The sequence below is a fragment of the Narcine bancroftii genome, chromosome 3 (genome assembly GCF_036971445.1).
Source record: "Narcine bancroftii isolate sNarBan1 chromosome 3, sNarBan1.hap1, whole genome shotgun sequence".
Classification (NCBI taxonomy): Eukaryota; Metazoa; Chordata; class Chondrichthyes; order Torpediniformes; family Narcinidae; genus Narcine; species Narcine bancroftii.
Window position 1 is genome coordinate 155,078,606 of NC_091471.1, and position 576,716 is coordinate 155,655,321.

At 40.4% G+C, this 576,716-nt stretch overlaps 2 protein-coding genes and 2 long non-coding RNA genes across 4 annotated transcripts; 3 read left to right on the top strand and 1 right to left on the bottom strand.

Annotated features, from left to right (window-relative positions):
• Nucleotides 1-4,168: 4,168 nt before the first annotated feature.
• LOC138757712 (ankyrin repeat domain-containing protein SOWAHB-like) lies at nt 4,169-8,016 on the top strand. The gene has a single exon (XM_069925455.1). The coding sequence runs from the start codon at nt 4,258-4,260 to the stop codon at nt 6,211-6,213; it is 1,956 nt and encodes a 651-aa protein (XP_069781556.1). The 5' UTR covers nt 4,169-4,257; the 3' UTR covers nt 6,214-8,016.
• A 35,239-nt stretch (nt 8,017-43,255) lies between these two features.
• shroom3 (shroom family member 3) lies at nt 43,256-307,481 on the bottom strand. The gene is made up of 10 exons (XM_069925478.1): nt 307,401-307,481; nt 88,953-89,084; nt 73,195-76,384; nt 61,527-61,630; nt 60,167-60,262; nt 58,261-59,067; nt 52,039-52,527; nt 48,857-49,013; nt 47,221-47,493; nt 43,256-45,281 (listed from the first exon to the last, which is right to left on the bottom strand). Exons 2-10 carry the CDS (start codon nt 89,009-89,011, stop codon nt 44,976-44,978), a joined length of 5,481 nt encoding a protein of 1,826 aa, XP_069781579.1. The 5' UTR covers nt 89,012-89,084; nt 307,401-307,481; the 3' UTR covers nt 43,256-44,975.
• LOC138757726 (uncharacterized) lies at nt 73,166-91,618 on the top strand. Its single transcript, XR_011353860.1, has 3 exons — nt 73,166-73,275; nt 88,320-88,562; nt 91,481-91,618. It is a non-coding gene; the product is annotated as an uncharacterized lncRNA (long non-coding RNA).
• Nucleotides 307,482-449,561: 142,080 nt separating the features above from the next.
• LOC138757725 (uncharacterized) lies at nt 449,562-471,425 on the top strand. Its single transcript, XR_011353859.1, has 5 exons — nt 449,562-449,644; nt 457,332-457,488; nt 461,647-461,708; nt 465,956-465,994; nt 471,266-471,425. It is a non-coding gene; the product is annotated as an uncharacterized lncRNA (long non-coding RNA).
• Nucleotides 471,426-576,716: the final 105,291 nt, after the last annotated feature.

The following is a 576,716-nucleotide window of genomic DNA, read 5'->3' on the forward strand; positions in this document are numbered from 1 at the left end:
CTTAACAGAACCAGAAATATCAATAAAAGAATTACATAGGAAATTGAATGAATATGGAGAAGTATCGGGGTACAAGATCAACGCAAATAATAGTGAAGCAATGCCAATGAATAATGCGGACTTCACAAAGTTTAAGAAAGAATCACCATTTAGATGGCAAACACAAGCAATGCGATACCTAGGTATACAACTAAAAAATCTCGGCAATCTATATACACTAAATTATCATCCATTAATGAAAAAATTACAAGATGACTTAGAGCATTGGAAAGACGTACCACTAACACTGATACGAAGGATAAACTGTATTAAAAGTGAACATTTTCCCAAGGATACAATACCTATTTGAGTCATTACCAATTCACCTAACAGAGAAATTCTTCAAGGAGTTAAAGAAAATAATAAGGAAATTCTTATGGAAAGGGGGGAAACACAATGGTACAAACAAGGAGGCTTACAACTACCAAACTTTAAGAATTATTATAAAGCCGCACAATTAAGATACCTATCAGATTTTTATCAAACAAGGGAAAAACCAGATTGGACCAGATTAGAACTAGATAAAATAAGGGAGAAGATACCTGAACATATACTATATAAATGGGATGAAAAATTGGTGCAACGTAGGATTCATCGGTATTGCATCATCTGCTCAACATTTGGAAGAAGATTCATGTAGAAAGAATAAAACAAATTACCAACTACCAAAACTAATATTGACGCAAAATCAACTCATCCCTTTCACAATAGATAACCTTTCCTTCAGAGAATGGGAGAGAAAAGGGATCAAAAGAATAGAAAATTGTTTTTCAGGAAATAAATTATTATCCTTTAAACAAATGAAGGAAAAATATAATATAACTCACGATACAATGTTTGGATATCACCAACTGAAAACCTACTTGAAGGACAAATTGGGAAACAATCTGAGGTTACCAGAAGGAAGCAATTTTGAATATGTGATTACAGACACAATGATAATTAAAAAATTTGTAATAAACATGTACATCAAACTGCAAGAAAAGGAGAACAAGGAAACAAACGGTAAACCTAAACAAAAATGGGAATAAGATCTAAACAAAGATAAAGAATGAAACATGGGAAAAGCTGTGCTCCGGAACTATGAGAAATACAATAAACATGAGGTTACACATGATACAATATAACTGGATACACAGGCTATAGATCACACCTCAAAAGTTAAATAAATGGGACCCAACAGTATCAGACAGATGTTTTCACTGTAAAAAGGAAATTGGAACAACAATTCATGCAATCTGGACATGTGAGAAAGTGAAAAAATTTTGGGAAGATGTAAACCAGATATTAAATAAAATCACAAAAAGCAATATACCAAAAAACCAGAGATCTTCCTCCTAAGTAATATAAGAAATAAAGAATTTGGACTAGATTTGGATGGAGCACAAAAAAGATTTGTTATGATAGCCCTAGCTGTAGAAAAAAAATGTATTGTCAACCTGGAAATTAGAAGACAACTTGAGAATACAACAATGGTACATAGAAATGAATAAATGTATTCCATTAGAAAAAATAACATATAATTTAAGAAATAACATCACAATATTCGAAGAAATATGGGAGCCATACATGAAATACAATAGAGAAATCCTACCATGGACTTCCACCACCTAAAATGACAGAAGGAGAAGACAACGAAAAGAACTGACTCAGTAAAATTTCTTGTTTATTTTTATTAAGTGACAACATTGTTTAACGTGTTTAATGTATCTTATAGATTGAACTTCGGGTGAATGGGAGGGGGGGTGAGGTAGGGAGGGAATGGGGGAAGAAAATGACACTATATATTCAAGAGAAAAAATGTCTGTATGTAGCTTAGTCAATATGGTTTATAGCGTGAAAAATAAAAAAATGTAATTAAAAAAAAGTGTGGTCGATGGCACAGAAGATGATTTATTGTGGGACACTGATGACGAAACTGAAACTGCCTCATCAGATACAGACTGAGACCTATATGATGACTGTTTAAACAGTGAGAGCATGGATGTGCTTGCCACCATCTTTGCTGCAATGTTACAGATAGTGATTTTGAAGGATTCTAAATGTGTTGTTATTTTTAGACAATAGGCCTTTTCACACCCAAGTGTAAAATTAAGATTCCCAGGAAATTTTCTAGGGAAGTTTCCTGTGAACGTTGGAATTTTAAACTGGTCTGGGCCGCGGTCCCAGGAAATGTTCCCAGACCACTCCATCCCTGCATTGAGAAAAGGCAAATGACCAAAAAGGAAAAACCCCATGACATCAGCACTTGGATGCTGCGTCACGAAGGCGATTAAAATTAAAAGATACCTATCTCTTGACAACAGCAGGCCACTTCGGCACGTTGCGACAGCAGCACAATGCGGGATGAATGGGTATCCTCGTTAACCATAATCCCTCGTGCAGCTGGATTTCCCAGAGCGAGGGATTATGGGAAACCAAGTTGGCCAAACATCCTGCATTGTACTCTTGTCGTGACATGCCGAAGTGCGGGGTGGGCGGGCGACAGACAGCTGGGGGAGGGAGTGACCAACGGACAGGGTATGAACTTGCTCTTACTCCTGTGAGCGCATGACATGTCATTGGTTGGGGGCGGGACTCCACCCCCCCCCCACCCAAATTGAAGGGGAGGGCAAATTCTCAGGAATTTGGACAATGGTGTAAAAGGCCCGGGAAGTCCTAAATTCCCAGGAATTTCACCGGGACAAAGTAGGGTCACTGCCTGCCTGCAGTGTGAAAATGGCCACTGATTGTGATTTTGAAGGGTGCTAATTGTGTTGTTGTTTTTAATAAAAATCTCAATGAAAATCTGTTGGGTTTATTTTTGGTTTTTCAAGGGTCAACTTGTACACCCAACTGTTTTTTGTGGGTTGACATACACTGAATTGGCATGGATTGGATTTTGATCTGAATTTAAGGACTCAAATGTCTATCTGGCATACAAGTTGACAAACCCCCACCCCCCTTTTTTTGAGAGCATTTTTGGGTTTCACAACTCAACGTGTATGCCAAAATATATGGTAGTTACAAATCATATTAATCAATATTAATTAAAATTTGACGGCATTGAAAGTGAGACCTAAATTCTAACAAAGTATTGAACAGAAAATGGGGAAAACATCAAAAATAAAAGTTCTGTAAACATTTTAAATATTATTTCAATTGTGATAGCAATTTGGATTTAAATCTGCTTATTTATGGGCGATTTACAAAAGCAGGCCTCTGATCTCACATTCGCAGTGATTCTTTAAAAATGACCCGTAGCATTGATTTTGTTCCAAAGATTTGCTTGCCGAGCAAAAGTGATTAAATGGCACCCCATTAAAGCACTTTCAATATTAATTTCCTACACCCACTGGTTGCAGCAGGGTATATAACCACTGTACTCACTGCAACTGTTTTCAAAGGGTAAGCCAGTAACACCTCCTATGTCTTCAAACTTTACTACTAAGAAGGGCAGCAGGAGAATGGGAATACTAATACCTGCTAACTCTCTTCCAAATCCTACTCCATCCCGATTTGGAAATATATCTTTTAATTCAGACACTTGAGACAGTCTGGAAGCAGATCCAATATTAACTGTAAAAAATAAGACAGTGGGCGAAATTCATTTTTCAACAAACTCATTAAAAGTGAACATGAATGGAAGCGCAATCTCGCTATTAGATTGCAGGAGAAACAAAACGAGTTCATTATTATCCGTCATTTGTTCGTGAGTTTGCCGACACCTTAACTCCTCTGAGACAAGGGACAGGCAATGACGCCACTTTTACCATCAACGCCCACATCCCGTGTATGAAATCCGGAGTTAATCTTGGAAATTTCATCTTGCCTCGAAACCAGCAATGCCGCTGTCGCTTATCGACCTCTTCGCAGCGGATGCAACAGTGATGTAATGTTCCTCTTACATGCTCTCTTGCTAATTATCTGCGACCTGTCTACAACTTTTAAAAAAACTTGTCACAAAGTGTAATTTCCAAACAGGGTAACGACCAAATACCTTTCTGGAATCTCGTGGGTCTCTCCACCTCTGCCGCCGTTCACCTCAAACTCTCCTTCCACGCTCCTGTTGGGTGACAAGCGTCCAGATCGCCATTGATTGACACGTTGCTCGGATCCAATCGTGGTGGTGTGGGGGCGGGACCGTGCGGGCAAGGTGTGCAGGATTGTGAGGGGAGCGGCACTGAGCCAAGGGACGGCAGTCGTGATTCTTTTTGTTCATGTCCGCCTTCCCGAGCGATGGCTGAAACTTTCAGTCAGGAGGCCGTTTTGGATTTCCTCCTTCGTCACCGCGGCAAGGTGAGGAATGTGGATTTGACCGCTCATTTCAGGCATTTCCTGAGAGACTCCGAGCAGCAGCTGCAGAACCGCGAGTTGTTCAAGAAGTTCGTCAACTCGCTGGCCGTGGTGAAGGTGGAAGACGGCGTCAAGTACATCTCTCTGAGGAAGAGGTACACGGAATTCATCCCCGGTGAGTTTTCCAGCCCAAGCGACAGGGAACTTGGGCACCCGACTGAAGGAGTGAAAGCGAAGCAAAGGGCAGGCAAATGCAACCCGCCCGTGGATGGGCCACCGTGCGAACTCGGAGCCGAGGTCAGAAGTGGGACATCGAAAGGAAGAGGTGCGACCGGCCAATCGCCCAGGGGTTCAGCCGGAGAGGTTTCAGGAGTTCAGCGGCGTGTGGCCCAGGCGCCGAAAGCCTCGCTGCAACAACGGCAAAGTGGGAAACGCGCCGATGAAGCGAATCGCTCACCACTCGAGGCGGCCACGGCAGGTGGCAAAAAGGCCGGCGGGGATCGACCGGTTCGTCGAAAGGATCGCACGACGGCAAAAGCACGGGACGCTCGAGCATCCAAAGCCAATAAGGTGCCCGCAGCCGATGTTCTGTGTGCGGGCGATGCTACCAGATTGTTAGATGGTGCCCACGACGGCAATTTGGATCAACCTGTTTCAGCCTCTTCCCCCGCCTCGCCTCTCTTTTCTCATGCAACCCCGCCTGTTGCTAAATATAAGGAGGCGAAACCTGCTCAGAAAGAACTTCCGACCTATGATGCCGAGATCACTGCTAGAAAGCCCGGCCCTGAAACTGAATGGGCAGCGGGTAAATCTGACCAAAGCTCTTTGGGGGATTTTCTGCAGGTCAATGCTTCTCGAAAAACAGAGGGAATTGCACCTACTCGTGATACGAAATTGAACAGCCTTTGTAGAAGCTCCTTGGAGAATCACGGGAACCAGGCAAAAGTACCACAAAACTCAGTAATTCCCGAGGCTGCGCGTTCAGAAGAAAATCACCCCCCAAATCAGGGAGAGTTAAGTTGTCGGCCACTTGCTGGAAACAGGCAATTTATGGGCATTAGTTGGCATTCTGAAGGAGAAAGCACATCACCCAAAAAACGTGCATCTCTTATTAAAGTGTCTAAGAGCAATGAACTTTCGAACAAAGAGCTATCATTGTCAGGGGTGGATCACAATCCAACTGTCATGAAAATAATTGATGGAGATACACCTCTGAACATTAGGGCCCGGACACCAAATGGTGGGGAACACTTAAAAACTGAAGAGACATCTGAGGAATCCTCATTGGTTCCACTTGACCCCAAAGAGCATCAATGGATAGTGAAAACAGCTGCAGGCATGTTTGAACAAGCATGTGACTTGTTTGGTGAAGACCCCACCTTTGGCATGAAAAAAGATTTTATTTCTGGATATACAGTACTTCACTGGATAGCAAAGCATGGCAACCATGTTGCACTCCTTCGATTCATTCGTTGTGCAAGAAAAAGCAAAATTAAATTAAATGTTGACATTAAATCTACCTGTGGCTACACTCCTCTGCACATAGCCACAATGTATGGTCAGTTCAAAGTCATTCAATATTTAGTGAACAAATACCATGCAAATTTTAATTTAAGGGACCACAGTGGCAAAAAACCATGGCAGTACCTGAATAATAATGCTCCTGAGGATGTGTTTCTGATGTTGGGTGCTCCTGAACATAAGCAAGCAAAGCCTCAGGGAAGCAGCACATTTTCAACCAAGGACATTAGTCGGCAAAAATTGTCTAATGCTGTCAGTAGAAAAACATCATTTTCTGCTCTCCTTAAATCCCCTCAACTAATGAAAAAATTTATGCACTTGGACTCTGATCACTTGCATGCAATAAGTGAGGAAGATGAGAAAACTGAAGACAAATAAATAAATTCAGATTGGAAATGAGAAAATGTACAATATTTAAAACATTTGTTCTGATTGTGTTTTAGTAATTTAATTAGAAACCAATTGCTCTTGTTTCTAAATTCTACAGGTTTGAATATTTTATTACATTGTTTCTCTATTCAGTTCAGAGCATACAACATTCATAAGAAACACTATGAATAGATGTATGGTAAATTACAAAATGGGCTCCTATATTTAAAAAATCATTTTAGTTTTTTGAATCTGTGTAAAGATCCCATTTTACATGAAATCTGGCGACTGCTGGGGTGCAATTGTATATTGTTAAATATCTCTTCAAACACCACATGTAAACCAAATTTCCACACTACCTTAATACTATTTATTTTAAAAATTGCTGTTCAGGCCTAATAGTATCACTGTCACAAGATACTACATACTTGCAGTGTTGTGCCTTCTTAAAGTAGGCACAATCTGAATATGGGGTTTGAGGAGTTCAGCCCACAGTGTTGTGCCAATCTAACAACTGCCTAAAATTTCCCTACTGCATAACCCTCCATTTTTTCTTAATTCCAGATACCTATCATAGACTCTTAAAATATCCTATTGTAGGAAAAACCTACCTCTTGCATTCCTCCCGTGCTTACTCCAATCATCTTAAAAGTATGCCCCTCTGTGCTAGCCATTTGAGCCCTGGGAAAAAAAGCCTCTGGTAATCCACACAATCAATGCATTATCATCTTGTACACTCTATCACTACTCATCCTGTCGCTGCAAGGTGAGAAAACCAAGTTTGCTTAACCTATCCTCATAAGACGTTCACTCAAATCAAGGCAACATCCTTGTAAATCTCTGCACCCTCTTGATAGCATCCCTATCTGTAATGAGGTGACCAGAACTGAACACAATATTCCAAGTTGGGCTAACTCAGATTTTGTGTAGCTGCAACATTATCTCACAGCTCTTGAACTCAATTATACAGTTAATGAAGGCCAACACCCCATGCAACATCATCAACCTATCAACATGTGCAGTAGCTTGAGTGCCCTCCTTGAGCATATCTGTATACATCAGGATTCATGTTACCCACACTATAGAACCATAGAACAGTACAGCATAGAAACCAGCCCTTCTAGTTTGCCGAAATATTATTCTGCCTAATGGCACTGGACTGCACCCAGACCATATCCCTCTAAACTCCTCTCTTCCATGTACCTGTCCAAATTTTTATTAAATGTCAAAATTGAGTCTACATTCACCAATTCAGCTGACAGCACCACTCCACACTCCCACCACTCTCTGCATGAAGAAATTTCCACCTAATGTTCCCTTTAAATATTTCCCTTTTCGCCTTTAACCTGTCCTCTAGTTTTTTTTTCTCATCTACCCTCAGCGAGAAAAGCATGCTTGCATTTACTCTACCCCTCACAATTTTGTATACTGCTATCATTCCTCATTCTTCTGTGCTTCAGGGAATAAAATCCTAAAATGTTTAACCTTACTTTCCCTGTAACTGTCTATCAGATCATCTGTTTATTGGAATTGTGACCAAAATCCATAAATAGTATTTTACATGTATTCTGATTGTACCTCATTGGGTATCACTATGTACATGCACACACACCCCTACATTTTGCATGTACGTGTATGCCAGCACTATGATTATAATTGTCAAGTATATCAGTACTAGCAGCGTAATTCTTTGATATATCTATGTATGCCAAAAACATTTCTGTACTCTGGGTACATTTAAAAATTTTTAACATTATTGAAATCCATCTAGTTTTAAGATGTAAAATGTCAATAATTTAGATTCTTTTCCACAGTTCTATGATTAGTTTACTATCTACAATATTTGTAACTAATGTTTTAAAATATAATAAAGGCACAAGTACAATTGAGTGGCACTGAAAACAGAATATAATTGTGTCTTGTGCTATTGTGTTGATGCCAGAACTAATATTATATCTTAGTGTTTGTTTCATTTTTAAGCAAGAGGATGAGGCATAGATTCAGTTCGTGTATGTAAACTTTTAAACACACCAAATACAACAGGCATCTCTTAAAACAAAAAGAAAGCCTGCCTTTCTTTGGAGAGTGGCAAATATTCAATGAATTTAACTGTCTGAAAATCATCATATTTAAATTAAATAAACCGTCACCATTCATTTTCCTAGCAGGATGGAAATACACAAATTAGTATTTAGTTAACTTTTTTGGCAACATGATAAACTCTACACTTTGCCTTAATGTGATTTTATAATGATTATATACCACTACTTAAGTTTGTGTGTCACGAAATACCTATATATAGTGAAAAGGGCTCCTCTGCAAACAGACTAATAGGTTGTCTCCAACATTTCATACACCCATGTGTGGAACACAATTAACAGAGTGTAGGGTAACAATGAAAAGGAAGATTAAAGGCAGTATGATAATGTCTAAAATAAAATCACATTATTAAGGCAAAGTGTAGAATTTATCATGTTGCCAAAAAAATTAACTAATTACTAATTTGTGTATTTCCATCCTGCTAGGAAAATGAATGGTGACGGTTTATTTAATTTAAATGTCTAAAATCCAGATCATCCGAGAATCCGGACTTCTCAAAAACTCTCAGCAGAAATTTGGACCAGCCGAGAATCCAGACTTCTCAAACTCTTGGCTTTTGCGTGCTTGTATGCATGCATCGCGTAAGACCAACCCAGTCCAGATTTTATGACTTTTACTGCAGTACAATTTTAAGTGTAAACAAGAAATCTGCAGATGTTGGGGTTTACAAAAGCTCAGCAGGTCATACAGCATCAATGGAAAGTAATAGGCAATTGACATTTTGGGCCTGAGCCTTTGTTCAGAATTTTTGTATTCAACACTGTTAAGTGGTTTGAGCAGAAGCCTGATGGCTGCAAGGAAGAAACTGGAAGCTATTTGGTGTGTTCTTTCACACTCTTAACCTTTCTCCCTCATGGAAGGGGGAAAAGGAGAATGTGTAAGGTCTTTCAGTATGTTGGCTGCCTTTCTTAGGCACCGGGAGATGTAGATAGAGCCCAAAGAGGGGAGGGAAAGGAAGTTTGTGCTTCGTTCTGAGCTGCATTCACAATCTTATGTAGCTGCTTCTGATCTTGAGTATTTCCCATACCACACTGTGATGAAGTCAGCAAACATCGGTATTCTTTTGATGATGTATTTGTGAAGTTGTTGAGGGATAAAGGGAACTTGCCAAACTAACTTAGCCTTCCAAGAAAGTAGAGATATTTGTGAACTTTCTTGACCATTATGCCAATGTGCTTATTCCCACAGCAGGTAATTGAAATACATATTCACAAGAATTTGAAACTTTTGACTTAGTGCCATTAATGTTGGCACGGGTGTGGACTCTGCCTCCTCTTCTGAAGTCAATCATCACTTCCTTTGTCTTAAAAGAGAGGGTAACTTGGAACCATACCACTAAACTTTCAATCTTTTTCCTGTATTTGACCTCATTGTTATTTGATACCCGGCCCACTGCATTAGAAGATGGAGTTGGAATGGTTTTTAACTGTACAGTCATGGGTACAGAGTGAGAAAAGTAGCAGGCTGAGTGCACATCCTTGAGAAGCAGAGTGTAATCAATTACTCCAACTAACTAAAAATTTGATTTGGCATTTTTGGGACCCTTTAATCTTTAAATGGAATAGCCTGGCCTTAAAAAAACAAAGTACTATGTTGATAGAAGTGTGGAATATCAATCATTGAACCCCACTCCTGCCTGAAGTAGAACCAGGGGGTTGTAGTTGTGAATCTTTAGCTGGAACCTGTACCAAAATAATGGCAGCGTTTATGTAAGGGCTGCACTACTGCTGTTGTGGACCCAGAAGAGCAGGAAGCGGAAACCCAGCATTTCATAGTGTGGAATATCAATCATTGCTGGAGGCAAATCAATGGGCATTCTATCTCTGAAGGAATACTCTTTTGTTTCTCTTTCTCATGCTTCTGGTGACTCTTTGTTTGCCTTACAGCAGACAAAAGTTGCAAGTCTTTCATGTATATTACATTCTTTTGTAATATTTTATTTATCATTTTAAATATATTTAACAATCAACAATCTTACCAAATACAAAACATCAAAAACCCCTCCCTTCATGCCCTCCCCTCTATATGTCCTATTAAACAGAGAGAACAAAGAAAAATAAACACAAAAAAGCATTTCATTGTCAGTGTGTACAGTAAAACAGATGGAGACAGGATAATACCACAGTGTTAAAATCTTTACAGAGGTCTACTGGCTAGACAGTAGCAACCGTAACCCTATTATTTGCACCAGTGAGGTACCTATATGCTCCAAATAAGGCTTTCAGATTTTTAGGAAGGTGTTATATCCCTTCCTGAGATTGTATCTGACCTTTTCAAGTGGAATGTAGCTATTCATCTCTGAAGACAACCTATCCACAAGTAGATGGGAGTCAGACTTCCATGTTACTGCTGTACACTTCCTGGCCACATATAAGGCAATTTCTGTGAATTTAATTTGAGAATTAGTGATCTACATACCGTGGTAAAGTTCCCCAGAAGACAAAGTTCTGGATCTATTGGGAAGGTGACTCCCATGATCTTGGTGTGGGTTTCACAGAGGCACCAACCCTCTTTTCAATCTTCTTCAGCATGATGCTGAACCAAGCCATGAAAGACCCCAACAATGAAGACGCTGTTTACATCCGGTACCGCACGGATGGCAGTCTCTTCAATCTGAGGCGCCTGCAAGGTCACACCAAGACACAAGAGAAACTTGTCCGTGAACTACTCTTTGCAGACGATGCCGCTTTAGTTGCCCATTCAGAGCCAGCTCTTCAGCGCTTGACGTCCTGCTTTGCGGAAACTGCCAAAATGTTTGGCCTGGAAGTCAGCCTGAAGAAAACTGAGGTCCTCCATCAGCCAGCTCCCCACCATGATTACCAGCCCCCCCACATCTCCATCGGGCACACAAAACTCAAAACGGTCAACCAGTTTACCTATCTCGGCTGCACCATTTCATCAGATGCAAGGATCGACAATGAGATAGACAACAGACTCGCCAAGGCAAATAGCGCCTTTGGAAGACTACTCAAAAGAGTCTGGAAAAACAACCAACTGAAAAACCTCACAAAGATTAGCGTATACAGAGCCGTTGTCATACCCACACTCCTGTTCAGCTCCGAATCATGGGTCCTCTACCGGCACCACCTACGGCTCCTAGAACGCTTCCACCAGCGTTGTCTCCGCTCCATCCTCAACATCCATTGGAGCGCTTACATCCCTAACGTCGAAGTACTTGAGATGGCAGAGGTCGACAGCATCGAGTCCACGCTGCTGAAGATCCAGCTGCGCTGGATGGGTCACGTCTCCAGAATGGAGGACTATCGCCTTCCCAAGATCGTGTTATATAGCGAGCTCTCCACTGGCCACCGTGACAGAGGTGCACCAAAGAAAAGGTACAAGGACTGCCTAAAGAAATCTCTTGGTGCCTGCCACATTGACCACCGCCAGTGGGCTGATAACGCCTCAAACCGTGCATCTTGGCGCCTCACAGTTTGGCGGGCAGCAACCTCCTTTGAAGAAGACCGCAGAGCCCACCTCACTGACAAAAGGCAAAGGAGGAAAAACCCAACACCCAACCCCAACCAACCAATTTTCCCCTGCAACCGCTGCAATCGTGTCTGCCTGTCCCGCATCGGACTTGTCAGCCACAAACGAGCCTGCAGCTGACGTGGACTTTTTTACCCCCTCCATAAATCTTCGTCCGCGAAGCCAAGCCAAAGATACCAAAAGGGCCTCACCTTTGTGCAAAGCCAGGTAGAGTATAAAAAGGAACCAACCTCTACACCACACCTAAACACATATCTCTGATAATTCAGGTTTATATTGGGGTAATTTCTTTGGGGTGAGGTACAGTTGATGGATAAGGTTATAATTGACCAATCTATACCTGTACCATTTATACCTGGCATTGATAGTAGCCAACAGACTTCCCTGACATAGATCTGACTAGAGTTGTTTGTCAATTGTTGTGTCTAATTCTGGCTCCCATCTTACCCAAGGTTTATGCAAACCTGGCTTGGGCTCTCACTCATCAATAAAAAATACATTCTAGAAATAAACATATACATTTTTTTCATGGAGTAGTTCTCCTTTTCAGTGAGTCCTGATAGAGTCATTTCAAGGCCCAAATTAGCCCAAAGGAAGGATCGTAATTGAAGGTAACAAATAAAGGTCTTATTGGACGACTCATATTTCTTCTTCACTTATTCAAATTACACGAAAGGTCCTTTTTCATAACAATCTTTGTCTATCCCCTTATGATACCAGGTTTCCAAAATGTTATTGTTCAAAGGGCTGAAAGATGACAGATGTAGTTTAATGCTGAAAAGTGTGAAGTGCTTCATTTTGGAAGGAATAATAAAAACCGGACATGCGTAGGAAATGCGAGGACATTGAAGAATACAGTGGAGCAGAAAGATCAAGGAATAATGGTTCATCGTTCCCTGAAGGTAGAATCTCATGTGGATAAGGTGGTGAAGAAGGCTTTCAGTATGCTGGCCTTTATAAATCAAAGCATAGAATACAGGAGTTGGGAAGTGATGTTGAAACTGTTCAAGGCATTGGTAAGGCCAAATTTGGAATTTGTGTGTGCAGTTCTGGTCATCAAGATATAGGAAGGATATCAACAAGGTAGAGAGAGTGCAGAGAAGATTCATGAAAATGTTACCTGGGTTTTAGAGTCTAGATTACAAAGATAGATTGAGCAGATTAGGTCTTTATTCTTTGAAGGTTGAGAGAGGATTTGATGAAGATATTTAAGATTATGGGGATAGATTGAGTTGATGCGAATAGGCTTTTTCCTTTGAAGGTAGGAGAGATTGAAACAAGAGGTCATGAGTTAAGTGTTATGGGGCATGTTTAGAAGTAACACGAGGGGTAACTTCTTTACTCATAGAGTGGTGGCTGTGTGGAATGAGCTTCCGGGAGAAATAGTGGGGGCAGGGTCCATTTTGTCATTTGAGGAAAAATTAGATAGGTATAAGGATGGGAGGGGAATAGAAGGTTATGGGTAAGGTGCAGGTTGGTGGGACTAGAGGAGAGTACTTAGTTCAGTGCGGACTAGAAGGGCCGAAATGGCCTATTTCCGTGCTGTAATTGTTATATGGTTATATGGTTATAAAGTCATGGGTATAAGTTAATTTTTTCTTTATGGTGTCCTCAATGACAATCCTCTTTTCAGTCCAGAGCCTCCACAGGTATTATACCATATTTTAACCAAGTGTTTTAAAATGTCTTTCCTGCTGGCAATAATTCTAGAATTCCATTTATATGAAATATAAATTCCATGACATCATTATACAACTTCTCTTTTAGAGAGTGCAATCCAATTTGTACCCAGGAGGGGGTATTGTCATAATGTATCTCATTTGGGCCACCAAATAATACTTTTTGAAACTAGGCAACCAGATGCCCCCTAACCTATAGACCCATGTTAACCTTTCTGTGGATATTCTAGGTACCAAACAGTTCCAATAAATTTTCCCCAACATGTTTATTGAGGGTTTTAGAAAAGGTTTAAGGTAGTGGAATTTCCAAGGACTGGAGATGGTACTGCAATCTTGGCAATATATTTATCTACACAGTTGACCCTGCCAATTAGAGTGATGGGCAAATTCATCCACCTACTCAAATCTTCAATTTTACTAAGTAGCGGGAGGTAATTGCGTTTGGATAAATTCTGAAGATCATCATCGGCTATTATTTCAAAGTATTTGATACCCGAGGGCCATTTGAATGGACTTGTTTGCTGGTACTTAGTGTGATCAACATTTTTGAGTGGGATGATTTCACTTTTTCCCCAGTTTACCTTGTATCATGAAACTTTGCTGTAAGCTTTTAATAGAATCTGTAATTTAGCAAGGGAATTAATTGGATATGTTAAATCCAGGATTACATCGTCTGCCATAAGATTAATTTTGTGGTTTATCTGACCCACCATAAAACCCTTTATCTCTGGGTCTTGTCCAATTGCCTCTACCAAGGGCTCAATAATGTATATTACATTTTTAATGTATTATTACATGACATTGAAAGGAACATTTGAACCTTGCATATTTAAACCTTCATTGCCATGAACAAATCTTGTAAATCCTGTGCACCTGCTCATGTGATACAAAGCTCTTGCATGGTAAAACATGGTTCCATCTGAATAATTTCAATCCTGTACCCAATGGATCAAATATATGGATCAATTGAAGCAATTATTTTGATTAATGCTTTGTACTCATGGCCAAATGTGGTGAGACTACAGAACAGAAACAGAAAATACTGAATTTGCTCAACAGGTCTAGAAGCATTTATGGAGAAATAAACAGAATTTTGTGGATTGATCATCTTTCATTAGTAAATAATTCTCCTACAACTTCCGCACTCTCTTATTTTGCTTTTCTGGATCACAGAATGATCCAGAAGAATTTGATTCTGAGTCTTGATCTAATTCTACATTGTACGTTATTTATCTAGAAACTGTTTACACTCCTCTCCCCATCCCACCTTTGCTACAGGTAAAAATATAAACAGATCAGCAGAATGCTATCTGCCTCCAAAATTCATTCCATTTAAGCATATCATTAATCTGGAAATATCAATAAAATACTTTGAAAACAACAATTCACTACCACTGTATATTCTCCGAATAAATTTCATATCTACACTGCACTTTACTACATGCCAGACTTTATCAAATATCTTTTGAAAGTGTGTGTCAACAAAAATCAATCCTCTCTAGTATTTTATCAAAGAATTCAATCAAATTAGTCAAATGCAATTCTCTTCTGCAAGTATACACTGCCTGTTGTTTATTAACATTCTTTTCTAAGTAGCAATTGATTTTGTGTTGATTCAATGGCTGTAAGAGGTTTTCCGTTTGGCTTCTGGTCTGAAATTGATGGTTTATTCTTTTCCCTTTTTGTAAATAAGAGTGTAGCACTTGTGAGACCAGTTTTCTGGCACTATTCCAAGATTTAGGTTGCAGTGAGAGTCTTTGCAGTCATCTCAGAATTGATGGGATCATGCAGCATAGAAGGAAGTCAATTGGTACATGAGGTGACTGATAAATGCCCTCTGAAATAGCCCAATAAATCACTCAATGTGTAGCAACGCGCTACTCCAAGTAAAGATACACACACACAAGTGTAGTCAGGTATAGCTCTGCCTTTTTGGGGCTGAATGCCTGACTTTTATATCGTTTGTGTTCCCGCCGTTTGCTCCTGTATACTAACATCATCGCTCGCATAACAATAGCAGGTCTCCTGTGCAGGGATACATTCTTACATGATAATGCCTTCTTCCCCATACACTTGTCCCTCTCTGTTGGCTGTGCAGCGGGGATGATGGCCCCTATGCTGCCTTAGCCTCCTGAAGTAGTGGATGTGACCTCAGTAAATATATCTAAGACAAGGTTGGATAGATTTTTACATAGTAGGGGAAATAGGGAGGTAGGTGGAGATGAGTTTATCATCAGATCAGCCATGTTCTCATTGAATGTTGGAGTGGGCTGAATGGACTCTGTTCCTATTTCTTGTGTTCTTATGGATTCACATGGAGCCCCCCTCCCCCATCAACTTTCCCTCTTCTTCCTCTTATTGATTCCAAGTGGGGGTGAGGTTAATGACCAAGGGCTCAAGCCCGAAACTTGGTTATGTGTCTTTATCTTTGCTACTGTAGCGACGGCTCCACTGCTCCTGCAATAACACACACAACCAGACGGGTTGAGCTCAGTGAGCAGACTGGTTTATTGCAGGCTGCTGGGCTGCACTTATACTCCCAGCCCAGACCTGGTTGAGAACTGCGCTGGAGGGCGCTGACGTCACCCGGACATCACATGGTCCCCCAGCGCGGGCTTCTGAGCCCCGTGCTGGGAGGAAGGGAACACCCCCGATAGTGCCATTTCGGCCAGCTGCCCTGCCACGTGACTTACAAGTGAGGCCGGTTCGCCTGCCTAGTGGTGAGCCGCCACACCTCATCGAATACATTGTTTGACTTGCTGAGTTTCTCCAGCAGTTTTTGCTTCCATTGTGTGACCTTGTGCCAAGTGAAACTGCTTGAACTTGCACAAACATGTTTAATTGATATTGTCATAATCTTCAGCTATTCTCCTGAGACAAAGTTGAAAATTTTTTTCCCAGGTTCAGATTCAAGTATTCCTTCAAAAGGTGGAAGTATTATTTTCTAAGTCACTGTACCAGCTCGTCTCTTCTTAACCAATAGAAACAGAGGATGTTCAATTGAATTGAATACAATTCAAGTTCAGTTTCAGAGACAATCTCAAAAGTTTGCTAGTAAGGAACACTCCAGTCAGCATGCTTGCTGTTCCAGGAAACATTTTAATTATAATGCCAACGGTGATGGATCATAAAGTAGTAAAATGATATGCCCAAAATAAAACTCGGTTACACAGGGTTGCAGCAATAGTTATAAATTTTAAAAATAGAAAAATGATAAAGGATGTTCTTGGCAGAGAATCTTTGTCAGTCATTTGCAACTAACTCTTTACTGGATGGAGAATGTTAGACAAAGGGCCTCTTCTAAATTACTGCCCTGTGACTCAGTATATTTAGACAAGAAGAATGAGTAGGAATAAGTTCATTGCAGTATTTCCCTGCCCAATGTATCTGATGTAATTCAGGTCGGGGGTGTGATTTTGAAATAGGGTATCAAGGGACAAGATTTCCTCCTTCCTCCGTCATGATCCTGAGTGCATTTTCCTGAGTCAGAGCTGGTGCAAAATATAGGACGAGGCTCCTTGCAGAATTTCAGTCTCACAAAGATGAATGGGATTGGTGTTGCAATGGGACATCTGCAATAACATCAGAAATAGAAGAAGGATTTTTCCCTCCATTCAAAAAAATTGGGGCTTAACCATCACCATCTCAGAGCTACTGTCCTTTAGGACGTTGTATGCCTTCTTGAGGCAAACACTCAAACTGTCTTCAGTGGATGGGAGGTCAGTGCCTGTGATATATTTGGCTACTTTTTCTGCAGCCTTCTGCATTCTTGGGCCAATTGAATTAATGAACCAGGCTGTGATGAAATTAGTGAGTATACTTTCCACAGCGTAACTGCAGAAGTTTGATTGGAGTTTTCAACGACATGCCAAATCTCCTCAGACTTCTTGAGAACTGTGCCTTAGTCACAGTTGCCTCAATGTGCTGGCTTTAGGAGAAGTCTTTTGATGTACAGACTCAGGAGCTTGAAGAAATGAATTATCCACCTTATTCCATTATACCTTAGTCAGGCATGCCTTTCTAAAATCTACAATAAGTTCTTTGGTATTGTTGATTTTAAGAGCAAGATTGTTGTTCTGGTACCATCCAGTCAGATTCACATTCTTTATCCTGTATTTACTCATCATTAATTGGACAACAGTGTCAACATTGGTTTTTATAGATTGCATTGGAACTAATCTTAGCTGTACAGACATGAGGGTACAGGAAATAGAGCAGAGGACGTGGTGATTGGGAGTTGGTGATCCTCCTGACCACTAGAAGGCATCAGAGACAGAATGTCCCAGCTCGGTTTAGATGCGTGAATTGGTAATAAAATATAAGTAATACAAAAGAACCTTTATTACAATAGAAGAAACATCACATGGTACCAGGTATGGGTATCAGCAGGAGACATGGAAAGTATGAAGCTTCCTGATACAGTGAATTGGACTGGGAATATCAACCATGAGTGGCAGCTGTTCAAACAATGATTCATGCTGTATCTGCAAGTCATTGGACTTGTTGGCAAACCAGATACACAGAAGATTGCATTGCTACTTATCGTGGTGGGACTTCAAACATTAGAGTTTTTAACAAGTTTGTTTTTGCCGAGACAGATGATCAGGGCAAGTTTGACAAGGTTATTGAGATGTTTGATGGACACTGCTCACCAAAGAAAAATGAAATATTTGAGACGTATGTGTTTCACTCACTCATGCAGCTGCAGGCAGAGGGCTTTGATACTTTCTTAATGGATATGAAACTAAAAGCAAGAACATGCAATTTGGGAATCACTGCAAGATTCAATGATCCGTGATCAAATTGTGCTTGGAATTAGTGATAAGAAAGTGAGAGAGAGGTTTTTACAAGAGATGGAGCTTACCTTAGGTGGAGCTGTGAAGATATGCCACGCTAGTGAATTACCTCTGCAGCACCCCAAAAAGTATGGTAAAAATTAAGGCATAACCATAGCTATAATGTTTGGATGCACACATAAACAGAGAACAAGACATAGGAAACAACAAAAAGATGGAGAGACATACAATTGTGGCACTTAACATGCACCAAAACAATGCCCAGTCTATGGAAAAGTCTGTAATATGTGCAAAGGTCAGAATCACTATGCAAAGCAATGATTTTCCAAAGGGAAACAAAGCAGAAGTGAAAGTGTGCACACTATAGAAGAAACTGTCCTCAGTGATACTTTCTTCATGGGCGTGGTAGTGCAGCCCCATTGGTTGGCACTTTCAGTCCACAAATTGGAGGTGAACTGTGCACCTCGGTCAGAAGTGATCTGCTGTGGCAGTCCGAATCTTGCAATCCAGGACGAGAGAAGTGCTTTGGCACAGGACTTGGTGGATGTGTCGGCCGGGGGATTGCTTCTGGCCACCAGGTGAAGCAGTCAACCACTGTGAACAGGTAGCTGGCAAGGGTCCCACCATGTCCACGTGAATGTGGTCAAACCTGCGTGCCGTTGGCTCGAAAGGCTGTGGGGGACCTTGGTGCATCGCTGCACTTTGGCTGTTGGCACTGCGTACATGCCTTGGCCCACCCCCGGACTTGTTTCTGCAATCTATGTCACACGTACTGATGGATGGATGGGTGTGCCAGCCTGTGGATGGAGTCAAAAACTTATCACCTCCATGTTCCTATGGTCCAGGTGATCTAATGCAGAGCGCAGGGTCAGCGAGATGGTGTTTGTCGTTGACCTCTTATGATGATAGGTGAATTGAAGTAGATCGAGGTCCTTCCTGACGGGGAGGGGTCATGTGGCGTCCCGCAATTGCCGAGATCAGGTCGGCACATTGCATGGCAGCAAACGCAGACAGAGATTGCTAAAGCAACTTCCTGGACAACAAACTGGCGGGGTAGAAGCTGGGGTAGGATCAGACCAACGGTGGGAACTTGAACAGAATAAAAGCAGCCTTTTGCAGCCCTAATAAAGGAGTGAGCTTAACCTGCCACACTATGTGTGTGTGTGTTTCTTTGTAGCGGTCGGCTACAATAGCAGCAAAACTTGTGATCAAACTAAAGGATCGGGAACTATAACTGACTCCTCAGCTTCCTTATCTACATGGGCTCCATAACCAATATCTCAAAGCACTTCATCGGGGAATCAACTAAACTAAAAGAATGGAGGGAAGTCAAAAATATTTTTAATTTAGAGATGCAGCATAATAACAGGCCCTTCCAGTCCACGAGCCCATGTCACTCAAGTACCCATGTGACCAATTAACCTACTTGTACTGACAATAACCACACCAGCTGTGCGAGTATAAGACAGCTTTAATAAATTGATATGTACACTAAGAGGTCTTGTCTCTCTGCAAGACGAACTTGGAAGGCTAGACTGTAGCTGTGGACTGCTTCATATACAAGGTCACCGGGATGATCCCTGGTGACCTAGTGGTGTAATTACATATCACCACATTCACCCCCCCTTAAAAAATGATTTCCCCCACACCCCACCCCCCACCCCCCGTCCTCCTTCCCTTGTTTGTAAGTTCATAAGTCCAACATTTTTCATGGCTTCCGTTGCCTTCTGGACCTCCTCGGTAGTGGTATTGTGGTGGGGAGTGCAGTCTGCCTTTCGGCCTTTCTTAATGGAGGTGTGGGACTGGGAAGTACTAGATGGCCATGTGGCCGTGTAGGCTGGGGATCCTCTTGTTTGGGATTAGGTCCTGCCATCAAGTCTAGGGTGGTGATATTTTGTGGGACGGGCATACCCAGGGTCCTGATTTCTGGGGTGGGTGGTATAGTCCTCTGGGGTGACTTGATGGACGACTGTTCTAGTAACTGCTGCTGCGCTCCTTGTTGATCTGTAAACATCTGTGTTTCCTCCGCGTTGTTCACACATCACACATCCAGTTCCTTGGTGGCCACCGAGTCTTCTCTTCTATCTGTGAATGTGACAAAGGTATTCTGAGGGTTCGTGTGCCTCAACTCCACTTGATCCACCAACGGGTTCGCTTTGTGATGTCTGCAGAGCTTCCAGAGGAGAACAGGACCCAGTGTCATCATCCATTTAGGCAACACTGTGCCCATCATGGCTTTCCTTGTGAAAGAAAAGATATGGTTATGTGGGGTCATGTTAGTGGCAGTACACAACAAAGAACATATAGAGTGTAGGGCTTCTGGCAACACTTCTTGCCAACTAGTAACAGGCAGGTCTTTGGCTTTTAAAGTCAAGAGGACCGTTTTCCAGATAGTGGCATTTTCCCTTTCGACTTGTCCATTCCCCCTGGGATTGTAACTTGTAGTGCAGCTGGTAGCAATCCCTTTCTCGTGCAGGTACTGCTGTACTTCTGTGCTCATGAATGCAGCACACCTGTCTGTGTGTTATCTAGTTCGGGTACCCAAATATGCTGAAGATGGGTTGGACGCATTTTATAATTGTGAAGGGGAAACGGAAATATTCATCTATTACATTTAGGAAATAGACATTTCTATTATTGGACGTGAGCAGGCCTTTAAAATCGAGGCTGAGGCGCTCAAAAGGTTTGGTAGCTTTTATCTGGGTGACTTTGTCTGGCCGGTAAAATTGCGGTTTGCATTCCGCACAGATGGGGCAGCTCTTGTTCATTGACCTCACTTCCTCTACCGAAAATTGGAGGTTTTGGGTTTTAATGAAGTGAAAGAGTCTAGCGACCCCCCGGGTGGCCCAGCTCATTGTGCAAGCTCTGCAAATGGAACGTGTGGTTAAGGATGGCATGTGTCTCTGGACAGCACGTCCAGGGGCTTGTTGAGTCTCCTGGGGCAGTATAGAATGTTGTAGTTAAATGTAGACAATTCTATCTGCCAGCGCAGGATTTTGTCGTTCTTAATTCTCCCCCTGTTCTGGTTATCGAACATAAAAGCCACAGACTGTTGGTCCGTGACGAGGGTGAAGTGTTTGCTTGCCAGATAATGTCGCCAGTGCCTTACTGCTTCCACAATGGCAAGGGCCTCCTTCTCTACTACTGAGTGTCTTACCTCTGACCCCTTCAGGGTTCACGAAAAAAAGGCCACTGGTCGTCTGTCTTGGTTTAGGGTGGCTGCCAGAGCCACATCGGATGCATCCGTTTCTACTTGAAACAGGATTGACTCATCTATGGACCGCATTGTAGCTTTAGCAATATGGTCCCTAATGTCCCTGAATGCTCTGGTAGCTGCTGGGCACAATGGGAAAACGGAGGCTTTTATAAGTGGGTGGGCCCTGTCGGCTTGGTTGAGGACCCATTGGGTGTAGTAAGCAAACAGTCCCAAACACCTTTTTAGTGCTTTCAGCATGTATGGGACTGGGAGGTCTAGGAAAGGGTGCATATGGGCTGGGTCTGGGCACTATGTAGCCCAGGATTGGCAACTTCCTGGTGCTAAAGACGCATTTGTCCCTGTTTCCTCGGCTGCCTGGAAGAAGCGTTTTAAATTCGTGTCATGATCCTCCTGAGTGTAGCCACAGATTGTCGTGTTGTCTAAGTAGTGTTAGGTCTGCTTTGTTCATGAATGAGTGAGACAAACACCAGGCTGAGTCGAAATCAGGGTTCTTTGTTCTTTATTACCGGATTGTAACACTTGCGACCAACCATGTTAGTCGGAGAATGCATTCTGCCGTTATCAGCAAAATGGTGATTTTTTATACCCTTGGATATGTGCTTAGAACATCATCATATCATTACTTGTCCAATGACTAAAACTGTTGCTATCCTTTCCCTGCTAGCTTCCTGCCTCTCAATCCATCAATGTCTCTCTTATCTTGTAAGTACAAGGATGCATTCACATCTTGTTACAGCCCTGTACATTCCCATCTCATGATGTTTTACCTAACAGGAGTACAAGGACACCTCCCCTTCTTGTTACAGCCCTGTACAGGGTAACTCCCTACACATTCCCATCTCATGATGTTTTACCTTACAGTAGGGGATCACCACTTTCAGTTGGAACTCACCTACTATTCTGTCCATTTCTCTCTGAAACAGGGACACTCTATTGGTGACACCGAAGGGGATTTGCAGAAATTGATAAAGCCTGCCGTCTGCCTCAAATGCTGTGTAAATGCAATCGATGTTTCTAATGGGCAGTTGGTGGTATGCTGCCTTCAGGTCTATGGTGGAGAACACCTTATACTGCGCAATGTTGTTGACCATGTCTGCAATGCGTGGCAGGGGGTAGGCATCTAATTGTGTAAATTTGTTGATTGTCTGGCTGTAATCCACTACCATGCGCAGTTTTTCTTCTGACTTTACTACAGCCACCTGGGCTCACCAGGAGCTGGTGCTCTGCTCTGCTCTATGAGGCCCTTCTGTAGTAGCCTGCGGACCTCTGTCCTAATGAAGGCTCTGTCCCTCAGGCTGTACCTCCTGCTCTTTGAGGCTATTGGTGTGCATTCTGGGGTCAGGTGTGTGAACAGTGGAGGGGGTTCTATGATCAGGACAGACAGGCTGCAGTGTTGTTTCTTCGTAAGGCATAGTGGGGGTTGAGGCCTGTTGTGCACTATTGTAATGCTTTCTAACTGGGTCTGAAAATCTAACCCCAACAGTATCAGGGCACAGAGGTGAGGGAGTACTAGTAATTTGAACCCTCCATATTTTGTGCCCTGGATTTCTAGAGTAACCCAGCAAAACTGTTTTACCTCAGCCGCAAGGCTGCTGGCTGCTAACAGGATCCGATGCTCACTCGGGTGTGTGGGGAGGGCAACGCGGTTGACCCTGGTCAATAAAACTTTCAGTGCTTTCACTCCTTTACCCTCACATCATTAATTTTGATACACACAGTGGTGTGAGAGATGAGTAAAACTGATATAAAAATATGAAGATGAGAAAACTAATATAGATATATGGGTAAATGAATAAAGCCAGTATGAACAGGATGAGAAATGGATATTAGAATGTAGGAAGCAGAGTCAGTCTGAGTAAGATAAGAATCTTCTAGACAGAATCAGCAAGTTCACCTTATGAATGAGATAAGGATAGACAATAGATAATAGAATGTAGGAAGTAGAACCATAACCATATAACCATATAACCACTTACAGCACAGAACAGGCCAGTTCAGCCCTACTAGTCCATGCCGTAGCAAATCCCCACCCTCCTAGTCCCACTGACTAGCACCCGGTCCATACCCCTCTAGTCCCCTCCTATCCATGTAACGATCCAGTCTTTCCTTAAATGTAACCAATGATCCCGCCTCGACCACGACTGCCGGAAGCTCATTCCACATCCCTACCACCCTCTGTGTAAAGAAATTTCCCCTCATGTTCCCCTTATAATTTTCCCCCTTCAATCTTAAACCATGTCCTCTAGTTTGAATCTCCCCCTTTCTTAATTGAAAAAGCCTATCCACATTTACTCTGTCTGTCCCTTTTAAAATCTTAAACACCTCTATCAAGTCCCTTCTCAATCTTCTACACTCCAGAGAAAAAAGCCCCAGTCTGCACAACCTTTCCCTGTAACTCAGACCCTGAAATCCTGTCAACATTCTCGTGAACCTTCTCTGCACTCTCTTCAGAGTTAGTCTGAATAAGATAAGGGTCTTCTAGCCCTAGTTAGAATTAGCAGGTTTTGCATATGTAATTAGTAAGCCCCTAGACAGTATTAGCAAGTTCTACATATGAAGAGATTGTAGCCCTGAGGATCGGGAAGGTGTAAATGAGAACAAAAGACAGGTTTGTGAATAAGGACAATGAGGATAATGACATGATGAGACACCGACAGGATACCCCCTGGTCCTCCAAGTTCACAGAAACAGCATGTAGGCAGGCAGGATTGCCTAATGCCAAACCTATCTAGGAGGCAGAAGAATGTAAGGGGGAGGGTATTCCATACTGAAGTCAACTGTTTAAAAGTTGGGTGAGCCCCAGTGTATGTGTGTATTCCCAGGGTAAGGGGAAGCACCCAACTTTGCATTGTTGTTTAATAAATGTTCTTTGTTCTCAGTTTTTGTCTCGAGCAATTTCTGTGAAGGTACTTCTGTTTCTAACAAATGGGGGCTCGTCCGGGATCCCACTCCCTCCACTGACAGAGTGCCCAACGACAGGGGTAGGTGCACCCCAGCTGATTCAGCTGGACTCACGGACGAAGGGTGACTGGTCAGTGGATGAAGCGAGTGATATCCGAGAATAGGCATTGAGAACAAACAACGAGAGGACGTTAAGGAAGCGCGCTAGAACTAGCTACTGGATCTCGGTAAGAGAAATTTTACTTACCTGTTAGTATGGGAGGTGTGAGTAGTAAGGAAGAGAGTCCTAATGAAGGATGGGAGGGTCAAATAACCAAGCAAAGTCCGTTAGGATTAATGTTATCTGATTGGGATGCGGGGAGAACCTGTGGGAAAGACAAACTGACCACGGTCAGGTATTGCTGTTTGGAATGGGTTTAAAGTCCGATTAAAGGGAGTTCAGTATATTGGCCAAAGCTCGGATCCGAGGATGACTGGGTGTGTCAAGCATTGAACATCTGGCTCTATCAAAACCAAAGAGATAATCTTGAGAGCAGGGAATATGCAGCCTGCTGGCTCAGGGGATCGTTTGATCAACTGGTTTTGAATGAAAAGGAATGCAAGGACAAGAAAGATAAGGAACCTTTTGTTCCTGAAACACAAAGATGGGATGTGATACATTCCCTTCCTCCAACTTATGTTCCTCCTATGCCGGCTCCTATCTTTAACCCCCCCCCTCCTATGCTCTACCCTTCTGCACCTTCCCCTCCTCCCCCACAGCTAGAGAAAAGAGAAGAAAGTAGGGGTGGTATGATGACCCGTTCACAAAGTACTCGATTACCACCTCTATTGACAAGAGAGAGAGGCGACTTTAATTCAGAACAGTGTGAGACCCTCCGGGAAGAAAGGGCAGAACTCTTTGATTCATTTCCCAGAGAGCAGGAACCTAGACATAATAAGCCAGAAACTAACTGGATGAGACCTCTGCGGGAAGTTCCCATGGGAGAAGGTCTCGGTTTCGTAAATGTGCCCCTGACCAGTACAGAGGTGCGTAACTTTAAGAGAGAAATGATCGCCCTGATAGAAGATCCTCAAGAATGTGCTGAACAATTAGATCAATTTTTGGGACCAAATACATATACCTGGGATGAGTTAACATCTATCTTTAAAACGCTGTTTACTTTGGATGAGCGTGGAATGATTCGCCAGGCAGGGATTAGAGTCTGGGATAGGGAACACCAAGGGGGACCAGAGGCGATACCTGGAGAAGCGAAATTTCCCCTGGCGAAACCAAATTGGGATAAGAATACTAATGATGGTCGCACATTAATGGCAGATTATAGGGTTAATCTGATAAAAGGAATCAAGGAATCTGTCCCAAAGGGACAGAATTTTAAGAAAGCATTTGAGGTTCCCCAAGGTCCTGAGGAGACCCCCTCTGCATTTCTGAATAGATTGCGTACGGCCATACAGCAATATGGGGGTCTGGACATAGAATCCCCAGCAGGTGAACAATTAGTATTAACGGGTTTCGTTACGAACTCAGTCCCAGACATTAGAAGGAAATTACAGAAGACTGAGAATTGGCATGAGCAGGGAATAACCCAGCTTCTACAGAACACACAAAGAGCATTTGTCCAGAGGTCTGAGGATAAGCAGAAAGGAAAGGCTAAGATTTTGATGCAGGCAGTCAAGGGAGTCGTGGAGGAACAACAAGGAAAGGGTAGGGACTGTGTGCCAGCTCCTGGACGTTGGGAGGAGAGCCAGGGGTGGAGAAGTAGGGACCAGAGTAGATGGAGGAGTAGAGGAGGATTCCGGGGATGACGACTATTCCCGGGACCCTGTGGAGACCCAGGTAGAAATTTGGAAACAGGAGCATCAGTTTGTTATCATTGTAAAAAGGAGGGACACTTTAAGAGAGAATGCCCAATGCGAGCCAGGGAGACACGATCCTATGCCCTGATGGAAGCAGATTATGAATAGGGAAGTCATGGTTCTCAGTCAATACACACCGTGGGGCTGCACGGAGAACCATTAGTAAATTTAAGCATAGGACCCCACAGTGATAAGATGGTATTTTTAGTAGATTCTGGGGCAGCCTGGTCTAGTATTTTACAACCACCCGAGGGTGTTAGGATAGAGGGGACAGTGATAGTTTCGGGAGTAGGAGGAAGAGACTTTACAGTCCCTGTATTAAGAGATGTAAGAATACAAATGGGAGAAAAGGTAATAACAGAGGATATTTTACTAGTTCCCAAAGCTGGAGTTTGTTTGTTAGGACGAGATTTACAGGACCAATTGGCCATCGGCACCAGACCACAGGAATCAGGTATCGGTGTTCAATTGTATGTATTAAGTGAGGAAGATCGAGAACTAATAAATCCTGGAGTATGGGCAGAAAGAGGCAATAGAGGAGTGTTAGATATTCCTCCCCTGCAAGTTACTTTAAAAGATTCTGAACAAGTAATTAGGTGAAAACAGTATCCAATTCCTATAGCTGGCCGAAAGGGACTGCAGCCAGTAATTGACCAGTTGGTGAAAGATGGAATACTCGAACCTTGTATGTCACCTTTTAATACCCCAATTTTACCTGTCCAAAAACCAGACGGTACCTATCGATTAGTGCAGGACTTGAGGGAGCTGAACAAAATTATTCTCACCCGTCACCCAGTTGTACCTAATCCCTATACAATAATGGGTAAAATCGATCCCCATAGTAAATGGTTTAGTGTGATTGACCTCAAAGATGCTTTCTGGACCTGTCCATTAGCAACAGAGAGCAGAGACATGTTTGCCTTTGAACTTTGAACGGGAAAATCCTTTTACTGGACTTAAGAATCAATACCGGTGGACTGTCCTTCCCCAGGGCTTTACAGAATCACCAAATTTATTCGGTCAGGTCTTAGAACAAATACTAGATGAGGCTCCTCGGAGAGAGAATTGTCAGTTGATACAATATGTTGATGATTTGTTAATTATGGGAAAAACGTACGAATTAGCTAAACAGTATACTGTTGAACTTTTGAATTTTCTGGAGAATAAGGGTCTTAGGGTGAGCGAATCCAAATTACAATTTGTTCAATCAGAAGTTAAATACTTAGGTCATCTGGTAAGTCAGGGAACTAGGAAAATAAGTCCAGAAAGGAACGTGGTATTCTACAGATTCCCCCTCCCAAGAATGCCCAAGAACTTAGGAAATTCCTTGGTTTAGTGGGATACTGTAGAATCTGATTGAAAATTATTCTAGCCCGGTCAGATTTCTCTATGATAAACTCACGATTCTAGGGGGCGAAGCTGTTGTCTGGACAGAGGAAGAGATTAAAGATTTTAACTTGGTGAAACAGAGCCTTATTAGTGCCCCAGTGTTGGCATTACCCGACTTAAATAAGCCATTTGACCTATATACCAATGCGAAAGGAGGTGTAGTCACCGGAGTACTAACACAAGAGAGGGCAGGCTATAGACAGCCAGTTGCTTTTCTGTCAAAAGTTTTAGACCCCGTTTGTCGTGGTTGGCTAGAATGTGTGCAAGCCATCGCAGCCACTGCTATTTTAGTTGAGGAAGAACGAAAGATTACGTTTGGTGCCCCGATGATGGTTCACACCCCTCACACAGTCCGCAATATTCTCTTACAACGTGCTGGAAGGTGGCTCACAGACTCTAAAATTTTAAAGTATGAAGCGATCCTAATGGATAGGGATGATTTGACCCTGATTACGAATAAAGAACACAATCCAGCAGCTTTCTTGGTTTCTCCAAATTCTGACAATACCATAAATGAATTAGAGCATGCATGTTTAGAGGTAATAGATTTACAGATCAAAATTAAAGAGGATTTAAGTGATGAGCCTTTACAGGAGGGTGAAAGGTGGTTTATTGATGGATCTTCCCGTTGCATTGATGGCACTCGCTATAGCGGGTATAGTGTAGTGGATGGGAAAGAAGGAGTGGTGATTGAAGCCGGTCGCCTCCCCGGTCATTGGTCAGCACAATCTTGTGAATTGTATGCCCTCTGTAGAGCACTCCAGGATCGAGAGAACAAGGTGGGCACTATCTACACGGACTCAAAGTACGCTTTTGATGTAGTGCACACCTTTGGGAAGATCTGGAAAGAACAGGGAATGATAACTGGAAAAGGACAAAAGTTGATCCATGAAAACTTAATTGTCCAATCCCTGGATGCTCTTACACTACCTAAGGAAATAGCTGTAGTACATGTACGAAGCCATCAAAGTGGTGACAGTCCTGAAGCCCAGGGGAACAGACAGGCAGATGCAGCTGCCAAACAGGCTGCACTCTCAGAGAAAATAGACATGCATCTGTTACTGCCCACCCCACTAGAGGTTAAAAAGACTCCCATCTTTTCACGGGAAGAGGAGGTTTCTATGAAAGACCAGGGAATGCGTCAAACTGCCAATGGGTTGTGGTGGACGGCAGAAGGACGTCAAGTGCTGAACAAAGCCTTGGCTCGGCAAATTTTTGATCAGATAGACCCACAGACACACTGGGGAACACAGGCACTTGTGGATACATTTGTACGGTCCTTTTATTGCTCAGGCATATATACAATAGCCAAACAAAGTACTCGAGGTTGTCCAATCTGTCAGAAAGTAAATAAGAAATCTATGTGCCAGGTAATCCCTGGCAGTCGCGATATAGCCATACGCCCGTTTCAACGGATACAAATTGACTTTACAGAATTACCTAAGATAGGAATTTACAAATACCTCCTGGTGATGGTAGATCATTTCACACGATGGGTTGAGGCTTTCCCGACCCCTAATGATCGTGCCAGCACCGTTATCAGGATACTAATGGAATCTGTGATTCCACGATATGGTATGATTCAAACCATTGACTCGGATCGAGGTACACATTTTACCTCTCAGGTACACCAGGGTGTGTGCAAAAGACTGGGAATAGACTGGCAGCTACATACCCCGTGGCACCCCCAGAGCTCAGGCCGTGTTGAACGAATGAATCAGACCTTGAAAAATCAGCTCACTCGACTTCATGAGGAAACTGGTCTCTCCTGGATTAAATGTTTACCCTTCCACAGTTGGAACAGACATTTTCTGTTGCAGGGTAGACGGCTCTGGGGTGCTTTCTTTGTCCACAGAAAAAGCACTTGGGACCCTCAAGGTGCTGCTGCTGTGAATTCCTGAGAGGCAGCATACTTTTCTTTTCGTGGGGCTAGAGAGTCCAGCAGTGTGACATTTGTCCCAGGTCCTGTGAGTACTCATCCAATTCTTTCCTATTGCTTCTGCAATAGTCCCTGCCTCATCTCGCCCCACCATTCCTTTCTCCAGCAATCGATGTCTCGTCTCAGTGGACCGTATGCCCGCAACAATTCTGTCCCTAATAAGGTTCTCCGCATACTCCTGAGCTGATATTTCTTTAAAGTGGCAGCCGCTTGCCAGGTCTTTCAGAGAGAGTATAAAGTCTCTGGCAGACTCCCCTACTTGTAGAGACCTGGTCATGAGCCTGTACCGGGAGTGGAGTTCACTATGCCCCTTACTGTAATGCCTCTGTAAAGTGCTCATTGCCTCTTGGTAGGACCTGGCATCCTGTATAAGGGAGTAAGGGTGGTCTCCCAGCTGGGCTAACAGCAGCATTAATAGCTCTTTATTCGATGCCTCAGCACCCTTCACGTAATTCAGAAAGCATCTCTGCCAGCGGCCGAAGTGCGTGCCGCCTCTGGGATTTCTAGGGTCGACCTCTAGCCTGTCTGGTCGCAGCACATGGGTAAGCTGCAGTCTCTGGTCCCTTAGGTAAAGTGGGGGCACCCCGGGGGTCATTCCCGGTCTCCACGTGGTCTCTGGGTGTAGGTGTAGCAAGGGCGGACCCTGGGGTACTGGAAGCTGCTGGTAGAGACTCTGTGGGGCCTCTGCTGGAGGAGTAACCTGGGTGCTTGGAGCTGTTGACTGAGTCTCTGGCTTTGGGACGTTTGCAGCGGGCTTAGGGGGGATCCCAGCAGTAGCGTCAGGTCTCGGTGGTACTGGGGAAACTGCTGCTGGGGGAGTGATGGTAGCGGTGTCTGCTTTCCCTGGCTCTGGAGTGGTTGGGAATTCTGCACATACATTGCGATCAGGAGCACGACTTGTGGAGATCCTTCCACCCGCGCTTGTAGAGACCCCTTTCTGATTGGACCAGGGTTTAAGATCAGCGGCGCCTGTACCGGTGAACCCACAGGCAGGCAGGGCTCTTGACCGTTTCTTACCTGCCCTATCATACTTCTGTGGTCTTCCCCGCATTCCACCACGATTCCAGTACAACGGTTCCTCACCGTCTCTGTCCTCGGATGCACATGCGTGCTGGTCGTCCCCAGATTCCATTCCTCAGCAAAAGTCTCCTGGTGGTCGGGAATGCGCATTGGAGCAGAAGCAGCTTCCATCCTAGTAGCTATCATATTAGTTTATTAAATTGTACTGACAATAACCACACCAGCAGTGCGAGTATAAGACAGCTTTAATAAACTAATATCTACACTAAGAGGTCATGTCTCTCTGCAAGACAAACCTGGATTGTAGCTCTGGACTGCTTTATATACAAGGTGTAATTATTTTGCATTATTTTATTAAAGGAGTGAGCTTAACCTGCCACACTATGTGTGTGTGTTTCTTTGTAGCGGTCGGCTACAATAGCAGCAAAACTTGTGATCAAACTAAAGGATCGGGAACTATAACTGACTCCTCAGCTTCCTTATCTACATGGGCTCCATAACCAATATCTCAAAGCACTTCATCGGGGAATCAACTAAACTAAAAGAATGGAGGGAAGTCAAAAATATTTTTAATTTAGAGGTGCAGCATAATAACAGGCCCTTCCAGTCCACGAGCCCATGTCACTCAAGCACCCATGTGACCAATTAACCGTATGTCTTTGAAATGTGGGAGGAAACAGGAGCTCCTGGAAGAAACTCACATAGACACAGGGTGGGGGGGGGGGGGGCGGGGGCGGGGGGGAAACATGTAGTTACAGGGAGAACATAGAAACTCCTTACAGACAGTGGCGGCAGATTTGAACCTGTTTTGCTGGCCCTGTAATATTTGTTGTGCTAACCACAACACTGTGCAATTTTTGGTCACACTTGATTTTAAGTGCTTTAGGTTATCTGCTTGCATCTTATTTATTCATTATTACAAATGGTATGTAGGCCTTTAGTGGCATTTACTTCTCCAGACAGCAATCACTTTTTGTGCTCAATCAGTGAACTCAATGTCAACCTTCCCGATGAAAATACTGGAACAAAAAACAAAATATTGGATGACCTTCACCAATACTTGGTAACACTTTATTTCTTCTTTAGATGGAATAATCTGCTTTATCACTGTGTGCTGAAATATGAAACACAGTACAGTGTTTACAGATAACTGTTTCCTGGAGTCAATTACGGGCGTTACCATGTGCTTTACAAAAGAAAAAAGACAAAGCATCAGTGGCCAAGTTATTAATTTTTTTTACACCCATGTCCAAGTTTAAAATCACATGACTTCCTATGTTATCTGCCAGGTGCTCATTTTCCAAGTTTAAAGGTCATGGAGAAGGAAAAGTGTATTAATGCTTCTGCTTAGCCATGTCTGTATCAAAATTACAAATGGGTAGTAACAAAAGTTAGGGGAATGGTAATTATGTAATTTTGTCTCTCAAGGCTGTTCCATATACATTTAATTTTAATTTAGAGATACAGCACAGTAACAGGCACTTTGAGCTACAAGCCTGTGCCAACCGATTATACCCATGTGACCATTTAATCCCTGCCAAGTCTTTACTATCCCCTCTGATCTTCCTCTCTCTGAGACAGTAGGCCCTCATCTTTGTCACTATTCGCCTGTCCCTGAAACTTAGCTCTTCAGCGGGACTGCACCAAAATAAATGTCCCACACGCCATCTCTGATCTCATCAATTTCAGTCATCTCCCTCATACAGCCCCAGCTATCCAACCCACACTGCCCGGTTCTATCTGCTCCTATACCAAATGTCCACAAACCCAATTGCCCCATTGTTTCCATGTGCTCCCGACTGATAACATCTTACCTCAACTCCGTTTTGTTTCCCGGTCTAGTCCCTCCCTACCTCTATCTGCAATACTGCATATGCCATCCATCACTTCAAAAACTTCCAGTTTGCAACTCGGCCACAGCTTCACCATGGATGTCTAATCTTTAGACACCTCCATCCCCCATACTGAAGGTGTGAAAGCCCTTTGTATATTTTTCAATAACTGACCCAAGCAGTCAGTCCCCCTCCACTTGGCAGAATTTGTTTTCACCCTCAATAACTTCTCATTTCACTTTCTCCAAGTCAAAGGGGTAGCCATAGGTACCCATAAGGGTCAAAGTTCAAATTTATTGTCAGCGTACATTCATGACACCACTGGCAACCCTGGGATTGTTTTTCTTGTGGGCCAGACTTATCGGTAATTGTAAACTGTATTGAAGAAGAAATAAATGTATACAAAAGAGAAATGTAAACAAACTTATTATGCAAATACAGAAAAAATAAATATTCAGTAATAAATAATGTGCAAAATAAATCCTTAAATAGGTATCTAATTGAGTCTGTTGTTGAGGAGTCTGATGGTGGAGGGATAGCAGTTGTTCCTGAACCTGGTGGTGAGTCTTGTGGCACCTATACCTCTTTCCTGATGGGAGCAAAGAGAAGAGAGCGTGTCCTAGATGGTGTGGACCTTGATAATTGCTGTTGCTCTCCGTCAGCAGTGTTCCATGTACTCGATGTTGGGAGAGTTTTGCCTGTGATGTACTGGGACGTGCTATGACCTTTTGTAGGGCTTTTAGCACAGAGGTATTGGTCCCCCCATACCAGGCTGTGATGCAGCCAGTCGGCACTCTCCACTTCACATCTGTAGAAGTTTGCCAAGGTTTCCGATGGCATGCAAACTTCTGAGGAAGTAGAGGGGCTGATGTGCTTTCTTCACGATGATGTTAGCAATGATGGGTCCAGGAAAGGTCCTCTAAGGTAGTAACTCATATAAATTTAAATTTGTTCACCTTCTCCACCTCTGACCCTCAATGATCACTGGATTGTGCACTGCTGGGTCTGCACTATCCCTGCCTTTTTGTTGTTTATATTGAACAATTAATGCTACAAGCCTACACAACAAGGCTCCTCAACTCAACTCTTCCTCTGATACATTGACAATTACATTAGTGCTGCCTTGTGTACCCATGTTAATCTTGTCCACTTTGCTGCTAATTTTCACGCAAACCTAAAATTTACTTGGTCCATCTCTGCCAATGCTCTCCCCTTTCACAATCTCTCTCTTTATCTTGGCAGACAAACTCTCGACAGACTCGTTACAGACTGGGGGATCACTTCATTGAGCACCTTCGCTCCGTCCATTACGATAACAGAGACTTCCCACTGGACAACCATTTCAATTCCACACCCATTCCCATGCAGATAAGTGTATATGTTGCCTCATGCACTGCCAAACCAAGGGCACCTGCAAAATGGAGGAACAACACCCAATTTTCCATCTGGGCATCTTCCAACCAGATGGCATTAACATCAACTTCTCTTGCTTCCATTCCCGTTTCTGTCTGTAATGGAAGATTCTAACCTGTTTTTTTAATTTGCAGCTCTGGGTTCTGCGAGGCTAAGAACCTGCTTGTTTTTAGAATCAGCAGACATAAGCTAAATTCCACCAAGGGACCAGAGATGCTGTTATCTGAAGAAAGGACATCTGTGTACCAAGAACATTTAATCTTCCTGCTTGTTTTGGTCACAGACTGTCAGAGGCCTAGCCTTGATGCAAAATAAACCATTGTATTCAAAGTGATAAGCTGAAAATTATGTTATTCGATAGAAGCCTAGCATGCTAGCTTGCTTGCTTATCTTTCTTGCTGTGCTGGGAATAGGTGCTTGGGTAAGCAGTTTTTGGGTAATATAAGTCATGGTCCCGCTGCTGAAATTTGAGACTTTCTGAGAGGTGGCAACATCTCTCAGCAAGAAGAAGAAGAACTTCTGGAGTCCAGCCAACGTCCTGGTCAGGGGAGGTGGAGAAGCTGCTATCGGCGCCCTGACAACCTACTACAAGTGTGCAGTCGTTGCCTCGCTTCGGCAGTTGGGACCAGTCCAAGCATTGATAAGTATAGTTGGGAAGGGCTTGCATATTGTAGTGTGAAATCAGCTTTTGAATTTGTAATAAACATTTGTATAATCTGAACTGCTCTTGGTGTCTGTGTCTATTTTCTTTCTGTAGCTCAAACACTGTGACCAATCTAAAACAAACAAAATGAGAGGTATAAGTTTACCCAAGACACTGTCTCTTTCCCTATCCCCCCTGTTTCCTTTCCTCCAGTTACCCACCCCTTCCCTCTCCATTAAGAGAGTACCCCCTCCCTATCACATCTCAGCTCTTTCCTCCTGCCCTCCTATCCTTATCCAACTATGAACTCTTATCTGTTCCTCCCCACCTCAACAGATCTTGATATTAAGATGCCTGCCTGCTTCTGCTCATATCTTAACAGAATGGCTCAGGACCGAAACATTGGTTACATATCTTTACCTCCTAAGGGCAAAGTGTGACCTGCTAAGTTTCTTGGAACATATGAGAAACCCAAAGCACCCAGACGAAACCCATGGGGACACAGGGAGAACGTACAAACTTCTTACAGACAGTGCCACCCTGATCTTGAATTCTCTGTGACCTGATTATCCCTCACTCTGTCATAGATACAAAATAAATATGAAGAATGCTTCAAAGTATCTAGAAGAAATTCCAATTTTAATACCATAAAAGAGAAGAGCAGAAATAGACTATTCAGCCCATTGAGTTTTCCCTGCCATTCAATTATGAGCTGATCCATTTTCCCACTCAGCCCACTGCCTGGCCTTCTCCCTTGTTTTCACTTGTTCAGTACCTCACTCAAATTTTTAGACTTTTATTTCCATGGATTCAGAGGTATTCACCCAGAGAGAATATTTTTTATATACTCTACGCGTTCCACTTGGTTTTTGAAAACTTTGTTCAAATGATTTCTAATGATAATTTCCACCTTATAACCTAACCTTTGCTCTTCAAGTTTTTTTCTGGCAAATGTACACTGCATTTCCTTCGAGGTCAATTGTGCTGGAGGGACTCATCGGGACAGGCAGCATCCAGAGACAGAAATGATCAGTCAATGTTCTGAGTTGGGATTCTTTATCAAAACTGAAGTAGAAGAGTGATTCCAAAGGAAGTGAGGGGGTGGGTGGGGGGGGGGGGGGGGGAGGGGGAACAAAGCTGATGAAGTGCCAAGAAGTGATTGGATATTGCACAGAGGGCAGGAGAAGTGAAGAGCCACGTGGAAGGAAAAAAGCACAGGGGGGGGGGGGTGGTGAAGATGTATGACAAATAAGAATGGAATAGGTAAAGATGAGATTGAAACAATGAAACCAGATAATTGTGGATAGAACCTAAAATTGGAAGAAATGATGTTCATGCCATTGGTTTTAAGGCTGTCCAGAAAAAAATATTATATGTTGTCCTTCAAGTTTGACTTTACCCTGGCAATGGAAGAGGCCAAGGACAAAGATGCCTATGTGAGTTTGGTGATGGAATTATAATAGCTATCAACTGGGAGTAGCTCTAAAGGTTGTCATAGCCCAAGGGTGGTAGTGGGGATGAGCTCCCACTGCTACACAAATTCTCTTCATGGTGTGCATCTCAAACAGCCTCTGACAACCAAGTCCATCTCCTGGCCTTCATGTTGGGCATAGATCTTATGCCCGGTGGAGCTGTTCTCACGGACAGAAGATGGGGCTGTTGTGTGTGGAGGAAATGTGGCCTCCCTGCCTGTCTGGAATGAGTGTATTGTGAGCGGCCACATGTCCTCCCTGTCTGAAATTTATTTGGAGGTCACATCACTTGTCAATCAAGTTTGGACTCTGGCCACCCATTAGTTCACACCTTGCATTGGGTTATTTAAATCAGCTAGGGTCATTACTGGCTAGAGGCACAGATTAGAACAGTATAAAACATTGATGCATAGCACATTTCTCTCTCTGTCTCGTTGTCCAAGCCCTGGACACCGCTCAACACCAGATCTCTACTGTGGACATCGCTGGAAGTCTCGCGGGTAAGGTGTGCACTACGCTGAAGCTGAGCAGTAGTATTGCAATAGATCAATACTTGCAGGGAACCACAACCCCGTTGGTACAGGAAACCGGGTGTATGAAGGGATTCCCCTGTTTGTAATGAGTGAGTCGAGTATTGGTTTACCGTTGTTGGAGTCCAACCAAAGACTGAGGTGAATGTCTATATTGTCACTTAGTGAAATAGTGATCGAGTACCGATTAACATTCTCCCCCGTTTGTCTCCTGTGTATTAATAAAATTTACGTGTGATTTTAACACTTGTGTCCAGACTCGTCTCTCTGTGAACTCACTGAACCTGATACTCTTCCAAACATGACAGGGGTGAAGGCAGGTCACTGGCGCCTTGAAACCAGTTGCTCCAGGTAGATGGGGCTCATTAACCACAAATGGTAACTCATTGAGGAGAGGGAAAACTCTGATTTCAAACCTCTGCTGCTTTGTAACTGTACCCACTCATGGGAAAGGTTTTGGGAGTAAACCTTAAGGAAAAATCCAAAGTTGGAATCCAAAAGGTGGCTGACTACAGTCATTTTTATATTTGCATTATTATACAACACATTCTGCATACAGATAGCTTGTTTTAATCCCATTTTCACCTCTTTGCCTCCAACAACAGCACATAACTTAATCAACACCCTCAATCTAATATGTTAATTTTTGCCAATAATTAAAATGGAATGGAAAAACACCTTCATATCACTATAAAACATAGGAGCAGAAATAGGCTATTCATCCCAATGAGTCCGCACCACCATTTAATCATGAATGGAACCATTTCCCTACTCAGTCCCACTATCCAGCCTTATCCCCAGGACCCTGGCTAATCAAGAACCTATCAATCTTTGCCTTAAATACACTCAGTGACCTGGCCTCCACAATCGCCTGTGGCAACAAATCCTGAAGTTCTGCACTCTTGTCCTAGACTCTCCCATCATGGAAACAACCTTTCTACATCTACTCTTTCAATACCTTTTAACATTCAAAATGCTTCAATGAGATCCTCCATTCTCCTAAATTCCAACAAGTACAGGCCAAGAGCTGTCAAATGCTCCTCATATGATGACCCTTTCATTCCAGGAATCATCCTTTTGAACCTCAGCTGAACCCTCTCCAATGTCACCATATCCTTTCTTAAATGAGGAGGCCAAAACTACTCCTGAATTCTGAGCGAGGTCTCACCAGTGCCTCATAAAGCCTCATGTGCTTCTTTTAGCTCCTGCTATTTCCAAGCCCACATTCAATTATATCATGTTAGCATTATCCCAAGGCCTCACTATCAGAGATTTACAGTTTAAGTAGGGAAGACTGCAAGTTGATAAATGTGTTTTAAGAAAGAAACAAGTCAAGAATCAAAGGCAAGTCAGGATTCATATATGGGAAGTAAAACTCAAATATCCAATTTGATGGGTCAAAAAAGGAATCCAATTGCATAGTCTGTTGAAATGATAGTGAACAGAGTACCCAAAACTTTCTGAACTGATGTCACATGGTTGTCATGGATTAAATGCAATGGAAAGGAGATACTATTAAAAGATAGATGTCAATACTGGAAAACTGGGATAATGTTGATTTTGGGCATTATTATTTGAAGAATTAAAATGGAGTGAACAATCTTCATAATGATCTTGTGGTTTCTTTGTGTGATAGTAAGTTAAAAAAAACAAACTTCAGTTCTTTTTTTTAAAGAATGACCATTCATTCAGATCTACAATAACAATACCACCAAAATTATCTGTGGAGTTTTCCCATTTACATTATATTCAGTGCTGCTTTGAATAGCTTGAACTTAAATGCAAATGGAAAAAGTTCATTTCTACAGATCCAGCAGCCTCCCACTCCTCTGATAAAACCCCCTAGAGATTCAGTTCATTCTTCCAATACCCAAGATGCTTTTCTGGCCCAACACACAATATGTTTGGCTCTCAGTCAACTGTTTCCCTCAAACTTCTTTATTCACTCTCTCCACAACAATTACTGAACCATTGATGTGTAACAGAGAGCACAAAGTTCCTTGGTGTGCATATAAAGGATGACCTATCCTGGACTCCCAACACCTCCTCATTAGTCAGGAAGGTGCAGCAGCTCCTACACTTCCTAAGGAAGTTGAGGAGGACAAGGCTACTGGCCCCAATTTTGACAACAACATCCTGTCTGGCTGCATCATTGTTTGGAATTGCAGCTACAAAGCATTAACCAGAAGCCTATACAGTCTGTCAGAAGAGTTGAGAAGTTCATTAGGGTCTCCTTTTGCTCTATTTACTGGTAATGTTGTTTAAATAGGGCTAAAAGAATTAGAGGACCCTTTCCATCCAGGACACAGTATCTGTTATCCACTATCATGAGATAGAGGAGCATCGAAATCAGAACACCAGGCTTGGAAATAACTTCTTCCCACAGGCTGTGAGATTTATGAACAGTATCCTGGAACTGAATAAATCATCCCAAAATATTTATATATATTTATTTTACATTATATCTTCATGTGTATATTTGATAGTTATGTGCTGTATATTGTGCCTGAAAATGTGTGCACACTGTAGTTTGGAAGAATAATGTTTTATAGTCAGATGAGAATAAACTTGAATTTGAATTTTGTTTACATCTGTCAAGCACCTTTCAGCCTCCTTTGCTCCAAGTGAAATTAATGCGGCCTCTCCAGTCTTTGCTCATAATTGACACATTCTATCCCAGGCAACATCCTGGTCAATCTCTGCACATGCTCCAATGCAATCATGTGCTCTCTATAATATGGTAACCAGAAATGTGCACACTGCTCTGATATATAATATATATAACTTGCTGCAGCCAAACAGGTACTAATGCATAACTCAATAGTATGCATTAGTGATTCCCAAATTGGGTGCTGGCGCCCTCTTGTGAGTACTGAGGAAAAAGGGGTGTTCCACACCTTCTGTTTTATTATTATTCATTTTACTGCAAAGTTTAATGAAGAAGCTAGTGCAGTAATTTTCTGGCTAGACTCAGGGTGACAGTAGTGAGCAAAATAAACAGCGACAAGGCCTTCTCACAAGAGCTGGTCTCGGTTGCCACCATGTTGTACTGGCGTCATTAGCCCCCGCCCTCCCCGCTCAGCGTCACAATTGTTGTATGGTGGGGGGGTGGGGAGGGGGTGCTCAGCACATGGCCTGGACATCAAGGGGATGGCAGACCAAAAAAATTTGGGAACCACTGGTATACAGTGTTACCCTGGTGAAGAAAGATAATAAAAGTAAAGAGAGATGAATAATAAATATTTAGTTTCAGTTAGTACGAGAAATAATGCAGACAGGTCGTTCTGTGGTGTCAGAGTAATTTATGATTAAGGTTGTAGGAGAGGTTCAAGAGACCTTACAAAAGTTTTATGTAGTTTCTCTTCCCTGCTCTAATTAAAACAATTATCCTGTATTTCTTTTTCACCCTCTTCATCTGAGCTGCTGTCTTAGGTTCTAACATTCATTCCTGTGTCCAAAATGCATTTCTCTTCACAAAATAGTGTTGTTTCCAGATATTGTAATTGATTTAGATTTTGTAAAGAAAATCAGCCAAGATAAAGTGCACCTTATCGGTGCATTTTTCTGTGGAACTGGTTGGGAAATTTATTGATATTTGAGAAATAACCTTTCCAAATATTATTGATTTTTTTCAATAATTATTTAAGGGCTTCCAGTAGGGAAATAGAAATGTTTTAACCTACATTTAAATTTCGACCCATTATCCAAGACTCTCAATCGTGAGCAGCAGGTCACCCAAGCATGCTTATTCTGGATAAGAGAGGAGAGAGGGGGCGCAATGTATCCATTTTTATAGATTTGTCAAGAGTTCACAGGCAGCTGATCGATTATACTAGTGGCGAGGCTAGGAATGCAGCTGCCTCACAGCTCCATTGCTGACCAATGCTGACCCCCAGTGCTGTCTGTGTGGAGTTTGTACATTTGCCCTGGGACTGCATGCGTTTCCTCTGGGTTCTTCCCATTATCCCAATGATATGCAGATTAGTAGGCTAAATAGCCCTGTAAAGGATCCTGTGTGCAGGTGAATGGTAAAAACTCGGGGAAAATAAAGGATTAGTGGAGATGGATGATTCTTGGTTGGCACAGAGTTGGTGCGCGGTTGTGGGTGGTGACAAATGCCAACTTGGTTGGCTGTTTCCATGCTATTCAACTGTTCCAGGAGGTTTCTGAGGACATCATCTAACAAAGGTGCCCCTACCCTATTAAACACCTTGTATGAATTCACCAGGGGAAATGATGCCTTTTATGGGTACCTTGCTACAGTTTCTCCCAACCATCCAATCCTGGTCTGGAACAATTAGCCAGTTAACCAGGCAGAACTGCAGGAGAGAGGCTGGAAGATAAAGCACTCTCCTCACCTCCTACAGACACAAGAAAGTGCACTCTTCTAAATTTCCTTCACCAGAATCTTAACTGCTACATCTGAGAATCTGTATACTTTTTCTCTGCCCTGAGGTATTCAATTGTGTAAGAGCCAACGTGCCTTCAACAGAAGTATGTGGGTAGAAGCTTTTACTACTGCTCCACAATCGCCTTCCAAAAGCACTCAGGTACTAAACTAAGATATCTGCTGCAGCAATCCCAGACATGTTTCAATTGTGATTATCATTACATTTTGTCCAAAACCAGAACCAATACATGAGTTCAGTACCTGTTTTCATTGGCCTAAATAACCTCCAGCTTTCAGTCCTATGCAGCTTCATGAAATTTTTGTTGCAATTCCTTAAAAATCTAATTATAGATGTTGCCACTATAACATTTCACGATTTCCAACTGTAAGACCATACCTATTCATCTCTGTTTAATGAAAATAAAAGGTCATCTGAAAGCTCAACAAAAGCTATATTAATTTCAAGAATTAAGTTTTCCTATAAAGAGAACCTAATGCAATATTTGAAATATATTGAATTACATTTATTGAAGCCTTGGTTCTAAATATTTAAACACTCTTAGACACTTTATGTTATTGACCTAGAAATCAAGAGTTCACCCTTCTTCCATGTTAACAGACCTCATTTACATTTAGTTCACTTATGGGATATCTGTGAAAAGACGTGGCAGTGTTTATTTGCCATTGCTATTTTCCCTGGAACTGAGTGGATTGCTTGGTCATCTAAAAGTTGCTACTTTTCTATGGGCCTGGCATCACATAAAAACCACAACAGTAAGAATGAGAGAATTTTCTTAAAAAAACGTGGGTTCAAATAAGAACTTAGTACTTTCATGTTATTATTATAAATTACAACTTCCAATTCCAGATTTTATTGATTTGTCCATCCCTGTGGATCATCAGATGCTATTGTATTTGCCTCAGATATAATTTTTCATTCTATATCAAAGAGCAACATACAATAGGCTTTAACATTAGTCACTGTCGAATGAAGAGACACACTTTGACTGTGATAGTTTTTAATGCTTAATTCTTTGATTTGCACAGGCAGCTATTAAGTCATAGATATCATGTGTCCATGGGACACCAGTCCCCAGAGGGTTTGACAGGACTACTATGCTTACATGGTTTTTTTGTGCATTGTGAATGTTGCATGCATTTGTCAGGACAGCAGTGGAAAATAAATTTATCAAAATAGATTCTTCCCACCGAGTCCCCTCCTCCTACTGTTCTTGTCTGCCCACCATCCCCACTTATCACCAGATTCCCTGCCTTAATAATTTCTGAATGTTTAAAATGACTGAAATTCAAGTCAACTAATCACTTTTTAAAAAGTATTTGCTGATTTGCAATAAATGGGCTACTTTAACCATTTTCCGGTCACATCCAGCGGAAACACCTTATGCCACTGATCCTTGCTGCTGACCAACTAGAAAGTATCACATTTACCTGTGTCGATTCCTGAAGCCAGCTTGTTGGACAATTGCAGGACAAGAAAAACAATGAAGTTTACAGCATGGCAGAATCTTCCACTTACAGATCCTGTTGCATGGGAATGGATGGTAGGGGTCAGAACAATGCTTGGATGAAACCTGTGGGGGGGAGGGGGGGGCGATCGCTCAGTTATACCTGTCTTAGCAGGTTGCCAACCTCTTTGACTATTTCGGAATGGAAAACATTCAGAAATTATTCAATAAACTCATTAAAAATTAAAATCAAAAAATTGAAAAATTAATGCAGAATATTTAAGTAATCAATTAAAGGAAAGTTCATGAAAACCTACCTAAGTACATCACAGCTCCTTATCTTTCAAATGAATTGAGAAACTGTTCTGGACCATTGTCTACATTCACCAAAAGAGTGCAGGTAGGAAAATGTTGGCAAACTACTGGGATTTTACACACACAAGGCATGTGAAATTGCTGGAAAATTGGGTGCTTCAGTTGTTATGGATAAAATCCATGAAACTATTCATGGTGCCACCCAAGATTCATTATTATTTATAATACAGGTAGCACTGTTAGCGCAATGGTCTTACAGTGCTAGCAACCGGCGATCAAATCCAGTGCTGCTATAAGGAATTTGTATGTTCTCCCCATGTTTCTTCTGGTTTCTTCCCACCATTCAAAACGTACCAGGGGTTTTAGGTTAATTGGGTATTAATTGGGCAGCACTGGCTCCCGGGACTGAAAGGGCCTGTTATCGTGCTACATGTCTAAAATTTAAATATTTAACATTTACTATCTTGAACATGGTTTCATTGCCCAATAAAGATAACTAGCTTCAAATCAGCCAAAGTATCCCGGTAAACGTATTGTGTTCTGTGATGGTGTTTGTGATGAGAGACCACAATATCAGTGCAGGAAATAAAACACACAGAGCAGAGCTGACACTCATCATTTTTATTGTCTGCAGCAGTAAGTGGTTTGCAAGCTTCAACGTCATGATTTCTGTTCGAGAACAAATCTTGAGAACACATTTGACTGAGAAGTATGGCAATTCATATATTTCACATAATGTACTATTGGTTGATTTGTGAGAAGCCATGCAATGTGTTTCACTTCACCCTATGGACAATGGCTCGAATAGCCATGGAAAACAAATTGAGTAAGGACAGCTGTGACCATAGCGATTGAACTCTGAAAAGTCATCGTCTTCTGAATAAAAAAATGTTGGCATTACAATAGAGCATGAGCAATTATTCATTACAAATAAAAACATATCGTCAGATGCAGCAACAAAGCTCAAAACAAGTAAGAGACCTGGATCTGACAGCAGCTGAGAAATGAAGACTCCTAACATATCTTCCATCTCGGGGCCTGCTCTTCAGAAAATTAGTATTTGGTACATTGGTGTACATACAACTGAGAATATTGACAAATTAGAATATTTTAAAAGGAACAAAAGATAGTGTTGAAGAACCTTTAGGTTTTACCCAACTGATCCAATGTGTTTAGCACACCCACATATAAATAGGGCTCTGTGGGCAGAGCTGTGCACATCTGCACTGTAAACTGCTTTTCCAACATTACAATTAACGTCACATTACACAGAAAGAGACAGGAACTCTCTGAAAACAGGTGAGCTTCGGTTTCCAAGGGTACCGGTTTTGACTTTCCTTCATTCATGGACGGCACATCAGAAACAAATAAGTGTTCTACATTTTCCACAGACCACAGTCGTCTAAAATTGTATTTTCAATACAATCCAACCGTGGTATAAATAATGGGGGGACTGAAGGATTCATGCCTCACTGCCATGGTGACGCATGCAGAATGGACTTCAGAGATCCATAATACTACCAGCTGTACAGAAGGGTGATTACCCAGCTACTGGGGGTCATTTCTAAATATCAAAATCAAGGACAAAAATACATATGTATCAATTTCTTTAGTTACCAACATCAATTGTTTTGAAAAGTGAAAGTTACTGGCAATTTGGCTCAAGTTAAAAGAAGTTAAAACGTGTCATCGATCAAAGTTACTTCAAAAGAACTGGTCAATTTTCAGTGTACAGTTCAGAAACGATTGTTCAACTCCATCTCTCTCTGTTTCAGGTGCTCTCAAGTCCTTCATTGTTCATAGAAAAGCAACAACGCATTGGATTACAATCACTTTTCGTGATTTATAGATTGTACTTCTCTCAAAAAGTTATTTTCTTACAAAATTAGACTTTTCCTCTACACAACAGAGCAGAACCATGAAAGGTTAGTGTATGTACAGAATTTAATTATAAATAGTAGTAATTCTCTGATGTTATTGGCAAGGCTACAAAATGTTTTCTTATTGCTTTTAAAATATCTTTTATGCAGAAACATTTTGCTCTGCTGTCTTCCTTCACAGGATCCTTTTACAAAAGAATTTCAAATATCACTTTTCAAAAGCTTTCTCTCACTCTCCATGGGAATTTTCAAGTTTAGTGCTGTTGCAGACTTGCATTTAGTTACCTTCCCACAACTGTATTAGCCATTGTTTGTTTACAAATATGGACGATGATATAGCATTTTAAATATGCTTTCTTCTATAATCCATGTTAATTGAGTGTTCACTATTGAAACCTGAAAAATAAATCCCTTATTTTCTTTTTAAAGGGACGAGGTAAATGTTTTCAGTGAGGTGTCAGGCTGGAGGGTGAGGGAGCCGTCCTTTGTGATACAAAGTCAGCAGGTAGGCTTTCCAACAAACATTTGAGCTGCTCCTCCCCCAGCTTGATCTTGTCATCTAGCTCCCGCTGCTCCATCAGCAGGGCTGCCTTCATCTTCACAAAGTGCTGGTAGTCTTCGAGTTGCTCTGCTGTCAAGTAGTTCTCCAGGATATCTAGGACCACCCGTGATCTACGATCCAGATTCTCCTTCAGTTCCTTTGCGTCTTCATGTTGACTGGCCAGAAGTCTCCGCTTTTCATTCAACAGATTCTGAAAAACAAGACACAATGTAGTTTCAATACCAAGATACTAAAGACTCAAATTAAGGAATTTCTCTTTGGCCCATCTTATCCATGCCGACCAACATGGCATTCTGGGTGAATCCCATTTCACTACATTTGGGATATATCCTTCTACACACTTTCCTGTCCATATATTTGTTCAAACACCTTTTGAATGTTGTAATTTTATCCACTTTTATAGCTTCCTTTGTCACCTCGTTCTAGATCCAGACAACCCTCTGAGTGAAAAGACTGCCACCCAGATCAATCTTAAATCTCTCACCTAAACCTACGTCCTCCAGTTCTACAATCATCTATCCATTGGTAAAAAAGGCTGTGACCATTCACTTTATCAATTAAAACGAGAATTTTTTTCTAAAGTGCTTCCACTTGTCCAATTTTCTCCACTTGTTTTTGCTTCCAGTGGTTGAAATCTCTGGACACAGTTTTGACCTTCATTAGTTTGTCAACATGGCCCTTGTCATAGTGCAGTGGCCACAAAGGGACATCAGGGACTGTGCCAATACCATGGTTAACCAACAGCTATACACTTTCAATCTGTCAATGGTTGACAACATAGGAAAAAGCAAGCCTCTAAATTATTTGGGTTGAGACTACCTGCACTCTATGCATATTGCCATGGTGGAAGACAAGCTACTGTGCTGTTCTATGTACTTTAGGAATCTAATGTTCTTCATGTCTCACTCTTCCCACCATATCTTCCTTCCAAAAACTGGCTTTCAAAGCTACTGATATTTATAGAGACACAAGAGACTGCAGATACTAGAATCTGGAGTAAAAAAAAATAGAACATTATAGCACAGAAACAGGCTCTTCATCCCATCTCATCCCTGCCAAACTATTTATTCTGCCTCATTCCATTGACCTGCCACTGGACCAGAGCCCAACCAATCCTCCCATCCGTGTAATTATCCAATCTTCTCTTAAATGTCAAAAATCAAACCTGGATCCACCTCTTCACTGGCAGCTTGTTCCACAATCTCACCAGCCTTTGATTGAAGAAGTTCTCCTGAATGTTCCCTTTAAACCTTTCACCCTCAACCCATCCAGTTCTTATCCCATCCAGCCTCAATGGAAATAGTCTGTTAGCATTAACCCTATCTATACCAGTCATAATTTTATATTAAAATCTCCCTCATTCTCTGATGCACCAGAGAACAAAATCCTAAACAATTCAACCCTTTCCCTGAAAAGGCTTAAAGAAAGAAGGTGCCTGGTATCATTATGTTCTGTATTAATGGTTTAATAAGGTCCAAACTCTCATGATTAATGTTATTCCATGATTAATGATTTTTCGCTGATACTCCCTTACCAACTATTTCTAAATTTAGTACTTCTGGTCAATATCATGGTATATGTTACCACAGCCCACAGGTTAAAACCTTTAAACCCTGAGACAGATATATTTTACATTTTAATCAGTCCATCATGAAAATCAAACTCCCCTCCACAGACTCCAACTTCACCATGCTGCCTCAGGAAAGCGCCAACATGTTAAAGAACACACTCCACACTGGTCCTACTCTTTCTCCACCTCCCGCCCCCCCAAAGATCAGGCAGAAAATATGCAAGTTTAAAAACACACACCATTGTATTCAAGGACAGTTCCTTTCCTGCCATGACCAGACCTCTCATTAGGTGCTTTGCACTGTTGAATTGCACTTTCCTTTTTTTAAACACTATATCCTGAACCCTGCACCTTTTGTTTTTTTTAATTCTTGCACTACCTGTTATACTGTGGAAAAGGTGGACCTTCCTGGTTTCATGTGACATAGTACATGTGACAATAAACAATTCAGTTAGTTTTCCAATGATTGGCAGTTCCTGAATCACAGGAACTAAAATTCTTTCCGTGGATTTTCGGTGGTGATAATTTGACCAATCCCGAGTTAAACCAGCTTACGTACACGCTCCTCGGTGTTTGCATTTTCATCCAGAGTCTTCAGGACATTCTCCACTCGTGCCAAACGACCAGAGAGGGAAAGGAGCAAGTTTACTACTTTATCCAAGTCGCCAATGAACATCTTGTACTTTTCAAATTCATTGGCCTTGCATAAACCTTTAATCATGATCTCCACTTCCTCACCCAGAGCGCCATTCAGTTTAATGTCAGTTGTTAGACTCTCCTTGGCTTCACGTAGAGTTTGAATTTTGCATGTTATGCTTTCAATTAGTTCAGTCTATGAAGCAAAAAGAAAAGTGAATTAATTTAATTAAACCACAATTTTCCTTCCAAATCCATTTGTGGCCATTTTTACTCAAACCCTTTGCTAAAACTTTCTCCAGCATGTTCGTGCACTGCACTCAATCACAGCATCTGTAGATTTTCTTGTTTAACTAGTCAGGCTTTCTGTTGACTAGAGCCCCAGTACACAAATATAGACATTTTACATGACAATCCTGTCACAAACAAGATTTATTTCAGCAGCAGAGTTGCCAACTGAATGAGATCTGATTTTTTTTTGCGGAGGTACAGAGACTCTCTTGAAGAGATATTTTGCTTTGTTCCTGAATGCAAACAATTGGTTGAGCCAAGCAAAATGTCTCTGTAGGAGGTTCTGCACATCTTGTGGAAGGGTTTGGCTAGAACACATATTTTTCAATATTTAGGTGAATTAGAAAGACAGAAGCTAGATCTTGGTTCAGATCCTAGAAGCAATAGTGAGGATGGTGAAGCCTGGAACAGCCTCTGCAGTAGCCAGTATAAATCACTTCAGCGTACTTTTGTAGTATAAAGGGGCATAAATGGTGTCAGAACAAGTTCAGTAGTTCTACTGAGAACTATGGCAAGTGGTTGATAATAGACAATGATAATTGAAGAGCATGACAACTTGGTCATGGTTTGAGCATATAACGCTATGTCAATCATTATGCAATCTTTATAACATACAGCACACCAAGGAAAATGTCCAAATTCAACTCAGGAAAGGTATTTTATAATCGCACTGCAATTTGCCAGAAGTTACAAAGTAAAATATAAAAGTACTGGAAAATGTATTCTTTCAAAAATTATAAATGAAGGAGCCATTACATTCTTCCTGCAAGGGGGCTTCCTACAGGATATTTAACGGCAGATCTCAGGTTTAGATCATGACAAATTTAGAAAGGGTAAATAGAACCAAATTGTTCCAACCTGGGGTGGGGTCACAAGGGCAAGGGACACAGACTTAAAGGGATTACCAAAATACAGAGAAGACTTTTCCCCAACCAACCCCCCCCCCCTCACACAAAGGGCAGGCGTCATCTGAATAGCCTGGCCCAACAGAGTGGTAGAAGCAGGTTCAGTTATGGCTTTCAAAAGGAGAAAAGATCAATCTTTGAGAGTTTGACAGGAAATGTAGGCCTGTGGGGAGATAAGAGAGGAAGTCACTTTAGTTTCCTACAAAGAATTAACATGGACTGGATGGGCCCAAAGACCTCCTTTTGTGCTATAATGATTCCATGTATAAGGGCAGACTCGAGCAGTTGAGTGAGCTGATGTATTCAGCTCCTGGGCCACTGAGATGGCTTTGCTTTCCTGACGCTGCCCTGAGATCCCAGCACCTTTTTCTCGTTGATGTCCAGCACTTCGTCCTCCTCATCCACAGCATCATTTCCCTGCATGTCTCTTATTTTATTCATCAGCTCAGCTTTGAGGGCCGACGTGCTGTAGTAAGTGGGACAATGCGCTGAGGCCACTCCTGGCTCTTTCTCCTCCTTCCTAAGAAGGAAATTTAGCTGTTACATATGGACACAAAGGGTTTCAAAGGAATAAAGCAAAGCTAACAGCTTAATTAGGAACAATTTAAAAAACGTTTTCAACAAAATAAAACATGTTTTGTAAGTACATTTATTTCCCTACATAATTCTCACCTCCTGGTCTCCTGCCCTTTGACTAAGGGGACCAGCTTGTTCCCAATTTTAGGTTTTCTGTCATCTGGCAACATTATTTGGTACAAAGAGTCAGCACGGATATGACGGTCCCGATGTCCACCTACTGTTCTGTGGGACGTGACGGTCTCAGTGTCCATCTACTGTTCTGTGGGACGTGACGGTCTCAATGTTCACCTACTGTTCTGTGGGACGTGACGGTCCCAATGTCCACTACTGTTCTATGGGACGTGACGGTCCCAATGTCCACCTACTGTTTTGTGGGACGTGACGGTCCCAATGTCCACCTACTGTTCTGTGGGACGTGACGGTCCCAATGTCCACCTACTGTTCTGAGGGACGTGACGGTCCCAATGTCCACCTACTGTTCTGTGGGATGTGACGGTCCCAATGTCCACCTACTGTTCTGTGGGTTTACTTAGTTCTACATGGTATGGATCTGTGCAAATAGTTATATCCACAAATGTGGTGGACCAAATGCAGCAGGTCAAGCAGCGTTCTTAGGAAGTAAAGGGAGTAGCCAACGTTTCAGGTCCCTTCATTAGTCCCAGGCCCAAAACGTTGGTTACCTTTTACTTCCTTTCAATGCTGTGTGACCTGTTGAGTTTTCACTCAATCCCAAAATCTGCAGACTTTCTTTTTAACTGGAGATGGGGTTATTGTTGCTTTTCTCTTGAGTTTATTGTCCAAATACGATTCTGTCACACAAGATCACTTATCAGCAGTTAACACAGGAGGTGATAAGAGCAAGAATCCTTGAATGATTTTCTCTCTAAGCTGAAGGCATCATGGTCAACTAAATCACACACACTGGGAACCCAATGCTCTCAGTTCTCTATGGACCAGTATCTTATTATTGATCCAACGTCTATTAATCTACACTTTTATACTCTTAATTCGGATGCTTGCTGGCATTTTCTCATACTTTGATGAAGGACACAAGCCCAAAACATCAGTTATGCCTCTTTGCCTTTGCTACATAAAGGACACTGTTTGACCTGCTAAGTTTCTCCATTATTTTGTGTTTTTACTACACTTTTATACTGGTTTATATTGATGGCTTATTAGATATGTTATTCACAAATCAAAGTACCAATTCTACTAATTTTAATTATAATTTATGTAATTGATATTGTTGTCAGAGGGTAAGCAAGCTATGCTTTGTTCTGGTGACAGGACATCATGCAGCAACATACTTTCTCTTTCCCAGCAGCTAGTTCTTCCTCATCTGTACTTGTTGGCTCCTTAATGCAATTGCCACTCAATCTCACTCATTGAGATTGGCCTGCTGGCTTGAATTGCATTGGCCCCAAAACTCCGACAGATATTGGAGAATGAAAAAGCAAGCAACAGGGCAGAAATGCAGGGGTGTGAATCTCAAGAAGAGATTCTTACAATGAGTACAATTTGCACGTTCAAAAACCAGCAGTATAGTTGCCTCCTTTACCAACTAAAGCAAAATAATCCAGAACAGTGTATTGCTGAGCACAGTTGTACATGTTTTTAAAAGATCCACAAAACATTTGTTGATTGGACAATACAACAAGATGTAATTAAATGGAGGATGTTATGAGTATATCTCATAATGATCTAATTGTTCACTCCTGATCTCCATGAAACTAGAGAAAGACTCAGCAGAGGCAATACAGAGAACAGCCATGAAATTAATCAACAGTGTTGGGGTCTGCGTTACACAAAACTCGAGTTTCTAAAGAAGGCATCCAAGACAATTTTATGAAAGGATGCATTAGATGGTTAATGGTATAGAAGAGCTCAAGCCCAAATATTACTTTAAATTCAAATAGCGTTTAGTGTTGTAAAATCTATAAAATTTGCCACAATGTAGGAAGAGACTTCACACACAAAATTAACTTCTCAGAGCTGGAGATTTTTCAGCAATAATAATGGCTTAACATTGTGATAGTACAGATCTATCACCAATGTATATAGTGTATATAGTTACAGTATCTAGACTATGCTTGCAGCGATTGGCTGAGAGCTAAGCCACGCCTCCTGTCTGGGCCTTAAAGGGTTGTGTCCCTAGCCAGGTCGGATCATTCCGGACCGGTCGGCCACCTGTGAAAAGCTCCTGTCTTTTGCTAATAAAAGCCTTGGTTTGGATCAACAAGTCTTTGGTTCTTTCGACAAGCTCTACAGGCGTATAATTAATAACTCAGCTATACCTTTGCTAATTTCAATGTAAAATAATAAGAATGGTCCATATAAAGTGAAACTTCCATCAATGTGTTTCGACATTGCCTTGAGGAAGAGTACGTGCACCCTTGTCAAAGAGCAGAATACATGAATGATTGCAATTTCTGAGTCCCAGTCACAGATCCATAAATACATGCAGCAGAAATTGCTGTCCGTTTCAAAGCAATGACAGAGAACACAGATAGGCTTGCTGTTGCTCTGAAGGCAAACTCAGGGGCGATAAGAGGGGGTGCCAGCTTCACTGAAAAAATTCATGGCAACCTTTCCCATTTCCAAAGCTAGAGTACTGGCTGTTGAGTGTATGTTTACTTTTTAGGTCCGTTCGGTGTTTTCTGAGCAAGTTTGAGAGACAAATTCAGGCAAGTTTACTGATCGAGTCAGAGCACCTGCTGTAGGGAATGATAACACTGAGTGACGAGAATGACACTAAACTCAAAAGGTTGTCACTGTTGTCATACTTGAGCCTTTTGTCCATATTTTGCGATTTTGCAGGCATTACTTGATTCGACCAACAGGAAAGGGAAAATCTAACATTAATTTGTGTATGATTAAAAGGCATTTATGCAAACACATTGTGGACATTATTTTACAGTTTTGCTACACTCATTAGACTCCGCACCTTAAAAAGCTTAGCAACTTACTTATCCTCCTTGGATATAGATTTGTTGGCCACCCTTTGCAGCCTTGGCCTTCGATGTTGTGCCTCCTGCCTCACCACACTGCCCCTGGGGAAAATGCCCTCCATCAGGTCCATGGTTGTCTTCATATTCGAGTCGGGATCTAAAATCTCTGCCAAAGACTTATCTTTGCCGATGATCTCCTTGGCAAGTTCTTCTGACTTGAGGTCCTCCGGTGACTTCTCGTTCACTTCTGGTGGCACTGAAGCATATCTGGAGTGTGAGCTTTCCTGGCTCGTGGTTGCACTTTGAAAACATGAGGTATCCAGGCTTTGGCTTTGACAATGCTCAGTCTGGGATGAGTGGGCATCTTGCTGGATTGCAGGAGTGGATAATGCTTCAACACTGCTGTTGCGTTGGGCGGAGCAGCTGCAGAGAGGGATGCCATGGCCATTTTTATCTACATCATTTATCGCAGGAACCTTGTCCTTGCGGGAATAATCTTCTGCAGTCCTACCAAACATAAAGAAAGGAAATTAAAATATCATATACGCTGCATTCAAAACACATTATTACAGCAGCTTTTGTGAAAATCCAGTAAACCAATTGTGTAAGATTGTCATCAATGAGCACAAGATAAAGACATTGCTGAACCAGTACCCATGTTTGTATTTAATAAGCTTAATTCTTATGGCTGGTTTAGAAATAATTGAATTTGTCATTTTCTCCAAAGGCCTGACACTTTGGCTTCTTTGCTGTAAGATGCAACATTCAATTTAGTGGTGCGAACTGAATGACTGATACGTTTTAGAATTTTTTAAACAATGTGTTCTATGAATAGGATGGTGTCATTTTCTTACCATTTTCCACAGAAAATCCTTCAACCAATCTTGCATACACTTAAACGACTTTGGATTATGTTGACTTTTAGAATGGCAAATAAGTTGGAAGTTATTTGCATATTGTACTATTATAATTCCAGTGAAAAAAATTGTAAAGTTTTTCAATAAGAATGGTTTCTTTTCCATCTCAAGTGCAAAGTTGCAAAATCCATGAAATTTTATTTAAATAACTTTTGCCTTATTTCCCTGCTTTCATGCTGTACCCGTGAGATCTCCATGTTGATGGAGACAAACACCTGGCTACCAGCACAGACACAGCAGAAATGAGAACTCCTTCCCTTCATTTCCATTGGTTTACTAGGTCAGATATCTGAGCCAGACACAGCAGTCCCTGCAGCAACCCAATATGAAAGTTCACTTCTCACCATTCTGGTTGCTGAGCACTTTCCCTCCCAAATGTGTAGCTTTCAAGCAAACTGAGAAAAAAATGAATGAGAGACAAACACAGTCATCAACAAAGTTAGATGATAATGGGATTACACTTGTAGGGATATCCTTTCTATTCCTCTAGCTCTGTTTATGTTAGAACTGATTAAATCTACTCCATTTCATACTTGTCTGCAATCCAAAGACCCTTTCACTTCTTTCTTTTTGAACCCATATATATATAGTGTTGTTATTTGGGGGGGGGGGGGGGGGGGTGGGGGGTTGGGTGGCAGGGAGGGAATTTTGGTTTGGGATGAAAACTATCATGTATGTAATCAATTTGTTTTCTAGTAGTATTATAATGATAGTTCTGCATGTATGGAATATTAAATTATATATAGATATATATATATATATATAAAAATAAAATTAGATGACTAACCATAATTAGACAGCAAAATCTGATTTTACGGGAATGTAATTATGGGGACCAACAACATTAAGGTAACTCAAATTGAAGCTCATCTTATGGACCCATCTTTGTTTTGGATCTTATTTGTCATTAATAGCAACAGGCATTACTTTCTTCCCATGCTACTCGGATTTAACTCCGAGTAATATATAACATCTTTGTGAACACTCAGTTGAAAAGAAGTTTGCTACCATTTAGAATGGGAGCCCATGGAGAATTGTGTATAGTAGCTGGTGTGGTCCATAAATTGTAAGATCATAAGAAACAGGAGCAGGAGTAGGCCCATTTGATCTGTCAAACCTGCTCCACCATTCAATAAGAACATGACTGATCTGATGATAGGCTCACCACCAGGTACCTGGTGTCATTCAATGGTATCATTTTCAATGCTATAATCAAACTATTCCAAAACCATTTAAATTAAATATTTTTAAAAATATTCTCGATGTTACAAACTTAAACAGCCAGCACTGTTCAAGAATTAACAGGCGAAATAAATATTGATTACTAAAATGTGTGAAGTATTTCAGTACCCCAGATATGAAATTGTCAGTCATTTGCAAAGCAATAACTGATGCATTCTGCAGTTTGCTTCTGAAATTAGGTTTCATTGATATGAGAACAGGGGTGAATTTCTATGACAAGAGTTTTAATATGGATTTCTTGGAATTCTTTCCTCCGGATATTTATTCCATACTTTACTCAGGTTTTAACCTTAAGCAAGACCAAAACTGATTCTGCCTTTAACTGATCATATCTATTTCTTCATTACAACTCTTCCATGGGTCATAGTAGTTTTCTATAACGGCGATTTAATGTATTAACAAAGGGCAACATTCCTTGCTCTCTTTGTGGGCTTCAGCTGCTTCCCCTGATGGAATTTACAGGTGCTAGTGTTCATGGTGTCAATCTGCTTCACTTAACCCTCTCAATGTCATTGCACATACATGCACCTGCCAACCTGTTTTCAGGCCTTTTCCAAAGCTGCTCTTAAATATCTCGTATGCAAAAAGTGGGTGATTATGTCTCAACTTTGCCCTTTAGAAGAATGCACAAAATAGATAGAAACGCCTGTGTGTGAAGCCATATGGCTGATGCTCCACCAAACCATACTAACAACATTGTGAAGAAATTTGTTTGCTGGATGAATTTACCGAATTAAGTCAAGTAAGCCTCCACTTTTAGAAGTAAAACACAGTTAATTGCAATTCCTCTGATGACCATGAGGAGGTGCCTAATCTCCATGCAGTCAGCAGAGGCGTGCATTCCTCGCCAACTTTCCAATACCTGTCACTTTCCCCAAAACTGTGACTGGTTTAAGACATTATTTATTGTAGGTAAAACTTATATATTTGCATTTAAAACATGCAAACTTTTATTAAAAGGAATGAAGGAACTGAATTATTTTATTAAGGGTAGAAACATCCAAAAGATCCTTGCCATACTCATCCACTTTGGGTGGATTACATTATGGCTTCTAAGCATTGTTAGAATCACTGTCAAGCTTGATGCTGCACTTCAACTAGGTGCATAAACCTGACTCTATTTGCTCATTATAATCAAGTGTAAATAACTAACTGCATGCACACTGACTGGATGGTTATAGAGCCAAGTTGTTTTACAGCACAAAACCATAAAACACCACAACACAGAAGCACGCCCTTTCGGCCCTTCTAGTCTGTGCCAAATCATTTTTTTGCCTAGCCCCTTTGACCTGCATCCACTCCATACCTCTCCCATCATGTACCTGTCCAAAAATGTTAAAATTAAATTCACCACTTCAGCTGGCACTCATTCCACACTCCCACTACTCTCTGTGTGAAGGAGTTCTCCTCACATTCCCCCCCAAACTAGTGGTTTGCTGGTTTTCTTTCCACTCACATACCATTTAAAGTATTCCCTATGCCATAGGTGCTCTGTGATTAGCAAGGGATTGCTTAAGGTGGTATGCAGGTGGAAAGAAAAAGGTTGAAAACCACCGTTTTAATCGTACGTAATTGACTCATTATGTGCACAGTTTCAAAACTCCAAAGGAAATGGGCCAATGACAATTTTTCTCAAACAAAATATTTCAGGAACAATTGGGTCTAGGGCAGTGATTCTCAACCTTCCCTTCCCACTCACATACCACCTTAAATAGTCCCTTACTAATCACAGAGCACTAATGGTATAGAGATTATATACATGGTATATGAGTGGAAAAAAAAAGTGTGAAAAATTGCCCTAAACTTTTCACTCTTAACCCATATTCTCTGGTTTGTATCGACTTTTGGCCCAATTTGTTCACATTGACTAAATTCTCTCCACACACTTGTCCCATTTGCCTGCATTAGGTCATATCACTCTAAACCATATTCTTTATAAATGTCTTTTAAATGATGTGATTGTACCCATTTCTACCACTTCCTCTGGCAGCTCATTCCAATATACTCACCAACCTCTTTTTAAAATCTCCCCCTCCCTCCTTAATTTTGGACTCCCCTACCCAGGATTTGATTGCTGGCTCGATTAGTTTCAGATGCAACTGTATGAACCTTAAACAAGTACCCAGTTTTATGCACATAAATGAAATGAAAGCAGTGGTGGGGGGGCGGGGGGGGGGGGTGGTGGGCAGAGGGAGGGGAAAAATGTCCCTCCTTCCTTTAGCTCATTCCCAGCAGTTGTAGAAGATCTGGGGATAAATATCCCTCCTTCCTTCCATTCATTCCCAGCAGACTTGGACCAGCCATATTCCCATTCCAGCCTCCAGTGTAAAAGACATTAGCACCCATTTCCCCCATCACCTCATCTCTTCTGTGCATCATGCCCACCCCAGCCACAGTTTTCCTCTCTGCTACATTTTCTCATTGCCATCCAGTTGATCAGTGCAGGATTATTTAAATGCTAAGGTAATAATCTTAGCTTCAAATGCTAAGATTCCCGGCCTTTGAACCGATGCAACCCTGGGCCAAGTCATGAATAAGCCTTCCCTCATGATGATGGCCAGGTAATATTTTGTCCTCCACTCAACCTTTGCTGATCAAACTACCACCTGCACTTTGCTCCTGCTTGGATCCACTTTTAGCTGTTGTATGATGGCAGCTGGGCTTGACAACACAATGGCTTTCTTTCCTACCACGAACAGATGCCTCCTGGGAGATCCCATCCTTAATATGGAGTACCAATGTGATGCATCATTAAGTGTTGTAATTGTGAATATGCCACTTTTCTCAGCAGCCACTGTCTATTCAGGTGGAGGTTAGACTGAAAGGTGAAGACATGTTGATCCTGTTCATTTGAACTCAGCTGCTTTCCCTGACTGTCGGAGAAGTTTATCAACTAGATCCCCTCCCTTTTTTGGCTGGGAGGATGATGCACTAACAAGCAAAGAGAAAGTTAAACAAATAGTCGACCAGAAGCAGCCATTCTCAAGAGGAGCCCAACCCACCTTCCTCTCACACCACTATCCCCCACCAGAGGCCACACCACATTTAAGTAAAAGCCTCACATAATGTAAACTAAAATTTGACTGTTTCACAGGCAAGAGGGAAATGGGGTGGGGGTGTCATAGCCTAAAAAAAGGTTGAGAATGGCTGAACTAGAGAAATAGTCCTCAGTAAATAGAGTCCATTCCCAAAAGCATTGCCCTTCTCAAAAAAATTCCATTCCATTTAGAAATGTGAGTTCATTTGTTTTGACAGGCATAGATTTATCTGATTCATTTTAGGAATTCCTTGCTAACTTTTTTTTGGCTTATTATGGCCTATTCTGAACTTGTGAAGGAAAGTAGTATGGTTACCACTGAAAGTTCCAATAACAAATCTGAATGTCATCAATGGAAGTTTCTTCTTCCTCTGTCTCAGAATAACTTCAACCAATTTACAATGTACCAAGCTAGGAACTCATCAAGAAATGATCAATCTCTGCAAAAAAATATACCCAATGTTTTCACCTCCACAGCTATCAGTGGTAATGAATGCCAGAGATTCACCACTCTCTGGATGAAGAAATTTCTCCTCATCTCTATTCTAAAAGGACGTCCTTTAATCCTGAAACTGTGCCCTCTAGTCCACAAATAGAAACATCCTCTCTGAAACACCATCAAAATGCTCCTCATACATTAACCTTCTCATCCCTGGGGCCATTCTTGTAAACCTCCTCTGGATCCTCTCCAACAACAGCACATCCTTCCTTAGATATGGGGCTCAAAACTGCTTGCAATATTCCAAGTGTGGGTCAACCAACTCCTTGTAAAGCCTCAGCACTACATCTTTGCCCTTATAGTCAAGTCCTCTCAAAATGAATGCTGACACTGCATTTGCATTATAGGAAAAGCCATACCCACAGCTTTTGAATAACAACAGCATTCCCTCAAAGCCATTTCCACTGAACAAAGTATTATCTGAAATATAGCAGGTTCTACTACAAACTGGGTGTTGTTAATTGGATACCTGAGAGAAAAAGTGTTCAGTAAAGAATTCATCATACTGCATGAATCTTGAATGTTATAGTTTTGCTGACAGTTACCTGGTCACAGGTTGTTCAATGCTCCTGTTAAATAATTCCTCCATGCTCTGGTCTTTGAATGCAACAGGAGAAGGCGGTGGGGGAAATTCATAGTCTTTGCTTTCTGGGACAGCTCTGGGAATCTGCAGAGGTGGGGGTGGAAGTGGCTGAAAACCTTCAGCAAGGGCCAGAGAGTCCAGATCCTGAATAAACACATCATCCTCGCCTGTGAGCGAAGAGAACAACTGCAGGTGTGACTCCAAGTGTGAGTGCGAGCTGGCTCGGGGGGAAGGTGGGCCAATGGGCGGTAGCTCAGTTTCCCAACCCATGCCACTTCCTGCAATGTGGTACTGATCCCTCTCAGGTAGGTGATGATTGGACCCAGCAGTTGGAGGAAATGGGCCCTTTTTGGTTGCGTCATCATCAACTGAATTGACCCATTTTAGTTTAGGTGCTGGAGGTCTCTGTGGTTGGACTGCCTTCTTCTTCTTCAATGAAGCCGATGTCCCAGTTTCTTCTGGAAGGTAGTTTTTATATGCCTCTGTAGGTTTGCTGCTCTTGTTTCCTTGTCCTCCAGGCATGGACTTGCAGTTGTTTTCTGAGGCTGCTTTGTCTTGGGCTGGGTTCTGTGATGCGGGCCAATAGTTGAACTGCCCTGTGCTTGACACCTGCCTGATGCAGGAAGTGCTCCTGGGCCTGAAACCCTCGAGTGATTTGTGCTTCTCATTCCGGCCGGAGATTTTGCTCACAGCAAAGGGATTCAATTCATTCTCATAACTTGCTGACAGGGATGGTCCAAGCTTGCTTCTGCCATCGTTGCTAAAAGACCTTTAAATGCAAGTGCAAATCAGTTAACGCCAGTTTCTGTAAGGTGAGGTTTTATTGTCCGTCAAGACAGTTGCTGCCACCAAGTCTTTTCTGGCTCTTTATCAGGAGAATTTCATAGCTAATCTCATGCCTTGTTCTCCATGCACTTTCTTTATATTTCCCATAGCCAGAAAGATCAACACCCATTTTTGTCTTTAACCTGCTACAGCAATAACTTTCTTATTATTGTCTTATTCTCCTGTAGATATAAATTAAATACCTTGACACTCAAGTAGAGTGTCAACTCTGTTGTCTACACTAAGAGTGCTATGCAGTTAACATCTTTGCTTCATCTCTGCTTATGAAATTTAGTTATAATTAAGGCAATGGAGGATAAATTTCTACTGCATGGGCTCACAAAGAAGAAATTCTCTTTTCGAGAAACCAAAGCCTCTCCTTATTTTATGTAATCCTCCTTAAATTGTCCTTTATTCCTTCTCTAAAACTATACACAGCACAGAACTAGTTATTTTCTTGGTCTTGAACTCCCAACTCTACGGATAAAATGTACAAGAATAAATAACAGCCTTGTTTATAGGTTTCACTACTTTTATCTTCCATTGAATGAACTACATAGTCACACTTTTAAGTTTTCCCATCCTCTAGAATATTTTCATTTTGTGTGAACACTCAACTTTTTTCTTTATTATTTCACATTTGCTACTGGCCCTTGCTTGTTCCATTGAATGTTTTTAATAGTTATACTAGAAATAACGTCAACTCCAACCACCCCCCACCCCCAGCCCATCTCCACCTTGAGGTAGACTACAACACTAAGTGTCACTCTGGGCTCCTCAGTACAAAACTCCAGACAGCATTGAAGGACTGTATTGTTGCAAGTGCTGCCTTTCAACTGGGCTCTCAGAAATGCCAGAGCTGATTGGCTGTGTCGCACATAAAGAATGGATGAAAAGCTAAACAGTATGGGTCTGTGTGAACCTATATTCCCTGCTGGTTCATAGCTTCAAGAGACAGTAAAATGGAAAGATGCAATGAAAAATAAACAGAAAGACAATCTTTTACAGAGAAGCTTTGCAAGTTCAGTTGAACTGTCCCATACCAGTCTTGAGATACTGCTCGTACGAGCTGCCGGTTGCCATCACAGCGCTGGGGTCTGGACACTTGCTGTGCTCTTGAATTGGATGCCAATGGAGCCCTGTGAACCAAGCAACACAATTTTCATCCCCGGATTACTTCAGCTTGCCTTGTTCACTCTCTGTTCCAAGGAGCCCTGCAGGATTGTTTGGAGACAGCACCCTGAAGCTCTTCTCTACAAGAGACACTCGGTGCTCTATTGTCAGAAGACACATTTTAATCAAAAAGACATTAAAGAAGGAGCAATAAAGCAGAGTGGAAACCTGCATTGACCTCTAGGTAGATGGAATGCATCTCCTGCAAAGCTAATGGAAAAGAGCTTTGCAGTCTGCGAGGTGGACTGAAAAAATGCTGGTCCTGCTTCATTAAAATTACTCAGTTTATCGCCTGTTTGCTGTGAGCAAACCTCTTTGATGTTGATGAGAAAAACATGAGAGGAAGAACCACAAGTTAAAAGAGTTTAGTTTTAAAAGGGCACTGGCAAATCTTTTCCCTCACTTGTCATCAAACACACAATGCCCTCTGCTCCTCAAGTGCTTGCAGGCCTCTTTATGAAGCTTCAGATATGGGGACTGTGGTTAGGATTTGTGGCCACTCTTCAAACTCCACCTCATTCCTCCGAAGAAGAGGATCAACACATGACACTGTGTGCATCTGAAAATGCCCTCGTGTGGCTGGCTGTCACATTCCCTTTGTTCATAGTGCCTTTGAAACTTCCTGTGTCATTTTAATTACTTTAAAGTGAGTGCAATCATCTAGTGTGCAAGAAAGAAAGGTTAACTCTCCAAAACTGGAAAAGGAAGATAATGACCTTTAATTAGCCTCAAGTCAGTCATTCAGCATTGTGAAGAGCCCAATAGGATGTGCTCATAACTCTCTCCAGCAAGTCTGAGCAGAGTGCAAGTGCCTTCTCACATTATAACACAGCATCACCCAACAGGACTGAAATGCCTTCCCCCTCCTTCCTATTACAACAACATTGCTGTGGGCAACAGGCACTTGCCTTTTGATTGCTCATGGTTTTGACACCAGATGTTTACTTGCTGAACATCCTCCTGTCTGGACAAGCTTCATTAACACTTTTATAAGGAGTGATAGGATATAATCCATTGCTCCTTATATTAAAACATGTGAGCTTTCACTCAATGTAATGGAAAATAGAATTTATGATCATGTCACTGAATCAGACATTTAAACCAAACCCCTTTGAAAGGAAGGGAACAGATGGGGAAAACAGGCAACCCGTAGAAAAATAAAGCACTTTCATTGCTGAATGGTTTCTAGTGAATCAACAATTTAAAAGTTTTCAGAGGTTAATTACAAACCCATAGATATTGCTCATGGAGTCAGTGCCCATCATCTTGGACAAAGAAGTTGCTAGATCCTTAACAGGGAATCCAGGTGGTCTATTCACAGCACACAGAACATCCTAGAATGAAAGAAAAAGTAATTTCAAAACATCATCTTAAATATATCACCAACAAGCTGCTGGAAGAACTCAGCAATCGAACAGCAACAGTGGGAGAGAAAAGGATGGTCAGTGTTTTGGTGAAGGATTCTAGCTTGAAACATTAAAAATTCACCAAGCTTCTCATGCATATTATATTTTCTTTAGATTCCAGCTTTTAGATCTCCATCTAAATAAAGCTTGGGACGTGGAATCTAAAAATCTATGCAAAACAATGAGTTTACGACAAACCAACTGAACTATGCAGTTGGTTTAGACAAACCTTTTCTGGAATTATCTTCTTTCCTTGAACCCCACATTAGCAGCAAGTATGGAGAGAAGCTATTTCACTGCAGGATCTATCTTTCCACCATGAATTATAGGAGGGTCAAACTTCAATTGATTGACCCATTGTTCCAGAGACTTGCGGTTAATTAACCCAACATAGATTTTAACTTTCCCTTTTTTTTTCTACTGATCTACTATTAAATCTAAAATCAGTCATATTGGGTCAATAGTGGAGAGAGGTTTGGAGGTTGGGAAGTTGCATGAATTTTACCCACTCACTGACCAAACATCATCTGTGTTGTATCATCTTAAGATTATGGTCACTATTTTCTGTATTCTTCCTGGCCCAGTATCTGAATATGTCCATCTTACTTGGAGCCAAGAGCAACAAACGAACTTCGGTCATCTGAGCAAACCAAATCAGTTGGAAGGTCTCAGTGGAAATGTCAGTGTTACAAGTGGTGGGTCAGATTTAACTTTCATTATCAAGCAGAAATCAGCAGTAGAAATGAATAGTTGGTTTACCCCAGCTTCTCTTTTACTTTGCAATCTCAATGTCCGCATCACCATAAGGGGTGAACCTTATTTCATTATCATTACCATTCCTGATCATGCTTTTCATCTGAGATATCATTCATATATTAGGAGTGGGATCTGTGTACATTTCAGGGTTAGCCCCCATCCTGGCTTATGTCAGTCCTGTTATCTCCATCAGGTATCAACAACCTTTGGGTAGGTACAACTCAGCTTCATATCCCCTCAACCCTGCAGAGTGGGCAACTGAAAGGAATCAGACATCGTTACATTAGGGGGTTTGTTTTCCACAAGTTATGAAAGAATGTCCTCAACTGTAACTGAAACAATCATCAAACATCAGGAGGCCAAATATTCCAGTAGGTCCTCAATATTCATTGCATGGAGCACAGAAAACCCAAGAGAATAGTTTTCCCCAACTCCCCACTCCACCTCCCACACTTAGAGAGGTCTGATGTAAAAGCAAAGGCAAAAACTTGACTGTTTTACTCTTAAAAAGTGCCAGAGAGGTGTAAAACATAGAATATTACAGTACATGGCCTTTAGCCCATGATGTTGTGTCAACTTGTGTAAACTTATTCTACAACAACTTATCACACACCCACAAGCCTTTACTTTTCTGACATCTATGTGTTCATCTAAGAGTCTTTTGAATGTCCCTACTGTAGCAGCCTCCACCACCAGCGGCAATGCATTCCACACACCCACTAATCTGTAAAAAAAATCCTCCACTTCATCTTGAACAGATTTCCTCTGGCATTTGCTATTGTCACCACAGGAAAAGGGTGCTGGCTGTCACCATCTACAAATTTGCCAACAATACCACGATATTGGATTGTATAAAGGATGGGATGAGTCATCATATAGGAGGGAAATACAAAATTTGACTGAATGGTGCAACAACCTTGCACTCAATGCTACCAAAACTAAGGAGCTGGTTGTTGACTTCAGGAAAGAAAATCAGAGGTGTACAATCCAGTGATCATTGGGGAAATCAGAGGTGGAGTGGGTGAGAAAATTTGGGTTCTTGGGAGTCACTATCTCAGAAGATCTTTCCTGGACCCAACACACCAATGGCATCATGAAGAAAGCCCACAAGCGCCTCTACTTCCTCAGAAATTTGTGGAGATTTGTTAGGACACCAGAAACCCTGGGAAATTTCTACAGACATGTGGTGGAAAGTGTGCTTCCTTGCTGAATCACGGACTGGTATGGGGACATCAAAACCCCGGTGCATAAAGCCTTCCAAAAAGTAGTGGACACAGCCCAGGATATCACAGGTAAAAACCCTCCCCACTATTGAGTACATCTGCAGGGAACACTGCTGTGGGAGAGTAGAAGCAATCATCAAAGACCCTTCCCACCCAGCACATGCTCTGTTCTTGCTGCTACCATCAGGAAAGAGGTATCGGCACCACAAAACACATACAACCAGGTTCAGGACAGCTGCTACCCCTCCACTATCAGACTCCTCAACAACAAACTCAATCAGGGGCGTGGCAAGATGGCGTAAGGATCAGACGTGCCTTCCAGTCCTCTCCTGACTCTATCTTATTGTTTTGTCTAGAAATGCCCGTTAAAATTCTTTAAAAGTTTAGATAATTTTAGTGCTGTTAATTTAACTTATGAGGGTACAATTGGTGGAAAAGAGCAAAAAAAAACGACAACAGATCATCAAAAAACTAAATTTTCCAAAAGTTCAAGTTTTGGAGCCTACCTACAGGAAAGACACCGGGACTCAGCGTGAAATGGATCCCAGGAGAGAGGTACAGTGTTCGGATGTAGAGCTCTATGTTACATCGGTAGAGCCCCCTAAAGAGGCCTTTAGAACAAAGAGTTACTCAAGGCATTTGTCAACTGTAGAGGTGGCGCTGCAAACTGCATCTCTTGAGATAGAAAAACCTATACAACTTGATGTACTGGGAGAACTTAATACATTATGGACTGGGGAAAACCCCGGCCAGCATCCTCCAGTCATTGCTGGAGAGGCTGTGGCTGGGGTTTCCACACGCAGTCATACTACAAGGAAGGCAACCAGAATGAAGGAAGGAACAGAAGATCCTTTGGTTATGCAGCAGAAGCAGGAATTTGTTGAGCCAAAATCTCTTCCAATTGAAAAGATTTTTGTGAATCTTGAATCTAAATTATCTTATACAATGCAGGGATTATCCAAGATTATGACTGAACTTGGTACTAGGTTTAATACTCTGGTGAAAATATACTCTCAACAGATGGCTGAGTTTGGAGCTTTTAAGCTTGAAGTGAGAGATAAATTTAATTCGTGTGAAGAAGATATAGACGAAATGCGGGATCAAGTTTTTGATGTGACCAAAATGGTCGAAGACTTACAAACTCAAAATAAAAATTTGGTGAAAAAGATTGATTATTTGGAAAACCAATCCAGACGGAACAATATAAAGATCATTGGTTTGCCGGGAAGGTATGGAGGGACCAGACCCAAGAAAATTTTTTACTGAATGGATTCCGCAGGTGCTGGGTCAAGAACATTTCCCGGAAGGTATAATACTGGAACGTGCTCACAGAGCCTTGCGTAGAAGACCTATTTCAGGTCAAAGTCCAAGACCTGTTTTGGTTCGTTGCTTGAATTATTACGACAGAGAAATAATTTTACGAGTGGCTATTAGAAATGCACAACAGAGGAAATCACCCTTGATGATTCAAAATAATCGAGTTTTCTTCTATGCGGATTTGAGTCAAGAAGTTATGTTCCAACGACGGGAATTCAATCCTGCTAAAAGGTTGTTGTGGAAGAAAGGTTACAAGGCAACCTTTAGATATCCAGCTGTTTTGAAGGTTTTCCAAGATGGTTGCCAACCAAAGTTCTTTGATTCTCCAAAGGAAGCTATAGCATTTGCTCAAGAGCTGCCAATTACTCCGTTACAACAGAGACATAGTCTGCCGCGATCTCTAAGGAGACAAGAGATGGAAGAAAAGAGCCATGCTCCAAGAAGGAATGGTTGTAATGGTGACTCGGCAGTTGGAGCTGATTAAAAGAAGAGTTGTCCTTTTTTTTTCTAATGTTTTTTTTAAAAAAAGGGATATTAAATAATGATGATGTTAGTTTAAGATGAAGTGAGAGTTGGGGGAGAGAACTGGATAGGCACTATTTCCTGAAAGTCATCTGCTACGTGTGAGTTATCTCACACCCATTTTTTTTTTGGGAGTTACCGCATTGCGCGGTTTGGACGGGAGGGGGTATTTTTAACCTCCTACCCATTTTTTTTCCTTTTTATTTGTATTATTAGATTAAAGAGTGAAGGGGTTTTGTTTTGTTTAAATATTAAAAAAAGCATAAGAAAGTATTTGATTGTTTAAAAAACTAAAAATTGATGTGGTTTTTTTTGTAAAGTTTATTCAGTAGATAAGGAATATTTGAAATTTAAATGTGAATGGGATGGATGTTTTTTTTATATTTTTTCTTTAATTTTAAGGTGAAAGGAGTGGTAATTCTGGTGTATATTATTTTGCTATTTTAGTTATAGAACGAAGGGAATAATGGTGAAAGTTATAAATTGAATTGTACAATTCTTAATGAGGCTTGAATTTTGTTTGTGGTTTATGCTCCATTTGAAGATATAGATTTCGTTGATATAGGTTCAATGTTGGAAACCTGCAGTCAGACGAAGTGAGAGGAAACTTCCAGGCAAACCTCAAAGCAAAGCTCGACGATGCAATCCGCCTCACGGACTCGTCCCCTGAAACCCTCTGAGATCAGCTGAAGACTACCATACTGCAATCCACTGAAGAGGTACTGGGCTTCTCCTTCAGGAAAAACAAGGACTGGTTCGACGATAACAGCCAGGAAATCCAGGAGCTGCTGGCAAAGAAGCGAGCTGCCCACCAGGCTCACCTTACAAAGCCGTCCTGTCCAGAGAAGAAACAAGCCTTCCGTCGTGCATGCAGCCATCTTCAGCGCAAACTCCGGGAGATCCAAAATGAGTGGTGGACTAGCCTCGCCAAGCGAACCCAACTCAGCGCGGACATTGGCGACTTCAGGGATTTCTACGAGGCTCTAAAGGATGTGTACGGCCCATCACCCCAAGTCCAAAGCCCGCTGCGCAGCTCAGACGGCAAAGTCCTCCTCAGCGACAAGATCTCCATCCTTAACCGATGGTCAGAACACTTCCAATCTCTTTTCAGTGCCAACCGCTCAGTCCAAGATTCCGCCCTGCTCCAGCTCCCCCAACAGCCCCTAAGGCTAGAGCTGGATGAGGTCCTCACCCAGGATGTGACATATAAGGCAATTGAACAACTGAAAAGTGGCAAAGCAGCAGGTATGGATGGAATCCCCCCAGAGGTCTGGAAGGCTGGCGGCAAAACTCTGCATGTCAAACTGCATGAGTTTTTCAAGCTTTGTTGGGACCAAGGAAAACTGCCTCAGAACCTTCGTGATGCCATCATCATCACCCTGTACAAAAACAAAGGCGAGAAATCAGACTGCTCAAACTACAGGGGAATCACGCTGCTCTCCAATGCAGGCAAAATCTTCGCTAGGATTCTCCTAAATAGAATAATACCTAGCGTCGCCGAGAATATTCTCCCAGAATCACAGTGCGGCTTTTGCGCAAAGAGAGGAACTATTGACATGGTCTTTGCCCTCAGACAGCTCCAAGAAAAGTCCAGAGAACAAAACAAAGGACTCTACATCACCTTTGTTGACCTCACCAAAGCCTTCGACACCGTGAGCAGGAAAGGGCTTTGGCAAATACTAGAGCGCATCGGATGCCCCCCAAAGTTCCTCAACATGATTATCCAACTGCACAAAAACCAACAAGGTCGGGTCAGATACAGCAATGAGCTCTCTGAACCCTTCTCCATTAACAATGGCGTGAAGCAAGGCTGTGTTCTCGCACCAACCCTCTTTTCAATCTTCTTCAGCATGATGCTGAACCAAGCCATGAAAGACCTCAACAATGAATACGCTATTTACATCCGGTACCGCACGGATGGCAGTCTCTTCAATCTGAGGCGCCTGCAAGCTCACACCAAGACACAAGAGAAACTTGTCCGTGAACTACTCTTTGCAGACGATGCCGCTTTAGTTGCCCATTCAGAGCCAGCTCTTCAGCGCTTGACGTCCTGCTTTGCGGAAACTGCCAAAATGTTTGGCCTGGAAGTCAGCCTGAAGAAAACTGAGGTCCTCCATCAGCCAGCTCCCCACCATGACTACCAGCCCCCCCACATCTCCATCGGGCACACAAAACTCAAAACGGTCAACCAGTTTACCTATCTCGGCTGCACCATTTCATCAGATGCAAGGATCGACAACGAGATAGACAACAGACTCTCCAAGGCAAATAGCGCCTTTGGAAGACTACACAAAAGAGTCTGGAAAAACAACCAACTGAAAAACCTCACAAAGATTAGCGTATACAGAGCCGTTGTCATACCCACACTCCTGTTCAGCTCCGAATCATGGGTCTCTACCGGCATCACCTACGGCTCCTCGAACGCTTCCACCAGCGTTGTCTCCGCTCCATCCTCAAAATTCATTGGAGTGACTTCATCCCTAACATCGAAGTACTCGAGATGGCAGAGGCCGACAGCATCGAGTCCACGGTGCTGAAGATCCAGCTGCGCTGGGTGGGTCACGTCTCCAGAATGGAGGACCATCGCCTTCCCAAGATCGTGTTATATGGCGAGCTCTCCACTGGCCACCATGACAGAGGTGCACCAAAGAAGAGGTACAAGGACTGCCTAAAGAAATCTCTTGGTGCCTGCCATATTGACCACCGCTAGTGGGCTGATATCGCCTCAAACCGTGCATCTTGGCGCCTCACAGTTCGGCGGGCAGCAACCTCCTTTGAAGAAGACCGCAGAGCCCACCTCACTGACAAAAGACAAAGGAGGAAAACCCAACACCCAACCCCAACCAACCAATTTTCCCCTGCAACCACTGCAACCGTGTCTGCTTGTCCCGCATCAGACTTGTCAGCCACAATCGAGCCTGCAGCTGACGTGGACTTTTACCCCCTCCATAAATCTTCGTCCGCGAAGCCAAGCCAAAGAAGAAGGAGATTTCGTTGTAGATGTGTTTTTATTATTTGGATATCTGAATTTTAACGTAATGATTGGGGATATTTAAATGTGGTATTGGAGCTTTTATTGCATAACTATTCAAGAGTAAAAGGGAAAAATGGTGGAAGAGTACTAAAATTGAATTGTACAATGCTTAATGAGGTTTGAATTTTGTTTTAAGATGGTGGTTTATGTGACTAATATGATGATAGAAGTGAAGTTAGTTGATATTTGGTGAAGGTTTATCTCTATAGAGAAAGTTTTTTTTTTCTTTTTTTTCATGCTACAATTTTTTTAAAGAATTGATTATTGTTTAAGAATTTTTGATAGATAATGTTACTAACTTTACTAATTTTTTATATTAAGTTTGAGTTAAATATATGTTCCATCTTAACTCCGTTTGTTAAATATATGCATTTAAGTTTGATTTAAATATGTTTTTTAAGTCTGATATCTTAGTATTAATTACTTTTCTTTTTGTTAGTATTTTAATTGGTTATGTTTTTGGTTTTTTTTGTAAGTGGGTTTTTTTCTCACATATATTATTAACTTTATTAATTCTTCACTCTATTTTGGGGGAAGGGGGGGTTGGACTAATTTGTGTTGGGTTATTAATGTGTAATAATTATTGGGGAGGGTATAGTTTATTTAGATTACTGATACTGTATTGTAATTTTATTATTTTATTCTTAATTTTTTTTTAATGTAATCCTATATGTTATTCATGTTATAAAATCTTAAATAAAGTTTAAAAAAAAACAACAAACTCAATCAGAGATTCATTTAAGGACTCTTACTTTTGCACTTTATTTATTTTTTTTGTTCCCTGTATTGCACAGTTTGTGCAATATCTGCTTACAATTCTTTGTTTGTTTGTGTACAGTTTATTTTTTGCACTACCAATTCTGGTCATTCTGATGTGCCTGGAAAAAGGAATCTCAGGGTTGTATGTGATGTCACTTATGTTCTCTGACAATAAATCTGAATCTGAACCCCTCATAAACTTACATGCCTCTATTAAGTCATCTCTCTTCCTTCATCACTCCTTGCTCTGCCAATCTTGGAGACTTGTATGATTACACAGTGAATAAAGCAGAAAAGATAAATAAGAATCACATTTTTTGGGCAGGAGACTATTCAGCCAATCAAATCTATGTCAGTACCTGCCAGCTTCCATTAATCCCATTCTCTACCTGTGTCTTCCCTGTCCCTTTAAATGCCCCTTCCATTCCATTTTCTGTTTCAACCAACCCTTCAGGCAGTGAATTCTAGATCCTAATTATTTCTCATTTCCCTTGATTCTTTGGATCCAGATTTTATATCTGTGCCCTGATCCTTCAACCATATGATTGATAGTGGGAACAACTTCTCTCTGCTTACCCAATCAAACCAGGAATCATGTTGTACATCTCCATTAAATCTCCTCACGATCTTCTTTACCCCAAACTCTCCATGCTAATACTATAGTTTCATAACCATTCCCCCATTTCCCCACTGGATTCTTCGATGTTCTCTTCCTTACCCCATCCCCATCAGTTCCATCTGGTCTCTCTTTATACCATCATGTCTCTCTCTCCTCATCAAATTCCAGCAGGGGAAGCCTTTGTCTTCTAATCACCCATTCAACCCTGTATTACTCATCACCCTCCACTTAACCCATATGTTTCTTGCCTCCTCTCCCTGACTGGCATCTGCCCATCTTCTGCCTCTATCTGCCATACTTCACCTCTGCCTGGCCCATCAATCCTGCATGGGATCCTGTCCAGCTCTTCCCACCACGTTCTCTTTGAACTGGCTTTCCTCTCTACACTCCCAGTCTTGAAGAAGGATTCCAGCCCGAAACGTTGACCATTCATTTTCTCCAGCAGTTGCTGCTTGACCTGCTGAGTTCCTCCAGCAGATTGAGTTTGACCTGAGAGAAACTATTTATAGACCATGACTGTACACAGAAAGAAAGAAACATACTTTCCATTTCTCACAAGTGCACAAAATAATTCTAATCTTTCGACAATCTGGACTTAAAACATGAATTAAAGGACAAATTGGCTACAAAATGATAGCACACTGGAAAAAACAACAAAACTTTTCCTGAGAAAGATAGACTATCCACAACAAACAATAGCAGCTGGAAATACTTCACTTGTCTGGGAATTTTTGTTTCAAATATTAAAATGGAACTTTCACTGAATCTTTGTTTTAATTTTCTCTGATAGCCAAGGTGCAGACAATAAGAACGGTATCATATATTCAGAGAGATCGTCCATTCATCAATTCTAATTTTATGTTGTGTGCATCTCAGCAGCCAATTCTTTTGCCTTTATTTATATTGATTGCAGACTCTAGTATTTAGGAATGAGGTTGGCCTGGTCAAATTCTCGCAGCTCAAACAAAGGAGCCTGAAAAGTGTTGCTGTGAACCACCTCAACTTTTCTACATTGAATTGAAACGGTTTTCAAATGCTTGAAAGGTTCCTAACTATTTGTTCAATATTGCCAAGAACTTCACTTTCAAATATTGTGTTTAATCTCTTTGGTTTTGGAGTGTTATGTTAGATCTATGCTAATGTTAAATTGAACCAGGATTTAAACCCAAATAAATGTACTTCTTTTCAATTATGTAAACCAGCATTATAACTGAGGCAATGCTCCCAGTCTTAAGCCGATACTGTGACGATAATGGTGACATGAGAGTCACTGCAACATGGTGAGTGACACTAAAGACTGATAAATACCAGTGCTATTCATCAACACAGACAGATAAAACTCTATAACGAGAGGATGCAAGTAATGAGTCGTTTGGGATTACAAAGAATTTCTTGATGGCTAATAGTCTGGAATTTCAACTATAGAAATTTAGTTGGAGTCAGGGCTAATAATTTTTTTAAAAATTGTCATGCATGAATATTTCCTGAAACAGAAATTTTCTTTTGATTTAGACAGGCATACATATAGACCACTTTGGCCCACGAGCCCGTGCCGCCAAATTTACACCCAATAACCTATACCCCTAGTACATTTTGAACCGTGGGAGGAAACTGGAGCCCCTGGGGAAAACCCACGCAGACACAAACTCCTTACAGACAGGATTCAAACCCCAGTCCCGATTCCTGGCACCGTGTAAAGGCATTGCATTAACCATGCCTCATAGTATGTCTCATTCTGAAGTTTGTGTATCAAAATCTTTGGAATTCTGCAAACAGTGAGAGGGGAAGATTCCAGGTCATTAACAAGCTCATGCCACAGATGGGCATGTAGCAGATACAACTTAATGCAGTTAAGTGTGAAGAGATGTATTTCTGGAAGAATGATGTTGAGAGGCAGTGTTATCTATATTAATAGTTCCCAATCATTTAGAATGAAAGTTCCACTTGTTACTTGTGGCCTCTATCTGTTGTGGGTGACCATGGGTACTGCACCTCTGGTAGTCACTGAATCTGACACTAAAATGAATCAGGAGTGGCCTCTCCAGGGCACAAGCCATGGCAGAGTTGATGTGGAGATCCATCTGTTGCCCATGCGTGGGACCCCCTACCCCTCCATGCTAATGACAAGTGCAAAGGAATGACAAAAGTCGATACAGTTTGGTGCCAGCAGCATTACAGGAGTTGTTGTGCCGGTGGTGGGTACAGCATTCAGCCGTCTTTGGGATTCTGACTCCCGGATTTTTCTACAGGGTTTACCCCCAAAGCCTTTCCTGTGAGCAGGTATAACCACAAGGAAGTGGAGGTTGAAGTAGGAGTTTTTCCTATGTGGATAACAAGCCCATTCTGCAACTGGTTTCAAGGCGCCAGTTCAGAGTCGGCTTCAGAAGAGATCTAATCAGGGGGCATTAGGGTAATCACATGGGGGATGAGGCACAAACTTCCATTCGAGAAATCACTCAGCAGGGGTGGGGAAGCAGGTGCCATACCTGCCATAGACCTCTTCTGTCCACCGACTGTCACACGTCCCCCTCCCTATGGCGTTTCAGACAAACGAGCGTGCTTATACTGCATGGAGACAAATCCATTCATTTTGTTGACACCCCCCTCTGATGGCGTCTCCCAGTGCGGTACACAACTCCCTAGTGACGCTAGTGCCGTAGGCAGGCACAATAACTCATTTGGGGGGGGGGATGTCCCGTGAATGCCCCCCCCCCCCATGATGCCAGTGGCCCACCTTTGCCCCTTCTCCTGTCAGTGAGAACAGCTCCACCGGGCCTAAGATCTATGCCCAAATGAGAAGGCCAGGAGTTGGACTTGGTTGTCAGAGGCTGTTTGAGACACAGGCCATGAAATGCATTTGTGTAGCAGTGGGAGGTCGTCCCCACCACCACCGTTTGGCCACTGACAACCCTCAGAACCCACTGGAAGAATGTGAAGTTTTCAGATGCCTGGGCCCTTCATGGGTTATTCTTCACTTCCTCTGGATGCTGCGTGACCTGCTGAGATTCTCCAGCACATTTGTGCATTGCAAGTTAATCCCATTTGCCTGCATCCCTCTCAACCCTGTCTATTTTATGGAGTGTGAACAAGCGGAGCTTTCATTCGAAGAGATTGGGAACGATCACTACAGGCAATACTGCTTCTGCAGGTCCGTTCGCTGCACAGCGCTTCTCCCCCACCCCGCCACGGGGGAAGGGTCAGCGCCTTGGCTTGTTCAGGCAGGGAGGGGTTAAATCGGAGGCGGTGCCAGCATCTCACTCACCTGAGACACCATCTCAGTGGAGGGCGACGACCGTGAGCGGACGTGGACGGCCACCACCGGGACGTCGGCCCTTTCCAGCAGGTTGTCGGCAGAGGCGAACTTGCCGGAGTTCCTGGCGGACGAGTGCCGATCGAACGGCGGCTGCGGGCCGGGGGGTTGCCGGCCGGGGCGGGGAGCCCTGGCCGAATCCTGTGCGGAGGTTTTGTTCAGCGTTAACTCCGAGCCGTACCACCTGTCGGCGCCGGCTGGCTGCCGGCTGGGCCCGGGGGGCTGGCGGCCGCCGGGGGAGGGAGCGCTCGGCTCGCACAGGGAGCTGAGGCTGGAGCAGGAGGACAGGCGGTGCTCGCCGCCCCCGGCCACCTGCACGTAGGCGCTGAGCCAGCGCTCCCTGGTGCCGCCCTTCTCCAGCGGCGGCGGCCTCCTGCCGGTTTTGCGGTGGACGTAGTCGGCCAAGGCGCTCTGCTGGAGTTGCTTCAGCTCGGGCCGAGACAGGTTGACGGTGGACAGGGCGCGGCCCTCCCGCTCGAAGAGCCTCCTCCTGTCGGCCACCGACCTCAGCTCGGCCGCCTCGGGGAAGGTGAAGGTCCGCTCTTTCTTCTGCTGGCCGCCCGGGGTTTCGCTGTCGCTCACTCCCACCTCGTTGATCTTCTCGGGCTCCGAGTACGAGCGTTTCTTCTGCTCCGCCGTCAGCCGCCGCCTGCTCCCGATGCGGCCCACCTGCTGGATGCTGTGAACCTCTTGGGCGCCGAGCTCCCAGGCGGCGATCCGCTCCTCGGTCGGCGTTATGCAGTGCCTCTCCTTCGGGCCGTGCGCCAGCTTCACCTGGGACACCGACCCCACGTGGGCTGAGGCCGGCCGGTCCAGAGCCTTTGGCTTGTTCAGGTAGGGAGGGGTTAAATCCAGATCCTTGCGGCGGAAGGAGGTGGCCCGCAGAACTTTGCTCTGAGCATCCTTCAGGCTGTTCCTGTAAGCTCGATTAAATGCATTATCAGGAGGAGAACCTGGAATGTCATCTTCCCAAAGGGTGTCCTTCTCGCCCCTCTCCATCAGCTGGACAGAGCTTCTACTCTTAATAAGCTGAGCGCCTTTGTTCGCAATGGGAATTGGGGACCTGTCATTCCTTGGAGCAGGTTTAGCAGCAGGCATCTGCAACTCCCTGTCCTGACGTCTTGGATCCTCTGACCTACTTGCCACATCTCTGCTTTCACACGTCAGGTGGTGAAGGATTGGGGTCTTGTCTGCACTGATGAGGTTCATGACAGCAGGTGACTGTCTCGCCAGCTGGGTGTCAGTGACTTTGTACCTGCCATCGTCCAGGCTGTTCAGTGAATTCCTGGCGCTGGACGACTGGCTTAACCTGACCGGGTGTGAGCCTGAATGGAATCCGCGTATATTCGGAGCCCTCTCGTCCTGTTCGCGTTGTTCAATCATGTTGACGGCCTCCAGAACAGAGGAGCGTTTGGTCATTTCAGCTTTTGCGAACTGCCCACTCTGGGTGCTACTAGAACTGTACCTGGACCTTTCAGAATCGGGTTTGCCTTCCTGTTCTCGGCATTGGCTCTGTTCCTGAAACTTTGGCTGAACAGCATTGATCATTTCATTGTAGCGTTTGGGACACACTTGCTTTTCATAGTTTCCCCAGTGGTCAGAGACCTGCTCTTTCTGGCCTTGGTCCAAACTGTCACTGTAACTTTCCCACTGCTGTGAGGCCTTTGCATCCAAATTTTGTTGCTTACAGTGGACCATTTTACTTTCTTGCTGGGGCTGCCAGAAAGGAGAACTCTGTCTGTCTCCATCCTGCATCCAAAGTGACTGATTTTCCTGTTCAGTTTTCCACTGGTAAGGCTCATCATTCATTTGGCTTTTTCCTTGCCAGCTCTCAGTCCGCTGAGCAGACAAACCTTTCTCGCTGCTTTTCCTCCTTTGCTGGGCTTGAGGCTGTTCTATATTACCACAAGAATACTGAGCATTAACTGTATTGGTGCTGACACCTATTGGTGTACTTGGACAGGACTGGTGCCCAACATCAGGCAACACTGGAACAGTATCAGGGAAGACATGCACCTTGTAGTGACCATATTGACCCTGTGTGTACTCCGAAGCGATCTCATCTTTGTTGTCAGAACCAAGTACAGCATTGGGTTGACGAAGACCAGACTTGTTGCCAATCCTTTGGGTTTTGCTTTCTTCGATATTGCATGGAGTACATTTAATCCTTTCAGTTGAAATTTGAGCATTCAATGTACTTTCTCTACTGAGGGCAGGGTAGAGTAACCCATTATTGTTGCTTTGAAGCATGAAACTACTGCTATTGGATGGCGCCTGCGCATACCGTGGTTCAGGCTGAGGCACAGGATAAATTCCTGTTGGTAGCATAGGTTGACCTGGCTGTGGTGTTTGAATGTAACTGTGTTTAGGCTGAGTAACTGGGCTACTTTCAGGGCTCTTCTCCATCACAGGGTTGAGTTGTCCTTCTAGAAATAGAGACTTCAGTGGGTGTGCTTGTCCACAAGACCCTGTGTGGTTGAGATGAGGCCACGCTCCCTTTTGCTGAGGTCGAGCAGACTTGCCCTGGCCATCCAGACTGGACCAGGAGGTAGGCTTATCATGGCTTCTAATTGCCATGAAGCTGTCGCTACGGGTTGGAGGAAGAGGAGGAGCTTTATTGTCCATCTCATAAGAGCCCCTGCTTGGGTTATTCCACACTGGGCCAATACTGTGTCTATTGCCACTGTAGGGCTTGTAATAGGTCCTGGGATCAATCTGGGATCGACCATTAGAACCTTTTATTGTTGAAGGACAACTGACCTCGCGTTCCTCAGATATTCCTCTATTTGAGTCATAGACTGTTCTTACATACTTTATATCAGCCTGTCTAATTCCCTCATGAAGGCTGTTCCTGGAAGTCATGTTTTCCATGGAATAGGAGCGTTCATTACGTAAATTTGGAGTTGGATATTCAGGAATGCTGGAGCTTGTAGAGAAGGAGCTGTAGGCAGAGTCCCTTTTGCTGTGATGATGGGGAAGCTGATCAATGCTGTTAGTGGATTTGGCAGGTGACAGGGTGCAAGAATGGTGGTAAGGAAGATTACTGTGGTCCAGACTTTCCATGCTCCCTCTTGAACTGTACTGATCAGGACTCCTTCTTAGATACCCATGATCATAGCCTGAGAGGTCACTGGTTGAAGAACTGGTGAGGCAAAAGAAAAGTATCTTGCATCAAAGTCAATCATTAATAAAGACACATTCAAATATAATAAAAACTATCCATAATATATTCTGTAACTCAACATTTACAAATAAACCTAGATTTAAAAGCAAAATTCCTAACCTACATTTGCAGTATATCCCAATTTTATTGCTTATCAATGATGGAATTCACAGGAAGTGGGCAATACCAGCATTTGTCGCTCATCCCTGAATTGAGTGGAACAAAAAATAAAATGCTGGGAAAACTCAGCAATTTGAGCAGCATCTGTGGAGGCAAAAAGGTGCAAGTCAATGTTCTTGTAGCATCCTGTTTCCTGTTCCAGATTCCACTGTCTATAGACTTTTTGTCCTGAACTGTGGCCTTTTTGGTGGGAAGTTAAAACACATTGATCTGAGGTCACAGGTAGGGATGGCACAACTCCTTCTCTGAATGATATAATTTCTAGTAAGTGTGTTTTGTTTTGAACAGTCTAGGAAATTTTTTATAGCCACCAGATTTTTATTCCAGATTTAATGATTTGAATTTAAAAGTTCCAGTTGGCAAGGTAGGATTTCTTGTCTTTTTTTTAAATTAGCTGCCCAGGCTTCTGGACACCAGTTCAGAAACTTTACTAAATTCTCTTATTTCACATGTGAAAATTCTATGATGTTTAGAAAAAGTAATTTATTGTGATTCATTATGTCAGATGTTTTTAAAAAGCAATTGTAACTTGAAAGTGTACTATAAAACATTGTTTACAGATAAACTTGTTACATTTTGGAATGTCCCGATGGTTACCAGTGGGCTCCAAAAGCAACTTATACCAGCCGACTGAATGGTTTGTGCTGGTGAAACTGATCCATGGTTATATAGGCTATTTTCTACTTGAAAAAATTGTATATTTAAGGATATTTTCCTTAGAAATCACAGGTTTCCATTAACAAGACATAAATACTATTTTATGTTTAATATTTGCATAAGCTGTAAATAATTTCTGTTCAAGAATTATTTAAGTGATATCCATCATATTAGAGCAAAACTGAAGGCACTAACAATCAGATCAAAAGGAGAGCGTGTTCAACAATTTTTAAAAAAGTATCTGCACAGTAGTTCTTGAAGTGAACAATTCATTAAAATATCTTTTGTGTAAATTCCAATCTTCACATTTATGATTATGAATGTCTTTGAATGAACTCATTCGATAGATGGTAATTGCACTCTCCCACCTGTGGAATGTAGGTGTGCCACACTATTATGGGTAAATGCATAGTAATTAGTTTACTATGACAAGGTTTCAGTATAGTCGCAAGAATAAATTAAAGAAAATTAAGAAAATAAGCAGCGCAAATGTACAACTTTAAAATGACTGATTAAAAATGCAACGCTGGTCAATTTGTCCCACTAATTACTATGCTTTTACCCGAATATATGCTCATGTCCAACATAATTTACACATAAACACTGCAATCTTTGATTTCCTGGATTAATCCATTATCTTCATCAAATAAGAAAAATGTCCGCTATTTCTCAGTCCAAGGTTATTCTGCCTGACCTACCGAAATATGCATGTATAATGCTTAAAATTTTGTACCAAAATTCAAGCTCAAAGTAGGGGGTCGCATTATACACACATATTTATGGCAGCAGGAATCGGGCGGGAGAGAGATGGAAGCACGAATCGGGCGGGCGAGGGGGAGAGAGACGGCAGGACGAATCGGGCGGGCGAGGGGGAGAGAGAGAGACGGCAGTGCAAATCGGGCTGGCAAGGGGGAGAGAGGGAGGGAGAGAGATGGCAGCATGAATCAGGTGGGCGAGGGGGAGAGAGATGGCAGCATGAATCAGGTGGGCAAGGGGGACAGACGGCAGCGTGAATCGGGCTGGCTAGGGGGGACAGACGGCAGCATGAATTGGGCAGGCGAGGGGGAGAGAGACGGCAGCGCAGATTGGGCAGGCGAGGGGGTCGAGATGGCAGCACGAATCGGGTGGGCAAGGGGGTAGAGATGGCAGTGCGAATTGGGCGGGCGAGGGGTAGAGAGACGGGAGCGTGAATTGGGCGGGCAAGGGGGTAGAGAGACGGCAGTGCGAATTGGGAGGGGGGAGAGAGATGGCAGTGCGAATTGGGTAGGCGAGGGGAGGGCGTCATACATGGGGGTAAAACTTTTCTCCCTTTTCTCCTCAAAAATGGAGGGAGTTCATTATACACACATATTTACGGTAATTCCCAACTCTTGTTTTACCAATGAATTTGATTTTAAGTCCCTCCATTCCCTTTCTGCTTATTCCTTGAAGAAGGGGTCAGGCCCCAAATGTTCGCAATATATCTTTGTCTCCTATGGACGCTGAAAAGACCAGCCGAGTTCCTTCAGCGTTTCGGGTGTATTTTTACTACAATCACAGCAACTGCAGACTTTCGTGTTTCACTCCCTTCATTCCCTTGACCACTGTCAACCCAATCTATCACCTCACATCGATCAGTCTTCAAAATTTTCAGATCATCTTCCTCATTAATGGTAGAGCATTTCAGTGATTTATTCTTAATCTTGGATTGACTTTTTTTGTCCCCATTCTTATCACTAGCATTTCTTCCTCAATTCACTTTATCTAATTTCTTACTTCAAAAGGCACAGTGGGACGTTTCCTGTGTTGTTCTGGCAGATGTTGTTTCTTTAGTTGCAATATTTGCATTTTTCTCTCAAACTGCCTTGGCGCATAATAGCTACTTAAAGCTGGAATGAATTCAGTAGATGAACATGACCCCATCTATGCACTTCAAAAAAGGATTTAAATGACAGAGCAAATGATTTGGATTGAATGGCTTCTTGTTGTTCCTACACAAACTACAATGATCAGCATAAATATTCCAAAGTTACAAAGATTCCATAGAATGTGGAATAAAAAGGTCACTTCGTTTAATTCCACAATGAATGGAGGAGTGGATAAATTCCAGACTTAGCAATGTGCAATTAGAAACCAAATATTAGCGAGGAATCACTTTTCTCTCAAGAAGCATGAGCCCAGCAACGGATGACATAACTGGCTGTTTAACGTCATAGCAATTCATAGATTCCTTTGCTACAAAACAAAACCTTGTAATCTGAGCAGTACCCCAAAGTACTTAAATTCATTTTAGTTTGTTTAGTGGTAAACATAGTAACTAGGGGCTTTCCCAAGAAACTGATAGTTTGAGGAAAGAGAAATTAAAATAAAACCTTTGTAGGACAACAGTAAAGAAGCTGAACATGTGTATTTCATCAACTGAATCTATAAACAAACCAAGTTATTTGATAGACAGGCTTAGGGAGAATAGAGGCTACATCAGGAATTGAGAATATAAGGACGTAGAGGACTGAAATTTTGTTTAGAGATGGATTCTGAGATTTTTAAAGGATGAAGAGGTGGAACTGCCTAATAGATAATGGCTAAGTTCTAGATGGCAGGATAATACCTGGAATAAGGTGACACAACCACCTGCATTAATTTAGTGCCCAACAATGAACCCTGCCCCAAATTGTGACAGAATAGGTTAGATGTGGATTCCAAATAACAGACCTAAAAAAGATGCTGATGTGAGTTTTAAGCAGGAGCAGAGGAGATAGAGTTAATGGAAAGCACTTCATTGGATTTTTAAATTGGGTGCCAATGTGATAGGAAAGAAGGAAGAATGTTAGAGGAGAGGTGTATGGGTGTGGGAAGGAAAGATACGTGTGGAGAGGCGTGTTGAGGAGGGGGTTTGGGATATGTGTGGTGGGGAGGTGTGGAAGGAGAGAGATGTGGGGAAGGTGTGTGGGAGGGAGAGGTGTGTGTAGGGAGAGAAGTATGGGGGAGGTGTGTGTGTGAGGGGGTGGTGGTGGAGAGGCAGAGGTTTGAATGGATATAAAAATGATGTTACAGTGGGATTGGGGTTTGAATCCTGTGCTTTCTGTAAGGAGTTTGTACGTTCTCTCCATGTCTGCATGGATTTCTTCCAGTGTCTTCGGTTTTATCCCACCATTTGAAACGTACCAGGGGTGTAGGTTAATTGGGTGGCATGGGCACATGGGGCCCAAAATAGCAGAAAGGTGGAGTCAAAGGTGGTTACCAAGAATATGCACAGATTCTTTGTGAAATAATCTGGAGTTGGAAGGTCCGTTCGGAAAGTGCAAGATATTAAGACTAAAGAGTTTGGCAACAACAAAAAGGGAAAAGTTGGAAACAATGTTTAAGGAACAAGATTTGAAGAAAGATCTTTCCAAGTATCAGAAGGTGGAAGTTCCGACTCGTTCAAGACTAGATGTTGGTGAAGGTGTCTGACAACAGAGGGAGGGGAGGAAGCAATGAAGAGATTTGTATCATTAGTACACATGTGGGTTCCAGCCCTACAGCTTGGTTTGTAACTTCAACTGACTGATCTTATGATGATGGTCATGGTATGGAAGCAAATTAACATATTTCCAAATCCAACAGAAGAGGAGATTTGGAAGGGGATAGTTAAACACATTAAGGATTGAATTGTGTGAAAATATACCAGTGTCACATTTACAGAGAACATTGTTTTGTCTGTTTTGACATTGTATGGACTTTGGATTGGAGAGATTCAACCTTGTAAGAAAAATAATGGAATGGTTCAAGACAAATGGTCATGCTATTTGGGAACCAATGCTGTGACCACAGAAAAATGGGATTCAGGGAAAATGAACAGTGGTTGCAAACATGGGAATCCTGGTCTGTTTTACAAGTGTGGGAGGGTTATTGTGTTGTTGGATTACTCCAAAACAATGGGCAGTTTTGATCTTGGAGAAATAAGCAATGTGGTGTTTGCCATGGTCAAATGGATGATTAAGATACTTGCAGATGAGACATGATTCCATATGTGTTCCTTACACTTGGGGAACTAACTGGTGTAGATCACAGTGATGGTTTGGAAATTAAAGGATGAAGGCAAGAGAAAATGAAAATGAAAGCTTGTCAACTATTACAGAAGACTTAAAATGGGAATATGATAGAAATAGTGGTTGCTGTTCAGCCTTGGGTGAAGAGTCTATTTCTGTGCTGTATCTATTATTTTAAACAAATTAACAATGATGGTGGACAGATTTCACCAAAACAAAAACATTTGGAAACTAAACCAGTGAAAGTAATTGAGGAGGTAGGTAGTTTTTTAAAAAAAGTATAGGGAATTGAGATCACAGAAGAGGAGTTGGTGATAGGGTGCAGCTGAACCATGAACACGGTGAAAGATAACAGGCTTTAGAGGATCAGGTCCCACTCCATCTATTGTCTTCGTCAGAAAACATTATGATGATAAACTATTTGGGTGGGGAGAAAGAGTGTTTCCAAATGTGATTAGAATGAAAAAAAAACCTCATGTTTCATTCTTTCTTCAGCAGTGAGTAGGAACTAATCTAAATCCATAATGGGCTCAATGTTAATGATGGGTTATCACTTCACATTTTTCTCAAAGCTACACTCATCTTTGAATACTTCTCACTGGAGTTCAACTAATTGATCCACATTGCCAGAACCATGGTCTTCCCAACTGCAGTTTTGGACTGCAGTGAGCAGATGACATTGAATATCTGTACGTTTGGAGGCTTTGCTCCACTTAATTTTTGACTTCACTTAAGAAGACAAGAGATTTACACTTGAAATTGACAATAAAGATCTTTTACCATTCTGCTGCCTCTGTACCACACTGCGCATGACAATAATGGTTCACAACGAGAAGGACTCCCACGTTTCAGGAGTCACCTCCCAGTGAAGGACAAGGTTGATTAAAAATTTTACCATCTCATTTAATGTACTAGTACAGACTTTGGCCACCTCAGGAAAAGGATTTGAAGATCAAGAATTGAATCTGCATGGTCAGCTCATGGAATGCTAATTCCTTCCTCCTACAGTTGTGAGGCATGGAGTACTTATAAAAGGCACCCCTTTTAGGGGAGATACCACTAATTCTGTATGCACAAAATCCTCCAAATCCACCAGTAGGTCAACCAACACCAATGACCTCAACCTGGCCAATATACCTGGAGACAAGGCCCTAATAACAGGCTCTGATGGTCAGACTATGTATTTTGCACACCTGACTTCAGACCTACTATTCTGAGCTCTGATATGAAAGGAGATTATCGGAAAGACAGATAATATGATCTGACGATGTTCTCAAAGACCTCTAGAGAAATCTTTTCAATTAGTGGAAATCGGTGACTCACCACCCCTCAAAATAGAAATCTCTTGAGAATCGCAAGTGCATTTGTCACGAATCCAAAGAAACACAATGTAAATAGGGAAACTAGCATGCCACCTCCCAAACTGCCGTCCCATTCAGTCAAGCATCTATCTGCAGAGCGTGCAGATCCCAATTTGGACCTCACCCACTTCAGAGCCCACAGAAAATGAGGCGGAAACAAATGGTCTGATAGATTTATGAAGAAGATTATGGCTCAATTAGTTTCACAAGATATAAAAGCAGAAGTAGGCCTATTAGCCCATCGAGTCTGCTCAGCCATTTCAATCATGAGCTGATCCATCCTCCCACTCAGCCCCACTCCCTGTCTTTCTCCTCATAAATCTTAATGCCCTGACTAATCAAATACTTGTGGCAACAAGTTCCATAGACTCATGACTCTCCAACTAAAGACATTTTCCACATTTCTATTTTAAATTGAAGCCCTTTAATCTTGAAGTTATACCCTTTTATTCTATAATCCCCTACCAAGGGAAACATCCTTGCCACATCTACTCTGTCTAGGCCATTCAGAATTCAAAATGCCTCTAATGAAGTCTCCCTCATCCCTCTGTACTCCAGCAAGTATAGTCCAAGAGCCAACAAACATTCCTTATATGCCAACCCTTTCATTCCTGTATCATTCCAGTAAATCTCTGAACCCTTTCTAATGCACATCTTTTAAATAAGGTGCCCAAAACTGTACACAGTACTCCAAGTGAGGTCTCACCAGGGCTCTATAGGGTCTCAACATTACATCTCTGCTCTTATAAGCTATTACTCTAGAAATTAAAGCCAAAATTGCATTTGCTTTCACCACCGACTCAACTTGAAAGTTAACCTTTAAGATACCCAGCATGAGGACTCTCAAGACCATTTGCATCTTGGAATTTTAAATTTTCTCCCCATCTAAATAATAGTCTGCCCATCTATTTCTTCTACCAAAGTGCATGACCGTACACTTTCCAACAATGTAGTTCTTCTGCCATCTCTTTGCCCGTTCTAATCTATTCAAGTCTCTCTGCAACCTTTCAGTATACTCAGCACCACCTGCCCTACCATCTACTTTGGTTACATCGGCAAACTTAGCCACAAAGCCATCTATTCCATAATCCAAATAATTTATATACAACATAAAAAGAAGTGGCCCCAACATTGACCCTGTGAAATACCACTGGTAACTGGTAGCCAACCAAAATAGGATCCTTTTATTAATTCCAAGGGGTCTCATCTTCTTTAGCAGCCTTATGTGTGGCACCCTATTTTGAAAGTCCAATTACACAACATCAACTGCATCTCCCCCGTCCATCCTACTTGTGATCTCTTTAAAAAATTGCAATAGGTTTGTCAGGCATGATTTTCCTTTAAGGAAACCACGGTGACTTGGGCCTATCTCATCATGCACTCCCATATATCTCGTAACCTCATCCTTGACAATTGACTCCAATAGCTGACATCAGCTATTTCTTATAATTTCTTTCTGCTACCTCGCTCCCTTCTTAAACAGCGGAGTGACATTTGCGATCCTCCAGTCGACCGGAACCATTCCAGATTCCATTGAATCTTAGAAGATCATTACCAATGCCTCCACAATCTCTACACCTACCTCCTTCGGAACCCAAGGGTGCATTATACCCGGTCCGGGAGATTTATCTACCCTTAGACCATAAAGCTTCCCAAGTACCTTCTATCTTGTGATATTGACTGCACTCACATCTCTTCTGAGAGAGAGCTACTAATGTGTTCCACAGTGAAGACTGATCCAAAATAATCATTCAGTTCCTCTGCCATCTCCTTGCCTCCCATTACAATTTCTCCAGTGTCATTTTCTATTGGTCCTATGTCTACTTTGGTCACTCTTTACTCTTTCACATTTAAAATGTATTTAAAATAGCTTTGAGTATCCTCTTGGATATTATTTGCTAACTTCCTTTCATAATTCCTCCTTCCTTCCTTCCTAATCACTTTCTTAGATGCCTTCTCTAAGTTTCTAAAAGTTTCTCAATCCTCTATCTTCCCACTTACTTTTGTTTGCCCTTGCTTTTGCTTTTACTTAGGCTTTAACTGCCCTCATCAGTCACAATCGTCTAATTTTTCCATTCACAAATTTCTTTCTTTTTGGTATGTACCTATTCTGCACTTCCCTCATTTCTTGCAGAAACTCCAGCCATTGCTGACCTGCTGTATTCCCCATTAGTGTGCTTTTCTAAAGCACTTTGGCCAGTTACTCTCTCATGCAACAGTAATTTCCTTTACTCCACTAAAATACCGACACATCAGACTTTAGTCTCTTCTTTTCAAATTTCAAAGTGAACTCAATCATATTGTGATCACTGCCTTCCGAAGGCTCCTTTACCTCAAACTCTCGAATCTCCTCTGGTTTATTACACAGCACCCAATCCAAATCCCCTGGTGGTCTTATCAATAAGCTGCTTCAAAAAGCCATCCCTTGGCATTCCACAAACTCCTGAGATCCTGTACCGACCTGATTTTCCCATTCTACTTTAATGTTAAACTCCCGCACGTTGTCCTTCTGACGTGACTTATCTATTTCCAGTTGTATTTTGTAATCCATATCCCAGCGCTGTTTGGGAGCCTGTATATAACTGCCATTAGTGTCCTTTTAGCTTTACCATTCTTTAACTCAATCTATGACCCTTCTTTGAAATGATTTAATATTGTTGCTTCCCACCAGAGCCATGGTGCCCCCTCTACTTACCAGCCTATACATGTGATACACTGAGTATCTTTGGACGTTCAGCTCCCAGTGACATCAGTCTTTTAGTAATGACTCAGTAGTGGTCACGACATCATTCCTGCCAATCTGCACCTGAACAGCAAGACCATTCACCTTGTTTCTAATGCTGCATGCATTTAAGTATAATACCTTCAGACCATTTAGTGAACCTATTGTGCCCTCTGCACCAGTTTTTCAGCCATGCATTCATCTGCCTTATCTCACTATTTTTGCCCTCACTAGCACGTGACACAGGGAGTAATCTTGAGATGACCATCCTGGAGATTCTGCTTCTGAGCTTCCTCCCTAATTCCCTGTATTCCCTCTTTAGGACCTTCTGTCTTATCTTACCAGTGCCATTGGTACCAATATTTTTGCACATGGAACTACCATGAACTTAGTAAACTTCCCAGAACAAGGTACCAATGTATTAAATTAAGAATTTGGCCAGTGCATGAGTTCAAATATTTGTCAACAGATGCAATGCAACAATGTTATCAGGCAGCATTTTAGCAAACACCGTTGGGCATTCAACTAATCGATTAAAAATGTGTAGCTTGTGCCAAAACACAAGTCTAACAGAAATATCAGATCAGTTCAGCAGCAGAGGTATTTATTTTGTCTGGGGGGAAAAAAATTAAAGCAAATTGCAGCTGTCTTGGAGTGAGAAACTTCAATGTCAAGTCAGAGGTCATCTCTCCTTATTTAGATTTCAAATAGCATTTCTCAACTGTAGGTGCCAGATAGTAATGTGTCTCATCAAAAAAGCAGAATAGTTTGGTGCAATTTTAGTAAGAAATCCCACATTTCAATGCCAGTTCCAAGTTATATTTCTGAATCATTCCTAATCTGTATAATAACTTGACTGAAATTAATATTGCACATAAAGGTTAGGAATAATCAGACATTTAAAGTACGTTTAATTTCAACATCGTACAACATTGTCCCCACAGGTTTTAAAATGGCCACTATTATCCTGGTATCAAAAAAGGGTGAGAGTAACAGGCCTCAATGTATAATGAGGGTTTCCAAAGTTAGTGAGGTTCCCTACCACCCAGTATGCAGCATCTTCCACTTACTCCCATCAGGGAAGAGATACAAAAGTATTAGAGCCAGAACCACCAGGCTGAGAAACAGCTTCTTCTCACGGACAGTGAGAATGCTGAATGACAGATAAATTGCTCATACAAACCCTCCATGATTCTATTAATTATTTCACAACTGAAAAACCTCACAAAGATAAGTGTATACAGAGCCGTTGTCATACCCACACTCCTGTTCGGCTCCGAATCATGGGTCCTCTACCGGCATCACCTACGGCTCCTAGAACGCTTCCACCAGCGTTGTCTCCGCTCCATCCTCAACATCCATTGGAGCGCTTTCATCCCTAACGTCGAAGTACTCGAGATGGCAGAGGTCGACAGCATCGAGTCCACGCTGCTGAAGATCCAGCTGCGCTGGGTGGGTTACGTCTCCAGAATGGAGGACCATCGCCTTCCCAAGATCGTGTTATATGGCGAGCTCTCCACTGGCCACCGTGACAGAGGTGCACCAAAGAAGAGGTACAAGGACTGCCTAAAGAAATCTCTTGGTGCCTGCCACATTGACCACCGCCAGTGGGCTGATATCGCCTCAAACCGTGCATCTTGGCGCCTCACAGTTTGGCGGGTAGCAACCTCCTTTGAAGAAGACCGCAGAGCCCACCTCACTGACAAAAGGCAAAGGAGGAAAAACCCAACACCCAACCCCAACCCACCAATTTTCCCCTGCAGCCGCTGCAACCGTGTCTGCCTGTCCCGCATCGGACTTGTCAGCCACAAACGAGCCTGCAGCTGACGTGGACTTTTACCCCCTCCATAAATCTTCGTCCGCGAAGCCAAGCCAAAGAAGAAAATATGCATTGTGCAGATGTATCATTTGTCAGTATGTGTGCTATGTTTGGTTGTGTGTTTACAGTGTTTTACTCCGAGGACCAGAGAATGCTGCCTCATGCTGTGCTTGTATAATCGGATGATAAATAACTTGAACTAGTTTAACTGGTGTGTTACTTTAACTAAAAAAGTGTCGCTACATGTTGAGACCTCCAAGATCTCAAAATTTAACAGTTTAAGATAAATCAGTTTGATTACTCATCATATCTGCTTCAACCAGCATCAGCTGGTAGTGAATCAATGCAGAAGGAAATATCTGACTGGAATACAAAATTACTATTCCTGAAATTTAGAATGAGAATGCTTACTCATTGTGCAACCTTCTTCTTCCATTTTAAAGAAATTGGACATTGGTAAAACATGTACAGTTAGTCAGTGATGACTATACACAAAGATTCCACACTGAGAGGGGAATTTTCTCTTTACACTGTTTCATCTAAGGGAATAGCGTCCCCATTACGCATGCCTACTCCTTTCCTCATCATCGCTCCTCATTGTGGCAAGCTAACCATGCCTTCGCTAGTGTCCATGCTTAATTTATAAAAAGGATGTTTTAAATCTCTATAGTAATAAGTACATAATTATTCCAACCATAAAACCCTGGAGTGTGCATGCCTGGAGTGGGAAAAGAAAGACTGTTGAGTAAAACATGAAAGTCTGCAGATACTGTGATTGAAGTAAAAACACAATGCTGGAGAAATTCGGCAGGTCGAACGGTGTTCAGGCGCCTGCCTACATTTGCTCGTACCTTGATGAAGGGCTCAAGCCCAAAAGATTGGTTAGGTATCTTTATCACTGGGATATAAAGTACACTGTATGACCTGCTGAATTTCTCCAGCAATGAGTTTGTACCTTATTTTAAGACTATCGTGTAACGGGTCCATTTCGATGTCATTACTTGCAATAAGGTTTTAAGTGGTAATATACAATTCTTAGAAAAACAGAATTTACAGGTAGTACCGTAAATATTCGTGTATAATGCAAAAAATTTTCCTCCTCAAAAATAGGGTGGGGGGGTTGCATTATACATGAGAGTAAAATTTTAAACATTTTTTTCTGCAGGTGAGCAGTAATCGGCAGCGCGACTTGGGCGACCAGAGAGACACGAGTGTGACTCAGGAGGCCAGGCAGGCGGCAGGAGAGACATGAGCAGGCGAGCGGAGAGACGCGAGTGCGGCTCAGGAGGCTGGGCGGGCGAGCGGAGAGGCGCGAGTGCGGCTCAGGGGGCTGGGCGGGCGAGCGGAGAGACGCAAGTGCGGCTCAGGAGGCTGGGCGGGCGAGCGGAGAGACGCGAGTGCGACTCAGGTAGGTGAGGGGAGGGGTTCGTATTAAACACGGGAGTAAAAATGTTCCCCCTTTTTCCCCTCAAAAATGGGGGGGGGCGTCACATTATACATGAATATTTACAGTAATTTAAGATACTCTGAAACTTCAAAATAATGACTGAAAATCAACCGCAAATGTCTGTAAGTAATTAAAGAAAGAAAATTTGCTAATCATTTTTTTCTTCAGTGCTATCTGATCTTCCTTCGATGGTGGAACCTGAGGCTGCCAAACTTTTACAGTTAAATCTACCAATCCATTCTAGATGAGGTCTACTTTGAAGATAGTTTTTTAAATTTAAGCATGTTTTCTGGGATAGAACAAAACAGCAGTTTCTCTGTTGCCATGGTAATAAATTGGATCCCCACTAACCTGGAATGGTAGCTTTGATGCCAAGGAGTGCTGATGGTGCCCTGAGATATTTGCATCATGCTTGAATCCGGTTGGCTTTCCGCTAATTTTGTAGAATGCCAGGAGTGAGGTCGGGCTGTGGCTTCAGTCCGCCTGTGGAGGTAAATCGAAATGTAGCTTTGGAAAAAGTGATAGCAAAGTACAAAAAAAAATCAGTACATACTGAGCAGCAAATAAATTCAAGGTTTGCTTTTACTTCTATATTTGTGGGTATACAAAGTGAAGCTTCTCCCTGAAATTTTTTTGCTCCATTACAAACATCAGTTTTTGTGCAGAGAAAATGCTGCAAGAAATTAAGAGGCTGGAGTGTTTGCAAATAGTCTTGTTTTAATTTTCCAAGTCAGATTCAATATTTGCTGACAAACACTGTCACTGGATTCTTCACTGGGTGTGAATCACTTTTAAAGACCCATCTCCAGCTGTGCAATTTTATTTTCATAAATTATTCCGTATTAATAGAATGGTTAATTCTCTAGGAAAGTCGTGTTCTGTTCAACTTCTGGTCGTGGTTCTCAGTAACAATAAGATCAGAGCAAAACTCGGCTGAGTAAAGCAGTTCATATGCTGAACACCTCACCATACAAACTAAAAAATGATCTGTTTTGTTGAACTATTATCTTTTGTACAACAAACATGTTGGCTCCCACTTCTTAATTCAGCAGTCAAAATAAAGACAGTAGTCAAGTCAGCATTGTTAAACTAGGTTGATGTTTCTGTGTAAATAATTGGATAGCATGAAATCCCATCAGACAAGGAACAAAGTTGCTATCAATCAATCAAAATATAGGAACCACTGAATAATTTTCCTATTGGGATGGTTTGATGTTGGCTCCAACATTGATAGTGATTCCAGTTGATATCAACTGTTCTTAAAGAAAGGTTGCAAGCTTGCATATTTTAAAATAAAACTTTCAATAATGGCGAATGCACCTCTGATATGATTATAAAAGTATATAGAATCAACTTGCCTTTACACATCACATTCAAGACATTTCCAAACCACTATGCAGCCATCAAAATACTTTTGAACAGTCAACACTGCTGTAAAAGGACAGAACACAGCAGCCAAGTTGGGCAAGTACAAATGCCAATGTAATTTTGCTTAGATAATTGCTTTTTGATCAATATTTCATATTACGTTATAGTTTTCTTGATTAATTACCTCAAAGTGTGCAATGGAACTTCAAGTGATTAGTAAACAGGATTAACATGCATCATACAAGCAGTCAGGCTACTTTCCCTCCAATTTTATTTTACTTTTAAAAATTACTTTTTAAAACTTTTGATCTTTTAAAAGAGATTGTACTTTTGAAAAGAGAACAGCACAATGTGGACCTGATCAATAATTTAAAGAAAAACAAAAATCCCACACAAATCACATAATTCAAATCAATTTACATCCTAATTTTCAGATCCTCTTTGGAGTTTCTAAAGAAGATAATCTGAGCATGACAGATTTTTTTAATTTCAGATTTATTAATAATGAGAAAAAGAACGATCAAACTTTTAATTGCTTAAAATAATTTGTACATTCAGTGGCTAGACTCAGCAAAGTGCTCCAAACAGGTTGCTAAATTTATTGGTTGATAATTCAGATCAGAGATTATGATAATAACATGGAAATACTTTTGATCTCAAACAGAAATTGATCCTTGGGTAAGATGAAAGTTGGGCACCGAGTTAAAACCATATGCTTGGTTTACTTAAAAGCTGATAAATGGTTTGACTGCTGGGTGTCTTAAGAGTTAAGAGGTTAAAATGTATTATTTTGTTGTGGCAATGTATGTTTGGTTATTAAGATAGACACAAATAATCAATATATTCACATTTTCTCTTCTAGTTGAACTCATCTGAGCTAGAGCCTGATTAATGATTAAAAGATAGATAATAAATATGGTTCTGGCCCCGTTACATAGGTCAAGGGAAATACCTTAATGGAGAGATGTATTACTGGTGATAGTGTCAAATCATGCCCTGCTCAAAAAGTGTTTCTATTTTTGTGTTGGAACTGTTATGGGCATCTGATCTCCTCTGATCTCCAATGTCCAAACAGGTAAACTTTTGGGAAAAAAAAAGTTTTCTCCACATCAGTAATCGGAGCACTAGTGGGTTTCACCCTAGATCAAGAAACTTCAATGTGACACCTGAAAAACTGGACTTCAAACATGGGTCTGATTTCTAAAGACACATACATTTTGTTGTAACTACACCAAGGCACAATGCTGCTCAAAGCTCTGCATCAATTTTAAAGGTTGTTGAATAATTCCATAATAAAACCTTTTCTTCCAGCAAAGTTTGGTAGAAATAAATTGTAGGGTCACTTGGAAAATCATTTATGCCTTGTACTTTTTGAAGTTTATACCACAGGCATAAAATACAATATTGGCACACGAAGGAATTACAGGGACCACACTCAATTTAAAACTGTATGGTTGAGATCACAGATCATTGAGAAATATCTTTATTGCTTGCCTCTGATTTTCCTGCAGGTTTTGAATTGTTAGCAGTGAATGACCCTCCCAAACGAAACCTCAAAACAATCTGGAGTATACCGATGATCACATCAGTGGAAAATCCAAATTCTGGATGAAACACACAAAACTACTTTTGACTAATAAAGCTTCTTCCTCCACTCACTTAAAAAAGCTGTAGTTTTATGTAATTTATTTGATCCATTGGGTCAAACTACATTGGATTTTATAGTGTACACAGGATTAGATCCAAGCAGTGCGAGACTTTATGTCCTCCATATAACCTTGTACGACTCATCTTAGGTCAAGAGCAGACTGGAAAATTATTATGTCTCTATTGCATTGCTGTGAAGTAGAAACCACTTGCCAGAATTGCAAAAGTGGTAGAACAGCAAAACCCCTGGTATCTGGCTCCTATGGAGAATGGTGGATGCCAGATAAATGTGTTTTCTGGTTGCTTGAGACTTGCTCTTACAATACCTAATTTATGCATTAAAAATAAACAGTTTAAAAGACAAAACTACTACACTGTACTTGCACTGAACAAACTTCTCTTGTTTGAATATATATAAATCTTAAAGCATTTTGCTTTATTTCCAGTCACATTCTTTGAAAACATTTAACCGTTTGCTGCATCTGCATTCAAGGGATGTGGGCTTTGCAAGCTAAGCCTGCTTTTAATTGCCTGGCCCCAAATGACCCTAGCCACCGAGTTTGACCACTGTAGTCCTTGAGGGGTGGGTACACTCACAACGCTGTTAGGGAGGTAGGGGTGGATACACTCACAACGCTGTTAGGGAGGTAGGTAGTTCCAGGATTTTAACCCAGTAACAGTGAAGGAACAGCAATATGTTTCCAAGGCACAATGGTATGTGACTAGGAGGGAACTTCCAGCAGGACGTGCTCCCATCCTTTTGCTCTCCCTGACATAGTTGGTGGAGGCCATGGGTTTGGAAAGTGCTCCCTGAGGAATCTTGGTGAGTTGTTGCAGTGTATCCAGTAGATGATACTGTGACTGTCAATGCTGGAGCGAGTGAATGATTGATATCGGGGTGTCTATCAAGCCGGCTGCTATGTCCTCTGTGGTATCTTGTTGAAAAGAGACAATTCTATCACATTCCTGACTTGAGCCTTTTAGATGGTAGATTAGACAAGTTAGGAGGTGAGTTACCCACTGCAGGATTCCTAGACTCTGATGAACTCTGTAGCCACAATGGCTACTTCAAACCAGCTTCTGGCTAATGGGAACCCTCCCGGGATTTTGATAGTAGGGACTCGGTGATTGTAATGCAAATTGAATGTCAATTGATGATAGTGGGATTTTCTCTTTTTGGGGATTAATGTTGCCTAGCACTGTGTGTCTTAAATGCCGCTTACTACCTCTCAGTCCAGGTCTGTATACTGTCTTGGTCTTACTGCATTTGGATGAGGTCGACTTAGAAATCACTATTAGGCAGGGCACTTAAATTTTTCTTACTTCCCTGTGAAGCACCTTCAACATTAAATAGGTTATATCAATCCAAATGGACTGATATTTTAAAATATTGCTCTAAGTTCTGTATTCTTTATGTTAAAAATATGAAGATTTGCAATCTTTGCAGAGAATATTTCATTTATCTTCTCATACGGAATCATTAACAGAAAAATACACCTGAAATTTGCATGAATTTCAGAAAGATTCATTACACCTGCTCTTGATATTCCTCAAAAGCACCAATCCGTCAATTCCTTCAACCCTCTTTCTACAATGTAGAAAGCAATCTAAGCATTGCATGCTTTACGTCCTTTTCCTTCTAAGAAAAGTATTGTGTCCAATCTAAAAAGGGGAAATAGTCTGCTGCGCCAGGAAGAAAGGGGAAAGTTGGAACAAAATAAAATGTCAAAAGTGAAAATCAGGGGTGCAGTGCTGCTGGAGATCACCAGAGTGCCACTCCGCCACTTCAGGGGGCAGTTCTGACACCTCATGGGGCCACTCCAAGCACTTCTTTGTGGCCAATTTTGGTGAGCTCCAGCATCTAAAAAATGAGCACCGCACCCCTGGTGAAAATCATGGTAAAAATACACTGAGAAGCACAAGATATCTAAGGATTTTCCATCACCTCTTTACTCCTTTATCTTCATCATGCTTTGGCTGGAATTAAATGTAAATAAATCAGATAATTTCTATTCCCCTGTTTTTTTTTTGTGATATAGATACAAATATAACTTGATCTTTCAGGGAATGCATTGTCAGTCAATCTAATGCAGACTGAAAGTAATTGCATTAAGCAAGCATTATTGTTAGTCTGAAGACAGGCAAAAATGTGAATTTTAAAAAAAGCATGAGGTTCTGGGCCATTCTCCTGTAGAAAATGTATGTGATAGAGGTGTTGTTTTAAAAACCACTGTAAGCTCCCTAAATCACATTCAATAGTTATATCCAAGAGAAAAGCAAAGCGGTGATATATTTAGATTTTCAAAAGCTTACTGACTATTACTTACAAGAATGACCTCAACAGACACAAAGCCACATCCAGAACTCATTGGTTCACTATCTTTCTGCCTTTGGATTCGATAAACCTTCCCAGGTTGTTTGGAGCATCTTCTCCTCTTCACTTCACCTGATTACCCTGGCCTCCTTTCCAACTCAATAAAGCTGGCATTCCTTGTCCATCACCGCTTTCTCCAGTTTCAACTGTACCCCCACCCACCAATGCTAGTGTGTGGGAAAATGTGAGTTTTCAGCCACGCTCACTGGTGTGAGGCCCATCAATGCTGATGAAATCTTGCAAAACTCCCCCTTTCCCACATAACCAGCAGCAATAAAAAGCTTTCAGCTTTCATAAACCATGTAAAATGTTTCCAAAATAAATCAGTTCTTGAAAATCATCCTGAGATATTGCATTACTAATCATTCACGTCAATGTGCTCAATTTCTCAAAAAATCAAGAGGCAGAATCTCTTTTCCACAGCATTTCATTTAAGATAGCTTTGCTAATTCTGGTTACTCATTTGAGCAAGAAGGGGGATAACCATGTCAAATAAAGGGGAACATTGGCAAAAATGCTTTGCTCAAATTAACCTCCAATCAAGTTGATCAAAGAAGGATGATGAAGGTTAATATCTCTGGACTAGAAAGTTTGAACATAGCCTGGGGTCATGCTATAAAAATGGTTCCATTCTTTTGCAGGATGACCAGTAGATCAGATGCTTACACCCAGGGCTAAACAAGAAACAACCATTTCTGAAATGACCATGTGATCTTAAGCATAAAATCACAGAATTGTACAACATGACATACATAACATAACATAACAATTACAGCACGGAAACAGGCCATTAGGCCCTTCTAGTCCGCACCGAACCAAACACCCCTTTCTAGTCCCACCTCCCTGCACAATGCCCATAACCCTTCATCTTCTTCTCATCCATATACCTGTCCAACCTTTTCTTAAATAATACAATTGACTCCGCCGCCACTATTTCTCCCGGAAGATCATTCAGATCATACAGGACAGCCTTGTTTACTTCAACCATCAAATCCTATCCTTTTATTAATTCCACATCCCTTTATATACTTCTCATGTAAATACCTGTCCAGATACTTCTTAAATATTCCTGCCTGACCTTCCCTGGCAGCTCACTGTAAAATTCAACTACTCATTGGGAAAATTTACCTCTGAGAACCTTTTTAAATCTCCTCCTTCTCATCTTAAATCTATGCCTTCTAATTTTAGATACCCCAAACCACGGGAGACAGACACTGCTGTCTACCATATCCATTGCCTCTTGTAATTTTATCTTCCTCTATTATGTCACCTCTTAATCTTCTTTGCTCCAGGGGAAACAAACCCTAGCTTATCCAATCTCTCCTGATAACTCAACCCACTTAAACCAAGCAACAGCCTTGTGAATCTTTGCTGAACCCACGAAGGCTTAATCACATCATTCCTATAGTGTGGTGACCGGAACATGGCCTAAAAACAAATGTTCTGCAGAGCCTCTTGTTTAACTCTCAACTCAATGCCTCAGCTGATAAAGGTGAGCATGCACCTTTCTCACTACTCTATCTAATTGCATGCCCAATTTCAGGAGTTATGTACTTGTACCTCAAGGTGTCTCTATGTTCAAAAACAATTACCAGGGCCTTATTACTGAGTATGTCCTGTCTACTTTAATTTCCCAAAATGCATCACTTCATACTTGTCTGAATTAAATTCCACCTTCCTTTCCCTTGTCCACTTTTCTGGTTGATCTATATCCTTTTTAATCTTAAACATCTTTCATTACTGTCCACAATGCCACAAATATCAGTGTATTTTGCAAACTTCCTAATCATTCTGCCTACATATTCATCCAAATCATTAATAGATATTAAAAATATCACAAAAATATCCATGTACACCACAGAGACTGGCCTGCCCTCTTCAATTCTGTTTGTCATCTGTGTAAAACTCTCAATCAAATTTGTGGGATATGATTTCCCGTGAACAAAGTCATGCTGTTCACTCTAATCAGTCCTTGCCTTTGCAAATGCAAATAAATCTAGTCCCTCAGGTCTGTAGTGCATGCACACAAGTGGTCAATTTTCATGCTTACATGTAGTTTTGAGTAGGCGGCAAAATTGCCTGGGGCTTGTTGCTATTTGTGACATGTGACCTTGTTTTCAGGACAGTTAATGCTTAATCTCAGGGCAGATTTCAACCTTGGGCTTTTTGATGATCTCTCCATGATTTTTCAGTAATTGCTGGTCAGAAGATTGGAAAATTGCAAATGTCACTGCACTCTTAAAAGGGAGAGAGGCTCAAGTCAAGAAACATTGGCCAGTTAGCCTGGTAAGATTTTAGGTCCATTGGTATGGACGAGGTTTTGGAGGACTTAAAAGCACATTATAAAATAGACTGAAGTCAGGAATGGTACACTTCAGGGGAGATCTTGCCTGACAAATCTTTTGGAAATCTTTGAGGAAATATTGAATAAGAAAGACAAAGGAGAGTCAGTGGATGTAGTTTACTTGAACTTTCAGAAGGCCTTTGACAACGTTTCACACATGTGGCTGATAAACAAGATTGGAACCCATGGTATTATGGGAATGGGACTAGCATGGATACCAGAGTGGGAATAAAGGGGGATTTTTCTGGCTGGCTGCCAGTGACTCTTCTACAAGGGTGGTGTTGGGTCTGCTACTTTTCATGTTGTATGTAAATGATTTAGATAATGGAATTGATGGCTTTGTGGCAACGTTCGTAAATGATACAAAAATAAGTGGAGGGGCGAGTAGTGTTGAGGAAGCAGGGACTTGGATAGATTGGGCGAATGGGCAAATAAGTGGCAGATAGAATATAGCATAGAGAAATGCATGGTCATGCACCTGAATAGAAGGAATAAAGATGTACACTTGTTTCTAAATGGGGAGAACATTTAGAAAGTAGAGATCCAAAGGGACTTGGGAGTCCCTGTGCAGGATTCCCTGAAGATTGAGTCGATAGTAAGGAAGGCGGATATAATGTTCACATTAATTTTAGGAGGACTAGAATATAAAAGCAAGGGCTTCATAAGACATTGGTCAGACCACATTTGGAGTTTTGGCCCTGTTTCTAAGGAAGATTATGTTGGCGCTAGAGACAGTCTAAAGGAGGTTCATGAGAACGATCCCAAGGATGAGAGAGTTAACATATGAGGAGTGTTTGATGGCTCTGGGCATGTACCCACCACGCGTAATATGCGCATGCACACTATACATGTGCCTAACCTTTTATCCAGGATCATTTGGACCAGACACCTGCCGTTATTCAGAATCTTCCAGATTTCAGAATCATTTTGATTTCCATCCCTTTAAACCCATTCGAGTCACTCTGCCACATCAACCCTCCCACCCCCTACCTGAGTTGCACTGCAGCATCCACCCCCACCCCTCTCCAGAGTTGCGCTGTTGTCTCTCTAACCCCCGTCCATCCAAGTCGCTCTGCCATTGCTCTCTCCCACCCCCCCACTGTAGCAGTACCAGGAGACTAGCCCCCTTCTTTGTTCCCGTGCACTGGCACAGCGGTTTCAGCTATATGGGGGATTATGAGGAGTGATGACGGCCATTGAGTCACCGCCGGGCCAACTGAAAGTGCTGCGACACTGGACGGGCATCAGGGGTGCATATAAAGTAGTGAAACGTGACGGGATACACGAGAGTTGAGCGAGGGTCACATCAGATCATGTTTAGCACCAAACTCCATCTTTGATGAGCAGATGTCATCTACCAAAAAAAGTGCTGGTTTTTGGAATTCCGGATGGAGGTTAGGCACCTGTACCAAAATTTTTTTTTACATATAAAATTGAACTTATTTGAGCATCAACTGGTTCTAAATTAAAATTTTATTTTTAATCGCTTGAATGGAAGAAATGCTGAAGTCAAAAACCATATAACAAGTAAAAGTGCTGGGCAACATGTTGAAGTAAAAAAAAACATACAACATCTGAAATAACAAGTAAAATAATGTCATCGTTTTTCCATCATCATCCATAAACCTTTGATGAGCAGATATCTCCTTCAAAGTCGGGTTGTTCATTGTTTTCATTCAAATGTTAGGACAGCCTGCAACCGTTCTTCCATTACTGTAGTCGGTACTGACACGTCATCGCTGTCACTGCATTCATCATCAGTGGTGGAATCCTATCAGTATGTGCTGTGTTGGCTTTTCTGAATCCACTGCGTATAGTTTCTGGTGTTATCTTATCCCACACTCTGGCAACCCATTTATAAATTTTAGTATATGGGTTGCTCTTTTCAACCATCCGGCTGGGGTGAGCTCATGAGTGCCGTTCTGCATCCATTCCTCCCATTCTGGTCTGATGGACATCTTGAATGGCTGATTAACAGAAAGTGGCTGCAGTTTACATGTCAACCCTCTTGGAATTACTGTAATGAGGTGCCAACAGAATTTATAGTTTTTTTGTGTTGAATGTTCTTTGTGGGGTGTCCGTGGAATCAAGTAAGTAACAATTCCTTTGGAAAAAAACAGCCTGTTCTTACCTTGTAACACCTTTCCACCCACAGTTTCATAATATTGGAGTCCATCCAACTTTTCTTGTTACAGTCTTGGGCATTTTTTCTTGTGGCAATATTACTCTTTTAAATATGATCATAGGCTTCAATTTAGTGCCACTTGCAGTGCAGCCAAGGACTTCAGTAAAGCACAACCTTTCATGTCCGGTCGTGATAATGGCCACCATTTTTGTTCCAGAAGAAGCCACAGTTCTTGAGGTGGGGATGTGAAAGGCCATTGGGACTTCACCCAGGTTAATGACGTCCACGGGTGTGATTCTAAGTTCGTAAATTTCATTGGCGACGAAGCAGCAAAAAGCAATGTATTTTTGTTTCCAATCTTCTGGAAGTCACTGACCTACAGTTGTTCTAATTCTTACCTACAATCTTTGATATCCATGGGAAACTCGCATCCAGGTTGCTTCTTTCACGTGCCAATAGTCTTGCTTTCATCTGAATGGTGACATTGTTCTCTACGATTAAATACCCAATCCTTCAAGTCAGACTCTAACTGGGGCCACGACATACACTTTCTGGTGTATTCATCTTCTCAATCTCATCTTTCTCTTTCATCCATTCACAAATGGCTGATTCGCCAACCTTGAACTCTCTTGTTGCTGCTCTGTTGCCAGTTTTTTCTGTTCACGTAACGACTTTCAGTTTGAAGTTAGGGGTGTAATATTTGTGTTTTATTCCTCACATTGTCAAAACTACCGGTACCAGTAGATCTCAAAAGTAATATGTATGGAGTATAAAATGTGAGGGCCTTTTATACTGATTATGCTAGATCAAATACAGGCTGATAGTTATCTACGTATGTATCGCTTTGTTTTTATTATGACTTTTATAGGACATTATTATGAAGGTGCTGGACAGGACTGACTAATACTACATGCGTATGGTACATGTGTGTGCATGTTATATGAAAACGTTTTTACATAGTTTAAGATTTCCACACGTTATATGCATATGTGTGTTCGATGACTGAAAATACGGTATGTGACACCATGTCATCATCTCAAAAGTTGCAAGTTTTCTTCATGGTTATTCCCTCTCTAAAAAGAATGTTGAGATACTACATTGTCAGTTTATCTTATTTAGTTTCTGGATGTGAGAATGCATGAAAATGATAGCAGGCATAGTGCAGTCATTTTGCTTCCCCAATGCAGTGTTGTTAAAGACAATGCAACACCAATTTCTTGCCAAGTTCAAGCAACATAATGCTTCAAGAAACTAATCTAATGTCAAAATTGAATAGAAATTACAGAATGTTTCCTTGCCAGCATGCTCAAAATTTTGACTGACATCTTTTAAGGAAACAAAATAACACTTTACATAAATATTCTAGTTTCTGCTCGGTAAAAGCCTTGGGGATTCAACATGTCATAGATGTGATAATTTTGGAGCCAGGGTATAAAGATAACACAGAGGTTAATCCCAAGAGCCTAATTGCAACAGAATGTGACCAATTAAAGGCAAAAAATGTTATGAAAAGCACCAAAAAGGAAACACGTATACTGTAACAAATATCACTCCCTTTGCAAGAAAAGAAATATTTTGGGACAATTTACATTTTAAACTAGTTGTAACCAAATTTGATATCAAACTTGAGATTTTTTTGGTGTCTGCTTTTTTTCAGGGGGGAGGGGTTGACAATTTTGGCTTTTAATTTACATTGACAATAGAAATAAATGTTGAGAAGATGACCAGCAGGCTGCCAATTCATTATTTCACATTTTACGTTATGGAACAAAGTAAAAATTGAGTTTATTGTCATCTGATTATACAAGTACAACCCAACAAAACAGCATTCTCCAGTCCTTGGTGCAAAACATACAGACACATGACCAGACCTAACACACACACAAACAATACCTATGCAGGACAAGTATTTCATCTATACAAATAAATAAATATTGTTTTTGGCATTTGAGAGTCTTGGATGGTTAGTGTGAGCAGTTCCTCTGGTCGTTCAGCATTCTCACTGCCCGTGGGAAGAAGCTGTTCCTCAGCCTGGTGGTGCTGGCTCTGATATTCCTGCATTTTTTCTCCCAACGGGAGTAGCTGGAAGATGTGTGCAAGGTGGAAGGGGTCCTCGATGATTTTGCACGCCCTCTTTAGACCACGATCCAGGTAGATTGTGAGGATTATGGTGCAGGGGGAGGGAGGAGGGAAAGAGAGGGAAACTCCAGTGATCCTCTCTGCCATTCTTATGGTCCTGTGGATTGACCTCCCATCCATTTTTCTGCAACCATACCACACTGTGATGCAGCTGGCCAGGACACTCTTGATATTCCTATAAAAGGTTGACATAATGGTGGCTAGTAGCTTTGCCCACTTCAGTCTTCTCAGAAGTGCAGTCGCTGTTGCACCTTCCTGACAAGTGAGGAGATGTTGAGTGTCCACAATAGGTCACTTGGTAAGTCAACTCCAAGGAACTTGGAGCTCTCCGCTCTCTCTACTACAGAATTGTTGATGTGTAGTGGAGGGTGGTCATTCCTGGTCCTCCTGAACTTCACGGTCATCTCCTTCGTCTTGTTCACATCGAGACTCAGGTTGTTACTCTTGCACCATTTCACAAGATTTTCCACCTCTTCTCTGTAATGTGACTCGTTGTTGCTGATGAGGCCAACGACTTTTGTCATCTGTAAATTTGATGACACTGTTGGAGCTGGATCTGATGATGCATTTGGGGGTCTGTAGTGTGAACAGGAGTGGGCTGAGCACACAGCACTGAGGTGCGCCAGTGTTCAGCATGACAGTACTCGACATTCTGCTAATGACCTAGAGAGACTGCAGTCTTTCTGTTAGGAAGTCCAGGATCCAATTTCAGAGAGGGGTGTTGAGTCCCAGTGAGGACAGCTTCTCCATCAGCCTCTCGGGAAATATCGATTAAACGCCAAGCTGAAGTCAATGAATAGCAGCCTGGTGTATGAGGCATCGTTCTCCAGGTGGGCCAGGACTGAGTGAAGTGACAAGGTTGTAGCATTGTCTGTGGACAGTTTCTTCTTTAGATGAATTGAAAAGGGTCCTGTCTCTCTGGGAGGTGTGCTTTGATGCATTCCATCACCAGATACTCAAAGCATTTCATAGTGGTGGAGGTCAGTGCCACATGCAGTAGTCATTGACGCCTGTTATTGTCACCCTCTTGGGTACTGGGATGATGGTGGTGGTCTTGAACCCTGCAGGAAAGATGTACTGCTGCAGTGAGGTGTTGAAGATGTCCGTGAAGACCTCTGTCAATTGGTCCATTCAGTCCTTCAATACCCAACCAGGTATGTTGGCTGGTCCCACTGCCTTGTGAGGGTTTCATCAAACCATGCAAAGATGGTGTTCAGTCTGTCAGGAAGGGAGGCGTCATTGTCCTTCTCGCAAGGTCGACATGATCCATTATAGTCTTGATCCCTTGCCACATGCGCCTCGTGTCGCCAGTGTCGCACATCCCCCCCTTTGCATTCTGGATTGTACGGGAGAGTTCAGCCCTGACCTTAATGCCATCCTATATCTGGTCCTGAAGGCAGCATCACAAGCTCTGAGAAGGGCCTGGACCTCTGCATCCAATCATGGTTTCTGGTTAGCCCTGGTTGTGAAGTGTTTGAACTTGGTGTCATCCTCGATGCACTGCTGATGTAGTCATTCACTGAGCTCATATATTCCTCTATGTTTACACACATATTACAAAAGTAATTCTCACGGTATCTGTTTTTTTTTTGTTGAATGTTATTACCTAGGTATAGAGGTTTAACAAAGAATTACATCAATGCTGCAATGCATGATGAGTTGTTTCCAAAGTCGACAAAAATAAAGTGGCTGCACAACAAATTACTAGGAATCAATTTGCAAAATGAAGAAGCACCTTAACACAATGCCATTGCCCCATATTAGGATAATGAGATAGCACCCATCAATGGTAAACTTGATTGATGGCCATTTCCAATTTTTCTGAAACATTCTGATGAACATTTAAGGATACTTCTCATGACTTCATCCAAACATTTTTCAGCATGTCAGTTCTAAAATGTGCAGGAAGGTGGGAGACCAGTAAAAAACAGATCATCTCCATTTGCTTTTATAGCCTGAATAGTCATCAATTGGGCTGCATAGTGAGTGCAGTTTCCTTAGTAGTATGCAAGGTTTTTGATTTAAGCCTTCCCCTTTTCATACTTTGGCTTTCATAAAACAGTAGTGATGTTAAGTAGTTTAATCTACATTTAATCTAATGCATTGTTTCCTTGGTATTTGTTTTGTTTCTACAATGCATTTTTATTATTTTTGTTGTTTGCAGCCTCCAGATCGATTCTGATTCCCAAATATTTTGCATTTTTTTACTATTCACAAACTAAGAGGTAATTTGGTCAAGGTAAATTTAACAATGGGAACAATCCACTTCACAAACTAAATGGGAATAAGGTACAAATGTGCACATATTGTTACTCAGGAAGTGATTGGAGCGAGATTGGAGTGTTTAGCTGCTAGCTGGGTAGTCCAGCAAAATTTCTTGAGAAGCTGGTGGATTCAATTATTGTAAGATCTTATGTTGCCACTGCAAACAAAATATAATGTAGAGAAATTTGGCGGAAACATTTGATGCAAAACAGAAGGGTCTCTTGCATCAACAAATTTCCTGATATATTTGACATCTTTTTAAATACATTTTGTTTGTGACATTTGTAAATTTGTTAGCTAACCGCGACAGTTTTAGTGAGTGTTGATAAAATGTGCAGCAATGCCTTCATTCAAGAGGGTCAGTCCCTGGCAATCATCAAAAATCTTGAAATGTCTATGGATAAAGGGGCCACTTGATTCGTTCAGAGTGATGACATAAATAAAATGTTCAAAACGTAGCTCTAATTAACAATCTGTTACAATAATTAATAGTTCAGAAAACAAATGGAATAGATAGTCCTACAAGCAATAAAAGGTAAATACGAGATTATTTCCCCTGATTAATGATGCACATTCCAATCCATATGTTCACTGCTCAAGGAAATTCATGGTTCTGACCTTTATGTCTGACCAGATGGAATTCCTCAATTTTTTTAAAATCTCACCTCTTGAGATACACACTGACATTAGATGACAGATGAACACTCCCACACTCACAGGGTTGTTTCTCAAATGTTTTCACTCAAGCTGGATTTGAAATGTGGACTTTGGATAATTGTAACAATGCAATACATCTCCCATCAATGGACTTTTGTGCCAGATCACAGTTTTCTTATTATTTTGTAGCCAAGCCCATTAAGTACCAATACAAAAGTACAACTTCAAACAATCTGATACATTGATATTAACTTTTAGATTGCATGCAGGGAAGTAGAAACACTTTTATGATAATAATTTAAAGGTTTTGATTTTGAAAATGAATTTTTTCATTATGAATAGATGTCTGGACTTTCAGTTTTGAGATTTGTTGTTACAAACTGACAATGCCACATGGAGTGCAAGAGAAGATTGGAGTCTGGTGCTGTGGACAGGAGATAGAAGATAAAAGAGCGACATTCTCAGGAAAGGAAAATCCTTTGAGGTATTGTGGCTTATGAATTGTAACTTGAAGGAAATGAAGCTTTAAAGAACCATGTATTCTCCAGTAAGTGGTGTCCAACTGGGAGACAGTGCAAAGGTAAGAATAATAGAAACATGGGATATGTATTGATTGCATTCTCAATAAGCAAAAGGAGGACCCTGAAGTCACTAAAGTAACAAAATGTGGAAGAACATTTTGCTTCTTAGAGCATAATTCCTCAAGGTAAACATCTTTTAACCTTCCTAATCTCCCAATGCTTACAACACTGATGTTTAGTGATAAAAGTTATTTACAGAGGCAAAGAGTGATGATTATCTGATGTCATTCAGAGGCATATGGGAGTTTTAAGATATCACCAGGTGCCTGAATTATATTCTACTGAAAAGTTTCTTACAAGACAGCCCATTTGTCTGATGAAGTTCTGATCCAGCTATCAAGCCAACATTGTGAAAAATGTCCTTTTATACACTGCCAAAATGAGCAAATAAAACCTAGCCTAGTCTCTTAGACAGGCACATGGATGAAAAAAAAAGAGGGTTATGAGGTAGAGAGGGTTTTGGTTGGTATATATGGGTCAGCATAACATTGTGGGCTGAAAGGCCTTTAATTGCTGTAATATTAAGTTTGTTGTATGACTAGAAAATAGAACAATCAACTTTGAGACAATGGAAATGGACAAAGATACCAATAAGCAAAGAGTGTCTGGTGACTAATGCTTTTTTTTAAAAAAGAGACTATAATCATGACCCGATCCCCAAATCTTTGACTTCAAAATATATTGGGGGTTGTAGGTTAATTGGAGTATTTGGGAAGCACTGACTCATGGGCTGGAAGGGCCTGTTAGAGTGCTAGATGTCTAAGAAAATTTAGACAAGAGCTAAAGATTGGAATGTGAAAGTAACAGGACTCGACATCACGGACTGGCTCCCGAAGTGTGACATCAAGTGACAAGTGAAATTTTCCACTAACTATATGCCAGGCAATCCTTGCATCTGATGAAATGGTGCAGCCGAGGTAGGTAAACTGGTTGACCGTTTTGAGTTTTGTGTGCCCGATGGAGATGTGGGGGGGCTGGTAGTCATGGTGGGGGGGGGAGCTGGCTGATGGAGGACCTCAGTTTTCTTCAGGCTGACTTCCAGGCCAAACATTTTGGCAGTTTCCGCAAAGCAGGACGTCAAGCGCTGAAGAGCTGGCTCTGAATGGGCAACTAAAGCGGCATCATCTGCAAAGAGTAGTTCACGGACAAGTTTCTCTTGTGTCTTGGTGTGAGCTTGCAGGCGCCTCAGATTGAAGAGACTGCCATCCGTGCGGTACCGGATGTAAACAGCGTCTTCATTGTTGGGGTCTTTCATGGCTTGGTTCAGCATCATGCTGAAGAAGATTGAAAAGAGGGTTGGTGCGAGAACACAGCCTTGCTTCACGCCATTGTTAATGGAGAAGGGTTCAGAGAGCTCATTGCTGTATCTGACCCGACCTTGTTGGTTTTCGTGCAGTTGGATAATCATGTTGAGGAACTTTGGGGGACATCCGATGCGCTCTAGTATTTGCCAAAGCCCTTTCCTGCTCACGGTGTCGAAGGCTTTGGTGAGGTCAACAAAGGTGATGTAGAGTCCTTTGTTTTGTTCTCTGCACTTTTCTTGGAGCTGTCTGAGGGCAAAGACCATGTCAGTGGTTCCTCTGTTTGCGCGAAAGCCGCACTGTGATTCTGGGAGAATATTCTCGGCGACACTAGGTATTATTCTATTTAGTAGAATCCTAGCGAAGATTTTGCCTGCAATGGAGAGCAACGTGATTCCCCTGTAGTTTGAGCAGTCTGAGATAGACAACAGACTCGCCAAGGCAAATAGCGCCTTTGGAAGACTACACAAAAGAGTCTGGAAAAACAACCAACTGAAAAACCTCACAAAGATAAGCGTATACAGAGCCGTTGTCATACCCACACTCCTGTTCGGCTCCGAATCATGGGTCCTCTACCGGCACCACCTACGGCTCCTAGAACGCTTCCACCAGCGTTGTCTCCGCTCCATCCTCAACATCCATTGGAGCGCTCACACCCCTAACGTCGAGGTACTCGAGATGGCAGAGGTCGACAGCATCGAGTCCACGCTGCTGAAGATCCAGCTGCGCTGGATGGGTCACGTCTCCAGAATGGAGGACCATCGCCTTCCCAAGATCGTATTATATGGCGAGCTCTCCACTGGCCACCGTGACAGAGGTGCACCAAAGAAAAGGTACAAGGACTGCCTAAAGAAATCTCTTGGTGCCTGCCACATTGACCACCGCCAGTGGGCTGATAACGCCTCAAACCGTGCATCTTGGCGCCTCACAGTTTGGCGGGCAGCAGCCTCCTTTGAAGAAGACCGCAGAGCCCACCTCACTGACAAAAGGCAAAGGAGGAAAAACCCAACACCCAACCCCAACCAACCAATTTTCCCTTGCAACCGCTGCAATCGTGTCTGCCTGTCCCGCATCGGACTGGTCAGCCACAAACGAGCCTGCAGCTGACGTGGACTTTTTACCCCCTCCATAAATCTTCGTCCGCGAAGCCAAGCCAAAAGAAAAAAAAAGGAGTAGGAAAAGATATAGCCCAATTCATTGTCCAGACCAAGGTGATACAGTTAAACTGTGGAAACAAGAAATTACATTGTGAACTTCAGCAGATTGAAATGAATGTGGGAACATGTGAAGTTAACTACTTTGGATCAACAAAAACAATTTGGGTGTTTTCTTAACCCTGGGCTCAGGTTAAAGTAATCAAAAAAGCTTACAACATGGCCAGTATTTCAAGAGGTGGAATCTAAAAGCAAGGTTAGTTTCGTTTGCATTGTTACATTTACTTTGAACAGGATAGAATGTGGATTCAAAATGTTAAATTGTAAGATAAGTTGAATAAACATGTTTCAATGTACAGATGAGCCTTGACCTGATGGAAGAGTCTCAGGAGGTTGAACTGGCTACCATGTTCTAAAAGTTTGATTCTCCAATACAGATTTCTGCATAGATATTTGATCTTAACAGCAATCTTAAAATAATATATACACACCAACAAATGACTGTTACCAACTTGAATACAGAGTGGATCATTAATGGTTCTTTTGCAATTTCAGAAGCAGACTGCAATGCAAATACAGTTCTTGGCAGAGAAGGCAGCAACTTTGTTTGTACAGGTACAGGCAAAAATGTCAGAGCAAAAAGTGCCCTTCAGATTTTGCCAAAACAAAGAGCTACTAAGGGCATTAATCAATGGATGCAGATTGATGGATTCCTGAATCTGGACAGGTCTGTAGCATAGCTTTCATCGTTTACATGCCTTAACCTCCAACACAGTAATAAAGTGCACTTTGAATCTTGGCTAAAGGGCAAAAGTGACAAAATTAAAGATACTGGTTGGTGTGGAATTGAAATGGAATGTAGGAATGGAATGATTGTGAAGTCATCGCTTGTAATTTTTAACCATTTACTAGTTTAATTTTATCTCTTGCAACAAGTCTCTGTTGTCACCAAGCCCTGCCTCAGCAAACTTGCTTTTATTGCAGTATCAATATACTTTTACAACTGAAGCCGACTTCCATAAAGATCATCCTTTAGACTAGAGAAGAGACTAACTTGATGTCAGAAATAGTTTCTTCAAGCCAACACAAAAATTCTATAAATTGTGACTCGTCTTTCATTAGGGGAAATAAAGAGATAGGAGGAAAACAACTTTACAATCAATCAGGCTACGTTCAGTCTTGAAAGTGAGCTGGAGGAAGTGAGGGGGAAAGAGGATCCACCCAGCAGAAACCTGGGAATGACTCCCAAATTATGGCATTAAATGCCTGAAATCACATTCCCATAACACTCTGGTGGAAGTGGTCAGCTGGGATGAAGGGCATGACAGCAGCAGAAGCAACTGCATCAAATTTCCAGGTTGGTAAATAGGCTGCTTGTCTTGAAATTTAATTTTTAAAAAATCCAACTTTCTCTGGGGCGGGTCCAGTCTCAGTGGGTTTCAATTTCACTCAATCCAGGGAAGGAGAGGTTGGGTACCTTAGCTGGTGATGGCTACACCAGGGAAATAGGGGTTGGGTGTCTCAGCTGGGGCTATATCAGGCTTTGGCCCTTTTTCCTTAAACATTTAAAGCCTGGAAGGAATGCCTCAAAGCTGTGCCTCAATGGTTTATTACAGAACCTCCAACTCAAGGCTGGGCATCAGCTGAGTTGGCAGCCATCTCACTGGTCACTTTTCTGAGCCTACCACATAATGTGTAGAAATTAGTCTGAACTTTGGGACTTTAGTCGTGCTGAGTGCCCTCACTTTGTAATGTCAGAAGCATTAGCAAGAGGAGTGTCTGAAAAGAAGGAAACTCCCTGTTTTGAATAATTTCTTCGGCAATCTACCATTAGCAAAAATATTAAACTTATTTTAAACGTTTCCATGTGAATCTTAGATGAATAGAGGTGCATATACCCTTTGGGAATTATCTTTGCTTATTGCATAACTTTGCATACAAATAAACAACTGAAGTGGATGTAATCAAAGGGTCCCACCTCAAAATGCTATAGAGTGGCAACAGTGCTGTACACTATAATGACTTAACACTATAAAGTAACAAAATATATATGTGAAATGATGCTAAGAATGTGAAAGGACTGTTTAGCTTTGTATTTTTTTAATTGCAAATAAAGCTTATTTAAATATATATTAATATTTTGCCACTGAACAAACTTCACCCCTACTTGCTGTACTTTCATGCTCTACAAAACTCTTCCAGACATGTGTATTGTTAGGAAGAGAATGGGCGAAAGCAAAATTTTCCCCAGTCATCTAAGCCCAGTGTTTGTGGACTCGTTCCACAGGGCATTAATTTTTTAAAATCTTTAATTCGGTGCAAGGTGGCTTTTTAATCTATGCTATTAGATCAGTAGAGAAATTTCTGTTATGAGGGAAGCTGCAAAGGAAGTCACAACTGAGGAATCCAAAGCTGTCTCTGTGCTCCACGAGTGCTCTGATTTGCCGGCCTCACATAGCCTGGCTTGGTTGCAAGGAGCACTGAAGAATTTTATCACAGCGACCACCAGAAAAACTGATTGATTACCCAAAACTAGCTGAGGTGTGAGATGGTTTGCATCCTAAAACAAAATATGGAACTAACAGAGATTACACTTGGACACATTATTTACAATTCAGTTATAAATTTAAAGCACATCTTGAACAAAACTATCTCACACATCTACTTAACTCACTTTCTGGGATATAGGATTGTCAAATTCAGCAATTAAAAAGGCTAGTTTTTTTTAAGACTGACAGCAAAATATATTCCTTTTAATTTATAAGCACAGCCTGTAATTTTTACAAAGCAAGTCACACATGTAGACTAATCTTCCTGCATCATTCTGTTCTTCCAAGGACTGCATGTTTTAGAAGAGTTAAAGCAGACAATAGAAAGAAATAACTAAAAGGTCACACATCATCAGACTTACAGCCTTTCACCCAAAGCCAGTTTCTTCGCACTAAGCCACAACCTGCTCCTACAACTGCTTTTCTTTCAGTGCAGTTTGACTCTTCCCTGCAAGCAACATGTATTAGAGGCACTAAACGCTGGAGTGGGTGACTGTGAGCTCAGCCTTGCCCTTGTCTGGGCATGCGTCCCTGTCAAAACAAATAGGACGCAAAGCTCTGCGGACAGGCGGCATTCCGCAGCATTGTTGAGGTTGAATATATTAGAAACAGAAAACTGCCAGAGAAAAAGATTCAAGTTCAAAGGTCAGGTATCGAAGTGCATTGTTGAACAGCCATTGTTTGATGGGCAGACTGGTCAAACAGGAGACTGATTATGCATTCAGTGAGTGACAAAAACATAATCAAAATGATTACACCACAGAGAAAAGAATCAGAGTGATGATACTCCCTCCATCTAGGAAGCAGGAGGCGTTTTCACCAAATTAAAGTGGATTCTGGTAGAAATGTGGTGGTAGAGTATTGTGAAAACCAATGTGTAGGATTGCAATTCCCAAACTCCCCTCCCCCACTCTCCTCACTGAGTCCCCCTTCTCCAGTCCGACACTCAAAAAAAGGCAACGGTGGCAGTCCTCAGTGTTGGTGGGGAGAAAGGTCATTATGAGAATACTACTAGCTGCTTTCACACTGATCAGGGTCGACAATTAGAGAATGACTTTGCTTTAAATCCCCATGCAGCTTTAATGCATCCCACTTGCAGAACCCTGCCCATCCACTGTAGTCTCTTCCTTTATTACTGCTGGTTCTCCAACTTTCTATTCTGCTTGATGTTTGAATCTGTTCTCTCAGCTTCCTCTGAAACCATCTCACCACAATAACTCGCCAAATGCCTCGAAAAACTCACCTGCAAATAGATTCTTTCACTTCCTTCTTGGTGTAGACTTCAAGGTGACAAGAATAAAGCACTGCAAATCACTACTGTGTTGTTCAAAATGCACCTTCTCTGAGCTCATGGCTACTCAGCTTGGCTTTTGGAAGCAACCATTAGTTTCCAGACCTCAGTTTAAATTTGGTGTCAATGTCAATGGAGGAACTGAATTCCAGAGGTGGAGTAATACGGTGGTGGGAGTAATACGGTGGTGGGAGTAATACGGTGGTGGGAGTATTACGGTGGTGGGAGTATTACGGTGGTGGGAGTATTACGGTGGTGGGAGTAATACGATGGGAGTAATACGGTGGTGTGAGGTGGGCGGGGGAAGGGCGAGGCAATGTGAGTGAGTTCCCTGATCACATTTGATGGAGTGCAGTGTCAAGGAGCTTTTGTTAAACTGAAGTCAATGAGAATCAAAGGAAAACTCTCCTCTGACGGAAAGCATTTGTCACAAAGACAATTTGGTTGTTGGAGGTCATTATCCCTCTACGGAAGAATGCTGCAGGAATTTTTCTGGTCAATTTAGCTGTTCAGGTGAATACTCTGGGACCACTGCCTTCAGCAGTTTTATTGACAGAGTGAATCAAAAGTGGGGGTATTAACCATTACTGCACAATATTTAAGTCCCGTCTCCCTCCAGAGATGAGGCAGCCCTGTGTCCAAATTCTGCAAGTGCTGGACAGCAACAAGCTAGGGCTGAAGGTGTCATGCCCAGCATCACCAACAGTACAGCCTTAAGAACACCAGAAATCAGAGCAGGAGTTGGCCATCTGGCCTGTTCCATTCAATAAAATCGTGACTGATCAAGCAAGCTGTGTGATCTGCTCCATTGAACCACCTGTTTCCCCTAACCCTTAATTCGCCTATTATTAAAAGAATCTTTCTGTGTATTATATCTAATTAAGGAGCCTCTACTACTACCTTGGGCAGAGAATTGCACAGATTCACTCATCTCAATTTTCCTCATCTCTGTCCTACTTCTACTCCCTGATTCTTGAGGCCATGTCCCTTGGTTCTAGTCCAGGTTCATTCCCTTGACAGACATTGGTAATATCACCTTTAGATCAGAAATAAGAATGCTCACTGATAATTGCACAAAGTGACTGGTCAACAAATGAGGCAGCATGTGCCCACCTGCAGCAAGACCTGAATAACAGGCAAAGACGGGTTATAAGTGATGGATAATAAAACATTCTTTCCAAAGTGATGACAGTGTACAACAAGAACAAATCCACCATTAATACCTCAACATTCAGCAGCATTTGTAGAAGAGTACAGCACAGGACCAAATCCTTCTGCCCACCATGTCTATGCATACTTACCTTCGTCAGGAGTGATGCCAGCCGCTGATGATGATGTAAGCAATGCAACTGCAACAAGGCCAACCTAACTATCCCCATCTACCTGTACCAGAACCACATATCTCCTAATGCTCCAGCATGAGAACTTGATATACCACTAATGAACAGATACTCAACAAGACCAAATGCAAGTCAGAAGCTGGATATGGCACAGGAATCACCTCCCAAAGCTTTTCTCCCATTCACAAGGTGGCAGTCAAGAGCATGATGGTGTGGTGGCTCACAATGAGGGAGGCAAACTGGCCCCGCTTGTAAACCACGTGGCAGGGCAGCCAGCCAAAATGGCGCCGTTGGGGGTTTTACCTTCCTCCCAGCACGGGGCTCAGAAGCCCGCACTGAGGGACCATGTGACACCCGGGTGACATCAGCGCCCTCCAGCGCGGTTCTCAGACAGAGAGTACAAGTGCAGCCCAGCAGCCTGCAATAAACCAGTCTGCTCACTGAGCTCAACCTGTCTGGTTGTGTGTGCTTTTGCAGGAGCAGTGGAGCTGCCGCTACAATTGGTGACCCCGACTGGTTCAAACATTTTTGAACCCATCATGAGTGAGCCTGTGACCATTGCTATAGCTGTGAAACTGCCTGAATTCTGGGTTCAGGAACCGGAGACCTGGTTCGGACACGCGGAGGCTCAGTTTCACCTCCACCAGATTTCGTCCGACACAACCAAATTCCATCATGTGGTCGCTGCCCTGGACCAGGCCACCGCCAGACGCGTGCTGCATCTCGTTCAGCACCCACCTGCTGAAGACAAATACGAGACCATCAAGCGAGTGCTTACCGGATCCCTCTGACTATCCAGGCACCAGTGTGCCACTCGGATGCTGCACCTCGACGCCCCGGGGGGACAGGTCCCCGATGGAGCTAATGGACGAGATGCTCACGCTCATGGGTGATCACACCAACTGCCCACTCTTCAAGTGCATTTTTCTCGACCATATGCATGGGGACATCCGGCCACTGCTGGTCCAGGAGAGCTTTACCGACCCGAGAAAGGTCACGCAGAAGGCCCAAGAGCTATGGCTCGCACGATTCCCAGAGGGCTCAGCGGTCCAGTAGGTTATGAGGCCCGGGCACGACCACGCAAAGCCTGCCCCTAGCACTGCAGTAGAGCATCCGGCCCCTGCAGGGGCCCCCAAGAGCATAACCAAGGCCACAGCATCTGCTCCAGGCCTCTGCTTCTACCACCAGCGCTGGGGAGCCAAGGCTCGAAAGTGTCATCAGCCCTGCTCGTTCCAGGGAAATGACCAGGCTGGCTGCTGTTAATGGCTGTGGTGGCTGGCCAAGGACACAGACTCCTCTACCTGCGGGATTCAGTCTGTGGCCGGCGGTTCCTCATTGACACTGGAGCCCAGATCAGCGTCATCCCGGCCACGGCCTTCGAGTCCAGGAACTGACCTCATGGACCTCCCCTCCATGTGGCCAATATAACAAAAACCTGGATGTATGGAGACAAGACAGTCCACTTCCAGATCGGCCAACAAAATTTTGCATGGAGGTTCACCGTCTCGTCCCTCTTGACCGCCATCCTGGGTGCAGACTTCCTCCTCGCACACGGGCTTCTGGTGGATATTTGAGGTTGGCGCTTAGTGGTGCCCATACCTTCCAGGCTGTTCACCTCAATGCCTCCCACTTGGAACAACCTCAGATGGCCACGATCACCACACCCAGAGACGAGTTCCAGCGAATCCTGGACGAGTTTCTGACACTCCTCAAGCCACAGTTCTCTGCTGCCTCACCGCGCCACGGGGTGTTCCACCACATCACCACTCAGAGCCCACTGGTTCACGCCAAGGCACGCTGGCTCCCACCCGACAAGTGCCAGGTGGCGAAGGAGGAGTTTTCGTACCTGTTGGAACTGGGGATCATTTGGTGGTCCGACAGCCCGTGGGCCTCCCTGCTCCACCTGGTCCCGAAAGCATCCTGTGGCTGGCGTCCCTGTGGAGACTGTCGACGGCTTAACGAGGCAACAGTTCTTGACTGTTACTCCATCACTCACATCCAAGACTTTAAGGCCAACCTGCACAGTGCGAAGGTTTTTTCCAAAGTTGACCTGGTTCACGGATATCACCAGATCCCGGTGCAACCTGAGGACATACCCAAGACGGCTATAATCACCCCATTTGGCTTGTTCGAATTTCTGCGCATGCTGTTCGGGCTCAAGAATGCCGCTCAGACCTTCCAGTGCCCATGGACTCTGTGGGCAGGGATTTGGATTTCATCTTTATTTATTTGGACAACATCTTCGTCACCAGCAAGGATTGGGTGCAAAACAAGGCCCACCTATGTGCCCTTTTCTCCCGGCTGGCCGACTTTGGCCTTACCATCAACCCAGCCAAGTACCAGTTTGGATAAGAGTCCAGTTACTGGGCCACGCCTGCCGCTGTGAAGGTCGCCGCTATCAGGGAGTTCCCACGCCCGGACAGCCTCAAGGGGCTGCAGGAGTTCGCTTTTACAACCGCTTCATCCCAGGAGCTGCGCGCATCATGCAGCCGCTCTTCGCCCTCATTACAGCCAAGTACTCATCACAGCCAAACACAAAACACTCGCTTGGAACCCAGAAGCCTGCACCACATTCGAGGCCACCACGCGGAGGCCACCGAGGATGCCCTCGCGGAGGCCACCGAGGATGCCCTCGCGGAGGCCACCGAGGATGCCCTCGCGGAGGCCACCGAGGATGCCCTCGCGGAGGCCACCGAGGATGCCCTCGCGGAGGCCACCGAGGATGCCCTCGCGGAGGCCTCCGAGGATGCCCTCGCGGAGGCCTCCGAGGATGCCCTCGCGGAGGCCTCCGAGGATGCCTCCGAGGATGCCCTCGCGAAGGCCACCGAGGATGCCCTCGCGGAGGCCACCGAGGATGCCCTCGCGGAGGCCACCGAGGATGCCCTCGCGGAGGCCACCGAGGATGCCCTCGCGGAGGCCACCGAGGATGCCCTCGCGGAGGCCACAATACTCACCAACCCGCACACCGACTTGCATATGGCACTCTTTGTCAATGCCTCTGCCACAGCCGTCGGTGCCATCCTGGAGCTGCAGGTGAATGGACATTGGAAGCCACTGGCATTCTTCAGCTGCCTGATCCGCCTGCCGGAATGCAAGCGTAGTGCCTTCGACCGCGAGTTACTGGGCATGAACCTGGCGGTGCAGCATTTCCACTATTTTTTGGAGGGGAGGACTTTTACCATCTTCACCGACTACAAACGCCTCATCCAGGCGCTCGCGATGGCAAAGGATCCCTGGTCGGCCTGCCAGCAGCGTCACCTCTCCTTCGTGTTGGAATTTACCACTGACATTCGGCACAAGGCGGGGAAGGACAATGTGGTTGCTGATGCATTCTTGCGACTGGCCATCTGCGCGCTGAAGCCTGACCTCGACTTCGATCAACTCGCCCGAGACCAGAAGTCCACTAGGCAGGCGAATCGGCCCCGCTTGTAAGCCACGTGGCGGGGCAGCCGGCCAAAATGGCGCTTTTGGGGGTTTTCCCTTCCTCCCAGCACGGGGTTCAGAAGCCCTCGCTTGGGGACCACGTGACACCTGGGTGACGTCAGCGCCTTCCAGTGTGATTTTCAGCCAGATCCAGCCTGGGAGTATAAGTGCACCCCAGCAGCCTGCAATAAACTAGTCTGCTCACTGAGCTCAACCCATCTGGTTGTGTGTGTTCTTTCTAGAGCAGTGTCGCTGCCGCTACAATGGAATATTTTCCATGCTGGGATGAATGTCACTCGGGAACACAAGCAGCTCAATACATCTGCAGCAGAGCAGTATGCCTGACTCAATACACGCCCATCACCCAACATTCATTGCACCTTGTGATGTTTCTTTTATTGTAATAAGGAAACTTTAGTTCTCTTAAAACAAATATACTTTATTAGCTATAGACTCAAGACCGTGTGGAGGCATCCATCTCGAATCCAACCAAAGCTGCAACAAACTAATCTCCAACTCCCTCTAGTGGTCAGGAGGATCACTAGCACTATTATTACACACCTGTCTTTGGTTACAAAAAACATGTTCAAAGACCAAGTCCTAAAACTTGGCACCAAGTACAAGATCATCAGGGCATCTGTAGCACTGTCCTCCTGCAAACACTTGAGACCTCAACAATTTGTAGTCTGCACATCAAAACACTGGGAACTACCATCATAGCTCCCTTTTAAAATCCACTAGCGGGATCGATTTACCAACAACAGTGTATTTTCTTAGGTAAAAATCCCCAATATCAAGGCTCTGATCGTACTCAACCAACTCATAAGTGCTGGCCACAAAGTCTGCCAGCTCAGTACCAGACCTCTGAATCAAAGTCTCCACTCCAAGCTCTGTAATCACATCTGGCTTCCAGGTGTCCTCAAAGCCTCCTCCAAAAGAGAAGTATGATTACAGAGCTTGGAATAGAAATTTTGTTTTAGAGGTCCGGTACTGGGCTTGTAAAGCACCATCCTTAGTGACTCCTGGGAATCCCTGACCCAATACTGCTTAGACTGCAGAGAGGCATCTGGGGGAGCAGGTCAGCAGTTTCATAGTTTCTGACATGAAGCCAAATACCAACAGCGGGGAGATTAAACATCAACCCAAATGAAGCTCCCTCAGCAGCAGACACTGAGAATCTGACCTCGATTAGGAGCAAGTTATCCTTGTGCTGGGGTGGGGGTGGACGGGGTTCGCTACCTAAATCACATCCCAAATAAAATCCCTCAAAAATTGTGGGATTTGATAGCAGTAAGAGGAAACCTTCATTTGGGGGTGCCATGGTTAGCACAACGCTGTTACAGTGCCAGCAATTAGGACCGGGATTCCAATCCCACACTGTCTGTAAGGAGTTTGTACATTCTCCCCATGTCTGCGTGGGTTTTCCCTTGGAGCTCCAGTGTCCTCCAACCATTCAAAACATACCGGGGATGGTAGGTTAATCGGGTATAATTGGGCGACACAGGCTCGAAGGCTGAAAGGGCCTGTTACCTTGCTGTATGTCTAAATTTAAATTGAAAAAATAACTTCAGCTTGTCAAACTGATGATGTTAACTAAACATCAAGATGTGCATGGATATTACAGGATGTAAACTTTTTTCAATCTTTGAGCCATTCAGAAGGAGTTTTAAATAGGTTTACTTTAAAAATCCCAGATGTGTTTTTGAACAGTTATAAACCAAGACCTACTGTCACAACTGATGACCAGCGATGCTGAATACTTCATAATTCACTGGTCTTTAACTTGCATATATTTTAGTCCCAAGTAACTAATTACTTCATTGATATTTCAAATAAGCGTTGTCCACTTGTGTTTGAGATCAATCTCCAATCACTTAAACCTCTGCCTCAATTTTATGCTGAACTGGATCTAAACCTCACTGTAATACAAGTCAATCCCATCCTTTGAGGTGAAGGGATGGTGAATTGTTTAATCAACAGCAGAGACACCTTAAACAGAGGCCCAGTGTCACTCCCTGAAGCCTCCCTGTCCTAGCAGGCACATAGGATCTCTTGGGTCTGGAAGCCAGGTTTCTCTGTACTGCAGAACTGGAAAATGAGCAGCCTCTGGTGGCATGATAATGTGATGCTCTCCTTAGACAAAATATAAAGGCACACACATGACCACACAAAGCGAGTCAACAAAGATGACACCAGCCATTTTGTGCCCTTGCCAAAGAAAGAGGTAGATCATCGGAGGTACAATGACAGACAGACATCAGAAGTAACAATCAGGAGGAACGTTTCAACCTTTGTTTCCTCCCAAAAGATAGATTTCAATGGATAATTGTGAGATGGAAGGCAGAGGACTTTCAAAAAACATTTTTCAGATTTTGATTTCTTACCAGCCCCATAGTAAAATTAGAGTTCGTCTCAAATCAAAAAGGAAACAGAAATTTAAAGTTATGTATTCCATCACATCCCTTTTAGAACCATGGAATACTACAGCACAGAAACAGACCCTTCAGCCCATCTAGCCTGTGCCAAATTGTATTTCAGCCTACTCCCACTGACCTGCACCCGGACCATAGCTCTCCATACCCCTCCCATCCATGGACCAAAATGGAGACCATATTCACTACTTTTAGGCTGATGAGGTGTTCTGAATAATCCTAAACCTTGGTATTTTGCCTTGTGCGGTTGACATACCTGGTGCCCAATTCAAACTGCAGTTCATCGAGGATATCTGGCTCCATCACCGTCCAAGCCAGTGAGTGCCAGGGGCACACTGCCAGCTGGCTGGAGAAGCTGCTCCTCTCCATTTTGATCTCCCTTTAAAGAAAATACATCTGTCCTCTTGTCTGACAAGGATTCTGATTTTATTGACTTAATTAAATCTCTTAGTCTCCTTTGCTCCAAAGAAAACATTCCCAGCTGAGTCAATGTTCAAGGTTCCTTTTATTGTCATATCACAGTACAAACAATGTAATATGCACAATATACTTAAACTTTTGTCTGCCATAAAGGCAAACAAAGAGTCACCATGAGCACTGCTCAGTGCCCCCAATAATAAGAGAAAGAGGAGCAAAAGAGTTACTTCAGACACACAGTGTCCGTGGATTTATCTCCAGCACTCATGCAGTGTCTGCAGCCTCAGATTCCTGTTCAATTCATTGGCAATTCGAGTCCGGATCCAAACCTCTGATATGATCAGGAAGTTTTCAGCGCCCAAGTCCCTTCGAGGTCATTTTTGCCCTCAGCACTCCCTTGAATCCTGGTCGACACCTGGTTTGCATGAGCCAATCTCAAGCAGCTGGTACAGCCTATCTAAGTCCTCTGACGTCATTGCCAGCAGCCTGCACCCTCTAAGAGATCTTTGGCCACAAGTCGCCAGCAGCCTGTGTGAGTGCTTGGAACGCATTGCCAACGACCTGCAGCCTCTATGGGTCTTTTGACCGCAAGTCAACAACAGCCTGTGAGAGTCTTTCAGCTGCTGAGCCACTCACTAATCCACTACTTTGGCCACCTTCCCTGTAGGGTCATCTCCCAGGCTTCTCCTTCTCAAGCTCATGGTTAAAATTCTCTGGCCATCCTCATAAACTCCCTTTGTAGCCTCTCTGGTGATTATCATGGTTTTCCTGTAAATATACAGTTACAACTTGTATTTTAGGTCTTGGTCGAGTAAAGGCTCAACTGCACCTACTTCTTAACTATCTTACATACCAATCCAGCTACTCACAGGGACTTGTGGACACATTCATCTCCTCCAAACATCACAGAATCTTCCTATAAATTTTCTTGCATTGATTGCTCTCTGCACATGTATTACCGCACAATTCTCCGGACTGAATTTCATCTGCCATTTTTCTGTCCACTTGACTAGACTCATTGTTAACTTCTGACAATAACATCCATTTCCTTCATCTTCAAGGTTAGTACCTTCATCATTGCAAAGCTTCTTAAGCAGAGCCCCTTTAATCGACCCAGATTGTGCTAAATTACAAAATTATGGCAAATTTTATCAAATCCACAATGATAATTAAAAACAATAATAGCACTCTATCAGAAAGAAGATTTTAAGTATATTAAAATAATTAGTGAACATTTAACTTGTAAGGATGCAATGTAATCTGGTCTAGAGAATACATTTTGCATGTTTCTGCACAATTAAAATGTAACCGGCAAGTACAGTAAAACTCTGATCATCTGCTGTTTGGAAATCCCCATGATTTGGTGCCTGGCTCACCAGGTAATGTTTGTTGTGCTCTCTTTTATTTTCTTGGTCTCAAGTTCCTATGCTCCTTTCATTCACCAGGGCCTCAGTTCTTGCTTTCCCTTTCCCCTCACTTGAGCCCCATTTCCTATGTTCCCTGTCCCTCCCTGACCCATGGAACCAATGTTCCCTTTTCCCTCACTTGAGCCTCATTTCCTATGTTCCCCTTTCCCTGACCCAAGCCCTATTTTCCGGTATGAAACAAAGTGCACTCAGAGCACTTGTGTGTACTTAACTCCTTTTACCTTGTGGTTTTTGCCTGTGTTGTTGGCATCACATGGCAGCTGTCTCCCAACTATTAGCCAATGGAGCCTCACCCAAGTTTGCCTTGACCAAGAAGAGCAGGGCATACTTACCCATTGCCCCTCAAGTGATAAGAGATTTTACATCACATTTAGCCACCTATCCTGTTCATTAATGCTCACTTTGGGTTCTGCACGAAGCAGTCAACTCCAGTCATCATAAGAAAATGAACAATGCAGCTCAATTCAACAGGTGAGGTGCGAATAACTGAATTTGAGTTCATTGCAACATTTGATCCATTGTGGCACAAGAGAGTGCTGGCAAAAGAGGTCATTGGGATTAAAGGCAAAACTCTTCATTGGCTGATGTCATTGCGTGGACAACAGCTAATGGTTGTGGTCATTGGATATCAATTAATGGATTTAGGGCATCATTTTAGAAGCTGCTCACTGGTAGAGACTTTCAGGAGTTAAGAGGTGAGACACTCAGTGAAGAATGTCAGATCTCTAACTTGCTCTTTCAGCCTCACCATTTATGTGGTTGTTAACAGTGATTCCCTCCATCTCCCAGGAACTGGGGTCATGTCAATGCACTATTGGTGAGGGTCAAAGTGACTCAACAAGGCCAAGCCTCAAGATGCTCAGCTCTTGGAGCCACATGAATGGGGTTGTGCATTTCTCAAAGAATTGGGAATAGAAGTGACCTTGTGCAGGGATCGGATTGAAAGAAGGTTGTTGATGAAGTAAATAAAGACAATTGGTTCTGCATCAAAGAACTTCTCCATTAATTAGATGATGGTTCTTAATGATTACAACTATTTTTCTTTGTCTAACTTAACTCCAGCCATTATCATAGACTCCCCTGATTATCACCGACTTCAGTTCTACTTTGATGAAATAGTTGCCTCAACAATAAGTGCTCTCATTTTGTCTTTGGAATCAATCTTTGTCTGCATTTGGATAAATTCCGCAGTAAGACCTGGAGAGGCTGCCTTACATGAGAATTATTTCCAACATGCTCTGTTCTTATTTCTAATTTTGAAGAACTAGTTTTTGACTTTTGCAAAACCACTTTGCTTCTGCCAGTTTACTTTGTTCTTCCATTTGACAGACTCTGCAATACCTCCATCAACATCAAGGCAATTGTTTGACTGTAAAATGCACCCTTATGCCTCAAGATGAAAATGGAGGAAACAATGACAACACAAAATAAAATTAATGTTAAACGTGGCAGCTTGCCATCTTCAAAACAACGTCAAACCAACTTAAGAATTACTGCTTCTTAGTTTTAGGGATTCCGTCTTCACTCTCCACAAGCTTATCTTAGGATCTCAGAGAAGAATGGAGAGTTCCAACCTGGTTAGGCAGCTGCTTATTTAAGAGAAGGTGATGGATAAGATGGAGTAATGAAGATAACAAGGTGGATATATTATCCATTTCAAATCAAAAAGATCCTAGAACATTTACTATGGCCTTGCAGAAAGGAAGTAAAAATTGCATGAACTGAGGGAATTAATTTATCATTTAGCTCCCAAGCATGTGCCATGCATCTGAGAGTTTAAATAACTAATCCATTATATCTCAGGGGATTTTAGAATGTTTCAATTCCAGTCGAGTATGCAGTTAGTAGATAAAATGTTCTTTTTCCTCATTTATATCCTGGAGCAGCCAGCAGTGTAGCATTTGCAGGTTGCTCCACAACATATGACATACAAACAGATCCCCTGCCCATCCCTGACAAATATAAGCTAATTAGGAAACAACTATAAATTTTCTGGTCATTTAGTTCTCAATGGACCTCAAAAAAAGGTTGCAGAACATTCATTATTAAGCATTAATGAGAAACAGCCCTCATCACCACCATCACCTCAAAACTAATCAGCCAACTCCAAGACCTGAGATTCAACACCCCACTGTGTAATTGGATCCTGGATTTCCTCACCTCCAGACCACAATCAGTGAGGATTGGTAAGAACTTCTCCTCCACAATCTCTACCAGTACCGGAGCACCACAGGACTGTGTTCTTAGTCCCCTACTCTATTCACTTTATACCTATGACTCTGTAGCTCAGTACGACAATAACACCATCTACAAATTTGCCGATGATACCACAGTAGTGGGTTGTATAAAGGAAGGTGATAAGTCAGCATGCAGGAGCAAGACTGAAATCTTGGCCGAATGATGCACCAACAACAAACTTGCACTCAATGTCCCCAAAACTAAGGAGCTGATTGTTGACTTCAGGAAGGAAAAGCCAGAGGTATAGAATCCAGTGATCATTAGGGAAAATCAGAGATGGAGAGGGTGAGAAAATTTACATTCTTGGGAGTCACCATCTTGGAGGTTTTTTTCCAGGACTCAACACACTAATGACATAGTGAAGAAAGCACATAAGAGTCTCTACTTCCTCAGGAGTTTGCGGAGGTTTTCCTGGAAAATTCCTATACATGTTTGGTGGAAAGTGTGCTGACCAGCTGCATCATGGTCTGGTACAGGGACACCCGAGTGTAAATCCCTCCAAAATGTAGTGGACACAGCCCAGGACATCACAAGCAAAATCCTCCCCACTATCGAGAACGTCTACAGGGAACACGGAGATCAGAGTGCAGCAGCAATCATCAAAGACCCATACCACCTAACACACACTCTGTTCTCACTAATCAGGAAAGAGGTGTAGGTGCCACAAGACTCGCACCACCAGGTTCAGAAACAGCTGATACCCCTCCAGCATCAGACTCAACAACAAACTCAATCAATTTAAGGACTCTTTTGTGCACTTCATTGATATTTTTAATTCTCTCTGTATTGCACAGTTTGTTTACATTGTTATGTGTTTACAGTTCTTTATTTGTTTACATGTATTCCCTGTGTACAGTTTTTTTGCCTCGCCTGCAGAAAAAAAAATCTCAGGGTTGTATGTGATGTCATGTATGAACTCTTATAATAAATCTGAATCTGGTAGTCATCATAAATGGAATGACTATAGGGCCAAACATGGTTTTTGGTCTTTCAATCTTCAATGAGTCACAGAATGAGTTGGTGGTTGTACAATTATCCCCTTGCTGACCTGACCTCCTTTGCAGGAGGTGGGGCCATTACATTCCTCAAATCGATGATGAGTCAACTCTAGACTGGCAGTTATTCACTTGCCATCTGACTTCAAGGTTTCTTGCTCCCTCTACAAATATTCACATGAAGATCCCCTCTCATAATAAAAAACATTCTTTACTGAAGGGCAAAGAGTGCAATTAAAAGTGCAGAAAAATTGCATTTTAATTTAAAAAAAACAATTAAACTAATAACCTTGTGACCTCTGAGACAAGGTGCTACATTAAAGAGTCAAAATCCTTTAGGGAAAGAATCATTAGCTATATTGTTATGAGGCCTCATCTCTTTACTGAACCAAATATAGGTAAATTCAAAATCCCTCTATCTCTCACTATGAGCGAACAGTAAGTATAATCTAACTTGGTGGTGTTATTGATAGATTAGAGGCTCAGTGCATCATGCATACCACCCTCTTCTCCATCATCTCCTTCTACAGCAGCAAACATATTTAAAAATACATCCCACCCCAGTCACACGCTCTTCATCCAATTTGTGGGTGATCAGGTTCAAGGACAGTTTCTTTCTTGCTGTTATCAGACTCCAAAATGGTAAAATTATGTCGCCTTTTCTCCAAACCAACTGACCTTTCCCTGTAACTCTGTATTTTGTACTCTTGTTCTGTCTTACCTGCTGTATGTAATGAGATGCCTATTGGTCTGCTTGCAAAACAACTGCTATCACTCCATTTTTCAATATTTGCGATAATGTACTTGAACTTGAAAAAGGAATTCAGCTACATAGACCAGAAATGTCTCTAGTTGGTGTAGATACAGATGATCTTAGTTACGTCAGAGGTTCTATGCTAAACTTGACATTGGACTCCAAGTCATTAATTTGGATACTTCACCACACTCTCATCTAAAATAACACACTATTGCAGAAACAAATTACGTCAGGAGAGGTCAAATTGCTCACTATTCGTGTGTCATTTCATCACGAGTTTAGTGAGGGGCTCAGTGGCTGAAGGACCCACACAGGCTGTGGGCTGATTGAAAGAGTTAGACCAGGCTGTGGGCTGCTGGAGACTGGCTCATGAGAACCAGGTATAGAAACTGGGATTTGAGAGGGTACTGCGGGCAAGAAAGGCTTCTTGATCATATCAGTTTGGACCTGGAACTTGAGCTGCCACTGGATTGAACAGGAGTTTGTGAGGCTGCAGGAGCGCTGGAGGCAAATCCTTGGACACAAATCCTTGTACACTCAACGTCTCTGAAGGTCTCTCTTCTATTTCTCTTTCTTTTATTATTGGGGACACTGGGCAAAGCTAATGGCAAATCTTTGTTTGCCTCTACGGCAGGCAAATCAGTGGGATTAATATCAGTATAGAGCCAACTTGATCTCAAAATCATCTATGTAACTTGACTTTAGTTAACAATGAGTGAAAGCTGAAATTTTTGCTTTTAAAAAAATACACAACATTTCAGCAGGTCTGTGCTTTCAAGGTTTGCTCATGTTGTGTACACAACAGACCAGTGGAGGTCGCATTCTGAGCATTGATTCTCACTCCCTGCAGGAAAATCATATTAGGAGTTTACCTTTCCTTGTAACATGACCCACCTGCTTCTCAGCCTCATAGGTGAACATTCACACTAACAGGCCTCTAATGGTTTATGACCAAGCATGTACCTTAGCATCACTTGTAAACAGAACACAAACAAATTGGTAGCTGTGATTTATATGTGGAACTGGGTGGCACATTTAATGCACACTCTGCCTTTAACCTCTGGCACTGACACCTGACTTGATTCTGGCAGTGATTGGTCAGATAAGTGACCCTTTCAAGTGTTAATTTGAAAGGTTCATCATAAAATTCATGTGAAGATTTTTAGCATCTGGCTGCATCAGCAGAGAATTCACATCGCTAAATTGGTTCTTGTTGCAAGTCCAGTGGAATTCTTGCCCAGGAAGATCAACAAGGCCGATCTGAGACAAGAAGCAAAATTAATACTGGTCAAGACACTTTGTGGGATAATGTCAAGGAGGAATCCATGGAAATAATACTGGTTAAGACATTTTGTGGGATAATGTCAAGGAGGAATCCATGGAGTGGGTGGATTGTAAGGTGATGTTCTCCTTCTGCCATATTCACAGGGCTTCTTGGTGGGTGATGAAGAGGAATGAAATTGCTGATGTCACTGGGTAAAGTGATGCTATAAATATATTGGGGAAAAGAGTGAACCAGTAGAATCTGTGATTGCAGTAAACACTCATCGTCTAAAAAAGACAAAGATATATTGCTGATGTTTCCAACTTGAGACTTTCTTCAAGGAAAAAAAGCAGAAAATCTTAGAATACAGAAAATGCTGGCTGGGGGAGGAATCCAGATCAACAAAAAGTGTTAGTTGGATATGATAAGTGGAGGAGGTGAGAATTGATTAAGTCTATGCAAAGGGAGACAGGAGAGAGAGAGAGAGAGAGAGAGAGAGAGAGAGAGAGAGAGAGAGAGCGCGCGAGCGGGAAGAAGTTGGGTGGCGGGGGGGTAGTTTAAATGAAAATCAGAGAAGTCCATATTAATGCCATCCAGTCAGTGGGGGCCCAGTTGGAAGATGAGGTGTCATTCCTCCAATTCATGGGTAGCCACTGAGAAGTTCTTGGAAGTTATTGTGGCGGACAGAGCCAAGGTGCTCAAATTCCTCAACAGAAGGAATCCGATGGTGAGTAACACAAAGATACAAAATAACACTCGGTGGAATGTATGGATAAGAAGCAAATGCCATGTGTAGAATCCAGCCAATCAAGCTTGGGTCAGGATTTAAGACATGGTCCAGAACAGTACTTGTTCCAACAGAGTCATCAAGTTTGCATATGACACAAAAGTAGTTGATCTCATCAGCAACAACAAAGTTGCACTACAGAGAAGAGGTGGAAAATCTCACGAAATGAGGCAAGAGGAACAATCTGAGTCTCAACATGGACAAGATTAAGGAGATAATCATGAACTTCAGGAGGACCAGGAACAACCACCCTCCACTATACATTAACAAATCTGTAGTAGAGAGAATGGAGAGCACTTCCTGAGAGCACTGAAGTGGGCAAGGCTACTGACCACCATGTTGTCAACATTCTATAGGAGTCCACGTCCTGGCTGGCTGCATCACAGCTGGCAAGGTTGGGATCTTTTACACTTATCCCATAGAGCAGACAAGACTTCATTTAAAGTCCCACCAAAAGTCAGCTTGTCCATCAGGGCCACGAAATCTCAAAACTGCACAGGAATGTTGGCGTGGATCTCGGAGGTCAAGTAAAATTAGTTATTAGGCAACTGATGACTTCAAAACTATTGCTTTGTCATAAAAAAAAATCAGGTTCACCAATGTTCAATGAGGAAAACTATTATAGGTTAAACAAGAAAATCTGCAGATGCTGGGGTATTGCACAGTTTGTTTACATTTATTTAGCTGTTTACATGTGATTATGAGTCAGTTTTTTTTTTAAAAACACTACCAATCAGAGGTAATTCTGCCTCACCGGCAGGAAAAAGAATCTCAGCGTTGTATGAGATGTTACTTATGTACTGACAATAAATCTAATATCTGAATCCAATTAGAGTACAACATGGATAAATGTGGTAGCACCTTACACCCCTAATTTTTTCCTCTATTGCTTCAAAGTGCAGTTCATTTTTCATTTTATACCACAAAATGTAAGTGCAGATGAAAAGCACCTTTATACATTAACCATTTCCTTTAAGGACAGTCATCACCATCCATATTCAAGATTATTTTGATCAGTACTTTACGTGAAATTGCAGACAAAGATTCATCACCAGCAGAAATTGCCCGGTGCCCTTACTGTCAGAGCGAGAGAAGCAAAAGAGTTCTTTTAGAGTCACTATGGATTTGCCTACAGGGCCCCAGAAACCTTTGCTACCACACAGACTTCAGTCCAAAACATTGGCAACCCAAGCTCCAGGTCCAAATCTCCAATAAGATCAGGAAGCCTTCAGTCCCCAAGGCTCCTTGGGAGGCCCTCCCGCTCTCAGTACCCTCTCGCATCCTGGTTCTGATATCTGGTATCCCTTCAGCCAGTCTCCAGCAGTCCACAGCCTGGTATGAGCCTTTGAGTTGCAAGTGCCTATACCCAGTGTGTTGTTCAGTTGCAGAGTCCCTCATTGGTCCACCCCCATGGTCACTGTCCCATAGAGGAGATTTGATAGTGTTCTCCCCATATTCTGGTGCCTTGCACCAGTCCTCTCCCCCCAGTTCTGCAACTCCTTGAGGCTGCAGCTGAACGCAAGCACCTCCATCTTGGGCCCAGACCCCACATTTGCAGGATTTTAAAATAAAACACCATCAGCTACTTAACAGGCCATTGAACCCTGGTGGTAGAACCCTGCGGAGCAGCACTGTGTCTCTACTGCCTGCTTTTCCTGAGTGGTAGCACTGCCATTATGACCAAACAAGTGCCTGTCAGGCAAATCAGAGAGAGGATGTGGTGTGCGCAAGTTAGGAAAAAGATTGAAAGATTAATCTCAAGCCTGTCCTACAATTACTGACAGAGAAACTAAAGCCCACATATCAACTTTTAGGATTCAGGAAGAAACTAAATCTCCATAGCTAGCAAAAGGAATGGTCTCATCGCATTAGTAAATATTAATTAAAAACAGTAGGGTTCAAATTAGCTAATAGTTCATAGTTCCTTCCTGACCATGGGGGTGGGGGGAAGGGGTATCTTTCACATACTACAAACTGTAACAGATAATGTGATTGGTTTGGCCTGAATACACAAAGTACTCCAGTGGAATGGACATGAAACACACTCAAGAATGAAAATCTTGCATACATTTTCATCACACCTCACCAGTCCATCAATCTTAAGCTACCCATCCCCCACAGATCAACATCAAATCCACAACAGCCACCTGACACTTATCATTGGTTCTGCAGCAATTTAGTGGCAGTTCCATCACAGTATTTGAGGCTTTATTTTTAAAAACCAAAGGGGAAGGATGGGGAAAAAGCCATTAACAAGTGTCTAGAATTTCAACCTAGAATTTGTTTAAATTTCATTCTCTCATCACTTGTACATTTTGTAAATCTGAATGTTCAATGCGTGGATGAAAACATCCACAAGAACGTAAAGCCTATTACCAAAGGTGAAAGTGCCACGCATCTACAAGATGGCAATGGTTGCTTCCCTCAATAGCTCTGCGTTCCAGTGTTTTGTCCGAAGCACAACCATTGGTTGTGCCAAAAGATGTCCCCATAAATTTCATGCCCTAATACAGGTGCACAAAATACAGGCACAAATACCAGATTTTAGAAAACAATCTACAAAACCGGCATTTTGAAGTGAACAATTTCACAATAAATGTATCTTTCAAATTTCACAAAAGCCCCACAGACAAACTAAGGTGAGGACCATACATGCACCTCCCTATCTATCATCACATCAAAGTTATGGAAGTGAAAATGATCATTTAATTGTGTTGGCTCCAGTATCTTCAATTAATTCCAATGAGAACTTGCAAGTCATGTTTGAAATCAGCTGTTGGCTGGAGACAGATTTAGTGGTGTAACTCTACTCCAGCTACAGATGATATCATGAACCTTTGGGATTAAGTGAGTTCTTCTCAGAAACAAATGGAAGCTGAATCAACATATGACGGCATTCCATTTGATGCTGTAAACAACATGTTTCCAAAACAACTCGATTTGAAAAGAATCATCCTTATCAACAACACACCAATGACCAGGTTTATTTTACAGCTTGTGCTAAATTAGCTCATCTCGGAAGTACAGCCATGCAACAATATCCCTGAGCTAAGGAAAGCTAAATGGTCTATGCCTCCTGCCCAGTATGCTCTCGGACATCCATAGAGGAAAGGTCTTCAAGCACTGCCGTTGAGTGAAAATGGATTGGCATAGCAACAAAATTTTGACCCCTGCTATCAATATTCACATGGGTTTGGGATAAAAGAGCACTTAGTACTCACAAACCAGCATTGATCAGTACTTTACAAGAGAGGATGATCAAAGGAAAGACTAATTAATAACAAGCATCTCTCTTTCAATGACTTGACTGAGGGAGAAGTCCAGAGAAGATGTTTCCTTATCCCTGAAATCTGTCATGGCTAAAAAAGAACATGCCAGCAAAGATTTACATGGGAAGAAACTGAAACTGAAAGAACAAGGTAGACAGAGATGATAGTTCCACTTTTCAGTCAAATTGATAAATGGCCTGACAGCTTTCAAAGAAAACCTGTCAAAACTGCTATCAAGGACTTGATCAAGGGGTAGTCTGCAAGAGTAAGGGTGGGAGGTGTGGATGGTGGGGGTGCAGGGGGAATAGGATTTTTAAAAGCTGGGGAATGAAGGGAAAGCACAAGAGTTTCCACATGGAGAATATCAGGGTGCCAGAACATTTTAAGGTCTGTAATAAATCACCAACCCAAGAGAATGGCCTGATTGGTGAGGGGAAGAGAACAAGACTCGTAAGGAGAGGGAATATGGGAATTTACACCCTATTCCCTGTATTGGAACATAACATACTGGAGTGGAAGGCAGTATTCCTGATGGCAGCTTGGACTTTTCCCCTTTGGTGAAACCAAGCAAACCATCATTTGAAACAGATGCACATTACTAATGGGAAGAAAAGCCTTCATGACTTTAATGAAGTTTTTTTTAAAAAGTTTGTTTAAAAATTTTCCATACATGTAATTAATAATTATACAAAATAGTAAATGTTTAAAATTTAAGAAAATTTCATTCATTACATGGTGTTAGCCCCTCCCATAGCCTCCATCCCCAGAGCCCTCACCCCTCCAAAATAAAAATATATTAAAATAATGTACAGAAATATAAAATAAAGAAAAGGAAAAGAAAGATAGCTTCATGGATTGCTCAGAGGATCGCTTTCCAACACACAGGACTCCAACAAGGTTTATTTAGGGACGATTAACACAGGTCTCGGGAGGCTGGAAGAAAACTACTACATATTTACACCTAAAATTTGCATATACAGTTCCAAATTTGCAAACATACCATATTTATTTCTAAAATTGTATGTGATTTGAATTTCTGCATTCCATCTTCCCATACCCAAGTGTGAAATGAAGTTCATTTAAGTGACTGCTAAAGTCAGGATTGCTTGCATTGTACAAAGGTCCTGCAGGATAGCTGATAATGATCATGAGTTTATTGTCATATACCTTGTACAAAGTACCAAAATTCAGTTGCAGCTGAACAGGTACTTTGTAAAAATACAACTACAAAATAACTATAAAAAATTACATACTAACTATGTAATTGAATTTTAAAAGACAATAAATACTCAAAAACGATAGATAATAAATATTCAGTTATCCTATGCAACAAAATTGTGACTCAGCAGTAGTGCAGACAGTCCTTTTGTGGTGTCAGAGCAATCCTTGATATACTTCTTATCGTTATTTTGAATCAGGATAAAGATTCTCAGGAAATTGAAAAGAAAAGCAAAATGGTATGAGAAATAATGGGCCAGACTAATGAAGAAGATAAGGTCAGTGCAGCAAACAAAAATGTAACTTAAGAGTGGAATCTCCAACAGAGGAAATGGAGGCTCCATCTCATTAAACTTTTCTTTCAAATAAGAAAAATCTATTTTCCTTAATGGTGTGGTCAACAACAAGTGGATATATTCAGCCAAGTAGAAGGTTTTGGAGGGAGTTAAGGAATGAATGTTTTCATTCAGCGTAATCAGGGTCCAGAAGTTTCTGCCTGAAGAGACTTCTGGCAGAAACCGTAAGTGCACATCTGTATTTTTTTTAAAACTTGTGGGAACCAACAAAATGATACAGTGCAAAATTCATGGGATAAATCTGAAAAGCTCTGTTCAGACAATATGGAGTTGATGGGCAGAACAGTCTCTTTCAGTGCCATCATTTTCTAGGATTCTGTTTGCAGCTTATGAACGAGATAAGTGAGGTACTGCAAATATTCTAAATACTGTAGTTCAAAGTAAATTGTAAATTTTAAGTCTTTTTTAAGAAGTGAAACCATAAACCCTGTGATATTTTAACAGAAACAGATGTTTTAATAATTTCTATATGGCTGAAATTGAAACCTTCTGAGTTGTCCTTTTACTTTGTACCTTGTTTTCCACACCTTGGTCTCCAGTCACTTGATAGAAATAGCCCAGAGCTCTTCAGTGCCCAACCCTTTCAAGTGCTTACAAGACATACTAACATAACCAGCATGAAAGACAGTATTTTAACAAAAAATCGTCTTTGATGGATATGTCAGCAGTTTCTAAACTTACCTTTCTATTGTGGATAAATGAACTGATTTCAGTCCTGCGGCAAGGTGATAATGCTAATGTTCCAAAGAGATCCAGTCAAGATGTGTGTTCAGTAGTCCTGGGTATAGCTTTACAGGGACTTCTGCGCTGGAGGCTGTCACAGAAGCAGCTCTTCAAATAGGTACCTCAAAGAAAATCTGTAACAACAGATAACTCTAACAAACCTGCCAGTTAAGTCTCAGTGGGTAAGACCAGGAACCACTGCAGGCAGACATCTGTCATTCATATCAGCTTCAGAAAGGAACACAGTACTAACATTCACCTGCGGTGGAAAGGAAAGCGCTCGGAATTAAAACGAAGGCTACAGAGAATGGGAGATCTGCAATATGAGACTTATCTTGAGCTAATTGAATGATAGGCCCCTCCTCCTGCGCCAGGTAATCATAGAAGTCATGTATCGTCTGATTGGCTGTGTACTCTTTGGCTACATTTGCATTACAATGAACCTGAAGCTCTCTAAAACTTGAAGTATCCAGTAGTGTATTACTGGATACACTGTTTACTCAATAAGCTTATCCATCAGGACTTCTCACAGTCCAGTACTACCAAGCATTACAGCACATGGTAAACAGGAAAAATAATTGGTCTCATTTTCAGCTTTCTTGTTCGCCATCAATGAATGTTATGTTGAGGAATTCTGTTCTTCAATAGGATGAAATCAAAATCTCTTCCAAGACTTGTGTAGGCACCTGAAGAGGTTGGAACAATGCAAATGATCAGAGGGCTTTGGAGCAGATTCCCTCCACAGGTAGCGGCTGCACATCAGGGTAAAGCAACTGAGAATAAAGAGCAATTCCTTGGTACCAGGAAAAGGAACAGACCATTCAACCCTTCAAGTATGTTCTGCTGTTCAGTTAGATCACACCTTCATAAATCAAAATATTGAGCATAGAAGTTAGGATGTTAAAGTGAAGTGGTACAAAGCACTGGTGTGACCAAATTTGGAGTTCTGTGTGCAATTTTGATCATCTAACCACAGAAAAGATAACAATAAGATTGAAAGAATGCAGGGAAGATCTACCAGGATGTAACTGGGACTTGAGGAACGAGTTACAGGGAAAGGTTAAGCAGGTTAGGAGTTTATTCCTTGTGTCAAGAATGAGGAGAGATTTGAGAGAGGTATACAAAATTATGAGGGGTATAGTAAATGCAAGCAGGCTTTTTCCACTGAGGTCAGGTGAGAAAAGAACTATAGGACACAGGTTAAGGGCAAAAGCTAAAATGTTTAAAAGAGAACATTAAGGGGGAACTTCTTCAAACAGAGGACAGTGAGTGTGTGGAACAAGATGCCAGCTGAAGTAGTGAATGCGGACTTGATTTTGACATGTAAGAAATGGATAGGCACACAGATGGAAGGAGAATGGTCCACATGCAGGTCAATGAGATGGCAGAATAATCTTTTCGGGATCACACTCCAGATTTCTGGAATTTGTTATGTGAAGCAGTACTACTTCAACATCTCTAATTGAGCTTGCAAGTTCTGATTTTAAATTCTGGTCACTATCCAACCAGGTAATGCCTTGACCATTCATTCACTATCCCAACATAGTCAGCAAGATTGGGTTGTGATCTCAGAGTCCAGCTGCATGAAATGAGATTGGAACTTCCAGCTCCACCTCATGGATGAAGCTGAACTGTCTAATCAGAAGAGAGATTATGGAGCTAATCAAATGATATTGCAGATCATCCAAGAGAATGTACATAGAATTTTTTAAAAATAATTCATGGGGATTACAAGAAGAGAACATCTCAATTCATTTTTTCCAGGTGATTGGCTCAGGGATCCCACATGAGGTGTGAGTTGGGCATCATCACTGATGGAAAGAGAGATTCCGGAAATGATGGTTCGTCACCAATGCACAGAGTACCAGGACAGTAAAGTTACAGTGTCACAGCTGGGGCCACTGCCTCATAGCACCAGAGACCTAGGTTCAAACCTGACTTCGGGTGCTATCTGCTTGGAGTTTGCATGCTCTCCCTGTGATTGAATGGGTTCCTTCTGGGTGCTCTGGTTTTGCCCCACATCTCCAAGACATGCAGGTTGGGGGGAGGGGGGAGTTAATTGGCCAAAGAAACTGGCCCTTGGGTGAATGGTAGAATCAGGTGGGAGCTGATTGGAATGTGAGGGTGATTTAAAAAAATAATGTTGAATTAATGTAAAACAGGTGGCTGATGGTCAGTACAGACTTAGACCAAAGGGCCTTTTGGGTTTTTGAGTTAAAAGCAGTTTTATTGTTTTGAAAACACTCCCATCGATAATTCTGTTGCCTTGAAGATCTTGCAGCATGGAATTTCTGTCATCTGCTCAGAAAAAGTTCACATGATAAAGTGGTGATCCTTACACTGCAGTTGTTGATTCTGGGGAAAACTCCAACAGGAAAATAAACTCCAATTTGTCATGAAAGATTAAGCCTTCAGATACACAATAATAAAAATGGCATTTGGTTAAAATAGCAGCACAGCTTAAAAAAAAACATTTTTTAATTAAGGGAAACCTCTCATTGGGAGCAAAGTGAGTGATTTGGAGAAAGCTCTTTCAACGCATTGCTTCCAGGAGTAGAAAGGTGGATTAATGGATAATACAGACAGAAAATGCAGCAGAAGACAAGTCCTGGAAAGTTCCATGACCTTTTGCACCTAAACTTCCAAGTTCCATGTCGTGATACAAATTCTTAAACTGTAGATGGTTTTTTTCTAAACGGGTCATTTCTTATGCATAATTAAGAACTTTTATATTATTTATATTCCATTGAGTACATTTCATCCAAGTCTGATCCTTTACCATAATTAAGAACTTTTATATTATTTATATTCCATTGAGTACATTTCATCCAAGTCTGATCCTTTACCATAGGGTGTATTTGCTAAGAGGACATTTGCTCTAAATGTTAATGGGAAAAGCCTGATGTATACAGGTAAAAATCATCTCACCATTTAAATAATCTTGTAGCCAAAGCTCATTGTACTGCAAAGGCCAAAAGAGCTGATGTAAAACTCAACACAAGAATTAAATTGTCAGAAACCATTGAGAAGATCAAATCTAGTCTTCCATCACATGAACAAGCTGAGAAGGTCAAGTGAAGAAACTTCTGCAAAATAAAACCCAGGAAAATTGCAGCTGGCTGCAGTGGAATGAACATTAGAATGACAAACATTCCAGATGAACCAAAGAGAATGTATTTTACTTTACAGACACTTCCGTAAATTCCTTGCAAACAGCCAGTTATATCAGACAGTAAGTCGGGTCACACAAATGAAAGACTGTTTGACCTACGTAGTGTGGAAGAAACAAAAGAAAGCCATTCCACTGGAACAACAATGGCAATGTGAGAGCGGGGCACGCACAGCTTGTCTTACAATGTGGCTGAAGATTAGGCAGCTTGGTATTTGATTCCAGCTAACTGCCACTTTTCTTACCAAGCCATTCTATTATTTATTTGTAATAATGATCTAAACAGCTTTAGCTTTTGATTGGTAACAGGTTGTTTATAGACAGCAACATTCACTCTATACAGTATACAAATTTCCAACTGTGGTCCTAGCCCCAGTTTTGATTTTGGTGATGATGTGCTGTTTCAGATTTTTTTTTAAAATGCATGTGGCTCATATCTGGAACTTGGCCAAGTTAGGTGCATTGAGGCTTGAAAAGTATTATGTGGATAATTTAGCAGTAGGAATTAGCATTTAGAATTGGTTTTGTGATTAAAAAGGTACTTGGGGTAGGATGATCTACGCATATTTTCAGAGACAGCTTTATTGTATTGGTTGTGAAGACACTACCAGCGGCCTCAATGCCTCGGAGTGTACCTCCCAGATAAAAATGACAGGAAAGCAAGAGAAGGCACGAATCATGCTCCAAAAAGACTGACTGCTCAGCTCAAAAATGACCAAGAAGCCAAAGAACAGCACAGGTACTTGTTTCTCCCATTCTAGTGATCTTTCAAGTTAACACATGAGTGCCCCCTTCTCCCGAAAGATTGATAAAAGCAGAGGTTTTTAACAATAAAAGTTCAAAGTAATGCTTTTCCTAAAGTGCTGAGTAAAAATTTCTCAATGACTTTGTTATCACCCATGAACATCTTCACCAGCATGCATAACTTGTATGTCCACATTCTAAAGCAGTGTCTACAAACAGACATAATGAACAAGATTCATAATCATGTGTGGAATGTTTCATCAATATTAATTTATACATCCAGTATTATATGCTGTAGCAGCACTTGCATTTCAAAATAAATACCGGTAAATCAAAGTTCTTCAGGGGCCCTTTTGAAAGAAATGTTCTAAAAGCAAATTCTTTACTAGTTCATGATGATTTTGTGTTCTTGGCACCATTATTACAACTTCTGTGGTTGAAAGTGAAAATTTCCACCATCTTCTTGGGCCAATGTAGAAATGGGTAACTAGATGCAGTCTCACCAATGCCATCTCATTTACATGCCAAGAACATTTTTTTGCTGAAGAAAACCTTCATATAATATTTCTATAAAATTGCTGGAGGAAGGTCAGCAGGTCACGTAGCACTACTTATGTAGCAAAGATAAGTTACGAGCATTTCTGGCCCAAGCCTTTTGTCAAGGTATGAGCAAATCGAAGATAGGTACCTGAATAAAATGATGGGGAAGGACCAAGAGGAGGAGCACAGGTTCACAGGCAAGAGGTCAAAGGTCGATATGGGTGGGAGGGAAGAGGAGAAAAACTGGGAAGTGATGGGGGGAAGGGTAGCTCTTTGAATAGAGAGGTGAGGGGATTAGGAGTTGGAGGAAAGGAGACAGATGAATAAGGAAAGAGAGAGAAAGAAACAGAGTAGGGGCCTAACAGAAACCACAGAAGTTAATGTCATCTGCTTGGAGAGCGGCCAGATGGAATTTGAGGTCGGGGAGGAAATTAGCAACAAAGTGGATGAAGTTGACATGAGGCAGCACAAATGTAGTATTATAATATAAATAATACTGCATAATATTAGCAGTCATCCCCAACAAAAAGAGACCAAAAGATTCAACTCAGTCTTTGCTGCCAGGTAAAGTCCAAAGTCATACTGCGTGGGAGCAGAGAGGGTAAATCAAATCAATTATCGTGAAGATTGTGTTCATTCATTCACTCCACATACTTTTTTTTTCATAAACTTTATTTAAAATTTTATGACATGAATAAAATAAAAATTACATTTAAAGAAATAATAAAAAATAAGATAATAAAAATTAGAATACTACATCATTAAACTACACAAATTAACCCCCCCAATAATTATAACACAACATTAATCATCTAATTTAAAATTAGTCCAACCCTCCCCCCAAAATAAAGAGTGAAGAATTAATTAACAATGTTGTAAATAAAATAGAAAAAACCCCACTTACAACAAAAAGGATAAAACTTAACAACAAAAAATACTAACAACAAAAAAATATCAATACTAAAATAATACCCTTAAATATATATTTAAATCAAACATAATACATGTATTTAACAAATGAAATCCACTTTAAAACTAAGTTCAAATATTAATATCATATATCAACCACATATCTGTTATACAAAAAATCATAATTAATAATACATAAATACAGAATTTCCATAATACCTTTTCCTTTATAATTCATCGAGAGAAAAACATCCCTTAGAAAAACAATCAGATAAACTTTTTATTCCCTTCCCCTCCCCTTATATAAAAAAAGAAAAAGAAAAAAATGTTCAAACTCTTATAAAATTCTCCATATACTTCATTTATATCATCTTCAAAATTCTCTATCGAAATTAACTTAATTTTATTAAACTCTTCTCCCTCAATGTATTTGTACTTGATTTTCTTCTTTTTCTTATTATCACCTTTCCCCTCATCTTCCGCTTCATCTAATTCAACATCCTCAATTTTTGACTTATTATCTTCTGTGACATCCTCCTCTTAAAAAAGAGAAAAAAGAGAAAAAAAAAACTCAAAAAAAAGAGAAAAAAAAGGAGAGAAAAAAAACCTCCTAATTCTCTCTCAATTACAATCAGAAAACAAAAAGAGTTTTTAAAAAATTATTTATTAAAAAAAAAATTAAAAAAAAACCTTCACTTCTTAACCCAAAAATTAAAAAGAAAAAAAAACAGGTCGGAGGTCACGATTACCTCCTCCTGTTTAAACCGCCCAAAGTGGTAACTCCCCCAAAATATTGGGTGTGAGATAACTCACAGGTAGCTGATGACTTCTGGAAACTAGTGCCCACCCAGTTCCCTCTCCCAACTCCCATTTCATTAAACTATCATCATTATTTAAACTATTTAAACTCTTCTCAAAAAAAAAGATAAAAGATTTATTTTTTTTAAATTAACGTTACCACTTCGGTCACCATTGCTTCCATTTCTTTTAAAAATCTGGATCCCACCTTGCATCTCTACTCTCTTTGGAGACCTTAAAGGACTACATCGTTCCTGAGACTGAGCAAAGTCCATAACCTCTTTAGGATTGTCAAAGAACTTTGGCTGATTTCCATCCTGAAAAATCTTCAGTACCGCAGAATACCTGAATGTTGCCGTATGTCTTTTTTTCCACAACCGATCTTTCACAGAATTAAATTCGCGTCGTTGAAACATAATTTCTTGACTCAAATCTTGATAGAAGAAAACAGGATTATTCTGAACCATCAAAGGAGATCTATTTTGCTGGGCATTTTTAATAGCCGTACGTAAAATTGTCTCTCTGTCACAATAGTTTAAACAACGGATCAGAACAGGTCTTGGATTCTGTCCTGAAAAAGATTTTCTTCTTAAAACTCTATGAGCACGTTCCAGTATTAAACCTTCAGGGAATTTATCCTGTCCTAACACTCGTGGAATCCATTCATTAAAAAATTTTCTTGGATCTGGTCCTTCTATGCCTTCTGGCAAACCAACAATTTTCACGTTGTTCCGTCTAGATTGATTCTCCAAATAATCAACCTTTTTTGCTAAATTTTTATTTTGGATCTGCAATGTTTCAATTATTCTATTTTCATCTTGCAATTGATCCTGTACATCGACTAAACCTTGATCACACATTTCAAATCTTTCAATGGTTTCAAGCTTAAAAGCTCCATTAATGGCTTCCGCCATCGCATTAATCTTGGAAATAAACGGGTTCACAAAATTAGCTAAGTGACTCAATACAGAATACATCTTATCTTCAAGATCCTTAACAAACATTTCAACAGAAGTAGATTCAGGCATAATAGGGTCTTGCTGTTCCTTAGAGACCACAGGATCTTCTGTCTCTTCCCTTAATTTAGTATCTTTTCTAGCAGTTTGACTTCGTATAAAAATCCCTCTCAAAGTCCCCCCAGCAATGCCAGGAGACTGAAGATCAGGATTATCTTTAAGCCAAATCTCTTTAATCATCTTCACTGAATCGATGTCTGGAAAAACCGTTGTAATTGAAGATGCATTTTGCAGCGCCACCACTGTAGCAGTCGAATGACAGCTCTTTAACTCTCCAGCTGGTGGCGCCCCAGCTGATTCAACTGTCAAAGTCTCAGTAACAGCACTCACAGTGGCCATTGTGTGAAATATTGGCACATGGCCAGCCCTTTGTTCCGAAAGCTGCTGAATGCGACCTTCAGAGAGCCTTACCGGTATAAAACGGAGTTTCAATGCTGAATTCTGTACGTCTTCTTCTGGATCCATTCTACGCTGAGTCCTGGCTTCTTGTAAACAAGCAGGCCCAGACAATTTCGGGAAATGTAGTTTTTTAACAGTCTGTTGATGTTTTCTTTTACCCTTTTTTTTGCATATAAACCACTAGGCACTGATCCAGCACCTCTTATTATTTATAAACTTTTAAAAGAACTTTAACGGGCACTTAAACACAAAACAATATATCAGAGTCAGGAGAGGTCTGGAAGGCACATCTGTTCCCTACGACATCTTGCCACGCCGCCCTCCACGCCACATAGTTTGACACAAAAGACATGGTGGACAATCGGACATGGAACTAAGGAAATGCTACATTTTTGCTGGAAGTTAAACCAAGGCCTAAATGCAAATTCTTCCTCAGATGAATGCAAGAAATCTCCTAACACAATTCTGAAGAACAACGTGCTGCTCTGTCCAATATTTATTCCTTTTTTTAAAAAAAAAGTTTATTTAAAAGAATTTGGACAACTTGCAATCAAACATAACAGAAAAAACAATTTTTTGTACATATAAAAAGAAACAAAAAAAACCCAAAAATCAAAAACCCTGCCCACTCTCTCACCCCTTCAGCCAGCCCCCTTAAGGGGAGCCAAATATAAAGATAATGCAGTGATTATAAAGAATATTTCAAAGTATTTCTAAGTTCATATATTGCAAATAGGAAGACCACATTTTAACAAAAAACTTTGCAGGTTACATGTAATTTTTTCCATAATAATACAATTTCTCAACTCATTATGCCAGCGTGTTATATTAACCTCCACATTATCCTTCCAAGTACTAGCTACACATTTTCTTGCTACAGATAACACTAGACGTACAAATGTATTTTGAAATTTATCCAACCCTAGTCCTTTCAAAGAAACCATATATCCCAACAAAAATATTGATGGGTCTAACTGTAATTTAATCTTAAATAATTTTTCCAAAACCAACCTAATTCTTTCCCAAAATGGTTGTACTTTAAAACAAGACCAAAGAGCATGTAAAAAAGTTCCAGTACATAGTCCACATCTAAAACAAGAATCCAAATTACTAAATCCATATTTTTTCAATTTCTCTAGAGTCAAATATAACTGATGTAAAAAAAAATTATGATTAACCATTCCATAACGTACATTTGCCACTTTAGTTACACTATCAAAACACATAACCTCCCAATTATCTTCCAGAAAAATATAGGTAAAATCACTTTCTCATTTAAGCCTAGATTTTCCCCATTCTGGTTTATCCATACTATCCTGTAATAATTGGTACACATCTGAAATATAACCTTTCTTAGGTACAAAAGAAATCAAAGACTCAAATTTCATCAACATGGGTAAATTCATCTCTTTATCATAATTATTTTTTAATCAAAGCTCTGAGTTGATAATACACAAACAGAGAATTTACAGATATATCAAATTTCTCCCTCAATTGAATAAAAGAAAGAAATTAGCCTTATTCAAAACAGTCCTGAATTATCTTTATGCCCTGAGAATTCTATCTCTTTAAATGAATATTAAACATTGAAAAAGGAATAAGCTGGTTATAATATAACAGGATTTGAATTGGTAATTTACCCTTTGATCCTAAAACCCTGTTTCTTTTAACCCAGATCCTTAACAAATGTTTTAATACTGGCCTATTACATGCCTGCAATAAATCCACATTCCATTTTAATATAAACTGATGTATCTCAACTTCAGATATACAAGCCATTTCCACCTTTGCCCAACTCGGAGGTTGGTCCACATCCATCAATCTACTAACAAATTTCAATTGAGCTGCATCATAATAATTTTGAAAGTGAGGTAACTGCAATCCCCCTAAAGCATATTTCCATGTAAGCTTATGTAAAGCTACTCGGGCTAATTTTCCTTTCCATAAAAACTCCCGCACTGCCCTATTCAGATCCTGAAAAAAACCCTTTGAAAGTAAACATGGTATAGACTGAAACAAATATTGAATTTGAGGAAAAATATTCATTTTAACACAATTTACTCGACCAATTAATGTTAATGGCAAATCTTTCCATTTAATCAAATCCATTTTAATCCTTTTTAATTTATATAATTTATATAAAGACTGGTAGTCTACATTTACAACCACTCCCAAATATTTAATTCTATCTGACCACTTCAATTTTCTAATACTTTTATATTCTGAATGATCTCCATTCCCAACTGGCAATATTTCACTCTTATCCCAATTTACTTTATATCCAGATAGCTCTCTAAATTTTAACAAACAATTTTGTAAATATTTCAAAGACTGTTCCAGTTCTATCAAATATACTAACACATCATCCGCAAATAAATTAATCTTATATTCATCCTCCCAAATTTTCATTCCTTTAATCTTATCATTCTGTCTTATTGTCTGAAATGCAAATAAGGCTGGTGACAATAGACAACCTTGTCGAGTCGAACGCATTAAGTTAAATGATAAGGAAATTTGAACATTTGTCACCACCCTAGCAGTTGGATTTGTATATTAGGCCTTAACCTAGCCTATAAAATAAGGGCCAAAATTAAACTTCTCTAATACTTTAAACAAAACATTCCACTCGACCCTATCAAAGGCTTTTTCTGCATCCAGCGCAACCACCATTGGATGGTTGGGTTGCTGTCTACATGCATTGACTAATGTTATCAACCTAAGAATATTAATCAACGCGTTTCTATTTTTAATAAAACCTGTATCAACTGAGGTAAACATATGGCAAGTCTATTTGCTAACACCTTCGCTATAATTTTATAATCGACATTTAATAAAGAAATAAGCCTATACGAAGATACTTTCAATGGGTCCCTCTTTCTTAGGAATCACAGTAATTATAGCACTTGAACAATATTCCGGTAACAACTGCTCCTCTGTTACTTGCTGCAACACATCTCCAAATATAGACGATAAATCTTCATAAAATACTTTATAAAATTCAACAGAAAATCCATCATCTCTTGGCAACTTTCCATTTGGCATCTCTTGTACAGCCTCTTTAATCTCAAAATCCGTAAATGGACCATCCAATTCTTTAACCTCATCCTCCCCTAAAACAGGTAAAGTTAATTTAGATAAATAGGATTTGATAGAACCAGGATCCTCAGAATTATATAATTTTTGATAAAATGAATAAAACTGATCATTAATTTCCTGAGGTTTATAGGTAACTATTGAATTCTTTTCAACAGCATTAATAATTTGTGATGTCTGTTCTGTTTTTAATTGCCATGCTTATACCTTATGAGCTCATTCACCCAGTTCGTAATAACGTTGCTTAGATCGATAAAGTAGACGCTCATACTGATGTTTATAAGGTATTATAATGTAATTTCAACTTCATTAAAACAGCTTTTTTATCTTCTGTAACATCTTTCTGAAATTCCTTTTCCAAATCAGCAATTTGTTTCTCTAACATTAAGCTTTCCACCGCATATTGCTTTTTAACTTGTGCAGTATAACTAATAATTTGCCCTTGTAAACATGCTTTCGAAGCATCCCACAATACAAAATTACTACGTACTGAATTGACATTCTCAGCCAAAAATAAAGTAATTTGCTCCTTAACAAAAGTAATAAACTCCGGTTTCTTCAATAGCATTGTATTAAATCTCCATCTGTAAGACAATTGTACTACTTCTGAACCTACACAGGAAAAAAATAACATAGAATGATCCAATATAACCCAACTTTTATACTCAACCTGTAATACTCTACCTTGCAGATGTGCCGAAACCAAAAAATCTATTCTATAAAAGGAATTATGTCTAGAGGAATAAAAGGAAAAGTCTTTCTCTGTAGGGTTTACTCTCCTCCAAACATCAACCAGATTCAAATCTTCAATCAAAGCTCCTATTTGTATTGCCGCCTTGGATTTTCTTATAATTTTCAGAGATCTATCCAATAAAGGATCAAAAACACAATTAAAATCTCCCCCGACCAAAATATTATTATTGATTAATAAAAAAACCACCGACATGAACCATTCATCATCTAGATTAGGTGCATAAATATTTAACAAAGTCCACGATTCAGCAAAAATTTAACAATTAACCATCGAAACTCTCCCAGCATTTCCTTCAAATGATTTCAATTCAAACGGTAATTTTATATGAATTAAAATCACTACACCCTTTGCTTTAGAATTAAAAGAAGAAGAAAATACATGCCCAACCCACTCTCCAATTTCAAATGTTCTTTTTCAGTCAAATGTGTTTCTTGCATAAAAGCAATATCAACTTTCATTTTTCTTATATAATCCAAAACTCGTTGATGCTTTATTGGGTTATTCAAACCCTGAACATTAAAAGTTGCAAAATTCAAATTAGACATATCTTAATCTAATAATATATTCCACTACTATTAAATAATGCTCCCTCTAATTCCCTTAGTATTCTAACCCCACCCCTTTATGTAAATATTCCAAAAAGAAAAGGGGAGAAAAAACTAATAATCCCCAACACAAACTATTAAAAGGTAGTAGCTCCCTAAAAATCTGGGTGTGGTAAAACCCACTGGTGGCAGATGACTGAAGGTCTCAGTGTCATCTCCCCCCCCCCCAGTCAGACTTTCAAAAAGTACTGAAAAAAAAAATCAACCCAGTGATTTCAGTCCCAGTGATTGTTCCGGATCTTCAATATCAAGAAGACTTTGTCAATTCAGCTTTCTTCCCATTCTTCCCATTACCATTTACCCTCCTCTTGGGTGACAATTATGATGATTGTCCATGTCCTCATAAATCTGGCAATGAATTAGCAAAAATTAATGCATCATGATCATTTTCAAAGAATTGAGATTGAAAGTTCCCATTAAAAACTATCAACACGGCCAGATAACGAAAGTCAAATTTATATCCCTTTCGTCACAATACTTCTTTAGCTGAATTAAATTCTCTGCGCCTTCTAATAATTTCTTGACTCGAATCCCTATTATTCTGGACCATCATTGGAGCCTGATTCGGTTGTGCCTTCTGCACCGCCATTCGTAGTATCATTTCTCTGTGCTGTATTTCAAACAGTGAATCAAAACTGCTCATGGTGGTTGGCCTGGAAACGGTTTCTTCCTTAGTGCTCTATGTGCTCAATCTAACTCCAGACCATCCAGAAAAAATTCCTTGCCCAACACTTCAGGAATCCAATTCTTAAAAAACTTTACCAGATCAGAACCTTCTATATTTTCTGGAAGACCTACTATTTTTATGTTATTTCTTCGATCCTGATTTTCTAATGAATCAATCTTCAATTATTCCTTCTTTTGGATCCTCAATCCATGAACGAATCCTCCACTTTTTCCATTTTTTTTCTATTACGCTCCACTTGGTTCTTACATTCAAAAAAAGTTTCTTCAATCTTTTTTTAAATGATCTTGTACAGTGTCCACTGATTTTATACATCTACTAACATCACTTTTAACTACATTAATATCTTGCTTCACATATAGTAGTCATTTTAGTTTTCACTTCCATAAATCCTTGAGTCATCTGAGTAGACATCTGTATTGACGTATTTTCCATTTGATGAGCCATCCCTTCCAAAATTGTGAACATAGAATTCAGTCCAGGTTCCATCACCTCCCTTTGAGGCCTCCCTTCTCTGGTCTCAGTCCCCATTTCTTCCTGTGCAAATTCCTGTAATGTTGATCTTTCTTCCTCCTCTAACATCATAGGTCCTCTTCCAGTGCAGCTGCGGGTCTGGACCCCCATCGACAGCGTGCCGACCACATCTGCCCTCCGTTGTTCGGGCTCCCCCACAGCCTACACCTTGTCCAGTAATTTCTGGACCCGCGACGCTCCGCGCATGCCCAGCAAAATAACCGACTGCACTGGTGCGTCTTCCGACGCTACACTGTGCGCTCCCGGACCGCCAGGCAGTATAGCAGGCTCGCAAGTCTGTCTTCACTTGGCCGATCTGCCTGTGCCCCCGGAATCATGTGGGTGCGAGTCAGGGCCGGCCGAGCCAGTCACTGAGCCAGCACCATCTTGCGAATGCGTGATCGGTGCCGGCATAATACTCAACCGAGCAGGAGTCCTCTGATGCTTGGGGACTCCAGTCGACGACTCCGTGACTTCAACTCGGTAAGTAGGCCTCAGTTCTTCAACACTTTTGTACTAATTCCTTTTGCAATTGAGTTTTGATTTTTTTCACATTTGCAGCCATTGTAATCCTCCGATATTCCAAAGTCTGTAAATATTACTTTTAACCACTTTTACAAATTTTAAATTTGGGTATTTCGAAGTCTAACTGGGAGAAGGTGGAATCACACTTCTTCCCACTACGCCATCTTGCCACCACCCCCCCCCACCCAATATTTATTCCTAAAACAGATGATCTTATCAGTTCATTCCTCATTACCAACCTGGCTTAGCTACACAATGCTCCTCTCCAGCAAATTCAGTTCAAAAACTTGGAAAATATAGATCACTTCCATACCTTGGGAGTCACTTCTAAGTGTGAATGAAGGATCAATGATGAAATTCACCATCACTTTCAGTGCACCAACTTATCCACTGGCTGACTGAAGAAAACCATGTTTGAAGATCAAAGCAACCTGTTTATTTGGAATGTTGGCCTTGGAGAGGAAACTGATATTGATTAGTTGATCTAATGTTTCATGGTAGAACATTAGTTGCATCTTTCCTCACCTTCTTTTATAATTCTGAACCGTAGCAAATACTTCAATGGAGTAGAGCAACCATTCTCAATGTGGGCCCTAAGGCGCCTCTCAGGGCCACAGTCCATTTAATTAAAAACCTGGTTTTCTTTTCACCCTCACATAACATTAATTTTTTTTAATGTAGTCGGTAAACATATGGAAGAAACCAAAACAACTGCTTCACAGGAAATGGGGCCCGTAAACTTGAGCTGAGTCCAAGAGGGCCCATAATCAACAAAAGGATGAGAATGTTTGCACTGGAAAGATACTACCAATGTTGACTTTGCATAACTCTCCCTAACTATCCAAAGGCTAAAGGCAATCAACATCAGGGCCCTCTCTGAGGCCAACATCCACTTAACAGAAACTCTAATTACACTCAATTAAATCTAATAGAGAGAATCAATTCGATCCAGCTCCCTTGGAATTTTGTACATTTCAGAGAGATTTCCTCTCATCATAATTTCCAGAGTTAAAACCGTGTACACTTAATCAATCTTAAATAAATCTGCGTGATAGTCCACATGTGGCTTCTCCAAGTCTCTCTGACTTTAGTTTATTCTTAGTCTTCTTTCCTTTAGATTGTGTAACCTCTGTTTATTCTTCCTACCTAAATTAATCACTTTGCTCTTTTCTGTGTTAAACTTTATCCATGTAGCGTCCACACATTTCACCAATCTGTTCTGATTATGTCACTAGACCTTTGCTGTTTGCTATAATTCCCGGATGTGCTTTATCTTGAAGTTCAAGTAGACCAAATGAAAAGATGACCCTCAAACTAAGCCCCAAGAAACACTGCTTTTATCTTCATGCGCATTAAAAAAAAATCAAGGTTCCCCACTGAGCCACTTTCTCAATTGACTTTGCTTTCCCTTCCACAAGCATCAGTGTTAATCAATCTCAGGTGTGGCAACTTATGAAAAGGCTTTTGAAGGTCTGCAAATGCTCTTGTTAACCATCCCAAGAATCTCATTAAAAATTCAATCATGTCACCTGCACGTAATTTGCTCTCTGCTGGTTACTAATCCACAGCTGTCCAAATGACCATTACATTTTCTCCTGGATGTTTGTTGCTGCAGTTTGCCTTGGCTTCAAGATTAGAATAAATGGCTTGTCGTGGGTTTTAAAAAAAAATCTTTCCATCTTCTTTTCAACAAGGGTGCAGGATTTAGCAATATTGATTTGTCTGATTGGCTCGTGTTAACTCAGCCTTAACTACAAATTATTGAAATAAATGTTGCAAAGATGGAAATAATAATCTCAGATGAAACTAATCTTAAAAAAAATGCAGCCCTTAGTTTATACAGACTGCAAGAAGTGGGGCATGAATTTCAAATTTATGCCCTTTTGGATTAATTAACATGTTAAATCATATAAGTTGACAACAATGACTATATGGTGAGGAAGAAATTAAATCAGAAAGGATTCAAGATCTGACACAAAATTAATATGATCAAATAAATATACAGGTGCATTAAAATGGAGGGCAAATGATCAAACTCACAATGTAATTCAAGACTGAAAAAAGACATTCTTACCACGATTTTTGAAGATAAATGAATTTCAAGCCTTCAGTGCTTTCAAATTCATCGAAATGATTTTCAGGCAAATCAACATTCTTTATAGTCATTTTCCACAGTCCCAATAAAACTTTGTTTCTTAAATTATTGTTTTGAGCTGATAGGTTATATGCAATGTGTGTTGCTGCTGTGCATGTTAAACTCTCTCAACATAGAGTGAGATTACCAATCAGGTTGTATATTGAGATAAAGGCTCAGAAGCAGTTGGATGATGTGCAAATAATGGAAATTATGATTCAGAGCAAAAATTTTCCTGTAATCTGGCAGCAGGTTTAAACTAGACTTTACAGCATTACATAAAACCCAGAGCACAAAGATAAGTCATGGGCCCAGATGGTCTATTTCAGTGTTTTCTATGAGCTTTCGTCACTCTAATTTGCATCCTTTTCTTTCCATGCTTGACAATTCCAGTGCTCCACCAGACAGTAAGTTACGATCTCACTACTCCTCTGTGGAAGGTGGTTCCTCCCTACTGCTTTACAAACTGTAAAGAGCTTTTCCTTTTGACTCTCCCAGAAGCAGATACAATTTCTCCACATATATCCTATCAATTTCCTTCCTAACTTTGAAGCCCTCAATTCTTCTCCTCTCAAACAAGAGATTGGACTGAGACCCATTCAATAATTTTAGCCACCATGAAGCTGTCACTTTCCCATAAGAAAAAAATAACCTTTTCAACTGAAGGATTCATTGAGTGAAAATATTGCAACTGAGGCAATGCAAACAGCAGATCCACATATTAATCTATCTTTTTGGATGCTCTCAAGGAGGGCAACAGGTAGTGCAACAGATTGAACTCAATGGTCCAGACCAAAAATGACCAAAATTACTTTTAGTGGCACCATCTTGCTACAGCTCAATTGATCCCAAAGTGAACGTACAACTTGACTATGATGCTCTCTATTTGTGGTCAAAAAGCTTTCCACACGAGCTGCATGAAATTATGGAAAAACAACCAATGGGAGTCAGAGAGTTCTGAGAAATTAGAAATAAATTCACAGATGCTAAACGTTATATATTTTAAATCTTATCTGAATTCTGGTAAATAATTTTTATACATTTAGTGCACTGTTAAATATATTTAACACGATATAATAATGAAAACAAGTTTGTTAGTGGACTAAAAAAATGATCACCATTACAAATAGATTCTAGGACAAAGGATTCTACCACAAGAAATCAAGAAAATATTAAAAAGTTCCTCAGAGTGTAATTCCCTATTTCTAGGAAAACAATCCAAGTGAATTAATTTCCCATAAATAAGCTAGAAGCAGATATTGGAGTCTAGTGCAATACACAAAGTCCTGGAGAAACTCAGCAGGTCACGCAGGCGATTAGTGGGACAGGATGAGTGGTCGGTGGCACAGGGGTAGGAACCAAGCAAGTGAGATCCCTCCCCTCCAATTGTCCCCTAGGTACCTACCTCTGTGAACCCAAGAAGTGCTACACTTGCACCTTCCTTAACATTAATTGGGGTCCAAAGACATCATTCATGGCATGATTATCTTAGCAGTTAGCGCAAAGCTATTAGAATGTCAGCAACCCAGACATGAATCTGGTGCTGTCTGTAAGGACTTTGTATGTTCTCTTCTTGTCTACATGGATTTTCCTTGGGTGCTCTGGTTTCCTCACACCCTCCAAAACATATGGTGTTTTATGTTAATTTGGGTGTAATTGATCCACAGCTGTTTAAACGTCAAAATGTCCTTCAAGACACTGAATCTGGCAGGGTACTAAAGATCTGAACCAACTAGCCAGAGTGTTCGTGGACATTTTCAATCTCTATTGTTGCAGACAGAGGTTCCCACCTGCTTCAAAAGAGCATCCGTTATTCTGATGCCCAATAAGAGCAGAGTGAGCTGCCTCAATGACAATCAACCAGTAGCACTCACATCTGCTGTGATGAAGTACTTTAAGAGGTTGGTCAAGGCCAGAATTAATTTTTACCTAAGTAAACATCTGGACCAACTGCAATTCCCCACCCATCACAAAGGCTCCACAGCAGATGCAACCTCACTGGCTCACCACTCAGCTCTGTAGTAGCCTACAGCAATGCAAACATCAGGCTACTATTCATCGACTACAGATCAGCTTTCAACACCATCATACCCTCAGTGCTGGTCAACAATCTCCAAACCCTGGGCCTCTGCATCCCTCTCTGCAATTGGATCCTTGACTTCCTCATTGGAAGACTATAGTCAGTATGAATTGGAAACAACACCTCTTCCTCACTGATGATCAACACAGGTAGACCTCAAGGATGTATGCTTAGCTCACTCTTCTACTCGCTATACACCCATAACTGTGTGGCCAGGCATAATTCAAATGCCAGCTACAAATGTGCCGATGACAGCACAATCGTCGGCAGAATCACAGTTGGCTATGTGGAAGCATACAGGAGGGAGATAGATCAGCTAGTTGAATGGTATTGCAACAACAACCTTGTACTCAACGTTAGCAAAATCAAGAAGTGGATTGTGGACTTCAGGAGGGGGAAGTCAGGAGAACACAAACCAGTCCTCATTGAGTGGCCAGCAGTGGAAAGAGTAAAGAACTTCAAATTCTTGGATGTTAACATCTCTGAAGATCTGTCCTGGGGCCTCCATGTCGATGTAACTGTGAAGAAGGCTCGCCAGTGGCTATATTTTGTGAGGAAATTTGTTATGTCACCAAAGACACTTGCAAATTTTTACAGATGTACCACGGAGAGCATTCTGACTGGTTGCATCAATGTTTGGTATGGAAGTGCTAATGCACAGGACAGGCAAATAAAATACAGAGAGTTGTGAACTTGGCCAGTACCATCATGGGCATCAGTCTCCACTCCATTGTGGATCTATACAAGAGGTTGTGTCTTAAACTAAATAGTGGGGGTGGGGGGGGTTGGGTTCAACAGATTGGAGAGAGATGGATAAAGTAAAATAGAAGAGTGTGGATAAAGTAAAAAGCAGAAGTTAATAAGTAAAGAAAGAAAGTTAAGAGTAGAGGGGTAAAAGTGAAGTGCAAAAGATACAAATATTACTAGATATTAAAAGCACAATGAGTGCAAGCAAAATTTATCTGAATGCCCATAATATTCAAAACACTGTCGGTTAATTTGTGGCACAAAAATGTACAAAGGGGCATAATTTAGTGGCCATTACAGAAACATGGTTTCAGGGTGGAGAGGATTGGGAATTAACTATCCAAGGATATCAGGTAATAAGGAAAGACAAGCAGGAAGGTAATGGAGGTGGGGTAGCGCTGTTAGTTAAGGATGAGATCAGGGGAAAAGTGTAAGATAATTTAAGATCTAAGGAGCAAAATGTTGATTCCATCTGTGGAGAAATTAGGAACAGGTAAGGGGAAAAAAAAAATCACAGGTAGGAGTTGTCTATAGGCCACCAAATAATATTACAGTGGCACAGGCAATAAACCAAAAATATCGGAGTCGTGTAAGGATGGAACAGCAATCATCGTGGGGAACTTTAACATCCACATAGACTGGGTGGATCAGGTTGGTTGAAGCAACCTTGAGGAGGACTTCATAGAATTCACACATGATGATGTTCTTGAACAGCATGTTACTGAACCTACAAAGGAACATGCTATTTTGGATCTAGTCCTGTGCAATGAGACCAGTAAAATTAGTGATCTTGTAGTTAAGGTTCCTCTTGAAAAGAGTGATCACAGTATAAATGAGTTTCTCATACAAGTGGAGAGTACAATATGGTGGTCTAAAATCAGTGTGTTATGACTAAACAAAGGAAACTACAAGGGGATGAGGGAAGAGTTGGCCAGCGTAGACAGGGAATGCAGGCTATATGGAGGGATGGGTGAGAAACAGTGAGAACTTTCAAAGAGATTCTTTATGGTCCTCAACCAAAGTATATTCCAGTTAAAACCTAGGACAGTAAGGATGGGGATAGCCAGTCTTCGATAATTAACAAATTAAGGAAGGTATCAAACTAAAAGATAATGTGTACAAATTTGCCAAGAACAATGGGAAAAGAGAAGATTGGGCAACCTTAAAGCAACAAAGTATCATGAAGCGAGCAATAAAGAGAGGGAAGGTAGACTATGAGAAAACATTAGTGCAAAATAGAAAAATGGAAAGTAAAAGTTTTATTATATAAAACACAAAAGGATGACTAAAGTGAAGGTTGGTCCCTTGGAAGATGAGAATGGGGAATTGATATTGGGTAATGAGGAAATGGCTGAGGCTTTAAATTACTATTTTGTGTTGGTCTTCATGGTGGAGGACATATCGAACATGCCATAGACAGATGTTGTTGATGTGATGGGAAGTGAGAACCTGGATGTAATAGCTATCACTAAAGAGGTTGTATTCAGAAAACCTGAGGGTCTAAAGATCAATAAGACCCCTGGTCCTGATGGAATGCATCCCAGGGAACTGAAAGAAATGGCAGAAGTTATCGTCAAGGTTTGGTGATAATTCAACAAAATTCTCTGGACTCTGGACAGGTCCTGGTGGACTGGAAGATGGTGAATGTTACTCCATAAAGGATCCACTCCACACAGCACAAGCTCTGTCCTCACTGCTGTCATCGGGAAAAAGGTATAGGTGCCTCAAGACCCATAGCACCAGGTTCAGGAACAGTTGCTACCCCTTCACCATCAGACTCCTAAACAATAGATGTTATCAGAGGCTCATTTATAAGGAGTCTTACTTTGTATATTATTTACTACTGAATATTTTTTTCTGTATTTGCAGTCAGTTTGTTTATGTTACTTCCTTTAGTTACATTTCTTTCTTTTGTATTCATATCTTCCTTCTTGTGTAGTCCACAGTTACCGAGAAGTAGAAATGCTGCCTGGTCCGCAAGAAAAAGCATCTCAAGGTTGTATGTGAAGTCATGTGTGTATGCTGTCAATAAACTTGAACTTTGAATTTGACAGTCCTCTCTTAGCTGTCGGCCTGTACTTGTCCCCTTCCTACCTCCGCCCCCTATCCTTTTAATCAGCCACCCACCTGTTTTTCCAGATTCCCGACAAAGGGCTCAGGCCCGAAACGTTGATTGCCTATACTTGCTATGGATGCTGAGTTTCTGCAGCACTTGCAAATTAATTTCTCACTTCTTTCTCCTGGAACATAAAACAATACAGCACAGTACTTTTTCAATGTTGTGCTGACCCATATCCTTTCACAATAAAGTGAGGCTGTTATTACTCATTTCCACTGTACTCTTGATTATCCAACCTTTCCACATTTATTGCAAGGGGCTGCAGCACTTCCTTTCAAAGAGATCAATTTCATTCTGTTTGAAAACTGCAGTAATACCAACAGCCAATACAGCATTGGATAAACTCAACAGCGACACACAGAGGTCCGACAAAGCCACAGGATGTTGGGTTCGATCAGAAATACCACTAACTAGAGAGAAAAAAAAAATCAACTTTCAACTTAATGCAAGTTTCCAATTAGCAATACAAATGTCCAATTCTTCCCTGTTCTCGTGACCATCCCGGCCTCACAGTCGGAGAAGGAATGAACAGTATGATATGTTTTGCAGTAGTTCTCAGCCAATTTACATTCGCAGAAAAAACCCTGACAAGCTTCCAAATTCAGCAACAATGCCTCCCTGTCTTGTGGGTCATGATTTCAAAAAGAGTTTTGATTTGTTTGCTCCAAGCATTTCTGATATCAACTGTTCCTGGGAATCAACATAAATGCTTAAAACTTCCAGCAATTGCCATCCACACCCTGTGAAACTAAACATCACAGAGATGAAAATGAGATTACTGGCATCTAAATAAGATGGATAATTTCAGAACGGATGTGGAAAGCAAACAGATAACTGGATAACAAACTAGCTCTGCACCTGAAAGACAAAATACAGAGAATGGGTGAGGCACCAACTGATTACAGAGTTACTGCTTAAAATTCCCACCAACTATTACACTGTTTTGTTTTATATTTTATTTTGATTTTCGTAGGCTTGCAGAATTAAAACAAACAGTATAATCCATCAGTGATACAATATATAGAGGCTGTGTTTATTCCACCCCCCCCACACCCCCCCCACTCCTCCACCCTTACCCTACTGAAAGAAAACAGCCAATTAAATTGTACAAATACAAAATCTGGTGCCAAAATATTTCAAGTAAGGTTTCCACGCTCTAATGAATGTGAGCTATTACACTGTTATTAAAAATAGGTAGAGAATCACAGTAATTTGGTAGACTTCACAAATACATCAAAAATCATGCAATTAAATAGCACCTATATTTTGAAAAGCAAAATCCTAGGGTCCTTCACAGAGGAAAAAGACTGGCAAATCTTTGTGGAAGCAATGGGTGAGGTAATCAATGGCAGAGTTGAAGATTTATATGGCTCCAGCCGATGTATCTGGGCACTCTCCAGCCAGATGGCATTAACATCGACTTCTCCAGTTCCCCTGCTACTGTGCACCTCGCACCTTTCTCCACCTATTGTCTCCTGCTTGTGGGACCGTGCTCCTCCCCCCCATCCCTCCCCATACCTATTTGATCAGACACCTACCGACATTTTTCCATACCTTGATGAAGGGCTCAAGCCTGAAATGTTGGTTATTTACCTTTATCTTTGCTAATATAAAGCACACTGTTGGGCTGCTGAGTTTCTCCAGCATCATATTTTTACTTCAACCACAATATCTGCAGAGTTTTGTGTTTTATTTTTTGAGAATTTCTCGAGAAATGCGCTGAAAAGACAGATGGAGAAGCAAAGGAATTTGGAGATGGAAGTCTAAGAAGGTGACTAATCACAAAGTCAACTAAAGTGTTTGAAGCACCTGAACTGTTCAGATTGATACAACAATGCACCTTGGGTTTGCTAACCCGATGGTTAAGTTACTGGATTCACAGCCACAATTCTAGGTCCTTAGTTTAAATACTCAAACTTGAATCTCACAATGTTAGGTCAAATAATTTAGGACTTTATACCTAAGAGCACCGGAGAATGAGGGGAGATTTGATAGAGTTATACAGAATAATACAGAGTAAATACAAGCAGGCTTTTCCCACTGAGGTTTGGTGAGATAAGGATTAGAGGACATGGGCTAAAGGTGAAAAGTGAAATTTTTAAAAGGAACATGGGGGGGGGGGGATTTTCTCCACTGAGAGAGTGGTGAGAGTGTGAAACAAGCTGCCAGCTGAAGCAGATAATGATCATAACATTTAAGAAAAATATGGATAGGCACAGAGATGGGAGGGGTATGGAGAGCTGTGGTCCAGGTGCAGGTCAATGGGACTGGGCAGAATAATAATTTGGCACTGACTATAGGCCAAATGGCCTGTTTCTATACTGTATTTTAATTTAAATTCAAATAATTAAAGAGTTTTGAAATTTTAAAATGTGTGTCCTGTTCATTTTAACCATGGAATGTCAAACCACTTATCTGGTCCTATTAATATCCTACAGGAAATTTGCCATCCTTACTCTTTTGGCCTACTGATGACTTCAGATCCACTCATGTGGATGATTTTTATTTGTCTCTTTACCTCAGGGCAATTAGGATGGACGATAAATGCAGGCCAGCAAGGAGCACATCCCATGAGCAAAAAAAAAATGCCAACTTGCCACATGTGGCTTGTTGCATTTCTGAAAAGTCCGTAACACACTTATCAAAGATGTCATGTCAATACTCATATTAGCCCATTGGCACCTATTAATCGCTTAATTTTTGTGGACTTGTTAAAATAGTAAATCAAAGTGTAAGGAATCTGTTTTTGATTATTGTGAATGCTTTTGTTCCAGTTTCACTCAATGGTTGTGGACAACTGTTGACTCAATACACACATGAAGACAAGTAAAAAAGTAAAAACACAATGTGTAGAAACTCAGCAGATCAAATAGTGTACTTTATGTAGCAAAGATAAAGATATATAATGAAAATTTCGGGCTTGAGCCTTTCATCAAGGTATGCTGAGTTTCTCCAGCATTGTGTTTATATTTGAACCACAGTGTCTGCAGACTTTCATGTTTTACAATTTGTTAGTTGCTAATTTTTTTCAGGTGGCGGACGGGCAAGATGCAACAGGTAGCACCTTCTCAAATTGTAACATTTAGAGTATTACCCATAAGAGTGATACTCCTATTGGTCTTGGAGTCTGCACACTCACAGGTATCTACCATTTTGTGCTGTGAAAATGACATTTGTTTCAACTACACACAGCTGTGCTGAGATTCTGGCACAAAACCCTTCTCTGCACTTTTCTATGGCTGTTTTCCCCCAGTACGAATACCCCCACGGCGAGGTATGGAGAGATTTAAATTTTACATTTATTTACAACACGGAAGAAGCTGATTCCAGGCAAGGAATACTGTGCTGTTCAATTCTACCCGATTAACTTACCACTCCGTACATTTTTTTTAATACATTTCTGGAGGGAGGGAGGAAACTGGACCACTCAGGGAAAACCCACGCAGGTCACGAGGAGAACATACAAATTACTTACAGACACCACTGAGTTTGAACCTGGGTCCTTGTGGATCTAATATCAATATGCTGCTATGCTACCTATGCCACTCATTGTCCATGAGGGCTTGCATTAGTTGGACTAGTGTGAATATTATGGCCACTGGTTGCTGAGGTATGGGGTTCAGAGCTGCATAGTAGCTGGGAACAGGAGTCCTGCTGATTACTGTGCTATGTTGTGCCATGTGGCAGAAGCTGCTGTTTCCTCACCTCTTCTGAGCTGGTGCCATTGATCTGGCCAGCTGTGAATGAGTGGGTCAGCAAAGGCCTTCACTCACTGCATCCACCACCTTGCCAGTCCTGTGCCCCATCTCAGCTCTGAGAAGTCGCTACTCTGGCCGCAACCTGCCCAGCACCAAACCATACACCCAGTCCACACTGGCCTGTGGGGTGATTCATCTTTCCAGGAGGTGTGCCTGCAGGGACGTAGGGATTTGCCCCAGCTTCCTGCCAGAGCATCGTACAGAAGTAAGGGGAGAGGGGTTCTCGCCATAGCAATGGGGGAGGGTTCCTTCCATAGCAGTGAGGGAGGAGGGTCTCACTCCACAGCAGTGAGGAGGGGAGGGTAACCTCCACAGCAGTTCACTATTTTGACCCAAGTATCCCTGTCTTGAGAGTAATATAAATCAAAACTGGTTCTTTGGCCCAACAAGACCCTGATGTTTACGGGTGTTATGAGCCCAGAGGACCCCAAAACCCAGCAGCAATAGATATACAATATTTTTCAACATATATTCCACCTCTTGATCCATGATTTTGCTTTTCTGAATGTTTATTCTATATGGGTGTTGTTTTATGGGACTTGACTCTCCCACATCCACATCATGATAAATCACTGATGTCATTTTTGGCACATCAGGAAACAAATTTGTTCTCTTGACTTAAGATGGGCTAATTTTTCCTCCAAATTTTCCAAAATTGCTGAGTTAGACAGGCGCACAGGAACCACGGTTTCTTTAAGGTTACCCTCACAAGATTCTGTTTCCATAATCTTATGATCCATAACTTCCTCAACCCGGTCAACAACTAACATCTCTGATACAGATTGTTCTCCACCACCCTTTATCCTCATAATAAGGTTTCATTAACAAGTAATATCCACAAGCCATTTCTTTAATCTCCTTTTCACTTACTGCTTTGTCCCTTAAGTCAGTAAGATCTGTATCTGTCATCTGTTGCTGAATTAACTCTTTCCTTGTCAAAGAGAAATCCTTACTCTCACAATTAAACTGCTCTTTCAAGACTATTTCAGAAGTACTGGGCAAGTTTCTATCAACTGGACCTTCCTCAACTCTCATCATTTTCTTAGACAAAGACCTTGTTACAGCACATGCAGGATATATCTCACAATCTTCTTCAACCTCAACCTTACTAGGTTGATTTGTTAATCTCAAAATTGACCCAACTTTATCCTCTGCCAAATCATTCCCTAATAAAAATGAGACCCCTGCATGGGTAACTTTGAAATTACTTTGAAAAACAGGTCCTTTAACTAATTCTGAATTCAGCACTATGTTGTGAAGAGATATTGACTCCACCTCACCTCCAACACCTTTAATCAAAGTTGTCTCCCCTGTGCCAGTCTTTTGATAAAGAGTTGAAACATTTTCCAACAACACGACTGATCAGCTCCAGTATCTCTATGAATTTTAACTGGATCCTGTGATTCTCCTTCCTTTACTGAAACCAATCCCTCTGAAAGAAATGGTTTGAAAACATCCATTACACCATTACCAGGCATGGAACATCTGTTCTCCTTAAATTCAACTGTGTGAACACATGCTTCTGGTAAAACCTCCTTTTCTCATCTCTTTTTCAACTCTAAGCAATTTGCAATAACGTGACCTGGTTTCTTACAAAAATGACATACAAATCCAGAAGTTCTGTCCTTTCCCACCTTACCTTCATCTTTTCCCTTAACATTCTCCCCAGAATTAATTTCAGGCTTACTAGTCTGCTCCACATTAAACCTCTGAATAGGCTTACTAACCTGTTCCACATTAACCCTCTGAACAGATTCACTATTCTGAAATGTATTTTTGTGAATCAGGGCAAATTGGTCCGCTAATCTAGCCGTTTGCTGCCACGTCCCCATGTCTCTCTCATCCAGGTATAATTTAATCTCATTTGGAACACACCTTTTAATTTCCTCAATTAATATCAATTCTCTCAATCTGTCAACATCATTATTTATTCCTTTTGAGGCGCACCAACAGTCAAACCATGCAGATTTCTTCAGAGAAAAATCCATATAAGATTGGTTCCATGTTTTCACCAAACTCCTAAATTTTTGTCTATATGCTTCTGGAGCCAACTCATAAGCTTTCAATACTGCTTGTTTAACAGTATCATAATTTTCTACTTGCTTTGTAGTCAAACTAGAGGATGCAATTTGTGCTTTTCCCTTCAATATACTTTGGAGCATAAAAAGCCATTTTTCTTTCGGCCATCTTAAGCTCTCAGCAACCTTTTCAAAAAGCTGAAAATATGTATCTATATCTCCATCATCAAAAGGAGGAACTAGATTTACCTCTCTACTACCCAGAAACCTCTCCCCAGGAGTTACGGCCTTGATTCTCTTACTTCCCTCCATCTCAATTTTTAACTTCTCTAATTGAAACTGTCTGTCCCTTTCAATTTCCTTTCTCTGTTTTCAAATACCTCTGCCTCATATTTCCTGTTTTTCAGCCTACAACACCCTCCATTTTTCTCTTTCCTCTTCCACTCACAATTTCTCCAACTCCAATTGCAATTCAAAAGATCTCTCCAGAAAACTTTCTAAGTCTTTCTCAACAAATTTTCCTTCACCTATAAAATATTTCACTATAATCCTCTGTATTTGTATTTTCCTCATCCAATGCTTGACTTTAATGCCTTAGAAATAACCATCAGTTCCTCTGTTCTCTTGCTTTGCAGCTCTGTAGGTGATGGTTGTGACAAAATCAACATCCGTTGCAGCTGTTTTTCCAAACACAAGTTTTAAATTAGCTTGAAAAACAACAATTAACTAATAAATTACAAAAACTCCAATTTTCAATCTGAAAGGATGAGCCCCCAAAATGTTACGAGCCCAAAGAAGTGTTACAAGTCCAGAGGACCCATAAACCCAGCAGCAATAGATATTCACCAAGACAAATGGTTACTTAAACAAAAGTTGCTTTTATTTATCTTTAAACATCAAAACAGAATCACACTTTAACTTATCACTATTGACTTACTTAACCCCCTCTAATTCTAAGCGCACGTGTACGTAATGTGTGTAAGTTCAGAAAAGTTCTTTGGTTCACAGTCCAATCTCACTTCTCATTCCTCCAAGTTCACTGGTTACAGGCAATTCTGTGCACAGAATTTAACATTTATAAAGTTCACCAGGCTTTGGTGTTTGAAAGGTAAATGGTTACTGCTCAGGAAGGTTCTTGTCAGTTTTCAGAGATTCATTGTACGCTGACACCCACAACTGATTCTTTTTTTAATCAGTCATTTCAGTGTCTTGTCGAAGAAACCTGCCCCCTCAGGGTTCTCCAGATGATAACCTCCTTCTTTCAGGTCACCACAGGGTGCCTTTTTGCTTCTCTTATTTAAAGTGAAACATTAGGCAGCCAGTCCTCTCCTCTTGCATGAACTACAAGGGCTTTGACCAGGCTGAACTAAGCACTCACAACCCATCTTCCAAATGAGGTTTTTCCACAAGCTTGCCAGCTTGTCCTGTTCCAGCCCCAGCTGCTGCTGCTGACTATAGCACTGCAGAACTGATCTCTCTCCATCTCGCAGAGAAAGTCTGTTCAACTCTCTCTGCTTGCAAAACCACATGACCCTCTTAGAACAGCAAGCTGCTCTCCAGACAGCCTGTGGCTCAGAATTATTCCTTCGATCTCTTTCATCTGGTGCTTTTCAAAACAACAATCCATTAGTGAAGCCTCTTGGGCACACCCCAAAGATTTTGCAAAGGCTTCTAGGAGCAACCCTGTCTGGCTTGAGAAGAGCTCCAGTATTTTAAATGAGATCTGTTTTAAAATGTTTGTATGTGACCTACAATAAAGAAAACCTGCCCCAATTTATCATACAAAAACATATTTATATGCAATACACAAATACAGCATAATCTGTCACAATGGGACAAACACTCTCTCTACTGCACACTGGGATGTGAGTGGAAACAAATCACTCCTGCTCCAGACTGACAGTCCATGCCTGAAATGGGTAATAAAGAAATCTCTGATATAAGGTATCCTTCGATAGTTGTAAACTTCTGGATATAATTTGGTCACATGGGTGTATTTGGGCAGCAAGGGTTTGTGAGACAGAGGGCCAGTTACCGTATCATAGCTCAAAATTTAAATTTAATTTATAATTTTGTTTTAATTTAGATTTTAAACATATTTAAATGGATTTTAGGTCACTTACAATTTGGTCTCATTCTGCGAGGCCACACAATTGCAAATGTGGGCAATGTACCAAATGACTCTTGTGCATTGTGGCCACTCGCTCCATCGGCATCTGATCATGTGCACATTCCCTCCACTCACTCATCTGCCCAGAACATATTTTATTCACCAGTACTTGCATCTCTCATCAAGCATATAAAAGCCATTAAAGAATCAATGGGCATGCTACCGAATGATGGGAAAATGAAAATTGACGTCAGCAGTGTAACTGTCCTGATTTGCGACAAGTAAACAAAGCTGCAGCCTTAATAATACTTGTTTTATTGCTTTTGCATTCAGCTTATGCCAAGATGAGGCCAACGATCAGTTTATAAGTATTGTAATTAGAAGGCACTGCTGGCTTTAGAGACTGGCTTTCTTTCTCTTCGTTGTGCTAACTCTCCAGTACAAAATCTACCAATATCTCTGGGGTAGAAAAGTCCAAACCGGGGCAAAAGATCCCCCTTCAAAACAACTGTCAGAATTATTAATGCAAAGCACTTTCAAAGAACTGAAAACTTCAAAGTTCCAATCAACATTTGCATTTTAAAAAGTCCAAACAAGATTTACTCTGGTTAAAACTACCTGGTATGTTATGCACTAAGGCTCTCCTTATTCTCTTAGACAGTGGTGTTCAAGTTATTAGGTGGTGCAAATCACCTGATACATTGAGGTCAGTTTAGTGAAAACATGGCTTGATCCCTCCCTATAGTCAAAGATGCAGATGGTAAATCAATACAACAGTATCTCTTGGCAGCTTTCAACACTGCACACACCATGAGTAACAATGCTGACTATTTCAGAATAACCCTCAAATTTGAGGGAGATCCCAGCATTACCCAGGAAGTCACGAATGATTCTGAAAAGTGGTTTTATCATCAATACATGCAATAGCAGGCCAAAGCAGGGTTGCGAAACATTGGTTTAGTTAACATTGTAAATATCACATAGAACAGGCACTGGAGCAACTGGGAATGGTTGGTGGCACAAAGTCTTTGTGTGGATATGAGGAAGCCTACACAGCATCCTGTCCACCCCCATAAAGACATGCATGCACACCAGTTATCAGGGCTTGTCTTTTTCTCCCAGCTGGCAACTAATGTTTATTAAACGAATTTGCTGCTTGGTGGTGGGATGGAAAAGAAGATTTAAAATATGGGAAAAAGAGGGTCTGCAGGAGTAATAGGACAGGAGACAGGAAACAGAAAAGGAAATCAGAGCAGAGAGAAAAGACGACATTGACCCATCAGAGTGTCTAACCAATGTGCCTGGGCTGACTCTTCAATCTGTATATCCAGTATTCAGCTCTTGACCAAACCTGTCATAGGCAGAAAACACACATTTTCTGGTTGTGAGTCAAGAGTGATTGAGAGGAAAGACCAAAAACATATTCTCTAACTAAATTTACCCATCACATCTCTGCATGGAGCAGAGAATAACATCTGATGCAGGGCCTCAACCCTAAATGTCGACAATTCCTACTATTACTAGGAACTTCTTTTAACTGTCAACCATCAATTGTGCATATTTCCTCAACAGAAGAGTACACTAAGTACACGGCATGCCGCTAAGAGCAAGCTATTTGAAATTACATCATGTTATATTTATAATCATACAAGTGTTTCTGTTATGTTTGGAGAGCATGGGATATAACATTAACATGGATTAGAATTGAGAAGCAGTTGAGCTATTAATACATAATTTGACTGAAGAACACAAACAATTTATTCAATGATGTAAATACAGTTAAAATCCCCATTATCGTGGATGTCGGATATGCAAATTTTCCCAGTTGACTGAGATTCACAACACCTACATTAAGAATACTCTGTTTAAAAGACAAAAGACAGTGTAAAATGGAAAGTAATATGAAAAAAAATCAGTATTGTAGTCTTTAATTATGTAAAGTTATCTTTAATCAGGTAATTCCCGTATCTTGCAAAATTTAAATTTAAATTTGAACCCTGGTCACTGGCGCTGTAACCTATCCATCATAATTAACCCCCTCCTACATGTGTACAGATAAAACCTTACTAATATGCCTAAAACTAATAAAAATAAAGACTCTTACTAGCCAGGGATAGGGAGACACTTTGGGAGGGTCAGCCCAGCGGCAAGCAGCATTGGCTGGCTCTTCATCCTGGGCGACACTATTTCATTTCAACACAACTTTATGGAAACTCTACCACCTTCCTCGCGCTGATAACCCGACTCACCTCCACGCAACTGGCGTCAGCGAAAATAATGTGTGCGCATTGAGGGGCATTGCTAGTTCAGGAGGGCAAACCTGCGCACGTCTAACGAAGTCTCAGCTTTCTCCCGTGGTGCCCATCTGCCTAGTCTTATCTATTTGAAATTACATTTATTTCATTATTTCCTCCTTTTTTTTATTGTCGGTTGTTTGAGTTTCTGGTTGGTTGAGTTCTGGATAATGGATTTTTACTGTAGTAAGATGTAAGCTTAATGTCCAAAAATTGTCATTTAATGCAAAAAGTTTTCATCAAAGCTGATATAATGTGATTATAATGTAATAAGAAAAGAATATATTTTAAAAATGTTATTTGAGTGCCAAAATAGGAACATATGTATCCAGCACAATTAAAGCTGATAGAAACTTTTTTTTCAGTAGGCTATCAACAACTGGGTGAGAACTGCATTACAATTTTGACTCAGCATATCTTAAATGTCTATATCATTAAAATTAAGATAAAAAATACTTCAGTTAGTACACAAACTCAAAAAAATGTTGTTTTTGCCATGTTTATTTTTTAAAAACTCAAATCATAATGATAATGAGTTTATTGTCATATACATTGTACAATGTACATATGGAGTGAAATTGCTGCAGCTGAACAGGTACTTTGTAAAAAAAATGACATACTCAATAATTAAATTAATAAAGAAAATAAAGGCACAAAAATAGACAATAAATGTTCACAGTTAACCTATGCAAAAATGTTAAAAATATTGCAGACGGTCCTTTTATGGTGTTGGTGCAACCTCTGATTAGTGTTACAAGGGAAGATTCAGAAGCCTGATAGATGGTGGAAAGAAACTGTTCTTGAACCTCAAGGTTCAAGGTTTTAGATTTCTGTATTTTCTGCCTGAAGGTAAAGGTTGTGACCAGAGTGATGGAGCTCCTTTCTTTTTTTATTTTGAACATTTTATTTAAAAATTTCCATCCTGTAATTATAATCTTTCAGAGTCAATACTTAATACAGATTTTAAAATTACAATGATTACATGGTACTAACCCCTCTCCCTTGCTGGCCCTCCCCTCTCTCTTGCCCCCCCCCCCACTATAAAAGATACAATATAAAAGAATAAGATAAAAAGAAAAAAGTATAAAGAAAAGATAACATTAAACTGGATTTCACAAAGGGTTGGCTCACACACTTGGATCTTACAATATTTATATTAAATAACTTAAAGGAAGAAGATTATTACAGGTCTTAAGAGGCCAGAAGTACATTTTTACATATTTATCCCTAAACTTCGCATATACAGGCTCCAAATTTGTATGAAAGTTGAATATTTATTTCTCAAATTCTATGTGATTTTCTCCAAAGGTATACAACTTTGAATTTCTGAAAACCACCTTTCTATACCCAAATGTGCATCTGATTTCCAAATCACCGCAATATACTTCCTTGCTAGCACTAATGCTATTATGATTAATTTTACTTGATAAAATTATAGTTTTAATTCAGGTCTTGTTCCTTCTATATTCCCCAACAAAAATAAATCTGGATTTTGTGAAATAACAATTCCAATAATCTGTCCTAAAAACTTTCCTAAATCCATGCAAAAAGTTCTAACTTTAGAATGTGACCAAGTAGAGTGCAAAAAGGTTCCTATTTCTTCACCACATCTAATACATTTTTTATAATTTTTTTTATTTTTCACACTGTGAACCATTACAACCAAAATATGTACAAACGTTTCTCATTAAATATACACAATGGCATTTTCTCCCTTTTTCCCCACTTCCCACCACCCTGCAAAACCAATAAATATTCAACATATACAATAAAACCATTAAACAATGTCTTCACACAAAGGAAAAACAAACATGAAAAATGTGTCATCTACTTTTACACACTAAATCAAATAGTTTTGTCTTCTTATCATTTTAGGGGATGGAGGTCCGAGGTAAGCTCTTTCTGTTATGTTCCATGTATAGTTCCAAAATTTTTTCAAACAATGTGACTTTATTTTTTAAATTATACGTTATTTTTTCCAATGGAATACATTTATTCATTTCCATGTACCTTTGCTGTATTCTCAGCCTCTCTTCCATTTCCCAAGTTGATATTATACATTTTTTTGCTACTGAATCTTTTTTTGCAAGTTATCCAATTTGAGGCCTAATTCTTTATTTCTTGTGTTACTTAAAGGAAAGATATCTGGATTTTTTGGTATGTTGTATTTTGTGATTTTATTTAATATCTGATTTAGTTCTTCCCAAAACATATTCACTTTTGTACATGCCCATATTGCATATACTGTTGTTCCCATTTCCTTCTTACCACGAAAACACCTATCTGATAATGTTGGATTCCATTCTTTTAATTTTTGAGGAGTAACCAATTATACTGTATTATGAATAACCTTGTGTTTATTGTATTCATCATAGTTCCAGAACATAACTTTTCCCATTTTTCATTCTTTATCTTTATGTTTAAATCCTTTTCCCAATTTTGTTTGGGTTTATAGTTTATTTCATCATTTTCCTTCTCTTGCAGCATAATGTACATATTTGTATAAATCTTTTAATTATCATTGTGTCTGTAATCACATATTCAAAGCTGTTTCCTTCTCGTAATCCCAATTTATCCTTTAAATAAGCTTTCAGTTGATGGTATGCAAACACTATACCGTGAGTTATTCCATATTTGTCCTTCAACTGTTCAAATGTTAATAAATTATTTCCCAAAAAACAATTTTCTATTCTTTTGATTCCTTTTCTCTCCCATTCTCTAAAGGAAAGGTTATTTATTATAAAAGGGATTAGTGGATTTTATGTCAAAAACAATGTTGGTATTTGGTAATTCGTTTTTTTCCTTTCTACGTGGATCTTCTTCCATATATTGAGTAAATGATGCAATACTGGTGAGCTTTTATATTGTACTAGCTTTTCATCCCACTGATAAAGTATATGTTCTGGTACCTTCTCCCCTATTTTATCTAGCTCTATCTTAGTCCAGTCTGGTTTTTTTCTCATCTGGTAAAAATCTGATAAATACTTTAATTGTGAGGCTCTATAATAATTTCTCAAGTTTGGTAACTGCAAACCACCTTGGTTATACTTCTCTATTAATTTATCTAATGCTACCCATGATTTCCCCCCTTTCCACAAGAATTTCCCTATTATACTCTTTAGTTCATCAAAGAATTTCTCTGTTAAGGGAATTACTAATGTTTGAAAGAAGTATTGTATCCTTGGGAACACATTCATTTTAATGCAGTTCACCCTCCCTATCAACATTAGCGGTAGTTCTTTCCAATGTTCTGAGTCTTCCTGCAATTTCTTTTTTAGTGGCTGATAATTTAGTTTGTACAAGTGGCTTAAATTATTGTCTAACCTGATCCCTAGGTATCGGATTGCTTGTGTTTGCCATTTAAATGGTGATTCTTTTTAAGTTCTGTATAATCCGCATTACTCATTGGCATCACTTCACTTTTATTTGCGCTGACCTTATACCCCGATATTTCTCCATATTTCTTCAATTTCTTATGTAATTCTTTTATTGATATCTCTGGTTCAGTTAGGTACAGTCATCTGCAAATAAACAGATTTTATATTCCTTCTCCTTTATTTTTATCCCTTTTATTTTGTTTTCTATTCTTAGCAGCTCTGCCAATGGTTCTATTGCTAAGGCGAACAATGAGGGGGATAATGGACATCCCTGCCTAGTTGATCTACTTAATTTGAATTAGTTTGTTACATATCCATTTACTACCACCATTGCCAATGGTCCATTATATAATGCTTTAATCCAATTAATATATTTTTCTGGCAGATTGAACTTCTGTAATACTTTAAATAAGTAGTTCCACTCTACCCTGTCAAAAGCTTTTTCTGCGTCTAAGGCAACAGCCACAATTAGTTTCTTATTTCCTTGAGCTGCATGAATTAGATTAATAAGTTTACAGACATTATCTGCTATTCGTCTTTTCTTAATAAATCCAGTTTGTTCTTGTTTTACTATTTTTGGTACACAGTCGGCCAATCTGTTTGCTAATAATTTCGCTATTATCTTATAATCTGAGTTAAGTAAAGATATTGGTCTATATGATGCTGGTGTTAATGAATCCTTTGGTATTATTGTAATTATTGCTGTCTTACGAGTCTGGCAAGTTTTGTGTTTATTCTACCTGATTCATTACTTCCAGGAGAGGAGAAATTAATAACTCTTTAAATGTTTTATAAAATTCTATTGGAATCCATCCTCTCCTGGTGTTTTATTGTTTGGCAGCTTTTTTAATATATCCTGTACTTCCTCTATTTCAAATGGTTTTATCATTTTGATTTGTTCTTCTTGCAATTTCGGCAGTTCAATTTTAGCTAAAAACTCTTCTATTTTATCATCTTTCCCCTCATTCTCAGTTTGGTATAATTGTTCATAAAATTCCTTAAAGTTTTCATTAATCTCTATTGGGTTATATGTGATTTGTTTGTCCTTTTTCCTTGATGCTAATACGGTTGTTTTAGCTTGTTCTGTTATAAGTTGCCAGGCCAATATTTTAAATGTTTTTTCTCCCAATTCGTAATACTTTTGCTTTGTTTTCATTATGTTCTTCTCCACCTTGTACGTTTGTAATGTTTCGTATTTTATTTTTTTGTTCACCAATTCTCTCTTTTTCTTTATATCATCCCTTTTCACTCATTCCTTTTCTATACATGCTATCTCCCTTTCCAGTTGCTCTATTTCCCGATTGTAATCCTTTTTCATTTTAGTTACATAACTTATTATCTGTCCTCTAATGAAGGCTTTTATTGCGTCCCATAATATAAATTTATCATTCACCGATTCTGTTTATTTCAAAATATGTTTTAATTTGGCATTCAATAAACTCTCTAAATTCCTGCCTTTTAAGTAGCATGGAGTTTAACCTCCATCTATATGTTCTTGGTGGGATGTCCTCCAATTCTATTGCTAATAACTGGGGTAAATGATCTAAAAGTAGTCTAGCTTTATATTCAGTTTTCCTAACTCTCCCTTGAATATGGGCCGACAACAAAAACATATCAATCCTTGAGTATGTTTTATGCCTACTTGAATAATATGAATACTCCTTCTCTTTTGGGTGCTGCCTCCTCCATATATCCATAAGTTTCATTTCCTGCATTGATTTAACCATAAATTTGGCCACTTTATTCTTTTTGCTAGTCTTTGGTCCAGTTTTATCCAACATTGGGTCCAAATAAGGTTAAAATCCCCTTCTATCAATATATTTCCTTGTGTGTCTGCAATCTTCAAAAAAATATCTTGCATAAACTTTTGATCCTCTTCATTAGGTGCATATATATTGAACAAATTTCAAAATTCTGAGTATATCTGACACGTTATCATTACATACCTCCCTGCGAGATCTGTTATTTCCTCCTCTATCTTGATTGGTACATTTTTGTTAAATAATATGGCTACACCTCTAGCTTTTGAATTATATGATGCTGCCGCTACTTGTCCTACACAGTCTCTCTTCAATTTGTTATGTTCCATTTCATTTAGATGCGTTTCCTGCACAAATGTTTTATCAATTTTTTCTTTTTTCAGTAAATTTAATAGCCTCTTCCTTTTAATTTGGTTATGTATTCCATTAATGTTTATAGTCAGATCGTTCAACGTGGCCATCTGAGATCTTATTTACACCTCTTTTCCGCCTCCTCCATCCACCTTTTTCCCATTTTTATCTTTTAGTTTTCCCTTTTTAAACTCAATGTATGACAATACATTTAAAACATAAAATACTCCAACAATTTCCACACCCAATAACACCTTAACCCCAAATACACCTCCCCCCCATCTTAGAGTTGCCCCTGATCCTTTGCTGGGCAACCACAACTCCCCTTTCCATTTGGTTTGCGATCTTGCTCGCAAGTGTCAACTGATTTCGCAGTGATGGTTATTCTCTTCCCCCCCACCCCCCAGAAAACACTTTTTTTAATACATATAACAAAGCTCTCTCTTTTTTTTCTCCCCTTCTTCTTTCCTTCCCTTCTCTTTTCCATCTTTAATTCTTTACATATACATTATTTTTACATCATTATATATACTTCATTGCCGGTCTTCTTTCTTGTTACATCTCTTCATCTCTTCTTCTATCCTGCAAATGTTCTGCAAATTCTTGTGCTTCCTCTGCATCCTGGAACAGTCTGTTTTGCTCCCCAGGTATTTTAAGTATGGCTGGGTGTCTAAACATGAATTTATAACCTTTTTTCCATAAAATTGTTTTCGCTCTATTAAATTCCTTCCTCTTCTTTAAGAGTTCAAAAGTTATGTCTGGGTAAAAAATATTTTTTGTCCATTATATTGCAATGGTTTATTATCTTCTCTAACTTTGTTCCTTGCCCGCTCCAGTATATTTTCTCTTATCGTATATCTTAAAAATTTTACTAAGATGGATCTTGGTTTTTGATGTGTCTGCAGTTTTGGTACTAGTGCTCTGTGTGCCCTTTCTATTTCAATTTCTTCATGCAATGTTGTCATTCCCAAAACCTTTGGGATCCATCCTTTTATAAATTCCCTCATGTCTGCGCCTTCTTCATCCTCCTTCAGGCCCACTATTTTTATGTTGTTTCGCCTACTATAGTTTTCCAAAATATCAATTTTCTGAGATAACAACTCTTCTGCCTCTTTAATTTTTTTTTGTCACTTTCTTTCAATTTTTCTCTTAAATCATTTATTTCCAATTCTACAGCAGTTTCCCCGCTCTTCATTTTCTACTCTTTTCCCTATTTCTGTCATGACTAGTTCTAAACTTTGCATTTTATCTTCTGCTCTTTTCATTTTTATTTTAATTGCACTAAATTCTAGTCATAACCATTCTTTTAATGATCTCATTTATTCTTCAAAAAAGGCTTTATCTATATTCTGTCCATCTGTTTTACCTTCTATTTCCCTGTGAAGATCTTGGTCTTCTACTTCTTCTTTTTCTGTATCTGTACCTGTGTTTGTGTCTTCTTCTCTTCTATGTATCTGTGTCTCTTTTGTTTTTCCTGATGAATTACTTCCATGTCTTTTTCAGGCCTCCTCTTGCTGGGCCTCTTGCTGTTGGTCTTCCTTTCGCGGGCTGTCTGTCTGACGGGCCTCCTGCTGTTGGATCCTCTTGTTGTCGGTCACCCTGCTGTCATTTTCCCTCATCCGGCTCTTCGTTCCTTTCCTCACCGTTGTTTTTATCTTCCAGCTGGGCACCCTGATGCCGGGCGTCCCTCAGCTGGTCACGTTGTAACTGTCCACTCCTCGGCTGAGCCCCCCTCTCGCCGGTGTTCACTTTTTCCTTTGATTGTGCACTGCGTATGCACAATTGCGCACTTTTGTTTGGCTCCGAGTGCCATTTTTGGAGTCCATCGGTCGGGAGGTGGCAACTTTGCAGGGCACTCACCAACTTCGGAGATCAGCTGCTCTTCATCACCGTAGCTCCCTGCTCCTTTGTGCAGGTAAGGCCTTCTTTCTTCTCCGGTGATTTTTCTTCTTTTTTTTCCCTTTGTTCTTACTTTCTCTTTCTTTGGTGCCATCTTCTTGTTCTTCTCTGTAACTTTATCTTCTATTTCTTGAGTTTTATTTTCGCTGAGCTCTGTCTTTTCCAAACTTTTTTTCTTTTTTTCTGGAGAGGGCTGGTTCCACCCGACCAGCCACTACTCCATCACGTGACTTCCTTTCATCTAATACATTTTTGATACCATTGTGAAAGCAGATATTTAAAATTCGGTTATCTTCAGTAAAAGGTATAAGATTTGTTTGGAATCAAAGGTATTTTAGGTGATATACTTTCTTTTGTTGCTATTTCATTATTTATCTTGTTCCACGTTAACTTTTCTATAGATACTCTTGAGACATTTTACTTTTCCAAAGAAATGTTCTTATATGTTTATTTAATTCGTGAACGAACTTTTGTGGAAACCATATGGGTAAAGTTTGAAAAATATATTGTATATATTTTGTATCTGTGAAAAGATACAAATTAATACAATTTACCCTATCTACTGATGTTATTGCCAAAGTTGTCAATTTTTTCAAATCTTCTTCAATTTTTTTTTAAGCAATGGTAAATAATTCAATTTGTATAGATTATTTAAATTATTATCTATCCAGATCCCTAAATATTTAATTGCCTCCTTTGGCCATTTAAATTGAGTATTTCTTCTACAAAGAGTATAATCTCCTTGTGTAAGGGGCATAACTTTGCTTTAATCCTAGTTTACTTTGTATCCTGAAATCTAACTGTATTCTTCCAAATTTAAATGTAATTTCTGTAAAGAAGTCTCTGGTTCAGTCAAATAAATCAAAACATCGTCCGCAAATAAGTTAATTTTATACTTCTCATGATCAACTTTGAAGCCCTTAATTTCTAAATTGTTCCTAATTATTTCAGCCAGTGGCTCTATAGCTAAAATAAACAAGGCTGGGGATAAAGGACAACCTTGTGTACTAGATCTTTCCAAATAGAATAGTCACCACTTTTGCCTTGGGATTTTTATATAATGCCTTGATACAATTTATAAAAATTTGTCCAAACCCAAATTTATCTAATATTTTAAATAAAAAAATCCCATTCCAATCTGTCAAACCCATTTTCCGCATTTAATGCCACTGCTACATGTAGACCTTTCCTCTTTTGTGTTGAATGTATAATGCTAATTAATCTTGCTACATTATCAGTCGACTGTCTCTTTTTAACAAACCCTGTCTGGTTCAGGTTTATTAATTTAGGCCAATATTTTATCCAGTATTTTATAATCTGCATTCAATAATGAAATTGGTCTATAAGAAAAGGGTTTCAAAGGATATCTATCTTTTTTTTGGTATTACAATAATTAAAGCTGTTGAAAACAAATCTAGAAGAGATTTCCATAAAAATAGGAATCAATTCATCTTTCATTTCTTTATAAAATTCAGGTGGAAGACCATCCTCCCCCGTAGATTTATTACTTTGTAATGAACTTATTGCTTCCTTTACCTCTAATTATGTAATTTGTGCACTTATTCATATTTATTCTTCCAAGTCAAGTGTGGGTAAAGTTATCCTTGATAAGTAACTATCTATTTTATTATTGTCTTTAAAAGGCTCCGAGCTATATAGTTTAGAATAAAAGTCTTTGAAAGTTTCATTTATTTTTCGAGGTTTATAACTAATAACATTGAAATCATTTTTAACTGCATTAATTGTTCTTGAGGGGTGCTCAAATTTCAATTGCCATGCAAGTATTTTATGTGCTTGTTCACCCAATTCATAATATCTATTTCGTTCTTGAAATCATTTTTTTTCAATTCTGTAAGTTTGTTATGTATTATATTGAAGTTTTTATTTTTATTTCTTGTTCCAACTAATCTACTTCTTTCATATAGTTTTTCTTAATTTTAGTGGTGACACTTATAATTTGCCCTCTCAGATATGCTTACAAGGCATCCCATATTACAAATTTATCATTTACCGAGTTAGATTTGTATCACAAAATAACTGAATATGCCTTATAATAAAATCATGAAAATGTTTCCTTTTTAATAATGTTGAGTTCAAACTTCACTATTTACCAATTTTTCCTTGTCTGGCATTATAATAGCCATTAGCAAAGGCAAATGATCCAATAATATCCTCATTTTATATTCATCATCAAGTATCCTCCCTTGTATTTTCGCAGACATTAAAATAAGTCAATTCTAGAAGAAGAATCATATTTAACCAAACAAAAAGAGTACTCCCTTCCTCTAGGATGGACTTTTCTCCAAGCATTTATCAAATTCAAATCTCTCATTAAAACCAGAGTTACTTTTGCTGCTTTATTTCTTACTGCTCCTCTTGTAGTCTATCTAAAATGAGGTCCAATCAAAAATTAAAATCTCTTCCTATCAAAATATTATCATGTACTTCTGCTAGATTCAAAAAGGTATCTTGAATAAATCTCTCATCATCTATATTTGGTGCATAAGAAGCATCCATAATTCTGAAAATATTTGACAATGTACCACCACATATCTCCCAGCAGGATCTGGAACAACATTTTGCATTTTAATTGGAATATTCTTTTTAACCAAAATAGTCACACCTCTTGCTTTAGAGTTAAAAGAAGAAGCTACTACACATCCAAATCAATCTCTCTTTAATTTCAAATGTTTCTTTCATTTAAGTGAGTTTCTTGCAAAAAGGCTATATCTACACCCATCTTCTTGAGGTATGTTAATACTCTTTTCCTCTTCACATTCCCATTTAGACCATTAACATTGTAATTTACAATTTTAACTGTGTTACTCATCCTGCTAATTAACTGGTTCTTCCACCTCACCCTGTATATCTTCCTCCCATAACTCTCTTATTCCAAACCCAACGTGTTTACACATCTCTCCTCTGGCAATCCAGATAAAAAGATAGAAAAATATTTTCAAAATATACTTATAACAAAACTAATAACTAAATATAAACCAAGAAAATTCCCCCCCCCCTCCAACAGGTGTTGTAATAATATAATCCAACACCACCTCACTCAATTTTACAGGCCATGACTGGAGTCACAACTGCCCACATGATACAATAGAAGTCAGAACCACCTGGTACTTTTAGTTTAAATCTTAAATCTAGACCTAATTAAAAGAAAAAACATACAATACACTGAAAAAACAATTTAAAAGATAAAAATGGCCAATATAAGACATCTTGATTTACACCTCATAGCAACAAATTACCAAAAAAATTAATCCATCAAAATTAAAGCATTCACAAATCTTCACAATTGGAAGACTTTCTGCAAATTCCTCAGCTTCCACATAGCTCGAAAAGAACATGCTTCCTTTACACAGTATGAAGATCTTCAAAGTCACTGGATGACGCAGAACAAACCCAATATCTTTTCTCCCATAAAATCTTCTTAACTGGATTGAATTCACTCCTTTTTAATAAATATGCACTTATTTCAGGGTAAAATAAATCTTTAGGACTCTCATATTCAAATGGGCTTCCTGTTGATCTCGCCTTTCCTGCTACCCAAGATAAAATCTCCTTATCTTGCTACCAAAGAAATTTGTTAGTATAGATGGTGGATTTTGAGTTAGAGATGAATTGGATCTGAGAGCCCTGTGGGCTTTTTCAATCTCTACAGGACGGTCAAAATGTTCAGCACCCAGCATTTCAGGAAGCCATTCCAGGAGAAAGCCAATCATATCTTGCTTTTCTACATACTTCTTTGAAACCCGCAATTTTCATATTGTTTCTCCTATCAAAATTTTATAACACATCCATTTTTTGCCATAATTTTTTATTCTCCATGGTTAAACCAGTAGTATCTTCTACAATCATTATTCTATCCTCTACTTGCTGCATATCTTCTTGCATTCTTTTCATTGAACCTTCTAACTAAGTTAATTTTTTCTTCATTTTACTTATTTCTCCCTTTAAATTTGACTACAGTTCACTATTAGATATATCCTTGGTTTTAAATCTAGTTGCTACAGTTCTAGTGGGTTTTTTCTCTTTATCTTTTCTTCTTCTTCTTCTCCTCCTGGATCCTCATCCTCTTCACTGTCCAATGTCTGTGAGCCCGAAGCTTCTTCTGTCGGTATTGCTGAAGGCCTCTGTTATTCACGCACATGCACTGTGTCATTTCAAGTTTCCTCTTCTTCGATGCCATCTTTCCGTCACTGCGGGAAAGCAATGACGAAAGAGGAGCCTTCAAGAGGATCACTCACTCTGGGAGCAGCCCAAGTGCTAGCTCCCTGCCTCTCTCCAACGGTAGGTCCCTTTTCTTTTCGCATCTTCTCATGGCAGCCGACTCCAGGTAAGGCAACAACAGCTTTTTCTTTTTTTGGAGACATGTCTGATAGTGTTGTGTAGATGTTTAAATATGTTTTAAACAACTTTTAGTCACTTAAAACATTACTCAACCTTACTTTTTTTTTTAGTTTTCCCAAGAGGGTTAGGTTCCACATCCTCACCCTAGAGCATCAAGTGACATCCCCCAATGGAGGTCCTTTCTGATGAATGATGTAAATGCAACTGAATTGCATAGCAATTGTTTGGGTTATCACATATGTTTATTTTGTGAGGGAGGTGTATATCAGAATCTGGTTAAAAATGATAATCATTTCAAGTCCATTAAAGCCTAACCAACAACAACAAGCCACAAGTCAGCAATACATAGGGATCATCTCCCACTGCACAGGATGGACACAACTGCAATATGACTCAAAGGACAGTGCAGTTTGAATGATATGTCCCAACAGATCCACCCACCTACATCTCAGGAAAAAGAATCTCAGGGTTGTATGTGAAGTCATGTATGTACTCTGACAATAAATTTGAACTTGACTTAACATCTCTCTGATATATGACCTTCCCAGCCTGCCTCATGGCCTCCAGCACAAAGGAGATGAACAACAGCAGTTTGGTTATGATTATGTGGTCTCCTGCAAGTTTCAACTAATTATTTTGAAAAGCGCAAAGCTCATTTTTAATTCAGAATTCCTTATTCAAATTATCCGGCAATTCCATATTTAGCCCCTTGGTCAGCTACTTTGCACTGCTTAATTCAGACAGTCATGGAGAGATACAGTGCGAAACCCGCTCCTTTAGCCCACCTGGTCTGCATCAGTCAAGCACCTGCTTACACCAATCGCAATGTTTGTGCCAGAGTAAAAAATTGTGCCAAAAACTCTGAATCAAGCTTTTGTTATTAGAATGTTTGAACTAACCATGAATATTTAACCTCTAAATTATCAATGAAATTCCTTTCATTTTAAACAATCACAAGTGAAAACTTTGGCTTAAACATGTAATTGAAATATTGATATTTCAGACATTTCTTTAACATCAAGATGTTTTCTCGGAGGATCGGCATGATGGTTTCCAGAGAACCGTTCCAATCACTGGAAGTTGAGCACCAAAGTGAAATGTCTCCAGCATTTTGGTTTGACAATACTTCATGAACTGTTCAGACAAAGGTGCCACTGGAATTGTTGAAAAACCTGCTTTGATTTCCAGCAGTTAAGTCTCAATTAATTTTGAGGACTGGTTATCCACAGACCCAATCGTTAAGAAAAGGTATGGTGGCTGAATGCATTTCTTATAAATTGACTACAACTCAAATGAGTTGGCAACCAATAGAAGGTACACTGTTGTCAGAACAACCTTTATCGACTGTGTTCTATTAGGTTAAAAAGGTGATCACCTGAATGTGCAATAAAATTTCCAAATACTTGGGAATATGTCACAAAGGTTGAATGTTAAGACCATAAATAGCTTGGAGATCCAATACATCAGTTACCTTAACCTTTGGCTTGCAACTTTACAACACACTCGGTCATGTTTGCGATGATATGGTTAATTGTTCACAGATTCAGGCCACAAAGGCAGTGACAAGTGCACTATGAATTGTTGAAAAACTTAATGATTGCCTGTGTGGTAATAGCAGCTGTGTGTAATACTGCACATGCCCAAGAAAATGCGCTGTTATATTGTGTATTTAGCTTAGGATACATTTCTACTTCATTGTGTTTGAATATTTAATATTTTTATGAGTTGATCTGAAAAATACTGGAAGAATCTTTAATGGAAAACATCAGAACTAAGTAAGAATGAGTAAAGGAACTTGTTCTCCTAAAATAATAAAATGGATCTGCAGCCCATTCATTCTGTTTACAAAAATGTTCAAGTTAGGCAGCATCAATCTCTCCAAGTCCAAGAACTGCCAAGGTTTCATCCAGACTGAGTCTATATCAAATGAGTTAACTTCAAAGAGAACCTCACTCAAACTTCCAATGATTAAAAACAAGCCATTAAATAGCAAACAGATCAAATACCTCTTCCTGTCAATCAAGGGATTAACTGAAAATTTTCAGAAATGTAATTAAATGCAAACTTGGATTCCAAATCAACGCAGCATTTTAATTCTACAATGCATGATCAAAACCCAAAATTACCTGAAAATAAAACAGGGTTACAACAAAGACATTTTTTCCCACCTAACACACATGCATACAATGTCACAACAGACATTCAGTGGACCAATAAAAATGGCGGACAACCAATGTGTTCTTTTCCCTGGTCTCTTGAAATCCAAGCAGGGGAGACATAATAACCTTAGATATTGGACACTGAGATTTAATCTCAACCAAAATAAAAACCTGTACTCGACAAAGCCATGGACAAACAAGTGCCCTGATCTCTCCATCCATTATATTCAATCCTCATTCTTTACCCCACATCCACCCAGTTGCACAGGTAGCTGCTGCACTAAAGTCCCTGCAACAGGACTCCCATGCCTCTGCTCAGCACTTGCACAGGTACACTGTGAAGCAGAGAACACATTAACTGTTCCCTGATGTTAATGATAGACTCTCCACCCTAGACTTGTGCAGGAAGGGGTTGTATGATATCTCCAGCAAGCCAGATGCAATCCTGATTTTGGATGTTGCCTGTGTGGAGTTTGCATGTTTTCCTTGCGATTGTGTGGGTCCCCTGGGTGCTTCAGTTGCCTTCCACATTCCAGACTCGTGAGCATTGGTAGCTTGATTGGTTATTGAATCTACCCCAGTTTGTAGGTGAGAGGTAGAATCTGGGGAGAGCTTAGGTGGGTCACTATTTCGGAGGACCTTTACTGGACCCAATACACGGACGTCATGTGAAGGAAGCATGTCAGTGCCTCTACTTTTCCCAGGAGTTTGTGGAGGTTTGGCAATGACCCCTAAGAGAATGCTTATTAGCACTAGCATCATCCTCTGTACCTCTTGGTCTCTTGCATGACACCCTGAAGGGCTAAAATACAGCTGAATATAATAAGAAATTAACAGGATTGTATCACCAAAACACTGGGCTGCAGTGGAAACAGATTTTCTCACATTAGTGGTGGCAGATCCACAAACTACTGGTGTCAGTTTCAGATCACTGGACGCTGGTTTAGAGAGGTTTAACCTGTATTATTGAATATTTATTTTCTGTATTGCACAGTTTGTTTGCATTTCTTTATTTGTTCACATTACTCTCTTTCATATTCATATCTTCTCTTGAGTATAGTCTTTTGCACTTCTGATAAGAAGAAATTCTGCCTGGCCCGTAGGAAAACAAATCTCAGGGTTGCACTCTGTACTCTGTTAATAAATTTTAACTTTGGAATGTGGGAAAATAAAAAGTAGGATTAATGTAGGATTCACGTAAATGGTTACTTGGTGGGCAGTGAAGACCACAAAATCTAGGAGCTGAATTAGATCATTCAGCCCATTGACTTTGCCTGGCCATTCTATCATGGCTGATTTACTAATCCTTATAAACTCCATTCTCCTCTCTGTATCCCTTGATTCCATTCCTAATCAAGAACCTACCTCAGTCTTAAATATGCTCAATGACTTGACCTCCACAGACATCCATGGCAAAAGATTTCCATTCCATTACACTCTCCTCACCTCTATTTTAAAGGGATGTTTTTGTACTCTGAGGCTGTGCCCTCTGGTCCCAGACCCTCCCACCATAGGAAACAACTTCTCCATGTTCACTATCCAGTCTTTTAAGTATTCAATAGGTTTCACTGAGATCCCCCCTCACCCTTCTAAACTCCAGAGAATACAATCCCAGAGCCATCAAATTCTCCTCATATGATAACCCTTTCATTTTAAGGATCGTTTTCATGAACCTCTTCTGGATCTTCTCCAATGTTAACACATCATTCCTTAAACAAGGAGCCCAAAACTGTTCACAATACTCCGTGCGGTCTGACCAATGCTCTATAAAGTCTTAACAATACATTCCTGCTTTTACATGCCTGTTTCCATGACTCTATGAAGATCTTACACCAGAACTTAAATTTGATTTGATTTATTAGGCTGACAAGCTGAGTTTTACAGATCGAGCCTAATCATTCAAGATTGAGGTTTGCCATGTATTAACTAATCAAAAGAAATTAACTCTAAATTTGGACCTTGTTTTATGGAGTCATGGAGAAGACTTTCTTCTTGCAGAATCTGGTTCACTTTTTTTTCCTTCTTGTCTGCACGTCTGCCACTGCCTTCTCCCTGCTCTGGCAAACCATTCTCCATGATTTCTGACAAAGAGCCAAGGCTGAAAATTCAGCTACCCTTTACTTCCCATGGATGCTGCATGACCTGCTGAGTTTCTCCAGGACATCTATGCATTGCTTGCTCCATGCCTCCACTCTATTTCCTAGCAACCTCAGCTTGAACTAGTTAACTCCAGTAATTCTCAACCTCACAATTCTGTGGTGCAAGAGCCTTAACCAAACCATGCTGTTTTTCTACCACTCCAAATTCCACCACTCACAGGACATATAGAAAAGAAAGAATGGCACTAAATGGTGAGAAACAACAGTAGCTGGATGACCTGGAGAATAAGATAAAAAAAAATCATTACATCCTTATTTCTGTGTAAAGGGATGTGAAATACTGAACAGATATTTTGTATTTTGGAATTTTTGGGGTGTGGGAAAGAACTGGATGTGATCACAGGACAAATAAGCAAACTCCATACAGGCAGCAACAGAAGTTTCCCTAATGGTAGCTATTCTCCTGCTCATTCCCCATGAGTTGTCATTCTTAGGCTACAAATAGATTTTTTTTAAAAATTAACCAGATCTTTCTGAAACCAAAGTCTGTTAACAACAAAAGCAGTGTTTGGTTACAAATCTGAGATTGGTTTCTATGCTACCTGTTTGACACTAGAATGTAGCTGTGAATTTTGCAATGACACTGAGTTTACTTGGGAATGCTCCCAAGTACATTGTGCACGCATCTTGACATTTAGTGAAATTTATTGTTTATGAAAAACACATTCTGTCTGACCTCAAATATAAAACATTTTTAGTGACTACAAATATAGAGGGAGCGTAAATAGACCATTCATTATTCATTTCACTAGAACGCATTTTAGAATATTTGGGACTGAAATTTAATGCAGTACTAAAACTGCCATGTTTCTGGCTTTGCTATAATTGCAGAAAGCTGTAAAACACTGCGCACAGTAAAGACACAGAAATCATTTTCATCAACTTGGTTTTTCATATTGAGCCAAAGGTGTGCAATTTCCAGAGATTGCTTTCATCCAAGTCCAGAAAGCCTCATTGTTACTCTCTCACTACAGATTGCAAACTATTCAATCACTGGTAAGTAGTTGTTCATGATTCACAACTTTAGTTTGATAGATGCATCACCAGAGGATTGACTATGGCCTGAATCAGTTGCAAATTAAAATATATTTCAGTTTTTCTTTACTTCAAGTGCTTTTGTTGTGTCAATTACAAGGTCTGTGTTTAAAGTGTAACAATCCGACTAAGAATGAAATATGTCCTTGATGTGAACTGTCTATACAACAGGCAGTTTTTCTAGCCCTTACTGACAAGGTGTATAAACTTGTTCGCACATAAACACCATGATAGTAGATCACATTTATTTTGTCCTAATAATTCCACTCATAGCAAAAAAGGTAACACAAAAAGGCATTCTCCAATAACTGAATCTTATTCCAAAAAGGTTCTTTAAACAGCATTTGGATGAGCAAGATTTACAGTATATTTATAATCCCCATTTATTCAGTTGCTCATTTGCAGTATCCCATTTTTTTGTAATGCACTCAATCAACATTGCCTTGAAAAGTTGCCAGTGAAATTCTATCTGATATCAGTCACTGGCTGGCACTTCAACAGTATCTTAGATCTATAATAACTTTCCCAGCTTACAGCACTATTTCTGTGGTAGATGAGTGTGTGTGTGTGTGTGTGTGTGTGTGTGTGTGTGTGTGTGTGTGTGTGTGTGTGTGTGTGTGTGTGTGTGTGTGTGTGTGTGTGTGTGTGTGTGTGTGTATGCGCATACAATTTTGTACTCCTATATCTGCTTGTGACTTTTTCCACATGCATTTGCAGCTCAGCATGACTACTTGTGTCAGAAATTCTTGCAAACCATAATTATTGCACCTTTCCACCCTTGATTCTCTTTGACTATTTTTGCTGAGAATATTGAATCATGGAGGGCATCTGCTTCCAGAGATTTCAAGTACCTCTGGTCAGTGGCTACAAACCAGTCAAATGCATGGGACAGCTGTGGTTAGAAACTAGCAATGGGTACCCCCACATGCTTTTTCTCTCATTCCCTACTCAGCATCACATTGATGGACAATTTTTTATTGAATTTTTTTTTTGATTTTCACAGACTAGTGTAAGTTCAAACATATCACGCATTATCTACCAACATTTGTATAACATCCAGAGTCCATTTTTTAAATCCCCCCCACCCCTTTCCCTCCCCTCTTTTTTTGAATATTTTATTTTAAAGTTTTCATCCACAAATTACAAGGTTGTAAATACATACCTCAAACATTAGTCATAGATATATCCCTCCCCACCCTTCCCCCCATAAAGGCCTCTGAAAAAGAAAGTGGGAAATAAAAAGACTAGAATAGATATAGCGAAAGAAAAAAAAGCAAGGATTTTCCCAGAAGTACTTGTATTCCTTTGTATCTGCACAAACTACAAAACTCCTCCAATAATTAAAATCTTTACTTCCGAGTTGCCCTCAACTTCTCTTGAAATCAAAATATAAAAAGAAAAAGTAATAATGAATTTAAAGCCATGCCATTAATTAATTCATAATTAGTAATAAGTAAGAATTTTCCCTACTGGTGTTATTTAATATACTCAGCACTACCCCCCTTCTATTATCCAGGATTCAGCATCTTCCACAATAAAAGCCCATGATCAGAGGCTCCCAGACTGTGACACCCCTGACCTCCTGGGTATCCATATCTTTTAACAATGTATCAACCTTAAAAATCAAATTACAACAACCAATTAAATAAACACATCTCATTCTCTCGATTCATTAATAGATAACGTCTCCACAAATTCTGCCGCTTATATACAATCTGTAAAAAAATTTCTTGTTGCCATTAGGTAATGAGATCTTCAATGTAGCTCGGTAATGAAGTGCAAACTTGTAACCTTTATTCCCCCCCCCCCCCCCAAAGTGTCTTCTTAGCCAGATTGAACTCCCTTCTTCTAGTCAACAATTGTGTATTAATATCTGGGTAGAATAAAATCTTTGATTCATGGTATTCAAGTGGGTTCTTTCTCTTTCTTGCTCTTTCAGACACCAAGGCTAAAAAAATTTTGTTATCTTGATATTTTAAACATTTAATCATAGAGCGAGGCTCATGGTCATGGCCTAAGGGCTCTATGTGTCCTTTTGATTTCATTAGGACTTTCAAATTTGTTCACCCCAGAACTTTAGGTATCCATCTTTGTAGGAATTGAATTGTATCTTGTTTTTCTTCTCCCTCTTTCAATCCAACAATTTTAATATTTTATTTCTTTTACTAAAGTTTTCTATATTGTCAATTTTTTCCTTTCAACAGATCCCACTATAACTCCATTCTCCAATTTCCCCACTCTCTCCTATACATTTTCAACCTTTGCTTCCACTTTCTTAACCTTATGATCTATTTTACCCTCACCTTGCATCTTTTCCATTTCAGCTGTCAGCTTAATAAACTTTGTATTCATGTGTTTTATTTCAGTTCTCAGATATAGTTTTTTTCCCTTCATTTCCATCATACGTTGCAGCATTTCTCTTACAACCCCCTCAAATGGAGTCTCTTTAAATTTACTCTCCCCTGTTCTTCTTTTGGCTTCGCGGACGAAGATTTATGGAGGGGGTAAATGTCCACGTCAGCTGCAGGCTCGATTGTGGCTGACAAGTCCGATGCGGGACAGGCAGACACGGTTGCAGCGGTTGCAGGGGAAAATTGGTTGGTTGGGGTTGGGTGTTGGGTTTTTCCTCCTTTGCCTTTTGTCAGTGAGGTGGGCTCTGCAGTCTTCTTCAAAGGAGGTTGCTGCCCGCCGAACTGTGAGGCGCCAAGATGCACGGTTTGAGGCGATATCAGCCCACTGGCGATGGTCAATGTGGCAGGCACCAAGAGATTTCTTTAGGCAGTCCTTGTACCTCTTCTTTGGTGCACCTCTGTCACGGTGGCCAGTGGAGAGCTCGCCATATAACACGATCTTGAGAAGGCGATGGTCCTCCATTCTGGAGACGTGACCCACCCAGCGCAGCTGGATCTTCAGCAGCGTGGATTCGATGCTGTCGGTCTCTGCCATCTCGAGTACTTCGATGTTAGGGATGAAGTCGCTCCAATGAATGTTGAGGATGGAGCGGAGACAACGCTGGTGAAAGTGTTCTAGGAGCCGTAGGTGATGCCAGTAGAGGACCCATGATTCGGAGCCGAACAGGAGTGTGGGTATGACAATGGCTCTGTATACGCTTATCTTTGTGAGGTTTTTCAGTTGGTTGTTTTTCCAGACTCTTTTGTGTAGTCTTCCAAAGGCACTATTTGCCTTGGCGAGTCTGTTGTCTATCTTGTTGTCGATCCTTGCATCTGATGAAATGGTGCAGCCGAGATAGGTAAACTGGTTGACCGTTTTGAGTTTTGTATGCCCGATGGAGATGTGGGGGGGCTGGTAGTCATGGTGGGGAGCTGGCTGATGGAGGACCTCCGTTTTCTTCAGGCTGACTTCCAGGCCAAACATTTTGGCAGTTTCCGCAAAACAGGACGTCAAGCTTTTTGCTTTTTGCCTGTAGCTTTTTGCGTAATCCCGTACTTAACTTGCTCTGGCTCTTAAGATACCGGTATATCTTTTTATTGTTTCTCTTCTTCTTTTCCTTGTTCTGTATCTTCATCGTTATCATCTTCTGGCTTCATTTCTTCTGTTCCTTTAAGAGACTCTGTTTTGTTAAGTCTTTTATCAAAGCTAATATTTTGTCAAATGAACTGTGCATACACGCCGATTCTGGCATGCAGAGTGACTCCCTTCTTTCTTGTCCAGTGCCATTTTTTCCAGGCTTCAGGAGGAACGCACCCACGAATGAACCCTCCATCTCTACCTTCTGTCAGGACTTCGTCGCAACTCCAAGTCCAGGCTCTTTTTGCGATAATGGCCTCCCCTCGAATTCCCTGGAGACACTTCCAAACGGTCCAATGATGGTTTTTCTCTTTTTAGATACATCTTAAAAGGTAAGTATATTAATTCTTACAAAGTTTCTTCCTGTTTTTACTTTGTTTTACTTCATTTAAATATGATTTTTTTTTTCCCAGGAGGGTCGGGATCCCACGTCCTATTTCTTCTGAATCACCAATGACAGACAGTTTTGGCTCAATCCTGCATTGGCCATTGAATTAACTCAGCACAGATTCAGTAATAACAAAGCTTTCAAGCCATCACCCCATTATTATCATAAATGAAAAGGAAATGTTTGGTAATTTTCTAAAATTTTGATGGCTTGAACATCAATCATGTTTTTCGTAAATGGAAGCAAAATATAAAGTTTCTGATTGGCCAATAATCACTAGATCAGCACCCAGATGAATGGATTAATAGCCAGTCCCCTAACCAATGATAATACCATCTGTGCTGTTGATAGTGGAAAGGCAGACAACATGTGATGTAGAATGTGTCACTGGTGTGAAATTGCTCATAAGCTATGATATCCGTTCTGAAATCTCTTGCAAGGTCAAAAGGAGATAAAGTTATGAGAGCTCAGGTCCAGACCAATGATCCCAGCGGATAAAGAGGAAGTGGAACAATTCACAAGATAAAAGCGAAGGAGATGCCTCTATCCATGGGGCAGCACTACCAGCTGATTACCTTTCACAACAGATAGAGCCTTATGTAACTTAAACAACAAGTTCAGGCCTCCTTCAATCACCAAAGCTCAAACTACAGATGCTGGTAATAGAAAAGAAAAACAGAAAATGTTGGAAACACTCAGCAGGTTAGTCTGCATCTATGGGAAGAGAAATACAACTGGAGTTCTGATAGAGTGTCCACTGAAACACTGACCCTGTTTCTCTTCCAACCATTGCCATCGTACATGCTGAGTATTTCCAGCATTTTATGTTTTTGTTTTAAATCACCAAAGCTGTTCTGGTTTGTAGCACATCCAACTGCAATTGGACTTTTTAAACTAAGCAGCTTTGGAGAATATGGGAGTGGTGGGGAGGTGGTGAAGGGAGGGAAAACTTCATGGGTGAGATTCCACCACTTAAAGGGTTAATTATGAGACAATTATAGAGATTTCATCAAGAAGACTCAGATACATTCTTAAGTGGGGAAATCCACATTAAAAGGGCACACACTTAAAATTACTGTTCTGTCATCCTGAAGTGTTTTTCATCTAAATAATTTTTCTTACAAAGAGTTTTAGACCTCTTTGTAATAACATTAAGACCTCTGTCTAATAAAATATGTCGACGGTGAGGCAACAGAAGTCAACAAATCTGAGATTTTAGTTAGATTAATGGAAAGTAGAGCCATGATGGATGAATGCCCTAGAGTTGTAGATCAGACTCGATCTAAAGGGAAGGTGGAATAGGGCTCAATGGCCAGTTGTTTATTGATATGATCTATCATAAAGTCCCAGTACTGGGTCTGTTTTCAGAGTGGACCCAGGCCTTGAACAGAATGTGATACCAGCTGGCCATCTTGATCCAGTACACCATAGTTGCCATCACAGTCACAGCTCCTGCACCCTAAATTCATTTATAATCTCATTTGGGCCTTAAGCTTGGGTCCAACTGCACTCTCTCGTCCAGTAAATTCTGGTCCCACCTTTAGATCTGGACCCCCTAGATCACATGCATCCTTATTTTTCATCATAATCCAAACCTAATTTCAGCTACAGCCTTGGTGCCTGTACAAATCATTCCCATATCACATTTATTTCTTGTTCCCCATTTTCTACCTCACAAGTTCTCTCCTCACCTCTTGATCCTGCATTGCTGGCTTCCAACCTCATTTCTTGCACTCTTGCATTCCTAATTCCCCTTGTATCCCTAGTTTCTTCACCTGAGTTACTGCACCCCTAGTTTGTGCTTCCTTGGATTCGATGGGATCCATTGTAAGTCACACCCACACCCTGGACTAAGTGACTTCTGTTATTGGAAAAGGTGAACTAGATAACACTGGCTAAAGGCATGAATGTGCTTGGCTATGATTTTCACGTGGTTGATTGATTTGCAAATGCTCATAAATGAGGAAGAAATGCAAAACAACAGTGACCCTTGAGAATGCACTCCGAGAGATATTACCTTTAATCAATAAGCACTCCTGCATAGGCACCATTCATGATGCAATGACTCAACAGCAGCAACTACACATATTCACTGAACTGACACTGAGCAGTGTCACATTGACCATAGTTCCTTTACAAGATCCTTATCCATTTACTCCTGCACCCTTGAACAAGAATGTTTGAAGACATTCTTGCAAACAGATATTCCAATGCAAATCATAAACAAAGCCTGTTCCATAGTGCGTGCCTCTGCGAAATTTATGACAACAAATATTAAAAGACAATGTTGCCCATTTACTACCAACTCATCAAGTACAGCAAAATATTTGCATGCTGTTATATTGGGCTTGTATGTTTATTCCTTAAAAGTCAGCAAGATTACCATCACTAATCGAATTAGACAATCCATTGGAATATCATAGTGGCCCAGTAATTTGCCTCACGACATGGTGTTATGACAATTGTCAATCAGATGTTTCTGCCCATATTCTTCATACTAAATGAAAAGTGTCACATTTCCTTACATTTCTTCCAAGTCTTGTCCAATTGCTTAATCATTTTGTATGCCTCAGTGGAGGTGCATTCTCATCAAACTAACTTTCACACTCTTACAATTTAACATCAGAAGTTCCTTACTTTTTCCACCTTTTCAAAGAAAGAGTCCCTTTATTCAAAAATTAATCCACTGCAGACAAATTTCACTAACTTCCTCACTCCCAGGTGTTCACAGAAATTCTGAGGAATTGTGCATTGAATGATGTGACCACTAAAACCTTTTCAAAAAGTACAGCCTCCTCTGGAGGGAATCTGGGACCAATGTAATGTATCCGTGTCATTCCTCAATCGATCAAGGCTGAAGGAAAATTTCAGCAGAATGCAGTCTGACCCAGGAAACAGATGCTTGGAATATTTAATTCAGGGCCAGTAAATATACAGTACACACTATAGCCCCTTTCATTCTGCCAAGGACATGTGGGTTGAACCAGCTAATTTAACGGGTTTGTCACGAGTAATCTGGCGGTGTGAAAGGTCCTAACTGGGCAGAGCGAGTAAAAATCAACTTAGGCTCTGTTTCTTGGTGGGGGCAAGTGTCAGAGTCCGGTTGAGTTAACTCATTAATCACTCAGTGGCGGTGTGAATGGTCTTCTCAACTTACCGGGTACCATTAGTGATGTTAGTGCCTGCGTGCTTGTGTCAGTCAGCAGTTATATTTCACATATCGGCTGGCCACATTCTGATAGCACCGTTGACTGCTGGCCACGTTATGAAATATAACTGTGCAGTTGCCGGGGCTGTTAGAAAGCAGCCGGCTGTGCTCTGAAATACAACTGCGGTTGGCAGGGCTGTCAGAGCATAGCTGGGCGTGCTGTGAAATATAACTGTGCAATCAGCGGGGCTGACAGAGTGCCGTACGTAATATATCACTCAATACATCACCACTGGAGGAGGGATCCCCCCCCTTTAAAATCCCGGGTTCCCGATGAACCAGGTAAATCAGGGTGCAGTGGGAAAGGCTCTCCGGGTGCAGCATGCCCGGTAAGTTTACCCACTTGCTAGGAGGGTTGGCAGTGTGAAAGAAGATTTTGCAACGTAAAATTGGAAATGTAGACAGGGTGGTGCAGTTAGCACAGCAGAGCCAGCAATTGGGGTTCAAATCTGGTGCTGTCTGTAAGGAGTTTATACGTTGTCCCCGTGTCTGTGTGGGTTCTCTCCAGGTGCTCCAGTTTCCTCCCACCCTTCAAAACATACAGGGTTTTAAGTCAATTGGGTGTAATTGGACAGCACAAGTCCATGGACCCAAAGGGACTGTTACCGCGCTGTATGTCTAAAATGAATTGGAAGAAACCATTGAGAAGACAGGAAGAAAATATTTTGCTTAATAATTCCCAACAAAAATAAAAAAACTGAATGTACGAAACACTACAGTTATTAAAAACAAATGCTCAGTGATAGAGTGTTCAACAGGCAGCAATTAAAAGAAGTCAATAATTAAACATTTACAAATACTTGAATGGATATGCACAAACATTTTCTGGCAATTTTACTGGATATTTATCACATAAACACCTATTCACTAATTTAAATTTTGAGTCTTTTGGTAAAGATAGTCTCAGCATGAATTTTCTGGTGCAGATGGTAACTTTATTTCATTTTTAACTGCGCATACATGATGGTTCGAAGATTCTGTCTATTTTCCCTTTAAAACTGCTGCTCGTCTCACCATATTATTGTTACTTGAAAATCTACACCAAATTAACTTTTACCCCAATGATACTTCAGAGTTGAATAAAATTTATTGAGAAGTGCTGGAAACAGAGAAAAATATCCTATAGGTATAGCCCATTGAATGGATTGAATAATGTATCCATCCTGAAATCCATCCATCCATCGCACAATGCTCAGAATCCAAAATTCAAATTTACCCCTGACGAAGATGGAGGTCCCAGCAAAAGAACCATGTCTGATCCCACAGTATTTAAAGACTGAGGATTGAAATCAAATTCAATTTGATATCTGCAGTCTCTTGTGTCTTCAGTTCAATTAAATATTGTGACAAAAATAGCAGAATTTTTTTTTAAAGGTCACCAATGAAACATAGAAATCAAACTTTAAACATGATTTTTTTTGTGAGAAGAATACCTGATTTCTTTAAAGGAAATGGGCAGCTTGAAGCTTGATTTAAAACTGCAGTTATTGCTCAAAATCTATAGGGAGCAATAACACACCCAAGAATAATGCATTTCTGGAGGAGTCACGGTGGATTTTCAATAAAATGCGCTTCCCACATACAAATTCTAAAAAGTGGTGGATTTAATTTTCGATATGACCTGAAATTGACAGCTATTAAGAAGACTGAAATTTTTTTAAAATGGCCTTCAAAAGAGAATTGCACTGGCACACAAGATTAATAATTTGTAGAGCTATGGGTAACAAAAGGTTAGAAATTGGACCAATGAAATAATTCTGGCATAGACTCTGTGAGCTGAAAGGTCTCTTCCTGTACCATAAAAATTCTAAGATTTTGTGAGCAAATAATGGAACATATGGGAAATTTATTTACAAAAATATTATCTTTAACAGAAGTAGAGATGTTACAACACAATATATTTTAAAGTCTTAGCACAGAAAGTGCTCCTGAGTCAGTTAACCATGAGGATAAAATAATGATAAACAATCCAATCTGGAAGCTTCTGTAATTTTCAGAAATGTCCAAAGAACAAATTCCAAGGTGCTGGTCCTTGCTCTACTTGTCCCTTCACTTCATAGCAGAACTGATTGGTGCTTTAAACATGCTCCCGGCAGAATACTGTTTAAACTGCCTGTGCAGTCTGGCGGAACAAATCTCACTAAACCTCTCTGCACTCCAGATAAAGTCGATGCCCATCTCATTTCTCGCCTCCAACCAAATCTTCCTCCTATTGTTACACTCCTTGTGACTCTACGTGAATGTACTGTACAATTATTTTCTTAAGTTCCCAAATTATTCCAGCTAAACTTCAATGATGGTTTGTTTTTTTACACAAACCGCAGCAAACCGAATCCAAGAGCGGGAAATTCCACAGAACTGCTCTGCTCTTGTTAACTCTGGGTTTCTGAGAAAATTACTGGCTCAAAACTCATCGTGTAGTCTGAAGGCAAGAACAGACCCCTTCTTTGAACAATTTGACCTCTTAAGACTTTTAGTTATTCCTCCCTCCGATAAGATCCCCAGGTTTTCAAAATCCATTTTAGCTCACCATTGCGCGACTTATTCTTAACTAACTCTGTTATGCCTCAGTGGCACAGTTTAGAGTTCAGCTGAGATCCTCAAAAGTTACTTTTGAGAATATGGCACCCTCTTGTTAGACAAGAGCACTTTATATGAAAAATCTAAATCAGACATTGCTTTCCCGTCTGCATTGAATATCACACTTTCAATCAGAAATTCAGGTGAATGCCATGGCTATGTGATGAGAGGAGGACAAAAAGCTCCCATTCCTTCCCTGAAGGGATGCCTTTCAAAGTGTTCAACCCGCTGGTCTATATTGATGGACAGTGGGGAGAAGGGGGACAGTGTAACTGACCCACAGTGGGGAGAAGGAGAACAGGGTAGCTGACCCACAGTGGGGAGAAGGGGAACGGGGTCACTGACCCACAGTGGGGAGAAGGGGAACAGAGTAACTGACCCACAGTGGGGAGAAGGGGAGTGGGGTCACTGACCCACAGTGGGGAGAAGGGGAACAATGTAACTGACTCACAGTGGGGAGAAGGGGAGCGGGGTCACTGACCCACAGTGGGGAGAAGGGGAACAGGGTCACTGACCCACTGTGGGGAGAAGGGGAACGGGGTCACTGACCCACTGTGGGGAGAAGGGGAACAGTGTAACTGACCCACAGTGGGGAGAAGGGGAACGGGGTCACTGACCCACAGTGGGGAGAAGGGGAACAGGGTCACTGACCCACAGTGGGGAGAAGGGGAACAGAGTCATTGAGCCACTACTGGAATGTGGGCTTGTTCTTAATTCTGCCACCATCCCTTCCACTTGGTAAAACCTGACCTTTCATCTGGTCACAGCCTCCAGACTCCCCCACCTACTTGTAAGAATTGTTTGGCTCTGGGAATTATGTCCCATAGACCCTTTTAAAGACTTAAAATAACTCTTGCTATTTGAACGCTGATGCAGGTATTGCTGAGACACTTGGAAAGAACCCAAACAATCTGCAGGAAAACTGTTAAGGGGTTTCATTATCTTGGGTGATGGATGCATTGCAAGCTGAAAATAATCTTTTTTTTATCTTCAGCCACAGCTCTCTTTCAAAGCCTCTTCTTTTGCCCTTGATTTGAAGGATGTTGTTTATATCCAGCACTGGCACAGCGAGGCTGCAGAGGGTTCAATCTCCTGATTGCATTGAAATGACTTGTGTTGGCTTTATGCACAGAACTTCTGAAAAGTGTTACCTATACGACCCTGAAGTGTACTGAAACACCTAGGGGAAATCCACATAGACACAGGGAGAATGTTCAGACTCCTTCCACACTGGAGTTGAACCCATGTCACTGGCACTAACCGCTACACTAACAGCCAGGATGGTTGACTAGGACCTGCAGGGGTAGCTAGTGACATGGGTGTATTTGAGTTGCACAGGCTTGTGGGGTGGAAGGGCCTGTTACTGTGTTGCATATCAAAATGAAAAATGATGATCAAAAATTATACTGGAATTCCCACATTATTGCTGGGCTTAAATCCTGGAATTCATAGGGATAGAACCTGGGTTCCTGACTAAAGTCTGAAGCACCAACTGTTTAGGTTTTTAGAGCGCAATGTTGGGAAAATAGCAGGAAAAAATTAACATAATTATTGCACAATGTGGTCATTCACACTGGGCACCTTTTTAGACTGCCAACCCCAACCAACCAATTTTCCCCTGCAACCGCTGCAACCGTGTCTGCCTGTCCCGCATCGGACTTGTCAGCCACAATCGAGCCTGCAGCTGACGTGGACATTTACCCCCTCCATAAATCTTCGTCCGCAAAGCCAAGCCAAAGAAAGAGCTGAGTGCAACAGTCCCGATGTTGGGACATGCAGTAGAGTGGATGGCTGTCATCGAATTTTTCCGGTACGATTAACACTATGGGCTTCTTCCAAAAAGTTGTAGGGGTCCTGCAGGATAAATAGTGGTGCAGGAATTGACTCAAAATTCCTGCACATTCCTTTTTAACTGCCCGTGTAGCGGCAAAATTCCTTGACTTTGCAATTACATGCCTGCGGTCTAAAAACCATATGTGTTATGTTGAAGTTCAGACTGAGTTACAATGTAAAAAAAAATTAGCCCTTGGATCCACGCCAGGTTCAGGACAGAAGTTTTAATTTTATATCTGAAATGATCTTTTACTGCGGAGATCATTAAGTGGCAGTGGCACATAATCCGATGATGAATAAAATCATTCTCGCCTATTCCATGTAACTATGTTTAACCTTTGATTTAACATTCAGGTCTATTTCATTGCACTTGCTCTGTTGCACTTCCAATAGAATTTCAACCTCATTATATTTAATAATAAGTTATTTGTTTAAATGGGTGTGTAAAAGATAATTACAAGAACTGATCACAGCAAAAAAAAGTGAACTTTTATTCTTTGGTAATCAGCCTTCTTGGAAGTCAGATTCTTTCATAAATCTGCAGTCTGCTTGGGAATTAGATTTCACTGTTCACTGGCAAACATCAAAAAAAATCTGGATAAAAGGAAATGAATAAACACAGTGAAAGCCTATGGTAATTAAATGTGGGGTTACAAGTCCAACAAACAGTTAACACGAAAAGAGAATCTCAACCTTGCTTGAACAAAATTGAAAGGTGCAAAAAATACTGAAGTCTGATTAAGAGACAGTAACAAAGCCGTCGCTGTGGCAAAGCACACTTTCTGGTTGCATACTCAAATACTGAAAATCAGGCAGACTTGGGATCAATGTCAGTGGATATTGTAAACCAGGTGAGGTAGTCCGAATGACTGCTTTCCTGACAACAGTGCAAAGTTATTTAAATTAATTTAAAAAAATATTGTTACTATTTGAGGAGAGGGGAGGAATTAAGATTTCAAAACCATTAAAATAATTTGAGATTTAAAGAAATATAAAGCTTTCTTTGCATTCATACCTGTCTTCAGAAACAATAATTCATTTCTTCAATATCTGAAACTTTTGCAATGTGTGGTTATCTTGACAGTAGTTAGACAATTCACACTGGCCAGGCATCCATAAGCTATGCACAGAAATTGACCCCAGATCCCAGGTCTGAAACCTGCCTTTTGTTCACATTTGCAGCTCTGAAGCCCATTTAATCGTGTCCACGGAATGTCATTGAAAACTATCAATGCTTTTTTTTCTAAAAGATAAACTTCTATCCTAAATATAAACAAGAATATCTTCATCTTACCCACTTAGCCTTGTGGCATTGAACAATCTGTTCAATCCTTTTTAATCCACTTGTTAATTTACTATTTCAGCAGAAGGCACTGTCCTGTTCAACATGGCTCTCACTTCCTCTCAGTCAAACAGCCACTCCAGCAACTAATCACCATAAGTCCACCCTTCTCCAGTAAGGAATGTGCCACATTGCCAAGGGGGAGGGAAATGAGAAAGTAAACTCTGCCAAGTGCTGGGGGAAAAAACACCACCACCAAGATGTCCACTGATTTTAATCCTGAAGGAGACTAGAGTCTCAACAGCTATTAAATAGGAGATTGTCTGCAGACAAGGAGTAATTAAGTAGTTCTCCCCACCCCTCTTCTTCCAACTCCACTTTGGCTTTTAATCATTATCTTGATAACCAGTCAGAGCTTTCTGCAAGCAAACTGATTTAAATAGCATTAGTTTCAGCTCTTGTTGAAAAGCTGGATCTGAGATTGTGAGTCCTCAGCTGGCAGTGAAAGTTAGAGAGACATCTGGCATATTAGGATATTGCAAAGTTTCTGAATTTGCCACCTGTAGACTACAATATTAACTGATTTGATTCTGTAATGCAAATATAACAAGAAAGAGCCATATTTACATGAAACATTTTTGTGTGTTGTGTACAATGAATTACTCTTGAAGTCTTGATTATGGAGTGACAGAATCTCACAGCATGGAAACAGGCTCACAGTTCTATCTTACCCATGCCAAATACCCTGCTTTCATCCCATTTGGCTGCATTAGACCAAAACCCCTTCAATCCCCTCTCATCCAAGTAATTATTTATGTTTCTTAAAGGAAGCTAATGTACCCGTTTCTACCACTTTGTCTGGCAGCTTGTTTTACATGCCCACTTCCCACTAATTCCTCATATCCCTTCTAAATCCCACACCCACGACTGTGTGGTCAGGCATAATTCCAATGGCATGTACAAGTTTGCTGGTGATATGACCGTTGTTGGCAGAAACACAAACAGCAATGAGGAAGTGTACAGGAGAAAGATAAATCAGCTCATTGAATGGTGTAACAACAACCTTGTGCTCAACATCAGCAAGACCAAGGAGAAGATTGTGGACTTCAGGAGGAAATCAGGGGAACAGGACCCAGTCCTCAACAAGGGCTCAGTAGTGGAGAGAGTCAAGAACTTCAAATTCCTGGGTGTCTACATCTCCGAGGATCTGTCCAGGAGCCTCCATGTTTTAAATTTTTTTTTAATTTAATGCGCCACAATGTATCAAATCAGTAAAAATAAATACACAGATTCAGTATTTATATGTACACAGTGACATTTTCTATTTTCTCCCCAAACCCCCTCCCTCTCTACCCCACAGTTAACTACAGAACGAGAAAGAAACAGAACAGACAGAAAAGAAAAGAAGAAAAGAGAAAGCGTGTCATCCAAATATTATGTTTCACTTTTTACATAAGAGTTGGAGATTTGAAATTGGCGGCTACTAATAAAATTTATATATGGGTCCCAAGTTTGTTCAAATTGAGAGTAATTGTCTCTTAAATTATAGATATTTTTTTCTAATGGAATACACTTATTCATTTCTATGTTGTATTTTCAAAGGTGTTTCCATTTTCCTGTTTATCATTATGCATTTTTTTTGCTGCCCGCTAATGCAATCATAATAAATCATTTTTTAGATCTATCTAATTTTAATCGTAACTCTTTATCCTTTATATTGCTTAACTGGAAGATTTTTGGGATCTTTGGTATCTTATTTTTTGTGATTCTATTTAATACTGAATTTAAATCCTCCCAAAAGATTTTTACTTTTGCACATGTCCAAAATGAATGTACTATTGTACCAATTTCTTGTGAACAGCGGAAACATTTATCTGACAGTGCTGGATTCCATTCTTTTAATTTTTGAGGCATGACATGTAGTCTATAGAGAACCAGTTATATTGTATCATATGATACCAAGCATTTATTGTATTAGTCATGGTGCCTGCATATACTTTTATCCATGTTTAACTTCAGGCAACCTTAAATTAGTTCCCAGCTTCTCTTTTAAATATGTTTTCAGTTGATAATATGAAAATATTGTGCCATGCGATATTCCATATTTATCTTTTAGCTGCCCAGAAAGCAGTCTTTTATTCTTGTAATTCCTTTTCTTGACAATTCCTTGACAAATATATTATTCATTGTAAAAGGAATTAGTTGATTTTGTTTCAGCAACATATTTGGTATTTGATAGTTTATTATCTTTTGTTCTAGATGTATTTTACTCCATATTTTTAATATATTATGTAATATTGGTAAATTGTTAAGTTGCACCAGTTTCTCATTCCACTTATGGAGTAAGTGTTCAGAAATATTTTCCTCTAATTTATATAATTCGATCTTAAACCAAGCTGGTTTTCCTCCTACCTGATAGAAGTTTGACAAAAATCTTAAATGGGCTGCCCTATAGTAGTTTTTAACTGCAATCCCCCTTGTTTATATGTCCCAATCAGCTTATCCAAAGCTATTCTTGATTTCTTACCTTTCCATAAAAATTTTCCTATGATTTATTCAGTTTTTTTAAAAAATTCCCCGGTTAAGGGAATTGGTAGCATTTGGAACAAGTATTGTAATCGTGGAAATATGTTCATTTTAATGCAGTTTACTCTCCCTATTAGAGTTAGTGGTAAATCCTTCCATTTTTCTACATCCTCTTGTATTTTTTTCATAAATGGTTGATAATTTAACATATACAAATGATTTAAAATTATTATCTATTCTGATACCTAAAACCCCTTTCATACTTGCCAAGTGATCCCAGGAATTGAACGCCAATCGGCCTTTAAAGTGGCAAGTGTGAAAGCAAAATCTGCTCAACGCTGGCGTCAGATGACATCATTTCATGCCAGGGATTTCCATCCTTGACCCCTAGTACAATCCCCAGCATCTGCAGATGCCTGTGTTGAGATCAGGCATGTGTGATATGGGCAGCAACATTGCAGGCACTTCCGATTAAAGATAGAACAGACCATACGCAAGTGTGAAAGCATTCAGTGTCCTGGTTAGGAGTGGTCCAGTGTGAACGGCCAACCCCTATTCCTATTCCGGGACAAGTGTGAAAGGGGCTTAAGTAACTTATTGCCTGTGACTGCCATTTAAAAGGAAATTCCTTTTTACATTGTGTACAATCAGCTGTGTTCATTGGCATCACTTCTCTTTTATTAGCATTGACTTTATATCCTGATATCTCCCCGTATTCTTTCAATTTGGGATGTAGCCTCCTTATTGATTTTTCAGGGTGTGTTAAATATTCAATAATATCATCTGCAAATAAACTACTTCCTCTTTTATTCTTATTCCCTTTATCATTGTGTCCTTACTTAGCAAATTCTGCCAATGGCTCTATAGCTAAAGCAAAAATGGAAGGTAATAATGAACATCCCTGTCTAGTTGACCTACTCAATTTAAAATAATCTGAAATATATCCAATAGTTAACACTCTGCCTTGGGACCGTTATATTGTGCCTTGATCCAATTAATAAATTTTTCCAGTCATTTAAATTTCTGATGTATTTTAAAGAGGAAACCCCATTCAAGCCTGTTGAAGGCCTTCTCTGCATCAAGAGCTACTGCCACTTTTGGTTCTTTGCTTGCTTGTGCCATGTGAATCAAACTAATAAATTTACACACATTATCTGCTGTCCTATTTTTAACAAATCCCATCTAGTCTAGCTTCACCAACTGCGGTAAACAATCTGTTAATCTATTTGCTAATAATTCTGCGATTAATTTGTAGTCAGTATTTTAATAAGGATATTGGTTTACATGAAGATGGTGACAGAAGGACTTTTCCTGTTTTTGGTATTACTGAGATTATTGCCATTTTACATGAATCAGACAGATTCTGAGTTTCTCCCACCTATTTTATTACATCTAAAAAAGATGGAATTAGTAAATTGTTGAAAGCTTTGTAAAACTCCGTGGGGAATCCGCCTTCACTTGGTGCTTTATTATTTGGTAGAGTCATTAATGTATCATAGACTTCTGCATTGGATTTGATAGTTTACCTTGTTCTTCCAATTGCAATTGAGGCAATTCAATATGCAACAAAAATTCATCCATTCATCTTCCCTAGGACTTTGGATTGATACAGTTGCTTATAAAATCTCTTAAAATTATCATTAATCTCTTGTGGTTTATATGAAACTGGACTATTCCCCTTCCTTGTTTCTACTATAGTTCTTTTGCTTGCTCTGTTTTTAACAGCCAAGCCAAAATTTTGTGAGTTTTCTCTCCAAGTTCATAATATTTTTGTTTTGTTCTCACAATATTTTTTCCACTTGATATGTTTGCAATGTATCATATTTTAATTTTTTCTCCGTTGATTGTCTTTTTTTCTATATCATCTCATTTTATTAAAGTATCTCTCTAAAATTACTATCTCTTTCTCCAATTGTTCTATTTCTTGGCAGTACTCTTTTTAAATTTTGGTCGTATATCTAATTATTTTCCCTCTAATAAAGGCTTTCATTGCATCTCATAATATAAATTTATCTGTTACGGAATTAGAATTCATACCAAACTATATTTTAATTTGTTGTTCTATAAATTCTCGAAAATCTTGCCTTTTTAACATCATGGGATTAAGTTTCCATCTATATCTTTTCGGTGGAATGTCTTCCAGAGCAATTAATAACAGTAAGGGTGAATGATCTGGTAAGAGTCTTGCTTTATATTCAGTATTTTGAACTCATCCCTTGTAATTGGGCAGACAATAAAGGCATATCAATCCTAGAGTAAGTTTTATGCCTGTTAGAGTAATATGAATAATCTCTTTCTTTTGGGTGTTGTTTTCTCCATATGTCTTATTATTTTCATATCCTGCATTGTAAATTTAGCTGCTTGATTTTTTTTGTGGTATTTTTCCCAGTTTTATCTAATAATGGTTCAAAGTTAAAATTAAAATCTCCCCCTAGCAGAATATGTTCTTGTTTGTTTGATAACTTTAAAAAAAATGTCTTGCATAAATTTCTGATCATCTTTGTCAGGTGCATAAATATTTAATAAGTTCCAAGATTATGAGTAAATCTGGCATACTATCATCATGCATCTACCAGTCAGGTCTGTGATCACTTTTTCTATTTTAATAATCAAATTTTTATTAATTAAGATAGCTACACCCCTAGCTTTTGAATTGTAAGATGATGCTACTACATGACTTATCCAGTCTCTCTTCAGTTTAAGATGTTCTGACTCTGTTAAATGTGTTTCTTGTACAAATGCTATATCTACTTTTTATTTTTTTAAGTAACATCAATAATTTTTTCCTCTTAATTTGGTTGTGCATTCTGTTAATATTGATAGTAAGAAATGTCAATATATTCATTTTGTTAATCCATTTTTACCTATATACCACCCTCTCAAACCTCCAACTCTCTTCCTCTAAAGTTACACCTTTGAGAGTTATTATTTTTTACTATACGCGCTGACACAAATAACATGAAAAGAACAATAAGAAGACTAAAGAGCTGTAAAGAAGAAAATGAGAAAAATTAACCCTTAATGAGTTGTCTTTGCTAAATTGCAAGACAACCACAACACCCTTAATTCCGTGTGTTGCAGTATAAACCGCAATTGTCAACTGAATTTGCAGCAGGCCATCCCTCCCCATCCCCAGCCCTCCCCAGACCATCCCTCCCCAGTCCATCCCTCCCCATCCCCAGCCCTCCCCAGACCATCCCTCCCCAGACCGTCCCTCCCCAAACCGTCCCTCCCCAGACCATCCCACCCCATCCCCAGCCCTCCCCAGACCATCCCTCCCCAGACTGTCCCTCCCCATCCCCAGCCCTCCCCAGACCATCCCTCCCCAGACCGTCCCTCCCCAGGCCATCCCTCCCCATTCCCAGCCCTCCCCAGAGAATTTACAAGATATTTTTCAAAATTTTTGTGAAATCAAGCTATTAACTTCCAAACATATTTATATATATTATCTTCAACAATACTTTTGTTATACCCCTTACTCTTCTTCTTGCTGATTATTTGGCAGTAGTTCGGCAAAGTACCGAACTTTTCCTGGTTCAGAAAACAGTCCATTTTGTCCATCAGGGATAAATATCTTTAAAACTGCTGGTTGTAGCCTTTTCTCCTTAATAAAGCTTTTGATGAGTTAAACTCCTTGCGCTTCTTTAAAAGTTTGAAGCTTATGTCTCGATAGAAAAATATTGTATTCTCCTGATATTCCAATGGTCTTTTACTCTTCTAACAGCCATCTCCAATTTTTTTTTTCCTTGTCAGATATCGTAGTAGCTTAACCATAATGGAGTGCTGTTTTTGGTGCGATTGTGGTTTCAGGTCCAAAGCCCTGTGGGCTCTTACAATTTCAATCTCTTCTTGAAGTTCTTCTGTTCCTAAAATTTGTGGGATCCATTGTTTTATGAATCCTTTGATGTCTGTGCCTTCCTCATCTTCTTTCAGGCCCACTATTTTTATATTATTACGTCTGCTAAAATTCTCTAGAATGTCAATTTTCTGGACCAATAAGATTTGTGAGTTCATAATCTCTTTATCCCTAGCTTCCATTTTTTTCTTTTAAGTCAGTCTAACCATTTCCACGCTTGTCACTCTTTCTTCTACTTCTTCACATTGCTTTTTCATTTCTATCATTACATTTTCTATTCGTTGAATTTTTACATCTGTTTCCTGTACACAGTTTCTAATAGCTTTAATTTCCATCAGTGTTCTTATCTGGTCATCAAAATACTTTTTATCTACCATTTAAGTTTGGCTTTTACCTTTCGTTTTCTTCTGTATCCCTTTTGTTTCTTCCAAAATTTCTTCCACTGGATCGATTTCTTCATTTGATAATGACCCTGTTTCCACAGCTGATTCTTCTATATTTATTTCCATTGTGTTTGCAGCAGTCTGCGGCCAACGTCTACACTCGTCAGTGTCCTGTTTGAAATGCATTCTATGCCTGCGCAACTCCTCATGCATGCACGTTGGTATTTCTCTCCCCGGCTCCGCCAGCCACCACCAGATTCCACCCTGCGCAACATCGCCTCTGAGCTGTTCGCCTACCGGCCTCGCAGCCCAGGCTGTCTTCTTCAGGAGAGCTCCTGGATCCTGATCTCTGGTAAGGCCTTCCTCTCTGTCTTCCAATGATTTCTTTACCTCTTTTTTGCTTGTCATTGAGACTTTTTTCCTTCTTTGGTGCCATCTTCAGGCTTTTCTTCCACTGTTTAATTAATGATTTTTTTTAATATTGTAGATTGAAGCTTTCTTTTTCTATCACTTTTTTCCCAACTTTCTCTGGAGAGGGCTGGTTCCACTGGACCAGTCACTACTTCATCACGTGACTTCCCCCCCCCCCCTCACTTCTTGGAGCCTCCTCTTTGATGCAATCACAAGGAAGGCTCACCAGCCACTATACTTTGTGAGGTGTTTGAGGAGATCCAGTATGTCACCAAAGACTCTCGTAAACTTCTACAGGTGTGCTGTGGCGAGCATTATGGCTGGTTGCATCACTGCCTGGCATGGTGGTACCGAATTCAGGACAAGAAAAAACTCCAGAGAACTCAGCCAGCGAAATCACAGGCACCAGAGGACATCTACAGGGGGCAGTGTCTTAAAAAACAGACTCTATCCTCAAAGATCCCCACCACCCAGGCCATGCCCTCTTCATTCTGCTACCATTGAGAAAAAGGTGCAGGATCCTAAAGATGAGCACTCAACAGCACAAGGACAACCTCTTCCCTGCTACCATCAGATTCCTGAATAATCAATGAACCATAGACACTGCCTTACTTTTCATGCACTATTATTTTTATTTTTTTATAGTAATGTCGTAAGATGGTTATGTATGTTTGCTCTATGATGCTGCTACAAACACCGAATTTCATTTAGTTATGCCCTCTTGTTTTAGACTCTTCTTCTCAAGGAACCAGAATGTCATTATTGACCTTATATATGCCCCTCCTGATGTTATAGACCTCAATAAGATCCCCTCTCAACATCTTACATCCTAAGGAAAACAGGCCTAGTTTTCCAGTCTCTCAACTTCCCTAATTCTGGCAAAAACTTTGTAAGCCTCTTCTGTGATTTTTCCAACTGTATACCATTCCTACAGCTGGGTGACCAAAACTGTACACTATGTTCCAAGTGTGGCCTCACCAACATCTTGTACAACATGACATCCCAACTCTTGTAATCCATTGCCCCAAATGATGAAGGCAAGCTTCCCAAATGTTCTCCTCCCTACTCTGTCTATCTGTACTGCCATCCATAAAGAACTCTGTACCTGCACCTTCAGTCCCTCTGTTCCATCACACTTTTTATGGCTCTGCACCTCGGACTTCTCCAAGTTGAACTGCATCTGCCATTCCTTAGCCCAATTCCGCATCTGATCTAGATTCCATCGCAAACCCAGGTAACCATCTTCACTGTCCACGGTAGCATGTTTTTACATCTTCAGCAAACTTACTCACTATCCCACAAACATCCTTGTCCAAATCCTTTATGTATGTTGAAAAAGATTCCAGAGACTCTCCACTAATCACAGTCCTCCTGTCTGAAAATCTGCCCTTCACAACCACTCTCTGAGCCAATTTTTAATCCAGTTGGCCTCTCATCCTGTACACCCTGATCTTCCATACCTATCTACCACGTAGAACCTTATAAATGCTTGACTAAAATCAATACAAAGAGCATCAACAGCCTCTTGGTCACCCCTTCATAAAATTCTACAAAGTTCATGAAATGACTTCCCACACAAAAACCAATACTGGCTCTCTAATTTTTCTCCAGAAATGTTAATAGATTCTGTTAGAATCCATTCCAGCTTCCCTCCCTTGATTTTCCTTTCAGGCCTTTCTAACTAATGCAACACATCTACCATCCTCCAGTCCTCTGGAACTTATCCTGTTCTCAGCGATGAGTCAAAAATGTCCCAACCATATCCATCCTTCCTTTTCCACAATGTTCTGGGATGCACCTGGTCTTGGCCCAGAAATTTATGTACCTTGATAGGATCTAAGACTTCTAACACCTCTTCAACATTGATGCAGACATGCCCTAGTCCAGGGGTTGGCAAACTTGCTGAATGTAAGAGCCACATTCAATAAACTTCAGATGTTTGAGAGCCGCAAGACATGAAAAAAAATTACATATTCTTACATGCAATTTTGTTACAGAGATTTGATATAAATATTAAGAAATACATGTACATAATAATATTTATTCTGTATGTAGTTTTTAAACTGCTAATTTGTATTAGATTCAATAATCAAAAAGTACGATACATTATAGTTGAATTTTATGGACCAATTTTTAAAGTAAAATTTAGGGGGTTGACTATTACACATACTAATGTTGAACGCAGTAAGTACATGTGTCAGGGGCTTTGAGAGCTCAGTTGGGTGGGTGGGTGGACGGGACCAGGCGGTAAGTCTGCGTTAAGGGCATCGGGAGCTTGGAATGGCAAGCAAGTGACTGGAACTAGGTGGTAAGTCTGCATTCGGGGTATCTGATCTGCAACTCTATAATTCCTTGTTAACAATGGTTCCTTTACTTTGCAATTTCTGCCCTTTACACTGCCGGAACATATTTGACGTGGACCTTCCTTATTGCACTCATAAATATCTCCCTTTTGAAGTCATGCTTTTAGCCTTTGATATTTGCATCTATTCAACCATTGAAAACTCCTTCCTCATCTTGTCAAAATTGGCCTTGCCCCAATTTAGGATTCTTACTTGAAGGCCAGTGTTATCTTTTTCAATAAATATCTTAAAGCAAATAGAATGATGTTCACTTAATTCAAAGAAAATTCTCTTATCTAGTGCTATCCCTCATAATTACTTTTTACGACCATCAATAATTGATCAATCTTTCTCTATATGGAAAATCAAAAGTTTTGTTTCTTTTGAACATTTATTTAAGGAAGGTTGTTTAATGTCATTTGAACAACCTGCAAGTAAATATGACTTTCCAAATACTATTTGTTTAGATATTTACAGATTAGAAATTTCTTAAATGCCATATCACTGGCATTTGTATATCCACCAAATTTAGTTGCTAATATTTTTCAATTAAATGCTTCTCAGAAAGGATTAATTGGAATTATATATGATAGATTATTAAAATTGTAACTTGCAAGACCCTTATCTGAAGATTTATGGGACAAGATTTTTAAACTGGTAAATACATCTTCTATATGTGCCCGACATTCATTAATCCAATTCAAAGTGATACATCATGTTCACATGTCAAAAGATAAATTGGTTAGTATTTTTTCCTAATATTAACTATTTATGAGACGCAAGTTTGAAATTGCTACATTGACAAATATGCTTTGGTCTTGTTCATCCTTAGAAAACTATTGGAAATAAATTTTTGATATTCTTTTCAACTATATTCAGGGTGGAAGGTACGACCCAATCCAATTACTGTTCTTTGTGGGATTATTGATCCAGACATAGGGAGTTTTTCTGTACCTGTTCAATAGGTGGTGACCTTCTCTACATTGTTGGCTTGAAGAACCATCCTATTCAAATGGAAAGATTCTAGACCTCCAACAGTGTTTCATATTATGACTTGTCTAACCTTTGAAAAAAATTAGATATCATGTGATCCATCAGTGAAAACTGAAGATACATAATGACCTTTTATGTCTTATTTTATATGATGAAAATGTTTCTCATGTGATTAGATGTATTTATTCTTCCAGGTGAGATTTAGTTTTATCTTTGTTCTTTGATTTACAGTAGAAACCATGAACTACAAAATATATGTAACCTTCAGCAAAGCTACTCAGCTGTTTTTTTTTGTTAGTTTTTTATTTCTTTTTTTTATTAGAGAAGGTTAGGTGGTGTTTTTTATATAATACTTTGGATTTTTGTTATATTTTATTTTCAACCATTGCAGTGGAGGGTGGACCAAGTTTATACTGTTTGGAAGTTTATCTTAATATATATATATATATACAAATGTGACATTGCATTTCCTGTTTCATTTCCTTTTCGTCATTGTATTGTATTTCTTATAAAAAACAATAAAAAAGATTAAAAGAAAATTATGGACGCTGGTCCCAAAGTGTTCGCCTACTGATACCTCAGTTACTTGATCAGTTTTATTCCCCAGTACAAGAATCATTATTGCCCCTTCCCTCATAGGCCTATCCACATATTGCTTGAGAAAGTTCTTCTGGACATACTGAACAAAGTTCACCCCATCTAATTCTCTAACACTTTGATTCCCAGTCAATGTTGGAGGAGTTCAAATCACCTACACTAATAGCTTTGCTGTTTTTATAGACTTCAGCAATCTCTATGTGGTCCATTCGCTCCCAGCAAATGGTAGCCTACACTACACACCCATCACTTCTTGATTGCCACCCACACTGCCTCACATGATAGTTCTCCAGCAATAACCTCTCTAGAGACTTCCATGATATCTTCCTTGATTAATATTGCAGTGCCACCTTAACACCTTTCTTTCCACTGTTCCTTTCAAACCTGAAAGTACCCCAGAACATTGACCTGCTAGTCCTGGTCCTCCTTCAACCATGTCTCTATTATTGCTGCAACATTCCATTCCTACACCCTATCCACAACCCAGGATTTCCCCATCAGGTTTCCTGCATTTTAATAAACACTACATTTACTCGTCCCAGTACTTGTGCTCCACTACCCTGTTCTGCTTTAATGCACTTCCTTTGGTTTCCTTCATTGTTCCAGTCACTCTCTCTCCATCTTAGATCCTTACTCCCTCCCAGTCTAGTTTAAAGCCTCTCATGCAAAACTAGCAAACTTCCTCCCAAGAATATGGATTCTTCTCCTGTACAGCTGTAAACCCTCTCTCTTGTACAGGTCACCTCTCTGCCAGAAGAGATCCCAATTGTTTATAAATCTGAAACCCTCCCTCCTGCATCAACTGCCCACATTCATGCGCTCTGTCCTCGTATTCCTACTCTCACTGTCACATGGTACTGGAGGTAATCCAGAGATGACCACTTTGGAGGTTTTACTTTTTAACCCATGTCCTTGCTCTCTCGGTTAATTTTGCAGGATCTCATCCCATTCCTTACCTATGTCATTTGTACCAACGTGCAGCATGACTTCTGGCTGCTATCCATGGCCTTGATCTGAAACATCCCTGTTTGGGAACCTGGGAGGAAACGTACTATCCAGAAGTCTCAATCTTGGTCACAGAATCTCCTGCCAGTCCCTCTGACCATTGAGGCCCTGATTACTACAGTTCTCCTTTTCTCCCTCTTTCCCTAATGTGGTCTGGATCTGCTGCAACTTCCTTGTTACTATTATTCATTGTTACTCAATAGCCATGGCAAAAGTGTAATAATTAACCTATTTCAGATTCTAAAAGCATTAACAATGCAAAGCAGCTGCAAAACTTGTAACAAATAAGGAGAGGTTCGTGATTTTAGTTATTAAAAAAAATAAGCACCAAATCTATTTCCTTGGTGTACATTATTAAGTTTCACAGCTCAAAGTCGAAGTTGTCTTATCAAATCCAACCCCGTCACACAAGGAAAACATCCAGCTCAGCTCACAGTACAAATTATTTTCCTCAGTGGTTCTGCTAATAAAAGGACTCTTACTCGTGATAATGGCACCAGAGAAAGTCAAACTCTGGGCTGAGTGCGATGATTGGTGCAGAGCAGTGCTGTTGGTCATTGTTGGTACAGTGAGAGGAAACAAAAACAATCAAGGTTCCCACCGCTCAGCAAGGTGAAAGTGCACCTGACAGCTCTTTTTGGACTGAAAGCTTCAGCTATGCTCTGATGCAGCTTTAGTCCACAACACCGGGGTCTTTCAGACCCTTCCATATCTGCACTGGCTTATGATAATTTCACCACTTTATATTACTCCATGCGTCTATTGTTAGTATTAAACGGAGGCCTGGCATTAAGAACAGAGGCAGTGAGGGTGCAGAAGGGCAGTCACATTCCCTTTCTCCAACCCACCTTCATCCCATCCCAAAGCCAAGACTTTGGGGCTCCTTATAACACCCCTAATTTAAGTAAATTATTGAAACTGAGGGTCTCTCAATAGTCAGACCCTGGAAGACCTCTGAGTGCCAGAACCTTAGATGGTGTGGAGCTTATTCACTGCATCCAGGAGCATTTTTTTAAAGCACCAGATAAATAGCCCAACCTGGAAGGGGGCCATACTAGACCTTGTTTTGGCAAATGAGCCTGGCCAGGTGATTGGAATTTCAGTGGGGTAACATTTTTGGAATCCTAATCATACTTCCATAAGTTTCAAGATAGTTCGGCCTTGTAGAAAAGTATCAAAATGGGTGAGGAGAAACTAAGACATGATGAGAAAGGAGCTAGTGGGAATAAACTGGGAGTAGCTATTATTGGGAAACCCACAACTGACATGTGAAAGTTGTTTAAGGACCAGCTGATTAGAATCAGGACTGGCAAGTTGCAGTGCAAAGGATAGGGATGGCAAGGCACAAGAACCTTGGATGGCAAGAGTGGATGGCAAGAGAAGTCATGACCTTAGTCAAAAAGAAAAGGGAAGCATATATAAGATGCAGGAAATGACCATCAGTCAGGGCCCGGGAGGAATGTAAAGACTGCAAGAAAGCAGGACAGTAGGAAGGTAAAAAAGGGTCATGCAATGTCCTCGGTGAGCAAGCCGACAGACACCCCCAAGGCATAGCACATATTTACATTAAAAACAAGAGGATGGGACTACTCAAGGGCAAAAGAGGGAAGTTATGCTTGGAGTCCAGTGATGAGATTACTGAGGCCTTGGCAAAGATCTTTGCCTCCTCACTAATGACAGGAGAAGTCCCAGAGGACTGGAGAGCAGCTAATGTTCTATTCAAGAAGGATGATCCAAGAAATTATAAAACAGATATTCTAACATCAATGGTAGGGAAACTACTGGAAAGGATACTTAGGGATAGGATTTATGGACATTTGGAAAGTTGTGGTCAGATTAGGGACAGTCAACATGGCCTTGTGAGAGGTAGTTTGTGTCTTACCCATTTCATAGAGTTTTTTTGAGAATGCAATAAAGGTAGTCAATGAAGGTAGGACAATGGATGTTGTACAGAAGGACTTAAGTAAGGCATTTGACAAGATCCCTTGTGGTGGGCTGATTCAGAAGGTGCAAGGGCATTGGATCCATGGTGAGTTGATTGTCTAGATACAGAATTGGCTAGCCCATGAAAGACGGAGGGTATTGAATCAAGGGTGTTATTCAGGCTGGAGTCCTGTGAACAGTGTTGTGCAGAGATATCAGGGGTCCACATCCACAGCTCTTTGAAAGTAGCCATGCAAATAGATGGGGTGGGGGGAGGGGGTGGTTGAAGGGAGGCTTATGGTATGCTTTGTTTAATTGGCAGAGCATTCTTTAAAAGCAAGGAAGTCATGTTGCAGTTGTATAAAACTTTGGTAAAGTTGTATGTGGAATACTGTGTGCACTTCTGGTCGTCTCATTACAGAAAAAATGTGCAGGCTTTGGAAAGGATACAGAAGAGATTTACCAGGATGTTGCCTGATTTTGAGGGACAGAAACGTAAGGAGAGGTTGGACAAACTTGGGTTGCCTTGTTCTGGAGCATAAAGGGCTGAAGGGAGAGCTGACAGAGGTTTGTAAAATCATGAGAGGGCAATGACAGTGTGAAAAGTCAGAATTTTTTCCCCAGGGTAAAAGTGTCATCCACTAGAGGACATGTATTTAGTTGAAGTGGAGAAAGTTTAAGGGAGAAGTGAGGGATAAATATTTTGCACAGAGAGTGTTAGGTGTCTGGATCGGGCTGCTCGGAGAGTAGTGGAAGCAGGTACATTTAACAGACTTCTAGATAGGCAAATGAATATGAAGGAGAAGGAAGGATATCAATCAGGTCCAAGCAGCAGAGTTTTAGTTTGATTCGGGCACGATGTTTGGCTGAAGGATGTTCCTGTGCTGTACTGCTCTATTTTCTATATGTTCTAACTCAATTCAGATCAGTTCGTACTTGATTTACAATTGTCCTCCTTTAGTTGCATCATTAATAGTGCTGGCTGCTAATTCATGTACTCAGGGCGGATGAGTTGGGCCGATAGGTTTGTTCCACACTGTATAGCCCAATGACTAACTCAGTGGTTCTCATCCTTTTATTTTTCCACTCACGTGCCACCTTGTAATCCCTTACTAACCACAGAGCACCTATGGCATCCAATGTTGAGCAGTTGAGAATCAGTGCTCTAATTGTTCATTTTATCCAGATACACATTACACTGTATTAAAGTGGTGTTTTAATCCACAAAGCAAAGCGAGAAAGACCCAGAATTGTTTGTCGACTCTCAGCTATCAGGAAAGTGTCAGTATTGAAAACTAAAAATCTGTAGATGCTTGAAATCTGAACTAAAAACATAAATGCCAATAAAACTTCAATACGTTAGGCAGTTTCTGTGGAAAAATAAACAATTAACGTTCCATATTTGGGACCCTTCATCAGAACTGGGAAAGAGAGAAAAGAAGTTAATTTTCACCATTCGGGAATATGATAGAGGGAATGGAACAGAACAAAGGGAATATTTCTGATAGAGTGAGTCCAAATTGGTAAATGTAGCTGTTAGATGCATATGTACATTGCACAATTTATATGAATGTTATCATTAGGAGTGGTTGTATCAGATTATGCATCTTTATTTGTATAATGTGTGGTCGTGGGACATACCAAATCAGCAAGACTGTAAAAATAGAAAAAGTGAGATCAAATGATAACAGCCTGAAATAGCCACTTCTCATGTTGATAGACAGGTGAGTGAATTACCTGAGGTTGGGGGGATTCACTGTTGAGTCCCGAAAGTGCTCTCCTCTCACACACTCATCTGGCCATCTCATTTTTTTGACTCTCTTTGTTTATTCCTCCAATTGCCCCCACGCCCTTATTTTTCCATCTACCCAACATCCCCTTCCATCTGATTCTACCTTTCACTGACTTGTTCTATCCTACCCTCCCATTCCTACTGCTACAAACCTACAATCTTTCTGTTCCCTCTCAGTCCTGATGAAGGGCCTATTTCTAAAACGTTGACTGAAACATTTTGAGTTCTTCCAACATTCTGTGCTTTGTTCTACATTGCAGCAATTGGCAGTTTCTTTTGTTTTTAAAATGAGTATGTACATTGCCAAATTTCACTTGGAGAATACTTTGCTGACCCTAAATATCTGCTAATCTTCAAGCGTGCAATTTTCATGTTGTTGTTGAGATTCTGCTCAGTTTGCAAAATATACATGTCACGTAAAAAAAATTAAACTTCCAGAAGTAGTATTGCATGACTAATTACTTCCTTTAGCAGCAACATACTGAAATCTGGGGGACTGATTTCCACATGGTGCTTCCCAATTGCCATAACTTCAGTCCACAGAAACTATGCAAATGTTATTTACAGCATTTCTTTGGGATTTCTGCAGATCTTCAAAGATATTTGTCTAATCCTGCAGAATCTGATTTGATACACACATTATATAATACAAAAAAGGGTCCAATAAATTACTGTGAATATGCTATAGAAGTGTAATGCAGCTGAGAAATGTTGGTGATCCAATTAATCACAAGAATAGTTTATGTGCAGAACCTCTATACTGTTACAGAACCATGTAGCACTTATTCAAATCATACACAACCTTTTGTGACTTTTCAGACAAAATCAGATTTAGTTTTTAATTGCCATGAATAACTGATCAAAAGTTCACAGATTAACTCAGTGCCCCTTTTACAGGCACACATTGTCTTGCTCTTCCATTTCTGCATTTACTTTGATGCTCAAACAAATGTTGATGAAACTTTATTCAACATCGCCAAGTAGCACCTCGTGAGGGGCTTTTCCCACAAAATCAGCATTACACATGCCTAGTTTCCAACTGCATATGTAAAAAAAATTACACAGTCATGGCAATTTCCTGCCAGTGAGGCATGGCAGTTCCTCTACTGAAAGAAGATGGGCCCAGAGTCTCTAGTGCTCTGGGAAAGATGCACTTAGTAGGGATTGCAGAAAAATTACATTCTTGGAATGCCCAAGAATATAAGGTAATTTTTAAATCTGAGGCGCCTGCAAGCTCACACCAAGACACAAGAGCAACTTGTCCGTGAACTACTCTTTGCAGACGATGCCGCTTTAGTTGCCCATTCAGAGCCAGCTCTTCAGCGCTTCACGTCCTGTTTTGCGGAAACTGCCAAAATGTTTGGCCTGGAAGTCAGCCTGAAGAAGACTGAGGTCCTCCATCAGCCAGCTCCCCACCATGACTACCAGCCCCTCCACATCTCCATCGGGCACACAAAACTCAAAACGGTCAACCAGTTTACCTATCTCGACTGCACCATTTCATCAGATGCAAGGATTGACAACAAGATAGACAACAGACTCGCCAAAGCAAATAGCACCTTTGGAAGACTACATAAAAGACAACCAACTGAAAAACCTCACAAAGATAAGCGTATACAGAGCCGTTGTCATATCCACACTCCTGTTCGGCTCCGAATCATGGGTCCTCTGATATCGCCTCAAACCGTGCATCTTGGCGCCTCACAGTTCGGCGGGCAGCAACTTCCTTTGAAGAAGACGGCGGAGCCCACCTCACTGACAAAAGGCAAAGGAGGAAAAACCGAACATCCAACCCCAACCAACAAATTTTCCCCTGCAACCACTGCAACCATGTCTGCCTGTCCCGCATCGGACTTGTCAGCCACAAACGAGCCTGCAGCATGACGTGGACGTTTACCCCTCCATAAATCTTCGTCCGCGAAGCCAAGCCAAAGAAAGAAAAATTTTTAAATACTAAAGCAGTAGGATTATACTCTGGACTTTTGCCTGCTTGTGATATACTGAGCCTCACGTAGCATTCTGATTCTAGCTATGATTCTTTATTTTTAAATTACCCAATTCAAGATATGCAGAATGATAATACATTGATGCAGATGGCACAATTGCTGCTACATAGCTCTAGAGCTCCAGGCTCAATCCTCACCCCTGGTGCCATCTAAGCGGAGTTCTCCCTGCAGCAATGTGGGTTTACCTTGGTTACGCCAGTTTTCTTTCGCAATCCAAAGATGTGCAAGTAGGTGGGTTAACTGGCTGCTATAAATTGTCCCGCAAGTAGATAGTAGGATTGGTGGGGATGGGGGTGTGGGGGGGGTGGGGGTGGGGGGGTTGTTTTTGGGAATATGGGGAGAAAAAAATGGGATGAATGTAAATATGTGCTTGATGATCAACATGAATTCAAAGGGCTGAAGGGTCTGTTGCTATGCTGCTCGACTCCACGGCTTGAAAATTCATTTTAAAGTTTCTGCGGATTGCTGCTTTCACTCTCGAGAATAATCAGTTACTCAACTGCAAGGCAAAACCTGAACTGTGAAGCATATTCACTGTTGTACTTTACGACAGGTAGCAGCTAGAGCACAGCAAGATCCCATAAGCAGCAATGTGTGGTCATACGGTCCTTGCTGTCAACTTCAGTTGAGAGTGGAGCAAAGTGGATTCAAGTATAGAAGCATCATGATGTAAAATAAGGAGTTGGGTAAACAGGGCCACATAGAGAGGAGAGGGAAGAGGGCCCAAATGAATATCAGAAACTCATCCGCTGGATGTCATCATCAGTGGTGCACTGGAGGATTATGTTGTTGCCTGGGAGCCAAATGATTGTTGCTTCCAGGACAATGTGATCCAAAGCGGCCTCTCAAATGAATGCTACAGGAGAATGCTGTTTTACCACGGGGCTCTGATGCAGAAATCATGAAAAGAACAAAACACTGAGAGAAACACAATGTTAAAGAACATTTCTGCAGGTTTAAATGCAGCCCATCAAATTATGCGGACCCAATGATTTATGGAAAAAAGGTATAAAATGGAGTGTACACAAGATTACAGTTCAATACATTATGTGGACGAGGTACATGGGAATTAAGTTTTTTAAAAAAAATCCACTGCCTTCTTTATAATCGCTAAAACTTTTATTTGCCCTTCAATTGGTGCCTTTCTCTTTAACCAGGAACTGCATTGTTCCACTATACAATTAATTCTCCTTTGATAGTCACTACTATGTCCACTTTCCTCATCCTTCCTGGATTTACTGGTAATTTCCTCCAGGGATTGCTTTGTTTGTTTTTAACAATACAAACCACGCGAGTTAAAGGGTCATAGAGCTTTACAGCACAGAAACAGGCCCAGAGGTTCAACTTGTCCATGCTGACCAAGTTGGCGAAAGCTAGTCCCCTTTGCCTGAATGATGAAGGCAATCATTCCAAACACCTTCTTTACCATCTGTATCATCACTTTCCTGGAACTACATTCCTGTATCCCCTGGCCTCTCTTTTCAAGACTTTCTAGGGCACTACCATTCGTGCTGTGGAATGCTTTTCTGACTGCTCCTTTATGGAGACTGAAGTAAGTAAGGGATGAAGAAGTGAGATTACAATGAACAGAAATAAATATTATCGCATATTTTGTTAGTAAATCCCCATATATGGCCATGGATGTCATGGGAAAAGTAAGGTCAAATGTACATTCAATATTAATTAATGAATTAATTCATTCAACTGTATCAATATCACCCTTATAAGCAGGTGAAAAGTGAGCCAGAGAACATGCAAGACCTCAACAGCTATAAGGCACCATGTGAAGTTCTTTGCACAAACTATTGAGTGCATATATGAAGAGAAATTAAAGACCGCTGAATGCCTGAGAATAATAGTTCAGGTATTTTCACAAAGCTCTGCAAGTTATGATGGCAATACAAACATCAGGGAATGGAACTGCTCCAGTGATGTAAATCTGAATCTGACCCTTTACAAAATAAAATTCCCAGGTTTCAATTTTCTTTCTTTCATTTTTCTTGCCCATTATAAGTTCACAAACTTTTTGAACTGGACTGACCCACTGTAGGCACAAATAGAACAGCAATGATTTTGAAATTAAACTGAGAAAACAGCCTATTATGACTGATTTTTGGCGCAAAAGGTTGAAGAAAGAACATTTGTCAGCACATAGAATGATTTCCTGCTCTACGTTCAAAAGAGCCAAGGAGAATGCTATTTCCTTACTAATCGTCTTGGTGCAGTGATTGGATGGGCCTTCATTGGTCTCAGAGTAGAAAGGAGAGAAAAAAATAGTGATTACTAATCACTAGGCAATGATTGCTGCAGAAAGAATGATAATAAGAGGTTTGGATCAAGGTAGCACTAGTTTCTCTCACAGATAAAGAGCCTGTCTTGTTCATTTTGCTGCTTTCCAATCATTACACTTTCTATTGGAGAATAGTTTCAGATGGTGCAAAGACTCTCAGGCTGATGTGACAATGTGACAATTAAAGGCATTGTCAAACTACATGAAAATGTTAGAGTCATGAGATTTTCTAGCCCTTCATAAACCATACAATCTCATCCAAACACACTGGTGGGCTGCAGAACTGAAAGACAATCGAGAATCTGGTACTCAAGCTCCAAGCTCTTACTGAAGGGACAATCCAGAGCAAGATTCAAACAAACCTTCTGATGCACAGGTGGGAATACTATAACAAAGACAAAAGCTCTGGGTAAACCTATTGATCCAAGTCTACACCCTATTCCCTCTGAACTTTTATGATAGTGCTATAAAGGAACACCTCCCATGCTGAGTGCATCCTTACCATTCATCTGAAAAGCTTTAATCTCCAGCAGCTGCGATTTTCTGTGATATGGGTGCAACTGAGAAAAGTGAATCACAGGTTTTCACATAGCTCTGCAAATTGTGAAAGCAATACTACTTCCAGTGAATTGAGTTGATCAAATGATGTAAATCTCAACCATGATCCTTTCCTACAAAAGATGCTGAGTTTTCATCATTTACTTCTTGCCTTTTTTTCACATTCCCTACATTTAAAGACCACCACTCAGTCAAGAAGTTAGAGCAAATAATTTTGTTCCCCACACTGGTCTGCTTTGGGAACAAACTTAACTGTTAATGGAGATTTACAGCATCAGGCTGCATTCCTTTTGTTTACCCTCCGTTTAAGGAATGCCTGGACTCAGTTCACCATTGGCTGGATAATATCATCGGCAGGACAGAAGACATGGCACGTGTTGGAAATGCAGACTCCGTGCTGCTCTGTGGTCAACCTTCTGCTGTGAGTGATCCAATTCCAGTGACCGCACCTCGCAGTGGATGGTTGCGGCTGAGCTCCAAAGGCTCTTCAGACTCCAGCTTACTGTAAGATGCCAGAAGGCTTACCATTTCATCGCCTGGGAAACAATGAAACTTTCCAAGAATGAAACAGTGTAAGCAAAGTCAGCGCAGGGTGAGCCAGAGAGCAATGCGACACAGTCCTCGGCAAACAAAGTCTCTGTGGCGCAAAATCAGCCCAAGACCGGACCTACTGCTGGAGAGAGCAGAAGGCGCAGGACTTGAAATAACAGGAGACAAAGCTTAGCTCTGTTGACCTGTATGATTTAATACTTTTCTTTCTTTCGGGGCTTCACAATGTACACAGAGTCTCCGAATACTTAAGCATTGCTTGAAATTCAACACTCATTCACACAAGAACATTTAACCTTTCCACCACATCAATGCACTTCAAAGATGTCATCCTGTAAATGTCTTAAAATTGGAACTTTTAACCACTATCACTAAGGACAACTGTTCAAGAAAAGAACCATGGGTTTTCCTTTGGTCAAATGTGACTAAGTGACCTGGCAAACAGCATTTGTTCATGAAACATTTTCACCAGCAGGACATACTAATCTTTTAAATTAGCTTGGCACAGGCAAGTCTTATATTTAAGATGGTTTATTTTTTGCTGAAATTAAAGCATCTGAGAAACATGGTCTTGGAAAACAAAAGTTTATGATTCCTTCAGGTGATCAAAAGAAAATCAGTACAAACAGAGGTAATTAAGGATGGTTAATTTTTTTTAACTGCTGGCACCGCCGGAGCTGCTGTAATGGCAGCAGTGCTGCCGGTGCGGATTCATAGGGAGCGGAGAGCGGAGACACAGTGCTCCTCTGCAGGGTTCAATTGCCCATTCCTCATGTCAGTGACTCTGTGCAGGCTTTAAATGGGCTGTTAAAGGAGACGGTGGTGTTATTATTTAAAATCCTGCGACCGCAGGATTTGTGCCAAAGATGGCAGCGCCTGTGCTGGCAGCAACCTTGAGGGGTTGCAGACTCTGGGGGAGCCGCACACGGGCACACAGGACCTGAAATGGGGAGAAACACTCTTCATTGGGAAGGAGAAGCATAGGAGATGACCATGCCAGCAGACCACTGAGGACCAACACAGACTGTGGGTTGCTGGCAACTTGTGGTCAAAGGGCTCACACCAGTTTGTGGGCTGCTGGAGACTGGCTCATGGGGACCATACATCAGAGTCGGGATTCAAGAGGGTGGTGAGGAGAAGGAGGGCTCCCAAAGATCTCGGTTGCTGAAGGCTTCCTGATCATCTCAGAGGTTTGTATCCAGAGCTCGAGTTCACAATGGGTAGAATAGGGGTCTGTAAGGACCATGCTAATGGAAACTCCTTGTCTGCCTTACAGCAGACGAAAAGAAATTTTGTGTAATATTACATTTTTTTTCTTTTATTACATGCCAATTTTTTAAAAAAAAGGATCTTGAATCTTGGTTACTGAATTCAGTCTTAAAGCTGTAGATAGTGGGAGGGTAAATGTGGTTTCTGGAAATCTGAAATAAAACAGAAGATGGTGGGAACACTCAGCGGGTTAGGCAGTGCCCATGGAGGTTAAAGCAGAATTTATGTCTCAGATTGATGACCCTTCATCTGGACCACCAGATCTGAAGGATTAACCTTGTTTCTTTCCTCATAAATCTGGCCCATATCTCCTCTGCCTCCAGGCACATTTTACCCTTTATGCCTGAGTAGTCCTGCTCTTACTCCAGTCATCTTCCTGTTTTTCATGTATGTTTAGATTGCCTAGAGGCTTTTCTTAATCCTACTTGCCAAGGCCTTCCTATGTCCCCTTCTAGCTCTCCTAAGTCCCTTCTTAAGTTTCTTCCTGGCTTCCTCTTTATTCTCAAGAGCTTTTTGCAGCCTAAACCTTAAATATACTTCTTACTTACTTTTGACTAAATGCTCTCCCTCTCTTGTCAACCATGGCTCCTTTATCCTGCCATTCTTTCTGTCTCAGAGGGATGAATGCCATGGAAGTGGTTCCTAAACATCAAGCAACCAATCATGTCCTTGCATCAGTCAAGTCATTATAATGGCCAAAACCTTGTAATTCCATGCTCTCAGTTCACCAGCCTTATTCCCAATACTTTTCTTTTTAATCACATTTCAACCCATCCAACTCAATGCATTTGTGACCTATCCCCTGCCTACCTTTCCTCTCTGCACATTGCATCTACCTTTCCACCAATTGCTCCATCATTTGACTGAACACTCTGGATCCCATTGATTTAAACCCTCCCCAAGAGCTCCAGCAAACCTGCCCCCAATGGCATAAAGAAAACAAACAGAGGGAGCAGGCCATGGGGCTAAAAGGATGAAATGGAAAGGCATTTCCATCCCCACAGTGCACATGACCCCTAGTGCTTTTCCCAATAGGTTTAGACATGATAGTCTTCATTAACATGTTTAAGTCAGGTTCTGAAATGGGAAATTGCTTTTTAAACCTCTGGCAATTGCGACAACTTAACCTGAACACAACCCAATGGAATCAAGTTATGTCTGGCAAACGTAACAACCTCAAGTAGTTTTCGTTTTCTGATTTTGGTCAAAACATTTTTTAATCATTCAGAATTTTGTCAATAATATAATACAGATGTTTGTAATTTATTAACAGACTTTGCTATATTCAGCACAATCGGCGTGGCGGTTATAGCAATGCTATTACAGCGTCAATGACCCTGGTTCGAATCTGGCACTGTCTGTGAGGATTTTGCACATTCTTCCTGTGACCCCATGGGTTTCCTCCAGATGGTTCGGTGTCCTCCCATGTTCCAAAGATGATTGGTTCGGTACGAGCTTAACCACGTGGGCCGGAAGGGCCTGTCACTGTGCTGTGTCTTCAAATTTTTTAAAAATTTAATCATCTCTTCACCTAATCCCTCCTCTTTTCCTATCATGGCACTGCTCTTTGAAGTATATCGCCTGTCTACAGTAACTTAAACAGGTAGCAGTCTTCAAATGTGGATCTGCAGACTCAAGGACAGCAGGCTATTTGATCACACATGGCATTGCAGCCGAGAAAAATCCTACTCTCTCTTTACATCAGGTGAAATAACTTTAAAGGCATGATCTAGTGGGTACACACGCAAGACTAGATCATGTTTATTTTAAGATTGTTCTCACTCAAAGACACCTAACAGCATTGATGTAACAAAAATAATATGCAAGAAGAACTCAGCAGATCAAGCAGCATCAGTGGAAGAAAAGAGCTGTTGATGTTTCGGGTCAGAATCTTTCATCAAGACTGTTGACCAAGGCTCTCAATGAAAGGTTCTGTCACGAAACATCGACAATTACCCCCCCCACCCCACCCCATGCTGATGCTGCTCAACCAGTAGGTTCCTCCCGCAGATTGCCCTTGGCTCCAGGTTTCAGCACCCTCAGTTCCGAGTGTCTCCAGCATTACTGTAACCGCTGTCAGACTGAAATGGTTCAGTTAAAGTTGGTTACCTCCTGCATTTAACGACGTACTTCCCTTGTGGAGCCAGGAGGGAGCTTTTTCAAGTTCTGTCAATTTTCATGCAGCCATATAGGGAAAGTGGAGTGCATTATCATTCCCTGTTTTGTTTTCTTTGTGTAGCAGGGCCCACGATCACTCACAATGATGTACTGTAATTAATTTTATCATGATCATATAAGTGCTTTTAACATGGCTTGAAATTTGGAGAATGAATTTGTATTGATTTGCTTTTCTTTTTATTTTGACAGATGGTAAACAGTTTTATCTGTTGTCCTCAGGCTGTTCTATAGACCTATAGAACCATACAGGCCCTTCAGCCCTCAATGCTGTGCTGACCCATATATGCTTTCCTTTAAAAAAAAGTACTAAACCCTCCCTACCCCATAACCCTCTGGTTTTTTTTCAACTGTCTAAGAATCTCTTAAATGCCCCTAATGTTTCAGCTTCCACCATCATCCCCAGCAAGGCATTCCAGGCAACCACAACTCTCTGCATAAAAAACTTACCCCTGATGTCTTCCCTAAACTTCTCTCCTTTAACTTTGTACTTAATGTCCTCTGGTGTTTGCTATTTCTAGCCTAGGAAACTGGTGCTGACTGTCTATCCTATCTATGCCTCTCATAATCTTGTAGACCTCAGGCAATTCTCTCATTCTTTACATGCTCCAAAGTGAAAAGACCTAGCTCTGCTAATCTTGCTTCATAAGACTTGTTTTCCAATCCAGATAATATCCTGATAAATCTCCCCTGCACCCTCTCCATCCTTCCTATAATGAGGTGATCAAAACTGAACACAATTCTCTAAGTGTGGATTTACCAAAGATTTGTATAGTTATAACATGACGTCTCTACTCCTTAATTCAATCCCCCTATTAATGAATCCCAGCATTCCATAGACCATAGGCCTTCTTAACCTGTGTGGCAAACTTGAGGGATGCATGGATTTTCACCCCAAGGTCCCTCTGCTCATCCATTAACCCTGTACTCAGCCTTCTGGTTAGTTCTTCCAAAATGCATCACCTCACACTTATCTGGATTGAAATCCATCTGCCACTTCTCTTCATCCTGTCTATATCCTCTTGTAACAATAGACAATAGGTGCTGGAGTAGGCCAATTGGCCCTTCGAGCCAGCACCGCCATTTATTGGATCATGGCTGATCTTTCCCTTTCAATAACCAATCCCAGCCTTATCCCCATAACCCTCAACTCCCCTGCCCACAAGAGCCTTATCCAACTCTCTTTTAAATCTATCCAACGAATCCGCCTCCACTACCCTCTGTGGCAATGTATTCCACAGACCCACAACTCTGGGTTAAAAAAATTCTCCTAATTTCTGTCTTAAACTATGCCCTCTAGTCCTAGTCTCACCCATCATTGGGCACATGTGCTCTAATTTCACCCTGTCAAGCCCTTTGATAATCCTAAATACCTCAATCGTGTCTCCCTCCATCCTTCTAAACTCCATCGCATATAATCCAAGTCTTTCAAATCTATCCGCATATGACAATCCTGCCATCCCGGGAACTAACCTTGTAAATCTGCGCTGCACTCCTTCTATAGCAAGTATGTTCTTTCTTAAATATGGGGACCAGAACTGGACGCAATACTCCAGGTGAGGTCTCACCAGGGTCCTGTACAACTGCAGGAGGGCTCCTCTACTCCTTTATTCCAATCCCCTTTTTATGAAAGCCAACATACCGTTCGCCTTCTTTACCGCTTGCTGAACCTGCATGCTAGTTTTCAATGACTGGTGAACAAGTACGCCCAGATCCCTTTGCATTACCCCACTCCCTAGCTTAACACCATTTAAATAATATTCTGCTCTCTTGTTTCTGCCTCCAAAATGGACAACCTTGCATTTACTCACATTAAACTTCATCTGCCATCTTTCCACTCATTCCCCTAAACTATCCAAGTCCCCTTGCAACTTCTTGACATCCTCCTCGGTCTTTACACTACCACCCAGTTAAGTGTCATCTGCAAATTTGCATATGTAGTTATTTATCCCCTCATCCAAATCATTTACATAAATGATAAACAACTGAGGGCCCAACACCGACCTTTGACAACTTTTAGCTCCATCCACAATTCCTCCAACCTTTGTGTCATCCACAAACTTACTGACCCATCCATCTGTATCTTCATCCAGATCATTTATAAAAATCACTAAAAGCAGGGGTCCCAGAACAGATCTCCCCCATTATGTGAGGCTCCATACATAGTTAACCACTCTGATCCCCTTGGGGGCCAATTTTGTCCCTTACTATTCAGGTTTACCTTCACATTATCTGCCAGAGCAACCTCATATCTTCTTTTTGCCCTCCTTCTTGAGTAACAGTATGACTGTTAAAATGTGAACGTAACTCCTTGTAATTAACATTTCAAATATATTATGTCTGAACATATCTTAATTTTATCTGATAAATGAGTGCGTTGATGTAATTATTTAGAATATATTGCGATCATATCATTAAATAAGATGGAATTTACTCTTTGTTTAGATAAAGGGATTGTTTAATTTAGTCTTATTTATTTTTTATCCAGAACTATTTTTAAAAGAGATGGTTAATTACCATATTGATAGAACTTAATGTTTTAAAGAAATATTGTTAAATAAACAAATATGAATAGGTTTTTGATTTTCATTTATATTTAATTTGTGATATGCATTTGTTATGACCTGTTGTTTGTTATATTAGAAGACTTTGTATGTAGGATTTTTTATGTTAAACTCAATAAAAATATTTTAAACAGAAAGAATATATTGCAATAAGGCTGCCATTTCTGGGCAGGGTGCTGGGAAGTCTTATTCCTGAGTACATAGCCCCACGCTTCCTGTTGTGATCCAATCATCTGCTACAACTCATCAGCAAATAGCACATGATCCCCAGGCCATATCCCATAGCCAATCAGAGTAGGATATTTACAATGTAGGTGAGGCTATCCACTTTGTTGACAACAGGCAGGCAGCTTATTATGTGAATGTTGAAAAAATACAAAAAAGCGGGGGGGAAGCATGTGCAACAGGACCTGGGTGTCATGGTGCTTCAGTCATTGAAGGGTTGGAATGCAGGTACAGCAGGTGGTGAAGAAAGAAAATGGCATATTGGCCTTTATTATGAATGGTTTTGAATATAGAAGCAGGGGGTCTTAATGCAGTTGTATAGGGCTTTGGTGAGGCCACACCTTGAGTATTGTGTACAGTTTTGGTCTCCTAATTTGAGGAAGGACATTCTTGCATTAAGGGGTGCATATGATTTGTGGAATAGAAAAATTTATGAAGAAAGACTGGACAGACTAAGATAATCTTCATTGGAATTTAGATGAGAGGGGATCTCATTTAAAATCGGATAGGACTAGACAGGGTAGATGCAGGAAGAGTGCTTGTAAAAATGAGTCACAAGTCAACAAACTGGAGAGTTCTAAAATGATGAAAATTATGTTTCCATTTCACCTCTTATCTACTCATCCTAATCACTAGTGATTTTTACACAGAAACAGCTGAATTATTCCGACAAAAATGAGCATACTTACTTCTGGTGTGGTCCAGTGTGGTCATTTACACAAGATCACTTTTACACAGCCTCCGTGTGTTGTGGAGTTTGTTGGAGAGGGAGCGTCGTATTCATTAGGCCCGTTTCTTACGGAGTGCCTGCGGTCAATTTAGACTGCAGCCGGTCTGTAAAAATGTGTGGAGGGTCCTGGTGGAAAAATTATGGGATGGAATTTAAGTAATAAATTCCGTCTTCACATTTTTACAATGCCAGCAGAGCAGAAAATTTTCTCAAATTTTCTGCTTCTCAGCGGCTGTGTAAAAGTGCCTACTGAATTCACAAACTTAATGCAACGCTTTAGACCAGAGGAAATCGCTGTTTATGCTGGAAAAGATACAGTCTGTTTTTTCAGCAGGGATTTGTCACCCTGCTCTCCCCATCCATAATGCATTTTGTCCCAATGCACTCTGCAAGTTGTAACTTGCACTGGTTTGGATTATTATGCTATGGCAGCATTTCCCTTCACCCTAATTACATTGGGACTGGGGTACATTCATAATAATTGAGGTCGATGTTGCACGTTGCCCATTTTAAAGTGATAGCACAGTGTCGCCAGCAGTTCTCCTGCCAAGGTCAATGGGTTATCCTTGCTATCAACTACAAACAAGAACCACCTGCTCGCAGAGAGTGTTTATAAATGCCATGAATATTGGGAAACCTTACAGGGGTTTTGGCATGGTCTAATGGTTTGTGGTAGAAGTCATCGTGTTACTACTTTGGAACAGGAAAACAAACCTTCAGATGAAGCAGTAGTGACTTACACATGGGGTGGGGGTGGGGGTGGAGGGGGGTTGAATGGAAGAGGAATCTTCACAACTCATCCGTTGCCAAGTAGGTTTCATGCTTAAACCGGGTAATTTTGCAAAGCACCTTGTCACCTGCACAAACTAAAACCACAGTTAAATTATTTGCAATCAAATCATATGGTGACTAAGAATTGATAGTTTCATCTCAACATTCTAGTGAAACTATGCAACAGTGTTTTTTTTTAATGTCAAGTCCATTTTCATGCTTTGTATTTTCTAGAAGTTGCTGCTTGTTGTCTCAAATTCCTATAATATTGCACTGATTAACCTTCGCACAGAATGGGCTTTTAAGCTTCTAATAATGAATACTTCACTCCTAACATAAAAAATGCTTAAAATCTGATGCATCAGGTGCAAAGCTCAAAATCAATTGAGGTATTTACATTAGAAAAACTCCTAATTACTGACATTAAGTTGACAGAAAGCCTAAACAAGTGCAAATTCCACTTCTGTTGACCAGGAACATTCCAGTCTCTATTAGTTGTCTTTGAAGGATTCATCTCATCTGCAAATGACTTAAGGCCATCCTTCAGGTCGAGATGAATCATGATCTTAGTGGGACTCAAGGTTTGAAATGGGATCCCAAATGTTCTTTCTTCATTTTGACCAGCCATGGCCTTGAATTTCCATTGACTTGGTTGGGGAAGTTGCACCATTTCCAACAAGGTTTTGAGAACATTTTCGAATGGTTTCCTGATAGTAAACCATTGAAATCTCCTGCCACATTTCCTCTGATTTTTTGGTGAATGAATTGCCAGACTTGTAGCTTGGCTCCCAATGTAGTAACATTGAGTGACAGCACAGAACAGGCCCTTCAGCCCAACTTGTTCATGTCAACCAAGTTGGCACTCTGCTCTGCCAAATGTTCTTGGGAGGTTAAAAAAAACTTTCAGGATCAGATGAACATTGTAAAAGAAAACCTAGAGATAGTATAAAAAAACATAGTTGAGTGTTGAATATAACAGAAAGGCTGAGGGAGGAGTTAGTTGAGCATGGAAAGCAAAGATAGGCAACCATAAGGAGATAGATAGGGTAGTGAAGATAAATTTTGGAGCATTGCCCTTTATAAATGAATGTATTGAGTACAGGATTGGGATCTTCAAGTGAAGCTGTATAAGACATTGAAAAGGGCAACTTTGGGGAGTTGTGTGCAGTTTTGGTCACCTACCTGTAGGAGAGATATCAATGAGATTGAAAGAGTGCAGAGAAAATTGACAAGGATGTTGCTGGGACTTGAAGTGCTGAGTTATAAGAAAAGGTTGAATAAGTTGGGACTTCCTTAGAGCGTTGGTGAATGAGGGGAGATTTGTTAGAGGTTTACAAAATTATGAGGGTTATAGATAGGGTAAATGTAAGCAGGTTTTTTCCACTGAGGTTGACTGATACAAGAACTAGAGGACATGGGTTAAGTGTGAAATGTTTAACGTGAACAAACAAGGGGCAACCTCTTCACTGAGAGAATGGTGAGAGCGTAGGGCAAGGAGGTGATGGATGAGGATTTGATTTCGACATTTAAGAGAAATTTAGATAGACACATGGAGGGAGGAGTATGGAGAGCTTGATTCAGGTGTATGTCATTAGGACTAGGCGGTGTAATAGTTTGGTACATGGTGAAATTTTAATTTTAATGATACTGCATGGTTGAAGCCATTCCATCCATGAAACTGCTGCTGCCCAATGACGTGCAATTTACCTTGTAATCCTGTACGTTTTTGGAGAGTGGGAGGAAACCAGAGCACCTGGAGAAAACTCATGCAGGTCACAAGGGGAATGTACAAACTCCTTACAGAGAGCAATGGATTCGAACCCAGGTCTCTGGCACTGTCATGGCATTATGCTGGCAACTATGCTAACCATGGTGTCCTTAGACAGACAGATCTACACTATGATTCAGGGAGCCTCTCCTCAGCTAGGTTGTTGAGGAGCTTGGTGATGTTCTTCCCTGATAGACCTAACTGTGGTTCACAACAATTGGGCTAATCTCCTTGAATGAAAGAAAACATGAGCCCTGGAAGAACTCATCAGGTCTAGCAGCAACCTTTAGAGGTTTCTCTTTTCTTAAAGGTGGCTGTAGACCTTGCTGCGTCTCTGATGACCTCTGTTATGTGTGTGACTGTACCTGAAATCCTCCTCCTTCCAGTTTTAACACTTCACCAGGCAGAATGTCTGCTCACAAAACCTTTTGCAATTTTCACCTTGTGTTGGCCAGAGGTGGTGGATGAGGTGGTTTGTTATGTGATGGGGGCAAAATCATCCATACCACGGACAGTGTCATGTTTGAGGAGTTGTCTGAAGGTGCCTCCAGTCAGTGCTCGCTGTCCACGCACTGAGACCTGGACCTGGACCTCTGTTCAACCAACACCTGCATTTGTGTTTAATTAGCTCTTGGATCTCCTGGTAATTTTTCATCAACCAGTTCCAGTGTTTTCTGGTGGAGATGCCAAGAGTCTATTTACTGTGATTGATTATGGTAGACCATCAAGACAGTCAAGGAAGGCACTGGGAACACCTTACAACTCCTGTTGACTGAGGATTGGCAAGCCGTCTGTGAGGCGCTGTATGAGTTTTGTTATTTTCTGAAACACAAGGCCCCATATGGCACTTAGATTTCTGTCAAAAATATTACCAAACAATCCTCCAGTGTTTTATAAAATAAAACACGGCCATTAACTGCAAAAAAGAATTTGATATAATTTTGGCTGGAAACAGTGATAGGTCAATGATTACTGATTGGACGGAATTCAACAACTCTTGCCAACAGTAACACAAGGCAACTACTTTGAGCAACATTGTTCAATTTTGATCTAATTTCTATTTATATACTACAACATCGAGTAGGGTAAACAAAACCTGTCCATTTGACACATCACTGGGAAATTGGCTGGAAGTGGCAATTTCAAATATATAAATGTTACCATTCGCTGCCAACAGCTGATCCTATGCACGATTAGCCTGGCGGTTAGCGCAACAGTATTACAGCGCCAGTGACCCAGGTTCGAATCTGCCTTTAGAAATTTGTACATTTTCCCCATGACCTGCATGGCTTTTCTCTGGGTACTCTGGTTTCCTCCCATGGTCCAAAAGTGTACAGGGTTAGCAGTTAATTGGATACCACTGGTTTCATGGGGCAGAAGGGCCTTCTACCATGCTGTATCATTAAAATTAAAATTAAAAAGACTTCCACTGTGTTGAAAGTAAGATAAATCTTTCGGCATATTCTTCTAGTAGGCCATAAAGGTGCTTTGAGATGAATATGATAGAGATTCAAAATAAAGACAAATGCGGTTGTATAAGATCATTGATACCAGCCGAGCATAAAATCAGGCTGGATTGCAGTGAAGATCATTTTAATTGTGCAATAACAACTGTCGGTTCACAAGATCACAAAATAAAGGAACAGAAGCAAGCCATTAGTGACTCTATTCTAAGCTGAACTAGCTCTCGCCTAGTTCCAATTTCCAGCCTTTTCCCCATATCCCTTTATACCCTTACTAATGAGATGCTTATCCATTTCCAGTTTAAATACTCCTAGGGATCTGGCCTCAACTGCTTTGTGCGGCAGTGAGTTCCACAGATCCATGACCCTCTGACTAAAGAAGTTTTTCCTCATCTATTTTAATTGGATAACTTCTAATTTTAAGACTATGACCCCTAATCCTTGATTCTTGCCTCTTTGCTAAAAACACCCAGAGCCCAAGACTGCTTGTTCTGAGGAATTGAGCATGTGTTGCCTTTTAATTCTTCTGGAGATCAGGACTAGGGGTGGGTGTGGAAAGCAAGGTCAATAATATTAGCGGTCATAGGTCCATTCAGATTTATGCTGTGACTGGGGTTGTGAGGCCAGGGCATGTCAGAAAAGGGGAAGCAGAAGAGAGAGTGAGTGGGTTATGAATGAGTCAGGGCAAAAACAAAGCCAGGAGGCCAACAATTGATAAGGCTGGTGTTATTGTGGGGGAACTAGGGACCAGTATTTTCAATGAGGTAGAATGGTGAGGTTCTGCCAATTGAGAGCAGGGAGGAGATGGAGAGACATTGGGGTTGTGGGGGTAGCGCGGGTGTAGTGCCATGGTGGATTCATGGGTAAAAGCAATTCATCAACTTACCCAGTAGGCATTTCCCCATTCAGTCCAATGATAGGAGTTCCCAAGTTTCCTAATTCTCCCTTCAGTGCTCCAAAGGGAATAGATATCATCACATGCACCCCTGGTGTTCAAACCACTTCAAGGAATACAGAACACTGCAGCACAGTACTGGCCTTTCAACCCATGAAGTGCCAACCTATTAAAACCCATTTCACAGAAGTGCTGGAGAAATCCTTTGCTTCCTGCAGATGCTGCATGACTAGCTGAATTTATGTATTGCATTTGATCCCAGTATTTGTAGAATTTCTTGTTTAATTCCTCAACAATCTAACTCTTCACTACCTCACAACCATAATTTCTATTTTTCTTGCATCTATATGCCTATCTAAGATTCTTCTGACTCAAGTTGTACAAAAGTGACACATCTCGAAGCAATAGGTTAAGTGTTTTAAAGTGATCTGGAAGTGATAACTGCATTTGCACAGAACAAATATCATTTTAGTTATAAAACTGTGCAAAAAAATGATTTACAATTGAATTTCTTGGCAATTTATTGTTGATCCTTTCGTCCCCCTTCTCCGCTTTCTCTTATCTGCTCCTTCAGAACAGAGGAGTTGCTTAAGCTCTGGTTTTGTGTTGTCTGAGGTGACCAATGAGAAATTGTGGGAATTGCAAACTCTTGCCCAGAGAGATCCAGAGGTGCCAGAAAGAGCTGTCAGGTGGGTGTTTTGTGAGGTGGTGTGCTCCAAACACCACTCATTCCTGCTCTTGAACTAACCTTGCAGTGACAGATAATCCTGGGATTTCGCAAACCCTATCACAACGTGGCCCCTGCATTGCTTTAACTGAACCTTTCTCTACATATTTGAGTTTTTTTTGCACTACTTCTACTTAAGTATATGCTGACTTCCCTGGATACTGCTAAAATAGTTTTTCCACTGCATCTCAGTACATGTGCCAGTAACAATTCAATTCAATAAGTTCAATTCAATCCAATTGTTGGGCATTGTGGGCTTCTGATGTGGTGATAACATTCTCATTACCATAATGTCTTCACTGTAATGGTCTGGAAGCCAAGAATGTCACTAAAGAAATGCGAGTCCTGCAGCAAAGAATGTACATTCATATATCCCATTCTTGATTCTTTTCAACTATTTCACTGTTATTTCCCCCAATGCCTTCATTTTTTTAAAAATGTGCATGCATATATTTAGTTCTCTAAGGATTTTCAAGCAGAGTGTTCCTTTTCAGCATTTATTTTCCTTTGATAGAATGTTATGCCACTTTTTGGATTTTCTGAATTATTCATTTACCTTGGGGGGGGGGGGAGAGGTTTGCGAGGACTTTCTGTTTGATCATGAAATTACTCATTTTACCTTCAATCAAAACTTAGCACTGCCCAAAATAATTGCTGCAGCTAACTCAGGAGAAAGAAAAAGTGACTATATTCAGTGTAATGTCTCCTTCTGAGTTACAAAGGCCAGAGCACTGAAGCATTTACATCTAGTTATTTGAATACTTAACTTCAAATCAGCTAAACCAAACTCACATTTACTTTGCCAATGCCCAGTTTCAACCTGGATGAAAACATCTCATTTTAAGGATTTTAGGAACACATTTTAAAAATAAAACATGAAATATCCATGGTCAAAGGACGATCTGCTTTCCATTGACAACGCAAAACAATCTGAGCAAAGCTTTTAAGCTAACAAAGCTAAATACCTTTGTATTCCACTTCTAATGAGGTAATAATGACGCAAATCTTCATGGCCTTTGTCGTTTCACTCTATTTAAAATAATTGGAAAAGAATTCCTTTAACTCCAGGAATTCATAATCAGACTGTGCACTGAAGCTTACATATCACGTTGAAATCAGTATCCTCATTACTGTTGACATCACTGACAGCATGTCACAATTAATTACTTAAAATGTCTTGAACCTCAGAATTTACCATGGAGGAAGATGAACCAAAATGGGTCGGTTGGACATGGGAACAGAATCTGTACCGATGACCAATCACAAAGGTTGATGACTATAACCAGCCACAACATACAAGTGAAACACCAAAGCCTGCAGATGCTGTGATTGTAGTAAAAATACAGAACTGCTGGAGTGACTTAGCAAGTCTCGCAGCATCTGAAGGAGGTAAAGATATATAACTAAATATTTTGGGATTGGGCCCTTCTTTAAGGTATGCAAGAAAATACATAATGTACAAGGGCAAGGTTCTCTCATCCGCTCTGAGTTGCTTAACCTGGGAGTTGAGAGCAATTAATGTAGGCAATTGAAGTCTACAGGTGGGGCCATGGTCTCTGAACAGAAGAACAGATTGGCAATTTTATTGTGCTTTTGTTAAGAGCGAGGTGTCAGGAACTTGGGCAAGCAATATATCATTTTTATTTGAGGTGCAAGTTCAAAATAGTCTCGAGAGGAACATTTATCTACTTCAAAGGGCAGTGATGACATTTACATGTTTAGAGTTTGACCATTAACTGTTTAATTATTGAATTTACCATTTCTAAACCAAAATGTATCAATCAGTTTAATTTATACACAGTTACTTTCCAGAGGAATGCTTTCTGAATATCAAGTGAAACAAAATAAAGGCATGTTCCTTTTCAGCATTTATTTTCCTTTGATAGAATGTTATGCCACTTTTTGGATTTACTGAATTATTCATTTACCTTAGGGGGGTGGGGGTTGCGAGCACTTCCTGTTTGATCATGAAATTACTCATTTTACCTTCAATCAAAATTTAGCACTGCCCAAAATAATTGCTGTAGCTAACTTAAGGAGAAAGAAAAAGTGACTATATTCAGTGTAATGTCTCCTTCTGAGTAACAAAGGCCAGAGCACTGAAGCATTTACATCTCTTTTCTTTCTTCTTCTTTGGCTTGGCTTCGCGGACGAAGATTTATGGAGGGGGTAAAAAAGTCCACGTCAGCTGCAGGCTCGTTTGTGGCTGACCAGTCCGATGCGGGACAGGCAGACACGATTGCAGCGGTTGCAAGGGAAAATTGGTTGGTTGGGGTTGGGTGTTGGGTTTTTCCTCCTTTGCCTTTTGTCAGTGAGGTGGGCTCTGCGGTCTTCTTCAAAGGAGGCTGCTGCCCGCCAAACTGTGAGGCGCCAAGATGCACGGTTTGAGGCGTTATCAGCCCACTGGCGGTGGTCAATGTGGCAGGCACCAAGAGATTTCTTTAGGCAGTCCTTGTACCTTTTCTTTGGTGCACCTCTGTCACGGTGGCCAGTGGAGAGCTCGCCATATAATACGATCTTGGGAAGGCGATGGTCCTCCATTCTGGAGACGTGACCCATCCAGCGCAGCTGGATCTTCAGCAGCGTGGACTCGATGCTGTCGACCTCTGCCATCTCGAGTACCTCGACGTTAGGGGTGTGAGCGCTCCAATGGATGTTGAGGATGGAGCGGAGACAACGCTGGTGGAAGCGTTCTAGGAGCCGTAGGTGGTGCCGGTAGAGGACCCATGATTCGGAGCCGAACAGGAGTGTGGGTATGACAACGGCTCTGTATACGCTTATCTTTGTGAGGTTTTTCAGTTGGTTGTTTTTCCAGACTCTTTTGTGTAGTCTTCCAAAGGCGCTATTTGCCTTGGCGAGTCTGTTGTCTATCTCATTGTCGATCCTTGCATCTGATGAAATGGTGCAGCCGAGATAGGTAAACTGGTTGACCGTTTTGAGTTTTGTGTGCCCGATGGAGATGTGGGGGGGCTGGTAGTCATGGTGGGGAGCTGGCTGATGGAGGACCTCAGTTTTCTTCAGGCTGACTTCCAGGCCAAACATTTTGCTAGTTATTTGAATACTTAACTTCAAATCAGCTAAACCAAACTCACATTTACTTTGCCAATGCCCAGTATCTCACAGCATTTCTCTAATTTGAACATGGCAGGCCAAGGACTATACAGTGGCTTCCCATGTTTATAGTCATGATTCCATTGCCAGGGTAAGGGAGCAAGATTCAGTCAGTGCAGCCATTCTGCACAATTGTAAACTCTATTTCACGTTCAGCTTCAATGCAACAATACAGCCCATCATGTATTGCTGACTAGCCCAAATATTTTGCAGATTAGGTCAAGAATATAGTGCCTTGTCTGGACAAGATAAAAAGATCAAACCACTGACTGTGCCATTATCTTTCCTAGTTGGCCTCATCTCCAAACTAAGATTAAGAATTCAAAATGGGATTTCAATCCACTTGAAAATGTAATGGATTAACAATAATTCATTGCTGTAGTTGCAGTTAGAGATCGGATTGCACTGTTTTTCGACAAAGCATGGATTTATCCATGCTGTTTCTTATCTATTGACCAGAAATTGAAATGTGCAGTCCAACAATGCAGTTTCAGCAAATTCTGGGTTCAATTCACAATAAATAATCACTGAGTTGATCTCTAATGGAGTGGAGCAAGCATATACCTTCCTTTAACCTTCATGGATGAATGGAAGTAGCAGAAGCCCATGGAGGTGTCAATCAGATCGAGCTGGGTAAATGAAATGTTGTTTATGCAATATGAAGTATACTGGTTCTGCATTTCATTTCACTGTGGTGTTTTTTGATATCCTACTAGGCAAGGATCACTCAAAGAAAACAACTCTCAACTTCAAAAACAATATTCAGGTCTGTTGTTTATCTACGTGTTTTTTTCCCAGATCCTGACAAAGGGCTCAGGCCCAAAACGTTGGATACCTTTTACTTCCCATGGATGCTGCGTGACCTGCTGACACTCTCCCATACGTTTGTGTACTGCACTCAAAAACAACTTGTTAATCTCTTGTTGTCTGTGCAACCTAACCTAATATAAACAAGTCCAGTGAGCAGCCTGGGCAGACCTTTCAGATTTGCTGGGCGTGGGTGAAGAGGTTTGAAATGTGGTTCTATCTCACCAGTGGATATATTTTAAATGTCAAGACCAGAACATTTTATGTCAGCAAATTAATGCCACATGATATTAAACTGAATAGCATTTCCAAGAATTTACAGGAAATGTGAATTTGAACTTGGGACACACCAACATTCATGACACAGAGTCAATAAAAACTAAAACAAACACTCTGTGAACTCAGCCCTTTATGATCCTTGCAATAAAATGCTGAACTAAAATGGCAGCTGCCTGTTTGGTGGATAGAATATTTCTTGGGACAGCTGACAATAAAACAAGGAGTTAGAACATAGATAATAGAAAACAGAAATTGACAGGACAGTACATGCCCTTTAATCCACAGTGTTGCTGGCAGTGCATTCCATGCATCCACCACTCTCTGGAAAACCTTACCTTTAACATTCCCCTTGTACATTTCCAAGCATCTTAAAACTTTGCCCCCACATTAACTATTGAGCCTTGGAAAAAGCTTCCATTCATCTACATCACTGGTTCCCAACCTTTTACTTTCTCACATGTCCAAATTGCACTTTTGTTTCGGTTTACCGTTTGTTTTCTCGTTCTCCTTTTCTTGCAGTTTGATGTACATGTTTGTTATAAATTTTTTAATTATCATTGTGTCTGTAATCACATATTCAAAATTGCTTCCTTCTGGTAACCTCAGACTGTTTCCCAATTTGTCCTTCAAGTAGGTTTTCAGTTGGTGGTATGCAAACATTTTATCGTGAGTTGTATTATATTTATCCTTCATTTGTTCAAAGGATAATAATTTATTTCCTGAAAAACGATTTTCTATCCTTTTGATCCCTTTTCTCTCCCATTCTCTGAAGGAAAGGTTATCTATTGTGAAAGGGATTAGTTGATTTTGTGTCAATATTAGTTTTGGTAGTTGGTAATTTGTTTTATTCCTTTCTACTTGAATCTTCTTCCAAATGTTGAGCAGATGATGAAATGCCGGTGAATTCCTACATTGCACCAGTTTTTCATCCCATTTTTATAGTATATGTTCAGGTATCTTCTCCCCTATTTTATCTAGTTCTAATCTGGTCCAATCTGGTTTTTCCCTTGTTTGATAAAAATCTGATAGTTATCTTAATTGTGCGGCTCTATAATAATTCTTAAAGTTTGGTAGTTGTAAGCCTCCTTGTTTGTACCATTCTGTTATTTTATCTAGTGCTATCCTCGGTTTCCCCCCTTTCCATAAGAATTTCCTTATTATTTTCTTTAGGTCCTTGAAGAATTTCTCTGTTAGGTGAATTGGTAATGACTGAAATAGGTATTGTATCCTTGGGAAAATGTTCATTTTAATACAGTTTATCCTTCGTATCAGTGTTAGTGGTAAGTCTTTCCAATGCTCTAAGTCGTCTTGTAATTTTTTCATTAATGGATGATAATTTAGTTTATATAGATGGCCGAGATTTTTATTTAGTTGTATACCTAGGTATCGCATTGCTTATGTTTGCCATCTAAATGGTGATTCTTTCTTAAACTTTGTGAAATCTGCATTATTCATTGGCATTGCTTCACTTTTATTTGCTTTGATCTTGTACCCCGATACTTCTCCATATTCCTTTAATTTCCTATGTAATTCTTTTATTGATATTTCTGATTCTGTTAAGTATATTATAACGTCATCTGCAAATAGACTGATTTTATATTCCTTCTCTTTTATTTTTATCCCTCTTATTTTATTTTCTGTTCTTATCAGTTCTGCTAGTGGTTCTATAGCTAACGCGAACAGTGAGGGAGATAGTGGACATCCCTGCCTTGTTGATCTGCTTAAGTTAAATTGTTTTGATATGTATCCATTTACTGTCACTTTCACCAATGGCCCCTTATATAATACTTTAATCCAATTAATATATTTCTCTGGTAGGCTAAATTTTTGTAGTACTTTGAATAAATAATTCCATTCTACTCTGTCAAAGGCCTTCTCTGCGTCTAAAGCAACCGCTACTGTTGGAGTTTTATTTCCTTCTACTGCATGAATTAAGTTAATAAATTTACAGATATTGTCCGTTGTTCGTCTTTTTTTAATAAATCCAGTTTGGTCTAGATTTACTATTTTTGGTACATAGTCGGCCAATCTGTTTGCTAATAGTTTAGCTATTATCTTATAATCTGTGTTAAGTAGAGATATTGGTCTATATGATGCTGGTGCTAGTGGATCTTTCCCTGTCTTTGGTATTACTGTAATTATTGCTGTTTTGCATGAATCTGGTATGTTTTGTGTTTTATCAATCTGGTTGATTACTTCCAGGAGGGGAGGAATTAATAAGTCTTTAAATGTTTTATAGAATTCTATAGGGAGTCCATCCTCTCCTGGTGTTTTATTGTTCGGTAGTTTTTTTAATATCTCCTGTAATTCTTCTATTTCAAATGATTTTATTAATTTATTTTGCTCCTCTGTTTGTAATTTTGGTAGTTCAATTTTAGTTAGAAATTCATCTATTTTGTCTTCTTTCCCTTCGTTTTCAGTTTGATATAGTTGTTCGTAGAATTCCCTGAAGTTTTCATTGATCTCCGTTAGATTATATGTAATTTGTTTGTCCTTTTTCCTTAATGCCAATACCATTCTTTTAGTTTGTTCTGTCTTAAGCTACCACGCTAGAATTTTGTGCGTTTTATCTCCTAGCTCATAATATTTCTGTTTTGTCTTCATTATGTTCTTCTGCACCTTATATGTTTGTAGTGTTTCATATTTTATTCTTTTGTCTGCCAATTCTCTTCTTTTAGTTGTATCTTCCTTTATTGCTAATTCTTTTTCTGTATTTGTTATTTCCCTTTCCAAATGTTCTGTTTCCCGATTGTAGTCCTTCTTCATCTTAGTTACATAACTTATGATTTGCCCTCTGATGAACGCTTTCATTGCGTCCCTTTCACTGATTCCTAACTCTCCCTTGGATGTGGGCTGATAACAGGAATAGGTCTATCCTTGAGTATGTTTTGTGTCTACCCGAATAATATGAATATTCCTTTTCCTTTGGGTGTTGTTTCCTCCATATATCCAAAAGTTGCATTTCTTGCATCGATTTAATTATAAATTTGGTTACTTTGTTCTTTCTGTTAGTTTTTTTCCAGTTTTATCCATGTTTGAGTCTAAATTAAGGGTAAAATTCCCTCCTATTAGTATGTTCCCTTGCATATCTGCTATCTTCAAAAAGATATCTTGCATAAATTTTTGATCTTCTTCATTAGGTGAGTATACATTGAGTAAATTCCAAACTTCTGAATATATCTGACATTTTATCATTACATATCTCCCTGCTGGATCTATTATTTCCTCTTCTATTTTGATTGGTACATTTTTATTGATTAATATAGCTACTCCTCTGGCTTTTTAATTATATGATGCTGCTGTTACATGTCCTATCCAATCTCTCTTTAATTTCTTGTGTTCCACTTCATTTAGATGTGTTTCTTGTACGAATGCTATATCAATTTTTTCTTTTTTCAGTAAATTTATCAGTTTCTTCCTTTTGATTTGGTTATGTATTCCATTAATATTTAAAGTCATATAGTTCAACATAGTCATTTCATACTTTGTTTATCTCTCCTTTCCATTTCCTCATCACCACCTTCCCTTCTTATCCATTTCTGCTTTCTTTTTTTGAACACATTATAAGACAACATTTCTAAAACATAAAATATTTTCACTATTCTCATATCTAAAATTCCTTTAACCCCAATAGTCCCTCCCCTTTCTGAGTTGCCCTTTGTCCCTTGTCGGACAACCACATCTCCCCTCTCCATTTGGATTTGCGAATCCGCTCGCAAGCGTCAACTGATGTCGCTAGTGACTTTTATTCTTCCCCACCCAGCCCCCCCAGAAAAGATTTTAATCTTCATATATAACAAAGATCACTCTCTTAATTCCCTCCTTACTTCCTTTCTTCCCTTTCTTTTCCTTCTTAGTTCTTACTTATACTCTATTTTTTAAAATATTATTTATTTATATAAATATATATATATATATATATAGTTTGTTGTCATTTTTGTTCTTGTTACATCTCTTCATCTCTGTCTGTTTTGTAGTTGTTATGCAAATTTTCATGCTTCTTCCGGATCCGAGAATAGTTTGCTTTGCTGCCCCGGGATAGCTATTTTAAGTACCACTGGGTACTTTAACATAAATTTATAACCTTTTTTCCATAGGGTCGTTTTTGCTGCATTAAACTCCTTCCTCTTCTTCAGGAGTTCAAAACTTATATCTGGATAGAAAAAAATTTTTTGACCCTTGTATTCCAGTGGTTTTTTGTCTTCTCTTTTCTCTTCTTGTATATCTTAGGAATTTTACTAGAATGGATCTTGGTTTTTGTTGTATATCTTAGGAATTCTTGTATATCTTAGGAATTTTACTAGAATGGATCTTGGTTTTTGTTGTGGTTGTGGTTTAGGGGCTAATGTTCTATGAGCCCTCTCTATTTCCATTTCTTCCTGTAATTCTGGCATTCCTAGGACCCTGGGGATCCATTCTTTTATAAATTCTTTCATATTTTTGCCTTCTTCATCTTCCTTAAGGCACACTATCTTTATATTGTTTCTTCTATTATAATTTTCCATTATATCTATCTTCTGAGCTAACAGCTCCTGTGTTTCTTTAACTTTTTTATCAGATTCTTCTTATTTCTTTTTTAAGTCATCTACTTCCATTTCTATGGCTGTTTCTCCTTCTTCCACCTTGTCTACTCTTTTTCCTATTTCTGTCATGATCTAATCTATTCACATTTTTTCTGTACTTCTTATTCTTCTTTTTATTTCACTGAATTCTTGTGACTGCCATTCTTTTACTGTTTCCATATATTCTTTAAAAAAAAATATCTATGTACTTGCCCTTCCCTTCATCTTCCATTTCTCTGTGTTCTCCCTCCTCTTCTTCTGAATCCACTCCAGGATCTGTGTCCTTTACCTCTGTCTCTTCTGGTTTTCTTGTTGGGTTGTTTATTTTATTTTTGTTTTTATTATTTTTATTAAAAGTGTCTTGGTGTTGGTCGTCTTCCTCTGGGTTGGTCATCTGTTGTTCCTCTGATTTCCTTTTTTTATTCTCTTCCTTCTTGTTCCCGTTATCTTCTATGTTTTCCTGTTGGGAGTCTTGCTGTCGTGTTATACTTGTCTGTTTAATCTGTGGAGATTTACTCCTCAGATGGTCCCCCCTCCCGTCGGTGTTGTTTTTGCCTTGTGCATCGTGCATGCGCGAGGATTCGTGCATGCACGGTTGCGCACTTTTGTTTGGCTCCGTGAGCCATCTTTGTAGTCCTGAGTTCAGGGTTTCCATTGACGTCAAGGAGCGGGCTTCTCTCTCCACGGCGGGCTTCCGTAAGGCCTTCACCTTCCTCTTCCGATGTCCTTCTTTCTTCTTTTCTTCCCATTGTTTTTGGTGTTTTTTTCTTTGCTGCCATTTTCTCCACACTTTCACTTTCAATTTGTTATGGTTTCTGTATTAGTGACTTTGTTTTTTCTCTACCTTTTTTTACTTTTCTGGAGAGAAGCTGGCATTTTCTTACTGGTCACTACTCCATCACGTGACTTCCCTCTAGCAAAATTATTATTGATGCAAAATCAACTAATCCCTTTCACAATAGATAACCTTTCCTTTAGAGAATGGGAGAGAAAAGGGATCAAAAGAATAGAAAATTGTTTATTGGGAAATAATTTATTATCTTTTGAACAAATGAAGTACAAATATGGTATAACTCACGGTACAATGTTTGCATACCACCAACTGAAAACCGACTTGAAGGACAAATTGGGAAGCAGGCTGAGGTTACCAGAAGGAAGCAGCTTTGAATATGTGATTACAGACACAATGATAATTAAAAGATTTATAACAAACATGTACATCAAGCTACAAGAGAAAGAGAACAATGAAATAAGCTGTAAATCCAAACAAAAGTGGGAACAAGATCTAAGCATAAAGATAAAAAATGAAAAATGGGAAAAGCTATGCTCCGGAACTATGAGAAATACAATAAACACATGATACAATATGAATAAATGGGATCCAACAATATCAGATAGATGTTTTCACTGTAAGAAGGAAACGGGAACAACAGTACATGCAATTTGGGCATGTGAGAAAGTGGAAAAGTTTTGGGAAGATCTAAATCAGGTATTAAATAAAATCACAAAAAGCAACATACCAAAAAATCCAGAGATCTTTCTTCTAAGTAATATAACAAGTTAAGAACTAGGCCGCAAATTGGATGAAGCACAAAAAAGATTTATTATGATAGCCTTAGCTGTAGCAAAAAAATGTATAATGTCAACCTGGAAATCAGAAGAGAGCCTGAGAGTACAGCAATGGTACATAGAAATGAATAAATGTATTCCATTGGAAAAAATAACATATAATTTAAAAAATAATGTCACAGTATTCAAACAAATTTGGGAACTGTTCATGGAACACATAGAGAGGGCCTACCGCGGACCTCCACTCCCTAAAATGATAGAATGAGAAGAAGACGAAATGAACTGACCCAGTATGTAAAAGTAGATGACACAATTTTCTTGTTTAGTTTCATTGTGTGATGACATTTTTTAATGGATTTATTGTATTGTATATGTTGAATGTTTAATGGGTTTGGAGGGGGGGTGGGAAGGAGGGAGGGAAGGGATGGGGGAAAAAGGGAGAAAAATACACTGTGTATATTCAAGAGGGAAATGTTTATGTATATTTTGGTTAATATGGTTCATGGTGTGAAAAATAAATTTTTTTTTAAAAAAGAGCAGTGATTCTCAACCTTCCCTTCCTACTTCACATACCACCTTAAGCAATCATTTACTAATCACAGAACACTTATGGCATCGGGAATACTTAAAGTGGTATGTGAGTGGAAAGTAAAAGGTTGGGAACCACTGATCTACATGATCAGTAACTCTCATCATCGTATACATCTCTATTAGGTCACTTCACATACTCCGTCGATTCAAGGAGGATAGACAAAGTATACTTAACCTATCTTTACAAGTCATGCTCTCCAATACAGGCAACCTCCTTGTAAATCTCCTCTGCACCCTCTCTAAAGCATCTTTCCTATATGAGGTGACCAGAATTGAACACAATCTCCAAGTGGGGTCCAACCAAGGTCTTATATAACTGTGACATTGCCTCAAGGCTCTTGAACTTGATCCTATGGTTGATGGAGGTCAACACACTATCTGCCTTCTTCACAACTCTCTCAACCTGTGCAGCAGCTTTGAGTGTCTGTGGACATGGACCCCTAAGATCTCTCAGTTCTTCCACACTGCTCAGAGTCCTCCCATAGTGTTCATGAGATAATTAAATTTGACCTACTGAAATGAACCACCACACTTTTGTGGGTTAAACTCCATCTGCCACTGCTCGCCCAGCTCTGCATCCTATCAATATCCCTTTGTAACCTGTGGCAACCTTCCAGACTATTCCCAACTTTCATGTCATCTGCAAACTTACCCTCCCTTTTACTTCCACATCCATATAATTTATAAAAATCACAAAGCAGAGGAGTCCAAAAAGAGATCACTGACCTCCATGCAAAGTACAAACCATCTATTACCTTCTGTAGACAAGCCAATTTTGTATCCACAAAGCAGTGCTTCCATGCCTCCTGACTTTCCAAATAAACCTTGTTTGAGGAACCATAACAAGTGCCTTACTGAAATCCATATATACCACATCCATTGCTCTACCTTTATAAATACTCTTTGTTACATCTTCAACGAATTTAATCAGGTGAGACACAACCTTCCCCTGTCAAAGATGTGCTGACACTCCCTAATCAGATTTTTCCTCTCCAAAGGGATGTAAATCCTGTCTCTCAGGATCTTCTTCAACAGCTTGCCCACCACTGAAGTAAGAATCTCTAGTCTATAATTTCCTGAGTCACCTCTACTCTCTTTCTTGAATAGGGGAACAACATTTGTAAGTCTCCATTTCTTTGGTACTTCTGTCCCCAGTGACAATGTGAAGATCATCATCAATGGCTCGGCAATCTCCTCCCTCGCTTCCCAGAGTAACATTGGGTAAGTCTCATCTGGTCCTGGCGACTTATCTAACTTCATGCTTTTCAAGAGCTCCAGCACATCCTCTTTCTTAATGCCAACATGCTCAAGGCTTACAGTCCACTTTAAGGACCTCCACTACCTCCTCCAAAACCATGTACACATTTCCACTGTCAACAGTGATAGGTCCTATCCTCTTGTTATTTACATACTGTGGAATTACTTGAGGGTTTCCTTAATCTTGCTCACAACGGCCTTCTACCTTTCCCAAGTCCTTTCTTCTTCTGACATGCTGGTAATTCTTCTTCCTTCAATCAAGTGGAGTCTTGATTTGTGGAAACAGTCTGCGACGTTTTACTTCGTGACAACAATCACAGTGTTTAAGGCCTGAGATAATTAATATTGGGATGTTAATGAGAGATAAGAGAATGTGCATATTGAAAACAAGACACTGCAGATGCTGGAAAATTGGAGTAGCTCACAAACTGCTGGAGGAACTCAGCAGGTCAGGCAGCATCCATGGAAAGCTACAGACACTCAATGTTTTGGGCCAAAATCCTCCATCGGGAAATAACAAGAAACACACACAATCTCAAATAAAGTCAAGTTTATTGTCAGCTAAGTGTACAAGTATGGTTGGTGTAGCAGTTAGTGCAACACCTTACAGTCTATAAGGAGTTTGCATGTTTTCCCCGTGTCTGCATGGGTTTTTCCTGGGGGCTGCAGTTTCCTCCCACCCTCCAAAATGTACCAGGGGTGTAGGTTAATCGGGTGTAAATTGGGCGGCTTGGACTCGTGGGCCAAAATGGCCTATCACCATGATGTCTATGTCTAACCCGATGAAACAGCATTCAGGGTAAAAGGGTTGTAGAGGGAGGGGAGGAGCATGGGCTGGCTGGTGATAGGTGAATATAGATGGCAGGTGGTAAGAGAAAGAGACAAGAGGGCTGAGGAAGATGCACTCTGATAGGAACAAGGGAAAATAAGTGGATGTGGAGCTTAAGAAAGGTGTGAGTGACAGGCAGGTAGAGAAGGCAGGGGTGGGGAATGAGCAGGAAATGAGAAGGTTTGGGACAAGACAGTTGAGGGAAAGTAAGGGGAAGGTGCTGAGAAAACAAGATGGGGAAGTAACCAGAAATTAGAAGTTGATGTTGATGCCATCTAATTGGAAACTACTGAGATACTGTTCTTGCAACTTGTGAGTGGTTGTGGATCACTCAAAACTGGTCAACTGATCAGAAATGGTCGCAGGCAATTGTAACTGGTCATGGAAAGTTGGAAACTGTTGGAATGGATCACAACCAGTCAGATGCAATCAGATCTGATTAAAACTGGTCACGACCAGTCAGAAACAGTGATTGGTGGGAAGGGACGAGTAGACAAGGGAGTTGTGGAGAGAGTGATCGCTGCAGAAAGTGGAGAGGGGAGCAGATGGAAAGATGTGGCTGGTGTTACATGTAGAAATAACAACACTTTTTCAATTTTATGATATATTGATATATACATTATATATATATGCATCATTACACTGTGATGTTATTACAATGAACATTTTGACTGTCTTTGAAAAGAATTCCTTTACAAAATAAAGTACAAATTTCATTATGGAATAGCCTTGCAAAGTATTTGAGGACACTCCTTTTTATAAATTGCACAACTTGAGCCATTACGGAATTATTTTCAACTCCAAATAATTTTTACAGGTGGAATTGCTCAAATCTCAACGGAAATGTTATTTCCATTTATTCTGTCATGCACAAAATATCTTGCTTTTTACTGTGAAGTCCTCTGATTCTAATTTACAGAATATAAGTAATACCTTCAACATGTATTTGTGAGTCGCTCACCCTAGGCAGGTAAATGTTAATAGCAAGGCTCTCAGATAGCTGATGTGGGAACTTTTTTGTGGGATGACAGTCTCAAAGAGCAACAGAAGATAACAGGCCCAGTGTGGAGTCAGACTTCTTCACAGCTGCAAATTGCTCTGATCAGTTTATTATTATTCTTTTCAACAAGCTTTGAAAGATCAGACTGACAATTGAAATTAATGGTGACTACAACTCAGCCGAGGGAATCCAAATGACATTTGACAGTCCTATCAAGGATACTTTGGGTGGCACAGATGGCATAGCAATTTGTGCAACGCCTTTACAGCACCAGCAATTGGGACGAGGGTTCGAATCCCACGCTATCTGTAAGGAGTTTGTACACTTTTCCCGTGTCTGTGTGGCTTTTCCCCAGGAGTTCCAGTTTTCTCCCATTATTTGAAATATATTGGGGTGTAGATTAATTGGGGTGTAGATTAATTGGGTGCAAATTGGGCGGCGTGGACTTATGGGCCGAAATGGCCTGTTTGATGTATATCAAAAAAAATTTTAAATTAAAAAGTGCTAGAGAAACCAGGTCATGCAACATCCACAGAAAGCAAAAGGCAGTTGGCGTTTCGGGCTGGATCCTTTCGTCGGACTTTCCCAAGGAATTGCACTAGACCTCAGCATCTGCAGATTTTCTTGTTTACCTTCAAGGTTATTTTATAGAACCACAGCTTCTATAAAAAGGCAATATCCCATCAACATAACTGGATGTGTGCTCACTGGCTGAGATATTTTCCTCATACATCAGCTCACGTGAGCGAAAGAGACCGCTAATCTCTAGCTGCAGGTCTATCTCTTCATCTGCCTTCGCCTTGTACTCATCCCCTGATTAATTCTTGCACAGATGGGTAACCCACCATTGGGCTCAGGGGATGGTTGGCCTAAGAAGTTGAAATGGTGGTTGCAAAGGGAAAGTGGAGCAACAGGTGGGAACAGGCCATTGACTAATGAATGGAGCCTGCAAAATGAAGGATAGTGGGATAGTATCAGCATAATCTACAAAGCAATCTTTTGCAAAAATATGGGGGTAAAACACAGAATTCTGTGGACAGCAGGGTTGAAGTAAAAACACACAATGCTGGAGAGACTCAGCAGGTCAAACAGGGTCCTTTACGTAGCAAAGGCAGAGATACATGACTGACGTTTTGGGCTTCAGCCCTTCATCAAAGTAAGATAAAATGGTGGTGAGCGCCAGAATAAAAGAGTGGGAGAGGGTGGCAGGACAGAAGATGATAGGTGGAAAAGGGAGGGAGGGGACAGCAGCACTGAGGGGGAGGGGGTGTAAAGGCAGGGCTTTTGTGTAGGTGAAAGAACTGGAAAGGCAAGAAATGGGGGATGGGGAAGAAAAGGCAAGCAGGTGTAATGGAAAGCAGTGAAGCCAATATTCATGCCATCTGGCTAGAGGCCAGAAAACGTCGGTTATGCATCTCTGCCTTTGCTACATAAAGGACACTGTTTGACCTGCTGAGTCTCTCCTGCATTTTGTGTTTTTATTTTTATTAAAATATGTTAAAAATTCAGACTTATTGTCAGAGTTTATACATGACATAATATTCTGAAATTTCTTTTCCCTGCAGATGAGGCAGAATTTCTACTTATTAGTCGTGCAAAAAGTTTTACTCAAGAAGATACGTATACAAAAGAGAGAAATATAAACAAAGAATCAAATGTAAACAAACTGACTGTCTAATACAGAAAATAAATATTTTATAATAAATAATGTGCTAAGTAGGAGTGATCCAGGAAGGGGAGAGTGTTGTCAGAGATGGACCAGGTGAGTTTGAGATCAATCACCTACCCCTTCACCCTGGTCTGAGGCCCCCAAATGGCCTTTCAAGTGAAGCAACACTTCACTTGTGTACCCGCAGGACTGATTAACTGGATATGGTGCTCCCTTTGTGGCCTCTCTACATCGGAGAGACTGAGCGCAGACTGGGAGATCATTTCACTGAGCATCTTTGCTTGCTCCGCTACAGTGACAGAGACATCCCAGTAGCCAACCATTTCAGTTCTGCGTCACACTCCCATACTTGCGTGTCTGCCAATGGCCTTGTGTACTATCCCACCAAGACCACCTGCAAGTTGGAGGAACAACACCTGATTTTCCGTCTGGGGACTTTCCAAACAGACGGCATGAACATCGACTTTTCTAGTTTCTGCTAATCTGCTCACTTCTTCCCCCTCTCTCCTTCCCTTCCCCTTTCCAGTTCTCCTCTCTCCATTCGCCTATCCATCCTTCCTCCCCTTGATCTCTGCTGTACCCTCCCATTTTTCTCCACCTATCCCTTCCTGCCCTTGCAATCATACCTCTCCCCCTTATTATTTTGTTCGAATGCCTGTCGACATTTTTCCATAGCTTGATAAAGGGCTCAAGCCCAAAACGTCAGTTACGCATTTTTACTGTTGCTATATAAAGGACACTCCTCTTCGGCTCCGAATCATGGGTCCTCTACCGGCATCACCTACGGCTCCTAGAACGCTTCCACCAGCGTTGTCTCCGCTCCATCCTCAACATCCATTGGAGCGCTTTCATCCCTAACGTCGAAGTACTCGAGATGGCAGAGGTCGACAGCATCGAGTCCACGCTGCTGAAGATCCAGCTGCGCTGGATGGGTCACGTCTCCAGAATGGAGGACCATCGCCTTCCCAAGATCGTGTTATATGGCGAGCTCTCCACTGGCCACCGTGACAGAGGTGCACCAAAGAAAAGGTACAAGGACTGCCTAAAGAAATCTCTTGGTGCCTGCCACATTGACCACCGCCAGTGGGCTGATATCGCCTCAAACCGTGCATCTTGGCGCCTCACAGTTTGGTGGGCAGCAACCTCCTTTGAAGAAGACTGCAGAGCCCACCTCACTGTCAAAAGGCAAAGGAGGAAAAACCCAACACCCAACCCCAACCAACCAATTTTCCCCTGCAGCCGCTGCAACCATGTCTGCCTGTCCCGCATCGGACTTGTCAGCCACAAACGAGCCTGCAGCTGACGTGGACTTTTTACCCCCTCCATAAATCTTCGTCCGCGAAGCCAAGCCAAAGAAGATATAAAGGACAATGTTTGACCTGTTGAGTTTCTTCAGCACTGTGTGTTTTTCCTTCACTCTGCTAACCCTGCATTACAACTCCTGAAAACACCTTGCCCTCATACTTCCTCTCTAACCCTAATGTAATTGTACCATCTATAACTACAACTGTCAATAGCTCAAACATGCATTACAGGCTTCTTGTTATCCCATCTGGTTTTACATTAGAAGTGACAACTTAAATGATGGCATTTTGAGCAGAGGTGCTCATTGTACATTTGTGATCAGTTTCAAAGCTTTCAGGACAAAGATATCTTCAATGGTCTTTATTTATATGTCCATGCAAAAAAAATAAGTGCTGGGCTTTGCAACAGACCCTTGCTGTGCACAATGGATCCACCTGAGATTGTTTTACTGAGAAGGATCTGCATTCAGTCACCTTGTTGGAGAACCTGCTTGTATTTAAAAAGTGTTTCCCCTTTTCTAATTGCAGGTAAGTTGAACTTTTGAGAATCTGAATTCAGGGCCAGTCGCTGCTTGGCTTTGCAATTGAAAGAACAAACATTAAATAAATTAGAAATGCAGAATTTAAATTAAATTGTAAACAAAGTGGCTATGTGGCTTTAAATGAAAAAAAATTTGAAAGTACACTGAGGAACAAGAGTGCATTCTTTATTTAGTTGTGTGCTAAAAGGCAGATAAGTCACTAGAGTTGTTCTTGCATGCTTCTCTCGGTGTTTTTATGCCGGGCCTCTGCTTCGAGGCCGGCTTCAAACATGTATAAAACTTAAACTTACCTGTTTATAAAGCAGCCCAAAAAAGGCTGCATTTCCCAGAACAGTTCCAGCTGTGTGAGGGATTATGGGTAATGTAGACAGCCATTGCTCTGCCGCATATGAGCCGCTGGTGCCGACGAGCGGCCCTGAAGGCCGAAGCGGCCCTGTAAGGTTCCGGAGGCCAGAGCGGCTGGCAGGGCTGTCTCACCCCACCCCTGCCACTCCCTGATGGCCCCTGTTGGCTGCCCCTGCCCTGAGGAGGTCATGGAGGGAGAGGGATGAGTGAATTGGGTTGCATGCTGATGACATCATCAGAATGACCACTAATTGGTAGCGCAAAAAAAAACTACACAATATACACATATAAACAAATAAATGTGAACAACTGACTGTGCAGTACAGAGAGGAAAAAAACCCCAAATAAAATACCCAAGTAAGAGTCCTTAAATGAGTCCCTGATTGAGTTTGTTGTTGGAGTCTGATGGTGGTAGGGTAGCAGCCTTATGGCATCTATATCTCTTTCCTAATGGCGCATTGAGAACAGAACATGTGCTTGGTTGTGTGGATCCTTGATGATTGCTGCTGCTCTCCGATGGTAGCGTTCCCTGTAGAGGTTCTCGACAGTGGGGGTGATTTTCCCTGTGTTGTTCTGGGCTGTGTCCACTACCTTTTGCAAGGCTTTATGCTCAAGGGTATTGGTGTCCCCATTCCAGACTGTGATGCAGCTGATCAGCACACTTTCCATCACACAACTGTAGAAATTTGCCAGGGCTTACGATGATATAGCAAACCTCCACAAAATCCTGAGGAAGTAGAGGCGCTGACATGCTTTCTTCACTATGCCTTTAGTATGCTGGGTCCAGGAAATAATCTCTGAGATAGTGACTCCATAAAGTTAAATTTGCTCACCCTTTCCACCTCTGATCCCCCACTGATCACTGGATTGTATACCTCTGGTTTTCTCTCCCTGAAGTCAACAATCAGCTCCTTTGTTTTGGTGACATTGAGTGTGAGGTTGTGGTTGGTGCAACATTTAGCTAAGCTCCCACCTGTGTGCTGACTCATCACCCCTTTTTATATAGCCCACTACTGTGGTATCATCAGGGAATTTATACATGGTGTTGTTGTGGACAGGGTCAGCACCAGAACGTATGTTAGAGGGTGCATTAGTGATTTTGAGAGAGACTCATTTAGTGGGGTGGGGGTTGCTGATAGCAGGGACCTACCTGTCATTAACGCCATCCGCCCTTCTGACGTGGGACATGAGGACACTCTTTTTATTGCGTCAAGCTACTGATGCTTGACGCACGCTAGTGATGCAGCCGGGGTTGGGTGGAGTGTCGCTAGCATGCGTCAACCTAGACGCTACTGACGCAGAAAGGAGTGGGAATGTCTGACAGCCAGGGATGACCGCGACCATATTGGGGGAACAGCACCTCATTTGGGGGAAATGCCCACGGATTCCCCCCCTTGGTGCCAACCCTGTGTTGTCATACTGAGCCTCACTGAGGTGTAAAGTGAGTAGACCAGGTGGGGGGAGGGGGGTGGTAAGAACACAGCCCTGTGGTGCTCCAGTACTGATGGAGATTGTGGAGATATCCTTGCCAATCTTCACTGATTGTGGTGAGGAAATCAAGGATCCAATCACACAGTGGGGTTTTGAGTCCCAGGTCTTGGAATTTGCTGCTCAGTTTTGAGGGGATGATGGTGTTAAATGCTGAATTGTAGCTGATAAAGAGCATCCTGATGAATGCATCTTTGCTGTCCAGCTGTTCCAGAGCCTTGTGTACAGCCAGTGAGATGGCATCTGCCATAGACCTGTTGCTATGATACGTGATAATTTACCAAAATTCTCTGGGCAGGTCACACCACTATTCAGAAAAGATGTAGGCAGAAGGCAGGGAACTATAGGCCAGTTAGTTTACCATCAGTAGTTGGGAAAGTGCTTGAATTTATCATTAAAAGAGAAATAGCGAGGCATCTGGATCAAAATGGATCCATCAGGCACACGCAGCTTGGATTTAGCAAAGGCCGGTCCAGTTTAATAAATTTACTGGAGTTCTTGGAGGATATAATGAGCGCAGTAGAGGGGAGCAGATGGAAGTTGTTTATCTGGATTTCCAGAAGGCATTCGATAAGGTGCCGAATAAAATACTTATACAGAAGATAAAGATGTATAGAATTGGGGGTAATGTATTAGCATGTATAGAGGATTGGTTAACCAATAGAAATCAGAGAGTTGGGGTACAGGGGTGTTTTTTCTGGTTGGAAATCAGTAGTGAACTGCCGCAGTATCAGTGTTGGGCCAGCAACTGTTTATGATGTATATAAACAATCTGGAAGAGGGGACAGAGTGTTGTGTTTCTAAGTTTCCTGATGACACTAACTGAGTGGAAAAGCAAATGGAGCAGAGGATACAGAGAATCTGCAAAGAGATGTAAATAGTCTAAGTGAGCGGGCAACGATCTGGCGGATGGAGTGCAATGTTAGCAAATGTGAGGGTATCCACTTTGGAAGGGAAAAAAATGGAACATCAAAATACGACTTAAATGGCAACAATTGCAGCACACTGCTGTGCAGAAGGATATGGGAGTGCTTGTGCATGAATCGCAAAAGGTTGGTTTTTCAGGTGCAGCAGGCTATCCAGAAGGTAAACTGCATAAGGTACTTGTGAGACCTCACCTGGAGTACTGCATGTGGTTCTGGTCTCTTTACTTGAGGAAGGGTGTACTGGCTTTGGAGGCAGTGCAGAGGAGGTTCACCAGGTTGATTCCAGAGATAAAAGGATTGAATAATCTCAGATTATACTTGCTGGAATTTAGAAGAATGAGAGGTGGTCTTATAGAAACATACAAAATTATGAAAGGCATTGATAGATAAAGGTAGGTAGGTTGTTTCCACTGGTGGGGGAGACCAGAACTAAGGGACATGGCCTCAAGATTCAAGGTAGTAGATTTAGGATGTAGATAAGGAGGAACTATTTTTCCAAGAGGGTGATGAATCTGTGGAATTTGCTGCCCATTGAAGCAGTGGAAGCTACCTCAGTAAATATATTTAAGACAAGGTTGGATTGATATTTACATAGTGAGGGTTATGGGGGAAAAGTCATGATCTTATTGAATGGGAGAGCAGGCTTGATGGGCTGGCTGGCCTAATCCTGCTCCTATGTTCTTATCTGCATCTGATTATGCCTACATCTGTATCTGTTGGCATGAATCTTTGTTTACCTGTCCTGATTGTCAGTGCATATTCATGTGCCTACATCTGAGTTTGTATATGTCCATTCATAGACACTTGCTTTTAGACATAGGCCTGCCTCTGTATTTCTGATGTGCAACTTTGAATGCCTGCACCTGCAAGTGAGAGAGTCTATGGGAATATACCTGCAACAGATATAGAAGTTTCAGTAGAAATGGGTTTCAGTTGGGTGTTACTTCCTACTTGCTTCATGCAATTCAGCCTCTCCTGCTATGCCTGCTGAATAACAAAACTTGACTCACTTCTGTGGTTGACAACTTGTTTTTCTTTTGCTCCTTTAACAGAGGAAAGCAATCCAATATTTATCACAGGAATATCATCAGATAATTATTATTGGACTAAAGAATATATTAAGAAAAACACAAAAGCTTATTTATTGGTAGGCTTTGAGGGATATTAAAGAGAGGTGGAGAGTTAGGGAGGGAAGGAGAAGCAGAGGAAATACCCCACGGAACATTGACAACAACGACGGACCAGTGAGTGGCTCTGTGGCTGAAGAAACACACAGCCAGCGACTCAAGGCGGGGAACCCAAGCAGGCGGTGGGCTGATGGTCACTGCGGTTAAGGGACTCACACCGACCGGGCTGCAGACTGCTGGAGGCTGGCTCAAGACTGGCCGAAGGGGTACCAAATATCGGAACTGGGATGCCGAGGGCACTGAAGGCTTCATGATCGTATTGGAGGTTTGGAAGTGAAGCTCAGGTTGCCAATGGTTTGGACTGGACTCTGAGTGACTGCGGGGTCTGCGGAAGCGCTAGAAGCAAATTCATGGACACTCGGTGACTCTGAGGGGACTCTCTTTTGCTTCTCTTTCTCTGACTATGAGTGGCGATTCAGGCAATTTGTGTCTTTGGCGAATGTCTGTCTTACGGCAGGTGAAAACAAATTCCATGTAATATTGCACTGTCTTTATTACATGACAATAAATTGAATCTTGAATTCCATGGTGTTTGATCAAGGAGTTGTCCATGATTCATAAAAGAGAGTTGAAGACACAAAGAGTCCTCAGAGCTGGAGGCTACAGAGGGTAGAAGGGAGGGAGGGGCAGGATCAATTTAAATTGGGGTGGAAGCTGACTGGGTTCCAGGGAGGTTGGTGGATGCTGGTGATTGAGAGACTGAGAGGATTGGTACAGGTCAGCATATAGATGATGCATAGGAAGAAGAAAGATGATGTTTCAGTGCTCTTTTATCCCTATCCCTTCCCTTCCATCTCTGCACATATGTTGATCTTTCCCAATTTCATCCTTTCCCTTTTCCAAATTCATAACTTTTTTCTCTCTCTCTCCCAACCCTTACTTTCTGCTCCAGCCACAGTCTTCCTTTTCCTCCCTTGATTCTTTAAATCTTTCACAAAGCCCAAATGAGGAGCCAGGCTTTATTTTGTCCCAGCACGGGAATAACGAGGTAATAACGAGAGGGGGGGGGGTCTCCCTTAATCCATCTGACAACACTTTCTGGCCAGACTTATAAATGGAGAATGGTTACCTGGAAGAGTTATTGGTCTTCCACCTCGTTCTGAAGAGAAAATTGACAAGCAAACATAGGCATCATCTCCGGAAATGCAAGGGAGAGCTCTGTCAAAAATCTGCGCTCTCTGATCACAATTAACATGATCATTTGCTGCTTGGGAGAAAGGACATTTAAGAGTGGTGGGACATCCTAAAGGTCTGGAAACAGCACTGAGCACATAAAATGCTGCATTAAATGTTAGCTTCTGCTGCAATGAGGAAACCAGATATTCCCACATCATAATTCAGTCAGATATTCATTGAACCCTGCTGGTTCAGGGCGCAGTGTGGGCGCACGTGGTTTCTGTTTTGGGTGTGGATCTGAATTATTTGGGTGGTAACACTTGATTCACGATGGCTCATGTTTCAAGTACTAAATTTTAAGAACATAAAAGCTGTTCGCCAGACTTGCGGCTACACACATCCATCATCACTGAAAACAGAATTTCACAGAATTCTTTAGCACATTCCGGCTGCTGATCCCCAGTTCTGGTTTGTGTCAATGCATCTTGTGCGGTAGTCCAGGGAAAACTTCACACATCAGGTTGCACCTAATCGCTCCTTGATTACAAACAGATACACACAACTAAAATGATACAGTTCCTTTATCATTGCAACCAATCAATCAATACCCACTGAAGCAGTACACGGCTGATAAGATGACTAAATACTTGCTCATCTTTGCATAATCTTCTCAGAAACTCTGGGTTATGATGAGTCTGAAATGCTGCGCATTTTCATCTTTAGCATTTCCCTGGTGTGATTTAAAGCACAACAGTTGGAACTTCCTTTCCTCCAATCAGCATCAATGAGCTAAAATTCCATCCACTGTTCCTTTTCACCTTAGGGCAAGCTCGTGGATTTATATTTAACTACTTTTGAGTGGAATTTAAAACAGACCCACTTACAAGCATACACGTGTGCATTCATATACATGTGTCCTTAACATGCTTTATGACTTTTTTGAGTGGGGGGAGGGGGCGGTGGGGCAGTTTGCACACGTTATTGCTATGAGATTCAAACCTGCTGTATCCAACCTTTCAGAGTGGAACATCATCAGAAATCAACATTAGGTGTTCCCTTTAATTGGACTGATGATTGATAACGACACATCGACCTCAAACATGAGTCAATAAATTTGGAACAGACATTTCATCGGATGAACTGGAGCCATGTAGAATAAATACTGTTTCATTTACATTTGCTACTAATGTCGTTTTTGAATAAATGGGACAGTCAATGCCATTAACAACTGGTGAGTGGCATAATTGGGCGTAGTGTTTAAGACAACACTATTACAACACCAGCAACCTGGGTGAGGAGTTTCTATATTCTCATAGTGTCTGTGTAGTTTTCCTCAGGTGCTCGTTTCCTCCCACCCTCCAAAAAATGTATGGGGCTTGTAGGTTAATTGGTGTATTTAGGCAGTATGAGACTGTGGGTCGGGAGGGCCTGTTACCGTGCTGTATCTCTAAATTTTTTAAAACACAGTAATTTAAACGTGAGCCCCGGACCTACCTCTCCTGTATTGTCCTCTGAACACTGGCTTTTTTTCTTCAACATTTCCCCTGTTCCAATAAATCATTTTGGCTCAAAATGTTGACTATTTTTTTCTATTTTGGTATTTAAGATTATGAGTATACAAAAAAAAATACAAACAGGTTTTTTCCACTGAGGTCGGATGAGAGAAGAACGAGAGGGCATGGGTTAAAGATGAGGCATAATGTTTAAAGGGAACTTCTTTACTCAAAGGTGGTAAGCGTGTGGAATGAGCTGCCAGCAGAGGTGGTGGATGGGGGTCGATTTCAACACAAGATTGGATAGGTATGTGGATGGGAGAATTATGGAAGGCCATGGCCCAGTTGTAGGTCAATGGAACTAGGCAGAATAAATAATTTGGCATGGACTAGATGGGCTGAAGGGCCATTTCTGTGTTGTTGTAATCTATGGATATAGGAATGTTTAATTAATTGACCTGCATTCAGAAATTTTGAAGAAATATATTGGCCTTTGGGTTGGATACTAATCAACATGATAAAAGGGTTTAAAGAATGAACTTATGAGGGCAGGGTTTATAAAGATGATTTGTATTCCCTGAAGAAACAATTCTCATGGCCTGAAATCCAGAGGAAAAGGTCATGAATGTGTTTACGGTGCTTTTAGGATTTAAATCAGAATTTCATTTTACTCACAAAGGGAGCACAAATCTGGCATTTGATCCTTTAAAAGTTAAAGTTATCAATGGATATGGGGAAAAGTGGGAGACTTACTCTCAATTATAGATCAGATACAACCTAAGTAAATGAAAGAATGGGGTTGTGGGAATATGCAAACACTCACACACAAACAGAGCATGTACAGCTGAAGAAATCTGCCTATCTTTTTCCCTTTCTTTGGCACAAAGGCCATCCCAGCATTGCCTGAGATGCCGTAACTCTGTATCACATCAAAGGTTTCCTTGATCTCCTTGATCCATGGTAGAATTCTGCAACTGTGACATTGGTGAAGCTGATACTCATCACTAGGGAGGGTGGGGTCAGGGACAAATCCTGTGGAGCACAGTGGCTCAGTGATGGGCTGCTTGCTCAATATCCCCTAGGACAATGGTGACCTTGCTTCACTTTTGAACACAATCCCAGCTGGTTTGTGAGAAATGATCAGAGGATCGTTAGGGCTGGCCTCGTTCCTTGCCGAGGTGCGAAGGGGAATATTAGGGTTGGTGCTTTCTGAGCTGGGAAGGCAAACGTCAGCTGACAAAAATACAGCGACATCTGCAGAAAAAAAAACCTAAATATTCACACATGGGCTAGAGAGGAGCGTGGTGTGGTGCTATAGCCCATCAATTGTGCCATTAATCCTTGTTGAGGTACATTGTGAAGCTTGGACAGTTGGATGTGACAGCAGATTGTACACTCCATCATGAAGAGGATCCCTGAGCCCCTCCCCCACCCAGTCAATCTCCAGCTGTGGATTCAAGTCTTCCCCTGTACTCAAAGCCCTCAGCCATATTTGGGTTCTAATGCAATGACTCTCTCCCTTCATTCAACAGCACCACCCTCCCACTCACTGATTTGATGGTGCGTGGACTCCTGTACAGGCATCCTGCACCCCAATGCACAGGGACTGCATTCTTGTCTCCCCAGAATGAGTGAATCTCTGGCCTCAACTGCCCAGCACAAGGCAAGATATTGACATCAGGGAAGGAAAGGATGGGTAGAGAAAAAAAGATATATCAGTAAAACTCCTTTATTCTACAATTTGACAATAAGTTTATCAGTTCTGCTGTCTGCAATTTACATAATCACCCCTGGTAACTGGTTATTCTACCAATGCAAGCCACCTTGTCCATGCTTTGAGCTCTCTCCATGCATACTTATCTTGTCCAGCCACATAACTCCCAAGCCTCTTGGGATTTCTCCAATTCCAGTATCTTGATCATTCCCAATGTTAACTCATTTACATCCGACTACCCTAAACCTTTCAGTCTTTCTACCTCTCCCTCATCCCTGAGAGTGCTCTTCAAAACCCCATCTTTGACCAAGCCTTCGGTCACCTGCTGTTATGCTCTCCTCCAACTTGATGTCACAATTTGTATGATATTCCTATAAAGTGGCCTAGGACATGCTGTTTCTCAAAAGGCTTGGTATGATGGATACAGGCTGCCACTGTTTTATGGCAAATTCTGCTTTATCAAAGGCCTCATTTTAACAGCAAGATAATTTATTAAATCTGGCAAGGAAAGAAGGCAAATTTTAATGAAATGAAATGAGTAAATAAAAAAAATCTGCTGTGTGACATGGCATAGTGGAAACGAGGACTACTGATGTGTAAGGGCTACAGGGAATTCAGGATCTTTTTACAAAAACTAGTTCTTACCTCAAAAATGCCCTGCTGATGTATACTAGCCCCTTTCACACTGCCAAATAACATGGGTTGAATTGGGCAATTTAGTGGGTCACCTGGCAGTGTGAACACTCCCAACTGGGCAGATGGGATAAAAATGAACCAGGCTCAAATACTTGATAGGGAGTTGTATCAGAGCCCAGCTGAGTTGACTCAGAGTTGACTTGGCTGCAGCGTGAACAGCCAACCTGCTCAACCAAGTATATTTATTGACGTTAGTGCATGCATCAGTCTGGTAGTTTTAATATCAGTGCAGTTATATTTCATGGGGTGGCCAGTGGAGCTGTCAGAGGGCAGCTGGTAGAGCTGGCAGCATGTACCTGTACTTTAAGTCATCTCAAGATTACATAATATTTAATACAATAGGCCCTTTCAGGTGGACCCTCCTCCTTGAGGGCGGTGGAAGGAGCGGATCTTAACTTTCAGGTGGCAGCCCTAAAAGGCTGGTTGCAGCGTTGCCTGGTCCACTTGAAAGGGCCTATTCATATCCAGAGATGCCTAGTCGCGCCTCCGGATCTGATGGAGGTGGGGCTACCTGTCATAAATATGCGGTATTGCAATGGTGGTCTTCCCTACCCATAATCCCCCACTCAGGTGGAACCACTCTGTGTTTCTCACAACAGCTCCAGTTGCGTGGGGGATTATGGGTAGGGAAGACCGCCATAGCTATGCCACATTTTGAGCCATGGAGAGCGGCCCCAGTGCAGGAGTGGCCAGCCGGGCTGTGACAGGCTGCACCAGCCGCCCCCTGACATTCCCCGATGGCCATCCCTGCCCCAACGACCCCCGCCAGCCGCCCCTGGCCCTGACAGCCCCCGCCGACCTCCCCTCCCCAGTGGGGTGGGGGCTGTCAGGCAGCGGGGAGTTGGGTCGCCAGCCGATGGAGCCATCAGCCCGCCCCCAGGCAGCTGCTGTAAAGGGCTGCACTTTCAGGTGCGTCGGCAGAGCCCCTCCTCCGATTATCCCTTCTGGAGGAGGGTTGACATCGGTGCCTTGGAGGCACTCCTGCTGCATTCAGGTGAGTATGTCTTTAGCCGTAAGGGGAGGGGAGATCATGCAGCTTTACACTGGGGTGTTCAGGCCATCTGAAAGAGCCCAATGTAAATACTATGTAAATAGTAAATATGTAAATAGTTATGTAAATCTATTGTTTAGGGAATAATGACAAGCTGGCCTGTGGGTTTGTTCTAAGTTTGAACAGTCTGAAACCCATTGCAGTAGATCTTCCCACAATCTTTTATACATTGAGCAGGTATGTCTTATTATATTGTGTGCAATTTTTTCCCCACAGTTTTTTTATACATTGTGCTTTATTCCTGCCAAGTTTTCACTGCCCTGTCAATATGTAATATGTCACTTGGGTCATTACCACTGGAGGTTGGGCTCCCCTTAGATCCCCTTAATTCCCTTAGATCAGGGAATTCATGGTCCAGTGTCAAATGCTCACCCGGTTCTGCAACACAGTTCGTTTACTCATCCATTTAGTGGGCTGCCAGTATGAAAAGGGCTAGCTTGGCAGATGTTGCACAGGTTCTGGATTTTGCTTGGAGTAAAAGGAGGAAGGTAGGCCTTTCCATTCTATTTGCTACAGCTTGTCCAGGCTGAGATACTTCAGCCCATCCTGTCTGTGCAAGCTCTTTTAAGGAATTGTACCCAGTTACATTCCCCCCCCCCCCCCCCACACGTCCACTGCCTTGCATGCGTGGGTTCCAGGTAAAGACAATATTTGGCTTTCCTGTGATGGTCAAAGAAGTTTAGAGAAACATAGGTGTAGAAGAGCAGTCACATAACCCCAGTTTGTGTTTGGGAGGAAGTGGAGAGCACATCTTCGAGAAAGAATTACAGCCTGCACAGCCTTTCATTATCTTTCACAGAATTTATTAAATTGAGTCTGCTCTCTTATTAATGCTTTATAGTGAGGGTGAAAGCTCAAGTTATCTGATGTCAATTCTGAAGGGCTTTTGCTCAAAATGAAATCATTCCAGAGAGGCTGTTGCCATGAGGCTCCAAGGATCACAACAGCTACTGGTGAGCATTGTACAGGGGGATCTGCTCTGAAGCTCTCCACTCGAGCATGTCACTAACATTCCTCACATTCCATGGGTCCAAGCTTCACCGCAGTATGCTGTTTCCGAGACAATCTACCCATTTTAAACCACACTTTGGCCCCTTGTTAAGATGCCACACAATCCTCTGGGTGGCACTTTACAGAAGCTTCTTCCACAAGAATTTCAACTTTTTTTGTCTCCTTTCTCCCAGACAAATGCAAAAATCACACAAAGAGCAATGCTTGTTAAATTTTAGACAGATTAAAGAGCTGAAAGTAACATCACTGGAGTGATATAACTAAGTTAAACCCTTCCCCCAAAAAAATCACTCATTTTCATAATTAATGCATGCTGGTTTGTTTTGCAAAAGTAGCATTTTGAATGAGAAAATATTCGTTAATGTCTGCACATATTCAGAATTAGTAAAAACATGAATGTCTGCAGACACTAAGATTGAAGTACAAACACAATGAAGGATAAACTCAGCAGGTCAAACAGTGTACTTTATATAGCAAAGATAAAGATACATAACCAACATTTTGCTGTATAAAGTATACTGTTTGACCTGCTGAGTTTCTCCAGCAGTGCGTTTTTATATTCAGAATTAGAAATGGACTTTAGCCAGTGGCATTCTGTTTCTCGTGTGTAAATGGGCAGGGGTGCAGAAACATTACACAAAATTTTATTGAAGAATTGACTTGGATAAGTAATGCATGCTGTTACTAAAATGGAAATCAGCCAACGACATAATGAAGGAAAATGTACACCAATAGTAAATCCCAGGTTACTGTCAACTATTTCATGAAGTTACTAAATTTTCACTTAATAGCCCATTAAGCTTGTCACAAATGTTGTCTGTAAATTAACAATGTGAGTACCATTACAATGACTCAATAATTACTGAACACCATTACTGACAGAAATCTTTCCCAGAAAGCTGACAATTACCAAGTCTTGCTTGTCCAGGTGATTTTAAATATGTCAAATTAATTTTTTTACATCTACTTTCTTTTTGTCTCCATTTCTTTTCCCACCCTAATTCCATTTTTTCTTTTTCTCTCTTTATTTTCTGTCACATCAGATCAGCTTCACCCTCTCTAATTCACCTCCTCGAGTTCTGTATTTATTTATTGAACTCTAAACCCTTTTTTAATGTGATAGATATGTCGCTGTTCTCCATCTTTGCTAAGATCCCCCATATCTCGTCACCCTAGCTGCAGTATTTCAAACCTCCAGCAACTTAACCAGGGGATTTTTTTTGAAAACTAGGATATGCAATTATAGGTCAAAAATGAAGAGGCTCCTTTGTGGCACTTTAACAAATGTAATGGTTCGCTGTCAAGGAACGAAGTCTGCACGATGCTGCACAAATACAAAAGCCATTTCCTTTACTTGACCACAAATGAAGAATAATAACTAAATAAATAATTGCATGTTTTTCCTACAATTTGAATTCACATGTTATACCAATCAGTGATATATGTTTATCTGCTCTGAGTGACGATACATTGCTATTTCAGTGCCAAATCCTTTTTAAATTCCCAGACTCCCACACATTTGAGGAAACACAGCCCCTTTTTACATTTGCACCTCTTCTCAGAGTTGGAAATTTATAATCATTTTGGCAAACTTTCAAAATCACTTCCACAGTTAGTACTATTCTTGATTAATGTGCAGTGTAGACAAAAGACCCATGACTTCCATTGCTAAAATTACTTGTTCTTTTTAACTTCTTTTTCTTTTTTTTTCCTGGACTTGATCTGGCATTGAGTTCTCCATTTCAAATTATAGTTCCTGAGTCAGTCCTTGCATTTGCAAATTCTCAATCTGATGGCATGATTCTTTGTTTTGGTTCCTCAAAGCACAGATGAGGTGTTACCATTTCCATCTCACATTTCCAGCAATTTGTCGTGCAAAATACAGTTGCCATTTTACTGACGAGCACACGTCTAATTAAGAACAAGCATCACTTGTTGCACTCCCACAAGTCATTTTAACAGAAAAGATACGAGATGACTGAAATTTACGGTGATTATATGCAGCTCCATTGCTGCAGCTGTGAAAAGAATGAGGTGTGAAATTTCTTTTTGAACAGAAAATTGTGGGCACAGCATTAATTACAAGGTCACAAACAATGGGCTACAGTTAGTATTAAACAGAAATAGAATAGATATGGCTTCCATTTAAGCTGTATAATATTTCTAAACATCCTCCATCATTACATAGGTTTAATGTTAAACACTATCCATTACCATTTCCTCACCTTTGCATTTGTTCATGCAGTTCCAGCCTAATGAGTGAAAAGTTTCACAAGAGGGCAATAAATCAATCTATTTTATCCAAAGGAGCTCATGCACTGATGCCTTGGATTGGAACCAAAATAAACAAATGCCTGTTTGGTCACTAGCATCACCTTCACAAGCTCCCTTCGTGATTGTCAGTTTTATTTTGATGGATTAAACTGGCACAAGAGTAAAGTGTTAAAACAGATTTGTTTTATTTTTGGATGTGGGGGGAATGGGGCAAGGAAGAAAACCTCATTAAGGTTGGCCAAATCTTTTTAAATTATTCATTGCACATCCAGATTGTGACACCACACTTTAGGAAGAACATCATAGCACCTGAGGGCACAGAGGAGATTTACCAGAATTACAAATGGAATGGAGGAAGAGAGTTTGTAGTGAGAATAAAGAGAGATTTGATTATGTATTGCGACTAGAAGATCAAATAACAAAACATTTTTCCAGCAGTAAATAGGCCCATAACTAGATAGTAAAGATTTAAATTAATTGGCAAAAAAAATTAAGGCGATGAAACCTTTCTTTTGAGTGCAACAAATAGTGCATATAGAAACTTTTACACAATGAAGCATCAAAGCTTTTCAGTCGAGGGCTAACTGAGTTTTTTTTATAAACTAAGCCTTCTTAAATCATGAAAAGTTTAGTTTTAAGGAACTTCCTGAAAGAACTAAAAGGAGGTAGAATGAATTCAGTGGGGAGCTACTTCGCTTGGGATAATGGCAACTGAAGGGACAATCACCATTTGTGGAACAATTTCAACTAGGGCTAGTTCAGAGACCAATCCTTGGAGGAGTGCAGCTTCCTGGAGAGTTCTTAGCTTGGAGGAAATGACTGGGAAGAGTAGAGGTAAAGCCACAGAGAGATTTGAGAACAAAGCAAAGCTTTTCAAAACCTTCAGAGAAGTACTGGATTTGCATGCAATGGATCACTGCAGCCTGGTTTTGGATGATCTCAAGTTTACAGAGGGAAGAAAATTGGAAATTAAATCAAAAATGCTGGAAATGCTCAATAGGTCAGGCGACATCTGCGATAGTGAAAAACAGAGTTAATATTTTAAATTAATGATTTTCCCCTCCCATTTCTGATGAAAGTTCAATTGCATAAAATATTGACTCTCCACAGACATTGCCTGACCTACCGAGTAAGTCCAGCATTTTCTACATAATTTAATGTCCAAGAACAGCGCAGTTTGTTTGAGTTAGATGAGCTGAGGTAGGGACAGAGCTGGGCAAAGTCACAGAGATGTAAGGCAGCACAGTTAGCGCGAAGCTGTTACAGTGCCAGTGATCAGGAATGGAGTTCGAATCCCCTGCTGTCTGTAATGAGTTTTAAACGTTTTCTCCATGTTTGTGTAGGTTTTCCCCGGGGCCTTGAGTTTCCTTTCACTGTTCAAAACAAACTGGAGGCTGTAGGTCAATTGGGTGTGATTGGGAAACCTGGGCTCATGGGCTGAAAGGGTCTGTTATCATGCTATATGTCTAAATTTGTTTAAATGTAAAAAATAAATTTAAGGTACCTGGCAAAGGCAGAGTCATGTGATTCAACCCTCACCTGGGGTAAAAATGTGGTCTCATTTATCCCAAGGGAGAGGGATGATGTCGATGGCAGGAATAATATGAAATTAAAACAGAAAATTCTAAAAACTGAGAAATAGAACTAATGCTGATGCCTCAGGTTAATGACTCTTCATTTCTAGATTCTGATGAAGGGTAACTGATTGGAAACTTTAATTCTCTTTCTTGCCTCACCAATACCATCTGACACATTGAACACTTCCAGCACTTTCTATTCCACGTTTCAAACATTTGCAGTTTTATTTTTATGATTTTTCAATTACAGAGAGAATGAAAGGTAAGAATAAAATTACTGTAAAAGTTAATTGTACAACAGTTTCTCAATGTAATGTGACTGAAAATTCAGTTATGCTGGAGAGAATAGTGTAAACAACTGTGGGACATATGGGGATCTTTGTGAATCACAGCAGGGTAATATAAACCATGCTGCCTTGGTTCCATTACGTAGCTTTTATCCTCATGGCTCCCCCAATCGCTACTTTCCCTTTAATGTGGCCCTGACCTTCTCACCAAACACAAGCCCATTAGGGTAAACATGAAAACTGTAGATGCTGGGGTCTAATACAGGAAAAGCACTGGGAAACTCAGCAGGTCACACAGTATCTATAGAGAGCAAAAGGTAGTTGATGTTTTTGGCCTAGGCCCTTCTTCTGGTGTACCAAAAATCAGACAGATGCTCGTGTAAACAGATGCTCAGATGGAAAGGGCAGAGGTAGGTGTACAGGCTAGCAGGTGATAGGTGGAGGGAGGTTGGGGGGGGGAGAAAAGAAAGCAGCTGAGGTAGATGGGTAGGCAGGCAGAGGGCTGAGAAAGATGCTGTCTGATAGGAGAAGGAAAGGAAGGAGCTGAGGAAATGGAGGAAGGGAGGCAGGAATAAGGGAAAGAAAGGACCTGGGGAGGGGGTTAATCGATATTTAATGCTGCCTGGTTGGAGTCTGCTGAGGTGGAATATAAAGTGTTGCTCCTCCAATTTACAGGTGGCCTCAACCTGGTAGTATCAGTGTGGCGATGGGGTGTGGAATAAAATAATTGCCGCTGGCAGGTCCGTGTTGTTGCAGCAGTAAGAGCCAAGATGCTCAACAAAAGGATCTTTCAGTGTACTTCCAGATTCACTGATGTAGAGGAAGCCACAACATGGGCACCAAATGCAGAAGATGACACCTGCAGATTCACAGATGAAGTGTTGCTTCACTTGGAAGGCCAGTTTAAGGTCCTGAATAGTGGCAAAGGAGGAGGTGTGAGAACAAGTGCAAATGGAAAGCCTAATCAGGGAGGCTGGATGCAGACTGAGAGATCATTTTATTGAGCACCTTCACAACACCCTCTTCATGGCACTTGGGGACCATGGAGGAGTGTGGCAGGTTCACTGGCAACAATCAGCAGATGCCTGCTTTGATAGTGCAATGGAATCTTGGGGTCAATTTCTCAATAACCCTAATATTTCTGCATGTCTGCTACGTATAATTAGACTAGTAATGGCAGATATGGGACTTGGATTCAGATTAATAAAATAGAATTACAAAGAAACAAACCAGCCATTGATAATGTCAACCCCCACCCCCCAACAAACTGGAAGATGTTATGGAAGCCTGAAGTTCAGTCCTTTAGCTTCAAGAACAATTCTTTTCCAACTGCTTTTGAACCTGCCTTATCCCTAACTATAAACTTCTCCCAGACTACCAACAAATCTGTCTGTACTATTCACTTTTATTTTCACTGCAACCCCTTTGTATTTATTATTTCTTTTTCCATCTCATGACACATTATTGTAATTTAATTTATACTCTTCTTGGTGGTGTGTCTCATGTATCTGTGTGGCTGCAGCAAGCATGGATTTTGGTATGTCTGTGTATTGTACATATGGCAATAAACCCACATTATGCATCCATAAAGCCACAAGGTTCACTGATGTCCTTTGGGGAAGGAGATTTTCCATTCTTACTTGGTCTGGCCTCTTCTTGACTCCACCAAAAAAATACCCTCTAAAATGAGCCAGCAAGCCCAATTCAGGGGTAGTTATGAAAGGGAAAGCAGGAAGTAGTAAATATGGATCTTACCAAAGGCAAGCAAATCCCCAAAAAGTGAAAACAGAGAGAAAAAAAAAATTATAGGTTATTTTCTGATGACCACTGGATACACAAGAACATGGGAGTGGGACTACAAAACAGAATAAATTGTTATAATCCAGAATATTCCATTTTAAAAAGTCAAAGTAGCTTTCAAAAGGGATTGGATGTATGGACAAAAGAATGCAGGACTCAGAGGTAAAAGCAAGAGTCAGACTAACTGGACAACTCTTTCAAAGAGACGGCATGTCAATTCTACATTATCATTAATTAGAAAATAAAAGCTTCTAATTTTATTCCCAAAGTTTCAAAGGCTTTCAAAACATACCAGTAATTATTTATCTTCCTCACTTACGAGATAAACACAAATCCTGTTTTCACACATCAGGCCAACAGTAATTGGCCTTCACCATTTGCCAACTGAGCCATTTTGGGGGAGAATTAATCGACTACTATGTTAGTGGGTTTGGACTTTCATGCAGGCCAGGACAGTACATTTTCTTCCCTGAGGGATATATGTGAATCAGATGAGTTTTTACATTTTATGTGTGACCCTCCGCCAGTTTCACTGTTTATTCTTAAATTGCAGCTTTTTTTAAAAAAGCATTTATATGCTTCTCAGTTAATAACGACTAATAACTCTACATCAATAATCTAGGCCTCTGAATAATTCTACAGTAGGCCTAGACTATTGCTGTAGTTATCAGCTGGTATCATACAGCACTGAATAGTGATATCAGACCATTGCCAATTTAAATATAAGTGATGGGACTAAGAAATTTGCAATTGGCCACCTGGTCAGGTCTAGCAGGCCAATTGGAAAAAAAATGGTGGCACAACTGGAGCTGCTGTAATGGCAGCATTGCCACTGGTGCAGACCTACAGAAAGTTGGGAGTGGAGACATAGCACTCCTGCGGGGTCCAACTGTCCAGTCTGACTGCAGTCGGCTCCATATGGGCTTTAAACAGCCTGTTATTTAAAATCCCACGACCGCGGGGTCTGCGCCCAAGATGGCGGTGCCTATAATCAGCAGCAGCCACGAGGGATTCCAGGCTCCAGAGGAGCAGAGGACTGGCGGAGGACACCAATACACAGGGAGACCACCCCCCCCATCTGAGATGAAGCAAAGGAGACAACCCATGGGACGGTGACCATGGCAGCGAACCAGTGAGGGGCTCTGTGGCTGAAAGACACACACATGAAGTGGGCTGTTGTTGACTTGAGGTGAGCAACCCACAGAGGCTGTGGGCTGCTGGAGACTGTGGTGAAGGGACTTGCACCAGGCTACAGACAGCTGGAGATTGGCTCGAAACTGGCTGAAGGGTACCAGGTATCGGAACTAGGATGCAAGAGGGTGCTGAAGGGTTCCTGATCATGTCGGAGGATTGGATTCTGGATTGCACTCTATGTGGCTGCGGAAGCACTGGAGGCGAATCCATGGACACTCAGTGACTCTGGGGGGGGGGGGGGGGGGACTCTCTTTTGCTTCTCTTTCTCTGACTGTACGAGGCACTTCAGGCAATTTCTGCTGATGGCAAATCTGTTTGTCTTATAGCAGACAAAAATAATTTTGATACTGTTTTTATTACATGACAATAAATTGAATCTTGAATCCAATCCCAGGTTTCATTTCCCATCTGCATAAAGCTAACTAATGAATCCAAGACACTCCAATTCCAACCATCCTATGGCCTTTGCAAGTGTACAAACACAAACAATGGGACTAGGGGAACCCACCATCAATTTTGTACATCAATAAAGACTAGCTGTATGATGTGCCCCAATGCCCACAGAATCTAACAGAGCAAAGTGACAGAAGAAACCCAGAAGAAAAACTGGTTCAAAAATTAAGTTCACCTCGTAGCTCAGTTAAAAGGATTTCCATATTGGAACATGTTTGTGTCAGCAGGTTTGTATTTTGCTGTTATAATTGGTCTTGTTTCATACTTATTTATGCAAGATACCTTCAGAAATTAAGAGTGGATGACACATGGGGGGAGTCACACTGGGCTGTCCGACTGCACCAGCTAACAGGCAGGGAGCCCTCAACAAAGGTCTGAGTTCTCACAGGTGGTTTGTTTCCATCTGAAAATGCTACGCTAAAGACAATGGAAATAAAATTACAAAAATATAAAATAAAAACAGAACTCATATAAATGGCTCAAATAAAATCGATGTTGCACAGAGAATAACAGGTTGAATTTATTGAATAATTTTAACATTATAGATGGCCTCAGGGCACTTTGTGGAATGTCATCAAATCAAATGTCAAAATACCATGAAAGGAGAAATTAGGGCAACTCGGTTTTAAGGAACGTCTTAGAAGTCGAGAGATTTAGGAAGGGTTCCATGCCTCATGCACAGCAAGTTGCAGGTCCACAAAAAAAGAGTGGTTAAATTCACTTTGAATTACACAGGAATGTACATTATTCTCAACCTAAAAGGCATGGACAAACTCACTAAAATCCATCACACAAGCTCAGTGACCAAAACCAAGAACTAGTCAGTCTTCATTTGTGGACTTGGTAGAAGAGTTTGCTACAGTAAAGTACGTACCTCACGCATGGCTCGCAAGTCAGCGGGTAAACGCAGCAAAATATACTTCTTGCATGTCTGTCAGCATCAAAGGCTTTCCCGGCAATGATTAACCAGCAAGGAGCTCAAGAGCCTCCAGTGAAACTGGATTTTCACACGAGAAAAGCTTCCTTGCCACCAGTGAGGCAAAGACGGTCTCAGCGACAGCACCTTGCAGCAAGGAAGTGCTGATCAGACGAGCAGAAGGTGGCTCGAATTACTTTCCTCCTGCAACCCAATCACAGCTAATTTGACCTGAAACTATGAAGTCACTGAGTGCTCTCATACACCAATGGCCAGTTTCTGTGTGAAAACAAATAACACCTGAAACCCAGATGACTTGGCGCAGTATCCGCACTTTGCCCAAATGTTTCATTTCAGCCACGGATTGGAACAAACTTTTCACTGCCTCCCAAACTCCTCCCCCTCTTTCACCATGTGAACTGTTTCTTTCTCTGCTGCCAGGTCTGATGCAAAGTAACGTGGTGGGAGTTCCCGCAGGTATTCAGTGATCACACAGGTCTTCCGGGGAGAGATTCGGAGGGTGAAAGTCCCATGACCGGCAGGACTAAAACCCAGTCAGACGGAGCCACAGAGAATGGGCCATCTCTCAAAGGTGGGAATGCCCAATATAAAATAACTGGGGAAACAGCATTCAGAAGTTACAGCACCGATGAAGGCCATTCGGCCTGACGAGTCAGTGCAGCGCTAATACCGGGGCCACGATCAGGGGTTGGATCCTGCGCTTTCTGTGAGGAGTTTGTACCCTCTTCTCATGTCCTCTGTGGGCTTTCCTCCTACCCACCAAAGCGTACAGGGTTTGTAGGCTAATTGGGCTATGTGCAGATTCGTTAAAATAAGAAAAAAAAACTCTGTGCTGGCTAAAGGCAGGAGCAATCCCACTCTTCTACTTCTTCCTCAAGCTCTGCAATTGTCTTTTCCTTCAGGTCTCATCCACTTCCCTGCTGAATGTTGCAACTGAATGTTCCTTGATTACAACCCCTCCTGCGCTGAATGCATTAGGGTCTGTAAACATTTGTCCTGTAAAGAGATTTTCCTTGAAGCAGTTTTTGGATCTTTTGCCTGTGTCATCATCATCATTCTGTCTCCTGGTTTCTGATCTTTTCACCAATAGGGTCAGTTCTGTCTGTCTGCTCCATCTATGATTTTCACGCTCTTCAGTACCAGCCAGACATGGACCCCTTGACAACCACTTCTATTCCACGCGGATCAGGAACTTGCTCAAAAATAAATGAGAAATTGCTGAAGAGATAGCTGCAGCACCATGAAGAAAGAACGGGGAGAAGTGAGGGTAAAGATATAGTTCATCCGAAGAGCAGCCTTTATAATTGAAAGGGCTAAATGGCCTCTTCCATCGTGGACAATTCCATTTTAAAAGTCACACAGCAAATTACTCTAGTTGTTAACTCAAGAGGGCTGAAGCATTGTGTGGTGTGCAACAATGAATTCATTATGTTTTGTTAAAAAACATGTTTGCATCACGGAGATGCTGTTGGGAGGGGTGGTGGAGGTGGGTCACATCATTTGCCAGGCTGGCAAAGGTTGAAAATGAAACACCGTTCCCAGTCCTGAGTGCTACACAGTGATCCCTACCCAAGGTGCACGCAAGTGGTGATTTCCTGGGAGCAAGACTGACACATTCACAAGCCCGGATTGACTATTTGTGCAACTGATGCCAAAATACGGATTCCGGTAGCAACCCTGCTTCTACCACTTCCAACAGAACAGAGGGAAGAGAAGGACCAGGCCACTGGGCACCTTGTACCTGCTGCTCAGCTACACTACTCTTCATCATCTTCACATCTCTCCATTCCCTCAATATCCCTCCCTTGAATTTACTCAACAGCTGTCTCCGTGCACTTCCGTGGAGAGAATTTCAAAGATTCACAATCCACTGGACAAAGAAATTCCTTCCCATCTCTGCCTTGAATGGCCAATCACTTATTTTGAAATTTTAACCCCCTAATTATTGATATTTCCTCCAGCGAGGGAAAATAATACTCCTGGAGGCCCCATGAGAATTTTGATAACAAATGAGGGAAGAAAACAATAGTTTTTCTCCACCAAGTGAAATGTAAACTTTAGTAATCTAATGAAATACCATACTCCCAGCACATGTACACAAAATGTTTAGGGCTGAGGATCAGTTTACAAATCAGCCAATCCACAGTCTCTTCATAAGGCACAATTCCCCTTAACTTACCTGTGAAATCCCCTGTACCAAAACCATAGCCTCCAAGATGTTATGCCACACATGGCATGCTTTGCAGAACTTCACAAATCTAACTCAAAAGGAACTGAGAAGATGAAACAGCTCACCAAGGGATGGCAATAATCATTTTCCAAATAATATCAGAAAGTAGGAATCTCTAACTTTGAGATTGCTTAAGTTATTTCAAAGGAAAAGCTCTGATTATACTGCTTTACAGATGATGAGTGAACCTTGTGCAGGTTCCCCCTCCAGATGCAATTATTTTAACTGAGTCTTTCAAATATGAAGTACTGGGCATGATTGAGTCTCATCTGCTGTAATCTGCTCCAAAGATACCATTCTCAGAACACAGAAAAATCTGTACTCAGTCTCCAGCTGGTGCGAGTCCCTTCGCTACAGTCTCCAGCAGCCCACAGTCTCTGTGGGTTCCTCGCCTCGAGTCACCAGCAGCTACAAATTTGCCTGTTCTGCATCGTGAAGCAACTTTTGCTTTTTAACCTTTCCTGAGCACATTCTAATCCTCTGTTCCAAGTAAATTCAAATATCTTTTGAAAATTCTACATTTTAACATAATCAAGGAAGGTTTAAGACTCATTTTCAATATGTTGATTTGTTGACAAATAACCTTAAACCCCTGATAATTGCACAAATTAAGATCGCATTAAAATTGGGGAAAAGGAACAGGAACGGCAAAAACTGAGCGTTTATGATGATAAAAGGAAAAATCCACATTTTATGTGAAGTTCTGCAAAACGTGCGAGTTTCCACAGTAACTTGGCAGAGAATTGATAAATATTAGGAATGATGTTGTGGTTCAATTCCACTAATCAATAACTTAGACATGTTTAAAATGTAGTAAATTAATTTTGAGCAACATACAATAGGGAGGGTGTCATTTTTTAAAATGTCATGCATTGAGCCAAATCATTTAGCCTAAATACATCACCAAAATTCCTTTGGTTACATGACAGGAAGAAAGGCACCTACTTGTTAGGTACATTCAAGCACCACATCACAACAAGCAAAAAAAAAATTCTTTTTTTCTTCCCTTCCCATTAACATCCCCATTAATATGATTTTAAACACTCCAAAAGTTTCATTGTCAAAAGTAGTCTGACTTCAATTGCACCAGTGGTTTTCGGAACAATCCCACCTATTCATTACTACCTAGCCCTTTGAGAAAGTACATCTGCTTTCATCAGGTGTTTCCTGCTGTTGAATGGGATTCCTGTGTCAAAACCTGCTTCCTGATCTGGGAGTGAAATTGAAGAACGCCTTCTCCTCATAGATTCTGTGAGCTTTATTCCATCAAAGGGCACAGCTAGAATATTTCCAGACATAAATAGTAGGTACAGAAGGACACAGTAATTGCACAGGTTATTATTTGGATTATATCTTTCAGACCAATCTCAAAGGGAGGAGCTGATGTGATCAAGACTCTTGTGCCACAGATATCAACTCCACTTGTGTGTCTCCTACTTCATAAAACATGTAGAATAAAATATGAGAATATCTTGCAGTTAGAGAATCTCTGAGCAATGCAGAATGAAAATTTAACAGTAGTTGTTGGATAAATAGAAATAAAATTCTGTATTTTTATAGACATGATACTTTTAGGGAGCAAATTAGCAAATTCTACATAATTCTGTGTCACTTGGAATGATATTGCATTCTACTTGATGATTTTGATAATACACCATAATGGAATAGGCAAGTTATATCTTGAATGCAGTCACAACAGGGTATTCAGAGCCCGTGATGTTATGAAATTATTATTATGCACATTTATCTAGTGTGAATTGGCAATTCCATCTTGATTCAAAGACTCCTCCTTAGAAAAATACACAGATCATTCTAATAAGAATATAATAACATAAAAACAGGAGGAAGGCAAATTGTCTTTTGAGCCTGCCAATCAGGAAGAACAAGGGGAAACTCAGCAGGTCACACAGCCAGAGCTGGCATTACCACTGGGCAAATTGTTGAATAGAATAAATTGTGCACCACAGTTCAGGTAGGCTGAGGGGAGAGTCCAGAGTTGGGACTCGGGCATCAGGAGCTCCAGTGTGCACCTGTAGGCCGACTGCCAAAGGGAGGGTTCAGAGTCAGCGTCAGGAGTCTGGTCACTGCAGCTGAGAGCTCCCGATGCCCGACTCCGAACCCTACCCTTGGCCTATACTGGAACACCCAATGCCCAAGTGTGAGTCCCGACTCTGAACCCTCCCCTGTCTCCTCGATCTACCACACACTGTAGTCCGGTGTATGTGTGTGCGGTAGAAGGCTGAAGGGAGAGTCGGCGTTGGGTGCTCCAGTATGTACCTTTAGCCTGACTGCCAAGGAAAGGGTTCGGCCTTTGTACTCAGGCATTGGGAGCTCTGGTCACCGGAGCTGGGAGCTCCCGACTCGAACCCTCCCTTCGGTTTACACCGGAGCTCCTGACGCCCGAGTGGGAGTTCCGACTCCAAGTTGGTTTCTAATAGCAGAATGTCTATCAATATTCATAGATGAGAAATAAAAATATATAAATTATTCAAATAAATCAACACAGCATGCTAGTTTTGTCATTATATTAATGATTTTGTTTATCCTAGTTGTCAAAGTTTCATAAAACATGAGAACTTCAAAGGAAGACTAACAGAAAAGCATTTCTGTGTGTAAAGCCATGCTTTACAGTTACATTTTGCTCAGGGGTCTCTCAACATATTGCGAGTTTTCACAGTTGTTGTTCTATAATATGGAGAAATTATCCTTCCAGGCAGTTCTTAGAGAGACATGTAATCAACCTTCTTATTGCTATAGTTGATGCTGTCTCACAGTGGTGCATTGAATAGAGCTACTACCTTACAACTCCAGTGATCTGGCTTCTGACATGAATTCTGGCACTGTCTGTTTGCACATTCTCCCTGTGACCATGTGAGGTTCCTCTGGATGCTTTAACTTCATCTCAAATCTCAAAGATGTGGGCAGGTAGATTATTGTGTGTAAGTGAGTTGTAGAATCAGGAGGGGGGGGGGGGAGAATGATAGAAATGTGTGAAAATACAAATAAAGGAATAGCATAAATTTGTAAAAATGGTTCTAGAAAAGTCAGAGCAAACTTGATGGGCCAAAGGGCATTTTCATTCTGCATCAATCTTGTGGAACAAAATTGGACACTAAAAGCTATATAGCCTTAAACATTTGTGAAGTAAACCATTTTAATGTGGTGTTGCCCTTGGCGGAAGGATGCATTCTACCAAGTGCCCTTTAGTTCAAAATGAATTGTGTGCCAAAATATTTTCATTTGTATTTGAGAAAGATAATCAAAGATTGACGTATTACATAATCTTGCTATTTAAAATAAATTGAACATTTTCAAGTTTTGTGTTTTTTTTTTCTACGAAACATCAGTTTTTGAAAATTGAATTTGGCAATTTTTTTTGGGGGGGTGGGGTGGTGCACCAGTCCTGCACACAGCATCCATCGAAAGTAAGCCATAACCAACATTCTGTGGCCCAGGCCTGAGTCATTGGTTACCCCTTACTTCCGATGGATGCTGCGTGACCTTTTGAGTTTTTCCAATCAAGTTGGTGCATTGCATACAACCACAACATCTGCAGACTTTCTTGTTTAACAGGAAGAATAAAGCTAAGTTTCAACATCAGCTCTTTGCTCTGTGAGTAGGCCTTTACAGGAAATTTTCCGGGGATCCACCCCATGAACCGGCGGGTGAAAATGTCAGCCTGGGAAAATTACCTAGGTCTGTGGCCCTACCCTGGTCATTTTCCCAGACCACTCTGCAGTATGAAAAAGCAAATGGTCGAGCAGAGGAAGTGTGATGATATCAGCGTTTGGATGCGTCACATAGGCGATTAAAATAAAGAATCATACCACAGAAATCCTACATTTCCCAGACCAGTTCCAGCTGCAAGGGATTATGGGTAACAAAGATAGCCATTGATCCCACATTGTCCTGTCGTCACAACCTGCCGAAGCAGCCCTGAAGCGTGGGGTGGGGGGAGGAAAGGGTTGACAGACGGATAGCCAGGGATGGACGGGGCAGGGTCTCATTAAACATATGAACCATATCACTAAATCTGGATCTCATTCAATGCCTATTGGAGAACTGGGTAAAGAAATGTTTTAAAGACACGTGTAAACATGATGATGAAATAAACACCCTGTATCTAGTTCACATATCAATGAAGATAGGTTTGAATGAACAATGGGGAGTGACATAAATGTCCAATTCTGAGATCCTGAGAACTCTGGTTAGAGTAGCCTTGGTGCGTAACACGTCATTGCTGGGGACGGGACCCCTCTAAATTGCCGGGGATGGAAAAATCCAGGGAAGTTGGATCACGGTTTGAAATGCCCGGGAGGTCATGCCTTCCCGGGAATTTCACTGGGTCCAAGTAGGGTCACCACTTACCCACGGTGTGAAAAGGCTACCTGAATCCTTCATCTGCACCTGAAAACAATATTGCTTCCATTGTTCCTGCAAAATGATCCTTTTACACTACTGTACATTATATCTCTTTTCCCTCCAACCACATCGGTGATTTATATGCCTCATTTATTTATTATCTTCTTCATAGTTTCTCCCTTAATTGATTAGTCAGTCAAGTTTGATACATTGTGCTAAGCAACTGTTGTAACTGTGAATATTTATTATCCATCTTTTGTCTTTTTAATTTAATGTATACTTGATGCACGATCAATAGCTTCAAAGACTAGAAGTTGTAGAGAAACTGATCTGCTTTTAATCACAACATGTCCATCCATGCTGGTCGATTGCCCTGGACTGAGGAGAGGGCTGTGGCACAGTCACCTTTATTAGGGGTCAGTGGAGGAGCCTCAGGCACAGTCAGCAAGGGGTGTGTCCTATCACATCCAAAGACATATACAGTGCCTTACCATTATACTATTGAATGTTTTATTAAGTACTTGTTCTGCTGCAGCAAGTAAGAATTTTAGTGTATGTGTGCATTATACAATGTTAATCGCAATCAACTTATTATCATTATTATTAAGACCTTTAAAAATGGAGCAGTCATCATCCACTCAAAGATAAAACAATGTGAATCTTGTGGATTTCATCCCCAACTTTTCAAATGCCAGTAGCACATTGAATTGTTGCAGATGGCATTTTATAGTCCTGATGTTAAACGCCATTTCTTTTCTATCATGGTTCTTTTGTAAATCCTCTGCCCCTACCCCCAGAGATTTTATTTTCCAGATTCTTTGTTAAAATGATCAAAGAAAAGGTGGAAAAATGAGAAGCTTTGCTGGAAAATATTTTTGATAGGATCAATGGGCAGAAAATTATGATAATGAACACAGTGGTGCTAAAGTTAAACAAGAAAATCTGTGACACTCGGGTCGAGTACAGGAGACAAACATGATGGAGAAATTCAGCAGGTAATGCAGCATCCATAGGAAGCTCTGTTTTGGGCCTGAGCCTTTTGTCAAGGTATGAGCAAAAACAAGCTGGTGCCTGAATAAAAGGTAAGAGGTGGTGGATGGAGAGGAGAAAAAGGAGGAAGGAGCAGGGGAGGAGCACAGGCTAACAGGTAAGAGGTCATAGGTGGATACAGGTGGGAGGGTAGAAGAGAAAAAAAGCTGAGAAGTGATAGTGGGAGAACGAAGGGAAGGGAATGGGGAGCTGGAGGAAAGAAGTCAGAGGGATATGAAAAGAGACACAGAGGAGTGGTTTAATTGAAATTGGAGAAATCGATGTTAATGGCATCTGGTTGGAGACAACTCAGACAGAATACGAGGTGCTTTTTCTCCAATTTGCAGGTAGCCTCAGTTTGGTAGTGTAGGAGGCCATGGATAGACATATAGGTGTGAACAAGTCTTCCAGTTTACATGGGGATTCAGGATGGAAAAGGCCTGAAGGGTCACCCCACACAAGTCACCAGACAGCAAGGCAAGGGCGAACCCAATATGACCCCCATCCTTCGTGTGTGGCTGCATCAGGCTGTGCGTGGAACCAAAATACGAGGGTACCAAGAGCCATTATGTGCTGAGATTCTACCTGTCACAGGTGTTGCAAATGATGAGCCTTGCCCCATTTCTGCGCATTGTCCCTGTCAGCTGGACTTTGCCACACCACCTATCCTTCATCAAAAGGTTTTTCCAGACCAACATCTCACCAGGTCATCTGGTGAAATGCCTCGTCACTGGTGCTCACGAACAAGCACTAGGACTAGCCTGGCTGGTGGTGAGAGGAACACTCCCAGTCAGATCCTTGCTGTACAAACAGAACATCATCCAAAATGCACGCTGTCCTTGAGATGACCGCGGTGGAGAGAAGACAGTTGACCACCTTTTTGCTGAATGCAGATTTGCTAAGGGTGTGTGGAGAAGGATGCAAGTGTCCTTGAAATAGTTCTGTATCCAGTCTCACTGATACAGAGGGGGCTACCACTGGAGTACTGGATACAGTCAATGACCCCTGTAGACTCACAAGTGAAGCAATGGCCCAGAATGGTGGTGAAAAAGGTGAGAGAGCAAGTGTAGTTTTTCCTGACATCATAGGGGTTGGTACTGAGGGTACGATTAATAGGATGGGACATGTGGATGAGTGGTTCCCGGAGGGAGTGGTCCCTACAAAAAGTGGACAGGGGAGGAAAGATGTGTCTGGTGGTGGGATCACATTGTAGGTGGCGGAAAAGACAGAGGATCATATGTTGGATGCAGAGTTGTTAGGTGGTAGGTGAGGACTTGCTTGCTGTGAGTGAAATAGAAATAGAAGAGATTCTGATAAGGACAGAGTTGATGGCAGTAGAGGGGAAGCCACGTAGAAGGAAATCATAGCAGTGAATATTACCTGGAGTTAAGTATTGGCACTTGTAACTCTAGATTATGGTAAATAAATCAATGAAGCTTAATTTTTCCAAATAAATATATTGCTATGAAATACTAATAAGGATTTAAGCCATAAAACACATGGCGTTGAATTGCTTCTTCGTTCTAAATGTTAGAAAACAGGAATAACACTTTTAATTAAAGTCAATGGTTCTTTGAAAAGCAGTCTCTCTAATGGGGTGAGGCTACAACACCCCTATGTCCAGCAACATCCACTTACTGTAATATGGATAGATATCTTCCTTCTGCCAATGCCCTGGGATTTTGACAGCATGATGCAAGCTTTACATTATCTTCATGAATTTCCACGCTAAAGTAAATCACAATACTACATTGTTATTTGCAGCAGAGAAAAGGATTCCTTTTAACTTTACAGAACAAATTATAGTTTAATCTCGCAGCTAGATTTTTGCTCGTATGTTGCCTAATTGGGGCATGAGTGATAAATGACTTCCACACAGTAAGTAGGACAAGTGTAAGACTGCGATGGGGAAATATAACTTAAAATTAAAGATGCAAGTCAGCAGATCTGTCCAATCAAGTGGCAGAAAAAAGTTTAAGATGCTGAAAGATCTAGTCCAGTGTTCACCAACCTTGGATATGTTATTCTAGACATCTTGTCCTCCAAACTAGTTTTACTAATCAATGAGAATGATATAATCTCTCAAATGCTCCCGATGACAGCAGCGAAGGTAAGGAATTTGATATGTAGAACAAAACAGAGATAAAGTTTGTCAGAGAAACCTGCAAAGCCACAAACTTACGGCTGGCAGAAAAATCACGAGTAAATTGAACTTTTTACTCACATCTGGAATGAGTTATTACAACAACTGCTTCTTTTGTAGTGAGGGATGGTGTGCATAGAAATTGCTGCTTTATTTGCTCATGATCACACCAGCTTCAGACCACAGAGATGGAAAGTCTGTGACAATGGAGTGGAATCAGCATTTCATTTTCTTTATTCCAATCAATCGAAGGCTGCATCTACACACTACTTTCTGGGAACTGGAGTAAGTCATTCCATTTATAAACCCTTTCCCTTTATTACCAGCATTTAGCTGGTAGGCTTCATCCTCAATAATATAACAGTTTTGCTTTTTCATATATTTAAGGAGTAAGATATGTTTTTATGAACCATATTAGGAATACAAGTATGAATTAAAAGTTAAATTGAAGTTTCCAGAATTAGTGAAGATGCAATTTAGAGCATCCTCTCAGGATAATATTAGAAGAAAGTGGGCATTGTTTTGACTAGATGATCCTTACTTCAACAATTTTTTTTCAACAAAAATTGAGGTTTTAAATCTGCCATATACCTAACAACAAGTTTCCAAATTGATAAAATTGCTGGATTAAAACAGACTCATCAAACATTTCCTGTTTCATCCTTATCTTGACATTACCCTCTCCATCTAGACAGAGCCATCAATCAACAGAAAGAAGTTGCTTCATTTTATTTCTTTTCTTCCTCCCAGGTGCAAACAAACAAATCCACTCATTGGCAAATAGAAGAAAATTATGGCATAGCAAATAGATGCTTTTTAAATCCTCTATTTTCCAACATTGCATCAATCTTTGCCGTGTCCAGTCATTTAATGTCAAATCAAGTTGTTTACAACTATAGAACATTACAGAACAGAAACAGGCCCCTTTGGCCCTTCTAGTCTGTGCTGAACCATTTTCTGCCTCATCCCACTGACATGCACCCAGCCTATTGCTCTCCACACCGCTCCCATCCATGTACCTGTCCAAATTTATCTTGAATGTTAAAATTGTACCCGCATTCACCACTTCAGCTGGGAGCTCATTCCACACTCCCTCCACTCTCTGTGTGAAGAAGTTCCCCCTAAACTTTTCCCCTAAAGCCTACCTACATTTACTCTGTCTATCCCCTTCATAATTTTAAATACCTCTCTCATTCTTCTACACTGCAGGGAAAAAAGCTCTAACCTGTTTAACCTTTCCCTGTAACTCAATTCCTGAAGTCCAGGCAACATCCGAGTAAATCTTCTCTCCACACTTTCAATCTTATTGATATTTTTCCTGTAGTTAGGTGACCGAAACTGTATACAATACTTCAAATCTGGCCTCGCCAATGTCTTATACAACTTTACCATAACATCTCAACTCCTATATTCAATTCTTTGATGATGAAGGCCAACATGCCAAAAGCTCTCTTTACAACCCTATTCACCTATGATGCCACTTTCAGGGAATTATGTATCTGTATTCCCAGATCCCTCTGTTCTACCACACTCCTCAGTGCCCTACCATTCACCGTGTATGTCCTTTCTTGGTTTGCCTTTCCAAAATGCAACACTTTACACTTATCTGCTTTAAATTCCATCAGCCATTTTTCCAGCTGATCCAGATCTCTGTGAAAACTTTGAAAACCGCCTTCCCTGTCCACAACACCTCCAATCTCAGGGTCATCTGCAAACTTGCTGATCCAATTTACCACATTATCATCTAGATCATTGATACAGATGACAAACTATAATGATCCCAGCACTGATTCCTGAGGCACAACACTAGTCACAGGCCTCCAGTGTGAGAAGCAATCATCCACCACTACTCTCTGGCTTCTCCTGTCCAGGCATTGTCGAATCCAGTTCACTACTTCACCATGAATACCTAGCATCTGAATCTTTCTGACTAACCTCCCATGTGGGACCTTGTCAAAGGTTTTACTAAGGTCCTCATAGACAACATTCATAGCCTTTCCTTTGTCAACTTTCCTGGTAAAATCCTCAAAAGGCTCTATAAGATTAGTTAAACACTACTTACCATGCACAAAGCCATGCTGACCATCTCTAATCAGTCCCTGGCTAAGCAAATAATTGTATATCTGATCTCATAGAACACCTTCCAACAATTTTCCTACCATTGATGTCAGGCCTTTTGGCCTATAATTTCCAAGGCTAATTTTGGAGACATTTTTAAACAATGGAACAACGTGAGATACCCTCCAATCTTCCGACACCACACCTATGGCTAAGGTCATTTTAAATATTTCTTCCAGAAACCCCTGCAATTTCTATACTAGCCTCCCTTAAGGTCCAAGGGAATATCTTGACAGGCCCTGGGGATTTATCCTCCCTTATTTGCTTTAAGACAGCAAGCACTTCTTCCTCTTCAATCTGTATAGGTTTCGTGACCTCACTGCTTGTTTTCCTTACGTCCCATGACTCTGTGTCCATTTCCTGAGTGAATAATGATTTAAAAAAAATTTAAGGTCTCCCCATCTCTTTTTGCTGATCTTCAAGGGGGCCAATTTTGTTCCTTATTCTCCTTTTGCTCTTAATATACCTGGATTTTCCTTCAAATTGTTGGCCAAAGCCACCTTACACCTTTTTTTTCCACCCTTCCTGATTTCTTTCTGGAGGCTTTTCTTACATTTTTTATACTCCATAACTACTTCATCTGCCCATACCTGCTCTACACCTCTCTCTTCTTCTGAACATGATCCCCAATATCCCTCAAAAACCAAGATTCCCTATGCCTGCTAACCTTGCCTTTAATCCTGACAGGAACAGACAAACTCTGTACTCTAAAAATTTCACCTTTGAAGGTCCTCCACTTAGCTCACACATCCTTGCCCAAAAACAACTTATCCCAATCTGCTCATTCTAGATCCTTTTGCATTTCCTCTAAATGGCCCTTTCTCCAATTTTGAATCTCAGCCTGAGGCCCAGATCTATCCTTCTCCACAATTAACTTGAGTCTGGAAAAACAACCAACTGAAAAACCTCACAAAGATAAGCGTATACAGAGCCGCTGTCATACCCACACTCCTGTTCGGCTCCGAATCTTGGGTCCTCTACCGGCATCACCTACGGCTCCTAGAACGCTTCCACCAGCGTTGTCTCCGCTCCATCCTCAACATTCATTGGAGCGCTTTCATCCCTAACGTCGAAGTACTCGAGATGGCAGAGGTCGACAGCATCGAGTCCACGCTGCTGAAGATCCAGCTGCGCTGGGTGGGTCACGTCTCCAGAATGGAGGACCATCGCCTTCCCAAGATCATGTTATATGGCGAGCTCTCCACTGGCCACCGTGACAGAGGTGCACCAAAGAAAAGGTACAAGGACTGCCTAAAGAAATCTCTTGGTGCCTGCCACATTGACCACCGCCAGTGGGCTGATATCGCCTCAAACCGTGCATCTTGGCGCCTCACAGTTCGGCGGGCAGCAACCTCCTTTGAAGAAGACTGCAGAGCCCACCTCACTGACAAAAGGCAAAGGAGGAAAAACCCAACACCCAACCCCAACCAACCAATTTTCCCCTGCAACTGCTGCAACCGTGTCTGCCTGTCCCACATCGGACTTGTCAGCCACAAACGAGCCTGCAGCTGACGTGGACATTTACCCCCTCCATAAATCTTCGTCCGCGAAGCCAAGCCAAAGAATGCCATGATGATCACTGGACCCAAAATGTTCTCCTACTCTGTCACCTGTCCTGCCTTGTTCCCTAAAAGGAGATCCAGTATTGCATTCTCTCTGGTTGGTACTTCTATATATTGATTTAGAAAACTTTCCTGAACACATTTGACAAACTCCAAGCCATCCAGCCTTTTTACATTATGGGATTCGCAGTCAATATGTGGAAAATTAAAATCCCCTGCTATCACAAACTATGTTTCCTGCAGCTATCTGCAATCTCTCTACAGATTTGCTCCTCCATTTCTCGATGACTATTGGGGAGGGGGGGGTCTATAATACAACCTCATGAGTGTGGTCATACCTTTCCCATTCCTCAGCTGCACCTGTATAGCCCTCTGATCTATTCTGCTTGAGCACAGGTGTGATATTTTCCCTGTCGAGCAATGTCACTCTTTCCCCTTTTCAAACTGAGGACCTTATGATATCTGTCTCTGAGGGTGTCGTTAGAACATCATTCAAGAGGGTGAACCCTTGCAAGGCATCAGGCCCTGACAGCGTACCTGGCAGGGTACTGAAAGTCTGAGCAAACCAACTAGCCAGGGTGTTCACGGGCATTTTCAGCCTCTCATTATGGCAGTCAGAGGTTCCCGTCTGCTTCAAAAAGGCATCAATCATCCCAGTACCCAAGAAGAGTAGTGTGTGCTGCCTCAACGACTACCGCCCAGTAGCACTAACTTTTACTGTGTTGAAATACTTTGAGAGGCTGGTCGTGGCCAGAATGAACACATACTTAAGCAAAGATCTGGACCTGCTGAAATACACCTATCGTCACAATATTGCTGGCTCTCCACTCAGCTCTGGATCACCGAAAAAACAGCAATTCATACATACAGCTGCTCTTCATTCACTACAGCTCGGCCTTCAATACCATTATTCCCTCAGTGCTGGTCAAGAAGGTACAAACTCAAGGCTTCTGTACACCCGCCCGCAGCTTGATCCTTGACTTTCTCATTGGAAGACCACAGTATTAATAGGAAACAACATCTCCTCCTCATTGATCATTAACACAGGAGCACCCCCAGGATGTGTGCTTAGCCCACTGCTCTACTTGTTATACACTCATGACTGTGTGGCCAGGCACAATTCCAATGCAATCTTCAAGTTTGCTGATGACACCACAGTTGTCGGCAGGATCACAAACGGCAATGACGAAGTGTACAGGAGGGAGAGAGATCAGCTTGTTGAATGATGTAACACCAACAACCTTGCGCTCATCGTCAGCAAAACCAAGGAGATGACTGTGGACTTCAGGAGGAAATCAGGGGAACACAATCCAGTCCTCATCAAGGGCTCAGTCATGGAGAGGGTGAAGAGCTTCAAATTCCTGGGTGCCAACATCTCCGAGGATCTGTCCTGGAGCATTCACGTTGATGCAGTCACAAAGAAGGCTCGCCAATGGCTATACTTTGTGAGGTGTCTGAGGAAATTTGGTTTGTCACTGAAGACTTGTAAACCTCTACAGGTGTACCATGGAGTGCATTCACGCTGGTTGCATCACTGCCTAGTATGGAGGCACCAACTCTCAGAACAAGAATAAACTGCAGAGGGTTGTTAACTCAGCCTGCGACATCACAGGCACCAGACTTCATTCCACTGAGGACATTTACATGGGGTGGTGTCTTAAAAAAGCAGCCTTTATCCTTAAAGACCCCCATCACCCAGGTCATGGCCTCTTCACCCTGCTACCATCAGGAAAAAGGTACAGGAATGGCACAAAGACAGGTTCTTCCCTGCTGCCATCACATTCCTGAATAAACTGCCTTACTTTTCGTGCAGTATTATTTTTACTTTTTTATAGCAATGTTGTAAGATGGTGCAAAAACATTGGCCTGCCAGTCCTGCCCCTCCTGCAACCAAATATGGCCACAATATCATAATTCCACATGCCAATCCACACTTTTCCTACAATAATCCTTGCGCTGAAAATTTCCAACACATACAACCTGTTGATCTCTAATGGTGCATGTAATTTTCACATCATCTTTTCCATCCTCCACTCTATCTGCCTGGCACTCTGGTTCCCATCCCCCTGCAAATCTAGTTTAAACCCACCGGAGTAGCAGTAGAAAACTAGATCAAATGCAAACCGTCTCGCCTTTCCCGGATCCAGAGCCCATTGATCCAGAAATCTGAAGCCCTCCATCCTGCATCATGCCTTTAGCCACATGTTAAGCTGTATTATCCTCTTATTTCTAACCTCACTAGTTCGTGGCCCAGGTAGCAATCCTGAGATCACAACCCTGGAGGAGCTGTCCTTCAACCTAGCGTCTAACTCCCTGAACTCTCCTTGCAGGACCTCCTCACCTTTCCTACCTACAGCACTGGTCCCTCCTGAGAATGCTGTGAACTCTAACTGAGATATCTCAGACCCTGGCAGCAAGGAGGTTTCTGAGGGTTGTGTTTAGAACAGTATCTCACTTTCTGAGTACCTCCTATTAATGCAGTAATCAGAATGATGCTCAAGGAAATACTTTGATTCCAGCTGCTAAAAAATATTTTATTCATTGAAAAATTAACCTCTCCTGGATCCACAATATTTTGAAAATAAAATTGCTATTAACAAGTTGCACAAATCTTATTAACATTTAATGACACAATACAAAATGATCAATTGATATTAGTAAGTCCTTGACCTCCACAAAAGGGATAATTGAGCAAAACAGCTTTTTTCATCCCTTTCTTGCTCAATTAACTCAGTACCAACTATATAGTCCACTAGATAGGATTCTGAGAGTGATCAATGTTTTTGTTTGGGAAAGCTAATTAGAGGCATCAAGATCTAATTGATTCATTTCTTTGTTATATTCAAGTCTTTTCAAGAAATGAAATAATTGTGCAAATATGAGGACTGAATAAACAAGATGAAAAATCACAGACAGTGCAAAATATTTTACTCAATATTGACATTCTTGCAATATTACTTTCCTATTCCTTGTTGGTTTTGAAGAGATTAGATCACAGAAAATGCAAACCTGAAGGAAGAGAGTTGAGGTTTCTTCACAAAATATCTCTTAATACTTAAAGACATCAACTGTAATAATTTGACAGCTCACAATTGACACAATGCTCATCCACCTGGATCCCATGGTCCCTCTCGTCACCTCCTAATGGATGTGATGGAAGCTCTGCTCTCGGGAGCACATCTTTCCCAGAATGCAGGTTTGTCTATAGTATCAAATTCAGTGCCCACTGGAGAAAGTTGCCCATGATTTGAGAACAGATAGGACATCGGGAAATATCAGACAAAGCAGCTGAGCTGAGGTAATGGGGCTGGGAGAGTGGGGAAGGGTGCCAGAGGTGCATGGGGTTGAGTGACTGAGGAGTTGGCATTAGTAAAGTTACAATTCCAAATTGCAATAACGATTCCACAGATTGTTCACTGCTAAGGGTGCAGTATGAGGTGACAAAGTATGGGAGAACATTTCATTCACGTAACCAATGGTACAAAGAGTCAGAGGACCATACAGCATGGAAGCAGGCCATTTATCCAACCTCATCCATCGACACTAAGGAGTGAGCATCCAACTGTATTAATCCCATCTTCCAGCATGGACCATCGCCATCAATGCTTAGGTGGCTCTGGACACTTCTTAAACAGTGACAGTGAGTCTGATTCCACCACTTTCTCTGGCAGTGTATTCCAGGTTTTCACTACTCTGTATGAAAAGTGTTCTCCTCAGATCCCCTCTACGTTTCTTACCCCTTACCCTAAATCTCAGTCTTCTACTTTTATCTACCTCTGATGCAGGGAAAACTCTTACAGTCTACCCTATTGATATCCCTCTCAATTCTATCCAGCTCAATCATGTCCCTGTGAACCTCCTCCACTCCAGGGAAAACAGATCTCGCCTCTCCTCACAAATGAAATGCTCCAATTAGGCAACATCCTGATGAATCTCCCCTGCATATTCTACAGAGCTATTACATCTTTCCTGTAGTGGGGTGTCCGAAACTTCACTCAGTCATCCTGAAGAAGTCTGATCAATGTTTTATAAAAACAAAGTATAACCTTCCTTCTCTCCTTCTCTTGTATTTAATGCTCTGACTAAGGAGGACCAGTTTCCCATCTGCCTCTTTACCACTTTATCCATCTGCATTGCCACCTTCAAGGATTTTTTTTTGCACGTGAAAACTAAGGATTGCCTGTTCCTCAATTCTCCTGAAGGTCCTGCTATTCATGGGGTACATCCTGGCCTCCTAAGCATTCCCAAGCTGCATATATATCAGGATTAGACACCATCTATCATTCCTTAGCCTACTTCCTAGCTCAGGGCAGCATGGCTAAGTGTAGTGGTTAGCTATTACAGCTCCAATCTGGCACTATTTGTAAGGAGTTTGTACGTTCCTCCCCGTGACTGCATGGGTTTTCTCTGGGTGCTCCAGTTTCATCCTACATTCCAGAGATGTATGGGTTTATTAAGTTAATAGGTCACACGGGTGTATTTGGGAGGCACGGGCTCATGAGCTGGAAGGACCTGTTACCTTGCTATATCTCTAAATTTTATGTTGATATCCTCCTGTTGCTGAAGATCATCCTCCATAGCATCAAAAACTCCAACAATTTTCAAGTCATCTGCAAAATTATCGATCATGGTCCTATGTCCAAATCTTTCACATATATACTGTTTCCGCTCCGTAAATGGTTATATGGTTATATGGTTATATTATAAACAGCAAATGAATCAGGACGCATCCCTGTGAAACATTAAGGCACCAGTTGTAGACATAAAATCACAAAAACAAACTTCTCTCTACCATTAGCCTATTAACAAACCAATTTTGGATCCGTTTACAAACTTGCCCTCAATCCCATGGGTCCCAACCTGTTTTGACTAGTCTCCCATGTGAGAAAGGCCTTACTGAAGTCCATGTATGTCACTATTTTGGAAGATCTTTCCTGGACCCAACACACTAATGGCATCATGAAGAAAGCACATCAGTGCCTCTACCTCCTTTGGAATTTGTGGAGGTTTGGTATGACATCGGAAACCCCAGTAAATTTTGGCAGATGTGTGGTGGAAAGTGTGCAACACTGTCTGGTGTGAGGACAGAAATCCCCGGAAAAGGTAGTGGACACAGACTATGACATCACAGGCAAAATCCTCCCCACCATCAAGAACATCGACAGAAAATGCCACCATTGGAGATCAGCAGCAAACATCAGGCATCCACCCCAGGCAGCGCACGCTCTGTTCTGGCTGCTGCCATCAGGAAAGAGGTGCAGGTGCCACAAGATCCACACCACCAGGTTCAGGAACAGCTGCTCCCCCTCCAACATCAGACTCCTCATTTAAGGACTCTGACTTTTGGTTTTATTGATTCTTTTCTCTCTGTATTGCACGGTTTGTTTACAGTTTTGTGCACTACCAAGTGGCAATTCTGCCTCTTCTACAGAAAAAAAAAGAAAGAGGGTTGCAGTTGATGTCATGTATGTATCTAAATAAATCTAAACTTTGATAAATCTGACCTTTGAAGAATATCTACTTCACTATTCTCATCTATTTACTATGGTATTTCATGAAAAATTCAATCAGGATCTTCCCTTGAGCAAAGATGGGCCATCTTTGATGAGTTTCTGTCTTTTAAATGACCATTAATCCTACTCCTTATCAAGTTTCTTCCCAACAACTGATGTTAGAGACATAGTTCTGTAATTACCAGGCTTTTCCTTGCTCTCCTTCTTAAACATGCATCACAACCACTGATCACCCTGCCCCTTCAGAATGTCCTATAGCTTCTCCAAGCTACCTTTGACCCTTGCACCAGAGAAGCAACATTCCATTCTGGCAAAGAAAACAGATGATGCATCCACTCTATCAGTGATGCTGAGAAAGTGTTCCCTTCCAAGCAACATACCAGTCAACAAACACAATGGAATCATGACCCATATATGCAAAATAATTGAATGTTACTCAAACTGTACAAAGCTGGTTCATACAGACCATACTTCTTGTATCTTGTATAATCCTGGTCAGTGAGACTTCAGTTTTGCTGAGTGGATTTCATGTCTGAGTGTCTGGCAATAAACAAGCTCTGTTTCCAAACCACAATTCCCTGATTCTAGGTTCCAGTCTCCTCTGCCCTTCTCTAGAACCCTTCTTTCTCATCCCAAGGCCTGAATCTCTAGACCCTTGTTTTGCAACCCTAGTTTTCAATCTCAAGAATCATCTCCCACCTTACTCTAGAACCCCATTCCCAACCCTCTCTACTTCACCAAATTTCCATGAACCACTCCCTCAAACATTCCCTGTAGAGCACCAAGTGTACAATTTCTATGATGCATTATGCTCTGAGTTGAGTGTGCAAGGGGCACCATTGAAGCCCAATCCCATGGCCTCTCGCAGACTGCTGCTTATCTTTCTGGTCTGCCAAATTTATTTGCATCTAGTGGTGACAGATCAAATGTTAGAAATACCTCACTTTATCTGGATGTGACCTTTCTCTCCCTTCATCACAGATAATCCCTCACAGTGAAGGATGACCTGCTTTCACTCCCATTCTCCAATTTTCTACATTTTGAGGTTGCAGTGAAAGCTGCAGATTTTGCGGTTGGAAGTTCTTGACAGGAAAAGGAAGGATGGGAGATGGTGTACTTCTTCCAGCATTTTTGTGGGATCTCCTGGTTCTCCCAGTGAAGAAACTATCCCAGATAGTTCTCCTCCTTTTTGATTAGTCAGGGGCCAGAGATTGCCCTGTGTTGATGAGCATGACGTACACTTCAGTCAAAATCTGCTAAGAAGGCAGATGATAAGCAATGGCCTTGCTCAGACTACTAGGAGCACCTTTGAAATTAAGCTTTGGTTCATCCATTGTAGCGACAACAAAGTTGAGAAGCACATTCAAACAGACAGATCAAGTATGCTGCACGAGTTTGGAGTTGGGAATAGTGCCATGGAAACTCGTACATGAGGCATTCTTCCCTCAAGCACTCCATAGGAAGTCAAATACTCTTTCCAGCTGGATTTGAGTTCCCCTGTAGGGACCAATTTGTACATTATTCTTTCTTAAACTGGATACTTTAATACCATGCCTGCAGGATTTGTTTAAGTATATGATCAATGTGTGAGTGTTGTAATGCTCTGCAATGTTGGATGACTCTTTGCCTGTGCAATTTGTCTGGTGTCACCAAGGACTAAGCGGTCTGTACATTGCCTTACTGATGAATGCAGAAGGGATAATGAGGTATTCAAGAGAAAGAACTTATCCTCTTAAAGTTGCCACATGTAAGGCAACAAAGTCGGTGGTCACTGAAGTTGAAGAATTGTAATTTTAGGCCTAGATGTCACTCAAGGCTGAACAACTCTGTCAAGTTGGTGTTACAGTTGCAAGATGTTCTAAATTATCTAGTATTTGTCCAAGAATGCTGAATTTTCAATTTTAAAATATAAACAAAGGATCAGGAGTTTGGAAAGGGATTTATAATGAATTTATGATACAATGAAGTCAATGCAGTTTATAGTTTACTGAAAAGAAACAAAGATGTAGTTGTTCAATTTGTAGCCTTATTTTTCCAACTTTCAGAATTGAGTTAATATGGACAAAGGAGTTGACTGTCCATCCTCACTGAAGTTGGCTCTCAGTCCACGACTACAAGAAACCTGCTAAAAGCTTAATTCCAACTTAAATGTGACAGACAGCAAAGTGGGACACGACTCCATCCCTATGTATCCTGGAATCAGACTAAACCATACACAAGACTTCAACTAGCACCTAAAGCTAGCAAGATCAAGATGGGGTACGCCTAATTCACCTACATTACTACTTGCGTAGACCTTGCACTGTGCATTCTATGGTTCAATGTAGCCAAACCACTTTGCTGATGTCTGCTATGTGATGCAACACAGGAATACTTACACTTGCCTGGCTGTGCTGAGAAAAATTGCTCACTCCTCTATCCATATATTGTGACACTATAAACCCCCATGAATTCCAATGAAGAGAGGGAAATAAACACCTTTTCATAATCCAAGATCTCATCAATTTTTCCCACCCAACACCTGAAGTAATGCAACTCCTTCTGTCTTCACAACCTCAACCTCCCATTTTAAACCAGCTTGGTCATCTGAACAGAACTCACAAGAGGTCAGAAATAGTCACTTGGTGAAAGACCCAGTGCAAAAGGTCTCCTCGTCGACTTTAGATCACTATTGTCAACAATGGGCATCACCAAGTTGAATCTGCACCACTCATGGGAAATATAGAAATTTGGTCTACAAATGAGAGCGTGGTGGTCAGGGACAGTTCATGGAACACTTAGCAACCCAATAGGCAATCCATAAACATGAGAAAGGCACCACAGTGATACAATCTGCCACCACAGATGCATGCATCTGTCTTCAACATCTACATGTGGAAATTATAGTTGGTGCTCTGTGGTTGGAGCAGGCAGTTCACATGAATGAAACAGATGCTATCTTCAGTTCCACTTGGTGCACATCCAGAACAGCAGGTGCACCAAAGTAAGGAAAGTTCTGTCTTTTCAAGGAGGAAAGATCAAGGTAGCCATCTATCTCCAAATCCAAATGGCAAAAAAAATCACAATTGAGCCTCAGTCCTTGCACTGGCAGAAGAAACACTAATTCCATCCTAAGTTGAATGGACATGGTGCCAACCTTCAATATAAGTTTTAGCCCTGCTTTAATTGGTCTAATCCTCAGTGCTTTGGCTGAGGTAGAACAGGAAAAGGACCTTTGGGTTATTGGAAGCGGACATGGAGGGAGATAGGGAGGAAAGGAGGGGTGGTCATAAATTTATAGGTCCCAGCAATAGGAACATAATAGTATTTGTCACCTCTGTTGTTCTGTTATGTGATTCATTTGAAAATACATGACCGTTTCATCCCTAACACATGGTGATAGGTTAATTGGCTATGGTAAATTACCCCCTGATGTAGATGGGTGGCAAGAAAATTGGGGGGAGTTGATTGTATATGAGTGAGAATAGGTTACAAAGAAATAAGAGTGAGAATTATTTTATTTTTAATTTAAATTTACATATACTTCATGTAACAGCCCACGAACCAACACCACTCAATTACACCCATGTGACAAATTAACCTACTAACCCTGTACGTCTTTGGAACATGGGAGGAAACTGGAGCACCCAGTTTGTACATTTTCCCCATGCTGACACTGGGAGAATGGACAAACTCCTTACAGAAAGTGGCGGATTCAAAGCCAGGTTTCTGATACTGTAATAGTGTTGACCTAACTGCCACTCTAACCATATGAGATGGGGCTGATAGGATTGTTCTTATGGAATGTATGAACTGAATAGATTCCTGGTTTGTTGCAAATGATATGAAATTAAAATTGAGACAAGAGTACCAATTATTCCTTCTAATGAAAAATTCTTGCATCTATTTTATATTTCTGTAACCAAGAGTTAGAATGTATATACAAGATTTTGAAAATGTTTAAATGCACATGAATATATGAATATTTTCATGTTAGCAAGCCCACTAATGATAACTTCAACTGTTCAATAATTGTATCAGGGTAAAACAACAGATTAATAAACACTACCGAGCAGCGTTAGCAAGCTGCCTTTGGAGTGGGCCGAGCAACCGCACAGTTAGATGGACTGAATCGCCACACCAGTCGGTTGGGTGTGGGCCCCCCCCAACCTTCCCTTCTCAGGAGAAGCCTGCGCTTGGCATCTGGGAGATATTGCCACCTCCTGGTGGCACGTCGCTGGACAGGTAGTGACTCCGCAACGTGCTGACGTCACTCCCATCGACCAGTGCGCCCCAGACAGGAAGTGGGACATCCCCTAAAAGCAGTGTGAGAGATTAAAATAAAGTTCAGTTACTGGTTCACCCTCGTGTTGCGTGGACGTACTTCATTTCAGTAGCGCTGCCATTAGCAGCCACTACATCTTGAAATAAAGTTTTCCAAAACATTATAAGGAAGTGCAGGATCAGTGAACAAGCACACAGATAATCACACAAAACAAATTTAGCAATTATTAAGAAACAAAACTCCATCACTTCCTGAGTTTACAAGTTACATAACCATTGTAACAAAAGATTTTTTAAAAATAATAAACCTAGTCATTTCTAAAGTTTACTGCTAATGTTCAATTAACAATCAAATTTCAAAGCATTTCACAGGAACATTACCAGACAAAATATGATATCATCTTCATGAGGGGATCTTGAGGAAGATGACTACTAGGAGTTTGATTAAAGAGGTAGGATTACAGAACTAGCCTGCAGCTGGGATGTAAAGGAAAGCAGAGGAGAGGTTTAGGGCATGTCAGAGTTTAGGATCTTGGCAGCTAAAGGAAGGATTGCTAGTGGTGGAGCAATTAAAATCATGGAAGCACAAAAGGCTAGAACTTGAGGAGCTAGAAGCTGCAGAGATAAAAGGGCTACAGAGATAGGGAGGAGTGTCTTCACACCACTAAGCTCCATTTTGATATTAATATATGTTGCTTATTTTAAGGATTTGTAGCTGGTTACTAGGCCTTGGCAATACCCATGTCTTCTATCTGGCCAAACTTCAAATGTTCAAGAACCAAATCATCTTTGACAGAACTTTATCTTGAGGAGCTCACCCCTATTTCTTTCTTTTAGTGGTGTACTCACTGTCCATATTATTTACATTCACTCTCCGGCTGCCTATTCCATTATTTAACACACCTTGCCTATGAGGTGACTGGAAAATTTTCAGAGTGAGTAATTGAACTATCAACTGAGATGTACTTTGACCATCATTAAATCATTTATATCCTGCTTGGCTTCTTTGTGGACCAAAATAATTAAACTGCACATGTGACAGATGGTAGGCCTTAAATAACAAAAAAAACCAGACTCAGTTGTGCTATCTGGGAGGAGGCTGAAAGCTGAGAAATTTCATGAATTCAATAAGGATACCAGATCAAAGCATTTTTAAAAAGAAAAATATTTACTAGTGTGGGAAAACAGCATACTGAAATCACTCCTCAATTCAATTCATTAAGCTTACTCAAAAGGTGGCTCCCAATACTGGTGTTCTTGTTCAGATGTTTAATCATTTCAATTCAGGATTGAATTCAGAGCATGAAGACCCTCTCATTTTCTCATATTTTGCTCAACTTTAGATTGATTCTCAAAAATTATGTCATTCAAGTGCTCCAATTATCTTTTGAACTCTAAATTCAACAGTTGACTACGTTGCTGTTTGTATTTCGAGGACTAAATTATTATGTTCAACCAAATTCTCCAGGTCAGAATGATCAAATCTGAAATGATTATATTTCATTGGTAACTGGATCTTGCTAACTTTCCTAATGACTACAACACTCCCTGTTGTAGCTTAAGTTCTTATAATAAATCGCCATTAAGTTATCTCAAAATAATACAGACTGCAGTCTATCATTCATTCTTTGTTCAATTATTTGTCGTGACAGATCTCCACCTTTTCATTCCTTGACTTAACAAAACAGTGCTCCGAGTTGCCTTTTCTGGTGTGGCAGGATTATTATCCAACTGAGCTTTAAATTGCAGAACTAACATCCAAAAAAATGTCTTTCAGGAAAAATTGTGAATTTAATTTTCCTCATGAAACTGGATGCAGAAACAAAGAGGAACATAACAATGGCTGAAGTAATAATAGTTTAGAAACAATAATTGTGCACAATTAAACCTGATGAAAATTTTAACAAGTGTAATCATTCAGTGTTTCAAAATTGTTATAATTATAAATGGAGATGGAAGCAAAATATAGTCTTGGGCTGTCTCAACAGTTCAAAGGTTCATTAAGTTTTATACTTGGTCAAGCTAGAGGGAAAGTACTGAATACTTCTCAAGGGTAGATACTGAGTTAATCCTGGAGTGAAAATGACAATACAGTAGAGGAGTTGCTTCACAGTTTGAAAGATCTGGGTTAATTCCTGACCTTGAATTCTGTCTCTGTGGAGTTTGCACATTCTCACAGTGACTGTGTCAGTTTCTTACCACATTGTACAAGTGTACAGGTTTGTGGTTTAATTGACCACTGTAAATCAGCCTTAGATGAAGTACAAAATCTGGGAAGGAGCTGACATTCCCCTCAACTGCTACCCAGAATAAAATGGGTCTAGGTCGAGTGTGTAAAAATAGGAGCTTGATGACTGGCATAGATTTGATGGGCCAAAGTGTCTGTTTCCAGGCTGCACCTCTCTTCATGCACTTTAAGAAGGCAAAATACCTTACTTTAATTAATACTTCAAAGGTTGAACATAAATATACTATTTATATTTAATTCACTGAAGCTTTCTAAATAAAAGAATTATATTTGTTAAGTTAATTTCAATCCATAATTTCTTTTGCAATAAAACTTTGCTTATGGTAGAACCTTTACTATTCTGACATTGAGAAAGGTTGCTTCATTTAACTTACTCGAAGAATGGTGTGTGAACTTGGCTCATTTCCATACTGCATCTTCCTAAAATAAGAGAAGGCACGAAAAGGGAGCAGAATGGGCCAGAAGGTTCTTCATCTTTCTCTACTGCTCCTAGCTACTCTTCAGAAGTAGTTATGTAGAAGGGCTTAATCTTTAAGAAGGTCTCAGGCCCAAAATGTTGGTTGTATATCTTTACCTTCTTTTGATACTGCGAGACCTGCTGGTAAAAAAGTATTTTTACTTTTTAGATACATATACAGGACAGATTTTGCAACTGTTAAGTAGTAACAATGTAGGTGGCTTGACAAATCCAGTCTGAAAGTTTGCTTGGTTATTAAGATCCTGTTGAAATTATGGTATGAGATGGAAGCAAATTCTGGCTGAATTGGGTCAAGAACATATTGCACGGCTAGAGCAAGATATTTCCCGTTAACTTGCAAAAGTCGTTATAAAATGACGCCAGGTGTCTCAGAGAGGGTCGAGAAAAGACCAAAGACCCCAGGAGAGGCCTGGGGAGGGTAAAGGGGCCCCTGGGAGAGGCTAGAGGTTGGGGGGTCAGAGGGAAGAAGAGATAAGAAGAAGCTAGAAGTCCCGAGAGGCTGAGGAAGTGGAAGTCCTGGGGGTAGGGGTGAAGGTGGGGTTTGACTAAAGACCTCAGAAGAAGCCAATGGTGAGGTTAAAGGTCCCAGGAGAGGCTGAAAGGCGCCCTGGAGACACTCAGTTATTGGGTCAGATAATCTAGCCTGAAATGGAAGAGATAAAATTGTAGGCTCCATAAATTTTCCAATAACGAATATTAAGTAAGGTTCTACTCATCATCAATTTTGGAAACATTATTGCTAAGCCCATATGTTGATATGCATGGCAAACATTTTTAATTACATTTTTAAATCAATCTTTGGAATTTGAAATTCAAACAACATTCTGCTAAAGAATGAAAACAAGGGTTGTGACTGTGGGAAGTGGTGAGATTAGTGAGATGCTGCAATTGCACCCTTTATGATGACTTATCACCATTTTAAATGCAATATTTATAAAGTAATGTCATAGATTTTAAATTTTGGTGTTGAAACTTCAATTTAAAACAAAAAGTGCAAAACACATTCTCTGACATGATAACATGCCAATAGAGGTTTTTTTGGCTTGTTTGTGGCCACTATGAAGTTTGCAACTTCCAACAAAAAACCATTAATGCAAATATATTTGCAATAATTTGCATCACACTGGAAAACTTTTTCGATCAGGCAGAGGTCAATACAAAACATTCTGCAGACACTGAAAGACAAAACTCAATGGACTCTGTGGGATGGTTCCCAGAGCAGACTGTCCAGGTTATCTGGCAGAAAACCTCTTCGCCAGCACTCACAAACAAGCACCAAGTTTTGGCCTGGATGATCTCTCCCAGTCAGATCCTTCGTGTACGACCGGAACATCACCCACAATGCTGGTTGTCCTCGAGGTAACTGCATGAAGTGGAACACAGTCGCCCACCTCTCTGAAGAATGCAGATTTGCTAAGAGTCTATTGAGAATTTTAGAAAGAACTATATAAATCAGAATCAGATGGGGGATCCTGTTAAAATAGATGATTTCTTGCTTACATGGCTCACTGCAGTCCAACAAATCACCAGGGGATGATGGGTTCCCCACTGAATTTTATAAAGAATTCAAAGATCTCTTAATGCCCCTTCTTATGAAGATGGTGGATCAGCTGGCAGAGTCACATACCCTCTTTCTCAACAGCATTTATTACAATGATCCCAAAAAAGGATAGGGTTCCATTGAATCCCTTGTCCTATAGGCCCATTTCATTATTGAATGCAGATTATAAAATTATACCAAAAGCATTGGCCAATAGATTGGGACAATATTTGCTGAAGTTGACAAATCCAGTCCATGGTGGATTTGTACAAAAGAGATAATCAGCAGAAAACATGCAGATTCCTCAATATAGTGCATCTGGCACAGTCGGGGGTGGATCCATGCTTGGCTGTGGCTTTGGACATGGAGAAGACCTTTGCCAAACTGGAGTGGGACTTTCTGTTCAAAGTACTGGAGAATTTGGATTGGGACAACCATTTATTTATTGGGTAAAAACATTCTACCATAAACCCCAAGCTAAAATCATTATAAACTGGTAGATTTCTCCAGTGTTCCCACTGGGCAGATCCAGTAGGCAGGTCTGCCCACTGTCTCCAGTGTTATTTACATTAGCTATTGAACCGCTGGCAGAACCCATCCGATGGGAATCAGAAATAAAGGGATTCAAAGAGGACCAGGAGATGCATAAAATCAATTTATTCATGGATGATGTGCTACTATATTTAACTGACCCATGGGGATCGTTGGCCAGGCTGGTGACCAGACTGGAAGATTATGGCAAGATCTCTGGGTACAAGATAAATTTGGATAAAAGTGAAATCGTGCCCTTGACAAAGGGAGAATTACAGACAGAACCAATAAGGGAGCCAGTTTTAATAGCCGCAAGAGGGCATTAAATATTTGGGGGTAAAAGTAGATAAGGATTTGAGTAATTTATATAAATTCAATTATCTCCCTTTGTTCTGGAAGATATTTTATGATATTTTATTTAACATTTTTAACCACACATGCATTCAAATATATTTCAAAATACAAATATAACAATATATTAAGTATCAAATACATGATAACACTTCAACATCCCTTCCCCCACCCCTGCAATCCCATAAAAAGATGAAGGAAAAAAAAGCAGAGAGAATATATAAAGTGTTGAATGGAAAGGAAAGAGAAAAGGAAAAAAGAATAAGAATGAGTGGACTGCTGAAGATGTTAAAATCATTCTAATCTAAAATTCATATCTATTTATCATTAATTGGATTCCTTGCAGGTCTCAGAGGCTAAGAAGAACATTTAGGAAATGAAAAAAATTAAAAATTTAATCCTCTTTTTTATAGATACGGGTGCCAAATTTGTAAAATCATATTTTTTCCTTAATTTATATGTAATTTCCACGAGGGGAATACAGCTATACATTTCCCCATTCCATCGTTCCAAACAGAGTAGTTAATCTGATTTCCGAGCAACTGCAATAAACTTTCTGGCCACTGTTAATGCAATTTTAACAAATTCTATCTGATATCTAGTTAATTTCAATTTAGGTCTAAATTTCAATTTAGATGTTACCTAATAAAAATAATTCTGGATATTGTGGAAATTGGACTCCTGTAAATTGTTCTGAATAATTCTCTAACTCCAGCTGAAAAAGGTTTTAGTTTATCACAAGACCATGTTGAGTGTAAAAAAAAGTTCCCATCTCTTCACCACATCTAAAACACTGATCTGATAAACCTGATTTCAATTTATTTAATTTCTGCGGTGAGGTATAGCTGATGTAAAAAATTATATTGTACTAGTCTATATCTTATCTTTATTGTACTAGTCATACAGTCTCGACATAAATCATCCCAATTCTTCTAATCTATTATCACATTTAAGTCTGTCTCCCATCTTTGTCTAGATTCAAACCCCTGGTTTAGGGGTCTCCACTTGAAGTAAATGATAAATTGCCAAAATAATTTTCTTTGTATTTCCTTTCTTATTAGAAATTCTATATCACTACACTTTGGTAGATACATTGTTGGAGCCAACTTATCACTTAGGTATGATCTAATTTGAAAATAGCAAAATATCATATAATTAAAATACCATATTTATTCTTAATTTGTTCAAATGACATCCATTGCCCTTGATCATAACAGTCTTCAAAATATCTGATCCCTTTACGTGACCAAATTTCAAAAATTTGATTAACTAATGTATCACCTGAAATGATAGCTCATCCAGCAGTGCTATAAAACCTCTGTATATTGCAAGAGGAAACAAAGTTAAAACAATATGACATAGAAGTGGAATTAGGCAATCAGCCAATTGACTGATTTACTATCCTTTCACTCCATTCTCCTGCCTTTTCTCTGTAACCCTTGATTCCCTTCCTATTCAAGAATCTATCTATCTTTCTCTTAAATATGCCCAATGACTTGGCCTCCACGGCCAACTGCAGCAAATAATTCCACAGATTCACCACTCTCTGTGGAAAGAAATTCGAAATTCCTCCTCATCTCTGATCTCGAGGGATGTTTTTGTATTCCAAGATCGTATCCTCTGATCCCAGTCTCCCCTACCATAGGAAACATTCTCTTCACATCCACTCAGGCATTTTCAGTATTCAATAGGCCTCAATGAGATCCCCATTAAATGACTGAAGGCCACACCTTGGTGCAAGAAAAGGAACCAGTGACCATGATCTCAGTTGAAAAGTGAGGTGAGAGAAAGCTTTTTAAAAAAAGGCATGAGGTTTTGTAAAGTATTTTCATAGTGGGTTATTGCAATAACCTTGTAATAACTTTCACTGGTTCTATTTCTGGCACCAAGGTGTGGCCTTTAGTTCTTTAATGGGAGATAGAATGTTCTAATACCAGCAACGTGATAGGGACCAAAGGAAGGATGAAACCACAAAAGGTTATGGATGCAATGTAAAATTGTCAGAGTGATGCAAGGCTAGATGAGGGAGGTGGGTTGACTCTTGTAGGAATTTGTGGAAAGGAGGAGAATATTAAATTTAATCACCCGAGTTCAATTTTACAGTTCAAGTAATGACTGCTGATGTTGGTTGGCTAACCACTGACAAAATGGCCCGATTTCAATTTACGATGCTATCACTGCCTTCAAGAAAGTATGTCAAATTACTCACATTGGTTTTCTGCTTGAGCATTGAATGGAAAATCTCCTTCAATGTGTTGAGATTCTTGGGGATATTTTATACAAATGTTTGGGTAATAAATCATTTTAGTCCGATGGTGATGAAATCTCAAGTCAAATCAATTGAGAAGTCGGGGGAATCAAAGGAAACCAAATTTGTAGAGTATAAAGGATATTAAACAGCCATCCCATGGAAAAGTTACTAAGTCAAGAATAATTTGTTTCATTGTCAATATTGATTATAATTAAAGGGTACTGCAGTGGCTTTGCTGTGCTTTGGGATATTCGGAGTGAGTGGAACCCAATATAGATATTCTTGTGTAAGTTCTTCCTTCATTGTGCTCAAGCAAATTATATTAGCAACTAGGATTTTCTGCTTGTGAATTCACCTGGAAGTGATTTTCCTGTCCATTGAAATGAAATTGCAAACTGGTAAATGTGTAAGTGGAAAAGACTAGCCAGTGTGATTTTACTCTGCCCTGCCCTGAAGCCAAACTAAATTTTCCAGTGCACTTGCACATTTTGATGTACCATGAAATGCATTTTAAAGGAATCTCACACAACAGCTCAAAGTTCTAGAATTTGAAGCTTTGGAATGGAGAGACAGAACTGAGTTGTACGATTATAGTTTCAAACAACAATCTGTCAAAGTTTTATAGGCTTTAGGTGTATTTGCAAAATAAATACTTAAAAAATGTTAGAATTTCATTCCCCTCTTCCTAAAAAAGACAAAAAATCAACAGCAAACCAGTCCTGAATGGACACCTGTACCTCCAAAAGTAATGGGGGAAGAAAAATTCCTTTTGCTTGTCTGGATTTCTGGAGTTTTACAACAATTTTGAGTTTGCATTCTCTAATCAAATATCATGACATAAAAGATTACGTTATTTAGGAACTCAATGGGACATGAACTTCTTATTGTCTTACCTGTAATAACATTCAATATTTCACTTAATATATTCTAAAGAAAAAGAAACGAACATGAGATATTTGCAATGGTAGGTTTAAACATCTTTGAAAAGAAAAATGAGCGGAAACATTACAACTTACTCTCGAGCTACATTCCCCTCTCCAACCACCACCCCCCCCCCCCCCCACCCTCCCCAGCCAGTTTCAATGTTTTGTTGGGTTATTTTTCTGCAACTTCAACTACAACGATTCCCTTCTCACAACAAACAGCTAAGCAAGTTGGAAAATTAAGTAGAGTTAAATTATTTGAAATGTAGGTTGGAGTAGCTTTCGGATGATGATAATTCAATAGTGGAGAAAATCTTTTCATTGAATAATGATATTGTTTGTCATGATGTGCAAAGTGTTATTCAAATCATGTGCTGATTTTGTCACATCACTTGTGAAGATTATGGAAATTTTCTCTTTAGTTCTCAAGTCCTTTACATAAAGATTAACATTTGAAACTTCATTCCTTTGCTGTCAATCCAGCTTCTCAATTCCCCTAGTCAAATTATGATAACAAATGGAGCCTTATTATGCTGGTGGCACATCAAGAGCTCATTCTGCTTTACGCAATAAGCTTGGCATACAGCCATCCAGCATGGAACAGGCTCTCTGGCCCAAATTTCCTGGCCAACCAAACCGTAATTCTGGGATAGTTCCATTTCAATGCATTTGGTCCATATCCTAGCCCTTTATATCTTATCAAATAGCTTTGGAACATTGTAATTGCACCTACAGTTTCCTTTGTCAGCTTGTTCTAGATACGGACCATCCTCTGAGTGAAAAAGTTGCCTCTCAGGTCCCTCTTAAATTGCACAGTAAATGGTAGGACCCTGGAGAGACCTAGGGGGACAGTTGCCATGAAAGTGGCAACTCAGCTGGGTAAGGTGGTGAAGACCCTGCTTTGACTTACCAAAGTGCAGCACTAAGTCGTGATAGATCCTGTCCTTCAGAATCCCCTCCAGCATCTTTCCCACTACAGACATCAGACTCACTGGCGTGTAGCTCCCTGGTTTGACCTTGTTGCCTTTTTAAAATAATGGCTCAATATAGGCCAGCCTCCGTTCTTCTGGCACTTCACCCGAAACCAAAGATGATGCAAGCGTCAGTACAAGGCCCTCCGCTACTGCTTGCCTAAGTTGCAACAATGTGTGAAAGGGCACTTGAACAAGCCCTAGATATATGCCCACCTTAATGCCCTCCAAAGTCACCAAAACCTCCACCAGTACTCCGTATATGGTCCGGGACATCATAGTTCCTGTGCTTCTGTTCCTTAGCTTCTACGGTTTTGTCCACAGTAAAGACTGATGAGAAATTTTCATTTAAAATCTCACCCTTCTCCAGTGGCTCCTCACAAAGACAGACATGTTTGCTTTAATAGGACCAATTTTCTACCCAGCCACCCTTCCACCCTAATACAGTATATATGAAGAATCACTTGGGATTTTCTTTCATCTTGCCTGCCAGATCCATCTCATGTTCTCATTTTGCCCTTCTCGTTTCCCTCTTACACATGCTTGTGTTAGCACATGCTGTTTTTATACAAACTAAGATACAGAATTTAAGTGCAATCACAATGAAAAAATGCATAAATACCTCTTAAATCTCGAGGGAAGAGCTCATATCGTGTGTTGTTGAACCCCCTTGGATGTATTGTAAATGTAACTCTTTGCACATTGACCCAGGTGAACTCCTATGTCATATTTCTCTGCTGCCCTTCAATGGCCTGTCCATAAATAAAAGCTTCCACATCTGCAGTGAGGTCACCTTATTCATGCTCACCACTAAATCTCCACCACAACATTGCCTTTAATCCCCTACAGAGCATGACTAACACACAGTATTGAATGAGCAGAAACACCTTCCAACCATAATTGCTGCAGTCTGGTCACCATATAATAAAAAAAGAGAAATGGGTGAGGGGGCAAAAAATAGCTCACAAATATAAGAGGTAGTACTCACCAAGTAAAACAGCCTGTGTCACTCTTGAACTGATAAAGTTCAGGGCGAACCATATACAAGTCTATACAACTATGAGAAAAGTTTAAGACAGAGATTTCATGATCTCAGGTTTAAGAATCCTGTCTTCAAACCTGTAATTTCATCCCTGTTTGTCACAGGGAGAATTCAGTTCAGATCCTATTTTTCATCAGGCTCTATTCATTCTGCTCTGCTCTTTCATCGTTTCATTCTTAAGACTGCTCCTTTTTGTTCCCATGGGTCTCCCACATCTGTTTTCTTTCGGGTGTTCTCAGTTATTTTTCTGCACTCTTCTTATTTCCTCTCCAGATCCAATTCTTCTCTATCTCCCACCTAACACTCACTGAGCTCCTACTCTGAAACTACCTCTGAAAACCTTTTGTGAAAACCAGAAGAAGACAATGCAGGAAAATCAACAACACTGGGAATCTGAAGTAATTGAACTATTGTCACAGTGAATAATATCAGAAAGACGACACCAAAAGGGGAGCACATGGTAGACCGATTAACAAGGTGCAGACATGGAGAGTAAGGAAAGTGTCAACGAGCTGTCTACGAAAGAGAGAAAAAAAACAAGTAGGTTTATACTGAGTTGACAAAAGGTCATCATAGATATGTCATATGTAATAATGAGTGAAATACGCAAGTCTGCAGACGCTGTGATTGTAGTAAAAATGCACAGAAATGCTGGAGGAACTCAGTCAGCCTTGAAGCATCCATAGGAGGTAAAGATATTTAATTGATGTTTCGGGCCTGAGTCCTGAGAACTTCTATGTTTTTACATATGTAATACTGTCTCATGGCCTATAATTCTGTCATCCTTTTAAGAATTGATTCATTGACTAATTGTTTCTGGTATTTCAACATTCTTTGGGTAATGAAAAAATTGAAAGGATGCCACTTTGCTCTGTCAGGTGTTTCATAAACAAAAAATACTTGATGGTTTAAACTGATGACAATTTTCAGTTTCTTCAGAAGTGGAAAAGGATGTTACTGAGATATGAAGACAGAAATGATGGTTGATATAATTAAGTTTGTATTGAAATGTCGAATGTGCACATGACCCTTCTCGTTTGTGATATGTGGAAGTGAACTGTGACCACATAATAAAACAAATGGACCTGCCCAACCTAGGTTTTTCAGCAAATATCTAAAGATCAGAAGAATGTTACCATGCTCTTTGTCTAAAAAAAAGACAGAGCTACAGGGAGTTAATACAGAGCACCTCTGTGGCCATCCCTCTCAGCAACTGGTGTATCACCCTGGATAGTATTGCTGAGGATGGAGGACAATCATGGTGGCCAGGACTCCAGCAATGAGTCTGGCCCTGTGATGCAGAAGGCGAAGAAGCATGCAGTTGTGATTGGCGATTCTATAGTGAGGAGGATGGAAAAGAGATTCTGCAGACCTGATCAAGACACCCGGATGGTGTGTTGCCTCCCAAGTTTCTACATTCGGGTCCAAAATCATTATGAGGAGAGGATGAACAGCCGTAAGTCTTGGTACATCTTGATACCAATGATATTGGAAAGATAAGTATGGATATCCTGAAGGGAGAATACAAGGTATTAGAAAAGAAGTTGAGAAGCAGGACCTCCAGCCTGGTAATCTCAGGATTACTGCCTGTGCCCCATGCTAGTGAGGGCAAAAATAATGAGATCAGGCAGATAAATGCATGGCTGACAAACTGGTGCAGAGGGCAGAGGTTTAGTTTTTTGGATCATAATTGTCAAAGATGAGATCTCTTTTAGGGAAGGTTCGACCTATACAAAAAGGATGGAATACACCTGATCCTAAAGTGGTCCAATATCCTGGCAGACATGTTTAATATTGCTGTTAAGGAAGATTTAAACTAATTTTGCAGGGGGGTGGGAACCAGAATGTCAGAGCTGATGAAGGGCAAAATAGAAATAAAACAAGGATAGTGTGCAGCAAGGATGACAAGCAGGTGATGGGACAAAATTTCAACCGGAGGGAATAACAGAGACATAGTGCATTCAAAAACTAGTCTAAAGGTATTATGCTTCACTGCACGCAGCCTTAGAAACAAGGTGAATGATCTTGCTGTACAATTACAGATTGGAGGGTATGATGTTGAGGCCATTTCTGAGTTGTAGCTAAAGGATAGGTGTCATTGGAAGCAGAATGTCCAAGGATACACGGTGTATCAGAAAGGTAGGCTGTAGGTAGAGAGGGTGGCGTGGCTCAGCTGGTAAACAACAATATAAAGTCATTGGAAAGAAATGACATAGGATCAGAAGAGATTGAATCTTTATGGGTTGAGTTAAGGAACGATAAAGGTAAAAGGGCCCTAACGGCAGTTACACTGTATGCAGGCCTCTAAACAGCAGCTAGGCCATGGACTACACAATACAACAGGAAATTTTAAAAAGGCAATGTCAGAAGGACAATGTTACAATAATCATGGGGGATTGTAACATGAAAGTAGGATGGGAAAGTCAGGTCAATATGGAACCCCAGGAGGGAGAGTTTGTGGAATGCCAACAGGAGCAGCTTGTTGATGAGCCCATCAGGGGATAAGCTGTTCCGGATTGGATGCTATCAAATGAACTAAAGATGATTAGGGAGCTTAAGATAAAGGGAGCCTTAGGAAGCAGTGAACACAATATGACTGAGTTCACTGTGAAATTTGAAAAGGTAAGGCTAAAGTCCAATGTGTCGATATTTCAGTGGAATAAAGGAAATTACAGTCACATGAGGGAGGATCTGGCCAAAGTCAATTGGAAAAGCACATTATTAGGGAAGACAGCAGATCAGCAATGGCTGGAGTTACTGCAAAGAAAAGTGAGGAAAGTGCAGGACAGGAACACACCAAAAGAAAAAGAACATTGTGAATGGAAAAAAGAAACCATTGTGGCTGATGAGAGAAGTTAGATAAGATAACCTTTTATTGTCATTGCACAAGTACAATGAAATTGAGTACACATCCTGTTGGTGCACACATACATCAAACAATAAGATTTAAAAACAACACAATAAAACAGTACAATATTCAATGTTTGGTGGCATTCAGTTCATGTATAGCAGTGGTTCTCAGCCTTTTTCTTTCCACTCACATACGACTTTAAGTAATCCCTGTGCCATTGGTGCTCTGTGATTAGTAAGGAATTGCTTAAGGTGCTATATGAGTGGGAAGGGAAGGTTGAGAATCACTGCTCTAGAACCAATTGTTACTGAAATAATTTGCTTGAGAAAAATTGTCATTGGCCCATTTCCTTTGGAGTTATGAAACCGTGCACACAACGAGTCAATTAGGTATGATTAAAACAGTGGCTTTCAAACTTTTTCATTCCACCCACATATCACCTTAAGCAATCCCTTATTAATCACAGAGCACTTATGGCTTCTTCTTTGGCTTGGCTTCGCGGACGAAGATTTATGGAGGGGGTAAAAAGTCCACGTCAGCTGCAGGCTCGTTTGTGGCTGACAAGTCCGATGCGGGACAGGCAGACACGATTGCAGCGGTTGCAAGGGAAAATTGGTTGGTTGGGGTTGGGTGTTGGGTTTTTCCTCCTTTGCCTTTTGTCAGTGAGGTGGGCTTAGGGCTTAGGGGATACTTAAAGTGGTATGTGAGTGGAAAGAAAAAGGTTGAGGACCACTGATGTATAGCTCTGGGGTAAAAATTGGTTTTGTCATTTTGTCCGTGATTTAATGGAACTAAAACATCTACTGGAGGGAAGCAGGGCAAACAGATGATGACCAGGGTGGTAAGGATCCTTCAGGATTTTGGCTGCTCTACTGAGCCAGCGAGGTCTGTATAAATCCTCCAAAGAGGGCAGTGTGCAACTGATAATTTGGGCCGAACTGATAACCCTCTGAAGATCCCTCATCTGTTGCTGAGCAGCTGCCAAACCACGTCTGAATGGAGTAGGCCAGTCCACTCTCAATGGAGCAGCGATAAAAGGACACCAGCAGTATCTCCTGCAGTTTGATATCCCTGAGAATCCTAAGGGCATGGAGTCATTGCTGAACTTTTTAACTACTGTGATTGTATTGATAGTCCAAGAGAGATCTTCAGCAAAATGCGAACCCAGAAACCTGAAAGCTAAGACCCTTTTCACACAGCCCCGTCGATGTAAAATGGATCTGGAACTATACCGTTCCTACTGAAGTCTATTATAAGTTCTTTTGTTTCTAAGGAGTTCAAGACGAGATTGTTCTTTGAACACCAGGCTTCATTCTTTGAACTTCATCCCTGTAGGCTGTCTCTTTCCGCAAACGATGATAGTGTTGGTAGAATATGTGGAAGCACAGTCATGGGTATAAAGACAGTAGAGAGGGGGACTCTTGTGGGGACCAGGTACTGAGTAAAAGGGTAGAAGAGAGATGAGTGCCAATTTTAACAGCGGTTCGTTAGAAAGTCCTTAATCCAGAGATAAATAGATTTGGAAAATGCTAATTTAGCAAGTTTTGTAACCAGTCTGCCCGGGTTGATGGTGTTAAAGGCAGAACTGCTCTATAAAAAGCATCCTCACATAGCTCCCCTTGTGTTCAAGGTGGGTCACCAACCAGGTGATTTAAGGGAGATCCTACCCCCGCAATGACGGAAGTACTGCCGGATGTTCAGATGCTGTCTTCCCGATGACGCACATATGCAAGCACTGACATCACCAGAATAAGCAGGTCGGCCATCTTCCTTTTCAGATCGGCCGTGGAAAAGACTTAGGTAAGTTGAACTGGGTTCCCTGACTACCTCAGAGGTAGCTCAGGGACCTGATTCGGTTCTGATGGGGTTGACCTGGTTGGACCCTTTCAAACTGCCACATAACTGGGGCGCTAACCAGGCAAATTGTCCGGTTAACTCCATTTTACACAGCAGTTTGAAAGGGCCAAGTCTTTATAGGTGAGCTTTCCTTCTAAGAGGAGTATATGCTGGGATTAAGAGTATGGATAAGTGATCCAACTGGCTTAGGTGTGGTAGCAGTATTGACCTAAAGTTATTCTTAATGTTTGAATAAACATTGTCTAATGTATTTTTCTCCCGGTAGCACATTTAATATGCTGTTTAAATTTCGGGAGGACTGCCTTTAAATCTGCATGGTTAAAATCTCCAGCTATAATTTATAGCATTGAGAAGATAGCCTAAAGCTATGCTCACATTAGCATCTGGTTAAAGCCAAAGTAAAAGCAAAAGAGAGAACATACAAGGAAGCAAAAATTAGTGGGAAGATAGAGGGCTGGGAAACTTTTAAAAACTAAGAGAATCAACACTAAGAAAGTGATTAGGAAGGAAAAGAGAAATTATGAAAGGAGATTTGCAAATAATATCAAAGAGGATTTAGTAGACATAGGGCTGTAGATATAGGGCTGTTGGAAAATGATGGTGGCAAGATTATAATGGAGATGGCAGAGGAACTGAATGATTATTTGGATCAGTTTTCACAGTAAAAGACATTAGTAGCTTATGGGACTCTCAAGGGTCTCCGAGTGCAGTCCAGATCACGAGAGAAAAGGTACTTGGGAAGCTAAAGGTCTTGGCAAAGCACTATTATGTATAATTGTCTGGTCAGGCACTATTGGCTGATTGTACCTGTGACCCCTCCCCACAGGCTCCTGTATAAAGGTGGCTGTTCCACAGCCCTCCCTTCAGTGCAAGACAGTCGAACAATATGGATGTGCCGCTGTTCTCAAGTGAATAAAAGCCTATTGGTTTCTCAACAACAGTCTTTCAAGTAATTGATGGTGCATCAGGTAGTTAAGTCTCCCAGACTGGATAGAATGTACCCTTGAGTTCTGAAGGTGGTTGCTGCAGAGATTGTGGAGACATTGGTAATGATCTTGGAATCAATGGATTCTGGCATGGTCCCAGAAGATTAGAGAATAGCAAATGTCACTTTGCCATTTAAGAAGGGAAGGAGGCAGCAGAAAGGAAACTATTAATTTATTAGTCTGACGTTGATGGTTAGGAAGATGTTGGAATCAATTGTCAAAGATGAGAACCGAGAGGAGCATCACAAGATAGACCCAAATCAGCATGGTTTCCCTAAAGGGAAATCATGCCTGACAAACCTACTGCAATTGTTTGAGGAGTTAACAAATAAGATAGACAAGGGAGAAGAAGTGCATGTTGTGTACTTGGACTTTCAAAAGGCCTTCGACAAGTTGCCACTTGCAGCTGCTTAAGATGAGAGCTCATGGAATTACAGCAAGGATACTAGCATGGGTAGAGCATTAGTTAATAGGCAAGAAACAGAGAGTGGGAACAAGGGGATCTTATTCAGATTGGTTTCCTGTTACTCATGGAGTTCCACAGAGGATGGTGTTGGGGCTGCTTCTTTTTATGTAGTATATAAATGATTTGGATAATGGAATAGATAGCTTTGTGGCTAAATTTTTGGATGACACCAAATAAATGGTAGAGCTGGTAGTGCTAAGGTCATGGAAAGGCTGCAGAGAGACTTGGATAGATTAGGAGAATTGGCAAAGAGATGGCAGATGAACTACAATGTTGGGAAGAGGACAGTCATACACTTTGGTTTACAACTGTACACTTTGAGAAAGGATGTGCTAGCAATGGAGAGAATTCAGATAAGATTTACTAGAATGATGCCAGGAATGCAAGGGTTAACACATGAGGAATGTTTGTCAGCTCTCGGACTGTACTTGGAGTACAGAAGGATGGGGGGTGAGGGGGGGGGTGGGAGGAACACCTCAAAGAGACAATTTGGATGCTGAAAGGCCTGGACAGAGGAAATGTGACAAAGTTGTTTCCCCCGGTGGGGAATTCTAGGACAAGAGATGTCATGATAAAAGGGGATCAATTTAAAAAAGAAATGCAGAGAAATTTATTTAGCCAGAGGATTGTGAGTCTGTGGAACTTATTACCACAGATGGCAGTAGAAGCGAGGTCCCCTTCCAAAAACTGTTGTATTTGTCAGGTGATTCTTAAACTAAGCTCCTCTGCTTATAATGTAAATCAGCCATTCTCATCAGGGGTCATGTGCTGCCACCCAGCTTCAGGGGTGCTACAGCACATTGTAGGGAGAAGAATGGACTGAAACCATAATTTAAAAAAAAATTTAGTCAGTGGAAAAGAAGTATGGAAGAAACCAACTAAACGATTGCTTCACAGGGAAGGGGGGGTGGTGGGGGGCATAAACTTTAAGCAGAATCCTAAGAGGCCCATAGCCAAAAAGAGTTTGAGAATGGCTGGTTTAAAATCACCAACTATTTCCTGAATGAATGTGGAAGATACTGAGTCAATAGGAAGCAAAGTTCTACAAGGAGTGAACCTGAGACCACAGTTTATCATTTGTATCTGAGACTTGGAGAAATCAGAAGCATAATTCCAAAGTTTGCAGACATCACCCAATTTGAGGCTCATAATGAAAGGACTGTGACAGGTTTATGAAACAAGATAAAACGTACAGAATAAAGAGCCAATTAATGACCATGATGGGTTTCAAAGGCTGAGCCGAGAGAATATTGAGAGCAAAACTCAGGGCTCTTGCTGTTGGCTGTTGCTGGTAATTCAAAAATGAGTGGATGGAAATCAAATTGAGATTATTCAAATGTTAACATGGAACCTAACCTTATCTGATCAATTCCAGAAGTTTTAATCCAGTCTCATAGCATTTTTACACAGAAAGTTCAGAATTATTCTGAAAGAAAATTGCATACTTACCTCCGATGTGTCCTGATGTGGTTGTTTATACAGGGGCACTTTTACACAGACTTCCAGTGTTGTGGAGTTTGTCGGAGGGAGAACATAGTATTCATTAGGTCTGTTTCTTACGGAGTGGCTGTGGTCAATTTACACTGCAGCCGCTCTGTAAAAATGTGTAGGGGTTCAAGTGGAAAAATTATGGGATGGAATTTGCATTAAAAATTCTATCCCGACATTTTTACACTGCTACCGGAGTCGAAATTTTCTGCTGTTCAAGGGCTGTGTAATAGTGCCTTCAGAAAAACAGAAGCAAGAATATCTGGAGCCTCAAACTTGCCCCGCCATTCAATTATACTCATGACTGATCTACACCAAACCTCATCTCTTCCTCTCTGCTACTTTCACGGCCAAAGTAGGTTAGTGGAACAGAATACAAAACAAAACATGGATGACGTCCACTAATGTTAAGCAAATGTAATGCTCGCATTCATTTTGAGAGGGATAGAATATAAAAGCAGAGCTGTAATCTTGAGGCTTTGTAAAGCATTGGTCAGACCACATTTAGGGTATTGTGAGCAGTTTTGGGCTCTTTATTTAAGAAAGGATGTGTTGGCATTAGAAAGAGTCCAGAGGAGGTTCACTAGAATGATCCTTAGAATGAAAGGGTTACCATATGAGGAGCATTTTATGGCTCTGGGTTTGTACTCATTGGAATTTAGAAGGATGAGGGAGATCTTATTGAAACCTATTGAATACTGAAAGGACTGTATGTAGTGAACATGGAGTGGATGTTTTATATGCTGGGGAGTCTGGGACCAGAGGGCACAACATCAGAATGGAAAAACATTCCTTTCGAACAGAAATGAGGCAGAATCTTTTTCCTCAGAGGTAGTGAATCTGTGGAATTTGTTGCCATGGACAACTGTGGAGTCCAAGTCATTGGGTACATTTAAGATAGAGGTAGATAGGTAGTTGATTAGGAAGGGAATCAAGGGCTACAGGGAAAATGAGGTTGAAAACAATAGCTTTTGGTGTCTTAGCCTTTATAAATCTAAATATTGAGTATAGAAGTTGGGATGTTATGTTGAAGTTGTTTAAGGCATTGGTAAGGCCAAATTTGGAATATTGTGTGCAGTTCTGGGCGCCTAACTACAGAAAGGATATCAATAAAATTGAAAGAGTGCAGAGAAGATTTACTAGGATGTTGCTGGGCCTTCAGGAGTTGAGTTACAGGGAAAGATTAAACAGGTTAGGACTTTATTCCTTTGAGTGAAGAAGAATGAGGGAGATTTGATCGAGGTTTACAAGATTTTGAGAGGTATAGACAGAGTGGATTCAAATAAGCTTTTTCCACAGATTGGGGGTAGATAAATACTAGAGGTCATAGTTTTATGCTGAAAGGGGAAAGGTTTAGGGGGAAACATTAGGGGGAAGTTCTTCACTCAGAGAGTGGTGGGAATGTGGAATGAGCTGCCCTCTGATGTGGAGAATGCAAGCTCAATCGTGTATTTTAAAGGTAAATTAGATAGGTACATGAACGGGAGAGGCCTGGATGGTCATGAAATGGGAGCAAGTAAGTGGAACTAGGGAGATGATGGTTGGCATAGACTAGAGGGCACAAATGGACTGTAGCATTCCATGGTTTTAAATCAACCATGATGGAATGCCATGGTCAACATGATGGGCTGAATGGGCTTAAAGTTACAATTAGAGTTAAGAAAATTAAAGGAACTAATTTGAAAGCAGGTGAAGCTTTACATGGAACCACGGTTGGACAACATTTGACAACAGTGTGAAAAATTTGATCTCACTTTAAAGTACATTAAGGTATTGGAGAAGGTGCAAAATGATTTGCAAAGCTGATGGCCAGAACCTTACAATATGAAGGGCTTGTTGAACTTTTCTGTAGATAGATAACAGAAAAGTGATGCAGTTTATGTTTTTCCACGTGATGAACTGGTTTATTCAGGCAGACTTACAGAAGGGTTTTTCAATATATTAGAGGGCAGGGCCATACAGACAGGATGGCCACAAATAAATCCATAGGTATTTTTTGAGGAAAAAACCGAGCTTTAACTAGAGAATTGTGGGAATATGGAACTAGCTACACCCTGCAAGGCTCAGTTGCGTGAATATTGATAAGTCTATAGGAAAGCTAGATCCTACATTAGGGAAAAACTGAATGATAGGGTGAAGGGAAGATGGTCTGTGGGTTGAATTGGGCTGGATCGTCCGTTTTTGTGTGAATGAATGGAGCTCCATTCAGATGATTAAACTTAACTTCTGTGGATACTGGTGATTTTATAAGCAAGCAAATTAATGTTTTTGTACCAATAAAGCAAGCTCTAGTGCAGGATAGTTCCAGTTTCTCCCTTACATTGCCATTTTGCAAATAGTGGTTAAAACAGCACTGGTTGCCAAATGAATGGGATACAGAGTGAATCTCAAACTCTTTGGGGTGAATCAAAGGGTAAGACATGGTGTACAGAAATAAGTTGACAGAGCTTCTGGTACCAGAATGAACCAATTGATTGCAACTTCAGCTGACTGATGATAATGATAATAACTCAGAGCCTAAATGGTGAGGTGATAGCATAATGTTGAGTTGGTCGGTCAAGGTGCATTTATTTATTTTGGCATTTAAAAAAGTATTTTCATCAATGAAATCATTGAGCTTAACCAAAATTACCAAAGATATTTTGAATTTATAAATCAGATTTATCTACATCATTTGATAATGGGTGGACATGTCATTTCCAAACATCTTCAAATTCCCTATAATTTTGGATGGATTAAGTTATGTAGACATTATAGTTCAAATATGTTTAATTTACTAAATTAAAAAGGTTTATTGTAACCAGTAGTTCATTAACCCACAATTTAAGATTGACTTTTAATATTCTCGGGAATTCCTTGAGCAATTCCAAAATACTTTTCATCCACATCTTGAGAAAAAAAAACCTAATACCAATAAATAGAATGAAAATGATAAAACCAGAGAAAGTTGCTCTTTCTGCCATCCACTGGAGATATTACCTTTCTATCACAACTGAACATTGTTGCACTTTTTGAGATGTTACAAGCTTAAATTATACATAAACTGATATAAAATAAATTTATCCTTTTTTCCCCAAAGCAATTGTGAAATGTGGAAGATGAAATGCCATGAAGATATACTCCAATGAGTTAATAAAGCACTATTTTACTGGAATAAAGATCAACACAGGAAACAGCTGGTATATTTGAGTGTCTATAAAGAGAACTGTGATATTTCAGGGTGCTGAAGACATACCCTTGAGAAATCAACATTTCCCTCTTTCTTTGTGAAATTTTTCTGTCTCTTGCACATTTGAAGCATTTGATTTAGATTAGTGGTTTATAGGGAGTATCTTCATACCTGCGAATGAGCAGCTTCAGAGTCTTGTAGGAACCTTTTACCAATGTGATGGCCTCTTGTCTGTAGCCACTCAGCTCCACACCATTGATATTGACCACTTCGTCTCCCACCTGCAGTTTGCTTGTGAGCAAGTCTGCTTTTCCCCCGACCTCAATCTGTAAGTGAGGGAAAAAAAAGACAAAATTAACCAAACAAAGCTTCAGCTTAGGACCCTTCAATCATGGTTGAATTTGACCTCCTGCAAGGCTTTAACATGCTTGGCTAATTAAACTGTGCCACTACACTTTTAACCTTGACCCTCAGTAATGAGAAAAGCCACAATCCTGTGGTATTCATAGCACCACCTGCACAGAATTAGTGATTCACAAAATGCAGTTTGGAAAAGGTCTTATTCTTTTTTTATTCTCAATGTCCTATATGCAAGCATAGCTACTTTTGCTTTGGAGTTTGAACACAATTGTGTTGCCCAGCTTGCAAGGATGTCCAAAGCATATCTTTTTTACAACAAAGCACAAAAAATTCTATGTCAGTGCCTAATTAAGAGAATTCACTGTTGATCCATTTATACTGTTTTCTTATGAACAAATTCATTTTGATCTTTAAGTTTTCAAAAAGGTTTGCAGACTTTAACAATTTCTGAAGTAGGTGGACATTTTTACAAGGCTATCAACCATTCATTTCTGATATTACTGGAATTTTCCTCATAAATAGTCTACAATTATTTGATTTAATCACCTCATTAAAATAAATGAAAATAATGTTTTCAGATTGATTCCATTCATGGTCATTAGTAAACACATTTAAGGAAATCAGATTTCAAAATTCATTCCAAATGCTCAGAGAAAATGTATTTTATGAAATATTATTAATAACTCTGCAATTTTGAAGTACAAATTATATCTGACTTTCCGATATAATCAGTGCTAATTTCCTTTTAAATTGAATAATTGTAGATCTTAAGAACTTGGTTAAAAATGTAAAGTTGGACATAAATTTATTTACATAAAAGTGAGGCATCAAGAATGCGCAAAATTCAGGAAAAGAGTCTGGTATTAAATTCTCTAAAATTCTCTGGTAATCTTTGACCCCTCTCCATAGACCAATGAATATCCTACTGTGGAAATTCAGACAATGATCTCCTAATCCTACAAAATGTACCCTTCGCTATACAATTCTGATTAACAAAGGAATTCTTAAAAGCTTTTTTTTGAGATCTTAAGAAGAAAAATGGTCCCACAGAGAAATTGGAGACTGCTTCATACATCGTTCCTTTCATAAGGACTGGGTAGCACTGGTCTTCTGAAGAATTAAATGAATACAATAGCTTCAAATCCTAGCAGATTTAAAGTTTCCTAAACAATCAGCATCAATTGCCCTAAAAATTATGTAACTTGCAAAAAGCTTTTAACAAGACAAATGAACTATGCTTAAGGGTTCAGGAGGAATGCTTTGAAGGTAAGGGAACAAAGGAAATGCCATCTTCAATCACCGCCTAAAAATCGAAGACAATATGGAAATTAAAAGCAGAACTGCAACATGGAAGGATTAAATATATGTTCAGTATTAATTTTTGCAAATAGCTCACATAATGCTGATGCTATTCCATTACTGATCTGATAAGCTAATGAACTAAGCTTGTTCCAAATGAAGCCAAATACTTTAGTAGATCTGATATGGAGATGAGTTAATAAATTCACTTAAGTATATTACATGCATGCCATACAATTCGGAATTGTTCAATGAAATCCCATTTTAGATCCGGCTATAAAATGTGCAAGAACAACAAACTACTTGCAGAAAATTCCCAGCACTGAGGGAGTAAAACATCCCAAAAACTTGGCATGAAACCCACTCTAATGTAATGATAAACAAGTCTCCTCTCTCTGCTGGCTTTATTAGCTCTACATCAAAGGAAGAGAGCAGATTGAACAGTTTCCAATCGATGCCGATCTTCAACATTGATGTGGGATTATAGAAAGGAATACCAACAAATTTTTTCCTTTTAATCCTGCACCTTACTTCGTCCTGGTCAGTCACATCTCTCTACATAACAGAACAGCAAATCTCAGAGCCACTGTGAAAGCCCGTTTATCCTCACATAAGGCACAAATGTTTTGGAGGGTTATAGAAGTGACATTCAGTGACACACACATATCCACGAGTCTGTGCCGTCAGACACATGGAGGACCCAGAACTAAACTTGTCAACACTTGATGTCCTTGATTCTTCACTCAGTTCATTTTTCTTTGAACTTAGATGCAGTTCCAAAATATGTGGTGCAATATGATCCAATTTCCAGGCAAATGTGTCTTTAAATAAATGGGTTATTTTCCCAATAGCAACATCCCATTTATCAGTGAAATGCACTGTTATATTCAAGTCAACAATGATTAAAATAATAGAACAATCCATATTGTGCTTGAAGATTCTGATAGAGAAACAGTTCTCATAATTAGTTGGTAAATGAAAACATAACTATCCAGTATGTGACCATGGATTAAATTGAGCATAAGGTGCTTTTAACCTCAAAACCATGGAGTTAATTCACCTCTCTTATATTGGCAAATAATTCTATATCTTGAAAAATCCACAATCCAAATAATTGGCCCAATTGTTGGTAATGAACAAAAGGAGGACGTGCTCAGCAAATTCCTTAGCTCAGAAACTAATATCTAATCTAAGTACAGTCAACAATATAAACATGATTTAGGTTTATCATAGATATATAATCCTCAATCACTTTGTTCCATTGTCCTTGAGACCAATTCAAACCATTTTATTGTCAGCAAAGTCCAATCAACCTTCTTTTATTTACTCAATGGAGCTGGAGCTCCTTTTGTCTCATTTCCTCCTGTGGATCTTTACCATCATTACATGAATAAATGGCAAAAATTCATATAATTTATTATCATTCCACAGCAGATGAAATCTCACTGGTTCTTCAGTCAGCTATGGATCATCTGGATAACAGCAATACCTACATCAGGATGTTTTTCATTAATTACAGTTCAGTTTTCCACACCATCATCCTCTAGTACTGTTCAGCAAGCTTCAAAATCTGGGACTCTGCACCTCCCTCTGCAATTGAACTTATTCCTTGACTTATTCATCGGAAAATCACAGTCGACAGATCACCACTCTCTCTACACCCATGGCTATGTGGCTAAGGCACAATTCAAATGTCATCTATAGATTGACAAATGGTAATGAAGAAGCATGAGATAGATCAGCAAGTTGATTGGTGTCACAACAATCTTGCACTCAATGTCAGCAAAATTAAGGAATTGATTGTAGACTTCAGGAAGGGGATGGCAGAAGAATACAAGCCAGTCCTCATTGAGGTCAGCAGTGCAAATGGTAAGAAGCTTCTCATCTCTCAAGGCCTATCCTGGAGCCATCATTTTTTAAATTTAAAAAAAAATTTTCACACTATGAACCATATTAATCAAAATATACACAAACATTTCCCTCTTGAATTTACACAGTGTCATTTTCTCCCCTTTTTTCTCCCTTCCCTTCTCTCCCATCCCCCTCCAAACCCATTAAAAGTTCAACATATACAATATAATAAACCCATTAAACAATGTCATCACACAATGAAAATAAATAAGAAAATTGTGTCATCTACTTTTGCACACTGGGTCGGTTCATTGCATCTTCTTCTCATTCTATCATTTTAGGGGATGGAGGTCCGCGGTAGGCCCTCCCTGTTGTGTTCCATGTACAGTTCCCAAATTTATTCAAATAATGTGACTTTATTTTTTAAATTATGTTATTTTTTCCAATGGAATACATTTATTCATTTCTATGTACCTTTGCTGTACTCTCAGGCTCTCTTCTGATTTCCAAGTTGACATTATACATTTTTTTGCTACAGCTAAGGCTATCATAATAAATCTTTTTTGCACTTCATCCAGTTTAAGGCCTAATTCTTTACTTTTTATATTACTTAGAAGAAAGATCTCTGGATTTTTTTTGGTATGTTGCTTTTTGTGATTTTATTTAATACCTGATTTAGATCTTCCCAAAACTTTTCCACTTTCTCACATGCCCAAATTGCATGTACTGTTGTTCCCATTTCCTTCTTACAGTGAAAACACCTATCTGATACTGTTGGATCCCATTTATTTAACTTCTGGGGCATGATATATAGCCTTTGTAACCAATTATATTGTATCATGCGTAACCTCCAGTTTATTGTATTTCTCATAGTTCCGGAGCATAGTTTTTCCCATATTTCATTTTTTTTTTATCTTCATGTTTATGTTTAGATCTTGTTTGGGTTTATAGCTTATTTCATAATTTTCTTTCTCTTGCAGTTTGATGTACATGTTTGTTATAAATATTTTAATTATCATTGTGTCTGTAATCACATATTCAAAGCTGCTTCCTTCTGGCAATCTCAGTCTGCTTCCCAATTTGTCCTTTAAGTAGGTTTTCAGTTGGTGGTATGCAAACATTGTACCGTGAGTTATTCCATATTTGTACTTCATTTGTTCAAATGATAATAAATTATTTCTCAAAAAACAATTTTCTATTCTTTTAATCCCTTTTCTCTTCCATTCTTTAAAGGAAAGGTTATCTATTGTGAAAGAGATTAGTTGATTTTGCGTCAATAATAATTTTGGTAGTTGGTCATTTGTTTTTTTTCCTTTCTACGTGAATCTTCTTCCAAATGTTGAACAGATGTTGCAGTGCTGGTGAACTTCTATACTGCACCAGTCTTTCATTCCACTTATAAAGTATATGTTCTGGTACCTTCTCCCCTATTTTATCCAGCTCTATCCTGACTGGAGCCATCATTTTGATGCAATCATGCAAAAAGTATGTCAGTGGCTATATTTCATTAGAAGTTTGAGGAGTTTGGTATGTTAGTAAAAACTCTCACATATTTCTACAGGTGCACCATGGAGAGCATTCTGTAGGATTACATCACTTTCTTGTATGGAGGTGTCAATGCACAGGACAGGAAAAGGTTATGGAGGTTTGTAAACTCTACGAGCACCATCATGGGCAGCAGTGCACTCCATGAAGGACATCTTTAAGAGTCAGTGCCTCAAGAAACCAACTTCTATCATCAATGACCCTCACCCTTTTCTCACTGCTGACATCAGGAAGGAGGTAAGGGAGCCTGAAGACATACCTTCAACATTACAAAAAACAGCTTCTTCCCCTCTGGCATCAGATTTCTGAATGGACAATGAACCTTTGATCACTATCTCATTTTCCTCTTTTGCACTAGTTTTTTTGAACCTTCTACTTACAGAATTGTAATTTATAGTAATTTTGCACCTTGTTCTGTACAATACTCTTGCCATAAAGCCACAAATGTTATGACATGTTCATGAAACACCTGATTCTGATTCATCTTAAATTCGACAGTGCTGGTTGAAATAATAAAGAATACAATATCATATATGAAAATTCTCACAATAAAGCTGTCAATTAGTCAGAAAGTTCAAACATCACCCATCAATACGTATCTTCCACTACTCAGTTCCAGACAAAAGCAGGTGGAGGAGAAATGAAACCTGTCAAATTGTCAAAACCAATGTTCATTAATCACAGCTTGGAAGTCTGAGTAAGAAATCCTTTAATGGCCACTCCAAGTTATTTCTCATTTCCTTGAAAGTTTGTTGTCATTATTTTATATGTAATTTCTGGTGATTTATCAGAAGAAATAATTTCTTCCTCTTTGTTCTCTTGTGATCTTTTATTAATCAGCCAGAGATAAAATAAAACTTTTCATGACAAGTGAAAAGAGAACTGGAAACCATAATTATGCATTTTATCCAGCAAATACTTGGAACCCTCCAATACTAGTTTTTTTTGTGATGAATAACAAAACTGCAATTAAGCTGATATATAGGAAGGAGAATGAAGAGGTGGGAGACTAAGAATGAGTGCAGAACCAAAATACAGCAGACACAGCTATTATTGTTTACCATAGACAAGCTTCCACTTGTCACATCATAAATAAAAGCGGGTGTGAATCTTTAAAGTACATACTGTGGGTATTAACCCCTTGTTGTAAATTGACTGAGTTTAATGAGCATGAACACCAAATTTTGCAGAAATTACAAATGTTAAGTAGAGTAACAGCATATGAAGAGTGGTCACTGAAGAATCATCTGTCTGGGATCAAACGTCCATTTATTGCTCACTCTTCTTGGAAAGGTGGTGGCATGTACATATGAAGGACAGAATTATGCTCAATGTGATCCCCATAAAGAAAGATCGTTTGAAGAAATAATCAACAGAGCAGCTAACATTCATTACATCACAGTCTCAAGATTTGAGGGATTAGGTGTGGGATGGAGATGAGGAGGAACTGCTTTTCCCAGAGAGCAAGGAATCTGCAGAATTCTCTGCCCAGGGAAGCAATGGAGGTGACCTCAATTGATATATTCAAAATGCAGATATACAGATTTTTTCAAAGCAGGGGAATTAAGGGTTGTGGAAAAAGGCAGGTCAGTGGAGCTGAGTTCATGGCTAGATCAGCCATGATCTTTTTTAATGGTAGAATAGACTTTATGGGCCAAATAGTCCAATCCTGCTCCTATTTTTTTTGTTCTTAAAGAAAGAATGACTCCTTTTATTTGGAGAGAAAGGAATGTTATTGAAACCATTCAAAATGTCAGATAACATTCATAAAATACTCCTGTGCTGTGAAAATTGCACTGTGAGGTTCATCATGATAGCATAAGCAGGTTGCATTTATAAATAATTTCTTAGCAAGAATTCTTGGAATAAGCACTTGAAGAAAGAAGCCAGTTGAAGCAGGCCAGTGACTGTTGTTTTATAAATAGACCAAGAACACTAGTAGTATTTCAAACTGACCCTGCTGTGTCTCAAACAACCTGTCTTTAAATTTGTCTGATTTGTTACAAGGTCAACAATAAGGGCATATCTCAGGCATGAAGAGATAGTTATATGAAGAAACTCATTATGATGTCTTAATCTTCAGTGCTTCTTGGGCTTAAAGCCTGAATATCACTGTGCACATTTTTAGATTGAAAAAATAATTCTCAGAAACCATGCACTAGTTACCAACATTTGCCGTGAATTGTAAGCTGCCTATCTGTTGTTTCCATCCACTTCCAATTACAAGATTACTCCTGCATTAAGAATAGAGTGTAATATTAGTATCATGGCACATTTTATTGAATTTAAGGAAGTTACCATATTAGAGGAAACAAAATCACACAAAAGAAAACACTTCTCTGAAGATCTGTGGAATCAAACACTATCACCGACCTGAAATAAAGACAGAAACTATTGGAAGCAGTCAGCAAGTCAGGCAACATTTGTCAAAAGAGAAACAGGGTGAATGTTTCAATTAGAAGATTCAAAATCAGTCCTGAGGAAAATGATAAAAAAAATAAGTTAATGTTAAGTTTCAGAAAGGGTGGTGGCAATGTTCTGGGGGGGGGAGGGGGTGGGCAAGGTGAGGATCTCCGAGGTAATTCTGCAGTCCATGGGGCTATCTCATATTCTGCAGTTCAGTGTTTGCATCACTGCCAGGTATGGAGGTGTCAAATCTCAGGACAAGAAAAAACTCCAGAGGGTTGTTAACTCGGCCTGCGACATCACAGGCACCAGGCTTCATTCCATCGAGGACATCAACATGAGGTGGTGTCTTAAAAAAGCAGCCTGTATCCTCAAAGACCCCATCACCCAGACCATGCCATCTTCACTCTGCTACCATCGAGAAAAAGGTACAGGAGCCTAAAGACGAGCACTCAGCGGCACAAAGTCAGCTTCTTCCCCGCTGCCATCAGATTCATGAATCAACATTGAACCAAAGACACTGCCTTACTTTTCATGCACTACTTTTTAAATTATTTATAGTAATGTTGTAAGATGGATATAATATGAATGTTGGCACTAGGATGATGCCGCAAAACACAGAATTTCTTGTCTTGTTCACGATAATAAATTCTGATTCTTGAAGTAGTGCCTCGTGTAGATTTTTTCAATAGATAGGTCAGTGTTCGTGATGGATCTGACTATGTCTGTCACTTTCTACAGCCTTCTGCATTCATGGGAATTCAAGTTTACAAACCAGGTTGTGGTGCAATCAGTCAGTATATTTTCCAGTATGTGGAAGATCAACAGAGTTTTCAACAACATATCAAGACTCCTCAAAGTCCTTAGAAAGTAGAGATATTGGTGTGGCTTCTTCACAGTTACCTCGATGTGCTGGCCCCAGGACAAGTCTTCCTATGTGTGGAAGCCCAGGAAGCTGGAGCTACTAACCCTCTTCATCACTGTCCCGTTAATGAAGAGAGGTGCATATTTCTTTGACCTCCCCTTTCTAAAGTCCACAATAAACTTCTTGATCTTGACACAGAGCAAAATTGTGGTTTTGGTACCAAACAACCAGATTTTTGATCTACCTACTTTATATCACATTATTACTCATTATTCAGCCAACAATGCCAGTGTCGTCATCAAATGCATAGATTGTGACAGAGCTGAAATTGGCTATATGGTTGAGAGAATATAGAGGGAATAGATCAAGGGACTAAGCACACAGCCTTGAGTTGCCCCTTGATGATGGTCAGTGAGGAAGAGGTGATGTTGGAAATCCGTACTGATTGGAGTCTGCAATAAGGATGTTAAGGATCCCGTTGCAAAGAGAGGAACAAAGTTGCATGTCCTGAGTTTCGTCATCAATTTAGAAGCTATGATGTCAAGCGGTCATCAATGAACAACAGATCAACACAAGTGTACTTATGGTCCAAGTGGTCCATCGCAGACTATTGAGACAGTTGGCAAATTAAGGTGGGCTCAGGTACTTCCTGAGGCAAGTGTTAATTTGCCAGCCCCTCAAAGCAATTCATCACAAAGGATGTCAGTATCACTGGCCAGTTGTCACTGAGGATACCGTGTTCTTCTTGGGTCCCTGTATGACAGATGTCTATTTGAAGTAAGTGGGAACATGAATCAATGAAAAATTCTGAGCATGTGATTTACTGCTCCATTTCTAGAAGATGAGGAGTGTTTCAAATCCACCTTCTAATTTTTACAGGAGCAAATGAATGCTGTTTTGAGTCTGCCTTCTGAATCTTGAGCGAGCACGTGTTACATAATAAAATTACTGATTCCTGTATACCACATTTATTCAGTTATCTTTAGCATTTAGATACAAAATAGGAATGCTTTGGACTAAACAAACTTAATCTGTTGTGATGCTTAATATTTTGGGTTGAAGTATTCTCAACAAATAATCCGCATACCAAAAATATTGACAATATTTTCTTTTCAGTGGCAATACAAACAACTATTTTGGTCACTTAAAATTGTTCAGTGTACCTGTATTTTCATTCAAAAAATATTTTGCCTCATTACCAATGAAGAAGATAACTCATCATCATAGACAAGAAAGCTCTGTAGCGCCTCTACTTCCTGCAAAGGCTGAGGAAAGCTCATCTCCCACCCTCCATCCTCACTACATTCTACAGAGGATGTATCGAGAGCATCCTGTGCAACTGCATCATGCCTGGTTTGGAAGCTGAATCACCTCGGACTGCAAGAGGACAGTGAAATCAGTGGAAAAGAACACTGTGGGCTCTCTTCCTACCATGAAGGACATCTACAACACTTGATGCAGGCAAAAGCCGATAAACATTGTGAAGGACTCCACACATCCCTCAAGTAAACTGTTCTCCCTTCTGTCATCTGGTTGGGGATACTATAGCACTTGGGCCTTTATGTCCTGATTGGACAAAAGTTTCTTCCCTCAAGCCATCAGACTCCTGAACTCCCAGAACATTTGGGGATTGGGTACTATAGACTGTTAATGTATAAGTCTTAATATTTTAAAGATGTTGAACTTCTATTCTAACCTATATTTATGTAAATATGCTCCATGGTCCTGGCAAAACACTATTTCATCTTTACCATCCTAGCATGGAATGAATGACATAATAAAGGTGACTTGACTCGACCAAGTATGATTTGCTAATTGTTAATCCAGATGCATTACCAGAAGCTTTTCTGATCCCGGCAAATAAAACGTTCTTGACATTATAATTAGGAATTAAGACTCACTTAAGTGTAATTTCAAAAATACTTAATAGCAAGGGGATTATATCAGAGCCAACAACATATGTGGTTCATAATCACTCTTGTGACTGATGTAACACAATCTCCTCCCTGCTCCACATCTGTTTTACAAATTGATTTCTTTCACAATCTAATCTCAGCATCTCTTCATAAATCATCACTGAAGCACTGGATTTTTAAATGTAGTGATCACATCCCACATCATAACAAAACTCTCGATGTGATCTACCGGGATTGTCTGAAGAGGACGCGCAAAATCATTGAGGACCTCCTCCATCCTGCACAAGGCATCTTTCAGCTGCTCCCGTTAGAGAAGAGATACAGGAGAATCAGGGCCAGAACCACCAGGCTGAGAAACTGCTTCTTTCCAAGGTTAGTGAGAATGGTGAATGACCAAAGGAACAGCTCACACTAACCATCCGAGACTCTCATATTCATTAAACAATATTTATTTATTTGTATAGATGAATACCTGTCCTGCATATGTATTGTTTGTTTATATGTATGTTTTGTCTGGTTGTATGTCTGTTTTTTTTGCACCGAGGACCGAAGAACACTGTTTCATCAGGTTATACTTGTACAATCAGATGACAATAAATGACTTAAAAAATACAAAGATATTTCCACCACTCAAATGGTGCATTTTTGTAAAATTGACATGAGGAAGTGCAACCACCATCTCAGACGACATTGGGACTACATTAATAGACTATAGACCATAGATCCAGCCAGCACCACCATTCACTGTCATCATGGCTGATCATCCACAGTCAGAATCCCGTTCATGCCTTCTCCCCATTTCCCTTGACTTCGCTATCTTTAAGAGCTCTATCAGCATCCAATTTGAAACTGGAAATTCTCAAAGTCCAGCCACATCTCTGAGAAGAGAAACAGAGCTACCGTTTCTCATCACAAACCTTTAATCAGAACTGTGAAGGAGAGAACATAAACGTTAGGGTGTGGGGGTGGAGGGGGGGGGGTATCTCGGAGAGGGTAAAACTTGGGTGATCATTGGAAACAATATTATCTGGCCAATAAGTCAGTGGGAACTGTTAGTGAAAACATGGAAAAAGAACAGAGATACAAAAATGCAGGAATGCAAAATGCAGAACAGGAAGACACATTCAGGAGGGCCTACTGGCCATGTCCTCTATGTCCAGAAAAAAGAAAAAATAGCAAAACAAATAAATGGATGCAATATCAAAGATGGTTAACTAATTCAGATGGAGAAATAAAGTTACCAGAAGGTGAATCCAGGAGACTGTGCCTCGATAGAAGATGAGGTGCTGTTTGTTGAGCTTGTGGGCCTCTTTGTGCCATTGTAAGAAGCAACAGACATGGGTCACATGGAACTGGGATGGAGAATTAAAAGTGGCAGGCAAAAGGAAGCTCAGGGTCATCCTTGAGTACAAAACGTAGATGCTCCGCAAGGCAATCACCCAGTCTGTTTGGACTACATTTCGAATTTTGAATGCAGTACACTGGATTGCAAAATAGTACAAGTGAATCATTGGGTCTCCAGATGGTGGGAAGGTAAGAGATGAAAGGACAAGTATTACATCACTAGCAGATGTGAGGGAACATGTCGTAAGACAGTCGTTTGTGGGAATGGAATAGTGGACTAGGTAACCGTAAAGGGCATGGTCCTTGCAAAGTGCTGAAAGGAAAGAAGACGGGAAGGTGTGGCTGGTGATGGAATCTCTTTGAAGCTGGAGGAAATCGTAGATCTGTTCAATGTTGATGGAGATGGGGTGGAAGGTGAGGACTAGGGAACTGTTCTGTCTCAGGGAGAGGGGATGAGAACAGAGGTTCAGGAATTGCACGATTTGCAGTCAAGGAGTTTGTTAACCAAGGTAGAAGGGAAGCCACAGTTCAGGATAAAGAACAAAATTTCAAGGCAGCTATAACAAATGTCTCAGAGCACATACAACAGAAATAGAGGAACAGAAAGAATGGAAAAGAGTTCTTATCATAGGCAGGGCAGGGTGGGAATCGTTGAGAGAGCTATAGGAGTAAGTAAGTTTGTCACGGATGTTAGTAGTTATCCTGTCTCCTAAGGCAGAGACAGAGGGATCCAGAAAAGGAAGAAAGGAAGGATTCTCAATGCATGCAGATTTGTTTGAGGCAATGACGGTGAACATTAAAATAAAAGCAGGAGATAGCCATAAGATGATGGATGGTCTGGCTGTAGACTCAGTTCAATTTATCTATTTTTTTAATGTTCCCCATAACCCTTAATTCTCCTCCTCTGCAAAAAAACTCTCTTCAGAATATTCAATGAGGCAGCCTCTACCATTTCCTTGGGCAGAGAATTCCCTAGATTCACTACTCTCCAGGAAAGCATTTCCCCCTCATCTCCATCCTAAACATTGACAGTACGCTTCCTAGTTCTAGTCTCACGTATCAGTGGAAGCAACTTTCCTACTTCCATCTTGTCTATCCTATCTCAATTTTATCTGTTTCGATAAGATCCCCTCTCATTCCATGTAGGATCACTGATCATTGTTTGGCATCATTCCAGAGCCAGCTCAATAGTCATTTTCCAATAAAACTTACTGTAGTTGAAGCAGCATAATAAGATTCTAATAAACTGATTTTATGTTTCATTATTCATACATTTCAAAGGAATATTGTGAAATACCAGCACATCTAGAAAATAAGAAAAAGGCTGAATTCCAAATTCCAAATTCCCTTTCTTTCCCATTCTCCCACCTGAATTATCCCTCTGACCAAAACCTTCCATTTTACTTTGTGACTTTATTTTAATTTCATTTAGTTATCAGATAATTTTGCTCCAGGTTGTCTTCTGCTTCTATTTTGAATAAAGACAGACTGTTAATAAATGATCAAAGCCATTTTCAGAATGGAATCTTCTCCTTGAACTGAACTGAAAAAAATTCAACCCAATGGGAAGAAGATTGTCTTTTTTTATAATGTAAATTTAATAAGATCACTTTGCTGCTTGCTCAAGTCAACCAACAATGAAATGTCCTATGAACTTTGAGGTAAATTGTCTGCTTGTAATTAAAGCATGTTGAGCTTTGTCCTCTATTCCTACTGTGATGGAACCCAGTGCAAATTTTGCATTTTCAACATGGAGATTATTTAATGCAGACAACCTTTATTTTAGGTGCAGGAAGATCAAAAGCAAGTTTTCAAATGTTTTCTGACAATTATAGCTCAGAGAATATATTTGTCTATCATCAAATATAGTTGATAGTTTTAGTCCACGCCTGAACCTCTGCAGGCTATATAATTATATTGGGCAAACACATATTATCTGTCTCTCTGATCTACGTTATTAAAAGAGCGCAAAGTTCATTTTGTTCTAAAGGTAAGCTTGGCAAGTACTCAGGAGGTTAAAATATTAACTTGTTTTGTCAACTCACTTTCATCAGTTAAGAGATAGACCTTGCACAAATTGGAAAAGGAGCTTGCGTACCGTACCTCTGGACTGTGGAATTTGCTGAATATTTACTCAGGCAAACAGGAAAACCGGCATGAAGATGACGGCAACTTTCAGAAAGACCCAATCTCTAATTGGTCTTAAATGAATAATCAGGGAGCCATTCAGCCCATCAAACTCAGGTTCTGAACAAAGTAAATGTATCAGTTCCATTCCCCTCTTATTTCCCTGTAGTCTGGAACTGTTGAGCAGCAGTACAGACTGCTATGCCATTGTGCTGTGCTTGCCAATACAAATGTATGGAGCCTAGCAATACAAATTGTTAGGTTATAATTAATGAGTCTCAGATAAATCCAGTCTCATTTTTATTAAGTTATTTGAATTTCAGATTCAGAAAACAAATATTTTGTGTAAATGTTCACCTTGATAAATTCCTCATGAATGTAGATCAAAAGCTTTGTTTTGTTCACCATGCTTTTATTTTTAGCAATTAGAGTGCTGTATTTTATCCTCCCACGTTACTATACATTGCTCATGTTTAAATTCAAAAACATTGTTATTCCACTTAATACAATCAAGGTGTGACTGTGGATGAGTTTCCTGAATTATTCATTGTTTCAATTTGATTTATTCCCAGATACTTGAGACTAATTGAAAAAGAATTCTATTTGCATTTCATGGGCAAATCTACATCATATCAATTCTTCATATCTCCCATAGATTCAGACTTCAATAAAATTTGGTTGAATCCTTTAATGCTCAAAATGGTCAAAAACTTGTTACTGCTTGTAAAAAACACAAAATGCTGGAGAAAATCAGCAGGTCAAACCGTGTCCTTTATGTAGCAAAGTTAAAGATACATGTAGTGCATGTCGAAAGAACCAAAGACTTGATCCAAACCAAGGCTTTTATTAACTAAAAGACTGGAGCATATCACAAGTAGGTCGACCAGTCCAGAATGACCTGGTCTGGCTAGGAGCAATCCTTTAAGACCTGCCAGTAAGTGTGGCTACACTCTCAGCCAATCACAGTCATCCTACACTACAATCTGTACATATGTTCATATACACATTGGTGATAGAATCTGTACTATCACATTCACCCCTTCTTTGAGAATCGACCCCAGGGTGGATGGAGGTTAGGGGCTGTACGGGTTGACCATCTGGTGTGACTGCCGTGGCGCCGGGATTGGGGTCGCCGGAGTTGTGTCGCCGGCAGGCGCGTAGGGTGCGGCCACTGCTTCGCTCAATTCCCCAAAGGCGTTGTCGACAGTCTAGCCTGAGCTGGTGGGGTGGTGCTGGTCCCTCTGTTCAAGCACATGACTGCGGTCACGCCAGATGGTCAGGCCCCTAAACTCCATCCACCCTGGGGTCGGTTCTCAAAGAAGGGGTGAATGTGATAGTACAGATTCTATCACCAATGTGTATATGTACATATGTACAGATGGTAGTGTAGGATGACTGTGATTGACTGAGAGTGTAGCCACACCTTCTGGCAGGTCTTAAAGGATTTCTCCTAGCCAGACCAGGTCATTCTGGACTGGTCGACCTATTTGTGATATGCTCCAGTCTTTTAGTTAATAAAATTGTAGAGTGTGTCGAAAGAACCAAAGACTTGTTGATCCAAACCAAGGCTTTTATTAACTAAAAGACTGGAGCATATCACAAGTAAGTCGACCAGTTCAGAATGACCTGGTCTGGCTAGGAGCAACCCTTTAAGACCTGCCAGTAGGTGTGGCTACACTCTCAGCCAATCACAGTCATCCTACACTACCATCTGTACATATACACATTGGTGATAGAATCTGTACTATCACAATACATAACTGACGTTTTGGACTTGAACCCTTTATCAAGGTATGAGAGAATGCAGGCAGCTGTCCAAACAAAAGATAGAGGGGGAGGAAGGGGTGTGGTAAATACAGAAGATGATAGGTGGAGAAGGGAGGGAGGGGGCAGCAGCAATCAGGAGGAGGAGGGATGGCTGGGTGAGTAAGGGGAAGGGAGGGGGGAACTGGAATGATTGGAAAAGGAGAGGGGAAAGAAGACGAGCAAGTTTAACAGAAAGCAGAGAAGTCAATGTTAAGGCGCAATCATGGGGAGGAGAGATGGCTGGTGGGTAAGGGGAGTCCCCTCTCTCCCTTCTCCACTTATCATCTCCTGCCTTTAAGCTGCCCCCTTCCCTCCCCTATCTTTTGTTCAGATGCCTGCTGACATTCTCTCAGACCTTTTTTTTGATGAAGGGCTCAAGCCCAAAACATGGGTCATATATCTTTACCTTTGCTACATTAAGGACAATGTTTGACCTGTTGAGTTTCTCCAGGATTTTTTGTTTACAGATTTTCATAATTTACTCCTTGTTATTAGTTAGTTTTGCAATGTTAGAATTAGCATACAATGAAAACAAAATTCCCTTTTATTGTACTTATATACTTCTTGTAATCTGTAAAACAGTAGCTTCCTTGCTAATTTTCAACTGAGAATCAGAATCAGGATTTATTGACATGAACAAGTCATGAAATTCAATGTTTTGAGGCAGCGTCACAGAGCAAACATTCATATTATAATCATCTTACAACATTACTATAAAAAATAAAAATAATACTACATGAAAAGTAAGGCAGTGTCTTTGGTTCATTGATTATTCACGAATGTGATGGCAGCGGGGAAGAATCTGTCCTTGTGCCGTTAAGTGTTCATCTTTAGGCTCCTGTACCTTTTCTCCAATGGTAGCAGAGTGAAGAAGGGTGGGGGTCTTTAGAGAATAGAGGCTGTTTTTTTAAGTCACAGCCTCATGTAGATGTGCTCAATGGAGTGAAGTCTGGTGCCTGTGATGTTTCAGGCCGAATTAACAACCCCCTGGAGTTTTTTCTTGTCCTGAGAGTTGATGCCTCCATACTAGGCAGTAATGCAGCCAGCCAGAATGCACTCCATGGTACACCTGTAGAGGTTTATGGGAGTCTGTGGTGACATACCAAATCCCCTCAGACACCTCACAAAGTATGGCCATTGGTGAGCCTTCTTTGTGATTTCATCAACGTGGAGGCTCCAGGACAGATTCTCGGAGATGCTGACACCCAAATTTGAAGTTCAAGACCCTCTCCACTACTGAGCACTTGATGAGGACTGTTATATTGTCAGGATAATGTGAACTATTTTGTAACTGTGTAAGAGTACACCCTTCTCACTGTAGTAACTGTAGTACACCACTGTGGGGCATGTATATCAATATGTGTGAACAATTTCCTGAGATGGTGGAAGGCATAGTAAATAAAATATCTTTAGTTATTTGAATCTTGCATCTTTAAGTTATTTAAGAAGCCTCCCAAGTAACCCAGAGACTTAATGTGGTGGCAATGGTATAAGAGAACAGGAATAAGGCCATACAATTGATTGTAAGTCACTGAAATACAAAGGGGAAAAAGATAAAAAAACATTGCTGAAAAAGAATGGCTGGAGCAACAGCAGTTCACGCGGTGATGGACGGGGAGGTTGAAGACATTGTTGAATCATTTAAAAAGTTTCAGCAGAAGTGCAATTTAGCATTCAAGAACTATTTAAAAAATGTAACAGCAGAGGAGAAGTTCAGTTATATACTTCTCTGGACAGGGGAACGAGGCCTTGACTTATTTAATAGCTGGGAGCTTACAGAGGTGGAAAAAAGTGATCCAGAGCAGATTAAGGTCAACAGAAAATTTGCTTCTCACCTTGAACCCAAGTCTAATCACAGAATTAAACACTATTAATTTCAAGGCTTAATGCAAGAGATTGATAAAACTCTTGATTACTTCTTCACTAGACTAAAAATTGTTGCTGCAAAATGCAGATTTAACGATATGGAATAAAGATTAGTTGATCAACTAATATGGGGAGTGCCCAACCCAAAGTGCAAAAGTCTCTTATTGGGAAGGATAGCTTGAAGCTGACCAAAACTATAGATACAGCTAGAGCCTTTGAAGCCACAACAATGCAAATGAAATCCCTATCTATGCAGACCCACTCACAGCAAAGAGAGGGAAAGGTTGATGCTGTAAAGAACACAGTCAGAAAAGTGCAAACCCCCAAGACCTGCAGGAAGTGCGGCAGACAAGGTGCCTTCGATGACCGAAACAAATTCCCCACCAACAGTTCTGAATGTAGAGCCTGTGGTAAAGCAAACCACTGGGCGAAGATGTGCAAGTCTGATATGAAGAAAACAGTAATAACAGGGAAGAAAAAAAGACAAGAAAAAAACTCACCACATAAAAGGAAACAACAATGAGGACTCCGACACCCAGATAATGGACATAGAATCCATACCCCTTCACGAGATGTCGGGTGAGATGAAAGAAGGAAACGAGTTGCACACAAGGATCTAAATACAGAGGACAATCCTGAACAAGCCTATGATATTTAACCTAAAGGTGAAGCTGGATACTGGATCACAAAGCAACGTCCTTCCATTCAGATTCTTCCACCAGAAGTGCCCTGAGAACATAATAAAAGGGTATCCAAAAGACGGTGCATTGGAAACAGCAAATGTCACATTAATGGCCTATGGTGGACCCATGATCAAGTAGCTAGGGGGAGCTAAGATCAATGGTTGCATAAGGGAAAGAACATCCTCTGTACGTTCTATATGGTAGATTCAGACAGACCAGCAAATCTAGGACTGGATAGTTGCCAGGAGTTGCAGTTGATCTCTGTCAATTATGAGATCCAGATGAAAAAGAGACACTCCATTGGAGAACCAACCTCCAGTCACAAAGAAGGCTGAGCTCATGACCATGCACCCAGAATGCTTTGAGAATTCAGTTGGATACTTTGGAGACTTTGAATATCATATCTCCAGAGATCCAAACTGCAAACCAGTCATCCCTGTTCCAAGGGATGTGCCACTAGAGGTTAAGAAGAAGCTGGAGCAAGAACTAAAGGACATGGAAAGGATGCAGGTCAGAGCCCAAGTGACTGAGCTGACTGAATGGGTAAATTCCATAGAGGTCAAAGAAAAACCAAATGGCCATTTGAGAAAATGTCTGGACCCTAAAGACTTTAATCAAACAATAAAAAGGGGTCACAACCCAATACGGACACTAGAGGTGATGAAGAAGAAAGCTTTAATACTAGCAAAGCCTGCAAAACCCATATCAAGTGAGCTATCAAGTGAAGAGACCACAACCACTACTACAAAAACATCATTGCAGTAGTTGTCAGGTGAAGCACAACAAGCTACATCACCTACACGTGGACCAGCAACACAGAGCCCAACAGTCGCAGATGGTGAAGCAACCAGTGCAATATCAATAATAACTATTTAAAAATAGTTGTGTAAACTAGTGTACAAATTCAGTTAATTACGTTTCACTGGAAAGAAAGTGATAAAGAAAACTAAATTTTTCTTTATTTTGAGAAGGAGGGATGTTATATAGTCAGGATAATGTGAACTATTTTGTACCCGCCTAAGAATACACTCTTCTCACTGTAGTAAATGTAGTTCATCTCTGTGGGGCTTATGTATATGTCTACCAGTGTGTGTTAACAGTTTCCTGAGATGGTGGAAATCTCCTCTGTTATTTGAACCTTGCATCTCAAAGGTATTTAACAAACCTCCCAAGTAACTCAGAATCATAACAAAGACTGGGTCGGCTTCCCCTGACTTCCTCCTGAAGTCCATAATTATCTCCTTGGTTTTGCTGATGTTGAGTGCAAGGTTGTTGTTGTTGTTACACCATTCAATGAGCTGATCTACCTCCTTCCTGTACGCTTCCTCATTGGTGTTTGTGATTCTGCCGACAACTGTGGTGTCATCAGCAAACTTGTAGATGGCATTGGAATTATGCCTGGTCACACAGTCATGGATGTCTAACGAGTAGAGCAGTGGGCTAAGCATGTATACTTGGGATGCCCCTGTGTTGATGATCAGTAAGGAGGAGACATTGTTTCCAACTCGTTCTGACTGTGGTCTTCCAATGAAAGATTCCAGGATCCAGTTTCAGAGGCCTAGAGTTTGTAGCTTTTTGACCAGCACTGAGGGAATAACGGTACTGTAGGCCGAGCTGTAGTCGACGAAGAGCATACGTATGTATGAATTTCTGTTTTCGAGGTGATCCAGGGCAAAGTGGAGAGCCAGTGGTATTGCATCTGCTGTTCTCGAGGTGATCCAGGGATAAGTGGAGAGCCAGTGGTATTGCATCTGCTGTGGAGCAATTGTGAAGAAAAGTGAATTGCTTAAGTACGTGTTAATTCCGGCCATGACCAGCCTCTCAAAGCATTTCATCACAGAAGCTACAACCTATTAAACCAATTGACCAAGGATGTTCACCAAATCACATTTGGGGCAAAACCTCAAATAGGCAGCATATTTGGTTATATTTCACAGCTTGTCACTATGTCTGGATAAGAATAAAAATAACAGTGCAAAGGTACATTTGCTACTAATTTAGAAGCTGCTTTTTGAAAACACAAACACCTGCTAACATGAATCTTAACAACCAGATAGGACATGAGTCACCACAGAAAAATGAACAGTCAACTAAATTTGTGATGTTTGGAGGAGTCACGTGATGTTGTAGTGGCCGGTAGGGTAATACCTGCCCTCTCCAGAAAAGAAGAAATAAAGTGAAGAAAAGACAAATTTCATTAAATATAAAATATAAGAAATAAAAGATAAAGTTGTAGAGAAAAGAAAGAGAATGACACCCAAGAAGGAAAAAGTAAAAACAACGGGGAAAAAAGAAGACATCGGAAAAGAAAGGAGAAGGCCTTACCTGCATGAAGAAACAGGGAGCCGTGGTGGTGAAGAGCGCCCGATCTCTGAAGTTGGTGATGTCCCCGCGGAGTCGCGACCCCCCCTGACCACTGGACTGCAAAAATGGTTCTCTGAGCCAAACAAAAGTGTGCAGTGCACAAACTAAGGAGAAGGAAAACACTGACGGGAGGGAGGCTCAGCTGAGGAGCGGGCAACCACAACGCGCCCTGACACCAGGGCTCTCAGCTGGAAGAAGAGAAGGAAAGTCGACGGGGTGAAAGGAAAGAAGAGCAGCAGCAGGAGGCTCAACAAATGAGCAGCTCAGAAGAAGAGGACCAACAGCAAGAGGCCAAATAAGAAGAGGCCCAACAAAGTGAGACAAGCAACTCATCAGCAAAGTCAGGAGAGACACAGATACAAAGAAGAGATGAAGAAGACACAAACATAGGTACAGACACAGAAGAAGAGGAAGAAGAAGACCAAGATCTTCACAGAGAAATAGAAGGTAAAACAGATGGACAGAATATAGATAAAGCTTTTTTTCAAGAACAAATGAGAGCATTAAAAGAATGGTTGTCATGAGAATTTAGTGCAATTAAAAGAAAAATGAAAAGAACAGAAGATAAAATGCAAAGATTAGAGCTAGTCATGTCAGAAATAGGGAAAAGAGTAGAAAATGTGGAAGAACGAGAAACTACTGTAGAAATGGAAGTGAATGACTTCAGAGGAAAATTGGAAGAAAATGATAAAAAAAATTAAAGAGTCACAAGAGTTGTTAGTTCAGAAAATTGATATGTTGGAAAATTATAGTAGGCAAAACAACATAAAAATAGTGGGCCTAAAGGAAGATGAAGAAGACACAGATATGAAGGAATTTATAAATGATTGGATCCCGAAGGTCCTGGGAATGACAGAAATGCAGGAAGGAATGGAAATAGAAAGGGCGCACAGAACACTAGCTCCGAAACCACTGATACATCAAAAACCAAGATCCATTTTAGTAAATTTTTTGAGATTTTCGACAAGAGAAAATATACTGGAGCAGTCAAGGAATAAAATGAGAGAAGACAATAAACCATTGGAATACAAGGGTCAAAAAATATTTTTTTACCCAGATATAAGTTTTGAACTCTTAAAGAAGAGTTTAATACAGCAAAATTGATCCTATGGAAAAAAGGTTATAAATTTATGTTAAGACATCTAGCTGTGCTTAAAATATTTATCCCTGGGGAGCAAAACAGACTATTATCAGATCCGGAGGAAGCACAAGGATTTGCTGAATGCTTGGAGGACAGAAGGAGGGATGGAGAGATGTAACAAGAATGAAGAACGGCGATAAAATATATATAAAAATGTAAAAACAATGTATATGTAAAGAACTAAAGAAGGGAAAGAGAAGGGAAGAAAGGAAGGGGAAAAAAAGGGTGAACTTTGTTATTTGTGTAAAAAATAGTGTTTTCGGAGGGTTGGGGGGGAGAGAATAACTGTCACTGCGAAATCAGTTGACGTTTGCGAGCAAGTTCACAACCCAAATGGAAAGGGGAGTTGTGGTTGCCTGGCAAGGGATAAGGGGCAACTCAGAGAGGGGGGGGGGGAAATATTTGGGGTTAAGGGAATATTGGATGTGGGAGTTATTGGAGTATTTTATGTTTTAAATGTGTGTCATACATTGAGTTTAAAAAGAGAAAACTGAGAAATGAAAATGGGGAAAGGGGGATGGTGGTGGTGAGGAAGTGGAAATGAGGTGTAAACAGGATATGAGATGGCCATGTTGAACTATATGACTATAAACATTAATGGAATACATAACCAAATTAAAAGGAAGAGGCTATTAAATTTACTGAAAAAAGAAAAAATAGATATAACATTTATGCAGGAAACGCATCTAACTGAAGTGCAACATAACAAATTAAAGAGAGACTGGGTAGGGCACGTAACGGCAACATCATATAATTCAAAAGCTAGAGGTGTAGCTATATTAATTAATAAAAATGTACCAATCAAAATAGAGGAGGAAATAATAGATCCAGCAGGGAGGTATGTAATGATAAAGTGTCAGATAAATTCAGAATTTTGGAATTTGCTCAATATAAATGCACCTAATTAAGAGGATCAAAAGTTTATGCAAGATATTTTTTTTGAAGATTTTAGAAACGCAAGGGAATATATTGATAGGAGGGGAGTTTAACCTTAATTTGGATCCAATGTTGGATAAAACTGGACAAAAGACTAGCGAAAAGAATAAAGTGGCCAAATTTATGGTTAAATCAATGCAGGAAATGAAACTTATGGTTATATGGAGGAGGCAGCACCCAAGAGAGAAGGAATATTCATATTATTCAAGTAGGCATAAAACATATTCAAGGATTGATATGTTTTTGTTGTCTGCCCATATTCAAGGGAGAGTTAGGAAAACTGAATATAAAGCTAGATTACTATCTGATCATTCACTCCTGTTATTAGCAATAGAACTGGAGGACATTCCACCAAGAACATATAGATGGAGTTTAAACTCCATGCTACTTAAAAGGCAGGAATTTAGAGAGTTTATTGAACACCAAACTAAAACATATTTTGAAATAAATACAGAATCAGTGAAAGACAAATTTACATTATGGGACGCAATGAAAGCCTTCATTAGAAGGCAGATAATAAGTTATGTAACTAAGATGAAAAAGAACTACAATTGGGAAATAGAGCAGTTGGAAAGGGAAATATTAAGTACAGAAAAGGAACGAGTGAAAAGGGATGATATAACGAAAAGGAGAGAATTGCCGGACAAAAAAAGAAAATACGAAACATTACAAACATATAAGGTGGAGAAGAACATAATGAAAATAAAGCAAAAGTATTACGAATTGGGAGAAAAAACACTTAAAATATTAGCCTGGCAACTTATAACAGAACAAGCTAAAAGAACTGTATTGGCATCAAGGAAAAAGGACAAACAAATCCCATATAACCCAACAGAGATTAATGAAAACTTTAAGGAATTTTATGAACAATTATACCAAATTGAGAATGAGGGAAAAGATGATAAAGTAGAAGAGTTTTTAGTTAAAATTGAACTGCCGAAATTGCAAGAGGAACAAAACAAACTGATAAAACCATTTGAAATAGAGGAAGTACAGGATATATTAAAAAAGCTGCCGAACAATAAAACACCTGGAGAGGATGGATTCCCAATAAAATTCTATAAAACATTTAGAGTTATTAATCCCTCCTCTCCTGGAAGTAATGAACCAGATACAAGAGACACAAAACTTGCCAGATTTATGTAAGACAGCAATAATTCTCTCTTTGGCTTGGCTTTGCAGACGAAGATTTATGGAGGGGTAATGTCTACGTCAGCTGCAGGCTCGTTTGTGGCTGACAAGTCCGATGCGGGACAGGCAGACATTGGTTGGTTGGGGTTGGGTGTTGAGTTTTTCCTCCTTTGTCTTTTGTCAGTGAGGTGGGCTCTGCGGTCTTCTTCAAAGGAGGTTGCTGCCCGCCGAACTGTGAGGCGCCAAGATGCATGGTTTGAGGCGATATCAGCCCACTGGCGGTGGTCAATGTGGCAGGCACCAAGAGATTTCTTTAGGCAGTCCTTGTACCTCTTCTTTGGTGCACCTCTGTCATGGTGGCCAGTGGAGAGCTCGCCATATAACACAATCTTGGGAAGGCGATGGTCCTCCATTCTGGAGAAGTGACCTACCCAGCGCAGTTGGATCTTCAGCAGCGTGGATTTGATGCTGTCGGCCTCTGCCATCTCGAGTACTTCGATGTTAGGGATGAAGTCGCTCCAATGAATGTTGAGGATGGAGCGGAGACAACGCTGGTGGAAGCGTTCTAGGAGCCGTAGGTGATGCCGGTAGAGGACCCATGATTTGGAGCCGAACAGGAGCGTGGGTATCACAATGGCTCTGTACACACTGATCTTTGTGTGTTTCTTCAGGTGGTTGTTTTTCCAGACTCTTTTGTGTAGTCTTTCAAAGGCACTATTTGCCTTGGCGAGTCTGTTGTCTATCTCTTTGTCGATCCTTACATCCGATGAAATAGTGCAGCCGAGATAGGTAAACTGGTACCAAAGACGGGGAAGGATCCATTAACACCAGCATCATATAGACCAATATCTCTACTCAATTCAGATTATAAGATAATAGCGAAATTATTATCAACCAGATTGGCCGATTGTGTACCAAAAATAGTAAAAACAAGATCAAACTGGATTTATTAAGAAAAGACGAACAGCGGATAATGTCTGTAAATTTATTAATCTAATTTGTGCAGTTCAAGGAAATAAGAAGCCAACAGTGGCTGCTGCTTTAGAATGCAGAAAAAGCCTTTGACAGAGTAGAATGGAATTATTTATTCAAAGTATTACAGAGGTTCAATCTACCAGAAAAATATATTAATTGGATTAAAGCATTATATAATGGACCATTGGCGAAGGTAACAGTAAATGGATATGTATCGAACCAATTTAAATTAAATAGGTCAACTAGGCAGGGATGTCCATTATCCCCCTCACTGTTTGCTTTAGCAATAGAACCATTGGCAGAACTGATAAGAACAGAAAATAAAATAAAAGGAATAAAAATAAAGGAGAAGGAGTATAAAATCAGTTTATTTGCAGATGACATCATAGTATACTTAACAGAACCAGAAATATCAATAAAAGAATTACCTAAGAAATTGAAGGAGTATGGAGAAATATTGGGGTACAAGATCAATGTACATAAAAGTGAAGTGATGCCAATGAGTAATGCGGATTATACAGAATTTAAAAAAGAATCACCATTTAAATGGCAAACACAAGCAATCCGATACCTAGGTATGAGGTTAGATAATAATTTAAGCCACCTGTACAAACTAAATTATCAGCCACTAATGAAGAAATTGCAGGAAGACTTAGAACATTGGAAAAAATTACTGCTAATGTTGATAGGGAGGGTAAATTGCATTAAAATGAATGTATTCCCAAGGATACAATACTTATTTCAATCGTTACCAATTTCCTTAACAGAAAAATTCTTTAATGAACTATAAGGAAATCCTTGTGGAAAGGGGGGAAACCGAGGATAGTGTTAGATAAATTAACAGAGAGGTACAACCAAGGTGGTTTGCAGTTACCAAACTTTAACAATTATTATAGAGCAGCACAATTAAGGTATTTATCAGATTTTTACCAGACAAGGGAAAAACTAGACTGGACTAAGATAGAACTAGATAAAATAGGGGAGAAGGTACCGGAACATATACTTTATAAGTGGGATGAAAAGCTGGTACAATATAAAAGCTCACCAGTACTGCATCATTTACTCAATATATGGAAGAAGATCCACTTAGAAAGGAAAAATACAAATGACCAAATACCAAAATTACTATTGACGCAAACTCCGCTAATCCCTTTTACAATAGATAACCTTTCCTTTAAAGAATAGGAGAGAAAAGGAATCAAAAGAATAGAAAATTGTTTTCTGGGAAATGATTTATTAACATTTGAACAGTTGAAGTACAAATATGGAATAACTCATGGTACAATGTTTGCATATCATCAACTGAAAGGATAAATTGGGAAACAGACTGACATTACCAGAAGGAAGCAGCTTTGAATATGTGATTACAGACACAATGATAATTAAAAGATTTATAACAAACATGTACATTAAGCTGCAAGAGAAGGGAAATGATGAAATGAGCTATAAACCCAAACAAAAGTGGGAAAAGGATTTAAACATAAAGATAATAAATGAAACATAGAAAAAGTTATGTTCTGGAACTATGAAGAATATAATAAACACAAGGTCATGCATGATACAGTATAATTAGTTACAAAGGTTATATATCACGTGCCAAAAGTTAAAAGAATGGGATCCAACATTATCAGATAGATGTTTTCACTGTAAGAAGGAAATGGGAACAACAGTACATGTAATTTGGGCATGTGAGAAAATGAAAATGTTTTGGGAAGATCAAAATCAGATATTAAATAAAATCACAAAAAATAACTTGCCAAAAAATCCAGAGATCTTTCTTCTAAGTAATATAAGAAGTAAAGAATTAGGCCTCAAATTGGATAAAGTGCAAAAAAGATTTATTATGATAGCCTTAACTGTAACAAAAAAATGTATAATGTCAACTTGGAAAATGGAAGAGAGCATAAGAATACAGCAATGGTACATGGAAATGAATAAATGTTTTTCATTGGAAAAAATAACATATAATTTAAAAAATAAAGTCACATTATTTGAACAAATTTGGGAACCATACATGGAATATAACAGAGAAGTCTTGCCTCGGACCTCCACCCCCTAAAATGATAAGAAGACAAAACGACTTGATCCAGTGTGTAAAAGTAGATGACACATTTTTCTTGTTTATTTTTCATTGTGTGATGATATTGTTTAATGGTTTTATTGTATTGTATATGTTGAATATTTATTGATTTTGGAGGGGGGAGGGAAGGTAGGGGGAAAAAAAGGGAGAAAATGCCACTGTGTATATTTAATGAAAAATGTTTGTATATATTTTGGTTGATATGGTTCACAGTATGAAAAATAAAAAATTATATTAAAGAAAATATACCATTTTACGTAATCCCTATGCCATAGGTGCTCTGTGATTTGAAAGGGATTTCTTAAGGTGGTATGTGAGTGGAAACAACAAGTTTGAACACCACTGTTTTAATCGTACCTAATTGACTCTATATGCAGACGGTTTCATAACTCCAAAGGAAATGGGCCAATGGCAATTTTTCTCAAGCAAAATATTTCTGTAACAATTGGGTCTGGAGCAGTGATTCTCAACCTTCCATTCCCACTCACTTACCACCTTAAGGAATCCCTTACTAATCACAGAGCACCGATGGCATAGGGATTACTTAAAGAGGCATGTGAATGGAAAGAAAAAGGTTGAGAACCACTGGTTTAGGTTCTGATTATTTTTTAGTTTATTCACTGAGCATTAAAAATAGAACAACATAAAGGCCAGATAATATGGAGAGAACAGTGACATTATTTACAAATAGGTTCATTCAAAATAATTTCCTGGGGATGAGAATTCTAGATCTTCACAATATTTTGAGAATTTTACTGGAGAATTATGTTTCTGTCCTTGCAAAAATTAGATTTAATTTTAATGAACAAATGATTCTGCCTGATAAGTTAAGTTACAATCAGACAGCTGGACATTGTGGCAATTATACAGTCCCAGAACTAGGCAGTATCACTACAGCATTGGATGAGGTCTCTCACTAGGCACCAAGAGAAGGTATCTGAAGCATTTAACACACATCAAAGTACTTGAATAAAGACTCTGCATTTGTGAAACAGCTGCTAGATTCATCACCTGAGGTACTCTCTCAAGAACCTGAACTGCTCTGGAGTAGGTAGGTCTCTTGTTGCATGTTGCCTGTGTTCTTAAAGCTAAACAATCCTCTGCCCCTGTTTGACAGCCCCTTCCCTCCACTGTTGAAGGAAAGTTGAAATTATTTATTTATCAATTTATGTCTTTAACTGCTGATTTCTGATTTTTAATTATGAAATCCTATTTGGTGGGTTTGTCTTTGAGGCTGGAAGGCAAGAAGTGATGGGCAAGGAGGATACTGCAATGAGGAGTATCCTAAGCTACACTATCTTATATCAACAGCATCATTCCCCACCAGGAGGCAAGCTGCAGCCCTCTTCCAATGTCTGTGCATGTCTAACAACTTCTTGATCAGGCTGGACCATCTCATTTACACCATGTATGTCCTACCCGATGGAGAGCCCAGGGCTGAAACGTTGGTTACTCTTTACTTCCTTTGGATGCTGCATGACCTGCTCAGTTACTCCAGCACTTTTGTGTTGTCCATTCAAACCCAGCATCTGCAGACTTTCTCAACCTCTTTCCCAATATCTGATATCTTACAATGTTGAGAAGGATTCCATTCCCTAACTACCCAGCAAACAATGCATCAGGCCGAGTAATATTCTGTTCAATATTGCATATTGCTTTTTTCAAATTTGGGTGCCAGTGAATTGGCTCTCAAATAGGGGCAGAGGGTTATCTAGTTCTGAGTTTTGGAGCTCAGCATTAAGTACACAGGTAGCATGCTACAACAGACATACTGCCACAAAAAGCATCATTTAGCTCACAGTTGGCCTGCTTCAGAAATCCTTCCCCTGGCTGAAAGAACTCTGTAGTCCACCCCAAACTATTTTGCCAGATTTCTGTTCATCAGCTGTATTCTACAGAACTGCACCATCATACAGTAAAAACACAAGAATGCTGGAGGAACTCAGCAGGTGTCACAGCAGACGTAGGAGGTAAAGGTACATAGACAATGTTTCAGACCTGAGCCCTTTTTGAAGGTATCGTTTAAATATAAAGGCACAGAGTGGGCAGAAGACCAGAATGAGGTGAAGAAGGTTTAAGTCAGGAAAGGGGTCTTAGTGGGGGGATGGAGAATCCTGGTTGTAGAAGTGAGCATGAAGACGGAACTGACAGAAGGAGACATTGGAATCATGTCATGCGCGGAACGCGTTGAGGTGTGGGTGGAATGGGATGAAGGTGAGGCCTCTACTGAGGACAGAATGTTCTGTCTCCAAGAGGGGGAAGTTCAGAGGGGATGGTAAAGACCAGGCAGTGGTTAAAGGGGGGTGGGTCAACAGGGATGAGGAAGGAGGATGGGATGGATCAGGAAGTGGAGGGTCAGAGGGATCAAAGGGTGAAAGGGGAGAGCTGGAGGTCAAATGATGGGAGGGGGATCATCATCATAATTCAAATAGTGAGAGCAACCACAGTGCAGGCAAGATGGAAGAAGGGAGAAAAAGAGGATGAGATGTGAAGAAATTTGTCATGACACCTCCTCTGTCACTGTCACTCACCTTGCCCAAATCACTATCCCAGCCACCATTCCAAGCTCATTCATTCCACAGGAAAGAATAAATTTCTGGGAGGGAGATAGCGAGACAGAGAGAGGAGTGGAGGAGTTGGGGAGGGGAGTGGGGGCAGGGAGAGAGGGAACATGGAACATGTCCTTTTGGAATAGTATCAGGTCAGAAAAGAGTCCGGGAATGAAATTATTTTTCTGAGACCTGGCTGTCCATTTGCCTATTGGAGGACCCCCTGCATTAGGGAGTCTAAAACAGGCTTCAGAGAGTCATGTTAAGCATTGTCGTCCTTCTGGTGAGCTGTAGTTTTTTAAAACTATGACATTTAACTAGATATATGCATTGCAGCTCAGCAATTTGTTGACACCAGAAATATGTCTGTGAGAGAGAGAAACGGTTATTGAACTAAGTTGTTAATTCTTCTCCCCTGCTTGTTCTTCCGAGTTCTTCCAGCATTTTCCATCTTACTTTCTAACTTCCAGCAACTGCACATATAAAAAAGGAAGTGACCTGGTCACAAAATGTAACAGCTCCTGCCCATTTTCCCCACCCTTATCCCCACCTTCATTCCACTGGAGCATAAGCCAGAGCTTTGCCAAGTCAAGAGGTGGAATACACTCTGCCCTCGTGTTTCTGATACGGTCTTTACTACGAAAGCTTTTCAATAAAAGACCGCAGATGCTGGAAATCTCCTAAAATATTAACCCCGCTTCTTTCTCCACAGATGCTACTTGATGTGGTGAGTACCTCCATGGATTAAAGAAACATCACATCAATGTAGGAAGGAAGCAGATAACCACGTGCAGTTCTTGTCACATAGCACATCTTCAGACACTCTCATCGGTAAACCAGGACCTTGCCCAAACACATCGAGTATGAGTCTCGTATTGCCTCGAGGGAATAGGCCATCCTTTGAAAATAGTGAGGCAGAAGTATTAAAGCCTAACCTGGCTTCATGTTCATTCATTTTGCACCACAACAACCACTCAGAACCTGAATGCAATGACGAGCTTCACGACTCCTATGTTTTCATGTAAGTTTGCTGAATTCCAGAAAGGGAAATGGTATAAGGTATTTTAGTGTGGGGCACTTTGAGGTAAGTGCATGTATAAGCAGTGGAGAATGAGGAAGATTAAGTTAAAAATAAACAATAGCAAGAGCATGAGCAATGTTCCATGACCAGACAAGGGAGTGCCTTCACTTGAAAGCAATTCAAGAAGCAAAATTCCACAGAAACTAAATTTACATTGATAGAATGTCTGAGGAATTAAGGCATTCAGGGGATTTTGAGGGAGATCAAAAAAATGGCATCAGAGGTTTCGTTAACTATTTATGGGTGGAGTGGGAAATGTCAAGATCACAATCTAAAGAATTTAATTAATACAACTAACAGCCAGCAACATAAATGTTACCAGTCAGGATAATGTAAAAGAAAGCCAGTTTAATTAAAACCTACAGGAAGCGATAATCCTTTTATCAATCCCATGTTAAGGCAGAAAAGGATGCCATGATTGTGAAGTCATCTACCCCATCTATTCCTTTGAGCATGCTCTGAACCTCATCTCCCCCTGCCAGCTCCTCTGTGTCCTCCCCAACCCCGTTTCTCCCTCTCTGACCTCCTTAACCCTCATTCTCTCCCCCTCACTGACCTCCCCAATCCTATTCAAACACCCTCTGACCTCCCCAACCATCCCCTGCACCCTCTGACCACCCTCCCTCCTTTAACTCCACCAACCTTTCACTTCCTCTCCTGGATTCAATAACGGACCCAACTAGTCCCCCTCCACCAACACCCTCCTCTGCCTGCCACGACTTTGCCTCAATCTCAATAACTTCTCCTTTGACTCATCCCATTTTCTCCAAGTCAAAAGGGTAGCTATAAGTATTTGGACCCCACCTATGCCTGCCTTTTTGTTGGCTAAATGGAGCAATCCATGTTGCAAGTCGACACGGGCAAGTTCCTTAACTATTCCTCCACTACACTGATGATTACATCATGTACCCATGATGAGCTCATCAACTTTACCACTTTGCTGCCAACTTCCACCCTCACCTCAAACTCACTTGATCCATCTATCTTCACCTCGGGAAACAAACTCTCGACAGACATTTTCTACAAACCCACCAACTTCCAAGTTACCTTGACTACACCTCTTCACACCCTGTCCCCTGTAAGGATTCCATTCCTTTCTCGCAATTCCTTGGTCTCCATTGCATCTGTTCCCAGGACAAGGTCTTCCATGTGAGATGTCTTCCTTCTTCAAAAATGTGGCTTCCCCTCTACCATCATTAACTCGCTGTCACCTGCATATTGTCCATTTCCTGTACATCTGCCCTGGCCCCCGGTTCCCCAAGATGCAATAAGGTAAGGATTCTCCTTGTCTCATCTACCACCTTACTAGCCTCTGCATCCAACATATCATCCTCTGCAATTTCTGCCACCTACACTGTGATCCCACCAAGAGACACATTTTACCCTTCTCTCCCCTATCCACCCTCTGTGACTCCCTCATTCACTCATCCTTATTCACCCGTTGCCCCCTTGGTACCTATCTCGATGACCACAGGAAATGCTACAGTTCCACTCACACCTCCTCCCTCACTATCATTCAGGGCACCAAACAGTCCTTCCAAGTGAAGCAACACTTCACTTCACTTGTGAATCTGCGGGGGTCATCTACTGCATCCAATACTCCTGTTGTGGTCTCCTCTACATCGGAGAGACTGGATACGACTGGGAAATCACTTTTTTGCGCAACTTCACTCTGTCCACTGGAATTGCAGGGATCTCCCCGTGGCCACCCATTTCAATTCCACGTCAAGTTACTTTGCCGACATGTCTGTGAACAACATTTCATAGTCCATCTGGGCTTCCTCCAACCAGATGGCATTAACGCCGATTTCTTTGGTTTCTATTAGCCCCTCCTCCCACCCCACCACCACCACCACAACCTCTTTCTCTATCTCTCCTTTCCTCCAGCCCTGCATTCACAGAGCCCCCCCCCCAATCAATTCTCAGCTTTTCTCTCCTGCCCTCCTATCTACGCCTACCTCTGGCCTCTTGGCTGTCTGTCTGTGCTCCTCACCCTGCTCCTTCTTCCCTCCACCTCCCACCTATTCATTCCAGAACCTGCCTGTTTTTTGCTCATACCTCAACAAAGGGCTCAGTCCCAAAGCATTGGTAAGATATCTTTGCTCCCCATGGATGCTGCAGGATTGCTGAGGTTCTCCAGCACTTTTGTGTATTAACTACAATCACAGTCTCTGTAGACTTTCTTGTTTCGCTCTATGACTGTAAAGGTCAACAATACTTAGCTGCAAAGAAGCTGGAGTGCTGCAGGGTTCTTAATCCTTGGTGACACAAATCTGCATTAAAATGATTAAAAACAACAAGCACCCGAAGATATTCTACTTCCCCTCACTAAAGGAAGGAATCAAGTCAATCTATGTGCTTTGAATCTGTGTTTACCTGTACCTAAACCTCCCATTTAGCTCAGTGCTCGGACTCACATGGGTCTGAATATAATGGATTCAAATCTTGCTAGATCTGATCCAGGCAGACACTGCTAAAGGTGACGAATTTGCCATATTGAAGCACCTTTTGTAATTTCTTGTATTTAGATTGCATCTTTTTCAGGTAATATACAGTCCCAAAATGTCTGCGCAGGAACAAAGTTGAAAAAAAGCTTAAATGAAAACAATGTTAAAGATTTGTTTCGTGGTTAGAGCAACACTCAAACAGCGGCAGCAACCCATGCTCGAAACAGTTGCTGTCTGTAAGGATCCTGTACATTTTCCCCATGTCTTCGAGGGTTTCCTCTGAGTGCTCTAGTTTCCTCACAAATTCCAAAGTCATATGGAGTTAATAGGTTAATTTGTCATATGGGTGTATTGTCACAAGGCTCATGGGTCGGAGGGGCTTGTTACCACACTGTATCTCAAAATTAAATTAAATTTAAATGAATATTGAATACTGAACCACCTGATGATTTATTAGTGAAGGTAATAAAATGGCAAAGGTTTAATCACACAGGTAGATTTTATGGGGTTTCTCAGAAAGAGTGAAAGAGGCAGTGAGTCAGAGAACTCTAGAAATGAGGACCTTGGCAATTCAATATATGGCCACCAGTAGGAAGTCAATAGAAAATATGGGGATTGGTAAAGGCCAGATGGGAGAACACAGGTACTGTGGAGGGTTTGGTTAAAGGAGGTTATGGAAATAGAGATACGACTGTACTTCCTCTGGCTCCAATGGATTATTAAATAAATTAAAATGGTGTCAATCTGATTACAATAATCAAAAAGGTCTCAACATAAACTTCCCATTACACTAACAGACATGAGCAACTGGGAGCTTAATTACTTCCATTTGGCTTCATCTCATTAAAGTGTTCATACGACCATTTTTCAGAAGACGAGCTGGTTCTAAATGTTAGTGTGGAGATCAAGGGGGTCTCTGGGTTTTTCCTGGTCATGCCATTAGAGATCTAGATGTTGGGTATTCAAATTTAAACAAAAAAAACCCAACAGAATAGAAACAACAATTTGGTGGCACTCTTTACAATTTTACTTTTTAAAAACAATCTTATTGACTCCCTAAAGCACAGGCTTTCAATTAAAAAATAAGTGCAAAAGTTCCTGATGCATTGACTGAGTTTATGAAGGCAGTGAAAGCACAATGCTGGAGAAACTCAGCAGGTCAAACAGTGTATTTCATATAGCAAAGATAAAGTCTTGGCTTCAGTAGGTAATTTGCTGGTTTGTAAGTTGTGTATCAATGGCCTGGGGATAGAATGAGGGGTAAATACATCAGGTTCCAATTCACTTCCATTTGTAATGCCACAGCCAACAAAAAGATGATATTGTGGTGGCTCACCACTAGGCAGGCAAACCGGCCCTGCTTGTAAGCCACGCGGCGGGGCAGCCAGCCATAATGACGCTGTCAGGGGTTTTCCCTTCCTCTCAGCATGGGGCTCAGAAGCCCGCGCTGGGGGACCACGTGACGCCCGGGTGACATCAACGCGGTTCTCAGCCAGGTCCGGCCTAGGAGTATAAGTACAGCCCAGCAGTCTGCTCACTGAGCTCAACCCGTCTGGTTGTGTGTGTTATTGCAGGAGCAGTGGAGCTGACGCTACAATTGGTGACCCCGACTGGTTCAAATGTCTTTGAACCCATCATGAGCGAGCCTGGGATCAGCGCTATAGCCGTGAAATTGCCTGATTTCTGGGTTCAGGAGACCTGGTTTGGCCATGTGGAGGCTCAGTTTCACCTCAGCCAGATTTTGTCCGACACGACCAAATTCTACCATGTGCTCGCTGCCCTGGACCTGGCCACCGCCAGACGCGTGCTGCACCTCGTTCAACACCCACCCGACGAAGACAAATATGAGACCATCAAGCGAATGTTTGCCAGATCCCTTGGACTATCCAGGCACCAGCATGCCACTAGGATGCTGCACCTTGATGCCTCAGAGGACAGGTCCCCGATGGAGCTGATGGACGAGATGCTCACCCTCATGGGTGATCACACCAACTGCCCACTCTTCGAGCGCATTTTCCTCAACCATATTCCTGGGGACATCCGGCCACTGCTGGTCCAGGAGAGCTTCACCGACCCGAGGAAGGTCGCCTAAAAGGCCCAAGAGCATGATTACAGGAGGGCTTAGCGGCCCAGCAGGTTACGAGGCACGGGCACAACCACGCCAAGCCCGCCCCTAGTGCTGCGGTAGAGCATCCGGCCCCTGCATGGGCCCCCAAGAGTATAACCAAGGCCACAGCATCTGCTCCAGGCCTCTGCTTCTACCACCAGTGCTGGGGAGCCAAGGCTTGAAAAGGTCATCAGCCCTGCTCGTTCCAGGGAAATGACCAGGCCGGCCGTTGTTATTGGCTGTGGCGGCTGGCCAAGGACACAACCTCCTCTACCTGCAGGACTCAGTCAGCGGCTGGCGGTTCCTCGTTGACACTGGAGCCCAGATCAGTGTCATCCCAGCCACGGCCGTCGAGTCCAGGAACCGAACTTGTGGACCTCCCCTCCGTGCGGCCAATGGAACAGAAATCCAGACGTATGGAGACAAGACAGTCCACTTCCAGATTGGCCAACGAAATTTCGCATGGAGGTTCACTGTCTCATCCCTCCCAATTGCCATCCTGGGTGCAAACTTCCTCCTCGCACACGGGCTTCTGCTGGACATTCGAGGTAGGTGCCTGGTGGACGCCTGTACCTTCCAGGCCGTTCGCCTCCTGCTCAGAGCAACTGCAGATGACCATGATCAGCACATACAGAGATGAGTTCCAGCGAATCCTGAACGAGTTCCTGACACTCCTCAAGCCACAGTTCTCCGCTGCCTCGCTGCGCCATGGGGTGTTCCACCACATCCCCATCCAGGGCCCACCGGTTCACGCCAAGGCACACTGGCTCCTGCCTGACAAGCTCCAGGTGGTGAAGGAAGAGTTTTCGCACCTGTTGGAACTGGGGATCATTCGGTGGTCTGACAGCCCGTGGGCCTCGCCGCTCCACTTGGTCCCGAAAGCCTCCAGCGGCTGGCATCCCTGCTGAGACTATCGACGGCTCAACAAGGCAACAGTTCCTGACCGTTACCCCATCCCTCACATCCAAGACTTTACGGCCAACCTGCACGGTGCGAGGGTTTTCTCCAAAGTTGACCTGGTGCGCGGATATCACCAGATCCCGGTTCACCCTGAGAACATACCCAAGACGGCCATAATCACCCCCTTTGGCTTGTTAGAATTTCTGCACATGCCGTTCTGGCTCGAGAATGCCGCTCAGACCTTCCAGTGCCGATGGACTCTGTGGGCACGGATTGGGATTTCGTCTTTATTTATTTGGATGACATCCTCGTCACCAGCAAGGACTGGGTGCAACACAAGGCCCACCTACGCGCCCTTTTCTCCCGGCTGGCCGACTTTGGCCTTACCATCAACCCAGCTAAGTACCAGTTCTGGAAAGAGTCCATGCAATTCCTGGGTCATACCATCATGGCCGAAGGAGCCACGCCCGCCGCTGCGAAGGTCACCACTATCAGGGAGTTCCCACACCTGGACAGCCTCAAGGGGCTGCAGGAGTTCGCGGGTATAGTCAACTTTTACAACTGCTTCATCCCGGGAGCTGCGCGCATCATGCAGCCGCTATTCGCCCTCATCGCAACCAAGCACAAAACGCTCGCTTGGAACCCAGAAGCCTGCACCACATTCGAGGCCACCAAGGATGCCCTCGCGGAGGCCACCAAGGATGCCCTCGCGAAGACCACCATACTTGCCCACCTTCACACCGACCTGCATATGGCACTCTCTGTTGATGCCTCTGCCACAGCCGTCGGTGCCGTCCTGGAGCTGCAGGTGAATAGACATTGGAAGCCGCTGGCATTCTTTAGCCGCCTGATCTGCCCGCCGGAATCCAAGTATAGTGCCTTCGACCGTGAGTTACTGGGCATGAACCTGGCGGTGCAGCATTTCTGCTATTTTTTGGAGGGAAGGACTTTTACCATCTTCACCAACCACAAACCCCTCACCCAGGCACTCGCGATGGCAAAGGATCCCTGGTCGACCCGCCAGCAGCATCACCTCTCCTTCGTGTCGGAATTTACCACTGACATTCGGCACAAGGCGGGGAAGGACAATGTGGTTGTCAATGCACTCTCGTGACCAGCCATCTGCATGCTGACTCCTGGCCTTGACTTTGATCAGCTTGCCCGAGACCAGAAGTTTGATGAGGAGACGAGGGCCTTCAAGACTGACATCACGGGCCTGCAGTTCCAAGACCCCTGACTCCGAGTGGCGAAGGCACCATCCTGTGCAATATCTCCATGGGCACCCTGCAACCAGTGGTTCCCCAGCAGTGGCACAGGCAGGTGTTCCATCACATCCACTCACATCCGTCCATCAGGTCCACGGTCCTGATGGTGGCAGAATGGTTCGTATGGCATGGGCTGCGGAAGCAGATCACGGGCTGGGCCAGAACATACACCCATTGCCAGACGTCCAAGGTATACAGGCACACCAGGGCGCCTGCACAGGAGTTTGAGCACATCCGGGATCAGTTCAGCCACATTCATGTGGACATCATCGGGCCCTTACCCATTTCCTGGGGCAACTGTTACCTGTTTACGATGGTGGGCTTCACGACTCGCTGGCCCGAGGTGATCCCAATCCCAGATGCCTCCACCGACTCCTGCTCCCGAGCACTGTTGCATTGTTGGGTCACCTGGTTCGGCATCCTGGGTCACCTCACCAGCAATCGGGGTGCCCAGTTCACATTTGCGCTCTGGGCACAGCTTGCCAACAGGTTTGGGATTCAACTACACCACACCACGGCCTATCACCTGCAGGCCAATGGACTAGTTGGAACGTCTGCACCACCACCTTAAGTCGGCACTCATGGCCCACCTCACCAGTCCCGACTGGGTGGACGAACTGCCTTGGGTGCTCCTGAGCATCCGCTCCACTCCCAAGGAAGATCTGCAGGCGTCATCAGATGATCTGGTCTATGGTGCGCCACTGGCACTACCTGGTGAATTCGTCAATGCACCTCACAATCTCTAGCGGTGGCCGCACCAACTACTTCCTCACCTCAGGGCGTGCTTGGACTCCTTCGAACACCCACCGCCGCCCAGGCATGGCACCCGCCCGTCTCACATTCCCGCCGTACTGCTTTCTGCGGAGTACATTTTTGTTCGGCAGGGCCCGACTGCAGCACCTCTACAGCTACCGTACAAGGGGCCATACAGAGTCGTACAGTGTTCCGGCTCTATGTTCACACTGGACCTTGGTGGCAGGCAGGAGCTGTTTACCATGGACAGGCTGAAGCTATCGCACCTCGATCCCCGATCCCACTGAGCCTGTGGTCATAGCCCAGCCCAAGAAGCAAGGCCACCTGGCGAAAAAGGACATTGGCACAGGTTCTGGGGGGGGGGGGGGGGCTGTGTGGCGGCTCACCACTAGGTAGGCAAACCGACCCCACTTGTAAGCCACGTGGCAGGGCAGTCAGCCAAAATGGCACCGTCCAGGGTTTTCCCCTTCCTCCCAGCATGGGGCTCAGAAGCCCGCGCCGGGGATCACATGATGCCCGGGTGATGTCAGCGCCCTCCAGTGGGGTTCTCAGCCAGGTTCGGCCTGGGAGTATAAGTGCAGCGCAGCAGCCTGCAATAAACTAGTCTGCTCACAGAGCTCAACCCGTCTGGTTGTGTGTGTTCTTTCAGAAGCAGTGGAGCCGTCGCTACAATATCATGCAATATACTTAAAAGCTTATCATTTAATATAAATTACAATTATTCTTTCCTGTCTGCAATAAAAAAAATACATTGGAAAAGAGGACTCTGCTATATTTTAAGAAGGGATTTATGCGTAGTTTTCAATTGAAAGAGGGGGAGGGATATAAAATGGTTAGATAAAGCAGCAGGTCTGAGGAGTGGAAGCAGTTTAGAATTCAACAAAGGAGATTTAATTAAAAATATCTGTGACCCAAGTGGGGTTGGTTCTGGAAAGAGAGCAAATAACCATTATATATTCAAAACCTTCAGCAATGTCATGTCTATCTATGCCCTGGCACCCCAAAGGCATACTCACTGAAGGTCAAGATTGGACATCAAGGTTAGAGTGGCAATAACTGCTAACTGGGAGGAGCATAATAAAGAACTCAAATGATAATCTGTCTTCAATGTTGCTGTATTTTAATAGCTGTAAAGCAGGCTGATTATCCTGATGTTGCAATAAACACATGAAACAAATTTTTACAAGAGCACAATTGACAATGTCCTGAATGGCCACATCATTATGTGGCATGGTAGCTGCAAAGTATCAGACCCATAGTCCAAGCAGAAAGAACTTTAAAATGACTGAGAAGATCACTGGCATTTAACGGAAGCATTACTTAAATAGGACTCAAGGAATTATAGAGAACCTTTTCCATCTAGCACACAGTATCTTTGATCCACTACTATCAAGGAGGAGGTACAGGACTGTCAGGCTGGTAAACGGCTTCTTCCCACAGACTGCGTGATTGTTTTTTTTATTTTTCACACCATAAACCGCATTGACCAAGATACATACGTTTTCCTTTTCAAATATATAGTGTCATTTTCTCCTCCCCTCCCTCATCCCATCCCACCCTCCCTACCTCCCCCCCCATTCATTTAAAGTACAGAATCTAAGATAGATTAAACCAGTCATACAATGTTGTCATTCAATAAAAATAAACAAGAAATTCCACTGAGTCAATTCTTTTCATTTCCTTCTCCTTTTGTTATTTTAGGTGGTAGATGTCCCCGGTAGGTTTTCTCTATTGTGTTTCATGTATGGCTCCCATATTTGTTCAAATATTTCAATATTATTTCTTAAATTATATGTTATTTTTTTCATTTCTATATACCATTGTTGTATTCTCAAATTATCTTCTAATTTCCAGGTTGACATAATACATTTTTTTGCTACGGCTAGAGCTATCATAACAAATCTTTTTTGTGCACCATCCAAATCAAGTCCAAATTCTTTGTTTTTTATGTTACTTAGGAGGAAGATCTCTGGGTTTTTTGGTATATTGTTTTCTGTAATTTTATTTAATATCTGGTTTAGATCTTCCCAAAATTTTTCCACTTTCTCACATGTCCAGATTGCATGAATTGATGTTCCCATTTCTTTTTTACAATAAAAACATCTGTCAGATACTGTTGGGTCCCATTTATTTAACTTTTGAGGTGTAATGTATAGCCTGTGTATCCAGTTATATTGTATCATACGTAACCTCGTGTTTATTGTATTTCTCATACTTCCAGAGCATAACTTCTCCCATGTTCCCTTCTTTATCCTTATGTTTAAATCTTGTTCCCATTTTTGTTTAGTTTTACCATTTGTTTCCTCATTCTCCTTTTCTAGGAGTTTAATATACTTATTTGTTATAAATTTTTTGATTATCATTGTATCTGTAATCACATATTCAAAATTACTTCCCTCTGGTAACCTCAGACTGCTTCCTAATTTGTCCTTCAAGTAGGATCTCAGTTGGTAGTATGACAACACTGTATCTTGAGTCATATATTTATCCCTCATTTGTTCAAAGGATAGTAATTTATTTCCTGAAAAACAATTTTCTATTCTTTTGATCCCTTTTTTATCCCATTCTTTAAAGGAAAGGTTATCTATTGTAAAAGGGATTAACTGATTTTGCGTCAGTATTAGTTTTGGTAATTGGTAATTTGTTTTATTCTTTTCTACATGAATCTTCTTCCAAATATTGAGCAGATTATGTAATACTGGAGAACTCCTACATTGTACCAATTTTTCATCCCATTTATATAATATATGTTCAGGTATCTTCTCCCCTATTTTATCTAGTTCTAATCTAGACCAATCTGATTTTTCCCTTGTTTGATAAAAATCTGATAGGTATCTTAATTGTGCGGCTCTATAATAATTTTTAAAGTTTGGCAGTTGTAAGCCTCCTTGTTTATACCATTCTGTCGACAATGAGATAGACAACAGACTCGCCAAGGCAAATAGCGCCTTTGGAAGACTACACAAAAGAGTCTGGAAAAACAACCAACTGAAAAACCTCACAAAGATAAGCGTATACAGAGCCGTTGTCATACCCACACTCCTGTTCAGCTCCGAATCATGGGTCATCTACCGGCACCACCTACGGCTCCTAGAACGCTTCCACCAGCGTTGTCTCCGCTTCATCCTCAACATCCATTGGAGCGCTTACACCCCTAACGTCGAAGTACTCGAGATGGCAGAGGTCGACAGCATCGAGTCCACGCTGCTGAAGATCCAGCTGCGCTGGATGGGTCACGTCTCCAGAATGGAGGACCATCGCCTTCCCAAGATCCTGTTATATGGCGAGCTCTCCACTGGCCACCGTGACAGAGGTGCACCAAAGAAAAGGTACAAGGACTGCCTAAAGAAATCTCTTGGTGCCTGCCACATTGACCACCGCCAGTGGGCTGATAACGCCTCAAACCGTGCATCTTGGCGCCTCACAGTTTGGCGGGCAGCAACCTCCTTTGAAGAAGACCGCAGAGCCCACCTCACGAACAAAAGGCAAAGGAGGAAAAACCCAACACCCAACCCCAACCAACCAATTTTCCCTTGCAACCGCTGCAATCGTGTCTGCCTGTCCCGCATCGGACTTGTCAGCCACAAACGAGCCTGCAGCTGACGTGGACTTTTTACCCCCTCCATAAATCTTCGTCCGCGAAGCCAAGCCAAAGAAAGATCATCGGTTTCCCCCCTTTCCATAAAAATTTCCTTATTATTTTCTTTAACTCCTTAAAGAATTTCTCTGTCAAGTGTATTGGCAATGCCTGAAATAGGTATTGTATCCTTGGGAAAATGTTCATTTTAATACAGTTTATCCTTCCTATTAGTGTTAGTGGTAAATCTTTCCAATGCTCTAAATCGTCCTGTAATTTTTTCATTAGTGGATAATAATTGAGTTTATATAGATGGCCGAGGTTTTTATTTATTTGTATACCTAGGTATCTTATTGCTTGCATTTGCCATCTGAATGGTGATTCCTTCTTAAATTTTGAGAAATCCGCATTGTTCATTGGCATTGCTTCACTTTTATTTGCGTTAATCTTGTAACCCGACACTTCTCCATATTCCTTCAATTTCTTATGTAATTCTTTTATTGACAATTCTGATTCTGTTAAGTATACTATAACATCATCTGCAAATAAACTGATTTTATATTCCTTCTCTTTTATTTTTATCCCTTTTATTGTATTTCCTGTTCTTATCAATTCTGCTAGTGGTTCTATAGCTAACGCGAACAGTAAGGATGATAGTGGGCATCCCTGCCTTGTTGATCTGCTTAAATTAAATTGCTTTGATATATATCCATTTACTGTTACTTTCGCCAATGGCCCCTTATATAATGCTTTAATCCATTAATATACTTCGCTGGTAAACTGAATTTTTGCAATACTTTGAATAAATAATTCCATTCTACTCTGTCAAAGGCTTTCTCTGCGTCTAAAGCAACTGCTACTGTTGGCGCTTTACTCCCTTCTACTGCATGAATTAAGTTAATAAATTTACAAATATTGTCTGTTGTTCGTCTTTTTTTAATAAATCCAGTTTGGTCTAGATTTACCATTTTAGGTACATAATCGGCTAATCTGTTTGCTAATAGTTTAACTATTATCTTATAATCTGTGTTAAGTAATGATATTGGTCTATATGACGCTGGTGCGAGTGGATCTTTCCCTGTCTTTGGTATTACTGTAAAAGGGAGTAAGTATAGGATAGCGAAGCGGAGTGGGAAGTTAGAGGATTGGGAAACCTTCAAAGAGCATCAGAGGGTAACTAAGAAAGTCATAAGAGAGGGGAAAATGAAGTACGAGAGGAAATTAGCAAATAATATATTGGAGGATAGCAAAAGCTTTTTTAAATATGTGAAGAGGAAGAAATTGGTTCGGTCTAAAATTGGTCCATTAAGAATGGAAAAGGGTGAAATTATTACCGGAAACAAGGAGATGGCTGAGGAATTTAACAAATACTTTGCATCTGGCTTCACCAAGGAGGATATAGGTTATGGTCAGTTAGGGGGTAGTGCTCATGCGGTATCAAGAGACTTGGGGAACTTTCCTGGGGAAGTAGGGGATCTAATGGATATCCGGATCCAGAAACAAGACGTTGTGAGTAAATTGTTGGGACTGAGGGCTGATAAATCCCCAGGGCCTCATGGGCTGCCTCCCAGGGTGCTTAAAGAAGTTACTATGGAAATTGTGGAAGCACTGGTCGAGATTTTCCAAAGTTCAATAGATTCGGGGGAGGTCCCTGAGGCTTGGAGAGTGGCTGATGTGGTGCCGATTTTTAAGAAGGGAGGGAGGGAGAAAACGGGAAATTATAGACCGGTCAGCCTGACGTCGGTGGTGGGGAAGATATTGGAGTCTATCATAAAAGGAGTAATAGCAGAACACTTAGGCAGAAATAATAGTATAAGGGCTAGTCAGCATGGATTCCTTAAGGGTAAGTCATGCTTGACTAACCTTCTGGAATTTTTCGAGGATGTGACGAAGAGGGTGGACTTGGGAGAGCCAGTGGATGTGGTGTATTTGGACTTCCAGAAGGCCTTTGATAAGGTACCGCACGGGAGACTAGTGGGCAAGATCAGGGAGCATGATATTGGAAGTAAGGTGCTGACATGGATAGGAAATTGGTTAAGAAATAGGAAACAAAGGGTTGGGGTAAGCGGGTGTTTTTCAGGATGACAGGATGTGACGAGTGGAGTGCCGCAGGGATCGGTATTGGGTCCTCAGTTGTTTGTAATTTATGTAAATGATTTGGATAAGGGGATTATTAATAACTTGAGCAAATTTGCAGATGACACGAAACTGGGTGGCGGTGTGGGGTGTGATGAGGATGTCAGGAAAATGCAGAGGGACTTGGACAGGTTGGGGGAGTGGGCTGCTGAATGGAAGATGACGTTCAATGTAAGCAAATGTGAGGTTATACGTTTTGTGGGCAATAATAGGAAAGCTGAGTATTATTTAAATGGAGACAAGCTAGGGAGTGGGGAGGAGCAAATGGATCTGGGAGTACTTGTTCACCGGTCACTGAAGACTAACATGCAGGTTCAGAAAGCTGTGAAGAAGGCTAATGGCATGTTTGCTTTCATAAAGAGGGGATTGGAGTATAGGAACAGAGATGCCCTTCTGCAGTTGTAATGGGCCCTGGTGAGACCCCACCTGGAGTATTGCGTCCAGTTCTGGTCTCCAATTTTGAGGAAGGACATACTAGCTATAGAGGGTGTGCAGCGCAGATTTACAAGGTTAGTTCCAGGGATGGCGGGGTTGACATATGCTGAAAGGCTAGAAAAACTGGACTTGTATCTGATGGAGTTTAGAAGGATGAGAGGGGACATGATTGAGGTATACAAAATTATCAGGGGGATAGACAGAGTGAAGTCGGATTACTTGTTCCCAATGATGGGGGAGACGAGGACTAGAGGGCATAGTTTAAGAATACAGGGTAGGCCCTTTAGGATGGAGATGAGAAAACATTTTTTTACCCAGAGAAGTGTGAATCTGTGGAATGCTCTGCCACAGAGGGTGGTAGAGGCAGATTCGCTGATTATGTTCAAAAGAGAGTTAGATAAGACTCTAGTGGGCAAAGGAGTTAAGGGTTATGGGGATAAGGCTGGAAAGGTGTACTGATGGTAGTGATCAGCCATGATCTGTAAAATGGCGGTGCTGGCTTGACAGGCCGAAGGGCCTACTCCAGCTCCTATTGTCTATTGTCTATTGCTGTTTTGCATGAATCTGGTAAGCTTTGTGTTTTGTCAATCTGGTTGATTACTTCCAGGGGGGGAGGAATTAATAAATCTTTAAATGTTTTATAGAATTCTATTGGGAATCCATCCTCTCCTGGTGTTTTATTATTTGGTAGTTTTTTAAATTATCTCTTGTATTTCTACTATTTCAAATGGTTCTGTTAATTTATTTTGTTCCTCTATTTGTAATTTTGGTAGTTCAATTTTAGTTAAAAATTCATCTATTTTGTCTTCTTTCCCTTCGTTTTCAGTTTGGTATAATTGTTCATAGAATTCTCTGAAGTTTTCATTAATCTCCGTTGGATTATATGTGATTTGTTTGTCTTTTTTCCTTGATGCCAATACCATTCTCTTAGTTTGTTCTGTCTTAAGCTGCCATGCTAGAATTTTGTGCGTTTCTTCCCCTAGTTCATAATATTTCTGTTTTGTCTTCATTATATTCTTCTCCACCTTATATGTTTGTAGTGTTTCATATTTTATTTTTTTATCTGCCAATTCTCTTCTTTTAGTTGTGTCTTCCTTCATTGCTAATTCTTTTTCTATATTTACTATTTCCCTTTCCAACTGCTCTGTTTCCTGATTGTAGTCCTTCTTTATCTTGGTTACATAACTTATTATTTGCCCTCTGATGAACGCTTTCATTGCGTCCCATAGTATAAACTTATCTTTCACTGATTCCGTATTTATTTCAAAGTATATTTTAATTTGTCTTTCAATTAATTCTCAAAAATCCTGCCTTTTAAGTAGCATGGAGTTTAATCTCCATCTATACATTCTTGGAGGGATATCCTCTAACTCTATTGTCAATATCAAGGGTGAATGGTCTGATAATATTCTAGCTTTATATTCTGTTTTTCTTACTCTGTCTTGCATACGAGCTGATAACAGGAATAGGTCTATTCTTGAGTATGTTTTATGTGTACCCGAATAATATGAATATTCCTTTTCCTTTGGGTGTTGTTTCCTCCATATATCCAAAAGTTGCATTTCTTGCATCGATTTAATTATAAATTTGGTTTCTTTGTTCTTTCTGTTAATTTTTTTTCCCAGTTTTATCCATATTTGAATCCAAATTAAGGTTGAAATCCCCTCCTATTAATATATTCCCTTGCGTGTCTGCTATCTTCAAAAAAATTTCTTGCATAAATTTTTGATCTTCTTCGTTAGGTGAATATACATTGAGTAAATTCCAAAACTCCGAATATATCTGACATTTTATCATTATATATCTCTCTGCTTGATCTATTATTTCCTCTTCTATTTTAATTGGTACATTTTTACTGATTAATATAGCTACTCCTCTAGCTTTTGAATTATATGACGCTGCTGTTACATGTCCTACCCAATCTCTCTTTAATTTCTTATGCTCCATTTCAGTTAAATGTGTTTCTTGCATGAATGCTATATCAATTTTTTCTTTTTTCAGTAAATTTAACAGTTTCTTCCTTTTGATTTGGTTATGTATTCCATTAATATTTAAAGTCATATAGTTCAACGTAGCCATTTCATACTTTGTTTATCTTCCTTTCCATTTCCTCATCATCACCTTTCCTTCTTATCCATTTCTGTTTTCTTGTTTTGAACACTTCATAAGACAACATTTCTAAAACATCAAACATTTCCCTTATTCTCCTATCTAAAATTTCTTTAACCCCATTCTCCCCTCCCACTCCTGAGTTGCCCTTTATCCCTTGTTGGGCAACCACATCTCCCCTCTCCATTTGGATTTGCGAATTCACTCGCAAGCGTCAACTGATTTTGCAGTGACCGTAACTCCTCCCCACCCAGCCCCCCCCGGAAAAGTTTTCAATTTTCATATATAACAAAGGTCACTCTTTTAATTCCCTCCTTATTTCCTCTGTTCCCTTTCATTCCCTTATTAATTCTTATCTATACTCTATATATTTTCCTCTAAATACGGATACACTCATGTACACACATATATACATACACCTCTATATATATATATATATATATATACCCATATACACACATACATATAGATCGTGGTCATTTTTACTCTCATTACGTCTTCATCTCTCTGCTTGTTTTGTAGTTGTTCTGCAAATTTTCATGCTTCCTCCGGATCCGGGAATAGACTGTTTTGTTGCCCTGGAATAACTATTTTAAGTACCGCTGGGTACTTTAACATAAATTTATATCCTTTTTTCCATAGGATCATTTTTGCTGTATTGAACTTCTTCCTCTTCTTCAGGAGTTCAAAACTTATGTCTGGATAGAAAAAAAATTTTTGACCTTTGTATTCCAGTGGCTTTTTGTCTTCTCTTATTTTCTTCATTGCTTTCTCCAATATATTTTCTCTTGTTGTATATGTTAAGAATTTTACTAAAATGGATCTTGGTTTTTGCTGCGGCTGTGGTTTCGGGGCTAGTGTTCTATGAGCCCTCTCTATTTCCATTTCTTCCTGTAATTCTGGTCTTCCTAGGACCCTGGGGATCCAATCTTTGATAAATTCTCTCATATTCTTGCCTTCTTCATCTTCCTTAAGGCCCACTATCTTTATATTATTTCTTCTATTATAGTTTTCCATTATATCTATCTTCTGAGCTAACAGCTCTGTGCCTCTTTAACTTTTTTATTAGATTCTTCTAATTTCTCTTTTAAGTCCTCTACTTCCATTTCTACGATTATTTCTCATTCTTCCACATTGTCCACTCTTTTTCCTATCTCTGATATGACCATCTCTATTTTATTCATTTTTTCTTCTGCACTCTTAATTCTTCTTTTTATTTCATTAAATTCTTGTAATTGCCATTCTTTTACTGATTCCATATATTCTTTTAAAAAAAAAATCCATTGTCCTGCCTTTCCCTTCTTCTTCCATTTCTCTATGTTCTTCTTCTTCTTCTTCCTCTGGGTTGGCCATCTGTTGTTTCCTTGTTTTCTTTTTGCTCTCTTCTTTCTTGTTCTCGTTGTTTTCTGTGTTTTCTTCCTGTTGCTGTGTTGCAGCTGTCATCCTCAGCTGTGGAGATCGACTCCTCAGCTGTTCCCCCCTCCCGTCGGTGTGTTTTTTGTCATGCCCATCGCGTATGCGCGACTCCTCGCGCATGCGCGGTTGCGCACTTTTACTCAGCTCCGCGAGCCATTTTTGTAATCCCGAGCTCGGGACTTCCACCAACCTTAGGGAGAGGGCTTCTCTCTCTGCGGCGGGCCTCCTCGGACAGGTAAGGCCTTCACCTTCTTCTTCCGACGTTCTTTCTTCTTCTCTTCTTCCCGTTGCTTTCGACTTTTCTCTCTTCGCTGTCATTTTCTTCTCACCTTTACTTTTACTTTGTTTTAATTTTTATTCTTGTACCTTTGTGTTTTGTGTGTTTTTTTTCAACTTTTCTGGAGAGGGCTGGAATTCCCTGACCGGCCACTACTCCATCACGTGACTCCCTAGACTGCGTGATTGTTGAACAGTATCCTGCAATTGAAAAAATCATCCAAAAATATTTATATATATTTATTTTAAATCATATCTCGAATGTATAAATATGATTATTATGTGCTGTGTTTGTGTGTTTACGCATGTGCACTGTGGTCTGGAGAAACATTGCTTTGTCAGGTTGTGCATCTATACTCAAATGATAATAAACTTGAAATGCAAATCTATCTTTTTAAAAATTGACATACTTAAACACTTATGACACAACAAACCACACTAAATCCCAGAGTTAACGTTACCACTGTTTCTCTTTCCGAAGGTGCTGTCTGACCTGCTAACTGTTTCTAAAGCTTGCTCCTTATATGTCAGAGTTCCAACAACTGCAGTATTTTAAAATTTGCAATAATTGGACCACAAGCAATGTCCAATTCACCCAACAACTTGTTCCACTGTAGGTTTCTCATCTCTCTCAGCAACACCACCCTCACAAGTGCTGCTGGGCCACTTACTCACCACCAGCTACTCTCCCTCTGCCCAGTCTCTGTGGAATGTCAGATCCCTTCCACTCCTCACTCCAGAAATATGCAACCTGTTGCTGGACTGTCAAGAAGAGAGGTCCAAATGCCAGGCTCCATGTTACATCTGCCCACTTCAACCACTCCATTGTACATGGCAAAGTGAAGCGAGGTTTGCCCTTCTTAACACCCTCACCTCCTGCCCTTGATATTTCCCTGCCATACAGAAAAAGGAGCATACTGACAAGGAAAGGGTAACAGAACAACGGAAAGCTGAGGTGGGGGGGGGGGGGGGGGTGGGGGAGGGGGGTGATTCAACAATCAAGAACAGGATAGAATTTTTTCAAAAAAGAGGAAGAAATGTACAAAATTATTTCCAAGTAGTAATGCTCCTTTTTATCGAGATCACACTTGACATTGAATGCTTTTAGTTCAGCAAAAGGAGTTACTTGAATGCCTTTAGACAAACAAGGGTAACTTAGCACTCCAAGTGAGATCAAAGAGCTGATGGCTAATGTTTTCACAGTCATGCAATTCTCAAAACCTCTTGCTTTTAATTACATCACTCCTCAGGAAATGGAACAGATAACAACTTGCTTTCAACGTTCCAAGGCGGTTTACAGATGCACTATCAAACATAACTTAATGCACCAAAAGCAGCGGCGTCTACATCTGGAGACTCCGCAGACTGGGAGATCGTTTCATTGAACACCTTCACTCTGTCTGCTCAAACAATAAGGACCTCCCAGTGGTCAACTATTCTAATTACACACAGCATGCCTGTCCATGGCCTTGTACTGCCAAACCTAGGCCATGGACAAATTGGACGAACAACACCTTGCATTCCCTCTCCACAGACTCCAACTAGAAGGCATCAACATCGACTTCTCCAACTTCCATTAACCCCCTTCCCCGCTCTTTCCCTCATCCCAGTCTCCTTTCCTCCAGCTTCCCACCATCTTCCTCTCCTTCTCCTATTGGAGAGCTATCTTTCTTTGCCCTCTGTCCTTCCCCCATCACCTCAGCATTCTTTTCTCCATACTCCATCTGTATCCATCTGTTACTTGTTGGCCTGTGTTCCTCCCTCTTCTCTTCTATCTTCCTCTACCCCACCCCCACTTTTTTATTCAGGTGCCTACTTGATTTTCGACTCTTCTGAAAAAGGGTCCAGGCCTAAAACATTGACTGCCTTTTACTTCCTATGGACGTTGTGTGACCTGCTGAGTTTCTCCCATACTTTTGTGTTCTGCAACGGACTCCAGCATCTGTAAATTTCTTGTTTACCAAAAATGAAGGATGAAAATTTTAAAGTAAAGTTTTACAAATCAAGAAGCAAATAGACCAGCAAGAGCAGGGAAAATCATTCTCCTGACATTTGGAAGCCTCCAGGAAATATGATTACAATAAAATTTATGTTACAAATAAATTAAGATTTAGATTGCCTGGATGGGTGTAAACTTCAGCAAAATAAAATCAGACAAAATCATCCCGTCTTCATCACTGGAATGAACCTCAAGTGGAAAGCAGAAAGGAACCATTTGTTCCAGTGAGTTTTTATTTTGTTTAGCAATTGGGTGAAAGCTATATTTTTAAAAAAGTTTTTGTAATCACATACCACAAGATTCAAGGACAGTTTGTTCCCTGCCAATTTCAGATTCCCAAATGAACACCAAAATAGTAAAATGATGTTGTTCAATAACAACTGATCACTCTCTGTAGCTGCACTTTTGTACTGTGTCCTACTTGCTACACTTTGCATGAGATGTCTGCTAGTCTGCTCACAAAACAAGATCTGCCTCTGCACCTTGGGGCATATGACCATATACTTGAAATCTAATTAATGGGTCACAAAGACAAGTTTATTCATGGAGTTCACAGCAGAGTCACAGAGTCAGTTTTTATTTTTAATTCTACATGGCAATAAGCCAACATTCAGTTTTGAGTGTTCAAGGCCTTATATAATTGCTGCACCAGTCAGAAATCTGTTAGAGAAGATTATATATACATTGATGCTAATCTAACTAAAGCTCATTAACTTGTCGCATTCATCATCTCATTAACATAGCGTATTATCTTCTTCCTCAATTCACTCCTCCTGATTTATCCCATCAAGTGTCCAATTTCCTCACTAACCTAGCAATTTACTTTGCTATTCTTGAAATGCTGCTCTGAGTCAGATGTCCCATTCCTGAGACATGAGCTCAAACACGTCGGCTCCAGTTCAGCATGAGCTACAGTGTGAAAGATTCCATCTCTAGGGAAAAACATTCAACTAAACCATCATCTCCCCTCAGAAATGAACTAAATAGATCCCATGCACTAATTCAGAGAGAAAAGGTATTACCACTCACTATCATAATCAATATTCTCTAGGTGGAACCTCAAGCACTAAAAGTTTTCAACACATTTGTTTTTGCTGAGGCTGATGTCCAGGGCAAGTTTGACAAGGTTATCGAGATGTTTGATGAACACTACTCACCAAAGAAAAATTAAACATTTGAGAGGTCCGTTTCACTCGCGCATCCATCTACAGGGAGAGAGCTTTGATACTTTTTTAACTGACTTGAAATTGAAAGCAAGAACATGCAATTTTGGATTGCTGCAAGATTCAATGATCCATGATCAAATTGTGTTTGGAATTATTGATAAGAAAGTGAGACAGATGTTGCTACGAGAGTCGGAGCTTACCTTAGCTGGAGCTGTGAAGATATGCCATGCCAGTGAAATCGCTCGGCAGCACGGGAAAAAGTATGGTGAGAGTGGAAGGGCCAGTAAAAATGAAGACACAACCATAGCTACAGTGTCTGGACACACACATAAACAGAGAACAAGACATAGGAAACAACAAAGAAGGAGAGACATTCAATTGTAAACGATGTGGCACTCAACATGCACCAAAACAATGACCAGTCTATAAAAAAGTCTCTATAAAGTGCAAAGGGCAGAATCACTATTCAAAACAATGTTTTTCCAAAGGGAATCAAAACAGAAGTGAAAGTGTGCACACTATAGAAGAAACTGCCCTCAGTGATGCATTCTTGGTTTCAAACCAACACTCACTGAACAGCCAAATAGGAACAGAGTTGAGCAGGACAAGTGGACACTGCCATTGCATGCAAATGGAGTAGATATTCCTTTCAAGCTGAACACAGGGGCAAAGGTCAATTTGATCTGTGAGTGTGACATCAGGGCAATGAAGATAAAGCCATACATCCATCCAAGTTCTGTTCAGCGCAAGGCCTACAATGGAGAGCACATTGACACAAAAGGCACATGTAGACCCAAGGTGAAAGTTAAAAGTAAAGAGCACCACCACATGTTTGCAGTTGTCCCAGTTGGACATGACTCATTGCTTGGTGACAAAGCATGTGAAAACTTAATCCAAGTCAAGAGGATGTACTGCATTAACAGCGCCAATGCACAAAACAGTATAGAGGAAATACTGGATCAATTTTCAGATATCTTCAAGGGGTTTGGTGTTCTACCATTCACCTATAAGATACAGTTAAAGGAGGAAGCACAGCCTTATATAATTGGCAGTAGTGCATGCCCCAAAGCGGTTTCCAGTGCCACTAAGAGAAAAGCTCAAGCAGGAACTCGACCAAAGGTCACTACTAGAGGTCATAAAGAAAGAGGAGGAGCCCACAGAATGGGTGAATTCAATGACATGTGTCAAAAAAGAACGGTGACCTACACGTGAGCATGGACCCAAAAGACTTGAATATAAAGTTAGAACATTATCAGATTCCAACCAGGGATGAAATTACAAGTGAGATGGCTGGTGCAAAGGTTTCACAAATTTGAATGTATCTCAAGACTTCTAGCAATTAAAATTGTATGAAGATAGTACAAAATACTGCATATTCTAAACACCGTTTGGCAGATACTCCTATTTAAAGATACCTTTTGGAAATTCCTCAGATCCTGAGGAGTTCCACAGGACAATGGAGCACATCTTAAAAGACAAAATGGGGTATTCATGTACATAGATGACATAATCTTATGGAGATCAACATAGGAGCAACACAATGAGAGGCTCCTCAAAGTGCTACAACACATCCAGAAGTATAGATTAAAGCTAAACAGAGCACAATGTCAGTTCAGTGTGAAGAAATCACCTTTCTGGGAGATAAGCTGTCAGAGGCAGACGTGGAACCAGACAAGAAAGAGATGACAATAATTCTAGAGATGCCCAGACCCACTGAAAAAAAGGGCATATTTAGAGTGCTGAGAATGATCAATTTCATTGGTAAATTAATTTATGTCTTCCAAAAGAATGTACCTGAGGAAGTTGTTACATGACAAATGTGAATTCAAGTGGACGGCCAACCACGAGGAAGAATGGGGATGACTGAAGATCATTCTAACTACCAAACTGGTGCTTTTGACAATCTTTGACCCACCCAGATGGATGAAATATCTACGGATGCCTCAAAAGATGGAATAGATGCCTTACTAGTTCAGGCTGTGGGAGAAAATTGGAGGCCAGTTGCACACACATCAAGGACGATGACCACATCTGAATGTCAATATGCGTAGATAGAGAATTTCTGCAGCTATGTGTATGATCTACCAACATTCATGGCAGAGACAGACCACAAGCCATTAATAGCCATATTCAAGAAAAATCTCAGTGAGAAGTTGCCATGAATTCAAAGACTGATAATGAAGCTACAACATTATGACTTTGAATTGATGTACACATTAGGGAACCTTATTGTATTAGCTGATAAGTTATCCAAGGCAATGACACAGAGTGAACGCACAATAAGAGTTCCACAGAGACTGATGTGAATCTCCTCATGAACCTGATCACTGAATCTCTTCCTGTAACTGACATGAAATCCAAGCAGATCGCAGATGAAACAGAAAAGGACACAGTTCTACCGAAGGTAATCAAGAATCTGAATGAAGGATGGCCTAGAGGTGAAAGTCAGCCATACTACAACATCAGTGCTGAGCTGAGCGTTGTCAATGGGCTTCTACTCAGACAGAGCAGAACTGTCATTCCTCAATCACTGTGACAAGAGATACTGAAAAGGTTGCATGAGGGGCATCTTGGAATGGAAAAATGCAAGAGGAGAGCCAGAACTGCTGTTTATTGACCAGGGATGAATGCTGACATTGACAGGATGGTTTCAAGCTGTGAGACCTGTCTGAAACATCACGCAAAGCAGCCAAAGGAACCCATGATCACTTTCCAGCAGGTGCAGCAAAGCCTTCCTCTCCAATGTCTGGAGGTGCTGAAATTCTGAGATAAAATCTCACAATAAAGTCATGCACATAAAGTGTGACTGAACTTTAAAATCATCTGTTCAGAATTAAGCTTAAACTATAATGGTTTAGGTTTTGCCACACACACATACATACACACACCCACCCACCCACCCACCCACACACACACACACACACACACACACTTGTACATAGTGGTGTTAAGTTAGATTTAAGTAAGAAGTGTCATTAATAATAATAAAAATTGTATGGAAGATACCATTGTCTTGGTGAATTTCTATTGCTGTAGGTAAAAAGCAGAGGTAAGGTTATTGTCTTTTTCTCAGGGTGGATGAATCTAAAACTCAGGGTGGGAGGGGGAAGATGCAATGGTCATCTGAGAAGCAAATATTTCACAGAGGATATTAGCTATGTGGAACAAGCTCCCACAGGAGCACAATGGAGAGTGCTTTGGCTGGCTGCATCATTGTTTGGAATGGTAGCTGCAAAGCAGCAGATAGGAGGTCAGTACAGAGGGTAATTAAAACTGTTGAGAAAATCACTAGGGTCTCTCTTCCTTCTATTAACAACATCTACAGGGAGCGGTACTTAAAGAGGGCTCAGAGAATCATCATGGACCCTGACCTTCTGATCTGCAGAATCTTTTGAGACACTATCTTCAAGGAAACGGTTCAGGAGCATAAATATCAGGACTGTCATGCTGGGAAACAGCTTCTTTCTGCAGGCAGTTAGATTGTTGAATAATTCTAGAAACCCATGTATAATATTTATATATATTTATTTTGGATTGCTATGTATATGTCTCATTGTGTGTAGGGTGCACTATAGTCCCGCGGTATTACCCCTCCATAAATCTTCGTCCGCGAAGCCAAGCCAAAGAAGATGTACAATCAAATGATAATAAAACTTGAATTTGAACACAAGTTGCTACAGATATTGATAATCTAAAATGAGCAAAATTTGTTAAAAATAAATTGGTAATACAGGTGGGATCTGTGGATAGATATAGAAAAAGAGTTAAAATATGAGCACGATGACCTTTCATCAGAAAAGCTACGTCCAATATACTTCAAGTTACCTGGAAAGTTAATTCAAGGGAATAGAAGGAAGGAAATGTCTATGATAGGCTGAAGACTGAAGGACACAAGTCATGGTGGTGGCAAGGGAAAGAGGGTTGTGAAGCCTCGTCAAAAGCAACATACTTGTCTGTTGGAGATGTAAAGCAAAGGGGATTAATGAAACAAAGAGATAAAAGAATACAGGAACTGTGAGAAATAAAAAAACAAAGAGATAAAAGAATACAGGAACTATGAGAAATAAAATACTGCAGTTGATTGAAATCTGAAATAAAAATCTGCCAAGGGTTTCCAGCAGACAAGGAAACATCCGTGAATATAGAAAAAGTGTGTCAGCATGGCTCGTTGATTAATTACCTACAATCAGAACTGGATAATTCTGATTCAAACTGGAAAGGTTGGTCATTCTGAAATCTCCGAAATCAATGTAGAGCCCTGAGGTGGGTAATTATTTTCTACGTTGAAGTAACACTGAATATTTGAGATATGTTAAATCCATTACAGTTCGCTCAGCTTTGACAGTCATCAGATCTGGGCCTAGCTAGCTGCTAAAGTTTTCAGCTGCATTTTGGAAACAGAGCTCCTCTATGTAGCATTATAGGTTCTGCCTCTGCTCAGATCAAACAATTTGAGTCTGGGTGCACCAGACTAGCAAGATGGGTGGCACAGCTAGTGCAATACTGTTACAGCACTAGCGATAGGGACCAGGATTCTAAACCCACACTGTCTGTAAGGAGCTTGTGTATTCCCATGTCTGCGTGGGTTTTCCCTGGGGGTTCTTGTTTCCTCCTACCCTTTAAAACATACTGGGGGTTGTAGGCCAATTGGGTGTAATTGGGCAGCAAGGACCCGTAGGCCGAAAGGGCCTGTTCCCATGCTGTATGTCTAAATCAATGGTTTTCAACCTTTTTCTTTCCACCTACATGCCACCTTAACCAATCTCTTATTAATCACAGAGCACCTATGGCATATGGAATACTTAAAGTGGTTTGTGAGTGGAAAGAAAAAGGTTGAGAACCACTAGTCTAAATTTAAAAATTTTAAAATAAGCACCTTACATCCAAACCGGGTAGGCAAGCATGTGGGGAAACCATAGGGGATGACTATGGTCAAGCAAATTCAGAACTATAATTTGGCATTAGAACAGTCTTTCATTGAAATTATAAAAGCCCTTGCATGTTTAAAAAAATGTTTCCAAAATTAAAGAAGCATTCTGAGGAAATGACAAAGTCTGGATAGCGTTCACCTAATTTAGCCTTATCAGCACTTGGGCCATATCTGAATACCAACTGACATAACTAATTACAGTATCCTTCTGTAGCAATGGGGTAGGAAAAGACTTTGATCTCAATGACTGGAGAAATCATTCCCTGTGACACACAGTTCATGGTAAGACTGCATTCTGATGTGCATTCCTCATATTTCCATACTAGATTGTCTAATGAGAGGAAATAGTAAAGGAAAAATCATCATAATTAGCTATGTGGCTGCTTTCCAAGGTGAATTCCGTCTCTTCTGAACATACATCACCCACACCTGGGGAGGAAGAGATCTACAATTTTAATGAGGTCAACAATTCGCTGTGCAGAAAAGTCCAAAGGTTGTGTCAGTCACAATATTATAAAATCAGACCTCAGTATATTACAGATAAAACATATGGGAGATGGAGAACAATTGGGTGTCATTGGGTGGCACAGGCTTGTAGGTCCGAAGGATCTGTTAATGTGCTGTATGTCTAAATTTAAAAATAAAATAAAAGGGCGTAAACAGTTACATGGTTATATGGCATCCAGGACAAATTGCTCCATGTTTTACACCTCGCAATCTACAGTGATGAAAATTGTTTAAATTTATTTTAAAGTTTTTTCTTCAAAAAACAAAGTCTCTTTAATCCTACATCTTGCATATCATCATTTTAACCTCTCTCCCCCTTCCAGGTCTTTGAATGTATTTGAGCTGTCATTTTATCCTCAACAACTTGTGTTTCCATCAATGGCAATGTTGCAGAACCCCCAAACCAATGACAAGACTATCCAACTCTCCTTGTACTTCTTGAACTGTTAATCACCTCAATGCTACTCCATCTGGAAGGGAATGCACTTAGAAACTTCCATTGTTGTCTTTCTCATTGTTTAGTCAGACATGGGTTGTAGAGCGCGCCAAAATAACCAAAGACTTGTTGATCCAAACCAAGACTTTTATTAACTAGAAGACTGGAGCATATCACATGTAGGTTGATCAGTCAGAATGACCTGGTCTGGCTAGGAGCAACCCTTTAAGACCTGCCAGTAGGCGTGGCTACGCTCTCAGTCAATCACAATCATCCTACACTACAATCTATACATATACACATTGGTGATAGAATCTGTACTATCACATTCACCCCTTCTTTGAGAACTGACCCTGGCGTGGATGGAGGGGTGTAAAAAAAAGAGAAAAAAAGGACCTGGTGGGGGTTAGGGGCTGTACCGGTCAGGGGGCCTGACCATACGGCGTGACTGTCGTGGTGCCGGGATTGGGGTCGCTGGAGTCGTGTCGCTGGCAGGTTCATCGGGTGCGGCCACTGCTTCGTTCAATTCCCCAACCGTGTTGTCGACAGTCTGGCCTGAGCTGGTGGGGTGGTGCTGGTCCCTCTGTTCCAGCACATGACCTCGGGGAGAAGGATTTTGGGAGGTTGGGTTGGAACCACTGCTGGGCCTGATCCGGCTTGGGCTAGGTCCCTTACCAAGACTGTGTCCTTCCGCCCATCTGGGTACTCAATGTAGGCATAATGTGGGTTCGCGTGAAGCAGTCACTCAGTCAACCTAGGGGTTGTCCTTTGAGTACTGGATGTGGCATCACAGGAGGACCAGCCCCGGAACTGTGAGCCATGCCGGTATGGTTGTTCCCGATTCGGATTTCCTTGGGAAAGAGAACATCATTTCATGGGGGGTGGCATTGGTCACGGTGCATAGGAGGGAGCGGACGGAGTGTAGGGCACTAGTGAGCATGTCCTGACAGCGAGAAGTGGGGAGACCTTTGGACCGGAGGGCAACTGTAACCGCTTTCCAGACGGTGGCATTCTCTCTTTCGACCTGCCCATTACCGCGTGGGTTATAGCTGGTGGTCCCTGCTTGAAGCAATACCACGCTCCAGAAGGTACTGCCGCAGCTCCGTGCTCATAAATGAGGACCCCCCTGTCACTGTGGATGTAACTGGGGTACCTGAAAATGGCGAAGATGTTGTGCAGGGCCTCTATGACTGAGGAGGCGGTCATGTCCGAGCAGGGCACAGCGAACGGGAAGTGGGAGTACTCGTCGATGGCCGTAAGGATGTAGGTATTACGGTTGGTCGACGGTAGGGGCCCCTTGAAGTCCATGCTGAGACACTCAAGGGACGGATGGCTTTGATGACGTGGGTGTTCTCCGGAAGGAAGAAGTTGGGCTTGCACTCAGCGCACACCGGGCAAGCTCGGGTCATGGAGCGAATCTTCTTGACCGTGTAGGGCAGGTTGCGAGCATTGACAAAGTGCACGAACCTAGTGAACCCTGGATGACAGAGCTCCTCATGGAGTCTCTGCAGCCTGTCCAGTTGTATGTTGGTGCAAGTCCCCCTGGAGAGCGCATCTGGCGGGTCGTTGAGTTTACTAGGCCGATACAAAATGCCATAATTAAAGGTGGAGAGTTCGATTCTCCACCTGCCAATTTTGTCATTCTTGATCTTACCTTGCTGGGCATTGCTAAACGTGAAGGAGTCTGCGCATTGGTTGGTCAGCAGTGTAAAGCGCCTGCCAGTGAGGTAGTGTCTCCAATGACCTACTGCTTCAACTATGTCCTGGGGCCTACTTCTCGACAGAGGAGTGTCGGCTCTCAGGATCCTGGAAGGTTCTGGAGAAGAATGCTACCGGCCGGCCAGCATGATTCAAAGTGGCTGCCAGTGCAAAGTCGGACGCATCGCTCTCGACTTGGAATGCGATGGACTCATCGATGGCGTGCAGCTTTGCAGCGGCGATGTTCAATTTGATGTGATCGAAGGTCGTTCCGGTTTCGGTTGACAGGGGGAAGGAGGTGGTCTTGATGAGTGGTCGTGCCTTGTCGGCATAGTGTTGAAGACATTGGGCATAGTAGGAGAAGTGTATGGGGGGGTTGGGGGGGGGGGGCAAGTCCATGAGGGGACGCATGCGGTCAGGGTCTGGCATTACCACCCCTTTCTCCACCTCATAACCTAGAATTGCGAGCTAAGTGGTCCGGAAGACACATTTGTCGAAATTGTAGGTCAAGTTCAGCCGAACTGCAATCTGAAGAAAATTCTCAAGGTTGGCATCATGATCTTCCGTGTCATGACTGCAGATGGTGACATTGTCCAGATACGGGAAAGTAGCTGTTAGCCCGTTTTGGTCCACCATCCGGTCCATTTCCCGCTGGAAGACTGTGACACCATTCGTGATCCCAAAGGGAACCCTTAGAAATTGATACAGCCGCCCATTCGCTTCGAAGACCATGAAAGGTCAGTCTTCTCGGCGGGTCGGGAGCTAGTGATAGGCCGAACGTAAGTCAATGGTAGAGAACACGCAGTATTGGGCAATCTGATTCACCACATCTGTGATCCGTGGGAGGGTGTACACATCCAGAAGTGTGAAGTGGTTGATTGTCTGGCTGTAGTCAACCACCATCTGTGGCTTCACCCCATTTTTAACAACCACCACCTGGGCCCTCCAGGGACTCGAGCTAGTTTCGATAATGCCCTCATCCAACAGTCTGTGCACCTCGCTTGTGATGAATTTCCTGTCTTCATAACTATATTGCCAGCTTTTGGTGGCCACAGGCTTCCAGCCAGGGGTGAGATTTGCAAAGTGCGCTGGCAGAGCAACTCAGAGGGTGGAGAGGCTACAGGTGAGGCCCCGGGGCATGGGGGCGGGTGGCTTGGGCTGCAGCTGGCAGGAGGCTTCCGGGGTGGAGTGGTTACAGACAGAGAGTGGAGCGTGAGACCCCCCAAAGTGCAGGGAAACGGTTCGGAACTGGCACTGAAAATCCAGTCCCAGCAATACAGGGGCGCATAGCTGGGGAAGGACTAATAGTTTGAAGTCTGTGAACGTGATGCCCTGGACTTTCAGGGTCACCACACAATACCCCTTTATCCCATTCGAGTGCGATCTGGTCGTCAATGAAATCCTCTGGCCAGTGGGGAGAATAACAAGTCCACAACGGCGGGCCAGGTCTAGGCGGATACAACTGTCAGTTGACCCTTAGTCAAATAAGCAATTGGTACGGTGTCCATGCACTTTAATCAGTTCCATGGAACTGGAAGGTTCTGGAGAAGAATGCTACCAGCCCATATCCCTCCATTCCCCTCCCATCCATATACTCATCCAACTCTTTCTTAAATGACAAAATTGACCCTGCCTCCACCACCTTTCCCAGAAGCCCATTCCACACAGTAACCACTCTCTGAGTAAAGAAGTTCCCCCTCATGTTACTCCTAAACCTTTGCCTGTCAACTCTCAACCCATGATCTCTTCTATCCACCTCTTCTACTCTCAATGGGAAAAGGCTTTCCACATCAACTCTATCTATCCCTCTCATTATCTTAAACACCTCTATCAAATCCCCTCTCAGCCTTCAACGTTCCAAGGAATAAAGACCTAATTTGCTCAATCTTTCCTTGTATTCCAGATGCTGAAATCCAGACAACATTTTTGTAAATCTCTGCACTCTCTCTATCTTGTTAATATCCTTCCTATAAATCAGTGACAAGAACTGCACACAGTACTCTAAATTTGGCCTCACCAATGCCTTGTACAGTTTCATCATTACTTCCCAATTCCTATATTCTATGCACTGATTTATATAGGCAAGCATACTAAAGGCCTTCTTCACCACTCTATCCACATTCGCTCCTACCTTCAGAGAACAATGCACCGTTATTCCTAGATCTTTTGCTCCACTGCATTCTTCAATGCCCTCCCATTTACTACATATGTCTTGCTTTGATTATTCTTTCCAAAATGAAGCACCTCACACTTATCAGCATTAAACTCCATCTGCCATCTTTCTGCCCACTCCTCTAAGCAGTTTAAATCCCTCTGCAATCTTTGAAAACCCTCTTCATCATCCACAATTCCCCCTATCATCTGCATATTTACTAATCCAATTTACCACCCCACCCTCCAGATCATTAATACATATGACAAACAGCAACAGCCCCAATATTGAATCCTGAGGTACACCGCTTGTCACCGGCCTCCATCCTGACAAACAATTATCTACTACTACTCTCTGGCACCTTCCTTCCAGCCACTGTTGAATCCATCTGACTATCTCCAAATAAAAACCCAAGGACTTAGCATTCCTAACTAACCTCCCATGCGGAACCTTATCGAAGGCTTTACTGAAGTCCATATAGACAACATCCACTGCTCTATGCTCATCAACATTCCTAGTCACCTCTTCAAAAAATTCAACAAGATTGGTCAAACACAACCTTCCATGCACAAATCCGTGTTGAATATCCCTGATCAGACCCTGTCCCTCCATATACTAATATATACTATCTCTAAGAATGCTTTCCATCAATTTACCTACCACAGACGTCAAACTTACAAGCTGATAATTGCTAGGCTTCCTCCTCAAACCTTTTTTAACCAAAGGAACCACATGCGCAACACGCCAATCCTCCGACATTATACCCGTCTCTAATGACATTTGAAAAATCACTGCCAGAGCCTCTGCTATTTCCTCACTAACTTCTCTCAAGGTCCTGGGGAAAATCCTGTCAGGACCTGGAGACTCATCCACTTTTATATGTTTCAAAAGCTCCAGTACTACCTCTTTCTTAATCACTATAGTCTCCATATATACCCCACTTTGCTTCCTTTACCCTGCACAGTTCAATATCCTTCTCTTCAGTAAATGCTGAGGAAAATAAATTGTTCAAGACCTCCCCCATCTCTTTTGGCTCCACACACATTTGTCCTTTCTGATTCTCTATTGGACCAATTTTATCTCTCACTTTCCTTTTGCTATTCACATATTTGTGGAATCCCTTTGAATTTATTTTCACCCTGCTTGCTTTTCATACCTTCTTTTAGGTTTTCTAATTTCTTTCTTAAGATTCTTTTACATTCAATATAGTACCCAAACATCTCCTTTTTCCCTTGTTTCTTATATTATTGTAGTACTCCCTCTTTTTGCGAACCAAGTTTCCAATTTTCCTTGAGAACCATGACTCTCTCAAACTTTTGACCTGACCTTTCAACCTAACAGGTTTATAAAGATTTTAAAACCTCTCCTTTAAAAGACCCTCCATTTCTCTATTACATCCTTCCCAGAAAACAAATTGTCCCAATCCACCCCTTGTAAATCCTTTCGCATCTCCTCAGACCTAGCTTTTCCCCACTCAAAAACCTCAACTCTGGGCCCAGACCTATCCTTTTCCATAATTACCTTAAAGCTAATGGCACTATGATCACTGGGCCCGAAGTGCACCCTCGCACATACCTCTGTCACCTGACCCATCTCATTCCCCAACAGTAAATCCAACACAGCTCCCTCTCTAGTTGGTACCTCCATGTATTGATGTAAAAAGCTATCCTGCACACGTTTTACAAACTCCAACCTATCCAGCCCTTACACGGAATGGTTTTCCCAATCAATATTTGGAAAATTAAAATCCCCCCACAATCACTACCCTGTGCTTATTACAAATATCTGCTATCTCCCTACTAATTTGTTCCTCTAATTCGCATTCCCCATTCAGTGGTCTATAATACACCCCTATAATTGTAACTTCCCCTTTCCCATTCCTCAATTCCACCCAAATAGCCTCCCTGGACAAGCACCTAAACACATCCACTTCAATGGATGGTGGGGAGCCATCTTTTTGAATTATTGACACTTACAGCATATTGGTTGGTACGGTTAGCATAGCGGTTAGTACAATCTATTACAGAATCAGGGATCTGTGTTCGAATCTGGTACTGTCTATAAGAAAGTTTGTATGCAATGCCTGTGTCTGCATGGGTTTTCTCTGGGTGCTCGTATGTTATAAAATCATAAAGGGCTTGGATAAAGAGAATTCTCACGTCTTTTTTCCTGAGTGGATAATTCCAGAATAAGAAGGTGTAGGCTTAAGGTGAGAGAGGAGACATTCAAGTGAGAGCTGAGGGGAAATTTATTCATTCAGAAGTTAGACCATATCTGGAATGAGCTGTTAGAAGTGATGCAATTGCAATGTTCAAAAGGCATTTGGAGAGATTTTGTGGAAAGGCTTAGAAGGATATGGACCAAACAGGACTGGTCCCACATCCCAAACGGTCCTGCCTAATCTGTCGGCCTTAACTAGTTAGGCCACATGGCCTGTTCCATGCTGTACGACTCCATGACAATGCTGCTATCTAATGCTTAGGCCATTTTGTTTTGTTAAAGGTGCAATAGAAAAGTAAATCGTTCAAATACACACAAAAAAGGGATTTAGTCAGTCTTTGCTCAGCAAACATAAGATTAACTAATTCAATTTGACTGTTAACTGTAAATAAAAGATCCCTCATCTCAACTAATGAATTGTGATTCACTTGGTTTATTTCTACTGGCAGCAAAAAGCCTGCCGGAGGAACTCAGTGGCATGTGTGGAGGCAAAGGGATGGTCAATATTTCAGGGGGAGGCCCACTACTAATTTCTCTTCAGGTGTTGCTGATGGAATTTCATGAATCAATGAGATCACAATGAAATTAGTGATAATTATGGCAAAGAGATGTGGGAGATAAAACTGTTAACTAACGCTTTAATTTAAAAAAAAATTAAATTTAGACATACAGCATGGAAACAGGCCCTTCCGGCCCATGAGCCCACACCGCCCAAATATCTCAATTAACCTATGACCCCAGTACATTTTGAAGGGTGGGAGGAAACTGGACCATCCAGAGGAAACCCACGCAGATAGGGGGAGAATGTACTAAACTCTTTATAGAGAGCACCAGAGTCAAACCCGGTCGCTGGCACTGTAACAGCTTTGTGCTAACTGCTATGCTCATCATTTGCTTTACCCTAACTCTGGGAATTGAAAAGCTCCCAGGTGCAATACCAGAAAGAACACAAAGTCCCATTTATAGTCAGACTTTTAAATGTGGCTAAAATCTTGAAGATTGTGTGTACTTCTTGAGTTAATGAAATATTTCTTTTTCTAATAAATTCCAAAAAAATATTTTTTTAAACTATTCCAAGATGACAAAAAATTATTTCATGCCTCATATATTTGCTTTAAATTGTGTTTCATTAAATAAAATGGATAAAAGCCAGTTTCTACTGAATGTAATCTAATCCATGCTACATTCTGGAAACTGTTCAGCCTAATTTGTTTGAATCATGTACCATTTGAAACTCCCCAAGTGACACAGTTTGCGGCTGCAGTCAATTTGGGGCACAAAGTGACGGGGCTATTCATTTACACCATGTCAAATCTCTTGAAATTCCTGACAGTTGAGACTATACGATATCTTGCACTTCACAGACCATTCTAATTGGTTGGGAAAGAGGTTGGTGAAATCTTAAAATTTATAAAGTATATTTTATCCATTTTATTTTCTACTCTTACATTATTTTTACAGTTACTAGTTTTGTAAATTATGGTTCCTTGAAATGCAATACTTTCTTTTTAAAATATTTTTATTGATTCGGTAGAGAGAAATATTACATGTTATATATTGTCTACGTAATAGTTTCATAACTTTTATATAATGCAATACAGAATATGAATTATAAGTAATTTATACATTGTCTTATTTAAATTTTGAAACTGATAGATAACCCAATAAAGAGACATAGGCTGAGAATTTGGGCACAATTTAAGAAATTCTTTGGCTATCTCAATGTTTTTCTTGCTAGCTCTATTTGAGGTAACTTTACTTCATTTGAACAATTAATAGTTAAATTCAATCTTCCTAACAGGCATTTTTTTTTAAAGATACCCACAAATTAGGCATTTTACTCAGTCAAAACTTTCTAAATTTTCTTGGGTTCTTGAAAACAATATCCTTGATGTACTTTTTGATTTAAAATGTTCTCATGGTAGATTGATAGCAATTATTTATGATAACTTGATGGATCTAAGAATATGTTCAAGGAGAGGAATTAAGAATGAATGGGAACGAAACCAAGTCTGTGCACAACAATTTAAAGAGGTACATAGAATACATATGTCTAAAGTTAAATTATTGTTTTTATTCTGATGATGAACCACTATGTGATAAATGTAAAATATTTGAGGCCTCTCTGATTCATATGTTTTGGGAATGTCCAAAACTAAAAGAATTTTGGGAACAATTCTTCCAAACTTTATCAGAGATTCTTAGGATTAAGTAGGCACTGTGCAATTTTATTGCTTTGTTCAGCTATTCTCAAGAGGAAAATATTTCTTTGAACAATTCAAAAAGTAGCTTTTACTTAATTGATAGCCAAATGAGCAAATTTGATGAAATGGAAAGACAGCTTAGCATCAACTCATATGCAATGGGTACAGGAAGTTGTGTCTTGCTTGATCTGGGGGTTTCCTGTCTGATGTCCTGGAGCCAAGACGTGATTCTTTACATATTATTTGCTGGTGACTATGATTAGTGGGAGGGACAGGATTAGAATGGGTAGGGGGGGTTCCTTTTTAAAATTTTCCTTTACAAGTAGAAGAGACTAGTCCAATTAGATAACCAACAATCATTATATCATAATATTAGAATATGAGGTTAAGTTTTTTATTCGGAATGCAATGCTGATCAGAAAATGTCACATTCAAGAGAAAAACAAGAACTGTAGATACTGGAATCTTGAGCAAACAATGAGAAGCTGGAAGGACACCCTGGGTCAGGCAGAATTTTGGGTCAGGACCGTTTATCAAGACTAAAGTGGGAAGGAGAGATAGCATAGGGCGAGAGGTGATTGGATACTGGACAAAAGAAGGTGGGAAAGGTGGAGAGAAGGATCAGGGAGGAAAGGCTGTCTGGAATGGGGGAGGGAGGGAAGGTGGGAGAGAAAATGGACAATGGGAGAAGGTAAATGGGAACATTGCTGAGTTGGGTTGATATCCAGAAAATCCAATGAAAATGCTTTTGGGTTTTAGGACACCCACCAAAAAATGAATGATTACCACAAGGGCATTGCCAATTCTCAATTCTGAATTATTTTGTTATGAGGGGAGCCGCATAGGGAAGGAGGGAGAATTGATCTGAAGGCTGCCATTAACTATCAGGTAAGAAAATTAAACACTGTTCGGAAAATATGATAGAATTGTTCCTATTTTGAGATGTGTATCATTATTATTTTAAAATCATAATGCTTTAGAAGAAAGCCATTTAGCCCATCACATCAGGGATGCAAGAACATGCAGAGGATGCCAACTGTAATCCGGCCATGCTTTCTACGGCTAACTAGTGATTTGTACCTTGCATTTCCTTTCATGAAGTTTTCTGCAGACAGCAGTCATTGACATAACCATACCTACCTCCACAAGGGTGTTTCTAATCTGTCGGACATACACGTGGGGATTTTTCTTCATTATGATGAGAATTCTTCTGTCATCAGCAGTGGAGGTTTTCTTGGGAATACCAATCCCTTTGGAATTACTGAGCTCACCAATGCGCTCTTTCTTCTTATTGATGTTCCAAAGTGTTGAATTTGCTCATCTTAACATTTGGGTGATGTCCCTTACTGTTTTATTCTTTTTTTCAGCTTTATAATACTTTATTTGACGTTCATTGGCACAACTCTGCTCCTCGATGAAAAATGGCAACTACAGACTCCAAAGGTGATCAAAAACTTAGAAGGAAGCCGAGCTCTCTTATACCTGCACCAAAGGAGCAATTAAACATTCCTGAGTGCTCACAAAAACACCTGTGAAACCAAATGTCCAAACACTATGGTGACCTGAAATTAGGGGACTATGTATAAAAGTGCTATAATTTCTACATGGTCAAATCAAAATGTATACAACTAACCTTAAATAAAACCTGAAATGTGCCCTTTAATTGTTTGATTACAAATTTAAAACTGTAGAGCACAGGGGTAAATAAAGGAAAAAAAGTTTCTTTGTCCCAAACATTATGGAGGGCACTGTATATCTTGAGGAAGGGCACAGTCCTGAGGCGTCAGTAATACGTCTTTAAGGCATCAATTTAAAAGCTCATGCAAGCAAAGTCACCAAGTGTAATGGAAAACTGGAAGATATGGGAAAACTTAAAAAAAGCAATGGAAAGCCACCAATAAAGAAAGGAAAAATTGATTATGAAAGCTTGAACAAAATATAAAAACAGACAGTAAAAGTTTTTATGATTATATAAAGAAGAAAAGCTTGGCTGGAGTGAATGTAGCTCCCTTGGAAGATGAGAAGGGAGAATTAATAATGAGTAATGAGGAAATGGCCAAAGTGTTAAACCAGGCAGCACGGTTGGTGTAGTGGTTAGCGCAACACCTTTACAGCACCAGCGATCAGGACCAGGGTTCGAATCCCACGCTGTCTGTAACGAGTTTCTATGTTCTCCTCATGTCTGCGTGGGTTTTCCCCAGGGGTTTCAGTTTCCTCCCATCATTTGTATAGGTTAAATGGCTGTAAATTGGGTGGCACAGACTTGTGGGTCAAAATGGGCTGTTACCATGCTCTTTGTCTAAATTTAATTTAAATTTAAATTTAACTATTTTGTGTAGGCATTCATAGCAAGAGGATTCAAGTACACTGTAAGCAGAGAGGTTTTACTGCAGCTGTACAGGGCCTTAGTGAGACCACACCTAGATTATTGTGTACAGTTTTGGTCTCCTTATCTGAGGAAAGACATCCTTGCCATTGAGGGAGTGCGAAGAAGGTTCACTAGATTGATACCAGGGATGGCAAGATTTATATATGAAGAAGGGGTGGATCGACTAGGCTTATACTCACTGGAATTTAGAAGATTGAAACTTATAAAATTCTTATGCGATTGGACAGGCGAGATGCAGGAAGGTTGTTCCCAATATTGGGGAAAACTAGAACCAGGGGTCACAGTTTAAGAATAAGGGGGAAGTCTTTTAGGACAGAGATGAGAAAAAAATTCTCTCAGAGAGTGGTGAACCTGTGGATTTCTTTGCCACAGGAAGTAGTTGAAGCTGGTTCCTTATCTATATTTAAGAGGGAGTTAGATTTGGCTCTTGTGGCTAAAGGGATTAGGGGGTATGGGGAGAAGGCAGGTACTGGGTACTGAGTAGACGATAGGCCATGATCAAAATGAATGGTGGTGTAGGCTTGAAAGACCAAATGGCCTACTCCTGCACCTACTTTCTATGTCTTCTAAGTGGAGGACACTTCCAACATGCCAAAGAAAGATGCTAAGGATTTGATGGGATGAGAGGACCTCCATACAAATGGCATCACTTGAGAGGTTGTGCTGAACAAATTAGGGGGCCCAAAGGTCACTAAGTCCCTTGGTGCTGATGGAATGCATTCCAAGGTACTGATGGAAATGACATGTAGAGGCATTGACACATTGGAAGACAGCAAAAAAAAGGATCTAAGCAAAATGCTGGTTAGTTGCATGCCTGTCATTGGGAAAATGATTGAAGCTAACATAAAGGAAGAAATAGTAGAAAATATGAAAAGGAATCGTTCCATCAGACAGACACAAGAATTCAAGAAGGGCATGTCCTGATTGTTAAACACACTCGAGTTCTTTGAGGATGTAATGAACGCAGTGGATAGCGAGGAACAGGTGGATGTTATGTACTTGTATACACCTCACTGACAAAAGACAAAGGAGGAAAAACCCAACACCCAACCCCAACCAACCAATTTTCCCTTGCAACCGCTGCAACCGTGTCTGCCTGTCCCGCATTGGACTTGTCAGCCACAAACGACCCTGCAGCTGACATGGACATTACCCCTCCATAAATCTTCGTCCGTGAAGCCAAGCCAAAGAAAGAAAAGAAAAAATTATACCCAGAAGGCGTTTGATGCAGTGTTGCATAAAAGAGATCCTTAAGGTTGCATAGATTTAGCAATGCTTGTGCATGAATCACAAAAGGATGGTTTGAAGGTGCAACAGGTAATCAAGAAGGCAAATGGAATTTTGGCCTTGATTGCAAGAGGGATTGAATTTAAGAACAGGGGGGGTTCTGCTCCAACTGTGCAGCGTACTGGTGAGGCCACACCTGGAGTACTGTGTGCAGCTTTGGTTTACTTACTTGAGAAAAGATATACTAGCTTTGGAAGTGGTGCAGAGGAGGTTCACCAGGTTGATTCCAGAGATGGGGAGAAATAAAGAGACCATGAGTCTGTGCTTGCAGGAGTTCAGAAGAATGAGAGGGGATCTTATAGGAAAATAAAATTATAAAGGAATAGATAAGATTGAGACAGGAAAGTTGTTTTCATTGGTGGGTGACACTAAAACTAGGGGATGTAGCATCAAGATTTAAGGAAAATAGGTTTAGGATGAAGATGAAGAGGAACTGCTTTTATCAATGAGTGGTGAATCTCTGGAATTCTCTGCACAGGGAAGCAGTGGAGATTCCCTCAATTAACATCTAGGTATTTTGAAAAGTAGGGGAATTAGGGGTTGTTTGATAAAGGCAGATAGGTGGAGCTGAGTCCATGGCCAAATCAGCCATGATCTCATTATAAGGTGAAGCAGGCTCAATGGGCTGACTCCTGCTTCCATTTCTTATGCTCTAGCTTGTGAACAGAGAGGAGCAGAAACACAGGCCACCAATGTTGGAATCAATAATAAATTGACAATGGTAATAATAGGAACCATAAGGTGAGAGGTCCTGCTAGGCCTACTGGTTTTGCATGGCCTCACCTAACTGAATTCATCTCCTCATACCTTGCCTCTCTCTGTCTAGTCTCTTCCCATTTACAATGGGACACCTCACATGCCCTCCTCCATTTTGACCATTTCCAATTTCTTCACTGCTTCATCGTCACCATCAATGACCAGTCTTCTATACCTCTCTCCCAAATGGAATATCTTAAAGCCCTATGCTTTTTTATGCAATAAAGATTGAAGCAGTTCCCTCCATTAACACTCTTGTCCACCTGGCAGAACTTGTTCTCACCCTGAAGAAGTCCAGCAGATTGTATATCCCTGAGGCAAAACATTATTTGCTACTTCATCACCAATTTGGATGACAATGCTGAAAACATAGTAAATTCGGGATGACACCAGAATTGGAGGTATCGTGAACAGTGAAAATAGTTGTCTAGGGTTACCTGAGATAGCCATCCATATGTGCCTGTGTTTGGCCCATATCGGTCTGAACCCTTCCTATCCAAGTATCTGTCTAAATATCTTATAATCGCACACACCTCTACCACTCTCTCTGGTAGCTCATTCCATATACCGACCACCCTCAGTGTGAAAAAGGTGCCTTCAGGACCCTTTGAAATCTTACTTCTATGCCCTCCAGTTTAAAATTCCTCTATGCTGGGAAAAAACAGTGACTATTTATTTTATTTATGCATCTCATGATTTTATCTTCATCATTTAGGTACCCCTCAGCTTCCTATGCTCCAGGGAAGAAAGTCCCAGCTCATCTAGGCTCTTTTCATTACTTCAGCTCTCCAGCTGGTAACATCTTCATGAATCTTTTCTGCTTAATGGCATCTTTCCTATAGCTAGGTGACCAGGACTGTACACAAGACATCAAGGATGGTCTCATCAATGATTGTACAGTTGTTACATGTCATCCCAATTCCTGTACCCAATACCTTGAACGATGAAGGAAAGTGTGGTACTTTTTTCATCACCCTGTCAACCTGTAACAGCACTTTCAGGGACTGTACCCGTGGACTCTCTGCAGCTCAACACTCTCCAATACCCTATTTTTTGGAGCATGAGTCCTCATTTGCTACACCTTAATGAGTCTGACATAAATTCCATTCTGAACATGCAATTATTCGTCAACACAACTTTGCAATATCTTACTTTTGTACTATTTATCACATTGAAATCGATCTTTGATGAACATTTCACTTTGGGGTGGCACGATGGCGTAATGGTTAGCGCAACTCTGTTACAGTGCCAGTGATCGGGACCAGGGTTTGAATCCCATGCTGTCTGTATATCTGTGTGGGTATTCCATGGGGGATCTGGTTCCTTGCACCGTTCAAAAACATACTGGGGGTGTAGGTCAATTGGGTGTAATTGGATAGCATGGGCTTGTGGGCCAAAATGGCCTGTTACCATGCTGTATGTCTAAATCTAAAAATTTTTAATTTCCATTTAAAACTGATGGTAATTTATTTAATAGAATTATAGCTTTTCCACTTCTCAAAGATTTTCAAGATGAGCTGATATACAAAAAACATTATTTTTCTTATACTAACTAAATTCTTCCTTATAAAGTAGTGGAGTATTATCCCATACCAAATGTTTTGCATAATACAAGGTAGTTCACCACTGGAGTGTATATTAAGGAATACATGAAATATATATGCAGAGAGACTCAAGAGGTGCTGGAATCTTCAACAAACAACAAGAGGCTAGAGGATTCAGCAGGTCAGGAAACATCTATGGACAGTTTGGGTCACACCCTTTTGATACTAATGTTGGAAGGGGAGATACCAAACATAAAGGAGGGGGAAAGCTGGGGAGGGTCTAAGAGGGAATAAGATTCTGTATAGATGAAGGTGGAAGAGGTGGAATAGCGAGTCAGGTAAGGGAGTGGACCTCTTGGGGGGTGGGTTGAGTGAAAACTGAATATTGGAATGGGCTTGGAAAATGGGAACAGGTAAATAGAAAAGTTTAACCGGATTGGGGGGTGGGGGGTGGGTCTTACCTGAAATTGGAAAATTCACACTGATCCATCTGTTCTTTATCTGTTCCCATTCACCTAGCCCATTCCATTACTACTTTTCACTGCCCAGCAACTTCACCCCCCCACTCCCCGTGGTCTCACTCCTACCTGTTTCCCCACTCAACCTCTCTCTCCTTCATCTGTCCAGTATCCTGTTAACTCTTTTGCTCTTGCCAGCCCGCCATCCCTCTTCATTTAATGCCCCATCAACCCTTCCATCTTTGTCTTAACAAAGGGTCCAGACCCAAAATATTAACTTCATTTCTCTCCATGGAAGTTATCTTAACACCCTCCAGCTTCTCTGTTTGCTATACATCTCAAACTCTACCTGGGCAGCCTGATGAAGACTGAATTTTGCAATTTCAGGTAACCGCTACGATATGGTTTGATTGCTTCCATCTGCCCTTAACTTGCTCCCATTTTCCTCATCCATTCCAGTACTTACTTTTCATTAAATTTCCCCTCCCCCTCAGTGGCCTCCTCCCCTGCCTGCCTCCTCACTCGACATCTACCATCTTAATTTGTCCTACATCCTGTCACTTTGTGGTCCCACCCAGGCCCTTTGCCCTCTCCTTTTTAAGTGTGCTATCTCCCTTCCCATATTAGTCACGATAAAGGGTCCCCACCTGAAACAACCAACTGTCTATTCGAAGGATGCCACCGATTCCCTCCAGCTACTCTTTGTTAGCTCTGTAAATACCCATAAACCCAATGTAATTTACTGGGTCAATAAACCAAATGTACATGTTTTTGCAACTTCCTGCAACTCTACAAACTTATCTATATATACTCTTTATTATCCAAGTTAGGAGGGCTAATCAGACCCATAGACAGGGCAGAAAGATGAGCCCAGTGCACCCAATGCCTAATTGTCACACCATTCCATTTGATTGTCTGATGATCTGAAAGAGTACACCCTAACTTTCATATCACTTCGTCTGCTTCATTTGTTCCACTCAGTCACTCTTGAATCATCTCAGTTCTGGTTCAAAGGGAGGATAATGTTTAAAGCCTTTAAACAGAATGATAACCCCTTAGCTATCGTGTAAACCTATTCTGCATATATCTCCTTTGTATTTCAAGCCCTCCAGCTACAGGAGTTTGAATCTAGGTCACTTTGGTGAACCTAGATTCAGTATTTCATCTAACAATCCACTTTATTATTGGTCTGACAGGATAAATTGGACAAAAATAAGCATATCCATCAGATCAACAATAAAGTGGATAAAAACCTCAGCAAAATTGAAATGAGTCAGTTGCATCATTTGGTAGGACAACATCATGGATGATAAGGAGATAAGTCCACACTAAAGGCCTTTGCATCTCAAGTTCTAACCACCAATGGCAGAGCGGTTGAAAATCATTTCTATTGAGGTCCCAGAAATGGATGGGCACAAATATTTAAGATTTATCTGGGTGAAGGAGATTACAGAGGTGGGGAGCAGATAGATGGTCTATGATGTGATTTGAGAATAAACTGCTTTATTGATCTAGAAATCTGGACTTGATGCTGACCTTCACCACTGTCCTGTGGAGTTTGCATGTTCTCCCCACGATGGTCTGGGTTTCTGCCAGATAGTCCAGTTTTCCTACAAGTGCCAGGGTAACAGGCCACTGTAAATTGTCATTGGTGTAGATAAGTGACGAAGATAGAGTGGAATTAATGGGTGTGTAAGAGAGAGCAAGTTGTGGAGCCACAGGAGTAAAGGAACAGGAAACAGGACTGATGTGATTGCTCTGCAGGCAGAGACACATTGGGCTCAAAAGCCTTCTTCTGTGTGTAACAAATGAGTAAGTACGAGCTGGCCAATGTGCATCTGGATTAAATCAGTCTCCAACCACTTCATTCTATTTTAAAAGAGAAGCGAATAAGAGTAACTGTAATGGTCAATTAATTGATTAAAATATTTCCACTCTCCTATCTGTTTCATGGCCTAAATATTCCAAAACAAAGCAAACTTAGATGATTCCATGTGGAACCAAGAAAACTCACTTCCTGCGTATATACTCCAAAGTTCAATGCCATTTATGTCACAATCTAGAAAACAAGATTCCAGTCATTCCACAGTGGAGCCAAATACCAGGTAATGTAATCAAAGAATAATACATGCCATGTCACCACTGTTTGTGCACTGCAACCCTTAATGAAAAGGACCACTAGTCACATCTTATTCTAGGTACCAACTGTCATTTTCCATAACCACATACACAGCGACTTCCACCACATACACAAGTGTACCAAGCTTATGGTATGGCTATCAAATGTTAATATTTGATTTTTATTTGAATCATGAATAAAATCACACTCAGAGCCTCATGTTGCAGTAGATAATGTTTGCTCTGCTTTGTCCTGACTGTGTTTGTGAAATAATTGCGGGAGTACTAGCAAAATCCAGTGGATTGTTGACTTTTGTTCTTGTGGGTGCACTAAAGGACCAAAATACCATGTCAGTCATTGAGAAATTAAGTTGCATTACACTATTTCTTGAATTGTGTGCCTGTGCAAAATTGATGATTTCCAAGGTGGAATATCCTTGTGACCATTTCAGGGTCAAATTCCAAAATTCTAGCTAGGAACTTCCTGTTGTAAATCACCCTTATACAGTCAGTGTGAATTCCATGTCACTTACTCACAGTGCAATTTTATTCTCTGTGCATCCAGGGAATGAGGTCATATTGGTCACAAGGACCAATTGTTTTGGGTCACCTCTGAAACAAGACTGCTTTTATTGTGCTTGGAGCAGGTTCTGGGCTCAGTCCGCGAAACATGATTCAGGTAACTCCCAGTTAAATTTTCTTTATAAACACCTGCATTTATCTGGCCCCCAAAACCTCCCCAATGTACTGGCCTCCATGACCCCTAGACAATTCTTTGATTTCATTTCCAGCTCCAACTGTTGCCAACCAACCATCTCCTCTTGGCCTCAATCTTCAACACCCAAAAGGGCACTGCAAGGAAAATTATATAATCACAATGCAAGCATGACAGACTCTGAGAGATCTCTGACTGAGCATCCAAAGTGCCAAAATACAACCTGGAAATAAATGCTGCTGTTTTACGCTGAAAACAATTAGCATTGTGCAATTGAACCTCAAGTGAATATTGCTCAATTGTTAATTGCATCTGAATTTAAACTAACCAGGACCAAGTTGCAATACATTAATATTTTAAACTATTTTTTAATAAATAACATTCCTAAAAAATTCAAATGCAGACTGCAGTCTGAATATAGGAAGAGAATAGGCCCTGTGATTCAATATTGGGCATTGGGTTTGTGTGATATGTAGCAAGAACTGATCAATACTTCAGCTTCAGTAGTACAGAACCCATGATATGGGCTATACCTTTGGACTTGCCACACCTTATATATCCAACATGACCTCATTGCGAGATCATAGCAAACTTGTGAGTGTTAAATCTCTAATTTCCTTCAGATAAATTGCACAGCATTGGGGATATATATGGACGTAGATTTGTAGCTGTGTGGATTGTTAAGCAGCTCTTAAAACTTTTGCATTGGTATGGAGTTTATCTGACAGCATGGTAAGAGGTAGACAATGTTTCTCCTCCTCCCCTAGAAAGTGTTCTTATTGAGTGTGACATTCTTCATTCTGTCTCTTGGTCTCAATTCAAACATGGTTCCATAACTTCCCCTCGCAGTGATTTCTGGGGCACACTGAAAAATTCACAAGTCATCAACAGCTCTGGTAGACTGCAGAGTCTGGTAGGTGGCCTTACCAGCTTTCCCAAGGGGTTTTAGTCCATTCCTGGACAGCGATGGTCCTGGTTAGATCAGGATGTTATTTGCCAACATGTTATCAACAGATCCACAAGTTAAGAGTTGGTGCATGAATAAAAACCTACCCATGAGCAATAAGTTATAAGTCTAATGAATTTGAACTGGCCCGGACTAAGCCATTGGTAAGTATATGCTGACAAAGCAAGATTTGACCCAGAATTAGCATTTGACTCATTGAGTAACCTTGAAAAGATGGATGGCACAGAAAATCAAAGGACTACTTTGGGATTGGTAAGGGAATGTTTTAAGATTGCCGTTTCTGCTTTCACTGAAATCTCTTGATGCTTAATTCCAATGACTTGGTGTAAAGAACTGGTTCAATCTCATCTACCTTTGGGAAAATCCAGATCCTCTTTCCACCCAAGCCAGTTACAGCCCCAATTGCCTTTTTACATTTATATCCATCACCAAAATACTCACGTGTCCTAAAATTTGTCATTGAAATGTTGATCTATATCTCCAAAACTTCACTGAACAAGTACTCAAACTGAAAATCTGCTGAACTTTGTTTTTCCAGACCCTATGCAGTTCCCAGGTATGCCTTTCCTTTAAAAGGTTGTGTGATACACCTCCCTTTCAATATCACTCATCTCCTGGTCAAAGTTGGAAAGGGTTTCCAATTACAGGCTCTTTCAAGCATTGTTTATCAGAATGGTTTTCAGTCAATTTCTTCATCTAACATATTATATGCTATTTGCAGTGGAGTTCCACCCAGGAATTAGACTTCTGCAAGATAAATATTTTACTTACTCCCTACCCACAATAAAGAAATGTGAGGCAATAACTTGCATGCATTTTAGAAACATAGAAACATAGAAGATAGGAGCAGGAGTAGGTCATTCGACCCTTTGAGCCTGCTCCGCCATTCAACGAGATCATGGCTGATCTTAAAGTTCAGTACCCCGTCCCCGCCTTCTCTCCGTAACCTTTAATACCCTTATACTGAAGAAATATATCTAATTCCCTCTTAAATATATTTAATGAACCTGTCTCTACTGCCCTCTGTGGCAATGAATTCCACAGATTCACCACCTTCTGGGTAAAGAAATTCCTCCTCATCTCGATCCTAAATGGTTTGCCTATTATCCTCAAACCATAGCCCCGGGTTCTGGATTTTCCCATCATTGGAAACATCCCATCTGCGTCCATTCTGTCCAGTCCTGCCAGAATTTTATATGTCTCTATGAGATCCCCTCTCAATCTTCTAAACTCCAGCGAGTACAATCCCAATTTGCACAATCTTTCCTCATAAGTCATTCCTGCCATTCCAGGTATCAGCCTGGTGAATCGCCTCTGCACTCCCTCCATTGCAAGAACATCCTTCCTTAGATAAGGTGACCAAAACTGCACACAATACTCCAGGTGTGGTCTCACCAAGGCCCTGTACAGCTGCAGTAAGGTATCCTTGTTCCTATACTCAAACCCTCTTGATATGAAGGCCAACATACCATTTGCCTTTTTTAACCGCCTGCTGTTCCTGCATGCTCGCCTTCAGAGACTGGTGTACAAGTACCCCTAGGTCTCTGCACTTCTCCATCTCTTAATCTATTGCCATTCAAATAGTAATCTACCCTCCGGTTTGTATTACCAAAGTGGATAACCTCACATTTATCCACATTGTAGTGCATTTGCCATGTATCTGCCCAGTCCCTCAATTTATCCAAATCACACTGGAGCTTCCTGACCCCCCTCTTCCGTGCACACAACCCCTCCTAGCTTAGTGTCATCTGCAAATTTGGAGATATTACATCCAATCCCCTCATCCAGATCATTAATGTAAATTGTGAACAGCTGGGGTCCCAGTACAGATCCCTGTGGCACCCCACTGGTCACCGCCTGCCACTCAGAAAACGAGCCATTTATCCCAACTCTCTGTCTTCTACCTGCCAGCCAGTTTTCAATCCACATCAATACTTTTCCCCCAATCCCATGAGCCTTGATTTTGGAAGCCAGTCGTTTATGCGGGACCTTATCGAAGGCCTTTTGGAAGTCCAGGTACACCACATCCACTGGCTCTCCCCCATCTATTTTACCTGTCACCATCTCAAAGAATTCCAATAGATTTGTCAAGCACGATTTACCTTTTGTAAATCCATGTTGACTCTGTCCGATCCCTTCTCTGCTAGTCATATGCTCCGCTATTACATCCTTAATAATGGATTCCATCATTTTGCCCACTACTGATGTAAGGCCTATAATTTCCTGCTTTTTCTCTACCCCCCTTTTTAAATAGTGGGGTAACATTAGCTACCCTCCAATCCATGGGTACTGATCCTGAGTCTATCGAGTTCTGGAAAATAATTCTTAAAGCATCTGCTATCTGAATGGTCACTTCCTTAAGTACCCTAGGATGTAGATTATCAGGCCCTTGGGATTTATCTCCTTCAATCCCATCAATTTCCCCAAGACCATGTCCTTAGAGATACTGATTTCTTTCAGTTCCTCCCTTGCATTAGTCTCTATGTTTCCCAACATCCTTGGGAGGTTATTTGTATCGTCTCTTGTAAAAACAGAACTAAAGTAAGAATTTAATTGGTCTGCCATTTCCTTATTCCCCATTATATATTCCCCTGATTCCGACTGCAAAGGACCTACTCTGGATTTCACCAGTCTTTTCCTCTTGACATATTTATAAAAGCTTATGCAGTCGGTTTTTATATTTGCCGCAAGCTTACTTTCATAATTTAATTTTGCTCTCTTGATTAATCCCTTTGTCCTCCTTTGGTGCATCTTGAACTGCTCCCAGTCTTCGGTTGTGGTACTTTTTTTGGCCAATTGATATGCTCTCTCTTTGGACCTAATGCTGTCTCTAATTTCCCTTGTTATCCACGGTTGAGTCACCTTTTTTGGTTTATTTTTATGCCAAACCGGTATAAACGATTTTTGCAATTTCTCCATTAGATCTGTGATTGCTTTCCATTGTCTATCCACAGTCAACTCCCCCATAAATACCACCCAATCAATCTTACTCAACTCCTGTCTCATGCCATCATAGTTCCCTTTATTTAACTTCAGGACCTTAGTCTCGGTTTTAATTTCATCACTCTCCATGTCGAGTGAGAATTCGATCATATTGCGATCGCTCCTACCAAAAGGGCCTCGTACAATAAGATTGTCGATTAGCCCCTTATCATTGCATAATACCCAATCTAAAATGGCCTGCTCCCGAGTTGGTTCCTCGACATATTGGTCTAGATAACCGACCCGTAAACATTCAAGGAACTCCTCCTCCTCAGTATTTTTACTAATTTGGCTAGTCCAATCTATATGCAAATTAAAGTCTCCCATGATGACAGCTGTTCCCTTATGCACGCTTTTCTACTTTTTCTTTTAATGCCTTCCCTCACCTCTACACTACTATTTGGAGGCCTATATACCACCCCCACTAATGTTTTCCGCCCCTTGCTATTCCTCAGTTCTACCCATATAGATTCCGCATCTTCCGAGTTGATATCCTTTCTGTCAATCGTGTCGGTCCCTTCTCTCACCATCAATACTACCCCACCCCCTTTTCTTTCTTGCCAATCCCTCCTAAATATCGTATACCCTAGGATGTTAAGTTCCCAGGCTTGCCCACCCTGCAGCCATGTTTCTGTAATCCCAATCAAATCATATTTGTTTATCAATTTCCACAGCTAATTCATCTACCTTGTTCCGAATGCTTCTTGCATTAAGATATAAAGCCTTCAGATTTGCTTTTTTCTCCCTCCTTGCTCTTTCTTATTTTTTTACTTTCGCTGCCTAACCTAACTTTTCCTGTTTTTATCTTTTCTGTCCTTTGCCCTATCATACAGGTTCCCACACCCCTGCCAAATTAGTTTAAACCGCACCCGACGGCTGTACCAAACCTAGCTGCCAATATATTGACCCCTTTTGGGTTTAGGTGTAACCCATCCTTCTTGTAGAGGTCATGCCTTCCCCAAAAGTGATCCCAATGATCCAAGAAGCCAAAACCCTGTCCTTTACACCAGCCCCTCAGCCACACATTCATTTTTCTTAACTTTCCATTTTTGTCCTCAGTTGCACTTGGCACAGGTAGCAAACCAGAGATCACCACCCTGGTTGTCCTATTTCTTAGTTTCTGTCCTAGCTCTCTGTAATCCTTTTTCAGTACTTCCTCCTTCTTTTTATCTATGTCATTGGTACCCACATGTACCAAGACATCAGGCTGTTCACCTTCCCCTTTTAGAGTACCCTGGACCCGATTTGAGATATTCCGCACCCTTGCACCAGGGAGGCAGCACACCATGCGGGCATACGTATCTGGCTCACAGAATCTCCTGTCTGTATTTCTGACAATGGAGTCCCCAATGACCACTGCATTCCTCTTTACTTTTGGTCCACCATGCCAGGCTCAGTGCCAGCAACCTGGTCACTGCTGCCAGCTTCTGTCAGGTCATCTCCCTCAACAGCATCCAACAAAATATACCTGTTACTGAGAGGGATATTCACAGGTGTGCTCTCCATTTTCCTGGTATTTTTCTTCCCTCCCCTGACAGTTATCCACTTACCTGACACATCTGGTCTTGGGGTAACTATGTCCCTGAAAGTTGAATCTATCAACTCCTCACTCTCCCTTACCAGCCGTAGGTCCTCAAGTTGCAGCTCCAGTTCCCCAACTCAGTCCTTAAGGAACTGCATCTCGGTGCACCTGACACAGATGTGGCTATTTGGGAGGGTGGGACTCACCCATGGTTCCCACATCTGACATCCAGTACAAAGCACTAACCCCATAGGCATGACTGAGCTAAAATAATGCCACTTGCCTTTCTCCTCGCCTGCTTTTGCTTAAGCCTGTTGAGCCAAAGGCTGGAAGTCCCACTCCTTCAGTGCCCCACTCACTCAGTGCGCCACTCCTCGCTGGCCGCTCCCTCTCCTTTTACTCCTTTTACTGGCCCCTTGACCAATTAACTTGACCAATTAACCTTAAATTTCTTAAATCTATCATTTGCTTTTCTCAGCCAGATGCTGACAGCTTGATTCTATGTGACTAGTATTTCATCCTTGGGCTGTAAAAGGCAGCTTCAGTTGGAGAACATGGTTATACCTGATGTAGGATTTCTCAATTTTAACAGCTGGTGTGTGCAAAAAGCATGAATATAATGAGCTGGACTGCATGTCCAATTCAATCTAACAGATTGCATTTCTGATGTGCCTACTGATGGCAGGAAAAAGTGAAGATCTGATTCTTTTCCATTGAAAATCCATTTTTGTGTTTAAGATCATTAAGACCGGACTACTGTTTGCTCTGCGACACCCTTTCCTTGCAAACTAACAATCAACTGATGAAGGATTAACACAAAAATAACTGGTTTCTTTTCTCAAAGAAGTGACTCTCGCCTGCAGCAGACCTGGAATTTCCTAGTTCGATGAGATTACTGTTATTTGTCTGGATTTTCACCACATTAAGCTCTACTAATACAAATGTCAGTATTTTTTATTGGGGGGGGGATATTTTATAATTACATTATAATTACAGATCCTTACATACAAAGTGTATGACTTGGCATGGCAGAAGCAACCAGGGCACCCATTTCAGCAATATAATTGCTCTGATATTTTACATAAAAATGGGAGACAATAATTAAATAATTCTGATGACGAAATACAAGTTAAAGTGAGATGCAAGTGTTTCATTAATACTCATTGTTCATGTTGATCGTTGCAATGACTGTGAACATTAAGATTGGCAAATAGTACCAGTTACCTTTTACAAATTAATGTAAGACACAAATCACACTTGAAAACATTGTACAGGATTATTAGAGCAAGGATATCATATAAAAAAATGGACAAGACAAATGCAGGGACACACTATTGAAGTTTTCAATCAAATTGTAATTACTAGATTTATTTATGTCACTCTTTATGATTATTTCTAACGATCGATGTATCAGATTAACCAATCAATAAAACTAAGCGTCCATTCCATTTTGTTAAAAAGATCTGTCAACAAAGATTTTTTTTGTGTGTGTGCTTTCCTGTGCAGTCACTTGCATGAATTGCATTTCTTTTGGGGGCATTCAGTTGAATAAAATGGTGCCACAGGTTATTTTGGTATCATGAACCCTTTAGAATCATTATCCGAAATGCCTCTCGCTAAGCAGTTCCAATTGTAACTCGCTACATTTTCAAGGTCTGATGCAGATGAGATTTTCCCTTAAGTTATCTAAATGATGCAGAATTTCACAGTAATTAAACAATTGTTCAACCATCAATGCAGGTTATCAGCACTCAGTCTGCAGTTCATGATGATGCCAATCCCATTCATCCAAATGGGAGCAAAAGTCCACGGTTCAGCTGGCACTGAATCACTCGGTGTACCTGGAGGTCAGCTAAGGAATGCAGACCGGACAGCTCGAACAGCAGGAGAGCCACGCCTCAGGCAAATGATGCAGGCAGACAAAATTGCAAAAAGTTCACAGTTATATTTTAAGCGGTTAGTGCAAGTTGAAAAAAAAAGTTATATTTTAAGCAAAATAGAGTGAAATACTCCTGAAGGTCATCATCTCATCAGTTTTTAAACATACAACTTTATAGAAATACAAATCCACGACAATGTAATTAAATTAACTAATATAAGATATGGAATGGTTAATTATAATTTTTTACATCAATTATATTTTGGAAAAGCTAAAAAAAATGGGTTTAGTCATTCGGATTCTTGTTTGAGATGCAGTTCATGTATTGGAACTTTTCTACATGCCGTTTGGACTTGCGTTAAAATTCAATCATTTTGGCAAAGAATCAAAGTAGTTTTGGAGAAATTATATAATTTTATATTACCGTTAGATCCAATGATTTTTTTTTGTTGGGAAATTTGTATTCATTAAGGGGAATTAATACATTGATCACAAGGAGCAATTGTTTTTGGTCACCTCTGAAGCAAGACTGCTTTTATTGTGCTTGGAGCAGGTTCTGGGTTCAGTCCGCGAAACATGATTGGACAAAATTCAAATTGCTTTTGTACGTTTGGTGTTATCAGTAGCACGTAAATGTGTTGCTAGTACTTGGAAAGATGATACTGAGATTAATATATCACGTTGGCACAATGAATTGAAAGTATGTATTGTCATGGAAAAAATATTTATAATTTACAAGATAATTATTCCTTTTTCGTTAGTAAGTGGTCTCCGTATTTGAAATATATGCATTTAGATATACTTTGAAATGTTATTAATATTCATTATTTTTTTTCTTTCTTTTTATACATATATATATATATATATATATATGTATAGCCAACTCCCTTAAGGGAGTTGGCTGTAGGGGTGGGAGGGGTATTATTGTAAAATCTTTTCTTGATTATTTCTATACTGTATGTTATGTTTTTTTACACACTATCTTTTAAATAAAGTTTGAAAAAAAATACAAATCCACTAATCACAGTCCCTTAAGAATGGCCCAAGGTATTGACTCATGCAATTATGCGTGTGAGTTGTTCCACTTCTAATTTATGCTAATTTGGTGAACGTTTAATATAAAAGCACTGAATTTCAAACATCTGCTCGCACACAATGGAGGAAATTAACAACAGCAAATAGCATCTACATTTAAACTCTTCATTGTGTAACAGGTACAAAGTGATTCATGGAGCTTCATGGAACAAACTTTGTTAAGAAGGTACATAATGAGAGAAAGATCTGAGAACTAAAAGCTTGATCAAGGAGTTGTTTCTCTTGATAATGATCCTTGAAAACCTGCAGAGGAAGGTGCAGAGGATGATGAAGGGAATTCCAGACCTTAAGCCTCTGAAACATATAAAATGATGAAAGGCACAGATAAGATAGAGGTAGGCAAGTCACCCATTGGTGGGGGAGACCAGATCTAGGAGATACAGCCTCAAGATCCAGGGTAATAAATTTAGGAAAGAAATGAGGAGGAACTGCTTTTTTTTGTGTTGAATCTCTGGAATTCACTGCCCATTGAAGCAGTGGAGGTGACCTCAGTAAATATATTTAAAACAAAGTTGGATAGATTTTTTACATAGTAAGGGTATTAAGAAATATGGGGAAAATGGAAAATGTGATCATGGCTGATCTGATGATTGGCTCATCTCCAATCATCAGATATGTCATGATTATATTGAATGGCATCGAGTCCACGCTGCTGAAGATCCAGCTGCGCTGGGTGGGTCACGTCTCCAGAATGGAGGACCATCGCCTTCCCAAGATCGTGTTATATGGCGAGCTCTCCACTGGCCACCGTGACAGAGGTGCACCAAAGAAAAGGTACAAGGACTGCCTAAAGAAATCTCTTGGTGCCTGCCACATTGACCTCCGCCAGTGGGCTGATATCGCCTCAAACCGTGCATCTTGGCGCCTCACAGTTCGGCGGGCAGCAACCTCCTTTGAAGAAGACCGCAGAGCCCACCTCACTGACAAAAGGCAAAGGAGGAAAAACCCAACACCCAACCCTAACCAACCAATTTTCCCCTGCAGCCGCTGCAACCGTGTCTGCCTGTCCCGCATCGGACCTGTCAGCCACAAACGAGCCTGCAGCTGACGTGGACTTTTACCCCCTCCATAAATCTTCGTCTGCGAAGCCAAGCCAAAGAAGAAGATATTGAATGGCGGACCAGGATGGTTATATGGTTATATGGTTTGACAGGCCGGCCAGAAATGATCTACTCCTGATCCTATTTCTTATGTTCGTATGACATTCGAGGCACCAATGGAAATGGTGGCGCAATTACATTAAATGACAGTAGGCTTTGGAAACAAGAATGAGAATATTAAAGATTGAAACATTGTTGTAGTAGCAATCCTAGCTCAAGGGTAACAGGTGAATAGTAGTTTGTGCAAGACAATTCACAGGCAGATAAATCTGTACCCATATTTGGCTAGAAAATAGCTCTGCTGTGCAAGGAGGTGCCTCGTGACCTTGCACTCACTTGGGTTGGCAACAGTCTCATATGATCTTGGATGCAAATTTTCCCATAAAACAAAGCTAGGGTTACCCCAATTCATTGCAAGAAGTAGCTGCTGACAGCACGACCTCAGAAGTGCATGGTGACCAAGAGTGAGGTTGAGAATGCTGAGGCAGCAAACCAGAGGTGTGCTCTAGTTCAGCTAAGTCCCCAGAGCCTAGTCTGAAACCATCCCATAAGTCCAAATTTCTGGCCCCACGTTCAGGTCCAGCTCTCAGCTCCTATTGGTGGGCACATATTTATAGAACTGGTCTACTATCTCAGTGGGGGAAAGTCCATCATGGCATAATAGGAGGGTACAGTCATGGTGAACACATGCCTATCACTATCATATATAGTACTAAAGGACTAATTATGAATTTAAAGAGCTGGGATAGATGATATGGCTGTTCTTCTTTGGCTTGGCTTCGCGGACGAAGATTTATGGAGGGGGTAAAAAGTCCACGTCAGCTGCAGGCTCGTTTGTGGCTGACAAGTCCGATGCGGGACAGGCAGACACGATTGCAGCGGTTGCAGGGGAAAATTGGTGGGTTGGGGTTGGGTGTTGGGTTTTTCCTCCTGTACGGTTCTTTGAATTGCCACCCCTCCCACAGACTCCCACTCAACCATTAATGGTGTAAAGTAGCACACCTGGTTGAGCAGCTACCTCAGAGCTTCAGTAATTCAGGGTTATTCCTGACCTTGGGTGCTGTCTTTGTGGAGTTTATGTTTTTCCTGTGACCATGTAGGCTTTCATATGTTTCTCTGGCTTCCTTCCAGATCCTAAAATATCTGGGTTACTTCTAATTAGCCTCTTGTTTGTAGATGAGAGGTAGAACTTGGGGAGTGTTAATGGGTGTAAGTAAAAGTAGGTGAGTGAGTGCTTGATAACCAGTGTGAACCCAGTGGGTCTGTTTCCATCCTGTCTGACTTCATGTTAGTTGTTGGTAAACAAAGGATTCCTAGTTGGAGCTAATGCTCGAAGCTACAGTATGTACAGGGACGGGCAGGGTGGAAATAAGTGAATGGGCGATATTTTCCCTTTAAGGGGAAGATATGAACAATTAGCTTTTCAAGAAAAGATTTAGCCGTGGCCTGTAGCTTACAGAGTCTAAAAGCACTCTGTTTGAGGACAAAAATGCTTTTGCATAATGAAAAACCACACAAATGCTGGAGAAACTCAGCAGGTCAAACAGTGCCTTTATGTAGCAAAGATAAAGATACATCACCAACGTTTCAGGCTTGAGCCTTCAATCAAGGTGTGGAGGAACACGAGAGATGTCTGAACAAAAGGAAGAAAGGGGAGGGGGGTGGTGAGGGTGGGAGATCATAGGTGGGGGGGAGGTGGGGAAAGATCGCAGTGGGAGTCTAGGCTAGGTGGAGAGAGAAAGGAAGTAGGTACTGGAATAATTAGTTAAAGGGGGGAGGGGGGAAAAAGCAAGCTGATTAGTGGAATGCAGTGAACTCAATGTTCATGCCCTAGGCTTGGAGAGTGCCCAGATGAAAAAGATGTTGTTCCTCCAATTTGTTGGTGGTCAGGGTGGGGTTGTGTGAAAGGCCCTAGTCAGACATGCGAGCTTGAGATTGTGACTCAAAATTGAAATGGTTGGCTATGGGGAGGTCACTTTTGTTCCGGATGGAGAGGAGGTGCTGGGTGAAGCGATCTCTTAATCTGCGACCGGTCTCTCCGATGTAGAGAAGGCCACAGAGGGTGCACCAGATGCCGTAAATGAGTTCTTTGGAGGTGCAGGTGAAGTGCTGCTTCATCTGAAAGGTCTGTTTGGGACCTCGGACCATGGTGACGGAGCAGGTATTACTCCTTCTATGACCACAGTGGAAGGTGCTGGGGGATGATGGATGGGGAGGGAAGAGTGCACAAGGGAGTCATGGAGGGAGCGGTCCCTATGAAAGGCTGAGAGGGGAGGAAAAGGAAAAATGTATCTGGTGGTGGGGCCCTGTAAATTCTGACGGATAATGTGTTGGATGTGGAGGCTGGTGGGGTGGTAGGTGAGGACGACGGGAATTCTGTGTTTATTGTTTCTGGGGTGGGGGGGCTAGGGCAGATGAGCAGGGAATGGAGGAGATGCGGGTGAGGGCCGAGTTAATAGTGGTGGAGGGGAAGTCACGTTTGTGGAAGAAGGCAGACATTTCAGAAGCTCTGGACTGGAAGACCTCATCTTGGGAGCAGATGCGGCAGAGACGGAGAAATTGAGAGAAAGGGATGGAGTCCTTGTAGGGGACAGGGTGTGAGGACCATTAGTCCAGGTAGATATCTGCTTTGACATAATGGTAGATTTCAGGGATGAGTGACTGACACTTCCTATATTATATTTCCTTTTAGCTCTGTTACATATAATGTCTACAGTTATGGGTGACATTTTGACCCATTAGGCCAGTGCTGTTTCTGCGACCTTGGCCCTACCCAAAAACCCTGTTCTCACGTTCACAATGGAACAAGTGAAGCCTGCAATTCTCAGTGTGCTCAAGACCTTGATAAAGTCCATCCATGGCAGAATTTGGGTGGATTTCAAGGCCACAGAGATGGAATGAGGGAGGGTGATCCTGAGTGAGTTGGAACAGTCAAACCAGGAGGTGATAAGAGCAATAGGTGATGGTTTCTGCAGGTGAGATGATGCAGGGGAAGACTCAGCAGCAAATAAAGGGTAGAGGGCGGAACACAATCCAATAACACTGCACAACTCAGAACTGTGGAACAGTGCAATGCACATGGTTTTTGACACAATTAAAACAAAAGGGCACCTGATACAAAAAAATTCACAATGTCAGAAATTTCAGCAATAAAATGGGAGCAACAATCCTAAGGCTACTCCAGGATACCCTGCTTGGCCTTGCAATGAATCCTTGTGTCTTCCAGCTCCTCCTATTTGCTGCAGTCCATCAGACAGAGATTCAATCTCATGGTCTCTTACAGCAGTGTCCAGGGGTGCCCATTTGGTCAATGCCACCCCAAAGGCAGATCCACGTCAATGATTTCATCTGTTCATACCAGGTTCTGAGGATGTTTGTCAAATCATCCACACTCATGGCTTTCCTCTCAAATAATGGAGTCATTCCTTGACCCTGTCTATTTCAAGTATGTAAAACCAAATCAAAGAGAAGTTGTTCCATCTGTTTTACATTCATGGAAAATGAGGCAAATTCCAGAGATCTGGTGCCAACAGTTTAACAACCGTTATTGTTGCAAGTTCAAGGTTCCTTTGATTGTTACCTAATAATGCACACAGAAGTAATATACATGATATACTTCAACATTTGCCTGCCGTAAGGTAAATAAAGAGTCACCATGAGCATTGCCTGATGCCCCTGACAATAAGAGAAAGAGAAGAAAAAGAGAGTGCCTTCAGAGTCACACAGTCCATGGATTTGCTTCCAGTACTTCTGCAACCTCGGCAGTTGCAGACTCCTCTTCAAACTATTGGCAACATCAGTTTCAGGTCCAAACCTCCAATACGATCAGGAAGGCTTCAGCAACTGAGGCCCTTCGCGAGTCCTTATTCCCCTCAGCATCCTCTCCAATCCTGGTTCCGATACATCATTTCTTGTCTCCTGCACCTGTCTGATCCTCCCCCGTGGTATGCTGCCCAGCACAGGTGCCATCTTAGGAGCAGGATTTTTAAAGAAAGTTGGCTCCTTTAACAGGCCATTTAAAGCCTGTACAGAGCTGTTGGCTGTAGAACCGGGCAGTAGGACCCTGCGGAGTATCACTGTATCTCCACTCCCTGCTCTCCTGGATCTGCACCAGAGGCAGTGCTGCTGTTACAGCAACTCCGGCAGTACTGCCATTTTTTTGACAACATAGGCAAAAAAAACCTTTCCTTCACATTCCTTTTAATCCCAGCAACTTACTTATCTTCCGATGCACCAGAATGACACAAAGAATATTTTTGAACAAACGCTCCACATCACATTATCTTCACATCCTTTGATACTGTTGAAATTTCAGTAAAGTGAAAATGGTTTTATTTTATTAATTTATTTTATTTTATATTTTTCAAAAATATTTTGTTTAAACATTATGGCACAAGTCAACTAACTCATTGTGGCTTTTGAGATTCTGTGCCTTCAATTCTAATATTTCCTTCCTAAACCTTTGTACCTCTGTCTCAGTTAAAGATGTTCCTGACAACTTTATCTTTGGAGAGCCTTGAGAATTAAAAAAAAACGAATTGCAATGCAACTCAAGGTCCCATTTTCTTTGAGAATGCTCCCGTAATTGGTTCGGGTCATTTTACCTTGGAATAAAAGTTGATTTCTTTGAAAGAGAAGAGACTGGAGATGTAAAGGTTAGTGTGAGAAATAAAAACAGAAGCATCATTATTAGGCGTTGTGATAGTACAGACCTATCACCAATGTATATAGTTACAGTATCTAGAGCATAATGACTGTGCTTACAGCGATTGGCTGAGAGCTTAGCCACGCCTACTGTCTGGGCCTTAAAGGGTTGTGTCCCTAGCCAGGTCGGATCATTCCGGACTGGTCGGCCACCTGTGAAGAGCTCCGGTCTTTTGCTAATAAAAGCCTTGGTTTGGATCAACAAGTCTTTGGTTCTTTTGACGAGCTCTACAGGCGTATTAATACTTGGTGCAAAAACAATGGAGTGTTTCACTGTGCTGCAGGCAGCGAAGAAACTCACAGCATGCTGCTGGGTACCCTAATGTTTACCAGTATTTTGGCTGATTTATCAGAATTCTTTTCTCACAATACTATCAGCAGATAAACTCACAATTATTGTCAGTTGTCGGATAAAACAAAAAAAAATGTAACCATTGTATGGCTTATATTTGGTACCAAATGGTTCACTGGAAACCTGTTGCTGGATATTGCCTGTCCCTTCCAGAATCAGACCAGCTGCATTAATTCTTACTGTGCTGCCGAGAGCTTTAGTATTAAAAAGATGAATGTGTGTGGTGGGGTTGGAGGGCGGGGAAGGAAGTCATTTGTTTCCATCATTCCTGGTACCCAATTAAATGAACAAAATTAACAGTGACCATTTTAGATCTGGTAAGGCGAACAGTCCTAACTAAAAGAAAATGAGGGAAACACAAGCAATAGTCTTTGTTTGGACCATGCAGTGATCTGAAAGCCTCTGAGGCAATATACACACAAAAATGCGCAGATTTCAGGTAATTTTACTTCGGGGAATATTTTTACCAAACTATTGCTTTCAGAGCCAAAATGCTTGGCTTTCTTTGTTCCACACATTTAACTTTTCAGAGTGAGCTTTCCAACATCCTCTGCAAGTTTGTAACCAATACCTTGCAATACATTGTGCTACATTCACTTTCTTGAATCAAAACGGCGCAAAGTGCAGTCTGAGGCAAAATACAAAGTTGTGGATTAGAAACAAAAGAAAGTTTGAACGGCTGACATGATATTTACTGAAAGTTCCAAAATCCATCTTTTTTATATTTTAAATTCTCTATAATTTTAGCCAGAGCAAAATGTTACAGCCCAGCAGCCACTGGATTTCCTTCTTCAAGTTGCTCAGTGATGCTGGATTTTCATTGTTTGACAAACCGAAGTGTCTATTATAGCTTATGTTTTTACTGGAGATGAGGAATAGACTGCTGACCTCGTTATATGCACCCCCAGCCACTCTGGATGCGCAGCTAAATTTGCTTTGCAAACTAGCAGGGTTGCTCTCTAATTGATAGCCATTCCCACCTGATGGGCTTCCTTCATTTCACTTCCAGCTGTATGGCAAAATATATTTATGGACCTAGGATTCAACATGATTGATAAACCTGGTCACAACCTGCAAATATCTTAGTATATTTTCATTAGATACAACATGCGCATGCCCCTGTTCCAATCAGACGAGTCCTAATTTACTCAGTTGGTTGCCATGGTACCTGTGAATGGACTGTACGAACCGTCCGTTGCACAATGAAGGAAATGAAGGGGTTCTGAGAATGGGAGAAAGGCAGCTGGTGTGTGGAATGTGGGCCCAGACTGACAGACCTTGCCTGTGCTTAGAAGGTAGTCCTGAATGGATCTCAGCATAGGTATCCAGGATGAAAGGCAGGGAGAAGCTAATCCAAAAGAGAATGGAGACTTCTTGTTAGTTCAGTCCAAAATTCTTACCAGTAGCACAATTATATCCCAAATTGGCTTGAACAACAATGTCTCCTAAATATTGCGCCATGCAAGTTTAACAGGCTTGTCTCAAGGTTACACTTGCCTGGAAAAATGATACATACTTTTTTTTTCCACACCCTAGTATTTGTTTTTATAAAAATATCACCCATGCACACATACATGCAAACACTCCAAATTCACTGCAGGTATGTGTGTAGAGAGTACAAATGTAATAAATGCAGGTGAGAGGTTCACTGCTACTAAATGATTGCAGGTTTGTTCCCTTTGGTGGAGGTAATGATGACAATATGTGAATCATGAATGGCCTAATGTGGTACAGTTAATGACTCATTGCTAATTTATCTGCTGTATGGTCTATTTATTTTCACAACAATATTTTTATTTACAATGTTTTATGGCAGCAGCATTTAAGAAAATATTTCCTTTTTTAAGAATCTACTTTTCTTCTCTTGTGACTTAGTGGGGCTGGATGCAGTGAGGTTACAGCATTGGACTAGCAATCCAGAGGGCTGTGCTTTTGCACCTTCAGAAATAATTGTTGACTCTCAAATTCCTGCTGAACTGCCTTCCCCCATTTAAGGGCAATTAGTGATGGTCCCATGCTGGCAGCACGGCGACACAGATGTCCTATGACTGAGTAATATAGTGCCTACGAGGATCATTTTGCTGCCACTTTAAGGTCGTTTTGCTGCATTTAATCACAAATGCAGATCCGCAAAGGAAAAAGCAAATACCGGCAAGTCACTGGAAGAAAGCTTGAAGTCTTTTTTAAAGTAGCCTCTTCTTTTAAGAGCCCAGGATTAAGTTAATCTTGACTCGAAACTTATCAGTCCCCCACTCCAATAATTTGCCCAATATCATTTCCCGGAGATTGTGATTTTTTTTTCTGACTTTCTCCCTCCCCTCTCTTCCAATTCCCAATTTATAAGCACTTCTAGGATTTTCCTTGTACCCCTATTTTATCTGCCATCTATTATTAATTTCCCAAAATGACTTCCAATAGAACCACCCATCACTTGGTGAACATTTCCTGTCTTCAAATATCAATTACTCTTACTATTTGTTTTTCAATGCTTTAATTTAATTTAAATGTAATTAATTTTAAATGTTTAAATTTAGAGATGCAGCACAGTTACAGGCCCTTCCAGCCCATAAGTCCTTGCCGCCAAAATACGCCCATGTGATCAATTAACCAAATAACCCTTTGGAATGTGGGAGGAGATCAGAGCACAGGGAGGAAACACACCTACCCACAGGGAGAATGTACAAACATTTTACAGACAGCTCCAGATTCGAACCCAGGTTGATGGCGTTATAATAGAGTTGCACTAACCATTTTGACTCATTTTTTCTTTTCTCAATAGTCATTCTTTTACTTTTTTATGTTTTCTTTAATCTTCCGACTGCCATCCTTTGTGCAAGTAAATGCCTTTTCCTCCCTTTTCATGAGACTTCATTTTTTGAGTTGATCGTGGACGATTCACAGCTAAAGATTCCCTTTAATTGTCTGCCAGTTCGCTTTGGCTTTCTTGTCCTTATTTATGTTTAAAATTCTAATCTTCAACTCATTCTTCTCTCTTTCAAACTGCACAAAATTTCAACCATATTATAGTAGCTGATACACAGGGATGCTTTCAAGACAAGATCATGAATGAATCCATTCCACAATATCAGGTGTGATGGAGCCTGCTCTCTGCCTGGCTTCAAAACATGCTGAATTATCCTGAAAACACCCTCTGAATTCTTACACGTACCCTTCATTTGATTAAATTCCCCTTGATTATTAACATCCTTTTCTGACAAAAAATTGCATTATTTATCTTTTATTCTGTGCTGCAAACCTAATTCAATACTCATCTTCATGTCATGGATTAAATCACATCAGTGAGATCAGTATCTATAAATATCTCCCATTCCTATCTGCTGACTTTACTCCATTATGGGAGAAGAAACCCACCTATGGATCTGCTGTTTTCCTTGCACCTTGGCCAAATGCATTCATGATCTGGAATTGCCGACCACTCTGGAATTCATGCTCTGGAATTGCTGCCCACTCTGGAATTCGTGCTCTGGAATTGCCGCCCACTCTGGAATTCATGCTCTGGAATTGCCGCCCACTCTGGAATTCATGCTCTGGAATTGCCGCCCACTCTGGAATTCATGCTCTGGAATTGCCGCCCACTCTGGAATTCATGCTCTGGAATTGCCGCCCACTCTGGAATTCGTGCTCTGGAATTGCCAACCACTCTGGAATCCATGCTCTGGAATTGCCGCCCACTCTGGAATTCATGCTCTGGAATTGCCGCCCACTCTGGAATTCGTGCTCTGGAATTGCCGCCCACTCTGGAATTCATGCTCTGGAATTGCCGACCACTCTGGAATTCGTGCTCTGGAATTGCCGCCCACTCTGGAATTCATGCTATGGAATTGCCACCCACTCTGGAATTCGTGCTCTGGAATTGCCGCCCACTCTGGAATTCATGCTCTGGAATTGCCACCCACTCTGCTACTGCAGCTTCAGAAAAGGTGGGTATTTACAAATGCAAAGTCTTGGATTTAGTTTGCAATCATTGATTAGAACACACCAACGGCATCATGAAAAAAGCCTCTACTTCCTCAGGAGTTTGCGGAGGAGCTAGTGGAGTTGTTCAAGTGAACCGGTAGGGACTTGAAGGGCCGACATGGCCTGTTTCCGTGCTGTAAACGGTTATATGGTTATTGTTCCTTTGATTGGATTTTGCTTTGATGAGGTGCCACATGGAGAGTCGTTCAACAATGTCACACAGGGCCCCCTGCTGGCACAACATGGCACAGAACTGTAGAGACCCTCAACTTTAAATGCACTTTGAACATTTTTTAACTTCAATTAAAAGTTCTTGGAGGATTTTAGGGATGGGTGAGGGTTTACAGAAATAGTTTCCTTCAGGTTTTGAACAGAATGAAGAGCATTATAAAATTGTGTGCAGATTGAGTATCCACCTATAGGCGAAACATCATTCACCTGGAGAGGGGACAGGAAAGATGCAGAAGGATGTTACTGGGATTGGAGGGCTTGAGGTACTGGGATCGAGGAGAGGCTGGATAGGCAGGATTTTTTTTCCCCCTGGAGCAAAGGAGTCTGTGAGATGACTTCATAGAGGTATATAAAATTATGAGGGACATAGATAAGGTGAATGGTCACAGCATTTTTTTTTCCTGGGGAGGAGCATCTAAAACTAGAAGGCATAGATTTAAGAAGAGGGAAAGATTCAAAATGGAACAGAGGGTCAAATTTTTCACACATAGGCTGGAGGGTATATGGAATGCGATACAAGAGGAAGTAGTATAGCTGGGAAAATTACGTTTAAAAGACACTTAAAAGACAAAAGACAACATCTCCTCAAAATTGATCAGCAAACTCCAAGATTTGGGACCCACAGTGCATTTGGATCCTTGATTTTCTCACATCCAGACTACAATCAGTGAGGACTGGTAAGAACATCTCCACAATCTCCAACAGCACCGGAGTACCACAGGGGTGCATTCTTGGCTCCCTGCTCTACTCACTTTATACCTATGACTGTGTGACTTGATATGACAACACCTTCTACAAATTCGATGATGTCACCACAGTAGTGGGTTGTAGAAAAAGGGGTGATGAGTGAGTATACAGGAGGGAGATTTAAAACTTGGCTGAATGGTGCATCAACAATAACCTCACACTCAATGTCACCAAAACCAAGGAGCTGATTGTCAACTTCAGGAAGGGAAAAACCAGAGGTTTACAATCCAGTGATCATTGAGGGATCAGAGGTGGAGAGGGTGAGCAAATTTAAGTTCTTGAAGGATCTTTCCTGGACCAAATACACTAATGGCACAGTTAGGAAAGTACATCAGAGTCTCTACTTCCTCAGGAACTTGCAGAGGTTTGGTAAGATCATGGAAACCCTGGCAAATTTCTACAGATGCATGGTGGAAAGTGCGCTGACTGGCTGCATCATGGTCTAGTATGGGGTCTCCAATATCCCCGAGCATAAAGCCCTGCAAAAGGTAGTGGACTGGACTGCCCAGGATATCACAGGCAAAACTCTCCTACCAGTGAGAACATCTAGAGGGAATGCTGCAGCAGCAGCGATCATCAAGGACCCACCCCACCCAGCGCACGCTCTGTTCTCGCTTCTGCCATCAGGAAAGAGGTGTCGGTGCCACAAGACTCGCACCACCAGGTTCAGGAACAGCTGCTACCCCTCCACCATCAGACTCCTCAATGACAAACTCAGTCAAGGATTTATTTTAGGACTCTTTCTTTTGCATTTTATTGATTTTTTTTCTATCTCAGTATTGCACAGTTTGTTTAATTTCTTTGTTTACTTGTGTACGTTGAGTCAGGTTTTTTGTTGTTGCACTGCTGTCATACCTGCAGGAAAAAGAATCTCAGGGTTGTGTGTGATGTAATGTATGTACTGTACTGACAATAAATCTGAAATCTGAAATTTAGATAGGTAGGCAAACAGCAAAGCTCCAGAGGGTTATAGGCTAAACACAGGCAAATGGATCTAGGTTAGGTCTTCAATGGGTCGGCGTGGACAGGTTGAGATAAAAGGTCTGTTTCCATGCTGTAAAACTCTATGACTATTAAGGAGTTGCTGCACCAGAAGTCAACAAGCACAGAGTTGAGTAAACTGGAGTAGATATGGGTTAGCATTTGGACGAATTCAAGTTTGCAGAGGGTGAAAAGTGTAAAGCTGGCCTGGAAAGGGATAAAATGGCTGAGTCTAGATACAAGGCCAGATTGTTACAGCTTTCATAAAGAAATGTTAAGCGTATCTTGGGTGTATTGTTTTCAGCAAAGAGGAAATTCTGGTGAGAAAGATGATACCCCAGTGGACCATTATGATTACATAATAGATCCAGTCTATGGTGAAGAGTTCTAATGTTTAACAGTTTGTAATCAAGAAACTAGAAATAGAAGGGAAAATTAGTGTTAGTCAGACTTTTCAGGCAAACATTCAAGATTCCCTTTAACATGTGAGCCATCATTTTGTGAATGTTTTTTTTTCCCAATCGGTGCAACAAGGAGTAGAAATATAATAGAAGATCTAGAGTTGCAGTGAGAAGGAGAATGTGGGATTCAAAGCTCAGTTCAAGTCAAACAGGTTAAGGACATCAACAGGGAAACACAAGAACTGCATATACTGGAATCTTGAGCAGGAAAGACTCAGCAGATCAGAGAGGAAGATACGGTAAAAGTTTTGGGTTGGGATTCTTTATCAAGACTAATGTGGGAAGGATTGATAGCAATAAGTCTGGTTCAGCCTGAAACTGATCAGGGATGGAGGTAGCACACTTGTAGTTTATGTTATCATCCAAACTGCCTAACATATCATTTTTACATAAAACATTATTAACTAAATACACTGAACACTTATCAGGACTTGAAATAAGTAATTTGTTTTGGTATACACATCACAATTGTGGTAAACTTGATCAATGAGTGACAAATAACCACTTAAAATGCATGTCTGTCACCACCAGTGTTTAAGAAACTAGATCCTTAAATGATTTTTTTAATCATTTCAAGGAAATGACTTTGTGGAGAATAAACAACATCTTTGTTTCACTTGTCCACAGACTTTCTATGAGCTTTTGCACTGTGATTCAATATTCAATTTGACATTTGCCATTACAGGAGGGATTACCTCCTCACTAAGTGTGAAATATTTAAGTCATGTGTGAACCAAGAAGGACAAATTATAGTTTTTAATGCAATCTAATATAATGTATGTAAAGCAAAATAAAAAAAAAGGGTGGGGGAAAGATGAGATTTGCGAGAGGGAGACAGAGAGAAAGAGAAAAGCAAAAAAGAAAAATTCTTTAAAATCTGCCACATTAATCGCACTCCACATTTGTTAATTTTCAGTGACAGATACATTATTTAGCACCAATTAAGACTGAGCATGGATTAGCAATACTCTAACGCTTGAAAGGCTGCAGTTTTCTCAGGTCAAAGTGTATACAATAAAAATATGAGACAGCAAGAAAACTGAGTTATCAAATTGGCAGAAAGCTTAGATTTATTAGGAAAGGGGAGAGACAATTCCTAACTAATTCTGAATTTAGATAACATTTGATCCCTGAATGCCACCTATGTATTTGAAATAATGAATATATCTGAAATGCTATCTTAATTCATACAATTAGAGTAGAAATTGGATTTAAGTTTTGCAATCATATCCTCTTTTTTGGAAGATTAATTGTTATGCCCTCAAAATTTCTTGTCTTCAAATCTTACTTCATGTTGTCACTAACATTTTACAATCAATAGATTTTCCATTATCAATGACTATATTTTTCTGCATATAACACACGTGTTATATGCATATTTTACAAACCAGGTACCCTCCCTCGTGTTATACGCATATGAGTGCAATACGAGAATATTTTTACATGTTGAAAGAATGCGCACAATTAATAGCAAACATGGGAAAGTCGAATTGGAAATTTATAGCAGGCATGGGAATATAATAGCAGCAATGAAAGAACGCGCACAATTAATATCGCCAGCAGTTTATAGCGAGCGTGAGAATATTATAGTGAGTATGGGAATATATAGTGGCAATGAAAGAATGCACACAATTTATAGCAGGCATGGGAAATTTTTGTTTTGGGAGTATCTCTTTGTATTGAATGCTATGGTATTCCTATAAACAGGACATTCAGACTATTTGTATAATAGGTGATTGATACCTCTGGGGGGAGTTGATTGGATGTTAACTGGCAGATACTGTTATGTGTTTTGTCTCATATCCCATTTAAATGTAAATTGATTTTTCCAGTTGGAATTTAGAATACTACACCTATATTTAATGCGTGTGCATGTTATATGAGTGAAAATATGGTAACACATCTATAATTAACTCCATATTTTAACCCAACAAACATTAGTGTTGATAGAGATCTTCTATTGTATTTCTACTCCTTGTTGCACCTATTGGGGAAAAAAAAACATTCACAAAATGATGGCTCACATGTTAAAGGGATATTTGAACATTTGTATGAAAAGGTCTGACTAACACTAACTTTCCCTTCTACTTCTAGTTTCTTGATTACAAACTGTTAAACATTAGAATCCTTCACCACAGACTGGATCTATTATGTAATCGTAATGGTCCACTGGGGTATCATCTTTCTCAGCAGAATTTCCTCTTTGCCAAAAACAATGCACCCAATACCCTTAACATTTCTTTATGATATAAACCAAAAATCATCTTTTTTTCACACCACGAAAAAAACTCTCCCTGAATGACATCAATGTCAATTTGAGTAAATTATATGAAGAACTGCACAGAATTCTTCGAATGAGATTAGACATCACCAGAGCAGCTACTTTAGCTCCATCTGTCAACACAACTAAAAGCCTCAGTCAACTTTCATAAATTTGTGCTGACAGCTATACAGGCATCAAATATTTGTAATTACACTTCTTGAATAAAATGGCAAGTTTTGCCTGAAAATTCTCTATTATTTTCATTGCCCACAAGAAGAAAACTGAAATTTACGAGGTACATTTGATGCCAAGTTATTTTCCCTCACCGTTCATCCTCTTCAAACTGGAATTCACTGATTTATATTGCCGTTCCTTATTTGTATTTACTTGTCAGAGCAAGGATTTACTCAATTATCCTGATCTCCTCATAAATGTGACAGCAACATGCCTGTATCTTCCACTTCCCAAACTCTGCTCCAACCGCATTTCACCAATGCTTAAAACTCCATCCATGCATCTTTAAAAATCAATGTTATGATTATTCCTATGTAATCCTTGCCTGGTACCCAAGCTCCACTCTACAAAAACCTCACATTTAAAACACATGAAGAGGAAAACTGATTGACCTGCTTGAGAAAGTTAAAATTACTTGATGTGCTGGATAAGTAATTTTCTTTGGTGGCAGTGGGATGGAGTATGGCGAGAACCAATGACCTTAATGTAGACTGGTTAAGTAGTAGTGTAAAGGACATAAAAGGACAAAAAAAGAGCAAATGGCAGTGCTGCTGGAGCTCCTGCAATGCTAGTGTGGACCTGGGAGAGTGGGGAGCGGAAACACAGCACAGCTCCGCAGGATCTCACTGCCTGGTCCTTATGTTGGCAGCTTTAAGCAGCCTCTTAAAGGAGCCAACAGTGTTCTTTCTTTTAACAATCCTGCACCTACTGGGGTGTCTGCCCAAGATGGTGGTGCCTATGCTGGGCAGCGTACCACAAGGGGTTGAAGACTCTGGGGGAGCAGCGGATGTGCAGGGCACCAGATATGAGGAGAAGACCCCCCCCCCACTCCATTGAGAAGAAGCTTAGTAGACAACCCTACATGATAGTGACCAGGGCAGCAGACAACTGACGGGCTGGTGACTTGCGGCTGAAAAACTCACACAGGTTGTGGGCTGCTGGACACTGACTCATGTGAACAAGGTATCAAAATCATGATTTGGGAGATTGTTGAGGGCAAAGGGGCTCTCAAAAGGCCTTGGGCACTTTTGGTTCAGCCCGAAACTGATCAGGGATGGAGGTAGCACACCTGTGGTTTATGTTATCATCCAAACTGCCTAACATATCTTTTTTACATAAAACATTATTAACTAAATACACTGAACACTTATCAGGGCATGTTTCCATTGAAATAAGTAATTTGTTTTGGTATACACATCACAACTGTGGCAAACTTGATCAATGAGTAACAAATAGCCACTTAAAATGCATAACTGTCACCACCAGTGTTTAAGAAACTAGATCCTTAAATGGAAATGACTGTGGAGAATAAACAACATCTTTGTTTCACTTGTCCACAGATTTTCTATGAGCTTTTGCACTGTGATTCAATATTCAATTTGACATTTGCCATTACAGGAGGGATTATCTCCTCACTAAGTGTGAAATATTTAAGTCATGTGTGAACCAAGGCTTCCTAATCGTATAAAGGTTTGGATCTGGAGCTCGGACTGCTGATGTTTTAAATTGGAGCCTGAATGGCTACAGAGGCTGCTGGAGCACTGGAGGCGAATCCACGAACACTCAGTAATCGGCTTCTGCATGGAGACCGGATTAAAAGCCAAATGAAAAGTTATTTCTTACCTTTTCATGCAGGCCCAGAAAAGCCTGCTCCAATGTCCCCTTTTGGCCAACATGTGGCTTTCAGAAGGCATGGGTATTGGTGCCATGACGCCATACATACGCACACAGCAATTGCCGACTTTGTTACCCACAATCCCCCATGAGGCTGGAACCACTTTTCATTTCCCAGAATGGTGCCAGCTGTGGGGGGTGGGGGGGGGGGGGTGGGGGTGGAGGGGTGGGATTATGGGTAGGGTAGACAGCCATTGCTCTGCTGTGTATTGTGCCGCATTCATATACACGTATTGTAGATAGCTGGGGTCCCAGCACTGAACCCTGTGCTACCCAACCAGTTGCTTGCCAATCTAAAAAGGACCCAATTATTACCACTCTCTACTTCCTGCCTGCCAACCAGTTTTCCATCCATTTTAATTTATTACCTCATGTAACACCTCTAATTTTGCGCACCAACCTCTTGCACAGGACTTTATCAAAAGCTTTTTGAAATGTTAATCTACTTCACAGATGCCCACTCTACTGGTTACTTCCTCAAAAAATTTTATCAGATTCATCAAGCGTGACTTCTCTTTCGTAAATCCAAGCTGACTTGGCAAATCCTGTTATTCCTCTCCAAATGCTCAGTCATGACATCTTTAATAACTGACTCCACCAGTGAAGTCAGATTAACTGGTCTATAATCCTTTGGTTTATTTCTCCTTCTTCACTTAAAAGGTGGTATCACCTTAGCAATCCTCAAATCCAAAGGAACTGATCCAGAATGTAGAGAATATTCACTAGTATCTCTGTGGCACCTCTTTAATCACTCTGGGATGCAAACTATCAGGCCCAGGGTATCTATTGACTGTCAACACCATCAATTTACCAAACACAATTTCATGACTGATAACAACTTCTGTCAATTCCTCCTCCATGCGAGGCTCTTGGACCCTAAGAATTCCCAGAACGTTATGTGCATTGTCCTTAGTGAAGACAGAATCAATTCATCTCCCATTTCTTTGTTTTCCATTACAAATGACCCATTGCAAGGGACCTACATTTGCTTTGATTGGTCACTTTCTCTTTGTGTACCTATGAAAACTTCTGCAGTCAATTTTTATGTTTTCTGCAAGTTTTCTCTCATACACTATTTCCCCCCATTCTAATTAGAGCCTTTGTCTTTCTCTACTGAATTCTAAATTCCTCCCAGTTCTCAGGTTTGTTCCTTTTCCTTGCCAATTTATATGCACCTTTTTTTGTTTTAATATTATCCCTAATTTCCCTTATTAGCCAGACTTGAATCCCTTCCTCATTTTACTTTTACAGTAAACAGGGATGTACAGATTTTGAAGTTCTTCAAGATGATCTTTATGTACCTTTAATTGCCCTTTCTGAATGTTTATAAATGATTGTTTGTCAGTACTGATCTTTGTTGCAATTGTAGCCACTTATTTAGAACTGATAATCTTTCCAGGCATGGTAAGTATATAAATGTATAAAACATTTATGTGCCTTCTGAAAGCCACATCAACACCCCAGCTAAAAGGGGACATTGGAGCAGGCTTTTCTGGGCCTGCATGAAAAGGTAAGAAATAACTTTTCATTTGGCTTTTAATCCGGTCTCCATGCAGAGGCCGATTACTGAGTGTTCGTGGATTCGCCTCCAGTGCTCCAGCAGCCTCTGTAGCCATTCAGGCTCCAGTTTAAAACATCAGCAGTCCGAGCTCCAGATCCAAACCTTTATACGATTAGGAAGCCTTGGTTCACACATGACTTACTTTTTCATTTATCCTGTGTTTGATTTTTAAAAAGGCTCTTACTTTATATCGTGTCATAGATTAACTGTAATTATATGGTGCCAAAACTGGACTTACCCTCATTATAAAATAGTGACATAAAATGTGCACCTTAAAATTGTGATATACAAACTAAGATTAATGTGAAGTGGAAGGCACTTAATAAGTTATAACTAACTTGGAATAAATTCCATGTAGTTTATGATTAGCTTATGTTGGCTACATTAAGATCTGACAGGCAAGTTTCAGTTATTACAGTTAAACAGTGAAATTCAAAAACATAACTATTTTAGCCATATTTAAGCAATATATTGAATGTTTATTTGTAATTTCAATTAAAAGTTAGTCAGGAGCCACAATTGACACTCTAGTTAAATCCCATGCCAAATTTACGCGTAATTCTATTAATGGATCCACTATCTCATTATATGGATACAAGACAAGTAACAAATCAGAAATGTCATTGGCTTCAAGTCACATGCTTTGAATTGTTTTTGTGGCACATGTGGATCACTATCAAGGGTAGTGCTTATTGCCCATTCCTGTAAAACCAGTTGCCCTTGAGGAGGTAGCAGTGAGGTTTTTAAACAACTGAATCCTTCTGGCGAAAGTACTCCCATGGTGCTACAGCAGAGAGTTCCAATATTGTGATCAAGAGATAATAATATGTTTCAATGGCAGGATTTTGAGGGGAATCTTTGGATGGTGATGCTTTCACGTCTGCTGCCATCATCTGTCTCGGCTGTAAAGGTCCCAGGTTTGGATACCAAATAACACAAGTACTAACAATCGAGGTGACACAAATAGTCATCACAGACACAAAAGATTAAAGAAGCATGAAATTCTGTAAAAACATTTCAGTTACAATTGTAAATTTTAACTGAATACATTACAACTAACTGATAAAAAGCAGTTACCATAATATTCTGAGATACCATCATGAATTTCTAAATTATGATCTAATAATCTGCAAACAGTTTTGAACACAGACTTATTCTAAGAGTCTGCACCTCATTGAAATGGGAATGCTACTTACTAAAGTTTCTGCTAAACATTTATTTGCATCAAAGCAAATGTCAAATCTCAATGAATGATTCTGCCTCTAATGTTCCTTCTGCAGCCTTTGTCCAGTCTTGGCACTGTAAATTGGTGGTTGCCCTGCTCCCTTTAGTTTATAAACCTGATGAAGTGCTTTCTGCAAAGCCCACTCTTTCAACGGGAGAAAATAAACTGCTGTTTATCATTTGCTCCTAAGTTCCAACAATTCACGGTATTTTTTCAACGACAGAGAGATAACCAAAAATAGCCCAAAATAGTTTAACAGTTGCCTAGCTTGCCATGCAACCACACATTCAACATTGTGATACAATCAAGAAGACTGCTTTTGATAAGGCTCTGTAATTTGAGAGGAGGATGAAGCTTGCTGTGCAAGGTCATTGGCAGGTTAATTCTGATAAATGTGATCTGTTTATGAATAGAGACTCATGTAGACGTGCTCTATTTTATCTTTTAACCTTGGGACCAGCCTTCTTGGCTTGCCTTGTAAACTTACCTTGAACGACATGGGGCTGGGCTTCCAGAAGCAATTTTCGCAAGATGCCACCATCAAAGGCCTGCCTAACAGTCCATACACCATGAGAGAGGAAACATCCCCAACATTAACAAGTGGCCAAGCCTCCTGATTAAAAGATGTTTACAGCTTGCTTGACTACATCAACTGCTGATAAAAATCATTACTTTCCACCTTGTCTCCAGGGTCCTCAGAGACATTTGTCACTCTGAGTCTTCACTTTGAGGCTCCCATGACCTATTAGGATAGTGTTTCCTTAGAAAAACATGGGAGCTCAAAAATATACAACCTCTTCCCTTAAATGCCATAGCAACCTGTGTAATAGATCCAACATGATGCACAGATATTATTAATACAATTTCTCTTGCAATAACTCACTACACCATTAAAGCTGGCCCATTCGTTACATCTCAAGATATTTACCACAAAAATCAAGGGAGTCTCATTTGCTCTTGTATGGTTATGGGACAAGAATTGCAGATGCATTTCCATTTAGCAGCTTGAACTTGAAGCACAGGCAGGCAGTAGATCTGTTAGCTGACCAAATGCAGAGATGGGTTCTGATGAATTTTTAAATACGATAGAAATGCCAAGGATTAGGAATGGCAAAGTGTAAATGGCTGGAAGGCTCACACCGAAGAAACATGAAAAAGGGAGCAATGCACTGGAAATCAGAAACCGAGAAATGGAAGGGAAGAACTCGGAAACAGGATTTTCAAGGACATTGCGGGTAGAAGTCGCTCCCCCTCTCAACAACAAATGATGTTAAGCTTGAAGAAACATGGACAACCTGGTAGAAATAACAGCTCAGTTTACCTTAAAAAAGGGGTTTAATTAAACAAACTGTAGCCATTTTAAAGCTATGATCATGCGGTTCTCTTTAAAAGATTGACACACATTAGCTGGGATTTTATTTGTTCAAACCATTTTCATAAATAGCAATCCAACCAGCTATTACCACAGCCCAACACTTCCTTCTCTTACCTATAGAATTATCTGTAAATTTTCCTGCAAAAAGTCATCAATCAACACTTAACCTTGTGTGTATTGAGGTGCTGCCAACTAAATCAGAACCATAACTGATGCACAAGAGGAGCTTGGGGTCGCAGATGCAAGTATTGTACCATTATTAAAAAAATACCTTATCAATTTACAAAAACATGCTGAATTTTACTATTGATATAATCTTGCCATTACTTTTTCTCCATTATATAAGGTCTCATGTTACCATTCCAAATATTCCAAAGTGATGGCCCACATTTTGAAGTGGTAAACCAACAGGGGTCACCAACTGACTGCAATTTCAGGGTTTTTACACATACCTTTTTCTGTAATGGAAACCTTGAAATTGTCTGTGATTCAGCCCTTCCCTACAAGTTGGGGTTACACATTTACTGCACACCAGACTTACATATATGGAATTAAAATTCTTAGAAACTGTTGTGAACTTGATATTTATACATAGTCTCTTTTTAAAATGAATCCACTCTAAAGGAAGCTGAATTGGAGAACTACCTCTGAACCTTCTAGTCTTCCAACCATCCTGTTCTTTTCCAGCTTCTAAGCTGGATATTGTCCTTGGCTGCTGTCTGCTCCCATTAGCCCAAGGCAACTGATGCCACTTGTGCGTTGGTTTTCCCTGGGATCACTGGTTTCCTGCCAACCTCCAAAATGGACAGGATTGGGTGCAATTAGGTGGCACAGATTTAATGTTCTGTATCATTATATTTTTAAAATAAAATTAAAAAACCCAATTCTCCTGATTGATTCAGACAACAAGCCCATTTAAATGAAAGTAGTACTATTGGTAGTTTAAATGGAAAACTGGTAAGTAGTTTTCCTTTCTCTCAAGCTGTTTTATATATTTCTCATATTTTTCTTGCCCTCCTGTGGCCAACTTAAGGCAAACTCCTGGCCAGTGTCACTGCTGCTCCATGTATGGCCACTGAGAGGTGTACTTGAGCAACCAAAATGACTGAACAGGTGTATCTTTCCTCTCCCTCCCATCCTGATGGGAAGCAGGGCTTCACAACAATCAGCACTTGGTTGTCAAAGCAAAAAAGCTTCCTAAGGACCTGATAATCTCGCTTGTTTCACAGTGCAAATTATACAGTTTTATCTTCATGAATTTTGATTAGTCTCTTGTTTTCTTTCTAAATATTTTTTATTAAATTTTAAATAAGTAAACATATATACAGAAAAATTGTAAAATACACATGAGAGATGTAATCAGACTCTTTAATTTTTTTTTCTGTTTTTAGTGTCACTCCTGTAGAAATGGTCAGACCAGGGAATGAACAGCACTTGACTTCTGCAGTCCCCATTCAATCCTCCAACCCAGCGTCACAATCTATGATTAGGGGCAAGTCATTTGGAACTGGGATGAGGAGAAAGCTGCTGAATCAAAATCATTAAATTTGAAATAAATGTTCAAGATTCCTTTTACTTTCACATAATAATACATTAAAAATGTAGCATATATTTCAACTTTTTTCCCCCATAAGGGAGTCAAAGAGTTGCCATTAGTGTCGCCTGATGCCCCTTACAATATGAGAGTCCCTTCAGATGCATCGAGTGTCCGTGGGTTCACTTCCAGTGCTCCACAGCCAAAGGTTTTCAGAAATTTCCACAATTTTCCCCTCATGGTCAGCAGATTCTGAACTAAAAATATATGGGATCGACAGTGAATTGGTAGTTTGGATTCGGAAATGGCTGACATAGAAAACAGTGGTGGGTGTTATTTGGCTGGAGATTCGTGACCCTTGGTGTGCTGTTGGAATCGGTCTTGGGGGCCCCTGATGCTTGTGATATATATTTGAATGAAAACATAGGTGGGTGAGTTAGTAGTACGTTTGCAGATAACACAAGATTGGGGAGTTGTGGATGGTATAGAGAGTTAGCAAAAGAATACAGCAGACATGGATCAGTTACAGGCATAGGCACAGAAGTGGCAGATGGACCAATTTGGACAAGTGTAAGGTGTTGCATTTTGGGAGGTCAGATGAGTCGTATACTAGCGTGGGAACTGGCCCTTCAGCCCAACTTTAATTTTGCATCTAATCTTATCAACAGTTTAGATTCCATCTCGGCTGCTATCTGAGTCAAAGAACTGTTTGAGACTGTATAGGGTTTATTCTGTAATTTATACAATATTTATTAATTCTCATGTGCTTGGAAAGATGGCTTCAAATTTTGGTAATTGCGTAATTTCCCCCAAAAAATGGATGAGGGGGTTTCTGTTAGTTTTAACACAATAAGCATAAATTAAGAAGTGCTCAAATGTTTCTGCTATGTTAACTGTCACTCTATTACATTCAAATATAAATAAATATCACTTATTCTCTTTTTCAATGTTTAAAGTAATGAGTACATCAATAAATTCCCCCTTTCCATAATGAAAAGTTCCTGAACCTGGAGGTACGAGTGTTGTGGCACCTACACCTCTTACTTTGAACCTGCTTGGATCTGAAAGCTCATGCAACTTAACCAGTTTGGTGAAGTACGTTCTTAGGATCCTTGTTCGCTCTAGAGGAATGAATGAAGAACTCAGTGAAGTTCCAGATAAGGCTCTTCCTCAATCTTAGTTACCCGATCTGAATGCAGTTGATGGAAGAATATAGCTATGCTGGGAAGGTGATCAAAAAAAGAGATTTCAAGGATGACCAGAGAAAAACAAGGCAAGGATGCGGAGTTTTGAAGGTGGACTTAGCAGCTAAAAACTCATTCATTCATGGTGAAATGAGGCATTTACAGAGATAAGAAGTGGTAAGGCGACAAACTGATTTAACTCCAAGAATTGAGTGTTGTGGCAAGTCAGACAGGAGAAATGGGTTATGAATTAGAATGCAAAGAACAACAATATTTTTATGTATTCAGTTCCACTGTTCTCAACTCTTTTTTACCTAGTCCCTCTCCTGCTTTTCTCTCTAATCCCCTTCACTACGCCCCCTGCCCCATCACCTACCCTATACCCTGCCACCTCTTTGCCCCTCTCTAGTTCGTTCAAATTTATTGTCAGAGTTTTCTTCTTTGGCTTGGCTTCGCGGAAGAAGATTTATGGAGGGGGTAAAAGTCCACGTCAGCTGCAGGCTCGTTTGTGGCTGACAAGTCCGATGCGGGACAGGCAGACACGGTTGCAGCGGCTGCAGGGGAAAATTGGTTGGTTGGGGTTGGGGTTGGGTATTGTCAGAGTACTTACATCACAAACAACTCTGAGATTTTTTTTCCTGCAGGCCAGGCAGAATTTCTACTTATTGGTAAACTGTACTCAAGAATAAGACACAAATACAAAATATAGAGATATAAGCAAAGAAAGAAATATAAATAAACTCTGCAAATACAGAAAAAAATCAGTAATAAATAATGTGAAAAGTAAGAGTCCTTCAATGAGTCTCTGATTGAGTCTGTTGTTGAGGAGTCTGACGGTGGAGGGGTGGTGGTGGTATGAGTCTTGTGGCACCTATGCCTCTTCTTGATGGGAGTAGTAAGAAAAGAGCACATCCTAGGTGGTGCAAATCCTTCATGATTGCTGCTGCTCTCCGATGGCAGCATTCCACATGGATTTTCTTGATGGTGGGGAGAGTGTTGTCCATGATATACTGGCTTGCGTCCACTACCTTTTGCAGGGTTTTCTGCTCAGAGGTATTGGTCCCCTGTACCAGGCAGGTGCTACAGCCGATCAGCTACGAATCTGTGGAAGTTTCCCAAGGTTTCTGAAGTCATACTGAACTGCCTCAAACTCTTGAGGAAGTAGAGACACTGACATGAATTCTTCACAATGACATTAGTATCCACGATAGTGACTTCCAGGAATTTAAATATGCTCCCCCTCTCCATCTCTAATTCCTCAATGATCACTGGATCGTACCCCTCAGGGTAACCCTTCAGAAGTCCACAATCAGCTCCTTGGTTTTGGTACACATTCAGCAATCTCCTGCCTGTAGGCTGACTCATCACCCTTTTTTATACAGCCCTCTGCGGTGGTATCATCAGCGAACTTGTAAATTGTGTTGCTGTCGCACTGAACCAAGCAGTTATAGATATAAAGTGAGTAGAGCAGGGGGCTAAATATGCAGCCCTGTGGTGCTTCGGTGCTGCTGGAGATTACGGGGTGAAGTGCTGCTGGAGCTCACTAGAGTGCTGGTCTAGCACCTTATGAGGCCGCTTCAGTACCTCATGGGGCGCTCCTCATGGGGCACCCCTGCTGAGCACTATTCTGGACGTACAAGGAACCTGTTTCTTCCACAACTGGTCATCCTCATTTTTCATCCTACCATTTGCTCGCAATTATATAATGCCAAATACAACATGGTGACCACCAAGGTCAGGTCCTGTGAGACTTCCTTGCCGCAATTTTTGGTGAGCTCCGGCACTTAAAAAATTAGCACAGCACCCTTGATTTTGAAGAGGATGTTCCTGCCAATCCGCACTGATTAGGGTCTGGAGATGAGGAAATCCAGGATCCAATTACGCAGTGGGGTATTGAGGCTCAGGCCATGGAGCTTGTTGATCAGCTTTAAGGGGACAATGGTGTTGAATGCCAAATCGTTGTCAATTGTAGTGAACTCTAGCTTCTCCCACTCTCTTTTCTCCCTCAAGAAATGTTACATTTTCAAGTTAAATCAAGTACAAGTACAACCCGACAAAACAGTGTTCTCTGGCTGTTGGTGCAAAACACTCAGACACACAACCAGACAAATAATACATAGACAGGACAAGTATTCATTATACAAATAAATATTGTTTTGTGAATATGAGAGTCTTGGATGTTTAGTGAGAGCAGTTCCTTTGGTCGTTCACCATTCTCACTGGCTGTGGGAAGAAGCTGTTCCTCAGCCTGGTGGTGCCTGTCCTTGAAAATTTGCTGAATCCCTGGATGGTTTTAATGTGGATGATGCGTGATCTGCACATCAGCTGAGTTTCTCCAGCTTGTTTGTGTATTGATGAGAAAATTGGACAGCACATTTGGAATCCTTGAGAACATTCTTCAACTCTGAGAGAATGGAAATGACCAGGAGGCATGGGTGGGGGATGAGCATCTATTTTTGGAAATGCTCAAGGATGCTGGAGTGAAAACTCTGGCTGAGAATGTTACTGAAACTCACAAGGACAGAATGGTGAAGAATGTGTTACATTGCCTAGGGAAGGATCCAGGAAGGAAATGAAATTTACAGCACCTAACTGGCATGAGGGCCAAGGAAGCAGTTTCACAAAGAAATGAGATGAAGGGACAGTCAGTGGGTCTCATGGGCAATATAGACTCAGAGATTGAAAGGAAGGGAGTAAAATTGGAGACAGATAATTTTCAGGGAGAACGTGAAGGTGAGCTAGCGGGTGTTGGAACCATAGAACAATACAGCACAGAAACAGGCCCCTGTTGCCCTTCTAGTCTGTGCCGAACCATTTTTTTGCCTTGAGCCACAGACTTGCACCTAGTCTATAGCCTTCCATAACTCTTCCATCCATGTATCTGTCCAATTTCTTTAAAATTGAGCCCGCATTCACCATTTCAGCTGGCAGCTTGTTCCACACCCCTACCACTCTCTGTGTGAAGAAGTTCCCTCTCATGTTGCTCCTAGACTTTCTTTCTTTCATTCTTAACCATGTCCTCTGGCTTGTATTTCACCTATCCTCAGTGGAAAAAGTCTATCTACATTCACTCTGTCTATCCACCTCATAATTTTAAATACCTCGATCAAATCTCCCCTCATTTTTCTACGATCTAGGGAATGAAGTTCTAATCTGTTTAACCTTTCCCTGTAACTCAGTTCCTGAAGTCCGGGCAGCATCCTAGTTAATCTTCTCTGCAGTCTCAATCTTACTGATATTTTTCCTATAGTTAGGTGACTAAAACCGCAGATAAAAATCTCCAAATTTGACCTCAACCATGTCTTATACAACTTTACCACAGCATCCTAACTTCTTTACTCAATACTTTGATTTATGAAGGCAAATATGCTAAAAGCTCTCTTTATAACCCTATCCACCTGTGACACCATTTTCAGGGAATTATGTATCTGTATTCCCAGACGTCTCTGTTCTACAGCCCTCCCCAATGCCCTACCTTTCACCATGTATGTCCTTTCATGGTTTGTCTTTCCAAAATGCAACACTTTACACTTATCTGCATTAAATTCCATCTGCCATTTTTTAGCCCATTTTTCCAGGTGGTTCAGATCTCTCTGCAAACTTTGAAAACCTCCTTCACTGTTCACAACATCTTCAATCTTAGTGTCATCTACAAACTTGCTGATCCAATTTCCCACATTATCATCCAGATCATTGATATAGATGACAAACAACAATGGTCCAAGCACTGATCCCTGAGGCACACCACTAATCACAGGCCTCCAGTTTGAGGAATAACCATCTACCACCACTCTCTGGCTTTTCTCGTCCAACCATTGTTGAATCCTGTTCACTACTTCACCATGAATACCTAGTGTCTGAACCTTCCTGACTAACCTCCATTGTGGGACCTTGTCAAAGGCCTTACTAAAGTCCATGTACACAACATCCACAATCTTTCCCCATCAACTTTCTGGGAATCCTCCTCGAAAAACTCAATAAGATTGGTTAAACATGACCTACTACACTCAAAGCCATATTGGCTATCCATAATCAGTTTCTGGCCATCCAAATAATTGTATATCCGATCTGTTAGAACACCTTCCAATAATTTACCTACTACTGACATCAGGCTTACTGGTCTATGATTTCAAGGGTTAATTTTGGAGCTTTTTTAAAAAAACGGAACAATATGAGCTACCCTCCAATCCTCCGGCACCACACCTGTGGCTAAGGACATTTTAAATATTTCTGTTAGAGTACCTACAATTTCTACACTAGCTTTCCTTAAGGTCTGAGGGAATATCTTGTCAGGCCCTTGGGATTTGCTTTAAGACAGCAAACACTTCTTCCTCTTTAATCTGTATGGGTTCCATGATCTCACTGCTTGTTTTCCTTACTTCCCACGACTCTGTTCCAGTTTCTGGAGTGAATACTGATGAATAAAAAAAACATACAAGATCACCCCCATCTCTTCTGGCTCCATGCAAAGGTAACCGCTCTGATCTTCAAGTGGACCAATTTTGCCCCTTACTATCCTTTTGCTTCTTAATATACCTGTAGAAACCCTTAGGATTTTCCTTCACATTGTCTGCAAAAGCAACCTCATGTCTACTTTTAGCCTTCCTGATTTCTTTCTGGAGGGTTTTCTTGCATTTTTTATACTCCTCAAGTATCTCATATGCTCCACCTGTGATACATCATTTGCTTCTTCCAAACCAGATACCCAATATCCCTCAAAAAACAAAGTTCCCTCTGCCTGCTAACCTTGCCTTTAATCTTGATAGGAACATACAAACTCTGCACTCTCAAAATTTCACCTTTGAAGGTCCTTCACTTACCTCGCAGATTAACCAAATCCTTAAGGTCTTGATCCTTTCTCATTTCCTCAGAATTGCCCTTTCTCCAATTTAGAATCTCAACCTGAGGCCCAGATCTATCCTTCTCCATAATTAACTTGAAAATAATTGCATTATGATCACTAGACCCAAAATGTTCCCCTACACATATTTCTGTCACCTGTCTTGTCTCATTCCCTAATAGGAGATCCAGTATTTCACTCTCTCTAGTTGATACCTCTATATATTGATTTTGAAAACTTTCCTGAACACATTTAACAAACTCCAAGCCATCCAGCTTTTTTACAGTATAGAGACCCAGTCAATCTGTGGAAAATTAAAATCTCTTATAATCACCATATGTTTCCTGTAGCTGTCTGCTATCTCTGTACAGATTTGCTTCTCCAATTCTCGTTGACTATTAGCCAGACTATAATATGACCCCATATCTTTCCTGTTTCTCTGCTTCACCCATATAGCTTCTGCTCTGGTCTGTCCTGCCTGAGCACAGCTATGATATTTTACCTGACGAGCAATGCCACTCCTCCCCATTTCATCCCCCACCCCACACCTCCACCCCATTCTATCACGTCTGAAAACAAAGAAGCCCAGAACATTGAGCTGCCGGTTCTGCCCCTCCTGCAACCAAGTTTCACTAATGGCCACAATGTCATAATTCCATATACCAGTCCAAGATCTAAGCTCATCTGCTTTTCCTACAATACTCCTTGCATTGAACTAGATGCACCTGAGAACATTTCCACCATGTGCAACCCGTTGACTTCTAACATTACATGCAATTTTCACATCACCTTTTTCCTCCTCCACTCCTCAATCTGCTCTGGCTCCCATCTTCCTGCAAATCTAATTTAAACCCACCAAAGCAGCACCAGTTAACCTTTCTGCAAGGATATTAGTCACTTTCCAGTTCAATTGCAAACCGTCCCATCAGAACAGATCCCACCTTTTCTGGAATGATCCAGAAACCTGAAGCCCTCCCTCCTGCACCATATCTTTAGCCATGTCTTAAGCTGCACTATCCTGCTATTTCCAACCTTATGAGCACATGGTATGGGTAGCAATCCTGAGATCAAAACCCTGGAGGTCCTATCCTTCAACCTAGCGCCTAACTCCCTGACATCTCCTCACAGAAGCTTCTCACCCTTCCTACCCACATTATTGGTCCCTATATGGACCATGACATTTGGCTACTCACCCTCCCATCTGAGAATGCCATGAACTTGATTTGAGACATCTCAGACCTTGGCACCAGGGAGACAACATATTATCTGGGATACTTGATCTCTTCTACAGAACCTCTCATCTGTCACCCTAAGTATGGAATCCCCTATTACTACAGCTTGCCTCTTCTCCTCCCTTCCCTTCTTAGCCACTGGTTTAGACTCTATGCCAGTGATCTGATTGTCGTGTCTTGTCCCCAGTAGGTCATTTCTACACCCCCACCCCCAAACAGTATCCCAAAATGGTATACGTTATTGAAGGGAACAGCCACAGGGGTTTCTGGCAGGAGGGCCAAGTAAAGGATAAAGTGACAGAGTCAGGTGAGAGGGTGATCCTCATCCTGTGCAGTTCCAAAGTGGATCTCTGACACCATATTATTTAAATTGAAAAGCCTAACAAAAAGAAAAATATAAATTGCAGATGCTGGAAATCTGAAAGTGCCAACAGGCCACACAGTATCTGTGGAAAGAGAAACAGTGTTAGTGTTTCGGGTCCAAGTCCCTACTTTAGAACTCAGGAAGATTTACAAGTTGGGTCGCAGAGTTTTCCACCTGAAACATTAACTGTTTCTGTTTACACAGACATCACTTGATCTGTTTAGTGTCTTCAACATCACAACATCTAATTATTCCTCACACCACAATTCTTGAGATATGCCAGGCCATAGGAAGTGAGGTGAAACTTATTTTTGTCAAAAGCAGAAAAAATAATGCATTGTAGATCAAGCTAGAACAAAAGCAGTCTATACAATTGTCTACTAAAATGGCATGTTCTTAAAACTACAAAGAAAAAAATAAGACCATTTTCTAACTCTCCAAACAAAAACAATAGATATTCTGCCTTTCAATATTGCACCAATTCCAGGTAAAGCTGTGAGAGGGTGAATAAAATTTTGTTTAAGGGATAAGGGACTTCAATCACATTTGCAATTTGGATTAGGTATTTCCCAACAGCAGAGAAAGTGGAGAAAGCCACAAGGTTCAGAGACCGCCCATTTCATGTGGTTTGCTTCTAGGTGATGATATTGTGGTGAGAATAGCTGTCTCTCAAGCAGATGATCTAGGTTCAATATCCAGTCATTTGTGCTACTTTCTGCATCAAAGGTGCTGAGGTGGAGATGGCAGAGAGCTTTAATTCCTAAGATATAAAAGCCACCAACAATCTGTCTTCTTTCAACCTTGCTGACACTATGGCCAGTCCCTCCACTTCCCTTGAAACCTAAAGAAATTCTTCATGTCCACAATCCCGTTTATCTTTTTAAATAAATGCCCCATAGAAATATATTCTGATCAAATGCATCACAGCTCAGCACAGAAACCACTCTGCCCAAGACCACAAGAAACTGAAGAAAGTTGTGAAAGTAGCTCAGGCCCTCACACAACCAACCTCCCATCCAGAGACTCCATCTACACTTCCCACTGCCTTGGAAAAGAAGCCCACATATAAAAAGATCCACCCCATCCTGGTTACACTCTTCTCCCTCCTCCCATTGTGTAACAGGCACCACCACATTCAAGGACAGTTTACTTTCTTGCTGTTATCTGAATCTCTCCTTGAGAAAACAATGATGCCCTTGCACTGTTTTAACTAATTTTATCTCTGTGACACTTTTATGTTGTTGTACTCAAGTGCCTGGATAGTATGCAAACAACGTTTCTCACAAAATCTTGGTACAGATGACAATAAACAATTCAATAAAGTTGACATAGTTTAGTTTATTTGTATAGCACATTTAAAACCAAAGTGCTGTACAGATCATAAATTACATCTTAACTTAAGCAGCTGTTTAAAATGCAGTTTACAACAGGTATCCAAGGTTCAGAATTGAACATACCACATGGTAACAATCAACAATCACTTCCAAATACTTGCGATAAAAATACAACTTCAGCCTGGATTTAAAAGAGTTAAAGGAAAGGTCTGATTTGATGGAGGGAGGAATGTGATTCCACAGTTTGGAGGTTGCTATTGCGAAGGCGCAATCTCTCCTGAGTTTGCAATTTGAGTGTGAGACAACCAAGCGCCCTAAATTGGCCGATTTGAGGGGTATTGAAGTGGAGTAGGGCATGAGGAGATCAGTGATGTAGGAGGGGGCTAGTCCATTGATGGCTTTGTAAACAAACTGGAGAACTTTAAAATCTATCCTGAGTCATATTGGCAGCCAGAGAAGGGAGGCGAGAATAGGGGTGATATAGGCTGATGCGGAACTTTGTCTCTATAAAATAAGTTCAAAGTACTTTGATAAAAATTATTTCAACTTTCAGTGGGATTAGAACATGTAAAAAACATTAAAATGATTGGCAAAAGGGTCAAGAAGACATGGGTAAAAACTTTTCCCAAGCAGTTACCACATGCCTGTAAGATGAGTGGAAACACATTCAGTCCTGTCCTTCCATAAAAGAGTTGGATAGACAAATAGATGGAAGAAGCAAGCAAGGCTGAAGGGAAAGAGACAGAGATTGAGATCAACAAAAATATTGACAAAGAGTTAACATAGACTTAAGAGGTCTGATGGTCTCTTCTTGGGTAGTGACAAATCTACAATTCTATGATCCAAAAACGTTACCTGTTCAGTAGTATCATTTACCTGATTCCTGTAACTTGGGTTAAATCACTTCAAGTTGATCTAACTTTTGAAATGATAATATGAGTCATGAAAATGATCAATTTCAGCCTGTCCTTGAAAATTTGCTGAATCCCTGAAAGATTTAATGTAATATGTTGTTGGACTATATTGTCTTTTACCTTGTGCATTGTGGCATACTTAAGTTCTGCTGCAGTGAAGTATTTCGCTGACTTGAGAAGTGAGTCCTGATGAATTTAGCCTTGGGGTTACCTAGAATGTGAACAACTGTCTTGATGCCTTATTTGGGATAACAAACTTTGCAGGCTGGTAATCTGGGGGTAACTGAAACTGGGTGAAGCAATGATGATGTTTCAGTAGAACTTAACTGCTGCCTATTGTATCTGAACTTTATTTAAAGCCTTTTGAATCTTGTATCGAGAGAGAGAACAGCTCCCAGATTGATACCAGTCCCTGCTGCCCTGCTAATAGTCTGTGTTCTCCCCCACTTAAGTGTGAGCAATATAACGTTAACTTTAACATGTGTCCAGCCTAGTTTTCAGTTTTAACATCGGCGCTGCGAGCAGTGTTATATTTGCAGCAGCTTGCACCATAGCATACACGGCTGGTAGAATCTTAGTGCAGGGTAACATGCCAGATACAACTGAGTCCAGTTTTGTTGAGAAATATGCCACTGGACGATGAATGGTCCCATGATACTGGGTAACAACTGCAGTTGCACATTGGTCCTTAATAGTGACATAAAGCTGAAATGGCTGATCAAAAAGAGGGTGACCCAGTTCTGGGGCTGCCATGAGACTAGCTTTAAGATTCTCAAAGGCTTCCTTCTGTTCTGCTGATAGAATAAACTGTTGTGGGACTTTAACAGAGGTTAAAGGTGATAATAGTCTGCCGCTCCATCCTCAACATCCATTGGAGCGCTCACACCCCTAACGTCGAGGTACTCGAGATGGCAGAGGTCGACAGCATCGAGTCCACGCTGCTGAAGATCCAGCTGCGCTGGATGGGTCACGTCTCCAGAATGGAGGACCATCGCCTTCCCAAGATCGTATTATATGGCGAGCTCTCCACTGGCCACCGTGACAGAGGTGCACCAAAGAAAAGGTACAAGGACTGCCTAAAGAAATCTCTTGGTGCCTGCCACATTGACCACCGCCAGTGGGCTGATAACGCCTCAAACCGTGCATCTTGGCGCCTCACAGTTTGGCGGGCAGCAGCCTCCTTTGAAGAAGACCGCAGAGCCCACCTCACTGACAAAAGGCAAAGGAGGAAAAACCCAACACCCAACCCCAACCAACCAATTTTCCCTTGCAACCGCTGCAATCGTGTCTGCCTGTCCCGCATCGGACTGGTCAGCCACAAACGAGCCTGCAGCTGACGTGGACTTTTTACCCCCTCCATAAATCTTCGTCCGCGAAGCCAAGCCAAAGAAAAAAGATAAGGCCACATCCAGAATCCACTGGCGACAGAAATTGATCAGTGCCAAAAAGGCTCTCAGTCAATGCTCTTAACATTATTTCAATTAAGTTGGCATTTAGTCAAAAATATCTTGCAAATTTTTCAAAAGTGTCTACCTGATCCACAGCTGTTTGATCATCAGCCAGTTTCTCTTTCCACTTCTGATTCTCTAGAAGGGTCAACATGGCTTCTAGGGCCATATAAAGATCTCGGGGTTGAGCTCCATAAACACTAACTGTAGTTCTAAGATACTGAACAAACTCTGGGCCATTCTGATTCCTATTGGGTGTCCCTTTGATAGTAAGCATCATCTCATGTGGCTTCCAGAGTGTGTAAACTTCCATAACTAGCTCCTCAACTTCATCACTCCCTTCCCTTTTTGGATTAGGAACAATATGGTTCAGGAGATTTCTGGATGGTTCCTCAGGTCTTTTTCTAGGTTTAGTCTTAACCCTTTTACTAACTGAGCTCTGTGGAGAGGCTTGGGGAGTAGCTAAAGCCTCAATTACCTCTGGCATTTCATCACCTTTCTGACTATTCAGAACATAGGGAGGAGGTCTTTTACATATATCATCCTCACTGAGGAGTTCAGTCCCTTCTGCCAATAGGAGCCATGCCGCATGTTAAATCCCCTGGACCCACAGGATTTTTTGTAGGGCCCTTTGTTCTTTGTTGTTTATCATACCAATCACATTCCGCATTTAATACTACCCAATTTTTAAAATCCCCCGTATTGGTTGTAATATTTATTCCCCTTCTGGCTGCATTATCTCGCCAACTATTATTTTTTGACTGTTCAAGGCGCTTCTCTGCCTCATCTTTTCATTCCCTAAAATGTTTCTTCCATTTTTTTTCCTACCTTCTCATCCCACAACAGCTTCTCTGCTCTTTCTAACACATCCTTGCTCCAAGTTCCTCTAACAGGCCAAGCTTCATTACCCAAACATTTAGTCAGTGCAGCACTCAGTTTCCAATAATCCAATCCATTGTCAAAGTTCAAATAACACATATATTGCACTGGGGAGCTCCCTTCACTCTTATCCAAGGCTTGCCCCATTCCCTGACCTGATTGTCCGAATGATCATCCTACAAATGTTTATCCCAGGCCAACAAGCCCTGCAATCGAGCTTCCAGTCACCTCTACCTTATAAAAATCTTACCTTGTCCAAGTCTTGCTGATTCCGGTGGGAAACAGGGTTAACCTCTCAGACGAGGAACCGAGGCAACTGTGGTATGCAGATCAGTGAGCGCGGACACAACGGGTCCATCAGTGCACTTTTAAACTTGGTGGTCTGGATTCCGTCTTCACCTCTGGCCACTTATTCAGTCCGAGGGCTCCTTTCCCAGCGGAATCCTGCTCACAGCGCCAATTGATCTCACTTTTGAAATGATAATATGAGTCATGAAAACCATCAATTTCAGCCTGTCCTTGAAAATTTGCTGAATCCCTGGATGATCCAATGTAATATGTGAAACTATAGTGCCCATGTAATAGCTTTTAAAATGGGGCATAAAGGTCACAAAAACACACATCACACAGAATGCGTTCTTCGACAATGATGCATAAAACAGGAGAAAACAAAGAAGATAAATTATCTTGAAAATAAAAATTATACACATTGGGATATGCTGCTCTCAGATATGCAGAGATTAGATTCTCTAATTTACAATGTCAGCACTGGTATAAATCCAATTGCTCAAGTAATTTCTGTCATTTACTAGACATTAATGCAGAATGATTCAAAAGAATTTAAATTAAGTTCTTAACACAGCAAACATTTCTGGTATGAAAACAATGTTGGCAAAGGCACTGAACTTAGATCAGTGTACAAATCTGCTATGTCAGGTCAATGACTTGTAGAGAGATAAAATAGAACCTTCAAAAGGAGTAAAATTGATTGAGAGTTTTTCTGAAATTATTTTGCTGCTTTTTCTTATTATTTTCAATTTACACAAAGTGAGCAGCTTTGTATGACACAATTCTACTGGTACAGAATTTTAATCAATGGGATTAGGAAGGAATTAAAATCCAGCCTCACTTAATCATGAATCATGCCCTTTCCATTGCTCAATGAGATCAGTCAGCTGTTACTGTTTAAGACTGACACTTGGGATGAAGGGAAAATGCACCAAATTTCTGATGCAAGAAAGAAAATTGCATTCTGAGCAGTTATATTAATTGGAAGTTGACTATCCCAATTCTATACCACTCATTCAAAATCTCAGTCAAGTGCTCTCAAATGCAAGCACTGATTTAAGAACCAATCACCTTGAAATTATTCCAGGCCAAACTATATCTTAAATTTAAAAAATCAAAATACAAAGCACATTTGTTTCAAATTATAAAAAATAATTCCCTATTTGTTACTTCAAAAACAAACTGCTGTTGAAACAAATAGAAATCGTAGAGGTACTGTAATTAAAAAAATTAGGTGAATCATGAAGTATTGATCGCACAAAATGAAGTTTAAGTATTAAAAATCTGAAGATTGTAAAACAGATGAAAATTGTGAAGTCTAAGGAAAATCAATTTAAGAATTACACAATGAAACTAATCTAAAATTCATCACTGTGGAAATCAGAAAGGTGAAAGAATGAACATCTCTGCCAAGTGAGAGGAACTGGAGAAAAGGTTCCAAGGACCACTCATTTTAGAGTTCAAGGGTTGGAGGGGAGAAGACCTCGAAGGCTGGATTGAGAAGAAACCCCCCCCATTAGATGATAGGTTTGAATTATGGAAGAATGGATCAGCTCAAACAGTTTTCCTTGGAGCGAGCTTTATAAAATTACGAGGAGCCAAGATCAGGTAGATGGTCACAGTCTTTTTCCAAGAACTGAGAGTCTAAAACTAGAGGGCAGAGATTTAAGATCAGAGGAGAAAGATTTTAAAAAGGGCCCAAAGGTCAACTTCTTCCACATTGAAGGTGGTGGGTATATGAAATGAGCTGCCAGAGGAAGTGCTTAAAAGTCCTTTGAACAGGTTCACTGACAGGGGATGGCAGAACTGAAAAGAAGGAAAATAATAAGGGTGTGCCTCAAATTTCAGGCACAATGGGAAAATGAATATTTTTTCACAGAAGTCAAGGGGAACTGTGTTTGCTTGACTTGCAAGGAATCTGCTAACTTTATTAGTCTATCCAGATTTACAAATTACATCATAATCATTAAGGTGGACGGGCCATGAACTGTATTCACTGAGAGCTGTGGAGGAATGTTGGAGGCTGCCTTGTCCCTTGATCTTTTCTTCTGTTCTTATTTTGCACTCAGCTTTTTATTTTGCACTGCTTTTTGAATGAGAGTTTTGAAGAGCTTTATTGTATTCATTAAAACTAAATTTAAGAGCAGAAATGCCTACTGTAATCTGTGAACACATCAATAAACTACTGCAATATCAACTGTTTAACTGTTAGTGTTGTATAGTTATTTTGAGAGAAAATGAATTTCCATGGCACAAAGGTTTTCTGGTCTAAAAAGAACTTTTCTTGCAGTGTAACTAGTTGAAATTGACGAACTTAATATTGTTTGGCCCATAGCTCCTCATATTTTTCTGATGTGGCCCACCCTTGAGTCAAATGCAAGTGAATGGGACAAGCTCAGAGAGGCAACTTGGCTGGCATGGACGAGTTGTGTCAAAGGACCTGCTTCCATACTATATTACTCAATGTTATAATGGAGAGAACTTCCCAGCATGTTACATTTATATAATATAAGCAGGGGTGCAGTGCAAATTTTTTAGGTGCAGGAGCACCTAAAACAGCAACAAGGAGGTGGCTGCCATGTTGAATTTGGCACTGTATAATTGACAGCAAACTGTAAGAATACAAAGTTGGATGAACAGTCATGGAAGAAACAGGTACGTCCATAAAAGAAAATAGTGCGGGGGGAGGGGGGGGAGGTTCGGGGAGACAGGGGGGCAGAGCAGTTCCAGCTAAGTGGGGGATTATGGATTGAGTGGGGGATTGAGCTACCGCCACTCCCCTGGGCGGGCCCGCTCCAGCAGCATTGCACCCTTGAGTATAAGTTGAAACTTTCCAGAGCAGTTCATAGGAGTCTCAAACAAACTGGGTGCTGAGCAAGGTGATATTGGGGCTAGTTTAATGTGGTTTTAAAAGTGCTTTCAATGTAGAGAAATTTTGGGAAGTAATTTCAAAGGTTAGTGCATTGTTTCCAATTATTATAAATGGGATGATGAAGGAGGCAGGTTTGGAGAAGCACAGAGAGATTAGCTGGAGTGGATTATAGAAATAGGAAGGGAATGGATAATGGAAGGTTTTGACTGTGTTATTGACTGGTAGGTTGAAATGAAATATGAGCAGGAATATGAATCTGGTTGGGGGGCATCCATGAGTAGAGTACAGAAGCGTCAAATAAATGTCTGGTCATGAACCAGTTTCAGGTGAACACAAGTTCCAAGCACCAAACTTGGACCTGCTTTGGATGTTCATGCAAGTCAACAAGAAACAAACTTCACAGGCACATTTTATACCTACTCCTGCATGAATGGCCTCTGGATCAAATGAAATTCAGAAGTGGCATCCACAGATCATTTGAACATTGGAATGTTAACCATCTTCCATACAGTATGAGTTAGGCTCCAGGACAAAAATGGCAAACTTTACAATCCAAATTAAAGTGGTCTTTGCCATTTATTTTTGTTTCAAATTTGAACATGTGGCATGTGACTTGCCTCCTTATCTAGACAGCACTTCAGAAAAAAAACATATTAGATGACCTCTCTTGGGGCCAGCCCAGAGACAATGACCAAGAAAGCATGATCAGGTCTCTTCTTTCCAAAGAGTTAGAGGAGATTTGGCATGTTGTCAAATACTCTGTTGAACTTTAACAGGTGTACTGTGGAAAGTATACTGACTGGCAGCATCACAACTTGTTTGGAACCTCAAGTGCAAAGGAATGCAGAAGGCTGCAGAGAATGGCAGACGCAATCAAGTCTAACTGACCTGCCATCCACCGAATAAATCTTCGTGAGGCGCTCCTCAAGAAGGCTTTCTTCTAAGTAATATAAGAAGTAAAGAACTTGGACTCGATTTGGATGGAGCACAAAAAAGATTTATTATGATAGTCTTAGTTGTAGCATAAAAATGTATTATGTCAACCTGGAAATTAGAAGATAGCCCGAGAATACAGCAATGGTACATAGAAATAAATAAATGTATTCCATTGGAAAAAATAATATATAATTTAAGAAATAACAACATAGTATTCAAACAAATTTGGGAACCGTACATGGAACACAACAGAAAAGTCCTACTGCGGACCTCCACCACCTAAATTGACAGAAGGAGAAGAAGACGAAATGAACTGACCCAGTGTGTAAAAGTAGATGACACAAATTTCTTGTTTATTTTCATTCTGTGATGACATTTTTTAATGGGTTTAATGTGGGTGGGGAGGGGGGGTGAAGGAGGGAGGGAAGGGAGGGGGGGGGGAAAGGGGAGAAAATGACACTGTGTATATTCAAGAGGGAAATGTTTGTGTGTATTTTGGTCAGTATGGTTCACAGTGTGAAAAATAAAAAAAAATTAAAAAAAAAAGAAGTGATTTAAAAAAAAAGACCCTCTTTTTTTTAGACAACCTTGTTTGAAGGTAGTTTTGATTTAAAAGGGTTTTTTTTTTCTTTGAAAATATCATAGATAATTGTTTTGTTTTATTGAGAATTGTAAACATTGATTATATTATAGAATGAGAAGATAAAGGTATAGAATTGTAAATTCCCTTTTTTTTAAATAAGGGAAATTTTATAACTTCCTAGAAAAGAAATTATAATTTCTTCTGTTTCTTTTCTTCTTTTTTCGCCCTAGATTTTTTTTGGGCTATGTTCTAATGTGAATGTGCTTTGGAGTGTGGAATTTAGTTCATATTTTGAGAAAATTTCTTAAATATGTGGAATATTGTATAATGGAGATATTCAATTGTAAATGCCAAATAAGATTTAAAATATTTTATAAAGAAAATAATTATAGATATAATTTACAATTTATGTATGTTAGTGTTATATGGAATGTCTTATTTATTCTGTGTAACTGTTCATATCATTTTATTGAATTGTACTTTTTAATTTTTATAAGTTCTTTATTAAAATCAATAAAAATATTTAAAAAAGAAAAATAACCCTTGTTCTCACTGTTATCTTCAGACAAAAGTTATAAAATCCTGAAGTCGGGCACCGTTAGATTCAAGAACAGTATCTAACAGTTATCAGGCTCTTGAACCTCCCCATATTCCCATATGTTTCTCCTAGTGCCATCTTAATTATACCTCATTTGTATTTATGCATTTTATATAACCAGGAGGCTGCAGAAAGTATGACTTTCATTGCATCTGTACAAATACACAAGAAAGCTACACTTTGGACATTCTCAAAAAACCTATGAGTGAATTATCTTTGTATTTCCATTTTAGCCCTGTTTTCCTCCAATATTAAATGAATAACAAACTGTGATTTCCTGAACCCCAGTGCATCATTAAATGATAAGTTGGACTGGGCTAATTTATTCTAAAATATTTTTATTTGCTGTGTTATCATATCTTTAATTGCCCTTAATGTGTTATACCATAAAAAAAAAACTTGCTTTTGTGTGAAGGGAGGGAGGATGTATTTTCCCCTCTTCAAAATGAAGAGAGGGGTTTTATAAGAATTGACAGACATTTTGCATTGACTGTTAAAAGGAGACAGCTTATTTTATATGAAAGTACTTGAACAGGAACTTAGTTTATCTGGAACCAAAACAGAGTTTAAAATGAGCTACAAGTCTTATATTTACCATGTATTAAAACATTAAAATCCTGATGTTTGCAAGAAGTTTCTCTTTACAACCAATTAGATGAGAATGATGTTAAGCCATTGTTTAACTGATTGAAGTTAAACAGGACAGTCAGCAAATGCTGGGGTCGAGTGAAATATACAAACATGCTGGAGAAACTCAGCAAGCACGCAGCATCCATAGGAAGTAAAGGGTAAACAACAATTGGACCCGTGCTCTTTCTCAAGGTATAAAAAATGGATGGACACCTGAATCTCTCAAACTCTCTATCTCATCTACTCTCAGGATAAGGTTTTCCATTCCAGAACATCCAAGATGTTCTCCTCCTTCAAAAAAAATGTGGCCTCCCCTTTAATACCAACAACTCAGCCCTTAGCTGCCTCTCCTCTATCTCCAACTCATCTGCCCTGGCTCCCGATGTAACAAGGACATGACTCCCCTTGTCCTCACTCTACCACCCCACCAGCCTCCGCAAGCAACAGATTACCCTCCATAATTTTCTCTATTTACAACACGATCCCAGCACTGGATACGTCTTCCCCTCCATTCTCCTTCTGCTTTCTAGTACTCCCTCATCCACTCAATCCCTCCCACTAATCACTCTCTCAGTACCTATCCCCGTGAACACAAGAAATGCTATACCTGTGCCCATCTATCCTCCTTCATCAGCATTTGGGGGCCCCAAGCAGGCCTTCCAAGTGAAGCAAAACTTCATTTGTGAATTTACAGGGGTCATTTACTACATGTGGTGTTCTTGATTTTGCCTCCTCTACATTGGTGAGATGGACGCACACAGAGATTGTTTTGTTGAGCACCTTTGCTCTGGTCCACTGCAAAGGCAAGGACCACTCAGTGCCCAACCATTTTAATTACATACAATTTGCCACACCAACATGTCTACCTACGACCTCATGCACTGCCAAACCAAAGCTACCTGTATATTGGAGGAACAATACCCAATATTCAGTCTGGGCACTCTCCATTAGCATTGTCCAGTGCCCCTTACACTCAGAGATAGAGAAGCAAAAGAGAGTCCTCTCAGAGTCACTGAGTATCCGTAGATTCCCTTCCACAACCTCTGCAGCCACACAAGACACCAGTTTGGTTCAAACCATCAGTAATCCAAGCCCAGGGCCAAACCTCCTACATGATGAGGAAGCCTTTAGAGCCCAGGAGCCCTTCAGGAGCCCTTTATGCCATCAGCACCCTCTCAAATCCCATTTCTGATACCTGGTTCTCATGAGCCAGTCTCCAGCAGCCCACAGCCTGATATGTGACCTTTGAACTCAAGTTGCCAGCAGCCCAAAGCCTGTGTGGTTCCTTGCTTTCAAAGTCACCAACAGCTCGCCGCCTGTGTGTCCTTCTGCTGCAGAGCCTCTCTCTCGCTCACCACTGTGGTTACCCCATCTCAACGGGGGCTGTTCTCAATGTTATGGTTCCTCCCTGGAGTTCGCAACCCTGCCCTCCCCAAGACTGCTGTCGAAAATAGGTGGTGCCACTGCCATCATGGGCCCAGACTCCACAGTCGCAGGATTTTAAATAAAACCATTGGCTCCTTTAATAGGCCCTTTAAAGTCTGTATAGAGTCATAGGCAGTAGTTCTCTGCTCTCCCTGGGTCCATATCTGCCATTACAGCAGCTCCAGAAGGCAGGATCCTAAAGAGAGCTTCTGGCACACTGGCCTTCATAAATGGAAGTATTGTGTACAGGAGTTGGGATCTAATGAAGTTGTAAGCTACTTTTGGAGATCTGTATGCAGTTTTGTTCACCTGACTGCAGGGAAAATCAGTTTCCTTTTATTGACATGAATCATACAGTAAAAATCCAACATACATGATATTGACCAAGTTCTTGGGCGTGTTTAAGGCAGAGATTCATCGGATCTTGATTAGGAGAGGCATCAAAAATTATGGGGAGAGGGCGGGCAGAAGGGCTGGGTGGGAGGGTGGATCGGCTTATGGTTGAGCAGATGTGAAGGACTGAATGGCCTCTTTCTGCTCCTATGTCTTACATACTTTAACTTTTGTTTGCTGTAAGGAAAACACGGTCACCATGAGCCCAAACATAGGTGAAAGAGAAGCAAAAGAGGGTCCCTTCAGTGATACCGAGTGACCATGGCTGCTCTTTCAGTTTTCCACAGTCTCTGCCACTATACAGACTCTAATTTGAACTATCAGCAAACTAAGCTCTTTCTTAGTCTCAGCACCCTCTCAAAATCTGGTTCTGATAACTGGTTTCATTGAGCCAGTCTCCAGCAGTCTGCAACCTGTATGGGATCTTTGACTGCAAGTTCCCAGCAGCCTGTGAGAGTTCTTCAACCACAAGTTGCGAACTGCCCACAGCCTGTGTGGGTCCTTCAGCTGCTGAGCCCCTCAATGGTCCGCTGCCATGATCACTGTCCGGTAGAGTCATCTCCTATGGTTCTCCTTCTCAACTGGGTGGGGTGGGTGGGCCTTATATGCTGCCTGTTTTGGGCCTTTCTGCTGCCCTGTGCTGGTCTGCACTCTACCGGAGTCTGCAACCCCTCACGGTTCACTGCCCAGCTCAGATACCACCATCCTGGACACAGATCCAGTGCTTGCAGGATTTAAAAAAAAATACCATTGGCTCCTTTAACAGACTGATTAAAGCCTGTATGGAGCCATTGCTATTAGCACCAGACAGTAGGACCCTGTGGAACAGCACTGTGTCTCCGCTCTCCTGGTTCTGTACCAGGGGCAGTGCTGCGGTTGCACCAGCTCCAGCAATGCCACTATTTTTTTTAATCAATAAGATTAAAGGAATGCAGAGAAAATTTACAAGCATATTGCTGGGGTTGGAGGAGCTGAGTTACAGGAGAAAGGCCTGTTTTGGTACTGTAATGTTTCATGGTTCTATAGATCACAGGTGAGCAGGAGAAAGGAAAAAAATGGAAAAAGGTAAGCTAGGATGCGATAGGAGGAAGAGGCAGAAGGCTGAGGGAGGTACATGCTGATAGGAGGTAGGAAGGGAAAATTGCAGGGAAATGGAGGAAGGAAGGTGTGGGTGATGGTGAGAGGGGTAAAGGGAAAATATTAGAAGAGAAGGAGGAATGGGACCGAGAGGTAAGTAAGGTGGGCACGGGGGGGGGGGGGGGGGGGGTGTTGGTTGAGAAAATAAGAGGGAAATTGGAGGTCAAAGTTCATATTGTCTGGTTGGAGACTGCCAAGACAGAATACAAGGTACTGTTTCTCCAATTTCCATGAGCTGTAATGATGACCACTTTTAAACTTATATTGGCCAAGAGTTGCATGATGGCTGACACAAAACACTGAACAGTGAATTCTATAGCTTTAAAACATCCTGCCGTGGTGTATAATTACACAATAAATATTTGATTTTACACATCTGTACTGAACTGTACTTCAGAATGGTACATTTCTCAAATTGATATGTACCATTTACTGTTTACTCAAATAGTTAAAAGGTTGAGGATAACACGAAAGATGTGATATTGGGTATGTACATGTAGCCTCCATTTTGTGATTGACAATCCTGTGGAGCCCCATGCAGTGAATGACCTTGCGACAAGAATGTGGACAGATTGTTGAATCAGGAATTTCAGCATGAAAGAGGGCGCACAAAATCAGTGAACCGGTGCGGACTCGAAAGGCCAACATGGCCTGTTTCCACTCCGTAAATGGTTACATGGTAACATGACCACAATGTATTTCGTTTTCAGAATAATACTCATAACATGAAGTTGGTTTGATAACATGAAGTTGCCTTGGGCTCAACCTAATCCTTGTGAATCTTATTCTTTGGCCAATTGTACTTTCATTCCTCCATATAAAAGCCAAAACAAAAATGCTGGAAATATTCATCAAGTCAGACCGCATCCCTGCGAAGAAATGTGGCCTCATCTGCAGAATATTTCCAGCCTTTTCTCTATTCAGTTTTTATATTTTAGATTTTAAGCATCTGTAGCTTTTTGATTTTAAGTTTTCATTTCTCTCGGACAATCTCTTGAGACACCTGTGAATATTATTAAAATGTAAAATAACATTTACTCAAACCTGCTTAACAAATATTCTCCAAGTGAAGTCCAGGGTGGGTGATGAGGAGTTTTGAGAATTAACAACTCTTTGCAAACATTAACTGAAGATATATATATTTTTTTTCAATTTTTCGCTCTGTTTAAAATCAAATTTTGGGAAAATATTCTAGAGTTTATATTGGCTATTTGAAATGAAATCTAGATTTTAGATATGAACAAAAAAAAAGCAATCACATCAGCCATAAGAAAAGTTGTTCAATACAAATGAAATATCCATGAATCTTTTGTAATACTATCAAAATATATCAATAAAAAGAGGTCAACCGCTTCAATTCCGCACCCACTGCCACCATGACATGTCTGTCCAGTCTCATGTACTGCAAAATGGAGGAACAACGCCTTATATTCTGTCTTGACCATCTCAAAACAGGCAGCATATCAACTTCTCTAACTTTGATGAACACCTCCCTTGGTCTCTCTCTTTTCCTCATCCTTCCAACCCCTTTCCTCCTGCTCCCCACCCCCTTCCCTTCCTTCTCCAATCAGAGAGCTACCCTTCTTAGCCCTCTACCCTTCTTAGCCCTCTGCCTTTCCCCCAATCATTTTTGAGCTTATACTCTCCCAACTGGATTCACCCATTACCTCTTACCAATTAGCCTGTGTTCCTTCCACTTCCCTCCACAAATTTTTATAATTCAATTTTCGGCAGTCCTGAAGAAGGGCTCAGGCCTGAAATGTCGACTGCCTTTTACTTTCTATAGTCCCTTTCACACTTGCAAATGATCCCAGGAATTAATGACCAATCGGCCTTTAAAGTGTCTAGTGTGAAAGTAAAATCAGCTCAATGTCGGCATCAGATGATGTCATCTCACACCAAGGATTGGCGGCCTCGATCCCTAGTGCAATCTGCAGATGTCAGCGTTGCAATCATTCAAATGTGAAATGGGCAATTGCAATGTGGGATTGAAATTACCAAAGTTTTTGTGAGTGAAGGTATGTGAAATAAGAAAAGATTAAAATAAAGGCATACATTTTGCAGTGGAGGGGGGGGGGGGGGAGAGAGAGAAGAGAGAGAGAGAGAGAGAGAGAGAGGAAATAAATAGCAATAAATACCAATAGTGGAAAATTTATAAACAGTGTGCACAATTTATAAAGACCGTGTGAAAAACCAATGGCGGACCTGCCCTCTCATAATGCCTTGCAGCTGAAAAGGGCTGTATGCGCAGCTGCATTCACAGTGCATTCATGGAGAGATTTCTCTGCTGCACGGTAGATCTGCCATCACTTTTTCCCATGGTATTTATAAATTGTACATGATAGTGCTACCAACTTTCCCACTTATATATATTGTACGCTAGAGTGCTGCAAACTTTCCCATGCTATATAAATTGTGTGCTGAAATGCTACCGACTTTCCCAATCTGTTTAAAAAATTGTCCGCTATTGCTATTTATTGCTAGCACATTCCCACAGTCCCTTATAAAGGTCAACACAACAGCAACAGGGGCTGGAGGGCTCATACTGTGCTGTACATAAAGCTTAATTATGTTATAATTTTGTTCAAATGTAAGATCATAAAATACATTGATCAGGATTTAGGGTAGGTTCACTATTGCTTGATGTGTCATGATGTCACCGGTAGAAGGTAGAACAGTCCTAACCCTGGGGATGGCTCCTTGCAAGTATGAAAGTGTTCAGTATCCCAGTTAGGGGTGGCCAAGTGTGAAAAGCCAAACCCCCATTCCTATCCTGGGACACTGAACGGCCAATTTAGTGGGACGCAAGTGTGAAAGGGGCTTATAGTTTGCTGCTTGACCTGATAAGTTACTCCAGCACCGGATCCTTGATTTCTGCATTGGAATACCACAGTCAGTACAAATTGGAAATAACATTTCCTCCTCACTGACAATCTGAAAGTCTCATATTCATTTGTATAAATGAATATGGTCCTGCATAGGTATTATTTGTCTGTATGTACATGAGCTAGGTCTGGCTACATGCCTGTGTGCTTTGCATTGGGGAGCGGAGAACATTGTTTCATCGGATTGCACAAGTATAATCCAATGGGAAAAATGTTCTATTGACAAAATCACTAATTAAAACACAATTATTGTGCAACTGGATCAAGAACCAAGGCAATATTGCAAATGATCTCCATGATATGGAAGACACGTTGGCCGAAATAAAGAATCTGAAAAATCATTGCATATACTGCAGATACACTCTAGCACTCAAACACAAAATCATCCACTGTGTCTACTTTAAATGTAGAGGCAGAGAAAATGTATGATCTGTGGGGGCTGGAAAGAATCTCAAAGTCAGAGCATTTTTCTTTTCTTAAAGTGATTTTTCAGCAATTCTGACCTGTCAACAGGGCCACCCACACTTCTGGCTATTTCAAAAGTGCATAAATGGTTGACTCATGCTAGACTTGCTTCTTGCCTGCTTGCTGCATCATGCCAGAATAGACTGCAATTTCAAAAATAATTAATAATTGACGTCCCACTCACATGGCCAGTTTTGGAGCTGTGGATTTTACTCTTCAGACTGGCATAAAACTAATACTATCACACGAAGGTGAAATCATTTGCTTGACAGCAATTCAGGAAATAGCATTTAACCATCTCAAAATGACAATCCAACTATTTAGGTTTCTGTGAGTTGTGATTTTAAAGCCAAATGTTTAGCTTATAATCACTACATCCAACTTTTAAACTGGTAGCAAGCTTATTATCACAAAATAAGTTAATTCAAGTTTATTTATCATCTGAGTGTACAACCCAATGAAACAGCATCCTCTGGTCCACGGTGCAAATCAGTTTGACACACATACAGACAACAACATACAGACAAATGATACTTATGCACAATACATTCAGTGCCATCCATAATGTTTGGGACATTTGGCTTCACAGGTGTTTAATTCCCAGGTATGTTTAATTGCTTCATTGTTGCAGGTATAAGAGAGCTAGGCTTGCTTCTAAGCTTTGGATCACCTTTGGAGTCAGTAGTTGCCATTATTAAACTTGAGGACCAGATTTGTGCCAATGAAAGCCAAATAACCCATTATGAGGCTGAAAATCAAGAATAAAACTGTAAGAGACCTCACTCAAACCTTAGGATCACCAAAATCAACTCTTTGGAGCATCATTAAGAAGAATGATTGTTCTGGTGTGCTCAGTAATCACAAAGGGACAGGTAGAGGCAGAAAGACCTGCTGATGACAGAAGAATCTTCATCATAATGAAGAAAAATCCCCAAACGTCTGTCTGACACATCAGAAACACTCTTCAGGAGGAAGGTGTGGATGTGTCAATGAATTCTGTCTGCAGAAGACTTCATGAACAGAAATATAGAGGCTACATTGCAAGATGCAAAAGTTAGCCCCAAAAACGGGATAGCCAGATTACAGTTTGCCAAAAAGTATTTAAAAGATCCTGCAGATTTCTGGAAAAAGGTCTTGTGGACAGATGAGACCAAGATTAACCCTCCCTATCAGAGAGATGGCAAGAGCAAAGTGCGGAGGCAGAAAAGAAAACTGCCCAAGATCAAAAGTGTACCATGGCATCTGTGAAACATGGTGGCGGGGGTGTAATGGGCTGGGCTTGTATGACTGCCATAGGTACTGGCGCACTTCATTGATGATGTAACTGCTGATGGCAGTAGCAAAATTAATTCTGAGGTGGATAGAAACAACTTATCTGCTCAAGTTTGAGCAAATGCCTCCAAACTCTTTGGATGGCACTTCATCCTACAGCAACACAATGATCCCAAACATACCACTAAAGCAACAAAGGTGTTGTTTAAAACTAAAAACTGGAAAATTCTTGAATGGCCAAGTCAGTTGTTTGATCTAAATCCAACTGAGCATGCCTTCAATATGCTGAAGAGAAATTTAAAGGGGACAAGTCCCCAAAACAAGCATGAGGTGAAGATGACTGCAGTAGAGGCCTGATAGAGAATCACCAGAGAAGATACTCAGCACCTAATGATGTCCATGAAAAATAACAGACTTCAAGCAGTCATTGCATGCAAGGGATATGCAACAAAATATATGACCCAAGCATGATGGTGCCCTGAAATGAGGGGCCTATGTATAAAAAGTGCAGTAATTTCTACATAGTCAAACCAAAGTAACCTTGAATAAAATCTGGAATATGCACTTCAATTCCATGTGAATTGTTTGATTACAAATTTAAAACCATGGAGCACAGGAGAAAATAAAGGAAAAAAACATCATTATCCCAAATATTAGGGAGGGCACTGTACATACATGTATTAAAATAAATATTATTAATAGCTAGTTGAGTCATGGAGAGTTGTTTTAGCAGTTGTTCAGCAGTCGCACTGCCGGTGGGAAGAAGCTGTTCCTCAGCTGAATGGCTCTGGGTCAAATACTTCTGCATCTCTTTCCTGATGGGAATAGCTGCAAGATCCTGAGTTCAGGATGATAGGGGGTCCCCTATTTGTGAGCACTCTTTAAACAGCGATCCCAGTAAGTCACATCAATGCAGTGCTGCCGTTTTTGTAGTCCTGTGCACTGATCTCCGATTCAAAGCACTGCAACAACCATACCAGACTGTGATGCAGCTGAGCAGGAAAATGGACAGAATGGTGATCAGTAGCCTTGCCTGCCTCAGCCTTCTTAGGAAGTGCAGTCGCTGTTGTGCCTTCCTGACAAGTGAGGAGATGTTATGTGTCCAGGATAGGTCACTTCCGAGTTACTTGGAGCTCTCCTAAAATTTGCAGATCATAAATTCAATGAAGCATTCCTGTCTTGAGTTCATGAATGAGTTACAGAATTCTAGATACAGTGATTAAAGAACAATGATTTAGATGTACCATGCAACAATTCTCAAATGATTCAGCCATCTAAATCAAAATTGCATTGTAGAGAAAATACTTCACTTTTAAACAATTTTGGATGATAAATTAAAATTGACACAGAACTTGTGGAATACACTTTTCAAACATATGTTAGCAGTTAATAAAACTCACAGTCGTATTTGCACACTTGGCAATTATTCTACTAAGTGAAGCACCCAGCATGTAAATTTTAGCATCCTAAAGGCAGCTCATTTAGACACAGGTCCTTAATAATTCCAATTGTTTCACCTGATAAACAGTTTTTGGGTAATCCCATTTATTTTCTGAGAATCTCAGAAACAAACATGTTATTAGCTTCACAAGAGTAAGTTCAATTGTTCAAAAAAGAACAATTGATTTTATATGCCTTGCGCCAACAAATCAATGAACAGAAAAAAATACTCCAATATATTTATCATGAAACCAAGACCACATATATTTTAAATTGGAATATGGATCTGACATACTTAGCATTCCATGTCTGATTTAAAATTACATTTCAAAATGAGGTTATAGTTTTAATGATATTGTAATAACGTGGCAGTTTTGGCAAATACCTTCCAAATCTTACTGAGAGGTGTTACTTCTTTTCTTCATTAGCCATTTAGTATTTCAAGATTCAGAACACATTTATTAACTTTTAAAATTTAAATGCCTTCATTGTGCAATGTGGACAGCTGCACTGTTAGGTGTGATCATTTCAATTTCTGTACCATTAATCTGTCTCTGTGAATGAGAATGGTGACTATGAGCTTATTGTTCTGATATTTCATCAAGCCCTACACAGTTTTCGAAAAAGCTAGTTTGAGGCTCTACAAACTCTGGTGTCTAAACATTAAAAACAGTAGATCATCAATTCAGCATCCTGCCCTGAATGTGAACATTGTCTCCAAAAACTTAAAGTATAATAGACTAAATAATGTTGAGTCCTCTTCATCAAAATAAAATACGGCCTAAACTATTTTGGTCTATCCATTATACTGGGGTCTTCCTGATTTGATGGAAAATTTCCCAGGTTTGCTCGTCCAACAGGACAATTTTAATCCAGCCAGCTGCCATGTTAAGCATTAGCAAAAGAAAAGAAGGTGCTGTTAACAGTGGTGTGAAATGGCACTTGGTCACCAAAATCGTGCTCACTGAAACAATCTCTGTGGGGCACAATAGTGCATTGGATAGTATTGCTGGCTCACAGATACAAGGATCTGGCTTCAATTCTGAGATAGGGAGCAACTGATGTGGAGCTTGCACCATTCCTGCAAGTTTCATCACATGGTCTGACTTTCTCCCACATCCCAAAGATGCGCTAGTTGGTAAAGTTAAATAAAGGTTCCCTTATTGTCATGTAATGCTACAGTTAGAATGTAATATACATGAAATTCTTTAATTTTTTGTCTACTGCAAGGCAGAGAGCGAAGTTGACACTTTGTCCAGTGTCCCTCACTTGGTGAAGTGGTTACTGTTTATTATCCCAAAACGTAGGTAGGTGACCTCAAGATGGCCACACGATTAGCACAATGCCTACACAGTGCCACCAATCTGGGCTGGGGTCAAAATCCCACACTGTCTGTAAGGAGTTTGTAAGTTCTCCCCATGTCTACGAGGGCTTTCCCTGGGGGCTCCAGTTTCCTCCCATAATTTGAAACATACTGGGGGTGTAGGTTAATTGGATGTAAATTGGGCCAGAAGGACCTGTTACCATGCTGTATGTCTAAATTTAAATATTTTAAAGATTCAGAAAGGAGTTGATGAGAGAGAAAACATTGCAGATATACAGGAAAACAGAGAGAGAGGATGTGTTTGCTCTGCTGGGAGTTGTCATGAATCAGAGACACAGTTGAACCATTCCTTGCCATAATCAGCAGGTAATTAAGTGATTACTGGCTCCAGACCCACCTGTGGCTTTGTTCCAAACATGAAGAAAGTTGAGGTGAAATTTCCTGGAGTGGATATCAAAGCAGCATTTACCAGATGCTATCAACAGAAATATTGGAAATCAGGGAAATTCCCCACTAGATGAAAGGCAAAGTTGACTGGTTGACCTGAATCCTATCTGTCACCCTGAACAAACACTCCTTCCACCATCAGCATCCTTTCAAAGCTATCTGTACAAACTACAATTCAAACTACGTTGCTGGCAACATCATCTAAACCCATAACTCCCACCACAAGAGAACAAGGGGAGTTGGGTCACGTGAACAGCACCAGCCTCAGGTCCAGCCATGTCGCACACCTTCCTGACTTGGAAAGGTTACCATTCCTTCATTAGTCTAAATAAATACTAGAACTTGCTATCCAACAGCACTGTGTGACTATGTTCACTCCACAAATAATTTTGCTTCAATAAAATGGTTTACTACTACCACCTCAAAAGCATTGAGATGGGCTTCAACACTGCTGGACCTAAGCAGTGACACCAAAATCTGATAAATGATAAAAAAAAACAAAATTTTCAAACTGAGCAAGCTCCTAAAGATTTATTTGAAAAGATTCCATATCTATCTTTCGGAGAATACTTCCTCTGAATGTTTACTTCAAGATGAAGATTAAGTTGTGCTATTTTCAGATCCAATTCCTTCTTTCAACTGCAATCTGAACAATGAAATAAGTTTGCAAGATCAGGGTAATTAAGGATGCAAAGGCGCCTTCCTCTAACAGATCATATCATTTGGTGTCTCTTCTGTAATGAAAGGTGATAATGGCTTTCAAAACATTGCCATCAAAATTGATTTCAACTAACACTTCCTCCTACATTTTTAAAATGTAATTATTTTGTGGCATTTCCCTTCTCCTCTGCCAAATTCCTCTATCAATTATCTATGCTTACTTCCTCGCTCCCTTGCTGGGGTCCAGTTCAGCAAGAACTGTGATCCTTTGTTACCTTGACAAAAAAATCTATAATTTTTCAAGTTGGCCTTAATGATGAACATTATCAATAAAATCATGGAACCATAGAACACTAGAGAGCAGAAACAGCCTCCTCAGCCCATCTAGTCTGTGTCAAACTCTTGATATACTGCCAAATTCGGTCTTTATAATCGTGTACAAAATAACTACTGGTACCATTTAAGGGGAAAATTGAAGGAAAGGATGGACACAAATGTAAGCTATATAAATATGAGAGAAGGAAACAAATTTATAGTTTGGAATCGGATTAAGAGGAATGGGGAAAGGGCATGTTTGAGGAGCATAAATGCAAATATGATTCATTGGGTGCAAATTACATGTGCTCTGTAATTTGTGGCTTAAAGTTATCATTTTATCCAGGTGGGTAAAATTTTATCCACTGGTGAAACATGGACACATTTTTCTATGAAATTTGGATGTTTAACTGCAAATTTATTTTGCTGTTTTATCTTTTTTAGATATAATACAGATATTGATTCTGGGATGAGATACAGACAAGTCTGAAAGCAAAATCCCTTTAGCCAGACAACAATTTTCCAAACTTAGGATTTCTGCGGCTGATTGGATATTTCGGCTACCAGGATGACTAGATCCAGCTGTAAGACTGCGAACCTGTTGAAACAAACACATACCTGCCTGAACAGCTATTATATAAATAAACGACAGTGGGAAAAAAAGAACAAAGTTGGTGTAATATAAAAGCAAGAAAAGTATTGATATTTACATGCATAACCTAAACGATGAACATAATTTGGAAGAGTTCTTTGTACTATTTACAAAGTTAAGAAATTGAATTATTTCACAATTTAAAATGGAGACCATACAGTTTGAAACCAAATTCATGAAACGATAAATGCCATCAAAGGGAAGAATATTTGGTGCCATGTTACAAAACAAAATTCCCCATTACTTGATTGTACCTTTGCCCTATTTATTATTATCTCTGTGAGTTGCCACAGAAACTGATGTCTGAGCAGATAGAAAAGAGTTTGAGAGGATTATATATTTCAGGTTTAGGAAATATTTCAACAAAGTTTCCATCACAAAACAATTTCTACAGGTCTTATTGCTGGAGTAAAGTATGATAGTATACTATGAGCAACAGTAATGAAGTAGTTTGAAAGGCTGTTGATGAAGCATATCAGCTCCTGTCGAGTTCACATATCGCAGCAACAGGTCTACAATGGATGCCATCTCACTGGCAACACACAAAACCCTGGAACAGCTGGACAGAAACGATACATACATCAGGATTCTCCTTTATCAACTACAGTTCGACATTTTACAACATCGTTTCCTCAAAACTGATCAGCAAACTCCAAGACCTGGGAGTTAGCACCCCACTGTGTAATTGGATCCTGGATTTCCTCTCCTCCAGGCCACAATCAGCGAGAATTGGTAAGAACATCTCCTCCACAATCTCCATCAGTACTGGAGCACCACAGGGCTGTGTTCTTAGCCCCCTGCTCTACTCGCTTTACATCAATTGTACAACAATTACACCATTACAAATTTCCTGACAATTCCATGGTCGTGGATTGTATAAAGGATGGGGATGAATTAGCATACAGATGGAGATTGAAAATTTGGCTGAACGGTGCACCACCAACAACCTCACACTCAATGTCACCAAAACCAAGGAGCTGATTGTTGACTTCAAGAAAGGAAAGTAATAAGTATACAATCCAGTAATCATTGGGGGACCAGAGGTGGAGAGGGTGAGCAAATTTAAGTTCTTGTGAGTCTCGAAGGATCTTTCTTGGACCCAACATGAAGAAAGCAGGTCAGCACCTCTACTTCCTCAGGATTTTACAGAGGTTTGGCATGACATCAGAAAACCTGAAAAATTTCTGCAGATGTAAGGTGGAAACTACCACCCACGCCCTAGGCTGAGCTTTAGTAAGACCCCTCCCCTGACCTTGCCAGGCGATGGGCCTGGGCTACCCCTGGCACCCCTTGCTCCCTGCCATGGGCTTGGCATTTGCACCACCCCTCCCTCTCTGCTGTGGCCCGGGCCATCCCCAACCCCCACTCACTTCCCCCATGGCCCAGGCCACCCCCACCAACCCTCACTCCTCAATGAGGGCCTGGCCACCCGGGCACCACTTGCTACTGGCCTCTCTTTTGGGAGTTGGGGGGTGGGAAGAAGAAGAAGAAATTGGATTAATTTACATGAAGGAATGTAATGTGTTAAATGCTGATTTCTCTGTACTGTATTACCCAATCTTGGAAACGCTGCAGCCAAGTCTATGGGGAAATATGTGCAGCTGGTCATCATTAGCCACACAACTGCAAATATTATCCTTTAAAAATAAATGCTCTGTTGTCGCAGAAACATCTGGAGGCAGTGAAATCGAGTCACAAATCCAATTGGCCACAGTAGCCACCCAGAGTTCCCATCAGTGCCCGGTTACCAAACAGAACCCTAACCACTCCAACTCCAACTAGTGATTGCTTCTCCTACTGTTCTCACTACTCACGGCCCCCGATAAAAACTGAGTTTGCTGCTCGCAACCCGGTAACTCTACACACACACACACACACACACACACACACACACACCCCCGGCCGCGCACTCCTTCTTTTGTTCACTTATCTACTTCAGGCAACAGTTTGGACTCTGGTATTTTGGAACTCCCTTCCTACACACACCACAAATTTTCATGCTGCTACCGCCAGCTCGCAGAAACTACCACATGCTTCACATCCCAGCAACGGTGTGATGCTGACTATGGCCCACAGACACTAGCATCACCCACAAAGTAAGTGTGAAACAATAAACTGAGACCAGGCAACCCTTTACTGAGTAGGCTGAAGCCTAGGCTCTGGCCCCCTTATCTCTGGGGCCCCTAGCCTAATGGTTAATCCACCAGTGAGTGGAAAGTGTTCTGAATGGCTGCATCACAGTCTGGTCTGGGGACATTAAACCCCTGACCATAAAGTCCTCCAAAAGGTAGTGGACACAGCCCAGGACATCACAGGCAAAACCCTTCCCACCATCAAAAACATCTATAGGGAGCGCTGCTGTCGAAGAGCAGCAGCAATCATCAAGGATCCCCACTACCTAGCACAAGCTCTGTTCTTGCTGCTACCATCAAGAAAGAGGTATAGGTGCCACAAGGCTCACACCACCAGGTTCAGGAACAGATGCTACCGCTCCACCATCAGACTCCTCAACAATAAACTCAATCAAGGACTCACTTAAGGACTCTTATTTTTGCACTTTATTGATATTTTTATTATCTTGGTATTGCAGTTTGTTTACATTTCTTTATCTGTTTAGAATTCTTTATTATTTTACATATGTATGTTGTGTATAGGTTTTTTTTGCACTACCATTAAGTGGTAATTCTGCCTCATCCACAGGAAAAGAATCTCAGGATTGTATGTGATGTCATGTATGTGCTGACAATAAATCTGAACAATTAGAAAAAAACAATGACAAAAAAGCCTCTTCAGAAAGGGAATGGAATCATCTCAACGAGATGAGAACTCCAGACTCCAATATCTCATCTTAATCACTGAACTCATGTTAAAATTTTTCTTTTGAGGTTCAGAATATTATCACTTTTTGACCTTGAATTTACTACCATTTTATCATTGGGTATTTTTGCCTACTTGGCCAAGATTTTCCAGAGCATGACCAAAATGCACTGTACCACACATCTCTCTAATTAAATGGAATGGAACAAAAGGAGCCAAGTAACAATAAGTGTCAAAAATAATCACAACCAAGAACCTACAAAAATGATAACATTGGAGATGCCTAGCACAGAGGATTTTGGCCATGTTCAAGGAAATCCAGGGCAAGTTAGGCATAAATGACAACTGTAAAGTACTCCAAAACAAATGCAAGGTCAGTGAATTATGATATCCTGAATCCTCAATGAACCTTTGGAAAAAAATCAATTAATTGTTCTTCCTTTCTTTTTAAAATATTTTTATTAAGTTTAACATATAAGCATAAGTACAGAATTGACAATTACATAATAATTCATTTGAATGCACGAAAAAAGCCAATGAAGAAAAGTAGATAAAACTACATCAATAATTGCTTGTAATACCTCAAAATCATTGAATTGAACGATGCAACCATGTTAAACACTTTTATTGAAATAATTTGTATAAAATAAAGGGGAAAAAACACTAAAAACTAAAGCTAACTCTGATCTGACCCAACCCTCTAATCAAGGTTACCTTTTGAATTAATAAAAGAAAAATCAATAATGTGGAACCACTGGTGACCCCCGGCAAACAAGCAATGAACCATTGGGACTTACAATAAATATTAATTCTTCCAATTATAAAATGGGCCCCACAATTTCATAAATTGAAACTTTCTATCTTTAATATTATATCTAATTTTCTATGAACTTAAATAGGACATTACATCATATAATCACTGTGTATGAGTAGGGATGAATCATCTTTCCATTTCAATAAAATTATTCGTCTGGCTATAAACATTGGAAAAGCTAAAACTTTTTCCTGAGACACCAATATAAGTTTATCTGAATCACGAGAAAAAAACAAACAAAGCAATTAATGGGCAAGATTCCAAATTAATCTTAAGAATCGTTATTTCAAAGTTTTGAAAATGTCTTTCCAGAATCTCTCTAAATTTGGTCAAATTTACTGTTCAAGAAGAAAAGATAAGGTATCAGACTAGAGTTCTCAAAATGCCAACTATACTCCTGATTGTCTTTTGGGAGGATAGTGCAGTTCTCTACCAGAATGGGCCTTCAGTCTTGTGCTTCAGTTGAACAATAATTCTGAGATTATCACGTTTATTGTTGGAATATTTTCCAGGCCTGATATGTATAACCCATTTATTATGTGCTGCATGCTCTGATCCCTGCTGATCAATTCAAGAAGGGGCACCCTCACTACAAAATACTTCTTTCTCTTTGGCGTGGCTTCGCGGACGAAGATTTATGGAGGGGGTAAAAAGTCCACGTCAACTGCAGGCTCGTTTGTGGCTGACAAGTCCGATGCGGGACAGGCAGACACGATTGCAGCGGTTGCAGGGGAAAATTGGTTGGTTGGGGTTGGGTGTTGGGTTTTTCCTCCTTTGCCTTTTGTCAGTGAGGTAGGCTCTGCGGTCTTCTTCAAAGGAGGTTGCTGCCCGCCAAACTGTGAGGCGCCAAGATGCACGGTTTGAGGCGTTATCAGCACACTGGCGGTGGTCAATGTGGCAGGCACCAAGAGATTTCTTTAGGCAGTCCTTGTACCTTTTCTTTGGTGCACCTCTGTCACGGTGGCCAGTGGAGAGCTCGCCATATAACACGATCTTGGGAAGGCGATGGTCCTCCATTCTGGAGACGTGACCCATCCAGCGCAGCTGGATCTTCAGCAGCGTGGACTCGATGCTGTCGACCTCTGCCATCTCGAGTACTTCGACGTTAGGGATGTAAGTGCTCCAATGGATGTTGAGGATGGAGCGGAGACAACGCTGGTGGAAGCGTTCTAGGAGCCGTAGGTGGTGCCGGTAGAGGACCCATGATTCGGAGCCGAACAGGAGTGTGGGCATCACAACGGCTCTGTATACGCTTATCTTTATACTTACTAACAAGAGTACAATCGGAATCAAACTGTCAGAAAAGTTAGCCAGAAAGAAAATGATGTAACTTATGTTATCTTTGCTTACGAGATAAATACTTAATCAAACTCTCTATTTTTACTAATTGCATTACAAGCGAGACGCCATCCTGTTTACATGGCAAGCAAACTCATCAGGCTAATCACATTCCAGAGATTTTAAGTCATGCCACAACTACTGCATCCCACTGTGCACACTTTGGCTCAACACCAAGTGCGCACTGTCGAGCGCGTCGAAAGAACCAAAGACATGTTGATCCAAACCAAGGCTTTTATTAACTAGAAGACTGGAGCATATCACATGTAGGTCGACTAGTCCAGAATGACCTGGTCTGGCTATGAGCAACCCTTTAAGACCTGCCAGTAGGCGTGGCTACAGTCTCAGCCAATCTTAGTCATCCTACACTACAATCTGTACATATACATATTGGTGATAGAATCTGTACTATCACATTCACCCCTTCTTTGAGAACTGACCCCTGGGTGGATGGAGGGCTATAAAAAAAAAAGGAAAAGAATAAAAAGGGCCCAGTGGAGGTCAGGGGGTCTGTCCATCTGGTGTGACTGTCGTGGTGCTGGGATTGAGGTCGCTGGAGTCGTGTCACCGGCATCATTATCCTCCGTGTCATGGCCGCAGATGGTGACATTGTCTAGATATGGGAAAGTAGCAGTTAGCCCGTTCTGGTCCATCATCCGTCCATTTCCCGCTGGAAGACCACAACGCCATTCGTGACCTCAAAGGGTACCCTGAGGAATTGATACAGCCGCCCATTCGCTTCGAAGGCCGTGAAAGGTCGGTCTTCTCGGCAGATCGGAGCTGGTGATGGGCCGAACGCAAGTCAATGGTAGAGAATACGCGGTATTGAGCGATATGATTCACCACATCTGTGATCCGTGGAAGGGGGGTACGCATCCAGAAGCATGAAGCAGCTGATTGTCTGGCTCCAGTCAACCACCATCTGCGGCTTCTCCCCGTTTTTAACAACCACCACCTGGGCTCTCCAGGGACTCGAGCTAGGTTAGATAATCCCCTCGTCCAGCAGTCTGCGCACCTCGCTTGTGATAAATGTCCTGTGTTCATAACTATATTGCCGGCTTTTGGTGACCACAGGGTTCCAGCCAGGGGTGAGGTTTGCACAGAGCGCTGGCGGAGCAACTAGGAGGGTGGAGAGGCTACAGGTGAGGTCCCGGGGGCGGGTGGCAGGAGGCTTCTGGGGTGGAGTGGTTACAGACAGAGAGTGCAGCGTGAGGACCCCCAAAGTGCAGGGAAACGGTTCGGAAATGGCACTGAAAATCCAGTCCCAGCAGTATAGAGGCGCACAATTGGGAAGGACTAATAGTTTGAAGTCTGTGAACATGATGCCCTGGACTTTCAGGGTCGCCCCTTTACCCCGATCGAGTGTGATCTGGTCGCCAATGAAATCCTCTGGTGGGCAGTGGGGAGAATAGTCAGTCCTCAACGATGGGCCAGGTCTGGGCGGATAAAGGTGTCAGTTGACCTCCGAGTCAAATAAGCAATTGGTATAGTGTCCATGCACTTTAATTAGTTCCATTGCTTTTGTGAGGGGGTGGGGGCAGTCCTGGTCTAGGGTTACTGATGCAGTGACTTGTAATGGGGACAAGGGAGTCCTATGTAATGATATCATGCAACGTGTGCATGATGACATCACACAATGTGTGCATGATGATGTCACAGAAACAGTCGGGCCTGAACAATCAGTGTCGAGGAGTTGGTGTTGTTGCCTGCAGACTGCTGGGGGTTTCGGCCAGCCAACGGTAAGTGCTGGGGGTCGCTGCTTGCTGTCAGCGGTAGGGCAGTCAGACAGGCGGTCGTCAGTGGTCATGGCGGTGGGTACCGGCTCAGTAGCGTCGGTCATGGCGGCGTGTCCCCAATCGGCAGCATCGGTGAGTACCAGGTTGCTAGCGTCAGTTGCAGTGGCGGGTACCTGGTCAGCTGTCTCGGTGGTGGCGAGTCCCCGTTTGGCAGCATCGGCAGTGGGCTCAGCGGTAATGGCGACAGCAGGCTCAGCGGTAGCGACAGTGGCGGGCTCAACAGTGATGGTGGTGGCGGGCTCAGTGGTGATGGTGGCAGCATGATCAGCAGTGATGGTGGCGGCTGGCTCAGCGGTGATGGCGGCGGCTGGCTCAGCAGTGATGGCAGCGGCAGATCCCTAGATAGCAGCGGCGGTGGCTGTTAAGGTCGGGGCTGGGGCCTGGTCGGACGTTGCTTCCTGAGGGAGGGTGAACGTCATTGCGGTGAGGGTGGGTTGTACCTTCTGCACTCGGCATCTGCCCCGTGACATCAGGCGCTGCCACGCATTGGAGCCCTTGCTCTCATTGGATGAGAGCTCTGAGGAAGAAGAGTTTGAATGGGAGAATGGCGGTTGGCCTTCACACGAGGCGCTATGTTTGACGGCTGCCATTTTGGAGCAACAGACTACAGCAAAGTGGCCATTTTTAAGGCACTTCTGGCACTTGGCTTTTCTCACCGGGCACTGGAATCTGCTGTGCTTGTCCCTCCCACAGAAATAACACTTCGGGGTCACATTGGGCAGCGTAGCCGCAGCTGACAGGCCGTCAGTGTGCCTGGGGGTAGTAGGGTAGAGGGAGGGCATCCTATTCACATCAGAGCAAGGGGTCCAGCCCCGAAAGTACACATCCATACTTAAGACCGCATCCTCCATTGTCTCTGTGATCCAGATCACATCCTCTAGGTTTTCTACCCCATGCTCTAGCAGACACTGCCTCACCTCATTTGATCGAACCCCAGCCATATAGGCATCCCGAATGAGATCGTCTATGGTCTCCGCAGCAGTTCTGTCTGAGCAGGCATAATCCCTGCCCTTTGCCCTTAGTGCTTGAATATAAGCTCTACAGGATTCACCGGCTGTTGCCTCCTTGTTGCAAGTTTGTACCGAGCATAGACTCTGTTCACTGGTCGCTCGTAGAGCCCTTTCAGCACTTTCATGGCTGCGGCATAAGTGGTCGCGTCCTGGATGCTCTGGTAAACTCTCAGTGACACTATAGACATCAATATTAGTAGCCGATGGCTGTCCTCTATCGCGGCAGGGTCAGAGAGCTGTAAGTATGTTTCGAAGCACCTCACCCAGTGCTTAAAGTCATTCGAGACTGTAGCTGACTATGGGTCGATATCAAGTGGTTCCAGCCATAGCATACACTCCATCCCTTCAAAACTTTCTAGTTAATAAAATTGTGTCGAAAGAACCAAAGACTTGTTGATCCAAACCAAGGTTTTTATTAACTAGAAGACTGGAGCATATCACATGTAGGTCGACCAGTCCAGAATGACCTGGTCTGGCTAGGAGCAACCCTTTAAGACCTGCCAGTAGGCGTGGCTATGGTCTCAGCCAATCACAGTAATCCTACACGACAATCTGTACATATACACATTGGTGATAGAATCTGTACTATCACACACACCACACATCATGAAAAGAAACCAGAACCTAGTATGGTGTAAAACTACTGCCAATTATGCAATTCAATGATTGCTCCATCATCTTATGAAGCATTGAAAATTTGCCTCAAAATGCATTGCAACATTTAGCCAAAAACATATTTGGACATACTTAATCCACCATTCAAATGTAGTAGCTAATCAATATTAAAAACATGTCCTAAGTGGCAAATTGGATAATTTGTGCAAGTAATATTAAGTATGGAGGTGAGAGAGAGAGAGAGGAGAGTCCCAATACACACAAGAAAAATGTGCAAACAAATTCTACAACAGTGAAGTCAAATGGCCACTGTGAATCCATTGCTTTGAACATTTCCACAATCACCACAGTTCTAAGTCTCATCACACAGGGATCACGAGAACAGGTCTTTCAAACACATTAATAGGGATAATGACTGGAAACCAATCAAACCTTGAAAAAAATGCATTGGGGTTGACCCTGAAAATTTCTTTTATATTAATCTCTAGTAAAAATTCCACTTTCCTCATGCATTTTCCATATATAGATTCTGCAAATTCTTTCCTTCCAAAGAAGGACCTCCCCTTTAGTAGATTGGAATTCTATGCAAAATTTTGGACTCAGAGGTAGCAATGCCTCCACTATGCCAAGATGAACATCTTAAGCCATCAGCCCATTGCCCAACTCAGTTGAAGGCCACAAAATGTCTTAATCAATATTCAATTGGGAACTGAAAAGCAGCCTTTTGTTTTCAGGACAACACATCAACGCAACCTTTTTATAAGCAACAGCAATTAGAATTCATAAAATTCTCTTACAGTTGCCAGGAGATTAACAGTCTGTCCTTGACTACTTCAGGATAATCTGCGCTGATTGGTGCTCTAGTTTTCTTTGGATAGGTTACAGATGTTTATTTGCATTCTCCTCCTGAAGTAGCTTCAGGGTAATGTGCACTAATTTAATTTTAACAACTGAGGCGAGAAGGCTCTTCCAGCCTATGAAACCCATACAACCCAATTAACCAGCAGACCCTTTTTTAAATTAAACTTTATTTATTTGAAGAATCATTAATAGTAATACAAAATACATTCCATAAAGAAAATTTTATATGAATATATATAATTAAAAAAAAACAAGATAAAAAAAATAAATCAAATCCCCACCCCCCCCCCACCACCCCATCTCTGAAGTACAGCTAAAATTATATAAACAGAAACTAAAAGTATATAATAAATCAAAATATATCTAAATGCATAGATTCCAAATACGGTAACCACTTAAAAACAAAAAAAGAATAATTGTCAAGCAGATTATATGTAATTTTTTCCATAACAATACAAGCTTTCATTTCATTATGGCATCGCATTATATTAATCACTATATTATCTTTCCATGTACTTGCTACACATTTTTGAGCTACAGACAATGCTAAATATATAAATGCAATTTGAAATTTATCCAATCATGATCCCCTTAAAGGAATCATATAACCCATTAAAAAAATAGATAGATCTAATGGTAACTTAAAATTATATAATTTTTCCAAAATTAACTTAATTTCATCCCAGAATGGTTGTACATGCACACAAGACCAAACAGCATGTAAAAAAGTTCCAGTACATACACCACATCTAAAACAAGAATCCGAATTACTAAAACCATATTTTTTCAATTTCTCTGGGGTTAAATACAACTGATGTACAAAATTATAATTAACCATTCCATACCGCACATTCGTCAATTTAGTAACACTGTCATGACACATATCTGCCCAGTAGTCTTCAGGAAAAACAACAGCTAAATCATTTTCCCATTTAAGCTTAGACTTCTCCCATTCTAACTTATCCATATTGTCTTGTAATACTTGGTACATAACAGAAATATATCCCCTTTTTGGTATAAAAGAAATCAAAGACTTGAATTCCGTCAATACAGGTAAAATCATCTCTCTACCATACATTTTTTTCACCAAAGATCGAAGTTGATAATAAACAATTAAAGAATTTTCAGCAAAATATCAAAATGCTCTTTCAATTGATTGAAAGAAAGAAACTGTCCTTCTACAAAACAATCCTGTAATGTTTTTATACCTTTAGAATCCCAACTCTTTAAATGACTATTAAACATTGAAAAAGAAATAAGCTGATTATTATATAATGGAGTTAAAATTGTCAATTTACCTTTTGATCCTAAAATCTTATTTTTTTTAATCCATAATTTTAATAGATGTTTTAATATCAGCATATTATATTCCCTCAACAAATTTACATTCCATCGAAATATAAATTGATATACCTCAACTTCAGAAATACAGGCCATCTTAACTTTAGCCCAACTCGGGGACTGGTCCAAATCCATCAATCTACTAATAAATTTCAACTGGGCTACTTTATAATAATTTTGAAAATGAGGTAATTGAAGCCCACCTAACACATACTTGCAAGTAAGTTTATATAACGCTACCCGTGGTAGTTTACCTTTCCATAAAAATTCTCTCGTAACTTTATTTAAATCCTGAAAGAAACTCTTTGAAAGAGAACACGGTATTGATTAAAATAAATATTGAATATGAGGAAAAATATTTATCTTAATACAATTAACTCGATCAATTAAAGTTAACGGAAGATCTTTCCACTTAATTAAATCTGCTTTAATCTTTTTTAATAATGGAACATAATTTAACTTGTATAAAGATTGATACTCAGTATTTACAATTATTCCTAAATATTTAATTTCATCAGACCATTTCAGTTTTATAAAGTTTTTATACTCTGATTAATCTCCTTCTCAGACTGGCAAAACTGCACTCTTATCCCAGTTAACTTTATATCCAGATAATGTTCCATATTGTAATAAACATTCCCGAAAATGTGGCAATGATTGTTCTGGGTTTGTTAAATATATCAAAACATCATCTGCAAATAAATTAATCTTATACTCTTCGTCCATAACTCTCATCCCTCTTATTTGTTTATTCTGCCTTATTGTTTGAGCTAACAGTTCAATAGCCAATGCAAACAGAGCTGGTGACAATGGACAATGTTGTCGAGTTGAATGCGTCAATTTAAACGATGATGAAACTTGACCATTTGTCATCACCCTAGCAGTCGGGTTTGTATAGAAAGCTTTAACCCAACCAATAAAAAAGGGCCAAATTTAAACTTCTCCAATACTTTAAATAAAAAATCCCATTCGACCCTATCAAAGGCTTTTTCCGCGTCAAGCGCAACCACTATTGGATGGTTGGGCTGCTGTCGATATGCATTGACCAAACTAATCAATTGAAGAATATTATCTGAAGCATTTCTATTTTTAATAAAACCTGTTTGATCAACATGTATCAATTTAGGTAAATACTTAGCAAGTCAATTTGCTAACAGTTTTGCTATAATTTTATAATCAACATTCAATTAAAAAAATAGGTCTATACAAAGACACTTTCAACAGGTCTCTATCTTTTTTCAGGATTACAGTAATTAAAGCACTAGAGCAAGATTCTGGTAACTCATACTGTTCAGTCACTTGTTGTAATACCTCCCCAAACACCGAAAATAAATCTTCATAAAAAGTTTTATAAAATTCCACTGAAAACCCGTCATCACCTGGTGACTTCCCATTGGGCATTTCCAACATAGCCACCTTAATTTCTAATTCTGTAAATGGAGCTTCCAGATCGATAACATCTTCCTCTTCTAAAGCTGATAACGTTAACTTAGATAAATAAGATTCAATAGAACCACTATCCTGTTTCCCCTCAGAAGTATATAATTTTTAATAAAATGAATAAAACTGGTCATTTCCTGAGGTTTATAGGTAACTATTGAATTCTTTTTTACAGCATTAATAATCCATGAAACCTGTTCCTTCTTTAACTGCCACGTTAGTACCTTATGTGCCCTCTCACCCAACTCATAATAACACTGCTTAGATTGATTAATTAAACGTTCAAATTGATAAGTCTGCAATGCATTATAATGCAATTTCAATTTAGTCAAAGCCACTTTTTTAAAATCTTCTGTCACTTCCTTCTGAAATTCCTTCTCCAATTCATCAATTTGCTTTTCTAATTCTAAACTTTCTGTCATATACTGCTTCTTAACTTTAGTGATATAGCTAATAATCTGTCCTCTTAAATAAGCTTTTAACACATCCCATAACACAAAATGACTTTTTACTGAATTAGCATTTTCAGACAAAAAAAGTAATCTGTTCTTTAACAAAAATAACAAACTCTGTTTTTTTCAACAACATTGTGTTAAATCTCCATCTATAAGATGAACGTACCACTTCTGAACTTACATAAGAAAAAAATAATAAAGAATGATCTGATATAACCATGCTTTTATATTCTGCCTGTAATACACTTCCTTGTAAATGTGCCGATACTAAAAAATAATCTATTCTAGAAAATGAATCATGTCGAGACGAATAAAAAGAAAAATCCTTCTCTGTAGGATTAACGCTCCTCCAAATATCCACCAAATTTAAATCCTTCATCAAGGCCCAAATTTGTATCGCCATCTTTGATTTCTTTATACTTTTTGGGGTTCTATCCAACAAAGGATCTTAACCAACTGACCCTGTACATTTTGGAGGGTGGGAGGAAACCAGAACATTTCGAGAAAACCCATAGAGATCATAGAAATAAACTCCTTGCAGACAGTGCCAGATTCGAACCGAGATTACTGGCGCTTTAAGTGTTGCATTCACCTCTATGCCAACCATGCCATGAAGTTGTGAATAGTTGTAGGTCCAGCACTGACTCCACTCACCACTGATTGCCAATCATAGAAATACTCATTTATTCCAACTCTCTGCCTTAACCAATCATCTATCCACGGTAATATATTATTCCAACTCTTTGAATCCTTATTTTATGCAGAAATCTTTTATGCAGCATCTTATTAAATTAAATTCTAGAAATCGTAGTACTCAACAACCACCTGTTCCCCTCTATCCATGGTGCTTGTATATATCTTCAAAGAACTCCAGTAAGTTAGTTAAACTAATGGCGACACAGTTGGCGCAATGTGACTACAACCCAGGTTCAAATTGGCACTGGCTGTAAGGAATCTGTACATTCTCCCTGTGTGCTCCAGTTTCCTCTCAAATTACAGAGTTAGTATTGGTCACTTGGATGCATTTGGGCAGTGCAACCTCGGGGGAGGGAAGGGCTTATAACCGTGCTGTATCTCTGAAATTATTACTTGTTTTTTAAAAAAAAAATTACCTGAACTTCCTGAATCCATGCTGCCTGATAGAAGAATTTCCATTTAGATCCCCCACTATTTCTTCCTTAATTATAGCTTCAAGCATTTTCACGGCTCCAAATATTAAGCTAACTACAGAATAATTATTTGCCTTTTTTGTCTACAACTTTTTTTTTACCAGTGGTATGACATTTGCCCTTTCTTGCAGTACCCTAGAGTGCATTCCATCAGGAGAAGAGGGCTTGTCTATCTTTATTGATAAGTCCTCACCTCCCATTGCATCTTTAACATCACTCTTTCTCACACCACTTTGAAGATCAACACAAAATAGTTTTCAAAGGCCCAGCCATTTCCACATTATCTGTTATTAACTCCACTTCTCATGTTCCATGGATTCATGTTCACTTTATAATTTTATAAAATTTCTACTTTGTTTTTGTATTCTGAGCGAGTTTACTTTCATAATCTACCTCCCCATTCTTTATTGCTTTCTCTTTGATACTTTATTGCTTTTTAAAGTTTTCTCAATTTTCCAGTTCTCTACTATTCTTGGCAATTTCGTACACAAGTTTTTAATTTGATGCCTTCCTTTGTTTCCTCAGTTATCCAAGGTTGCCTCTTCCTACTCTTTCTGGAAGATACTTTTGTTACGAAGTGAAAAAGCTCTTTGAACTTTTCCGCTCTCCCTCAACTATCCCACCGTACACCCTGTATTCCCCGTCTACGTTAGTCGGCCCCTCACTCATTGAATTGTAGTCTTTTTTTCGGAATAAGACATTGTTTTTTTGATCTTACTTTTTCACCCTCCATCTGTAGAAGAAATTCAATCATACAATCATCTCTGACTACCTACCTCGTTACACAGAATCAGATCTAAAATAACATGTTCCCTTGTGGAAATAACTTACTTATCTACAATAAATCAGCTGACCATCCTGGAGATGAGGCAAAACAGAAGCAGAAGGCAAGATAGGTAAGAAAAAACTTGGAAATGTGTAATATTAAGAAAATAATCTACCTCCTTAAATCCACATTTGAACTTGAGTTCAAATACTCAGAGAAAACAACTGAACAAACTTGTACTTACACAGCACTTTCACATACCTCAACCATCCAAAACTAATTAATTATTCTTGAAATAAAGTCAATTTCTTTATGTAAACAAACCTTATGCCAACATATGCACAGCAAGAACTCACAAGCAGTAAATCAGAAAAACAACTAATTAATCAGTTCGGTGGTGTTGGTTAATAACAAACATTGACTAGGAAACCATCTACACTTTAAAGGGCAGCATGACATCTTCTACATATGTAAGTAGCACTTCAGGTTAACCAAATCATTTGAATTATGGTCATGGACCAAGTAGTGTTCCTTCAACTGTGCTGAGACGTCATCTTGTAATACATGTTAAGTCCTTCACTCTGGTGTGGACTCGCAATTAGCTGAGACACTGGTATGGGGACCCCAAGAGAGAGACTGAACCTTGTGAAACTCAAGATCAAATCTTCAATGGAGCCATATCATTAAATTATCACGCATTTCCCAAGAGAAAGTCAGAATGTTAGAAAAACAGAAAACATGGGGAAAGTACCTGCCTAACAAGTTATGCTGTATTCGTAAGTCATTTGTCAAAGTTGCTAGAAATCAGCACAACCACATAAAGATGAACAGATTATCATGAGTATCAGGGTTCTCAACAAAAACATCCGAGTTCCATTCTGACCGACAGGTCATATCTTGAAATGGGCATAAATATGTTAGCATGACATGTAAAAGTCATAAATCAAGTCATTTTCAATTCCAAATCAAGCACTCCTCGGCTTCTTGCCAGATCTATCAGGTTTTTCCTCTTGCTTGCCATCTTTTTTCATGAGCTTACGATGCTTACCAAATGGCAGCAGAGAGACGCTCACTATCATATTTTTTTCAGTAGCACGTATGGATGGTCATAAGTGGCAGAGGTCGCAGGTATACAGAATGGCAAATATTAAACATGACAATGACTTGCTGCAATCAGCCCCACCAACACAGAACGCGAGGAAGTCAAAGATAAACAGGATGTACACAAGTTAGAATTCAGATGATTTATTAGACATCTTTGAAGCAGTGTAATTCTATGGAACTATAGATAATAGATATCTATCTTCTCCAAAGGCCTTGTAGTCCAACATACCTAACTGCAATGTCAAAAATCTGCATTAATAGCAAATTCAAGGTCCACTCTTTTGTATTTATTCAATACAATTTAAAATCAATTTTAACACAAGTGCAAAATTAACATTTATTTAGCAACTAAAACTCATTATTGAATTACAGTTTATTGAAACAATGTTTATTTCCTTGACTTCAAACTGGGTGGCAATTTGAATAAGAGATACAAGGCAAGTATTACAGTGTGGGAAACTAAGTCTCATGGGGCCAAGGCATGTACAGCATCTTATCCAGTAATGCTGTATGGACCCATGCCAGTCAGATAAGTTGCTTCCTATTCAGGACAACACCCCATTTATACAATTTAATTTCAAAGAAAAACAAGACGACATCATCCCATTGAACTCCACACAGTTATTCCTCTCAGTTTATTCATGTGATTAAGTTGGTTTTACATTTAGTACAGGTTAAAGGGTGGAAACGATTAATGTAGCAAATAACTCGATGCTATAACAGCGCTAATGATTCAGGTTCGAATCCGGCGCTATCTGTAAGGAATTTGTACGTTCTCCTGTAACTTGCATGTGTTTTTCCCCTCCTGGATGCTCCGGTTTCCTCCTACTCTCAAAGCATACGATGTTAGTAGGTTAATTAGGTCCAAATGGGCAGCATGGGTTTCATGGCCCGGAAGGCCCTTCAAGAGTGTATGTTAAAAATAAAATAAAAATTTCAGTATTTCATACTTTAGTTAAAATCAGAAGAGGCCACGTGAATTAAACCTCCACATTCATATAATAAGTACTAACATAATTTTTTGTATCTCAAGTAACATGAATACTCAATGAAAATATGGGACAGAATATGGATAAGAACTAGATACCTTAATTGAAGAAGACTGCATTAATTATCAGGCCTAATTAAACAAATCCATCTCAACTTCAGATAACTTTTCACTGTCACCATGGCAAACAGTGAGCTGTTACACTGAACCATACAGTTCAAGTCCCAAATTTGATTGCTCATTTGTACAGACCAAGCTGATCCCACATGGAAGTGCACTGATCATATCCCACTTGGGAAGGAAAGCCATCACCAAGGATTCTCTATCCTCCAAAATAAATGTTTGTCCAAGTGCAGTTGGGCCTAAGCTCAGCTGCAATTCCCGAATCAACTCTCAATCTGTCGAAGAATACTTACTGGAGTAAAACACAAAAGTCTGCAGGTGTCAAGAATACTTACTGCCTGGGTCTGAGCATGACATAATGATTAAAGGGAAGCTTGCGGTGCTCAAGTTCAGTACGTCACACATTACAGAACAGAAGAATGACTTTGTTCTATTTATGGTTGGTGATACAAGTCAGAAACCTGAACCTGAGGTCACTTGTAGTGAATGGAGTAACATCCAAAGGGGAAAGAGAGAAAGGGTGTAAGATTACAGAGGTAGGACTCAAGTCTGATGTGGACAAATGAGTGGAAATGAGCCCAATTCACAAAACTTCCATTTTCAGATTTCAGATTTATTGTCAGAGTTCATACATGACATCACAGACAACCCTGAGATTAATTTTTCCTATAGGCAAAGTAGAATGACCACTTATTGATAGAGCAAAAAAACTGTACTCAATTTATACTTGTAAACAAATAAAGACATGTATAAACAAACTGTGCAATACAGAGAAACAAAACAAAATCAATAAAGTACAAAAGTAAGATTCTTTAAATGAGTCCCTAATTGAGTCTGTTGTTGAGGTGTCTGATGGTGGAGGGGTAACAGCTGTTCCTAAACCTTGTGACACCTATACCTCTTTCCTGATTGTAGCAGCAAGAACAGAGCTTGTGGATCCTTGATAATTGCTGCTGCTCTTCAATGGTTGTCTTCCCTGTAGATGTTCTCAATGATGGAAAGGGTTTTGCCTGTGATGTCCTGGGACTACCTTGTCAAGAGTTTTCTGCTCAGGGGTATTGGTGTTCCCATACCAGACCACGATGCAGCCGATCAGTGCACTTTCCACCACACATCTCTAAAAAAATTTCCAGGGCTTCCAATGTCATACCATACCTCCACAAATTCCTAAGTAGAGGCACTTACATGATTTCTTCAGGATGCCATTGGTGTGTTGGATTCTGGAAAGATCCTCCAAGAAAGTGACTGTGGAGAACTTAAATTTGCTCACTCTCTCCACCTCTGATTGCACCATTCAGCCAAGTTTTCAATCTCCCTCCTGTATGCTGACTCATTTCCCCTTTTAATAGAATCCACTACCATGGTATTGTGAGTGAATTTGTAGATGGTGTTGTTGTCTTATTGAGCTACACAGTCATAGGGGCATAGCAAGTAGAGCAGGAGGCTAAAAAAATGTTAATTTTATTACACATCATTAAAGCTATTAATCCAAACATGACAGAGCAAGAAATTTCTACTTACTTCAAATCTGAATGTACAAAGTATAACAAATCAAATTTAGATGCATTTTGGCTATTCAGCATTCCAGTTGAGATAAAATACTAAAGATTAGAAGATACATTAAGGTTATAAATTCTCAAAACGTGAAAAAAGTATTTTTGTTAAACATTGGGTAATTTGACACAATCACTTCTCAACTTGCTAAAAGGGAGATAACAGAGCAATGAATCACGCACGAGGGGCCTTTGCATTGTTTAACCATAGACTGACACACACTGCAAGTTGAGGTATTCAAGAAATGCATACGTACATTCCCAATAGTTTATAAATTACATTTTTCAAAAAATGATTTACTTAGATTTGCAGCTACCAAAGTACAATGTAAAGGCCCACACAAGAGGCTCAAAGCACATTTTTATTATTATTCATTAGATCCATAAGCTATAACCATACTCCTTCACTACCCCTATTGACAAATTTTGGAATACAATATTTCATGATTAAACAAACATCTTGGTTAAGGTAGCTTCCAATTCATTTTCTTTTTTTATTGCATGTCGTATGAAAACTGAGAAATGCACAAGAGGAACTAATTCAAAGAACTGGTTTGAAACAAGACAGGACAGGTGACAGAAGTATGTGTAGGGGAACATTTTGGGTCCAGTGATCATAATGCCTTTAGTTTCAAGATAAATATGCATAAGGATAGGTTGCGATGCTAAATTGGAGAAAGGCCAATTTTGAGAAAATATGTGAAAAGATCTAGAAAGTGTGGTTTGGGCAAGTGTTTTCTGGTTAAGATGTACTTGATAAGCGGGAGATCTTCAATTGTGAAAAGTTTGTGGGTTCCTTTAATAATTAAAGGCAAAGTTAACAGGCAGAAAGAACCTTGGTTTTCAAGGGACATCGGGGATCTGGTTTAGAAAGTATTTAACAGGTATAGGCAACATGAAGCAAATGAGATACAATACTTGAGGAGCTAAAAATCCAGGAAAAAAAATATTAAGAGGGAAATCAAGAGGCCAAAAAGAAGTTACGGTTGCTTTGACTGATAAGGTTAAAGAAAATCATCTTGGCGCCTCACAGTTCAGCGGGCAGCAACCTCCTTTGAAGAAGACCGCAGAGCCCACCTCACTGACAAAAGACAAAGGAGGAAAAACCCAATACCCAACCCCAACCAACCAATTTCCCCTTGCAACCGCTGCAACCGTGCCTGCCTGTCCCGTATCGGACTTGTCAGTCACCGACGAGCCTGCAGCAGACGTGGACATACCCCTCCATAAATCTTCGTCCGCGAAGCCAAACCAAAGAAAGAAAGAAAAGAAATAACTTATTCAGCTTGTGGTTAAGAGTACCCACCTGAGCAATTTTAGTTCATAAAGTAGAGTGTAATTCAAAATAGTATGACAGCTGTAAAGCAGCAGACAGGAAGGTGATACAGAGAATCAATATAACAGCTGAGAGGATCACTGGGCTCACCCTTTCCTCCATAGACAACATTTACTGGGAGGGATGTCTGAATAGGCCTTAAGGAATTATAGAAGACACTTTCCATTCAGCGCACAGTATCTTTAACCCACTACCAAACAGGAGCATCAAAACCGGGATTGCTTGACTGGGAAATACCTTCTTCCCACAGGCTGTGAGATTGATGAACACTATCCTGTAACTGTGACAATCATCCCAAATATTTATATATATTTAATTTGATAATTTATATGATCTTTATGTACTGTGTATTGTGTGCGCACTGTGGACTGCAGGGATACTGTTTTGTCAGTTTATCAATCAGATGACGATAAACTTGAACAAAAGGGTTAATCAGAGACCTTGGATATGTGTGTGTAGCTCAATAAAAATGGCGAAGCACATGAGAATATGCCTGCAGGATCTTGGGCATTGAGTTCAAGAATAAGGAAGGGTGGGCCATGATAATACTGGTGTAACAACAAATAGTTCTGAGCACCACACTTCAAGAAAGATGTAAAGGCTTAGGAGAGATGCAGAATGGATTTATTGAATGATTTCAGGATGAGGGTTTCAGTTAATTGGATGGACTAAAGCCAGCATTGTTCTCCTTGGAAAATAGGGTTTCTTTCTTTTTTTTCCTTTTTTTGGGGAGGGTCTTTATTCTTTATTTGATATTGTCTATTTTGTTGAAGATGCTTATTAATTTTAGTGTTTTATGTGGATGGGGGTCCTGCTATATGGGTTTGGATGGTAGTGAAATGAGATGGCTAATTCAAAATTTGCAACATTTAATGCAAATGGCTCAATAATCTGATTAAGATGAGTGTTAGCTTACATTAAAAAATTAAAGGTAGATGTCGCATTTTTGCAAGACACATTTAATCGAACAGGAACATTAAAAATTAAAGAGAGATTGGGTTGGTCAGGTTTTTGCTTTCTCTTTTAATTCAAAAGCTAGAGGTATGGCAATATTAGTTAATAAAAATTTGTCATTTAGTTCAGAATCTGTATGAGTCAGGGGAAGAGATCTGATAATAAATTGTAAAATTTATTCAGACTCTTGGACACTTGTGAATATTTACGCACCAAACGTTGATGATGAGATGTTTATTCAAGAAGTTTTTCTTAATTTAGCACAATCAAATTATGATTGGAGGTTATTTTAATTGTTGTTTAGATCCTTTAGTGGAAAAATCAGGGAAATTGACAACTAGGACAAAGATGGTTAAAAAATTAATATTTTTGATGAAGGAAGTGAATTTGATTGATATATGGAAAAAATTAAACCCAAAAGAGAGATTATTCATATTATTCAACTCAGTATGATACTTATTCTAGAATTGATTTATTTTTGTTATCAGCTCAGTTATAAGGTAATGTGATATCGGTTGATTTTCAGTCTAAACTCTGGTCAGATCATTCACTTGTTTTACTGATATATCTTTGGCTTGGCTTCGCGGACAAAGATTTATGGAGGGGGTAAATGTCCACGTCAGCTGCAGGCTCGTTTGTGGCTGACAAGTCCGATGCGGGACAGGCAGACACGGTTGCAGCGGTTGCAGGGGAAAATTGGTTGGTTGGGGTTGGGTGTTGGGTTTTTCCTCCTTTGCCTTTTGTCAGTGAGGTGGGCTCTGCGGTCTTCTTCAAAGGAGGTTGCTGCCCGCCAATCTGTGAGGCGCCAAGATGCACGGTTTGAAGCGATATCAGCCCACTGGTGGTGGTCAATGTGGCAGGCACCAAGAGATTTCTTTAGGCAGTCCTTGTATATCATTGGTGATTCAATCCTTGAGCTAGAGTTGTGACAAATGGACTTTTATCTGAACCTTTTAGGTTCGAGAGATCAACTAGGCAAGGTTGTCCTCTGTCACCTGCATTATTTGCATTGGTGATGGAACCTTTAGCACAGTTAATAAGGCAAGATAGTGAGATAAAGGCCATTACAATGGGTCTGGATGAATTTAAGATTAATTTATTTGCTGATGATGTGTTGATTTATTTAACAGAACTAAGAAACTCATCGAAAGTTTACAGGATAGATTAAGGGAATATGGGGAATTACCTGGATACAAAGTTAATTGGGAGAAAAGTGAATTTATGCTATTGACCGATGCACATTATTCTTCCTGTAAAGTAATCAGATGTAAAACACAAGATTCTGTTGGCACCATGGTCAGGAGAAAAAACACACAAATGCTGGAGAAACTCAGCAGGTCAAACAGTACCTTTATGTAGCAAAGGTGAAGATACATCACCAACGTTTTGGGCGTGAGCCCTTCATCAAGGTGTGGGGGAATCTGAGATGTCTGAACTAAAGGGGGGAAGGGGAGAGGGGGTAGTGAGGGTGGAAGATGATAGGTGGAGGGGGAGTACACTGCAGGAGGGAGGGGGGAAGAGTCTAGGCAAGGTGGAGAGAGAAAGGAAGTAGGAACTGGAATAACTAGTTAAAGAGGGGAGGGGGGAAAAGGCAAGCTGATTAATGGGATGCAGTGAACTCAATGTTCATACCCTGGGGTTGCAGGGTGCCCAGATGAAAAAGGAGGTGTTGTTCCTCCAATCTGCGGGTGGTCAGGGTGGGGTAGTGTGAAAGGCCATGGACAGACATGTGAGCTTGAGAACGTGACAGAATTGAAAAGGTTGGCTACAAGGAGGTCACTTTTGTTGCAGACGGAGAGGAGGTGCTGGACGAAGCAATCTCCTAATCTGTGACCAATCTCTCCAATGTAGAGGAGGCCACAGAGTGTGAACTGGATGCAGTAAATGAGTTCTTTGGAGGTACAGGTGAAGTGTTGCTGTTTGTGATCTCCGACCGTGGTGAGGGAGGAGGTGTAGCTGCAGGTATTCCTACAACCACTGTGGAAGGTGTCAGGGTGGGGGGGGGGTGGGTGGGGGGCGATGCACGAGGAAGGAAGAGTGCACAAGGGAGCAGTCCTTACAGAAGGCTGAGAGAGGAGAAGGGAAAATGTGTCAGGTTGTGGGGTCCTGGAAATTACAACGGATAATTTGTTGGATGTGGAGGCTGGTGGGACGGTAGGTGAGGATGAAGGGGATGAGGGGTGGTTCTGTGTTTAATGTTTCTGGGGGCAGGGGTGGCTAGGGCAGATGATGGGGGAATTCAAAAAAAATTTGAATGTAATAGTGAGAAAATTTTTATGTAAAGATAAAATGGTAAAGTGTATCGACTCAGAAATTAACATGGAAATATGAATTAGGTTTACAACTTCCAAATTTTCAAAATTATTATAAAGCTGCTCAATTAAAATTTATTAATAGAATGTTTGACTCTGATAATTTCTTGACATGGGCAGACATAGAGTTAAAACCAATTAATGAAAACAGAAGGGATCTATTTGTTCACAAATGGAATGAAAAGTTGTTATATTCGCATAAGTCACAATATTGTCTCATTTGACAGGAATATGGGAGAAAGTGAATAAGGAAATTGGTACCAAAGGTAAAATATCTAGATATACTCCTTTGTATCAGAATAAGCTTTTCCCCTTTACGATTAATAATCAACTTCTTAAGATTTGGGATCAGAAAGGTATTAAGACAGTGAACAATTGTTATGGAATTAAGTCGATATCTATCATTTGAGGGATTAAAAGAAAGACATCAAATATGAACCCATACACTTTTTTGTTATTATCAAATTAAATCATTGGTACATGATTTTTGGGGGGAGAAATTTTGAGCTTCCAAAGGAATCAAAATTTGAAATGATAATTTGGGAAGTTGGAAAGAAAGGATTTATATCTGAAATGTATAAATTACTTCAACAAAAAATAGAGTTACATCAGTCAAGATTAAAATGGGAAAAGGATTTAGGGGTGGAATTTAGTATAGACCATTGGAAAACTATTTGAAAAAATAGTATGACTAAGATTATTAATGCTAGATATAGACTTGTTCATTATAATTTTATACATCAATTATATTGAACTCTGGAACGATTAAAAAGATATAATCTGATAGTGCAGGTTTGCTGCTGGTGACTTATTGGTTCCTGACCAATATCACTGCATCCCACTAATCAGCTTGCCTTTTCAATGTTGGCAGGAGAAGGGAACTTTTTTGCATTCAGTATGGTCATGTGAAAAAGTTAAACTTTTTTGGTCTAGGGTTAGAGAATTTCTACAAAATGTTTTTAAAACTAAATTTTCTTTGGATCCATTAATTAAATTTTTAAAATTAGTTATACAAGTACAATTTGTTTGAAATTAGGTCTGGACAAATTTCAAATAGCTTTTTTAAGATTAACGTTAGCAGTAGTGAAGAAGTGTATGACACTAATGTGGAAAGATCAAATAGAACTTAATTTACAATGATGGCATTCAGAATTGAGATAATGTATTCCTTTGGAAAATACTAACACATAAGCTGAGAGATAAATATTTTGTTTTTAGAAAGGTTTGGAGCCCTTACTTGGATTATATGGATTTAAAACTTTAAAGACCTGGACCTGGATGTGGCGGGACGTCCCCATCACACGATGATTAATTAATGTGTTATTTCTGGTTATTTCTCTTCAATTTCCTTTTTTATTATTTTATAATCTACATTTAACAACGAAATTGGTCTATATGAAGATACTTTCAAAGGATCTCTATCTTTTTTAGGAATTACTGTAATTAAAGCACTAGAACATGACTCACGTAATTCATAATGTTCTCCAATTTGACGTAATACGTCCCCAATCATCATGAAAAATTTTATAAAATTCAACTGAGAATCCATCATCGCCAGGCGATTTACCATTCAGCATTTCCAGCACAGCCATTTTAATTTCCGAATCAGTAAATGGTTCTTCTAACTCCTGTATATCTCCATCCTCTAATATCGGTAAATTGAACTGTGATAAAAAAAAGATCAATCGATCCAGTTTCTTGTTTTCCTTCAGATGTATATAACTTTTTATAAAATGAATAAAATTCATCATTAATCTCACGAGATTTATAAGTAATAAGAAAATTCCGTCTAACAGCATTAATCGTCCTCAATATCTGTTCTTTTTTTAATTGCACACCAATAGCTTATGTGCTTTCTCTCACCATTCGTAATACCTTTGTTTAGTCCTATTAATCACACATTCAAATTGATAAGATTGCAAAGTATTATATTTCAATTTCAGCCTAGATAATTCTATTTTCTGATCTTCTGTAGCATCTTTCTGAAATTCCTTTTCTAACTCATCGATCTGTTTCTCTAATTCAAGACTTTGATTTAATCGATTCTTTTTTTATTTTAGAAGTATAACTAATTATTTGTCCTCTCAAATAGGCTTTCATAGCATCCCATAATACAAACTTACTTTGAACAGAATTAGAATTTTCTTTCAAAAAAAATTTATTTGTTTTTTCAAAAAATCAATAAATTCCATATTTTTGACAACATTGTATTAAATCTCCAATGATAAGCTATTTGAGTTTTCTCAGAAGTTTCATATGTAAAATATAACAGAGAATGATCTGAAATCACCCTACTTTTATATTCCGCTTGTTGTATTTTCCCTTGTAAATGTGCCGATACTAAAAAAAAGTCAATCCTTGAAATCGATTCATGTCTAGATGAATAAAAGGAAAAATCTTTCTCTGTCAGATTAAGACGTCTTAATAATAGCTAAAATATTAGCGAATAGATTGGCTCATTTTTTTTACCAAAGTTGATTCATATTGATCAAACATGTTTTATAAAGAATAGATATGCTTCAGATAACATATTGCGCATGATTAGTTTGATTAATAGATTTCGACAATCTTTAGATCATCTGATGGTGATATCCTTAGATGCAGAAAAAGCATTTGAGAGAGTTGAATGGAACTTTTTGTTTAAAGTTTTGGAGAAATTTAAGTTTGGTCCTTCCTTTATTGGTTGGATTAGGGCTCTATATAGTAAACCGGTAGCTAGAGTATTGACGAATGGTTTGATTTCTGAATCTTTTAAGTTAACTCGATCAACTCGTTAAGGTTGTTCTTTATCACCAGCTTTGTTTGCGTTAGTGATTGAACCTTTAGCACAGTTGATAAGACAAAATACACAGATACAAGGTATGAAAATTTTAGATGAGGAGTATAAAATTAATTTATTTGCTGATGATGTATTGGTGTATTTAACAAATCTAGCTCAGTCACTTTTGTATTTGAAGGAATGTTTAATACAATATGGATGTCTTTCTGGATATAAAGTTAACTGGGAAAAAAGTGAAATATTACCAGTAAGTGAAGGAGATTATTCAGTTTATAAGAATATTATTAATTTGAAGTGGACTGACCAAATTAAATATCTGGGTATAATTTTGAATGTTAATTATCAATCTTTATATAAATTAAATTATGCTCCGTTAATGAAAAAAATCAAAACTGATTTGATTAAATGGAAAGATTTACCTATTAATTTAGTGGGAAGGATAAATACAATTAAGATGAATATCTTTCCACGTATACAATATCTGTTTCAATCTATTCCGTATTTACTTGATAAAAATTTTTTTCAAGATTTAATTAAAATGGTTAGGGAGTTTTTATGGAGGGGTAAATTTTCAAGAGTAGCTTTGAATAAATTAACTTGGAAATATGAGTTAGGGGGATTACGTTTACCACATTTTCAAAATTATTATGAGGCAGCCCAACTTAAATTTATTAGCTCATTGATGGATTTGGTATGGCCTCCTAGTTGGGCTAAAATTGAGATGGCAAGTATTTCTGAATTTGAAATATATCAATTTTTGTTTAGGTGGAATATAAATTTGTTATGTGCCTATACTAAAACATTTAATGAAGTTATGGAAAAAGAAAAATAAAATGATAGGTTCTAGGGGTAAAATTATTGGCTTTGACTCCATTGTATAATAATCAACTTATTTCTTTTTCAATACATAAAGTTTATTGCATTGGAGATTTAAAGGTGCAAAAAATTTGGGGGATTGTTTTAAAGAGGGTAAGTTTTTATCTTTTAATCAAATGAGGGAATATTTTGGTATTGATAAGAATTCTTTATTTCTTTATTATCAAATTCGATCTTTGGTAAAAATGTATGTTTGGTAGAGGTATGATTTTACCTAAAATGACAAAAGTTTGAGACTTTTCTTATGAAGGTACCAGAGAAGGGTTATATATCATCTATGTATCAAATATTACAGGATGGTATGGATAAAAAGGGTTGGGATAGATCTAAAATTAAATGGGAAGCGGATATTGGTTTTATTTTTTTCTGAAGAGGATTGGTTAGATATATGTTAAGTTAGTGTAACTAGATTGACAAATGCACATTATGCAATGATTAATTACAACTTTTTACATCAATTATATTTGACACCTGAAAAATTTTTAAAAATATGGTTTTAATGAATCAGATTTGTGCTTTAGATGTGGTGATACGGTTGGAACTTTTTTTCATGCTGTTTGGTTATGTATACATACACAATCTTTTTGGAAAAAAATTCAATCGTTTTTAGAATATCTGTATAAGATTAAAATAGTTTTAGATCCAACAGTTTTTTTTAATTGTGTAGTTTGCAACCTTTGAAAGGTTTGGGATTAGATAAGTTTCAGCTTGCTTTTGTATATTTAGTTTTATCAGTAGTGAAAAAATGTATTGTTAGTATGTGGAAAGATACAAATATGATTGATATTAATAGATGACATAATGAGATGAAATATTGTTTAATAATGGAAAAAATTACATATGTTTCACATGATAATTATAATTTTTTTATTAATAAGTGGCTGTTATACTTGGAATATTTACATTTGAACTTATATTGATTTGATTTTAATATGTATATTTAATTTTTTATATTATTTCTTTTTTCTTTTTTATGGCTCTCCTTAGGAGAGTTGGTTGAAGGGGGGGTTCTTTTCTTTATATATATAAATGTTCATATTTAATTACTGTATACGTCATATTATTTATTTTTTGAATGAATAAATAAAGTTTAAAAAAATACTTCCATTTTTATCTTTTTCTCCATTTCCTTTTCTATTTTTCTTTTAGGGGTTAATAGGGTTATTATAGGTTTAAGTGTTGGGATGTTGGGAGAGGGGGGATGATTAGTAATAAGTGGTTAGGGATGATTTTTTTGTTTTTTTATTATATAAATCATGTTTGTTTTGATGATATATTTTGTCTTAATTACTCTGTATGGAATCATGGTTGTAAAATTTTAAATAAAATATTCAAAATAAATTAAAATCATGAAAGTTACATTGAAAATAGAGAAGTTGCTCCAATTAGCAAAAAGTTAAAGAAAACAAGGGATATAAAATTAAGATGACTGGCACGTGAACCAGTAATGGTGTGTGGTTAGGAGTTTTAGAGGAAAGAATATGCAGTGCCAGAGGGAGATGGCAAGAGAATGGGAAGCTGTATTACTAATATCTTCCAGCTACCCATCCTATAGGATGATGATGGCTCCTTTCAGTCAGTTTGTGAGGTTCGACATGAGGATACCCCATTCCTCAGAAAAGAACAGCGTTTGCATGAATGGATTTAGGTGAGTAGAGGGTGACACAGGTCCAGACCCACCCTCTTGACATCCTCTCCTAGATCCAGTGGCATGGTGAGGTCCAAGATAGCTGAGGGAATTTCTGTTGCAGTGAATGGCCAGACCAAGCTTCGATGCAAGGGATGCCATTTATGTGCTTCATGGCATGTGTTTTCTAGATGGTCATTGACCCTACAAGAGGGTTTGTCTGCCCTTTGACAGATCTTGTTTTTCATTCTGCAGGGTGTCCAGCCATCCTCCACCCAAGGCAAGCCTGAAGGGGGAGCCAGTTTAGTTGTCAACCACCTGACCATGCGAGAGATAGTACTGGGTTACATGGTACCAGTAGCACTCAAACGAATGACCTGCTAACATACACCAAGTATAGAACAGTGTCCTTCCACTCTATTGTCATCATGTGATTTTGTAAATTGTGTTTTGAGCACAGCTTTTGTGGAGATTTCAAATCATCACTGATAACATTGAAGGTTATGACTCCAATGCACTCCTATACACACACACACGTACACACACACACACACACACACACACACACACACACACACACACACACACACACACACACACACACACACACACACACACACAAGATTACATGAGTAACCAGTGATTCTATCCATCAGCCTGATAACTTTCCAAGATCAGGGAGCCCACTTGAAACACAATAAACAGCCGATTCTGAAATCTTAAGCAAACGAGGAGGTCAGGCGACATCCATAGAGAGAAATGGACAGATTACCTTCAACGTCTCAAGAAAGGTGCTGAATGAAACTGTCCATTTCCCTCCATCATCTGTTGAATCTCCTAACTTATTTTTGTTGCAATTTGAAGCATCTATATCCAAAGCTGAGCGAACTGCCCATTTCCACCTCTGCAAACATTATTTGAATGCCACATCAAAGTTGACCTAAATTTTTTTTCCATGTTAAACCATCTCCTGGTTCACTCATCTTCATACTATTAAAATTAACTTCCATGTCCACCTTGTCATGGCTCACAACGAGTACCTAAGACTAATTGCCTGGTGATTGATCATTCTTATATAGTCAGGATAATGTGAACAATTTTGTAACTGCTTAAGAATACACCCTTCTCACTGTAGTAACTGTAGTGCGCCACTGTGAGGAGTATGTATATGAGTGTGTGTGAACAGTTTCCTGAGATGGTGGAAGGCATCAGTAAGTAAAGTTTCTTCTGTTATTTGAATCTTGCATCTCTAAGTTATTTAAGAAGCCTCCCAAGTAACACAGAGACATAATATGGTGGCAGCAGTATAAGAGAACAAGAATAAAGCCATATAATTGATTGTAAGTTACTGAAATACGAAGGGAAACAAGAGAAAAAACATTATTGGAAAAAATGCCTGGAGCAACAGCAGTTCACCCAGTGATGGATTGGGAGGCTGAAGACATTAATGAATCATTAAAAAAGTTCAATTTAGCATTCAAAAGCTATTTAAAAAATGCAACAGCAGAGGAGAAGGTCAGTTATATACTTCTCTGGACAGGGGAGTGAGGCCTTGACTTATTTAATAGCTGGGAGCTTACAGAGGTGGAGAAAAATGATCCAGAGCAGATATTTGCAAAGTTTGCTTCTCACCTTGAACCCAGGTTTAATTATAGAATTAGAATGCCATGATTTTCAAGGCTTCATGCAAGAGACTGAATAAACTGTTGATAACTTCCTCACTGGATTCAAAATTGTTGCTGCAAAATGCAGATTTAAGGATATAGAGGAAAGATTTGTTCATCAACTAATATAGGCGAGTGCCCATCCCAAAGTGCAAAAGTCTTGAAGCTTGAAGCTGGCCGAAGCTATAGACACAGCCAGAGCCTTCAAAGCCATGAGGACATAAATTAAATCCCTATCTATTCATATGCCCCACAGTGGTACACTACAGTTACTACAGTGAGAGGGGTGTATTCTTACGTGGTTACAAAATAGTTCACATTATCCTGACTAAAATAACAATCATCATCAGCTTTTGAAAGAGAACATCTTGACACAAAAATCATTCTTGTCTTGAACTTCCACAATCCTCACCCCCTGCCTTTCCCCATCACTACAATCTCCTCCAGCCTTGCAAGCCTCAAGGAAATGCAAACCTCCCTTAGTTATGCATTCTTGCTTATTCACAAGCACAAATGTTCCATCATTGATGCTTCAGCCTTAAGTCACAAATTTCCTGACTCTCCCCCCTTTTGTCCTTTGACAAAGTGTTTTGCCACGTTGTTTATTTTTCACTGATTTGCTTTACTGCACTCAAGCTCCAGTATAAATGTAACCTCTTGTTACTTTAATAATTTCCCTCCTGGTACCAGCAGCAACCTATTAGAACCATAGAACAACACAAAAAATAGGACATTTGACCCTTCTCATCTGTGCCAAACCATTATTCTGTCTAGACCCACTGACCTACTCGCAGTCCATAGTCCATCATACCCCTCCCATCCATGTACTTTAAATTTTTCTTAAATGTTAAAATAGAGCCCATATTCACCACTTCAGCTGGCAGCTCATTCCACTCTCTGTATGAAGAATTACCCCCTAATGTTCCTCCTAAAATTTTTCCCTTTCACCCTGAACCCATGTTCTCTGGTTTGTATCTCAGTGGAAAATGCCTACTTCCATTTACTTTGTCTATACCTCTCATCATTTTGTATACCTCTACCAAATCTCTTCTCATTCTTCTACACTTCAGGAATAAAGTCTTACCTGTTTAACCTTTCCCTGTAACTCAGTTCCTGAAGTTTGGCCAACAGCCTAGTAAATCTTTTCTTCACCCTTTCAATCTTATTAATGTCTTTCCAGTAGCAAGGTGACCAAAACTGCATACAATAGCCCAAATTTGGCCTCACCGATGTCTTAGACAACTTTACCATAATATCCCAACTCCAGGTCCTCATGTAATGTTGTTGATGTTCTTGGAAAGTGCTACTTTAAGTGAAACAACGTTAAATGAAACCAATTTTATATCGCGGTTAAATACCGTGGTTTTTTTTTTAGTTTTTAATCTCATCAATATTAGAATGAAATTATATTGAATGAAATGACATTATGTAAGGACTTATTGTACTTTGATTTATGAAGGCCAATATGCCAAAAGCTCTCCTTGCAACTCTATCCACCTGTGATGCCACTTTTTCTGCATTCCTTGATCCCTCTATCAATGCTCTATCATTTACTGTAAACGTCCTACCTTGGTTTGTCCCTCTAAAATGTAAAACCTCACATTTCACTGCATTAAATTCCATCTGACAATGTGCAGCCCATTTTTCCAGCTGGTCCGATCCCTCTGCAAACTCTCACCGTCCTTGCCTAAAATCATTCACAGACAATTGGAAAACATCCAATTCCTGCAGCAGCTGTGGACTATCTCTATCCAGACAGATGTTTCATCCTTAGAAAGAGCACTGAAAAAAACACAACCAAAACTTTTCTGTCTTGCAATTTTCTGATGATATTTTGCCAGATGTTTCTAATACTCAGTTATTATTAGTTCCAAGCTATGTGAGCTACATGGCCTTCTGTGATTTACGAAATTGCTCCCAAATGATAAGACTAGGACAACAGCATCTTGCAGGGGAATATCTGAACATGACGGTGCTACCAGAGCTGCGGTAACGGTAGCATTGCCGCTGTGCGGACCAGGGGGAGTGGGGAGCAGAAACAGAAAGATCCTCTGCATCATCCTGCTGTCCAGTTTCAATGCCGACATCCCTGAACAAGCTTTAAATGTCTGATTAAGGTGCTGACAGTGTTATACAACATCTTGAAACCAACGATATCCATGACCAAGATGGCAGCTCCCCTGAAGATGTTGCAGACTCCAGGAGAATGGCGCAGGGCACCAAAAACAGGTGATTGCTTCCCACTGAGAAGGAGAAGCCTGGGAGATGACACTGCAGGGAAGAAGACCATAACAGCAGCAGACCAGCAAAGGCTCAGTGGCTAAAGGACCCACACTAGCTGCTGGCTGCTGGAGACTGGCTCATGGAAACCTAGGATCAGGACCAAGATTCAAGAGGGTGTCGAGGGCAAGAAGCGTTTCCGAAGGGGCTTTGGGTACTGAAAGCTTTCTGTTTGTATCAGAGGTTCAAAACTGGGAGTTTGCCAAAGGAGAGAACAGGATGCTGTGCTGCTACTGGAGGCTGTGGGATCACAGGAGGTGAATTCAAGGAAACTCGGTGTCGATGCTGGGCTATGCTCATGCTGTCTCTGTGTGCCTTTATGGCAGGCAAAGGTTGACAAATTTTGTGTATTATTACATCTGTAAATTAGTACATGACAATAAAGGAATCTTGATAAAAGAAACGAATGCTGGCTAGATGGCATAAATAGGATTACACACGGAGACTGAAGAGTGACAACTGATCAAAGCATGCACTTGACTTCAAAAATAAACACAAGTATTTTTTTAAATAAAAGTAAACCAAGATATTTAAATAAACCACAACATTTAAAAAGTTACAAAATGTTTAAATAAAATCTAAATTAACCAAGGTTTCAGTCCTTCATAACTATTTCCCACCCATTGACAAGAACTGTGAACACTGCCTGTGTGTCAAGTCCAGGTTTGGGATCCTTGTGGGAGATTTCTCTCACTAAATGGTGACAACTTCACAATTCCCTGATCCCATGCTTGATTCCAGGACGAGTTCAGCATTTGACACTTCAGCAATTGCCTAGGACTGCTTCAAAAAGATCTGGATGAACTGTAAAAATTCTACCCCTTCTAGGTCTTTCACACAAAAGTAATCCCAGTCAATATTGGGAATGCTGAAATTCCTTATTGTAATCCTATTATGGACGTCTCTGTAATTTGCCTACTCGACTCCTTCACTGTCCGATTGTTGGCAAGTTTGTAGTATTCCCCCAGTAATGTGATTCTTTTGCAATTTCTAAGTACATATATGGTCTCATTTGCAGAGACTTCCAGGAATTCCTCCCACAAAACTACAATGATGGTCTCTGAAAAGAATTCTGCTACATCCCTTCATGTGTTAGTTCATCATGCCAGAAACTTCAATACCTATCGTGTTGAGTTGCCATTCTTATCTTTCTTTCAACTAACTCCATTCAGATTCTATAGTGACTCTTTCTGAGCTCAGACCAAATAAATATCCACACCCACGGGATGAATTGTTTTTGGCATTTTAAAATTCTGGATCCTTTCTTTTGTTCAATTAAACCAATTTCAAATATTGACACCCTTAATGTATGTTAGATGTAAAAATCCTGGCATTGTTCTTGTAACTTGTCACTCAGCTAAAATCAATTCTCTGAATCTCTTTTTAACTGTACTAAGTATACTATCATCATTTTAAAAATTGGTTTTGTAGTTGTTTTTATGAAGTACCTGTTCAGCTGCAGCAAGAAAGAATGTTGGTGCATATGTACATTGTTCAAAGTATACAACAATAAACTCATTATCACGCTGTTTTCAAGGCAGAGCATTTTAAAATAGCAACAGTACCATAAAAATGTATGTATGTTCAAATGATACACAATTAGTCATGAGGTTGAAGGTGTCATTTAACATATTATGAAATGGTTTACACCAGTAAATTTTGTAAATCTTGTTATGCTATAAATTAAACATTTCAGTCTTTGAATGCCTTGGAGGGATCACAGTTTGCATGGAATAATGAGGCATTGTTAATATGAGGCCATCTATTGTTGGGTAGCTCACACATTTTTTGTGAAGTCATGTGAACTACAATCTCAAATATTTTCAGGAGGCCACATCTGAACCTCATTAGCACACTCACTCAGAGATTACTGTTCTCTCTCCTACCTTGTAAAGCAAATATATTTTTTTAATGTGTGCATGCATTCCACTAATAGCACAAAGAAACAGAACTTGAACAACAGCAACTTTAGGATGTGGTTTTTGCTCTTACCAGATGTGACAAGTATTGAATGAAAAAGGTTTTGAAATCAACCCAATTTATAAAAAATAGCATTCCACCCTTTGCCCCCACAAGGTATCAAATGTATTTTAGAGCAGCTGAAAAATAACTTAGCTGGGTTTCTTTATGAATTGTCATTTAAAAATAATACATATACACACATACATATATACAGGTTGAATCTCTCTCATCTGGGACTCTGTTGTCTGGCCACACCTGTGATCCAGCACATTTTGAATCTGCCACCAGTAGTTTGTGGATCATCCACCAGGGCAGCGCTGTTTGCGGCGCTAATGTGCCAAAATCTATTGACACTGTAGCCAAGTGTTTTGGTGATACAGTCCTGTTAATTTCTTATATTCAGCTGTATTTTAGCCCTTCAGGATGTCATCCAAGAGACCAAGAGGCGCAGAGGATGATGCTAGTGTGTGTGTGCGCGCGCGCAATGGATTAGTGTAGTGGAGTTCGGTTGGCGCATGCGCAAGTTAAGGGTGCGAATTCAATATTGTAGGGTGCTTAAGTCTCTCACATATGGCAACTGAACTCCAATACATGAATCCACCATGCATGCACCTACTGAAGGCTCACGCATGCGCACAGGAACCAAGATAGCCTACAGACCCCAGGAAGACAACTAACAAGTATGCATTTCTGACGTGTCCATTCTGAGATATGACTGGTCATGCTGAATGGAACACGGACGTATGTTTAACAGATACATACACACATGTCGTTTTACTTTCAGAATAGCATTGTTGTATCAAAAATAGACTGATGGGTTGCTGGTTTACAGATGAAGAATTTACTTTAGAATATTGGCTTGGAAATACAAATTTCTTGTCCAGGTTGCCTTGGCATTATTTTTGACATTAGAAAGGTGCATTGGAACGTGCAGCATCATCAAACAGCAGTTAAAATCTTCACTTGTTAGGAAATATTCAAGGAACATGGACTAAATTAAAACTATCAATATATCAATAGAAATTTGTTAAAGAGGCATTAGCGATGGTGAAGGAATGTAGTGCAGTTACTCAGAAATCATATTTTTTGGCATGCAGAAACTCAAAGTTGTACTCATTTGGAGAAAATTACATATAGCTTGAGAAATAAGTATCCTATGTATCCAAAGTTGGCACCTGTATAGCCAAATTATGTATTATTATATTAATTCTGATTACTGTATGCAGGGGAAAATTGATTGGTTGGGGTTGGGTGATGGGTTTTTCCTCCTTTGTCTTTTTACAATTGGGGCATTTGGCTAAATGACAAATTAGGATGTATCACCTTAATCCAAATTGTACATTTTGTTGCTGGGATTAAAGAAGGATTCGATTACACTAGATACTATTTAAATTTTTTCATCCATCTTACCTTGAATTCTGGCACAAATAAGGCAGTGAATCGGAGACGAATTGATTTTTTTTGTAACATTAAATTTGAATTTTTATTTTAATAGGTTGTCACAAAAGATTTTTGGGATAAGGAAATGGGTGTATTGGCAAAGCTGTCATATCCATGAAATCATACACCTGTTCTGAAGTCTCAGGGCACATTTAAAGAAATAAATACCAAGCAAATCCAATAAATCATGGAGACAGAGAGAAGATTTCTCGAGGCAAAGAATAAGGTAGCAAGGGGTATCTATAAAATTGTTTTTTTTTAAATGGAGCAGAATCAAGTCAAGTTTATTATCATCTAATTTCACAAGTACAACTCATGTTCTTCAGTTCTTGGTGAAAAATTTGCCGACACACAACCAGACATAACACACATACAGACAATACATATGCAGGGCAAGTAATCATATATACAAATAAATAGTTTTGTCAATATAAGAGTCTCGGATGGTTAGTGTGAGCAGTTCCTTTGATTGTTCAGCATTCTCACTGCCCATGGGAAAAAATTGTTTCTCAGCCTGGTGGTTCTATCTCTGATACTCCTGTATCTCTTCAGACAGGATTAGCTGAAAGATGCTGTGAGTGGTGGAATGAATATTCAACAATTTTGCACGCCCTCTACAAACATTGATCCCAGTGGACCTCATTGATGGGGAGGTACCAGGGGGGAGGTGGGAGGAGAGAGACTCCAGTGATTCCCTCTGCCACTCTTATAGTCCTGTGGATTGACCTCTAATCCATTTCATGTTGCAGCCAGCCAGGATGCACTCGATAAACCTCCTGTAGAAGGTTGACATAATGGTAGCTGGTAGCCTTGTCCGTGTCAGTCTTCTTAGGAAGTGCAGTTCCTGTTGTAACTTCCTGACAAGTGAAGAATTGTTGTGTGCCTAGGATAGGTCACTAGTTAAGTACACTCCAAGAAACTCTCTCCACTAAAGAATTATTAATGTGTACTGGAGGGTGGTTGTTCCTAGTCATCCTGAATACTTAATTTTGTCCACATTGAGACTTAGCTGGTTACTCTTGCACCATAATCACAGCTTTTCCACCTCTTCATTCCTACTGATGAGGCCAATTACTGCTGTGTTATCTGCTGGAGCTGGATCTGGCGATGCAGACATGGGCGGGCTGAACATACAGCCCTGAGGTGCATCAGTGCTCAGTGTGACAGTGCTTTACATTCTGCTACCAACCCAGACACACTGTGGTCTTTTCGTTGGGAAGTTCAGAATTCAGGCACAGGAAGGGCTGTTGAATCCCAGTGAGGACAGCTTCTCCACCAGCCTTTAAGGAATGATTGTATTAAAAGCCGAGCTAAAGTCAATGATCAGCAGCCTGGCTTATGAGGCATCGTTCTCCACATAGATCAGGATGGTGTGAAGGGACAAGGCTATAGCATTATAAGTGGAATGATTTCTTCTATGTGAATTGAAATGGGTCCAGTGTCTCTGAGAGCTGTGTTTTGATGCATTCCATCACCAGACACTCAAAGCACTTCATAATGGCAGTGTTTAGTGCCACAGGGCGGTAGTCATTGAGGCCTGTTATTGTTGTGCTCTTGGGTACTGGGATGATCGTGGCTGACTTGGAACCTGCAGGGACAATGGACTGCTGCAGTGAGGTGTTGAAGATGTTCATGAAGACCTCCATCAATCGGTCTGCACAGTCTTTCTGTAACCGACCAGGTATGTTGAACCCACCACCTTGTGTGGGTTCACTTTAGATAGGATTCTCCTCACCTCAGCCACAGCTATGCATAGGGTGCATTCATCAGGGGTATACGGAGCTTTCTTCAGCATCATCCTGTTCTTCTCACCAGACTGTGTTTAGTCTGTCTGGAAGGTAGGTGTCAGTCTTTAACTTGCAAGGTTGACTTATGATATTATTTTCTTGATCTCTTGCCATCATGTGCCTCATGCTGCTGGTGTCACACGGCTTTCTGTAGGTCCTCTGTGTGTACCCACATTTTTCCTTCCAGATTGCATGGGTGAGCTCAGCCCTGGATGATCTTGTCTCCTGTCCTGAAGGAAGCATCACAAACTCTGAGAAGTGCCCAGACCTATGCATCCAACCATGGTTTCTGGTTAGCCCTGGTTATGAAGTATCTTTAAAAAAATCTTGGTGACATCCTCAATGCACCAGCTGATGTAGCCAGTCATTGCACTCATGTAAATGTTCATGTGATTCTTGTAGGTGGCCACCTTCCTGAAACACCTGCAGTCTGTGATTTCAAAACAATCTTTTAGCCCTGCTATGCCCCCCTCACCAACTGCAGCCACGACTTGATCTCCCTGAGAACTGACCTAGTTCATTTTGCCAGCGGTTTGTATGCCGTGGTTAGCAGGACGGATATTTCGGACTCAGGCCCAAAATGTCAGCAATATATCTTTATCTCCAGCTTTTCTGTGTTTTTACTACAATCACGGCAACTGTAGAATTTTGTATTTCACTTTGGACAGATATATGATCGAAGTAACAAAGTGGGGACGAAGGGTAGCATTGTACGCAACAGGGACATACACCTGATGCAAAGTTGATATGTTGAAACTTAGGTGAGACAAGAACATTGAGTCACTGTTGAACAAACACCAACAAAGGCCAGTCAGAAACAGGATAATGAGTGAAAGATATGATGCAAATTGGAATGGAATCTGTCAAGATCAAAACATGTATATGTAATGTGGAAGATGAGAAGCCAGTACCAATAGCAATAGAGCAATCAGGTCCAGAGATAAAGGTCTGGCTGAACCGTACAGAATTGAAGCAGGCAGGGGGTAATGCTTTGTCTCGGGTGAAAACTCTGTTGGGGAGAAACTCCTCTTGGCAAGAATTGAAGAACCAAAGATTTTGAATGGTCTGATTTTTGCCTCTGTGCATTTCTGGGAAAGAATGGAATCAGTAGTTGGAGACTGGGGTTTGTTGTCAGGATCAACTACAATCACTTCCACCTTCCTGATATTTGGGAAGAATAAAATTGCTCTAATAATTAGTACACTTTAAAAATACTTAATTGGCTGTAAAGCTCTTTAAAATTCAAAACAGTGAAAGATGTTAAAATGAAGTCTCTCTTTCTGACAGGATTAGACATGTGCTTTGAGAAGATTAATTATTTTAGCAGGTTGTGGGAATGGATAGATATACAAACAGGGAAACCATATTGGACATTGGAATTCAGCAAAGCTCGATGAGAATTGAGCCAGTGGAGGTGCTGGAACATGCTCAGCAGTCGAGTTCCAGATTAGTGCGGGTTAGGGAAGAGAGTATTACACACACTGATCCTCCAAATAAAGAAAGACCCAACTTCCAAGGTTGGAGATAAACAGCTGAAAAGTGACATTCATTTTGAAAGATCACAGCACACACTTAGTAAGAGAGCATGCAGAATTGAGAGTTCAGTTACATCAAGCCTAGCACCAAGGATTCCATACCTCTGTAAGTGGCTTAGGTATTGTTCTTGAGCTTGGTTTATAACATACAGTGTAAAATAATTTTTAAAAAGTGTGTTGCAAGGCCACGGTGCACAGAAAGATTTAGACCTGTAGCATTAAATTTGAATTCCATCTTCAGAAAGCTAAATACATGAGTGTATGGGGACTCTTTGGTTAAGTGGGGCAGAGGGGTTGATATGCCTGAAATTTTACACAGGGCCCACACTGCGCCTGGGCCATCTCACGTCTCACTTCTGGGACCGGACACAGGCTACTGCCTCCTCCACAAACCGGCTGCCAGTTCAGGCACCAGGTGCAGGCCAGGTGCAGGAGGGCTGTCTCAAACTGCTCTGACCCCACTCCATCCAATGCCGAGACTCGCATCCATCCCTGGGCCGTTTCATCGTCTGCTGTGGGAACAGCACTGGGTGACGCTACACTGACCCTCTGATGTCATCACACATGGGAAGTTCACAGCAAGTCATTCCATCCATTAGCAGCAGGCCTGCGCTTGGCTGCGACTGCCCTATCACGTGACAGCCAGCCCCGGGGCGTATGCACAATGACGTCACAGGGCAACAAGCCGGTTCCTGGAGGAGATCATAGCCTGTGTCTGGACCCTGGGTGGGAGGTGAGATGCATGGTCTCCCGGGTGTGAAGGTGCCCAGGGCTGGGACGTGGTGGAGTGGGACAACCATTATTGTTAATTTGTTTATCTTTTTTTCTCTGTCTGATTTTTTTTCTTCTTGCTTTGCCGAATTTTCCCCGCTGATTTGCCCGAATTTGGGAGGGTAGTGGCTGCCCCCACCAGCCCCCTCGGGTTGTACGCCTATGCCTAAATGAGTTGATCCACAAAAACATTAAAGAGTATGAATAAAATTAATGATAATTAAGGAATAATTTCTTTCAGTTGATAATTTGCAGCTATACAATCTTAAGCAATGCATAGGAATTTAAATCTTGCATTTTAATGAGTGCCTGATTTTTCTAACATGTTTCTGGCTAATTCAAACCCAAGGGGAGCAAAACAATTCTAATTCCTCTTCATCTGCAGAAAGAGGCTCCCTGCAGAGAATAGCACCGAACCACTGATGCAGAAAGGAAGACTAATTCCAGTTGTTGTCTAAACTGATGACAGATAAAACTGGAATTCTTAAAAGTGGAATTTTTTTTCTCCAACAGAAATGATTGATAAGACACCTTTTTTGTGTCTTTTTTTGAATATTTTATTTATTCAACATATATAATGTCAAAAATTAAGAACAACCTTTTATGTGTCTGATCTGTCAATATATACTTATCCTAAAGCTGACCAGGGTGAAATACAGGCCATTTAGTGCATATTGTTTTGTTACTGGGGCAAAAATGGTAAATCATAAGGTAACTGAGCTTACATATCCAAGTTAACATTTTCACCTTTCAATTTGAGCAATTTTAATGCAGGGCAATGAATGTGATTTATCATGGAATTAAATATTATTATTAATTATGGACAGAAAATGAAGTCAGACGTTGAGCAATGTTATACAAGACATCCAGTCAAATGCAGTTAAGGAAATGAAAAAAACTGCATTGATGTGATATCATAAATCCTTAGTACTTGAAATTCTTAACATTCATTGGTTTCCAAAAATGAATGCGGCAGGATATTTTAAAGAATGGAACTGAACCCCACAGAATGAAGGGCTCAGATTAGTCCTCAGATTTTGCAAAGTTTGCCAATTTCAGTTGAAAAGACTATTAATTACTAGTCTTAAGTAAAAAGGAGAGTGAATAATCAATTAAGGATCTAGATCCTGGACATCATGAGCTCACTATTATAGAGCAGACAAGAGACTGCAGACACTACAGAGCAAAAAAAATGTCGGCACAGTTAGCACAATGCTGTTGCAGCACCAGTAATCGGAGCCACAGTTCGAATCCCACGATGTTTGTAATGAGTTTGTACATTCTCCCTGTGCCTACGTGGGATTCCTCTGGGTGCTCCAGATTCCCCCCACCCTTCAAAATGTAAAGGGGTTGTAAGTCAATTGGGTTTAACTGGGTGACACAGGCTTGTGGACCAAAAGGCCCTGTTACTGTGTTGTATGTCTAAATTTAAATTTAAAAAATTCAAACTGCTGGAAGAACTGAGCAGGTCAGGTAGCAGCTGAGGAGTGAAAGAGACAGTCGACATATTGGGTGGAGGCCCTGCAATGGGACTGGTGGAACAGTACTCTCATGGAGTGAGAGTTGGTTAATTTCAGGCATCAAATTAAATGATTATTACAAAGGTGTGACAAAAGACAGACTGTACAGCCAATCAACATCACAAAATCTGGCAACACTGAAGATCACATATTAAAGAAGAGCTTGTGAAAGATGGACAAGGTCTGATGGCCACTAAACCATAAACCATTAATTAATTATCATTTTTAGAAGATGAATGGGTCTCCCAAATTCTATGCTTAAACAGTCTATTATAATTTAAAATTAATTTAGATTGACACAATAACAAAACAATGTGAAGTGATGCACAATATTGAAAGGAAGTACAAATAAACTTGCATATGCTGTAGCATTCATAACAATATTTGAAGATTACAATAACATATCATCTGCTCATCAGTTAAAGCAGCTCACTAAAACAATGGAACCCTAATTGATATTTACCAAAATAATTTGCTTGACAAAAATTTTGAATTTACAACCAATGATGTCAATTTATAGAAGCGCTTTCATGAAAAATAATACCTTTTTAAATTCTGCATCAAAATGTCAATTGTTTTATCCAGAAATATTTATTAAAACAATGGACAATCAAGATACAAAAACAAATGCTATCCATTAAACTTGTCAAATGTTGGCTGACACCAAGTTCAAAATCTTTCCATTTGGTGTTCCTTCAGGCTTGAAGTTCACTACTTACATACTCAAAACATCCTCGATAAATACAACTGAAAAAAAACCACTTTGATTCCTAGCTAATGACTTCTTGAAGTGAAGGAGGTGCATTGGAGATGGCAGTGAGAACCCAAGAGTTTGTGAATCAAAAGCATATTGAACCCCAACAAACAGTGGAAGAAACATGCATTTTCCAGAATGACCTACAAGTGATTCTGTCAATCACTCTTGCCCCATTTTAGTAGGGTCTGTGGATCCACATTCGTCTCATCAGTCACCTCTGGAGAATGAGAGAAGCTCCTGCAGATGGGCCAGGAATCAGAGGAGTTTATTTTTAAAATTGAAATTTCAAGGTGGGTTTGAGAAAACCTCAACATCTTTTCCTCTGGCCACCTCCTGGGACAGACTTCAGAAGTCTGATGTTGGATATACAAAAGACACACCCTGTCTCATAGAACTAACCGAGTGCAACAAGGGTCTGGAAGAGAATGCTGAAATCAGTTTGTGGAGTTGGAGAATTTTCTGGAGTCAGAATTGATGTTATCTTTGAGATATGTTTGTAGCAAGTCCAAGTGTTAAATGAACATGGGTCAGGGATCATTCTGAGGCAAAAAACAATGATCTTTGTCCTGGATTTGAGGTCCTGATCTTCAATTACCCTTCTTTTCCTCTGAAGGCCAAAGGTTGGTGCAATGAAGAAAGGGACTCTTAACATTTGAATCATTCTCCTGTTGAGAGGTGGTTCCCAAGATAATAGAAACCAATCCACATTTTTTAGGATCTCATTATAGACCTTCATGGATATTGGGCAGTGTTAAACAGTCAGGGCCAACCTTTGATCTGTGGATGGTGAGTGCAAGGGCCACCCGCCTATATTTTTCCCAATAATGATTTGGAATTGGCCACAGAATGCTACTTGCTGCGTCTCAGTAGCTGGGTAATGTCACCAGTGCTTCACTGCCTCGACAATGGCTTGGGCCTCTTTCTCATCCGAGGAGTGTCGAATTTCAGGGCCCTGTAGGGTACGGATAAATAAGGCAACTGGTCTGTTTGTCTGGTTAAGGATAGCAGCCAGGGCAAAGTCTGACACGTCGCTTTCCACCTGGAATGGGATGAAGTCATCCACAGCGTGCAGCATTGTGGCCTTGACAATGTCTGCCTTGATACAGCTGAAGGCTGCACGAGCCTCGATCTTCAGAGGGATTTGACCGGGGGTGGACCTTGTCTGCATAATTAGGGATCCACTGGGCAAAATAAGAGAAGAACCCAAGACACCTTTTCAGGGCTTTAAGGCTATGGGGGAGGGTAAGTTCTAGGAGTGGCTGCATACGGTCAGGGCCAATGACTCCTTCTCAATGACACAGCTGACAATGGCAAGGTGGGTTGTGTGAAACACGCACTTGGCCTTATTATATGTGAGGTTGAGGAGATTGGCAGTTTGGAGGAATTTCTGGAGATTGGTGTTGTGGTCCTGCAGGTCAGGGCTGCAGATGGTAATTTTGTCAAGGTACATGAAAATTGCCTGCAGCTTGTACTGTTCCTCCATGCAGTTCATCTCCGGTTGGAAGACAGAGATGCCATTCATAACGCCTTAGGGGACCTGCAGGAAATGGTAGAGGTGGCCATCTGCCTTACACCCAATGTATTGGTGGTCCTCCAGGTGAACAGGGAGATGGTGATATGCCAACTTCAGGTCGATGGTAGAAAAGACCCAATACTGTGTAATTTGGATCACTATGTCAGCTTTACGCAATTGTGTGTTCCTGTTGACGATCTGACTGTAGTCAATGACCATCCTGTTCTTCTCCCATTCCTCACTACCACTCTCTGCGCTCTCCAAGGGCTGGTGTTTGCTTCGATGATCCCCTTCTTAAGTAGACACTATACCTAGGCCCAAATGAAGGTCCTGACCCCAGCATTGCACCATCTACTTTTTGTGGTGACAGGTTTACAGTCGGGGGGCGTGAGGTTGGTGAACAATGGTGGAGGGATGATTTTAAGTCTGGAGAGTCCACAGGTCATGCGTGGTGGGCGACTGGATTGGTGGCTGTGTACAATGTTGGGTGCGGGGATGTGGCTGAGGGGTGGGTGGAGCATAGCAGTTAGTTTGAAAATTGCCGGTTAGAGACAGTGATGGGCAGATGGGACCCGTCGAACTCCATCGTCACACTTTTAAGGTGACATTGAATTAATGTGGAAGGCATCAGGAGCTCAGGGTAACAATGCTGCAGTTTGGTGAACTGACCTCCATGTCATAGAAGACAAATGTCAGCTCTCAAATACAACATCATAGCTTTCTCTAGTCCACAACCTACCAATGAATATCGGCACAGATCAGGAGATGTACCCTCAATTGCTTCCAAACTTGCAATTCCCCAAGGCCCACACTGTTCTTAATTTACAAGCAGGACTATTCAGACGGATTCATTAATTCAGCCTGTGTTTACCCCAACAAACAGGTTTCTTCCTCCCTTGTCTCCTCTATTCTTTCTCCTGTGACTTCTCACCTACATCTACAATATTTCCCCACTACAATTGTCAGAGCTCCTTGTCCGCATCTCATCTATTTTCTGCATTTCTGCTCTCCAGGATGGAGTTCTCCTCATTCTTACCTTTCACCCCATCGGCCTCTGCAACCAACAGATCATCACGGTTTCCACCAGCTCCAACACGATTCCATCAGCATACACATGTTCACCCCCACTCCCAGCAACTCCTCTGGATCATCCTCATGACTTCCTTAGCCATTCTTCTGCCCTCTCATGACTTCCCTTAAACAGACAATTCTTTTGACTATGAACATACTAATGAAGCTGTAAAATTGAACAAAAATTTCCAAGAAATCTCATCACTTTAAGCATGATCCAAACTCCAGTAAACACACATCACAATCTCCTCCACCCACTCAGATGCAGTAATATTATCAGTGTCAGGTTTGGATAGGGTTGCTAATTTTTAAACAATGAGCCTTGCAAGTTCAAATGGTCCAGAAAATTATCATTAAAAATAACAGTGTGATATTTTGGAATCAATCAATAAAAACAAGAATAAACAATGCAATTAATATGAAGTGATGGACAGTCCTGAAAACTGGAGTGGTTGGGGGGGATGGGAGGGGGCAGTTTTATATATAAACAACGAATCACATTATGTTTGTATTAATATATTGTCATTAATGCTATGTTGCCTGGTGAAAAGGATCTGAATTACAGGTAAGATGTACGGAAGGTGTATGGACCCTTGGTTTTTCAAGAGATATTGAGACCCTGGTTAAGAAGAAGAAGAATGGGACGCACAAAATCAGTGAACCGGTGCGGACTCGAAAGGCCAACGTGGCCTGTTTCCGCTCCGTAAATGGTTATATGGTTATGGTTATAGGTGATTTTAAATAAAGTATTAAAAAAAAAGCTGGAGTTCAATCGAACTATTGTCAACTGCAACACTTGAAGGACAGCAGAGACAGTCAGAAGCCCCTTTCTCACTGCCAACCCTCCCAGGAAATTGGAAAATTTGCAGGGAAAGCTGACCACGGGAGCCTCGCACATTATTTGCACCATTATTTGCAGGTAATTCTGAAACTTGAGATTTTAAGGGGGGAGGGGGGTTCCCGTCTCCAGCGATGACATCGCGAATGATGCAGAATATATTCTCCGGAGGTCACATAGAAGTCTAATTGCACAGTTAGCAATAGAGAACAGATTTGATTTTCAAATGCTGGCCCTGCAACTCTGTGGTTGTATTATAAACCAGGAAAGTTTCGTCAGTACAGTTATCAATGCTATGTTGGAAACACCGGCTAAAGACGACCACTTTTTCACAGAGCATATGAGGAGAATCAGGGAGGAGGAGGAGGAGGGGGAGGAGGCAGATAAGCAGGCTGAGTTGTGTAGTCATAGACATAAACAGAGGTTTATTCTGATTTTTGTTTTGAACGCCATTTTAAAACTAGAGTGTACACTGACAAATTTCCTGCCACTGTGATGGATGCATGCAGATGATGACGTCACTAATTATACCTGGTTGTCTAGAAGGCAATTGGTGAGTTAACTTGGCCGGGCTCTGACACTTGCTCCCTCCATGTAATTGTGGTGGTACACCACCGGCCTACTGCAGGGAGCAACATCTGTACCTGCAGGAGTGTAAGGGGACAGGAGAACACCTGGCCGGCTGCCAATCAGTCAGTCTGAATGGATCAAGCCCAACCCGGTCGGGTGTCAATCACCCTCCAGGATATAAGCCTGCGCCGGCCTCCCAAGGCCTCACACTGAGTTGCTACAGCCACAGCCAGCCTGGCTCTGTGGAGGTCTTTGTGGATTAAAGCCTGTTTTACTGTCTTTACCTTGTGTGTGTGTCTGATTCTGTATAACAGCACACTGTATAACAGTAATAGAGCCCGGTTGAAATCTACTCACCCTGCTTGGATATGTAATTTCGCACCGTGCGAATTGCATAATTTGACCTACGATATTGACGGGTTAACTTCGATGTAATCAATGGTGTGAAAGGGGCTATAGATTGACCACAGTCCCTTCAGCCTCCAGTCTTTGCCTTCTATCAAGCACCTAGTTACACAAATCTCTTAATTAATCTTCTCACATTCCCATTAACTTCTCCCAGATTCCACCATTCACTAAACACAAGAGGAATCTTACAGTGAACCGATTAATCTACCAAACCATACACCGCAAAGGATTGCAGAACTGAAGAATATTAAAGCGGACCCAGAGGACAAAAATCTTAAAAGGGGTAGAGAACAAGGACAGGAAATTTTAAACTTAAGAGAATACCAAATCAAAATCCAGTATAGGCCAGTGAATTAAAGGATGATGGCAAATTGGACTTCTTGGGAGTTTGGGATAAAATTAAGTTTCTGTAAAGGACTGGAAATGCAAGGCTGCCATTGAGCATTGAATTGTCCCTGGAGTAACAAAAGTGTGAACGAGAGTTCACAGGCAAGTTAAAACATGGACTGGTGGAGCTCATGCCACAAAAAAAGTCCTGACTTGGTCTTGCAAGACCACCACAATTCAGGGTGGACTGTGAATACCAATAAATGTTCCATTTGCCAGCAGCAAATCCCAACAAGAAGATTAACATGGAATGAAGATTAAAAATTCCACATTCATTAAGAATTTAATTATACAGTTCAAAAATAGTCATTGGTGCACTGTATCTTTACGTGTGACGTGAACTGCTTCCCTTTGTACTGTTGCTAATATGCACTGATAACATGCAGTTAGGAGTTTTATTTTTAGATGTGATTCATTCCCCATTAATACTGCAATAAAGACGCCAGGAAGCATTCTAAACAACTGGCAGAAATTGCCGTGGATATTGGATACATCATCGCAGAAACCATCAAGTTCATTGTCGTCAGCAAACCTCATAATTTGCTGTTGTAACTATTATCATTTGTTGGTCTAGTAATGGTGACTCTACCAAACTTGTCACTCACCCTACAGTCCCACCTCAACATGATAGTTAACAATGGACTAAGCAGAGGGGATTCTTGTGTCTTTTGATCGATTAAAACAGAAATATTGAGTAGCTAATGGGACTTTCTTCTGTTTACTCCAGCTAGGATCGTTCTTGAGAGAAAGATGGGGCCAACATTGGTCCCACCTGAAATTAGTGAAATGGAATGAGCAACCTGGCGAGGGAATCCACCCAAATTCATAACAAAAATGTACTATGCTCTCCAGAGTACAAGTGCAAAACCAGGCTCACAGAGGTCAAGAGAGAGATGGGATTCGGACTTGGGTGTTATAATACCAGAAAGTTGCAGGCCTGACTGATATTTGGATAGTATGACAGTTCGCACAAATGTCAGCTCTCAAATACAACATCATAGCTTAAATTAATTTGCTGTATAAATGCTGTTTGCTGTATAAATGCTGTATAAATGCTATATAAATGCATTTGTATAAATGCAAGATATGGATTGATTCAGTATAATTTCTTATGCCAAATATATCTCACACCACAGAAGCTACATAGATCAAAATCTGAAATATCAGAGATGTGCTTTAGATGTGGGATTGAAATAGGAATGTTTTTATATGCTAAGTGGTTGTTTGTGAAGGTGAGGCCTTTTCGGCAGGATGTAGCTGAAATATTAACAAGGATAACAGGGGTGGCCTTCACAGACGACCAGAGCTTTATCTCTTGGGTAATTTTATTGAAATAAGTAATAAATTAACCAAATTACAAATTTCTTTGGTCAAAGTAGCCTTAGCAGTGGCAAAAAAAATGTATTACAATTACTTGAAGTCCAACTCTCCCTTACTCATAGCACGATGGACTGCGGAGATGAATAGTTGTATACATATGGAGAAAATTATATGATTTACACAAGTATGACAGATTTGTCAAGATATGGCAGTCATATTTGGACCATTTAGGGGCCCAATTACTGTGACTTCCCCAAATAGATTTAAAAAAAATGTTTAATATAGGTGTGAGCTCTGTTTGTGTGTGAATTTATATTTGTGGAAGGGGGAGAGGCTTTTCTATGTTTGTTTTGTGATATTGAAAATTTTATGTATATTCATGAAAAATCAAAATAAAATATTTTAAAAAAACATTGGACTAAGCAACCTTTAACCAACCCACCACTTTGCGGCATAATACTACAGAAACCGGCAGAGGTCACACAGCGCACAGAAGTAGCAGTGCATTGACAAATAGTTTGTTTATTTGATTAAAATTATTTTGCCTAAGAGTAGATGAAAGTAGAGGGTGAGTCAGAACTCCATTAAGAATAAAATAAGGGTAATTATCATGTCATTGTGACTATATATAGAGTAATTAACTCCCGCACTCAGGCATGCATCTAATGCAAGTGCCTGCAATGTAACATGACCAATTCCACTGTCTTCAAACTGTTAGCCTGCACAATAGATCCAATTTTGGAGTAATACATTACATATACTAGAAACTCCTCAAAAAAACTGAAATGCTGGAAGGACACAGCAGGTCACGCAGTGTCCATCCAAAGATAAATGAAATTTTGGGACAAGACCTTTCAGCGGGACTGGGAAAATGAGAAAACAAACCAATCTCTGGAGAAGATGAAATTGTATAACCAACGTTTCAGGCCTTTTTTAAGGTATTAACAAAAAGCAAGCAGGTACCTTAATAAAAAGACTGGGGGAGAAAGAAAGGGCAGGGGGAGGTGCACAGGCCAACAGAAAAAAGGTGATAATGAGACATGGATGGGAGGGAAGGAGAGGAAAGGTGAGAACTGATCGGGGAGGGGGTGGCTCTGTGAATGCAAAGCTGAAGGAATGGAGCCTAGAGGGAAAGAGAGAGAGCGCACTAGAGGAATGGAGAAATAGGGGAAGGGGAAGGGAGAGGGAGCGAAGGGGAGAGGGGCTAATGGAAACTGAAGTCGATATTAATGCCATCTGGTTGGAGGGTGCCCAGACAGAATATGAGATATTGTTTTTCCAATTTTAGGGCGATCTCAGTCTGGCAGCGCATGAGACCAGGAAACAGACATGTCAACTTGCGGTATGGGTCAAGGAATTGAAATGAGTGGCCCTTGGGAGATTTCCACTATGGCGATGGGCTTAGCCAAAGTGCTGAATGAAGCGATCTCACAGTCCATTCTCTCCAATGTAGAGGAGACCACAATGAGTGCACTGGATGCAGTAGGTGGCTGCTGCAGATCCACAAGTGTTGCTTCACTTGGAAGGATTATTTGGGACTCCGAATGGTGGTGAGGGAGGAGATGTGGCCCCTTCCCATCGTCCCTGTAACTGCAGAAAGTGCTAAACCTGCGTCCACACCTCATCCTATCACCACTGCGTTTTCTTTCCTGCCCTCCCATCCATATCCACCTTGCCTGTTGGCCTGGGCCCTTCCACCTGGCCCTTCTTCCCTTCACCTCCTCTCCTTTCCACCTTTTCATTCAGGTGACTGGCTGCTTTTTGTTCATACCCTGATAAAGGGCAGGCCCAAAATATTGATTACCCTTTACTTCCTATAGATGCTACGTGACCTGCCGAGTTTCTCCAGGACTTCTTTGTATTGAACCTAGTTGGTTTTCAGGCTTCTGTACCTTCTGCCTGAAGGTAGCAGTGAGAAGAGATTGTGACTGGGGTGATGTGGGTCTTCGATGATATTGGCTGTCTTCTTGAGACAGTGGCCCACATAGATGTCTGCAATGGATAAGAGTTCAGACGTGGTTACGTTTGCTACCTTCTATCTCCTCCTGTTTTCCTTGGCACTTGAATTGCCAAACCAGCCTGTGATGCAATCAGTCAGTACATTTTTCATAGTGCACCTATAGAAGTTTGATGGAGTATCTGATGACATGGAAAATCTCCTCATACTCCCAAGAAAGTAGGGATGTTGGTCCATCTTCTTCACAGTTGCAATGCTTGTTCGCTCAATTTACCAATTACACTGAATCTTGGTTAACCAAAAAAAAAGTTTCTCTTCCCTGTGATGCTGTTTGATCTTCCGAGTACTTCCAATATTCATTGTTTTTACAGCAAATAGGCTTGTTTGTCACAACAGGAAATTACAGGGATTACTGATTACAATTATTTAAATGATTTCAAATACATACTGCAGTATCCGTGGCTAGTTTAGAATCTTTCATGAGGTTACTGCAGCATTATCAGGGAACAAATCACATCTGAAATCCTATGAACATGTTGACAGTAATGCTCACAACTCATTAACCACAACACAAAACCGAAACAGTTCACATGAAGACATTGATTTTTTTCTTCAATCACATATTAAGTGAAATCACAAAAGTCAAATTTTTAATCTTTGTTATTGCTGCTGACAGTCAGTCAAGCTAACCCGTTTTAATAGCTCGATGCCCTGCTTGGTTTATTCAGGGGCCTTTTCACTTTTAAGACCTTTGCAGTGCGAGGTGTCTCTACTCTGGTTTCAATTAATTTGCTGCTGAATCCTCATCCATACATTTGTTACCTCAGATATCATTGTTTTAATACTACCCTGACATCCTTCCACTTCTAACCCTGACTTTGTGCGATGCTCCCAAGGGGTCCTATCAGTCACTGGTCAACATTGGTTCCTGATCTGGCAATGTCTCAATTTAAAAAAAAATTCCCATCCTCATTTTTAAATCACTTTCAGACTGTGTGCCTCCATATCCCTGCAGTCATGTCCAGCTGTGCCAAGCTCCAAAATCTCTCTGTGGTTCAATCCTGCTTTTTTTTAATGAAGCATGATTATAAACACACGGTGATGTTGCTTTCAACAGTCCAGTCCCCCAAGCTCTTTCCAAAATCTTAGTTCCTCTCTCCCTGCTCTTTTAAAAATTTACTCAAACATCTGATGGATGTTCACCTTATGCATTAGTTGTATGCAAGATTTATATTCAGCAATATATCCATTCAATTTCACTGTGGTCAACTCTTAAGTACCAGAAAACTCAAACACCAATTCCAATAAAGTAGCTGCCAGTCAATATTGGGCCAACCTTTGAAGTTCTTAATCAGAGCACAGCTAATAACTGAATTTGGGCAAAACATAGTTCTTCAAAGATCCACCTTGGTTATTGATTCCCTTCTAATCCATCACATCAGTTAAAAAAGAACATCTGCAGATGGTGGAGTCGAACGCAATACACAAAAGTGCTAGAGAAACTCAGGTCACATATCATCAATAGGCAACAAATGATAACCAACGTTTTGGGCTTGGGCCCTTCAACAGGTATCAGCAAAAGCAAGCAGGTGTCTGAACAAAAAGGTGGGGGAGGGGGTAGGAGAGGAGGAAGGAGCACAGGTTAATAGATAAGAGTTGGATACAGGTGGGAGGGAGGAAGAGAAAAAAGATGAGGTGACTAGGGAGAGGGTAGCTCTCTTATAGGAGAAGGAAGGGATGGGGGTGCAGAGCTGAGGAAAGGAGAAAGAGGGCCAAGAAAAGAGAGACACAGGGGAAGGATTTAACAGAAAATTGGAGAAGTTGACGTTAATGCCATCTGGTTGGAGAGTGTAAAGAAGGAATACAATTTGCAGGTGGCGTCTGTTTGGAAGTACATAAAGCCATGGACAGACATGTCACTGTGCAATTTGGGCATGGAAGTGAAGTGGACAGCCACTGACAGCTTCCTGCTATTGCAGCAGAGAGAAGGTGCTCAACAAGATGATCACCCAGTCGGCATCTAGTCTCACTTATGTAAAGGCTCCATCGGGAGCACTGGATGCAGTAAATAACCCTTGCCACCATTCGGGGCCCCAAAAAGTTCTACCGGTGATGCAACACTTGTGAACATTCTTGGGTTCATTTATTGCATCAGAATCTCCAACTAGCCACAAACGTGATCATCTCTTGAGGCAAAAATTATTTTATTTTAACTGGCTTTTTAAAGGATACCCTTGTCATAATTTTAAGTGTACTTACACCTGAAAAATTTCAAGGTCTTTAATTAATTCTAACAAAGGAAGTTCCGTCCCTACAATTCATTGCAGTCCGATTCAAACTAATGAGAAGCAGCTGGAATACTTAATTAAATTACAGCCTCCAATGTGTTGTCACAAATTTACTTGCGATTGTTGTCGACACATTTTGTTTCTGATCCTACACTCTAAAAACAGAACACTACACCACAGTACAGGCCCTTTGGCCTTCGATGTTGCGTCAACCTATACCTACCCAAAAAAAGTACTAAACCCTTCCTACCCCAAAACTCACTATTTTTCTTTCATTCGTGTGCCTCTCTAAGTGTCTCTTAAATGCCCCTAATATTTCAGCCTCCACCACTATATCTAGAAAGGCATTCCAGGCACCCACAACTCTCCGCATAAAAAACTTACCCCTGATGCCTCCCTTAAATTTCCCTCCCTTCGCTTTGTAGAGATGTCCTCTGGCATTTGCTATTCCTGCCCTGTGAAAAAGGCCTCTCAGAATCTTGTAGACCTCCTCTCAACCCAGCTCTGCTAACCTTGCTTCATAAGATTTATTTTCCAATGCAGGCTACATCCTAGTAAATCTCCTCTGCACCCTCTCCATAGCTTCCACATCCTTCCTATAATGAGGTAACTAGAACTGAACACTAAGAGAGGTCTTACTAGAGTTTTATAGAGTTGCAACCTAACTTTTCAACTCTTGAACTCAATCCCCCTATTAATGAAGCCCAATATTCCATCTGCCTTCTTAACTAGCTTATTAACCTGGACTGCAACCTTGAGAAATGCATAGATTTGGATGCCAAGGTCCCTCTGTTCCTCCACACCATTAACCTAAAATTAGCCTTCTGGATTGAACTTCCAAAATGTATCACCACACATTTTCACTTTACTGCCCAGCTCTGCATCCCATCCATATCCTTTTGTTACATACAACTTTCAGCACCATCCAAAACTCCTTCATATCATCTGCAAACTTACTGACTCATCTTTCTGCTGCTTCATCTAGGTTATTTTTTAAAATCACGAAAAGCAGGGGACCCAGAACAAACCTCTGCAGTGCTCTGCTAGTCACTGATAACTATATTCCATATTTTGCTTGCAGTTTTCTCATTTGGTCTCCTTGCAGTAAGATTTCAAGGATCGATATTTGGGGTGCAACCAAAAGCAGATGGAACAAGGATGTTCAACAGAGGCACTTGGAGGAAAGGAACAAGTTTATGCATCCCTAAGAGCTTGTGTTGAAAACATGTAGTGAAGTCTTCAGCACCAGACAGTTCCATCAGAGAAAGATTATCCTAGAAAGAAAATTGTAGTTTCCATAATTTCTGTGCAATGTTTTTTTCCTGAAGACTTATAACTCAATAGGCACTTTCATACTGCCAGCACAAGCCGGCTATCGTACGCCTTTTCAACACTCCGCTTACCTTCTGAATGCTACCGAGGTGGCTTGGGGGATTACTTTTCAAACTCTTTTAATCAACCATATAACCATATAACCACTTACAGCACAGAACAGGCCAGTTCGGCCCTACTAGTCCATGCCGTAACAAATCCCCACCCTCCTAGTCCCACTGACCAGCACCCGATCCATACCCCTCCAGTCCTCTCCTATCCATGTAACTATCCAGTCTTTCCTTAAATGTAACCAATGATCCCGCCTCGACCACGTCTGTCGGAAGCTCATTCCACATCCCTACCACCCTTTGCGTAAAGAAATTTCCCTTCATGTTCCTCTTATAATTTTCCAAGTGAGGTAATCTCAAAGGCAAAGCGTTGTGAATGTGAATGCGGAAACCGGCTTGCACGGCAAAAATGGCAATTGAATGTGACATCGTACCTGTGCGCCATTTTGTACAGGATTTTCAAAAAACAAACAAAAGCCACGAGTCAGTGATTGACCTACACACAAACCAAAATAGTCATGTCTGCAAACTGGAGCAACAATGAAATCAGGGAGCTCCTGATCCTCAGGGCTCAAGAGGAAATCAAACACCAGAAAGATGGTTCAATACTTGAAAAGCTGTCTACACAGCTCAAGCAGCGCAGGTTCACTGGGAGCAAAGCCCAGATAACAAAGCTGAAAAGTCTCTGCAAGAAATTCCATCAGGTAATGGACCACAATGGCAGAAGTGGCAAAGGCCATCTGGACTGATGCTATTTTGATCTGTGCCAGTCTATCTGGGGAAAAGAAATGATGCAGGAATTTTCCAAAGAAATGAAAGAGGTGTTGCAGTCAATGGAACAGGATAACGCTGACCGCAATCGCGAATGCCTGGAGAAGCAGAGGGAGCATGAGGAGCAGATGTGAAGAGAAGGCTGCGAGCCTGAGTTAGGGGCACAGGACCACCTGAATTCATTTGGCACCATCCTGCAAGACATGCAGCGTGACACTTAAAAAAAAACAAGCCTCGTTTCTGTGGGATATGACTGCATGCACGCTGTTACCTGCAACGCATCACCCTTCTCCCTCTCCATACCACCAAACTCTCTTAGGCCAGTACCGCACTCCTGCACCCCAGAGGCAATTCTATTTCCAACCTACAAATTAGTCACAGCCTCGTCCAGATGGATGAGGCATATGAGTCGTTTGAAACCCCCCCTCATCCTCCTCCTTACTCCAACTGCTGGATGATCACCTCTGAAATACTTATGATTATGTTCTATTTTGCTCTGTTGAAAAAAGTTTACTGACATTAGATTTGCACTTTTTATTGTTAATGTTGTTTACATTTTACCTTTGCACTACATTTCTCGGACAAGTGCCTTAGACCTTTAATAAAAAGTTAATTTTTGCCTTAATCTGCTCACTGATTTACTTTACAAAATTGACATCATTGCTTCATGGATAGCCTGGTGTCCATGTGCTTGTGGCCCCTATAGGCAACTTGGTCATGCACAGGGAAATGGGGCACTAAGTGCTCCTTTTTTAATTTCACATATATTGTGCAGAACAATATTGGTACTAGTATCTTGGCCAGGCACCTCCAATGACCTTTGAGATGTCCAAAGGCATTTTCTACCAACATTCTTGCCGAGCTCAAACATTGGTTAAAGATCCGTTGACGTTGATCAAGTGAGTGGTGGTTACTGAACCCCTTCATCTGCCAATTCCTGAAAGGGTAGGCTGGGTCTCCGATTTGATGCATGGGGATTTCCATACGGTTGACAAGTTCTGTGGGCAGAAGCACCCTCTGACATCTCAAACAATCAATTCAATAATGCTTTCTGGTGACCGTTTATGAAATGATTATAGAACTTGACCCTTGAACTTGTAGAGTAGAGTCAGTCAGCTATTTTTTCATTTAAAAAGTATATATCTCATTGTCCTTGCATCCTGCCTGGTTACATGTGACACGAAAAAACAAGAGAGATTGCCTGATCCTCATATACATCACTGTGTAATGGACTATAGAATCTTACTTCACATGGGAAGAGGTATCCGCCTTGATCTTCGGCTCTTTTGTAGATGGGTGAGTGAGCTAAAACTCAAGCATTATGTGGCATGCTGCCAGGCCAACCCACATACATTTCAGTGAAGCTGCAAAAACAAAAGATGTGAGTGCATTCATGGATATTTGCTGCACATGAATTGATAATGATGAAAGATTGTCACTCAGGCCGAGATCCTTACCAGTTGTTGTGGTCAACAACAGTTGAAGAAGAATTGAGTGCCACCCTTTCTGATTGTAATAGGCTTGTGCATCTTCAAAGGGGGCGATGATGGGAATATGTGTGCCATTGATGGTACCAGCGCACACTGGATACCCCTGTTCTGCAAATCCATCCATTGTTTCTTGAAGATATGTGTCATTTGGCAATTAGACATAACATTTAGCTAGGGGCACCCTCAGTGCTCCAGTAACCTGACATACCAGCAGACACAGTGGAGCCACCCATTCCAAAAATACAACTGATGGATCAACATTCATTTGGGGGTTGCATACCACCACAAAGCAACAGCAAGTCTAAACCGAGGTTCCAGAGGTTGTCACCAGTTTGCTGCCCTGGGCCTCAGGTGGGGTTCAATGAGCCACAATACAAAGTCCTGAGAAATACAGAAATGAGTCCACCAGTCCTCTTCATTGAAATTGTGACCAGAACACAGGCCTGTGTGGTCTCTCTCTCTCTTCCACATTCTTCTATTGGAGACCATTGCGAATCAACGCATAATAAGCAAGTGTCTCCATCTACGGTGTCTAATGCCAGCTTGTCTGTCTGCCCAAACTGCTCCCTGTTTCTCTTTAAATTCTCCTCCAATGCATTTCTAATATCATGAACACATTGTTCACCTGCATGTGATATAGCATGCATCAAAAGGGCAAATATGATGTGGAGAGGATTTGCCTGCATCTGAAGACTGGACAAAATGTAAAGGACTAGCATTAGGTAGTGCTGTTTGTCCGCCATTTTCAATGTCACCTCCCAGCACCCATGTTATACATCACATTATATGCCGAAGCTGCTGTGCTTCATGCCCACCTCTTTTACTCTAGCAAGTGGGCTTGCTATGTGAGTGGGCTTTTCTTCTGCTTTATGTGACAGACATTAGGCTTCCAGGGGTAGTTCTTCCATACACCAACTAGCCGCTTTTTTCCATGTGAAAGTGCCTATGACTTTACAAGCCTTTGCAAGTGCTGTGCTGAAACCGATAGAGAAATCAGGAAAGGATATTTGTTACTGACCTGAGAATACTAACTGGGGCAAACAAAAGTTACATAATCACATTGTAGTCACTATTTTTTTGAAGGGAAGTACAATGAGCAGGCTGCACACACTTAATGATATAAAAATGTCCTGTTGATCGGTTTTATCCACTTCATTTTGCAAAGGGGAGCCTAATGCCTGATGGCATTACAATCTGCAGAAGACAAACTGCATAGGACATGCGAGAAGAGGCAGTGGGACCACAGAAATGGATCCTTGGTTTCAGGTCTTTTCTGACAGATAGTACCTTCGACAATAAGCTCATTTGAAGATTGAAGTCAACACAAGGTCCAAATTGGTATTGAATCCGTAACTAATGTGGAGAAAAGGCAGCTACTGGCGAGTCACCCTGTCAAGATAAGACTGATAAACTGATCAAGATGAACTCACTGCGAGTGGACTGAGAGGTTGATTTTTTTGGTGAGACCGGCAAGGATAACTAGGCAATTCAGTGACACTAGCATAAAACTTTGTTGCACAAAATAGAGGCAGCAAACAATAATGATTTAAACATATTTGTTAAAATTGCTCATCAACCACCTCCAATTTTGGACAAAGCAGCCGAGTTTCAGTAAACAACAGCTATTCAAGTTCATACTTCAATCAATCAATACTGCATCAAAATGTCTGTTTTAAGTACTTACAAAAAAGTTGAAAAAAAATTACACTCCTACATCCAACTAAATATAATGGCGCCTAGCCTGTATGTTAAGCAGAAAATAATGATATTTTACATGCCCATCATACAATATGGAAACGGATCGTCCAGCCCACTATCTGCACCGACCATCTAAGCTGACATTAAAAATCCGGGCGCAAGCATTGACTGTTGTAATATTTTGTAGACAATGATGGGAATGTGAATAGAAGAAAACAGGGTTGGTGTCGCTTCAGCTTAGATGGTCGGTGCAAACTTCAGCAATTATTCTATTTTAGAATGCACCGGTTTCATGGGCCTACAATACACACCATACAGTTTTTCAAGCGCAACAGCTGTACTGAATCAAAAGATAATTGTTTATATAGCATCAGTTTGGAATAATAACCTTCCCAGAACTGTTAGTTTGGAACTGCTTATAGAACTTTGAGGTATTCAAGACAATGGACATCACATGTAACTATCCAAATCTTTCACTTTGGCTCATTCTCAAGGTTTACATTCATGTTAGTCAACAACAATTTAGTTTTAAGATGACTTATTGCTGTTAGTATATTTTACATTGACTAAAAGAATTCATATGCCTGCAGCAAAATGAAACCGTTTCCAAAGCCCTACCCAGTCTGGTTACAGTTAACACGTTTGATTTGTGGCTGACTTTTCCACCAGTTTCATGTTCTAGTTTGTTTCAGTTTGCATTAGGATTCATGAAATTATTAAGTGAAAATTTAAAATTTATGGAAATGCTGATCTGGCTTCAAACATCTCTGCCCATGAGCATACGAGTGATGGCACATCTGCAGGCCTTGTTTTCTAACCTCATTTTCTTTACGACTGATGGCTACCTAACCCCAATTGCCCACTTTCTGTTCCCACAAAATTGTGCCAAATTCGAGAACAACATAAAACTTCACGTGATAAACCAAAGAGGTAGCTGAATAGTGGTTTCTGAACTAACGAGTGAAAAATATAGGCAGCTTCAAAACAGAACATTTCCCCTGTAAAAATGGCCTTATTGTGCATGGAGCTCAATGTTTTACACAGCTGTGTCTCTCTCTCTGGTACAAACCAACCATTTGTTAGACATTATTAAATACACTCTCATTCTTGGCAACAGCAAGATGTAAATTCATTAATTTCAATTCCAGATCAATCAGATATCAGTCAAATAAACACTGGAGCAGGAGTTATTTCATTTCAGTCCTGGAGAACAAAGTGTAACTTGTATCCAGAATGATTAAAGCCAGTCAAGGGATTGAGATTCAACAAGCTGTCGACAATAACACTTACCAATCATTGCTCCAACATTATGCCACAGCACAAAGCCACTTTTCAATAGTGAATAAATAGTTGCACAGTCAGATTTAAACATTACCAGCCTATAATCGCGAACAATCTTCATCTTAAAACCTTAATACTCAATTCCACTCCTGATTCTTGGCCAGTATTTGGTCTCAGGCGACATGCTGAAATGCTCACCTTTCACCTTCACTCTCTTCATTATCCAGGCTCTGAGATCATCTACTTGTAGAGCTATCGGAAAAGTCACCAGTTCTCCCAGTAATGGCTTCTCTTCCAACCAAACCAACCGATTACATATATAAGTTTGCTAAGTGACAATTTAAGATAGATGAATGGTGTCAGAACTGGCTGTTGATAAATACAGTTTGCAAAATCCTTCTGTCTATCATCTTTTGTGACAGTTGTGACAGACTAATCCCACAAGGATGGAACAAATTTCCATTTATGTCAACAAGTTCTAGTTTTATCATCATGAGGGTGGTCAGAACAATCGTGGGGCAGCATGGTTATCATAGCGGTTAGCACAACGCTATTACGGTACCAGCAACCGGGATTCAAATCACGCGACGTCTGTAAGGAATACTATGTTCTCCCTCTGTCTGCATGGGTTTCCTTCGGGTGCTTCGGTTTCCTCCCATCATTCAAAACATACCAGGGGTTGTAAGTCAATAAGGTGTAAATGGATGGCTTGGGTTCGTTGTCTGAAAGGGTCTGTTACCATGCTGCATGTCCAAAGAAAATCATCCCCATCCACTGTCCCTTCACCAATACCACAACTTGCTCACAAATTCAAACCCAAACCTTGCAAATCTTTCATGTCTTGCTCAACCCAAGGCCAAATTTCACGTTTCATTTTCAGTGTTTGATATGCACGATAAGAATTTGATCCAATGGAGAACTGCTTCAACTGCTGAAATCCTCTTTAATGCAATCTTTAATGATTGCAAAGTTAATTAACCTTAAGTAATCACACAGGTCTCCCTCTGTCTTACTTGCAAATATACAGTGGCCTCCATTCCATCTTTGTTCCACAGAGGAATCATTTTCAAATCATACCTTGCGGAAGTGATCAGGCCCAAAATGTCAGTGATATATCTTTACCTTCTTTGGATGTTACGAGACCAGCTGAGTTCCTCCAGTATTTCTGTGTTTTGACTACAATCACAACATCTGCAGACTTTTGTGTTTCACTATTTTGAAATTATTCCCTGCTGTATACCACAAACTTAGTGCAATGTTCACCAGCCTTGTATTTTCCACCTTGTTACATTCTTATCATAATTCCAGCTTTTCAGACATAGCCCACCACCCTTCCTATTCTAGAATATCTTTTCCAGATCTCATCTCTCATTAAAAAGCTCTTGAAACATATCTTTCCAATGAATCCATTAATCACTCTTCTGAATTACCCTTTCTCACTTTTCTCCTGGTTTCTTAGTTCAACCTGTGAAGTTGACTGGACTTTTTTTTTAAAAGGTACTAATTGAGTAAGAGTTATTATTGTTTTAACGCTTTGCACTATTCCAACAAGATCTCAAAATATTAAGCTGTCAGAAGCATTTTAATATAAAGTACATGGGATTTGTGGCGGTCACTGGATTAGTTGAAGTTGAGAATCTATTCCACATATTGCAAGCTTCCTTTTCTTTCTCCAGACTTCCTGCAAATCACCAAGTTTATATTGTGTTTCAATGATCCAATGGAAAATAATGGATATAGATGGAGTAAATGCAAGCAGGCTTTATCCACTGAGGTTAGGGGAGATAAAAACTAGAGCGAACACAAATGTCTGCAGGTATCTATCAGAGGCAAAGATATATTGCTGATGTTTCAGCCCTGAGCCCTTCTTCAAGGAATAAGTAGAATGATGGTCAATTGAGCCCTTCAACTTCAAGCCCGAAATATTGATTATGTACCTTTATATTTGGTATATAAGTACACTATTTGACCTGCTGAGTTTCTCCAGCATTGAGTTTTTATGAATCCTGGATTAGCTTCAACCCCTCCATTTATTTTAATTGAAAGGAAATTACAGAGAGAGAGAGAGAGAGAGAGAGAGAGATATGAGCTTTTGCTAATTAATAATTTCAAATAATAGGACTTAATTTAAAAGTATTTAATCACTAATCCCTTTTATTCTCTGATGGTTTATGTTTTAATTATTTTTAAACTTTAAATTTTGTAATAGGATTGCATAAAAAAAGAAATAATTTGAACAGGTATTAACTATGAATGCCTGAACTCTTTTAATATCAGAAACCTCACGATTTTCTGAGGATTTGGCCAATTAAGTCTGGGAGCTGTTAAAACAGTCTAGGACACACATGTCAAACTCTGGCCCGCGGGCCAAATTTGACCTGAGATATAATTATATTTGGCCCGCAAGATCATTTCAAAAATGTATTAGAGGTGGCCCGCCCTGCAGCGAGAGCCGATGCTGTTTTTTGGTAATGTCTCCCCCACCATCCTCCCCCTTCATTGCACATCCTTCCCCATTGTAACACGAGAAATTGTAACGAGAAGTCTGTCGATGTCATCAGCCAGCAAGCCAGTTGGTAGGCTCCCTGCACAACCAGTCACTTCTCCCACCTGCCGAGTGCTGCGGCGGATTGGCGAGCGCCTGTGATTTCCTGTCGGCGCGACAGACATGGCAGGCTGCGCACGGCCCCCGGGCAGCGCGAGCCCCGCGCGACTGGCACCGGACGGCCCTTCCAAAGTGCGAGCGCACTTCTCCCGGTCGCCACGGCCTTCAGTGCTTGCACCAGCGCGGACCCCAGGGACGGCTGGTTCGGCCCTGCACGTGAAGAGAGAGATGGTGGCTGTCCGCAAAGGCTGATTGGCAGCGCGCTGGGCCTGAGTGGGTAGGTAAGCAGGGGTGGGCAGAGGGTGTAGGTGAGAAGTAATGGGCAGGGGAAGTTATGGTGGTGCGAGGAGCAGTTAGAGGGAGGGATGAGTAGAAGGAGGGGTGGATAGGGAAGAGGTAAAAGGGGAGGGGCAGGGTGAGTAGGGGAGGGGTGATTAGAGGGTGAGAGATGGGTAGAGGGAGGAACAGGTTGAGGGGAGAGGCAGTAGAGGGGCGTGTAGAGGATGGGGTGGGTAGAGGCAGAGCGAGTGGAGTGAGGGGTGAGTAGAGGTTGGGTAAAGGACTGGTCAGGTAGAGGGATGGTGGGTCGAGGGTGAATAGAGGCCTAGAGCCTGAGGAGTGAGCAGGAAATGCTGAATCCTGATGCAGGCCAAAATGGACGCAGCCTGTGAATGCTGACTACATCTCCACAGGGACCAAATAGGTTTCCCTCAGGTCAAGCAAAGGGTGAACTTGAGCTACCTACTCCTGACTTGTAACATTATCCTCCTAAAGTTATATCCTAAAGTTTAACATTACATATGTTGAAAGAAGAGAAAACATGCAGATGTTGTTGAAAATTTTCAATAAATATTTAGTTCGGCCCTCGACTTAGTCCAAGTTTTTAATTTTGGCCCTCCGTGAATTTGAGTTTGACACCCCTGGTCTATGACTTCATCAGTCAGAAGTCATCTTTTGAGACCAGGATGCTACAGTAAATATCCTTGAGAGAATAGAAAGAGAAAAAACACAAGGGGGTGAAAATCAAGTGAGTGTTGCCACCAATTTCTTTGCGTCACAAAATCATTGTGTATGAGCTGAACAAACAAAATTCTGTCACCTATACCAAAGGAACAGTGGTAAGTCAGATTCAGAGTCAAAAGGGAACAAATGAATCCTTTCTCAAAATCTGGCCCAAATTCAACTGGGGTGAGCATTTCTTCCCACTCCTTGCTCGCAGATCCTCATGACATTGATATGGGAAGGTGTAAACAACCACATTTGCACAAACCTACTAACAATTGAGGTCACCAGGAATAAAACCCCCCAAAAAATCCCAATGATTCTTACATGATTTTGTTTGTGGCAAATAGTAAACATCCAGAAACATTAAAAAACCTTCAGTTAAGAAAGTAAAAGGAAAACTTGCCTCAGATCAAGAGCAATTAAATACGTTTAACATATTGAAATTAGAAAGGCCCTGTGCTATTCTCCTAGTGGAGGCTCAGTAGGTTGTTTTCCCAGCTTGAGATTCTGATTCTTGGCCGGTGACATCACAGACACCAGACTTCACTCCATCAAGGACATCCATATAAGGCGGTGTCTTAAAAAAATGCAGCCTCTATCCTCAAAGACCCCACCACCACCCAGGTCATGCCCTCTTCACTCTGCTACCATCAGGGAAAAGGTACAGGAACCTAAAGACAAGCGCTGTCTCAACAGCACAAGGACAGCTTCTTCCCCGCTGCCCTTAGATTCCTGAATAATCAATGAACCAAAGACACTGCCTTACTTTTCAAGCACAACTATTGTTATTTAAAAAAAATTTATAGTGATGTTGTAAGATGGTTATAATATGATTGTTTGCACTATGATACTGAAGCCGAACACCAACTTTCACAACTTGTTCATGACAATAAATTCTGATCTGATCTAGTTCGACTGCCAAGGTTCACTCTGCCCCATAAGAGCAGCATAATGGAAAATGACATGCCATCTTAAACCTGTGGCAGTGCTGGACTTCAGCATAGAAATACAGATAAATCTGACAGCAAACTTGGTACCTGATCCCATTATTCCAGTACCAACTGACCTACACTAATTGGATGTGAACCCAAGGCCTATTTTCAACATTGACTTTAAGTCATGCAGTTGTGCAATGATAATCTACTGGCCCTATGTTGAATGAAGGGAAAGCTGCCAAGATTAAAACTAGCTAAAAAATTTGAGGGTGAATGACAAAGGGAAAAAAACTGATTGTATCAGTGAGGATCTTACAACAAATACAACCAATTCCATAGCAATTGGTTGGATCTGATAACAATGATGTTACCAGAATACATATGACAAGTTAATGCAGACAAATAAATCCATAATCACTACAAAGAGTAGACTGTGCTGATTAACCAAGGTTGCTATTACATTTGTAACCAACTAGTTTATGCATGATCCTACCCAAGGTTAACATTTAGGCCATGCACAATCCTCCCAGTGTACCAATCTTTCACAGTCATGTGGAATCCACTGCACCGGAAGTCTCCATTTCCCCAAGGTGGAGTAACCTGCCAGTGGTAATCTGGCTTGATGTGGGAGATCAAAGAACACAACCTCCACGACTGACATGATTATCACTAATATTCAGTCATTTATATAGAATGTTGCAGCACAGGATAAAAGCCAACCAACCCTTCTGGTCTGTGCCGACAATAAAACGAGCTAGTCCCACTGACCTGCTCTCATTCCATAACCCTCCAGACCTCTCCTATCCATGTATTTATCCAATTTATTTTTAAAACTCAAGATTAAATCTGCATTCACTACATCAGATAGAAGCTCATTCCACACTCCCACCAGCCTCTGAGTGAAAAAACTTTACCCAAATGTTCCCCTTATACCTCTCCCCTTTCAGCCTAAAGCTACGACCTCTCATATTTATCCCCCCTCCCCAATCTAAGTGGAAACATCCTACTCACATCTACTCTGACTATCCCCCTCATAATCTTATAAACCTCTATGAAGTCTCCCCTTCCTAACCTGTTTAATCTTTCCCAGTAACTCAACTCCTGAAGATCAAGCAACATCTTAGTAAATCTTCTCTGCACTCTCTCAATCCTATTGATATCTTTACTGCTGCTGGGCGACCAGAATGGCACACAATATTCTAAAGGTTATCTCACCAGTGACTTGAATAACTTCAACAACAGATGCAGATGCTGGAATCTTGAGCAAACAGTTAATTGCTGGAGGAGCTCAGCAGGTCAGACAGCATCCATGGATAGAAATGGTCAGTCAGGTCAGGACCCTTTATTAAGTCAACTGACCATTTCTAATCATGGATTTTGTCTGATCTGTTGAATTCCTCCAGCACTTCACTGTTTACTTAAAATTACTATTTGGACTTCAAACATTACACAAATATCTTAAAAATAATTTAAAAACGGAACTGAAATAATAAATTTAAAAATGGGTAAATAGCTAACTTGAATTTATCTTTTCAATGAAGGTCAGTGCCCACTTTCAAAACTGGCACAAAACTGAGGGGTGAATGCCAATCAATGGTGGATCAATTGTGCATCATCAGTGGAGCTCAAGGTCTGATGCATTGGCATATACAAATAATGCCATACAAATTTATATTTACATCAAAAGAGTTCAATACACAGACAGTGGCGATCACATGAAGCAGCCCAGACAGTGAGTGTTACAAGCTCTGGGAAAGCACCGGACAGGCACAGGACACCAGATCAGGAGAACAACCACCCCCCCTCCTCCCCACAAAGAAGCTGAGGAGAGGATCCTAGTGGATAGGAGACCACAGCAATGGGGGCTCAATGGCTAGAGGCCTCACATCAGGCCGCACACTGCTAGTGACTGGCTTGAGGGAACCAGGTATCAGGACTGAGATTCAAGAGGATGTCGTTGGCAAGCAGGGCTCCCAAAGGGGCTTAGATGTTGATAGATTCCTGATCATGCCAGAAGCTTGAACAAGGAACTGAGGAAGGTGACTTGGATGCCTTGAGCTAGGGTTTCATGCTGGATGAGACAGAAGGCCGTGCGGTTACAAGAGTGCAGGAAATGATGGCATCGAAGGAGCTGGTTGGATCCACGAATCCTCGGTGCCTCTGAAGGGACTCCCTTGCTTCTCTTTCTTGTCTTGATCATGACACTGGACTTGTGACACCTCTGTGTGCCTTTACAGGGCAAACAAAGGAAAACTAATTTTGTGCATATGACAAAGAAATAATGTATTCATTTAATGTTATCAATTTTAATTCATTCACACCATTTCAAAAATTTTGGTTGCTGAGTTTCAGAGGCCCCAAGGCGGATCTGGCATTTTGATGGTGTCTTGCAAGGATTGGAAACTGTATCTGGTGAAACAGATACTGCATACTCTTAGGATTTTATTCCATTTTTCCCACAGTCATTAAATGACATTCTCCATGTTCCATACACCAAGGCCAATCATGATTCCAGTAATAGCCACGTCACTTACCAGAACTAAATACATGAACTTATTTCACGAGGTTCAATTTATAGAGAAGACTAAACCATGAATCACTTCTAGCTTCTTCATAATGAAATGGGGAAACTTAATTAATAAAATCAATAAGAAATCAAGAGGGTCTAAGCAGCATTAAAACACAGTAAAGTAGAATTTCAAATGTGATTCTCAAATTCTGTGCAAACTTGTTCAAAAAGTGACCAACTGAATAACACACATGAAATTTAAAATAAACCAGGAGCTGACATACTTCTCACATACAAACAAAAATCGGAGAAAGAGGCTTTCAGACTCCATTTCAGGAGCTGATCAAAAAAGCTAAAGTTCTACCTGGACACGGCTCTGAGAGAGAATTTTAAACTAAAATGGCTAGGGGGGGGTGGGGGAAACGACATTATGTGTGATGACGTAGAGCCAGGATGTAGGAATCTGGCTGTCCCAAAAAAATGGCAAAAAAAAGCAGAATCAGAGAGTAAATCTTTGGAAATTGTTCCTAAATAGCCGGAGATTATCTTACAAATGTCGCCAAAATAAAGATAAGAACATCACTGGCCCATTGGGAGTGCAACATCAAAACAAACAAGGACAACAAGAAAAGTCTACCTTACAGATGGATCTGGGCACTGTAGTGAAGACTTCTGCTCGACTGGCAAGAGCTCCAAAACCGGTAACACAACGTACTGCCAGCACTTTTGCAGCTGCAGCAAACCAAGGGACCACGAGGAAGATGAAGACGCATTACTGTGCATGCGTGAGGAGTCACTTATGTGCAGATCAGATTGCTAAGGAAGGCAGTCCGTTTGAATTGCTGCCTGTACAAACTAGTTTTACAACAGAACTTCAGGCTAGTGATGAAGAGGAAGAAGAACAGAAGCAAGAAGAGAAAGAAGAAGCAGAAGAAGAGGAAGTGGCTAAAGGAGACATCAAATCTAAAATGCCAATTAATATTCAGAAATTGAGTTCAGAAACTTTAATTATGAAAGAGCTGAAACAAGTAAGAATAGATATCAGAAAAACATGTGAAAAAATTACAAAATTTAAACTATAGTTTATAATTTGCAAAAGAGATTTGATGAAGTTGAAGACAGAGTTAAGAATGTGAAATTTGATGTACAAATGGTTCAAGAAAGAATGGATAAAATGGAAATTCAACTGATGCACTAGGTGTTGTTAATAAGCAACTGAATGAAAAAGTGGACTCTGGAAAATTTTAGGAGAAGAAACATTATCAAAGTTGTTGGGTTTAAAGAATGTGATGAAGGTGAGAATTTAACACCTTTTATGCAATGTTTGATCCAAGAAATCTTTGGACAGAATGAGTTCCAAAGAGATATTGAAATAGAGAGGGCTCATAGAGCCCCAAGGTCACGACTGCCATCAGATCAAAAACTGCAGCCTATTCTGATATGATAAAGTTTCTTCGTTATTAAATCAGGGAAATTTTTTTTGAGAGCTAGCAACAAAGCAAGCCAAAGAAAGGGTCCATTAGAATATAATGAAAACAAGATTTTCTTTTACCCTGCCATCAGCCTTGAACCGTTGGAGAAAAGGAAAGAATTTAACCGGCGAAAAACACTGTGGAAAAAAGGATATAGCTTCATTTTGCATCATCTTGCGATTCTTATGGTTTTTGTACAAGGAGGATCAAATAAATTCTTCACACATGCAAGAGTTTGCAGATGTTCTACCTCATCAAGAACTTGACCAGAGAAACAAGCAGGAGTTTGAAACTTTTTTTGAAAAACAAATATAAATAAAGTTGTTTAAGATGATGTTAATCTGAAATGAACTGAACTGAAGTAAAATTAAGTATTTGGAGGAGCTGGGAGAAAAATTGACAGACTTCTGAATCATGTGTGTGTTTGTGGCTTTGGCCATTACCCATAAAGTAGAGGGGGTTAGTGTTTATATTATTATAACAGCATTAATCAGGGTGTTTTTGTTTATTTACTTTTATACTTCTATCTTCTTTTCTATCTGGATTAGTTAGAGAAGACTGCCTAGATTCAAGATTTATAGTAGAATTAAAGAGCTAAGGAGTTGAGAGGAGACAGGTAAAGTTACTCTTCTAAAATTAAGAAGGATTGTTTGAAAAAAATTAGAACAATTGGAAACAGAGATAAAGAATTTAGAAAAAGATTTACAGAGGCAAGTAACTGAGGATAAACAAAGATCTCATAAATAAAAAGCATCAATACTTTGCAAACATACAGGACAGAGAAAGTGATGATGAGAACTAAACAGAAGTATTATGAATTAGGCAAAAGAGCGCAAAAAGTTTTAGCATGGTAATTAAAGACAGATCAAGCATTGAGAACAATTATTGCAAATAAGGATGATTTAAATTTAATTTCGTATAAACCTCAAGAAATTACTGATAATTTCAAACAATTCTATATGAAGTTTTACAAGTCTGAATCTTTGAAAGATGAAAGCAAGATAGAATTTTTAAAAAAATCTCAAATTAGTTCACCTAAATTAAGTTTGGATGACCAAAGAGAGTTGATTACACCTTTTACATTGACTGAAGTTAGGGAAGCATTGGGTTCTTTATAGAGTAATATGTCTCTGGGAGAGAATGGTTTTCCCTCTGAATTTTACAGAGTTTAAAGATTTATTTATTAAAGGTTTAAAGATACTATTTATGGAAGAATTAGCTCAGGCCGATGAAACACATGCATTGCCGGAATCTTTTAAAACAGCAATAATAACAGTGGTTTAAAAAAAAGATGAGATCCTTTAAAGCCATCTTCATATTTTTGTTAAATGCAGATTATAAAATAGTTGCAAAAATATCAGCAGACTCACAAAATATTAACCAAAGTTAATTAATATAGATTAAAGTGAATTTATTAAAAAAAGAAAGTCAGCAGATAATGTAACTAGATTGATGAGTATAATACATTTGGCACAAAGAAGAGGAGATTTGAGTGTTGCAGTGGCGTTAGATGCTGAAAAACTGTTTGATAGATTAGAATGGGACTTTTTATTTAAAGTACTTGACACATTTGAACTGGGACAGACATTTATTGATTGGATTAAGCCTTATATAATGGATCAAGAGCTAAGGTAGTAACAAATGAGCAAGTTTGCAACTTCCAAATTTTAAAGATTATTAGAATGCAACAGAAGATTTCTTTCTTCTTTTTTTGAGGAGGGAGAAAAAGCAGCATGGATTAAGATAGCGATGGATAAAATGGGGGAGACAATACCTGAAGATTTTATATATAAATGGGAGAATAGATTAATAATTGGAGATAGAGAAACACTATTATTGAAATATTTGATTAATATATGGAATAAGGTATATGTTCACTTAGGAATGAGGAATTATGGGATACCTAAAATGCAATTGATTAATAATAGACAATCCTTTTACAATGAATAACAGACTTTTTAATAATTGGTCTAGTAAAGGAATTAGGAGAATAGTGGATTGTTTTGAAGGGAGGATCTCAAAAATATTTGATCAATTGAAAGATAAATATTGGATACAAAATAATACAATATTTTGCTATTATCAATTAAAGGCATTCTTGAGGAATAAATTAGGTTCAACAATTTTATAGCTTGAAAGGAGCGAAATAGAAATTTTGATTTGTAATAAATCTATTAAGAAATTTTTTCAACTATGTATTCATTATTGCAAGAGGGAACATGGAAACGAAGAATTCATAGTTCTAGAGAAAGATGGGAAATTGATCTGAATACAAATATTGGGGAGAAAAATTGGTTAGAATTGTGTAATGATAGTATGACAAACACAATAAATGTTAGGTAAAGATTGGTTCAATATAATTTTTTTGCATCAATTATATCTTATTCCACAGAAATTAAATAAGTTGAAATCAGATTTATCATATAAAATACTATGTATTATTATTTAGATTTGAATGAAAGAAAATCGTATATTTAGATATTAATACATGTATTAAATTTAAATAAAATATAAAAAAAAACTAAAACTAAGGAAGGAGAAAGCAGTAGAGTGTAACTTAGGAAAGTTTCTGAATGATAATAGTCCAAACTCACTCATTATAAGCTGTCCCATAGCACTCTCAATTACAAACAAAGATTGCCCTTAAATTATATTGCAGAGGGCTGAGGAAGCCATCAAAATAAAAAAAAACAGGTTGAGGGAATGATAAAATTATTTGGGCCCTTGGAATTTAAACTAAATTACATAAGAGTTTAAGATATTTTGAACTGAAATGTTTACTGTCACATGTACAGAGACTTGGTGAAAAGATTTGTCAATCTTTCCTAGCGCAAAATAAAGCAGAATAGCAGAGTAATGTGACACAGAGAAAAAGTTTAGTATAGTCAAGGGCCAAGTACACAGGCTTGAGGGACACCAGTGTTGAGGATCATCGTGGAGGAAGTGTTGTTGACAATCCTAACTAATTGCAGTCTGTTGGACAGAAAGTCGAAGTTGAGACCTAGCTCCAGGAATTTGAGCAAGAGTTTGGTTGAAACTATGGTGATGAAAGAAGTGCCCAATTTCAGGTACCACAAATACATCTAGATTTGACAAATTTGGAGATAAACAAGTATTTGATAAGGAAATTAAATAATTAGATGAAAACAACAGTGCATGAACATCTTTGTTCATCCATTGTGTATGTTGGCATTAATTCCTCTGTAAGACTAGACATTATTCCAGATGTCAACATTGTTTGCTTTCCCCATTACTTCCCTTTGACTATCTTGCATATTTGATGGACCTCCATTTAAATCATTATACAGTAAAACCCCTGGAATCCGGCACCTATGGGAATGCTGGATAAATATTTTCTGGTTGTTTGAAACATGCTCTTACAATGCCTAACTAATACACCTGAATTAAGAATAAACAAAAAGACAAAAACACCATACTGTATATGAATTGAACAAACCTTACATGCATGAATATATAAACTTTAAAGTATTTTACTTTATTTTCAGTCACATCCTTTGAAAACATTTAACTGTCGCTGCATCTGTAGGTTCCTCCTGATCCACCCTGCCTCCTCCAAGTTTACAAAAATTTTGACTGGGGCAACTCTTACTAAGCAGGGATAAGGAGATAGTTTAAGAGAGTCACCTCAATGACGAGTGGCATCAACCAGCTCTTCATCCTGCTGACACTATTACTGTGAAGCACAACCAAGGCACTCCACTGGATGAATATTTGCTCCCATCTTTAAAGGTCTGTGTTATTTCAGAGAACATTTACTTTTACAATTTTAAAATAATACATTTTATACTTTTTTATTTTAATTTTTAAAATTTATTTTCTTCAAATTTTTTTCCTGGTGCAGTGAACTGGGATTAATTGGTAGTGTGTTGTGCTGATGGCTGGCCCCACCCCCATCTGCTCACAGATAACCCTGGTTTCCTGCCGACACCCAGAACCCTTCCGAAGACCACTATGAATCCCTACCCATAGTTATAAGCTAATTAAAGCGTTTGTTCTCCTCCCAGTCTTGAGAGCTTTTATTCGCGCTTCAGCTGTTTCCTTGAGGTTGCCAGTTGCTTGAATTCTGGATACCAGTGGCTTTACTGTATCTCTACCATAGCTCCCTATTTACAAGTTGTTCAGATCCAAAGACAATCTATACAAAGCAGAGCTGGTCACAAACAAAATTTGAAAACATAAGTCCAATATTAACATCAAGAACGGACTTTTTTTGAATAAAAGAATCCTAATCATGTGAAACAGAATAACTTCAGTACAAGAAATAAACAGCAGCCAAATTAATAAACTATGTTTATAAAAATTACCCTGCTCCCTTTCTGCACGTGTATTTGCTCTCGCTGAAATCTCTGGCTCTAATTGCAACAATCATTTCTAACCCAACTCCAGCTGGCACTGTCTAGACTGGTCCATAATGTCACATGAGCAGAAAACTGGAGCCAAAAGACAATTAACAATACAAAAGGAATTCTTCTCTCTGTGAGAATACAAAAGGACCATAATCGGGAAGGCATTATTGTGATACAAAATATCCCAAGTCTTGTAGTAGGAAGGGGGAAAAAAAGGACATAATTTCCTCTCATACCATGTAAGCATGTACCATTAAATGAATTCCATGTGTGCATAAGAAGCCCTTGGACTGTAGAATTTATTGGCAGTGAACTGGTACCTTCTGTAGCATAATCACAGTTTAGTCAGTGAGATTATTTTCAAAAATGCTGCATTATTTTTGACAGTATTTTACCAAATGAGCATAGAATCATTTAGCATGTTTTTAGAATTGCAAAATTTTGCTTTAAATCACAGTGATATTTAAATTGCAGCCTTACTCCAGATCTATCTTGGAAGCAATTCCATAATATTCCATCTGTTGATCTAGCATTACAGGTCAGATCTTCCACAAGTGTCAATGCATCAACAAGTGCATTTCTGCAATCCTTTCAAGCTTGTGGATTTTCTCACCCCACCCCCCATCCCCAATTAGACAGGACCATAAATCCTACATAGATCTGTAGGCTCATCGAACACCTCTAATTTTATAGCTTAATGATACATACATCACCATTGCACTGGATGCCCACTGAAGTTGCAACATTCACACCGAAGAATGTACTGAATCTGTCTGATTAAAATAAAACCGATCCTTTCCAAACTTGTGCAATTAATTTGGTCATGGTTAAATGTTAATTGCCACTGCTTTCAAGCATCATATAGATTCATACACGTTGTGTATTTGTAATCAAAAATGACTTTCACTATAAAAAGTCTTTGGGCTCCCTATACCACTTTTATCGCACAAATCTAAAATAGAAATTTATTTCATCTACATCTTTTTCAAAAGAAAATAGGGGAAAAAAATCGACATACAAACTATCTTCAGATGAGATTACTTCAAAGTTAATCTCAAACAGTTTTTGCAAAGAATTCCCATGACAGTTCTCAAGTATAACGTGGAAAGTAGCAAACGTGTTCTAATTCTTAATTCCAAGCAAGGTTTGTAGAATACACAATGGTAAAATAAAAATTTGGACTTTATTCAGAAATCTGAAATCCAAGGTACCAGGTTTCTGGGTTCCTTAAGGGGAGAGTGGATCAGAAGGCCTTTTCACACCACTGTGTAAAATGGGGATTCTCGGGAAACTTTTTCAGGAACTCTCCCATGAACCAGCCGTGTGAAAATGTCGGCCTGGGAAAATTACCAGGGTCCGCAGCCCTATTAGGTAGAGCTGCAGACCTGGGTAATTTTCCTCTCCCTGCAGTGTGAAAAGGTAAATGGCCAAGCAGGGGGAAGTGTTGTGATGTCAGTGCTTGCATGCTGCATCACATAAGCAATTAAAATAAAAATTCATATCACAGAAATCCTGACAACAGCAGGCTGCTTCAGGGCGGCTCCGGTACCTCGGAGCTGTGGCTCAATGTGGGATCAATGCTGTTCTCATTACCCATAATTCCCCCATGCAGCTGGTACCACTCTGTATTTCCCAGAGCAGTTCCAGCTGCGTGAGGGATTATGGGTAACAAAGTCGGCCATTGATCTCGCATTGTGCCACCATCATGACATTCCAAAGCAGCCCCGAAGCTGAGGGGGGTGGGGGGGGCAGAACTCATTAAACATTTGAACCATATTACTAAATGTGAATCTCATTCAATGCCAATTGGAGAAATGGGGAATGCTTTAAAGACACGTGTTAACATGGTGATGAAATAAACACCCCATATCCAGTTCACATATCAGAGAATGTCAGTTTGAATGGACAATGGGGAAATACATAAAAATCCAATTCCAAGATCCTGAAAACTCTGGTTAGAGTAGCCTCAGTGCGTAATGCATCATCGCTGAGGGCGGGACCCCCCCTAAATTGCCAGGGAGATCAAATTCCAGGGAATTTGGACCACAGTGTGAAAGGCCTGGGAGGTCCTGCTTTCCCAGGAATTTCACCTGGGTTACAATAGGGTCACCGCTTGCCCGCAGTATGAAAAGGACTTCTTACTCTGCTGTTCTTCTAGTGAGAGCATCCTTACCTGGTGGGGGCTGCAGATGGACAACCAACCGTCCACCACACCCTATGTCTGCCTGTCACCTACTGGAGTAACTCTGATCACAAGATGAGACTGGCATAATTCAAGTCCTTTTCAATATTTAAATAAAAATTAATGGAGAATCAATATAATTTTTTTTAAATCAGGGAGGTTGGGTGCAATGCTTGTTTTCTTAAGGATCAGAAAAATGAATTCTACTTCCTGACAACTCTAGGGGAAATTTACAGTTACGAGCGCATTTATCAACTTGCACATCTTTGGGACAGAATGAACCAAAGGTCTTGGAGGAAACTCTGGCAGTCCCTGTGAGAGCATGCAAACTCCACCGAGAACACCAAAAGTCAAGAATACCCAGGGTCACTGGAGTAGTGAGGCAGAATCTCTAATGACTATGCCATTGTGTGTTTTAATAATGCATTCTCTCCAATGACTGAGATTATTAAAACAGAGTTATCTCCCTATGCACCAATGAGGAGAGTGTAATTCACCTATTTTGAAACAAAAGGCCTCCTTCCTTTGCTTTTTGACATCTATATTCCTACATCAATGCATTCGGCCTTCACACCCTCCAATGAATATTCACACTTCTGATCTTGTTCACACTGGAAATTATAGTCAGCATTTCCCACCAATGTTTTAAGATAAGAACTGAGATAAATAACTTGCATCTATATAGTACCTTTCATGCGCTAAAGGTCTTCAAAATGATAATAAGTTTATTGTCATGTATGTTGTACGATACACAAATGGAACATAATTCTTACTTGCCTCATTAAAAAAACTAAAATAGTATTCATTAAATTACCCCAGTGTAGAAAAGAGATCATAAATATAGAAGATAGTTAATAAATATTCACAGTTATGGTTTAAGAAAAAAAGTGGTGTTACAGTCATGCAGATATGTCTTTCTGCGGTGTTCGTTCCTGATTAGGATAGTGATCAGGTTCTAATAGCTGTTATGAAAAAACTGTTCTTCAAAAAATAAATGGTATGGATAAAACAATAAAGTTTATTAGTCTTAATATTAATGGGTCGATGAAGAGGAAAGGGTCTTGGCATACCTAAAACAATTAAAAGCGGATATAATTTTTTTTGCAAGTGTGACAGAATATAGATAAGTTTTTGGGAGATAAATTGGGGAAGGCTTTTTGGTGTGGGACACATGCAAACACTTAAAACAGATTTTATTTCAAATACTGGAGCTTTGCCCATTTTAGATATCTGGGTCTTTGCAAAAGCTTTGGAGAGTGTCCAAGTGACTTCACTAATGGAGTGTTGTTTACAAAAAGGCAACTGATGAAAGAACTTGTCAGAGCCACATTCTGTCTGGAGTGGAACTTGCTGTTCTAAGAGGGTCATGTGTTTTTGCAAGCAGAGAGAGTAAAACAGGTTTTCTCAGGGTGTTTGTGTGTGAGAGAGAGAGAGACAGAGATGAATTCTACAGTTTTACAGTCAGCAACTGCAACAGGACAAGCTGGAAAGCTTGTGGAAAACCCCATTTGGAAGACGGGTTGTGAGTGCTTAGTTCAGCAAATCAGCCATCTACTAATAATAGTTTTTAAATATGGAACACACTCAAAGCATATCTGAGGGAACACGTTATATCTTATACAAAGATTCTTAAGAGAGAATATATGGCAGAAGTAAATAGTCTGGAGAAAAATATTATTGAACAGTGGTTCTCAACCTTTTTCTTTCCACTCACATACCACTTTAAGTAATCCCTATATCATATGTGCTCTGTGATTAGTAAGGGATTGCTTAAGGTGGTATGTGGGTGGAATGAAAAAGTTTGAAAACCACTGTTTTAATCATACCTAATTGACTTATTGTGGTTTCATAACTCCAGAGGAAATGGACCAATGACAATTTTTCTGAAGCAAAATATTTCAGTATCAACTGGGTCTCGAGCAGTGACTCTCAACCTTCCCTTCCCACTCACATATCACCTTAAGCAATCCCTTACTAATCACAGAGCACCAATGGCATAGGAATTACTTAAAGTGGTAAGTGAGTGGAAAAGGATGAGAATCACTGTTACAGAATTAGAAAATAAAATTTAAGAACAGGAAGAATACAGATTACTGGAAAATAAAAGACTAAGCTATAATATAACGATACTATGAGTTAGGTGAACAGGCACATAAAATTTTATCTCAGCAGATTAAAGCAGAGGAGTTATCAAGAATGACTATGGGCTGAGAGGACATAGACTTCCAGATTTTAAAAAAATACTACTTAGCTGCACAGGCTAGATTTCTTGCTGCTTTCTTCATTGAAGACAAACCCATCCCCACCTTTGGATTAAGATGGGAAAGCACTCAATGGAAGAGGGTGAAGCAAAGGATTTTATCTATAAATGGAGCATCAAATCACTTGGAAAAAAGCCAGATAATCCCATACTAATACATATGATTAGAACATGGCAAGAAATTAATGAATATATGGGGGAAAAAAGTAGGGATATCAATAAAGACATCATTGTGTAAAAATGTGTTATTGCCTATGAATATTAAATTTGTGGTATGACAAAGGTCTAAGATATATTGAGGACTGCTACACGGAAGGAAATCATGTCCTTTGAACAACTAAAACATAAAACGGACTGGCCAATGGGACTTTCTGTTTACTCCATCTTAGATCATTCTTAAGAGAATGTTGACTCCACCCAAAATCAGTGAAATGGAATGAACAATTTGGATGGGGAAGACACCCAAATTTATAACAAAAATGTACTATGCTCTCCAGAGCTAAAGTGCAAAATCAGGGTTACAGAAGCCATGGGAAAGATGGGAGTCAGACGTGGGTGTGGTGATTTCAGAAAAGTGCTGGTCAGATTGGTGCAAGGACAGCATGACATCAATTATAAATGCAAGATATGGACTGGTTCAGTATAATTTTTTACACCAATTATATATCTTACCCCATAGAAATTACATAGATCAAAAGCAGAAATATCAGAGATGTGTTTCAGATATTGGACTAAGACAGGAACATTTTTTACATGCGACGTGGTCATGCATGAAGGTGAGGCCATTTTGGCAAGACATTGCAGAAAAATTAACCAGGATAGCAGGAGTGGCCTTCACGGGCGACCCAGAGCTATATCTATGAGATAATTTTATGGAAATAAGCAACAAATTGAATAAATATCAAATCTCATTTGTAAAAATAGTACTGGTTTTAGCCAAAAAATGTATTGCAATCACTTGGAAATCTGACTCTCCTCTACTTATAGCACCATGGACTGCGGAAATGAAGCTGTTTGTCTATGGGGAAAAAAATTCACATATAACAAAGAATAAATACACTTTTGTATAGATCTGACAGTCATACCTGGACTACATCGTGGTCCAGATTCAGTAATAAAAAGGAAAAAGGTCTATAAATACAACTATTATATAGATTTAAATGTGGTTTTCCCAATTGTATTCTATATATTTTAAAGATATACAAGCTCTAACAGTGGGCAGATTCTTATGTATGGAAGGGGAGGAGGAAGGGAGGGACTATTTTATTTTTGTTTGTTGGTTTTGTAAGAAAAAGTTTAATATAATGTGATACTGAAAATTTTATTATGTATATTTTTGAAAAAAAATCAAGAATAATATAATAAAAAAAAACCATGACCCTTGGGGTAGTATGGGGATGATGTAGTGATAACAAACCCATACTCTGCAGCCAGCTTTCTGAATTCTTGTGATGTAAACTATGTTCCATTGTCACACATTACTCATTCAGGTATTCCTTGTTCAGCAAGGAGCTCTCTCATTTTTGAGGAGATACTTGATGCTCTCAGGTCTTTCTCCCTTTTGACAAATGGAAATTTAGAATAGTAACAGGTTACTATTAAATACCACTCTTGATTCTCAGTGAACAAGTCTGCTCCCACTGCCTGACAGGTACTTCAGTAGAAATAATTTCCTCTTTTTGTTGTGCTGACATTTTGTGGCTGTTGACAGAGTGGAGGAAATGGTGGATCATGAGATTATGGAAATAAAATCTTTGGAGGGTAACCTTAAAGAAATCATGGGTCCTGTGCACTTGTCTAACTCAGAAATTTTGAAAAATTTAGAGGAAAAATTAGTTCATCATAATTCACAAGAAAAGATACAGTTGAAGGATTTAATTTTAAAGTACACAGATCTTTTTCCTAATGTTCCAAAAAGGACATCAGTGATTCATCATGATGTGGATGTTGGAGAGGCAAATCCCATTAAACAACACCCATACAGAATAAATATTCAGAAAAGGAAAATTATGGATCAGGAGGTGGAATATACATTGAGAAATGATATTAGACCTTCAAACTCAGATTGGAGTTCTCCTTGTATTCTGGTACCGAAACTAGATGGAACTGTTAGATTTTGTACAGACTACAGGAAGGTTAATGCACAAACTAAAACAGATGCTTATCCTATTCCAAGAATAGATGATTGCATTGATAAGATTGGAAAAGCTAAATTTGTTAATAAATTGGATTTGTTGAAGGGTTACTGGTGTGTGCCTTTAACTGAGAGAGGAAGAAATATTTCAGCTTTTGTTACTCGATCCGGCTTATATGAGTACAATGTGTTACCTTTTGGCATGAAAAATGCCCCTGCAACATTTCAAAGGATGATTAATTTGGTAATCCAAGGGTTAACACACACAGATGCTTATATTGATGATTTGGTCATAAAAAGTGACACATGGGAAGAACATTTGAAGGAATTGGACAAATTGTTTGCAAGATTATCCAAAGCAAACTTAACTGTTAACTTAGCAAAGAATGAATTTGCAAATGCCACTGTGACATACTTGGGTCATGGCAAAGTTGCACCTATTCAAGCAAAAGTGAATGCAATTTCTGAGTTTCCTATTCCCAATGGTAAGAAGGCAGTGAGAAGGTTTTTAGGAATGGCAGGCAGGGTAATATAGGAAGTTTTGCAGAAATTTTGCTGGAGTTGCTCTTCCTTTAACCAACCTTTTGAAGAAAGAGGAGAATTTTGTGTGGACTAAAGAGTGTCAGACAGCTTTAGAAAATTTAAAGGATATGCTATGTCATTATCCTTTGTTAAAATCTCCTGACTTTGATAAACCTTTTTCTGTAGCAGTGGACATGAGTGAGGTAGCAGCAGGGTCAGTTTTATTCCAAAAACATAATGAAATAGACCATCCCGTTGCCTACTTTTCAAAGAAATTCAATGTTCATCAAAGGAGCTATTCTACTATTAAGAAAAAATTATTGGCAATTGTGTTATCTTTGCAGAATTTTGATGTGTATCTCAGTACATCCCAAGAACCAATTGTGGTATTTACTGACCACAATCCTCTGGTGTTTTTGAATAAAATGAAGAACAAGAACAGAAGATTGTTAAACTGGAGTTTGATATTACAAGAATATAATTTGCAAATTGTTCATATCAGAGGTTTAAATAATATAATAGCGGACTGTCTATCAAGATGTTAAATTTTATCTTGTATAAAATGCTGTCAGCATTGTTACTTTATTATGACATGATTATATTGTGAATTGTTATATTTTTAGAGGTTTTAAAGACAGTTTAGTTATTACTGAATTTTAACTCAGAGTTAAAATTCCTTTAAAGAAAGGGAGGTGCAACAATGTTAATATTTGGGGAGAGACCGGTAATACTTCGATGTTTGAGTTATTTGGACAGAGAAGCAATACTTCAATTTGCAGTACAAAATGCGAGACAACGACAAACCCCATTGTTGATTCAGAATAGCAGAGTCTTTTATTTTTAATCCTGATTTGAGTCAAGAGGTCATTCAACGTCAACATCGATTCAATCCAGTTAAAGAAGTTTTGTGGCGTAAAGGTTATAAGTCTACTTTTCATTACCCTGCAGTGTTGAAGGTGTTTTATGGAGACTATCAATTTCGGTTTTTTGAAACTGATTGTGAAACAATGATTTTTGCTGATTGATTGCCAGATATAAGAGGACACCATTAACTCCTAAAGAAAAATCTGGTTGTTCTGGAAACGGAAGAAATGGCAGAAATGGGAAAAACGGGAATGGAAAGAGTCTACCTCCTTCTGAAATGGGATCTTCGAGATTGGAATCTTCTGGATGAAAAGAAGAATTTTCTTATTCTATTTTTTTCTTTTGTTATTATGATGTTATTGACTGTTTGGCTGGGGAGGGAGAGATTTGCAATAAGTTCTTTACTAGTCATCAGCCACTGGTGGGTGACACACACCCAATTTTTGTTTAGGGATTTACTACCTTTTGCTAGTTTTTTTTTTGTGGGGGGGTAATTTCTTTTTTTTCTTTATTTTTTTTAATTTTATTTTTATTTTATTTAGTTTTTAATTTTTGATTTTTTTTCTATTGGAGGGCCTATAAACTTTGATTTGAGTTTTTATATAAAGATATTATTGGTATTTAGTAATAATAGAGATGTCAAAGTTGAGGTTTGGTACTTTTAATGTTCGAGGATTAAATAGTACGATTCAGCGAGTCTTGGCGTATATTAAGAAAATTAAAACTGATATTGCCTTTTTACAAGAAACACATTTGAATGTGAAGGAAAGCATGAAATTAAAAAGGGACTGGGTTAGGCATGTATATTCTTCTTCATTTAATTCTAGAACTAAAGGGTGTAGCAATTTTAATAACATAAAAATTTATCTTTTGAATTACAATCAATGGAGGAAAAGGCAGGATGTATTCTTAAATTGAATTGTAAGATTTTTGGTGAATTTTGGACTTTACTTAATATTTATGCCCCAAATGCAGATGATGAAATATTTATTTCAGATACATTTTTATGTTTGGGTCAGGCTAATGATAATATTTTAGTTGGTGGTGATTTTAATTGTGATTTGGAACCTTTATTAGATAAATCTCCGAAGAAAGTTAAAAAATCCAAGATGCTAATTCAGGTCCAAGAGTTGACGAAAGATCTTAATTTAGTAGATATTTGGAGACGTCTTAATCCGACAGAGAAAGATTTTTCCTTTTATTCATCTAGACATGAATCGTTTTCAAGGATTGACTTTTTTTAAAAGTATCGGCACATTTACAAGGGAAAATACAAGCGGAATATAAAAGTAGGTTGATTTCAGATCATTCTCTGTTATATTTTACATATGAAACTTCTGAGAAAACTCAAATAGCTTATCGCTGGAGATTTAATACAATGTTGTTAAAAATATGGAATTTATTGATTTTTTGAAAAAGCAAATAAATTTTTTTTGAAAGAAAATTCTAATTCTGTTCAAAGTAAGTTTGTATTATGGGATGCTATGAAAGCCTATTTGAGAGGACAAATAATTAGTTATACTTCTAAAATAAAAAAAGAATCGATTAAATCAGAGTCTTGAATTAGAGAAACAGATCGATGAGTTAGAAAAGGAATTTCAGAAAGATGCTACAGAAGATCAGAAAATAGAATTATCTAGGCTGAAATTGAAATATAATACTTTGCAATCTTATAAATTTGAATGTGTGATTAATAGGACTAAACAACGGTATTACGAATGGGGAGATAAAGCACATAAGGTATTGGTGTGGCAATTAAAGAAAGAACAGATACTGAGGACGATTAATGCTGTTAGACAGAATTCTCTTATTACATAAACCTCGTGAGATTAATGATGAATTTTATTCATTTTATAAAAAGTTATATACATCTCAAGGAAAACAAGAAACTGGATCAATTGATCTTTTTTTTTAAATCACAGTTGAATTTACCGATATTGGGGGTCGTGGTAAGATGGCGTAGGGAACAGACGTGCCTTCCAGATCTCTCCTGACTCTGATTTATTGTTTTGTCTTTAAGTGCCCGTTAAAGTTCTTTTAAAAGTTTATAAATAATAAGAGGTGTTTGATTAGTGCCTAATGGTTTATATGCAAAAAAAGAGGTAAAAGAAAATATCAACAGACTGTTAAAAAACTATATTTTCCGAAATTGTCTGAGCCTACTTGTTTACAAGAAGCCAGGACTTAACATAGAATGGATCCAGAGGAGGACGTGCAGAGTTCGGCATTGAAGCTTCGTTTTAAGCCGGTGAGGCTCTCTGAAGGTCGCATTCAACACCTTTCAGAACAAGGGGCTGGACGGGTGCCAGTATTTCACACAGTGGCCACTGCAGGTGTTGTTGCTGAGGCTTTGACAGTTGAATCAGCTGGGGCGCCACCAGCTGGAGAGTTAAAAAGTTGTCATTCGACTGCTACAGTGGTGGCGCTGCAAAATGCATCTTCAATTACAACGGTTTTTCCAGACATCGATTCAGTGAAGATGATTAAAGAGATTTGGCTTAAAGATAACTCTGATCTTCAGTCTCCTGGCATTGCTGGGGGGACTTTGAGAGGGATTTTTATACGAAGTCAAACTGCTAGAAAAGATACTAAATTAAGGGAAGGGACAGAAGATCCCGTGGTCTCTAGGAACAGCAAGACCCCATTATGCCTGAATCTACTTCTGTTGAGATGTCTGTTAAGGATCTTGAAGATAAGATATATTCTGTATTGAGTCACTTAGCTAATTTTGTGAACCTGTTTATTTCCAAGATTAATGCGATGGCGGAAGTCATTAATGGAGCTTTTAAGCTTGAAACCATTGAAAGATTTGAACTGTGTGATCAAGGTTTAGTCGATGCACAGGATCAACTGCAAGATGAAAATAGAATAATTGAAACATTGCAGATCCAAAATAAAAATTTAGCAAAAAAGGTTGATTATTTGGAGAATCAATCTAGATGGAACAACGTGAAAATTGTTGGTTTGGCAGAAGGCATAGAAGGACCAGATCCAAGAAAATTTTTTACTGAATGGATTCCACGAGTGTTAGGACAGGATAAATTCCCTGAAGGTTTAATACTGGAACGTGCTTATAGAGTTTTAAGAAGAAATTCTTTTTCAGGACAGAATCCAAGATCTGTTTTGATCCGTTGTTTAAACTATTGTGACAGAGAGACAATTTTACGTACGGCTATTAGAAATGCCCAGCAAAATAGATCTCCTTTGATGGTTCAGAATAATCCTGTTTTCTTCTATCAAGATTTGAGTCAAGAAATTATGTTTCAATGACGCGAATTTAATTCTGTGAAAGAACGGTTGTGGAAAAAAAGACATAAGGGAACATTCAGGTATTTTGCGGTACTGAAGATTTTTTAGGATGGAAATTAGCCAAAGTTCTTTGACAATCCTAAAGAGGTTATGGACTTTGCTCAGCCTCTACCAATCATGCAGTTTCAGGAACGATGTAGTCCTTCAAGGTCTCCAAAGAGAGTAGAGATGTAAGGTGGGATCCAGTTTTTTAAAAGAAATGGAAGCAATGGTGACCGAAGTGGTAACGTTGATTTAAAAAAATAAATCTTTTATCTTTTTTTTTGAGAAGAGTTTAAATAGTTTAAATAATGATGATAGTTTAATGAAATGGGAGTTGGGAGAGGGAACTGGGTGGGCACTAGTTTCCAGAAGTCATCAGCTACCTGTGAGTTATCTCACACCCAATATTTTGGGGGAGTTACCGCTTTGGGCAGTTTAAACAGGAGGAGGTAGTTGTGACCTCCGACCTTTTTTTTTTTCTTTTTAATTTTTGGGTTAAGAAGTGAAGGTTTTTTAAAAAAAATTTTTAAATAAATAATTTTTTTAAAACTCTTTTTGTTTTCTGATTGTAATTGAGAGGGAATTAGGAGGTTTTTTTCTCTCTTTTTTTTTCTCTTTTTTTGGGTTTTTTTTTTCTCTTTTTTTCTTTCTTTTTAAGAGGATGATGTCACAGAAGATAAGTCAAAAATTGAGGATGTTGAATTAGATGAAGAGGAAGATGAGGGGAAAGGTGATAAGAAGAAAAAGAAGAAAATTAAGTACAAATACATTGAGGGAGAAGAGTTTAATAAAATTAAGTTAATTTCGATAGAGAATTTTGAAGATGTTATAAATGAAGAATATGGAGAATTTTATAAGAGTTTGAACTTTTTTCTTTTTTTTCTTCTTTTTATATAAGGGGAGGGGAAGGAAATAAAAAGTTTATCTGATTGTTTTTCTAAGGGATGTTTTTGTTTTCTCGATGAATTATAAAGGAAACTTGGTATTAATGGAAATTCTGTATTTATGTATTATTAATTATGATTTTTTGTATAACAGATATGTGGTTGATATATGATTTTAATATTTGAACTTAGTTTTAAAGTGGATTTCATTTGTTAAATACATGTATTATGTTTGATTTAAATATATGTTTAAGGGTATTATTTTAGTTTGATATTTTTTTGTTGTTAGTAATTTTTTTTGTTGTTAAGTTTTATCCTTTGTTTTGTAAGTGGGGGTTCTTTCTATTTTATTTACAATATTGTTAATTAATTCTTCACTCTTTATTTTGGGGGGAGGGTTGGACTAATTTTAAATTAGATGATTAATGTTGTGTTATAATTATTGGGGGCTTAATTTGTGTATTTTAATGATGTAGTATTCTAATTTTTATTATCTTATATTTTATTATTTCTTTAAATGTAATTTTTATTTTATTCATGTCATAAAATTTTAAATAAAGTTTAAAAAAAAGAATTTTCCGATATTAGAGGATGGAGATATACAGGAGTTAGAAGAACCATTTACTGATTCGGAAATTAAAATGGCTATGTTAGAAATGCTGAACAGTAAATTGTCTGGTGATGATGGATTTTCAGTTGAATTTTATAAATTTTTTAATGATGATTTATCTACAGTGTTTGGGGATGTATTATGTCAAGTTGGAGAACATTATGAATTACCTGAGTCTTGTTCTAATGCTTTAATTACAGTAATTCCTAAAAAAAGATAGAGATCATTTGAAAGTATCTTCATATAGACCAATTTCGTTGTTGAATGTAGATTATAAAATAGTAGCTAAAATATTAGTGAATAGATTGGCTAAATTTTTACCAAAGTTGATTCATATTGATCAAACAGGTTTTATAAAGAATAGATATGCTTCAGATAACATTTTGCGCGTGATTAGTTTGATTAATAGATTTCGACAATCTTTAGATCACCCGATGGTGATATCCTTAGATGCAGAAAAACCATTTGATAGAGTTGAATGGAATTTTTTGTTTAAAGTTTTGGAGAAATTTAAGTTTGGTCCTTCTTTTATTGGATGGATTAGGGCTCTATATAGTAAACCAGTAGCTTCTTCTTTGGCTTGGCTTCGCAGACGAAGGTTTATGGAGGGGTAATGTCCACGTCAGCTGCAGGCTCGTTTGTGGCTGACAAGTCCGATGCAGGACAGGCAGACACGGTTGCAGCGGTTGCAAGGGAAAATTGGTTGGTTGGGGTTGGGTGTTGGGTTTTTCTTCCTTTGTCTTTTGTCAGTGAGGTGGGCTCTGTGGTCTTCTTCAAAGGATGTTGCTGCCCGGCGAACTGTGAGGCACCAAGATGCACGGTTTGAGGCGATATCAGCCCACTGGCGGTGGTCAATGTGGCAGGCACCAAGAGATTTCTTTAGACAGTCCTTGTACCTCTTCTTTGGTGCACCTCTGTCATGGTGGCCAGTGGAGAGCTTGCCATATAACACAATCTTGGGAAGGCGATGGTCCTCCATTCTGGAGATGTGACCCACCCAGTGCAGTTGGATCTTCAGCAGCGTGGATTCGATGATGTCAGCCTCTGCCATCTCGAGTACTTCGATGTTAGGGATGAAGTCGATCCAATGAATATTGAGGATGGAGCGGAGACAACGCTGATGGAAGCGTTCTAGGAGCCGTAGGTGATGCCGGTAGAGGACCCATGATTCGGAGCCGAACAGGAGTGTGGGTATGACAACGGCTCTGTATACGCTAATCTTTGTGAGGTTTGGTTTGATTTCGGAATCTTTTAAGTTAACTCGATCAACTCGTCAAGGTTGTCCTTTATCACCAGCTTTGTTTGTGATAGTGATTGAACCTTGATAAGACAAAATACACAGATACAAGGTATGAAAGTATTAGATGAGGAGTATAAAATTAATTTATTTGCTGATGATGTATTGGTGTATTTAATAAACCCAGATCAGTCACTTTTGCATTTGAAGGAATGTTTAATGCAATATGGATGTCTTTCTGGATATAAAGTTAATTGGGAAAAAAGTGAAATATTACCGGTAAGTGAAGGAGATTATTCAGTTTATAAGAATATTATTAATTTGAAGTGTACTGATCAAATTAAATATCTGGGTATAATTTTGAATGTTAATTATCAATCTTTATATAATTTAAATTATGCTCCGTTAATAAAAAAATTAAAACTGATTTGATTAAATGGAAAGATTTACCTATTAATTTATTGGGTAGGATAAATACAATTAAAATGAATATTTAAAGAGGGTAAGTTTTTATCTTTTAATCAGATGAGGAAAGATTTTGGTATTGATAGAACCCTTTATTATCAAATTCGATCGTTGGTAAAATGTATGATTTTACCTAAAATGACTAAATTTGAGACTTCTCTTATGAAGTTACCAGAGAAAGGATATATTTCATCTATGTATCAAATATTACAGGATGGTATGGATAAAAAGGGTTGGGATAGATCTAAAATTAAATGGGAAGCAGATATTGGTTTTATTTTTTCTGAAGATCATTCGTTAGATATCTGTTATGATAGTGTAACTCGATTGATAAATGCACGTTATGCAATGATTAATTATAATTTTTTACATCAATTATATTTGACACCTGAAAAATTAAAAAAATATGATTTTAATGAACCAGATTTGTGTTTTAGATGTGGTGATACGGTTGGAACTTTTTTTCATGCTGTTTGGTTATGTATACATATACAATCTTTTTGGAAGAAAATTCAATCATTTTTAGAATACCTGTATAAGATTAAAATAGTTTTAGATCCAACAATATTTTTATTGGGTAGTTTGCAACCTCTGAAAGGTTTGGGATTAGATAAGTTCCAGCTTGCTTTTGTATATTTAGCTTTATCCGTAGTGAAAAAATGTATTGCTAGTACGTAGAAAGATACAAATATGATTGATATTAATAGATGGCATAATGAGATGAAATATTGTTTAATAATGGAAAAAATTATGTATGTTTCGCATGATAATTATAATTTTTTATTAATAAGTGGCTGTTATACTCAGAATATTTACATTTCAATTTATATTGACTAGATTTTAATATGTATATTTAACTTTTTCTTTAATATTCTTTCTTTTTTCTTTTTTTATGGCTCTCCTTAGGAGATTTGGCTGGGGGGGGGGTTCTTTTCTTTTATTAAAAAAAAATCATGTTCATGTTTAATTGCTGTATATGTCATATATTATTTGTTTTTTGAATGAATAAATAAAACTTTTTTAAAAAATTAATATTTGGGAAGAATTTATAAGAATTAGAGTAGGCCACATACATACACACATTTTAAAACAGATCTTATTTGAAACACTGAAGAATTCACATTGCAAGATCTCTGGAGAATGTAAGCACCTTTCACAGGTAGGTGTTAATTGAACTGATGTCATAAAATGCTTGACCATTGTTATGCTGGAGTCATGCTGTCTATCAATACCCTTTCTGCGAAGGTCAATTTTGGATTGTTTACCCAAGATAACAACAGATGGAGCAGAAGAAAGAACTCCTGTTGTTTACTGGAGAAGGTAAGGGTTTTGCAAGACATGAGTCATATGCTCTCTTTGGAATTTCAGTTGGAAAAGAGAGATAGTTGAGTTAACAGCTCAGTCAGTCAGTCAGTCAGTCAGTGTATAGGACACTGACAAGTACAATCCAGGGAAAACTGTTTGAAACTGATGAAAGCAAGTTCCAGAGCAGTCGATGACTAGAAGTGCTATCTGTCTGATGTTTCTCTTGAAATAGAGGAAGGAATGGAACTCTGTGGTAGCTTGAAGAGAGAGGTTACCATCTGAAAAACCCCGATGGGGCAAGTTTCATCAGTGAGACCCTGAGGTGACTAGTGGTGGTATCTCAGCTGTGGAAATCCTGGAGCAAATCTCTGCAAAGATTACTGAAATCTCTGTAAACCCTACAAGAACCTTCCTGAGCAGTAAACATTTACCTTTCAAGCACCAAGCCTGGTGAACTTTATATATGTTAAATTCTGTGCACACTATGGTGACTGCCTGCAACCAGAGAACTTGGAAGAAGGAGAAGTGAGATTGAACTGTGAACCAAAGAACTTTTCTTGAATTTACACACACATTACATACACGTGCGCTTAGAATTAGAAGGGAGTTAAGTTGGGTTAGTATAGAGTATAGTATAAGTATTGATGGGGGGCATGGCAAGATGTTGTAGAGGACAGACGTGCGGTCCCACCCTCCCTCAGCTAGTTTTTTAGGCACCATTTTTAAAGTTTATAAAAGTGATTAAAAGTTGTATTTTTACTTTTGGTAACATTAGTAGATTACAATGGCTACTAATGTAAAAAAAACAAAAACTCAGCTGCAGAAGAAACTACCTTTTAAAAGTGCTGAAGAATTGAGGCCTACCTGTTCAATTGTAGCCACGTACCTGACGTTTGGAACCTGCAAGGTGCAGAGGACTCCTGCCTGGCTAAGTATGATGCCAGTGCCGACCTTGCCTCCACAAGATGGCGCCGGGTTGATGATGAGTTCAGCTGGTGCCAAACTGTGCGTCTGTGATGTCGGGCGCATGGGCAACCCAGCTGAGAGAAGAGCGCTTGAGCCTGGGCTGATGTCAGGTGGGCTGGGGACACACAGAATGGCGTCAGAAGTCGCACCTGCGCAGTTGCTGGCCTTACCAGGCATGTGCGGTGCTTCAATGTTCCGGCACCTGTTGGACCATGTGTGGGCTGTTGGGGGGCCCGAGCGGTGGCATCCCAACTTGGTTGGGATGCCATCGTCGGGTGTACAGACCCGCAGCCGCACCGGGAGGGGACTGACCACGATGGAAGAACCTTTACTGAGTAGCTTACAGGAACAATTGGAGGTGAAGAACAGAGAAGGTAGGCCTCAAAATGTGGAACTGGAATCTGGAATGGAGTCTGTGTGTACAGTTCTGGAAGGGATTATCAAATGGACAATATGTTTAAACAAATGACTCAAGGATTTTTAGAAGTGACAACCAAAATTACTACTATGTCTGAAGATATGTCTGCAGTTAAGAGTGATGTTAATAAGTGTATTAAACCAGTGGATACAGTGCAAGAAAATGTTTAAAAAATTGAAACAGCTTTTCTTGAATGTAAAAATCAAGTTGATAGTAATAGGGAAAGAATGGAAAAAATGAAAGATTCCTTTGTGGATTGGGGAATTCAGAATAAAGACTGAAAAAAATTGATTAATTGGAAAATCAAAGTCGGAGAAATAATGTGAAAATTGTGGGTCTCCCAGAAGATATTGAAGGGTCCGATCCAATAAAAATTTTTAAGAACTGGATTCCCGAAGTGTTGGGCAATTAGTTTTTTTTGGAAGGCCTAGAATTGGAACGGGCATATAGAGCATTACGAAAGAAACTGTTACCAGGACAACCACCACAGGCGGTTTTAATTCATTGTTTGAAATACCAGGACAGAGAAATGATATTACAGTTGGCGGTGCAGAAGGCACGACAAAGTCAAACTCCAATGATGGTCCAAAATAACAGAGTATTTTTCTATGCAGATTTGAGTCAGGAGATTATTAGGGGATGTTGGGAATTTAACTCAGCTAAAGAAATATTGTGGTGGAAGGGTTACAAATTTGCTTTTCGTTACCCTGCAGTATTAAAAGTCTTTTATGGTCATTTTCAATCTCAATTTTTTGAAAATGATCATGATGCATTAATTTTAGTTAATTCACTACCAGATTTGCGAGGATATGGAAGATCTTCGCCGCTGTCGCCTAACAAGAAGGCAAATGGAAATGGGAAGAATAGGAAAAATGGGAAGAATAGAAAGAAAGAAGTTTTAACACAAAGACATTGAAGATCTGGAACAATCATTGGGAATGGAGTCACTGGGTTGAATATACTTACAGTATTTGATTGTGTTGATGTGAATAATGTATTTCTGGCTGGTGGGGGTGGGGGGATAGCATTCAAATCTTTCATAGTCATCATCACTAGTGGGGTTTACCACATCCAGTTTTTTAGGGCGTTACTTTGGGTAGTTTTTTTTATAATTAATATTTCTTTTTTTTTTACATTTTCTTTAAATATATAGGGGAGGGATAGTGATTTAAGTTATTATAAGGGGAGTGATATTTTGTAGTGAGAGATTATATTGTTAATTTGTAAGGATGTCTAATTTGAAATTTGCAACTTCTAATGTTCAGGGGTTAAATAATCCAATAAAAGAACATTTGAAATTGAAGAGAGATTGGGTTGGGCATGTGTTCTCTTCTTCATTTAATTCTAAGGCAAGAGGTGTAGAAATTTTAATTCATAAGGATTTGCTTTTTGAATTACAAAATATGGAAGGAAATGTTGGACGGGTCTTAAGGGTGAATTGTAAAGTTTTTGCTGAACCTTGGACTTTATGCACCTAATGTGGATGATGAGCATTTTATTTCTGATGCTTTTTTGTTGTTAAATCAAGCTAATGAAAATATAAGTTGGGGGAGATTTTAATTGTGATTTGGATCCTATCCTTTACTCGATAGATCTCCAAAAAGTATAAAGAAATCAAAGATGGCAACACAAATTGGGCCCTTGATGATGGACAAATTTGGTGGATATTCGGAGAAGGATTTCTCTTTTTATTCATCCCTACATGATTCATTTTCTAGTATCGGCACATTTACAAGGAAGAGTATTACAGGTGGAATATAAAAGTAGGGTTATATCGGATCATTCTTTATTATTTTTCTCTTGTTTAAGTTCAGAAGTGGTACATTCATCTTATAGATGGAGATTTAATACAATGTTGTCGAAAAAAAACAGAATTTGTTACTTTTGTTAAGGAATAGATTACTTTGTTTTTGACTGAGAATGCTAATTCTGTAGATAGTTGCTTTGTATTATTGGATGCATACTAATAAAATTAAAAAACAGTATATGGCAGAGTGTTTGGAACTGGAGAAGCAAATTGCTGAATTGGAGAAAGAATTTCAGAAAGATGTGACAGAAGATAAAAAGTGGCTTTGGCTAATTTGAAATTACGTTATACATTGCAAATTTATCAATTTGAGCATTTAATTAATCAATCTAAGCAACATTATTATGAGTTGAGTGAGAGGGCACATAAGGTACTAATGTGGCAGTTAAAGAAGGAACAGGTTTCACGGACTATTAATGCTGTTAAAAAGAACTCAACAGTTATTTATAAACCTCAGAAAATCAATGACCAGTTTTATTCATTTTACAAAAAATTGTATACTTCTGAGGGGAAACAGAATAGTGGTTCTATTGAATCTTATTTAACTAAATTAACGTTACCAGCATTGGAAGAGGAGGATGTTATGGAATTGAAAGCTCCATTTACAGAATTTGAGATTAAGGAAGCTATGTTGGAGATGCCAAATGAGAAGTCACCAGGGGACGATGGATTTTCTGTGGAATTTTATAAAATTTTTAATGAAGATTTATCCTCTTTGTTTGAGGAGGTATTACAACAAGTAACTGAAGAGCATGAGTTGCTGGAATCTTGTTCTAGTGCTTTAATTACTTTAACTCTGAAAAAAGATAGAGACTTGTTGAAAGTGTCTTCATATAGACCTATTTCTTTACTGAATGTAGATTATAAAATCATAGCGAAAGTGTTAGCAAATCGACTTCCCAAGTATTTACCTAAATTAATTCATATTGATCAAACAGGTTTTATTAAGAATAGAAATGCTTCAGATAATATTCTTCGATTAATTACTTTGGTCAATGCATATCAACAGCAGCCCAACCATCCAATGGTGGTTGTGCTTGACGCCGAAAAAGCTTTTGATAGGGTTGAATGCCATTTTTTTATTTAAGGTGTTGGAAAAGTTTAAATTTGGCCCTTTTTTTATTGGTTGGGTTAAAGCTTTATATACAAACCCGATTGCCAGGGTGGTGACAAATGGTCAAGTTTCATTACCATTTAAATTGACACGTTCGACCCGACAAGGGTGTCCATTGTCACCAGCCCTGTTTGCATTGGCTATTGAACCGTTAGCTCAAACAATAAGACAGAATGAACAGATAAGAGGGATGAGAGTTATGGATGAAGAGTATAAGATTAATCTATTTGCAGATGATGTTTTGATATATTTGACAAATCCAGAACAATCATTGCAGCATTTGCGGGAATGTTTATTATAATATGGAACATTATCTGGATACAAGGTTAATTGGGATAAGAATGAAATTTTTCCAGTTGGAGGAGGAGATTATTCAGAATATAAAAATTTTATTAAATTGAAATGGTCTGATAAAATTAAATATTTAGGAATAATTGTCAATGTTGATTATCAATCTTTATACAAGTTAAATTACATTCCTTTATTAAAAAGGATTAAAGCAGATTTAATTAAGTGGAAAGATCTCCCGTTAACTTTAATTGGCCAAGTTAATTGTATTAAGATGAACTTTTTCCCTCAAATTCAATATTTATTTCAATCAATACCGTCTTCTCGTATTGATTTTTTCAGGATTTAAATAAACCTATGAGAGAATTTTTATGGAAAGGTAAATTACCACGGGTAGCATTATATAAACTTACTTGCAAGTATGTGTTAGGTGGGCTTCAATTACCCATTTTCAAAATTATTATGAAGCAGCCCAGTTGAAATTTATTAGTAGACTGATGGATTTGGACCAACCCCCGAGTTGGGCTAAAGTTAAGATGGCTTGTATTTCTGAAGTTGAGGTGCATCAATTTATATTTTGATGGAATGTAAATTTGTTGCAGGAATAAAATATGCCAACATTAAAATGTCTATTAAAGGTATGGACTAAAAAAAATAAGATTTTAGGATCAAAAGGTAAACTCTCAATTTTAACTCCACTATATAACAATCAGGTTATTCCTTTTTGAATGTTTAATAATCATTTAAAGAGTTGGGACTCTAAGGGTATAAAGATGTTACACGATTGTTTTGTAGAAAGACAGTTTCTTTCATTTAATCAATTGAAAGAGCGTTTTGATATTGCTGACAATTCTTTGTTCGTTTATTATCAACTTCGAGCTTTGGTAAAAGATATGTATGGTAGAGAGATGATTTTACCTGTATTGACGGAATTCAAGTCTTTGATTTCTTCTATATCAAAAAAGGGTTATATTTCAGTTATGTACCAAGTATTACAAGACAATATGGATAAACCAGAATGGGAGAAGTCTAAGCTTAAATGGGAAAATGATTTAGCCTTTGGGCAGATATGTTTCATGATAATGTTACTAAATTGACGAATGTGCGGTATGGAATGGTTAATTATAACTTTTTACAACAGTTGTACTTAACCCCAGAGAAATTGAAAAAATATAGTTTTAGTAATTTGGATTCTTGTTTTGATATGGTGCATGTACTGGTACTTTTTTACATGCTGTTTTGTCTTGTGTTTATGTACAACCATTTTGGCAAGAAATTAGGTTAACTTTGGAAAAACTATATGACATTAAGTTACCACTAGATCCATCTATTTTAATTTTTTTTTAATATGATTCCTTTAAAGGGATTAGGGTTGGATAAATTTCAAATTGCATTTGTACGCTTAGCATTGTCTGTAGCTCGAAAATGTGTAGCAAGTACATGGAAAGATAACATAGTGATTGATATAATACGATGGCATAATGAATTGAAAGCTTGTATTGTTATGGAAAAAATTACATATAATCTGCTTGACAATTATTCTTTTTTTTTGTTAATAAGTGGTTACCATATTTGGAATATATGCATTTCGATGTATTTTGATTTATTATATATTCTTAGTTTCTGTTTATATATTTTTGGCTCTCCTTAAGAGAGCTGGCTGATGGGGTGGGAGGGTGGGTCGGGACTCAATTTAAAAAAATTTTTAAATATTTGTTTTCCTGTTTTTTAATTGTTTTTATTTATTCATATATATTGATATATATATATATATCTCTCTCTATATATATATATATATATATATATATGTATGTATTATTTATATATATAAATTATATATATATATATATATATATATATATACATACACACACACACACACACTTATATAAAATTATCTTTATGGAATGTATGTTGTATTATTACTAATGATCTTTCAAATAAATAAAGTTTAAAAAATGTTAAAGTTTGATTCTCTTTTCATGTTTGAAGTTGATTAAAAATAACTTTTGTTTTGAAAGCCACTTGTCTTGGTGAATGTCTATTACTGCTGGGTTTTGGGTCCTTTGCGCTCATAACACCATGTCTATAGTTTCAGCCAGCTTCAAGTTATCCTTCCCTATGAGAGACTTTTGCACTTCGGAATGGGCCCTCCCTCATATTAGTTGATCAACTAATCTTTCCTCTATATCCATAAATCTGCATCTTGCAGCAACAATTTTGAATCTAATGAGGAAGTTATCAACAATTTCATCAGTCTCTTGCATTAAGCCTTGAAAATCATAGCATTTAATTCTATAATTAGACCTGGGTTCAAGGTGAGAAGTAAACTTTGCAAATATCTGCTCAGGATCATTTTTCTCCACGTCTGTAAGCTCCCAGCTATTAAATAAGCCAAGGCCTCACTCTCCTGTCCCTTCTCCTCTGCTGCTGCACTTTTAAAATAATTCTTGAATGCTAAATTGCACCTCTTCTGAAACTTTTTAAACAGATAACTGAGGATTTTGGATAATCCGATTTCACATATTGGAGTTGTACTATATTTGAAATTTTCTCAAGTTTTCCACAAGGGAATTTCATTTGCAAATAAGAGTTCCACAATACAGCTTATCTTAGTTTGGTGCATAACTAATATCAAACTGTTAATCAGCAATCATTAACAATGATGACCATGGAATATGGAAATGCAGAGTTGGAGAAAATCACGTACAATTTAAGGAGGAAATATGACATTCATTAGAGTGTGGCAACCCTATCTGCAGTATGTGGGTCTGCAGATATGATTATCTCCCTTTGGAACAAGGGTAATGATACAATCCTTCCCAAAGAAGAAATGATTGGGGTCAATGATATGTGATGTGGTGTGGGCAACATGCTCTGTTAGTCATTTTTACTTTTTAATCCTTATCTTTGATGATTTGGTAACCTTGGAGGCTTTTTCTTCCTCTCTCCTAAACCAGTATTTGGGTTTTTCATGTCTATATAATTTATATGACTTTATTCTTAGTTGTGAAAAGAAGATTGGTTCTCGCACCAACCCTCTTTTCAATCTTCTTCAGCATGATGCTGAAACAAGCCATGAAAGACCTCAACAATGAAGACACTGTTTACATCTGGTACCGCACGGATGGCAGTCTCTTCAATCTGAGGTGCCTGCAAGCTCACACCAAGACACAAGAACAACTCGTCCGTGAACTACTCTTTGCAGACGATGCTGCTTTAGTTGCCCATTCAGAGCCTGCTCTTCAGCGCTTGACGTCCTGTTTTGCGGAAACTGCCAAAATGTTTGGTCTGGAAGTCAGCCTGAAGAAAACTGAGGTCCTCCATCTGCCAGCTCCCCACCATTACTACCAGCCCCCCCACATCTCCATCGGGCACACAAAACTCAAAACGGTCAACCAGTTTACCTATCTCGGCTGCACCATTTCATCGGATGCAAGGATCGACAACGAGATAGACAACAGACTCGCCAAGGCAAATAGTGCCTTTGGAAGACTACACAAAAGAGTCTGGAAAAACAACCAACTGAAAAACCTCACAAAGTTTAGCGTATACAGAGCCGTTGTCATACCCTGTTCGGCTCCGAATCATGGGTCCTCTACCGGCATCACCTACGGCTCCTAGAACGCTTCCACCAGCGTTGTCTCCGTTCCATCCTCAACATTCATTGGAGCAACTTCATCACCAACATCGAAGTACTCGAGATGGCAGAGGCTGACAGCATCGAATCCACGCTGCTGAAGATCCAACTGCGCTGGGTAGGTCACGTCTCCAGAATGGAGGACCATCGCCTTCCCAAGATCGTGTTTTATGGTGAGCTCTTCACTTGCCACTGATACAGAAGTGCACCAAAGAAGAGGTACAAGGACTGTCTAAAGAAATCTCTTGGTGCCTGCCCCATTGACCACCGCCAGTGGGCTGATCTCACCTCAAACCATGCATCTTGGCGCCTCACAGTTTGGCGGGCAGCAACCTCCTTTGAAGAAGACCGCAGAGCCCACCTCACTGACAAAAGACAAAGGAGGAAAAACCCAACACCCAACCCCAACCCACCAATTTTCCCTTGCAACCGCTGCAACCGTGTCTGCCTGTCCCGCATCGGACTTGTCAGCCACAAACGAGCCTGCAGCTGACGTGGACATTACCCCTCCATAAATCTTCGTCCGCGAAGCCAAGCCAAAGGATTCTTAGTTGTATCGGGAAAAGGTGGGTGGGAAGGGTGGTGATAAAAATGGACTCTGGATTGGAAGAGATTGCATTGTATATTTGAATTTACATATGTCTGTGAAAATCAAACATAAAATATTTTTAAAATGATGGCCATTCTCATAATTATATTCAAAGTGAATAAAGTAAAACTGCACATAAAATAACAAACAAAAGCAATATGATCTTCAAACTGCATTTTTGTCTCATCCCTCACTCACATACACTCCATTCCTTTGCCTTAAATATAAATGTCAGCTGTTGCTTTCTCTGGAGAGAAATGCACAATAATGTGTCATCTCTCCGATTGCATTTCTCATTAATATAGAGAAGTTCATTTAATGTCTGAGAACACCATAAACCCTACTACATATATATTACATCTCAAAATAGAAAATAAGTTCTCACCTTACTATTCTCCCTTCTTAACAAACCCCAAGTTGCAAAATCTGCAATAAAATATGCCCATTCCAAGCCTGCACCTTTTTGCACTGACTGAAAAGGAGATGACAGAGTCACCCATGCAAAGAAAAGCATACTGGCAACATGCTATCCACCAGTCAGCTGGTGGCATTCATAATCCACCACTGTGACAGTCAAATGTTTAAATCCCCTTAAAATTAATGGAACCACTTGGTATATCAAGTGGCTTCCCAAAAAACTGGTATTACATTACTGTCCACCTTTCACTGTAATGACAATAATTCCATAAATGGTTTTTAGTCCAGTAATTCAGTAGTCACTTAAATTCTTGGATTGCATGTTGAAACACTACAGCATGGTACATTGTAATGGATTACTCAATGTATGAAAAGGACCCATCAGCTTGGTCGCAACCTCTTCTCGTTGCAACCTTCGGGCTCAAGGTACAGAAGGCTGAAGACCAGGACCTCCAGGTTCAAGGACAGTTTATTTCCAAAGGCTGTTGAACCTCTCCATACTACACACATCATAGAATAATCCAAAACCACAAGGACTGTGTGAACTATTGATTCTGATTATTATTCCTTTTGCATTTGTTATCACTTTTAATTTAATGTATACTATTGCAGTTGTTTTTATTTAACTCATTATCTGTTCAGCTGCAGCAAACAAGGATTTCATTGTACATTTACATATATATGACAATAAGTTCATTATCATGAAAACATACCTTCAAAGTCATCTTGACTGCCTTCATTCCAATCTTAAGGTTGAGACCCTTTATCCTTAATTTCTCGATAAGTGTAAGATTTTACTTGACTTATTAGAAATCCTAATAAATTTAATTAAAACATTGTTTAACGTTACACTCTTTCAAGTCTAATTCATGTTATCTCTTCCTTGTTATAAAACTCTGAAGTCCTGGTAACATTTTGGTAGATCTGTACTTCTTTCCTTGAAATCTTGTTTAGACAAAAGTGCAGTGAACACAGCAACCAACTAGTATTCCAATCAGTGCTTTCTGCAGATATAGCACAACTAATATTAAATTCTGTTTGTGAAAAGCCTTTAATTTATCAAAGTCCTCTTTGGACACTTCACTAAGCATTGTCAAATAAACAAATTGAAAGAATAATTTGAAGAGATATTAAGATCAGTGATTTGGTCAGTGGCCAGTACAAGGACCACATTAAAGGGGAAAAAAAAGGGGAAGTAGAGAGGAAATTCTAGCTGAGGAAATGGCCTCTAATAATTAAACAGTAGGAAAAGCAAGAGTTCAGAATACGGGTTATTAGGCTGTAGGAATTACAGCTACATAAAAAGCATTAAGAATAGGGATAAAATTGTAAAATCAAACTTTGGATTAATCCAGTAATTTTGATGACCAAATTTTAGTGTTCAGTGCTCATGGACCATTAAATAACCTTGAACTACACGGAACTTGGCTAATCTTCTAACTTTCACCTTTTTAAAGAGAACAACAAAACTTTACTGAAACCAATGAGCAGCAAGCAGTGCTGCTTGATCACTCTTCTACACTATTTAATTACACTCTCTCTTCTACACTATTTAATGTGCCAATATATTGTTATCCACAACTTTACAAATACGATTCTCTATTTTCCCCATGGCCATTAATAAATACTGTGTATAACTGGTACAATAACAAATCTTTTTGGTAACATGAGTCATCACTTTTTTCATTCTGGGTACATGCTTATTTTCCCTATTAATATTCTCATACAAATTATTTGCCTCCAATCTTATCAATGCTGATTTTAGCTAACAGCTGCTTTTATAGAGCTTTACAGTGTCATCTGAAAGTCTATATACTTAATGGAATCCATTTTCTACTTTCCACACAAAATCCAATTAGACTTATTAGAATGTCCAGCCCTTTATAATCCACATTACCCCCTTCTAGGAAATACATTGTTTGAAAGGCCAAAATCCATCATCTGTTCTTTAATTATAGGCTCAATATCTTTTCTATAAGACCCCTTAAGTTTTTCATCAAAACTTCTTGCACGTAAATTAATAATATTTTGCCACTTCATTGTAGATAGAGGTCCTGTAAAAAAAAAGCTACCTATTGCAATCTTGGGATCTTTCTTCTCAGTTATAACCACAGAATCTCCACTAAGCTATGCAAAAAATTCAAGTGAGACTAAGATTATTCAAAATCAGATTCTCCTAAATCCTAAAATTAAAAAAAAACTTTGGATAAATGAGGATATCGGAAACAAAGCAAAAATCCTCATTCATCCAAACCCTTTTTGGAGCCAAACTGACCGGGGATATTGGGCTGCATGCGACAGTGGGGACCTCAGGCTCCCGGCAGGAGCACGGCCTCAATGGGGAGGAGTCAGTTATCGGCAGCGACCAACATTTTTTTGTTTGAATTAAACATTATTTTAATGCTTAAAAAGCCTTCCCTTGTTGTTTAAACATGATACAAGTGATTTACTGTTGCTACTGGGCTGTTTTTAAAAAATGACCAGTTCTCCAAAAATACATTAATCTGACATAGGCTCCTGACCATTTTGGGTATTCAGAATTGTACTGAATGCATCATGTTGATTACATTTAATGAAATTGATGAGTTATGGTACAAATATAACATTGCAATGTGACTTTATTCAAATCAGGAGAGGAAAGTTAGCTACATTAATTAATTTCATTATGTAATTACCACTATTCTCTTGGAAAATTTAAATGAGTGTAACTCATTACTCTGTTCAACTATGTGCTCAACTTTTATGTCCCATTTAAGAATCTATAGGCCAAGAACATAAAAATGTTTCAGATTGTAAAATGTGGATGATCTATAGCATTGCTGGGGAGGAAGGAATTAATGCCATTTCAAAGGTATGAAGGATAATCCAAGGGTTTGAGAGAAGTACAAGAGACATGTGCACTGCATTATAAATAGAGGGATCTGGGCATCATTGTATGGAAGGATTGGGAACTGCTGTACAAGTGCGATTTCCAGGGGTGGGGCCAATCTTGAAGGTCTGGAAAACTTGATTTTTAAAGTGGATTCTGAGTCTGGAAGCAGTGTGTAGCAATGTATGGGGTATTTCTGCCAACCATGCACAGTGATGTTTGCATTCTCTATTACAGTGTATCATTTTGTTTGGATTATTGTCTCTGCAGTGCTATCGATCAACCACATTAGACAGAGAATTGTGATTAATAGTCTTTAATCACCTTAAGACAGCATCTCATCTCACATATTGCTGGCCTGGTTCCAAGGCAGGTACTGAGGGAGGAGTTTGGGCAAAACAGTCTTTATAGGCATTTCTGGGAGGGAGGAGTCACAGGTTCAGGAGGCAGGCCAGCTCATGCAATACAGTGGTTGCACCACACTCTCTTTCTAATTTAATTAAGTGTACTATTTTCTTTTAGTACTTGCTCAGCTGCAACAAATAAGAATTTTGATACATGTATATGTTGTGCAATGTACATGACAATATACTCATCATCCCAGCAGGAGTAACAAAAGCCCAAGAGCAGATATGCACTGGTGGGTACCCTTGATAAGTGGAAGTAGTTGCAGGGTAAAGGAGGATGAAAAAGAATCAGGACCATTAACTTCAATTCTCTTGCCTACTGAAGGTTTTCCAAATGCGTTCCTCCAGAGACTTGAGAAACTTAATGTCTTAAAAAGCAAATAACATTACCGTGGTGCTTTTCACAGCAGCAGCCCATAAAGCAACTACTAATCGTAAACCAGCAATTACTGTGTAATCATAGAATGTAATTTAGATATTATAACAGTGGTCTTTTCAGACTTGCTCCACAAGGAAATACTAAGAGTTAAGTTTCTGGCCATAAACCAAAATATTTTAAAGTTATGCTTTATATAAAAAAGAGTGAAAAAGAAAAGATTGCATGGAGAGGGAACCTCAGGGAGGAAAAGTGAAAAACGGGAGCAGGATTAGATTGAAGAAGCAAGCTGGCGGAGTTGAATGGAAGTGGTAATTGTTCATTATGTATTCCTTTTCCAAGAAAACAAATTGAAGTAAAGCATTTACCCAGCACAGAACTGTAGGAGTTTAGAAACAGTTATTATTTTAATGGTAGGAGTTCTGAAACAGTTATAGAAAAAGCAAGGAAAAAGCTAAAATGTTCTTTGTGTAACATGGCACATGAAAAAGCAGAACAGAGTAAACAAAATAACAGAGGAATTTAAGCAGACATAGAAATATGCATGTACACACAAAGAGCTTGTTTAATAGGGGGTGGGGAAAGGAGGTGTGAGCACGGGATAAGAGAAAGTTGGAGTTAGTTAAGAGTCAGACGAATAGGGAAAAGTGCCAAACCAATCCAAGAAGGACAAACGTCAGACAAATGTAAGCAGAGGTGAAGTAAAAATTGTATAAAAACAAAGAGGTTTCCCGCCCTCGGGGTACTTTCCCGAGGTAAGGGGAGAGTACCTAACCTTGCAACATTGTAAATATAAATAAATGTTCTTTGTTCTCAACTTTGTCTCGAGCATATTTATGAACACGAAGGCACTTTTCACAACTTGGGGACTCATCTGGGATCACACTCCCTCCACTGACTGGTGCTTGTCTGAAAGGGGGTTGGTGCACCTCGGCTGATTTAGCCAGACTCCTGGTCATCGAGTGTCCGGCCAGTGGATGTAGCGAGTGATATCCGAGAAGAGGCGTTGAGAACAAGCAACGGGACAGCTGTATAAGTGACGTGCTGGGAAGGCTCAACAGCCGGGTAAGATCTATTTTTTTCCACCATGGGTGGGGGAGGGAGCAAAAAGAAAGGTCTGAGAATAGGACCGGTTGATAGAATTCCCCCGGGAAGCCCATTGGGGAGGCAATTGATGAATTGGGGTGCGGGAAAGACCCCCGGGAAAGATAAAAAGAAATGATCCAGTACTGTTGCCATGAGTGGCCTGAGAATCCAATTGAAGGGGTCTTCAGTATTTTGGCCAAAATATGGTTCGGATGAGGATTGGGTATGTCAGGCACTGAATACGTGGCTTTATGAAAATAGACCTGATGATTCCGAGAGCAGGGATTACGCTGCCTGTTGGTTATTTGTAGAATCGAACCAAATGGTGATGACTACAAGGGATCTGGAAAAACCTAAGGAACAGGAGCCCTTGGCTCCTCTCCCTGAAAATTGGGACCCCTTGCAGGCATTACCTCCACCATATCCTGAGCCGGCTCCTCCCTTGCCCTCTCCTCCCCGCCCACTTTATCCTCCCCTCCCTACGTCTTCCACTCCAATCCCTCCATGACTCATTAATGAAAATGAATGAGAAAATACGATAAGGACTAGGTTACAAGCTAAGGGCCCTCCGCCGCCTCTTATCCCCCAGGCAAATAACCCAGGCTATACGGGATTATCGGAAGAGCAGTGTGAAATCCTCCATGAGGAAGAAGCCGGGGAATTTGATTTGGGTCCTAGACGACGTAAGGGAGACCCCGCTTCACCAGGAGTCTGAGGACCGGACCCGTCCCAGGTGCACATGTGTCCCCTTCGTGAGGTGCCTTTGGGGGGGTCCAGGAGGCGCGATGGGATTTGTTAATGTTCCGCTAACTAGTACGGAAGTGAGGAATTTTAAATAAGAAATGAAGTCTTTGATAGAGGACCCCCAAGCCTGTGCAGAGCAATTAGATCAGATTTTGGGACCAAATATTTACACCTGGGACGAACTAATGTCCATTTTTAAGTTTTGTTTACTCTAGATGAGAGGGGAATGATTAGACAAGAGGGAATTAGAGTATGGGATCGGGAACACCAAAGAGATCCAGGAGCTGTGCCGGGAGAAGATAAGTTTCCCTTGGTGAATCCAAATTGGGATAAAGGAACTGCTGAAGGCCAAACTCGAATGGAGGAATATAGGGTTAATTTAATAAAGGGAATGAGAGAGTCGGTACCAAGGGGCAAAATTTAAAAAAGGCATTTAAAGTCCCTCAGGGCCCAGAGGAGACTCCTTCAGCTTTCTTGACTCGCTTGCGGGCGGCAATACAGCAATATGGGGGGTTAGATATAGAGTCGCCGGTGGGGGAACAGTTAGTTTTGACAGGATTTGTTACAAATTCAGCCCCAGACATAAGAAAGAAACTCCAAAAGACTGAAAATTGGCACGAACAGGGATTATCACAACTTCTACAAATAGCCCAGAGAACTTACGTTCAGAGAAGTGAGGATAAGCAGAAAGGAAAGGTGAAGATATTAATGCAGGTGGTAAAGGAAGTCGTAGATGGACAGCAGGGAAGTCAAAGACGCCGGACCAATGGTCCAGGCGGATGGATGGGAATGAGAGAAAGAGGAAGGCCAGGATTTGAAGGATGGAACGAACCACAGGGTCCCCGACCACGAGCGGGGGGCCCCAAAAGGAGGTCCCAACAAAGGATGGCAGACAGGGTCCAAGGTTTGTTACTATTGTAAAAGAGAGGGACACTTCAAGAGGGAATGCCCTCAGAGGGCTAGGGACACACGGTCCTATGCCCTGATGGAGGAGGAAGATTAGGGAAGTCAGGGTTCTCCCGTAAAGAGTGCCGTGGGGCTGCATGGAGAACCATTGGTAAACGTAAGCATAGGACCCCACGAAGAGGACATGATCTTTATGGTAGGCTCAGGAGTAGCTCGTTCTAGTATTCGAACCAAACCCAAAGGAACGGTGCCTAATGGAAAACTAGTCATTTCGGGAGTCGGGGGAGCTAATTTTGAAGTTCCAGAAGTAAGGGGCCTCAGGGTACAAATGGGGAGAAAAGTAATAAGGGGACACATTCTACTGGTTCCCCAGGCAGGAGTCTGCCTGCTGGGATGGGATTTGCAGGATTTATTGGGTATCGGGACCCGGCCTCAAGGAAAGGGAATTGGGGTCCAGTTCTACACATTGACACAAGAAGATCGCGAGTTGATCGACCCCAAGGTGTGGGCCAAGAAGGGAAACAGAGGGGGGTTGGATGTTCCCCCACTTCGGGTCACGTTAAAAGACCCCAATCAGATTGTCAGACGAAAGCAATATCCAATCCCAATGGAGGGAAGGAAGGGACTGCAACCCGTAATTGATCAATTATTATTGGATGGGTTACTTGAACCCTGTATGTCCCCCTTTAACATCCCAATACTGCCAGTTCAAAAACCAGATGGTAGTTATCGGCTGGTACAGGACCTACAAGAGTTAAATAAGGCAATTCTGGCCTGATACCCCGTTGTGCCTAATCCATATACTATTATGGGAAAAATAGATCCAAATAGTAAATGGTTTAGTGTGATAGACCTGAAAGATGCATTTTGGGCTTGCCCTCTGGATGAGGGTAATAGGGACATTTGCCTTTGAATGGGAAAACCCGTATACTGGACGAAAGAACCAGTATCGCTGGACAGTTCTCCCGCAAGGCTTTACAGAGACCTCTAATCTGTTTGGCCAGGTATTAGAACAAGTATTGGAAGAAGCTCCAAAAAGATCAGACTCTCAACTGATACAATATGTAGATAATTTATTAATCATAGGAAAAGAACAGGAAACTGTCAAACAATATACGGTGGATATGTTAAACTTTCTGGGAGAAAAGGGGTTGAGAGTAAGTGAGGCGAAATTGCAATTTGTGCAGCCAGAGGTAAAATACCTGGGCCATCTAATTAGTCAGGGGTGTCGGCGAATAAGCCCGGAGAGAATATGTGGTATTTTGCAGGTCCCACCTCCCAAGGATGCCCGAGAGCTCAGGAAGTTCCTTGGTCTGGTGGGATATTGCCGAATTTGGATAGAAAATTATTCTAGTTTGGTAAAATTTTTGTAAGAGGACTACCTTACCTCTCTGTTCCCAGCTGGGAACAGAGGCAGCATTGAGGGAGGTGAGAAGGGAGGTGGAATGAGACAGGAGAGGATCTTTGAGGCTTGGTCAAATGTGCCAGTCCAATGCCAATGCGTGGCAAATGTTACCTTTAAGATTTGCTCCTTTGGGGGCAGGACGTTTTTGGGTCTTTGGTGTCGTGGGGGCGGTGGGTCTCGTGGCTGTCCACCCCGGGGCCGGATATGTATATCTCCTGGCTTCGGCAATCCAGGGGACCCCTTAATTCGAATGGCAACATACCTGGAACTGGAAACGACCATGGCTCCAACTACCACCTCCCCAGATGGAGTCCGCAGGAGCCTGTATGAGAGGACCAGGAAACAGGCAAATAGACACAGACTTGGGGATAACTTATGGGTTGATTTACACCAGCTGACAGTCCAGGAGCTTGGGGTCCGTAACTGTTGGATTTGTAGTTGACCAACCCGGGATGGAACTTGGACATGGAGAGGTGAGCCATTAGATGATCGTACACTTCTTGCCTCCAATCTTTCCACTAGCACTTCTGGTCGATCCCGTGAGTCTTGGAAGTTGGAAAATCATCCACAAGGCTTTGAGTGCTTGGTAAAAGAACACGACAGGTACCCAAAAGGCGATTTGGCTTGGCGGTGCTGGAAAAATATTACTAGTGGAAATTGGGTTCCAACCCCACCTACCGGTTTCCTGTCCCTTTCTAATCGATCAGATGTTCCCTGTTTACCCCCGGTTCCCATTAATGACACATCTGACCTTGCCGATGTTGAGTTTTGGAATTGCACTGGTTTCAACCCTTGTCAGGCCATTCCTGCGCTGAGATCCTTCTGGGAAGATTCTAGTCCATCCGGCTATACACCCGACGGATTATATTGGATTTGTGGGAATATGGCTTAAACATACCTTGAACCCAACTGGAGTGGGACTTGTTGTATTGGTATGATTCAACCATATTTTCATCTTCTTCCTCCAGATTCCGATGAACATATTTCCACTCGATTACATTCCTCCATACAAAGCCGTTTGGTTGAGATCGGCAAATGGGGGGATGACTGGCCCCCTGAACGCATAATTTTATACTATGGACCAGCTACGTGGGCACGGGATGGTTCATGGGGGTACCGAACTCCAATCTACATGCTTAATCGTTTAATCCGTTTGCAGGCTGTCCTAGAAATTATTACTAACCAGACAGCTACTGCCTTAGATTTGTTGGCAGAGGAACAACAGCAAGTCCGGGCTACCGTTTATCAGAACCGCCTAGCCCTGGACTATTTATTGGCTGAATCTCTCCAATTGCTGCCTTAAAATTGATAATAATGGACAAGCTGTTAAAGATATCTCTTCAGGTATCTTGCCGAAACTCTCCCATGTGCCTGTGCAAACATGGCACCCCGCTGTTGGCTCATGGTTGTCTACATGGTTTAGTGTCTCCTGGTCATGGATACATTCAGCACTTACCTTTTCTGCCTTTATACTTCTTGCCTTAATACTGATCCCTTGCATCCTTCCTTGCCTCCAGTGTTTGATTAGACGAGCCATTCGACAAATCAGTCCCATTATGGTTCTGCAACAACAGGATTATGCTGAGGCAGCAGAGAACCTTCTGAAACTATGGGAAAAAGAAACCTCTATTATTTAGACAGGTTTGAAAGCGTAGCTCTTTTTAAGGGGTGGATTGTAGGAGTTTAGAAACAGTTATTATTTTAATTGTAGGAGTTTAGAAACAGTTATTATTTTAATGGTAGGAATTCTGAAACAGTTATAGAAGGTAGAAAGAAAAAGCAAGGAAAAAGCTAAAATGTTCTTTGTGTAAAATGGCACATGAAAAAAGCAGAACAGAGTAAACAAGATAACAGAGGAATTTAAGCAGACATAGAAATAGGCATGTACACACAAAGAGCTTGTTTAATAGGGGGTGGGGAAAGGAGGTATGAGCACGGGATAAGAGAAAGTTGGAGTCAGTTAAGAGTCAAACGAATAGGGAAAAGTGCCAAACCAATCCAAGGAGGACAAACGTAAAACAAATGTAAGGGGAAGTGAAGTAAAAATTGTATAAAAACAAAGAGGCTTCCTGCCCTCAGGGTATTTTCCCGAGGTAAGGGGAGAGTACCCAACCTTGCAATGTTGTAAATATAAATAAATGTTCTTTGTTCTCAACTTTGTCTCGAGCATATTTTGTGAACACGAAGGCACTTCTCACAGAACTAGGTAAAATTGTTGTTTTAAATTCTAACAGAGGTAATTATGAGGTGGCACAAGGTACAAAGTAGGCCAAGGAATGAGCAATATTGCATACCTAATTTAACTTGCACTCATGGCAAACTATCAGCATTACAAAGAGAAGTGGTAATTAATGGGACTTGTGCCTTGAACTTAAAAACGTCTTCTTTGGCAGTAGGATAAAGAGGACAAATTAAGCTGAAATTCTGCTCCATTTATTACATAAGCAGAGAAAGTTTTATATTTTTTCCACTTTGGGTGATAATGACTATAATCCATCTTGCAGTCAATTGCCAGGGAAGTAAAACTAATTTTTGAACCAAGTGGACATTTTCCATTCATTGCATTTCAAGATTCCAATGTAAATTGAAGACTCTCCACTTAGAGATTGAGGATTCATGAACTCAAGGTTCTCTTGACAGCATCAATTCTCCACTTTCATCAGTTACAAGCCAAAGATTCCGAGGAATGATGTACTTTTTCAGAGACATTGCTTGAATCTCTTCTGTATATGATGATGTTATCGTAACCTCTATCTTCTTACATCCACTACACATTTATAAAAGCTACATATCTCAATTCCATCTTTGTAAATTGTATATATAAATATTAGAATGAAGCTGCATAGTTTAGAGCAGCAGCCAACCTTTATCTGCAGTACTGGTACTAGCAGAGACACAAATATCAGAATAGCCATTTGATTTTTGTCACATAGGAATCAACAAGTCAATTCCATAAATCTTCCTTGCAACCTTTGGTACAAGGGCAATGCAAATACAATTCCTTGCCTCCTTTTCAAATGCATCTTTATAGTTTTAACACGGGGTTGCCTTGGCCAGCTGCCTTTCTAATATACACTTTACAATTCACTCAGAAGCAAGTATAGCAAGGAAAAGGAAGATAAGTTAGGAGGACAATTAAAAACAAAAATATTTTGTGTTGCAACATGGCTTCGATGTTCCTAGATCACAATCAGGCTTTTCCTGTACATATTGCAGCTTTTCTTTGTATTATTCCTGCAGCTCCTTCATTTTCCTGTGTATTTCCTGTACACACCCAGAAATGAAAGCACATGAAATTAGAGTCCGGAAACACAGAAAATGCTTTGCTCATTGCTTCACAATTATTTAAAAAAAGTGATAGAAATAGAAATTATTAGAGTCTTGAATTGCATTAATGTATTTAAGTGACTGGAAAGGAAAGGTTTTGCGAGATTAAAAAGAATGGAACTGATTAGTGCAGGCCAACAAAGACCAGAGGATTCCAAGCAGCTTTTGGACAACACTCAGGGGAAACAGTAGCGGGAAAGGTTCCAGTCAGAGGTGACCCAGCAGAATCACATTTTTCAAAAATAATATGTATTCAAAAAAAGACAAGAAGACAAAGAAAATGATTAGGATTTAAGCAAGCCAGGTCACAAAAAGAGCCAACTTGCCCTGTTTAGAACTTCCCAGTTTATTTACAAGATGGGAGAGACAAAAGAACAATTTAAGATGACAGAATCAGAGATATTGAGACAAATCAATTTTTAAAAATTATTGGACCAGGTCAATATGTTGATTCATCCAAAAGAAACAGCTCTTTTGTACATTCACTGTACCGTGCATTATATGAATTTATTTGAAACCAGGCACCCACCCACCCCCCATGCATTATATGGGTGTGCATGAATATTTTTACATGTTGAAAGAATGCACACAATTTATAGTGGGCTTGGGAAAGTTGAACCGGCAATTGATAGTGAGCGTGGGAATGTAATAGTGGCAATGAAAGAACGCGCATAATTTATACTGGCTATTGGAAATTTTGATTTTGGGAATATCTCTTTGGCCTGAGTGCCATGCTATTCTGAGAAATAAGATATTCTGGCTAGGGCACTGCAACTTATCAATATTAATTGCCCAGACCCATCCCCTGAGGGAGATTAACATATCAAGTGCCTCCAATCTGAGACAACATTAGGATGATTCTGTTCTATGGCATCAGTTTAATCATCCTCATTACATCAAATCAAACCATAACATTCTCAATTGCACAATATTTTTAATAAGATAGGCTTTAAAGAAAGGCTTTTTAAATCATGACAGAATTAAAATCCTGCTCAACTCTAAGCCTGTCTTTGATTTATTTAATTTATTCCTCTCCAAAGCACAATTTCCTGCATCAACTGTACCTCACACCACAAAAACTAAATAAATCTAAATCAGAAATCTTGGAAATATGCTTCAGATGTGGTGTGGAGATTGGAACCTTTATCCATTCAACTTGGCTGTGTACAAAGGTGAGATCCTTCTGGGAGAATCTGGGGGACATTCTGAAAAAAATTACAAAGGTAAATTTGCCACAGGATCCAGAAGTACCTTCTGGAGGACACTGGGGACGTGAGTTTTAGACTGTCCAAATACCAAATTCAGTTTGTGAAGGTCGCCTTGTCAGTTGCCAGGAAATGTATAGCAGTTATGTGGAAGTCCGACTCTCAACTAAATATTACATCATGGAATATGGAAATGCAAAGTTGCATTCCCCTGGAGAAAATCACAAGGAATCGAAGGAGGAAATATGACACATTCGTTAGGGTGTGGCAACCTTATCTGAAGCAAAAAAGGGACACAGATACAATTTCATCTCTTTGGAATAAAAAAAATGAAAAAAATCCATCCCATCAGGGAAATGATTGGCCTAAACTAAATAAATGTGGCTGCCAGGGGAGAAGGAGAACGAGTTTTAAATCATTTCTGAAAAATAATGCACAGGCATGAGATTGCCTGAGACAGTATTATCATGGTACATCTTTATCTCAGCTTTATGATTTTCCTTCCAATATATATTTTACATATTATAATAAATATTACATGTCAGAAGAAACTAGAGAAAAAAAATCACAGCAGAGGAGGAAGTCATTCAGCTCAGTCCTGTATTGAGATTGTTTCTTTCTTTCTCAATCTTTTTTTTATTGGTTTGTATAAGAAATACAATACAATGAAGTGAAAGGAATGAAATTAGAAATACAGCATCACATATCTATATAATATAAAACAGTACAAACTCGATCCCCTCCACTGCAATGGGTGAAAAAGAAAAAAAATCAAAAGTACTGCATAAAACAAAAACCCACTTAACCTACTCTATAAAAAAATAAATACAACTAACAAAAACAAAAAGCAGCTGAGCAGCTTATGCTGTCGGTTATATATATTTGGTAGTTTTTTTTAAAAACAATACAATACTGATACCATCCTATGAAACCTGCCACCCAATTACATCCAATTGACCAAGAAATCTCATACTTGAAAAAAAAACCCATGCAGGACTCCTTACCAACAGTACCGGATTTGAACCCTGGGCCACTGGTGCTGTCATAGAACTATGCTGGTATCATTTGAAGCTATCAGTTCTGATCTTTATTCATACTTCATTTTCTGTTGTCCCAAATACAAATGGATTTAGACTTTAAAATTTATGATTTTAATGCAATTCTTTTCTAGCAACTCAAACTTTGTTCTTGCATAATTTCTGCACCTGTATTTGTTATAAACTTCTAGAATATACTGTAGCTATCTTTTTAAATCTCTTTGTTCCAGTAAATTTTCTTTGCCTTTCTTCAAAAGGAATTGAAGCCAATCATACACCCCCTCACACCTGCTCTACCATTCAATAAGATCTTGGCTGAGACACCTACCATCTCATCCAATTTCCCATCCAAGTCAATATCCCTAGATTTCTTCAGAATCCAAATAATCAGTTTAAATACACAGAACAGTAGTTCTGGGATTACAGGGCTTCAAAGGTTAACAAGCATTTAAGAGGAAATTGTCTGCATTGAAGTTTGAAAGAACTTCCCCTTGTCTCCAGTTCTAGATCACCCAGAAGAAATAGATTGATCCCCATCCAGAACCTTACGTCCAAGTCAATCCTACTTAAATCTCTCTCTCAGTGGAAGCACTACTTTCCACAAATCAGTCTAGTTAATTTCTTTGTAGAATTGGGGACAAAATACCAAAATTCCACAAAGCAAACCCCTGAACAATTGAATGAAGGCTTCCTTATTTCCAGATCCCAACACTCTTGAAAATTGAGGAGCTTATGCTGCTTTCTTTTTCTGCAAACAATTTACCTACCTAACTACTTGCCACATCTGTATTTACCTCATCACTTATAAAACAACATCTAGATTTCTCAGGGCACCCATGCTCTATTTTCTACTTTTTCTTCCAAAATGAGAAGGGGGGGGGGAGTGGGGGAAAAAAAATCACACCTCTTCACATTATCTTCAATCAATTTAATTTGCCAAACCATTTGTAAATACTTGACGTCAGCAAACCACAGTACATTACAGTCAATCCTTTAGAATGTCTTGGGCTGGTTGTGTGTCCAATGTGAGGGCAGTTGGGGCGTATGTGCTTGGATGCACCAGGAGCGTGGTGTTCACCAGGGTGTCCTTGGCCTTCTGGAAGGCTTTTGAAGCTTCCTTGTTCCATTCAACCTCCTTTTGCTTCCCTGCCATGAGTGAGAATAATGGACTTATGATGCAGGCCACCAGTACGAAGCAGTGTTAGAAATTAATCATACCAGCCAACTTCTGGAGGCCCTTCACCATATGTAGCTTGGTGAAACACTTGACAACCTCTACATTTTCAAGTAGAGGTGTGGCCTTGTGTCTATTGATTTTGTGGCCCTGGAAGTCCATTGTCTCTCACCTAAACTGGCATCTGGCCGGGTTGATGGTCAGGCCAAACATGCTGAGGTGGGTGCATAGCTGTCTTATATGGGCCGCATGTTCTTGGTGGTTGTGGCTGGCTATTAAAATGTCATCCAATTAAATGAACAAAAACTTGAAATCCCGGCCCACCGCATCCATCAGCTTCCGGAATGTCTGAGCTGCATTTATAAGCCTGAAAGGTATCCTCAGGAACGCAAACAAACCGAAGGGTGTGATGATGGTGGTTTTAGCAATGTCCTCCAGGTGGACTGGGATTTGGTGATAGCCCCTGAGGAGGTTGACCTTGGAGAATATCCATGCACCGCCCCCCCCCCCATAAATTCACAGTAAAGTCCTGTATGTGGGGCACCAGATACCTGTCCAGCATGATGGCCTCGTTAAGGTGGTGATAGTCCCCACAAGGCCGCCATCCTCTTGCCGCCTTCAGTAACACGTGCAGGGAGGATGCCCAGGGATTGTTGGACTGCCACGATATTCCCAGCTCTTCCATCTTCCAGAACTTTTCCTTTGTAAGGTTGAGATTCTTGGGGGTAGGGGGGGTGACGTGCCCTGGTGTGTAGGGGTGGGCCCTTAGTGAGGATGTGTTCTGTGCCCTGTGTTTTGGTTCTGTTGAGGTAAATTGTGGTACTACGTTGGGAGGGGAATTCTGCGAGGATACGTGTAAATTCATTATCATTGGTGGTGACAGAATGTAGGTGGTGGGGTGGGGGGCAAGTAGCTTGGCTTCCCCTAGGGGGAAGTTGTGGAAAGTCTTGGCATGCACTAACTGCCCCCATTTTAGGTCCAACAACAAGGAATGAGCGCTGAGAAAGTCTGACCCCAGTTCTCGTTGTGGCATTGCTGCCTGGGTGAACGTTCACATGAACGGGCTGTTCCCAAACTGAAGTGGGATGATGCAGGTGCTGAAGGTTCAGATGTTAGAATTGTTTGCGGACTTCAGGGCTGGGCCAGGCTTTCCTATGTGGGTGTCACGAGCTGAGGGTGGCAGGCTGTTGATCATGGCCCAGATGTGTCGACCAGGAACCATTGCCCTGATAGGGAGCCCCACAAGTGGAAAAGGCTGTCTCATTGGCCGACCACCGCAGCCACTAGCAATGGTCAGCCGTGGCATTTCCTGAAATGCGCAGGGAGGGTGGCATCGACTGGCCCCCAAACCCCACTGTTGGTGATAGAAGCAGTGCTGCTCATGGGGTGGGGGAGGGGGGGGAGGTGAGGGCATTGGTCTGCTGGTCGTCTGTGGCAATCTAGACATCTGCTGAACGTGAGGCCTTGCAACCTGGTCTACCACGATGCTGGAGTCATTCTTCTCTCTCCAGAGGATGTCCACTCGAGCCACGACATTCCTGAGTTTGCTGAAGTCCTCCTTGGCGAGCAGCAGCCAGATATCCTCTGGTAGTCGCTCCAGGAAGATCTGCTCAAAGAGCAGGCAAGGCTGGTGGCCATCGGTTAACAGTAACATGTCATTCATTAGAGCTGAAGGTGCCTTGTCCCCTAAAACATCCATGTTCAATAGTCAGGCCACATGCTTGCATTTCGATAGCCCGAAGGTGCGGGTTAATCGCTCTTTGACAGCCACGTATTTGCCCTGCTCTGGAGACTGCTGGAGGAAATCAACGACCCTGATGGCTGTGTCCTGGTTGAGCAAGCTCACCACAAAGTAACACCTCTGGCGATGGCTGTGATCTGTTGAATCTCGAACCACACCAGTGGCTGCGAAGTACAGAATGTCAGCAGTTTCAGTGAAACTGTATGGAGTGTTGCTTGTTCCTCCATCATAGGGTCGAAAATGCCTATTTAGACCAGTCGGAGTCACCAATGTAGTGCGTGCTACGGCAGGACGTGAAAGCAAGACACTGAAGTGAGTAGAGTCGATACTAACTTTATTGATGGTTCTCTCTGCTTTTATATAGGCCTGCTGGGCCTAGTTGTCACGCCACTTCCTGCAGAAATGACGACACCGGCTTGCCGGCCACAGATAGCCTGGTGCTCGCTGTTTCCCACCGTGCAGGGAGCAGCCCATGAAGAAAGCCAATTTAGCTGGCATGGCCCTTGCAGGATCACTGTGTTCACACACCTTGTGTGTCGGGATGCCACAGACTGCCACTGGAAAATATATGCAAATGCACTGGTTAAAGAAAAAATAAAATGATTGGTTCTAGGGGTAAATTATTGACTTTGACTCCGTTGTATAATAATCAACTTATTTCTTTTTCAATACATAATCAAAGTTTATTGCATTGGAGATTTAAAGGTGTGAAAAATTTGGGAGATTGTTTTAAAGAGGGTAAGTTTTTGTCTTTTAATCAGATGAGGGAAGACTTTGGTATTGATAAGAACTCTATTTCTTTATTATCAAATTTGATCTTTGGTAAAATGTATATTTGGTAGAGGTATGATTTTACCTAAAATGACTAAATTTGAGATTTCTCTTATGAAGGTACCAGAAAAGGGTTATATTTCATTTATGTATCAAATATTACAGGATGGTATGGATAAAAAGGGTTGGGATAGATCTAAAATTAAATGGGAAGCAGATATTGGTTTTATTTTTTTCGGAAGAGGATTGGTTAGATATTTGTTATGATAGTGTAACTAGATTGATAAATGCACGTTATGCAATGATTAATTACAATTTTTTACATCAATTATATTTGACACCTGAAAAATTTTTAAAAATATGGTTTTAATGAATCAGATTTGTGTTTTAGATGTGGTGATATGGTTGGAACTTTTTTTCATGCTGTTTGGTTATGTATACATATACAATCTTTTTGGAAGAAAATTCAATCGTTTTTAGAATATCTGTATAAGATTAAAATAGTTTTAGATCCAACAGTTTTTTTTTTGTGTAGTTTGTAACCTCTGAAAGGCTTGGGATTAGATAAGTTTCAGCTTGCTTTTGTATATTTAGCTTTATCCGTAGCGAAAAAATGTATTGCTAGTATGTGGAAAGATACAAATATGATTGATATTAATAGATGACATAATGAGATGAAATATTGTTTAATAATGGAAAAAATTACATATGTTTTGCATGATAATTATAATTTTTTAATTAATAAATGGCTGTTATACTCAGAATATTTACATTTCAATTTATATTGATTAGATTTTAATATGTATATTTAACTTTTTTTGATATTCTTTCTTTTTTCTTTTTTTATGGCTCTCCTTAGGAGAGTTGGCTGAAGTGGGGGGTGGAGGGTGGGCGATATTTTCTTTTCTTTTCTTTTTTTCTCTTTTTTTATATATATATATATATATATATATATATATATATATATAAATGTTCATGTTTAATTGCTGTATATGTCATATATTATTTGTTTTTTGAACAAATAAATAAAGTTTAAAAAAAACACATGCAGTGGTTATTTCCTCTCTCTTACCTTCAATAAACTCGAGTGCAGATTTGGGCCTTGGGACTTGCATATTCTGGCACTTCATTATGAAAGTTTATTGTCATATACACAAATATAACGTTCCAAAATTCTTATACATTACAGCCACACAGGCAGTTAGTTAATGCAAAAAAAAAAATGATGTTTTAATCATGAAAACAGATCTTTTGTCCCTGGAATAGTTTATGGAAAAGGTTAAGGTTGTAAAGGGAGGTTCAAGAGCCTGATAGCTGTTGGGTAATAAACACTTCTTGAACCAAGAGGGACGAACCTCAGGCTTCTGTCTGAAGAGAGTAGAGAGAAGAAAATTTGACCAGAGTGATGAGGAATCTCATATGTCTTCTTGAGGCAGTGCCTTACATAGATATCTTCAATGGATGGTTACAGGATTACTCAATATTCCTGCCTGCTGACTATCACTAATTCCATGCTCAAAGTATAGATTCCTGTGATAAAATTATAAAGTACATTCACTTTTCAGCAACCTCCACCCCCCGATAAAAAAATTCAACATGCTGCATTCTTAGGTCATTGTTCATCGCAATCCAATTGCGCATTAAAGATGATCCAACCAGGTGGTGGCAGCTGCCAGAAGTTCTCACAGCAAAATAGAAACTATCAAATGAATGGTTTGGAATGCTGTAACTACATCTAGGAGACTGCAGTGCTTAGAAAGTGAACATGGAATATTTGAAATAATTAACAGCAAATTCTTAAAATTATTTGGTGCTAAAAGTGAAGTGGAATTATTAGCTGCAATTTTAAAAGTGTAGTTCAATTACAGTGAAGCTGATATAAAACAGAACTTTCTAACTGAATAGCATGGCAACGCTGTCAGTACTTGCAATTAAAAGAGTGATGAAAATACAATTGATGCTTCAGGCGGGGGGAATTGTGTGTTGGGGAGAGAGAGGATTCCTCTGGAAGTGTTGGGTTCTCAGAATCAAGGTCCTGAGATCTTGAAAACAATGAGAGATCTTTAATGTGATGAGAAGTCAGATGGTTAACACCAGACCATGAGGGTAACTACACAAGAGGAAGAACCGTGTTCTCTCCTCATCCATAGGCTATTAAAGATCTTAATTTATTTTATATTTCCACTCAGGATCACAAGATCAAAATGTAAAAAACCCTGATATATGTTTCACACCTTTGTTGTGAGTGTCTTCAATGTTGTACATAACTGTGGTTTGTTAAATGTTGAGGGGCTGGGGGGAAACGGAAAGAGCTTGAACTCTGCGAAAAACCTTGTATAAAATTGATAATTGTAAATTGTATCAATGTTGATACTGTTAACATTGACAATGTTGATAACTATTTGTGTTTAAGTTTGGAAAATCAGAAATAAAATATTTTTAAAAAATGACAAAATAAAGGAACAGAAGTAGGCCATTCAGCCTATCGAGTCTTCTCCGCAAATCCACCATGAACTAAACTGTTCTCACATCTAGTTCCAAATTCTAGCCTTTTGCCCATATTCCTTGATACCCTGACTAATTAGATACCTATCAATTTCCCCCTTAAACTCCACTAATGATCAGGCCCCACAGCTGTATGTGGCAACAAATTCCATGATCCTCTGGCTAAAACAAGTAAAATACTGGATAGAACAAAAGATAAATAAATACTGGAATTTATGTATTTTTTGAAACATCACACAGTAGCACATTTTACACAGAAGAATTTTTTTATTTATAGAACCTTTTCTATTCTTTTGCAGTAACATGGGAAAATGTGAGAGCTGGGAAGATGAGGAATAACAAGATTTGAATGCAGGACCATTATCAGTAAAGCAACATACAAAGTGCTGAAGAACTCCAACAGGTCAAGCAGCACCTATAAAAGGCAATAGACAGTTGAACTTTTGGGCCCAACCTCTTCATCAGGAATAGCAAGAATGGACAGAAGGCTGAATAAAAACATGTGGGAGGGGAAGGAGAGAAGGACTGTTAACACTATGGATGGTTTGCAAATATGCATAAAGGGGGAAACTACCCTTTCAAATAGACAAGGTGAACCACTTTCTTGAACCACTGCAGTCTTTCTGGCAAAGGTACTCCTATTGTACTTCCAGGATTAAGATTCAGTGACAACGAATGCTCAGTGATACTTTGAGGATAAAATTCAACTCCCATGGAACGCACAGGTAATCTCATGTACCCTCTGCCATTGTTCTTGATAGCAACAGTTGCTCTCAAGTGTTGCCAGGCTGAGTAACTGCAGTGCATTTTGTAGATACCTGAACATTGCTTTGGTGCTTTTCATGTGGTCAGGGTATCCAAAATCCAACCAGAGGGAATGAAACACTTAACACATGGCACCCAATTTTGCATGTGGCAATGAACCAAAAAACAACAATGTAATAATGACTAGATTTTCTGCTTCAGTTATGTCAACAGAGGAGTAAAAATTGATCAGTACAACTCCTCCTCTCAACCAAAATAGTGGACCAATGATATCAAACAAAAACATTAAATGGTTGAAACTTAGCACCTCCAATGGAGCAACAGTGCTTCAAAACTGATCTGAAACATCAGCATTAATAAGTATTCAATTGTTTTAATGGGGAAGTTGTTATTCATACACATTTCTACAACCTGCCATCCAAGGATACCTCCAGTGAACTGGAGAGGTGATGTGCAGGAGCATTTATGAAAGTTAAATTAAATAAAACCCTTTCAGTATGAGGAATAATTCCAGAAAGGTTTTCCTCATTCATCATCATGCCAGTGCCCCAGAAAATCAAGGTGACCTACCTCAATGACAATTGGCTGGTGGCACCAATATCTACCATGATCAAATGCTTTAAGAGGTTAGTTATGGAGCGAATCAACTCCTGTCTCAGGAAGGATCTGGACCCACTTCAATTTGCCTACCATCACAACCGGTCTAAAGTGGACTCCATTTCTCTGGCCCTCCACTTTTTATTAGATCACCTGGACCACAAGAACACACACATCAGGCTGTTGTCATTGAGTACAGCTTGGCACTTAACATCATCGTACCAGCACAGTTGGCATAGCGGTTAGTGCAACACCTTTACAGCACCAGCATTCAGAACGGGGGTTCAAGGTGTTTGTACGTTCTCCCTGTGTCTGCATGAGTTTTCCCCAGGGGCTCTGGTTTCCTCCTGCCATTCGAAACATAGAAGGGATGTAGATTAATTAGCTGTAAATGAACTCGTGGGCCAAAATGGCCTGTTATCATGTAAAATATATAAAGTTTTTAAAAGTTAATTTAAAACTAATGAGTCTGAGTCTCTGTTTTCCCCTCTCCAACTAGATCCTCAATTTCCAGATTGACAAAGTCCAATCAGTGCAGATTGCCAACGTTACTGCCTCCTTGCAGACAATTAATGTTGACACGCATGCTTAGTGTCCTGTTCTGATTGTGTTGTCAAGTTCAGTTCAAACTCTATCTATAAATTCACTGACAGCCGAATAATGGGAAATAATGATTCAGAATACAGGATGGAGATCAAGAATCTGTCAAGGTGGTGATAGAGCAACAACCTTGTTCTTGGCATCCACAAGCGCAAGAAGCTACATGTGGATTTCAGGAAGGGGAGACCACGGGACCAAGCACCTGTCTGAATTGATTGGATGGCGGTGGTGATGGCTAGCGCCTTCAAGATCCTGGGAGTCCATATATTGGAAGATCTCACCTGGACTCAGCACAGAGGCAACCGAAAAAGGAATACCAACACCTTTTTTAAAAATAGGTCGGTGTAGATTTGGCTTGAAATTAAATACACAACCAAACTTCTACAGATGGAAACTGCATTGTTTATTAATTCAAGTGCCCAGGAACGCTGAAGGATGAAGAAAGTATCAAACATTGCTAACTTCATTACAGACATACATGAGATGCATTGCTTCAAGAAGGCAGCCTTCATCATAAAGCACTCCCGTTATCTTAGTCACAACCTTTTCTCAATATTACCTTCAGGAAAAGGGTACAGAACGCTGAAGTCCAACATCTACAAATTCAAGAACAGTTATTTTTTTCCCCCAATTGCTCAGGGTTTTGAACCTCTCCTTATTTTCCTTACACCAACTGTAATTGAATATTTATTAACCATCTTTTATATTTATTTCCACAATTTAATGTATACCTTTGTAGTTTTATTTTTACAAAAGTACCTGCTTGGCTGCTCAAGAAAAAATTTTGATGCAACTGTACTTGTATGTATGACAATAACTCATCATCATAGTCAATAATTTCAGTGAGAAGCAGAAAAACATTTTGTAGTTTCTGGGTTTTCAAAATTAGAGCAAAATTAAAAACAGAACCAAATGCAGAATCAACTTCGAATATAAAGGCCAGTAATGCAGTATGTTGAGCACATGGTAGGTCAAATTGCAAATATATTGTACAATGTAAAACTTCAAACCCATGATTTAAATAAATTTCTAGACAAGATCTCAGGATGGGCCTTCATTTCCTCAAATATCCAAACACATCATGGAGGTGCAAAGTTCCAGATGCAGTAGAAGTAACTGGTATTCAATGCAGAAACAAAGGATAATGCAAATGTTCTTACCCAGGGATATCAAAATCATGAGAAGGGGGAAAAAAAAACAACCACCATTCCCATTCCTACTTCAGAAAGGTAAATGAGTGTCTGTCTGTATGGACCTGAGCTGTCCATGTGGTGTTAATTCAGCCGTGATGTATTTGAAAATGAAAAATTGTCAACATTTGTTTTCTTTGGGTGGGCAAGAATTAGCAGAAGGCAGTTCACCATATGACAAGTGTAAAAGCTATATCCAGTACAAAGTTGCTGAGAAGAGGGCAAGAGACTAAGAACTGCTGGGAGAATTGTCATTAAATTCCCACACTTCAAAGATATCAAAAGACATAATCCTATCTCACCTGCTAAAATGTAGTAACTTAAGATGGATAAAGAAGTTTCACATGGACAGCACAAGACAAAGAAAAATTCATCTCCTAGTTCATGAATAAATTTTAAATTTAAATTTAGACATATAGCACAGTGACAGGCCATTTTAGCCCATGAGCCCGTGCTGCTTGATTGACCGACACCCCCAGGACATTTTTGAATGGTGGGAGGATACCGGAGCCCCCAGGGAAAACACACACAGACATAGGGAGAATGTACAAAATCCTTATAGACAACACAGGATTCAAACCTCGGTCCCAATCACTGGTGCTGCAACAGTGTTGCGCTAACCACACCACCCAATCAGGAGACAAGTCCCCATATAATGTAATTAATTTGCGCCTTGGGTTTGACTGTGGCCATGCTGGCTAAACCATATGCATTCGGAATCATTGCTATAAAAGAAACAGTACCCATGAAATTTCTTCACATACATCACAAATCCATAACACAAGAACATAAGAAATAGGATAAGGAGGAGGCCATTCAATGAGATCGTGGCTGAACTGATGATAGACTCATCTCCACCCACCTGCCTTTTCCCCCCCATATCCCTTATTTCCCCCACTACATAAAAATCTAACTTTGACTTAAACACATTTACTGAGGTTGCCTCCACTGCTTCAATAGCTTCCAGCGTTTCCCCAACTACAGTTGTTAAAGCAACTGGCATATAGCTCCCTGCCTTTTGCCTACATCCTTACAGTTGTCAACAAGTCGACTTTTCTCCACAGGCTGAGCCCAAGAATGATCAAAACAATTACTTTAATATGAACTTGATATTTACAATAAGGCTCATTGAAAAATACCCTGTTACATGACATTTCAGTGAATTTTATTTTTAAAAGATGTTGTTTGCTATATTTTATTTAATAATCTATTTGGTTTCAAAAGGAAATCTAAATTTATATCATAATCTCTTCATTTAAGTATTTCAAAATGTTATGGATTCTATTTTTTCTTTTAATTTATATTTGAACTTCTACCATAATCATTCCATTCCATTTCATTTTTTTTTAAACTTGCATTCTAAAATGTTTAATAACCTATTTACAAATCTCACATATTTATTCCTGGTTTGTTGTGTGAGAATATTTCCAAAATGATTGTATCATCAACCAGCACCCAAGAGTAATATGAATTTGGAAATACTTTGAATTATTCTTTATATTAACTGTATTGTTTTTATATTTGGCTCCCCTTAAGGGAGCTGGCTGAAGGGGTGGGAGGGTGGGTGGTTTTTTTTAATATATAAAAAAATTTGTTCTTCACTTTTCTTTGTTATGTTTCACTGTATTTTGATTAAAGTCTTTAAATAAAGTTTTCAAAAAAAACCCAGCATACAAAATGGAATAATCATTATTTTTTAAAGTATGCACTAACTGCACCAGATTGGTGCAGTCACCAAATGGTGAGTTCTATGTTCTTGCTAATGGATCACTAAGAATGAGTTTACAAAAATGAACCACAAAATGATAAGCAGCCAAATTTCACACCATGGAGCATGTTCTTTTTCTCTACTTATCAAGTAAGTGGCCGTATCTCCACTGGCCCACGTCATTTAAGGTGTCGGCGAAGATTTCTTCCCCCTCACCCCACCCCATTCATGCACCCCAACCCCCAAAGGAAGTTAAAGCTTTTAACTAATGCCTACTAATTAAAGTCTGTGGTATTGAGCTCACTGCGCCAGTACCAGCACCAATTCTTGAGAGCAAATGGAGCCCATACTCTAAAGTTGACTCCAAATTCTGACCAAATAACTTGTTTATAATTATTTACATCAATTAAAACAAGCACAAAAAATGTCAACAAAATCTGCCAAATCCATGTAATAATTTTGCAACTTTTCATGTCCAACCCAAGATGTTCAGATACAAGATCGCTGCTAAATGCAATGGCAAACAATTATACAGCATTTAAAAATATTTGAGTGATTTGTGCTTTATTTTAATCTCTAAAATTAGAGAATTTAAGAGACAGTCTCAAACAATTTTAAAAACAGAAGAATTCTTTTGCTTTTATTTTATAGCATTGAGAAACCCACCGCAGGGGATGGTCTGCTAATGGAGGAACAGCTGCAAACAATTTATCTTCATGCTTTCATTCACTTGCTGGTCTTTTACAGTTGGTTAAATATGAACCTTGAATACTTTGTTATAAAAAGAATGTAGCCTTTACCAAATAAGGAAACCTACTGCAGGTAATAAATGCCAATGCTTAATAACCAGTTTGTAATTTACTATCCAAGATAGAGAAAATAATGCTTTTAGGACAATAAAGGTTTCTCATTCAGTTTGTATATGAAATAATCGATATACCTTGTTGTCAATTCACCTACTGAACAGGTTAATTCTGGTTTTCCAAAGAAGATATTTTCAAAATTATATACTAAAATTGATGCTTGAGGAATATACAAGAAGCAGAGATATGGTGACTGGACAAAAGTAATTTTGTCCAGCTGAAGAACAAATAGTTGGATTGTGGAGATTTAAGGCAAGAATCACTGGATGAGAATTTAGGAAAACCGCTCACATCCATAAAGTCTGAAATTCATGATTTGAAAGGGCAATTGAGGCAGAGACCTTCATCACATTTTAAAAAAAAAACACCTGAACAACCACCTGTTCCAGTGTAATTATACAACCTGACAGATCAAGATCTGTCAAGTGGCATCCGTCAGACTGCCTTTATATCAGATGGCTTGGACACGATAGACCTCCCTCAGGATACAAACTTCCATAATTCGACGATTGCAGTTTTATACATTGAAAACCCCACATCTAACTGCAACGCGGAATCTAATGAGCAAAAGACCTTCAAGTTTCTGTAAGCAAAATAACAAAAGACTGTTATTTTCAAGAATTTTGGTATTTAACAACACTGAATGCTTCCCACATGTAGGTTTTCCATGGTTAAAACAGCAGTCAAATCATTCATTAAAGATGAAGCTATTTCCAGTGACAAGAAATTCAAGGTCAGAGGACATAGATTCATGGTAATCATCGAAAAATCTGGAGCAGAGATGAAAATTAAGTTTTTACAGTAATTAGAACAATCCTAGAAAATTTGTGCTGTAAATAAATTCAATTACAACCTTCAAATGGGAACAAGATAAATAGCAGAGTGACAAAAATCTGCAGGGCTCAATATGGAGGCAATTGGGAATAAATCCACCATTTGTCCTCTCCAATAGTGTGCATAGACAGTGGTAAATTTCCCTTTCTTCAACAGCACCATTCTATGATTCAATGGCAATCGGTTGTAATGGTATTGGACACTAACTAGGTGTGAAGCATTATCTTCAAAATATACAGTGAAAGCTTAACAGTACACACCACAAATTGACAAAGAAATTCACGTACATGGTCTCAAGCAAACAACAAATTCATCTGAAGAATGGGAAAAATAAAACGGCCGATGATTTTAACAGAGAATATTAAAAAATAAATAATGCACATTCTTTCAGAAGCTAATTCAGTTTAACCCTTTAGATATAGGAGTCGAATTAACCTTGAGTTACACTTGGACTGAAGCTGATCAAGGGACTTCCACAACGACCAAACTGGAGTTTGATCTAATTTGAGAAGAATGCAACTGAGATTGATGAAGAGCAAAAAAAATCCACTTTTTCTTCACGCCTCTGCCAGATACGACAATGAACCACTCCACATTTTAAAATCCTTAATTTTGCCTTTGAAGTCTTTGCCTCTTCCAAGTTCTAAGTACTTTCTTGGAAATCAAGAAAACATAGCTACCTTTTCTGGCTGTCAGTATCAACAGCTAGACTCCCCATTTGTGCAAACATACAGTGCCCTCCAATAATGTTTGGGACAAAGGTACTTTTTTCCCTGCACGCTCACACCAAGACACAAGAGAAACTTGTCCGTGAACTACTCTTTGCAGACGATGCCACTTTAGTTGCCCATTCAGAGCCAGCACTTCAGCGCTTGACGTCCTGCTTTGCGGAAACTGCCAAAATGTTTGGCCTGGAAGTCAGCCTGAAGAAAACTGAGGTCCTCCATCAGCCAGCTCCCCACCATGACTACCAGCCCCCCCACATCTCCATCGGGCACACAAAACTCAAAACGGTCAACCAGTTTACCTATCTCGGCTGCACCATTTCATCAGATGCAAGGATCGACAATGGAAGACTACACAAAAGATCCTGGAAAAACAACCAACTGAAAAACCTCACAAAGATAAGCGTATACAGAGCCGTTGTCATACCCACACTCCTGTTCGGCTCCGAATCATGGGTCCTCTACCAGCATCACCTACGGCTCCTAGAACGCTTCCACCAGCGTTGTCTCCGCTCCATCCTCAACATCCATTGGAGCGCTTTCATCCCTAATGTCGAAGTACTCGAGATGGCAGAGGTCGACAGCATCGAGTCCACGCTGCTGAAGATCCAGCTGCGCTGGGTGGGTCACGTCTCCAGAATGGAGGACCATCGCCTTCCCAAGATCGTGTTATATGGCGAGCTCTCCACTGGCCACCGTGACAGAGGTGCACCAAAGAAAAGGTACAAGGACTGCCTAAAGAAATCTCTTGGTGCCTGCCACATTGACCTCCGCCAGTGGGCTGATATCGCCTCAAACCGTGCATCTTGGCGCCTCACAGTTTGGCGGGCAGCAACCTCCTTTGAAGAAGACCGCAGAGCCCACCTCACTGACAAAAGGCAAAGGAGGAAAAACCCAACACCCAACCCCAACCAACCAATTTTCCCCTGCAGCCGCTGCAACCGTGTCTGCCTGTCCCGCATCGGACTTGTCAGCCACAAACGAGCCTGCAGCTGACGTGGACTTTTACCCCCTCCATAAATCTTCGTCCGCGAAGCCAAGCCAAAGATTTGTGCTCCACAGTTTTCAATTTGTAATCAATCACTTCACATGTAATTAAAGTGCACATTCCAGACTTTATTTAAGGTTGTTTGCATACATTTTGGTTTGACTATGTAGAAATTACAGCACTTTTTATTCATAGTACCCTTATTTCAGGGCAGCATAATGTTTGGGATATTTGGTTCACAAGGTATGTTTAATTCCTTCATTTGTGCACAATGGCCTCTTTAACTTTCATTGGCATAACTCTTGGCCCTCATTGAAAAATGGCAACTACAGAATCCAAAGGTGATCAAAAGTTTAGAAGCAGGCCTAGCTGAGTAATTACACACCTGTGAAGCCAAATGTCCCTAATATGGTGCCCTGAAATGATGAGACTGTAGCCACACGCTGCTCGAAAGAAGACACACACACGTAATGAAGTCAGGTTAAGCTCTGAGTTTTATTAGGGCTCAGGCTGACTTTTATACTTGCACTGTTCCCGCTGTGGCCCTCCTTGGCTGATGTCACAACCCATATAACAAAAGCAGGTTTCCCACGTGCAGGTACTTTCCTGCATAACAATGCCCTTCTTCCCAGCGCATTGTCCCTGTTTGTTGGTTGCGAAGCAAGGCCAGTGCAATTTTGGGGTCGCCGGCCTTTAAGATGCCCTTGCTGTTCACTGCCAGATCACTTGTTTTGGCCAGTGCTGCTCTGCAGGCTGCTGGCGTTTGTTTTCACTCGCTGCCTGGAGCTCAATCGCCACGGCGCATATGACACTCCCCCAGAACTGGCAGTATTGTCCTTGTTATTGTCCTTGGTACCTGGAGGCAAAGTCTCTGCAGCCTTTGGAGCCCTGCCTCTTCGGTGTGGTGCTGATGTCTCGACTGGGCACACCAGGTCCAGGCATGCCGGCTTCAGCCTGTCAGTGGTGAAGACCATCTTGCCTCTGATCTCCAGCTTGAATGTGGCCCTGTTGTTGCGGATGAACCAGAACGGACCCTCGTATGGCCTCTGAAGTGGTGGACAATGTGGACCCCTGCGAATGAAAATATACTCACAGTCCTGCAGGTCTTTGTGTATGTTGGTCCTCGCGTATCAGTGCCTGGAAGGTGGAATCGGGGCCAGGTTGCTGACTCTTCCCCTTAGCCTGCTAAGGAACGCTGCAGAGTCATCCGGCTGTTTGTCTGGGGATGGTAATGAATTCTCCCGTGACCACCAGTGGAGCTCCGTAGACTAGTTTGGCCAAAGGGGTGTTGAGGTCCTCCTTGGGTGCGGTGCGGATGCCCAACAGCACCCATGGTAGTTCATCCATCAGTTGATCTGCTGCTCCAGAACTCAGCTGATTTCCATTCCTGAGGTATCCACTGTCAGGGCTGTTGGAGCGTCTGCTCTGGGATGTGCCAGGAGAGCAGTGTCCACTAGGGCTTCCTTGGCCTTCACAAAGGCTTCCACTGACTCCTCATCCCAGGTGATATCCTTTGCCTTGTCTGCCATCTGGGCGAACAAGAGCCACATGATCTAGCTGAGGGGATGAAGCGGTGGTAGAAATTGATCATTCCCATGAACTCCTGTAGTCACTTGGTTGTGCTAGGTCTGGGGAACTTCTGGATGGCCTCCAATTTACTGGGTAGCAGTGTGGCTCCTTCCCTAGTTATCCTGTGGCCCAGGAGGTCAATGGCCTCCAATCCAAACTGGCATTTTGCTGGGTTGATTGTCAGCCTGAACTTGCTCAATCAGATGTAGAGGTTGCAGAGGTGCGCTATATAATCTTGCTTGCCACCAGGATGTCATCTAGGTACACAAAGGTGCCATCTAGGTCTCGGCCCACTGCGTCCATGAGTCATTCTTTTGCCCAAATGGCATTCGGAGGAATTCGAAGAGGCCGCACAGGATGATAATGGCGGTCTTGGGGATATCATCAGGGTACTGGGATCTGATGATATCCCTGCACGAGGTCCACCTTAGAGAAGATCCTTGCCCCATGCAGGTTAGCCACAAAGTCCTGGGTGTGTGGCAAGGGGTACCAATCAGGTGTTGCGGCCTTGTTGAGCCGGCGGTAGTTGCCGCATAGTCTCCAGCTCCCAGTTGCTTTGGGTACCATGAGTAAGGGAGAAGCCCATGGACTGTCTGATTGTCGTTTGATGCCAAGCTCCTCCAGCTTTCTGAATTCCTCTTTCACCAGCTGGAGCTTCTCCAGAGGAAAGCCTCTTGCCCTTTGGTGGAGCGGCGGGCCCTGGGTCAGGATGTGGTGCTGTACTCCATCATTGTGGTGAATTAAGGGATAGCACTGCAGGGAACTTGGACAGGACCCTGGCGTACTAGTTCGATTGCTGTACAGAATCCAGGTGGAGTGCTGGAAGCTTTGCATGCTTGAGGGGGAAGGTTTGAAAAGTCTTGGTGTGGATCAATCTCCTTCCCTTGAGGTCTACTAGCAGGCTATAGGTGTGCAGGAAGTCTGCCTCGAGGAGCGGCTGTTCCACTGTGGCCAGCATGAACACCCACAAGAAGAGGCTCCCTCCCAACTGCAGTTGAACCTTGCAGTTACCGTAGGTCCGAATTGTGCTGTTGTTGGCAGCCCTCAGATTGGGGCCCAACTGCCTGTTCCTGGTGTCCTGTCCCAACAGGGGCAGGACGCTGACTTCTGCTCCTGTGTCCATGAGGAAGCATCATCCGGACTGGCGGTCCCAAACGTACAGTAGGCTGTCTTGGTGGCAGCTGTCGTGGCCATTAGCAACAGCTGGCCCTGGTATTTTAATGAAATGTGCATGGCAGCCTGCACCGGCAGGCTCCTGAACCCCGTCTCTGGTGGTAGAAACATCACTGGTTGTTTAGATCACCTCCTTTGGGGCGCTGCTGTTCTCTTAGTAGGTCTGCACAGGTCTAGCTGTGGGGTTTATTGACATGCCCCACGGACGCCGAGCACTTTCTCTTCTGTTTCCACAGAATGTCCTCTTGTGCTGCGACTTTCCAGTGGTCGCTGAAATCCGCGTCAGCCAGAAGCAGTTGGATTTTCTCACGAAGTTGCTGCAGGAATGCCTGCTCAAACATAATGCAGGGCTCATGTTTGCCCAGGAAGGCCAGCATTTCGTTCATGAGGCTCCATCCAGGTGGAGCAGACATGGCCCTCTCTCATATTGTGACAGCCCAAAGGTCTCAATCAGCAAGTCCTTGAAGGCAGAGTACATGCCTTCTTGGATGAAATTAGCCACCCGGCCTGCTGTATCCAGGTCCAGAGTGCTCACCACATGGTAGTACCGAATGGATTCTGCTGTGATCTGCCGGATCTGGAACTGTGCCTCAGCCTGGTCAAACTACAGGCGTGGTTGATGTGTCCAGGTTGGCACCTTGAGAGCGACCATGTTGACTGCTGCCTGTTCACTCATCATTGGGTTTACATGCCATCTAATTTGTCGGGGTCACCAATTGTAGCCTTGCACTACTCAAAAGAAGACTACACATAGTGTAGTCAGGTTAAGCTCTGAGTTTTATTAGAGCTTAGGTCTGACTTTGATTCTTGCACTGTCCCGCTGTGACCCTCCCCCCCCCGTGGCTGACATCAAAACATGCATAACAGAGCAGGTTTCCTGCATGCAGGTACTTTCCTGCTTAAAAATGCCCTTCTTCCCCGCGCGCTGTCCCTGTCTATTGGTTACGCAGCATTGGTCGCTGGCCTTTAAGCTGCCCTTGCCGTTCACCCGCCGGTTTGCTTGTTGAGGTCAGTGCCGCTGGCCTTTGGTTGCGGTTGCCGCCCAGAGCGCCAGCTCGATCACTGTAACTTTAAAATGTGCTGTAATTTCTACATGCTCAAACCAAAATGTATACAGACAACCTTGAATAAAATCTGAAATATGCACTTTAATTACATGTGAATTGTTTGATTACAAATTGAAAACTATGGAGCACAGGGGCAAATAAAGGAAAAAAAAATGTCCCAAATAGTATGGAGGGCACTGAATATGGACCTTTTCCTCCCTTGTGTTACGATAGCTAAAGCACTGCCATCAAAAAATTTATTTCACATTTCATCCTAGATAATCTCTCCACTGCTAATACCTTTACACATGCTCTCCACCCAAACACGCAGCCACACACAAGCACACAACTATCCTGTCATCCTCTGATCTGTAGGCGGAGTCCAAGTTACATACATGATCCAAATCAGTGTTCAGTTAAATGCTAGGAAAACTAAATACATTTAACTCAACTCGTGACAAAGATTGGATGCGCACACCCCAATTACCATTGTTTAGCTGTTCTTCCCAAAATACTTCATTTGTGATAACTTAGTGTATTAAGTTACACTTAGTGTAATTTAGTGTATTACATGACTCAGAGATACAAATCACGAAACTCTGTCAGTCACCAGGACTTCACAATATTACCTCACCCTGAGATCTTCTCTGTTCCACTTTAATTACTGAACCCTCACTTTGCAAACCACCATTTTAATTAAAAACTAAATTCTTGCCTACATTGGCAATTGTTTAAAAACTTTGTCAAATGCGTCATGCCATCACCTGCCCTGTTGACTCCAATACTTTATCTTTAACATCATAGGCTATAATTACAATTACCTCCATGACCTGTCTCCACCCAACCAATGTATTCCCCATTGCTCAAATGTTGGTCTTCTGCTGTTGAAATCCCAACACAAATTCCCTAAATCTCAACATTTCCATTTCGTCCACAAAAACGATCTTTAAACCACTTTTTTTCATCCTTACTTTTCATTCCCACATGTTTCTTCATTGGTATTTTAATGTGTTCGAGATAAACACCCATAAAACATTTCGTCATCATGCCAGAGGCAGCGTACTGAACGAGGTGTCACCATGTCCGACTAACATCTTGCATCGAAACAGTGTCTTTAATGTGATAAACCTCAGTACGAGGCAAGAGCATAATTTAACAAAACACAAGACAAATGAGGAGCCCAGTGGCTGGTGACCAAAAGTTTGAATATGACAAAAAAAAAGAAAAAATCTCAATACCATTGTAGAGCTCGTCAAAAGAATCAAAGACTTGTTGATCCAAACCAAGGCTTTTATTAGCAAAAGACAGGAGCTCTTCACAGGTGGCCGACCAGTCCGGAATGATCCGACCTGGCTAGGGACACAACCCTTTAAGGCCCAGACAGTAGGCGTGGCTTAGCTCTCAGCCAATCGCTGTAAGCACAGTCTAGATACTGTAACTATATACACTATATACATTGGTGATAGATCTGTACTATCACAACCATATTTGTTACTTCCTGGTTAAAACCTTCACTATTTTTCCTACCAGAAAATTATAGTTTGCAAATCCTACACTGGCAATAATTACACAGAAATACTCATATAGATAGTGTGATTCTCCTGGCAGATTTTGCTTTTAACATTACTGAGTTTTATTTTTATGTTTATCCTAAATAATGTCATGCTCGGATTTTTTTGCCCAATCATCATCAGTTTAGTTCAGCTAACTATTGTTCCAAAATATAGAAGTATTAAGTGAAAGCAAAGCTCTCTTATGGTTCCAGCATGCAGGCTCACTCACCCACCCTCCATCACTTTGCTGTTCCTGCCAATATACCCAGTGGTGACAACTGACTTCAATGCTGGCTGCCAAGCTTGTCTTGTGAGGTGCAACCTGGCACATATGTCATCTAGGTCATAATAAAGAATTCTGAGGTCCCACTCTTGGGATGGTCTTTTGACTCCAAACTATTTCAAAATTTCTCTGGTAATCTGGATCATTTAAAAACAGCTCAGATCTATTTAGCTTAATACTAAATACATCCAAATGTAAATGAAAGAATTGTGGCGGCACACCACTAGGCAGGCAAACCAGCCCCGCTTGTAATCCACGCGGCGGGGCAGCCGGCCAAAATGGTACCGTCGGGGGTTTTCCCTTCTTCTCAGCACTGGGCTCAGAAGCCTGCGCTGGGGGACCACGTGACGTCAGCGCCCCCCAGCGTGGTTCTCAGCCAGGTCCAGGCTGGGAGTATAAGTCCAGCCCAGCAGCCTGCAATAGATCAATTCTGCTCATTGAGCTCAACCCGTCTGGTTGTGCATTCTTTCAGTAGTAGTGTAGCTGCCGCTACAGAATATTAATTATAAATAAACAAGCCACACATCTTTTTAAACAAGGTGGGTGGTGTTGCATTACTTATCTCATTATGCTGATAACATGCTAAGGGGCTGAAGGCATGATGCAAGTGACCATTAATGACATGTCCAGCAGCAAGATCAAAACACAAGTTGTTCAACTTCAACGCTCCATTGAGGGAAGTACAGAAATCAGAGACAAACAGATATCCAAGGAAGACATTGCCAGTGGCTCTCTATGTGTCTGTTTCTGCACATAAAACCTACTTTAGAATCAAGCTTCAAATTTGCCTTTGGGAGAGTGCAGTACTGGGCCACCAGAATGTTACCAGGACAGTGGTGGTTAAATAACAATGAGATATTACGAGTTGCTTCCCTGGATTAAATAAAGGGATAATTTGACTGAGGTCTTAGTATTATGAAAGGAATTAATTGGGTGGATAAGAGAAAAACATACCTACTGGTAGGGGAGTCTTGGACAAAAGGACACATTAATATAAGCAAGATATATTTTGCGCATAGGATGGATGAGGCAAAGAAACCTTGCACTTACATAATGAATAACTTCCTTACGCAATCAATAGAAAGTTGCCAACCAAGGGTACAAAAGAGTAGATTTGAGGAATTTGATTCATCTAAAGCTACAGATCAGGTTGATCACATTGAATTCCAGAACAAATCAAGGCTTTGAATTGTTTTCTCCTGCTCTTGTGTTCCCATGGCAACAAATTCTGAAGAAGCGCTATGCCAGTGCTAACCTTCCAATGGAAGCTGATGAGCCTTAACCTAGCTCCTCAAGCTAGGCAAGTTAATTCAGCCAGCTATTAGACAGTGTTCTAAAACCATGGGAAGGTAACAAAGTAAATCTATATCCAAAGTGAAAAAACAAATTAGTATGTAATCCAGATATCTGAATCATCATGTTTCACTGTCGAAAAACAAATGAGCAACTTGGTGAACTTAAAATAAAGGTCAAATGGTGGATACCTGATCAAGAACCACTCAGAACATAACCCATCTCTTTGAAATGTCTCATGATGACACCATTTTTATTTCATTCTTAAAATTCAATTTGAAGTTAGATTTGGCATAAAGTACAGTCAAGTCCGAAATTCCAGATTGCTCAAGGATTGAGTCAGTCTCTGATTTTCCAGATTCTCGAGCAGTACTTTTAAAATTTAAATTTAAAGAGGAATAAATAAGAGGTGAACAAGTAAATTTTGATAGTGTATTCATTTGCAAATATAACATGATTTATTTATCAAAATGAGCAGTTTTAAAGAAAACTGTGCATCTGTGGTGTTTACACATGCGCAAACACAAACAAAAGCCAGCTAAATTTTAAGTTTGAGAGTTTTTGAAAAGTCCGGATTCTCGGATAGTACGGATTTTTTGATTTCTACTGTACATTAGAACGTTTGAGCTATATTCTTCATGATTGCAAAAAATTAGAGTCAGAAAAAAAAATGTCCTCATAATGATGTCCCAGAAGCATTCCAATATCAGGAAGACATTGTGTTTTTCACTTGATTTTCATTCTGTCAAATTGTACATCATGTAATTTATGCTAAAATAATTTATACATAGATTCAACATATTATACAAAGGAATTCATCTCCCTCCATGCTGGAGAGTTATTAATTTTCCATTATGAAATGAATTCTGTTCAACTCAGTGCAAATCAATATATTTCATGAAAGAAGCTTTACTTTGCAGCGGAGTGGGTTTCCTTTCTCTAAAGGCCAACCAAGGCAAACTAGAAACCATGGTTGGTTGCAGAGGTCCAAACACTTCTCAGAGCTCCTGATGCTGCCTTCAGGACAGGAGACAAGGTGACACTAAGCCAGAGCTGAACTCTCCTGTGCAATCCAGAAGGCAAAGTGTGGGTTGGCACAGAAGATCCACAGTAAGCCATGTGACATCGGCAACACGAGATACATGTGGCAAGGGATCAAAGTTACACAGACCACAAGATAATCTTGTGAGTCAAAAACAATGGCACCTCCCTTCCAGACAGACTGAACACCTTTGCCCAGTTCAATGAGAAAAATGGACTGACGTCAAAACAGCTCTGTTTCTCCCAATCAATGCAACCCTTGCATAGCTATAGCCAAGGTCAGCAGATCCCAATCCAGGGTGAATTCAACCAAGCCAGATGGACCAGACAATATACCCGGTCGGATACTAAAAGACTGTGGAGACCAACTGATGGAGGTCCTTAAGAACATCTTCAACAAGTCATGGCAGCAGTCCATTATCCCCGTGGGTTTCAAGACAGCCATCATCATCCCGGTATCAAAGAGGATGACAGTAACAGGCCTCAATGACTACCGCCCAGTGGCACCGATCTCCACCATTATGAAATGCTTTGAGTTTTTGGTGATGGAACACATCCAGAGATAGTGGACCAATTGCAAATCGTCTGCAGATGGAACTGTTCCACATATGATGCTATAGCTTTGTCCCTCCACTCTGTCCTGTCCCACAAGGAAAGCGATGCCTCACACACCAAGCTGCTCTTCATTAACTTCAGCACATTGACTTCAGTTTATTATGATTATATCCCAGAGGCTGGTGGAAAAGTAGTCCTCACTGGGACTTAACAGTCTTCTCTGCTACTGGATTCTGAATTTCTTGACAGAAAAATCACAGACTGGCAGCGGAACTTTAAGCACCATCTCGCTGAGCACTGTCACACTCAGGGCTGTGTGCTCAGCATGCTCCCGTTCACACTACTGGCCGATAACCGCAACGCCAGATCCAGCTCAAACATAGTTATCAAGTTTGTAGATGACATGACAGTAGATGGCTTCATCGCCAACAATAATGAATCGCACTTCAGAGAAGAGGTGGAAAATCTCATGAAATGATGAGAGAGTAACAATCCGAGTCTCAACCTGGACTAGACAAAGGAGATGAGTGTGGACTTCAGGAGGACCAGGGACAATCATCCTCCACTACACATCAATAGCTCGATAGTGGAGAGAATGGAGGGCATAAAATTCCTCTGAGAATTGACCTATCATGGACACAAAAATTTCCTTCCTTTTCAGAAATGTGCAACAGCGATTGCACTTCCTGAGAAGATGAGCTGAGCAAGGCTATCAGCCACCATCTTGTCATCTTCCTTCAGGAACTCGATCAAGAGTGTACCGGCTGGTTGTATCACAGTGTGATACAGTTGCT

Bases quoted from the DNA above. Each gene is read 5' to 3' on its own strand.
- shroom3 (XM_069925478.1), bottom strand. From the start codon at position 89,011: ATGATGCAAATATCTCAGGGCACCATCAGCACTCCTTGGCATCAAAGC. The intron at 60,263-61,526 runs GTTTGTAATTAA...CTTGGTTCACAG, and splicing joins TCCATGAGCAATATCTATGG to GGCTCCATTGGCATCCAATT. The intron at 52,528-58,260 runs GTAACTGTCAGC...TATGTTTGGTAG, and splicing joins ATTGAACAACCTGTGACCAG to GACTGCAGAAGATTATTCCC.
- LOC138757712 (XM_069925455.1), top strand. From the start codon at position 4,258: ATGGCTGAAACTTTCAGTCAGGAGGCCGTTTTGGATTTCCTCCTTCGT.